Raw genomic sequence first — 576,716 nt, 5'->3', positions numbered from 1 at the left:
ACGCTTCTGGAGCTCTCTAAGGATGTGACTGTGGATACAGCAACTCAGTCTGCAAGGGGACACTGTCTCCCCATCGCACGATGGACTTATGACTGAGACAGATCCAAGATAAACAGACAGGTGATAACTAGGGACAGAGAAAAAACATACACCTTTTATCAACATCAACTTGGGGATACCATGAATACGTCTGCAGAGGCACCTGGGAACTGGAACTTATGTGGATGGGACTGAGGGTGTAGTGGACAGAGTGGGGTCGTCCCACTCACATCTCACATGCTGCCCTCCCTGTGATTGATGAGACTGCTGAGTGGAGACCTACCGTCCCACAGTGGAACCAGTGTATGTGTGAGGAGCACGGGTGCCAGACTTAGCCCTGAGATGTCACCCTTGACCAGGTGTGGATGTGGATGTGTGTCTGCGTGTGAACTGGCTCTGCTCCTCTTCTTGCTCCTGGCAGGACCAGGGGTCAGCCTGCAGGGTAGAGTGCCAGGCAGACACAAGAACAAGGGAGGTAAGTCACACAGACTCTGTGGGATTATAGAGTTCATCATGGACTATTCGATCTGTGGATTTGTTTACCTGTGTGTAAGGCATACTGTTTCTGTTGTAGGCAGTGATGTTTTGAGGATTGCTGAACTTTGCTGTGAGTTTGTGGTTGTGGTGAAAGTCAGTCAACTGGGCAGAGTAGGTATTTTCTCGGTCTCATGGATTAGGATATGATCTCAGGCATTATTGTTCAGTATGAATACGACTCAGTGGGCTGTGTGTAGTGTATCACACCTCTCTCACACTAGTGTGTGTTTGTTTTGTTAGATAGTTGGTAAACAGGAGGTCACTGAGAACATTTGGAGAGGTGTATGTGGGAAAGCTATTCTTTGGTCTATCTGGTCCATGGTTCTGATCATAGTTTTGGACTGCTACTTTGTACAAAGTTCAAGGATGGATATGCATGTGTTTGTGAATGATTTCAGTCTATACTTGAGCTCATTTGATTTCATAGTGAATACTCCAGTGGCTTTGCTTGATCTTCTGTATGGTGCGTACAGTGGACTCCATCTCTTTCAGTTCCTGCTGTGTGTGTGGCCACAGCTTCCATGATGCTGTTAACATATGGAGGACAGGGGTCTGGCCTGGCAGAAAGGACTCAGTGGGTAACAGCCCATGTGCCTGTGCCATACCGTGATAGGGACCATACAGAACAGATGCATGAATGAGAGGCCACACACCTCCCAGCTAACCCCCAGGGCACTGCCTGGTCTGGAGTCATCTTCCCCAGGGCCACCCCTATCGCACCCTGTCTGGCCCTGCTGATATAGCTTTGGACTGCCTACTTACCGCTGTGTCCCCATGGGTAGGCTGAGCAAGGGTGGCAGTGCCCCATCCTACCCAGCACCCCAGCTCACTCACCCTCCCTCGCCCCTCCTCTCCTCCCAGTCCCTAATCCTGTTTGTCGGATTAACTCTCCTCTCTTATCTTACCATTGGAGCTTCGGGGCGCTTGGACAGGGGGCTTGGACGGCCCCCCGGTGCTGGGCAGCCACGCAGCCCAGCGCAGCGCCTGCCTTCAAAGGACCAGCGGTGGAATTCTAATCCGCTTAACCAGATTTCCTTTCCCCTTCCTCTCTTTCCTCCCTCTCTTCTCCATGTCCCCTTCGTCTTCCGCCTTCTCCTTCTACACTCACCCTGTACTCATCCCTCTTCTGATTGGAGATGAGTGTGTGTTCATTATTTAGTTGACATTGTCATCCAGGGTGACTTACAAAGTGTTTGTGTAAACTACAGTGTAGCTAGCATACAGGTAAATATGTTTAGATGTCTCCAGAGAGAACAGCAATTATAATGATTGCCATGAGCACATGGTAATACTCTCTAATGTACTCTCAGATTTTTAAACATGGAGAAAAGATACCCTCCAACTGCCAGGAGAACCAGGCCAAGTTGAGCAGAAGTCGAAACCTCAGAGAGCTGTGCACTTCACTATAACAGTTCTCCCTTTCTTCCACCTGCTCCTGCTATAGAGAGAGAGGAGTCCTCTCTACCTCAGCCCTCATGGCAGTGTGGGTTGAGGTTCGGTAGAGGCAGAGGAGCAGAGTAAATGGGGAAGAACCAGGGGAGAATGGAAGGAATGTAAAGGAGGTTATTAATGTGGCTCCCCTGCCCACCCTGCCTGCCATAGAGAATGCTAATGCCAGTCAGGTGCTGTGTGCTGGAGATTGCACAGCCACGCACCGGAAGAAGCCTGGTTTCAGCTAACAGCATATCTCCTTCTGCTCCTCTTCCCTCCCCAGAGCCAAAATCACTGAGGGTGAACCACAGAGAGGGAGAGGAAGAGAGGAGGAGAGAGAGAAAAAGGGGGGGGCAAGAAAGGAAGAGTTGGGATGTGGGAACAACAACACTAGATGATGACGATGCCTGTAACAACATAAACATGAAATAAGATCGTCTGAATCATAACTTGCCTCTCTTCCCAAGAGGTTTGCATAAATTATCCAAATAAATTTGAGATTTTTGCATGAAACTTGTTGTGTTTGCGAGCGATTTCGGGTCCTAAGTATCCACATAATGCATAGCCAGTGTATAATGCATAGTTAAGTGTTTGTTTTTGTTTTCTCTGTGCAATCTCTATAGCACTGATATTTTGATCTGACATAAAAGCAGTTAAAGGGGCAATCAGCAGTTGTTACTTCCATTGATTCATGAAGAATATAACTTAGAAATGCCCTCATGAGCTTAGTTCAACTGTCTACCCAATTAGAACCCAAAATATACACGTTTTACTCCTGTGTTTGTCAAAAAAGTAAATGTTAACAAACACTATATACTGTAGCCTCAAAACATATTATAGCTCTGTCTATGAATTTGAGAGTGGTTACATTTCTCCTGCCCCATCTCTTAGCTTTTTACTGAAACAGGTGTGGGGAGAATGCTTTGTTATTGTTTCTACTGCTGATTGTCGCTTTAAGACCTGGGAATTCATTTCCAGAGAACAAAACAATCAGGGCTATCTCATTCCACATCTCTAACTTGGTTGTATTATATTATATGTAATGTAAAATATCTGTGGTCTTTGAATAATAATTTTCATTGTGTGGCATGAAATGTGTATTCCATATCCCTGAGCAGGATGTGGTATCAAGGCGGTGGAATCTAACCCTACTGTATCTCTGTCCATATCTTTATCTTCACCACTCTCAGAGATAGAGACCAGGAGTCTAGCCTGCAAGGCAGCATTACATCCATGCTTGCCAATAGTAGGAGAGGGCCAAACAGAAACTCCCCTGATCTCCAGCTCTGATGTTTTGAAATCATATACGGCCGTGTTTTTTCTGAGTAATTCTACTAATACAGTACATTTATAGACCTCCTGCCAACATCGGAGATGAAATAGTAGAAAATCTAATTTAGTGTTCACCTTGTTGACCTTCTAGATGTGTAGATGCTCTGATGCAGTTCCTTGCTCTGGGCTACAGTAGCATAATGTTGTAACACCACGCCAAGCTCCATCTTCGCTGTACTCCTTTAGGGCCCTCGTGATAGGAGTCGTTGCCATGAGTTACGAGCCAATCTGACCCAGGTGTGATGACCTGGCACTCTCCTCAGGAGAGCCTCATGGCCAGCAGAGTCCAGTTAACATGGTGGGATTGACTAGTTAGCCATTCTGACCTCCTCAACCACATCCTCTCCATCGTTCCATCCCTCCTTTTATTTCTTCTCCTCATCGTCTCAAATTTTTGCCTTCCATTGGTCTTTCCATTGCTTGTTACTTGTCCTTTCATCACTTCCTCTTCCTCTCCCTCCTCCCTCTCTCCAACACTTTGTAATGAGGGTGGACAGATCTCAGATCAGTGGAAGTGACAGTTAGAGACTGCTGGGTGTGTACAGTGGACATTACTGCCCACGGTCCATGCCTCCATGTCCATCCTGTCCTCGGTGGCCCCCACTGACCTCACTAAACAAATAGCCCCAGTGGCTGGCTAGCTGCTCAGAGGCATGCTCTCTGTGTAATTTTTGTCAAACTGTAGAGGCAGCATGGCTGATGGCCTTTATTGCTCACACTGATGTGACAGTGGCAGGACATAATTCCGACATGACATCAAAACAAAACTGTTTGTGTGTGCATGTATATCCTGTTTGGCGTCCTGTTTTTCTGCCCAAGCTGCTGAAAAAGGGAATCATTTTGAAAAGATATGACACATGCTCCTCAAATTTCATAAATCACTGTAAAGGAATACAACATGACATGCTGACAGGGTGCCAGCACCAACAGGGGCTGCTTCTGTTGAAGGCTGTAGTTTTGCCCATCTGGCATTGTCCATGTTCTGGAGTAGAGTGAATCTCTAGCTGGTATCTATTTTCCCGTGTGTCACCCATTTCCGCTCACTCCTGTTGCGCACATCTGCCATTTTTCATATCACTCTATTCATTATCAATCATTGATTCTATGATTAATCAACAAACTGATATCCTACCCAACCAGATATGACTTGAATGACACATATTAAACCATCATGGTCAACCCAATAGAAGAAGTTGACATAACTTTAACACCAGACATATTGTACTTCAGCATCTGAGGCTAAATAACGAAGATGAAGGTGTCTATTTGTTCCATGTGGGGTTGCATTGTGGCCGTCGTCAGGGTGACCTTGACCATCCTAATGGAGGACCTCTCAATGAGGGACTAACGCTCACAGGTCCGCTACATGTTGTCAGGTCACATTTGTCTGCGACTCTCCTCCTCAACTACAACCTTATCATGTTGCATCGCCCTGTTTATTGTCTGCTTCATCATACTCAGATCTGCCGTGCACATAGGCTGCTATCTCTGAATGTGTAATGGCTGGGGCTGGCTCTCTCTTCAGAACTTATGCACGGAATGTCAATGAGCCCCGGACCGCTCCTAGGATGGCCCCAGTAGTATCTATCCCATGCTCTTCTATCCAACTGTGAAAGGAAAGGTCTCTACACACTCTCCCCTAGTGCCACACTGAGGGTTTAGGAGTTAACCACTGGAATTTATTAAGACTTGTATGTTGATACACAGCATAGGGGGGAATTACTCACTCGGGTTTGGCTTGACACAGTCTAAAGCTCTGACTTGAGGAGATGATTCACCTACGAGCCACTGATGTGATGATACGATAGATAACTTCAACTTCACTGATATGATTAGGATGTTTTTATTTGGCCACATTGAAGCACCCCATAATCACTCAGCAGATTATGCTAAATCATTGACAAAACATTTGGGTAGAGCACTCCCAGCCTTAGAGCATGTGACAGTGTATTACCAAATCCAAAACAAAGAGCATTTTTCATGTTGTGAGGATGGAACAAACACTGTATCTTAATCAGCTCATTCAAAATGAAGCATTGCTGCACTGAACCGTTCGCCAAGCGAAATGAGCTTCATAGGGTGCCTTAGAAAACATTCAGCGGAGATACAAAATAATTAAGCTAATTCTGAATTTGCAAGCATAAGCTTTTCTGTTTCTCTTTTCTTTTGAAGTGTACATTGTCTGCCATTCTGACTTCGGCATGCCAACGCAGGGAGAATGTGAAGGGCAGCCAGAGAGACAGTGTGACTTGATGTGTGCACCATTTGTTTTTCTTTGTCAGGGATTTCTTCGTCGGAGGACGATATAGCGAAATCATCGTCGGAAAAAGATGACCAAAATGCAGCAGGGTTGTGATAGTTCATTTTTGAACATTTAATAAACTCAAAAATGAACATACAAAAATAACAAAACGAACTCACGATGTACAGACAGTCCTGTTAGGCTTACACACGCTAAACACAAAACAATCTCCCACAAATACACAGACAAACACACCCAACTAATATAGGACTTCCAATCAAAGGCAACACCACACAGCTGCCTTCAATTGGAAGTCCACCCCAATTAACTCAACATAGAAACAGATCAACCAGACTACACATAGAAATACATCAACATAGACCATAACTCAAAACCCGGAAATAATAAATCAAACGCCCTCCTAACTAACACACCACCCTGAACCACATAAAACAAATATCCTCTGCCACGTCCTGACCAAACTAAAATGACAATTAACCCTTATACTGGCCAGGACGTGACAGTACCCCCCCCCCTTAAAGGTGCTAACCCCGGAAGCACCTTAAGAAAAACAACCCCAGACAACAACAAAACAAAAATTCCCCCCTACTAAAGGGAGGGAAGGGAGGGTGGCTGCCGTCAACGACGGCACTGTCCTACACCCCCCCTCCCCAACCCACCTATATCTGGAGGTGGCTCCGGTTCTGGCCGTTCCAGGCAGTCGGGCCACTCTGGCATCGCCGGGGGGCAGTCGGGCCACTCTGGCATCGCCGGGGGGCAGTCGGGCCAGTCTGGCAGCTCGGGGCAGCTCGGGGCAGTCTGGCAGCTCGGGGCAGTCTGGCAGCTCGGGGCAGTCGGGGCAGTCTGGCAGCTCGGGGCAGTCTGGCCGCTCGGGGCAGTCTGGCCGCTCGGGGCAGTCTGGCCGCTCGGGGCAGTCTGGCCGCTCGGCGCTCGGGGCAGTCTGGCCGCTCGGGGCAGTCTGGCCGCTCTGGCAGCTCGGGGCAGTCTTGCAGCTCGGGGCAGTCTGGCCACTCTGGAAGCTCCGGGCAGTCTGGCCACTCTGGAAGCTCCGGGCAGTCTGGCCACTCTGACATCTCCGGGCAGTCTGGCCACTCTGACATCTCCGGGCAGTCTGGCCACTCTGACATCTCCGGGCAGTCTGGCCACTCTGACATCTCCGGGCAGTCTGGCCACTCTGACATCTCCGGGCAGTTTGGCCACTCTGGCAGCTCCTGACTAGTGGGTGGCTCTGGCGACTCTTCACTGACGGGCGGCTCTGGCGATTCCTCACTGACGGGTGGCTCTGGCGACTCTTGACTGACGGGCAGTTCTGGCGACTCTTGACTGACGGGCAGTTCTGGCGACTCTTGACTGACGGGCAGTTCTGGCGACTCTTGACTGATGGGCAGTTCTGGCGACTCTTGACTGACGGGCAGTTCTGGCGACTCTTGACTGACGGGCAGTTCTGGCGATTGTTGACTGGCAGGCAGCTCTGGTGACTGTTGACTGGCGGGCAGCTCTGGCGACTTTAGACTGGCGAGGCTGGGTTTACGCACTAGATGCCTTGTGCGTGGTGCTGGTACTGGGCGTATCAGACTGGGAACACGCACCTCCAGGCTAGTGCGGGGAGCGGGAACAGGACGAGTCAGACTGGGCTGACGTACTTCCGGGTCCGCACGAGAGACAGGAGCTGGAAACCTAGGGCTATGGAGGCGCACAGTCGGTCTTGATCTTACCTCCTGCACAACCCGTCCTGGCTGGATGGAACTAGTAGCCCTGCACGAGCGGGGTGCTTGTACAGGGCGGACTGGGCTGTGCAGGGGCCTGATGGTAGCCGTGCGTAGAGCGGGAGTTGGGTAGCCTGGTCCTCGGAGGTGTACCGGCGACCAGATGCTCTGCGCAGGCATCCTCCTACCAGGCTGGATGCCCGCTCTAGCATGGCACCTGCGAGGGGCTGGAATAACGCGCACCGGACTGTGCGTGCGTATGGGTGAGAGAGTGCGCTCCTCAGTGAAACATGGCGCTCTCCACCTCATACGCTCCTCCATAAAACCACGGGTAGCTGGCTTCCGGCTCTTCCTAGGCCTAGCCAAACTACCCATGTGCCCCCCCAAAAAGATTTCTTGGGGGTGCCTCTCGTGCTTCAACGCCAGTCGTGATCCTCGGAAACGTTCCCGGTCCATACCAGCCTTACTCCATGGGCCTTCTCCGGCCATAACCTGCTCCCATGTCCATCTCTCCCGTTTGTCCAAATCAAAATTCCTCTGCTCCTTCCTCTGCTGCTTGGTCCTGGTTTGGTGGGAGATTCTGTCAGGGATTTCTTCGTCGGAGGACGATATAGCGAAATCATCGTCGGAAAAAGATGACCAAAATGCAGCAGGGTTGTGATAGTTCATTTTTGAACATTTAATAAACTCAAAAACGAACATACAAAAATAACAAAACGAACTCACGATGTACAGACAGTCCTGTTATGCTTACACACGCTAAACACAAAACAATCTCCCACAAATACACAGACAAACACACCCAACTAATATAGGACTTCCAATCAAAGGCAACACCACACAGCTGCCTTCAATTGGAAGTCCACCCCAATTAACTCAACATAGAAACAGATCAACCAGACTACACATAGAAATACATCAACATAGACCATAACTCAAAACCCGGAAATAATAAATCAAACGCCCTCCTAACTAACACACCACCCTGAACCACATAAAACAAATATCCTCTGCCACGTCCTGACCAAACTAAAATGACAATTAACCCTTATACTGGCCAGGACGTGACATTCTTTAACTTATATATTTATATGTTCTGTTAAAACAGTGAGCAGCAGACTCCATAGCTAACATACAGTCATATTTTTAGGCCAAAGAATCTTGAGGGTATGACTGACTACCGTAGAATAAAACATGTCGGAAGTGTCAGCCTTTTTTGTGCCTTATTTGGCTAAAAACATCAAAACTATTCACTGTGGAAACAAAATCCATTTGTTCCTGCCAAACACATTTGAATGGTTAATGAATATGTATTTTTATTCCAAAATGGGCCATGAACCAAAATTAATTTGCTTGTATCTTTGAAAATTATTTGGGATTAAAGTTATATCATCATAATTAGTCACATCATTGTCATATTTTGCTACAACATCAATGGTGCCATGCCGTTGTCAATCTGAGACAAAGTCACTCAAAGTGTAGAAGTTCATGACCCTTGTATACCCACTCAGTTCAACTGAGTACTGAGTGTTGCTCTTGAGAAGCAAGTCGTCATATGTTTGAGAATCACTTTCAGCTTCTCATACACTAGCTTTTTATTTTCTCCTTGTGTGTCATCTGACTACCTGTCACCATACAGTATTAATACAGTATTGCTCCCGAGTGGCGGATCGGTTCAAGGCACTGCATCTCAGTGCAATAGGCTTCACTACAGTCACTGGTTCGAATCCAGGCTGTATCACATCCGGCTGTGATTGGGAGTCCCATAGGATGGCACACAATTGGCCCAGCGTCGTCCAGGGTATGCCTTCATAGTAAATAAGAATTTGATCTTAACTGACTTGCCTAGGTAAATACGGGTTAAATTAAAAATAATAATAATATCCATATTCATGATCAATAAATCAAATCAGCCAGTGTCACAAAGTGCTATACAGAAACCCAGCCTTAAACCCCAAACAGCAAACAATGCAGATGTAAAAGCACGGTGTCTAGGAAAAACTCCCTAGAAAGGCAGGAACCTAGGAAGAAACCTAGAGGGGAACCAGGCTCTGAGGGGTGGCCAGTCCTCTTCTGGCTGTGCTGGGTGGAGATTATAACCGTACGTGGCCAAGATGTTCAAACGTTCATAGATGACCAGCATGGTCAAATAATAATAGTCGCAGAGGGTGCAACAGGTCAGCACCTCAGGAATAAAAGTCAGTTGGCTTTTCATAGCCGAGCATTCAGAGTTCGAGACAACAGGCACGGTAGAGAGAGAGAGTTGAAAAAAGCAGGTCCGGGACAAGGTAGCACATCTGGCAGAACAGTTGAAACTGGAGCAGCAGCATGACTAGGTGGACTGGGGACAGCAAGGAGTCATCAGACAAGGTAGTCCTGAGGCAAGGTCCCAGGGCTCAGGTCCTCCGGGAGGGGAGTGATAGGGAGAGAGAGATAATTAGAGGGAGCATACTTCAAACAGGACACAGAGACATGAGAATTACACCTGATATAACAGACTGACCCTAGCCCCCGACTCAAACTATTGCAGCATAGATACTGGAGGCTGAGACAGGAAGAGTCGGGAGACATTGTGGCCCCGTCCGATGATACCCCCGGACAGGGCCAACAAGGCAGGATATGATAATGTGAATAGAATGGTATCTGCTCATCCTCTCCCTGCTATGTACAATGTTGTGGTCTAGCGGTCTAGTAGTCTCCTGTTTGAAATGCTAAGCAGTGTGTTGTGATCCCATATCAGCCTGTCACCATCATGGAGACTAGAGGCAGCCCACTGGCAAAGGTTGTCACTTCCTTTTCCAACTAAATTAGTTAATTGGGTATACACTGTCCAGCTAGTAGAGAGAGTTCACCAGTAATCTGAACCCTGTCTTGAATATAGGAAACGTCCTCCTAATTATCACTACCATTGTACAGTACTCAAGACAAAACAGCAGACTCCATAAAGCAGAGCAGAGGGATCTGGTTGCCTGGCAGGCTCTCTGCTCAGCACAGGGGTAATCTCAATGCATGCTGTTGCATTCACCATAAAATATTCATCTTCAAATACAATTACCTATTTAACGTTACACAGTCTTCGCTGGGGCAAGCAACTGTGTTAGACTGCTCATTTTCTCTCTTCACCCTTTCTACTCAAGGTGAGTCATGGATTGGATAAAAGGGTCACATGTTGTTCCCCCTTACCCAACCATTCCCCACTCACATACAGTGCATTACAAAAGAATTCAGACCCCTTGACTTTTTCCACAGTTTGTTACGTTACAGCCTAATTCGAAAATTGATTTTTGTTTTTGCTGCCCTAATCAATCTACACACAATACCCAAAAATGACAAAGTAAAAATAGATTTTTAGGTATTTTTGCAAATGTATAAAAGAAAGGAATGATCACATTCTTGGGTATTACGCTACAAGCTTGGAACACCTATATTTGAGGAGTTCCTCCCATTCTTCTCTAAAGATCCTCTCATGCTCTGTCAGGTTGGATGGGGAGCATCGCTGCACAGTTATTTTCAGGTCTCTCCAGATATGTTAGATCGGGTTTTCAAGTGTGGGCTCTGGCTGGGCTACTCAAGGACATTGAGCAACTCCTGCATTGTCTTGGCTGTGCGATTAGGGTCTTTGTCCTGTTGGAAGGTGAACCGTCGCCCCAGTCTGAGGTCCTGAGAGCTCTGGAACAGGTTTTCATCATGGTTCTCTCTGTACTTTGCTCCGTTCATCTTTCCCTTGGTCCTGACTAGTCTCCCAGTCCCTGCTGCTAAAAAACATCCCCACAGCATGATGCTGTCACCACCATGCTTCACTGTAGGGATGGTGCCAGGTTCCTCCAGATGTTACGCTTGGCATTCAGGCCAAAGAGTTCAATATTGGTTTCCTCTTGTTTCTCATGGACTGAGAATCATTAGGTGCCTTTTGGCAAACTCCAAGGGGGCTGTCATGTGCCTTTTAGTGAGGAGTGGCTTCCGTCTGGCCACTCTACCATAAAGGCCTGATTGGTGGAGTGCTGCAGAGATGATTGTCCTTCTGGAAGGTTCTCCTATCTCCACAGATGAACTCTGGAGCTCTGTCAGAGTGATTATTGGGTTCTTGGTCACCTCTCTGACTAAGGCCCTTCTCCCCCAATTGCTCAGTTTGGCCGGGCGGCCAGCTCTAGGAAGAGTCTTGGTGGTTTCAAACTTCTTCCATTTAAGAATGATGGAGGCAACTGTGTTCTTGGGGACCTTCAATGCTGCAGAATTTTTTTGTACCCTTCCCCAGATCTGTGCCTCAACACAAGCCTGTCTCGGAGCACTACGGACAATTCCTTTGACCTCATGGCTTGGTTTTTGCTCTGACATGCACTGTCAACTGTGTGACCTAATATAGACAGGCATGTGCCTTTCCAAATCATGTCGAATCAATTTCATATACCACAGGTGGACTCCGATCATGTTGTAGAAACATCTCAATGATGATCAATGGAAACAGGATGCACCTGAGCTCAATTTCAAGTCACATAGCAAAGGATCTGCTAAATGACTAAAATGTAAAATGTCCACAACCTAGAGTTGCGTAGACTATAATGTACTGCACTGTACTGAACTCTACTCTACTTTACTGCACTCTACTGAGCTCTACTGTGCTGTACTTTGATGTCCAAAATTGTGAAATATAGAAGTCTATGATTGGTCCAGATTTTGTCCGATCCGGACCAACCAAATTTGGTCTTATTTGAGGGCAGAGCGCATACATCATATTTTTTGCTTTGTCATTATGGGGTATTGTGTGTAGATTGATGAGGAAAATGTTATCAATTTTAGAATAAGGCTGTAACGTAACAAAATGTGGAAAAAGTCAAAGGGTCTGAGTACTTTCCGACTGCACTGTATACACTGGATCATAAAAATTCTGCATGCACATTTTATTTATTTTATTTCATTTAACCTTTATTTAACTAGGCAAGTCAGTTAAGAACAAATTCTTATTTACAATGATGGCCTACCCCGGCCAAACCCTCCCCTAACCTGGACAACACTGGGCCAATTGTGCGTCTCCTTATGGGACTCCCGATCAAGGCCGGTTGTGATACAGCACGGGAGCGAACCCAGGTCTGTAGTGACATCTCTAGCACTGCGATGCAGTGCCTTAGACAGCTGCGCCATTCAGGATCCAAACATTCGCATCACCTTGAATGTGTCACAATACACTGTGAAGGATGATGAATAATGGAGAACTTTGTGTGCGTGCAAGCATGCGCATGTCAAATCAAATCAAATCAAATGTATTTGTCACATACACATGGTTAGCAGGTGTTAATGCAAGTGTAGCGAAATGCTTGTGCTTCTAGTTCCGACCATGCAGTAATATCTAACAAGTAATCTACCAATTCAACAACAACTACCTTGTACACACAAGTGTAAAGGAATGAATACGAATATGTACATACAAATATATAAATGAGTGATGGCCGAACGGCATAGGCAAGATGTAATAGATCAAATCAAAATCAAATCAAATTTATTTATATAGCCCTTCGTACATCAGCTGATATCTCAAAGTGCTGTACAGAAACCCAGCCTAAAACCCCAAACAGCAAGCAATGCATGTGAAAGAAGCACGGTGGCTAGGAAAAACTCCCTAGGAAAAATTCCCTAGAAAGGCCAAAAACCTAGGAAGAAACCTAGAGAGGAACCAGGCTATGAGGGGTGGCCAGTCCTCTTCTGGCTGTGCCGGGTGGATATTATAACAGAACATGGTCAAGATGTTAAAATGTTCATAAATGACCAGCATGGTCAAATAATAATAATCATAGTAGTTGTCGAGGGTGCAACAAGCACGTCCGGTGAACAGGTCAGGGTTCCATAGCCGCAGGCAGAACAGTTGAAACTGGAGCAGCAGCACGGCCAGGTGGACTGGGGACAGCAAGGAGTCATCATGCCAGGTAGTCCTGAGGCATGGTCCTAGGGCTCAGGTCCTCCGAGAGAAAGAAAGAGAGAAAGAGAGAATTAGAGAGAGCATATTTAAATTCACACAGGACACCGGATAAGACAAGAGAAATACTCCAGATGTAACAGACTGACCCTAGCCCCCGACACATAAACTACTGCAGCATAAATACTGGAGGCTGAGACAGGAGGGATCAGAAGACACTGTGGTCCCATCCAATGATACCCCCGGACAGGGCCAAACAGGCAGGATATAACCCCACCCACTTTGCCAAAGCACAGCCCCCACACCACTAGATAGATGGTATATAGATGGTATGGAGTACAGTATATACATATGAGATGAGTATTGTAGCGTATGAAAACATATAAAGCAGCATTGTTTAAGGTGGCTAGTAATACATTACATCAGGATGGCAAGATGCAGTAGATGGTATAGAGTACAGTATATACATATGAGATGAGTAATGTAGGTTATGAAAACATTATATAAAGTGGCATTGTTTAAAATGGCTAGTGATACATCTAATTACATCAAGATGCAGTAGATGGTATGGCGTACAGTATATACATATGAGATGAATAATGTAGTTTATGTAAACATTATCTAATATAAAGTGGCAAGTGATAAATTGATTACATTTATGTAATCAAGTGGCTTGAGTTGAGTCAGTATGTTGGCAGCAGCCACTCAATGTTAGTGATGGCTGTTTAACAGTCTGATGGCCTTGAGATAGAAGCTGTTTTTCAGTCTCTCGGTTCCAGCTTTGATGCACCTGTACTGACCTCGCCTTCTGGATGTTAGCGGGGTGAACAGGCAGTGGCTCGGGTGGTTGCTGTCCTTGATTATCTTTTTGGTCTTCCTGTGACATCGGATGGTGTAGGTGTCCTGGAGGGCAGGTAGTTTGCACCCGGTGATGCATTGTGCAGACCTCACTACCCTCTGGAGAGCCTTCCGGTTATGGGCGGAGCAGCTGCCGTACCAGGCGGTGATACAGCCCGACAGGATGCTCTCAAGTGTGCATCTGTAAAAGTTTGTGAGTGTTTTTGGTGACAAGCTGAATTTCTTCAGCCTCCTGAGGTTGAAGAGGCACTGCTGCGTCTTCTTCACCACGCTGTCTGTGTGGGTGGACCATTTCAGTTTGTCCGTGATGTGTACGCCGAGGAACTTAAAACTCTCCACCCTCTCCACTACTGTCCCGTCAATGTAGATAGGGGGCTGCTCCCTCTGCTGTTTCCTGAAGTCCACGATCATCTCTTTTGTTTTGTTGACATTGAGTGCAAGGTTATTTTCCTGACACCACACTCCGAGGGCCCTCACCTCCTCCCTGTAGGCCGTCTCGTCGTTGTTGGTAATCAAGCCTACCACTGTAGTGTCGTCTGCAAACTTGATGATTGAGTTGGATGCGTGCATGGCCACGCAGTCGTGGGTGAACAGGGAGTTCAGAAGAGGGCTGAGAACGCACCCTTGTGGGGACCCAGTGTTGAGGATCAGCGGGGTTGAGATGTTGTTACCTACCCTCACCACTTGGGGGCGGCCCGTCAGGAAGTCCAGGACCCAGTTGCACAGGGCGGGGTCGAGACCCATGGTTTCGAGCTTAATGACGAGTTTGTTAAATGCTGAGCTGTAATCGATGAACAACATTCTTACATAGGTATTCCTCTTGTCCAGATGAGTTAGGGCAGTGTGCAGTGTGATGGCGATTGCGTCGTCTGTGGACCTATTGGGTCGGTAAGCAAATTGGAGTGGGTCTAGGGTGTCAGGTAGGGTGGTGGTGATATGGTCCTTGACTAGTCTCTCAAATCACTTCATGATGAAGGAAGTGAGTGCTACAGGACGGTAGTCATTTAGCTCAGTTACCTTAGCTTTCTTGGGAACAGGAACAATGGTGGCCCTCTTGAAGCATGTGGGGACAGCAGACCGGGATAAGAATTGATTGAAAATGTCTGTAAACACACCAGCCAGCTGGTCTGCGCATGCTCTGAGGAGGCGGCCGGGGATGCCGTCTGGGCCTGCAGCCTTGCGAGGGTTAACACGTTTAAATGTTTAACTCACGTTGGCTGCGGTGAAGGAGAGCCCTCATGTTTTGGTAGCGGGCCGTGTTAGCGGCACTGTGTTGTCCTCAAAGCGAGCAAAAAAACGTGTTTAGTCTGTCTGGGAGCAAGGCATCGTGATCCGCGACGGGGCTGATTTTTCTTTTGTAGTCCGTGATTGACTGTAGACCCTGCAACATACCTCTTGTGTCTGAGCCGTTGAATTGCGACTCCACTTTGTCTCTGTACTGACGCTTAGCTTGTTTGATTGCCTTGCGGAGGGAATAGCTACACTGTTTATATTCGGTCATGTTTCCGGTCACTTTGCCCTGATTAAAAGCAGTGGTGCTTGCCTACGGAGCTGTGAGGGGAACAGCACCTTCAGGCTCTGATCAGTCCCTACACCCAAACAAGGGCAGGAGTGTCATCTGATGAAGATCATCAAAGGTTAGTGCTGCATTTAGCTGTGTTTTGGTTTTTGTGACATTATATGCTAGCTTGAAAAATGGGTGTCTGATTATTTCTGGCTGGGTACTCTGCTGACATAATCTAATGTTTTGCTTTCGCTGTAAAGCCTTTTTTAAATCAGACAGTGTGGTTAGATAAAGGAGATTCTTGTCTTTAAAATGGTGTAAAATAGTCATATGTTTGAAAAATGGAAGTTTGGGGATTTTTGAGGAATTTGTCATTCGCGCCACGCCTATCATTGGATATTGGAGCAGGTGTTCCGCTAGCGGAACGTCTAGATGTAAGATGTTAATCTAACCACACTGTCCGATTTCAAAAAGGCTTTACAGCGAAAGCAAAACATTAGATTATGTCAGCAGAGTACCCTGCCAAAAATAAGCACACAGCCATTTTCAAAGCAAGCCTATATGTCACAAAAACCAAAACCACAGCTAAATGCAGCTCTAACCTTTGATGATCTTCATCAGATGACACTCCTAGGACATTATGTTATACAATACATGCATGTTTTGTTCATTCAAGTTCATATTTATATCAAAAAACAGCTTTTTACATTAGCATGTGATGTTCAGAACTAGCATACCCACCGCAAACTTCCGGTGAATTTACTTAATTACTCACGATTAACGTTCACAAAATACATAACAATTATTTTAAGAATTATAGATACAGAACTCCTTTATGCAATCGTGGTGTCAGATTTTAAAATAGCTTTTCGGCGAAAGCACATTTTGCAATATTCTGAGTAGATAGCCCGGCCATCACGGCTAGCTAATTTGACACCCACGAAGTTTGGCCCTCACCAAACTCAGAATTACTATAAGAAAAATGTTATTACCTTTGCTGTTCTTCGTCAGAATGCACTCCCAGGACTTCTACTTCAACAAATGTTGTTTTGGTTCAAAATAATCCAGGTATATAGAAATAGCTCCGTTTTGTTCATGCATTCAGGTAACTATCCGAAGGGTGACGCGCGAGCACATTTCGTGACAAACAATTTCAAAATATTCCATTACGGTACTTAGAAGAATGTCAAACGCTGTTTAAAATCAATTTTTATGCGATTTTTCTCGTAAAATAGCGATAATATTCCAACCGGGCGACGTTGTATTCGTTCAAAGAAAGAAAGAAAAACATGGAGAATTCACATGAACGCACATCTCCAGTGTCACTGTTCTCAGCCGGACCACTCACAAAAACTCCTGCTGTTTTTCACCCAGAGACTGGAGAGACGTCATTACACTTTCTGGCACCTTCTGAGAGCCAATGGAAGCCTTAGAAAATGTCACGTTACAGCAGAGATGCTTTATTTTTGATAGAGATGCCAATGAAGGAGAACAAATTGTCAGAGAGGGAACTTCCTGTATGGAATCTTCTCAGGTTCTGGCCTGCCATATGAGTTCTATTATACTCACAGACACCATTCAAACAGTTTTGGAAACTTTAGAGTGTTTTCTATCCAAATCTACTAATTATATGCATATTATCGTTTCTGGGCAAGAGTAGTAACCAGTTTAAATCGGGTACGTTTTTTATCCGGCCGTGCAAATACTGCCCCCTAGCCCCAACAGGTTAATGAACTCGCACACCGAGTCAGCGTATTCTTCAATGTTGTTGTTCGCAGCAATGCGGAACATATCCCAATCCACGTGATCTAAGCAATCTTGATTGAAATCATTTTGGTAAAATCTGTTTTTTATTTATCCACTTTTTACAAACAGATTGTAAATATCTGCACCAAATTAAGATTCAACGATGTCTGCAGAAAGAATGGGGTGTCAACTATGACATGACACATTGAGTTTGAAAACATCTCTTTTGGTTATTGAACTACACTAAGTGAAGTGGATTTACACCCTATAATGGAATTGTGCTAACATAATTTCATCATGGGTCCCTGATCTGTAAGACACAGAAATGCATATTTATGGGAATGAATGTCATTCTCCTTATGGTGATATACCCTAAATAGATATGCAAACTGGCTATTATTTGTATGCACTCTGCCCCCAAATAAGACCAAATTTGTTTGGTCCGGATCGGACCAAATATGGACCAATCATAGATGTCTATGTTTCACAAATATCGACATCAAAGTAGAGCACAGTATAGATTAGTAGAGTGCATTACAGTAGACTAGAGTTCAGTACAGTGCAGTACATTATAGTCTTCGCAACTCTAGGTTTGCTCTACTTTGTACATTTTAGTCATTGAGCAGACATTCTTATCCAGGGCTACTTCCAGTTAGTGCATTCATCTTAAGATAGCTAGGTGGGACAACCACATATCACAGGCAGAGTAAGTACACTTTTCCTCAAAAAAGTAAGAGGGCCAAGAGAACAGAAGGGTAAGAACGGAGTGCTTGGGTTGAGGTGTAGGGTTTGAACACAGCTTGAAGGTATGGAGGAGCAGTTCCTCTTGCTGCTCCTTAGGCAAATACCATGGTCTTGTAGTGAATGTGAGCTTCTGCTGGAAGCCAGTGGAGTATGCGGAGGAGCGAGGTGAGATGGGAGAACTTGGGAAGGTTGAAAACCATGCCGGTTGTAGCGAATCACTGCTTTGACATTTGCATAGAAACATATGGTGTTGTCCATGGTCATGCCAAGATTCTTTGCATTCTGGGGGGGCGACACTGTGGAGTTGTCAACCATGATGGAGAGGTCTTTGAGCGGGCAGGCCTTACCCGGGAGGAAGAGCACTTCCGTCTTGTTGAGTTTGAGGTGGTGGGCCGACGTCCAAGCTGAGATATCTGCCAGGCACGCAGAGATGCATGTTGCCACCTGGGTGTCAGAAGGGGGTAAGAAGAAAAGTAATTGAGTGTCATCCGCATAGTAATGATACTGTGAGGATATGATGGAGCCGAGTGACTTGGTCTATAGGGACAAGAGGAGAGGGCCTAGAACCGAGGCCTGTAGTGAGAGTACATGATGCAGACACAGATCCTCTCCACATCACCTGGTAGGAGCAGCCTGTTAGATAGGATGCAATCCAAGAGTGTGCAGAGCCCGAGATGCCCAGCCCTGAGAGGGTGGAGAGCAGGATCTGATGGTTCACGTTGTCAAAGGCAGCGGATAGATCTACGAGTCCGAGAACAGAGGAGAGAGTCACTTTTGGCAGTGCGGAAAGCCTCTGTGACACAGAGAAGAGCAGTCTCGGTTGAGTGACCCATCTTGAAGCCTGATTGGTTAGGGTCAAGAAGATCGTTCTGAGAGAGAAAGTCAGAGATGGCACACTCATGTGTTTTGGAATGAAAAGAAAGGGATACAGGTCTAAAGTTTTTGACGTCAGATGAGTTGAGTGTTGGTTTCTTGAGGAGGGGAGCGACTCGGGTAATTTGAAGTCAGAGGGGACGCAGCCAGTGGTCAGAGATGATTGATGAGGGAACTGAGGAATAGGAGAAGGTCTCCATACATGGTCTGGGCATGGGGTCGAGGAGGGCATGGGGTCAAGTGGGCAGGTTGTCGGGCGGCCAGACCTCACTAGTTTGACATTATGGTGAAAGAAAGTGGCTTTAGCATCCTATACAGAGGAATATAAAATAGAGAGGAGGGAGTGAACGGATCATAGGTCTTCCGGAAGTAATCGAGGTGGTGGCACAGGGCTATTCATTTCTTCTAAATGGAGATTTCTCTCTTCTCCCTCTCGTTAATCTAACCACACTGTCCGATTTCAAAAAGGCTTTACAACGAAAGCAAAACATTAGATTATGTCAGCAGAGTACCAAGCCAGAAATAATCAGACACCCATTTTTCAAGCCAGCATATAATGTCACCAAAACCCAGAAGACAGCTAAATGCAGCACTCACCTTTGATGATCTTCATCAGATGACAACCCTAGGACATTATGTTATACAATACATGCATGTTTTGTTCAATCAAGTTCATATTTATATCAAAAACCAGCTTTTTACATTAGCATGTGACGTTCAGAACTAGCATACTAGTTCCGGGGAACTTCCGGGGAATTCGCTAACATTTTACTAAATTACTCACGATAAACGTTCACAAAAAGCATAACAATTATTTTAAGAATTATAGATACAGACCTCCTCTATGCACTCGATATGTCCGATTTTAAAATAGCATTTTGGTGAAAGCACATTTTGCAATATTCTAAGTACATAGCCCAGGCATCACGGGCTCGCTATTTAGACACCCGGCAAGTTTAGCACTCACCATAATCATATTTTCTATTATAAAAATTTCATTACCTTTTGTTGTCTTCGTCAGAATACACACCCAGGACAGCTACTTCAATAACAAATGTTGGTTTGGTCCAAAATAATCCATCGTTATATCCGAATAGCGGCGTTTTGTTCGTGCGTTCCAGACACTATCCGAAATAGTAAAGAAGTGTCACGCGCTTGGCGCAATTCGTGACAATAAAATTCTAAGTATTCCATTACCGCACTTCGAAGCATGTCAACCACTGTTTAAAATCAATTTTTACGACATTTTTCTCGTAGAAAAGCGATAATATTCCGACAGGGAATCTCCTTTTCGGCAAACAGAGGAAAAAATCCCAAAGGCGGGGGCGGTCGGGGTCACGCGCATAAGCTAGTGTCTCTTGATGGGCCACTTGAGAAAGGCGATAATGTGTTTCAGCCTGGGGCTGGAATGACGACATTCTGTTTTTTCCCGGGCTCTGAGCGCCTATGGACGACGTGGGAAGTGTCACGTTAGAGCAGAGATCCTTAGTAAATGATAGAGATGGAAAAGAAGTTCAACAAATGGTCAGACAGGCCACTTCCTGTAAAGGAATCTCTCAGGTTTTGACCTGCCATTTGAGTTCTGTTATACTCACAGACACCATTCAAACAGTTTTAGAAAATGTAGGGTGTTTTCTATCCATATGTAATAAGTATATGCATATTCTAGTTACTGAGTAGGAGTGGTAACCAGATTAAATCGGGTATGTTTTTTATCCAGCCGTGTCAATGCTGCCCCCTAGCCCTAACAGGTTAACACACTGCTCGTTTAACCCAGAATCCAACCGTACCAATGTGTAGGAGGAAACACCGTTCAACTGACAATCGAGTCAGCTTGCAGGCGCCCGGGCCACCACAAGGAGTCGCTAGAGCATGATGAGCCAAGGAAATCACCCCCGGCCTAACCCGCCCCTAAGCTGCAGGGCCAATTATGCGCCGCCCTATGGGGCTCCCGGTCACGGCTAAACCCGAGGCTGTAGTGGCGCCTCAGCACTGCGATGCATTGCCTTAGGCCGCTGCACCACTTAGGAAGCCAGAACTCTGCATGCTTGAGACCCGGAATTCCACATGGGTTGTGCGCACAGGTACATGACATTAGAATGGTTGCAGCCAAGGGATGGGGAGCGTCTGTAAAGCCTACAGGGAGAGGAGTGAACAGGTAAAGAAAACATACACATGGTTGCCAAAGCAAAAAAATAACAAAATAATAACAAATTACAAAACCAGAAAATAACTAGGTAAGATATTAAAGTAAGGGAGTGGTGTGGAGACTTCCTGTCTTTCGTTCCTCAAACGACTCCACAGAACAGTCTAAGTTTTGGGGACTGTCTTAGTTTTGCCAACGAGACCGCTGCTTACAGCTGCCGCTGGGAAAACCAATGGAGACTGAAGTACTAACACTAATTGCTAATTGCCTAGCAGAGGTGAAGAGCACACCTCCCTGTACAAATTGCTGATTGCCTAGGAGAGGAGAAACCACTCCCCCTCCAATACAGCCACTGATTACCAAAACAAGTTACAAATTGCCTTGCCCCTTAATCCTGGTTGACGTGTCAACAATTGTCTGCAATTTATGAGCAGTCAGCAGTTCACACACCAAGTAGGCTAAAGGGAAGACAGGCAGCATTTAAAGTAGATGGCCCTAGCTAGCAAAAAGACAGTACTAAACAACAGATGAAGACAAAAATTATACTAATCACTCCTGGAGATATCAGGATTCCTCTACAGCAGTGGTTCCCAAACTTTTTATAGTCCCGTACCCCTTCAAACATTCAACCTCCAGCTGCGTACCCCCTCTAGCACCAGGGTCAATGCACTCTCAAATGTTGTTTCCTGCCATCATTGTAAGCCTGCCACACACACACTATACAATACATTTATTAAACATAAGAATGAGTGTGAGTTTTTGTCACAACCCGGCTCGTGGAAAGTGACAAAAAGCTCTTATAGGACCAGGGCACAAATAATAATATAATAATAATCAATAATTTTGCTCTTTATCTAGCCATCGTACATATAAAACTTTATTTATTCATCGGAAATTGTGAAAAACTCACCACAGGTGAATGAGAAGGGTGTGCTTGAAAGGATGTACATAACTCTGCAATGTTGGGTTGTATTGGAGAGTGTCAGCCTTAAATCATTTCCCACACACAGTCTGTGCCTGTATTTAGTTTTCATGCTAGTGAGAGCCGAGAATCCACTCTCACATAGGTACGTGGTTGCAAAGGACATCAGTGTCGTAACAGCGCCAAGGCAGGATACTCTGAGCGCAGCCCAATCCAGAAATCTGGCAGTGGCTTCTGATTAAATAAAATTTCACAGAACCGCTTGTTGCAATTTCGATGAGGCTCTCTTGTTCAGATATCGGTAAGTGGACTGGAGGCAGGGCATGAAAGAGATAATGAATCCCGTTGTTTGTGTCATCTGTTTTGGGAAAGTACCTGCGTAATTGCGCACCCAACTCACTAAGGTGTATCGCTATATCACATTTGACATTGTCCGTAAGCTTGAGTTCATTTGCACACAATAAATCATACAATGATGGACAGACCTGTGTGTTTTCCTTGTTATTCCAGACAGAGAAGGGCTCCAACTTTTTAATCATAGCCTCAATTTTGTCCCGCACATTGAATTCAGTTGCGGAGTCCCTGTAGTCCTAGATTCAGATCATTCAGGCGAAAAACCATCACCCAGATATGCCAGTCGTGTGAGAAATTCGTCATCATACAAGCGGGCAGAGAAGTGAAAATGATGGTCAGTAAAGAAAACTTTAAGCTCGTCTCTCAATTAACTTCTCTAGGGCCAGTGCGACGAAATCGTCCCAACTACGTAACAGCCAGTGGAATCCCGTGGCGCGTTATTCAAATACCTTAGAAATGCTATTACTTCAATTTCTCAAACATATTACTATTTTACACCATTTTAAAGACAAGACTCTCGTTAATCTAACCACACTGTCCGATTTCAAAAAGGCTTTACAACGAAAGCAAAACATTAGGTTATGTCAGCAGAGTACCCAGCCAGAAATAATCAGACACCCATTTTTCATGCTAGCATATAATGTCACATAAACCCAAATCACAGCTAAATGCAGCACTAACCTTTGATGATCTTCATCAGATGACAATCGTAGGACATTATGTTATACAATACATGCATGTTTTGTTCAATCAAGTTCATATTTATATCAAAAACCAGCTTTTTACATTAGCATGTGACGTTCAGAACTAGCATACCCCCCGCAAACTTCCGGTGAATTTACTAAATTACTCACGATAAACGTTCACAAAAAGCATAACAATTATTTTAAGAATTATAGATACAGAACTCCTCTATGCACTCGCTATGTCCGATTTTAAAATAGCTTTTCGGTGAAAGCACATTTTGCATTATTCTAAGTAGATAGCCCGGCATCACAGGGCTAGCTATTTAGACACCCACCAAGTTTAGCCCTCACCAAAGTCAGATTTACTATAAGAAAAATGTTATTACCTTTGCTGTTCTTCGTCAGAATGCACTCCCAGGACTTCTACTTCAATAGCAAATGTTGGTTTGGTTCAAAATAATCCATAGTTATATCCACTAAGACAGTCGCCAGCTGCGTTTTGTTTGTGCGTTCAAGACACTATCCGAAAGGGTAAAGAAGGGTGAAGCGCACAACGCGTTTCGTGACAAAACATTTCTAAATATTCCATTACCGTACTTCGAAGCATGTCAACCGCTGTTTAAAATCAATTTTTATGTCATTTTTCTCGTAAAAAAGCGATAATATTCCGACCGGGAAATCGTGTTTTAGTACAAAGAGAGAGAAAATAAAAACATGGTGTCGCCCCGTGCACGCGCCTCAGTCTGATGGTCCTCTGATAGAGCACTTACCAAAGGCGCTAATGTTTTTCAGCCTGGGGCTGAAATTACATCATTCAGCTTTTTCCCGGGCCGTAGGAAGTGTCACGTTACAGCAAAGATCCTAAGTTTTCAATAAACAGAGCCAAGAAGCCCAAGGAATGGTCAGAGAGGGTACTTCCTGAATCTTCTCAGGTTTTTGCCTGCCATATTAGTTCTGTTATACTCACAGACACCATTCAAACAGTTTTAGAAACTTTAGGGTGTTTTCTATCCAAAGCCAATAATTATATGCATATTCTAGTTTCTGGGCAGTAGTAATAACCAGATTAAATCGGGTACGTTTTTTATCCGGCCGTGTAAATACTGCCCCCTAGCCCTAACAGGTTAAAAAAAAATGACAATACTTTTTGTCTTGATAACCAGCGCACTTCTTTATGTTGTAAAAACGTTATGTGGTCGCTGCCCATATCATTGTACAGTGCAGAAAATACATGAGAGTTCAGGGGCCTTGCTTTAACAAAGTTAACCATTTTCACTGTAGTGTCCAAAGCGTCTTTCAATCTGTCAGGTATTCCTTTGACAGCAACAGCCTCTCAGTGGATGCTGCAGTCTACCCAAGTGGCGTCGGGAGCAACTGCTTGCACACGCGTTGCCACTCCACTATGTCTCACTGTCATGGCCTTTGCGCCATCAGTACAGATACACACACATCTTGACCACCAAAGACCATTTGATGTCACAAAGCTGTCCAGTACTTTAAAAATATCCTCTCCTGTTGTCCTGGTTTCCAGTGGTTTGCAGAAGAGGATGTCTTTCTTAATTGACCCCCCATAAACGTTACAGACATGTACCAGGAGCTGTGCCAGTCCCGCCACGTCTGTTGACTCATCCAGCTGTAACAAATTGAATTCACTGGCTTGTATGCGAAGCTGTAATTGTTTAAATAAAACATGCCAATTTGAAAAATAAGCCACAGGAGTTTTTGGAGTGAGAATTAAGACGACTTTCGAGTAGTAGGACATGTATAAAAGCAACAGATAGCATTAATAAGATGGGGCTAGAAGCGTCGTATATGGTGAGCTACCGAGTGGCTAGGACAGGCAAGACTATTGTGGAAGACTTAGGTCCAACGTCCCTGTCTGTTGTTTAATGTTTTCCCTGGTAAGGGGGCAGTAGCTCTTCGGCTGCATCAGATTCACAACTGTTAGTGTCCATGCTAGCTGGGCTAACAACAAATGTAGAATTACTGATGATAGCATTGGATGTGCGAGTAACGGAGAGTAACGGTTAATGTGATTGGATGTTAATGATTTGACTCCACTACCTGTATTTCGCTGAACATTAGATGGTTTAATTTTATTTTTGGCAGTGAAGCGAGGTTACTCAGGCGAGAAAAATGTATAGCCCCGTTGGAAAATATAAATGGGCTGTTTGAAAATTTAGAATTTATTCTAATGTTTTTTAAAATGTGAATCACATTTTTATTTAGCATACCCCCGACGGCATACCCCAGTTTGGGAATACCTGCTCTACAGTACTGTACTAAACTACACTCTATTTGTCTTTACTCTACTGAACTGTACAGTACTGTACTACATTAAACTCTTCTTTGCTGCACTGTACTGCACTCTACTGTGCTATACTGTACTGTGCTGTCCAAACTTGTGAACCCAAGTGTGGTTTGTGACTACTTGAATTTCCCATTGCAGCCAATTAAATTGCAGAAATTACCGATTTTTCAGATTTCGAGTTTTGATCACTTAATAATTAATAAACAAAATGGATAACTATTGATGACCTGAACCCAAACAAAATCAAAAGTAGACTTGGAATGATCTCATTGGAACCAATTAGTATCTCGTTTGAACGACTTAGTATCTTGTTTAAACAAATTAGTCAAGAACTGTTTTTCTTTACACCCAATCTGACATGCTATGACCATTGGTGTTCATGGGTCCTTATACATGGAAATGACCAGGTCTTAAAATGACAGAGAAAAATGTGTCACTTTAATTTAAAACTGCCCATTATGAAATAGAACCACACCTCTCTCTCTCTCCCCCTCTCTCTGAATCCCTTCCCCCACTCTCCATCACAGTCTTGTCTTTTCATGGACACATACAGTAGCATAGGTTTGATATCAGCACATCTGCTCTGTCTTTCATCTCTCTACCTGTTAAGTAGAAGGCTGGTATTGAGAAGAACGTCATCTATAGGAAAATGAAGGGCAGCTTAGAATGCTTATCTCAATTTTCTCATTAAAATGAGACAAATAAACTCATAAAAAAAAGAAACGTCCTTTCACTGTCAACTGCGTTTATTTTCAGCAAACTTAACATGCAAATATTTGTATGAACATAACAAGATTTAACAACTGAGACATAAACTGAACAAGTTTCACAGACATGTGACTAACATAAATGGAATAGTGTGTCCCTGAACAAAGGGGGGGGGGGTTAAAAGTAACAGTCAGTATCTGCATTAAGTACTGCAGTGCATCTCCTCTTCATGGACTGCACCAGATTTGCCAGTTCTTGCTGTGAGATTTTACCCCACTCCCACTCTTCCACCAAGGCACCTGCAAGTTCCTTGACATTTCTGGGGGAAATGGCCTTAGCCCTCACCCTCCGATCCAATAGGTCCCAGACGTGCTCAATGGGATTGAGATCCGAGCTCTTCGCTGGCCATGGCAGAATACTGACATTCCTGTCTTGCAGGAAATCACGCACAGAACGAGCAGTATGGTTGGAGGCATTGTCATGCTGGAGGGTCATGTCAGGATGAGCCTGCAGGAAGGGTACCACATTAGGGAGAAGGATGACTTCCCTGTAATCCACAGCATTGAGATTGCCTGCAATGACAACAAGCTCAGTCCGATGATGCTGTGACACACCGCCCCAGACCATGACGGACCCTCCACCTCCAAATTGATCCCGCTACAGTGTACAGGCCTCGGTGTAATGCTCATTCCTTCAACGATAAACACAAATCTGACCATCACACCTGGTGAGACAAAACTGCGACTCGTCAGTGAAGAGCACTTTTTGCCAGTCCTGTCTGGTCCAGCGACGGTGGGTTTGTGCCCATAGGCGACGTTGTTGCCGGTGATGTCTGGTGCGGACCTGCCTTACAATAGGCCGATAAGCCCTCAGTCCAGCCTATCTCAGCCTATTGCGGACAGTCTGAGCACTGATGGAGAGATTGTGCGTTCGTGGTGTAACTTGGTCAGTTGTTGTTGCGATCCGGTACCTGTCCCGCAGGTGTGATGTTCGGATGTACCGATCCTGTGCAGGTGTTGTTACACATGGTCTGCCACTGGGAGGATGATCAGCTGTCCGTCTTGTCTCCATGTAGCACTGTCTTGGGCGTCTCACAGTACGGGCACTGCAGTTTATTGCCCTGACCACATTTGCAGTCCTCAAGCCTCAGCATGCTTAAGGCACTTTCACGAGGATGAGCAGGGACCCTGGGCATTTGTTGTGTTTTTCAGAGTCAGTAGAAAGGCCTCTTTAGTGTCCTAAGTTTTCATAACTGTGACCTTAATTGCCTACCATCTGTAAGCTGTTAGTGTCTTAACGACTGTTCCACAGGTGCATGTTCATTAATTGTTTATGGTTCATTGAACAAGCATGAGAAACAGTGTTTAAACCCTTTACAATGAAGATCTGTGAAGTTATTTGGATTTTTACAAATTATCTTTGAAAGACAGGGTCTTTTCCTGAGTTTGTAAGTAACTGGTGTATGTTTTGGAAGTAAGCTTCTAAAGAGATAAATATGGAGATATCCCAATGAACCCCCCCCTCACATCCGAACCCATTCTACTTTCTTCATCAACCCTGTCACTTAGTATCAGTTCTACATATTCTAATCTGTACCATACTCATGGTGATGCCTTAAGGGCCCACGTCGACTGAGCGGGAGAGGTTGTCCACATGTTCCCTCCTCTCTGGGATGTCTGAGCTTAGACTTTCAACCACCAATACTTTAAAAGGTGGTGTTTATGTTCTGCTCTCTTCAGGAGAAAGAGAGGCACAGTAGCGATTTTCTGTAGTGCTGTAGTAGAGAGGCATAGCTTAGAAGAAATCCCGCTACACCCTCTGACAAACCATCAAACCAGCAAAGCGTCTATACAGGACTAAGACTAACACTGAATCCTCCTACACCGGCTCTGACGGTTAGGGCTGGCAAACTATCATGGATTACAAAGGGAAACCCAGCCGAGAGCTGCCCAGTGACACAAGCCTACCAGATGAACTAAATGCCTTCTATGCCCGCTTCGAGGCAAGCAACACTGAACCATGCACGAGAGCACCAGCTGTTCCAGATGTCTGTATGTCCACGCTCTCCATAGCCGATGTGAATAAGACCGTTAAACATTCACAAGGTCGCAGGGCCAGATGGATTACCAGGGCGCATACTCAAAGTGTCTTCACTGATATTGGAAATCTATCTTTGACCCAGTCTGTAATACCTACATGTTTCAAGCAAACAACCATAGTCCCTGTGCATCAGAACGCCAAGGTAACCTGTCTAAATGACTACCGCCCCGTAGCACTCACATCTGTAGCCATGAAATGCTTTGAAAGGCTGATCATGGCTCACATTAACACCATCATCTCAGAAACCCTGGACCCACTCCAATTCGCATACCGCCCCAACAGATCCACAGATGAAGCAATCTCTATTGCACTCCACACTACCCTATCCTACATTAACAAAAGGAACACCTACATGAGAATGCTATTCATTGACTACAGCTCAGCGTCCAACACCATAGTACCCTCCAAGCTCATCACTAAGCTAAGGACCCTGGGACTGAACATCTCCTACTGCAACTTTATCCTGGACTTCCTGATGGGTTGCCCCCAGATGGTAAGGGTAGGCAACAACACATCCACCACGCTGACCCTCAACATGGGGGACCTCAGGTCTCCGTGCTGAATCCCATCCTGTGCTCCCTGTTCACCCAAGACTGTGTGGCTGTGCACGACACCAACACCATCATTAAGTTTGCCGACGACATGGCGGTGTTAGGCCTGATCACCGACCATGATGAGACCGTCTATAGGGAGGAGGTCAGAGACCTGGAGGTATGATGCCAGGACAACAACCTTTCCCTCAACATGGGAAAGACAAAGGAGCTTATTGTGGACTACAGGAAATGGAGGGCCGAACACGCCCTCTTCCAGGACCCCTATACCAGGCGGTGACAGAGGAAGGCCCTAAAAAACTCCACCCACCCAAATCATAGACTGTTTTCTCTGCTACTGGAACGCCAAGTCTGTGACCAGCTTCTACCCCCAAGCCATAAAACTGCTCAACTGTTCATTTACATTGACCCCCTTTTATTATTTATTTCTTTATCTTAATTGTTTTGCACGGACTCCCTTTCACTGGCTCAAAGTATTGTTGTCTATCAACAATGACAACAAGCCACCGGGTTCTGAAAATCTGGATGGAAAATTACTGAGGATAATAGCAGACGATATTGCCACTCCTATTTGCCACATCTTCAATTTAAGCCTACTAGAGAGCGTGTGCCCTCAGGCTTGGAGGGAAGCTAAAGTCGTTCCGTTACCAAAGAATAGTACAGTGGGGGGGAAAAGTATTTGATCCCCTGCTGATTTTGTACGTTTGCCCACTGATAAAGAAAGGATCAGTCTATAATTTTAATGGTAGGTTTATTTGAACAGTGAGAGACAGAATAACAACAACAAAAAATCCAGAAAAACACATGTCTAAAATGTTATAAATTGATTTGCATTTTAATGAGGGAAATAAGCATTTGACCCCCTCTCAATCAGAAAGATTTCTGGCTCCCAGGTGTCTTTTATACAGGTAACGAGCTGAGATTAGGAGCACAATGTTAAAGGGAGTGCTCCTAACCGCAGCTTGTTAACTGTAAAAAAGACATCTGTCCACAGAAGCAATCAATCAATCAGATTCCAAACTCTCCACCATGGCCAAGACCAAAGAGCTATCCAAGGATGTCAGGGACAAGATTGTAGGCCTACACAAGGCTGGAATGGGCTACAAGACCATCGCCAAGCAGCTTGGTGAGAATGTGACAACATTTGGTGCGATTATTCGCAAATGGAAGAAACACAAAAGAACTGTCAATATCCCTCGGCCTGGGGCTCCATGCAAGATCTCACCTCGTGGGGTTGCAATGATCATGAGAATGGTGAGGAATCAGCCCAGAACTACACGGGAGGATCTTGTCAATGATCTCAAGGCAGCTGGGACCATAGTCACCAAGAAAACAATTGGTAACACACTACACCGTGAAGGACTGAAATCCTGCAGTGCCCGCAAGGTCCCTCTGCTCAAGAATACATATACATGCCCGTCTGAAGTTTGCCAATGAACATCTGAATGATTCAGAGGACAAATGGTGAAAGTGTTGTGGTCAGATGAGATCAAAATGGAGCTCTTTGGCATCAACTCAACTTGCCGTGTTTGGAGGAGGAGGAATGCTGCCTATGACCCCAAGAACACCATCTCCACCATCAAACATGGAGGTGGAAACATTATGCTTTGGGGGTGTTTTTCTGCTAAGGGGACAGGACAACTTCACTGCATCAAAGGGACGATGGACGGGGCAATGTACCGTCAAATCTTGGGTGAGAACATCCTTCCCTCAGCCAGGCTCATTGAAAATGGGTCATGGATGGGTATTCCAGCATGACAATGACCCAAAACACACGGCCAAGGCAACAAAGGAGTGGCTCAAGAAGAACTAGCCGGTCTCCAGACCTTAATCCCATAGAAAATCTGTAGAGGGAGCTGAAGGTTTGAGTTGCCAAACGTCAACCTTGAAACCATAATGACTTGGAGAATATCTGCAAAGAGGAGTGGGACAAAATCCCTCCTGAGATGTGTGCAAACCTGGTGGCTAACTACAAGAAACATCTGACCTCTGTGATTGCCAACAAGGGTTTTGCCACCAAGTACTAAGTCATGTTTTGCAGAGGGGTCAAATACTTATTTCCCTCATTAAAATGCAAATCAATTTATAACATTTTTGACATGCGTTTTTCTGGATTTTTTGTTGTTGTTATTCTGTCTCTCACTGTTCTTATAAACCTACCATTACAATTATAGACTGATCATTTCTTTGTAAGTGGGCAAATGTACAAATCAGCAGGGGATCAAATACTTTTTTCCCCCACTGTAAGCCCTCTTTACTGGCTCAAATAGCAGCAGTAACCCTTAGTAAACTTCTGGAAACAATTGTGTTCGACCAGATACAATGCTATTTCACAGTAAACAAATTGAAAACAGATTTTCAGCATGCTTATAGGGAAGGACACTCAACAAGCACAGCACTTACACAAATGACTGATGATTGGCTGAGAGAAATTGATGATAAAATTATTGTGGGGGCTGTCTTGTTAGACTTCAGTGCAGCTTTTGACATTATCAATCATAGTCTGCTGCTGGAAAAACCTATGTGTTATGTCTTTACACCCCCTGCTATAATGTGGATAAAGAGTTACTTGTCTAACAGAATACAGAGGGTGTTCTTTAATGGAAGCCTCTAAAATATGATCCAGTTAGAATCAGGAATTCCCCAGGGTAGCTGCAGTTAGTAACACTGAGTGGGTTTCAAGGAATAAGTTAGTCCTAAATATTTATAAAACTAAAAACATTGAATGTGGATCAAAACACTCACTAAACCCTAAATCTCAAATAAATATCATCCACACCTGAGACATGTCTGTTCACTGCCATCATCCTCCATCACGAATGATTGAGAAGTAAAATATACCCTCGGAGAGAAAAAACGAATCATTAACCGTTAATTATGAATACATTTTACATTAATATTTTATGATTTGGGAATCAACAGTTTACATTTTTTATTACTGCAAAATAAAGAGAGCCAGATAAATATTGTACAAAGATAAATAAAGAAAAAAACACTCACTGGGGAGATAGTGTTGGATGGGGATGGATAGGTGAGGAGGGGTATGTGACATATTCATTTAAAAAGGGGGGCATAACATGTGGGAGGTGGGAGTCAAGGAAAGTTAAGTTTTAATAATAAAGAAAAGGAATTTGAGAGAAGAATGAATTGAGAAACTAAATGAAACAAAAAGAGGGGGAGTCTGAGTAATGTGCAGGAATTTGGTGACTTGAGGGGGGATTCTCAGAGGCCACTCTAAGAAGCTTCATGCAGAATGTGCAGAATTCAGCTTTATATCAGGGAATGATTAAGAAGCCAATAAGTCACTGAATATGTTGGTGTTTAATAAAGTAAAAAGCTGACTCACACTGAGTACTACCAAACACACACATGCATGCACACGTACGAGCGCACAGACGCACAGCATAGATTTAAGAAGAAAAAAAGCGACCACAACAAACAAATTTATGTGTGACACAAATGTACCACCACCAGCAGCCACTCAGTTCTTCCCAGTCACAGCCAGAGAATGTCTCTCTTTCTCCACCCCAGGCCAGGCTCAGCACACCAGCCAGTTAACAGCCTTTTCACAAGGCCAATAATGTATTGTTAAGAAATTTTGCACAATTTTGCAGATGGTAGCTGGGTTGGGATTTTAATCCTCTACCCTGTACTAGAGTACATCCTGAGAGGGGACCCATGAATATCCTAACACTGGAGGAAATATGATTATTCCTTCACAGTAAAACAGTTTGCAAAACGTGGCATTTTGTCCTGCTTGTTATGGAGTATGTGGGTCAGCCTATGAACATTTGTTTAATGAGATCGTTATTGAAGAAAGCCAATAGCTTATTAGTGTGAAGATGATAGTTCGGTCAAAAGAATACATATTTTGACAAATTTAATTCCTTTGAATCAGTAATGGCCAGAGCACGCAGGATCCCTTACCGGCGAACAATGAATTGAAAACTCGAATGAGTCATAATTCTACAAGCCTCTCGTTCACATGTCTTTCACCATAAGGGGCTTATTGGTGCTGTCATTTGTGACTGAGACTTGTAAACACATGCTTTAAACAATGTACATTTGTTGATTGCTAGGCATACAAATAAGCAGTGGTGTACTTTGAAGTACTACTTAAATAGTTTTTTGGGGTATCTGTACTTTACATGACTATTTATATTTTTGACAACTTTTACTTCTACTTCACTACATTCCTAAAGAAAATAATGTACTTTTTACTCCATACATTTTCCCTGACACCCGAAAGTACTAGCAGGACAGGAAAATGGTCCAATTCATGCACTTATCAAGAGAACATCCCTGGCATCTCTACTGCCTCTGATTTGACGGACTCACTAAACACAAATGCTTTGTTTGTAATTGATGTCTGAGTGTTGGAGTATGCCCCTGGCTATCTGTAAAAACAAAAATATTTAAATGGTGCCATCTGGTTTGCTTAATATAAGGAATTTGAAATGATTTATACATTTTCTTTTGCTTTTGATACTTAAGTATATTTTCGAATTACATTTACTTTTGATACTTAAGTATATTTAAAATCAAATACTTTTAGACTTTTACTCAAGTAGTATTTTACTGGGGGACTTTCACTTTTACTTGAGTCATTTTCTATTAAGGTAGCGTTACTTTTACTCAATGATATTTGGGTACTTTTTCCACCACTACAAATAAGATTATTTGTTGATACATTTTAACAAAGTCTAGCTGTGTATGTGGTGGCCCAACCGGACTAAATTGTGAATGACTCTTGGCGGAATGCATTGCTTAACTGCCTTGAGGGTGATAAGCACAGTGTCGTTCGCGAACTGCAGCCCCTAAAAATGTGTTCTCGAATTCGAGTTTGTTGAACAGAGGCTGTGTGTATATGTTTTGGTTCTACAAAGCTGTATCCATCACAACATTCAATAATTAGCTCATTCATTCACATTCATTCTTGCACCATACAATCAAACATGTCCGTATCTATTTCCCTGTGTGCATATGAAAGATACAGTGGGGGAAAAAAGTATTCGATCCCCTGCTGATTTTGTATGTTTGCCCACTGATAAAGAAAGGATCAGTCTATAATTTTAATGGTAGGTTTATTTGAACAGTGAGAGACAGAATAACAACAAAAATATCCAGAAAAATGTATGTCAAAAATGTTATAAATTGATTTGCATTTTAATGAGGGGAATAAGTATTTGACCGCCTCTCAATCAGAAAGATTTCTGGCTCCCAGGTGTCTTTTATACAGGTAACGAGCTGAGATTAGGAGCACACTCTTAAAGGGAGTGCTCCTAACCGAAGCTTGTTACCTGTAAAAAAGACACCTGTCCACAGAAGCAATCAATCAATCAGATTCCAAACTCTCCACCATGGCCAAGACCAAAGAGCTCTCCAAGGATGTCAGGGACAAGATTGTAGACCTACACAAGGCTGGAATGGGCTACAAGACCATCGCCAAGCAGCTTGGTGAGAAGGTGACAATAGTTGGTGCGATTATTCGCAAATGGAAGAAACACAAAAGAACTGTCAATATACCTCGGCCTGGGGCTCCATGCAAGATCTCACCTCATGGGGTTGCAATGATCATGAGAACAGTTAGGAATCAGCCCAGAACTACACGAGAGGATCTTGTCAATGATCTCAAGGCAGCTGGGACCATAGTCACCAACAAAACAATTGGTAACACACCAAGACGTGAAGGACTGAAATCTTGCAGCGCCCGCAAGGTCCCCCTGCTCAAGAATACATATACATGCCCGTCTGAAGTTTACCAATGAACATCTGAATGATTCAGAGGACCACTGGTGAAAGTGTTGTGGTCAGATGAGACCAAAATGGATCTCTTTGGCATCAACTCTACTCGCCGTGTTTGGAGGAGGAGGAATGCTGCCTATGACCCCAAGAACACCATCTCCACCGTCAAACATGGAGGTGGAAACATTATGCTTTGGGGGTGTTTTTCTGCTAAGGAGACAGGACAATTTCACTGCATCAAAGGGACGATGGACGGGGCCATGTACCGTCAAATCTTGGGTAAGAACATCCTTCCCTCAGCCAGGGCACTGAAAATGGGTCATGGATGGGTATTCCAGCATGACAATGACCCAAAACACACAGCCAAGGCAACAAAGGAGTGGCTCAAGAAGAAGCACATTAAGGTCCTGGAGTGGCCTAGCCAGTCTCCAGACCTTAATCCTATAGAAAATCTGTGGAGGGAGCTGAAGGTTCGAGTTGCCAAATGTCAGCCTCGAAACCTAAATGACTTGGAGAAGATCTGCACAGAGGAGTGGGACAAAATCCCTCCTGAGATGTGTGCAAACCTGGTGGCAAACTACAAGAAACGTCTGACCTCTGTGATTGCCAACAAGGGTTTTGCCACCAAGTACTAAGTCATGTTTTGCAGAGGGGTCAAATACTTATTTCCCTCATTAAAATGCAAATCATTTTATAACATTTTTGACATGCGTTTTTCTGGATTTCTTTGTTGTTATTCTGTCTCTCACTGTTCAAATAAGCCTACCATTAAAATTATAGACTGATCATTTTTTTGTCAGTGGTGTCGTGTCTTTGGGGTACCATTAAACTGAAGACATGTTTATCAATTAACTCCCTGTAATTATTATCACGCGATTTTTTGTAATTAACTAGGAGATCGGGGCACCAAGGAAAATATTCAGATTACAAAGTTATAATTTTCCTAATATAACTTTCCTATATTATAATATAGGCCGATTATCTTCTGGTTTAAATGGTGTATTTTACCTCGTGTTCAGTCTCATTCCAAACGTCGTAAATTGTTGTATCTGCACGAACCCAGTCTTTACTAAAATCATCCATACATCAATTGTCTTAAAATCATTTATTTACTACACTAAGTAATTAACAGAAAACATACAAACAGTAATTATCGTCACAAAGGATTGGTATAGTAATGTGCCCTAATGGCTAACAGGCATGGCTGGTCTGTTAGACAATGGGTCATAAACGGTCAGCTGAGAAGTTACACAGAGTTCATTAATATTAACAATTGACGGCTCACTCATTCGGGAACAATTGCAATCAATATATATTTATGCTCAGTGTGTCGTCGGGATCCTTGTTGGAGCGTCGTTCTGATGGAGAGTTCTCTCTCTCTCTCTCTCTCTCTCTCTCTCAGAATGGATCTTTCAAAGCGACATTCATTAATGTCGTCATAGAACGAATGTTTCGTTGGTCTTCGCGTTCGATGATATAATTTACTTAGCTGCAGACTAATAATTAATATCAAAGACTTGTTCTTATTCTGTCGGTCTCGATAGTCTAAAAGTTAACCACGTGGTGTAGTTCACTTTCAGTAGAGGAATTGGATGGTAAAACCTACTGGCCAACTCACTAATGGAGTGGAGGCCTGGTCTGGAGAAATGTAGCTCAGGGTATAGTTTTATAGTGACTGTCACGCTTGTCGTTGGAAATGGAGGACCAAAATGCAGCAGGTATGTGTATACTCATCTTGCTTTTTAATAAATACAAAATGAACACCAAAATAACAAAGAACTAGAATGAACGAACAACAAACAGTCTGGCAAAGCATAAAGCTCAACACAGAACAATCACCCACCAATAACAAACACAAACACAACCTCATATATGGGACTCTCAATCAAAGGCAGATAGACAACACCTGCCTTCAACTGAGAGTCCCAACCCCAATTAACCAAACATAGAAAGAGACATACTAGACAAATCATAGAATACCTGAAAACCAAACAGTGCCCAAAAACCCCGGAATACTTAAACCAAATGCCCCTTCAACAAAACACACCACCCCGAACCACATGAAACGAATACCCTCTGCCACGTCCTGACCAAACTACAATACCAATTAACCTTATACTGGTCAGGACGTGACAGTACCCCCCCCTTAAAGGTGCTAACCCCGGAAGCACCTTAACAAAAATAACCCCAAGCAACACCAAAAATAAAAATTCCCCCTTACTAAAGGGAGGGAAGGGAGGGTGGCTGCCGTCAACGGCGGCACTGTGCTACACCCCCCCTCCCCAACCCACCTATCTCTGGAGGTGGCTCCGGCTCAGGCCGTTCCAGGCTGTCGGGGCAGTCTGGCAACTCGGGACAGTCGGGGCAGTCTGGCAACTCGGGACAGTCTGGCCACTCCGGCAGTTCAGGGCAGTCTGGCCACTCCGGCAGTTCAGGGCAGTCTGGCCACTCCGGCAGATCAGGGCAGTCTGGCCACTCCGGCAGTTCAGGGCAGTCTGGCCACTCCGGCAGATCAGGGCAGTCTGGCCACTCCGGCAGTTCAGGGCAGTCTGGCCACTCCGGCAGTTCAGGGCAGTCTGGCCACTCCGGCAGTTCAGCGCAGTCTGGCCACTCCGGCAGTTCAGCGCAGCCTGGCCACTCCGGCAGTTCAGCGCAGCCTGGCCACTCCGGCAGTTCAGCGCAGCCTGGCCACTCCGGCAGTTCAGCGCAGCCTGGCCACTCCGGCAGTTCAGCGCAGCCTGGCCACTCCGGCAGTTCAGCGCAGCCTGGCCACTCCGGCAGTTCAGCGCAGCCTGGCCAATCCGGCAGTTCAGCGCAGTCTGGCCACTCCGGCGACTGTTGACTGGCGGGCAGCATCCGACGACTGTTGACTGGCGGGCAGCTCTGATGACGACTGTTGACTGGCGGGCAGCTCTGATGACGACCGTTGACTGGCGGGCAGCTCTGATGACGACTGTTGACTGGCGGGCAGCTCTGATGACGACTGTTGACTGGCGGGCAGCTCTGATGACGACTGTTGACTGGCGGGCAGCTCTGATGACGACTGTTGACTGGCGTGGCTGGGTTTGCGCACTTGAAGCCTGGTGCGTGGTGCTGGTACTGGACGTACCAGACTGGGAACACGTACATCCAGGCTAGTGCGGGGAGCTGGCCTGGGGCTCCATTCTTGCCCCGCAAAACTGCCCTTGTGCCCCCCCAAAAATATTCTTGGGGCTGCCTCTCGAATTTTCTAAACTCTTCCATCGCCCTGAAAACAGTCCTCCTTAACTCGGCCCATGTCCATCCTTCCTCTTCGTTCCTCTGCTGCTTGGTCCTTAGTTGGTGGGTGATTCTGTCACGCTTGTCATTGGAAATGGAGGACCAAAACGCAGCAGATATGTGTATGCTCATCTTGCTTTTTAATAAATACAAAATGAACACCAAAATAACAACGAACTAGAATGAACGAACAACAAACAGTCTGGCAAAGCATAAAGCTCAACACAGAACAATCACCCACCAATAACAAACACAAACACACCCTCATATATGGGACTCTCAATCAAAGGCAGATAGACAACACCTGCCTTCAACTGAGAGTCCCAACCCCAATTAACCAAACATAGAAAGAGACATACTAGACAAATCTTAGAATACCTGAAAACCAAACAGTGCCCAAAAACCCCGGAATACTTAAACCAAATGCCCCTTCAACAAAACACACCACCCCGAACCACATAAAACGAATACCCTCTGCCACGTCCTGACCAAACTACAATACCAATTAACCTTATACTGGTCAGGACGTGACAGTACCCCCCCCTTAAAGGTGCTAACCCCGGAAGCACCTTAACAAAAATAACCCCAAGCAACACCAAAAAGAAAAAGGACGTGACAGTGACCCTTGAACAGGCTTGTCAAATGACGCCTGGTCCTGTCTGTGTCCCTTGGGGGCGTGCCGATGTCTGAGTGAAGCTTGGTACAGAAATCCAATTCTATCACATTAACATCAGTACATAGCATCTCAATGTATTACAAATAGCTTTATCCTTATTAATACATTTTATACAACCATGTGGATGCAAGTCTCAAGCTGAGGCTATTATATAAACAGTTTTATGGTAATATGGCTATATTGTCTCTTCTGAGTATCACAAAATTGTACCAAGCGGACCAGTTTGTAGCTGGATTCTTCACCAATCTTCCATACCTTCTCCAGAACACAAATGTCGCTTGGCTCCCCAATTCTGTGAGTTGGAAGAATTTCCTGTGTCTCTCTATGGGCCATGTGGCCAGAGACTCCTCTTAGAGTTTTTACAACCCTTTCACACAGGGCCTGGGTGGTTGGGAAGGTAGGTTGGGGGATGGTACAAAGGGGAGGGGGTCAACTGTCCTTCCTGTACCCAAAGAGGCCAACGTCATGACAGTGGGCAAACGTACAAAATCAGCAGGGGATCAAATACTTTTTTCGCCCAACTATAGTTGGTGGTCGGGGCATGTCTCTGGTGCCGCTAAACCAGAGGAGCGTGTATTAATCCTGCTGTAGGTAGGACTCATTGTGGCCAGCCTCTAGCAGGTCAAATGAATGACTAAAATGAAACAAGTCGCTCGGAAAAACTAATCATGACTCTCGACTCAGTCAAAAAATTTGCACATCACTAGTAGATAGTGTCCTTGACTGTGGGCAACACATATTTCCATGTCATTTACATTTTTAGTCATTTAGCAGACGCTCATATCCAGAGCGACTTACAGTAGTGAATGCATACATTTCATAAAAAAAATTCTGTGCTGGCCCCCCGTGGGAATTGAACTCACAACCCTGGCGTTGCAAACACCATGCTCTACCAACTGAGCTACAGGGAAGGAATGTCCTTAAACTTGTTTAAAAAAACCGAAACCATTTTTATTATTTTATTGAATCTTACTTTTGATTCCAAAAATGTTAAATAGCCTATTTTGCAGGAATTAGAAGATGAACCGACAAACCTAAATATAGAGGTTAGCATGTGGTCTCTCCCTTTTTTGAGGAATCATGCCATGCTGCAGGATATGACATACAAACAAATATTCTCTCCCTCTCATCAGAGCCCGATTACATGCCCCAGGATATAACATATGAAGTAGAGCGCTTCGCTCGCAATTAAATGTCATGAGCAATAACTCTGTGGAGAGTGAGTGACCGGAGAATGCCTTCACAGCACAATCACTGTCTGACGCTCGTACCCTCCAATGTCTCTCCTCCTCTCCATCTCTCCAGACAGTCCGGTCTCCCTATGTCTCTCTCTTCATCTTCATCGCTCCAGACAGTCCAGTCTTACCATGTTTCTCTCTTCCTCTCCAGACAGTCGTCTTACCATGTTTCTCTCTTCCTCTCCAGACAGTCCAGTCTTACCATGTCTCTCTCTTCCTCTCCATCTCTCCAGACAGTTCGGCCTTCCTTTGTCTCTCTCTCTTCCCCTCTATCTTTCCAGGCCGCCCAGTTATAGTATTTCTCTCTCTTCCTTTCCATCTCTCCAGACAGTCCAGTCTTACTATCTTTCTCTCTATCTCTCCAGATGGTCCAGTCTTACTATCTTTCTCTCTATCTCTCCAGACAGTCCAGTCTTACTATCTTTCTCTCTATCTCTCCAGACAGACCAGTCTTACTATCTTTCTCTCTTCCTCTCTATCTCTCCAGACGGTCCAGTCTTACTATCTTTCTCTCTTCCTCTCTATCTCTCCAGACAGTCCAGTCTTAATATCTTTCTCTCTATCTCTCCAGACGGTCCAGTCTTACTATCTTTCTCTCTTCCTCTCTATCTCTCCAGACAGTCCAGTCTTACTATCTTTCTCTCTATCTCTCCAGACAGACTAGTCTTACTATCTTTCTCTCTTCCTCTCTATCTCTCCAGACAGACCAGTCTTACTATCTTTCTCTCTTCCTCTCTATCTCTCCAGACAGTCCAGTCTTACCATCTTTCTCTCTATCTCTCCAGACAGTCCAGTTTTAGGATCTCTCTCTCTTTCTCTCTATCTCTCCAGACGGTCTAAATACTTTTATCTTTTCTGCACACAGAAGGCAACTCCCAGAAGACAATCTTTGCCCTCCCCAGACATCCTCAAGTCTCTCTTTCACTTTCTCGTTAACTTCTATTCATATCATGGCTACAAATATTTTCCCCACTCCTCACCAAATGTTGTTTCAGTTGCTCCATCCTCCCAAGTTCAGCAGTAATGATCCATAAAGAAAACCTTGGTTGAGAAGTGGAGAGACAGTGCTGCTTCACTGTATGTGTTTGGATGCACTGGTTTGATAGGGACATTCCAATAATACTAGTGCATCATTGTCTTTATGAGGTCCAGACCAAGAGCCTTGATTGGAAAGTTAAGGATCAGTTTCAGTGATCTAATGCTCTCTATGAAACTCCATGTCTTGTGAACCAGTACATGGTTGTACTGTACTGAGCCAGTGAGCCCTGTCCTGCTCACTGGGGTATAGAGGGATACAGCTGTCACAGCCTGTATTACTTAATGCTGTAACAAAAACATGGTATTTTCCCTAAGCATTGACATTTCATCACAGTGTACACCTCCCTAAGCTAACTTCGGTATTAAAACATATTTTAATTAATAATAACATGCTGTTATGAAAATTATAAGCTCCTAGTAGTTATTATATATTAATAAACAAGTGCTGATTTATTTAGCTGTATCTTAAGGGGAAATGTTGTGATGAAAGGCCACAGTGCATAACCAACTGTACTGCATTCATTTGATGTATTATACTCTGCATCTTTCGCCACAAGCCATGCTCTCATTGCTCTTTTTATACCCCATTATTCTATATTTCACATTTTCCAATTCGTTTTTGGAGATCAGATTGAGTTTAATCAGCAACGGCTTGTTTATTATTGTAATCCACTGTACCAGGGTATTTGAAATGCCCCCCAAACTGTATTTGACGTGTGTGTGTACAAACCTAAACACAGTATTATAGTATGTGAACAGTATTTATATTACGTTGGCATATCAATAGCATCTATCTTGTAACTGTGTATTGTCTCAGTGCTTGCACATCTCTACCCATTGCAAAGTGAAACATTCTAGTCTTGTTTTATCTTTGCGCCTGAGTAGTTTAGGACTATAGACTGATAAATGGCAGTACAGATGTACTGCTCAGCATTGATAAAGCCTGATGTGCAAAACTGACTTTGATATGACTTATTCTTTTTTTATTTTGCTGAATGGAATATTTTTGAGTTTACATTTCTTTGGATTCCTTTTTTAGAGCACATACCAGAGCTTTGATCCATAAACTGATGATTTGAAGGATCAAACAGAATATGCCACTGCAATGTGTCACATTAAAGATTCATCAGCCTCATGAACTGAGATTCTCTAGACCTCATGTTGAAAGACTATGCCATTTAATATATATATTCCCTCTTCTCATTGAGTTCAATTTATACTGAGTCTGTTTTCCCTTGCTGATTGAAATAGCATCTTTTTGGAAGAGACAAGGGACACATGAGGCTGCTTACGAATGCATGCATGCATGCACCACACACACAAACACAGACACAGAAGTGCCATAACACGAGTCTGTTCAATGAGTGAAAGGGAGACAATGATCTTATGAGAAACAGCTGTTCACCATTTTACACCCCACTCTCTCCTTTGCATCATGTACCGCTACATTGAACAAACACTTGCATCGTGGTCAGACTCTGCTCAGTTTGGTACAGCAGGCCATCTGGCTCTTGTGGCTGTAAAATTGAAAGAATGTTCTATGTGCCTCACTGCTCTGTGCCTGTTTCCTCAGTAAAATGTGCTGTCTGTTCAGGGCCTTTTAAAGTGGCAGTGGGGCGGCTGCCATCATTGATGCAGCGGTGACAGTTTGACAGAGTCATCGGGGGAGTGGAACACCCCCATATGTAATTAGTGCGGCCTTCCAGATACGTGACTGTTAAACGAGGAGAGCAGCCACCTCACCCACACACCTTAACTACAGCACAGTGCACCCAGGGCTCTCAGAGAGAGCACTCCCAGAAAAGTGTTGATCGAGTGAAGGAGGAAGAGGAAGAAGCAGAGAAGGAGAAAGAGAGGGCAAGAACATCACAGTTGTAAAATGTGAGTTGTGTGTGGGTCCTGTGTTCATGCATACACTATTTATGACCTGAATATCAGGGAAGACAACCTCCCTTATCTAATGCTATTTACTAAATTGATACAGATACGTATATCTCCCAACCACAAGCCATGGATTACAGGCAACATCCGCATCGAGCTAAAGGCTAGAGCTGCCGCTTGCAAGGAGCAGGAGACTAATCCGGACACTTTTAAGAAATTCCGCTATGCCCTCAGACGAACCAACAAACAAGCGACGCGTCAATACATGATTAAGATTGAATCCTACTACACCGGCTCTGACGCTCGTCGGATGTGGCAGGGCTTGAAAACTATTACGGACTGCAAAGGGAAACCCAGACGCGAGCTGCCCAGTGACACTAGCCTACCAGACGAGCTAAATTACTTTTATGCTCGCTTCAAGGCAAGCAATACTGAAGCATGCATGAGAGCAACAGCTGCTCTGGATGACTGTGTGATAATGCTCTCGGTAGCCGATGTGAACAAAACCTTTAAACAGGTCAACATTCACAAAGCCGCTGGGCCAGACGGATTACCAGGACGTATACTCAAAGCATGCTCAGACCAACTGTCTAGTGTCTTCACTGACATTTTCAACCTCTCCCTGACCAAGTCTGTAATACCTACATGTTTCATTCCAGACCACCATAGTCCCTGTGTCCAAGGAAGCAAAGGTAACCTGTCTAAATGATTACTGCCCTGTAGCACTCACGTCGGTAGCCATGAAGTGCTTTGAAAGGCTGGTCATGGCTCACATCAACAGCATCCTCCCGGACACCCTAGACCCACTCCAATTCGCAAACTGCCCCAACAGATCCACAAATGACGCAATCTGAATCGCACTCCACACTGACCTTTCCCACCTTGACAAAAGGAACACCTTTGTGAGAATGCTGTTCATTGACTACAGTTCAGCATTCAACACCATAGTGTCCACAAAGCGCATCACTACACTAAGGACTCTGGGACCACCTCCCTCTGCAACTTGATCCTGGATTTCCTGACGGGCCACCCCCAGGTGGTAAGAGTAGGCAACAACACGTCTGCCACGCTGATCCATAACACTGGGGCCCCTCAGGGGTGTATACTTAGTCCCCTCCTATACTCCCTGTTCACCCATGACTGCGTGGCCAAACACGACTCCAACACCATCATTAAGTTTGCTGACAACACAACAGTGGTAGGAGGTCAGAGAACTGGCAGTGTGGTGCCAGGACAACAACCTCTCCCTCAATGTGAGCAAGACAAAGGAGCTGATCGTGGACTACAGGAAAAGGTGGGCCGAACAGGCCCCCATTAACATCGACGGGGTTGTAGTGGAGCGGGTCGAGAGTTTCAAGTTCCTTGGTGTCCACATCACCAACGAACTATCAGGGTCCAAACATACCAAGACAGTCATGAAGACGGCACGACAAAACCTTTTCCCCCTCAGGAGACTGAAAAGATTTTTGCATGGGTCCCCAGATCCTCAAAAGGTTCTACAGCTGTACCATCGAGAGCATCCTGACTGGTTGCATCATTGCCTGGTATGGCAACTGCTCGTCATCTGACCGTAAGGCGCTACAGAGGTTAGTGCGTATGGCCCAGTACATCACTGGAGCCAAGCTTCCTGCCATCCAGGACCTGCCATCTAGGATCCCCCCCTCCTTTTTGTGCACTGCTGCTACTCGCTGTTTAATATCTATGCATAGTCACTTCACCCCTACCTACATGTAAAAATTACCTCAACTAACCTGTACCCCCACACACTGACTCGGTACTGGTACCCCCTGTATATAACCTCGTTATTGTTATTCTTATTGTGTTCCTTTTTATTATTATCTTTTGCTTTCACGGTTAGGTCTACGATTGTTGTATTCGGCGCATGTGACAAATAAAGTTTGATTGGATTTGATTTTGACGGCCTACTGTATATTATCTGTAAAATCCACAGACAGAAGCAATTAATCTCCAACAAACATTAAGACAACAAGTCTTCAAACAAGTCTCCCTTTTCATCACTCCATATCAGTGTCCTCCTTCCATCCCGCTCTCCAAACATCTCAGTCAAACTTACTCTTGGATGTAAGTAGACATGTGTCATGGGAATAAGAGATGAAGAAATGCAGGCTTTGATGTGTGTTTTCACTACTTCCCTGCCAGTGTCTTCCTCTCCCTGATTCCCCAGCGGTCCTCCTCTGGCGTCTGGCCCCACTGAGGATCAGCTTACAACTTCAAACTGGAATTAGTACAAACAACACGAAGCCTTACACTCAACAATGTGTAAACGGCATTATCATGCAAATATATTCAAATGCAGCCAGGGAACCTAAAACTATAAGTAGACGAGCTGTGGTTGATCATCATTATGCAAGATAATATTTATTTGAATTCCTGTGTGTTCACTGTGGCGAGAGATGCAGAAAAGTAAGTCTGTCCCTAAACAACAAACATTGGACGGCAGGAAAGCTATCCTCTTGTCTATAAAATACTCACTGTGCATGGGCCAAATCTGATATCACTCATCAGAATTACTCTATGGAGAGAGAGTGTGGGGGAAAGCGGATGTGGGAAACAGACAGACAGAGAGAGAGAGAGAGAGAGAGAGAGAGAGAGATGAACAGAGAGGAAGAGATAGAGGAGTGATGGTGAGAATGATAGAGGGAGAGCGAGAAAGGTAGTGGTGAGAATGCTACCTATCTGGCTGGATTGATAGAGATAGGGAAGAGGTGGCGGCGGAGGCAATAGATTGGAGGGCCTAGCTCATCAGTGGGACTGTGATGGTGATTTAGGATGGCAGATGGGGAGATAAAGCTAGGTGAATAATTAATGGGAGATGTAACATTGATCTAACTGGATGTGAGGGAAGAGGTTCAATCAGGGGCTTCATCATGTCTAGAGGGGATAAATGGCATTCCTCACTGCACTCCCGTTGTGTGTGTGTGTGTGTGTGTGTGTGTGTGTGTGTGTGTGTGTGTGTGTGTGTGTGTGTGTGTGTGTGTGTGTGTGTGTGTGTGGTACATGAACCATGGCCCTGAGCACCTGATCGATGGCTTCTTGTCGGGTCATTAGAAACTTTTCAACCGGTGCCGGTGAGAGCCTGCTGACTAACGACTCCTCACAAAGACTAACTCCACCACAGAGGATGACCTCTCCCTGTGTAGTACAGACACTGTCTTATATTTTCTCTGTAATCATTTCCAACAAGCTCAATAATGCATGGTCTCACTTCTATGATTTTCCAAATAGAGAGAATTGATGTGATCAGACAAAAGAGAGGGGGGGAGAGAGAGAGAATGAGAATGAGAGGAAAGCTTTTACTTCTCTAGCACCCTTTCGAATGAAAGACAGATTCACATAATGAATCAATCCGCAGTTTTAGTGTGGCCAATCACAATCACTCCTATGCAAGCAAATAACAGATTCAGAATGCTCTGTGTACTGTACATTTTTAGAAAATGGTTTTATTGGTGTACCTGCTGATCTTCCTTAACAAATGGAAAACAATAATCTGATCAATGCCTGTATTCAGCTCTTCGTTTGTGAATGTGAATATCTGTCCTTTTGACATACAGTATGTGTGAAAGACTGAAAAATCCTCTTTCACGTGTGACTGGCCATATTGGCTCTTTATGATTAACATACTACTAACATGTATAGATTGATAAGTATATCATGCATTTCAAGATCAAGAGGGTTTTTGAGACACGAGTGATGGGTGATCAACAGAGGACACACTACATAAGAGGTCATGTGTATTAGATATCCAATAGAACCATATTTCAGATCAAGACAATACATACTCACTACTGTAAGTCGCTCTGGATAAGAGTCTGCTAAATGAAAATAACAATAAGTGACATTGGTGTGGATGTTTTAATTAAAAGTTGTATTACTTAATCACAGTTTTGAGATATGGGCAATAAGTACAGGCTGGCATTAATTTAGGTGAGGAAGTGGGTTATGTGTGGTCTCTGGGTGCTGGTGCAGGAATTGACTGATTATCTATTCATTATGGATGTCCCTCAGGTAAAGCCTGTGTGTGAGAGTCACGGCTGAATTTACTTTGTTGACAGCAAAACACAATACAGTAGTCCTCAAAAGAATCATATCAAACCATATTGGACATTGCAGGCCATGTGTTGCTGTTTGCCCATCTCCTCCACCTCCTTCCCTCAAGACTCTCTCGTCACTCTTATCCTCACCTCTGCTGTCACACACATTCTGACACAGGCACACTCACATTAGCTCACAGTACGTTTTTCAGTGTGCCTCTCTCTCTCCCCCAAGGGGTCTATGCTTCGCTCTTCAATTTGTTACACGTTTAGGAGGAATTATAGGATTTTCTGCAAGCGGACGTGGAAGAGGATGGCAGAAAATATAAGCATTAGCTTGGAAGATAAACTGTATATTTTCCTCACACGGCAGTGTTGCAGTCTCAGCACTACAGTGCTTGTGTTTTTCCATTACATTCTCCAGTCTGTCTCCACAATTTTAGGTTACTTAGCATGTAAGCAGTGTTTCCATGAAGACACACTTTCATGAGTTAAAGACGGTGAAAGTGGTTCCTACAATTAATATATTAGCATTGTTTGGCCTTATTGGCCTTTTTATACCAAACTACACCTCAGGTTCACCAGTGTTCACATCCCTGTGTGTCTTAAACGGTTTTGAGACATTCATTCCTCACAGAGCTCACTGTAGGAGACGAGGTCTGTCACCCTCAACATAATCCGCTACAATCCAACAGCTCACCCTACACAAATATTTTGCTCAGCAGCCAGTCATAATCCCTTTTGAGATGCATGTGAAAATGTTTATTTGACATAATTACAGGACCTATTTACTAAGCAGATAATACAAGGAGAGAGCGAGGTGGGTGGGGTGTGTGGAGGGAAGAGGCTAATAAGGCGTGTTCAGAGAGAGGCCAGGGTTCTTTGACACCTTTCACAGATCACATCTTTAGCTTTCCGGCTAAGTGCTGGAGACACGGCCTGCTTTGCATATTGATCATTAGCCAGCCTGAGCAAGGAATACGGCAGGCAGAGAGGAGGCTGACATGTGAGCTGGATGGGTAGTTATTTCAGTAAACAAACACAGGCTGTATACTAAGTCTATGTTTTCAATAGTCAAGTCATACCCAATGATGGTCACATACACTGAGTTCAATTTTAGGGTTGGGGTGTCACTGAAAGTAGTGTTATTCATCTTTCCTCTGCTCAGGGAAGTGAAGACGTTGGGCAGACACAGAACATAGAGCACAGTTTGCTGTTATCATTGTTTGTTTCTGTCTGGAAGATCAGGTTCTGTACAGATAGTGCTGGTCCTAAGGCAGACATACTGTACACGTAGTCCCCACAGTTCAGAGCAGAGCATCCTCACCAACAACAATGAATAGTAGTGACACACACTCAAGTCAGCATCTCCTTATTTCTTAGAGATATATATTTTGGTTGACATAAAAACATGTATGAAACGATGAAACAAGGTTATGCAGCAGGAGTGGGAGATCAGCACCTTACACAGCTCCAGGCAGGACTGCTGAATTCACTGCCTATTTGGCAATGTAACACAAATATCAACGCAACCATCAAAAGCATCACAAATGTGGATAATTACTTTAGGCAGTGTCAAAGCACATCAAATAAACTGTATTTCAATCCCTCTATCTCCCCCTTCAGTCAACTCCTTCTATGTAGCTGTCATTCTAGGTAATCGTAGAGAAGTTTTCACAGGGTATGTCAGAAGTTCAGAGCATGGAGTCCACACCCCGGGGCCCTTTGCATATTAAGGTTCATTTGAACTGATTAGGATAAGAAGTGGGGGGTGTTGGGATGTCCTGCAGTGAAGGGTGTGCTTAGTTTTAATGTCAGGAGGCACGGGTCACGTGACCCCAATCTTTTGATAGCATTTACAGTACATATCCTGTAGCTCATCATGACTGACTGGAGAGTCAAATTGACAGTGGCTCCTAGTGGCTCCTACCAGGGCCTCCCTGGTGGAAGCAGGTCCATGCAGGTGGCCCCTGAGCCTTATACTATGTACCTGGCTTGAGGAGTTAGTGAGGTAACTTTGGTCAACTCTGAGTTCAACTCGCAATAACCAGTACCACAAAAGTGACTCACCTTTTAGCCATGTAAATTTCTATGGCAACAAATTCTTCAGAACTAACATGCTCCTGGGCAGGTTAACTCGGGGTTAACTCTATTTATACTGAATGAAGTGTCTGAGCCGCGAGTTGAGGACCAATGAAATAAGATTCCCAACCTCTTGCAAAGATTGCGTCATCATCCCCTTCATCCCCTTATTAATCAAATGTTTTTGTGCGTGTTATAAAACAATACTTTTTAAATACCTATCACATTACACATTTAGTAATGAAAGAATGCATTTGAAACTTCATGCACAGTAAAACTTTTGTACTACTTAATAACATTTTATTGATTGAACTGGGGAAAAGGTGCTTGTGCATTTATTAAGCAGACCAAAGATGGCATTAACGATAAGTAATCAAATAAAGAAGGCGCTATAAAAGCCTATTTCATACCATAGCCATCTGAATTTGCAAGATAACTTTTCTTTAATTTTGATTTCGGCACAAATTCAAATGTGGCACTGACTCGCCCATGAATTGATGTTTCAGCATTGTCTCAATTAAGAGTTTGGCGTTCGACCTGCCATCTGCGACATGCATGTGCAGTTACAAGCCTGCTTGCGCTCAAACAGTGGTGTAAAGTACTTAAGTAAAAATACTTTAAATTACTACTTACATTTACATTTTAGTCATTTAGCAGACACTCTTATCCAGAGTGACTTACAGTAGTGAATGCACACATTTCATAGATTTCATTTCATACATTTTTTTTTTTCTGTGCTGGCCCCCTGTGTGAATCAAACCCACAACCCTGGCGTTGCAAACACCCTGGCGTTGCAAACACCATGCGTTGCAAACATCATGCTCTGCCAACTGAGCTACAGGGAAGGCTACTTAATTTGTTTTGGGGGGTTTCTGTACATTACTTTACTATTTTTGACAACTTTTACTTTTACTCCACTACATTCCTAAAGAAAATGATGTACTTTTTACTCCATACATTTTCCCTGACACCCAAAAGTACCCATTGCATTTTGACAGGAAAATGGTCCAATTCACACACTTATCACGAGAACATCCCTGGTGATCCCTCTTGCTGCTGATCTGGCACTCACTAAAAACAAACACTTTGTGTGTAAATTATGTCTGAGTGTTTGAGTGTGCCCCTGGCTATCCGTCAATAAGGAATTAATATAAGGAATGTGAAATGGTTTATACTTTTACTTTTGCTACTTAAGTACATTTCAGCAATTCCATTTCTTTTTGATACTTAAGTATATTAAAAACCAAATACTTTTAGACTTTTACTCAAGTAGTATTTTACTGGGTGACTTTCACTTTTACTTGAGTCATTTTCTATGAAGGTATCTGTACTTTTTACTCAAGTACGACAAGTACGACAATTGACAACTGCGTTCAGAGGCACCTGTAGGCGAATGAGCAAAATCCGCCGTCGTAGTATGGATGAAGCCTGAGCTGGAATGTGAAGCTAACTAAAGCTAGCTAGCCTGAGAAAACGCTAAGTAGATCTAGCTTGCATCATAGTATACCCCTCAGGTGGCCCCGTAAAGGCTGATCAGGTGGATAGTGTGAGAGTGTGTGCAGTCGCTTTGGAAACACTAATCTATTTCTGTAGTCAAGTGGAGGAGGAAATATGACAGATGCTCTTTTGCTTGGTAGAGAATGGAAGTAGGTGACCTCGTACATATCACGTACTGTACATACGTAAACTCAGCAAAAAAATAAACGTCCCTTTATCAGGACCCTGTCTTTCAAAGATAATTCGTAAAAATCCAAATAACTTCACAGATCTTCATTGTAAAGGGTTTAAATACTGTTTCTCATGCTTGTTCAATGAACCATAAACAATTAATGAACATGCACCTGTGGAACGATCGTTAAGACACTAACAGCTTACAGACGGTTGGCAATTAAGGTCACAGTTATGAAAACATAGGACACTAAAGAGGCCTTTCTACTGACTCTGAAAAACACCAAAAGAAAGATGCCCAGGGTCTCTGCTCATCCTCGTGAACGTGCCTTAGGCATGCTGCAAGGAGGCATGAGGACTGCAGATGTGGCCAGGGTAATAAATTGCAATGCACGTCCTGTGAGACGCCTAAGACAGCACTACAGGGAGACAGGACGGACAGCTGATCGTCCTCCCAGTTGCAGACCACGTGTAACAATACCTGCACAGGATCGGTACATCCGAACATCACACATCACAGGTACAGGATGGCAACAACAACTGCCCGAGTTACACCAGGAATGCACAATCCCTCCATCAGTGCTCAGACTGTCCACAATAGGCTTAGAGAGGCTGGACTGAGGGCTTGTAGGCCTGTTGTAAGGCAGGTAATCACCAGACATCACCGGCAACAACGTCCGCTATGGGCACAAATCCACCGTTGCTGGACCCGACAGGACTGGCAAAAAGTGCTCTTCACTGAGGAGTCACAGTTTTCTCTCACCAGGTGTGATGGTCAGATTTGCGTTTATCATCGAAGGAGTGAGCATTACACGAGGCCTGTACTCTAGAGCAGGATCGATTTGGAGGTGGAGGGTCCGTTATGGTCTGGGGCGGTGTGTCACAGCATCATCGGACTGAGCTTGTTGTCATTGCAGGCAAACTCAATGCTGTGCGTTACAGGGAAGACATCCTCCTACCTCATGTGGTACCCTTCCTGCAGGCTCATCTTGACATGACCCTCTAGCATGACAATGCCACCAGCCATACTGCTCGTTCTGTGCGTGATTTCCTGCAAGACAGGAATGTCAGTGTTCTGCCATGGCCAGCGAAGAGCCCGGATCTCAATCCCATTGAGCACGTCTAGGACCTGTTGGATCGGAGGGTGAGGGCTAGGGCTAGGGCCATTTCCCCCAGAAATGTCAAGGAACTTGCAGGTGGCTTGATGGAAGAGTGGGGTAACATCTCACAGCAAGAACTGGCAAATCTGGTGCAGTCCATGAGGAGGAGATGCACTGCAGTACTTAATGCAGCTGGTGGCCACACCAGATACTGAATGTTATTTTTGATTTTGACCCCCCCTTTATTCAGGGACACATTATTCCATTTATGTTAGTCACATGTCTGTGGAACTTGTTCAGTTTATGTCTCAGTTGTTGAATCTTATGTTCATACAAATATTTATACATGTTAAGTTTGCTGAAAATAAACACAGTTGACAGTGAGAGGACATTTCTTTTTTTGCTGAGTTTATGTGCACACCAGTGGCAGTCAGTGCCATTTATGATGAGGTGGTACGATTTGTTTTTTCATATTGGATGTTGGATGACTGTCATTCATATTCCATTGACCTAGTTCAATCTAACATCGATAGGTGTAGGCTACTACATCATACTCAAATAATCCCTATTTCCATCATGAATTTGCTACAACCTAGCCTATGAATGAAAGTTTACAATGTAGGTGCACACAGGTCAAGAGAAAAAATTGAGATGACAGACACATTGCACATTCTTGCCTGCATCTAGCTTATCTAGGGTGTAATCATTAGTCCAACAGTTGCAAACAATAGTTTCTATCGGACAAATTCAGGTATTTTTATCCACATTTCATTTGCTTCCGTTTAAGAAACGTTTTTCAACAGAATCGCCGGAATGAATACACCCCTGATCCCGCATAAACAGTTCACTTTCAAAGCAGCCACATTGTATTCCTTCTCGCCTCTATATACTCTCCTCCTCTCACCTTTTCCCTTTTTTGTGGACTTCAATGAACAACACATCAGCTCAATGAACAACACATGTGACCAGTGTCACGAACCAGCTCTTGGTGCGTAACAGAAAATGAGACAACGTGGAGATAATGAATAACAAAATATATTTATTTACCTAAAGTAAACTATATATAATTAACAACGGTGTGTGTAGTCAGTAATCAGTAGTGTAAGTGAGTGGTTGCGTGCATAAATGTGACAATGAGGGGTGTTGAAAGGTGCCAACGCAAACAACCAAAAACAGCCACAAAAATGTCACAACCAAAATCTGTGTCTGCATGGAGATAGTATCCTCAATGAATGGGGAAGAGGTGCATTTATCCTGGGACACACCCGAGCCCAGGTGTATCCCATTTCGCTGACGATCCTCCCGGCTCCGCCCACCAACATCCTATTAAGGAAAACAAGAGCAAAGAGAAAGAATTCGGCAGACAGTGTGGGAGGGTCACACCCCCCCCATAAAACCGGGGACCAAGAAAGACCCCGGAACACCATACCAGTCACACAAGAAATTGACCCAGCCTTTGCGTCCACTTGCCCCAGCCAACCTCGTCCTCCCCAGACCTCAGCAACCTTTGCAGACAGGAAGCAACCTTTAAGAGGAAAGAAAACGAGACCAGAAGGGAACAGACAGGAGCGACAGAACAGGACAATACCAAACACAAAATAACAGTGGTCAGTCACGTGGACATTCAGTAACAATGCGCACGAGACAGCGCATCAGCAATGACATTATCAGTCCCCTAGATGTGCCGCACATTGAGATGGAATGCTTGTAAAAATTAACACCATCTCATTATCCTCTGATTAGGACACATCATGGACCTCAAAAAGGTGAGAGGGTTATGGTCGGTGTAGACCACAATAAGTACTACTCCCGACCCGACATACACTTCGAAGTGTTATAGCGCCCATATGAGTACTAGCGTTTCTTTTTCAATGACCAAGTAGTTCAACTGATAATGGTTACATTTTTTGGAAAAGATACTAACAGGCCTCTCAACCCCAGACACATCTGCTTGCAGCAAAACTGCACCTGCCCCCACATGACTAGCATCCACCTGGAAGGTATATTACAAATCCACGCGAGGAGCAGCCAGCACCGGAGTTGAGGTAAGCACCCTTTTTGCATCTTCAAAAGCCTGTTGACAACGAAAAGACCATACATAAACAGCCTAAACTTTCAGCAAATTTGTTGTCGTGTCTTTGGGGTACCATTAAACTGAAGACATGTTTATCCATTAACTCCCTGTAATTATTTTCACGTGATTAAACTGACTAATCGTTTAATTGTAATTAACTAGGAGATCGGGGCACCAAGAAGAATATTCAGATTACAAAGCTATAATTTTCCTAATATAACTTTCCTCTACTATAATATTATATTCTATTATAGTATAGGCCGATTATCTTCTGGTTTAAATGGTGTATTTTACCTCGAGTCCAGTCTCATTCCAAACGTCGTAAATTGTTGTATCTGCACGAACCCAGTCTTTACTAAAATCATCCATACATCAATTGTCTTAAAATCATTTATTTACTACACTAAGTAATTAACAGAAAACATACAAACAGTAATTATCGTCACAAAGGATTGGTATAGTAATGTGCGCTAATGACTAACAGGCATGGCTGGTCTGTTAGACAATGGGTCATAAACGGTCAGCTGAGAAGGTACACAGAGTTAATTAATATTAACAATTGACAATTGAAGGCTCGCTCATTCGGGAACAATTGCAATCAATATATATTTACGCTCATGTGTCGTCGTTCTTTGTTGGAGCGTCGTTCTGATGGAGAGTTTTGTCTCTCTCTCTCTCTCTCTCGCTCTCTCTCTCTCTCTCGGTTAGAATGGATCTTTCAAAGCGACATTCATTAATGTCGTCATAGAATGGGTGTTTCGTTGGTCTTCGCGTTCGATGATATAATTTACTTAGCTGCAGACTAATAATTAATATCAAAGACTTGTTCTTATTCTGTTGGTCTCGATAGCCTAAAAGTTAACCACGTGGTGTAGTTCACTTTCAGTAGAGGAATTGGATGGTAAAACCTATTGGCCATGGAGTGGAGGCCTGGTCTAAAGAAATGTAAATCAGGGTGGGTTTTATAGTGACCCTTGAACAGGCTTGTCAAATGATGCCTGGTCCTGTATGTTCCCTGGGGGCGTGCCTATGACTGAGTTAGACTTGGTTACAGAAATACAATTCTATCACATTACATCAGTACATAGCATCTCAATGTATTACAAAAGCTTTATCCTTATTAATACATTCTATACAACCATTATGATGCAAGTCTCAAGCTGAGGCTATTATATAAACAGTTTTATGGTAATATGGCTATATTGTCTCTTCTGAGTATCACAAAATTGTACCAAGCGGATCAGTTCGTAGCTGGATTCTTCACCAATCTTCCATACCTTCTCCAGAACACACATGTCGCTCGGTTCTCCAATTCTATGAGTTGGAAGAATTTCCTTTGTCTCTCTATGAAACATGTGGTAGGAGATTCTCCTCTTAGGGTTTTTACAACCCTTTCACACAGGGCCTGGGTTGGGGGGAAGGTAGGTTGGGGAATGGTACAAAGGGGAGGTGGTCAACTGTCCTTCCTGTACCCAAAGAGGCCAACGTCATGACACTGTCAAGTTAGCGACCACAGTAGATAAGTTCCTACAAAAACTACGGTAATAACCTATCATTCCCAAGAAACACATCAGTTCCTTTTTAGTAGTTGGTAGAAAAGCATCAATAGCTACCACTTTAGCCCAAACAGGACGCACTTCACCCTGCCCAACCACCTTTCCAACGGTCGCCTGAGCAAACTCACATTTAGCCAGATTGATCGTGAGGCGACCCGCAGCTAGGCGGTCGAACAAGGCTTGAATACGGGACAGATGTTCCTCCCAAGTATCTGCATATATCACTACATTGTCCAGATAAATAGCTCACCAAGCCAAACCGGAGACAACCCTGGTCATAAGTCGCTGAAAAGTGGCAGGTGCATTACACAGGCCGAAACTCATAACCGAATACGAGTACAGACCAGAGGGTGTAATAAAGGCAGAGATTTAACATGCCCTACTCATCAGTGGCACCTGCCATTAGCCCTTTAATAGGTCAAATTTGCTCACAAACTTAGCTGCGCCGACTTGATCAACGCAGTCCTCCATCCGAGGAAGAGATAATAAAGCTGGCTTAGTGACACTGTTTACTTTACGTTAGTCCATACAAAATCTATTTGTCCCACCTGGTTTACTGACCAAGATACAGGGAGAAGCCCAACTGGAGAAAGAAGGCTCTCCAGCATGTACCTGACCTCAGCATCCAGACAATGCTATTTCTCTGAAGAAACTCTATAGAACCGCTGACGAATGGGGTCAGCATCTCCAATGTCAATATCATGTTCTATTAAGTTTGTACGTGTAGGTGTATCAGAAAACAAACCTGGAAATATCCGAATCAGACCAACCATCTCTTTCCGCCCATCAACAGGTAGATGAGCGAGAAGGCTGTCTAAAATACCCTGCAGTATGCAATCGTCGGGACCAGGAACATCTTCCTCCTCATGCACGGACCTAGCATGACAAGAACCCAGGGAAATAATGGTATCGGCCAAAAGAACAGCTTTACCATCCTCTGTAGACTCCCACTCTTCAGTCTCAGAGGAATGTGCATAATAGGGTTTTAACAAATTTACATGGCACAGTTGGTGTACTTTTCTCCGTTCTGGAGTGGCAACTAGATCATTTTTCTCACTGTACTGGCGCACCACCGTATATGGACCTTGAAACTTGGCTTGAAAAGGAGAACCAACAATTGGCAGCAGAGCAAGAATCTGGTCACCTGGACTAAAGTGACGAGGCTCAGTTCGCCGATCAAATATGCCCTTCATCCTCTCCTGTGAAGATGAGAGCTTCTCTTTAGCCATTTCACCAGCGGCGTACAGGCGTCGCCGGAAATCACACACATAAGATAACAGGGACTGAGGGGGCTCGGGAGACTTCCAGTCATCCTGGAGAACAGATAGAAGTCCACGCACCCTATGTCCAAACAAAAGGTCATTTGGACTGAAACCCGTGCTCTCCTGTGAAACCTCCCTAGCGGCTAACAGTAACCAAGGCAACCACTCCTCCCAATCCTTATCCATTTCTGTACAATAACCTCTCAACGATGACATGTGCTTGATGGAAACGTTCCAGTGCTCCTTGACTTTGCACGTGATAGGTGCTAGACAAATTGTGTTTAATATGGAGCTGTTGGAGAACCTGACCAAACAGATTAGAGATGAAATTATATCCTTGATCACTCTGAATGACCTTAGGGATTTCAAACAGTGAGAAAAACTGAGTCAAAGCTTTTAGCACAGACTTAGTCGTGATAGACCGGAGAGGATAGGCAGCAGGAAACCTAGTGGTCTGACACATCACAGTGAACAGGTAACTACTACCCTTTTTAGAACGAGGCAGAGGACCAACACAGTCAATAATCAGATACTCAAAAGGTTGGCTGAGTACAGGAATAGGAAACAGTGGTACCGGCTTAATAGCTTGATTAGGTTTACCAGTTAATTGACAGGTGTGACAAGTTTTGATTAACTCAGAAACATCACTCTTTAACCTAGGCCAAAAGAAATGTCTTAATATGCGATTGTAGGTTTTCCTCACACCCATATGTCCAGCAACGTTGGTGTGGGAAGTTGTCAACACCAACTCATGAAGCTTAACTGGTACAACAACCTGACTAATATCCTCCCCCAGAAAACAACTACCATGAGACACCCACTTTCTCATCAGGACATCCTCTTGGAGAAAATAGCCATGGGCGACATCTACCAACTGTTCCACAGGCACAATTTGGTCACGCAACTCTTCTAATGTGGGGTCAGTCCGTTGCGCATGGATTAGATCGGAGCGGGATACAGATAACAGGATAAGCAGTGACAGACTTCTTTGTCATATTCTCGTTAGCCGGCGCAGTGACCAGGTCGCCACGGCTCATAGAACGCGTCACTGCACACACAGAGAACACCTCTGGGAAACTCTGCGCACTCATCAGGAATCCCTACAAACGACGGCTTAGTGGAAACCACTAGAGATGGAAACACGACAGGCCATACACGCTCACTAGCCAAGTTATTCCCTAGGATAACGTCGATACCCTCAATAGGCAACGACAACTACCTCACCTGTCACGAGTCCACAATCCAACATCAGTTTATGCAATGGAACTGACAGTGTTCAAACATATTCCCCTAATTAGAACACTATTCCCCGAATCAGTCTCAGCAGAGAAGGGTAACACAGACTCCAACACAAATGATTCAGAGGCACCTGTGTCGCTCAGGATCTTCACTGGCACTAGGTCCTTACTTCCTAACATAGACACAAAACCCTCCGTAATGAAAGTTAAATAGTCTGGGTCAATATGGACTTTCAAATGCTCCTGGGCATGAGACAATGTGTCAGGATTGAACTGATGTGGAACAGGCGCAGTTAACGCCGTAGGCTTAGATTTAACGTTATCACACGTACTGAATTTACCCCTAGCCCTGAGAACTGGACATTCATTTTTCCAATGACCTGAACCTTGACAGTAGTGACACTCTTGACCAAAGTCAGCTTTAACACGGGAGTCAGGCTCAACCCTAGTTGAATGAAACTCTGCCCGTGAACCAAAGAATACGGGGCTCTGTAAAGACACTTTTGTGAGTCAAAACATACTCGTCCGCCAAAACTGCAGCTTCAGCGACAGCCTTTACTTTTCATTCGTTAATGTACGTGGCTATACGATCAGGGATTTTGACCTTAAATTGCTCTAGCATAATCAGATCACACAGCCCTTGGAAAGTCATAACTGCAGAGGCAGAACACCAGCGATTAAACTGTGATGATAATTCTCACGCAAACTCAACATGAGTCCATTTATCATCCCTTTTAAAGTTCTAAATCGTTGGCGGTAAGCCTCAGGAACCAATTCGTAAATCCAATTCGTAGCCGTTTTAACCTTATCATAACTGACACTGTCGGCTACACTAAGAGCCGAATATGCTTCCTGAGCTTTACCAGTCAGCACACACTGCAACATAAAAGTACGGTCAGAATCAGGCCAACTCCTTGAGTCAGCAACACGATCAAACAACGAAAAGAATGTCTCAGGGTCCTTTTCATTAAATTTAGGCAACAACCATAAGTTCCCAACAATATCAAATGTGTCCGGGCATGACCAAAAGAGGAGTGACCCATAGGTACATCTGGATCACCTTCCCAGAGCAAACTCTCCTGAGAGCTTTCCTTCCCTAACCAGCTCTAGCCGCTCTTGTTACAGCTTGATTTTAGCATGTTCCCAATCCTGTTTAAATTCCAATAAATGTTCATACTTTAGCCGATCAGCACGCTCCAAATTCTGTTTAAATTCCAATTCCTTTTCATACTTTAGCCAATCATGCTCTAGCTGTAACAGAAGCAGTTCTTTCTGCTGTTCAAAAAGAAGACTACTAGGATTAACCGATGGAGCGGCCATTGTAACGTTACGGGGAGACGGCGAGTCCTCAGCAGAGGCTGCCCCAGTGGTAACTTCAAGAATACCACTCTCCATCAAATTGGCCTTCAATATCAACCTAATATAATTTTTTTTGACGTTTATCACTAATTTCAACCTTGTAGTGTTCAGCAACCTTCAATAGCTGTTCTTTAGTACATAATTAAAACAGTTCCTCTGATGGAAAGCAAATGTACTCGTCTACGTAAAACGCCATAGTCACAAGAAAATACTAAAAAATATATATCTCGCTCTTCCCCTCTGCTGAGCACACCAGACCACAACCAGAGAAATGACAATCACACTGGGCAACATAGAAGGGAGATGAGATATATATGGAGCTTCCCCAAAACCTACAGTAACTCAACCCTAGTCTTTGTGCGGATTTGCGGTGGGTAATTACGCACTGTAGCCCGCTGGCAAGGAAATAAACCACCCAGCACGCTGGCAGATTTCCCCAAGCCACGGATGTGCCCCCGAGACAACTGCTCAGTCCACAGACACCACACAAAACTAAATAACCATGCCCAACGTATTCCAAAGTGAAACATGTCGCTAAGCCTAACAGAGGAAAAAAGGCTATAGCTCCGGGTAGCTAGTGTCACTACCCTACCCAAATCTCCCACTGAGGTACACAGCTGATTGTACTCACCTCCTCGGACCAATGTCCCAACAGCTAGTAGGGCAAGAGTCTCCAGCCTGGGCAGGGGCCTGGAAACTAACCAATGTACTTTCTCCAACGCAGCACACAACAAACTATCCACCGCAGTGGCAAGTTCACCAAACAAACAAAGGCAACCAGTACTGGGCACCAAACATTACAACTCAAACAAGCTGTAACAAAAGATGCAAACAAAGCACCTACAGAGTTTAACATTAACTCCTTGTTTTCTCCCAAACACAACACACATACTACTAGTAAGCCAACTGACACTAGTATTAGTCCTTCATAATACAACAAAGTGCTATACGCCAAAATGTCTAGGAACCAACATTATCTCAGACTAGCTCCCACTTGTCACAAACCGGCTCAAAGTGCATAACCAAAAAGGAGACAACGTAGAGATAAGGAATAACAAAATATATGTATTTTACTAAAGTAAACTAAATATAATTAACAATGGTGTGTGTAGTCAGTAATCAGTAGTGTAAGTGAGTGGTTGCGTGCATAAATATGACAATGAGGGGTGTTGAAAGGTGCCAACGCAAACAACCAAAAACAGCCACAAAAATGCCACAACCAAAATCAGTGTCTGCATGGAGAGAGTATCCACAATGAATGGGGAAGAGGTGCACCTGAGCCCAGGTGTGTCCCATTTCGCTGACGACCCTCCTGGCTCCACCCACCGACATCCTATTAAGGAAAACAAGAGCAAAGAGAAAGAATTTGGCAGACAGAGTGGGAGGGTCGTCACACCAGTCGAAAAAAAGACTTTCCAAGCCAAACCATGTCATAACCGCTACACACAGCCTACATCGTTGTCCCCATAGTAGCTAAAGTAATGTCCTAGTCAACAAGGCTAATAGTACTAATGAGTTAGTAAACCCGCTAGAATCATGCAGTGACTTTAACTTTACTTTAACTAAACTAGCCAGCTGCATTTTCACTGAAAGTGAAAAAAATTACTATCTCGCTCTCTCTCTTTTGCTTCTCTTTCATTTAAAAAAAATGAATTTGTTGAAAATTGTTCAGCTATTGTCTTTCTCTCTCTTTGAGTCATCTACTCACCACATTTTATACACTGCAGTGCTAGCTAGCTGTAGCTTATGCTTTCAGTACTAGCTTATGCTTTCTGATCCTTTGATTGGGTGGACAACATGTCAGTTCATGCTGCAAGAGCTCTGATCGGTTGGAGGACGTCCTCCGGAAGTTGTCATACATTTCTGTGTAAGTCTATGGAAGGGGGTGAGAACCAAGAGCCTCCTATGTTTTGTATTGAAGTCAATGTACCAAGAAGAGGATGGAAGCTAGCTGTCCTCCGGCTACACAATGGTGAAACCCTACACAGAGTGCTGTTGAGGCTACTGTAGACCTTCATTGCAAAACAGTGTGTTTTAATCAATTATTTGGTGATGTGAATATATTTAGTATAGTTTTATATAAAAATGATAACTTTTTCAATGTTTTACCATTTTATTTGATGAAATCCTCTGAGGAGCCTCCACTGGTGCACACACTACACCCACACATACAATCCTGTGCTGTACTTTACTTTCAAACCAACTTAAGTTACCACTCTGAATAACCATTAAATCATCCCATTAGAACCTGGTTCTGGAGCCAACAACCATACAAAATTATTATAAAATTAAATGAGAATAAATGACAACTTGCCATTCATGATACAGGTACTAATCAGTCATTGTCAAGTGATTAACATTAGAAGAAAAACAGTGTTTAATATAAAGTAAGGCAGTGAAGGAAAGTTATTTATTCATTAGGAACAACAAGTGTTTTTCAGTTTGCATGAATTGCCTCCCATCACTTCTAATAGGAGATCTCCCAGACAGAGCATATGATTGACACATGTTGTTAATTACAGTGTTCCGTTGACTGACTGTTATTCTCTTACTATTCAAAACTCATTAGCTTCAGTCTGGCTCTCTGGCAATCATTTCTCTGTGACTGACAGTGATGGGAAAAGTACTCAATTGTCATACTTGAGTAAAAGTAAAGATATCTTCATAGAAAATGATTCAAGTAAAAGTGAAAGTCAGCCAGTAAAATACTACTTGAGTAAAAGTCTAAAAGTATCTGTTATTAAATTAACTTAAGTACAGAGGCGGAAATATTACTTAATTGTCAGTACAAGTACAAAGTAAAAGCTATACATCAAACTCCTTATATTAAGCATACCAGATGGCACAATTTAATGTTTTAATTTTTTTATTTACGGACAGGCAAAGGCCAATCAGACAATTTACAAACTCAGTATTTTTGTTTAGTGAGTATGCCAGATCAGAGACGTTATACTAATAGGTGGGTGAATTGGATCATATTACTGTCCTGTCTGAGCATTCGAAATGTAACAAGAACTTTTGGGTGTCAGGGAAAAAGTTGTCAAAAAAATAAATAGTAAACTAATGTCCAGATACCCCCCCCAAAAACAGTCATACTTTATTTGAATAGTCCAGATGTTCCATCTGTAGATGCTCTACAGATCAAATCAAATGTTATTTGTCACATGCGCCGAATACAACAGGTGTAGACCTTACAGTGAAATGTTTTTACTAACAAGCCCTAAACCAACAATGCCGTTTTAAGAAGAAAATACATGTGTTAAGTAAAAAATAGATAAGTAAAAAATAAGAAATAAGTTACAAATAATTAAAGAGCAGCAGTAAAATAACAATAGCGAGGCTATATAAGGGGGGTATCGGTACAGAGTCAATGTGCGGGGGCACTGGTTAGTCGAGGTAATTGAGGTAATATATACATGTGGGTAGAGTTATTAAAGTCACTTATGCATAGACAATAACAAAGAGTAGCAGCAGAATATGGGGGGGGGGCAAATGCAGGTAGTCTGGGTAGCCATTTGATTAGATGTTCAGTAGTCTTATGGCTTGGGGTAGATGCTGTTTAGAAACCTCTTGGACCTAGACTTGGTGCTCCGGTACCGTTTTTGGTATTTGGTATTTTATTAGGATCCCCATTAGCTGTTGCAAAAGCAGCAGCTACTCTTCCTGGGGTCCACACAAAACATGAAACATAATACAGAATGACATAATACAGAACATCATTAGACAAGAACAGCTCAAGAACAGAACTACATACATTTTTAAAAAGGCACACGTAGCCTACATATCAATGCATACACACAAACTATCTGGGTCAAATAAGGGAGAGGCGTTGTGCCTCGAGGTGTTGCTTTATCTGTTTTTTGAAACCAGGTTTGCTGTTTATTTGAGCAATATGAGATGGAAGGAAGTTCCTATACATTTTCTTGAATTTGTTCTGGATTTGGGGACTATGAAAAGACCCCTTGTGGCATGTCTGGTGGGATAAGTGTGTGTGTCAGAGCTGTTTGTAAGTTGACTATGTAAACAATTTGGGATTGTCAACAAATGAATGATTCTTATAAAAATAAGAATTGATGCAGTCAGTCTCTCCTCAACTCTTATCCAAGAGAGACTAACATGCATAGTATTAATATTAGCCCGCTATTTACAATTAAGAGCAAAATGTGCCGCTCTGTTCTGGGCCAGCTGCAGCTTAACTAGGTCTTTCCTTGCAGCACTGGACCACACGGCTGGACAATAATCAAGATTAAACAAAACTAGAGCCTTGCCATGTGGTAGCAGAGCACAGTCTATGACTAGGATGGCTAGAGTACTTGACCATTTTTGGGCCTTCCTCTGACACCGCCTGGTATAGAGGTCCTGGATGGCAGGAAGCATAGCCCCTGTGCTGGGCCGTACGCACTACCCTCTGTAGTGCTTTGCGGTCGGAGGCTGAACAGTTGCCATACCAGGCAGTGATGTAACCAGTCAGGATGCTCTCAATGGTGCAGCAGTAGAACCTTTTGAGGATCTGAGGACCCATGCCAAATCTTTTTAGTCTCCTGAGGGGGGGAATAGGTTTTGCCGTGCTCTCTTCACGACTGTCTTAGTGTGCTTAGACCATGTTAGTTTGTTGGTGATATGGACACCAAGGAACTTGAAGCTCTCAACCTGCTCCACTACATTCCCGCCGATGACAATGGGGGGCATGCTCGGTCCTCCTTTTCCTGTAGACCACAATTATCTCCTTAGTCTTGATCACGTTGAGAGAGAGGTTGTTGTCCTGGCACCACACGGCCAGGTCTCTGACCTCCTCCCGATATAATGTCTCGATGCTGTTGATGATCAGGCCGACCACTGTTGTGTCATTGGCAAACTTAATGATGGTGTTGGAGTCGTGCCTGGCCGTGCAGTCATGAGTGAACAGGGAGTATAGGAGGGGACTGAGCACGCACCGCTGAGGGGCCCCCGTGTTGAGGATCAGCGTGGCAGATGTGTTGTTACCTACTCCTACCACCTGGGGCCGGCCCGTCAGGAAGTCCAGGATCCAGTTGCAGAGGGAGGTGTTTAGTCCAAGGGTCCTTAGCTTGGTGTTGAACGCTGAGCTGTAGTCAATGAACAGCATTCTCACATAGGTGTTCCTTTTGTCCAGGTGGGAAAGGGCAGTGTGGAGTGCTATAGTGAATGCATCATCTGTGGATCTGTTGGGGAGGTATGCAAATTGGAGTGGGTTTGGGGTTTCTGGGATAATGGTGTTTATGTGAGCCATGACCAGTCTTTCAAAGCACTTCATGACTACTGGCCTGAGTGCTACGGGTTGGAATTCATTTAGGCAGGTTACCTTAGTGTTCTTGGGAACAGGGACTACGGTGGTCTGCTTGAAAGATGTTGGTTTTACAGACTCAGACAGGGAGAGGTTGAAAATGTCAGTGAAGACACTTGCCAGTTGGTCAGTGCACGCTCGGAGTACACGTCCTGGTAATTCGTCTGGGCCTGCGGCCTTGTGAATGTTGTTTAAAGGTCTTACTCACATCGGCTGTGGAGAGTGTGATCACACAGTCGTCCGGAACAGCTGGTGCTCTCATACATGTTTCAGTGTTACTTGCCTTGAAGTGAGCATAGAAGTCATTTAGCTCGTATGGTAGGCTCGTGTCACTGGGCAGCTCTCAGCTCTGCTTCCCTTTGTAGTCTGTAGTAATTTGCAAGCCCTGCCACATCTGACGAGTGTCAGAGCCGGTGTAGCACGATTCGATCTTAGTCCTGTATTGACTTTGCCTGTTTGATGGTTCGTCGGAGGGCATATCGGGATTACTTATAAGCTTCCGGGTTAGAGTCCCGCTCTTTGAAAGCAGCAGCTCTACACTTTAGCTCAGTGTGGATGTTGCCTGTAATTCATGGCTTCTGGTTAGGGTATGTACGTACAGTCACGGAACATATTCCAGTCTGTGCTAGCAAAACAGTACTCTACCTCAGGCAAGCAAAGCCTTGAGACCTCCTTAGATCGTGCACCAGCTGTTGTTTACAAATATACATAGACCGCTACCCCCATACTATCAACAAACTATCTGTTGATAAGCAACTACTTGCTAAGGTTACGGTTAGGTTTAGAAGAAGTGTAAGGGTTAAGGTTAGGGCTAGGGCGAGGTTTAAGTTTAGGGTTGGGATAAGGGTTAAGGTTAGGGTTAGGCTTAGGGTTAGTAGATAGTTAGCTGAAATGTTACTGATTTAGATAGTCTGTAGAGAATCTATTATCCAAATAAAGTGTTACCAAAAAAAGTAGTACTTCAAAGTATTTTTACTTTAATCCTGATTGGACCCCAGGAAGAGTAGCTGCTGCCAGATTCTCTTGAAGAATACTGGAAAGTTCTGACCATCTTAGTACATTGAATCAACATCCATTGGAAATACAGCTATTACAGTAGGTCTGACTGGCTGTCATGGAGCCTCTGGTGAAACCGGTGTAGACAATGTTTCTCCTATGGAGGTGACAGTATAGAGATCTATTAAGATGCCTGTCACATTGAATATATTATGGGAAATGACACACACCGAGGTATGATGTGAAGGGAGAATGGGGCTACTGATGCACGATGCTCATCACTTCCCAAGTCCACTGTAGTAAAGTCTGTTTGCATGGTCCACCCAGTCTTGAGCTGAACAGTGGTAGGGCATAGTCACAGCAGGTTCTACCTATGTTCGCTTCATTATCTTTCACATTATATCACACACACATGAAACTAACATGAGGTCTTGTCCTCTCATCTTTCATATTGACACAAATTCTCTATTTTGACTCACATGGTTTCACTTGAACATACAAACACACAGAATCGCTCACACACAGCACACACACATAATATGAACACACACACTTGCTCGCGCACACAAACACACACAAGTTCTTCGTGCTTGACTGCTCTGTCAGCTTTTGACAGGCTATATGGGATTTACTGGGCTTCTCTTCCTCCCATTCACCCTCTCTCCCCCTCTCCCAGTAACAGCGCCGTCAGCCCTCTCCTCTTCCGCCTGCCATCCCCTTTCCTAATCCCGCTCTCTGTCAAGGCTGTGATGGAGCAGCATAGCATGTTGGGATTATTGCCATCATTTGTGAGTATTATCATCACAGGAAAGGCCAGATGACAGTGGAGGGGGAAAGTGAGACCCCGAACGGGGCCTGTGATTGGGTGAGCTACAGGAAGGCATCTATGGTTGAGACAAAATAGACATATACTGATGACTGATGGTTGTGATGGACGCTCTCTGGAAATATTATATACAATTATATTTGGCTATTGTGCCATATGTTCTGTAACATGCATTTGTATGCGTCACTGTTAGCATCAACCAAGGTCCACTCCACAGTACAGGCATTTTGTTTCTGGTATTGATTGAATCTTCAGTTGAAAGAGGGGGAAGCACCGGGGGTGTAAAGAGAAAAGGAAAGAAAGACGTCAAACTCTAAGTGTTAACATTAGAGGTCAACCTCCTATGAATCAGCCAGGGTCACTTCCCACCTTCCACCTCACTGAGCAGCTTCACGTCGATGCCTGCCTATTAGGACAGACTTCTGTGAAACTAGATTACCAACCTGTTTGGAGATTGACCAATCTGGATGAGATTAGATGTCAGCTACGATTAGGATTCAAGTCAATATAATTTGACCCTATAAAGAAAATACAATGACTCAAAGACACTGAACTGCAAATTGGTGGTGCATTAGTGGTAATGTTAGAATTGTATTAAACTGTAGCAGTAGGCAGTATTTCTGCAAAACAGAGCGTATTCATTCTGGTTCCAAATAGCCCCTTGTCATAAGCGAAAGAGTTATTAAACCCCTCCAGATTTCAGTCTGATGGAAAAAAAAGCCTCTACAGAATCAAGTCTCTCTTCCTCTGTAAGCTCCTTAAAACCCCTCCAACAGCTAAGCTTTGCCTTATTAGCATTAGTAGCTTTGTAGATTCAACAGACCCGCTCCGTTCTCCCTCCTCTTTTCCACCATCCTCATCCCGCTCTGCTCTCCTCTGCTCTTTCCCTGTGGTGGTGTGCAAACGTTGATCTCTTTGCCAACCAGACCCCCACCACCCCTACGCTCCTCCCTCCCTCTAGTCCCGCGGGTGACATGTTCAAACCAGTACACTCTGGTTATGAAACAGTTGATGTTATCGTTTATTTGCCCAGCAGGTGCCCTCCTCATACACAGCTTGCAGCACACACCCTTCACATACACTCACCTAATCGGCTACTGAAGCTGAAAGTGTTTAAAGGCGTGTTAAGTTAAGCACCTAACACATATTAAATGCATTGCTTGTGGGTACAATATATTGTACAGTACCACTCAAGCAGGAATTCCTATCTGCATCTCTCATAAACTAGGTTTCCGTCCAATTGGCAACAGATTTTAATGCGAATATTCTAAAATCTGCATAAAAACAATATGTGCATTTTCCCACCAGAGATGTGTTTCCACCAAATTGACTTGTTGTGGATTAAAGGCTGTGTTCATCTGGCCTGTTGTGACATTTTTTATCTGACATGTACTTTACTCGCATAAAAAGTTGGATGGAAACCTGGTTACGGTCAGTCTTTTTACTAGTTTTCCATAGGTTTCTTCCATGGGTGCTGTGCTAATCTCGCGTGGGCAGACTATGTAATCATAAATGATACTGCAGTTCTGTCTTTACACTATGGGCACCGATACCTAATGAGCTCCAATAGTTCCAGTGCTTGGGTTTTTCGTCACTGGTTATTTGGCCCGTAGATTTACCCGTAACTTGCAAAGAAAAAGGGTGGAGCTCCTCGTTCCGGTTCCGCTCCTCATTCTAGTGTCTCTTCATGTCTTCTCTTAACATGTTTGGAACCTAATCGAGCAGTTGACCAATTGTGCGAGACTTTAGTTCTGGGTTAATCACGATTAATGCTATGACGACATATGGTGGATGGGTATTACTTAATATAAAAGGAGTCATGATACTTTTTTGGGGAGATGAGAGCGGAAACCTGGGTGTCATTCTTGTTCTACGGAGCAATCGCCTTTGAAATCATACGTGCTGATTTATCCAACAGTGGAGAGCCAATTATACATAATGTTATTCCTGAGACTGCATGTTGTAATATGCAGGTATGCAGCAGGCAGGCACCACTCTCCCTGGGGATGAATGCAAATGTATTTCATTGATTCCTCTGTCTTTGTTTGCAGTCTGGAGTATGCTGTCTGCCACGAGTCTATGTTCCACATCAACAGCCCTGCCTTTTACTTTTTCTCTCTGTTACCTCCAACAACAACAACAACCACATAAGATGGACAAGTGTTTAGAACCTGCTAGACATAATAAAGGCACTTGTCAGTTTCCCTCTCATCCCCCACGTGGCAGGTACGTGCAAAGATAGGAGTCAACCTGTGCCCAGCACATCCCCTTTGCCCTCCCACTCACCAAGTGCCCTTTTGGGTGGTGGTATAATTATTATTTTCTGTATAAAGTTTTGTTGCTGTTGTTCTGAACCCATTGCCTGCAGAATTATCACACACCAGGTTGCGCCTTTTTCCCAGTCTGCCCTGTACTGAGATTGCGCACTCCCGGTATCCAAACATGCATGGCTTGAGATGCGGTCACCATTAGATCATTACCACTTGATGAGACTTGATTTACATCATCATCAATAATTGGTCTGGTTGGCTGATATGCGTAGCAGAAAGACTGAGCGTAGTGGCTGTGCTACAGTGGTGCTTTCTGTCCCATTCCTTGCCCCAACCTGGGCTCAAACCAGGGAACCTCTGAACACATCAACAACAGTCTCCCACGAAGCATCGTGACCTATCGCTCCACAAAGCTGTGGCCTTGCAAAGCAAGGGGAACAACTATTTCAAGGTCTCCGAATGAGTGACGTCCCCGATTGAAACGCTACTAGCATACACCACTACCTAGCTAGCCATTTCACACCTGTTACATATCAACAACCCTCGCTCCCACCCAACTCCAGCCCTTCCTCAGTCTGCAGCAGCAACACATGTAAGTCTGGAATAGATTCTAGCTAACCACCATATATTAAAATATCCACACAAGCCACTAGCCAGCCAGCCATATATTTATGAGTTAGAATATTATGAATATTATACTATATAAAGTTATTATTTAAGAGCATTTAAGATAAATCACAATCAGTAAAACATTTGAGCTAGCTAACTAGCATATTTTCAATCACCATCCTCTTTTCCCGATGTCAATCATGTCTTTAGGAGGCACTGTAACTAGCTTGCTTACAATTTTGTGATGAGTGAGTGTTACAGAAATAAATTGGCCTATGCAACAAAAACAACAAAAAGTATTGGTGCAGAGGCAGTTGCATGTTATGAATTTCGAGATATGAATTATGAAAGTTGGTTTCTTTTCAAGCGGGGGGCTTTTTTCAGTTGGCGAACCTGCCCCTTGAAAGGTCTGGTCACGGCCCTGCCCACGAGTAATAGAGTGCCAGGGTTTTAGACACGATGTACACAACGTTTTATGGAAATGCTCTGTTTGTTTTGAGACACAAGTATTGGTTTTATTTAAAGGATTTAAGGCTTAACAAAAATTCAGCAGCAAGGACCAGACTTGAATTTAACACTTAACTAGTTGCCTTGAACGCAGCTCCCTAACTCAACAAGCACCAGATGATAACCATTGCCAATCAGCCTCAAATATTTTTCGCAACACTTAACTAGTTGCCTTGAACGTAACTCCTCAAACAAGCTCCAGCTGCTACTAACCGCTAATCAGCCTCCATACTTGTTTTCACCCTCCTTAACCACTGCTACCACCCTACTTATACCTGACCAAACAGTGATTCCTCTTCTCTGTTTTGTGTCACATCCCTCCTCCCCTTCACCGCCTTCTTTCTCCTTTTACTTAAGTTTCTTAAAGGTTATTCTGTGGGGGATTGCCATCACCACAGCAGCCCAACTACCATGGGCTGACGGTGATGTCTACCTGAGACGCCAAGCCAAATTCTACAGTCAACATCTTTAGATCCTTCATATGCAACCCTTGGCTTCATCCGATCCATTCTCATTTCCCACTGAATCCTCATTCTCACATCAATTCCATTTCCTCAATAAATATTCTAATCCCATTTCATGTATGTTCCTTAAACTTGTGAGTTAATTTATTAGATAGTGTGGACATTCTAATGGTTGAGATTGGAGAAGCATACATTATCATAAATGTCATGCAGACTTAACTCATCCGTATCCACAGTTCCAGTGGCCATTACATGGTTAATGACAATTATGTCCTTTAGGAGAGCTAAACATTCTCTATTACATGCATATGGCATGTTGTATATATTTATTTCTTTGTGGTGTGCATATCAAAGTTAATCTGTAGGGGGCAGCAGTGTAGTACACTAAAGCAAAGACAGACTGCTGTTGCTGAGGCTCAGTCTGTAGAGTTGAGACAAGCATAGCAGAGAGATTTAGTGTGTGTGAGAGTGACATCTTAAACTCATCCTCAGGATTAACCAACCATCCAAACTGATGACTATACATTGAGTTAGGATGCCCTTAAACAGTACTACTGCTACCAGGTTTTGGTACTCTTACACCAGGGACATCATACCTGTCCTCTAAGGCTGACGATGAATGTCCATTGACCAAAGATGCAAGCACATTCACCAAAGGTTTCAGGACAGAAACACAAAACAGTAGGCTTTAGTTGGATGCTCTTCATTCATGTGATTGCCCTTATAATGACCTCAAGCTACTTTCTAATAGCTTTTCTCAACAGATGTAATGAGCATTTGTTTTGCATCCTGGTGAGAAGCTTTACTCTGAGTAAGGAAGGAAATTGCAATCGAAAAAAGGAGATGAAGACAAAATTGATTAAAGTTCTCAAAACATAAAAGTGCATAACGCAAAGCTTATAGTAGTGGCCGGGGGTGATGGTGAAGATAACCGATAATGCTAATGAGCAGTGAGAGGTGTTTGTTTAGTGTTTGGACCAGGGGAAGGGAGGCAGAGGGCTGGAGATTGTTGTTTTTCTGCCCGCCAGCATGTTCTCTGAGTCTCTGCGGCCAGTTTGCTGTGTATGTGTTTGTTCTAATTCGCTTCTTCCAGCCGGAGCATTGGAACCGGAGCATTGGCACAATTCTAGGAATGGCTAACAGGATTAAGAGGCAAGTGGCGCATCCCTCCCTCACACCCCGACTACCCACCGGAGACATGGGAAGGAGGCCATTTCTATGGAAATGTGATGTTTACACGCATGGGAGAAGTCTATTATATGCCATTTTGAGCACGTAAAGAGGACAGCAGACTTTTGGTTTTCTCTCTCTGATTCCTCTCAGCCTCTCGCACTTTTTTTCCCTCCCAATCTTTTTTTCCTTTCCTCATTTAGAGGAAAAACAAATTGTGTAAATGTCCTTGCGCTTGATTACCCAGCAACCCCTCCTCTACTCGGCTCCAGCTCACAGTGTATCCAGAGAGCCATCTCACCTGCTCTTCCAGAGGGCGACCCGGGCCTTTTTCACCTTTAATGCATTTAAATGGCCATGCTGTTGGGATTAAGTTCCTCTCTCTGCACTTCAGTGGGGCGTATCTGGGGCTCAGTGGTGGAAGTGGCGGATGGAACCTCATTACAGGGTTTGGAAGGGTCTGTGCTGTCTGTGGCTGCTGGTACCAGGGAAAAAAAAGGACTATTATGGACACTACTCAGAGCCCTACACTTGAAAGAAGACATCTTGTGAGCTCTCAACGATGATCTTGAGAGCCCTCAATATGTTACATAAAACATGTCCTAAGAGGAATGGTACATTTGGGGTGAAAGCCAATGTCATTTCCCAGAGGTAGAATGTATTTTTAAAAGCGAACATAGTAGTAATAGTGATAATAGTACCAGTCACATTAAGACCACTGGAAATAGTGACTATAAGCATGCAGTCTAGGCTATAGTTCATACAAAAATCTGCTAGAGTCAACCTGTGCTGACAGAGGCCAGGCTTTAATATGTTGTGTGACTGTTGAGAGACATTGTCAGTCAGACCCTGCAGGGCTGGAGAGTGGCAATGCACTCTATTTACCCATTGATCCTGAAATTAGTTCATGATGCTGTAGTCCAGGGAAATTGATCAATCTGAGACAGTGAGAGAGTCACATGACCTCCCCACAGGCACAGGAAGGGAGTCGAAGGTCATAGCTCATCTCCTTGACAACAGAAATGCAGTTTTTCTCTTCCCGGCATCGACTGTGCAGTTTAGACACTGCATTTTATGAAACCTCAAGTCAATAACGGTAACAACAGTCAGAGTTATCTGACTAATGGAAACGTTAGCTCTATGAGGTGTATGTACTGACAGGAATAACAGGGTTGGGTTTATAGGGCTGCATGACAGATAGTAATCGGAGGATGTCAAATGAAACTAATTGTGGTCCACATTTCCAGGATATGATTCCCAATGCCCCACAAAATAAACAAATCCAATAGAGACATTCCATTGGATCCTACAGTAATTATTATGGAGCTGAAATGTGTTTTTCTTGTCTATTGCACACAGATCGTGAAGCTATTTTTAACGCTGTGCGGCTTGCAGAAGAGAACATCTTTACTTCAGACCTGTGCACTGTTACTTGGATGTTTGAAGCGGACAGATTGTGTTCCATGCAGACAGTGAGTCAGGGCCCTCAGGCAACTGGAGGCCCATGTTGCCACACTTTTCTAATAAGATCTTAAAGACACTGTTCATCTACTTCAAAAAAGTTGCAGGTGAGGTAAGAGACAAAACATAAAACCTTGAAAAAAGGCACATTTCTAATATAAAGCCTAAAATGTAGCCTACCATTATTGTAGATCGTGATATCTGAGTTCAAATACATTTTTACCTGAAGAAATTATTAGATTACACAGCAAAAATGTATGTGGACAAGAATGGGGATCTCTCCTCACTACCTATTCTTCCTACAGTGAAGAATTACCATCTTCAGAGAATGTTTTTTATAACTTATCAGCAAATAATCGTTGTCTGGAGCTCAAAAAGCAATAATAGCAGTATGCAAATCAGGGTGCCAAATGAACAGCTCTTCCACAGCGATTCGGTTCACCAAAAATGTCTGTTTAAAAAGAGCTGTTCGTTCCTGAAATGACCCATCACTAGTTAGAACATGAAAAAGAAAATGAGATAACTCTACAGACTGAAGCTCTACATGAGGTCTGTTAGCTCTGGGTCCATGCCCAGTGTTTATAACAGGCTTCTAAACTGTGAGACAGAGGTTTGTCACTGGGCACAGAAACCATTGCCTCTCATCCCCATCGCTGGCATGCATGGTCAGGACAGGTGTCCACTCTCACTAGGCTAGCCTTGTGTGTGTGTGTGTTTGTGGCCTGTGCCTGGCCCTGACCACTCTGTCACTAACACCATCTGTTCCCCCTGATGCAGTGGGGCTGGACAAACACAGGGATGAGAGCGTAATGGTGCAGACAAAGAGGCCCACGACCTTGACACTGTTCAATGTGTGAGAGAGAGAGAGAGAGAGAGAGAGAGAGAGAGAGAGAGAGAGAGAGAGAGAGAGAGAGAGAGAGAGAGAGAGAGAGAGAGAGAGAGAGAGAGAGAGAGAGAGAGAGAGAGAGAGAGAGAGAGAGAGAGAGAGAGAGAGAGAGAGAGAGAGAGAGAGAGAGAGAGAGAGAAATCAGTGCTGCTGGGTGTGATTTGGGTTAGTGAGAGTAGAGCACTCTCTCACGTTGCCTGGCAACGTCTGTCTCTGTGATGGAAGTAGGATAAGAGATGGAGTCTGCTGAGCCTGTGACTGAAGTAGAAATATATTTGGGTTTGGTGGAACTTTGAAAGAAACAGTTCACCCTTTTTTGCCCCTCAAGAGCACTTGTCTGTCCTTCTGTCCTGCTCCCCCCCTGATATTCTCTCCAAGCCTCAGTCTGAGCAAAAAGCATCTGTTTTTATTGGTTTACTCAGAGCTCCTCCCACCTCTAGGAGCAGTGTGGCCCTGTGTGCGCTGGCCCTGAGCAAGGTGTCACCACCACTGGCCCTGTCACCAAGTTAATTATGGCCTCATTACTTCAGCTCCATGCTCTGTGGAAGAAATCAAGTAAGAGGAATGGTTTAATTTTCCCCCTTTTCCTTTTAGGTGTACTAAATTAGCTGTTCCTTATAATAATATATGGTTCAGAAAATGGCCACTACATCAAACACATTAGCATGTTTGACAAATGATATTATGATTTATTGATATAGCCTGTATAAAAGCCTGATAGGAAAACATAATGCTTAAGATGATCTACAATGCATTAAATTGATTGATGTGGTTTTGTGTTTGGTGTCTGAGGCTGCTGTGTACCGGGCAGGGTGTTGATAATGTGCAGTGTGGCCATCAGAGAAACACTGTTGAGGGCTGGTCATCAGCATGTCCATACGATACACTGTGTGTGGGTGGGTTAGGTACTCATGCATGTCTTTATGGCTGATTAGTTCATAATCTGGGTCTCTCAATTAGATGTGAAAAGGCTGTTGGTAATAATGACACTTTACACAGGGTTCATGTGTAGGCTGAAGACCAAATGGGCCGCTGAGGGCCAGATAAGTGCTTCAACGTAAAGCCCGGGTCACATCAAAATGACCCTTTGAAGTGGATCAGCACAATTTGGTATAAAGCGATAAGTGTATAGATTTGTGTGTGTGTGTGTGTGTGTGTGTGTGTGTGTGTGTGTGTGTGTGTGTGTGTGTGTGTGTGTGTGTGTGTGTGTGTGTGTGTGAGGAATGAAGTAGAGCTTGTCTACAGGGGCAGCATATGCCTTGAGCTCTGCTCTGTTTGTGTAACAGGTTTCTGTAGACTGTGATCCCTGCAGTGTCAGCCTCCTGCTTGTTAGTCTATTCACACTGTGAATTTATCTATACATATAATGCTGCCTATCATGGACTAAGGTCTGATCTAGAAACAAATAGATTAGCGTGCCCCAAGTTTTCTGAGCAAAAAAATACTTTTCATTGTTGGATATAAAATACTATAAAATATGCCAATGTAATCCGGTGGTGAAATTATTCTGTTTTTGTCAAATCTGCTTGGGATTCTTGTGGTGAATTTGCGGTGTACAAATTATTTATAACTACTATATGTTCCGGCACCTCGACCATCTGCTCAAGTAAAAATCATCCCACGGTTGAATGTAATTGGGAACACCTGAAATAGACTAATATACTCAAATAAAATAAAGACTGTACATGATCCTATTACGAGTACTCACGATAGCAGTATGGACATCTTTGGAAAAGGGCTTGGCCTAGAATGATGGCTGAAGTTTCTGCTGCTGGCCTGGCACCATATGACTGGCACACCACTGGTGTGTTAGCTGTTTCTGGATTCAAAAGGGGAAACAAATATAATTGCTGTTGTTGCAGATGTCAAATAAGGGAATTAAAATGTTCTATTGAATGGGTGTGTTACGCAAGGTGACTGTCACACCCTGATCTGTTTACCTGTCTTTGTGATTGTCTCCACCCCCCTCAGGTGTCGCCCATCTTCCCCATTATCCCCTGTGTATTTATACCTGTGTTCTCTGTTTGTCTGTTGCCAGTTCGTCTTGTTTGTCAAGTCAACCAGCGATTTTGTTCTCAGCTCCTGCTTTTCCCTGTCTCGCTTTTTCTCGCCCTCCTGGTTTTGACCCTTGTCTGTCCTGACTCTGAACCCACCTGCCTGACCACTCTGTCTGCCCCTGGCCCTGATCCTGCCTGCCGACATGAACCTTTGCCCCACCTCTGGATTTTTGACCTCCGGCCTACCCCGAGCCTGCCTGCCGTCCGGTATCATTGCCCCACCTCTAGTTTACTGACCCCACCTCTGGTTTACTGTCTATTGCCTGCCCCTGCTGGATTATTAAACCATTGTTAATTTGACATGTCTACATCTGGGTCTTACCTTCATACCTGATAGTGCCAATGAATAGCCAGTTGCCTTGTTCTGTAGTGTGAATTCAGATGTGGTTTCCATGGCCACAATACGGAAGGACAGCAATACAACCCAAAACCTCTCTCAATAAACGTAACATTTTCATCTCTCGTGACATTTAATATCGGTTAGCACAGCTTGCTCCATCATCATCTGTGATTTCATTGTGTCATTATCAACAATTCTAACTTGATCCACAATTCTGAATGCCCTGAGTAAAAAGCTATTTATTTTCACTCTCTGGATCAATAGCTCCTAATACAGCATGTCTCACTTTCATTTCATGGCAATGAATTGCATTCATAATCGTATTGACAGTATTGACCAGTATTGACTAGGCTGGGAGGGCTGGCAACACATGCAGTGAACTAGAACTAAGTGCCATTTCATTAGAGCTGTAGTACAGACCTTTTAAATAGCCTGTTTTGCCATGTTATGAAAATGGAAGGGATGATTGAAAAGGAGATGCTTTCTCTTTACAATCAATTGAAATGCATCTTTGCCTCATGTTTGAACTTGGCATAGATTATTTAGAGATCACGGTATTTGTATAGTCTGAGGCCAGAGTGACTATAGCGTGACTGTAGTGCGCCATTTCCCCTACAAGCAAATACTCTCACATTGCTAAAGACAGTCGGACATTCACTATTAAAATGTATACTTTACACCCCACACTGTAAACATGTTGTTGAGTGTTTTGCAGCGTTTGTTGCCGCTAATGTCTAGTTTTCTAGTTGATTATTATTTTGTAAACACCAATTGCAAATGCTTGAGGACTAATGTCCGAGCAGGCCACTATTTGGCAGGAAACGTCAGCCATATCCCTTATAGGATTACAATCATGTTGTAGCCATATCTCTTATAGGATTACAATCATGTTGTAGCCATATCCCTTATAGGATTACAATCATGTTGTAGCCATATCTCTTATAGGATTACAATCATGTTGTAGCCATATCCCTTATAGGATTACAATCATGTTGTAGCCATATCCCTTGTAGGGATTACAATCATGTTGTTTTCGATATGTTCCCTGCCTTTTGAGTGAGTAGATTTTATTTTTTATTATTATTATTATCCCAGTATTTAAGAAAAGTGTTTATTTAATACCTGTAGCATTGCCTTGTTCTCCGGGGGTTTGTGCGTATGCGCCCAGGAGAGCGCTAGACAGAAGCTTATACTATACTAAATAAAACAAATGATTTGAACAACAATGTGCAGAAAGTGGGATTTCACATAAAATAATTTTCAGTGTGCCTTCACCATGCTTCTACCCCATACCTTAGGGTCCCTGAATGTTCTATAGTTTCCAACTCTAGCTGCTAAGCTACCAGTCAAGTTAAACAACTTGTAAAAAAATGTAATTACATTTGTAAGTATGGCGTCCAGTAGAGGTCGGTGTTTAAAAGCAGCTTGGAATCAAAGAAAGCACTGGAATCATGGTGAAATCAGTGGGATCTGCATTTTGCACCACACGCTTTGAAAAGGCATGTGATCAAACAAAGCTTTGGATGTCATTGATGATGTGCTTCTGATAAAGTGATACAAGCTTTGGCACAGTGCTTTGAAGTAAACTGCTTCATTACTGTACATTACTGTAACAGTACATTACTGTAACCACACAGCATTGTGTGATTGGCAACTGGCAACTTTTACAAACAACTCTGAGTGATCTGATTGAGAGACATCAAGGTCTGAAGTGAACCAACCAAACAACGTTTACAACATTTATATGTTTTACAAAATTAATAAAATAATGTGAAGAATTATAGTGTAAAGTAGACTGTATATTATGGTGCATTGTTGAAAAATGTTGTGGGCAGAAAAATAGGTGTATTTTTTTTACCCGCTTTTTCTCCCCAATTTCATAATATCCAGTTGGTAGTTACAATTATTGTCTGATTGCTGCAACTCCCCAATGGGCTCGGGAGAGAGTCATGCGTCCTCCGAAACATGACCTGCCAAGCCGCGCTGCTTCTTAACACACTGCGCGCTTTAACCGGGAGCCAGCTGCACCTATGTGTCGGAGGAAACACCATCCAACTGACTACCAGAGTCAGCTTACAGGCATCAGTTGACTGTAAGTTACCGGAAAAATAATTGTAAAAAAGCTTACAGTAACGGTATTGGATACCATAAAATACGATAACTAAACAGGAAACTGGCTGCCAGTAAGTAACAGGAAATATTTTACATTCTGAAAACGTCTGAAATGCTACTTAAATAAATACTACAACTGTGATATGTGGTTGTCTCACCTAAATATCTTAGGATGGATGGACTAATTGTAAGTCATTTTGGATAAGAGCTTCTGCTAAATTACTAAAATGTAAATGTAAAAATGTACAGTGTAGCCTACTGTTCACCTCCATTGGCTGTGAGACACGATAGCCTATAAGCTATACCGTTTGACAAAATCATGAACCATAATTTTTTTTTGTGTTTGTGTGAGGGCTATACATATGTGAATGCCTGTGCCGATTTCATTAAGATGTCAGGTTCATGAACTATTCTGTTATGTATTATTGAGAGAGAGACCATTACATTTCCAATGAGAGCTTATTTGGTGAACAACTATCTTCAGTGTTCCTCAATGGAACTAGTGTTGTGTGTGTGGGTGTGAGTAGGCCTATGCACCTCAAAACATTCAATTCATGAAACTTTTATAAACTATATGTTTTCTTTCTGCCGAAGTGTCTTTCAGATACAGAGTGCCAATAATGGCAGGGGAGATGTAAAGGCATCATCTAAAAGACAAGGCCACAGAGGTGCGCATCAGAGGTAGAGAAAGGAAAGTGTAGGATGGGAACAGGGTCACTCTCTCCCATCAGAAGCAATCACAGACGGTATGGTTTATTTTCACTTCATGATAGCACTTATCCCATCATCTGCAGAGACCACCTATTCCTGTGAGTGCTTTGCACTCAGCCCTCTCATATTATAAAAATAAAATAAAATGTTAGTTGTCACATGCGCCAAATACAACAATGCAGAGTTAAAAAATTTTGCAACCTTTTTTTAAAAATAGTAACAAAATAAAATATCTATAACGAAACTATAACTGAACAAAAATATAAACACAACATATAAAGTGTTGGTGCCATGCCATGTTTCCTGAGCTGAAATGAAAGATCCCAGAAATGTTCCATATGCACAAAAATATTATTTCTCTCAATTTTTGTTGACACGTGTTTACATCCCTGTTAGTGAGCATTTTATCCTTTGTCAAGATAATCCATCCACATGATAGGTGTGGCATATCAAGAAGCTGATTAAACAGCATAATCATTACACAGGTGCACCTTGTGCTGTGGACAATAAAAGGCTACTCTAAAATGTGCAGTTTTGTCACACAACACAATGCCACAAATGTCTCAAGTTTTGAGGGAGCGTGCAATTGGATTGCTGACTTCAGGAATGTCCACCAGAGCTGTTGCCAGGGAACTGAATGTTCATTTCTCTACCATAAGCCGCCTCCAACGTCATTTTTGAGAATTTGGCAATACTTCCAACCGGCCTCACAACCGCAGACCACGGGTCACCATGCCAGTGCAGGACCTCCACGTCCGGCTTCTTCACCGGCTGGATTGTCAAAGGCGGGGAGTGGGGGGGCTGCGGAGTATTTCTGTCTGTAATAAAGCCCTTTTGTAGGTAAAACTCATTCTGATTGGCTGGGCCTGGCTTACTAGTGGGTAGGCCTGGCACCCAAGTGAGTTGGCCTATGCCCTCCCAGGCCCACCCATGGCATCGCCCCTGCTAAGTCATGTGAAATCCATAGATTAAGACCTAATTGATTTATTTCAATTAACTGATTTCCTTATATGAACTGTAACTCAGCAAAATCTTTGAAATTGTTGCATGTTGCGTTTATATATATTTTTCATTATACAAAAAGTACTGGTACCAAGTCAATGTGCAGGGGTACAAGATAGTTGATGTAATTGAGGTAATATGTACAGTACTGGTCAAAAGTTTGGACACACCTACTTATGCAAGGTTTTTATTTTTTACTATTTTCTACATTGTATAATAATAGTGAAGACATCAAAACAATGAAATAAAACACATGGAATCATGTAGTAACCAAAAAAGTGTTTGTGCATACCGCTCAAACAGATCCACAGATGATGATATCTCTATTGCACTCCACACTGCCCTTTCCACACCTGGACAAAAGGAACACTTATGTGAGAATGCGAATTCATTGACTACAGCTCAGCGTTCAACACCATAGTACCCTCAAAGCTCATCACTAAGCTAAGGATCCTGGGACTAAACACCTCCCTCTGCAACTGGATCCTGGACTTCCTGACGGGCCGTCCCCAGGTGGTGAGGGTAGGTAGCAACACATCTGCCATGTTGATCCTGAACACTGGAGCTCCCCAGGGGTGCGTGCTCAGTCCCCTCCTGTACTCCCTGTTCACCCACGACTGCATGGCCTGGCACGACTCCAACATCATCATTAAGTTTGCAGATGACACAACAGTGGTAGGCCTGATCACCGACAACGACGAGACAGCCTATAGGCAGGAGGTCAGAGACCTGGTCGGGTGGTGCCAGAATAACAACCTATCCCTCAACGTAACCAAGACTAAGGAGATGATTGTGGACTACAGGAAAAGGAGGACGAGCACGCCCCCATTCTCATCGACGGGGCTGTAGCGGAGCAGGTCGAGAGCTTCAAGTTCCTTGGTGTCCACATCAACAACAAACTAGAATGGTCCAAACACACCAAGACAGTTGTGAAGAGGGCACGACAAAGCCTATTCCCCCTCAGGAAACTAAAAAGATTTGGCATGGGTCCTGAGATCCTCAAAAGGTTCTACAGCTGCAACATCGAGAGCATCCTGACTGGTTGCATCACTGCCTGGTACGGCAATTGCTCGGCCTCTGACAGCAAGGCACTAGAGAGGGTAGTGCGTACTGCCCAGTACATCACTGGGGCTAAGCTGCCTGCCATCCAGGACCTCTACACTAGGCGTGTCAGAGGAAGGCCCTAAAAATTGTCAAAGACCCCAGCCACCCCAGTCATAGACTGTTCTCTCTACTACCGCATTGCAAGCAGTACCGAAGTGCCAAGTCTAGGACAAAAAGGCTTCTCAACAGTTTTTATCCCCAAGCCATAAGACTCCTGAACAGGTAATCAAATGGCCCCCGGATTATTTGCATTGTGTGCCCCTCCCAACCCCCCCCCTCTTTTTATGCTGCTGCTACTCTCTGTTTATCATATATGCAGTCACTTTAACTATACATTCATGTACATACTACCTCAATTGGGCTGACCAACCAGTGCTCCCACACATTGGCTAACTGGGCTATCTGAATTGTGTCCCGCCACCCACCACCCGCCAACCCCTCTTTTACGCTACTGCTAATCTCTGTTCATCATATTTGCATAGTCACTTTAACCATATCTACATGTTCATACTACCTCAATCAGCCTGACTAACCGTTGTCTGTATGTAGCCTCGCTACATTTATAGCCTCACTACTGTATATAGCTTGTGTTTTTACTGTTGTTTTATTTCTTTACTTACCTATTGTTCACCTAATACCTTTTTTGCACTATTGGTTAGAGCCTGTAAGTAAGCATTTCACTGTAAGTTCTACACCTGTTGTATTTGGCGCACGTGACAAATAAACTTTGATTTGATTTACCTATAGTGGTCTGCTTGAAACATGTAGGTATTACAGACTGGGTCAGGTAGAGGTTGAAAATGTCAGTCAAGATACTTGCCAGCAGGTAAGCGTATGCTCTGAGTACGCATCCTGGTTGTCTGTCTGGCCCTGCAGCCTTGTGAATGTTAACCTGTTTAAAAGTCTTATTCACATCAGCTACGGAGAGCGTGATCACACAGTCGTCTGAAAACGCTGGTGCTCTCATACATGGTTCAGTGTTGCTTGCCTCGAGGCGGGCATAGAAGGCATTTAGCTCGTCTGGGGGGGCTTGCGTGACTGATGTGGTAAACTCCTCAATGCTATCAGATGAATCCTGGAACATATTCCAGTCTGTGCTAGCAAAACAGTCCTGTAGCTTAGCATCCGCTTCATCGGACCACTTCCATATTGAGTACGCCACTGGTACTTCCTGTTTAAGTTTTTGCTTGTAAGTAGGAATTATGGTCAGATTTGAGTTACGGTCAGATTTGCCAAATGGAGGGCAATGGAGAGCTTTGTATGCATCTCTGTGTGTGGAGTAAAGCTGATTTACAGTTTTTTAGTTGCACAGGTGATCATTTAGTTTGCCCGGTGGACTGAACTAACATTTACTGTGACTTTTTGGTTAATCACAACCAAAAATCTACCTGTAGAATGGCAATATACGATGAACCACCTCACTTTACACCTACCATCACACATTTAACTTTTTCTCAACAGGGACAAACACACACACATTTTTCCACCATCTGGATTTCTCCTGACACCGTAGATCAGGGGTAGGCAACTAGATTTAGCCGCGGGACGATTTTTGTGGGAGCGGACGGTCAAAGGGCTGGAACATAATTAGAATAATTTGCAGGCTGCAAATTGACCACAACTAAACCCAAAAAGAGATCGTATTTTAAAATAACAATAATTTCATACACTGAGACACAATCATATATCTCTCTTTTTTTTATTTGTGGGAACACTTGGGAAAAGATTTCCTGAATTAAACAAATGTTTTGCTGATTTTACAGTCTTTTTAAATGTTTCATTTATTTTTTACTAAAAACTTTGGGGGGCCAAAAATTCACTCATGGCCCGGTTTTGGCCAGCGGTCCACCTGCTGCTGACCCCTGCTTTAGATGATACCTCCCTTTATAGTAAAGTGATTAACCAAAAAGTGACAGTACATTTTAATTCAGTTCACTGGGCTAACTAAATGATCATCAGTAGATAAGCATTATTGAATGTGCTTGTTGGGAGGAGTATTTTTGTCACTAGCTCATTGAGTGTCCAGTTCATCAAGAATAAAGCCCAGGGTTTTCATTCCTCTTATTCATGTGGATGGAATCGACTGCTGGCAGTAGACAGTATGTGCCATGGGCTATTAGCAGTCCAGTTGTCATTGATATTCACTGAGAGAATTGCCATATAGGAACAAACCACTTTGCAGTCACATTCTGTCTATGCCAGATGATATCTATGAGATAACCATGTCGTCAATAGAGGACGCAACTTGATTGTACTTTGATGTGTACTGTATTCTATTCTACTGTATTTTTGTCAATGCCACTCCGACATTGCTCGATCTAATATTTATATATTTCTTAATTCCATTCTTTTACTTTTAGATTTGTGTGTATTGTTGTGAATTGTTAGATACTACTGCACTGTTGGAGCTAGGAGCACAAGCATTTCGCTACACCCGCAATAACATCTCCTAAATATGTGTATGTGACCAATACAATTTGATTTTATGTTTAGCCTACTCCATATGTTATAACGCGCACAGAGCAGTGCCATTTGCAAATCAAATGCATAGCAATTTAAACACCAAACCCAAACAACATTTCTATGCGCAAATCTTCCCAAGAAATATTGGCATATCCTAATGTGGTTATGTGATTTGTATGTGGTTTCCACAGCGCTCTGTAGCTATGTCGACAGTTCAGATCTAGGACTAGTTTGCCCCTCTAATCTAAACCCAAACTGACTTCAGATCAACGCATTAAATTAAATCATTAAAAAAGTACAAATATAAAATGGAATCAATTATTTCCAAATCGTTCTGCACGTTTCCTCTTCTTTGCCTCGCTATCTTCGGCCCCAACTACAAGCACATTCTGAGATGGTTTGATGGAAGTCTGCTATTCGCGTTTTGTAGACCACTACTACTGTAGCCTACCAATGTACAGTTCCACGAGGAAGGGGGCTGTAACTGTGCAGCTATTCACCTCTGTCTGAAACCACCGCCACAGTCCACCACCGTTGTCTCACAACAGTCCCGCCTGTAGGTTACTGAACTGCGCGTATTCCGTCGGAGTGATATTTTCGAAATGATGGTCATTCAGACCATTTATATTCTATATTGTCGCCTAATGGCTTCGTTTTCGACGATTTTAGCTAGAAGGAGCATTGCATGAAATAAGCTCTGGGAGCCGGTCGGGGTGATGCTATGAGGCGAGCACATCGTCGTTCTTTGGTTAGTGTCTGGTGATGAGACACATCCAAATGTTGTGTGGAGAAGTAGGCTACCCATCGGGTGCGCTCTTGGTGAGAAAACATGAAGTCGTATCGTGAATGATTTCGTTGTCCATTAAAATATAACTTAAATTATATATATTAAAATTCATCAGTTTATGTGCTCAGAACCGACTACAGAGTCGCACAATAAGCAAGGTAAAGTCTATCTGACGAGTTTTGCGCTAATATACCGTGGACGGTTACTATGCCAGAATGGGTCTACTACGGTTTTTATTTTTCTATGGACTATTGCACACCCAAGTTAACGGTAAGTCCTGGAACCTTTCATTTGATTTGGTCACCACAATTAAGTTTGTAATAAAACTATAGCTTTTCCCTGTTTTTCGTTTTACATATACACATAGTCTAAGTGTGTGTACCCCACCTAAAACATCGAACAACCCCGCGTTTGATTAGAGCACCTGCAGTAGCAACTGTATTTTGCCTGACTTGTTCTGTTTATTCCTCATTTCAAAACGTTGCAAAAAGCAGGTGAAAAAGGGGTGCACACATGTGGTTTCTCTTTGCGCGCTTAATGTGTCTCAACACGCAGGGTTTGATCCTTTCAACTTGGCTTTGTTGCACCAGACTATTTTATGAGCACTGGATTGTCAATGTGTTTTTTTATCGATTGAATTCGTTGAAAGTCTATTAACTATCATACAAATGAATAATGTATTGCAATTCGAAACATATGCTTGTTTAGGTGTTCCTGATTCATTTCATTGTTAATTAATACATTTTCCTGATTGATGTAAGTCAATTAGGAAAAATTTGAAAGGTTTCATTTTGCCCTTGGCTGATAAATGAATGCACCATTTATTCGGTTTCAATTTAATGACATTCAGCACTGTATTGTGTCAATTACCCATAGGTGACTCACATATTCAATAGTCAGCAGCTTTCACTTTCATTGTCATCTTTCTTTTGTTAATAATAAGTTGTAACCCCCTTCTTTATATTTCATAGACACCATTGATGTCCTACTAAAGTTTCACAGTCTTAAAGGAAAAATCCACTTAAAAACTATATTTTGGTATTTTTTTCATTCGTGTACTGTTAATCCCAAAATGTTTTGCATGTCAGCAGTCAAATTTTTAAGATATTGGATTTTCAAGAAGCATATTGTCGCTTGCCACATCATCATGATGAGTCCTAAGTCTTGAAAACTTGACTGCTGACATAGAAAACATCTTGGGACTGTGTCAACAGCGGAATGAAAAAAATAGCAAAATATAGTTTTGAGTGGATTTTCCATTTAAGAATTTAGAGGGACATCAATATTGTCTAAGAAATGTAAAGAAGGAAAACAATTGGGTGGAGTTGGTGGATCTATACAGTTGGACCCCGAACATCAGAAGGCTTGTGTTAGACCCAGATGATTTGGGTTCTGATATGCAGCTGGTGGAACTTAGATTCTTTGTCTGAAAATTACCAAAAACATGTCATGGAGACTATTATGCTGAATTATCTTATAGTCCTGTGACTTGTTTCAGTCTGTTATATATTTACATTGTGTCCACTGGTCACAGGACATACTGTACGTACTGTCTGTCCCTTGAGCACCATCACTGGTGAGGACACAGCACTCATAACGGTTGAGCTCCCTGTCTTGGTCGATATGGGCTTTCCAGGCCAATGCCACTGTGTTGTCCCCCACTGGACATGCAGCTGTTTTTGATGTCCATGTCCACATTGAAAGTATTGATTTGGTGAGAGAGGGGGTTGGTTCCATCCCTATGGCTGTTGACTACCGTATACACAGTGGTGCCCAACTCCATTGCTTATATTCTACCACATTTACATTTGAGTCATTTAGCAGACTCTCTTATCCAGAGCGACTTACAGGAGCAAATATGGTTATTAAGTGCCTTGCTCAAGGGCACATCAACATATTTTTCACCAAGTCGGCTCGGGGATTTGAACCAGCGACCTTTCAGTTACCGGCCCAACGCTCTTAACCACTCTTACAGGGCTTTCATTCAACTCCTGTACCTGTACAATTGAGTAGCAGGTGTTATACTGTGTGCTAGTATGAGTATTTTATTGGGTTTTAGTAGCAGTATCTCTCTCTCTCTGTCTTTCACTCTCTTTCACATACACTCACTCGTCTCTCCCTTCATCGATTCTTTGCTTTATAACTTTGTCAAGTTGGTTTTGAGGTTGTTTTCTGCCTGTGCATGTGTGTTAGTGTTGTGTATAAAAGAGGGTGACATGGAGAGTTTCTGGCAAAAGGCCATTTGACTGTCTGCGGGTGATTAAATGGCAAGGTCTTGGCAGCGCTGTGTTATTGAAAGTAAGCTTGAGATTAAACAGAAACATTATGAGACAATGCCATGTCACAGAGAAAGACACATTATCATCATCTGCTGTGATGGGAGAGTCCAAGATGGTCAATATCATATCATTATTCTATATTCAGTCAATTCCTGATAACTGCACATTGGGTGAAGTGCAAACTCTGTATGTGCACAGTGCAGTTCACCAATCAGCAATTCAAATACATTCATTGTACATGCACTTTAAAAGGATAATAGTTATTCCACTGTAATTTCAAGGGACATTATCATTTGTCAATATTACTACAACGTGTTGATAATATCAGTGGTAGGTGATGGTATTACCATAACTATTCTGACTGACTGGGTTCCCTCAGTACACTTCCCTTTATGAATATTCCAGCCAACAGCTATGTTCAGTAGGAGAGGGATGTCAGCTGTAATGGATGTGACAGTTGATATGGTCAAAGTTAAAGTGCAGAGGGAGATGCTGTTTTCATATGTTTTTGTTTAGCCAGAGTGCAGCTAAATCCCAGTCAAGCGAAGCCATGACATTTCTGCTGTCGCCTGGGCGTACAGTTTTACCTCAGAGAGAGCAAGATAAGGTAGAGAGTAATGAGTTTGGAAAGACCATAGCTGCTCTATGGGGAAACCTTATCTCAGAAAGTTCAGGTTGTCGGAAGACCTTTAAGACTAGTTTATTCAGGGATAAAAACCACTGCTCATATGCAGGGCTGTAGTAGAGTAAGCCCTGGGTGGCTGTAATGAGTATTAGTCTGTTTCGGTTTCTGTACTGCTCTCAGGACTTGGATGAAACTGAGTGCATGAATTGCGTGGGCAGTTCCATGAACAGGCTCACTGAAGGGACTAATGAAATGAGAAGCTTTTTGGAGGGCAGAGATCTTTGGTTATGTATGAATTTATAACTATGGTTGTAGTTGAATGGATCCAGCCAGCCCCCATTATGGCCATTAAACATTAGGTGGTGGTGGGTGTGGGGAAGGGAGGGGGAGTGAGAGTGAGAGTAAGTCAGACGGGCAGGGAGTCGGCACACTTGAGTGGGCTGGGTATTGGTAATCATCTGAGAGTGGCGTTTTGGAGTGTGGCAAGCCAGTGGCTGGCAGTTTCGCTCAGGTTAGCAATCCACCTGTTGGATTAGGTAGAGTCTGATGGATTTGAGAAGGTGGAAATAGACTTATTTTGTGTATTTTTAGCAGATTTTCCATCAAAGAGAGGTGTGCAGACTTGAAAGAGCAACAGTTGCAGAAAACTAAACCCATTACTAAAACATATTTCTGTCATGGCTCAGCTAGTCTTGTCATCCAACTGAACACTATAGCTCTCTCCCAGTTTACCCTGTTAAGTGCTTATTCCCATCCTTACACAGAAAAACAGAGTAGTGTTTGTCATATCCGATTTGTCTTGGTATGAGTAATGATAGAATCATCTTGTGTTGTGATGCCTCGCTGCGTCACCGACACAGACAAGGGGAGAAGAGGAGGGTTGTGGGTTGTGGGTACTAGGTAGAGCTGGAGGCAGTGTGGGAGCAAGCGTTTGGTAATGACATCAAACACTTGCTGCTTCCTCTCCTTCCCCCAGCATGGTTGGGTTGCTTTTCCTCCACTTCCAGCTGACACACGACATGAGGAATGTGTTCCTGTTGACTTGTTCACGGTGACATCAAACCCTGGGTGAGGGACAGAGAAACAGACTCCTCATTCACACTGAATGCAAAAGTCTGCATCTGTCAAAGAGGAACAGAAGACACACATACATGTTGATTATATTTTCTATATCCCTAATGGGCACACACGTGCCTATCTGAAGACACGCTTAGAAATAGAAACCGACATACAACATTTTTTTTCTACACACACTAACAACCAACTCTCTCACCCACTCACCACCCAGCAGCATCTAAGAGGAACAGAGCACTTGACGGAATGTGTAAATGAAAAAGCTAATTAGCCATAATAACTCTCTGGCTTCTGTCTGTCAGTGTGGATATTGCGGCTCATTTTTGTGTGGTGCCATGGTGTGTGTGGTGCCTGTCAGGGCCTGGCAGTCATATATAGGCTTTCTCTCAGACTTTCTCCCTGTATATTTTACACATCAATCCAGACTTACCGATATTGTCAGTTGGTATTACTGAACATATCTTATGTTGGCGTATGTGTAGCTAAACATTTCTCCAATCTTCTCCTCCCAGGATCTCGTCTGCGTCAGGATGACTCCCCTCCTCGGATCATGGAGCACCCCTCTGACCTCATCGTGTCCAAGGGGGAGCCGGCCACCCTCAACTGCAAGGCGGAGGGGCGTCCCGCCCCCACAGTGGAGTGGTACAAGGATGGGGAGCGGGTGGAGACAGACCGGGACAACCCCCGTTCCCACCGCATGCTGCTGCCCAGCGGCTCCCTCTTCTTCCTACGCATCGTCCACGGCCGACGCAGCAAGCCAGACGACGGCAGCTACGTGTGTGTGGCCCGTAACTACCTGGGGGAGGCAGTGAGCAGAAACGCATCATTAGAAGTAGCATGTAAGTCCCACCCACAATTCTTTATGTTATGGATGAGTGCCATGAAATTGGAAAGATAGAGTGCCCCATTGGACGAGCTGTGTTGCCTATGTGTATGTGTTTTAATGATGCTGTTATTGTAAACTCGATGATATGACCATTAAAAGGACAGTAGTAGCACATATTTTGTGGATGGTAATATTGCAGTCATAAATTCTAGTTATGAAGAAGTATAATTATAGAGAATAATTGCAGAGAATACTATTGTGTTGAATAAAGGCATTTTGTGTGTGTGTGTGTGTGTGTGTGTGTGTGTGTGTGTGTGTGTGTGTGTGTGTGTGTGTGTGTGTGTGTGTGTGTGTGTGTGTGTGTGTGTGTGTAGACCTATATAGTGGTCCCTATAGGTCTTAACGGTGTGACAGCAGCTTGATCTATTGATTGCCATTACTGGGGTCCTAAGAGGCTAAATGAAAAAAATCATGAAAAATGGATGAAGTCTCTAGATTGTTCTTTGATTTGTGTTTGACGTCGTGCACTCTCTGCCCCTCACTGGGAAGTTAATGTGGCCTCTGGGATGGGAGGGCTTGACGTTAAATTAGGTGTTACATTTCTTTTTTACTTAAATGCGACTGTGTGTGGGTAGGGCAGGACTATAGTTACAAATTAGGACACAGAGGTCTGGACCTCATTTTTAAAATTAATACAAACATTTATATATATATATAGTACCAGTCAAAAGTTTGGACACACCTACTCTTTATTTTGACTATTTTCTACGTTGTAGAATAATAGTGAAGACATCAAAACTAGGGAATAACTCATATGGAATTATGTAGTAACCCAAAGTACCCACCCTTTGCCTTGATGACAGCCTGGCATTCTCTCAACCAGCTTCATGAGGTAGTCACCTGGAATGCTTTTCCAACAGTCTTGAAGGAGTTCCCACATATTCTGAGCACTTGTTGGCTGTTTTTCCTTCCCTCTGCGGTCCAACTCATCCCAAACCATCTCAATTGGGTTGAGGTCAGGTGATTGTGGAGGCCAGGTCATCTGATGCAGCACTCCATCACTCTCTTTCTTGGTAAATTAGCCCTTACACAGCCTGTAGGTGTCTTGGGTCATTGTCCTGTTGAAAAACAAATGATAATCCCACTAAGCGCAAACCAGACAGGATGGCATATTGCTGCAGAATGCTGTAGTAGCAATGCTGGTAAGTGTGCCTTGAATTCTTAATAAATCACAGACTGTGTCACCAGCAAATCACCCCCACACCACCACACCTCCTCCTCCATGCTTCACCACACATGCGGAGATCATCCGTTCACCTACTCGGCGTCTGACAAAGACACGGCGGTTGGAACCAAAAATCTCAATTTTGACTCATCAGACAAAGGACATATTTCCACTGGTCTAATGTCCATTGCTCATGTTTCTTGGCCCAAACAAGTCTCTTCTTCTTTTGGTGTCCTTTAGTAGTTCTTTGCAGCAATTCAACCATGAAGGCTTGATTCATACAGTCTCCTCTGAACAGTTGATGTTGAGATGTGTCTGTTACTTGAACTCTCTGAGGTGCAATCTGAGGTGCAGTTAATTGCTGATTTCTGAGGCTGGTAACTCTAATGAACTTATCTTCTGCATTAGAGGTAACTCTGGGTCTTCCTTTCCTGTGGCAATCGTCATGAGAGCCAGTTTCATCATGGCGTTTGATGGTTTTTGCGACTGCACTTGAAGAAACTTTCAAAGTTCTTTACATTTTTTTAATTGACTGACCTTCATGTCTTCAAGTAATGATGGACTATCATTTCTCTTTGCTTATTTGAGCTGTTCTTGCCATAATATGGACTTAGGGCTAGGGCGGCTGTCTGCTGTATACCACCCCTACCTTGTCACAACACAACTGATCGGCTCAAACTCATTAAGAAGGAAAGAAATTCCACAAATGAACATTTTAACAAGGCACACCTGTTAATCGAAATACATTCCAGGTGACTACCTCATGAAGCTGGTTGAGAGAATGCCAAGAGTGTGCAAAGCTATCATCAAGGCAAAGGGTGATTTGTTTAACACTTGTTTGTTTACTACATGATTCCATTTGTGTTAATTCATAGTTTTGATGTCTTCACTATTATTCTACAATGTAGAAAATAGTAAAAATTAAGAAAGACCCTGGAATGAGTAAGTGTGTCCAAGCTTTTGACTGGTAATGTATATATATATATTTTTAGGAACTCATTTGGGGTCTCCACATACTGTTGAGAGTTAGAATAGTGGAATACACAAGTTGCAATTTCGAAACGTGGTTGTGCATCAGCAGTTTTTCTCTTGTTATATATCACTCATTGACAGTCACTCAATAAGCCCATGTCAAAAAAATACATTGGTCAATTTTAGTCTAGTTAGTCACTGGCAGCCTTACCATTATGCAGAAGATGCAATTGTCTCAGGCCTCACATCACCAAGGGGCCTCATGAGCTGGGCTGCGTTTAAATCCACTGCATCCGCATATGTCGGCCTTTCACATCTACGATGGAAGGTGGCAGAGCTACAGCGGTGTTTGTCAGACCATGAGACATCTCGAAAATCGGTCTTCTCACGAAAATGTCTTTAGCATCTGAACGGTTTGGCCTTCACATTAATATGACCCCTCTATGGATAAGATGAGACTCTCATGATGGTGTTCTCTAATTTGCTCTACGACGAATGGCACTATGGTTATTGTGAGTAGCCTAATGTATCTTCCTCTAACTCTGCCTTCTACTGAGTTTAAACAAACTGTCATATCCTACCATTCTGATAGATTGGAGACTGTTAGAAAACGTTGTTGTAACGTTCATCATTAGGTTGTTATTCCATTGGTTACCATGATGCAGATGCCCAGGTGTGGCCCACACTCATTAAATGTGTTGCTTTTAAATGTTAGAGCAATCACTAGTAAAACCTTTCTTGTGAATGACCTCATTAGTGAGGGCAACGTTGATGCACGTTTCTCACTAAAGCATTGGCTGTCTTCAGACTGTAGTGCCGCTCTTATTGAAGCCTCTCCCCCCAAAATTAAAAAGGGTGGGGGGGACAACCTCTATTTTTACTAATGCTCTCAGCTGTAAGGACATTTCATTTGGCAACTTTGGGTCTTTTGCTATACTGTTTAAGTCAGCCACCAGTGCTGGCTATAACCCTGTATAGGTCACCAAAGCACAGCCCCGCTTTCTTTACTTATTTCTCTCAACTATTGTCTATTGTCCTTGAGAACTATGATAAAATCATTGTGTTGGTCGATTTTAATATTCATTTTGACAAAGAGACTGCCTCCAAGGCCATTGAATTTATGAATCTTTTTAGCTCGATGGACTTTATCCAACATGTTACTGGGTTCACCCATAACCGCAGCCATACTCTCAACCTGGTTATTACCAGGGCTTTCTATTGATGTATCCTCTATTGTTGACACTGCTTTATCTGATCACCACTGTGTATTTTTACTACCTTGTTGCTCATAGCAAAGGGTAATACTGAACGCATTATTAAAAAACATTATCTTACTTCTGAAGTTGCTACAGATTTTATTGAGTGTATGAACAGGAATGTGACCAAAATAGCTTTTTACCAACTGAGGAACATTGCCAAGGTGCGGCCGTTTCTATGTCAGGCTGATACAGAGAGACTTATCCATGCTTTTATTACAAGCAGGCTTGACTACTGTAATGCTCTCCTGTCTGGTCTGCAAAACATACAGAATGCTGCAGCACGGATACTGACCAAGATCAGACGGAGAGCACACAAGCAGCCAGTGCTGCCTGTGTGCACACTGGTTTTGAAGTCTCTGCACTGGCTGCCTGTGAGTTTTAGAATACATTTTAAGATTATTCTATTGTTTTTTATATCTATCTACGATTTTGCACCCCAATACATATCAGACATGCTTTTGAGTTATGTACCCAGTAGGTCCCTCATGTCCTCTAGCACACTGGCCTTTTAACTATCCCAAAGCCTAGGACCAAGAGGCATGGAGAGGCAGCTTTTAGTTATTATGCCGCCTGTCTCTGGATTAGCCTACCAGAGAAGCTGAGGGGGGTCGAAACTGTGTACATATTTACACTGTGGACATATATCGTAAAACACACCTTTTTAGCTTTGCTTTTGCTTAGGGTGCTTTTTTGGTCTTTCTGTTTTTATTGTTATTGTTTTGTTTGTTATGTTTGTTTTGTAGTAAATATTTCTGTTTTTATTTGCATTGTTTTTATTATATTTTTCCTGTGAAGCGCATTGCGTTCATGTTTGAAATGTGCTATATAGATCATCTGAAAGTAACTTGGTAAGGGGTTACCTTCAGAGCTTTCTAATGTATCTCAAAACATGCTTCCTTTTGATAAAATGTTTGACTATCTGTTTTTCCATGTATTCATGTGTTATTCAATGCATGTATATGGGCTAATAGCAGTACAGCCAAATTCAATGTTTATTCAAAATGTTTTTTTATATATATTTTTTATACCTACAGGGGTCCTAAAATTCAAAGTCAAATCACTTAATTATCCTTGGTATGACCATCTTAAAACAATTCCATATGTTAGCTTAGTAGTAGTCTCACGTTACCATACCTTCAAAATCACGTCACTGTCACGCCTCCCTTGGAGGTCTGGAGAATTTTGTATTGCAAAAACGGTATGAATGGTCCGCTGGCTCCCAGTGGCAAGAATTTGATTGGATGTTACATTTCAAGAACCCTTCCTCCCACATGCCCATTGGTGCTATGTGTTCTGTTCGTCACTGTTTTCAAACCAGGAAGGACACATTTTACAAAGAATTGTTCTGTATGCTAGTTTGCAAAATAGCAGAAAATGGAGCAAAACCTGGAGGAATTTAAAATAATGTTTTGTCAGAAGTGTGCTCTACACACAAAATCAACATAGATCAACATACTGTATTTTGATGGGGTTTTAATCAGCAATTTTCCAGCCATCCTCACCATAGACTGTAAAAATAATCATCATGCACTGTTGCACCTACGACACTAATCTATTGAGCACTATTGGAGCTCCGCACAAGCAAGGCATTTTATTGGTTTGACGTATAGTGAGGTGTCACTGATTTACACCGGGTCTCCACCCCTATTTAGCTATTTTTCTGCCATGAACTTCCCCAGGCTTACCCGTATTAAGGAAGCCTGGTTTTGGACGAGGCCAGCCTCGGGCCCTTAGACTCATGGGCAGGGCTCTCCAACCCTGTTCCTGGAGAGCTCGCCCCCTGTAGGTTTTCACTGCAAACTCAGTTGTAACTAACCTGATTCAGCTTATCATCAAGCTAATTATTAGAATCAAGTGCGCTAGATTAGGGTTGGAGTGAGAAGCTACAGGATGGCAGCTGTCCAGGAACAGGGTTGGAGAGCCCTGCTCTAGGGGGATACAATACGCATTTCTTTGCTGCTGATAATCGTTGCAGAGGCAGAGGACATGTATGTGTAGCCCATGTACTATATCTGATGCTGCCAGACAGAATCAGATACATGGGCTACATATAGTAAAACAGAAGGGCACTGTTTCACTCGCTCTGACACTTTCTCCGGTGAGATAGTTTCAGCCACTTGCGATTGAAGGAACATTGGCGGGTGCACAGTACGCTGTTCGGATGCTGGAATTATTTTGGATGAACGATCGAAGGTAACCTAATTTTTGCTGTGATTTGTTTGACAATCAGATGGAAACATCATGACTGGTTGTGTTCATGGCACATTAAAAGTTCATACATTTTTACAGTTAAGTTACGCCTTTACTATAAAATCCCCCCAAAAAAGTCCGGCCTCATCCTGTGGCCTCCAAATCACTCATCTACAGTAAATTTGTAGCAATCATGGCCAAATTATCGACTGGGAATGCAGGGCACATGCATAACTTCCAGGGGGCCCCCAATGATGTTGTTAGTCACTCACTATGATATCATATTAAAATGGCATAAGTCATGGCAAAATTAGTCGGTTTGCAGGAAATTAGCTGTAAAACTGCACACAAAAGAAATCTGTAAAGCATACTTATTTGTTTACCTTTTGTTAATAAAATATTTTTTCTTCTAACAGATCCCTCTGTATGTATTCAATTATATTTTTTAATCCTGGTGCTGAGTTAATGTAAGTTAATGTGTAGCGGCTAATTATAGCTAATAGGCTATGTGTTTGTATATCGACTGAGGTGAATGAACCTACAGCAGCCAATGTCAAAATGGTCATTTTAGCTTTTAGTAAATGAGCTTCAACTTTCTTAAAAGGTATTGGATGGGGGGGTGGGTTGAATATTCACATCTCTAATATGTGCTAAATTGAACTGGTTCCTTGCCACTGCACATACATTCTGCACACTCATAACAGACAACTGAGAAACAATGCACAAAATGTGAATGGTCTGTGAATGTAAATGGGCTAAACACATACTGTAGCTACATAAATATCCACATTCGTTCCCCATACTACACTGGTGGTTTGCAGTGTGTTTTTAAGTGGGGGTCTTAAGGGAAAGTATGACCTGATGACGTGGTGTACACTTTCCTCCCTGTCATCAGACATCTGCCTTGCTGTCTGTCAGTGCCCTGGGGTCAGTGATGAAGCATTGTTGGTATGGTTGGTATGGTTATGACACCTGATCTTTACACTGCTGGATTTGTGTTTGGCGCGAGCCAGCCCATGTGAGACTGAAGGAGCACCCGGGAGGACACCCCTCTCACTCAAACCCAACAGCTGCTGGATGAAGACAAAACCTAAAAACTCTGTGTGTCTTTGTGCATCCCATCTCTCCCCGCTTTCTCCTTCCTAAATCTTTTCCCCTATCACATGGGGATCCTAATAAATATAAATTTGCTCAGTTTTCCGCTTCTATCCTTTATCCCTCCGTACTCTTCTCCTCCTCCTCCTGCGATTTCCTCTGCCTGGTTTGTAATCAATACTGCCCTGCTGTCCTGGGAAAGGATTATGGGTGAAGAGCCGCAGGATATCTGAGACACACACATCAGTTCTCCAGCTAGACAGCTGTGAGTGTGAGAGTGTGTGGTGGGAGGGAGAGTGTGTGAGTAGGAGGGAGATGTGCTGGCTTGTATTGTTTTTTTTTTTTAATGGGATGCCATGGGAGGATGAGATATGAAAACAATTACATGTTGCAGTTTAAATACATCTCTAAATGGTACATACGCTATATATACAAAAGTATGTGTATAAAATTGAGCAGACAGCCATGCAATCTCCATAGACAAACATTGGCAGTAGAATGGGCTTATTGAAGAACTCAGTGACTTTCAGTGTGGCACTGTCATAGGATGCCACCTTTCCAACAAGTCAGTTTGTCAAATTTATGCCCTGCTAGAGCTGCCCCGGTCAACTGTATGTGCTGTTATTGTGAAGTGGAAATATCTAGGAGCAACAACAGCTCAGCTGTGAAGTAGTAGGCCACACAAGCGCATAGAGGGTAAAAATCGTCTGTCCTCGGTTGCAACACTCACTTGCATCTGGAAGCAACGTCAGCAAAATAAATGTTTTTCAGGAGCAACATGAAATGGATTTCCATGGCCGAGCAGCTGTACACAAGCCTAAGATCACCATGCGCAATGCTAAGCGTCGGCTGGAGTGGTGTAAAGCTCGCCGCCATTGGACTCTGGAGCAGTGGAAACACGTTCTCTGGAGTGATGAATCACGCTTCACCATCTGGCAGTATAATCTGGCAGTACAAATCTGGGTTTGTCTGGTGCCAGGAAAATGCTACCTGCCCGAATGCATAGTGCCAATCTATAAAGTTTGGTGGAGGAGAAACAATGGTCTGGGGCTGTTTTTCATGATTTGGGCTAGGCCCCTTAGTTCCATTGAAGGGAAATCTTAAACGCTACAGCATATAATGACATTCTAGACGATTCTGTGCTTCCAACTTTGTGGCAACAGTTTGGGAAAGGCCCTTTCCTGTTTGAGCATGACAATGCCCCCTGCGCACAAAGCGAGGTCCATACAGAAATGTTTTTTTGAGATCAGTGTGGAAGAACTGCACAGAGCCCTGACCTCAACCCGATCGAACTTCTTTGGGATGAATTGGAACGCCGACTGCAAGCCAGGGCTAATTGCCCAACATCATTGCCCAACCTCACTAATACTCTTGTGGCTGAATGTAAGCAAATCCCTGCAGCAATGTTCCAACATCTAGTAGAAAGCCTTCCCAGAAGAGTGGAGGCTGTTATAGCACCAACTCCATATTAATGCCCATGATTTTTAAAAGATGTTCGACGAGCAGGTGTCCACATACTTCTGATTATGTAGTGTATTTTAAATCATGCTGGGTTAGTGTGTGGTAAGATAACAGGATAGCTATGGGATTTCATCTAACTGTGTTAGAGACAGCAAAAGCAGAAGACTTCAGCTTGGCCTGGACTTTTCAAAATTCTGGCTCTAGTTCTGATATTGTTTTTGACACCCCGTTTCAAGCCCCTGAACCTTAGCCCTGACCTTAACCCCACCCTCTTTTAAAAATGCAGATACATTAGTCCCATTAGACCTCAATGTTAGCCTACGTTCTGGTAAAAAAAAATCCACACAGATACCTTCCTGACTTGCCCATAGTGAGAAAGCTCAAATTGAGATGCTAATCAGATAGTTATCTCGATGACGACTGCCTCCATGTCTTAACACAGGAAATGATAGCAGGTGCTGAGTGGGAATGTTGTCTTTGGGTGTGAAACAGACTAATGAGGAGATGTCTCCCACTCAATGGCTGTCTCTAAGCAATCTTTTTGGGGGCTCTCACACATAAAATTGTTAGTTAATGTGAATATAGATGACATTTTATTTAGACTTTCTGAGTAGTTGACTAAAGAGCAGTATTACGATGAAGTGTTAATTCCTGGGATGCCTGAGAAACAGCTTTAATAACATTGTGCCTTCGAGGGCAGGTGGATCAGGTCTGAAGAGCACACAGTGTGTTTCTGACACTGTGACAAAGTGTGTTTCTGACACTGTTACACAGTGCCGGCACAGTGTCGACAGGCTTCTGCTGTTTTGTCAGCATAGCCAGGGATTATTTTAATAACAATCATCACTTGCTGTCAATGTCAGCAACACCCAGCCAGCCGTCCTCCCACCTCCCAGCCGCCCCACTGACCGCTCCAACACTGCAGCTGAACGCTATTTCAGTTAAAGCATTATAGCACCCACAAACGCCCCTCTGACCCCCCCGACCTCCTGCAGACGGCTTTAATGGGAATGACTGGCTGCTGATGGGGTTAGGAGTAGCTATAATGACTGACAGAATCACATTAATGATGATGTGTTGCGAGAGGAGGGGTGAGGTGCGGTGGGGGAGCCGGGGGGGAATGTGAGGGTGTTGATTGGTATAAATAATTCACAAACAGACCCCCCCCACCCACTCACCCCCTCCCCTCTCTGTCTGTACACTCCTCTGGCTTTTAGAAGAGTAGCCAGCCAGACAGACAATTGTCAGTCAATAAGTCCTCATCGTCCCAGACAGATAGACAGACAAACAGACGGTTAGGATAAACGCCTGGAGTAGTCAGATATTTTGGCTTGCACACAATGTACAGTATTGCATATTGTGATGGTGTGTGTGGACTTAGTGGTCAGTGAGAATGTGGTTGATATGGCAGACATTGCGGTGTTTGAAGTCACTGATCATGTAGTGCTGTATTAGATTGTGGTGAGATGGTGCTGAGTTAGTGGTTTGTTCAATAATTATTCAACACATTTGTGGTAAGAGCCATTGTGAGATTATGATTGTGGTTAGACCGTGGTAAAGCTGCTGAGTGGAATGTATGAATTGGTATTTGGCACCCAGCCAGCTCTCATTAATCATCGGTCCCGCTTTCTCACACTGACAGCTCCCAACCTGCTGCCTTCCAGCCTTCCCAGCCCCATGCCATGCCTCCCTGAGTGTCCTGAGAAGGTGTGGGGACAGGGTGGCTTGAGCGTGGAGAAAGGCTGCAGACAGTCAACAGACACCCCTCTCATGTACTAATCCTCCTCCACCTCCCAATTGTCAAGCCTGTGTTGAGAAACGAGATCATAGGTGAGTGAACTTGGCTGGGCCACCATGCACTTTCTGACAGTTTCAAATGTCAGGGGACCTAGTCGTCCATGGCAATGTTGTCATTGTGTGAGCTTCCCACTAAAGAGCTAGGGTATAAAACCAGTGATGGGCGGGTCTTAGCACAGTATACTAGACTAGAAAGAAGTGAGTTTAGGTATCTTAAGATATGAAGTGTATAGTGTATCTTCTTTTCATTATGGTGTACTATATCTTTGACATGAGAAGCAACATCTCCAGCACAGTACAAAAGAAAAGATAGTGATGCGTAAGAGTAAGTTTACTTAGCATAAAGCTCCTGAGAGAGGAAGAGGTGTGTGAGTAGGAGATGGTGGAACTCTAGTTTAAGGGGACCATCCTCCCCAGGAAATGTCATTAAAAAAATTAAGTAGTGAAAGATTTAAAAATGTATCCTTTTTTAGATACACTGAAAATATAAATGCAACATGTAAAGTGTTGGTCCCATGTTTCATGATCTGAAATAAAAGATCCCAGTGTTCCATAAGCACAAAAAGCTTATTCCTCTCAAATGATGTGCACACATTTATTTACATCTCTGTTAGTGAGCATTAATATTTTGCCAAGATTATCCATCCACCTGACGGGTGTGGCCTATCAAAAAGCTGATTAACCCTCCCGATGTCCGCGCCCCCGCTGAAAATGAATTAACATAATACAAAAATACCCATAAAAATCTGTCAGTTTAAGGTAGAGATATCTGGAGAAAGGTGACAGAACTAGAGAAAGGTGTCAGACAATGAGACATCCTGAAAATTGGGCTTCTCACATAACCGTTTGTAGCATCCGAACAGTTTGGCCTACAAAGTAGTATGACCCCTCTATGGAAATATGGGACTCTTGCGAACAGGATGGTGTTCTACGTTTTTCTGTGACCCACACAATCTTCTTGGGACTCGTCTGAAGTCGGTACAGCTGATCTGCCAACATCTGTTTGTAGCGTCTGAACAGTTTTTGCTACACACTAATATGACCCCTCTGTGTAAAGGTGAAACTCTCACGAACATGTACATGTACATGTTTTGCTCTAGGGCGCCCACAGGCCTCACAAGACTCGTCTGAAGGTCCCTCGTTAACAGTCAGAAAAATACAGTACCAGTTAAAAGTTTGGATACACCTACTCATTCAAGGGTTTTTCTTTATTTTGATTATTTTCTACATTGTAGAATAATAGTGAAGACATAAAAACTAATAGTAACCAAAAAAAGTGTTAAATTTTTTTTCAATATATTTTATATTTGAGATTATTCAAAGTAGCCACCCTTTGCCTTGATGACAGCTTTGCACACTCTTGGCATTCTCTCAACCAGATTCACCTGGAATGCTTTTCCAACAGTCTTGAAGGAGTTCCCACATATGCTGAGCACTTGTTGGCTGCTTTTCCTTCACTTTGCAGTCCAACTCATCCCAAACCATCTCAATTGGGTTGGTCGGGTGATTGTTGAGGCCAGGTAATCTGATGCAACACTCCATCACTCTCCTTCTTGGTCAAATAGCCCTTACACAGCCTGGAGGTGTGTTGGGTAATTGTCCTGTAGAAAAACAAATGATAGTCCCACTAAGCGCAAACCAGATGGGATGGCTTATCGCTGCAGAATGCTGTGGTAGCCATGCTGTTAAGTGAGCATTGAACTGTAAATAAAATACAGACAGTGTCACCACTAAAGCACCCTCACACCATGGCACCTCCTCCATGCTTCACGGTGGGAACCACACATGCGGCGAAAATCTGTTCACCTAGTCTCACAAAGACACGGTGGTTGGAACCAAAAATCTCACATTTGGACTCATCCAACCAAAGGATAGATTTACACCGGTCTAATGTCCATTGCTCGTGTTTCTTGGCCCAAGCAAGTCTCTTCTTCTCATTGGTGTCCTTTAGTAGTGGTTTCTTTGCAGCAATTCAACCATGAAGGCCTGATTCACCCAGTCTCCTCTGAACAGTTGATGTTGTGTCTGTTACTTTATTTGGGCTGCAATTTCTGAGGCTGGTAACTCCAATGATCTTATCCTCAGCAGCAGAGGTATCTCTGGGTATTCCTTTCCTTTGGTGGTCGTCATGAGAGCCAGTTTCATCATAGCGCTTGATGGTTTATGAAACTGCCCGAAGAAACTCTCAAAGTTCTTGAAATTTTAAGGATTGACTGACCTTCGTGTCTTCAAGTAATGATGGACTGTCATTTCTCTTTGCTTATTTGAGCTGTTCTTGCCATAATATGGACTAGGTCTTTTACCAAATAGGACTCTCTTTTTGTTACTAAAATAGATATTTGGATTTTTTGGGGTTACTACATGATTCCATATGTGTTATTTCATAGTTTTGATGTCATCACTATTATTCCAAAATGTTTAAAATAGTAAAGATAAAGAAAAACCCTAGAATGAGTAGACGTGTCCAAACTTTTGACTGGTACTTTGTATATGGAAACTATTTAGTGACAAAAATAAAATGTATTTAACATACATGTAAAAAGCAATCATTGGACTCACGTGGACTCAATTACTTGTGTCATTACCTTCCCTATATCTGTCTGTTCCCAAGCTCTGTTCCCTGCTTCGGGATTAATTGTCTCATGTCCGTGTTACCAGGGTTTCCGACGCTGTTCCTGTCTTGTTTCCTTGTCTGTTCCCGAATAAATGTCTGACTCCCCGTACCTGCTTCTCCTGGCCGGCGTCAGTCCTTACAACTAACCAGATGGCCACAGCTAAACTCAGCAAAAAAAGAAACGCCCTCTCACTGTCAAATGCGTTTATTTTCAGCAATCTTAACATGTGTAAATATTTGTATGAACATAAGATTCAACAACTGAGACATAAACTGAACAAGTTCCACAGACATGTGACTAACAGAAATGGAATAATGTGTTCCTGAACAAAGGCCCTCACCCTCCGATCCAACAGGTCCCAGGCGTTCTCAATGGGATTGCGATCCGGGCTCTTCACTGGTCATGGCAGAACACTGACATTTCTGTCTTGCAGGAAATCACACACAGAACGAGCAGTATGGCTGGTGGCATTGTCATGCTGGAGGGTCATGTCAGGATGAGGCTGCAGTAAGGGTACCACATGAGGGAGGAGGATGTCTTCCCTGTAACGAGATAGAGATTGCCTGCAATGACAACAAGCTCAGTCCGATGATGCTGTGACACACCGCCCCAGACCATGATGGACCCTCCACCTCCAAATCAATCCCGCTCCAGAGTACAGGCCTCGGTGTAACGCTCATTCCTTCGACGATAAACGCGAATCCGACCATCACCCCTGGTGAGACAAAACCGCGACTCATCAGTGAAGAGCACTTTTTGCCAGTCCTGTCGGGTCCAGCGACGGTGGGTTTGTGCCCATAGGCAACGTTGTTGCCGGTGATGTCTGGTTAACAACAGACCTACAAGCCCTAGGTCCAGCCTCTCTCACCCTGTTGCGGACAGTCTGAGCACCGATGGAGGGATTGTGCATTCCTGGTGTAACTCGGGCAGTTGTTGTTGCCATCCTGTACCTGTCCCGCAGGTGTGATTTTCGGATGTACCGATCCTGTGCAGGTGTTGTTACACGTGGTCTGCCACTGTGAGGACGATCAGCTGTCCGTCACAGGACTGGCATTGCACTTTATTGCCCTGGCCACATCTGCAGTCCTCATGCCTCCTTGCAGCATGCCTAAGGCACGTTCACGCAGATGAGCAGGGACCCTGGGCACCTTTCTTTTGGTGTTTTTCAGAGTCAGTAGAAAGGCCTCTTTCGTGTCCTGTGTTTTCATATTTGAATTTTTACGAATTATCTTTGAAAGACAGGGTCCTGAAAAAGGGACATTTCTTTTTTTGCTGAGTTTAGACTACATAGCAAGATTACAAAGAAACAATTTAATTCACTCTCCATGATCCTGTACTGCCAGTGCCAGCCCATTGCCAAATGTTTAGCCAGCTAGCAAATGTTAGCATATTCGCTAGCTAGCACAACATAGTACAGTGTCCTTAGCTAGCTAACTCAGCAGCTGTTTCCTTTAAACTAGCTAATCCACTTTGATTTAATTATTATGTCAATACTAACTAGAGTGGTTCGCTTGGAGGAAGTGTTTAGTGTTGTGTGCATTGCCTCTGTACACCTAGCTAGCTACCATCCCATATGAAGTGTGACTGGCTCATTCATGGATGGATGTATTTTTTTTAACTAGGGAGTCAGTTAAGATCAAATTCTTATTTACAATGTGTGGTCCAATTGTGCACCACCCTATTGGACTCCCAATCACAGCCAGATGTGATGCAGCCTGGATTTGAACCAGGTACTGTAGTGATAGTTCTTGCAATGAGATGCAGTGCCTTAGACTGCTGCGCCACTTGGAGTCCCACTGCTCTCTGATTGGCTCAAAGGCAAGTTGTTGATAAGTATCTGTCGGCAGTGAGATTCTCGATGTGTTTCATGCTTAAGAGTGTCTGCTTTATGACAAAAATGTAAATGACGAATTAGTGTCAATGGGATGGGTAGGCTCTATTCTGTACAGTCAACACATTGAGATTAGAATATCTGTAAAGCAACAATCAAGCTTTAATCTGTGTAAGTGATTGTAAGAGTGTGTGTTCTGTGTGGGTGTACTTGTTCGATGGAACAGAGGCAGAGGTGGCTAGGGCATGTCGCTGGAACTAATTTCTCAAAATGTATCTTGGCCAGAGAGAATGAGCTAAGGGGCTAGCATCTGGTGCTAACTGGACCATGCTAACTCCTTAGATGTGCATTACTTGTTCAAGTAAGTTGGCTAAAGCCTAGCATCTGGTGTTAGTTGGACCGTGCAAACCCCTTTATCAGCTCTGCTGCACTTTCTTACAGTTGGTTAGCATAAGGCTGGCTGCGTCTGGTGTGAACTAGCATGCTAACTTGTCGTGTTGTGTTGTGTATTGTCTTTGTCCACTCCTTTAACATCACTAGCTGGGCTGTAGTTTACACTATAAATCACCCGCTCTATGATTTGGAATAAGGGTCAGTGGTAGTTCATCATCTACATAAAAGTAAAAAAAGACTATGATGAAAAGGAAGCTATATATTTAGTCCCTGTTTCCCTTTCCTCTCCTGTCTTAAAGTATTTCTACCCTGTGAGAATGTGAACCTTTCTCCATCACCCCACCCTCTCACTTCACAGAAAATGTAGGATACAGTATATCAGTTAGTGACATGAGCATGGTGTTAATCAATTAATCACATTTATTTTTTAAGCCCTTTTTACATCAGCAGATGTCACAAAGTGCTATACAGAAACCCGAACAGCAAGCAATGCAGATGTAGAAGCACGGTGGCTAGGAAAAACTCCCTAGAAAGGCAAGAACCTAGGAAGAAACCTAGAGAGGAACCTGTTTCTGAGGTGGGGCCAGTCCTCTTCTGGCTGTACCGGGTGGAGATTGTAAGAGTACATGGCCATTAAGCCCAGATTGTTCTTCAAGATGTATACATGTTCATAGATGACCAGCAGGGTCAAATAATAATCAAATAATATCCACAGTGGTTGTAGAGGGTGCAACAGGACAGTACCTCGGGAGTAAATATCAATTGGCTTTTCATAGCCGAGCATTCTGTAGCTGCTGTTCGGAGCAAATTGTGACTGCGTTCTCTGAGAAGGCCTGTTTAATGACGTGAGGCTGACCGCACCGCTGCCTTAGTGCCTCAGCCATATATCACTTCAATAACGTTCTTAGAGGAGCATCCCTATGCCACTCTCCCTCTGTGAGTCCTGCAGTAAAGCAGTGCTGCCATCACTGTAACCCTTGGTCTGTAATATAAAAGAGCACTCCAGTTGGGTGACTAACCCAGGGCAGACTATGACTGTAGTCCCTCTTCTATCTCTATTACTTAGTAGTATGTATTATTAATTTAGCTAGTGACATTACATGTATCTAGGTGAAAACAGAATCATATTACAGAGAGAACAGGATATTTTTAATCAAGCAACTATAGGCATCCGAAGAGGAGACAAGAGGCCACCTCTTGCTGACTTGGTGTTTGTAGAGACTGAGAGTCAGACATGTGTTGGCCTGCAAAGTCAATCAGAGCTTCATTAAAGGCTTAAATGAGTTTGTATGGATTTAATAGGTGACTTGCCCACCTGGGCTGTATTGAGCCGATTCAACAGGGCCCTTGGCCCCCGGCTCTGGTCCACAGGGAAATTAAAGGCTTTGCAAAGAGGCCAAGTTAATAGCTGGGGTTAATAGTTTCTATTTGGTCTTAGTCCAGACTGGTGATTAGTTAATCAAAGACATGGTCGTCTATTGTGACACTATGCACAACCACAAACACATGTAGAACCATTTATGTACTCTGTTATGTACTGTACAGCTGTTTTGTCCATGTGTGTATTTGTGTCTTCACATTAATATGTTTTGTCCTTGTGATTATATACACGGTGCGTTCGGAAGTATTCATTCCCCTTGACTTTTTCCACATTTTGTTACGTTACAGCCTTATTCCAAAAATGATTAAATAGATTTTTCCCCTTATCAATCTACAAACAATACCCCATAATGACAAAGCAATTTTTTTTGAATGAAATATGACATTTACATAAGTATTCAGACACTTTACTCAGTACTTTGTTGAAGCACCTTTGGCAGCAATTACAGCCTAGAGTCTTCGTGGGTATGATGCTACAAGCTTGGCACACCTGTATTTGGGGAGTTTCTCCCATTCTTCTCTGCAGACCCTCTCAAGCTCCCTTCAGGTTGGATGGGGAGTATCTCTGCACAGCTATTTTCAGGTCTCTCCAGAGATGTTCAATCGTGTTCAAGTCCGGGCTATGGCTGGGCCACTCAAGGACATTCAGAGACTTGTCACGAAGCCACTCCTGCATTGTCTTGGCTGTGTGCTTGGGTCTTGGTTCACTCCAGACCTGACGACCAGCACAAAAACATCCTGTGGCGTACTGCACTAGCATCGAATAGTCCCCACGATATGCAACTTTTCAGGGAAGTCAGGAACCAATACACACAGTCAGTTAGGAAAGCTAACGCTAGCTTTTTCAAACAGAAATGTGCATCCTGCTACTCTAACTCCAATAGGTTCTGGGACACTGTAAAGTCCATGGAGAATAAGAGCACTTCCTCCCAGCTGCCCACTGCACGGAGGCTAGGAAACACTGTCATCAGCGATAAATCCACGGTAATCGAGAATTTCAATAAGCTTTTCTCTACGGCTGGCCATGCTTTCCTCCTGGCTACCCCAACCCGGCCAACAGCTCCGCAACCCCTGCAGCTACTTGCCCAAGCCTCCCCAGCTTCTCCTTCACCCAAATCCAGATAGCAGATGTTCTGAAAGCGCTGCAAAACCTGGACCCGTACAAATCAGCTGGGCTAGACAATCTCAAAAATGTTCCGCCGCCATTGTTGCAACCACTATTACTAGTCTGTTCAACCTCTCTTTCGTATTGTCCGAGATTCCTAAAGATTGGAAAGCTGCCATGATCATCTCCCTCTTCAAATGGGGAGATACTCTAGACCCAAACTGTTACAGACCTATATCCATCCTTCCCTGCCTTTCCAAAATCTTCGAAAGCCAAGTTAACAAACAGATCACTGACCATTTCGAATCCCACCGTACCTTCTCCGCTGTGCAATCCGGTTTCCAAGCTGGTCACGGGTGCACCTCAGTCACACTCAAGGTACTAAACGATATCATAACCGGCATCGATAAAAGACAGTACTGTGCAGCCATCTTAATCAACCTGGCCAAGGCTTTTGACTCTGTCAATCATCGTATTCTTATCGGCAGACTCAACAGCCTTGGTTTCTGAAATGACTGCCTTGCCTGGTTCACCAACTACTTCTCAGATATAGTTCAGTGTGTCAAATCGGAGTGCCTGTTGTCCGGACCTCTGGCAATCTCTCTGTATATATCAATGATGTCGTTCTTGCTGCGGGTGATTCCTTGATCCACCTCTACGCAGACGACACCATTCTGTATACATCTGGCCCTTCTTTGGACACTGTGTTAGCAAACCTCCAAACAACCTTCAATGCCATACAACACTCCTTCCGTGGCCTCCAACTGCTCTTAAACGCAAGTAAAACTAAATGCATGCTCTTCAACCGATCGCGGCCCGCACCCGCCCGCCCGACTAGCATCACTACTCTGGACGATTCTGACAACTACAAATGCCTAGGTGTCTGGCTAGACTGTAATCTCTCTTTCCAGACTCATATTAAGCATCTCCAATCCAAAATTAAATCTAGAATCGGCTTCCTATTTCGCAACAAAGCCTCCTTCACTCACGCTGCCAAACATAAAACTGACTATCCTACGGCTCCTCGACTTCGGCGAAGTCATTTACAAAATAGCCTCCAACACTCTACTCAGCAAACAGGATGCAGTCTATCACAGTGCCATCCGTTTTGTCACCAACACCCCATATATCACCCACCACTGCCACCTGTATGCTCTCGTCAGCTGGCCCTCGCTACATATTCGTCGCCAGACCCACTGGCTCCAGGTCATCTATAAGTCTTTGCTAGGTAAAGCTCTGCCTTATCTCAGCTCACTGGTCACCATCACAACACCCACCCGTAGCATGTGCTCCAGCAGGTATATCTCACTGTTCATCCCCAAAGCCAACACCTCCTTTGGCCGCCTTTCCTTTCAGTTCTCAGCTGCCAACGACTGGAACGAATGTCAACAATTGCTGAAGTTGGAGACTTATATCACCCTCACTAACTTTAAGCATCAGCTATCTGAGCAGCTCACAGATCGCTGCAGCTGTACACAGCCCATCTGTAAATAACCCATCCAACTACGTACCTCATCCCCATATTGTTTTTATTAACTTTTTTTTGCTCTTTTGCACACCAGTATTTCTACTTGCACATCATCATCTGCACATCTATCACTCCAGTGTTAATTTTCTAAATTGTAATTATTTCGCTACTATGGCCTATTTATTCCTCCTTACTCCATTTGCACACACTGTATATAGATTTTTGCTATTGTTATTGACTGTACTTTTGTTTATCCCATGTGTAACTCTGTTTTGTTGTTTTTGTCGCACTGCTTTGCTTTATCTTGTCCAGGTCGCTGTTGTAAATGAGAACTTGTTCTCAACTGGCCTACCTGGTTAAATAAAGGTGAAATAAAAACAAAAACAAAAAATAATGAGTCGTTGTCCTGTTGGAACCCGTCCCAGTCTGAGGTCCTGAGTGCTCTGGAGCAGGTTTTCATCAAGGATCTCTCTGTACTTTGCTTCGTTCATCTTTCCCTTGATCTTGACTAGTCTCCCAGTCCCTGCTGCTGAAAACCATCCCCACAGCATGATGCTGCCACCACCGTGGTTAAGCGTAGGGATGGTGCCTGGTTTCCTCCAGACGCAACGCTAGCCATTCAGTTCAAGGAGTTCAATCTTGGTTTCATCAGACCAGAGAATGTTGTTTCTCATGGTTCGAGAGTCCTTTAGGTGCCTTTTGGCAAGCTCCAAGCGGGCTGTCATGTCCCTTTTACTGAGGAGTGGCTTCCATCTGGCCACTCTACAATAAAGGCCTGATTGGTGGAGTGCTGCAGAGATAGATGTCTTTCTGGAAGTTTCTCCCATCTCCATAGAGGAACTCTAGAGCTCTGTCAGAGTGACCATCGGGTTCTTGGTCACCTCCCTGACCAAGGCCCTTCTCCCCCGATTGCTCAGTTTGGCCGGGCAGCCAGCTCTAGGAAGAGTCTTGGTGGATCCAAACTTCTTCCATTTAAGAATGATGGAGGCGACTGTGTTCTTGGGGATGTTCAATGCTGCAGAAATGTTTTGGTACCCTTCCCCAGATCTGTGCCTCGACACAATCCTGTCTCGGAGCTCTATGGACAATTCCTTTGACCTCAGGGCTTGGTTTTTGCTCTGACATGCACTGTCAACTGTTGGACCTTACAGTATATAGACAGGTTTGTGCCTTTCCAAATCATGTCCAATCAATTGACATTATGGACTCCAATCAAGTTGTAGAAACATCTCAAGGATGATCAACCAGGCGAAGCATACTATTACTGTACTTTAGTAGTATGCTTCACCTGGTGAAACTGGTTGATAGAATGCCAAGAGTGTGCAAAGCTGTCATCAAGGCAAAGGGTGGCTATTTTGAAGAATCTCAATTATAAAATATATATTTGGATTTGTTTAACATTTTTTTGTTTACTACATGATTCCATATGTGTTATTTCATAGTGTTGATGTCTTCACTATTATTCTACAATGTAGAAAATAATACAAATAAAGATAAACCCTTGAATGAGTAGGTGTGTTCAAACTTTTGACTGGTGCTGTATGTATACTTTTACATTTGTGTGTGTGTGTGTGTGTGTGTGTTTCTATGTCTGTGTGTCTGTGTGTGCACTTGAGTGTATGCATTTGTGTTTGTCTGTGTGAGTGTGCATGTGTGTGTCTTTGTGTTTCAATCTGTGTTTATATGGCCCCTGAGAGCAGTGTGTGAGTGGTCTGTGGTCTGTAATGGTTGCAGCATTACAGTTGTAATTAAGGTGAAGACTAAAGGGCCCATCAAGATACAGTGTAATTTATTGAATGGCTTTATGATGGATGAGATACTTTGGAGGTTCAGTTAAACAATAAGACGTCAATGCAGGAAGAGACATGGCATGAGGGAGGGAGTGGGAAGAAAAGTGTACAGACAATTGTCTTCCCAATAAGTGACAATGAAGGGTGGAAAAAAGCATCCAGCAAAGGACTGAATTGATGCACTGTCTTGTATAATAAGAGCAGCACTCATGGGTACTACCATAGTGGGGGAAAATGGGAATTATTATTGAAACCATTACAATATTTAAAAACTATATATATATATATATATATGTACAGTACCAGTCAAAGGTTTCGACACACCTACTCATTCAAGGGTTTATCTTTATTTTTTACTATTTTCCACATTGTAGAATAAAAACTGTTTAACTATTTAATAACACATATGGCATAATGTAGTAACCAAAAAAGTGTTAAACAAAATATATTTTATATTGTAGATTCTTCAAGTAGCCACCCTTTGCCTTGATGACAGCTTTGCACTCTCTTGGCATTCTATCATCCAGCTTCACCTGGAATGCTTTTCCAACAGTCTTGAAGTTCCCACATATGCCGAGCACTTTTTGGCTGCTTTTCCTTCACGCTGTGGTCCAACTCATCCCCAACTATCTCAATTGGCTTGAGGTCGGGTGATTGTGGAGGCCAGGTCATCTGATGCAGCACTCCATCACTCTCCTTCTTGGTCTAAAATCCCATACACAGCCTGGAGCTGTGTTGGGTCATTGTCCTGTAGAAAAACAAATGATAGTCCCACTAAGCGCAAACTAGATGGGATGGCATGTCACTACAGAATGATGTGGTAGCCATGCTGTTAAGTGTGCCTTGAATGCTAAATACATCACTGACAGTATCACCAGCAAAACACCCCCACACCATCACACCTTCTCCTCCATGCTTCACGGTGGGAACCATGCATGCGGAGATCATCCGTTCACCTACTCTACATCTCACAAAGACATGGCGGTTGGAACCAAAAATCTCACATTTGGACTCATCAGACCAAAGGACAGATTTCCACCAGTCTAATGTCCATTGCTTGTTGCCCAAGCAAGTCTCTTCTTCTTATTGGTGTCCTTTAGTAGTGGTTTCTTTGCAGTAATTTCGACCATGAAGACCTGATTCATGCAATCTCCTCTGAACAGTTGATTTTGAAATGTCTCTGTTACTTGAACTTATACTCTGCAGCAGAGGTAACTCTGCCTCTTCCTTTCCTTTGGCGATCCTCATGAGAGCCAGTTTCATCATAGCGCTTGATGGTTTTTGCGACTGCATTTGAAGAAACTTTTAATGTTCTTGAAATTTTATGGATTGACTCACCTTCATGCCTTAAAGTCATGATGGACTATCGTTTCTCTTTGCTTATTTGAGCTGTTATTGCCATAATATGGACTTGGTCTTTTCCCAAATAGGGCTATATTATGTATACCACCCCTACCTTGTCACAACTAAACTGATTGGCATAAAATCCAAACGCACACCTGTTAATTGGAATGCATTCCAGGTGACTACCTTATGAAGCTGGTTGATAGAATGCCAAGAGTTTGCAAAGCTGTCATCGAGGCAAAGGGTGGCTACTTTGAAGGATCTTAAATATAAAACATATTTTGATTTGTTGAACACTTTTTTGGTTTCTACATGATTCCATATGTGTTATTTCAAAAGGTTGATGTCTTCACTATTATTCTACAATGTAGAAAATAGTAAAAATAAAGAAAAACCTTTGAATGAGTAGGTGTGTCCAAACTTTTGACTGGTACCGTATATACAGTATATATATATACATTATATATATATCATATCATATATATCATTTTTATTGTATTTATTTATTTACAATGTCATGAAAACACAATGTCAAACTGGACAGAGACTTTCAGGATCCATGTAAGACCATCACAAACAAACATGTCCTTTAATGACATAATGCCCTTAATGCCAGTGCTTTGCAAAAGTATTCATCCCCTTGGCGTTTTCCTATTTTGTTGCATTACAACCTGTAATTTAAGTGGATTATATTTGGATTTCATGTAATGGACATACACAAAATAGTCAAAATTGTTGAAGTGAAATGAAAAAAATAACTTGTTTAAAAAATTCAAAAAAATAAAAAACGGAAAAGTGGTGCGTGCGTATGTATTAATCCTTTTCAATGAAGCTCCTAAATACGATCTGGTGCAACCAATTACCTTCAGAAGTCAAATAATATGTTATACAAAGTCCACCTGTGGGCAATTGAAGTGTCACATGATCTGTCACATGATCTCAGTATATATTAGAGGTTGACCGATCATGATTTTTCAACGCCGACACCGATACCGATTATTGGAGGACCAAAGAAAAGCTGATAACGATTAATCGGCCGATTTATATATATATATTTGTATTAATGACAATTACAACAATACTGAATGAACACTTATTTTAACTAAATATAATACATCAATAAAAAGAATTGAGTCTCAAATTAATAATGAAACATTTTCAATTTGGTTTAAATAATGCAAAAACAAAGTTTTGGAGAATAAATTAAAAGTGCAATCGACTGCTCTATCAAATCATAGACTTAATTATAATATAATAACACACAGAAATACAAGCCTTAGGTCATTAATATGGTCAAATCCGGGAACTATAATTTCGAAAACAAAACGTTTATTCTTTCAGTGAAATACAGAACCGTTCCGCATTTTATCTAACGGATTGGCATCCCTAAGTCTAAATATTGCTGTTACATTGCACAACATTCAATGTTATGTCATAATTATGTACAATTCTGGCAAATTAATTACGGTCTTTGTTAGGAAGAAATGGTCTTCACACAGTTTGCAACGAGCCAGGCGGCCCAAACTGCTGCATATACAGTACCCTGACTCTGCTTTCACAGAACGCAAGAGATATGACACAATTTCCCTAGTTAAAATAAATTCATGTTAGCAGGCAATATTGACTAAATATGCAGGTTTAAAAATATATACTTGTGTATTGATTTTAAGAAAGGCATTGATGTTTATGGTTAGGTACACGTTGGTGCAACGACAGTGCTTTTTTTGCGAATGCGCTTGTTAAATCACCTGTTTGGCAAAGTAGGCTGTGATTCAATGATAAATTAACAGGCACCGCATCGATTATATGCAACGCAGGACAAGCTAGATAAACTAGTAATATCATCAACCATGTGTAATTAACTAGTGATTATGTTAAGATTGATTGTTTTTTATAAGATTGGTTTAATGCTAGCTAGCACCTTACCTTGGGTCCTTGCTGCACTCGCATAACAGGTAGTCAGCCTGCCACGCAGTCTCCTCGGGGAGTGCAATGTAATCGGCCACAATCGGTGTCCAAAAATGGCGATTAACGATTGTTATGAAAACTTGAAATCGGCCCTAATTAATTGGCCAGTCCGATTAATCGGTCGACCTCTAGTATATATACTCCTGTTCTGTAAGGCCCGAGAGTCTGCAACACCACTAAGCAAGGGGCTCCACCAAGCAAGCGACACCATGAAGACCAAGGAGCTCTCCCAACAGGTCAGAGACAAAGTTGTGGAGAAGTACAAATCAGGGTTGGGTTATAAACAAATATCCAAAACTTTGAACATCCCACGGAGCACCATTAAATCCATTATAAAAATGGAAAGAATATGGCACCACAACAAACCTGCCAAGAGAAGGCCGCCCACCAAAACTCAGACCAGGCAAGGAGGGCATTAATCAGAGAGGCAACAAAGAGACCAAAGATAACCCTGAAGAAGCTGCATAGCTCCACAGCAGAGATTGGAGTACCTGTCCATATGATCATTTTAAGCCGTACACTCCACAGAAGCTGGGCCTTACGGAAGAGTGGCCAGAAAAAAAGCCATTGCTTATTAAAGAAAAAAATAAGCAAACACTTTTGGTTTTTGCCAAAAGGCATGTGGGAGACTCTCCAAACATATGCAAGAAGGTACTCGGGGGGATGAGAGCTTTTTGGCCATCAAGGAAAACGCTATGTCGGGCGCAAACCCATCACCTCTCATCACCCCGAGGACATCATCCCCAGTGAAGCATGGTGGTGGCAGCATCATGCTGTGGGGATGTTTTTCATCAGCAGGGACTGGGAAACTGGTCAGAATTGAATAAATGAAGGATGGCGCTAAATACAGGAAAATCTTGAGGGAATCCTGTTTCAGTCTTCCAGAGATTTAAGACTGGGACAGAGGTTCACCTTCCAGCAGGACAATGACCCTAAGCATACTGCTAAAGCAACACTCGAGTGGTTTAAGGGGAAACATTTAAATGTCTTGAAATGGCCTAGTCAAAGCCCAGACCTCAATCCAATTGAGCATCTGTCGTTTGACTGTACACCAGCGGAACCCATCCAACTTGAAGGAGCTGGACCAGTTTTGCCTTGAGGAATGGACAAAAATCCCAGTGGCTAGATGTGCCAAGCTTATAGAGACATACCCCAAGAGACCTGCAGCTGTAATTGCTGCAAAAGGTGGCTCTACAAAGTATTGACTTTGGAGGGGTGAAAAGTTATGCACATTCACGTTTTCAGTTTTGTTGTCTTATTTCTTGTTTGTTTCACAATAAAAAATATTTTGTATCTTCAAAGTGGTAGGCATGTTGTGTAAATCAAATGATACAAACCCCCCCAAAATATTTTTTAATTCCAGGTTGTAAGGCAACAAAATAATAAAAATGCCATGGGTGAATACTTTTGCAAGCCACTGTAGTTCCCCCCTCTCCCATCTTCCCCTCAACTCCACCCCCAGTACCCTCCCTCCTGACTGGTTGAGGGTAAGAGATGAGATATGAGAGAGAGGAGCATCTGCACTGTCAGCCAGAGTGGCGCCTTAGTGACTGTATTATTCATGTGCCCTACCCTACAAACCCCTGTTATCTAGTGCAACCTACCTTCCATTCTGACTGCTGAGTGTCACACCCAGTACTGTACTGTTCAGTGCTTCCTGTTGTCTAACCTAGTCATTCAGCTCCTTCACAGCAGACCATCTGGCATCAGCCACTCTTAACCTCCCATTCACAGAGAGGAGAGAAAGACGCAGGGCTTCGCTAGGACAGCATTAGAGTGACATCAGACTTCTACAGTGCATCCCCTTCATGGAGTAAAAAGTGAGGAACATCCACGAGTTTTATTAATTCATGAAATCCACTGCTTATACAGTACAGTAGTAGTATGTCAGTGGAGGCTCCTCAGAGGAGGATGGGGAGGACCATCCTTGTCATGTTTGTCGTAATGAGCGGACCAAGGCGCAGCGGGAGTTGAGTTCCACATACTTTATTTCACAGTGAAACTACAAAAAAACAATAGACATAACCCGAACGTGAAAGCCGTAGTGCAACAAAACACTAACACAAACAATATCCCACAAACGCAGGTGGGAAAAAGGGCTACCTAAATATGATCCCCAATTAGAGGTAACAATTAGCAGCTTCCTCTAATTGGGAAACCATACAAACCACCAACATAGAAATACAAACGCTAGAAACCCCCCTAGTCATGCTCTGACCTATACACCATAGAGAACCCAGAGGGCTCTCTATGGTTAGGGCGTGACAGTATCCCCCCCAAAGGTGCAGACTCCGACTGCAAAAACCTGAACCTAGATGGGGAGGGTTAGGGTGGGCAACTAGCGTCGGTGGTGGCTCCGGTGCGGGACGTAGCCCCCGCTCAGACCGCGGATCTGGCCCTGAAGCCGGGCTGAACGCCATACCCGGACTGAGCACCGGAGCAGATGAAGGATCCGGCCATGGAGCGGGACTGGACGCCGTGCCTGGACTGGACACCGGCACAGAGGAAGGCCATGGCACCGGCGCAGGAAGCTCCGGGCCGTGGACTGTCACTGGAAGCTCCGGAATGTGAACCGTCGCTGGAAGCTCCGGACTTTGAACCGTCGCTGGAGGTTCCGGGCTGTAGACCATCACTGGAGCCTCCGGACCGTACACACGCACTGGTGGACGAGTGCGGGGAGCCCGGCACAGGATGTACCGGACTGAGGAGGTGCACTGGAGGCCTGGTGCGTGGAGCCGGCACAGGTGGCACCAGACTGATGACACGCTCTTCAGGGCGAGTGCGGGGAGCCGGCACAGGACGTACCGGGCTGGGGAGGCGCACTGAAGGCCTGGTGTGTAGAGCCGGCACAGGTGGCACCGGACTGATGACACGCTCTTCAGGGCGAGTGCGAGGAACCGGCACAGGTGGCACTGGACTGGGGAGGCGCACTGGACACCTGGTGCGTGGAGCCGGCACAGGTGGCACCAGACTGATGACACGCCCCTAGTCACACTCTGACCTATACACCATAGAGAACCCAGAGGGCTCTCTATGGTTAGTGCGTGACAATCCTCCTCAGTGAATTTCATAAAAATAACGTTTTTAAAACATTGAAAAATCATTTTTAGATAAAACTATATTAAATATATTCACGTCACCAAATAATTGATTAAAACTCACTGTTTTGCAATGAAGGTCTACAGTAGCCTCAACAGCACTCTGTAGGGTAGCACAATGGTGTAGCCGAAGGACAGCTAGCGTCCATCCACTTCTTGGTACATTGATTTCAATACAAAATGTAGGAAGCTCATGGTTCTCACCCTCTTCCATAGACTTACAGAGTAATTCTGACAACTTCCGGAGGACGTCCTCCAACCTGTCAAAGCTCTTATAGAATGAACTGACGTGTTGTCCACCCAATCAAAGGATCAGAGAATGAATCTAGTACTGAAAGCATAAGCTACATATAGCTAGTACTGCAGTGAATAACATGTGGTGAGTAGTTGACTCAAAGAGAGAGAAAGACAAGAGTTGAACAGTTTTTAACAAATGAATGTCTTTAAAACTGAAAAAGAAGCAAGAGAGCGAGAGATTATTTAATTTTTTTTCACTTTCAGTTTTGCTTACTTAGTTAGCAAATGCAGCTGGCTAGTTCAGTTACTCAAACACCCGGCTCAAACAGAGGGATGCTATGTTAGCTAGCTGGCTTTGACTATCCAACACAACACTGGAACTCTTCCAAGTCAAGGTAAGCTTTTGGTTTTATTAATTTATTACCACAGGGGCCCGCCGGTGTAACTGCTAACTGATTATACACTGTAATGTTACTGCATGATTGTAGCGGATTTACTAACGCATTAGTTCTATTAGCTAAGTTGACTATGACATTACTTTAGCTAATATGGGGACAACGATGTAGGCTGTGTGTAGCGGTTATGACATGGTTTGGCTTGTGAAGGTTTTTTTGCCTGGTCACATACAGCTGATGTGTTGTTCATTGAAGTCCACAAATGAAGGGAAAAGGTGAGAGGAGGGGAGTACATAGAGGCGAGAAGGAATACAACGTGGCTGCTATGAAAGTGAACTGTGTTTATCCAGGATCAGGGCTGTATTCATTCCGTCGATTCTGTTGAAAAATGTTTCTTAAACGGAAGCAAACGAAATGGGGATTAAAATACCTGAATTTGTCCAATTGAAACTCTCGTTTGCAACTGTTGAACTACTGATTACACCCTAGATAAGCTAGATGCAGACAAAGGTGTGCAAGGTGGTATTGAATGTGTCACTGTCTGTCTGTCAGCTCAGTTTTGTCTCTCGACCTGTGTGCACCTACGTTGTAAACTTTCATTCATAGGCTAGGTTGTAGCAAACTTATGATGGGTATAGGGAGTATTCGAGTATCATGTAGTAGCCTAAACCTATCAATGTTACATTGAACTGGGTGAATCGAAAATGAATGACAGTCATTCAGCATGCTGTAATAGAAAAAATGGCCATGCTCATGAAAAGAAAAATTGTCCTCCCTCATCATAAACGGCACTGACCGCCACTGTCATATGTCATATCTCCTATATGTCCTCTGCACTTTTACTCTCATCCATCCATCTGTTTTCACTCTCTCTTTTCCAAGTTAGGTAATTTTATAGTGCAGGTCCATGTGTAAAAGCAGAGAGAACAGCTTGATGTGGGCTGCCACAGCCTCTTGTACCAGTCAGTCTCAATCCCAGCCCTCTGTGCTGCTCCCTAATGTGTGTCAATTCACTCTCCACCGCTATACAGGATGTAATTGGGACTGTGACAGCAAACAACATTCCATTCACATCTCTTGATTAGCATGTTAGCATCCTTCTATTACGGTTTACAGGACATGCTTCCTGCCTGCGTCTCCCCAGGGGCTAGCCATGGCGGCATGCTGCAGATGGGTGGAGCGGGTGGCAGGATTAGAGCCAGTTGGGCAAGTGTTAGCCTGGGGGGCACTCTGGCACCCAGACAGATCCCACATCCTCCAATGAATCTTTCTTCACTCAAGGCCCTCACCTTCTTGTTCCATAGCTACCTCTTCATTTAATCTCACCTCACTATCCCACAATCCTGCATTCATTCAATACCTTTGTGCTCACACACATCTCTACATACTCTGCCGTGCACTATCACCCCTCCCTGCTCCTACATACCCTTGCATAATGCAGGTTAGCGTTTCGGAGGCAGCTCTACAGAGTGGTCACTAGCTGGCACAGCCACAAAGTCATAAAATCGGATTTTAAACCAAACTCTAACCTTAACCGTAACCACATTGCTAACTTTAATGCCTAACTCGAACCTTATTTAAGACAAAAAACATGCATTTGTTTCAATATAGCCAATTTAGACTTTGCAGCGGGCCTATCTAAGTGGAAATCACTCAGTTCTGCCTCCAGGACAAGCCTCATGACAATAAACGTCAGCCTGCTTGCATAACCTCTCTCCTCACTCCCCACCACTATATAACCTTCATGGCCCCCATGACCTCCCAGTTTCTTCCTCTTTCCCACCCTTCTACTGCCCCCCTTAGCACCGTGCCAGCCTGCCAGGGTACAGCCCAGAAAGGGAGGGCACTGTGACAAAGTGCACTGAGAGCCAATCTGCAATCCTGGGCCTACAGCCCTGCAGCCCCCTGCCTTGATCTGCCTAACAGGGGACAGGGGAACCCATGGAACCCAGATCTAAACAGCACAGTGAGGGCCAATGAGTCACTAGGCTGCACCTCATGGTTGGCCAACATTATACAGTACCCTCATTAAGTTGGTCATGGCTAGATGAGATACAGTTTATGTCAATGTGACTTCAAAAGTTGCATGTTTGGGGAGAATGTTTTATTTTTAGCTAACCCTAACCTTTTCCTAACCTTAACTCAATTCTCCTAACCTGATATGTTACGTCTCCTAACCTGCTGCATACATTTTCCTAACCTGCTATGAAAAGTCACTTCTGACCGTAGCTGTACACGATCTTGTTAAGACCAACTAAGCCCTTTGTATCATCTCTACTGGCCTTAACTAAAGACCACAGCTTTATCTCATAAAACAAAATAAGGTCAAATGGCTTTAATTTCATGGCAGGCCAGGTGTTGTCCATTTTGTTATTTAGGGTGCAGCACTGCGTCACCTTTCAAACCAGAAGGTGGACAGATTAGTGTATGATAATGCTCTGATGGTTAGCGGGTTAGCTGTTAGTTGGGGGTCATGCTCTGCTTGGTATTGTGCACTTGGCCGTCCCTGCAGATGTTGTGTGTGTGGGGACTAGGACGGGGGACTGGGGGTATACAGGACCTGATATACAGGACATGAACATGGGGAAGAATGGACTGTGTCCCTGAGCAGATGTTGTAATGCAGTGCAGTGGTCTCTGTGCATTTGTCATCTGGGCTTTAATCTGGTCAGTCAAGGGCATTCTGGTATCAGAGGAGGAGGGGGGATGGATCCCAGCTGTCTGTTCCCTCTGGAGGAACCCCTCCTGAACTCACACACACACACACACATTCAACCCCAGTACCACTCCAAACACACACACGCAAACTCTCACAGCCTGACGCACACAACATAGTTGTCAGATATCTGGCCTACTCTCTACGGTTGATTCAACAAGTGGAGATTATACAAGGATGTTAATTTCCCTTTCTGTGATTGACTTTCAACATTGTACTCTCTCTCTCTCTCTCTCTCTCTCTCTCTCTCTCTCTCTCTCTCTCTCTCTCTACCACCCTCCTCCCCTCCCCAGGGCCTCTGGCTGTCTTCCCACAAGTCATGTCCTCCTGACTACATGACACGTGCATGTCTCTTGTGTTTTCTTAATGCTAACTCACACCGACATTTGCACGGCATTGTGGGATGCTGCTCTCGGTCATATTACACCATGGGATGTAATAATGATGAGGATGATGATGATGATGGGGAACGCTTCTATTTTCGCCTCTGCTTTTTTTCTTAATATTATTGAGTACATGGAGATGGATGGAAGAAGAGCGGTGTTACAGAACCCGAATGATACAGAGCTGCATATTTTATAACTTTATACTTTATACTGCTCATCATCATCACCATTTCTCCCGTTTCTCACTTTACTAAGCACCACAGAGAGTGTTTGGTTCATCTAAGATTCATTTTCAATGGAGTCTCTCCATCCCCACTGGTGTTGATGTTTTCTGAAGCAGTGCTACAGCACTGTTTTCTGAAGCAGTGCTATATGTGATTTCGAAAACTGCACTCATTTGTCAGGAAGCAGCTCTGCAATGATTCAAGTCGCTCCTCTGTAACTCTTTCATGTTTGCAGATGAAAAATGTAACTCTTCATATTTGGGCTCTGATGAAAAAGAAAGATTGCAATACTGTAGTGCTGATATAGAGATGGCTTCTAATATAGTGGCCTGCTTGCAATTGCATCGACTAGTGTGTGTATTGTAGTAAGAGAGCGCGAGTGAGTGTGTGTACATCGGTGCTTCTGTGTATGTATGTGTGAGAGATAAATGGGGGGAGCAATGCAGACAGACAGGGAGAGAGTTAGGGCATGGTCAGTGCGCTACCCCCCTGGAGAGGAGGCTTGAGTGGTAGGGGTCATGGCAGCGTTTTGGCCCTGCAGCGGTGCTTCTCCGTGGGGAAAATGTTTGTCTGAGGGGCCTGTCTGTCTGTCTGTGGGGCTCTGGGGCTGTGGGGCCGTAGCCCGTTGGACAGAGTCTGTTAAGGAAGATTTCCCTACGGCCTTGGATACAGTATAATTACACTCCCAAAGCCTACAGGGTCTGTCTCCTACACTCTCTCACATTAGACAAGCATGGAGGCTCAGACCCTCACCACTTCTCCCCAGATCTCCGTGGAAAACCTCTCCAGCCCTCCGCCATGTTCCTCAGCTCTTTGTGTCAGAGCCTGGTGGTGGAGTGTAGATACAGTAGGGCTCATAGTCTCCTAGTCACAGCACGGTAGTGTAGAGAAGTCACAGTCATGGAGGTTATGGGCCCCTTCAAATAATCAGGTTGCTAGTGTTAGGCTAAACTTGGCCTGTCTGTGTCCGCACCGGTTGGATCATTCACATTTCCCACATGCATCAGGTCATTCACTGACATGTCTAGAGTAGTGCACTCTTAGCATTGCCCTCAACTACTGTACAATGAGCTTAAAGGTTTGCTGATCTGTTTTTCATGATTCATTAAAATGACCCTCATGATAATTTGTCATTTCACTGTGGCTTGGTAGAGGTAGAGAAACAAATTAATGCAGTCATGAGTGTGGTTTGTTTGGAAGGTTTGTGTTCTATGTATCATATGAGAGGAAAGAGTCACTTAATAAATGGTTGGTCCCTAGGGTTGAGGAGAGAGAGGTGTAAGAAGTCTTTGGGGAGAATCTCTGTCTGAGTGGGAACAGGGCAAATTCACTTGAGACCAATTATTCCCAGGCAAGCTGTTACAACCCACAGTGTAAGTGTGTCTCCTCTATTCCGCGTGACGGAATAGTGTGACATAAATGACTGGAAAATAAAAGGAAGAGGGAAAGATGGATGGAAGAAATATGAAAGAGTCAATGTAGTGCTAACATTTGCTCTATGACCATAATAATATACACATACACACACACAATCCATAGTCAGGCACATCTGAATGTTTTAATTAGACTGAGGGAAAGGAAAGCGCTAAGGCAGAACAGTTTGAGCGCTATCCTTCTGTGTTTGCTCAATTAAACTCTGATTGCAGCTAATTGCTTATACTGAGAGAGTGTAAAATGAGAGTATATGAGGTGGGTTGGTCTGGGTTTGCCTTCCTGCCTACATGGCCGTCTCCATTTCACATGATCCGCCTGCGAAGGAAACCAAATATTTAATGATGGAGGTTGTAATTACTTCCTCTCTGTCTTGCTCACTGTCTCTCTTCGTCCTCCTTAGTCTGGCTTTCATAAGCATAGGCAGGTGCACACTTATACACATACAGAACAAATCAGAAAGTATGCATACCCCTTGACTTATTTCACAATTTGATGTGTTACAGTCTGAATTCAAAACAAATTACGTTGTTTTGTTTTTCTCAGCCATCTGCACACAATACCCCATAATGATGAAGTGAAAACATGTTTTTAGACATTTTTGCAAATTCATTGAAAATGAGATACAGAAATATCTCATTTAAATAAGTATTCACACCCTTAGTCAATACATGTTAGAATCACCTTTTGTAGCGATTACAGCTCTGAGTCTTTCTGTATAAGTCTGTAAGAGCTCTGCACCCCTTGATTGTACAATATTTGCACATTCTTTTAAAAATGATTCAAGCTCTGTCAAGTTGGTTGTTGATCATTGCTAGACAGTTGTTTACAAGTGAAGCTTTGGATTTTCAAGCCGATTTTAAGTCAAATCTGTAACTAGGCCACTCAGGAACATTCAATGTAGTCTTGGTAAGCAACTCCAGTGTATATTTGGGTTTTAGTTGATTGTCCTGCTGAAAGGTGGATTTGTAAAAAATGACCTAGTCCTTGCCATTGACATGCATATCCATAACATGATGCAGGCACCACCTGCATGTGTGTTGGCGGCAGGTAGCCTTGCAATTAAGAGCGTTGGGCCAGTAACCGAAAGTTTGCTGGTTTGAATTCCAGAGCCGAATAGGTGAAAAATCTGGCGATGTGCCCTTGAGCAAGGCAAGTAACCCTAATTGCTCCTGTAAGTCGCTCTGGATAAGAGTGTCTGCTAAATGACACAAATGTAAAAAATGTAAATGTTGTGTTCGATTTGCCTCAAACATAACGCTTGTTATTCAGGTAAGTTTAGGAATATTTTGATTCAGTACAGGCTTCCTTCTTTTCACTTTGTCATTTAGGTTAGTATTGTCGAGTAATTACAATGTTGTTAATCCATCCTCTTATCACCGCCATTATTAAAGTCACTATTGGCCTCATGGTGAAATCCTTGAGCGGTTTCTTTCCTCTCCGGCAACTGAGTTAGGAAGGACGCCTGTATCTTTGTAGTGACTGGGTTTATTGATACACCATCCAAAGTGTAAATAAGAACTTCACCATGCTCAAAGGGATATTTAATGTCTGCTTTTTTTTTTTTTTACCAATTGGTGCCCTTTGTGAGGCATTGGAAAACCTTCCTGGTCTTTGTGGTTGAATTTGTGATTGAAATTCACTGCTCGACTGAGGCACCTTACAGATAATTGTGTGTGTGGGGTACAAAGATGAGGTAGTCATTCAAAAATCATGTTAAACATTATTATAGAATTGTCCATGTGTCACGTCCTGACCAGCAGATGGAGCTATTGTATTAGTTTTGGGGTCAGGACGTGGCAGTTTTGTGTGTGTGAATGTTTGTTGGTGATTGGGACTTCCAATTGAAGGCAGGTGTGTTGAGTTGCCTTTGATTGGAAGTCCTATATAGGTGTGTGTGTTTTTCTTTGGGGTTGTGGGTAGCTGTTTTTGCACTGCGTTTGTAGAGCCTGTAAAACTGTTGCTGTCGTCATCTTTATTGTTTTGTCAGTGAATACTTTACTCCTTTTTTTAAATTAAAACCATGAGTATTCACATTCTCGCTGCGCCTTGGTCCTGGCAACTTATTGTGTGACTTGTTAAGCACAGTTTTACTCCTGAACTTATTTAGGCTTGCCAGAACAAAGGGGTTGAATACTCAAGACATTTCAGCTTTCCATTTTTTATTAATTTGAAAACATTTCTAAAAACATAATTCCACTTTGACATTATGGGGTATTGTGGGAAGGCCAGTGATACAAAATCTCAATGTAATCCATTTTAAATTCAGGCTGTAACACAGCAAAATGTGGAAGAAGTCAAGGGGTATGAATACTTTCTGAAGGCACTGTAGCCTACTCCTCTGATTAACACACACACACACTCCTGTGAGATATGTTTTATATTTCCATCTCGCAGTCTGTAAATGTGCTCAGTCTGTCATTATACCTACCCGTAAATGCAGTTGACTGACTGCTGTAGAGCTAATAATGGTAATGTATCTGTGAAATGCTAACTCTAAAGAACCACATTTTGCATACTTAATTCATCTTAATGGCTTTTGGAATAAGTCAGCCAAACAAATTGTGTCTTATTCATAAATTACTTATGTCCGCACCACAGCACACACATCCAAAAGCTTGAACTTCCTTACAGAGAGAGAGCCACACACACAGCCACACACACAGACACATTTCCCCTCCTCCCCTGTAATAAATAAATGCATTTCCTCTGTCTGCTCCTCAGAGCTCCCTCTCACTCTCTCCATTTCCCCTCGTCCATCTCTTTCATTCCCTTTCTCTCTTCCTCTATCCCCCTCTCTCTTTTTTTCTCTTTCTACTGCACAAGGAGAAGAGAGTGTTACGGACAATGCCAAAAGTAACTCATTCATTTGATGGGAGGCCATTTGAATTTGCATCAGGAATTTTTTGGAGATGCTGCAGTGTGTGTGTGTGTGTGTGTGTGTGTGTGTGTGTGTGTGTGTGTGTGTGTGTGTGTGTGTGTGTGTGTGTGTGTGTGTGTGTGTGTGTGTGTGTGTAATGGCTACCACAGCATCCTTATCACTTCTCCACACACCTGCTTCCCTCTGAGAGAGCGTCTCCCCTCTCGTCATGCCTCCCCATCAAAGACTGATCCAGTCTGGGCTCTAGCTCCATAACATCCCTGGATGAGCTCCTTGGTCCCTGCAGAACAGTATGCCTGCCTGGCTGGCTCTCCCTTACTGGTCCTGGGTGTGTGTGTTCTCCAGGCAGAAGGACACTCTGGCGTCGGCCTGTACCTTTGAGGCAGTGCCCACCCTGGACTGGTGCTTCTGGGAAACAAGCAGGCAGGGGTGGCTGGCTCAGCTGCCATATGCTGTGTGATTCTGGGAAGCAGTATTATGGCTTATGGAATAAGACTGCAGAGCTTCTGAAAGTACACAGCCTGAAGCCAGTGGTTTTGGAGAAGCTAAAGCCAGTAGGATATGGAAAGACTTCTTGTGTGTCTGTGTGGTGGTGTGTGGTGGGGAGAAAGGTTAGCTCAGTCATATACATCATCAAATGGGGGGTATCTCAAACTATGGGTACAGAGGAAAGCACTTTGTGCTCAAAGCACGATCACACCGCTGCTTCAGAGGTCAATTGGAGGTAGTGAGAGGTAGTGAGGGAGGGAGGGAGGGAGGTAGTGAGAAGGAGGGGAAAAGGAGGGAGCAGGGAAGGGAGAGGGAGGGTACAAGAGAGGTCTGGACCTTTGTTACCCCTGAAACACACACAAACACACACGCACTTTACATATTTATGCGCTGTGCTAATAAACATGCATATACAGTATATGCTCTCTTTGTTTCTCTCTTTCACGTTCGCTCACTCTCTCTCTTGACTGCATACATATTAGTTATTCAGTGGATGCATCATCAGTCTGTACCGTATAGTACTTTTTTGTGGGAAATTATACAGCGGGTGGGTCTAATCCTGGATGCTGATTGTTTAAAACCGCATTCCAGCCTATGTCTATTTCACAAGTTACCTCCAGCTAAATCTATGATGTTGAATGTTGTCACGACTTCCGCCGAAGTCGGTCCCTCTCCTTGTTCGGGCACTCAATTACCTGTTTATTATTTAACCCTCTGTTCCCCATGTTTGGTTGTGAGTGATTGTTTGTTGTATTGTGGTCCGTATTGTGGGCTTGGAAATTCTCTTGTATTTTGATGACTTTGAGTAAAGTTATTTTTATTTACTGATCTCTGCTGTCCTGCGCCTGACTCCTCTGCACCAGCTACACATAGATCCTTACAAATGTACTCTGTTCCATCAGACTGCACAATCCACTGTCTCATCAGCTCAGTCAGGCAATGTATATACTAGATCTACAGTACACTGTAAAAAGCATCTACATTATCTCCCATTTCTTTCAGACTAGCATTTGTCTGTCTCTGCGACATTTGCAACATTGTTTCAATATTTGATCTCCAGCTGCCCTATGGTAATGAACGTGTTGAGAGTCAGACGAGACAGACAGGCTGGCAGATTTTCTCAGCCAGTCGAAATCAGGAATCAGCATAATTGTTATGGATATATGCAAAGACATGTCAATAGAAAAACACGAAATGCAGCTAGTTTGCTGTCATTCCACCTTCCGTTTGAAGTGATTGTGTTTGTGCTCTTCTGAACAGTGGCCTGGTGAGAGACCAAATGTTTTATGCCAGGCGAAATCGCACATCATTAGCTTGTTATGGATGTATGAAAAGGAACACTAGAACACAGCTTAAACAAGCGCAAATGCAGCTACTTTGCTGTTATTCTGGCTGCACTGTTTGACATGAATGTGTTAGCCAAAGTTGACTATCTAGCAAGCAAGGGATAAGAACATTCCCAGCCATCATGGCAATGGAACATTTAGAATGAACGACTGGGTCGCGTCCATCGATTTAGAAAACAAATACTTAATGACTGGGTCGCGTCTCTAACATTCAAACCGATAGTTGCTTGGGTAGCAACCCTAGATTTGTGTTGGGAGTATATGTCATGGAAGGATGAAATAGATGAATAAATTCATCAAAATAACACGTTTAATGAAAATATGTCAATCAATATTTTAATATGTTGGTAACCCGTTGTATAAAAGTGATAATGCCCTTGAATCCGGTGTTTGGAGGATATATTGGCACGGTTTGCCGGCCCTTCGACTTCTTCTCTGGCTTAACAACACCCGTACCAATATATTCTCCAAACGCCGGCTTCTCTGGCATTATCACTTAACTATTCCATGTCTGTTAATAAACCTATAGAGCTGCAGTTGTGAACTGACACAGTGACTGACACAGTCTCTCTCTCTCTCTCTCTCTCTCTCTTTTTCTTTTACAGCCAACCAATTAACACCATCATCCATCTACCTGTGCCTTTGCCATCAGATAAAGTAGCACACCCCCTTTCCTCCTCCTCCTCATTTCCCTCTCTCTCCCTCTCTTCACGTGGACGTGCAGACAGCTGTGCACAGTTTTAATTGACAGGATCACTCGTGCTCTACGAAGTGAACATCTCTGAATTTATAATTAAGCAAGGCTGGGGTTGACGTGCAGGATAGGAGAAGTCTGGATGAATCCATACCCCTCTTTTCTCTCTCCCTCTCTCCTCACTGTTTCTGCTAGGTAGGGAGACAGCATAAGGTGAAGGTGGGCATTTACTGTATCTATTTATATTGTAAGTAAGGTCATCCTGATGTATTGTGGGTCTCTGTGTTGTTTGCAACATTCAGTTTGGAGTCTTGGGCAGAAATGCTATAATTTCACCATTTCTATTTGTCTCTCCAGTTTGGTACACTCTTAGAAAACAGGGTTCAAAAAGGGTTATTTGGCTGTCCCCATAGGAGAACCCTTGTTGGATCAATCAATCAATCAATCAATCAATCAATCAATCAATCAATCAATCAATCAATCAATCAAATGTATTTATAAAGCCCTTCTCACATCAGCTGATGTCACAAAGTGCTGTACAGAAACCCAGCCTAAAACCCCAAACAGCATGCAATGCAGGTGTAGAAGCACGGTGGCTTGGAAAAACTCCCTGGAAAAAAAACACCACTAGAGGGATATCTTCAACCACCAACTTACCATCCTGAGACAAGGCCGAGTATAGCCCACAAAGATCTCCGCCACGGCACAACCCAAGGGGGGGCGCCAACCCGGACAGGAAGATCACGTCAGTGACTCAACCCACTCAAGTGATGCACCCCTCCTAGGGATGGCATGGAAGAGCACAAGTAAGCCAGTGACTCAGCCCCTGTAATAGGGTTAGAGGCAGAGAATCTCAGTGGATAGAGGGGAACCGGCCAGGCAGAGATGGTTGGTTCCAGGTAGAACCTTTTTGGAGAAACCCGACGTGAATATAATGATTATCATCACTGTGACTGTCTTGACGATGTCGGTGTTGCTGGTTCTGATGTCCTCTGCATCACCTGGCCTGGCCATAGATTGACCGCACAGAGACAGTGGGAGGGCGGAGATGGGCTGCATTCAGTATAGTCATTTACATTCAGAATTGACACATTGATATTCAGAGTAGACACACTGACACTCTTAGAAAGAAAAATGCTATCTAGAACCCATAGGAGAACCCTTTGAAGAACCATTTTTGGTTCCATGTAGAACCCATTCCACAGAGGGTTCTACATGGAACCAAAAATGGTTCTTCAAAGAGTTCTCCTATGGGTTCTAGATAGCATTTTTCTTTCTAAGAGTGTCAGTGTGTCTACTCTGAATATCAATGTGTCTATTCTGAATGTAAATGTCTACTCTGAATTTCAATGTGTCTACTCTGAATGTCAATGTGTCTACTTTTTTGTCTGATACCCTAGCTTACATGGCAATGGACAACTTTGCATTGCCCGTACACCCACAGTCCCACCCACAACCATAGAGCACCATGCAGTCTGCGTGAGTTTGCAGTGGTGGATTATGAGTGCCGCCCCCTCTCTCCCTCCCTCTCCATGGTCTCTCCAGAGACCTGCAGCATTAATAACAGTAAGTGGATAATGTCCTAGCTCATGTGAGCATTCGGATGGAGGCGTATCCACGGCTTAGCTCCAGCCATCCAGTTACAGTGGAGGCAGGGGAGATTGGGAATTCTACTGTGTGTGGTGTGTGAGTGTGTGCAGTCCTGCACTGCTTCATCGTCTTCCGTGCCTTTCCTCTTCTAACTCACAGTGTCCTAGAGCTGCCGTCCAGAGCAGCCCATCTCCGTCCTCCCACTGTCTCTGTGCGGTCAATCTATGGCCAGGCCAGGTGATGCAGAGGACATCAGAACCAGCAACACCGACATCGTCAAGACAGTCACAGTGATGATAATCATTATAATCACGTTGGGTTTCTCTCCAGGCATGACATGCCCCACCACTGTCTTCCTAAAAGGAACAGATTAGTGGAGGGGTGAAGAGGTGATGTACACATCCATACAATGTCACTGTCTGTGTTCTAATGGAGACACTGACAAGATAACTCAGTCTGTACTATGCACAGTGCTATTTTAAAGCAATTTTAGATGAATAAGAAATATAGCTAGTGTACTGTATGTAATATTAAGTGTTAAGTAGTGTACTTCCCTTGGACAGCATGCTAATGAAGAACCATGCAAGGCATTATTCATGTCCTGCATAGACATGTTTTTACTAGGACTAGGACCATTAAATCCTAGAGTCTAAGCCTAAGATGGTTTTACCAAGGATCATTTAGCTATTTGATTTGGAATTTTAGGACCCCTTTTAAATATAAAAATATATATATACCATTGAAGTCGGAAGTTTACATACACTTAGGTTGGAGTCATTAAAACTCGTTTTTCAACCACTCCACACATTTCTTGTTAACAAACTATAGTTTTGGCAAGTCGGTTAGGACATCTACTTTGTGCATGACACAAGTAATTTTTCCATTGTATCACAATTCCAGTGGGTCAGAAGTTTACATACACTAAGTTGACTGTGCCTTTAAACAGCTTGGAAAATTCCAGAAAATGATGTAATGGCTTTAGAAGCTTCTGATAGGCTAATTGACATAATTTGAGTCAATTGGAGGTGTACCTGTGGATGTGTTTCAAGGCCTACCTTCAAACTCAGTGCCTCTTTGCTTGACATCATGGACAAATCAAAAGAAATCAGCCAAACCCTCAGACCAAAAATTGTAGAGCTCCACAAGTCTGGTTCATCCTTGGGAGCAATTTCCAAACGCCTGAAGGTACCACGTTCATCTGTACAAACAATAGTACGAAGGTATAAACACCATGGGACCACACATACCGCTCAGGAAGGAGATGCATTCTGTCTCCTAGAGATGAACGTACTTTGTAAAAAAGTGTAAATCAATCCCAGAACAACAGCAAAGGACCTTGTGAATATTCTGGAGGAAACAGGTACAAATGTATCTATATGCACAGCCAATCGAGTCCTATATCGACATAACCTGAAAGGCTGCTCAGCGAGTAAGAAGCCACTGCTCCAAAACTGCCATAAAAAAGCCAGACTATGGTTTGCAACTGCACATTGGGACAAAGAGTGTACTTTTTGGAGAAATGTCCTCTGGTCTGATGGGAAAAAAACGGAACTATTTGGCCATAATGACCATCGTTATGTTTGGAGGAAAAAGGGGGAGACTTGCAAGCCGAAGAACACCATCCCAACCGTGAAGCACGGGGGTGGCAGCAGTGAAGCACGGGGGTGGCAACATCATGTTGTGGGGGTGCTTTGCTGCAGGAGGGACTGGTGCACTTCACAAAATAGAAGGCATCATGAGGCAGGACAATTATGTGGATATATTGAAGCAACATCTCAAGACATCATTCAGGAAGTTAAAGCTTGGTCGCAAATGGTCTTCCAAATGAACAGTGACCCCAAGCATACTTCCAAAGTTGTGGCAAAATGGCTTAAGGAAAACAAAGTCAAGGTATGGGAGTGGCCATCACAAAGCCCTGACCTCAATCCTATAGAAATTTTGTGAGTGGAACTGAAAAAGTGTGTGCGAACAAGGAGGCCTACAAACCTGACTCAGTTACACCAGCTCTGTCACGAGCGATGGGCCAAATTTCACCCAACTTATTGTGGAAAGCTTGTGGAAGGCTTCCCGAAACGTTTGACCCATGTTAAACAATTTAACTTGTTTAAATACTAATGGAGTGTATGTAAACTTCTAACCCACTGGGAATGTGGTGAAAGAAATAAAAGCTGAAATAAATAATTCTCTACTATTATTCTGACATTTCACATTCTAAAAAAAAAGTGGTGATCCTAACTGACTTAAGACAGGGAATTTTTACTAGGATTAAATGTCAGGAATTGTGAAAAACTGAGTTTAAATGTATTTGGCCAAGGTGTATATAAACTTCCGACTTCAACTGTATATGTAAAAACAATATTTGATGAAACATTGAATTTGGCCTTACTGCTATTAACCCATGGAAATGCATTGAAAATCAAATTCATACATGGAAAAACAGATAATCAAAAGAAAGTTTGTTTTGAAGTGTCTGTCCTATATCTGTTGTATACTGTACACTCAGGTGAATGACATGGGTGGGACTGGTACCTTTTCTCCTTGCTGTCTCCGTTTCCATGTTACACTTTATACCTCTACCTCTCCCTCTTATCCTCTATGCCTCCATCACTCTATTTCTCACTCTCTCTCTCTCTCTCTCTCTCTCTCTCTCCCTATTTCTCTCTTCCTCCCACCCATCTCTCAAGATGGCCCCCTCTCGTAGAGATTGTTGACACCAGATGTACAGTTCCAGTGTCGGCTCAGAGACCAGCTGGGCTGAGAGTGCCAGTGGTTCCGTTAATGAAAATGGCTCTACCGTACGTGCCTGTGTTTGTGTGTGTGTTGTTTTCTCCGGGAAAGAGGTATGTGATGGTACTGGTGGTCTCAGTGGGTGAGGGCTTACAGAGCGGCCCACAGTGAGTCACATCGCTGATCGCGCCAAACCCAACCAGCAGCGCTCAACTGCACAACCACAGAGCCCTAATGACACAGTAGCCAGACTGAACAGCCTGACCAGCCTGAACGCTCTTCTCTCCACATCACACACCCCTCAACGCCTCCCTGTCTCTCATGCTATCTCGCTCCCTCTATCACTCTGTCTTTCTCAGTCTCTCACATTCTCCCTATTTCTTTCTCATACATAATTATTATTTCAATTGACTTACTTAGCAGAGATGGGCAAACATGGCTAATCACTGAAACAAATATGTAATTTTTTACATAGTCGATGGTGGAATGTGTTGTTTTCTAACCACTGGAGGAGAAATGTTTTGTTGCAATAATGTAGCATTGGTTTAATGACTGACTATTGGTGTAAATGAGGGAGTGTCCAAGCTAATGTAATAATGAATGTTCTGAAGGAGCTATGGCCACATGCTGAGCTCTGTAATTTAAACATTTGTTATGAAACAATTCATTACTACAGCCCTTTCTCTTGATCAATTCAATTATAATAGAACAGTAGGAGGAAAACTTCCGTTGGGCTGGTGTCAATTGTAACAACCTAACTACAACATGTTGCCATGGAAAATAAGTCTCCAGTGGCCGAAGGAGAGAAACAAAGCTGAGATGTTTTTGTTGACACCCCTGAGGAAGTGTGTCTGACTAGATTTAGTGATTCCTATTTTTTCCTTTACAAACTGACTGCTGATTGCCATTCTGACACAAAATGTCTGCCATTCATCAGCCGGGTTGTTGGAATTCATAGACCTCTTAGGTATGTCAGATAGAGGGTTTCTTCCTCATTAAAATCCTACCCTATCCTCATGAATCCACCTCTCCCAGGGTCGTTACATTCACTTTCCCTCCCAGCCGTTCACTAAGTGAGCAGAGACACAGAATGTATAGATGGCCTAGAGGAGCAGAGGACGTTATCTCTCCTCCGGCCCAGATTGGGGTGAAAGAGAGGACATCTTCCGCCCTCTTCCACTTTTTTCCTCATCCTCTTTTGATCTCAGGCAGATCAATGAATTCCCCCTGTCTGTTTACACTCTCATGTAGTGAAGAGCCATGTGAAGGGTTGAACTGAGGTCAGGGAGAGGAGGAGAGAAAGATGGAGAAAGGTAAATGTCAGTGTGTAGATCAGTACATTGGGATTAATGTGATGAAGCAGAATAAATTAATGTTAAAGTACATTACAACTGTATTGAGCTTTAAACTGTAAATGAGTAAAATCCCATTGGATAGAGAATGTCTGACATAATGTTCATTTGGAAGTTATTTTCCGGCTTATAATTTCATTCTGTCCTTTATTCATCTGAGCCAAACAGTATGGCCTATACAGGGACATTCCCAGAAACTGTGTATTATTATGTGTGTTGTTAAAGAAGAGACAAGAGAAATCCCTTTTCAAACAAGGGCTTTCTGTGGATTATATTTTAGATTTATAGATTATATTATCATAGCTTCATCCAGATTATCGATACATGATGTTCAAGTACATTTTTGAAGGATGATATTTGCAGGGAGAACCATGTGCTTTGTTGTGTTTACACACGGTAAGCCACAGTATATGAGCATGTCAGCCAGAAAAGTGTGTGTCAAAGAGACAACGACACGTACGTGTCCGTGACAGTCTCTGCTTTCGATGGTGTGGTCATTAGTTTGTAACCCAAACCGTTGGGACGCTACAGACGTTTTTGTGAGAAGGTTTTTCTGGTTGAGTCCTGCTCTGACAACACCGCTCTGTCACCTTCCACCACAAATGCGGGAGGCTGACCGACAGATGCAGTGGATTGAGACACAGCCCATGCAAGAAAACATTTATTTTTATATTTAACTCTGCATTGTTGGAAAAGGACCGTAAGTAAGCATTTCACTGTTAGTCTACATCTGTTGTTTACGAAGCATGTGACAAATAACATTTGATTTGAAAACAGATATCTCTAGCTTAAACAGATGGATTTTGATGAGGATTTTTTTATTATGCTAACTAGATTGACACTTGGGCGCGTCAATCAACTCAGTCGGTCATGATGACATTGCGATGGGCCATATACAGTGCCTTTCGGAAAGTATTCAGAACCCTTGACTCTTTCCAAATTTTGTTACGTTTTAGCCTTTTTCTAAAATGTATTAAATAAATAAAATCTCAGCAATCTACACACAATACCCCATAATGACAAAGCAAAAATACATTTTTTGAAATTTTAGCATTTACATAAGTATTCAGACCCTTTGCTATGAGACTCGAAATTGAGCTCAGGTGCATCCTGTTTCCATTGATCATCCTTGAGATGTTTCTACAACTCGATTGGAGTCCACCTGTGGTAAATTCTATTGATTGGACATGATTTGGAAAGGCCCTACACCTGTCTATATAAAGTCCCACAGTTCATGTCAGAGCAAAAACCAAGCCATGAGGAACTGTCCATAGAGCTCCGAGACAGGATTGTGTCAAGGCACAGATCTAGGGAAGTGTACCAAAAGATTTCTGGAGAATTGAAGATCTCCAAGAACACAGTGGCTTCCATCATTCCTAGCCAGAGCCCGGACTTGAACCCGATCGATCACCTCTGGAGAGACCTGAAAAAAAGATGTGTAGCAACCCTCCCCATCCAACCTGACAGAGTTTAAGAGCATCTGCAGAGAAGAATGGGAGAAACTCCCCAAATCGAGGTGTGCCAAGCTTGTAGTGTCATACCTAAGAAGACTCAAGGCTGTAGTCACTGCTAAAGGTGCTTCAACAAAGTACTGAATACTTATGTAAATGCTTTATTTACGTTTTTTATTTTTTATTATAAATTGACAAACAATTTCTATAAACCTGTTTTTGCTTTGTCACTATGGTGTATTGTGTATAGATTGATGAGGGGAAAAAAATATTTAATCAATTTTAGAATAAGGCTGTAACGTAACAACCTTTCCAAAGGCACTGTAGAAACCCATAAAGAAAGTTGGATTGATCTCACCAAATGGCATAGCCCAGCAAAGCATTGGAAATGACCCTGGTGTCTGATACGTTTTGCTGCGTTGCTGATGGGAGCTGAGGCTTGCAGTGCTATTCTAGTGAAGTTTTTGTGAGGTTTATAATTCCCCTGCTGTGTGGGATTAGGTTGTCTGCTGAGGACATCCAGAATGCAGCTGCCTGCCTGCTTGCCTGCTTGCTTGCTTGCTTGCCTGCCACAGCACTGCACATCTCTAAATGTGTTTACTAAGAGCCCCAGTCAGAGGAAATGTGTTTATATGACATACTATACTCAATCATGTGTTTATCTACACTGACAGCAACACTATTTATATACACTGACAGGCTGAAACTAAATTAGTGCTGTTGGTTAGCTAGTTCTAACTTGTTTACCTAGACCTACAGACATGTTTACCAAGACCTGAAATCCTCTGCTTCTTTTCGGACCTGGCATGCAGTCCAAGCAGGCAAGCTCTATCTGTGAGAGTAACACAGATGTTACAAAATGTCAAAATGTTTTCCAGAAAAACTGCTAGCAAGTACTTAAGGCACCCCTGACACTACCAGTATCAAAAAACCAAGATGCATAATGTATGAAATTGTCAGACCGTTGAAATCCAAAAAGACACTCTCACTCGCACGCTCACACACACAGAGACCAAAGCAATCATCTGCAATGGGACAGTGATGTCTGTGAGTGAGGTTTTTTTTACAGTCTGTATTACCAAAAGTAGTCCCTGTAAGAGTATTTTGTGTTCCTGTCAATTAAACATTTTCCTTGGTGGTCAGTCCGTGGGGGGAGGCTGTGCATCCCAATGGGGAGCTGGAGGTCAGAAGCCGAACCCTATTCCTCAACCTTCTTTTCCCCTCTCTTCTTCATTCCTAACTTATTAACTGTCCCTCGCTTTCTCCTTCTCTTACATTTTTTCAGTTTTCCATTGTCAACTCCTGACTTACTATTTTAATGGTGTTGGTATTTTTCTTTCACAATGTAATGTCGATTTCCTTAATGTTCCTTAATGTTGATTTCCAGTTCTCTGCTGCTAATGACTGGAACTAACTGCAAAAATCACTGAAGCTGGAGACTCATATCTCCCTCACTTGCTTTAAGCACCAGCTGTCAGAGCAGCTCACAGATCACTGCACCTGTACATAGCCCATCTGTAAATAGCCCATCCAACTACCTCATCCCCATACTGTATTTATTTATTTATCTTGCCCCTTTGCACCCCAGTATCTCTACTTGCACATTCATCTTCTGCACATTTACCATTCCAGTGTTTAATTGGTATATTGTAATTACTTCGCCACCATGGCCTATTTATTGACTTACCTCCCTTATCCTACCTCATTTGCACACACTGTATATAGACTTTTTCTACTGTATTATTGACTGTATGTTTGTTTATTCCATGTGTAACTCTGTGTTGTTGTATGTGTCGAACTGCTTTGCTTTATCTTGGCCAGGTCGCAGTTGTAAATGAGAACGTGTTCTCAACTAGCCTACCTGGTTAAATAAAGGTGAAATAAAATAAATAAAAGAAAATGGTTTTACTTCCAAGTGCTTGTTTTAATGTTATTTCATCACTCAAGAGTCATTATTGATAGTGATAATGGCGATCAACTAGCTGCACAGCTGGGTTTGTGGACGCTCTACTTTCAAAGCTGTTGTGAGAGAGAAACAAATGTGTGTGTATCGTGTATGTGTGTGCTTTATTTAGATTTTAATTCTCCCAAAATTGGTGAAAATGTTTTCTCTCCACCAGTTTGTGTGTCTAATTAACAAGCTGTCTCTGTGTTTGTGTGCCAACATGTTGCATCTTCAGAAAAGTGAATTTGGCATTGAGCATATTAGTAAGTGCCCTTGGGAAGTGAGTTGAAGTTGCCACTCTTGCTGAGGGTCAGCAGCAATTCCATGGTAACAGAGTGATTCTCTTTTTAACGTTAAAATGTATGCCAAGGAAAAACCATTGATTGCAAAGTTCAACAATCCATACAAATATGCAAAAGTCTACTTTTAACTATTGCCACTTAAAATTTTACTAAAATAAATTTACTTGAGGAACAGTGCAGATTAGAAGTTTGATAAAAGAATGACAGTAAAATCTCCATCAGTTTATTATGTGACCACGTTTTCCAAAAACTCAGTTAAATATCTGCTCCGCATTAAGATTCAAACATGTCTGCAGAAAGAATGGAGTGTCAGCTATGATATGACAGCTTGAGTTTGATCAACACCCGATAACAGAATGGTGGTAACAAAACTACATCATGTGTTCTTGATCTGTACTATACAGAAATGCATAAATATGGATGTCATTCTCTTTATGGTGATTTATCCTGCATAGGTACACAAAGGTAGAAACATTTAATATCCTTGTTAGGGCATTGTTCTACACACAGGCTATTATTCTAATGAGCTCCGCCCCCCAAAACTACCACGTTTGGTTGGTCCAGACCAGTGGTTCCCAAACTTTATATAGTCCCGTACCCCTTCAAACATACAACCTCCAGCTGCGTACCACCTCTAGCACCAGGGTCAGCGCACTCTCAAATGTTATTTTTTGCCATCATTGTAAGCCTGCCACACACACACTAATGTATTAAACATAAGAATAAGCGTTCGTTTTTGTCAAAACACGGCTCGTGGGATGTGACAAAGAGATTTCATAGGACCAGGGCACAAATAATAATATAATAATAAGAAATAATTTTGCTCTTTATTTAGCCATCATTGAAAATTGTGAATAACTCACCACAGGTTAAGGAGAAGGGTGTGCTTAGCTCTGTAATGTTGGATTGTATTGGAGAGTGTCAGTCTTAAATCATTTCCCACACACAGTTTGTGCCTGTATTTAGTTTTCATGCTAGTGAGGGCCGAGAATCCACTCTCACTTAGGTACGTGGTTGCAAAGGGCATCAGTGTCTTAACAGCATGATTTGCCCAGGCAGGATAATCTGAGCGTAGCCCAATCCAGAAATCTGTCAGTGGCTTCTGATTAAATTACATTTTCACAGAACCACTTGTTGCAATTTTGATGAGGCTCTCTTGTTCAGATATTGTTAAGTGGACTGGAGGCAGGGCATGAAAGGGATAACGAAACCAGTTGTTTGTGTCATCCGTTTCGGTAAAGTACCTGCATAATTGCGCAACTAACTCACTCAGGTGCTTCGCTATATCACATTTGACATTGTTCGTAAGCTTGAGTTCATTTGCACACACAAAAATCATACAATGATGGAAGACCTGTGTGTTGTCCATGTTAATGCAGACAGAGAAGAGCTCCAACTTCTTAATCATACCCTCAATGTTGTCCCGCACATTGAATATAGTTGCGGAGAGTCCCTGTAATCCTAGATTCAGATCATTCAGGTGAGAAAAAACATCACCCAGATAGGCCAGTCATGTGAGAAACTGGTCATTATGCAAGCGGTAAGACAAGTGAAAATTATGGTAAGTAAAGAAAACTTTATGCTCGTCTCTAAATTAAAAACAACGTGTCAATACTTTTCCCCTTGATAACCAGCGCACGGCTGTATCTGCCCATATCATTGCATAGTGCTGAAAATTCATGAGAGTTCAGGGGCCTTGCTTTAACAAAGTTAACCATTTTCACTCCAGTGCCCAAAACGTATTTCAATCTGTCAGGAATTCCTTTGGCAGCAACAGCCTCTCAGTGGATGCTGCAGTGTACTCAAGTGGCGTTGGGAGCAACTGCTTGCACGCGCGTTACCACTCCACTATGTCTCCCTGTCATGGCTTTTGCGCCATCAGTACAGATACCAACACATCTTGACCACCAAAGTCCATTTGATGTCACAAAGCTGTCCAGTACTTAAAAAATATACTCTCCTGTTGTCCTGGTTTCCAGTGGTTTGCCGAAGAGAATGTCTTCCTTAATTGACCCCCCATAATTGTAACGGACATATACAGTTGAAGTCGGAAGTTTGCATTCACCTTAGCCAAATATATTTAAACTCAGTTTTTCACAATTCCTGAAATTTAATCAAAGTAAAAATTCCATGTCTTTGGTCAGTTAGGATCACCACTTTATTTTAAGAATGTGTAATGTCAGAAAAGTAATAGAGAGAATGATTTATTTCAGCTTTTATTTCTTTCATCACATTCCCAGTGGGTCAGAAGTTTAAATACACTCAATTAGTATTTGGTAGCATTGCGTTTAAATAGTTTAACTTGGCTCAAACGTTTTGGGTAGCCTACCACAAGCTTCCCACAATAAGTTGGGTGAATTTTGGCCCATTCCTCCAGACAGAGCTGGTGTAACTGAGTCAGGTTTGTAGGCCTCCTTGCTCTCAGACACTTTTTCAGTCCTGTCCACAAATGTTCTATAGGATTGAGGTCAGGGCTTTGTGATAGCCACTCCAGTACCTTGACTTTGTTTTCCTTAAGCCATTTTGCCACAACTTTGGAAGTATTCTTGGGGTCATTGTCCATTTGGAAGACCCATTTGTGACCAAGCTTTAACTTCCTGACTGATGTCTTGAGATGTTGCTTCAATATATCCACAGAATTTTCCTGCCTCATTATGCCATCTATTTTGTGAAGTGCACCAGTCCCTCCTGCAGCAAAGCAACCCCACAACGTCATGCTGCCACCCCTGTGCTTCATGGTTGGGATGGTGTTATTCGGCTTGCAAGCCTCCCTCTTTTTCCTCCAAACATAACGATGGGCATTATGGCCAAACAGTTCTATTTTTGTTTCATCAGACCAGAGGACATTTCCCCAAAAAGTACGATGTTTGTCCCCATGTGCAGTTGCAAACCGTAGTCTGGCTTTTTTATGGCAGTTTTGGAGCAGTGGCTTCTTCCTTACTGAGCGGCATTTCAGGTTATGTCGATATAGGACTCGTTTTACTGTGGATATAGATACTTTTGTACATGTTTCCTCTAGCATCTTCACAAGGTCCTTTGCTGTTGTTCTGGGATTGATTTGCACTTTTGGCACCAAAGTACGTTCATCTCTAGGAGACAGAACGCGTCTCCTTCCTGAGCGCTATGACGGCTGCATGGTCCCATGGTGTTTATACTTGCGTACTATTGTTTGGACAGATGAACGTGGTACCTTCAGGAGTTTGGAAATTGCTCCCAAGGATGAACCAGACTTGTGGAGGTCTACAATTTTTTGTCTGAGGTCTTGGCTGATTTCTTTGGATTTTCTCATGATGTCAAGCAGAGGCACTGAGTTTGAAGGTAGGCCTTGAAATACATCCACAGATACACCTCCAATTGACTCAAATGATGTAAATTACCCTATCAGAAGCTTCAACAGCCATGATAGCATTTTCTGGAATTTTCCACGCTGTTTAACTTCCGGTGAAATTGCAGAGCGCGAAATTCAAACTATAGAATTATAGATATTTAATTTTCATAAAATCACAAGTGTAATACATCAAAATAAAGCTTAACTTCTCAGATTTCAAAAAGGCTTTACGGCGAAAGCACACCATGTGATTATCTGAGGACAGCGCCCTGCATACAAAAGCATGAAAAACATATTTCAACCAGGCAGGTGCACCACGAAAGTCAGAAATAGCGATATAATAAATGCCTTACCTTTGATGATCTTCTTCTGTTGGCACTCCAAAAGGTCCCAAATACATCACAAATGGTCCTTTTGTTCGATTATATCCATAAAAACTCTGTTTAGCTGGTGCGCTTCAGTCAATAATCCACCCAGTTTCCCTCCATCAAAATGCATTCAAAATGAATCCCAAACATTACTAATAAATGTTCCCAAACAAGTCAAACAATGATTATAATCAAACCTTAGGTAGCCTAATAAGTAAATAAACGATAAAATTTAAGACGGAGAATAGTTATTGTCTTTACCGGAGAAAAATACCAAAGAACGCGCTCTCTTCCAGGCGCTTGTAAACACTACAGCCAATATGGGAACCACCTAGAAAAACTACAATTTCTGGCTAATTCTTCCAAAAACCTGCATGAAACTCTTTCTAAAGACTGTTGACATCTAGTGGAAGCTCTAGGAACTGCAATCTGGGAGGATTTTGCCTTATAATAAAAGTGACAGCCATTGAAAACAGTGTTAGGCTGAACATTATTTGGGGGCAGATGGTTTGTCCTCAGGGTTTCGCCTGCCATATCAGTTCTGTTATACTTACATAGTTTTAACAGTTTTAGAAACTTTAGAGTGTTTTCTATCCAAATCTACCAATTATATGCATATCCTAGCTTCTGGGCCTGAGTAACAGGCAGTTTACTTTGGGCACGCTTTTCATCTGGACGTGAAAATACTGCCCCCTACCCAAGAGAGGTTAAAGGCACAGTCAACTTAGTGTATGTAAACTTCTGACCCACTGGAATTGTGATACAGTGAATTATAAGTGAAATAATCTGTCTGTAAACAATTGTTGGAAAAATTACTTGTGTCATGCACAAAGTAGATGTCCTAACCAACTTGCCAAAACTATAGTTTGTTAACAAGAAATTTGTGTAGTGGTTGAAAAACGAGTTTTAATGACTCCAACCTAAGTGTATGTAAACTTCCGACTTCAACTGTACCAGGAGCTGTGCCAGGCCCGCCACGTCTGTTGACTCATCCAGCTGTAATGAATAGAATTCACTGGCTTCTATACGAAGCAGTAATTGTTGAAACAAGGCATGCCAATTTGAAAAATAAGCCACGGGAGTTTTTTGAGCGAGAATTAAGACGACTTTCGAGTAGTAAGACATGTATAAAAGCAACAGATATCATTAATAAGAAGGGGCTAGTAGCTTCTTATATGGTGAGCTACCGAGTGGCTAGGACAGGCAAGCCCCATACAGACAAGCCCCGTATCACATCCTGACATGATTGGAAGTCCCATAGGGCGGTGCACAATTGGCCCTGCGTCTTCCGGGTTTGGCCAGGATAGGCTGTCATTGTAAATAAGAATTTGTTCTTAACTGACTTGCCTAGTTAAATAAAGGTTAAATAAAAAATAAATCAATTGTGGAGGACTTAGGTCCTACGTCCCTGTCTATTGTTCGGTCCTTTCCTGGGAAAGGGGGCAGTAGCTCTTCGGCTGCATCAGATTCACAACTGTCAGTGTCCATGCTAGCTGGGCTAACAGCAAATGTAGAATTACTGATGCTATCATTGGATGTGCTCGTGGAAGCAGAACAACTTGTGTCGTCGACAGGTGCAGGTGTAGTACTGCTACTACCAGTAGAGCTGGTATGTGTTTTTATGGAGCAGGCCTTAATTTGTTTTAACTATTTATCAATTTTGGAGCAAACAGAATGAGCAGCAGCTACGTTTGGCTACATACGGACCTTTAGTGGAATTCCCGCGAGAGAGTAACGGTTAATGTGATTGGATGTTAATTATTTGACTTGGCTACCTGTATTTTGACATTGTGTTGTTATTTCTCTGAATACTAGATGGTTTAATTTTATTTTTGGCAGTGAAACGAGGCTACTATATATATATTTCTTTTTTTTGAATGGGAATAATTTTTAATTAGTGTACCCCCTAGGAGGGTACATGCAATGGAGTACAGCATATCACAGCACAGCACATCACAGCACAAAAACGATCAACTTCGTGAATACCTTTAGTGTTTAATGAGGGTTTCAGCATGGAATATCCTTTGATACATTTTTTTTACAACTTTTAGTTATTTTACTATGTCAATAATTATTTGTTGTCAATGTTTTGGCATCAAACTGGTAGCAGTTGTGAAAATAGTCAATAGTTGAAAGAGTTGCAGACCTACAGTGTCTTCAGAGAGTTTTCATATTTTTTTCACATTTCTGAAAATGATATACAGAAATATCTCATTTACATATGTATTTACACCACTGAGTCAATACTTTGTAGAAGCACCTCTGGCAGTGATTACAGCTGAGTCTTTCTGGGTAAGTCTCTAAGAGCTTTCAACAAAAGGATTGTGCAACATTTGTCGATTAATTATTTTCAGAATTCTCCAATCTCTGTCAAATTGGTTGTTGATCTTTGCTAGACAACCATTTTCAGGTCTTGCCATAGATTTTCAAGTAGATTTAAGTCAAACCTGTAACTCGGCCACTCAGGAACATTCACTGTCTTCTTGGTATGCAACTCCAGAGTAGATTTGGCATTGTGTTTTAGGTTATTGTCCTGCTGGAAGCTGAAATCATCTCTCAGTGTCTGGTGGAAAGCAAACTGAACCAGATTTTTCCCTAGGATTTCACATTTGTGCTCATGGGTCCTTTTACATTAAATTACCTGGTGCAGACAGTGGGGCAGGGGTTATGGGATGTTAATATTTGCTGGTCTTTATATGATCCGGATAGACTGTTAGGAGCTTACCCTAAAGTTTAAACCAGTGAGATATTGGCTAAAGTATTCAATTCATATGCAATGCTTCAAAGTTAACTCTGTCCTCTCTCACCTGCCAGTAAACATCCCCTGTTTGTCTGTGTGTCCCATTTGGCAGAGGCCATGTTCAGGTAATTAGGCCCTCGTTAACCAGGAATGGTTGTTGTTGTAATTAGAAGCACAACTGGGATGCTTCTCTCACCTCTGATGACATCACGGTCACTGGAGGTGCAGGGGTTACCACGGTGATAACTACCTCAGCCAAGGTGAGGTAACTTGTCCCAAACACATGCTCATCCACTGGAGGATATGGTGTGTTGTTTCTCCCCCCTTAAACCAGGAAAAGGAGTAGAGATCAAAAGTCTGTCATACTGTATTGTGCAGTGTTTTTATGTGTGCTAGCATCCATGTCCTTGTACTGTATGTGCCTGCCATTCATTCATTGCGTGCATCGTCATTTGACCTCCTCCTCCACGAATATGTCACATCAGTGTTGTCTTGATGCTCCTTCTTGTTCATCTCTCCAGGCAGAGGCAGGCATGTAGAGGCAGATGTAGGCAGAGGCAGACTGATGCAGAGAGAGGCAGAGGCAGGCAGAGGCAAAGGCAGCTTGGCTGTCACAGCATTAATTTTAAGATGATTTAAAGGATTATTACATTGCCCACAGGGAAAGAGCCATCCCTCACTTTTTTATTTATCCTCTCTCTCCTTCTCTCTCCGTCTCTGCTGATGGTAAGATTTCTGTGATCAATCAGTTTATGTCAATTATATCAGTTTTAGGACCAAAGCCTGGACACGGGCGAGGGTGAATGAAGATTTGGAAGGGTTTCACCTTGATGAAAATAAGATAAAACAACAGACAATGGAATAAAATTTGTCCGATCTCTTTGTGTGGAGAGCATATGAATGAGCTATATCGATAAAGAACATGTGTGTGTGCCTGTGTGTGGGTCTCTGGATGTGGTCAGGTGTGTTTATAAGAGACAAGTGGTTCAGTCTCTGCTATGGTTTACGACTAGTATATCATCCACAGGCATGCATTTGCATTAACCCTTCTCTCTCCATCTCCTCCTGTCACTAGCCCTGGCCAGTCAGATTACTGCAGAAATCAAATTAGTAATAAGTGAATGAATGGGCAGAAGCTAATCCATGGATCTGTCCAGGTTAGTCTGCATATAGACCAGCGCTCAGCTGGCCAGGCAGTGGGACGGTCAGGCATCCTACTGTTGGCTTCCTGTCAGCCATATGCTAGTGCTCTGACCAGCCATTGGTGTGTTGGCTGCCTGTCTTTCTGTCTCTGTTTGCCATCCCAATCTTTGGTTTGATGTGATAACCGGTCCTTTTGACTTCCAACACCAGTAGGTGGGGTAAATTGATTTGGTATGTTGAGCCATTTTTTGCAAGTAACAAACTAATTAAAGCACAGTCAATTTCCAAAGGATGAACCTGTAACCCCAAGTCCTAATATGAAATAATAACATCGTCATTCAGCAGATCTGTTTATCAAAAGTGTCTTTAAGTTGGCACAGTCCTGCCGTGTTGCACTAGCTACCATAATTCTGTTGACAGTTGTAATGTCATGGCCTGTATGGTCCGTATCATGTTGATGACCTTCAAGGCCATGGACAGAACATTGTAGGGGAGAGTGGGGTAAGTTGAGCCAAAGGGGTAAGTTGAGCCTCCCTTGTTTCTAGGAAACCATACACATAACTCATTATTTGACAAAATATTTAGGAAGAGTCTGTGAAGTAAGAAACCAAAAGTCAAATTAATTTGTGTTAGCGGTTTCACGATGGTTGTGTCTAAACTAAAGTAGATCATTGTTCTATACATCAGTTGGTGTCTCTATAAGCTTCAATATGAGGTCCTAAGCATAGCATGAAAGTGCATCCATGTAGCTGTGTGGGCTAATATAGTCAACATTTTGCCTTTGGGTAAGTTGAGCCAATGGCCATGGGGTAAGTTGAGCTAATGGTTGAGCCAATGGCAAGTTGATGCAAGGCATTATTGCTGGGATATGAGGCAAAAGCAGGACCTGGACTATGTTAAAAGTGTAAAAATAAGTACAAAATGTTTGTTAGGTGTTAAGCCTGTCAAGTGGCGCAGCAGTCCAAGGCACTGCATCTCAGTGCTAGAGGCATAACTACAGACACCCTGGTTCGATTCCAGGCTGTATCACAACCAGCCGTGATTGGGAGTCCAAGGGCAGCGAACAATTGGCCCAGCGTCGTCCGGGTTTGGCCGGTGTAGGCCATCATTCGAAATAAGAATTTGTTCTTCACTGACTTTCCTAGTTAAATAAAGGTTAAAAAAAGATGTTGAAAATTATTAAAAAGCAATTGTAATTGTGTTTGGGAAATAAAGAAAGATATGGTTTTAAAAAGGAAGTGGTAATATTTCATTCAGTACAGACATTTATAGGTGGCCTAATTACCCTGTCCTGTGATTCAGCTTACTCCATACCTGGGGTAAGTTGTGCCAAGAGACCACTTTTTTGGGACAAGCTATGTTTTACAAAACTGTAATGTTTCCATGAATTCTGATTATTTCCAGGGATACACAACATCCTGAAATATATGTAGCAGTGCTTGTCGGTGCTGTTCAATAGCGCCTTGCACACTCTTGCCTGCATCTAGCTGATCTAGGGTGTAATCATTAATCCAACAGTTGCAAATGAGAGTTTCTATGGACAAATTCAGGTATGTTTATCCTGTTTCATTCTGTTTTCTTCCATTTAAGAAAAGTTTTTCAACAGAATCGGCAGAATGAATACACCCCTCATCACACACAAACACAGTTCACTTTCATAGCAGCCACATACAAACAGCATGATCACTTTGCTCATTAATTCCTTCTCACATCTACGCGTGCTCCTCTCACCTTTTCCCTTCGCTTGTGGACTTCAGTGTACAACACGTCAGCTGTCTGGGACCAGGCGAAAACACCTTTCCAGGCCAAACCTTCATATCGTAACCGCTAACCTCTACACACAGCCTACATCATTGTCACCAAATTAGCTAACGTCATAGTCAACATAGCTACTAGAACTAACGCGTTAGTAAACCTGCTACAATCATGCAGTACAGTGTCCAGTCAGCAAGCAGTTTAGCAGTTATAACGGTGGGCCCCGGTGGCAATACATTTCTAAAACCAAAAGCTTAAACTGACTTGGAAGAGTGTTGGGAAGCCATAGCCAGCTAGCTAACATGGCATCCCTCTCTGTTTGAGCCGGGTGTTTGAATAGGCTAAACTAGCAACCTGCATTTGCTATCTAAGTAAGTGAAAGTTAAAGTGAAATAAATACAACGAAATAGAGCTAGCTTGCTTCTCCTTCATTTTTTAATAAATTAATTTGTTCAAAACTTTTCCAACTATACTCTTTCTCTCTCTTTGAGTCAACTACTCACCACATTTTATGCACTGAGGTGCTAGCTAGCTGTAGTTTATGCTTTCAGCACTAGATTAATTCTCTGATGCTTTGATTGGGCGGACAACATGTCAGTTCATGCTGCAAGATCTCTGATAGGTTGGAGGACGTCCTCCAGAAGTTGTCATAATTACTGTGTAGGTCTGTGGAAGGGTGTGAGAACCATGAGCCTCTTAGGTTTTGTATAGAAGTCAATGTACCCAGAGGAGGACGGAAACTAGCTGTTCTCCAGCTACACCATGGTGCTACCCTATAGAGTGCTGTTGAGGCTACTATAGGCCTTCAGTGTGTTTTAATAAATTATTTAGTGACATGAATATATTTAGTATGGTTTTATCTAAAAACAACTTTTTTAATGTTTCACTATTTGTATTAAATTCGCTGAGGAAGATGGTCCTTCCCTTCTTTCTCTGATATGCAGATATTTTTGTTATAAAGTGATGCTGGGCGTTCAAAAACGGACAGCTTGGTGAGACGCTTGCCTGTCTTGTCTAACTTCCGATCACCAACACATATTTTGACTCTCCTTACTAGTCCATCTTTATCAACAGTAGTCTCTGAAACTCTACCCAACCATCACTCATTTCTAGGCAGATCATCGTCTCTCATCATCACTATGTCACCGATTTGCAGGTTTCTTTTCGGGGTGAGCCTGATGGTGAGTGTTTGGATCATTGAGGTTGTTAACGGTGAGTGGGCGATTGTTTACAATTGCCATTGCTTCAAAGAAGGAGGCTCATAGAGAAGAATCATTGTATACCAGAAGAGAGTGAGTGTGTGTGGAGCTAAGGATACCTCTCACTGTCCTGATCCGTCGCACACAGACGCCACCCACGTGACTTGAATGGGGAGCATTCATGCTGAAGTCACACTGTTTCTCAACGAGATAGGCAGTCAGCCTGTCCATGTCAACTTCCTTGAGTGGTGACAGTTCATTTTTGGCTCCCACAAAGTTGCTTCCTTGGTCACTTTTAATCTGACGAACTGCACCACGTATGGCTATAAAGCAGCGCAGACCATTAATGGTTTACCCCAGACTTGAGTTCCCTTGACCAGAACAAAAACATCCTGTGACGTTCTGTATTAGCATCAAATAGCCCCCGCGATATGCAACTTTTCAGGGAAGTCAGGAACCAATATACACAGTCAGTTAGGATAGTTAAGGCTAGCTTTTTCAAACAGAAACTTGCATCCTGTAGCACTAATTACAAAAGGTTTTGGGACACTGTAAAGTCCATGGAGAATAAGAGCACCTCCTCCCAGCTGCCCACTGCACTGAGGCTAGGAAACACTCTCACCACCGATAAATCCACAAATATCAATAATTTCAATAAGCATTTTTTCTACAGCTGGCCATGCTTTCTACCTGTCTTCCCCTACCCCAGCCAACAGCTCAGCACCTCCTGCAGCAACTTGCTGATGTTCTGAAAGAGCTGCAAAATCTGGATCCCTACAAATCAGCTGGGCTAGACAATCTGGACCCTCTCTTCCTAAAATGATCCGTCATAATTGTTGCAACCCCTATTACTAGCCTGTTCAACCTTTCTTTCGTATCGTCTGAGATCCCCAAAGATTGGAAAGCTGCCGCGGTCACCCCACACTTCAAAGGGGGAGACACTCTCGACCCAAACTGTGGAAGACCTATATCCATCCTGCCATGCCTTTCTAAAATCTTCGAAAGCCAAGTTAACGAACATATCACTGACCATTTGAATCCCACCGTACCTTCTCCACTATGCAATCTGGTTTCAGAGCTGGTCATGGGTGCACCTCAGCCACGCTCATGGTCCTAAACGATATCATAACCGCCATCGATAAAAGACTGTACTGTGCAGCCATCTTCATCGACCTGGCAAAGACTTTCGACTCCATCAATCACCACATTCTTATTGGCAGACTCAATAGCCTTGGTTTCTCAAATGACTGCCTCGCCTGGTTCCCCAACTACCTTTCAGATAGAGTTCAGTGTGTCAGGGCCTGTTGTCCAGACCTCTGGCAGTCTCTATAGGGGTGCCACAGGGTTCAATTCTCGGGCTGACCCTTTTCTCTGTATATATCAATGATGTCGCTCTTGCTGCTGGTGATTCTCTGATCCACCTCTACGCAGACGACACCATTCTGTATACAGTACATCTGGCCCTTCTTTGGACACTGTGTTAAAACATACCTCCATACGAGCTTCAATGCCATACAACACTCCTTCCGTGTCCTCTTCAACCGATTGCCCGACTAGCATCACTACTCTGGACGGTTCTGGCTTAGAATATGTGGACAACTACAAATACCTAGGTGTCTGGTTAGACTGTAAACTCTCCTTCCAGACTCACATTAAGCATCTCCAATCCAAAATTAAATCTAGAATTGGCTTCCTATTTTGCAACAAAGCCTCCCATGCTGCCAAACATACCCTTGTAAAACTGACTATCCTACCGATCCTTGACTTAGGCAATGTCATTTACAAAATAGCCTCCAACACTCTACTCAGCAAACTGGATGTGGTCTATCGCAGTGCCATCCATTTTGTCACCAAAGCACCATATACTACCCACCACTGCGACCTGTATGCTCTCGTTGGCTGGCCCTCGCTACATATTCGTCGCCAAGCCCACTGGCTCCAGGTCATCTATAAGTCTTTGCTAGGTAAAGCCCCGCCTTACCTCAGCTCACTGGTCACCATAGCAACATCCATCCGTAGCATGCACTCCAGCAGGTATATTTCACTGGTCATAAGCAAAACCAACACTTCCTTTGGCCACCTTTCCTTCAAGTTCTCTGCTGCCAATGACTGGAATGAATTGCAAAAATCACTAAAGCTGGAGACTTATATCTCCCTCTCTAACTTTAAGCATCAACTGTCAGGACAGCTTACCAATCACCGTACCTGTACACAGCCAATCTGTAAATAGCACACCCAACTACCTCATCCCCATATTGATATTTATCTTCTTGCTCTTTTGCACCCCAGTATCTTTACTTGCACATAATCATCTGCAAAACAATCACTCCAGTGTTAATGCTCAATTGTAATTATTTTTGCCACTATGGCCTATTTATTGCCTTACATCCCTACTCTTCTATATTTGCACACACGGTACATAGATATTTTTCAATTGTGTTATTGACTGTATGTTTGTTTATGTGTAACTCTGTGTTGTTGTTTTTGTCACACTGCTTTGCTTTATCTTGGCCAGGTCGCAGTTGTAAATGTGAACTTGTTCTCAACTGGCCTACCTTGTTAAATAAAGGTGAAATAAAATAAAAACATAAAAAATGAATGTTGACAGAAAAAAACAGGTGAAGAGAAGACCATACCTTGTGTGCACTCTTCGCCCTTGCTTAATGAGAAATGGGCCAAAACAATCCATTCCGCAGTATGTAAAGGGCGGTGATGAGTCCACACGCTCTGGAGGGAGATCAGCCATCTTTTGCTTTTCTGTGGTTCTCCTGAGCTTTCTACAAGTTCACACACTGGCGAAGATAAGATGCTACGGCCCGATTGATACCTGGGAACCAGTAGCCATTTGACCTGATCTCATTAATGGAGAGGCCTTCACCCTGGTGTTTGACCTTTTCATGGTAGTGAGAAATTGTCATTTTCGTGATGTGGTGTTTCTTGGGAATGACTGCAGGGTGTTTGACTGAGTTAGGAAGAGACGAGTCACAAAGTCTTCCTCCCACCCTGAGCACACAATTTCTGTCTAGGAAGGCATTGAGGATGTACAACTCATTTTGGAGTGGCAGCTGGGTCACTTTACTTAGCAACTTAATCTCATCTGGCCCTGCACATCTTTGATTATGAGACGCTCTGCGTTCTCCCGTTCCATTACCGTTAAGAGTCCATTTGATCTGTCCTTGCTGATTCGTCAAAGAATACGTGAAACAGCTTGAGAAGCCCGAGAGGTTAGACAGGCAATCTGCAAGACTTGCTTGTTCTGTGGTTCTCGTGTTTAGTGTTTGTGCCTTTCTGACTTCCAGATCTCCTAATGGCAGACCACATCTTCTGGGAGAAATATGTATTTATTCCATAAAAACTTGGGTCCTGTGAACTAAACAGATGATAGCAATTCATTGACAGTGAGGCCTCTGGACGGGTGATCTGTGGGATTTTTGTCAGTCGGGACGTATCTCCATTGCTGGGAAGTCGTGCTGAGATGTATCTTTTGCACTCGGTTGGCTACAAATCTGTGGAATCGTCATGCCTCCTTGTTAATGTACCCTAGAACTACTTTGGAGTCGGTCCAGAAGAACTCTTCAAAATGAGCATTCTAAGTTCCTCCTTGAGCACATTGATTGCTTTTACTGAGACAACTGCAGCTGTGAGTTCTAGTCTGGGAATAGTTGTGACCTTTGTGGGAGTGACACAAGATTTTCCCATGACTAAAGCACAATTAATGTCTCCCTCTTTATTCTTGAGTCTCAAATATGAATGCTGACTATATCCGCTCGTGCTTGCATCAGAGATATTATGTAGCTCTGTTTTGGTAACCCTTCCAATGTCAGCAGGTGCATAAATACAGGGTATGTTCACCGTCTCCAAATGAACAAGATTGTTTTTCCAACATTCCCACTTTGGTTGAAGTTCATCAGTCAGAGGGTCATCCCAACCTGTGCCATGCCTACACATTTCCTGCAGTACTCTTTTTCCGTTGAGCAGGAATGGAGCTACAAACCCAAAAGGATCATACAAGTAGGCAACCATAGACAGTATACCTTAACGCGTTGCAGGTTGGTCCTTGAGAGTGACATTGAACTTGAAGCAGTCAGACTCAATGTGCCACTGAATCCCTAGTGCTCTTTCTGATGGCAAGTCATCAGATGCAAGGTTAATGTCCTTAATGTCAGACACACGTTCAGATGGTGGTATGCTTTCTAGGACAGCTCTGTCATTGGATACAAACTTGTGCAGTCGAAGACCACCCATTGCAAAAAGTTCTCAAGCCTCACGTGCAAACTGAATAGCATGTACCGTACTGTCTATGCTTGTGACCCCATCATCTACGTAAAAGTTTGCTCATGATGAATTGTGAGCCTAGAGGGTTTAGATCTCTGTTCTCCTTAGCTAGATGCTTCAGCCCATAGTTTGCACATCCAGGTGATGACGCAGCGCCAAACAGATGCACCTTCATGCGGAACTCTTGTGGCTGTACAGTAATGTCTCCCTGTTTCCACAAAAGGAAGCGCAGATAGTTTTGGTCAGTCTCAGGCACATGGAATTGGTGAAATATATTCTTAATGTCACACATCAATGCAATAGGGCGCTGCCGAAAACACATGAGAACACCTTTCAGCTTGTTCATAAAATCAGGCCCTGGAAGCAGATGGACATTTAAACTGGTTCCCTTGTACTTGGCAGAGCAATCAAATACTACGCGTAACTTATCTGACCTCTTAGGATGATAAACGCCATGATGAGCAATATACAATTTCTCGCCTTCATTTCAATCATCTTCAACTTCTTCCACGTCACCATTTTCAATAACCTCATCCATGAACTTGACATAATGTTCCTTATACGTTTCATCCTTTAACAGTTTCTTTTTGAGATGGTTGAGCCATACAATGGCGAGTTGTTTGTTGTTGGGTAGATTGGGCAAGGGCATTTTAAAGGCAAGGGCATTCCATAATGGTCATGACTATTTGTCCTTATACCATCATTCAGCTTGTACAGGAAGAGGATGTAGCACCCCCAGCTGAATGAGACACTGTCTTGCCATCTTCACTGGCGGCCTTGAAATCGGACTCCAGAATGCGAATAGCATCTGCAGGGGTTACTGAGGGGATCTCTTTGACAATGACCTGGTGACACAGACTAGCGACACTTGGTGTATCGAGGAACAGCAATGAGCGCCCCACAATGCTCCATCATAAGTCAGTTTGAACAACGTAGGGATCATCATTTCCACCTAAAATCACTTGTTTTGGTGCCATTGCCCTTGAGCAGTTGTAGCCTATCAGAAGGCCAACCTCACAATCCTTCAGTAGTGGGATTTGATCTACTTCTGTGGAGAGATGGAATCCAGTGCTTGGCTGTTTCACAGGTCGGAATGTGGATGTGGTTTACAGGTATGCAATCCTTGGTGTAGGTAGGAGGAAAATCGATATCGATGGTGGAGCTGTAACCTCTCATGCGAAGCCCTGAGACTCTTTCGCTTTACACAACTGTGTCATGTCCTATCATAGTAGTTCATTTCAGTTTCACTGGATACATGTCTGATTGCAAAGCGTTGCTCACTTCCTGGTCAATGAATGTAGTATCACTCTGGGTGTCAAGCAGGGCGTAGACAAGTTTTTCAGCACCTGAGTTGTTCTTTGATGACACCCACACTGGTATGATCATGGAAGTGTTAGTAGATTGTCCTTCTCCAGCTATGTTGAGTGACAATGCAGTTGCTGCCTCATCCATATTATTTTGGGAAGAAATTGGCAGAGGTGTAGGCCTTTCCCATTTTACATAACTGTCACCGTGGAGACACGTGGGATGCTTTCCTTTGCAGGTGTCACAGGTGTGGCAATGACAACAGTGCTTTGCACTTTGACCAGGTTCCATGCACCCATAGCAAAGCTTATTTTCATGACTTGGTCATGAATTTAGAACAGCCATGTAGCTGATGCTTGTTGTCTTGGCAAAACATACACGAAGGCCTTGCATTTCCTTTGGCTGACTTTTGATTCTCACTATCTGTGATTGTTTGAGTGCTGAGAACACTTGCCTTGTTCCTCTTGGTCTCCCTGACATTTCTTTTCTCAGTGTTACATTCGGATGAACGGAGAGCATAGAAAGAAGTTATCGGATTGTGGGCAATCTCTGCTTCCATCGTCATAAAAGTAGCAAAGTCCCGGAAACTGGGGAATTCTAGACTATTGTTCAAGGTTTGTGTAACTTGTCTGTTCCAGTGAGAAGCTGCCCACTCAGGCAGTTTTTTAAGTAGCTTCTGATTCTCTTCACAGTCATTTAATATCTGAAGTCCTTTAACATGAGGTATAGCATCCAGTTTGCAAGCCTTTCTCTAAATTCCCTCTGTATTACAAATGGCTGACCATATCTATGATTGAGTTTGTTCCACACGTCTTTGTAGGCCTCGTCATAATTTCTGTAAAAAGTACCATCCAGGGTCTTACGAGCTGGGCCACCCACGTACTTCTTAAGATAATAAAGCTTGTCAGCTGATGAGATGCTTCTTCGATCGCTAAGTGACACAAATGAGGCTTTCCACTCAAGGAATTGAATTGGATCCCCATTGAATACGAATGGCTCTGGCATTGGAAGTTGATTAAGGGCTATGCCATCTTTGAAGGCTTGAGCCAGATAAGTCACATCCACATGAGATGATGATGCTGGGGCATTGGAGGGTTGTTGGATGGTAGTTGGAGTAATGTTGTCAGCAGTTTGGAAGCTAGTTTCCTGTACTACCTCCTGGTTGTAGACCTACAACCTGGCCCGAGCTGCCCTTACGTCTCTCTCTGCCTGTAGTCGTTACAACTCACATTTCTGAGCTTCAAGATCCTTCCTTTGCTGCTCTTCTAAGTTTTGTATCCTTTCCTTTTGTTTCTTTTCCTCTAGCAACACTTCATACTCAACTTCCTTTGCTGCCAGCTCTGCTGCTCCGTCTGCACATTTGGCTGCCATATATGAGGCCATGGAGCGATGGCTGGGTTGAACTCTGGACATGAGACTCGTTTGTGAGACAGTACCTCTGTAAATGGAGCGAATGTAGTTGCTATCAAGTAACTCACGGAGACAACGTTTTTCCAGTTCGGCATCAAACTCTTCATCGATGCCTGATATTCTTTCATAGGCAATTTTTATAATATCTGCTGTAACTGCCTCACATGCGTCGACACGACGCCTTAACTCAGTTGATGGTGTGATGTGATCTCGAATTTCAAGATAGTGTCTCATGACATCATCCTTTCCTTTCTCCAATGTGTCGATCAGAAGTGCCAGCTGGCTCTCTGTAACGTCTGACTTTAGCTGCTCTCTTGCTTTGCGGGCTTGGATCTTCCATTGGTCAAACATGGTGATACGTTTTTTTCCCTTTTTCTGAGCCTTTTCTCTTTGCAATGCAAGCATTTTGTATGTAGGGTTCTTTGGTCTGACAGAGCGTCGAAGGGCTTGAGATTCCTCGAAGACATCTTGAAGTTGACCTTGGAGGTCATACAGAGCTTGTTCTTTGGCTTGAATTTCTTCCTCTAGGCGATGTCTCTCTGTGGTCTCCATTTAATTTTGGAGCACATCCTTAAGCTCTTGAATTTGGTGTTCAAAACATTTAATCTGCTTCTTTAACTCTCCAATAATTGAAGGAGAGCTGACTGTCATTTTACATTTGATTTACAGTGAATTTGGGAAAGGCACTGTAGCACATATGACAATTGAAACAGATAAATATCAATATAACGGTGTATGGACATAGATGAATTCACTCTACTATATATGGGTATCCAATCCTTGCAAACATGTTTGAATAAACTGTAAATCAATCAGACAACAATATACAGCATGATGTGTCCATAGATAGTTGTTGATGTGGATAGCCTTTACCTTCTTCTTAAACCATAGAAGTGAGCATTAATGATCACTGACAAATGATAATTCCTCCCATGACAGTCGTAAATGATCAGTTTATGAATAATACTCACTACTCCATTGCATACAATTGTCTATAGTTATGACCATCACACAAAATAAATTTTTCCCGCTGCCCGTGGAGATGCCAGATTGACTGTTGAAGTCCTAGTGTTGGTGACCCAAGGGGACACCATTCAGAGGCAGGGCTCTTACTGTAGCACCCCCAGCTGAATGAGCTATTGTATTAGTTTTGGGGTCAGGACGTGGCAGTTTTTGTGTATGTGAAAAATTGTGTTGTTGATTGGGACTTCCAATTGAAGGCAGGTGTGTTGAGTCGCCTTTGACTGGAAGTCCTATATAGGTGTGTGTGTTTTTCTTTGGGGTTGTGGGTGGTTGTTTTTGCACTGCGTTTAACCTGTTGGGGCTAGGGGGCAGTATTTTCACGGCTGGATAAAAAAACGTACCCGATTTAATCTGGTTACTAATCCTACCCAGTAACTAGAATATGCATATACTTATTATATATGGATAGAAAACACCCTAAAGTTTCTAAAACTGTTTGAATGGTGTCTGTGAGTATAACAGAACTCATTTGGCAGGCAAAACCCTGAGACATTTTCTGACAGGAAGTGGATACCTGATGTGTTGAATTACCTTTAAGCCTATGCCATTGAAACACACAGGGGTTGATTAATGTTTTGGCACTTCCTATTGCTTCCACTAGATGTCACCAGCCTTTACAAAGTGTTTTGAGTCTTTTACTGTGAGATCTGACCGAACAAGAGCCATGGAACGGTGATGGCCGATTAGACTCTGGCGCGAGTTCATGTTGGGTACCCTCGTTCCAATACGTTATAAAAGAGAATGCATTCGTCCACCTTGAATATTATTCATGTTCTGGTTAAAAAAGGCCCTAATGATTTATGCTATACAACGTTTGACATGTTTGAACGAACGTAAATATATTTTTTCCCCTCGTTCATGAAGTGATGTCCGGCGGGCTTAGATCATGTGCTAACAAGACGGAGATTTTTGGACATAAATGATGAGCTTTTTTGAACAAAACTACATTCGTTATGGACCTGTGATACCTGGAAGTGACATCTGATGAAGAGAATCAAAGGTAATGGATTATTTACATAGTATTTTCGATTTTAGATCTCCCCAACATGGCGGCTAGTCTGTATCGCAACGCGTATTTTTCTGGGCGCAGTGCTCAGATTATTGCAAAGTGTGATTTCCCAGTAAGGTTATTTTTAAATCTGGCAAGTTGATTGCGTTCAAGAGATGTAAATCTATAATTCTTTAAATGACAATATAATATTTTACCAATGTTTTCTAATTTTAATTATTTAATTTGTGGTGCTGACTTGACTGCCGGTTATTGGAGGGAAACGATTTCCTCAACATCAATGCCATAGTAAAACGCTGTTTTTGGATATAAATATGAACTTGATAGAACTAAAAATGCATGCATTGTCTAACATAATGTCCTAGGAGTGTCATCTGATGGAGATTGTAAAAGGTTAGTGCATCATTTTAGCTGGTTTTATGGTTTTGGTGACCCTGTCTTTGAATTGACAAAACATTACACACAGCTGTTGTCAATGTACTCTCCTAACATAATCTAACTTTATGCTTTCACCGTAAAACCTTTTTGAAATCGGACAACGTGGTTAGATTAAGGAGATGTTTATCTTTCAAAGGGTGTAAGATAGTTGTATGTTTGAAAAATTTGAATTTTGACATTTATTTGGTTTCAAATTTGCCGCTCTTGAAATGCACCTGCTGTTGATGGAGTGCACCACGGGGGGGACGCTAGCGTCCCACCTAGCCCATAGAGGTTAATAGCCTGCAGAACTGTTGCTGTTGTCACCTTTATTGTTTTGTTAAGTGGATGCTTTACTCCTTTTTTGAATTAAAACATGAGCATCCATATTCTCGCTGCAGTTTGGTCTATTCAACACAGCACCACCAAAGGACCAAGCAGCGGAGAAGAGGACAGAGGCAAGTGAGGGAGGAATGTTGGAAGCAGCGCGCTCGGGAGGTGATGGATTCCTGGTCGCTGGAAGTATTGACGGAAAGGATTGACTGGACATGGGAGCAGTTGCGGGTCCACTGTGACAACCTGCCTGTGAGGCAGGTAGAACCCGAGAGGCAGCCCCAATAATTTTTTAGGGGGGGGCACAAGGGCTATTTGGCGGGGCGAGATTGGAGCCCCAGGCCAGCTCCCCGTACCCTTGTAGGGCAGACTGGACAGGTCCCGTGCTTTGGGGTTGGGGCAGTGGTGAGGCCTGGGATTTTCAGGCCGGTAGGCACAGTACCAGCGCCCCGCATGTGCCAGGGCGAAGTAGGCATCGAGCCGGAAGGGGTGATGCCAACCCTGCGCTCAAGACCGCCAGTGCGCCTCTACGGTCCGGTGTTTCCCGCTAAACACACTAGCATGGAGGTGCGTGTCTCCAGGCTGGCACGTCCAGTACCAGCCCCACGCATCATGAGAATAGTGCGTCAGCCCAGCCTCGCCAGTCAACAGTCACCAGAGCTGCCCGCCAGTCAACAGTCACCAGAGCTGCCCGCCAGTCGAAAGTCACCAGAGCTGCCCGCCAGTCGAAAGTCACCAGAGCTGCCCGCCAGTCGAAAGTCACCAGAGCTGCCCGCCAGTCAGGAGCCGCCAGAGTGGCCCGTCTGCCCGGAGCCGCCAGAGTGGCCCGTCTGCCCGGAGCCGCCAGAGTGGCCCGTCTGCCCGGAGCCGCCAGAGTGGCCCGTCTGCCCGGAGCCGCCAGAGTGGCCCGTCTGCCCGGAGTCGCCAAAGTGGCCCGACTGCCCGGAGTGGCCCGACTGCCCGGAGCTGCCGGAGTGGCCCGTCTGCCCAGAGCCGCCAGAGTGGCCCGTCTGCCCGGAGCCGCCAGAGTGGCCCGTCTGCCCGGAGCCGCCAGAGTGGCCCGTCTGCCCGGAGCCGCCAGAGTGGCCCGTCTGCCCGGAGTCGCCAAAGTGGCCCGACTGCCCGGAGTGGCCCGACTGCCCGGAGCTGCCGGAGTGGCCCGTCTGCCCAGAGCCGCCAGAGTGGCCCGTCTGCCCGGAGCCGCCAGAGTGGCCCGTCTGCCCGGAGTCGCCAAAGTGGCCCGACTGCCCGGAGTGGCCCGACTGCCCGGAGCTGCCGGAGTGGCCCGACTGCCCGGAGTGGCCCTACTGCCTGGAGCTGCCAGAGTGGCCCGACTGCCCGGAGCTGCCGGAGTGGCCCGACTGCCCGGAGCTGCCGGAGTGGCCCGACTGCCCGGAGCTGCTGGAGTGGCCCGACTGCCCAGAGCTGCCAAAGTGGCCCGACTGCCCGGAGCTGCCGGAGTGGCCCGATTTCCCGGAGCTGCCGGAGTGGCCCGACTGCCCGGAGCTGCCGGAGTGGCCCGACTGCCCGGAGCTGCCGGAGTGGCCCGACTGCCCGGAGTGGCCCGACTGCCCGGAGCTGCCGGAGTGGCCCGACTGCCCGGAGCTGCCGGACTGCCCGGAGCTGCCGGAGTGGCCCGACTGCCCGGAGCTGCCGGAGTGGCCCGACTGCCCGGAGCTGCCGGAGTGGCCAGACTGCCCGGAGCTACCAGAGTGGCCCTCCTATCCTCCGGCCCAGCCCGAGTGGCCCTCCTGTCCTCCGGCCCAGCCCGAGTGGCCCGACTGCCCGGAGCTGCCGGAGTGGCCCGACTGCCCGGAGTGGCCCGACTGCCCGGAGCTGCCGGAGTGGCCCGACTGCCCGGAGCTGCCGGAGTGGCCCGACTGCCCGGAGCTGCCAAAGTGGCCCGACTGCCCGGAGCTGCCGGAGTGGCCGACTGCCCGGAGCTGCCGGAGTGGCCTGACTGCCCGGAGCTGCCGGAGTGGCCCGACTGCCCGGAGTGGCCCGACTGCCCGGTGCTGCCGGAGTGGCCCGACTGCCCGGAGCTGCCGGAGTGGCTCGACTGCCCGGAGCTGCCGGAGTGGCCCGACTGCCCAGAGTGGCCCGACTGCCCGGAGCTGCCTGAGTGGCCCGACTGCCCGGAGCTGCCAGAGTGGCCAGACTGCCCGGAGCTGCCAGAGTGGCCAGACTGCCCGGAGCTGCCAGAGTGGCCCTCCTGTCCTCCGGCCCAGCCCGAGTGGCCCTCCTGTCCTCCGGCCCAGCCCGAGTGGCCCTCCTGTCCTCCGGCCCAGCCCGAGGGGCCCTCCTGTCCTCCGGCCCAGCCCGAGGGGCCCTCCTGTCCTCCGGCCCAGCCCGAGTGGCCCGACTGTCCTCCGGCCCAGCCCGAGGGGCCCTCCTGTCCTCCGGCCCAGCCCGAGGGGCCCTCCTGTCCTCCGGCCCAGCCCGAGTGGCCCTCCTGTCCTCCGGCCCAGCCCGAGTGGCCCTCCTGTCCTCCGGTCCAGCCCGAGTGGCCCTCCGGTCCTCCGGCCCAGCCCGAGTCGCCCTCCTGCCCTCTGGTCCAGCCCGAGTGGCCCTCCTGCCCTCCGGTCCAGCCCGAGTGGCCCTCCTGCCCTCCGGTCCAGCCCGAGTGGCCCTCCTGCCCTCGGTCCAGCCCGAGTCCCCTCCGGTCCTCCGGCCCAGCCCGAGTGGCCCGCCTGTCCTCCGGCCCAGCCCGAGTGGCCCGCCTGTCCTCCGGCCCAGCCCGAGTGGCCCGCCTGCCAGGGTCAGCCCGAGTGGCCCGTCTGCCGGCGCAGCTATCGGCGCCACCAAATTGGGCGACGCCGAAGGTGGAGCGAGGTCCACGTCCTGCACCTGAGCCACCTCCAGGATAGGTGGGTTGGGGAGGGAGGGTGTAGCACAGTGCCATCAGTGACGGCAGCCACCCTCGCTTCCCTCCCTTGTTGTTTAGGGGTTATTGTTTATGGGGTTTTTGTTGGTGTTTTCTGTTGGTAGGTGCATTCCGGGGTCTGCACCTTGAGGGGGGTACTGTCACGTCCTGACCAGCAGATGGAGCTATTGTATTAGTTTTGGGGTCAGGACGTGGCAGTTTTTGTGTATGTGAATGATTGTGTTGTTGATTGGGACTTCCAATTGAAGGCAGGTGTGTTGAGTTGCCTTTGATTGGAAGTCCTATATAGGTGTGTGTGTTTTTCTTTGGGGTTGTGGGTGGTTGTTTTTGCACTGTGTTTAATAGCCTGCAGAACTGTTGCTGTTGTCACCTTTATTGTTTTGTTAAGTGGATGCTTTACTCCTTTTTGGAAATGAAATATGAGTATTCACATACCTGCTGCGCCTTGGTCTTCTCTCCATGACAACTGTCGTTACAGAATGGTTAACTCTCAAACTGATGGTTAATGAAACTTTAATGCGGTACCATTTCCATAAACATACCATAAGAGCTGATGGAGAAACATACCAAAAATGATCTTACAATATGAGCAATACATTCCACAAACAATACACTTTTACACAATTTTACATTAGCGTGCTTGATACATCAAAAGCATGAGCATTTCTACCAGAATAGTTGATTAGGTGCTAATAGCTTGCTAATGTGGAACAAGATTAACTAATATTAGCCAGCACACAGTGGAGCTAGGCTATAGCTAATAACGTTATATTCCTAGCAGACTTCAGAACATCAATTACAACACAAATATCCGTTAAGTACACGTTCAAAAGAATTAGAAAGATTTCTGAAACAAGACCAATATTGAAAGACAATAAATACCTTGTTCTCTTTCCATCTAGGTGCTAAGTTTGACGTTGTTTCTTGGGTGCTTGAACAACTTTAACAAAAAGTTATTTTCCTTTTCCTCTCTCGCGCCCGTTTCCCATTTACCGTTGGTGCGTAAACCAGAGAAGGCAAAAACACCTGATTTCAAAATAAAAGTCACACTAAACTGTCGAATATACAGTGACGATAGAAAGCTCATACAAGAAAATAAAAGTCCAAATATAGAGCACACATTGTGATTGGACACTCGTTTTAGGGGTTAATTGACTTTTTCCACATTCTGTTACATTACAGACTTATTCTAAAATATATATATTTTTTATGTCCCTCAATAATCTACACACAATACCCCCATAATGACAAAGCATAGTCAGGTTTTAAGACATTTTTGCAAGTTTGTAAAAAAACAACAACTGAAATATGACATTTACATAATCATTCAGACCCTTTACTCAGTGCTTTGTTGAAGCACCTTTAGCAGAGATTACAGCCTCGAGCCTTCTTGGGTATTTGGGGAGTTTCTCCCATTCTTCTCTGCAGATCCTCTCAATCTCTGTCAGGTTGGATGGGGAGTGTCGCTGCACAGCTATTTTCAGGTCTCTCCAGGGATGTTCGATGAGGTTCAAGTCAGGACTCTGGCTGGGCCACTCAAGGATATTCAAAGACTTGTTCCGAAGCCATTCCTGCATTGTGTTGGCTGTGTGCTTAGGGTCATTGTCCTGTTGGAAGGTGAACCTTCGCCCCAGCCTAAACTCTGGAGCAGGTTTTCATCAAGGATCTCTATGTACTTAGCTCCGTTCATCTTTCCCACGATCCTGACTAGTCTTCCAGTCCCTACCGTTGCCAGGTTTCCTCCAGAAGTGACACTTTGCATACAGGCCAAAGAGTTCAATCTTGGTTTCATCAGACCAGAGAATCTTGTTTCTCATGATCTTAGTCTTTAGTTGCCTTTTGGAAAACTCAAAGCGGCTGTCATGTGCCTTTTACTGAGGAGTGGTTCCATCTGGCCACTCTACCATAAAGGCCTGATTGTTGGAGTGCTGCAGAGATGGTTGTTCTTCTGGAAGTTTCGCCCATCTCCACAGAGGACCTCTGGAGCTCTGTCAAGGCACTTCACCCGATTGCTCAGTTAGGCCGGGCGGCCAGCTCTAGGATGAGTCTTCGTGCTTCCAAACTTCTTCCATTTAAGAATGATGGAGGTCACAGTGCTCTTGGGGACCTTCAATGCTGCAGAAATATTTTGGTACCCTTCCCCAGACCTGTGCCTCGACACAGTCCTGTCTCTGAGTACTACAGACAATTTCTTCAACCTCATGGCTTAGTTTTTGCTTTGATGGAAACAGGATGCGCCTGAGCTCAATTTCAAGTCTCATAGCAAAGGGTCTGAATAATTATGTAAATAAGGTATTTATGTTTTTATTTTTAATACATTTGCAACATTTTCTAAAAACCTGTGTTTGCTTTGTCATAATGGAGAATTGTGTTTAGATTGATGAGAAAGTGTTTTATTTAATCAATTTTAGAATAAGGCTGTAACGTAACAAAATGTGGAAAAAGTCAAGAGGTCTGAATACTTTCCGAATGCTCTGTGTACACTGTCCTCTGTCCTCTGAGGTTCACTTCACACAGCTCTGGTAATGACCTGCTATATCTGTATTTACTGTAACGGTTTTCTTTTACGTTTGCGGGCTCAGGATGAACCCCAAAAAATACATTAACAGGCTGCTTTTACATGGTATTTTCTTTTTCACCCTTCAGGGGGAGATGGATAAAGAGATGGGGAGTGAGGGATTTAAAGAGATAGTGTGGAAGAGATGGAGGGATAGATTGTGAAAACGGTGGCTGAACATTTTTGAAGGAGGAGAGAGTGATGGTTGTGGGAGAGATTAGTGCTAAGGTTTGTGAATAAATAAACAAGATGGTTTTTCAGTGGAGTTATAGAGAGTCATGGAGGACAAGAGAATGCAGGCAGAACTACTGCTGCTGCCAGAAGAAACAGGGTTCAGTGTGTGCGTGAGTGCATGTGTGTGTGTGCATGTGTGCCTGCCCGTGTGTGTGTGTGTGTGTGTGTGTGTGTGTGTGTGTGTGTGTGTGTGTGTGTGTGTGTGTGTGTGTGTGTGTGTGTGTGTGTGTGTGTGTGTGTGTGTGTGAGACAGAGACAGAGACAGAAGGCTGACAGAAGATGAGGGGTAAAAAATTAAACCTGATTCCTGGAAGTCTGCCACTGAAAGGCCTCTTGTGGGATGAGCGGTTATGTTTTAATCTTTCTCTGCTCTCCTTCCTCTCTCTTTCACCCCTGCTTACTCTCAGCTCACTCTCAGTGCCAGCACAGACAGCTGAATGGGAAGTAATGTTTGACACAGAGGCACTTTGCAACATGTTAAAATAGAGCTCCCTGAGAGGAGTGTGCGGTGTATGTGGTGTGTGTGTGTGTGTGTGTGTGTGTGGTGTGTGCATGAGGTCTGTGTATGCAGTGTGTAGGGGAGATGGAATGCCCTCCATCAGAGGAGACTCATTGTGATCACCCTCTGATGAGCTATCATCAGAAAGCTTTGACTGATTCCCCATGCCTATCTGTCTATAAAACTGTCATCTGTAAAGAATTGATGCCATTTGCTGAGGTGGCATTACAGTCAGGCCTCTGATTGATAGTCCATCTTTATCTGCCCAGGTGCTCTGTGCAGGGAGGAGGGACAGGAGATGGTTTAATATGAGTGCCTATGCTCTCTGGGTGTTGGTAGACTGTGTCAGTGTGTGGGATACCAGTGACGCTGTCCTCCACTGCTACCTTTGACCTCTAACTGTCCCCCAGACTGCTTCTCCGTCTATAGTCCTGATAAATCTATGGTAGGTTAGCACAGACCAGGGGGCATGTGCCCAAATGTGAGTAACAGAGATTTGGTGTGAGTAATCCTAGTGGGTAGTGTAAACTGCTTCCAGGGGCTCAGTAGCGCCTGTGGAAGGCAGAACACACCTGTTTCAACTTCCTGGCCCTCATCCCTTCACCCTCCTCACCCATTTGTCTGGACTTGTTTTGATCCCCGCTTTCCCCTGGCATAGAGGGTTGCTGGTGGTGACCTTATGAACAGCTGTTACTTCACTAACACTGGCTTTGGCCCGCGGGTCGCCTGTTGCTGACCCCTGCTCTACAATGAAATAACCAACAGGACGTGTATGTATGGACAAGTATGATTATGGATTGATACCATTGATTATCATATGAATGAGCTTTCTCTTTGTCCTGAATGTCAGTTGTTGGAAATGATGTTGTTTTCCTGTAGCCACATCCTCCCCCTGTTTACATTCTATAGCTCTAACCATATACAGAAGCTTGCAAAAGTATTCACCCCCCTTTGCATTTTTCCTATTTTGTTGCCTTACAACCTGGAATGAAAATATATTTTGGGGGGATTTTTATCATTTGATTTACACAACATGCCTACCATTTTGAAGATGCTAAATATTTTTTCTTGTGAAACAAACAAGAAATTAGAAAAAAAAACGGAAAATTTGAGCGTGCATAACTATTCACCCCCCCAAAGTCAATACTTTGTAGAGACACCTTTTGCAGCAATTACAGCTGCAAGTTTCTTGGGATATGTCTCTATAAGCTTGGCACATCTAGCCCCTGGAATTTCTGCCCATTCCTCAAGGCAAAACTGGTCCAGCTCCTTCAAGTTGGATGGGTTCCTGTTGGTGTACAGCAATCTCCAAGTCATACCACAGATTCTCAATTGGATTGAGGTCTTGGATTTGACTAGGCCATTCCAAGACATTTAAATGTTTACTTGAGTGTTGCTTTAGCAGTATGCTTTGGGTCACTGTCCTGCTGGAAGGTGAACCTACGTCCCAGTCTCAAATCTCTGGAAGACTGAAACAGGTTTCCTTCAAGAATTTCCCTGTATTTAGCGCCATCCATCATTCCCTCAATTCTGACCAGTTTCCCAGTACCTGCGGATGAAAAACATCCCCACAGCATGATGCTGCCACCACCATGCTTTACTGTGGGGATGGTGTTCTCGGGCTGATGAGAAGTGTTGGGTTTGTGCCAGACATAGCGTTTTCCTTGATGGCCAAAATGGTCAATTTTAGTTTCATCTAACTAGAGTACCTTCTTCCATATGTTTGGGGAGTCTCCCACATGCCTTTTAGCTAACACCAAATGTGTTTGCTTATTTTTTTCTTTAAGCAGTTTTTTCTGGCCACTCTTCGGTAAAGCCCAGCTCTGTGGAGTGTACGGCTTTAGGTGGTCCTATGGACAGATACTCCAATGTCCACTGTGGAGCTTTGCAGCTCCTCCAGGGTTATCTTTGGTCTCTTTGTTGCCTCTCTGATTAATGCCCTCCTTGCCTGGACCATGAGGTTTGGTAGGTGGCCCTCTTGGCAGGTTTGTTGTGGTGCCATAATCTTTCTATTTTTTAATAATTGATTTAATGGTGCTCCGTGGGATGTTCAAAGTTTCGGATATTTTTTTATAACCCAACCCTGATCTGTACTTCTCCACAACTTTGTCCCTGACCTGTTTGGAGAGCTCCTTGGTCTTCATGGTGCCGCTTGCTTAGTGGTGTTGCAGACTCTCGGGCCTTTCAGAACAGGTGTATATATATTGAGATCATGTGACCGGTCATGTGGCACTTAGATTGCACACAGGTGGACTTTATTTAACTAATTGTGTGACTTCTGAAGGTAATTGGTTGCACCAGATCTTATCTATAGCAAAGGGTGAATACATGTACATGCACCACTTTTCTGTTTTTTATTTTTTAGAATTTGTTGAAACAAGTAATTTAAACGTCAAGGCGCTGTACATGCTGTGTGCCATCTGCATGTGTCCAGCAGAAATAATGTAATCGTAGCCTTGCAGTAAACAAAGTTTAGAATATCCCTCCCCACTCCAGTCTCTCAGTTAGCTAGGCAGCTCTCCTCTCCACTGATGTGTTTGAACATGCTGGATGCTTTCGAGGCACAGATGGTCCCAGGCATTTCACTGCTTCTCTCTGACACCACTTCTCTCAATTAAATCCCAGCAGAATTTGACCGATGAAGAGAAATGCTGAATTTAATGCATTCATCTGCCTGTTTGCTGTTTTATCATTTGTCTGTGAGAAGAGAGGAGAGAACAGCAGGCATATTGGAGAAGATAAATGGAAGCCTTTTTTTCTCTGAGATTCACATGCCTATTCCCCTCCCTCTCTCTGCTTCTCTCTGTCTCTCATTGTTTCTCTTACACACCTACTCTGAAAAGCTGTACAGTTAAATTGGTAATTAAACCTGGGCTTAGTGAGAAAACATGAACACATTTATGGTCATTATTTTGCATTATCTAGTTCTTTCCATTGTGGTTGAGCAACCTTTTGCAACACTGCACTGTGTGATCTCAGCAAAGTAAGACAAGTGCATGTAAGAAAGCCCACACTCCCCGGGCAATAGCTGCTTTAGTGAAACAAGGCAGATAAAAGGGCAGATTCAAATCCCTGACTCACACTCCCGCTGATGCATAACATTTTCACAATATTGCTGGAAGGTTTTATGATGCGAGCGATCGCTTTCCGAAATAAAATACCTCTCTAAAGTATCTCTCTCTCTCTCTCTCTCTCTATGTGTATCTCTCTCGCTCTTTTTCTATCTCTCTCTCTTGCTCTCTCTATCTCTGTCTCTCTCTTTCTCTGTCTCTTTCTCTCCTTCCCTCTCTCTTTCCCTCTCCCTCCCTCTTTCCCACCCAAACCTACAATGTAATGTAGCAGAAGGCATTCTCTCAGTGTCCAGTCCTAGAAACACACCTGGCCTGTGGGCCAGTATGCCAGTTCCAGTATGACTGGGCAAGAGATGACATCAGAACCCAGTGATTCACTCATTCACTAGAGAGCACCAAACACCAGACTAAAATCAAATTTTGCTACACCTGCAATAACATCTGCTAAACACTTGTATGTGACCAATAACATTTGATTTGATTAGAATTGTACCAAATCAGGCCTGTTGAAACCTATTTACCATACCATCAAGGCATATCTTCAATGCTACAGTGCACTCAGACACAGTAGGCCACAAACCAAAATCTTCACAGTTACAGCCCCAGATGCTGTTGTACAGTAGAAGGCAGTTCCTCTAGGTTGAAGTGGGTGAGAGAGAGGCACAAGGGAGCAGTAGAGAAAGTAGGTTAGGTTAGGTTAGGTTGAGAGCAAGAGAAGCGTGAGAGTCAGTGAATGCATAAAGAGACAGAAGAGTGGAACGTTAATCAATTATAGATGTGGAAGTGTGATTTGTGGGAGCACTGATACTGTAATTGGGAGGACGGGAGAGAGAGCGAGGGATGGATGGAATAGGGGAAGGAAGGAGAGCATCCTCACCCATCTACGTCTTCAATTTACATTACATGACAAGAGGAGGAGATGCTAATGCTACATGACTGTAGTTAAGGGTTAACTAACGTTAAACCATGGTGGCTGGCTGGCTGGCTTTAGCCAACATGCAACTAGAAGACGGATACGTTGGTACATGTAAGAGGAGTGTGTATATTCATGTGCCAATGGTAAAAGTTATGAAGGGAGAAGCACTCACTGTTATAGCCAAGACATGCCACCAGGCAGACATACACCTAAGGAGTAGGATGCAATTGGGTGCGTCATGGGATTAAAGATCAGGGATTGGATGTGACCTGCTGATTGATGTTACTTCAAGTCATAACCTATAATAATCACTGTGCATCCTTACCCCCTTGCTCCTCAAGCTTCACTTGCTTATACAATTGTATAAACAATTCAAATAGATCATTTGTTTGCCGCCAGCCACATCCTTTCTGTGAGTGGCTCATGGACCGTTGTCTGGCTGCTAAAAAGATAATGTTCTAATAGGTAATGTGCATCTGTTCTGGGCGCATGGCCCTGGGGGACGCTGGGTAAATGCTCAACGTCTTCACTCTGAAGTTTCTCCCGACTGATTGCTGATTACTTTTTCAGGGCACAGACATGATACATTGTTTATTTATTCAAAAATCCCCCACTGCAAATAACCCCCTCCCTGTTCCAGCCCCCATTGTGTGTCTGTTGTCTCTCTCTATATATATCTGTCTCTCGCTCTTTTGAAAAAGGATAATATGCTCATCAGAAAATGTTTGTACGGGACCTAGGCAACTGTATTTGTGTATATTTGTGTGTGTGTGTTGGAGAGAGATTGTGCAGTCGTGCATGTGTCTGGATCTGTGTGTGCATGTGTGTGCGTGTTTGAGAGAGTGTGTGATCGTGCGCACATGCGTGTGTGTGTATACAGTATGTTTACGTTGGAGAGCGATAGTGTGTGAGCGTACGTGTGTGTGTCTGAATTTGTGTGTGTGTGTGTGTGTGTGTCATGTGTGACAGAAATGGGACAGCCCTCTGACTGCTGTTGAGAAAGTGACTCGCCCCTGCAGGCTGTTCTCATCACATAGAATATTCAACAAACTCCAACTACTTTTTAGCAGACCTCTGTCAAGAGAGATCATATTAATAAACACACCATTCCACAGCCAGCAACGCCAGCAGTAGTCCTAGTTGTTGGACAGCATTTAGATGGTAACTTGATAAGAAGTAAGTAAAAGCACTTGATTGCCAGAGTTGGCCTACATGCAGTATGGCTGTTTAAGATTCATCATGTCATATTTGCATACCTCATTTAGGATATGTTGTGAGACCAAAGCCAGAAAAAGCATTAACCATCTTCTATTTAACATCTGCTCTCTTTTTAAATCAATATCTCTCGTTTAATTGCTCTGTTCCTGGTGTTTAGCAAAGCAGCCTTTCTGAAATAATGTAGAATGTCCTCCTCTAGGTACATTGACTTCAATACAAAACCTAGGAGGCTCATGGTTCTCACCCCCTTCCATAGACTTACATAGTAATTATGACAACTTCTTGCAGCATGAACTGACATGTTGTCCACCTAATCGAAGGATCAGAGAATGAATCAAGTACTGAAAGCATAAACTACAGCTAGCTAGCACTGCAGTGCATAAAATGCGGTGAGTAGTTGAATCAAAGAGAGAGAAAAACAATAGTTGAACAGTTTGAAAAAGTTCATTTCTTCCAAAATTAAGGAGAAGCAAGAGAGAGAGAGAGAGAGAATTAGCGATACAAAATGGTGACATATGGACAACCGATTTTAAAACACTCTACAATACCGTTCAAATTGACACAAACACAGAGCAATGCCAAAACTCATGAGAAGTTGAATGGATTAGACAAAGCTATAAAGGACAATCAAAATCCATTGGACTCCCCTATTACTGACCAGGAGCTCTATAAGAAACTTTTTTAAAAAGCATGCGGACCTGATGGCATCCTAAATGAAATGCTCAAACTCACAAGTGCATAATTTCAATTGGCTATAATAAAACTGTTTAATTTGATCCTGAGTGTAGGTTATTTCCCTGACATCTGGAATCAAAGACTCATAACCCCAATCTTTAAGAACATAGACAAATTTGACCCTAACAATTACAGAGGCATTTGTGTGAACAGTAACCTGGGGAAGGTTTTCTGTAGTATTATAAATGTAAGAGTTCTAAACTTCCTTAATAAGCACAATGTCTTGAGTAAAAGACAAATTGGATTCATACCAAAACATCGCACGACTGATCATATTTACACCCTACACACCCTGATAGATAAACATGTCCACCAAAATAATACCAAAATATACGCTTGCTTTATCGACTTCCAAAAAGCATTTGATTCTATTTTGCATACAGGACTGTTCTACAAAGTTATTGAAAGTGGTGTAGGGAGTAAAACATATGACATAATTAAATCAATGTATACTAGCAATACATGCAGCATTAAAATTGGCAGGAAAATAACAAAATTCTTTAACTAGGGGCAGGGCCTTTGCCAGGGTTGCAATCTGAGCCCTGCACTCTTCAATATTTACATCAACGAATTGGTCACTATTCTAGAAAAATCCACAGCCCCTGGTGTTAGTCTCCACAATTCAGAGGTTAAATGCCTTCTCTTCGCAGATGACCTATGCCTGCTGTCACCCACAGCACATGGCCTACAGCAGAGCCTGGACCTGCTAGAGCAGTACTGCCAGACCTGGGCCCTGGCAGTTAACCTCAAAAAGAGTAAAATAATGATCTCAGGGAATTAGACCAAAGTTCTCAATTGCTACAAAATATATAGAGTACTGCACACACTACTATTACTTAGGTTTAAAAATAAGCTCAACTGGAGACCTTAATGATGCAGTGAATGAACTGAGAGAGAAAGCACGCAGGGCATTCTACGCCATTAAAAAACGAATTCAAGTTGAAATACCTTTTAAAATTAGGCTAAAACTAATTGAATGTGTCATTGAACCAATTGCATTTAATGCCAGCGAGGTGTGAGGTCCACTTGCAAAACAAGATTTCACCAAATGGGACAAACACCCCATTGAAACCCTGCATGCAGAGTTCTGTAAGATTCTCCTACATGTCCAGAGGAAAACTACAAACAATGCACGCAGGGCAGAATTAGGCCAATATCCACTAATAATAAAAACTAAAAAAAGAGCAATTCAGTTTTGGAAACATCTAAAGTACAGTGACCCCCCTCTCATATCATTACCAAGCCCTGCAATGCCAAGAGCTGAGCAAAGAAAAGAGTCCCCTCATCTAGCTGGTCCTGGGGCAGAGTTCACAAGCCTCAGGACCAGAACATCCAATCAATCAGAATAAAACAAATTACAACACAATCAAAACAAACCTACATTGCTTATTGGGAAACACAAGCACAAGCACAAAGAAAAATGCAGTGCTATCTGGCCCTAAATCGACAATACACCGTGGCTAACTATGTGACCATGGTTACTGATCAAAACCTTAGAAAAACCTTGACAAAGTACAGGCTCAGTGACCAACCACAGCCTTGCCATTGAGAAGGGTAGACACAGGAAAACCTGGCTCCCTGAAGAGGAAAGGTTGTGCAACCACTGCACCACAGCAGAACCGGAGACAGAGCTGCATTTCCTGACAAAGTGTCAAAAATCTAAAACAATTAGAGAGTGTCATTTCCCCAAATTTTTCCACGTTTCAAAGACCTCTCTGATGAGAATAGGCTACCGTCCTTTTGGGGGAAGACGCAGAGAGCTGTGAGTGAGATGAGGGACAGCCCAATCAACCTGCACATTTCCTCTACTGTATGCTTATTGTTATTGTTCAATGTATGGTTATTTTGACCCTTGGTTATTGTAGTTACTGTTGTCCCGCTGACAATTTTGATTCTTATTATCATAATATTGTAAATATCTAAAGTAAGCTATGGCAATATGTACATTGTTACGTCATGCCAATAAAGCAAATTGAATTGAATTGAATTGTATTGAGAGAGAGAGAGAGAGAGAGAGAGAGAGAGCATTACCTATATTTGGTAGAATATGTTTTACTTTCACTTCCACTTAGCCTATGAATGCAGCTAGCTAGCTAGTTAAGCTTACTCAAACATCCGGCTCAAACAGAGAGGGAAGCTATGAAGCAAGAGAGCGAGCGATCTAGCTATATTTCGTTGTATTTCTTTCACTTTCACTTTCACTTACTTAGCTAGCGAACACCTGGCTCAAACAGAGAGGGATGCCATGTTAGCTAGCTGGCAATGGTTATCCAACACTGGAACTCTTTCAAGTCAAGGTTTGCTTTTGGTTTTATAAATGTATTGCCACTGGGGCCTGCCATTACAACTGCTAAACTGCTTTCTGACTGTACACTGTACTGCATGATTATAGCGGGTTTACTAACGCGTTAGTTTTAGTATGTTGACTATGAGGTGAAAACGATGTAGGCTGTGTGTAGTGGTTAGCAGTTATAATATGAAGGTTTGGCTTGGCAAGTTTTTTTTGCCTGGTCACAGACAGCTGATGTGTTGTGCACTGAAGTCCACAAGTGAAGGGAAAAGGTGAGAGGAGGAGAGTTCATAGTTGCGAGAAGGAATTATATTTACAAGCAAAGTGATCATGCAGTTTTTATGTGGCTGCTACGAAAGTGAACTGTGTTTGCGTGTGATCAGGGGTGTATTCATTCTGCCGATTCTGTTGAAAAACATTTCTTAAACGAAAGCAAATGGAATGAAATGGGGAGAAACATACCTGAATTTGTCCAATAGAAACTCTAATTTGCAATTGTAGGACTACTGATTTCACCCTAGATCAGCTAGATGCAGACAAGAGTGTGGAAGGCAGTATTGAATGTGTCTGTCACCTTGTTTACTAAAAATTCTCTCACTTCACTTAGCAACCTCTCTGTGTTCGGTAAAGGGAAATTAGAGTATGATGTAGTAACCTAAACCTATCGATGTTACATTGAGATGGGTGAATGGAATATGAATAGCAGTCATCCAATATGCTGTACTATAAATAAGGCCATGCTCATTAAAAAAATTATCATCCTCCCTCATCTTAAACAGCACCGACTGCCACTGATTGAAGCCCATTTCAGAATCATTCTATATCCTGACAGGATAAATGTAGACAGCCAACTCTGAACGGCTGTTTGGAATAATTGAGTGATACCCAATCAGACAGCGGTAGACAGCGGTGGGCCCCTATTTCTGAAATAATTACGCCCTGACAACACACTATGCACGGCTTCTACTGCAGGGAGGGGGCTTGACTTTCAATGTCTTCAAATCAGAACACACACCAGCATGATTGGCCATGAACAGAGGGCATCTGTGAGGGCATCTCATTGTGTTGGGTTGCTACCCTCTCAGACGTGTGCATTATTGCATCTAAATTCACTTATTGCTGATCAAAATGTGTGCTCTCCCACCATTGTGAGTTTTCTTTTTGTCCTCACTGTTGGGAAACAAATACAGCTGGAATGTGGGCATATGTGGCTTATACGGCTTGTGAGTTGTGTTGTATCCACTTTCCATATGGAATATCCCGCTCAACGCTTTTTGGAGGTGCCATGTTTGATGTGGCACAGCAGGAGTGACTGGGGTGTGAGGAAGAGGAGGAAGAAGGGCTTGTCTGAGTGAGGAGAGGAGTGATGTGTGACAGTGACAGAACCATAGAGATCCTATTAAATTACTAAGTAAGTAAGTAAAAAATACAAAAAATAAATATAATTCCTAATTCTATGGACAGAACCCACCCAGCCATATAGCTCTATAGACCTGGCTAGGCCTGTGTGACTGAGACACCCATGAGCTCGTCTTCCACAGCTGACTGTGATTGACAGTGCAGCCTCTGGGCTCTGGCACCAACCCACACAGTTCCTGTTTGACTAGAGATCTGCTCTGGGCTCTGGCTCTCCTCCAGTTATTCCCACCACAATATACTCTATCTGCCATACCTGGACTCTATTACTGACTGACAGAATTGATCTAATTTCTACACTGTACTGTATTTACTTGTCATTTTACAGTGTGCAGTCCATGCATTTGTTTTGGTTTATCCTCAAAGTAGAAGTACTGTGGATTATGTCAACAAATGTTGTGGGATGAACCAACTAAAAACCTAGAAAGACCCTTACCCCCCCTCCCTCTCTCTCTCTCTCTCTCTCTCTCTCTCTATTTCTCCTAGTGTTGCGTGATGACTTCAGACAGAACCCTCAGGACTTGGTGGTGGCGGTGGAGGATCCTGCCACCCTGGAGTGCCAGCCTCCTCGTGGGCACCCTGAGCCCACCACCTTCTGGAGGAAAGACAAGGCCCGTCTGGACCTCAAAGATGACAGGATCACTGTGAGTACTACGTCCCGAGGACCCGGTCCTCTGTGTCTGCTCTCATTATGGATAGCTAAAATATACAGATTAAATGACCCCCCCCATCCCAGATTGTCTGATGTAGACTTTGTTGAGCCATCTCTGTTGTCTGACTGTCAGATTCGTGGAGGGAAGTTGACCATCTCCAACACCAGGAAGAGTGATGCAGGGATGTACGTGTGTGTGGCCACCAACATGGTGGGAGAGAGAGACAGTGAGACGGCTCAGCTCTCTGTGTTCGGTAAGGACAGATACTGGACAGACACTTCTCTCTGTGCTTACCTGTAATGGCTGCAGTGGCTACATGCTATCTGTTTATGTTTTAAAACCTTGCTTAGAAAGCTTATAGACTACTGTCTTGTCTGTCTATGTGTTTTGTGGTTTTCCAGAGAGACCTACTTTTGTGCGTCGGCCGGTGAACCAGGTGGTCCTGGTGGAGGAGAGTGTGGAGCTCAGGTGTCAGGTGCAGGGAGACCCACCTCCTTCTCTACGCTGGAGAAAGGATAATGTGGATATACCCCGCGGCAGGTGAGGAGAGAAAGTGTGTGGGTGCATATGTTTGTGCATGTGCGTATGCAGAACATCCCTGGTCATCCCTACTGCTTCTGATCTGGCGGACTCACTAAACATAAATGCATAGTTTGTAAATGATGTCTGAGTGTTGGATTGAACCCCTGGCTATCCATAAATAAATAAATAAAAACTGGAAAATGTGCCCGTCTGCCTTGCTCAATATAAGGAATTTGAAATGATTTATGCTTGTACTTTTACTTTTGATACCTAAGTACAATTACATGTACTTTTGATACTTAAGGATATTTAAAACCAAATACTTTTAGACTTTTACTGAAATAGTATTTTACTGGGTGACTTTCACTTTTACTTGAGTCGTTTTCTATGAAGGTATCTTTACTTTGACTCAAGTATGAATATTGGGTTCTTTTTCTACCCCTGTGCATATGTGTGTGTGCATGCTTGTGAGTGTGTGTGTGCCTATGTGCCCTACGTGCCTGCGTGTGCGTTCTTGTCTTTTATGATTCCTGTTGTGGCTATAGTTGAAACGTGTTGATATATGGATTGTGAGGCAGGACTAATGAGTCCCAGGCTGAAGCTGGAGCAGGTAAACACCTGACATGTTACTACAGCGTTGCTTTGATCACGGTGCCTAACATTGTTTCTCAAAACCCACTGAGTCCTGTTCTTAAACCCAGATTAAATGTAATATGCTACTTAACATACGCATGCTACCCTGAGGTACAGATTGGATTTGGTATGTCTTCATGCTCTTGTGTATGCTGTCTGTGAGTGTGAGTGCATTCGTTTAGCATATATTGACATTTACCTGTGCATGACTGCATGTACAATATATACACCACGACCAAAAAGATGTGGACACCTGCTTGTCGAACTTCTCTTTCCAAAATTATGGGCATTAATATGGACTTGGTCCCCCCTTTCCTGCTATAACATACTCCACTCTTCTGGGAAGGTTTTCCATTAGATATTGGAACATTGTTGAGGGGACATGGTTTCATTCAGCCACAAGAGTGAGGTTGGGCACTGATGTTGGACGATTATTATTGTCTGGCCCGCAGTTGGCATTCAAATTCATCCCAAAGGTTTTTGATGGGGGTGAACTCAGGGATCTGTGCAGGCCAGTCAAGTTCTTACACACTACTCTTGACAAACCATTTCTGTATGGATGTAACAACCTTCGTCATCTGAAGAAGATGAATCATCGGACCAAAACGCAGCGTGATAAGTGTTCATGATTATTTTAATAATTGAACACTAAAACAAAAATAACAACGAGTATAGTGAAACAGAAATTAACTAGCCACACCAACCCTGTGGTAAAAGGCTACCTAAGTATGGTTCCCAATCAGAGACAACGATAGACAGCTGTCCCTGATTGAGAACCATACCCGGCCAAAACAAAGAAACACCAAAACATAGAAAAAAGGACATAGAAGGCCCACCCTAGTCACACCCTGGCCTAACCAAAATAGAGAATAAAACCCTCTCTTTGGCCAGGGCGTGACAATGGACCTCGCTTTGTGCAAGGGGGCATTGTCATGCTGAAACAGGAAAGGGCCTTCCCCAAACTGTTGCTACAAAGTTGGAAGCAGAGAATTGTCTAGAATGTCATTGTATGCAGTAGTGTTAACTTTTCCCCTCACTGGAACTAAGGGGCCTAACCCGAACCATGAAAAACAGCCCCAGACCATTATTACTTTGACAGTTGGCACTATGCATATTCGGACAGGTAGCGTTCTCCTGGCATCTGACAAACCCAGATTCGCGCATCGGACTGCCAGATGGTGAAGCGTGATTCATCACTCCAGAAAACACGTTTCCACTGCTCCAGAGTCCAATGGCGGCGAGCTTTACACCACTCCAGACGACGATTGGCATTGCGCATGGTGATCTTAGGCTTGTGTGCAGCTGCTCGGCCATGGAAATCTATTTCATGAAGCTCCCAACGATCAGTTCTTGTGCTGAAGTTGCTTCCAGAGGCACTGGGTAGTGAGTGTGGCAACCGAGGACAGACAATTTTTACACTGTAAGTGCTTCAGCACTCGGCGGTCCCATTCTGTGAGCTTGTGTGGCCTACCACTTTGCGTCTGAGCTGTTGTTGCTCCTAGACAATTCCACTTCACACTAACAGCGCTTACAGTTGACCAGAGCAAGCCTAGCAGGGCAGAAATTTGACGAAGTGACTTGTTGGAAAGGTAGCATCCTATGACGGTACTACAGTCGTGGCCAAAAGTTTTGAGAATGACACAAATATTCATTTTAACAAAGTCTGCTGCCTCAGTTTGTTTGATGGCAATTTGCATATACTCCATGTTATGAAGAGTGATCAGATGAATTGCAATTCATTGCAAAGTCCATATTTGCCATGCAAATGAACTGAATCCCCCAAAAAACATTTCCACTGCATTTCAGCCCAGACCAGCTGACATCATGTCAGTGATTCTTTTGATAACACAGGTGTGAGTGTTGATGAGAACAAGGCTGGAGATCACTCTGTCATGCTGATTGAGTTTGAACAACAGACTGGAAGCTTCAAACGGAGGGTGGTGCTTGGAATCATTGTTCTCCATCTGTCAACCATGGTTACCTGCAAGGAAAGAAGTGCTGTCATCATTGCTTTGCACAAAAAAGGGCTTCACAGGTAAGGATATTGCTGCGAGTAAGATTGCACGTAAATCAAACATTTATCGGATCATCAAGAACTTCAAGGAGAACGGTTCAATTGTTGTGAAGAAGGCTTCAGGGCACCCAAGAAAGTCCAGCAAGCACCAGGACCGTCTCCTAAAGTTGATTCAGCTGCGGGATCGGGGCACCACCAGTACAGAGCTTGCTCAGGAATGGCAGCAGGCAGGTGTGAGTGCATCTGCACACACAGTGAGGCGAAGACTTTTGAAGGATGGCCTGGTGTCAAGAAGGGCAGCAAAGAAGCCACTTCTCTCCAGGAAAAACATCAGGGACAGACTGATATTCTGCAAAAGGTACAGGGATTGGACTGCTGAGGACTGGGGTAAAGTCATTTTCTCTGATTAAATCCCTTTCCGATTGTTTGGGGCATCCGGAAAAAAACATGTCCGGAGAAGACAATGTGAGCGTTACCATCAGTCCTGTGTCATGCCAACAGTAAAGCATCCTGAGATCATTCATGTGTGGGGTTGCTTCTCAGCCAAGGGAGTGGGCTCACTCACAATTTTGCCTTAGAACACAGCCATGAATAAAGAATGGTACCAACACATCCTCCGAGACCAATTTCACCCAACCATCCAGGAACAGTTTGGTAACGAACAATGCCTTTTCCAGCATGATGGAGCACTTTTGCCATAAGGCAAAAGTGATAACTAAGTGGCACGGGGAACAAAACATAGATATTTTGGGTCAATGGCCAGGAAACTCCCCAGACCGTAATCCCATTGTGAACTTGTGGTCAATCCTCAAGAGGCGGGTGGACAAACAAAAACCCACAAATTCTGACAAACTCCAAGCATTGATTATGCAAGATTTGGCTGCCATCAGTCAGGATGTGGCCCAGAAGTTAATTGACAGCAATCTAGGGTGGATTGCAGAGGTCTTGAAAAAGAAGGGTCAACACTGCAAATATTGACTCTTTGCATCAACTTCATGTAATTGTCAATAAAAGCCTTTGACACTTATGAAATGCTTGTAATTATAATTCAGTATTCCATAGTAACATCTGACAAACATATCTAAAGACACTGAAGCAGCAAACTTTGAAAATTAATATTTGTGTCATTCTCAAAACCTTTGGCCACGACTGTAGATTGAAAGTGACTGAGCTCTTCAGTAAGCCCATTCTACTGCCAATGATTGTGTATGGAGAGTGTATGGTTGTGTGCTCAATTTTATACTCCTGTCAGCAACAGTGTGGCTGAAATAGCTGAATGAAATAGCCAAATCCACTAATTTGTCCACATACTTTTGTATACATAGTGTATGATGAACATAATTCAATTTCTTTACTCTATTTCCTCCTTTCTGTCTGTGTTTCTGTATGTATATTTTAGTATTCAAGCTCTTGATTTTCAATGATATACAGTGCATAAAAAAATGCACAATACCCCATAATGACAAAGTTTTTACAGTTATTAAAAATGAAAAACAGAAATACCTGATTCACAAAAGTATTCAGCCCCCTTGCTATTAGACACGAAATTGAGTGCAGGTGCGTCCTGTTTCCACTGATCATCCTTGAGAGGTTTCTACAACTTGCTACATGTGGTACATTCAATTGACTGGACATGATTTGGAAAGGCACACACCTCTCTATACAAGGTCCCACAGTTGACAGTGCATGTCAGAGCAAAAACCAAGCCATAAGGTCGAAGGAATTGTCCGTAGAGCTCTGAGACAGGGTTGTGTCGAGGCACAGATCTGGGGAAGGGTACCAAAACATTTCTGTAGCGTTGAAGGTCCCCCCTCCATTATTCTTAAATGGAAGAAGTTTGGAACCACAAATACTTTTCCTAGAGCTGGCCACCCGGCTAACTTTGCAATTGGAGGAGACGGGCCTTGGTCAGGGAGTCAACCAAGAACCCGATGGTCACTCTGACAGAGCTCCAGAGTTCCTTTGTGGAGATGGGAGAACTTTCCAGAAGGACAACTATCCCTACAGCACTCCACCAATCAGGCCTTTATGTTGGAGTGGCCAGACAGAAGCCACTCCTCAGTAAAAAGGCACATGACAGTCCGCTTGGAGTATGCCAAAAGGCACCTAAAGGACTCTCAGACCATGAGAAACAAGCTTCTCTGCTCTGATGAAACCAAGATTGAACTCTTTGGCCTGAATGCCAAGCGTCACGTCTGGAGGAAACCTGGAACCATCCCTACGGTGAAGCATGGTGGTGGCAGCATCAGGCTGTGGGGATGCTTTTCAGCGGCAGTGACTGGGAGACTAGTTAGGATAGAGGAAAAGATGAACGGAGCAAAGTAAAGAGAGATCCTTGATGAAGATCTGCTCCAGAGTGCTCAGGACCTCAGACTGGGGCGAATGTTCACCTTCCAACAGGACAACGACCCTAAGCACACAGCCAAGACAATGCAGGAGTGACACGTTTCTGAATGTCCTTGAGTGGCCCAGCCAGAGCCCGGACTTGAACCCGATCTAACATCTCTGGAGAGACCTGAAAATAGCTGTGCAGCAACACTCAGCATCCAACCTGACAGAGCTTGAGAGGATCCGCAAAGAAGAATGGGAGAAACTCCCCAAATACAGGTGTGTGAGCTTGTAGAATCATACCGAAGAAGACTCAAGGCTGTAATCGCTGCCAAAGGTGCTTCAACAAAGTACTGAGTAATGTGTCTGAATACTTATGTAAATGTGACATTGAATTTTTTACGAATGTTTTTTTTAAACCTGTTTTTACTTTGTCATTATGGGGTGTTGTGTGTAGATTGATTAGGGAAAAAACGATTTAATCAATTTTTGAATAAGGCTGTAACGTAACAAAATGTGGTAAAAGTCAAGGGGTCTCAATTCTTTCCGAATGCACTTCAGAAAGTATTCACACCACTTGACTTAAAAAATAAATAATGTTACAGCCTGAATTTGAAATGGCCAACACACAATACCCCATAATGTCGAAGTGGAATAATGTTTTTAGACATTTTTACAAATTAATTAAAAATGAAAATCTGAAAGGTCTTGAGTCAATAAGTATTCAACCCCTTTGTTATGGCAAGCCTAAATAAGTTCAGGAGTAGAAAATGTGCTTAACCAGTCAAATAATACATTTCATGGACTCACAGTCGAGCAATGATTTTCAAACAGAGATTCAACCACAAAGACAAGAGAGGTTTTCCAATTCCTCGCAAAAAAGGGGACCTATTGGAAGAAAGGTTAAAAAAACAGACATTGAATATCCCTGTGAGCATGGTCAACGTATTAATTACTCTTTGGATGGTGTATCAATACACCCAGTCACTAGAATTATACAGGCATCCTTCCTAACTCAGTTGCTGGATTGGAAGGATACCTCTCAGGGATTTCAAAATGAGGCCAATGGTGGTTGTAAAACAGTTACAGGGTTTAATGGCTGTGATGGTAGAAAACTAAGGATGGATTAACAGCATTGTAGTTACTCCACAATACTAACCTAAATGACAGAGTGAAAATAAGGAATCCTTTACAGAATAAAGGCACTAAAGTAAATCTGCAAAAAATGTGGCAAATAAATGAACTTTATGTCCTGAATACAAAGCATTATGTTTGGGTCAAATCCAACACAACACATCAATGAGTACCATTCTTCATATTTTCAAGCATACTGTAGTGGTGGCTGCATCATGTTATGGGTATACTTGTAATCGTTAAGGACTGGTGAGTTTTTCAGGATAGAAATAAATGGAATGGAGCTAAGCACAGGTTAAATCCTAGATGAAAACCTGGTTCAGTGTGCTTTCCACCCTTCAGCAGAACAATAACCTAAAACACAAGGCCTATTGCACACTGGAGCTGCTTACCAAGACGACATTGAATGTTCCTGAGGGGTCTAGTTACAGTTTTGACTTAAATCAACTTGAAAACCTATGGCAAGACTTGAAAATGGCTGTCTAGTAATGATCAACAACCCAAATTGACAGAGCTTGAATAATTTTTAAAAGAATAATGGGCAAATATTGTACTATCTAGGAGTGTAAAGCTCTTAGAGACTCACAGCTGTAATCACTGCCAAAGGTGATGTATTGACTCAGGATTGTGAATACTTATGTAAATTAGATATTCCTGTATTTCATTTTCAATACATTTGCTAAAATTTCTAAAAACATGTTTTCACTTTGTCATTATGAGGTATTGAATGTAGATGGGTGAGAGAGAAAAAAAAAGTAATCCATTTTGAATTCAGATTGTAACACAACAAAATATACATAGAATAAGTCAAGGGGTATGAATTATTTCTGAAGGCATTCTACCCGTTCTAGCTAGACTCAAAGAAATAGTCATTTTATTTATATAGCTACACTACACAAGACCCAAGCTCTAGCAATACCATATATTTAGGCCACTATTATGTATCATTATCTAATTGAAGTGGCCATCAGGACAACTGTCCAGAGCAATAATCCATTTACACAACTGGCTTTAGACATGCAGGGTAGTCTGAGGTTAGAGTCCTTAGCCTGGTGTCACAGCAGGAGGACTATGCTGCCAATGGAGTCAATATGTGATTAGGTCCACAGCATAAAACAACATTTACCATAACTCTTTGTCCCTCCCAGCAGCCGGCTTTACTCTGTTGGCCTGGCTAGTTTCACAGTAACTGAAAACTCTTTCACAGTTTGCCAATGTCAAATCCCATATAACGTCTTTGACCCTATTGGGATCTGTATGAAAGGAAATATATGTTTCAGTCCATGATATACTTTAACCTGTCTGGGCCAGTGGGACGCTTGCGTCCCACCCTAATCAACAGCCAATGGAATCGCGTCGCGCTAAATGCAAAACCTCATAAATGCTATAACTTCAATTTCTCAAACATGACTATTTTACACCGTTTTATAGATACACCTCTCCTGAATCGAACCACGTTGTCCGATTTCAAAAAGGCTTTACAGCAAAAGCAAAACATTAGATTATGTCAGCAGAGTACCCAGCCAGAAATAATCACACAGCCATTTTCAAAGCAACTAGCATGCATCACAAATACCCAAAACACAGCTAAATGCAGCACTAACCTTTGACAACCTTCATCAGATGACACTCCTAGGACATCATGTTACACAACACATGCATTTTTTGTTCGATAAAGTTCATATTTATATATAAAAACAGCATTTTACATCGGCGCATGACGTTCAGAAAATCTTTTCCCTCAAATGCTTCCGATGAATCAGCGCTACAATTTACAAAATTACTATTCGAAAACATTGTTAAAATGTAATATTGTCATTCAAAGACTTATAGATTAACATGTCTTGACTGCCATCTCTTTGCCAGATTTAAAAATAACTTTACTGGGAAATCACACTTTGCAATAGACGACGTGGTATGCCCAGAAAAAAAGTCTAGGCTATAAATGTTGGAGCCATCTTGGAACGATCAACCATCAAAAATACTATTGTAAATAATCCCTTACCTTTGATTATCTTTATCAGAAGGCACTTCTAGGAATCCCAGGTCCATAACAAATGTAGTTTTGTTCAAAAAAGTTAATAATTTATGTCCCAATAGTGTTAGAGCGCTCCGAAGGCTAGTGAAAATGTTCCGTGTGCATCTGACTTGTCGTCAGGAATGAGCAAAAAAAATATATTTAAGTTCGTTCAAACATGTCAAACGTTGTATAACATAAATCTTTAGGAGCTTTTTCAACCAGGGCTTCAATAATATTCCATTGGGACGGTTGCATTGTCTTTCAAAACGTTTCGAAAAGGGAGAGTACCCATAGGCGCCGACGTCACAATGGTAATGGCCCATCCCCTGTGACCAAGATAAACATCCTCTCTTTCAGTCAATTTTGATAGTAGGAGACTCAAACCACTTTGTAAAGACTGGGGACATCTAGTGGAAGCCATAGGAAGTGCTAAATGAATCACAAGCCCCTGTGTGTTTCAATGGCAAATGTTTGAAGTGATATCCACACATCAGATTTCAGTTTCCTGTCAGGATTTGTCTCAGGGTTTTGACTGCCATATGAGTTCTGTTATACTCACAGACACCATTCAAACAGTTCTAGAAACATTAGGGTGTTTTCTATCCAAATCAAACAATTATATGCATATTCTAGTTACTGGGCAGGAGTAGTAATCAGATTAAATCGGGTACGTTTTTTTATCCGGCCGTGCAAATACTGCCCCCTAGCCCTAACAGGGTTAAGTGTGTATTTCTAAAGGAAGTACCCTGAAGTAGTAGTGGTGTGGGAGAGAATTAAGATAGTGTTGGCTTCAGTCTGTGTGTTCAGCAGGACCATGTGTCCGAGACGGGAAGTGGCCGTGAGGAACGTTCTCTCAGACTGGGGTAGAATAGAGTAGTGTCTGTCTGGCTGTACTTCCATCTGGCTGTCTGTCTGTCTACTCCCTACTCACTCCTTTCTCCATCCTTCCCCCTGATTCCAGAAACATGCCCTACTTCCAGACCTGCCATTCTCTCTTTCTCTTTCTCTCTCTCCTTCCTTCCTTCCCGGCCTCTCCTTCCCCATCCCTCCCAGACCAGCCCTCCAGGGAGGTGTGTATGTGGGTCAGAGATGTGACGTGACTGGAGTCTTCACAAGTTTCAGACTGACACACCAACTGTCCGAATGGACAGAAAGCTCTATCGATATTCTCCCCCTCACTTTTCTCACCTCTTGCATCTGTGGCCCCACCCCCCTCATTCTGTTTCAGTGCTCTGCTCGTCTCATATGTCCAGACGTTATGGAAGACTGGACAGATTTACCGTTTACTGGTCTGTCTGCTTCAGAGACCAGAGGAGGCCCCTTAGAGGGGAGAGTCCAGTTCCATAATGTTCCATGCTCTGTAGCCATGTCAAACCCTGTGCCCTTGATTGATGGACTGGTAGACCTGATCTGTTAGGACTGGTGTTTCTCTGAGTGATGAACTGTTAGCCCTGCTCTGTTAGAACCAGTGTTTCTCTGAGTGATGAACTGTTAGCCCTGCTCTGTTAGGACCAGTGTTTCTCTGAGTGATGGACTGTTAGACCTACTCTGTTGGACTAGTGTTTCTCTGAGTGATGAACTGTTAGCCCTACTCTGTTAGGACTGGTGTTTCTCTGAGTGATGAACTGTTAGCCCTGCTCTGTTAGGACTGGTGTTTCTCTGAGTGATCGAATGTTAGCCCTGCTCTGTTAGGACTGGTGTTTCTCTGAGTGATGAACTGTTAGCCCTGCTCTGTTAGGACTGGTGTTTCTCTGAGTGATGAACTGTTAGCCCTGCTCTGTTAGGACTGGTGTTTCTCTGAGTGATCGAATGTTAGCCCTGCTCTGTTAGGACTGGTGTTTCTCTGAGTGATGAACTGTTAGCCCTACTCTGTTAGGACTGGTGTTTCTCTGAGTGATGAACTGTTAGCCCTGCTCTGTTAGGACTGGTGTTTCTCTGAGTGATGAACTGTTAGCCCTGCTCTGGCTGCCTTAATCGACTTCCGCCTCATCTGCTCCCGGGGAGCAGTTGTTGTGGGGGTTAACTGCATTGCTCAAGGGCAGAATGTAAGATTCTTCCACCTTGCTGGCTCTGGGATTAGACAGCCTTTCTCTTTCTCTTTCTCTCTCTCTCTCTCTCTCTCTCTCTCTCTCTCTCTCACTCTCACTCTCACTCTCACTCACTCACTCACTCACTCACTCACTCACTCACTCACTCACCCACTCACTCACTCACTCACTCACTCACTCACTCACTCACTCACTCACTCACTCACTCACTCACTCACTCACTCACTCACTCACTCACTCACTCACTCACTCATACACACATAGCACACACACACTCACACACACCCCACAGTGGGTGCCTCTTCTTCATAAATATTGAAATAGAGGAACAGTCAGGGTTCCAGCTGAAAGCACCTTTCATTTTACCTTGCCTTTCAGCCCTGCACAATTGGCCACCCTTCTCCTCCTCCTCCTCTGTAGCAGAATGTAGTCTTTCTGCAGCGGGTAGTTTTAAGTGTCTCAGAAAACCTTGCTTTATTTTTCAAAACAACCTTATCTCCACAGCCTATTATTTTATGTAAGCTTTACTCTAAAATGTCCCAGAAGTGGATTGCGTTTCTTACTGTATTGTACGTAAGCATACGGTTACATTTTTAAGTGTAATTGTTATTTATATAGAACATTGCCCCTTTTTCCAACCGTATCATAGCAGCCATTTAGTAAAACAGCCATGGCATGCAAGCCAGCAGAGGTGCGAGACTGATTACTGCAAGCTTGACTTGTGTAATGTCAACCTCTCCTCTCCTCCTTCCTCAGGTATGACATCCGGTATGAGAAGGAGGATTTCCTCCTGAGGATCAAGAAGGCATCGGCTGGCGACCAGGGCACCTTCACCTGTGTGGCTGAGAACCGTGTGGGCAAAGTGGAGGTCTCGGCTACCCTCACCATCAGGGGTGAGTATATATTACTGTAGGAGACAGACAGACACCAGTCCTGTTCCTGGAGCTGTGGTAATAGTCTCAGCAGGGTGAGTCCGTGCGAGTGTTATTGCCCCCCTGATGTGAGCCTGGAGCTGGGCTCAGTCCCTCTCTCTCCCAGGGCCCAGACTGAATGATTACACCAGGACCTCCAGCCTCCACACAAAGATGAGCAACTTAACCAGAACCAATTGTGCTACACACCCTGCATCCCTCTCTCCACTGGGATGCTAATAGAACTGGTGCAGTGAGACTCTGGTAGGGTATTTTAAGGGTATTTGAGTTGAAGAGTGTAAGGCAGGCAAAACTCAGCGTTCTGATTTTGCCTTTGTTTGTTTGTACATAAGCACAGTGTGTCAGTGGTGATGCTATGATGTTTCCACATCTGTGACTGTGCATAAGACAATGTGAACATTGTATTACTATAAAAACCTTCCAACCCAAGATGATGCCAGGTTTATTTCATTTACCTAAGCCCCTTGCCATCACCTGCCATGGTGACTGAGCCCCACTCTCCTCATCCGTTCCTGCTGGACTTTTGTACCCAACACCATATGTCATTCATTTCTGATTTTCATTTATTTTTCTTTCCCTCTCCTCTCCTCCTCTCCTCCGCTCCTCTCGGTCTTGTGTTTTGTCCTCACCCATCCACACCATTGTTCTTTCACCAGATCGCCCTGTTGGTAAGTAAGACCTGATCCCATTCTGCATGTATTACTCTCTCTCTCTCTCTCTCTCTCTCTCTCTCTCTCTCTCTCTCTCTCTCTCTCTCTCTCTCTCTCTCTCTCTCTCTCTCTCTCTCTCTCTCTCTCTCTCTCTCTCTCTCTCTCTGTAACACAACGATACACACATGCACACACACACGCAAAGGCACATGCTTAAAAGGGCTCAGTAAATGTTCCTACACTTGTATACAGTGAGGGAAAAAAGTATTTGATCCCCTGCTGATTTTGTACGTTTTCCCACTGACAAAGAAATGATCAGTCTATAATTTTAATGGTAGGTTTATTTGAACAGTGAGAGACAGAATAACCAAAAAAATCCAGAAAAACACATGTCAAAAATGTTATAAATTGATTTCCATTTTAAGGGAAATAAGTATTTGACCCCTCTGCAAAACATGACTTAGTACTTGGTGGCAAAACCCTTGTTGGCAATCACAGAGGTCAGACGTTTCTTGTAGATGGCCACCAGGTTTGCACACATCTCAGGAGGGATTTTGTGCCACTCCTCTTTACAGATTTTCTCCAAGTCATTAAGGTTTCGAGGCTGACGTTTGGCAACTTGAACCTTCAGCTCCCTCCACAGATTTTCTATGGGATTAAGGTCTGGAGACTGGCTGGGCCACTCCAGGACCTGTGCTTCTTCTTGAGCCACTCCTTTGTTGCCTTGGCCGTGTGTTTTGGGTCATTGTCATGCTGGAATACCCATCCACGACCCATTTTCAATGCCCTGGCTGAGGGAAGGAGGTTCTCACCCAAGATTTGACGGTACATGGCCCCGTCCATCGTCCCTTTGATGCGGTGAAGTTGTCCTGTCCCCTTTGCAGAAAAACACCCCCAAAGCATAATGTTTCCACCTCCATGTTTGACGGTGGGGATGGTGTTCTTTGGGTCATAGGCAGCATTCCTCCTCCTCCAAACACGGCGAATTGAGTTGATACCAAAGAGCTCCATTTTGGTCTCATCTGACCACAACACTTTCACCCAGTTGTCCTCTGAATCATTCAGATGTTCATTGGCAAACTTCAGACGGGCATGTATATGTGCTTTCCTGAGCAGGGGGACCTTGCGGGCGCTGCAGGATTTCAGTCCTTCACGGCGTAGTGTGTTACTAATTGTTTTGTTGGTGACTATGGTTCCAGCTGCCTTGAGATCATTGACAAGATCCTCCCGTGTAGTTCTGGGCTGATTCCTCACTGTTCCCATGATCATTACAACTCCACGAGGTGAGATCTTGCATGGAGCCTCAGGCCGAGGGACGTTGACAGTTCTTTTGTGTTTCTTCCATTTCGAATAATCGCACCAACTGTTGTCTCCTTCTCACCAAGCTGCTTGGCGATGGTCTTGTAGCCCATTTCAGCCTTGTGTAGGTCTACAATCTTGTTCCTGACATCCTTGGAGAGCTCTTTGGTCTTGGCCATGGTGGAGAGTTTGGAATCTGATTGATTGATTGCTTCTGTGGACAGGTCTCTCTTATACAGGTAACAAGCTGAGATTAGGAGCACTCCCTTTAAGAGTGTGCTCCTAATCTCAGCACGTTACCTGTATAAAAGACACCTGGGTTCCAGAAATCTTTCTGACTGAGAGGGGGTCAAATACTTATTTCCCTCATTAAAATGCAAATCAATTTATAACATTTTTGACATGTGTTTTTCTGGATTTTTTGTTGGTGTTATTCTGTCTCTCACTGTTCAAATAAACCTACCATAAAAATTATAGACTGATCATTTCTTTGTCAGTGGGCAAACGTACAAAATCAGCAGGGGATCAAAAACTTCTTTCCCTCACTGTACATACACACCCATAAACACAAAACACACATTCACACCTGATTATTTAACATACAGTACTAATACATGCACATTTTGTTCCTTAGTTTGAATCACCCAACCCTGCCCTCCTTTTAGTTGTGTGTTGTAAAGTTAGTTGAAAACCCTTTGTTTCTCCAACCGTATCAAGACATAGTAGTTGATATGCAGTAGTTCTGATGTAGAAACTAGAAGGGGAGAATGTGTGTTAAAGCAGCCGTGCTCATGAGTTGGTCTCATTCATGCAGGTTTGCAGTCAGCTGGATCTATGGCTTGTGTGGTCTGTTAGCTGTAGTAATGGCTCTTAAGAGAGACTACTAGACAATCACCTGTTGCATGTTCCCTGCAGCCTGTAGCTTGTAGCTGAAACCTGTAGCGCTCCTTGCTTAGTTTGTATACATGAACATCATTTTCTCTAAATGTGTTCCTGCTGTGCTGTGGTGACAGTTTCACATCTCTGACCTTTGACCTTCAGAGGCTCCCCTGTTTGTGGTGCGACCCCGGGACCAGATCGTGGCTGAAGGGCGCACAGCCACCTTCCCCTGTGAGACCAAGGGCAACCCCCAACCCACTGTGTTTTGGCAACGAGAGGGCAGCCAGGTAAGAAACACTTGTTTGAATAACGTGTGTTGAATGTCTGTGTGCTTTTATACATGAGAGTTCCCCTTAGTGTGTTGGCCTCCTCCAATGCACATAAACAAAAATAACCTTTTACTTGTTTACCTAATTGAGACATGAAGGTTGGGTCCTGATTGGACAGTGGATAGAGCCGTGGAGCGAGAGAGAGCATTCCGGATTCCTGAGCCCGGTGACAGTTACATAATGAAGTGGTCATCAATCATCAGTCCACTCTGCAGGGCTCTGACCAGAAATTTATTTCTCAAGAAATTACAATCATTTGCTGCATTAGTTGTTAGGCATAATGGGATCAGGCTAATGTCCTTCCCTTCCCATCCGTTTGTCTGCTCTCAGGTAGCAGAATGGGAAAAAAATCGAATTGAAGCGAAAGAGGTAGAGACTTCAAGGCTATGTGTGGGCGGCCGTGAGGACTCACTTAACTTCAAGACCCGTAGTGCAGGGCATCATCACTGGCAGGGCTGACTGCGTCTCACACACAGTGTAAATTACTGACCACTCCGAGCAGATAGAGGACCCCAAACCCTTACTACTGAATTACACACACATTTGTAGGATAAGTGAGTGAATAGGAGGACTAAGGACATAACATCCTAGTCAGTAATGAACACACACTGAGAATGGAAATGGAGTAAAATAGAGCAAGGCTTCAGATGATTGGTTTAACCTGTTGGTGCTTTTTAGTTAATGCAGTCTGCTCTTGCCTTGTGCATGGGACTATACTGTTATATAACATTGTATTGCCAAGGTTGTCACTGACAGCAATTATGACTCATAACTGCACAGTACAGTTATGATTTATTATTCACTCATACTATTAACGGCAACATTTAGGCCTACATTGAATCTCGCCATGTTTTCTATGGAGCACAGGACTAAACAACATGCTGTTTTTCATAATGAATCTATGTTATCTCACCAGGATCTGCTGTTCCCCAGCCAGCCAGCGCAGGGAGACAGCCGTGTGTCAGTGGCAGTGAGTGGAGAGCTGACCATCTCCTCCGTACAGCGCTCTGATGCAGGCTACTACACCTGCCAGGCCCTTACTGTGGCCGGCAGCATCCTGGCCAAGGCTCAGCTAGAGGTGGCAGACGGTGAGAGTATATAGAGCATGCCATGCACAAACACACGCACACACACACACACACACAGACACACACACACACACACACACACACACACACACACACACACACACACACACACACACACACACACACCACATACACTGGTAGATGTGGTCATATCAATGCGCACCTGCAGAGCTATCCTTGCCAACCGAATTGTGTACCTTGCCTGAGAACAATGCACAACTAAGTGCAAGCACACACACTTGCTTGACCACATGCACTGAAGGTGCATAAAATTAATCAGAGGCTGACTGTTTAATGCTTGGCACTAGTCTTGGCTGAGATGTGCTGAAAGCTGTAAGAGCTAATCGGTCAAATGCCTTCATCCACTTCATTAGCATGTCACTGTGGGAAGTTACACCAGAGACAGGCCATGAAAGGCCTACAAAGAGAGAAACTGTTCAAATGAAAACTCTCTCCCTGATGGAGAGTCACATGTACACCTCTCTCCTCCTCTCAAAGAGCATCATTATCTTAAGTGCTGAGCTAGTGCCAGTTAGGAGCTGTTTACGCCTCTCTCGCTCTCTCTTTCTCTCTCTCGCTCTCTATCTCTGTCTCCATCTCTCTCTCTCTTTCTCATTCATTTCCTGGATTCCTCTCTCACACATTATTGAATTTACATCTGCTAAAGTTTTTTTTGGAAAGAGAACATACCTTGCCATGCGAGTTGGAAAATATGTAAATAGTGTTGCTGTATACAGTACAGGGAATTGAAGGAATTGATCAAGTGATTGAGTGTGAAAAATGCAACAAGAGCTCACGGTTTTACCAATTTGACTTCAGATTCAGACACAAATTTTTAAGTTGCTCCAATGGTCAAATTTTGAAGTGTTTTTGACACCCTGGGTTGCTCCTAATGCTCAAATCAAGTAAATCAAATCAAATTGTATTTGTCACATCTGCCGAATACAACGGGTAGACATAACCGTGAAATGCTTGCTTACGAGCCTAGTGATACAGAATTAAAAAATAATAGTAAAAATAAAAATAGTAAGACAAGAGGAATAAAATATACAAAAATGAAGCTATATACAGGGAGTACCAGTACCAGATCAATGTGCAGGGAGGGGAATGAGGTATTTGAGGTAGATATGTACATGAAGACAGGGTAATGTGATTAGGCATTAAGATAGATAATAATAAGACTAAAATAAAGGACAGAGTAGCAACAGCATATGATGAGTATGTCAAATCAAATGAAATTGTATTTGTCACATGCGCTGAATACGACAAGTTTAGACCTTACTTTGAAATGCTTACTTACACGCCCTTAACCAACAATGCAGTTTTAAGAAAAACAAGAATTAAGAACAAATATTTACTAAATAAACTAAAGTAAAAAATAAAAGAGCAACAATAAAATAGCAATAACGAGGGGGTACAGGTTAGTCAAGGTAATTGAGGTAATTTGTACATGTAAGTAGGGGTAAAGTGACTATGCATAGATAATAGATAATAAACAGCAAGTAGCAGCAGCGTAAAAAAAAGGCGGGGTTGGGGGTCAATGCAAATAGTCCAGGTAGCCATTTAATTAGCTATTTAGCAGTCTTATGGCTTGGGGGTAGAAGCTGTTCAGAAGCCTTTTGGACCTAGACTTGGCGCTCCGGTACCGATTGCCATGCCGTAGCAGAGAGAACAGTCTATGACTAGGGTGGCTGGAGTCTTTGGCAATTTTTAGGGCCTTCCTCTGACACCGCCTGGTATAGAAGTCCTGGATGGCAGGAAGCTTGGCCCCAGTGATGTACTGGGCCATACTGGAGGCCGAGCAGTTGTCATACCAGGTGGTGATGCAACCAGTCAGGAGGTTCTCGATGGTGCAGCTGTATAACTTTTTGAGGATCTGAGGACCTATGCCAAATCTTTTCAGTCTCCTGAGGGGGAATAGGTGTTGTTGTGCCCTCTTCACGACTGTCTTGGTGTGTTTGGACCACGATAGTTTGTTGGTGATGTGGACACAAAGGAACTTGAAGCTCTCAACCTGCTCCAGTACAGCCCCATCGATGAGAATGAGGGCGTGCTCTTCCCTCCTTTTCCTGTAGTCCACGATCATCTCCTTTGTCTTGATCACATTGTGGGAGAGGTTGTTGTGTGTGTGTGTTGTGTGTTTGTGTTGTGTCGGTATACATTTGTGTGTTATATGAGTGTGTGCGTATGTACAGTAGTGTATGTGAATGTGTGTGGGTTTTGTGTGAGTGGGTCAGTATGGTATATATGTGAGTGTGTATATAGTGTGTATATTTTGTCTTGTGAGTGTGCATAGAGTCAGTGCAAGACAGGGTCAGTAACCATTAAAACTTCTTCGGGCTAGGGGGAAGTATTTTCACGTCCGGATGAAAAGCATGCCCAAAGTAAACTGCCTGCTACTCAGGCCCAGAAGCTAGGATATGCTTATAATTAGATTTGGATATAAAATACACTGAAGTTTCTAAAACTGTTAGAATAATGTCTGTGAGTATAACAGAACTGATTTGGCAGGCGAAACCCAATCCACAATCCATCCAGGGAAAAAATATTTTGAGGTCATTGTGTTTTCCAATGGATTTCTATGGGAGACCTTATTAGGGCCTAGATTGCAGTTCCGATGGCTTCCACTAGATGTCAACAGTCTTTAGAAATTGTTTGATGTTTTTCTTTTGAGAAATGAAGAAGTAGTGCTATTCTTTGTACATGTCACTCTGAAGGGCTTTAGTCTTTTGTTGTGCGTGAACAGGAGCGCACTCCGTGTTATTTTTCTTCGGTATTGGAAACAGATTATCATGTCTTAAATTTGATCGTTTATTGAAATTTTAGGATACCTCAGGTTGGATTAGGAACGTTGTTTGAAATGTTTGGACCAAGTTTACAGGTAACTTATTAGATACTTTGTTGTCATGTTGGAACCGGTGTATATCTGAATCAAACGCGCCAAATAAATGGACATTTTGGGGATATAAAGAAGGAATTTATCGAACAAAACGACCATTCATTGTATCACTGAGACATTTGAGATTGCAAAAAAAAGAAGATCTTCAAAGGTAAGTGTCATGACTTCCGCTGAAATCGGTCCCTCTCCTTGTTCGGGCGGCGTTCGGAGGTCGATGTCGCCGGCCTTCTAGCCACCGCTGATCCACTTTTCATTTTCCATTTGTTTTGTCTTAGTCTTACACACTTGGTTTCACCCACCCAATTACCTGTTTATTATTTAACCCTCTGTTCCCCATGTTTGTTTGTGAGTGATTGTTTGTTGTATTGTGGTCCGTATTGTGGGCTTGGTAATTCTCTTGTATTTTGATGACTTTGAGTAAAGTTACTTTTATTTACTCATCTCTGCTGTCCTGCGCCTGACTCCTCTGCACCAGTGTCACGTCCTGACCCTGGTATGAGGTCATTTTTCCCTAGTAGTTTGATCAGGGCGTGACAGGGGGGTGTTTTGTCTATGTGTTTTGGGTTTTCTGTTTTCTATGTGGGTTGTCTAGAGTTTCATTCTATGTTGTCATTTTCTATGTTGTGGCCAGGTATGGTTTCCAATCAGAGGCAGCTGTCTATCGTTGTCTCTGATTGGAAGCCATACTTAGGCAGCCTGTTTTTCATGGGATTTTGTGGGTGGTTGTTTCCGTTTAGTCTAGAGTACCTGACGGGACTGTTGTTGGTCGTTTTATTGTTTTGTTGTTGAAGTGTTTTCATTAAAAATCAAAGAATGAGCACTATACACGCTGCACCTTGGTCTCCATTCAATGACCCCTATGACAACCAGCTACACATAGATCCTTACAGTAAGGCATTTATTATATGGCTATTTCTGACTTTTGTGTTGCACCTGCCTGGTTGAAAAATGATTTTCATGTGTTTGTATTCGGGACGCTGTCCTTATATAATCGCATGGTGTGCTTTCACCATAAAGCGTGGTCGTTTTATTGTTTTGTTGTTGAAGTGTTTTCATAAAAATCAAAGAATGAGCACTATAGACGCTGCACCTTGGTCTCCATTCAACGACCCCTATGACAGAACCACCCACAGTAAAAGGACTGAGCAGCGTGAGAGGAGGTACCTGGAGTTGTGGATGTGGGAAGAAATCCTGGATGGGAAGGGACCCTGGAGCCAGGCTGGGGAGTATCGTCACCCGAAGGAGGAATTGGAAGAAGCGAGGGAGCGACGGTATTATGAGGCGCTGTATCCTCCAATAGGGGAGGCGAAGAGGCAGCCCCAAAAAACTTTTTGGGGGGGAGGCATACGGGGAGTTTGGCGAGGTCAGGGGGAGCCCTGATCTAACTTCCCGGGCATTTCGGAGTGAGCCATGGAGTAAACCGGAGCCAGTCGGGGAGTCAAGCGCGGAGCACGACGCTAGATTCCGGAGAGAGGTACTGGCGGAAAGGGCACGGCGGAGCAGGCGCGCAGAGGGGCGAGCAATGCAGTATGGAGTGATGCGCACTATGTCGCCCATACGCACTCACAGTCCGGTGCGGTCGATACAAGCTCCTCAACGTTGCCGTGCGAGAGTTGGCCGGCAGCCAGGAAAAAGTGTGCCGGCTCAACGTATCTGGCCTCCAGTGCGGCTCTTCGGCCCAGGATACCCTACGCCTGCTCCACACACGGTACCCCTCATTCCCCAGCACAGCCCAGTTCGTCCTGTGCCAGCGCTCCGCCCTTGCCGGGCTAGAGTCAGCATCAAGCCAGGATGGGTTGTGCTAGCCGTAAGTGCCAGACCTCCAGTAAACCTCCATGGCCCAGTACGTCTGGTGCCTGCTCTGCGCACTCTCCCTCCAGTGCGCACCCATAACCCGGTACGGCCGGTGCCTGCTGTGAGCACTCGGCTCTTAGTGCGTCTCCCCAGTCCGGTGAGACCGATTCCTGCTCCACGTAAAAATCCTCAAGTGATAATCGATGGTCCGATGCCTGTAAAGATGATCCATTGCACTAAGCCTTTAGTGATGATCCATGGCCCGGACCCTGTAGGGACATTCCATGGCACGAAGCCTGAAGAGGTAATCCATGGCCCGGAACTTGAGGAAAAAATCCTTGGCAAGAAGCCTGGAGGGATTCTAAATATTCCGGAGCTTGTAAGGATAAACCATGGCACGATGCCTGTCAGAATAATCCATGAGCCGGCACCTGTATTGAGAATCCAAGGTAAGATGCCTCCAGTGATGATCCTTGGTGCGGAACCTATAGAAATGATCCAAGGCATGGAGTCAGCAGCAATAGTCATTAGTCCGGAACCGATTATGACGCCTCCTAGTCCGGAGCCTCCGGCGACGCTGTTCCGTCCGGAGCCTCCAGCTACACTCCCCAGTCTGGAGCTTCCAGCAACGCTCTTCAGTCCGGAGCCTTCAGCAACGCTCCCCAGCCCGGGGCCTCCAGCGACGCTCCCCAGTCTGGAGCCTCCAGCGACAGTCTGCAGCCCGGAGACTTCAGCGGCGGTCTGCAGCCCAGAGCCTTCAGCGGTGGTCTGCAGCCCAGAGCCTTCAGCGGCGGTCTGCAGCCCAGAGCCTTCAGCGGCGGCCTGCAACCGAGATCCTCCAGCAGCGGCTTGGAGGTCGGAACCTCCAGCAGTGGTCTACAGCACAGTGATTCTGGTAAGGATCTACAGTCCAATTCCTCCAATAATGATCCACAGGCCTATGTTACAAAAGCGGAGGGATATTCGGGCGGAATGGAGGTTACGCCCTGAGCCAGAGCCACCTCCGTTGCTGGAGGATCGGGAGAAGAGGAAGGTTCTGGGTGGAGCACATGAGCCGCCATAGACTGTTGTCACCCTCACTGCCCTCCCTTTGTGTTTGGGGTTGTTGTTGGGTTTTTTGGTTTGGGTGCAGTCGGAGTGTGCACCTTTGGGGGAGATACTGTCACGTCCTGACCCTGGTATGTGGTCATTGTTTCCTAGTAGTTTGGTCAGGGCGTGACGGGGGTGTTTTGTCTATGTGTTTTGGGTTTTCTGTGTGGGTTGTCTAGAGTTTCATCCTATGCTGTCATTTTCTATGTTGTGGCCAGGTATGGTTTCCAATCAGAGGCAGCTGTCTATCGTTGTCTCTGATTGGAAGCCATACTTAGGCAGCCTGTTTTTCATTGGGGTTTTGTGGGTGGTTGTTTCCGTTTAGTCTAGAGTACCTGACGGGACTGTTGTTGGTTGTTTTATTGTTTTGTTGTTGAAGTGTTTTCATTAAAAATCAAAGAATGAGCACTATACACGCTGCACCTTGGTCTCCATTCAATGACCCCTATGACAACCAGCTACACATAGATCCTTACAGTAAGGCATTTATTATATGGCTATTTCTGACTTTTGTGTCGCACCTGCCTGGTTGAAAAATGATTTTCATGTGTTTGTATGCGGGACGCTGTCCTCATATAATCGCATGGTGTGCTTTCACCATAAAGCCTTTTTGAAATCTGACATAGCTGCTGGATTAACAAGAAGTTAAGCTTTATTTTGATGTTTTACACTTATATTTTTGTCAATGTTGAATATTTATATTTCTGTAGTTTGAATTTGACGCTCTGCAATTTCACTGGATGTTGTCAAATCAATCCCGCTAACGGGATTGGAGCGGGATTCGCGCTTAAGGGATCCCTAAGAGGTTTTAACTAACTATTTAGCAGTCTTACGCCTGATATAGAGGTGCTGGATGGCAGGGACCTCGGTACTGGGCTGTCCGTACCATCCTCTGTAGTGCTTTGCGGTCGAGGGTGGTGCATTTGCCATATCAAGCGGTGATGCAGCCAGTCAAGATGCTCTCGATAGTGCAGCTGTAGAACTTTTTGCTCAGCATAGTCCCGTTGCTCCAAACTAGGGCTGTGCGGTCACAAAATTTCGTCAGCCGGTGGTTGTCAAGCAAATAACTGTCGATCTCACGGTAATAAACACATTTAGCATCTCCTAGTTTCCACACATAGCCTACAAGCTACAGATGCAGACCTTTGGAACATCTACATTTTAAAAAGGCTAATAAATCCATGTAATATAGCTAACACATTCACAATAAATTCATTATTTATTTTAGACAGGTCTAAAGAAATAGGATATAAAGAAAATATTATCTATTTTACAAGAACAGAATAGCATACTCTGAGTTGTCTTTATGTTATGTCACACCCTGACCGTAGAGATCCTTAGTATTCTCTATGTTTGGTTAGGTCAGGGTGTGACTCGGGTGGGAAAGTCTATGTTTTCTGTTTCTTTGTTTGTGGGCCGAGTGTGGTTCCCAATCAGAGGCAGCTGTCTATCGTTGTCTCTGATTGGGAATCATACTTAGGCAGCCTATTTTCCACCTGTGTTTGTGGGAGGTTATCCTGTTGGGGATAGGGGGCAGTATTTGCACGGCTGGATAAAAAACGTACCCGATTTAATCTGGTTACTACTCCTGCCCAGTAACTAGAATATGCATATAATTATTGGCTTTGGATAGAAAACACCCTAAAGTTTCTAAAACTGTTTGAATGGTGTCTTTGAGTATAACAGAACTCCTATGGCAGGCCAAAACCTGAGAAGATTTCAAGCAGGAAGTGGCCTGTCTGAGAAGTAGTGTTTCATCTTGGCTCTTTTTATTGAAAACTCAGGATCTGTGCAATAACGTGACACTTCCTACGTCGTCCATAGGGTCTCAGAGCCCGGGAAAACGGTGAACGATATCGAGGCAGGCTCTGGCTGAAACACTTTATCGCTTTTGGCAAGTGGCCACTCAGAGTACTATGGGCTTAGGCGCGTGCCCGCTTCGACCGAATGGTTTCTTTTCCTTTGTCTGTTTATCTAAACGCAGATTCCCGGTTCGGAATATTATCGCTTTTTTATGAGAAAAATTGCATAAAAATTGATTTTAAACAGCGGTTGACATGCTTCGAAGTAAGGTAATGGAATATTTAGAATTCTTTTGTCACGAATTGCGCCATGCTCGTCACCCTTATTTAGCCTTTAGGATAGTGTCTAGAACGCACGAACAAAACGCCGCTGTTTGGATATAACGATGGATTATTTTGGACCAAACCAACATTTGTTATTGAAGTAGAAGTCCTGGGAGTGCATTCTGACAAAGACAACAAAGGTAAGAACATTTTTCTTATAGTAAATCTGACTTTGATGAGTGCTAAACCTGCTGGGTGTCTAAATAGCTAGCCCTGTGATGCCGGGCTATCTACTGAGAATATTGCAAAATGTGCTTTCACCGAAAAGCTATTTTAAAATCGGACATATCGAGTGCATAGAGGAGTTCTGTATCTATAATTCTTAAAATAATTGTTATGCTTTTTGTGAACGTTTATCGTGAGTAATTTAGTAAATTCACCGGCAGTGTTCGGTGGGAATGCTAGTCACATGCTAGTCACATGCTAATGTAAAAATCTGGTTTTTGATATAAATATGAACTTGATTGAACAAAACATGCATGTATTGTATAACATAATGTCCTAGGGTTGTCATCTGATGAAGATCATCAAAGGTTAGTGCTACATTTAGCTGTGGTTTGGGTTTATGTGACATTATATGCTAGCTTGAAAAATGGGTGTCTGATTATTTCTGGCTCGGTACTCTGCTGACATAATCTAATGTTTTGCTTTCGTTGTAAAGCCTTTTTGAAATCGGACAGTGTGGTTAGATTAACGAGAGTCTGATTTGAATAACGCGCCACAGGATTCAACTGGCTGTTGAGTAGGTGGGACGCAAGCGTCCCACCTAGCCCAGAGAGGTTATTTTCTGTTTAGTGTCTGTGCCTGACAGAACGGTTCGCTTTCGTTTTGTTGCTTTTGCTTATTCTTGTTTGAGTGTTTCTTGAAATAAAGTATCATGAACACTTACCACGCTGCGCCTTGGTCCACTTCTCCTTCTAACGACGAGTGTTACATGTTAGGTCCTAATCTGGCTATGCCATAGGGCTGTAGGCTACACTAGTTCATTTAGCAGACAAGATTTGGTTAGAATTCCATGGCATTATTTTATATTGTTTTATAGTATGAAGAATACAATTGAATAAAGCTGAATAAAATATAAATTATATTTTCTCCAAACTATTTGAGGGAGTGCGTGCATGCGTCTATTCTGTGTTGAGCCGTAGCAAAGAAATAGGTACTCCTATATGTTTAATTTAGAGTTATTAATGTAACTTTAGGCTGCATGATACGACTCTAATGATGATTTGAAAGAAGTCGCTTGAAAAGCATGAGCTCTGCTTAGTTTTTTTTGCGCAGGCTGTACACACTTCATCAGTCTCTCATTCACAATTTGACAAGCACTTGATAATGCCTCAAATTTCACGACGGCATCCCCTTTGTGTGGCCATAATGCACCCTAAAAAAAGTAAATGACTTTTACGGCCAGTGGCCGTTGTTCCCTTCTCCCAGAGTGCTAAGTGCCCCGAATCACTTCTCACTCACATGGCTCTCCATCACGTGATTGGGTCTTTCTCACAGGCTACAAGTGAAGACAGACACATCGGGGACGCGACTGCGTGCGTGCTTATCCAATTCTGAGGCGCATATTGAAGATATTGGAAGAACTGTCCACATTTACTTTTCGTCAGCCAACAAGATGAGTTGACCTAACAAACAGCAAAAGCTCTAGCCTATGTCAATCTACTATCCCCCATTGTACTAGAGTTTACCTATTCAATTCTGTGCCAGAAATAAATATTCTAAACATAGTCGTACAGTTGTGGGATGCAATAGATCCTAAATTAATGCAACCACTAGCATAAAAAAAAAGTTTTTATTCAATGTGGCTGACGCAGATCAGAACATTTAGCTTGACATCTCGTTAACTATTAAGCTATTTCTTCACATTATAAGCGCAGCAAAGCACACATGGCAGTAGGTTATAAGCGTGAAGGTTCCATTAGCGAGAAAACACCATTATCAAAAGTGAGATTATGCATGTAATGCTTTGATTATAAAGGTGCATTTTTATGGTGAAAAGTATCTTCCCCAAACTTGAAACTCACGCGTTACTTATGTATGCCAGTTATGCTCTAAACTCATTGTAAAGTGGATTCATGTGCTTAATTTTAAGAAGTTATTTGGCCACTTCAGTTGTGATGCAAATCTTATCAAAACATTTTGGTTATGGAAAATATATTAACAGCGGTTTAGATAGTACAATGATCACCTACACTATACTTGCTTGTTTGTCACATAAACTGAAATTAGGCGAACTGTTAGAATTTTAGCAACCAGGAAATTGGTGGAGCAATTTCTGCATAGTGCATCTTTAAGTTTAGGCATTCATTCCGAATGGTTACGTTAAGGGTTAAGGTAAAAATAAAGTCAAAATTTGTCTCTACAACTGGAATTGAACACGGGACCTTCGGAAACCGGGAGAGGCTATACGGACATGCCTAGTGCCCAAATGTATTACATATTTGGTGCAGCAAAAGTAGAGTGGAGACGAACAGATTCGGTTCAGTAAGTCATCCTGTTGAGCCCTTCCCAGCTTGCTAGTTGATAGATGTTGCTAGAAAGATGTTGCTTGCCTGCCAAAGTTGGAACTTGGGAGCGTGCTTAGTATAGTTTTTTATGTAGACGTTAATGCCGTAGTTGTAAGTTTTCGTTGAAAATCACTACAATAAATGTGCTTTAGCTTTCACCCTGGCCTGATATTGGCTACACTATCTAGCTACTTCCTTTTCCTTACTGCGGCAAGCAGGATCGTAGGGACACTGTGCCCTGTGTTGTTGTGTTACCAGCTTGCAGTGCAAACTCTCCCCATTGAGCAGTAGACTGTATCACTTTGACATCCACATGGTGACTACAGTAGTATCAAATACCAATATTACAAGTTATTTCTCGTGTAGGATGTTGTCCTACTTTAAATGAAATCAAGTGGATGGAACAAATTGCCCAATTGAGCTACCGCCAGCGACATGTTATGCTGCTACCCGGTGGGAGGCAACTGCTGGCCAGTGGGAAGCAGCTCACGTCAGCAAGCACAAGCCTCTAAGCCCAACCATATTGCATTGCTCCGGGAGACCTGTTGCCCGGAGAAAAGATGCTAGCAAGCACCTCAATAGAACACTGTTGCACTGGTCATTTGCAACTTCTTGTCATTATGTTAGCTAATTGGCATGCCACGGTGACATCCAGATGTCGACCACAATACGACAAATTATTTCTCCCTCGACCATCGAAATAAGCATCACTTTCTTTTACAAGTTTTAACTAGCGCCATACTGCTGTTGTTGCCAGCATAAACTAGTATGATGGGAAGTTCTCATCAATACCACTGACTGAACCGAATCCATTCATCTACACTCCACTCTCAGCTGCGTGACATACGTCATCAATTTGGGCACCAGGCGTATCCATATATACTCTCCCATTCCACCGCCACTATCCACAACGTCTTAGCAAACCCAAGCCTACTTGATCATAATAGCGCTCACTGTTGCCTCTACTGGCCGGTTTCGAAGGCATTTACAGATGTCCTCAGGACATGGACAGGCGTACAATTTCTAAGTCAATCTTGAGCGATCTGGCTGGAAAAATAATGCAAGAAGAGGTAATCTTTTGTTATAGCATCTGATTACAGTTAAATAATATTTTTGGAGTCTAGCAATTGTTCAATATTAATCATACAATGTGGTGCTGACAATTATTACGTATACAGTGGGTATAGTATAAAAGTCTCAGCAGGAAAGTTAGCAGAGTAAAATTATGTCTCACTCTATAAAGGCTGGTGTCTGATTGGTTTCTCTGCTGGTTTCTCTTTCTGGTTTAGTGACTGTGTCCTCTGAGTCTGAAGGAGCTGTGATAGAATTTTAGAGCTCTAGAACCTGGTGCAAATACTCTGTCTGAGTTGAGACTAACAGCACTGATAAGCAGGGGAAGAAGAGACAATATTAAAAGATTGAACACACCAGAAATGCAGTGGCTTGTTTCTTGTCTGGGGGGGGGGGGGGGGGGGGCTGTGAGGTGCAGCGGTGAGTCAGAGGAGGAAGAGAAGGAAGGAGGGAGGGTGTGAAGGCAGGGTAATTAGCGCTGTAGGCGAGCCATCGTTATTCTACACCTTGTAAATAGAGCGCTATGGTGTGATATGGTGTCATTAGCACACACTATCAGAAACCTGCAAACGACCCCCAAAACAGGTACCCCCTATCACAACAGATACATCAAGAAGACCTTGCGTCTCCAATGATAAATGCATTAACGTTTATAGGGTCAAATTTGTAATTTAGTATAGCACTAAACTGTAATTCATAGTTTGTGTTTCATTGTTTTCATTGTGATTCCTTGTTTTTCTCCAGCCTCAAAGGACCGCCCCCCGCCCATCATCCGGCAGGGCCCATCCAACCAGACACAGGCTGTTGGGGGTGTGGCCCTGCTGAGGTGCCAGGCATCAGGGGACCCGGAGCCCACCGTTACCTGGCTGAAGGACGGCCTCAGTCTGCTGGGGAAGGACCTTCGCATGGCCCTGCTGGAGCCTGGCAGCCTGCAGATCCAAAGCTCCAGGGTGGGTTTATAGGACTGATGCTGTACAAACACAATACACACAGTCACAGCAGCAAGCCTCCACACTGTGTTCACTCATGATTGATTTGGCCATGAGTCTGCCTGCCATAGTGACTCCATCTTTTCTCTCTCTGCTTCTCTACTTTCATTGACTTCTTTTCAATAAACTGCCCTTTCTTTACGGTTTCTCTCTATTCTCAAAGGCAGGTTGTTAAGGTTTGTGTGTGTGTTTGTCGCTCTGTGTGTGAGTGTGCACGTGTGTTTATGCGCTTGCCTCTCATATTGTTTGTGAGAGAGAGGAGAGAAATTCCCATCTGATGTCAGTTGGATGTAATTCAAATGGACAAGTGCAGGCAGGTTGCCTCTAAAGATGAATAGAGGGTATTGATCTTTATAAGTCATTTAAAGCTGTCATTTAGAGCCATACGCCTAGCAGCATTTAGAGATGCTCTAACCCAAGGACAGTGATTGTGGGGAATGCAACCATGTAAGGGACAGATCGAAATTGACAAATAACAATACATGTAAAAACACATCCCTCCCTACCTTGTAGGCTTACCCAGTATCGAATTTCTGAATTTCATTAAACATTTTGGTGTTTTGTACCAGATGTCTCTTTCCATTCATCAAATTGCCTCTGCACAGTTTGGATTGATTGATTGATTGATTGATTGATTGATTGATTGATTGATTGATTGATTGATTGATTGAAAGTTAAAAATATACATACAGTGCATTCGGAAAGTATTCAGACACCTTCACTTTTTCTACATTTTGTTACGTTACAGCCTTATTCTAAAATTGATTAAATGTTTATTTTCCTCATCATTCTAAACACAATACCGCACGTAGAGCCCCGAGACAAGATTGAGTCGAGGCACAGATCTGGGGAAGGGTACCAAAACATTTCTGCAGCATTGAACCATTGGCCTTCATCATTGTTAAATGGAAGAAGTTTGGAACCACCAAGACTCTTCTTAGAGCTGGCCGCCCGGCTAAACTGAGTAATCAGGGGAGAAGGGCCTTGGTCAGGGAGGTGACCAAGAACCCGATGGTCACTCTGACAGAGCTCTAGAGTTCCTCTGTGGAAATGGGAGAACCTTCCAGAAGGACAACCATCCCTGCAGCACTCTACCAATCAGGTCTTTATTGTAGAGTGGCCAGATGGAAGCCACTGCTCATTAAAAGGCACATGACAGCCCACTTGGAGTTTGCCAAAAGGACTCTCAGACTATGAGAATCAAGATTCTCTGGTCTGATGAAACCAAGATTGAACTCTTTGGCCTGAATGCCAAGTGTCACGTCTGGAGTAAACCTGGCACCATCCCTTTGTTGAAGCATGGTCGTGGCAGAATCATGCTGTGGGGATGTTTTTCAGTGGCAGGGACTGGGAGACTAGTCGGGATCAAGGGAAAGATGAACAGAACAAAGTACTGAGAGATCCATAATAATAACCTGCCACAGAGCGCTCAGGACCTCAGACTGGGGAGAAAGTTCACATTTTAACAGGACAAAAACTCTAAGCACACAGCCAAGACAACACAGGAGTGGCTTCGGGACAAGTCTCTGAAGGTCTTTGAGTGGCCCAGCCAGAGCCCGGACTTGATCCAGATCTAATATCTCTGGAGAGACCTGAAAATAGCTGTGCAGCGACGCTCAGCATCCTACCTGACAGAGCTTGAGAGGATCTGCAGAAGAATGGGAGAAACTCCTCAAATACAGGTGTGCCAAGCTTATAGCGTCATACCACAGAAGACTCGAGGCTGTAATCGCTGCCAAAGGTGCTTCAACAAAGTACTGAGTAAGGAGTCTGAATACTTATGTAAGTGTGATATTTCTGTTTTTTATTTTTAATACATTTGCAAAACTTTATAAAAACTTGTTTTTGCTTTGTCATTATGGGGTATTGTATGTAGATTGATGAGGGAAAAAAAATATTTCATCAATTTTAGAATAAGGCTGTAACGTAACATATTGTGTAAAAAGTGAAGGGGTCTGAATACTTTCTGAATACAGAAATCATTTTTAAAGTGACTGTGATTGCACAATGAAGTCAGGGACTTATTTCCAGTGTGGTCACTACATTTGCTGCAGCACATGCTGCAGAAATATAAGGACTGAATGCACACCTAATTTACACATCTCCATCTGGCTTTTGGGGGTCACCTTATTTTTTAACATGTATTGGATAACGGCACAATCATTTGGGCTTTTTTGGGCTTGGGCTCATAACATTTATTTAATGTATGACTCATCAGCCTCAGGTAGCATCATACTTGAATTTTCATGCCGATCAAAGCTCTTATCAAATCCAGACATACATGTATTAATATGCTTTAGAATGCCACTTCCGGTTTGGGCGGGAAATACCGGATTACCCGGGAGGAAAGTGGTTATTCTCGAGGTGGAACATTTTGTAAAATACCGGGAAAATATTCAAACCTACTCTGTAGCTTATTTTTTAGATGTTTGGGGCTGCTGGTGAACCATGATGTGCAGGCATAATCAAAGTGACACTGGACTAGCACACTTAACAGAGTCTTTAGTGTGTCTATAGGTTTCCATCTAATTGGCGACAGATTTTCATGTAAATCTTCTAAAATATGCATCAAAACAATATGCGTATTTCAGGGTTTCCTTTAGGAAAATGTGTCGCCTGACAACGTGACTGGGAAGATTTTAATTTACTAGACATTTGAGAAATTTACCGGACATCCATATTGTCACGTCCTGACCAGTAAAGGGGTTATTTGTTATTGTAATTTGGTCAGGATGTGGCAGGGGGTGTTTGTTTTATGTGTTTCGGGGTTTGTGGTTAATATCCTATGTTAGTATATTTCTATGTTCGTTCTAGTCTTTCTATTTCTATGTGTAGTTTATTGGGTTGACCTTCAATTGGAGGCATCTGTTCCTCGTTGCCTCTAATTGAAGGTCCTATTTATTAGGGGTGTTTTTTCATGGGTTTTTGTGGGTAGTTGTTCCTTGTGTAGTTGTGTGCCAGTCTATGCGGAAGTGCGCACGATCTCGCTCATGCGCATGCACAGTCAGGTGCGAGCGATTCCAGCCCCTCGCAAGTGCCGTGCTAGAGTGGGCATACAGCCAGGTAGGAGTATGCCTGCGCAGTACATCTGGCCACCAGTACGTCTCCCAGAGTCGCCCTCCAGTCCGGAGCTCCCAGAGTCGCCCTCCAGTCCGGAGCTCCCAGAGTCGCCCTCCAGTCCGGAGCTCCCAGAGTCGCCCTCCAGTCCGGAGCTCCCAGAGTCGCCCTCCAGTCCGGAGCTCCCAGAGTCGCCCTCCAGTCCGAGGTCTCCAGCGACGTGCATCAGCCCGAGGTCTCCAGCGACGCGCATCAGCCCGAGGTCTCCAGCGACGTGCCTCAGCCCTGAGCCTTCAGCGGGAGTGGACAGGTTAGGTTGGGGACTAAGGCCGGAGCCTGAGCCACCTCCATAGTAGGTGGGTTGGGGAGGGGGGGGTGTAGCTCAAGAACCGTCAGTGACGGTGGCCACCCTCCCTTCCCTCCCTTTAGTTTGGGATTATTTTTGTTTTGGGGTTTATTTTTGTGCTTTTTTGTTTGAGGTGCATATCCAGGGTCTGCACCTTTGGGGGGGGGGTAGTGTCACGTCCTGACCAGTAAAGGGGTTATTTGTTATTGTAGTTTGGTCAGGACATGGCAGGGGGTGTTTTTTATATGTGTTTGGGGGTTTGTGGTTAATGTTCTATGTTATTATATTTCTATGTTCGTTCTAGTCTTTCTATTTCTATGTGTAGTTTATTGGGTTGACCTTCAATTGGAGTCAGCTGTTCCTCGTTGCCTCTAATTGAAGGTCCTATTTAGTAGGGGTATTTTTTCATGGGTTTTTGTGGGTAGTTGTTCCTTGTGTAGTTGTGTGCCTTACAGGACTGTTTCTCGTCGTTGTTTTCGTTCAAGTGTTTGTTTTGGGTTTCTTCATTAATAAAAGAAGATGAGTTTACACATTCCCGCTGCGCCTTGGTCTCATCAGTACGACGAACGTGACACATATGCATTCAGATCCGACTTGGCGGAACCAGAGCCATCAATAAATTAGGGTTATTGGCCAAATGAGCCACATTTACGTGTCCCTAAAAACAGCCTATATCAAATTACCAAAACATTATTCCTTATGTTTCGATGTGTAGCATATGCAAAAAAAATGTATTGGTTTTTAGGCTTCTTTCCTAAAAAAATAATTGTCCACCTCACAATTCAGCTGTCAGAGATTTGAGCACTAAATTCATCAGGGCATTGCATGCATAGGCCTATAGGCTTTAGGTGTCCACTGTATGATATTAACATTACAAAATATATAGAGCCTATATAAGGAAGAGAAGCGTAGGCCTAGCCCCAGAGAGATAGAGCGGCAGATATGCTGGTGGGATGCTACGACACTGACATGCATTTCTTTATGTCAGATGGCTAGATAGTACAGATGTACAGAAGGAGGCTAATTTGTTATTTTTCAATCAGAATATCTGGTATAAAGATAAGCATTGTATTATTAGATTATAGTAGTAACTGTGGTAGGCATGAAACATTCTTCCTCATCTCAAGTTCTACTGTTGGAGTCAGTTGGAGCGCCATTGCACACTGCCTTCATATCATATGTTTGCAGTGGCTAAAGCTTAATATCAGCCACACCAAACCTTCACAAAAGTTTATTATTAAGGTAATGTCAAAAGTAATTTAAGCCATTGTTTATAGGGAAAATACGAGCAGGCAAACACAGCATTAAAGTTGGAACTTAATTTGGTTTAAACCTTTACAGAAGTTTTGAACAGGCTATACTGCAGCAATTACCAACAAAGGCAAGTGCCTACCATACCCAACAAATGACAGAAAAAGTATAATGTTATTTATTTTAAAACAGGCCTACTTATAACCTATCTTAAGCACACAATTAAAAAGACAGATGTCATTTTAGCCAATGAAAATGCCTCAAAATATTTAAACAAAACAGGTTTTTCATATTTAAATAAATAAGCTTACAAAAATAACAATGATATACAGTAATAATAAAAAAGATAAAACAAATTACTATAAAGTTCCAAAATGCTGCATTCTTCATATCTTAGTCCACTACAATATTAAAACATACATTCCATTCATAAGCTTTTTCACTCTACTGTAGGCATACTACACTGCTCAAAAAAATAAAGGGAACACTTAAACAACACAATGTAACTCCAAGTCAATCACACTTCTGTGAAATCAAACTGTCCACTTAGGAAGCAACACTGATTGACAATACATTTCACATGCTGTTGTGCAAATGGAATAGACAACAGGTGGAAATTATAGGCAATTAGCAAGACACCCCCAATAAAGGAGTGGTTCTGCAGGTGGGGACCACAGACCACTTCTCAGTTCCTATTTTTCCTGGCTGATGTTTTAGTCACTTTTGAATGCTGGCGGTGCTTTCACTCTAGTGGTAGCATGAGACGGAGTCTACAACCCACACAAGTGGCTCAGGTAGTGCAGCTCATCCAGGATGGCACATCAATGCGAGCTATGGCAAGAAGGTTTGCTGTGCCTGTCAGCGTAGTGTCCAGAGCATGGAGGCGCTACCAGGAGACAGGCCAGTACATCAGGAGACGTGGAGGAGGCCGTAGGAGGGCAACAACCCAGCAGCAGGACCGCTACCTCCGCCTTTGTGCAAGGAGGAGCAGGAGAAGCACTGCCAGAGCCCTGCAAAATGACCTCCAGCAGGCCACAAATGTGCATGTGTCTGCTCAAACGGTCAGAAACAGACTCCATGAGGGTGGTATGAGGGCCCGACGTCCACAGGTGGGGGTTGTGCTTACAGCCCAAAACCGTGCAGGACGTTTGGCATTTGCCAGAGAACACCAAGATTGGCAAATTCGCCACTGGCGCCCTGTGCTCTTCACAGATGAAAGCAGGTTCACACTGAGCACGTGACAGACGTGACAGAGTCTGGAGACGCCGTGGAGAACATTCTGCTGCCAGCAGCATCCTCCAGCATGACCCGTTTGGCAGTGGGTCAGTCATGGTGTGGGGTGGCATTTCTTTGGGGGGCCGCACAGCCCTCCATGTGCTCGCCAGAGGTAGCCTGACTGCCATTAGGTACCGAGATGAGATCCTCAGACCCCTTGTGAGACCATATGCTGGTGCGGTTGGCCCTGGGTTCCTCCTAATGCAAGACAATGCTAGACCTCATGTGGCTGGAGTGTGTCAGCAGTTCCTGCAAGAGGAAGGCATTGATGCTATGGACTGGCCCGCCCGTTCCCCAGACCTGAGTCCAATTGAGCACATCTGGGACATCATGTCTCGCTCCATCCACCAACGCCACGTTGCACCACAGACTGTCCAGGAGTTGGCGGATGCTTTAGTCCAGGTCTGGGAGGAGATCCCTCAGGAGACCATCCGCCACCTCATCAGGAGCATGCCCAGGCGTTGTAGGGAGGTCATACAGGCACGTGGAGGCCACACACACTACGGAGCCTCATTTTGACTTGTTTTAAGGACATTACATCAAAGTTGGATCAGCCTGTAGTGTGGTTTTCCACTTTAATTTTGAGTGTGACTCCAAATCCAGACCTCCATGGGTTGATAAATTGGATTTCCACTGATTATTTTTGTGTGATTTTGTTGTCAGCACATTCAACTATGTAAAGAAAAAAGTATTTAATAAGATTATATCTTTCATTCAGATCTAGGATGTGTTGTTTAAGTGTTCCCTTTATTTTTTTGAGCAGTATATTTTTCCTCTTTTGTTTTACTTCAATGAAAAAGGCCTCCATCTTCACAATCAACAGTAGCCTAGGCCAAGGCTCCTCTGTTGCTCTCTCTCTCCTCAACAGCAGGCATACGTGAGCGCAAGGCGTGAGAGAATGGTGCTGATGATCGAATTCGCGGTATAGGCTATGATAGACAGCCTCTCCTGGACAATTTGGCCTTCTACAATTTAATTCATTGGCTTAGAATTTTTTTAGCGGCCGAATGCAGGCAATTACCATCTACATAAGGGAAAACCTGGAGCATTTTCCAATCATAGTTGTGTTTCCATTAAATTGACTTGTTGCAGATAAAATCTGTGCGTAAATACGTAGTGTTGAGGATGGGGATGGCTGACTAGTACTAAGTGGAATTATTATTATTTTTAAATAATTTTAGCACTTTCAGCACATCTTCCCTCGCTCTGTCTTCTTGTTGTCACCCACTCCCTCTCTCCCTGGGTGGGAATCAAGTCAGTGGAGGTTAATGCATTTTTTGTGTACTGCTGCCTGCCCTTTCAATAGCAGAGGTTGACAAAAGGGCTGTGAAGGCCAACTGGGATCAAGGTTGGACTGGAAAGATCAATGTAGCCAACAAGCATCACCACCAAACAATATTACTACTATCAAAAAGGCACACTGGTTTTAATGAGCATACAGTGCCTTCACTGGCATAACACAGTTTCTCTGGACTCCCCTGCAAGGTCTGGACCCCCCTTTAAATAAAATAAAACATTTACAGTGAGGGAAAAAAGTATTTGATCCCCTGCTGATTTTGTACGTTTGCCCACTGACAAAGAAATGATCAGTCTATAATTTTAATGGTAGGTTAATTTGAACAGTGAGAGACAGAATAACAACAAAAAAAATCCAGAAAAACGCATGTCAAAAATGTTATAAAATGATTTGCATTTTAATGAGGGAAATAAGTATTTGACCCCTCTGCAAAACATGACTTAGTACTTGGTGGGAAAACCCTTGCTGGCAATCACAGAGGTCAGACGTTTCTTGTAGTTGGCCACCAGGTTTGCACACATCTCAGGAGGGATTTTGTGCCACTCCTCTTTGCAGATCTTCTCCAAGTCATTAAGGTTTCGAGACTGACGTTTGGCAACTTGAACCTTCAGCTCCCGCCACAGATTTTCTATGTGATTAAGGTCTGGAGACTGGCTAGGCCACTCCAGGAGCTTAATGTGCTTCTTCTTGAGCGACTCCTTTGTTGCCTTGGCTGTGTATTTGGGTCATTGTCATGCTGGAATACCCACCCACGACCCATTCTCAATACCCTGGCTGAGCGAAGGAGGTTCTCACCCTTGATTTGACAGTACATGGTCCCGTCCATCGTCCCTTTGATGCGGTGAAGTTGTCCTGTCCCCTTAGTAGAAAAACACCCCCAAAGCATAATGTTTCCACCTCTATGTTTGACGGTGGGGATGGTGTTCTTGGGGTCATAGGCAGCATTCCTCCTCCTCCAAACACGGCGAGTTGAGTTGATGCCAAAGAGCTCCATTTTGGTCTCATCTGACCACAACACTTTCATCAAGTTGTCCTTTGAGTCATTCAGATGTTCACTGGCAAACTTCAGACGGGCATGTATATGTACTTTCTTGAGCAGGGGGACCTTGCGGGCACTGCAGGATTTCAGTCCTTCACGGCGTAGTGTGTTACCAATTGTTTTCTTGGTGACTATGGTCCCAGCTGCCTTGAGATCATTGACAAGATCCTCCTGTGTAGTTCTGGGCTGATTCCTCACCGTTCTCATGATCATTGCAACTCCACGAGGTGAGATCTTGCATGGAGCCCCAGGCCGAGGGAGATTGACAATTATTTTGTGTTTCTTCCATTTGCAAATAATCGCACCAACTGTTGTCACCTTCTCTCCAAGCTGCTTGGCGATGGTCTTGTAGCCCATTCCAGCCGTGTCTAGGTCTACAATCTTGTCCCTGACATCCTTGGAGAGCTCTTTGGTCTTGGCCATGGTGGAGAGTTTGGAATCTGATTGATTGCTTCTGTGGACAGGTGTCTTTTATACAGGTAACAAACTGAGAGTAGGAGCACTCCCTTTAAGAGTGTGCTCCTAATCTCAGCTCGTTACCTGTATAAAAGACACCTGGGAGCCAGAAATCTTTCTGATTGAGAGGGGGTCAAATACTTATTTCCCTCATTAAAATGCAAATCAATTTATAACATTTTTGACATGCGTTTTTCTGGATTTTTTTGTTTTTATTCTGTCTCTCACTGTTCAAATAACCCTACCATTAAAATTATAGACTGATCATTTCTTTGTCAGTGGGCAAACGTACAAAATCAGCAGTGGATCAAATACTTTTTTCCCTCACTGTATGTATAGACTACTGATCACTGTCCATAGGTCTGAAATTTTGACGTCTATGCGGCTGCATGCCTATCGAACCGATGATAGGCTTTCTGTGATGCCAGGGCTTAGTTTAGCTTTAGCTAATATATACATGTTTATTGGTAGGCCTATTTGGTCGTCATTTTCTCATGTTAAGCCTAACATTTCACGAAGGTCTACATGGTGTCACAATGCTGCAATTTTTATATTGCCGGCTGGTGGCAAATTCAAACATTGCAGATTGTAAAATAAATGTTTGATGCAACAGCATACTAATCAGCTAGATTTTTTTAACTGTCCCGTATAGGCTACCTGAACCTGAATGACATGAGCCGTCCTCACGCTCTCTCCCAGCTTGGATAGAAAGTTGTGCGTAAAACAAGTCCATTGATACCAAATAATACAATCAGTCCACACTCAAAACACTAGCTTACTAGGGATTGTTTCATTATGCAGTGTACTATCTATAGCTATATACCGTATTTAGCTGCGATTTATAAACTTGTTATAAAAATGACACATCAAATAGCCAAACAATGAGGAAAAAAGTAGTCGGCTTGAGGATAAATTCAGCCACTATTTATTGTTGAACTCAGCGGATTTTGTCTGGCTATTGGGCTACAATATTCAAGGTAAATTAAATCAAATTAAATTAAATCCAACTTGAGAGACTCCCCTGGTCTTCTGAGTTCTCCTTTTTTGTGAGCAAATGTTTCCACCACTGCCTGTAGGCCCAGGTTGCGGAACCGACTGTTTTATACACTGCTCAAAAAATAAAGGGAACACTTAAACAACACAATGTAACTCCAAGTCAATCACACTTCTGTGAAATCAAACTGTCCACTTAGGAAGCAACACTGACTGACAATAAATTTCACATGCTGTTGTGCAAATGGAATAGACAACAGGTGGAAATTATAGGCAATTAGCAAGACACCCCCAATAAAGGAGTGGTTCTGCAGGTGGGGACCACAGACCACTTCTCAGTTCCTATGCTTCCTGGCTGATGTTTTGGTCACTTTTGAATGCTGGCGGTGCTTTCACTCTAGTGGTAGCATGAGACGGAGTCTACAACCCACACAAGTTGCTCAGGTAGTGCAGCTCATCCAGGATGGCACATCAACGCGAGCTGTGGCAAGAAGGTTTGCTGTGTCTGTCAGCATAGTGTCCAGAGCATGGAGGCGCTACCAGGAGACAGGCCAGTACATCAGGAGACGTGGAGGAGGCCGTAGGAGGGCAACAACCCAGCAGCAGGACCGCTACCTCCGCCTTTGTGCAAGGAGGAGCAGGAGAAGCACTGCCAGAGCCCTGCAAAATGACCTCCAGCAGGCCACAAATGTGCATGTGTCTGCTCAAACGGTCAGAAACAGACTCCATGAGGGTGGTGTGAGGGCCCGACGTCCACAGGTGGGGGTTGTGCTTACAGCCCAACACCGTGCAGGACGTTTGGCATTTGCCAGAGAACACCAAGATTGGCAAATTCGCCACTGGCGCCCTGTGCTCTTCACAGATGAAAGCAGGTTCACACTGAGCACGTGACAGACGTGACAGAGTCTGGAGACGCCGTGGAGAACGTTCTGCTGCCTGCAACATCCTCCAGCATGACTGGTTTGGCGGTGGGTCAGTCATGGTGTGGGGTGGCGTTTCTTTGGGGGGCCGCACAGCCCTCCATGTGCTCGCCAGAGGTAGCCTGACTGCCATTAGGTACCGAGATGAAATCCTCAGACCCCTTGTGAGACCATATGCTGGTGTGGTTGGCCCTGGGTTCCTCCTAATGCAAGACAATGCTAGACCTCATGTGGCTGGAGTGTGTCAGCAGTTCCTGCAAGAGGAAGGCATTGATGCTATGGACTGGCCCGCCCGTTCCCCAGACCTGAATCCAATTGAGCACATCTGGGACATCATGTCTCGCTCCATCCACCAACGCCACGTTGCACCACAGACTGTCCAGGAGTTGGCGGATGCTTTAGTCCAGGTCTGGGAGGAGATCCCTCAGGAGACCATCCGCCACCTCATCAGGAGCATGCCCAGGCATTGTAGGGAGGTCATACAGGCACGTGGAGGCCACACACACTACGGAGCCTCATTTTGACTTGTTTTAAGGACATTACATCAAAGTTGGATCAGCCTGTAGTGTGGTTTTCCACTTTAATTTTGAGTGTGACTCCAAATCCAGACCTCCATGGGCTGATAAATTGGATTTCCATTGATTATTTTTGTGTGATTTTGTTGTCAGCACATTCAACTATGTAAAGAAAAAAGTATTTAATAAGATTATTTCTTTCATTCAGATCTAGGATGTGTTGTTTAAGTGTTCCCTTTATTTTTTTGAGCAGTTTATATTGAGTATTACCAACCTAGACAGTATTTTCTGAGACATTGCGCTGCACACAATTTAAACTAAGCCTTGAATGATGCATGCCAATATATAACATAGATAAGGGACTGTTGATGTTGCAACCACACAATTTAAGCACTGGTTCACTAGTATGAACGAAATCGCAAACAGCTTTTTTTGTTCAAGCCCCACGAACTGTTGTCTGCTAAAGATGATAATTTGTTTGCATCTGTCAATTTATTGGTTGCCCAGTATTCAGACGAGCTGTCCCCAGAGCTTCCTATACAGTGAATCTCTTTCCGTAATGTGTTGAGGCTGGCAATTAAGGAGAATGAGAGGATTAATTAAAGATGTTCCAGAACTGCTGTATTTCAAGCACAACTCCCTTCTGCCCAGTTTCCCTGATGTTGCTAACGCAATCAAACAGTTTTTACCATCCCTATAACTGTCGCTTCTGTGGAGAGATCATTTTCTAATCTGAAACGTATAAATAACTACCTAAGACCCATTAGGCTCTCGGTCTGATATGTGCCTTTGATCATCTGAGTAAGCTCCACTCATTGCACTGGCACCATCGTAGACTTGACCACAGCATTTGTTCACCGATATCCCCTCATACTTATAATCAGTTTATTTTAAATGTTTCAGTCACATTCCTGAAGCACAAGAAACAAACACTTAGCCTCCTAGCACATATGGAAATTAAAACGTTTTATGAATTACTTTTTGGAGGGTTAATGTCAAAATAATAAACAATTATTATAATAATTTACATCGATGATAGGCGCATGCCCTCCCAGAGCTCATCGGCCCCTGTCTTGCGGGGGTGTCCGGTACGCCAGTGAGTGCCTTCAGAAAGTATTCTCAACATATTTTGTTGTATTACAAGGTGGGATTCAAATGTATTTAATTGTAAAAAAAAATACACAAAATACTCTGTAATGTCAAAGTGGAACAACAATTCTAACATTTGTAAAATATTTATGAAAATTGAAACCACAATATATCTTGATTACATAAGTATTCAACCTCCTGAGTCAATACATGTTAGAATCTCATTTGGCATTGATTACAGCTGTGAGTCTTTCTGGGTAAGTCTCTAAGAGCTTTGCACACCTTGATTGTACAATATTTTTCACATTATTATTTTTTGAATTCTTCAAGCTCTGTCAAGTTGGTTGTTGATCATTGCTAGACAGCCTTTTTCAAGTCTTGCTATAGATTTCAAGCCAATTTAAGTTAAAACTGTAACTAGGCCACCCAGGAACATTAATTGTCATCTTGGTAAGCAACTCCAGTGTATATTTGGCCTTATGTTTTAGGTTATTGTCCTGCTGAAAGGTGAATTTGTCTCCTGGTGTCTGTTGGAAAGCAGACTGAACCAGGTTTTCCTCTAGGATTTAGCCTGTGCTGAGCTCTATTCAGTTTATTTCTATTAAAAAAAAAAAATCCTTAGTCCTCGCTGATGACAAGCATACCCACAACATGGTGCAGCCACCACCATGCTTGAAAATATGAAGAGTGGTACTCGGTGATGATTTACCCCAAATATAATGCTTTGTATTCAGGAAATAAAGTTATTTTCTCTGCCACATTTTTGCAGTTTTACTTTAGTGCCTTATTGCAAACCGGATGCATGTTTGGGAATATTTTTATTCTGTACAGGCTTCTTTCTTTTCCCTCTTTTAGGTCATTTAGGTTAGTATTGTGGAGTAACTACAATGTTGGCCCATCCTCAGTTTTCTCCTATAACAGCCATTAAACTCTGTAACTGTTTTAAAGTCACCATTGGCCATATGGTGAAATCTCTGAGTGGTTTCCTTCCTCTCCGGCAGCTGAGTTAGGATAGCCCTCTGTGTCTTTGTAGTGACTGGGTGTATTTTTACACCATCCAAAGTGTAATTAAAAAATAACTTCAGCATGCTCAAAGGGATATTCAATGTCTGTTTTTTTTACCCATCTAGCAATATTTGCCCTTTTTGCGAGGCATTTGAAAACCTCTCTGATCTTTTTTGTTGAATCTGTGTTTGAAGTTCACTGCTCGACTGAGGGACCTTACAGATAATTGTATGTGTGGGGTAAAGAGACGAGGTAGTCATAAAAAAATCATGTTAAACACTATTATTGGACACAAGGTCCATGCAACTTATTATGTGACTTGTTAAGCACATTTTTACTCCTGAACTTATTTAGGCTTGTCATAACAAAGGGGTGAATGCTTATTGACTCAAGACATTTCAGCATTTCATTTTTTATTCATTTGTAATTCAACTTTGGCATTTTGGGGTATGGTGTGTAGGCCAATGACACAAAATCTAAATTTGAAATATTTTTAAATCAGGCTGTAACATTACAAGGGGTGTGAATAATTTCTGAAGGCAGTGTACTGTATATAAAAACCTTTGTCTTTCCAAACTGTTATTAATTGAGGAGTTGATTGATTTGTTCATCAGCTGAATGTTTGGTTGGTCAGTTGTATGATCAATTTTAGGGATGCATGTTTGGTTGTTTCTCTTTTGAGAAATAAATGGGAAGACAGTTGTTTTATTGTCAACTGTCTGGTCAGTGTATGTTCTGATGTGTTCTGATGTGTTCCTCTGTCCTCCTCAGCTATCTGACTCTGGGCTGTACACCTGTGTGGCCACCAGCTCCAGTGGGGAGACCTCATGGAGCGCCTTCCTGGATGTCAGAGGTATAGTAACAATATGTCCATTTGATTCTACACTCTTAGAAAAACAGGTGCTATCTAGAACCGAAAAGGGTTATTCGACTGTCCCCGTAGGAGAACGCTTATAACCATTTTGGGTTCCATGTAGAACCTTTTCCACAGATGGTTCTACGTGGAACCCCGAATAGTCCCTGATTGGCAGATGAGTGGCAACCCCGATTAGAAGCACCTACTGCTAATCTGTCGTTCTTTACAAATGCTGTTTGGAATTAAAGAAAAGTGTACCTACACACTGAAGAAGGCTCTAAAGCCAAAACGTCTGTGTACACCATCCCTGAGGCAGTAAAAAAATGAAAAACATCGAACAATAAAGTAAGCTTTACAGTATGTAACATATTTTTGTGTGTGAACCCATTACACCTCTTTGTTTGTCTGAATTCATAGGTTTTACGCACCAGCCAAGCTTTTGGGAGAGCGCGATGGTTCTCTTTTGATTAACCACAATAGTTCTACCTGGAACCAAAAAGGGTTCTCCGACCTATGGGGACAGCCAAAGAACCCTTTTGGAACCATTTTTTCTAAGAGTGTACAGTACACACCATTGATTGAAGCCAATCAACCTGATGCGTTCGCTTCTCCTTCAATCTGCCTTGTCCATTTTGATTCATTTTGAAAGAACCTGTTCTCTTTTTCTCCATCTCAGAGTCCAGTGACCTCACAGACTCCATGTCCCACAATGCCAGTACCCTACCAGGGCCTCCCTCCAAGCCAGAGGTCACTGATGTCACCAAGAGCACAGTCTCGTTGTCTTGGGAACCTGGGACCGAGGAGGGCTCCCCAATCTCTTCCTATGTCATTGAGGCCTTTGGGTATGTCTGGGAACCTTGGCCCTAAGAGAAGCTGCAGTAAATTACCCCAAACTTTCAGAGCAATGACAGATGTATGCATGTATGTGTGCATTAGGTTCACTGGCATGTTCAGGGCAAGCACATACATCCTAGGGCTTTGGCTGAATAGTCTGCATACAAGAATCATGTACAGTCCAACAAGGTTTATCAGAGTTTATTTGAACCACTAAAAAGTGTTTAAGTTTCAGACTAGAGTTGCCGATGTCTTGATGTTGCTAGTCAAATTAGCTAAGTGAAAAACAATAGGACTGCCATAGCTACAGTATGGAATGTTATTCCCGTAAAAACTTTTCTTGGCTTCACTAAATATCTTTCTCCTGTTTTCTCTGTGAGCAGTCAGCTGGTCAGCAACAGCTGGCAGACTGTGGCTGACCACGGGAAGACCACACAGTTCACGGTCAAGGACCTGCGACCCAACACGGTCTACCTGTTCATCATCAGAGCGGTCAATGCCCAGGGCCTCGGAGACCCCAGCCCCATGTCTGAGCCTGTCCGCACCCAAGGTACTGTACCCAACTAACCACTGTGTCTCAGTGTGCCTCATGCCATTAGAACATTTTCATAATCGCAATTGGCATCATCCTCTTTCTTTCTCTCTCTCTCTCCCACACATTCTCTCTTTCTCTTTCTCTGTCTCTCTCACTTTCTCTCTCTCTTTCTCTCTCTCTCTCTCTCTCTCTCTCTCTCTCTCTCTCTCTCTCTCTCTCACTTTCTCTCTCTTTCTCGTTCTCTCTCAGACATCAGCCCTCCGGTGCAGGGTGTCGACCATCGACGTGTCCAGAAGGAGCTGGGTGATGTGGTGGTCAGCATGCATAACCCTGTGGTCATCAGCTCCACCTCTGTCCAGGTCACATGGACTGTGAGTACTACTGATAGGAATCTATACTATCAATTGTTTTTATTATTGCATATCGACAGAATTACAGTTGACAGTTTGAGCATCTGTTGACCATCTGTAGTGGGACTCAACAAACACACTGTAACTTAGGATTTAGACTTGCAGAGCCCAATTATTAATTTATGTATAGATGTCACAATGAGGAACTAGTATGAGTAGGTTTGGTATGAACAAGGATGCTTTGTCTCTGTGGTGAGTTATTATTCTCACTGAATCAAACAGGCAGTATAGAACCTGAAGAGCTGAGTAGCGAGAGAGATGAGCCTTGTACAGCGTTAGGATTGTTCAGGAACAGAGCCAGTTCCAAGCATTTGCTTATCTCCAAGCTTCATACACATTTTGAGTTTAGTTTTTCACACATAAATGCTGTGTGTCACCCACTGTCTGTTCTCAGTTGGCACACACACATGCATAAACACACGCACGCACACACACACAGTGCAAGTGTCTGAGACGGGTGGACGTGGAGTCCAGGGACAGCTGGTGTTCCATCAATCTGTGATTGTTTGGGGTGACGCAGGAATTAAGACAAATGTTTCTCACTGAGTCAAATAGATCACCATTAGCGGCAACATGTTGTGTTCTCTCTTTTGGATGCGGTTTGCAGTCAGCTCTTTATCTGGAGGTTATTAATATTTTCCCTTCTGCATTCTGGAGAGCACTGCTTAATGACAGAGGCTCTTCCATTCCTCACACAAGTACACATACATCAGTGGCGGTCGGTGACATTTAGGATGAGGGAGGACAATTTTTAATTTTATGAGCATCTTTTTCTATTACAGCATATCGGATGACTGTCATTCATGTTCTAATCAAATGGCCACCTGGACTATTTACATTGAACCACCTCCCCCCCTTTTGTTTTTACACTGCTGTTACTCGCTGTTTATTATCTACGCATAGTCACTTTACAAATTACCTCGATTAACCTGTACACGGTTACCCCGTGTATATAGCCTCGTTATTGTCATGTACATTTATTGTGTTACTTTTTGATTTATAATATTTTTTTTTACTTTAGTTTATTTAGTAAATATTTTATTAGCTCTTTCTTGAACTGCATTGTTGGTTATTAAGGTCGTGTAAGTAAGCATTTCACGGGAAGGTCTACGCCTGTTGTATTCGGCGCATGTGACAAATAACATTGGTATGATTTGACCCAGCTCAATGTAAAATCGATAGGTTTAGGCTACTACAAGATATTCAAATTTTCCCTATACCTATCATTAGGTTGCTACAACCTAGCATATGAATTAAAGTTTACAATTTAGGTGCACAGGTAGAGAGAACATTTTTAGTAATCTAGGTGACAGACAGTGACACATGCAATACCGCCTTGCACACTCTAGCTGATGTAGGGTGTAATCATTATCGGTGGAGTGAATACACCCCTGATCACATGCAAACACAGTTCACTTTCATAGCAGCCACATACAAACAGCATGATCGTTTATCTTGTTGTAGAATTCCTTCTAGCATCTACGCGCTCTCCTCCTCTAACCTTTTCCCTTTGCATGTGGACTGCAGTGTACAACACATCAGTTGTCTGTGACCAGGCAAAAAAAAATTCCCAGGCCAAACCTTCATAACATAACCACTACACACAGCCTACATAGTTGTCACCATATTAGCTAATGTCATAGCTAGTCAACATACTCTAGCCATTAGAACTAACGCGTTAGTAAACCCGCTACAATCAAGCAGTAAATTAATAAAACCAAAATCTTACCTTAACTTGGAAGCGTTCCAGTGTTGGATAGCCATAGCCAGCTAGCTAACATAGCATCCCTCTCTGTTTGAGTAGGCTAAACTAGCTACCTGCATTCGCTAGGTAAGTGAAGGTGAAAAAAAGTACAATGAAATATAGCTTTCGCACTCTCTCTCTCCCGCTCTCTTGCTTCTCCTTCCTTTTAGAATAAATTAATTTGTTCAAAACTGTTCCAACTATTCTCTTTCTCTGTCTTTGAGTCAGCTACTCACCACATTTTATGCACTGCAGTCTTAGCTGTAGCTTATGCTTCCAGTACTAGATTAATTATCTGATCATTTGATTGGGTGGACAACATAGGTTGGAGGACATCCTCTTGAAGTTGTCACAATTACTGTGTAAGTCAATGGAAGAGGATAAGAACCATGAGCCTCCTAGGTTTTGTATTGATGTCAATGTACCCAGAGGAGGATGGAAAATAGCTGTCCTCCGGTTACACCATGGTGCTACCCTGCAAAGTGCTGTTGAGGCTACTGTAGACCGTCATTGCAAAACAGTGTGTTATAATCTATTATTTGGTGACGTGAATATATTTAGTATAGTTTTATCTAAAAAGGGTAACTTTTGTAATGTTTTAATATTTTTCTTTTTATACCATTCACTGAAGATGATGGTCCTCCCCTTCCTCCACTGAGGAGCCTCCACTGACATACATACACATGCACACGCACATACACCCATGCACTCCATATGCTTCAGCACTGTATGCACCAGTGCCTTGATGTCATTTTAACATTATTAGGTATCTGGTTCTCTTCGAGAAAGGGATTTGCATAGTGCTGCATAGCACCATGGTTTTGTTTAGCAGATGGTACACTAGTTCATAACATGGCTTATTCAAGGGAACAATCCAAAATACCATTCAATTGAAATTACACTTTGAGATACCATCTACCATCTTCAGTTAGTTCCATGATAATATTTCTAGTATGTAATTACATTGTGACACAGGCCAGATTAAGTCTCAGAATAAGCGTAGGTTTTTATTCTTCACAAATACTATTATTGTCAAGCAAAACCCTCCTCCTAACGTACCGTAGCATACCTGTACTATAAGACAAGGGAAAATTAAACAGAATGGGCTTGTTTATGATATTTACTCCCACTATGGCTGCATCTAGATGGATCAAGCAGTTCTATTACAGGTAAGGGAGGGAGGGGAGGGGAAAGAGAGAGTGTGGGGGCGGGCGTTCATAAGCTTTTAGATTCACAAATCATATCGTTAAATGAAATGCAAGCAGGCAACCGTAGAGGCAGAGCATCAGCAGCACGTTTCCATGATTTATTTGGACTGGGCTGACGGTAAACAGCTGCTTTATTTGCCCTGTAAAAGCTTTTGCTTGCTTCTGCCCCTGTTAACAAGCCATTACTCTGAGTTATGTTGCACACTCCATCCCAAGACCCCACCACTGCAACTTTCCCCCTCCATAGTAACGCGATTTGTTTACAGAAAAGGATAACGTGTGGTTTTAATCCACTCTGTCAGGGTGTAAGAGCTTCGTAGCTCTCTGTTTTGCAGGGTTTGGTTCGCATGTGGTGTATTTAAATGGGCAGGAAGTAGTTACTATGAATCAAAGTTGATATGATTTAGCTTATGTTGAAGAATACATTTTCTTATATCATCATTGAAAAATTCCTTAAAAAATCTGCAATATATACGTCTGCCTCCTTTTCTCTCCTTCAGGTGGAGAAACCTTCGCAGTTTATCCAGGGCTATCGTGTTCTGTACAGGCAGACGTCAGGCCTGCCCTCCCCGGGGGCCTGGCAGGTGCAGGACGTGAAGATCCCCTCAGAGAGAGACGTGGCTCTGTCTGGCCTGAAGAAGGGTGTTGTCTATGAGATAAAAGTCCGTCCGTACTTCAACGAGTTCCAGGGAGCAGACAGTGAATCAATGACCGCACGCACCTTGGAGGAAGGTAAAGGAACTTTACCGACTCAATATGTGTAGTGATGCAACAGATATTGCCAACTGTGTAGGAGGTATTATTTTCACTGTCAGAAACTCCTGAAATTGTTTTACATCAATGCTACTTGTTTGCTACATCAGGTAATGGCCACATACTGTACCTAGAAGCTGATACAGAATGTCATTACACACACTAGCTTTAAGCACCAGCTGTCAGAGCAGCTCACAGATCCCTGCACCTGTACATAGCCCATCTGTAAACAGCCCATCTATCTACCTCATCCCCATACTGTATTTATTTATTTATCTTGCTCCTTTGCACCCCAGTATCTCTACTTGCACATTCATCTTCTGCACATCTACCATTCCAGTGTTTAATTGCTATATTGTAATTACTTCGCCACCATGGCCTATTTATTGCCTTAACTCCCTTATCTTACCTCATTTGCACTCACTGTATATAGACTTTTTTGTTTTCTTTTTTTCTACTGTATTATTGACTGTATGTTTTGTTTATTCCATGTGCAACTCTGTGTTGTTGTATGTGTCGAATTGCTATGCTTTATCCTGGCCAGGTCGCAGTTGCAAATGAGAACTTGTTCTCAACTACCCTACCTGGTTAAATGAAGGTGAAATAAAAAAATAAATCAAACACACACAAACTCTCTCTGCAGACATACACACTCAAGAGAAGGGGGGGTGGTGGGGGGGCTGTTTCCTGTGACACCAGCTCAACCCTCTTCCTGCTTCTCTCCCTGTACCTCTCCCTGTCCCTCTCTCTACTCTCCCTGGACACCTGCTGTCACCTGCCATGCCCCTGTTGCATACAACATTCATGCTATGACTTTATGATTTTACCTCCCTCCCTCCACCCCTTCTCTTTCTTTCTTTCTTTCTTTCTTTCTTTCTTTCTTTCTTTCTTTCTTTCTTTCTTTCTTTCTTTCTTTCTTTCTTTCTTTCTTTCTTTCTTTCTTTCTTTCTTTCTGTCTTTCTCTCTCGCCACCTCTCCCCCTTTCCATCATATACATGCATAAATGAAAAGTTACTTAAGTTAAATCAAACATTGATGTCAGTCAGAGATTTGAACAGAAGCTCAAGTTACACAGGTGTCTCAGGTTAAGATTCAGCCCTCTGTGAACGGTTGATTAATTGGGTTGCTTTTTATTCCTTGTGTACGTTAACACAATTAGGCCCACACAGTAGCTGTTCTCCACGTCCCCTGCTCTAGGAATGTTCAGTTTGTCCCTCTCTAGCCTTCATGTATATATCTACCTCAAATACCTCGTACCTCTGCACATTGATCTGGTACTGGTACTCCCTGTATATAGCTCCAACCTTGTGTATTTTATTTTATTCCTCTTGTGTTACTATTTTAAACTCTGCATCATTGGGAAGGGCTTGTAAGCAAGCATTTCACAGTTAAGTCTACACCAGCTGTATTTAGCGCATGTGAAAAATAAAACCTTAACTTTAATGTTAACCCTTTAACCTAACTCCTAACCCTAGCCTTCACCCTAGCCCTCACCCTAGCCTAGTTAACATTAGCCACCTAGCTAACGTTTGTGTTAGCCACCTAGCCACCTAACTAACGTTAGCTACAACAAACTGCAATTAGTAACATATCATACAAATTGTAATTCTTAACATATCATTCAAAATGAACGATGGACATCCACAAATTAATACATACCATACCAAACGTAATATATCATATGAGTCCCGGATTTTCATTTACTATGTTATGTCTACCCCTGAGTCCAGGTTGATCCAGTAGCTGATTCACATGGATCTTCCACCGACTGTAGTTTAGTCCTGAGTTTTCCCATCCAACCAATCTGATTTGAATGAGTTGTACCTCGGAAATACAGAGATGGTAGTTCAAAGTATGAAGTTGCTGTAGTGTTCTGAATGAATGAATAATAATGGACCTCCAACACTATAGAAACAATAGGCCCATGTGTTAAGCGATCCCATAGTCATGCTGTTAGCCTGCAGGTGTCTGCTAGCTGTTTGAATCCCCATACAGCTTTTGAAAGTGAAGGGTCTGAGTGGTCTGTCTGCCCACACAGGGGATAAAGAGTGTTTTGTAGATCTCAAACGATTGGCCTTGGGGTTGCCATAGTGTCACTTAGCACATTACGCGAAACACCGCGGGTCATATTTCTGCCGGCGATACATCACAGAGCTAATAGACTTACTAGCATCTCCTTCATTACTGTACACCAGAATGGAGTGCTTTCATTTAGCTCAGATATGCACATGTTTAGCGTCCGTGATCCATTAATATGAAGGCCAATAGTATTGTGTAACATTAGAGGTTCTAATTGGCTGTTCTATTAGATGGACTGTTATAGTTTATTCCCCTAAACCTATGAAAGCACCAAGAGACCTCTGCTACTTTGTTACTCTGTTGCAACTTTAAAAGAGAGGAAAAGGAATGAGAAATTAGAAAAAGCTAGATTGAAGAATACTGTAAGGGATGAAGGTTGGAGAGAGGAAGAAAAAGAGAGAGAGAGTCTGGAAGCATGAAGTGTAGAGAGTGGTGGCTCTCCAAAGCAGCAAAGCTCAATGCCACTGCTTTAATAACATTTGTTAAAGCCCAATGCCACTGCTTTAATAACATTTGTTAAAGCCAACATGTTAAATCAGTGGCATTGATCTTTGCTGCTGCTACAGAGAAAGCCTGCCTCACTGAACTATTTTCATATAAATCAAGGCAGTGCTCTCTGTTGTGCTCAGGTAAACAGCAACGGCAGGCAGCAGCAGCAGTTTTCTGTTGGAATGAGAATATCGGTATGTGGTAATATTTATGTTGATGTGTTTTGTTGTGCCTCCTCCCCATGCAGCACCCAGCGCTCCTCCTCAGCAGGTGACAGTGCTGACAGTGGGGAACCATAACAGCACCTCCATCAGTGTGTCCTGGGACCCCCCTCCCACAGAACACCAGAATGGCATCATCCAGGAGTACAAGGTAGGGAGCAGCAATCTGTATAGTATACAGTAGTCTTATTGAGAATGAAGGCTCTGCTATACAGCTTCACTGTATTTTTATTGTGTAGAAATATTACAAGAAATGTTTACATTGCACTGTTGAGGAAGCTTGCTAGTATGCATTTTATTACACCGTTTACCTGTGCAATACACTTTGATTTGAAATTGGGTATCAACTGTATCTCACCACAAATTCCTCTCTGTGTGTGTGTGTGTGTGTGTGTGTGTGTGTGTGTGTGTGTGTGTGTGTGTGTGTGTGTGTGTGTGTGTGTGTGTGTGTGTGTGTGTGTGTGTTAGATCTGGTGCCTGGCAAACGAGACCCATTTCCATGTGAATAAGACGGTGGATGCGGCCATCCGTTCGGTGGTGGTGGGGGGTCTGCAGGCGGGGGTGCAGTACCGTGTGGAGGTGGCGGCAGGCACCAGCTCGGGGGTGGGAGTGAAGAGCGAGCCCCAGCCTATTATCATAGGTAACACATAAACACACAGGGCACACAGTCTGAGGCAACCCACATAATAGCAGGGAACCCTAATCTGATTCACAGGCAGGCGGTCTGGAAGAATGATTGATCAATTTATCACGCTTGGAAAAAATAAAATTGTGCATTGTCGGAGATCACGTGTATGGTTTGAAACGAGGGGTTCAGTGAGTTCTGTAAGGCAGGCTACATCCATAGTGATCTATCAGGAAATCAATAGCGTTTCATTTAGTGTAGTGTCCAGTAACAGTGTGTTGAGTGCTGTTAGCCATAATAATAGTCCTCGATATCTGTGTGTCCGTCGCTAAAAATGGTAGACAGTGTTATTGGGGTGGGTTTATCATCCTATAACATCTTATCAAACAGCTGAGGGATGCGCTGAGTATATAGGCCTAAAATCAATAGCAGAACCAGGCCAGATGCTCTTCATCCATGACTTTTGACTGATGTGTGAGGAAAATATCCTTAACGGCCAGAGACAGGCAAACAGAGGCCTGTGGACTAAGGCTTAATGACTGGGGCTGGGGCTCCTGCTCACACTGGAGACTGTGAATCTAATTTCACAGCACAGTAGCTGCAGCAGAAAATCAAACTCTGTCTGAGCTGCTCTGTCAATCTCCCGTCTCGGAGTTCAAATTGATGAGAGCACTGCTGAATTGATGAACACTCTGCCTACATATTGCAGTTTTTTTATGGTTTCGATGGTGTGTTTTTTATTTGATATTCTTTATCTATAGTGTTTCATGGTGTTGTATTGTTTTCAACCTAGAAAATAACTGTAACGTGATTGTACCTTTCGTACAGAGTTTATTGTTTTTAAATCATATAGTAGATTTTGATATTACCTATTGATAAACATTGATTTTAATCAATTTTGAAAGATGCTAGCTGTTGACTGGTTTAGGTCTACTGGACCACAGAGCACTACCCATCCACCAGATGCCATGCTGTCAATCCGATGGGTGTCCCCTGTCCCCTCCTGTCTGTCCCCAGGTGCAGAGCTGCGTGATGTAATGACGGGGGCGGAGGGCAACAACAGCATCTCAGACGTGGTGAAGCAGCCAGCCTTCATCGCTGGGCTGGGAGGGGCCTGCTGGATCGTCCTCATGGGCTTCAGCGCCTGGCTGTACTGTAGGAGGAAGAAGAGGAAGGGCCTCAGCAACTATGCAGGTCAGAACCACTATATACTGTTACAGACACAGGCCTGAGTAATATCAACAGAGATCAGACACACTATGCAGACACATTACAGTGTAGACTAGCTTTCCCAACTGCCTTTAGAGGATGTGTCTAGCGTGAGTAAGTGGAATCCCAGAGGTGAGAGAGAGGTGTTTTGGCTCGATGGTATATCATTTAATGCAGAACAAAGGTCGAGATGTTCAGCTCTGACGGAAATAAGTCCTATTTGCTTTAATCCACTGTGCACCTATATGCATCGGCTATAAACACAATCCCATCAAAACTGCACCTTAAAACTCAAATACACTAATTTCAAATAGGTAATTCACATTCCCTTTCATTATGGAACCGTAACCCATGTTCACACATTAGCCGTAAATGCATTTTCCAGATTTAGGTATGCTATTTTTTCGATTGGCCTTTTGGGGGAGGGGTGGGTAGCATGTAGCTGTGGACTATTCTCATTATAATATGTATTGCTATCACCATGCTTCAGTGGCTGGTGTGGAAACCATGTTGATTACCTAATTCAATAGTGATTTACTTTATTCACCATCGCTGCTCCTCTGATCCCACCTCTTCTCAGAGCAAATGTATCTTCAATATCCAGTTAAATGTTTCTGTCTCCTTTTTCCTGCCTGCTATTTCTCATCCAGCAACCTCCATACTCTAGTTATTCTTTGTCACATTTTTCCTGATCAAAATGTGACTACCATCGTCAAAAGGATGGTGTTTGCATATTTTTTATGTCTGTGGTTGTGTTCATGTTTGTTTATGCTGATGTTACATCGACTGTGTCGAGTGTCGACAGGCTTTTAACACACACACACTCTCTGTCTTTTTGTTTTACAGTTCAGTCCTTCACCTTTACCCGTGCAGGTATTGACCATTTGTCCTGTCTTGTCACCTAACTGTGGATATTGGGCTAGAATATATTTTGAGAATATATATGGAGAAAAATATATAACAGCTTGAAACACATTCAATCTTAACACAGAACTCTTCTGATAAAAATTCTTCTCTCTCTCTCTCTCTACTCCCTGCCCTCTCTCTCTGGTTGGACCACAGTGACATTCCAACGAGACAGAGGCCTGATTGGAAATGGAAGGTGAGGACCACACCTCTAAAACCTTTCCATAATACAATCAACATCCTTATTAAGTCACTCAACCCTCCCATGGTACATCCCTTGTGGAACAACATAGATGTTGGTGTGATGATGGAACTTGATCAACCTTCATGGAGGGCACAAAGTCATTGGAATATGAATTAACTTCTTATATGTTCCAACACTCCTCCACTTATTCATCCTGGTGCAACACGTGCGTTGATGTATCGATTGTGTGCGTCATCAATCACTCCCGTGAAATGATCAGAAACGATTAATGCATGCAGAGCAGTTTTTTTATTGGCTCGTTCATCCTGTGCGGAGGTGCCGGTGGCGGCGTTTCCAGGGGGTGATGAATTTGCCTGTCGACAGACCGCGAGGCTCACGGCACGCCTCCAGAATGCAAGCATATGTAACGATGTACAGTGATAATGACCCAGGAGAGAGGGGACGGAGAGGAGACTCCCAAGTCCCACTGAACCCCAGGCAGGCTTGCAGGCAGACAGATCAAATCAAAGTTTATTGGTCGCATCCACAGTTTGTCAGATGTTATCGCAGGTGCAGTGAAATTAATATTAATGCTTACAGACACTGGCAGTATAAGAATGTAGATCACCCCTGTCTTCTACAGCTAGGCTAGTGTGGTCTGTCTTACAGAGCAGAGAGATACCTAGCTCTGAATATCATTGGCTGAATATCATTGGGCACTGATTCAGTGAGAATATGAAGAGACCTCCCCCAGCAGCTAGGGATCAGGTTTGTCCTCTCCCTCTCTGCTGTCTTGTGTTTCCTCTCTATTTCTCTACTTTGTCACAGCTGAGCAGGCAGATCCAGTCCTGAGCTGAAACAAATATAGCAAAAACAAAACACAAAAAATAAACTGTGTGTGTGTTTGCGAGAGTAATCATACCCCTTGACTTTTTCTAAATTTTGTTAGGTTACATACAGACTTATTTTAAAATGTATAAACAAATATGTTCCTCATCAATCTACACACAATACCCCATAATGACAAAGAAAAAAACAGATACATTTAAAAAGATATAATTTATGAAAATAAAAAAATGAAATATCACATTTACATTAGTATTCAGACCCTTTACTTGGTTGAAGCACCTTTGGTAGTGATTACAGCCTTGAGTCTTCTTGGGTATGACGCTACAAGCTTAGCACACCTGTATTTGGGGAGTTTCTCCCATTCTTCTCTACAGATCCTTTCAAGCTCTGTCAGGTTGAATGGGGAGCGTTGCTGCACAGATATTTTCAGGTCTCTCTAGAGATGTTCGATCGGGTTCAAGTCCGAGCTCTGGCTGGGCCACTGAAGGACATTCAGAGACTTGTCCCGATCGATCTGGTGAAGGGTACCAAAACATTTCTGTAGCATTGAAGCTCCCCAAAAACACAGTGGCCTCCATAAATCTTAAATGGAAGAAGTTTGGAACCACCGAGACTCTTCCTAGAGCTGGCAGCCCGGAAAAACTGAGCAATCGGCCAAGACCACGCAGGAGTGGCTTTGGGACAAGTCTCTGCATTCAGAGACTTGTCCCGAAGCCACTCCTGCGTTGTCTTGGCTGTGTGCTTAGGGTTGTTGTCCTGTTGGAAGGTGAACCTTCGCCCCAGTCGGAGGTCTTGAGCACTCTGGAGCAGGCTTTCATCAAGGATCTCTCTGGTGTGTACCTTTCCAAATCATGTCCAATCAATTGAATTTACCACAGGTGGACTCCAATAAAGTTGTAGCAACATCTCAAGGATGATCAATGGAAACAGGTTGCACCTGAGCTCAATTTCGAGTCTCATAGCAAAGGGTCTGAATACTTATGTAAATAAGGTATTTCTGTTTAAAAAGAAATTATAAATGTGCAAAAAATTCTAAAAACCTGTTTTCAGTTTGTCATTATGGGGTATTGTGTTTAGATTGCTGAGGATTTTTATTTAGTTAAACAATTTTAGAAAAAGGCTGTAACGTAACAAAATATGGAAAAAGTCAAGGGGTCAGAATACTTTCCGAATTCACTGTATTTATCTATGTGTGTGTGTGTGTGTGTGTGTGTGTGTGTGTGTGTGTGTGTGTGTGTGTGTGTGTGTGTGTGTGTGTGTGTGTGCACGCATGCATGTGTGTGTGTATTATTCAATGTGCGTGTCTGTGTAAATTTGTGTGAACACGCCTGTGTGATGTTTATGGAAATTATTCCCATACTTGTTTAAACACCTTTAAAGCCATCACAAGTCAGATGTGTACAATTCCCTGAGCGCTTGGCAGGCTTGGCTCACAGGGAAATGCATTTGTGGACTACTGCATTAATTAACCAAATGCAAACAAAGGCATGTGAGGCATGTGACTGAAGCCTCTTTTTAAACCAACAGCTAGATAAGGTAATAGGGTAAAAGCACGGATATAAAATTGTGAAAAATACAGATACAGTATATGATCTTAATTTGATCACTCTGTTGTTGCTGAGAATTTTCTTGAGCTGCAGGAAATGCAGATGAGCTTTGTGAGTTACATAAATTCACTGAAAACCCACACAAACACATTATATCAACAGTATTCCACTTTTCATGTAGCCTCATTTTGACCAGCTAACCACCAACCATGGCATCCTAACCACTGATCAAGCGACACTAAAGGTTCAAATCCTGTTGCTGCAGGATTATTTTGCTGTGACAATACAGGTCAAATTAAGATCCTATATCTGTTCCTTATTCAACTCTTAGTAATAAAATACAAATATTTCTGTATTTATTTCAGACAATGGAGTGAAATTGCCAATTTCCTGTGCAATATGGGAGGGGTGGTTTCACCAAACCATCCTATGAGTGTTGCCGTGTGTGTTGCTATGGAGACACTACCCAACTTCCCTGGGCTGGCAGACTAACTGCCAGAAGGCCCTCCATGATTCTACATTTAAAATGGAAATTTCTGTAGTGCTGGGCTCTAAAACTGATTTAATGTCTGTGCATTTAGTCCTGGTCCGTTTCTCCAGGGGGTGTTAGGGGCGCTAAAGCCCAGCACTGATTTGTGGACTTGTCAGTTTTTTATGTCTCTCTGTTTGCTTGTTTATTGTTGCCTCTGCTTCAGGCTGCTCCAGAAGAGCAGATATGCTGAATGAGGTTTCACAGCAATTTGTTGTTGAAGCAGTCGGTATAACAACATGTGAGAAAATGAATAATATTGCTGGGATTCAGACAGCACCAGAGGTTTGTCTAATAACAATCTCACATTCCCTCCCTTCTTTCCCATTCTCTCTATGTATCCCTTCTTTCTCCCTCCCTCCCTCCCTCTCCTCTCTATATCTTTCTAAAAACAGTCATCCTGGTCTGCTGAAAGCCGGTGACCCAGGATTCCCCTGGTTGGCTGACTCCTGGCCCTCCACCAGCCTGCCAGCAAATGGGGGCTTGGGAGGTACCAAGGAACGAGGAAACTTTGGCAGAGGAGGTAAGAACACAGAGGTATCACCCCTGGTCAAACAGAACCAAACCCAGGGAACTAGAGAGTTGAGAGAGGGCTGACCCAGACCCTCCCAGCTGACCACGGTGTCACTCTATGCCACGGCCACACCATGGCTCCACAGTGAGGTCAGAGGTCATGTGCCCAGAGTGAGAGGATGTTAATACATGTATGAGCTGCATGTATTATTCAATGTGGAGGGTATACTTCAGCAGGCACACTGACAGGCTGTCACACACACTTTGGACATTCAGTCTCTCTGGATCACGTTAACTATTTCATCACTATTGGCTTAAAAAAAAACTGACAAGAGCTTAGATGAGAGTGTGCATGTGTTTCTTTTGTCTATCCATGATTGGTTCAATACACTTTCATACTAGCTGTAGTAATAATAATAATAATAGTATTAATTAAACCTGCAAGCATCATTGCCAGGGTTCAAGCTAGGTCAATCAATCAAATGTATTTATAAAGCCCTTTTTACATCAGCAGATGTCACAAAGTGCTTAAACAGAAACCCAGGTTAAAACCAAAAGAGCAAGCAATGCAGATCTAGAAGCAAGGTGGCTAGGTAAAACTCCCTAGAAAAGCAGGAACCTAGAAATAAACCTAGAGAGGAGCCAGGCTCTGAGGGGTGGCCAGTCCTCTTCTGGCTGTGACCGGTGGAGATTATAAGAGTACATTTCCATTAAGGCCATATCGTTCTTCAAGTTGTTCAAATGTTCATAGATGACCAACAGGGTCAAATAATAACCACAGTGGTTATAGAGGGTGCAACAGGTCAGCACCTCAGGAGTAAATGTCAGTTGGCTTTTCATAGTGGCGAATTCAGAGGTCAAAACAGCAGGTGCAGTAGAGCGAGAGACAGAGAGCGAGAGGGATTGTTGATAAATGTTGAAGTGAGTTGAGAAGTTGTTATAAGAGGGCAAAAGTGTTAGTAGTACCTGAAGAGGTGCATCGGGAGTATTGATAGTGTTTCACAATGAAACGTTTCACACACATACATAAATCCACAGTCAAACACACACACACACGCACACACTCACACACTGGCCCCATAGCGCCACCATAGTGGCAAATTGGACACATCACCCTAGGATGATGAGCTACTTATGAACTCCTTACCACGCTTGCCAAATATCAGAACTCAAAATCAAACTGTTCATGCAGTATGCTTCGATATACAGTGCCTTCAGAAAGTATTCATACCCCCTGACTTATTCCACATTTTGTTGTGTTACAGCCTGAACTCAAAATGGCTTAAATAGGTTTTTTTCTCACCCATCTACACACAAACCCCATAATGACAAAGAGAAAACATGTTTTTAAATTGTTTAGCAAATTTCTTGAAAATGAAATATTGAATTTACATAAGTATTCACACCCCTTTGCTATGACACTCCAAATTTAGTTCAGGTGCATCCAATTCCTTTGATCATTCTTGAGATGTCACTACAACTTGATTGGAGTCCACCAGTGGCCAATTCAATTGTTTGGTCATGATTTAGAAAGAAACAGACCTGTCTACAGTATATAAGTTCCCACAGTTTACAGTGCATGTCAGAGCAGAAACTATACCATGAAGTCTTAGGAAATGTCCGTAGACCTATAGAATTGTGATGAGGCATATATCTGGGGAAGGGTATAAAACAATTTCTAGAGCTTAAGGCTAGGCGGGACGAATTCGTCCCACCTACGTAACAGCCACTTGAAGCCTGTGGCGCGATTTTCAAAACCTTAAAAATCCTATTACTTCAATTTCTCAAACATATGACTATTTTACAGCTATTTAAAGACAAGACTCTCGTTAATCTAACCACACTGTCCGATTTCAAAAAGGCTTTACAACGAAAGCAAAACATTAGATTATGTCAGCAGAGTACCGAGCCAGAAATAATCAGACACCCATTTTTCAAGCTAGCATATAATGTCACAAAAACCCAGAAGACAGCTAAATGCAACACTAACCTTTGATGATCTTCATCAGATGACAACCCTAGGACATTATGTTATACAATACATGCATGTTTTGTTCAATCAAGTTCATATTTATATCAAAAACCAGCTTTTTACATTCGCATGTGACGTTCAGAACTAGCATACCCCCGCAAACTTCCGGGGAATTCGCTAACATTTTACTAAATTACTCACGATAAACGTTCACAAAAAGCATAACAATTATTTTAAGAATTATAGATACAGACCTCCTCTATGCACTCGATATGTCCGATTTTAAAATAGCTTTTTGGTGAAAGCACATTTTGCAATATTCTAAGTACATAGCCCAGGCATCACGGGCTAGCTATTTAGACACCCGGCAAGTTTAGCACTCACCATAATCATATTTACTATTATAAAAGTTTGATTACCTTTTGTTGTCTTCGTCAGAATGCACTCCCAGGACTGCTACTTCAATAACAAATGTTGGTTTGGTCCAAAATAATCCATCGTTATATCTGAATAGCGGCGTTTTGTTCGTGCGTTCCAGACACTATCCGAAATGGTAAAGAAGGGTCGTGCGCATGGCGCAATTCGTGACAAAAAAATTTGAAATATTCCATTACCGTACTTCGAAGGATGTCAACCGCTGTTTAAAATCAATTTTTATGCCATTTTTCTCGTAGAAAAGCGATAATATTCCGACCGGGAATCTCCTTTTCGGCAAACAGAGGAAAAAATCACAAATACGGGGGCGGTCGGGTCACGCGCCTAAGCCCAGAGTCCCTTGATCGGCCACTTGAGAAAGGCGATAATGTGTTTCAGCCTGGGGCTGGGATGACGACATTCAGGTTTTTCCCGGGCTCTGAGCGCCTATGGACGACGTAGGAAGTGTCACGTTAGAGCAGAGATCCTTAGTAAACGATAGAGATGGCAAAGAAGTTCCAGAAATGGTCAGACAGGCCACTTCCTGTAAAGGAATCTCTCAGGTTTTGACCTGCCATTTGAGTTCTGTTATACTCACAGACACCATTCAAACAGTTTTAGAAACTTTAGGGTGTTTTCTATCCATATGTAATAAGTATATGCATATTCTAGTTACTGGGTAGGAGTGGTAACCAGATTAAATCGGGTATGTTTTTTATCCAGCCGTGTCAATACTGCCCCCTAGCCCTAACAGGTTAATTTCGAGTCTCATAGCATATGGTGTGAATACTTATGTAAATAAGGTACCTCTTTTTTTTATTTTTATAAATTTACAAAAATGTTTAAAAACCTTTTTTCACCTTGTCATTATGGGGTATTGTGTGTAGATTGATGAGGGAAATGTTTTATGTAATCCACTTTAGAATAAGGCTGTAACGTAACAAAATGTGGAAAAAGTCAAGGGGTCTAAATACTTTCCAAATTCACTGTATGTCAAGGGGTATGAATACTTTCTGAAGGCACTGTATTTTGGACTATTTTTAAGGATGTTGACTACTTTAAAGTAGTTTGGTATATAGCATCTATGGATGCATATCTTCAAACGCAATATTTTCCAGGACTCGAGATGAAACAATATGGCCGCTATGAGCCGATGAGCTTGCCCGAGTGTTTTTTCCTATCCAACAGCATCACCATGCGAACAAACTGAACCATACTTTACATGTTAGCTATGTGCATATCCCTGAGCATGTGTGCCAAATTTCATCACTCTGAGTTAAACAGATTAAGAGATATAAACATGTTCCTGGCAGTTAACCCACTGTTCCTAGGCCGTCATTGTAAATAAGAATTTGTTCTTAACTGACTTTCCTAGTTAAATAAAAATGCTCCACTGTGTCGTGCTGACACATGTTAAGTCTTCAGAGTGTTTGGAACATGTGTACCAAGTTTTATTACAATAGGAATATCTGTGACGGATTTATATGCATTTATGTGCCAGACCACGCACAATTAAATGCTTATTGGTCAGTAACGGCCATGTTGTTTTAATTGCTTGTCTGGAAAATATTGCGTTGTTTAACTTTATCGATAAGCAGAATAATAATAACCAACGGCAGCAAATTCAATAGGTTTTCACCAGCTTCGTTAGCTTGAACTCCTAATAATAGATGTGGGCTTGTGGCGGTGAGTGTTTATGTCTGTGTACTTGTGTGTGTGGCTGTTTGAGAAGGAAAGATGCTATGTGTGTATTGGTGCCATTTTCCTGTAGCTCATTTAACTCCCACCAGGCTGATGAGAGGCCTGGGGCTCCTGTGGGTAAAGCTGAAGGTCAGCCTTGTGTGACAGGCCCTTTCCCTGTGTCACAGCGTAGGGTCCCTACAAGGCATTGCATGACAACATGATAATTATTCTGCTAGCTAATCACTTTGATTCATCTCAGTTCATTTGATATCAGTTTAACTAATCCAGGGAGCCTAACACTGGAGCAGCAGGGAGTGATAATGTGTTACACACTGACCTTAAAGATTGGTAACTTTATCTCTCCATGAATCTCTGTCTGTTCCCTGCTGTCTCGCTCATCTCAGACGTGCTGCCCTCTGGAGCGGGTGAAAAGACAGGTACCATGCTGTCTGATGGTGCCATATACAGCAGTATAGACTTCACAGGCAAGGCGGGCTACAGCAGCCCAGCACGGGGCAGCCAGGCCATCCCCTATGCCACCACTCAGATCCTGCATTCCAACAGCTTCCATGAGCTGGCTGTGGACAGACCAGACCCTCGCTGGAAGGCTTCCCTTCGAGCCCAGCAGGAAATGGCCAGCCTGGGCTACTCAATGACCGACGGACGCCCCTGCAACGGTTCGCCACAGCAACACTGGGGAAACACAGGGAGGGGATGGGCAGGGTAGGGCTGTGTGGTTTTGAATGTGTGCATGCATGTGTGCCCCGAAGGAGAGTGATCTAAAGCATAGCATCAGATCTCCCTAGATTGTAGCATTGGCTGGATGGTCAGTCACAGAGTGAAGCTTAGCATTCATTCGATGGTCAGTCACAGAGTGAAGCTTAGCCTTCATTAGATGGTCAGTCACAGAGTGAAGCTTAGCATTCATTAGATGGTCAATCACAGAGTGAAGCTTAGCATTCATTAGATTGTCAGTCACAGAGTGAAGCTTAGCATTCATTAGATTGTCAATCACAGAGTGAAGCTTAGCATTCATTAGATGGTCAGTCACAGAGTGAAGCTTAGCATTCATTAGATGGTCAGTCACAGAGTGAAGCTTAGCATTCATTAGATTGTCAGTCACAGAGTGAAGCTTAGCATTCATTAGATGGTCAGTCACAGAGTGAAGCTTAGCATTCATTAGATGGTCAATTACAGAGTGAAGTTTGGCATTCATTAGATTGTCAGTCACAGAGTGAAGCTTAGCATTCATTAGATGGTCAGTCACAGAGTGAAGCTTAGCATTCATTAGATTGTTAGTCACAGAGTGAAGCTTAGCATTCAACAATAGAAGAAGAGATTATTTTCAGTAGATTGATTGGAAAAGAGCAGAATGTTTAGTTGACATTTTAGCAGACGGACTTATCCAGAGCGACTTACAGTACAGTAGCAATTAGGGTTAAGTGCCTTGCTCAAGGGCACATTGACAGATTTTAGCCACTAGGCTACCTGCCACCTTGGAGAGAGAGAGAGAGAGAGAGACACTGCATAAAAACAAATTAAAGAGAGCGAGAGAAAGAGGGAGCGAGAGGGGGGCAGCAGAGAGAGGGGAATGTTATATTTACATTTTCATTGAAAATGGACCCTGAGGATATTGTTGTTAATCGCTCCTCTCTCCTCATGTCGATTTTTACTCCTCAGCCTCAGGAGTTTTTCTACCCTAGAAATGTCAGAGAATTAAGGCACATTTCTTTGGATTAATTTGATTAGCAGAGGCAGGGATTCCTTTGTGTTTTGACCCGTGGATATACAATTAGCTTGGCTGTGCGGAGCGGAGGCGTATTGTTGAGAGGGTCTCAGGTTGTCTGTCTGTTGGTCGGACGTCCATTCTCTTATGTGCTCTGAGCTGTATGCTCAGCTGAATGCTGGTTACCTGAGAGAGATAAGGAACATAGAGGAAGAGGGAGAACAGACGGAGGGAGGAAGCCAGCCTGCAGCCCCGGGCCCCAGGTCTCTACGCCTCTTTAAGAAATGTCAACATAGAGGAAAAGTCTTAGTGCTCCGTCAGCACACTGAGAGGAGAGAAATAATGAGAGCCAGGTGGGGGAGAAAGAGAGGGAGAAAGCCCAGGTGATGATAAAATAGCTTTCCAAGCAGCAGTGTGTGTGTATGTGTGTGTGTTTGAACCCAATGGGGAATAGTATCAGCTCATTAAAACCCACAGCTTGAGGGCTATAGGGATATCTCCGTATTGTGAGGCAGAGTCCAGGCTGATAAGAAACTATCAATCTCTGACTTCCCTTCCCTTCCCTCTCTCTATCTATCTTTTTCTCTCTCTCTCTTTCCTCCTCAGGTGGAAAGGGCGGCAAGAAAAAGAAGTCAAAGGGTGGGACAAAGACCTCCAAATCCAATGGGTCCTGTTGGGTCAACATGCCCCTGCCTCCCCCACCCATGCACCCTCTGCCAGGCACCGAGGTGGACCACTACCCCCCAGAGAACCATGGAGCAGGGTAAGATAATATTCTCTCTGTCTGGACACACGTCTATACATACACCTATACACATCATATCATGATGCTACACAGGAAGTGAAATAATGACAAGGAACACATGCAGCCTCTCTTGTCTATAAGGGATCTGAGGTATGTCTGTGAACCACTGAGAGGAAAGCAAACCCTCTCCTAATTGGCTGTAACCAGCGTGGCTCTCTCTCTCCTTGAACTCTCCTATATCTCAAGGTGTGTGTGTGTGTGTGTGTGTGTGTGTGTGTGTGTGTGTGTGTGTGTGTGTGTGTGTGTGTGTGCTCAAGGAGAGCGCTAAGCACAGATGAGCAGGAGGTTGCTACATGGAGTAGTAAGCTCCCTCTGCCGGTGCCTATACTAGTCAAACTGAGGAAACCTTCATTACTCTGCTTGGTATTGCATGAAAAATACATTGTTTTTGTCACAGGCATTTTTTGGGAGGATGGCAATGGGAAAACCTTGGGGTGTGCACACATATCTTGCAGCTCGTTTCAGGCAGCTTTGGCTGGTTCACCACCACTTATGACAAAACAGCATGTGGTTAGATCTTGTAATTTGATCTCACCATCCCATCCCAGCCAGTGGATTTGTAATTGCAAACAGCAGCAAATGTGTAATTCCCTCTCTCCCTCTGCGAGATAGAACATCAGATAACAATGTTTTTAATGGTCTGGCAAAATACAAACCAGTAGAAAAACAATTGTATTTGTCTGTGAGCTAAGCGTACAACACTGAGAGCAGGTCACTGTGCACTAGCAGTAACACTTAGGATTCTAAACACCTTAAACACACACATCTACAGAGAAGTGCAGGATATGGTTTTAGTTCAAATTACTCACATCGTAGTTCATGTTGCAGGTATGACAGAGACAGCTGGGCCCCGCCCCTTCCTGTTCAGACGTACCTCCACCAGGGATTGGACGACGATCTGGAGGAGGAGCGAGTGCCCACCCCGCCCCTCAGGGGAGTGGCTTCCTCCCCGGCAGCAGCTCCCTACAGCCAACCGTCATCCTCCTCCCTTAGCTCCACCCACCACGAGGAGATGCAGTCCATGCTGCAAGCCCACCTGGATGAGCTGACCAGAGCCTACCAGTACCAAGTGGCCAAACAGACGTGGTGAGCAGGAAAGAATTTACTGTGGATCTGTCAATGTCTTTATTTGATTTTTTTATTTTACCTCTTTACTTTCTACGTAGTCTATTCTCAAGTCTGAGTCTGGTGAGAGAGACTACTTTCTTTCTAGTCTCTTCTCAAGTCTGAGTCTGGCGAGAGAGACTACTTTCTATGTAGTCTCTTCTCAAGTCTGAGTCTGGCGAGAGAGACTGCTTTCCATATAGTCTCTTCTCAAGTCTGAGTCTGGCGAGAGAGACTACTTTCTATGTATCCGTAGATCATGATATGATACAACAATTGTGCTTGCTACATGTTTTCAGTGTATTATGTATCCACTTTCCACTATGAAATGAAACTAAGTACTGTACTTTGTGTTCTTTTGAATTGCCACAGGTATTTGTTAGACTAAATTGCCTATGATATTTCAATCATGAGACATTTACCCTGCAATTTCTGCTTTGTGCTGTGGATGAATGAGGTGTCATTCTCTCCAATTGATCTGGATGCTTTTGTATATCAATAGCCAGTTTTTTTTTGTGTTTCATATCAGTGGTATTTAGGTATGTCATCCTATCCTCTGGTTTCATGTTTCCTCCAAAATATAAAAACAGCCCTTCATTGATTACACCTCATTGGGAAACTTGTCATGTCAGTAGGAAAATGCGTTGAGGTGGTAATGATGGGGTTTGGCCTAGCGCGCTGCTCTGACAACAGGAACAAGAGCTGCTAATTACATGGGTGGCTCATCCATAGTGGGGCTAGGCGTGGGGCGAGGCGTGGGGCGAGGCTTCAGAGGGGACAGCTGTGGGGGAGATAACAGACATGTTACTGACAGCCCTGCCTAGCCTGCCATTCTTCTCCCTTCACCCAGACAATTACCAGTTCATTGTGTTAGTGCGAGCACGAGCGCCGCAGAATTGGAACATGGAAAATAATTAATTAAATCTCCCACACAGGCACTCACTCACACATGCTGAACGGGGCTCTAGTACTGCACTCTGGCATTTGGTTGTTCGTGGATTTGTGTTTTGGCCTTTACTTCCTGTCTGTTAGTGTCTTTCTCTACCACTCTGTGTCCAGCCTCAGCGCCATAACATGTTCCCTCATGTTCTATACAGGCATATGAAGGGCAGCCAACACCCGCCTATGGCCCCTGTCCCTCCGATGGGGTACGTGTCTAGCACGCTTGGGTCTGACCTGGGAAACAACATCCCGTGTGAGGAAGAGGAGGAGCATGAAGCCTACGGAGTCTCACATCAGCTCTGTGGCTTTGACTACACGGCCAGATGCAGCATGGACAACCATGAGGGCTCAGGTGAGACACACACACCACACACACACTCACACACACACACACACACAAATACATACACTCAGATCATGCCCCTCATCTCTTCACAGTGCAGACAGCTGTACACGTCTTTACATCGAGCAGGATGACAAAGATTTGGGAGCAGTGAGAAATTGGCAATAGCAATATGGTTTTATTCAGTCACCACTTACAGAGACTAAATGCCTTGCTCATTATGCAGTTTTTTTATTTCCAATTTTCTCAACCGTATCGTGTCATACTCAGAACCATTTGATTGTTTCATATTGTGATATTCAGACTCATTAATTTGAACAAGGAATTGAATGAAAGGGAAAGATTTATTGTAATCTGGTGTGGACACATGAGTGAAATCCATCTCCATTAAATAAAGAAACGTCAAACTGGCTACTTATTTGATTTCAGATGGAAGCAATCATTTCTCCACAATATCTAATTTAGGTTTTTTTGTTCAATCACTCGATGCCATTTCAAGTTTATGACCATATTGTCTAAACACTTAGTATTTTAGCCTCTCTAATGTTCTGAATGAAAGCTAATGACTCGGAGGAGTGTCTAACGTCAAAAGCTATGAGGAGAGTGAGAGCACAAGGTGTGGGGACTTCAGATCCAGAGGTCAAAAGTGTGATGTGTTTTTGTAGACCACTAGTCTGAGTTGTGGGGGAGAGTGAGACCATGGTTCAGTCCTAGTCAGGGAGATCATGGAACGTATGGCATGCTGCCTGAGACACGGGAAACTGTGCTAATATACTGTGGTGTGTCTGTGATAAAGTAGGTTATGTGCAGTAATCTGCTGTGTTGCCTCTATGGGGAGAAGGCTACGCTAGATCAGCTTATCTCTACAATGGTCTCTCCGTTGTCTCCTCTCCCGCAAAGACCAGGCCAACACACACACAAAGTCCAATGCACTTAAGCTGGGAGCCAGGAATTATAACCACATTGTATCCTTTACCTTGAATTGTCAAGATGTGAATGTTGATGTGAATACTACCCACACAAACAGTCTTACCTAGGAAGGTTTCTTGCACTGATTTGTACCCCCTCTCGCTTCCTCTCCTCAGTCAATTTGATTTACAACATTTATTTTTTCATAGTTGAGTTCATTTTAGTACTACACTGAATCTTTTCTAACATAGCAGTGCAAAAGCTATGATAATATTGCTAATCTAAACTGATTAACTATGTTGTGCGTCTCCCTAATTCTCTGTCCCTGTGTCCCTGTCCTTTCTCCATCGCCCCCTTTAGGTAAAGGTTACTCCCAGCGGGGTCGACCAGTCAGCTCAGGCTCCACAGAGAGCAGTGCTCTGGGTACACAGAGCCTGGGTCACCAGAGGGCCACACACACTGGACGCAAACCCCAGGAAGAAACTGTTGGGACACTGCCCCGCCGGAGAGACTCCCCCACAGAAGGTAAGACATGGGGTGAGGGGGCAGAGAGGACAGACAGAGAGAGAGATGGGGAAGGTGGATGGAATCTCTTTGTTGAAAGTGGTTCATAACAAACTACATTTAATGTACAAAACACTAAGAAAACCTTCCTAATATTGAGTTGCACAACCTCATTTTGCTTTCAGAACAGACTCAATTTGTCAGGGCATGGACTCTACAAGGTGTCGAAAGCGTTCAACAGGGATGCTGGCCCATGTTGACTCCAATGCTTCCCACAGTTGTGTCAAGTTGACTGGATGTCCTTTGGGTGCTGGAACATTCTTGATACACACGGGAAACTGTTGAGCATGAAAAACCCAGCAGCGTAGCAGTTCTTGACACACTCAAACCGGTGCACCTGGCACCTACTACCATATCCCGTTCAAAGGCACTTCAATCTTTTGCCTTGACCATTCACCCTCTAAATGGCACACACAGAATACATGTCTCAATTGTCTCAAGGCTTAAAACTCCTTCTTTAACCGGTCTCCTCCCCTTCATCTACACTGATTGAAGTGGATTTAATAAGTGACATCAATAAGGGTTCATAGATTTCACCTGGTCAGTCTATGTTATAGAATGTTTTGTCCACTCAGTGTATATAGCCATGCTGATCCCTGTGACATGTTCAACCAATTACAAAGGCCGCTGTGTATAACCCATCTTGGGAGCAGTATTAACCAGTGCCTTATGTCCTCCACTCCCTCCTCAGTGGCCTCTCCTACCCCTGTGCCTGTCCACAGTGTGGGGGCAAGGCTGCACGGGTCATGGGCGTCTGGGGGCTCAGACCCCCCAGAGGAGTGTATGGTCTCAACGCTGGAGCGGCAGCATATGGCCTCCTGGAGCGGCAGATCCTCCAACATGGCCACTCTGGGCAGGACACGCCACAGAGCTGCGGCTGGGGCTGGCACAGACCACCCACACAACATCCACCCGCCTCCCAACAGCACCGAGCACAGCTATGGAGAACGATGTACGTATTCAGGCTCTCCGTAGTCACACAATGGTATTGTTTCTGGTTGGTGTAAAGCAATTTACTGTTGGTTATATGTGATATACTGTATTCACACTTTTGTCTGTCTGTGTGTGTTCATCTCTCAGAGTCTTTGTGATGAGTCGGACCCTCCAGTGCTGCCTGTCCCAGGACACCTTGTCTATAAGTGCAATGAGATTTCCCCTCTGCGAATGCTACAGGATGGAATATAAGGAGAAGGCTGGAAGATGAAAGAGGGAGCGAGAGAGAAACGCAGAGCTGTAAATGTGATGTACAGACACACAGACACACGTCTCAGTGTTCTTTTTACAGTGTTACTTTCATCCCTCCTCCCAAAAGAATATACTGTATATCACATGCCCCTCCTATTTCATGTCACATGATGTACAGTAACTCACTCTACATTCATGAAAAATAAAAATCCCTACAGTTAAGCTATTGACTTATGAAAGTGAAAGGACTTGCATTTCCTGTAAATAGGTTTTGTATTTTCAGTTTTACATTTTTTTTCTTTGCTATGCAAGCCAAATTCTGACATTGAAGTTGTCTCGTTTACTTGTCATTTTACATTGTGAGTTGGACTGTGGTGCCACATTTGTTTTTCATAAATGCTAGAAATATTGCTTAATTTTGATGAAACTACTGTATTGTTGTTTACTTTGCACAGAGCGTTTTGTGATGATAAGCACAAAGTCATCAGCTGAGGCTCAGAGAAGAATGATGAAGAGGAGTGTCTATAATATACCTTACATTTAAGAAATATAATATATGACACAGTAAATGCTTTTCAGAGACAGATGTATTGAGAGATATAAGAACCACAAAGAAATTCAGAAATTAAAAAGACGCCCACATAGAAAATGTTATGATGTTTTGTTTTTCAATCTGCAGTGGTCCGTGGGGATGATGCGGCAGATGTGCAATGTTGCCCATACACTATATGCCCATTACAGTGAGACAGCAGTACTTGGAACCCTCCAAATAATGACAGTTCAGAATAATCAATAAAGTTAAACCATCTATGTGTAACATTTCAAAAGGAGCTGTTAATGCAGAGGCAGAGGACAATAGCTAGTTGTTGATAGGGAGGTGTTGGGCACATAGAGCACCACTCAGGTGTGGTCAGGTGTGGACAGCTGTGTGCACAGATGGACTCTGTCAGTGTTACCCATGGGGACAGAGTGATAACACAGTGAGACAGGTCTTAAGATGAAGAGATGTTGGCCTTTAGAAATCTAGCTAATCCAGGACTGGGTTTCCAGAGCTCTGAGTGACTAGCAAGCATGATTAACAACAATATGCAATTAGATTATAATAATAGACCCATCATAGATGCGATGGCCGTCTGTTTTAATCCTACTGGTGCAGTATAATGTGGTCCCTTTATCACCCTGGTAACAGACTGGTAACAGATGAATGCTCATCAGGACACGTATGGTTACCTAGGCATAGTGAGCCCCTTGCCAAGTGAGGATATCCTTAACACTGTAACCAGTCACGGAGCAGCTGGTTGCTAGTTTTTGCCTACGAGATTCATAATGCCGTGTTTTGATTCCCTTCTTTGTATGGTTCTTTTCCGGTTGTTCTTTGTATTGGTTCCACCTGTAAAAACTCTGTACTTGCCAGAGTCCGGTCTGCCCTCAGGAATACACGGACAGTGTGGCCAATCCTACGATACAAATAAAACGTGGATGTGGAATCAACCATGAGTCTCTGTGCTATGCATGTGAGTTGATGGTCCAAGATGTTCTCCTCATATGATAAATGTTCATGCAGATTTTCTTAATACTGATTTTCCCATTAGGACATTATGTGCATACACTTATAAGCTCCACATTAGCATAATGCACACACTTTTAACAGGATCAGAGATTAGTTACATATGAATAAGAACAATACTCGGTCTCCCTCTCTCAAGCGTCTCCGTGTTAAATCGGTCTTAGTCAGAGCTAATGGGAAAATAAAATAATTATTACTCCATTTTTTTACTCCGTTTTTATGCATCCATCCCTTCACTCTCTTTTTTCCTACACCAGAACACATTTACTCACTGGAGGAAAAGAAAATATTGAACAGAACTCTAACATCTGCGATTTGGGGATTTCATGATACAACGAAAGATGACGATGATGATTCTCTCCTTTATTCCAGTTATTTTCCATCATCTTTATGGGATTTTGAAGATGCATGTGAATTCAGTGGTGATTACATTTCAGACACGTTTGTCGTTAGCAGTCTACATACTGTAGCTTATTTACTGCATTTAAGAAATGCAATTGCATTGATTTATAGAGTTATGGTGGCTTTTCCTGGGGCATCCATGCCTTTCAACTCCATTTGTCATATCACGTACTGTACACTCTACACCTAATGAATCACAACTGCTACATGAGATCACATTACTACTACAACTATCCAAATCACTGTTGCATACTGCATTGGCTCCAGCCTCTGTCACATACGGTACATCTCTCATCTCTCTGGGCTAAGCCTGGCTGTTCTTACTGGCCAAACACAGAGGAACAGGACACAACATAAAGACAGAAATGGAAGCTGTAACGTATTCTACCCCGCATCCTTTCCATTACATTTCTGTAATATTACCCTTCTTTACACCCATTGCAATAACGATTAACCTTGTCAGCTTAGTCATCCATCATGTGTAACACCTTTCCTCTATTCAGTGTTGCCATTCCGTGTGTGGACAAAACCTTTGAAATGGTTCTGTAGAGCTGTGGCCTCGGAGCTAGAACAGCTCATCTATGAGTCATGAAATTTGGCTACCGTAATTTCCGGACTATTAAGCGCACCAGAATATAAGCCGCACCCACTGAATTTTTTTTTTTTTTTACATAAATAAGCCGCACATGTCTATAAGCCGCAGGTGCCTACCGGTACATTGAAACAAATTAACTTTACACAGGCTTTAACGAAACACGGCTTGTGTTACAGTGTAGGTTCCGTCCCTCTCCTAACAAACTAGCCATTTCACATCGGTTACACTTGTAACAAAAATAAATAGGCTTTAACGAAACACGGCTTGTAACAAAAATAAATAGGCTTCAACCCTTTCACGCGTGAGATCCAAATATCTCTAACGGTCGCCTCAGCGTGAGTTTTTTTATGCATCTGATGTTCGAACGTTCTCTCCATTCCAGGATGTGATTGTTACATAAACAACAACACTGAATGGCTCAGAGTGGGAGTGAGAGGTTACCGTGATTGACTGCCTGCACGGGCCATTTGTATCAATAAATCACTATCAGAAAATGGTTTGTGTGGTATTATTGATATATTTAGTATTTTATTCACGTTTTTCAATTACTCGTGATAAATCGTGATTTTTGCATAAATTGTAATGGGCGCATAGTATGTGTGTAAAATAATGTTTTGAAGGTTGTACTGATTATGATGAGCTAAGCTAATTCCAGCTATGTGTATGTTTGTTGACATACAATGCATTCTGGGTTTCACGTAATCATCCGTTTGACCAAAGATGTTATAACAAAATGAGGTGAGTAAGAGTTCACTCATTTTTTGAGGACTTCTGCAAATGAATGGTGGGATGTGAACGACAGTAGATGACACACCCCTTCAACATGCATACTGTAAACAGACCAAACTCATCTTGTCTTCTCTTATTATCTTCGGTTTCTGTGAGGAAAAAATGCATGGCTGCGCGCTGAAACTAATCGACTGATTACTTTCAATTTCTAGAAAATGTTGTACCTAATTATTTAGATCAATGGTGAGCTCACTCGTGATGTGATTAATTATACATAGTAATTGCTATTAGCTAATTCATGGTATAGTTTACGTCAGCCGAGAGTTAGAAAATATGACTGCTTGTGTTGGGTCAATCTTTCCTCAGTTAGCTCTAGGACAAATGTAGCCTACATTTTTCCGGTTAGGATGATTGTGTTATGCTATAGATACTTCTGTGAATATCTGAACATTGCATCCAAAAATAAACTGCTCACATTCTGGACATAACTTTGTAAGGACTGTGTGTAAATAGTTTCTGAAAAAAGTGTGGCCAGCTCAAATGCTGATTGTTGCGTCATTCGAAACTGGCCGTTCTAAATTTGTGTTCTAATCACACTGGGTGTGATGTACGCTTCAGGGACCACTGTAGAACGATCACACCCCGTGTGATGGTATGTGTGAAAGGGTTTACGAAACACGGCTTGTAACAAAAATTTAAAATTAGCAGTAAGCTTTAGTTGTCTTTTTGCACTGAGTCAATTCCTCACGCTGCTGTTTCCAACGTCTTATCATCGACTCATTAAGACCAAGCTCCCGTGCAGCAGCTCTATTTCCTTTTCCAACAGCCAGATCAATCGCCTTCAACTTGAAAGCTGCATCATATGCATTTCTTCGTGTCTTTGCCATGATGAGGGTGACAAAATGACTACCGTTATCAGAATGATGGGAAGTTTGAGAGCGCTCGATTGAATCTAAACAGTAAACGTAAAAGTTGTTTGACCTTAACCCGTTCGGCAATTTCATTGGTCTAATGAAAGCTTCATGCCGGCAAAAAACTGAGCACGTCACAGAATGCGTTTTAAAAAAAATAATAAAAATTGAAAGTGGGAAAAATCCATATATTAGCCGTGTCATTGTTTAAGCCGCGGGGTTCAAAGCGTGGGAAAAAAGTTGCGGCTTATAGTCCGGAATTTACGGTAATTGCAAAGTTTGAACAGTATGCTTGTGTGATGTGATTACATGGGCCACAGGACAGCAGACGACGGAGGGAAGGAGAGGATGGAGGTCCCAGTCTAGAGCACTTTTCCCCCAGGTGGAGGGGGTGGAGGCCCCAGTCTATGGCACCATTACCCCAGGTGGAGGCCCCAGTCTGCAGTACCATTACACCCAGGTGGAGAGGGTGGAGGCCCCAGTCTGCAGTACCATTACCCCCAGGTGGAGGGGGTGGAGGCCCCAGTCTGCAGTACCATTACCCCCAGGTGGAGGGGGTGGAGGACCTAGTATGCAGTACCATTACACCCAGGTGGAGAGGGTGGAGGCCCCAGTCTGCAGTACCATTACCCCTAGGTGGAGGGGGTGGAGGCCCCAGTCTATAGCACCATTACCCCAGGTGGAGGGGGTGGAGGCCCCAGTCTGCAGTACCAGAACCCCCAGGTGGAGGGGTGGAGGCCCCAGTCTGCAGAACCATTACCTCCAGGTGGAGGGGTTGGAGTCCCCAGTCTGCAGCACCATTACCCCAGGTGGGCCCTAGTCTCGCATTGCCATACCTCTAAAATCACATTGTTGTCAAGCTATCATTTTGTGTTGCAAAAATGTTTTGAATGGTCTACTGGCTCCCAGTGGCCAGATTTTGATTAGATGTTACATTTCAAGCAGTGGAGGCTCCTCAGAGGAGGAAGCGGAGAACCATCGTCCTCAGTAAATGTAATTTAAAAAAATACTGAAACATAAAAAAATGTTTCTTTCTTTCGGTTGAGTGATGTAGAAAGAAGTCGCACGAGATCTCCTCCGACAACTTTTTGTAAATAATCCTACATTTTGCCTTGAGCAAACCAGTCACACGCTCTGGATAATCGACAGAAAAAAATTCACACTCCGCCAAATCAACTTCAGCTAAAATGGCTACCATCCCACCTTCATTGAAGTCTTCAATAGTCACCCCGGGCGATACGGCTAACTCGATAAGGATTCATGTCTAGTTCAACAACAAGTCAGGATGGTATTTTGGGGCTTTCAGTCAGACTGGTGACATTACTTTTCTAACTGTGGAATTTAAGGTAACAATTTCCATTCTATGGTCTCAGTACTATAGCTGAAATAAACTATCAACGTTTGTGCCTCTGAGCAGACAGTTTGTTCTTCTCACGGTGTAAGTTCAGTTTGTGGTTTCTGATTCACAATGCTAGTTCCTCATAGTCCAATTTGCGCAACAGGTTTATTTGGATGTTCTGGAAGTTTGGGTAGAACCTGCCAAGTGTCAAAGAAAACACCTTCTGATCAAGAAGCACACTTACTATATGGTTGATCAAATACTTTGGTATTGTTCTGGGCTGATTACCTTGAAGACGTATAACAATTCTTTCCAAAGGCCCTGTACGTATCAGTGACTTTGAAACAGAAGTAGTTGTAACAGTGATCTTAAATCAAATGAAAATAAGGTTTTAATATCTGACTATCGTCATACATTATGCAACAAATTTGCACTGATAAAGCCCATTTTATGTGGCACATACACAAAGTTTATCAGTTATCAGTTAAAAACAAACTACGTATAAATTATTTAGGCTACGATAGTCACTATGATCAACTGAAAATATTATTAATTGTAGTCTACAGGAGCCTGCAGGACTTGTGAAACACTGTTTATGGCCTATATGATAAGTCAATGAACAGTGCAATAATTAATACTGGGATAATAAACAAAGAAACAATCAAACAAAAGTTCACCTGTAGCTGCATGGCCTATTGCATTGACGAAGGTTTGCTGTAGATTAGCTATGTTGTTCAAAACGTAGAGCACTTACTTTAAGTATGCGGTGATCACTTTCATTGTTGTCACTTAAAGTCGATGATGCACCAAAAAACAGTGCTTGTAGTGGTTGAATTCCTTTATCTGGTGGCTGGTCACCTGTCGCTGGGGCTGGGACCCTGAATAGGCCAGCCAGGTCACATGATACAAGTTAGTATTCGAAGTCCCTTCATGTCTAAGGACGTCAGGAGAGGATGGGAAAACCAGCCGCTAGGGGCAACATTGAGTGATGTTACCTTCAAATAGGTTTCGAATAAGCATCTGATTCCAAAGGTTGCAATTTCGAATCAAGCAATAGAAAGTGTTTTTGATATTTTTGTTTTAAGCCTATCCTTAACCTTGACCCTTACCTTAACCATTCAGAGTTCATGCCTAAACTTAACCTTAAACACTTTGAAATTTGACGTTTGGAACAACTTTGAAATTTGACGTTTGAGAAGCACGGATGAATGTCTAATTCTGACGTGAGACTGTGAGCGCTGGTAGCAGCAGGCCTCCTCTCACCGGACTCTGTGCTTTCCTGAACATAAACTATTTTGGTACTTCTGGGGGTCGAGACAGCCACGGCAAATCTTTTCGTTCTAACTCTTGCTCTTTCCCCCAAACAGACGATTCTTTCCACGTCATTGGTACTTCTTTTATATTTGAGTAGAAGATTGCGACAGGAGCCACATACTGCTTTTAAAAACCCATCACTCAGCGTGACAGGTCCCGTTATCTCTTCTAAAGCCATCGTGTAGTCCGGTCGCAATAAAAAACGATTTACCTTGCAAAAGGTTATGATTGTTCCTGTTATAGTCGTACGGTTCACCACAAACACGGCATACATCAATATATTTTGATGGGGTTTTAATCTGCGATTTCTCAGCCATCCTCATGCTCTGATGCACCTACGACACTAATCTAGTGAGCACCTCTGCCCAAACAAGGCATTTGATTGGTTTGACGTGTTGCAAGGCGTCACTGATTTACATAGATTTTTTAGCTGATTTTGTGCCATGGACTTCACCAGGCTTGCCTGGTTCTGAACGAGGCTATGTAGACCCTAACCCCAGATGGAGGGGTAGGTAAAGACTGGGGGTCCTCTGATCTTCAGCTCCCTCAGTGGCCAGTTTGTCTCTGTCTCCCACTGTCATTATTAATCTCTCCCCCTGGAGTGGGCACTTCCATGCTGGCTCTGTGAGGACCATCATGACCTTTTCTATGTCTCTTGGACACAGGCCGTTTCACTCAATATGAAATATAGGCAATATATTAACATGAAGTCAGTGTTGTGTGAAACAAAGACTATTACCTGTGCATTGTCACCATGCTTGAATTCATTGTGTACCATTATGCAACACAAATGAAAACGCCATAACACAGTATGTTGTAGTTTAAATACTTTCGTATAAAATGATTTATGTGACAGGATTTCTGTATGTCGGATACATACTGTAGATGTGTGCTCTGATCAAGTGCTGTTGGCCTACTGGGGTGACAGCCTTCAATTTCACTCTTTCAGCCTCACTGGTATTCTCCAGCATTTTAAAAGCCTTGGTTCTTATTAAGGACAGCCCTTTGTGAACAGAGGGAGGCAAGAGTGCAATGAAAACATTCTGAAATTTGAAATGAAAACGAGGAAACATACACGCACAACACATACAATACACATGCAGGTAGCCTAGTGGTTAGAGGGGCGGCAGGTAGCTTAGTGGTTAGAGCGTTGGGCTCTAACCATTGAATCCCCGAGCTGACAAGGTAAAAATCGTTTTGCCCCTGAACAAGGCAGTTAATCCACTAGGCCTAGGCCGTCATTGTAAATAATAATTTGTTCTTAACTGACTTGCCTAGTTAAATAAAGTTCAAATGTAAAACAAACACACACACGCACGCACGCACGCACGCACGCACGCACACACACACACACACACACACACACACACACACACACACACACACACACACACACACACACACACACACACACACACACACACACACACACACACACACACACACACACCTGTAGTATCTAAGAAACCATTTTGAATAGACATAAGGCAGTTGTCCAAGACAAAGGCCTTCTTTGCCACTGGATTTCAGAGTACCCAATAGCCTGTTATCTCTAAATGAAAGAATAACATTGAGAAAATTCAGATTTATGCTTCTATGTCTTTCAAAATAATAGATTTGGCATTTTAGCTCATGAATTAACTAATTTCCTAGCCATTTCACGTACTGTAGAGTCAACTGTCACTACTCCAGCTGCCTGTCTGACTTCTGCTAAAGTTTAGTTTTGGTAAATAACACACCAGATGGCCTAGTTACCTGATTTTATTTCAAAGCAGCTGCTATGTCTCTCTTTTAATAAAATTAAAAGTAACATGGAGACCACCATTAATCACTTATGAGCCCAAGGATAAACAGGCTGAGATAAATAAATCCGCACACATGCACGCATACACACACTCACACGTGCACAGTTGGCTGGTGAGGGGAGGACGGATCACAAAAATGGCTGGAATGGAGTGAAATCAAATGCATGCATGTGTTTGATTCCATAACTCCGTTCCAGCCATAACTGAGTTCATCCTCCCCAATTAAGGTGCCACACACACATACATGCATGCAAGCACACACACCACCACGCAGACACACAAACACATGCTCAGACACACACATGCATGGTGCACACAGAAATGCATGGTGCACACACACACACACACACACACACACACACACACACACACACACACACACACACACACACACACATCAAAAACACACATCAAAAACACATTGCTTCTAAAACATGGTTTTGGCACCAGCGCTTTAGGACAGTGTATGTCTCTAACCATATGACCTGCTCCTAGGGCATTGTGAAGGTCAAATATGAGGTGTGATTCCCTGGGGCAGCATGGGCTATATGTGGATTTACATTGACACTGCTTTCAATGTGGGACTGGTGGGTGATACAATGATATGTCAATGTCCTCATAGATTTGTCTGCCTACCTGTCTGCATCTCTGTCTGTCTGCCTGTCTGTCATAATGGCAGAGCTTGTAGAGTCATGTGCATTTAGATTTGTTAAATAGACTGCATAATGCTTGTATACCATGATGGATTGCATTTGGTTCATTGTCCTGGAGCACATGCATAAGGTTTACATTTGCATAGAATCTATGAACAACAACAACAAACAGCACGCAGAAATAGCATTATAATTGGATGGTAACATTTCTGGGAATGCTGACGTGCTCATTTCATGATATTTTTGTAGATTTAAATAACAGGGAGAAGAAATGACTGTCCCCCACTCCTCTCCTATTCCTAAATGGTGAAATTAAGGTACAGCGGACTGTGAGTGGCTCCACACCACTGGCACCATTACTGGTAATAATTTAAACAGTAAGCGACAACTCAAGGGTTCTCTCCAGCTTGGTATTCGGAGGATTGTCACAAACCACTCCTGGAGTGACTCGTTCCACTGAAGCAGGAAATTAACACAAGCAGAGTAGACACAGGCATGAAGAGAGTAGGGGTGAGACAGAGAGAGAGAGAGGCAGACGGACAGACAGACCGACAGACAGAGAGCGTGGGCTACACTTATCTACAGGAACGTCAAAACTAAATGGAAGGATATGGAACAAAGAGTCATGAATATACCAATGTATTATATTGCTATTGACAGGATAGATAATTTTTCATTGTATCAACTGATTTGGGAAGTGAATGGCTGTGTGTGAATGATCAAACAGAATATACACTACATGAACAAAAGTGGGCACCAGCTTGTCGAACATCTCATTCGAAAATCATGGGCATTAATAAGGAGTTGGTCGCCCTTTGCTGCTATAACAGCCTCCACTCTTCTGGCTTTCAACTAGATGTTGGAACATTGCTGCGGGGATTTGCTTCCATTCAGCCACAAGAGCATTAGTGAGGTCGGGCACTGATGTTGGGCGATTAGGCCTGGCTCGCGGTCAGCGTTCCAATTCATCCCAAAGGTGTTTTATGGGGTTGAGGTCAGGGCTCTGTGCAAGCCAGTCAAGTTCTTCTTCACCGGTCTCGACAAACTATTTTTGTATGGACTTCACTTTATGCGTATAGGCATTGTCATGCTGAAACAGGAAAGGGCCTTGCCCAAACTGTTGCCACAAAGTTGGAAGCACAGAATCATCTCTAGAATGTCATTGTGTGCTGTAGCGTTAATATTCCCTTTCACTGGAACTAAGGGGCCTAGCCCGAACAATGAAAAACGACCATTACTTCACCAAACTTTACAGTTGGCACTATGCAATGGAGCAGGTAGCGTTCTCCTCAAATCCGCCAAACCCAGACTCATCCGTCGGACTGCCAGATGGTGAAAGTGATTCATCACTCCAGAGAACGTGTTTCCACTGCTCCAGAGTTCAAAGTTTAGCTAGGTTTACACCAATCCAGCCGACACTTGGCATTACGCATGGTGATTTTAGGCTTGTGTGCGGTTGCTCGGCTCCCTTTCGTGGAGCACCCGACGAACAGTTCTTGTGCTGATGTTGCTTCTAGTGGCAGTTTGGAACTTCCTAGTTAGTGTTGCAACTGAGGACAGACGATTTTTACGCGCTTCAGCACTCGGCGGTCCCGTTCTGTGAGCTTGTGTGGCATACCACTTCGCGGCTGAGCCGTTCTTGCTCCTAGTCATTTCCACTTCACTATAACAGCACTTATAGTTGACCGGGGCAGCTCTAGCAGGGTACAAATTTGATAAACTGATTTGTTGGAAAGGTAGCATCCTATGACACTGCAACCTGGCCAAGATAAAGAAAGGTAGCGTCCTTTATCTTGGCCAGGTCACAGTTGTAAATGAGAACTTGTTCTCAACTGGCCGACCTGGTTAAATAAAGGTTAAAAAAAAAAAAAAAAAAATGACGGTGACACGTTGAAAGTCACTGAGCTCTTCAGTAAGGCCATTCTACAGCCAGTGTTTGTCTATGGAGATTGCATGGCTGTGTGCTCGATTTTATACACCTGTCAGCAATGGGTGTGGCTGAAATAGCCGAATCCACAAATTTGAAGGGATGTCCACAAACCTTTATATATATATAGTGTATATTACTCAAAAGGGGTAAACCAAAATGAAATAAGAAGTTCCAGAAACTCATACATGTAAAGTGACGGTTGCCTGCAAAGGCCTCAGTCTTGATGAGCGGGCATGGCCTGGTTCTATGGAAATGGTTTGGCATAGAAATTAAGGCAACAATTAAGAGCCATTTCATCTTCCTCTGGAGATTGAGGTAGGATTTGAAGAGAGAGGGAGCCTGCAGAGAGGGGCATTAAATCCCTCTTGTCAATGGTTAATTGACTCAGCATGGAGGAAGGGATGAGGGGAAAGGATGGAAGGGGAAAAGAAGGCAGTGTGTGTGGGTTAAATTGCATGGGCAGAACAGAGGAGGAAGTGACAGGGGATTACCCTCTATCTTTTTTCTCTTTGTCTCTCTCTTCCCCCCACTGAGAAGTGCTGCTCTGCTGTGAGCTGGATTACAGGCAACATTCGTACTGAGCTAAAGGCCAGCTCTGCCGCTTTCAAGGAGCGGGAATCTAACCCGGAAGCTTATAAGAAATCCCGCTATGCCCTCCGACAAACCATCAAACAGGCAAAGTGTCAATACAGGACTAAGATCAAATTGTACTACACTGGCTCTGGCGCTCGTCGGATGTGGCAGGCCTTGGAAAACCATTACAGACTACAAAGGGAAGCACAGCCGAGAGCTGCCCAGTGACACGAGCCTACGAGTCGAGCTAAACTACTTCTATGCTAGCTTCGAGGCAAATAACACTGAAACACGCATGAGAGCACCAGCTGTTCTCGATGACTGTGTGATCACGCACTCCGCAGCCGATGTAAGACCTTTAAACAGGTCAACATTCACAAGGCCGCAGGGCCAGACGGATTACCAGGACGTGTACTGCGAACATGCTCCGACCAACTGGCAAGTGTCTTCACTGACATTTTCAACCTCTCCCTGTCCGAGTCTGTAATACCAATGTTTTAAGCAGACCACCATAGTCCCTGTGCCCAAGAACACTAAGGTAACCTGCCTAAATGACTACCGACTGGTAGCACTCACGTCTGTAGCCATGAAGTGCTTTGAAAGAAGGTTGGTCATGACTCACATCAACACCATTGTCCCAGAAACCCTAGACCCACTCCAATTTGCATACCGCCCAAACAGATCCACAGATGATGCAATCTCTATTGCGCTCCACGCTGCCCTTTCCCACCTGGACAAAAGGAACACCTATGTGACAATGCTATTCATTGACTACAGCTCAGAGTTCAACACCATAGTGCCCTCAAAGCTCATCAATAAGCTAAGGACCCTTGGACTAAACACCTCCCCTGAGGGGTGCGTGCTCAGTCCCGTCTTGTACTCCCTGTTCACTCATGACATCATATTTGATTTGATTTGAGTGCTTCAGCACTGGGGTAGACCTGCCTGCTGGAGCACCAAGGAGATAGATGGTGAGGAACACATACTGATGGAGGACTGAACACTTCAATCATGGCTCATTGACTTTATTTTGTTAACTGTGGCAAATGAGAGGCTCTTGATTTTAATATCTGACCAATTATTATCTGACCAATTATAGTGCGTATTCCAAACCCTGGCACTAGACTAGCTGTGATCACCGAGAGCTGAAACCCAGAGAGACAGAAAATCAAGCAGTATTCATCACATTAAAGAGCACTACTGTCCACGTTTAAGCAGCGCTCTTCGTTTGTGGGTTCGCCCGTTGAATTTGACTGTAAGTTGTTGAAGAGGTCTCTCCTCTCTATAAATGCAACCATGTGGTTTCAGTGTAGTTTGAGGCCCATGGAAGCCAGGCAACAGTCCCAGTCTCTCAGGACTGCTCTAAAGACTCCCTTACAAGTAATGCCCCTCTCCCTGGGTAGCGGCATCTGAGGCTGTCCACACTAGGGCATAATGAAGATGGATAGACTCTGTTTATTTGCTGATGTTGACAGGAAAAGCGTGTCTCGACTCGGCTGTGATCCATCATCAAAGCCTGCACACTACTCTGATGGCCACGGGTGTGTGTGTTCTGTATGTGTGTGTGCATTGCTGCTTATGCATTTTGTACCCTTAAAGGCCCAGTGCAGTCAAAAACCTGCTTTCCCTGTGTTTTATACACAGTGGCCAGTTTATTAGGTACACCCATCTAGTACCAGGTCAGTCCCCCTTTGCCTCCATAACAGCCTGAATTCTTTGGGGCATGGAAACGTTGCTCAATTGTTATCAAGGGACCTAATGTGTGCCAGGACAACATTCCCCATACCAGTACACCACTGCCACCTGCCTGTACCATTGACACCAGTCAGGATGGGGCCATGGAATGCTTACCCAAATCCTAACTCTACCATCAACATGATACAACAGGAACCAAGATTTGTACGAATTTTTATTTTATTTTTTCCACTCCTCAATTGTCCAGTGTTGGTGATCGCGTGCCCACTGGAGTGGAACCCGGTGTGGTCGTCTGCTGCAGTAGCTAATCCGTGACAAAGACCAATGAGTTTCGCCTTCCGATGATGCCATTCTGCACAACACTGTTGTACAGCGCCTTTATTTGCCTGTTTGTGGCCTGTTGGCTTGCACAATTCTTGCCATTCTCGTTCAACTTCTCATCAACGAGCTGTTTTCACCCACAGGACTGCCGCTGACTGGATATTTTTTGTTTGTCACGCCATTCTCGGTAAACCCCAAACACTGTTGTGCGTGAAAAGTCCAGAATGCCGGCCATTTCTGAGATACTGGACCGATGCGCCTGGCACCGACGATCATACCACTCTCAAGTCGCTTAGGTCACTCGTTTTTGCCCATTCTAAAGTTCAATCAGTAACTAAATGCCTCAATGCCTGTTTGCCTGCTTTATATAGCAAGCCACGCCCACTGTCTGTAGGACTGAACCATTTTCGTGAACGGGGTGGTGTATCTAATAATCTGGCCACTGAGTGTATATATTTCCGAACTATGAGATTGGAATAATACTGTTAAATTGTGAAAATTATGATAATGCCCTTTTAGAGTAAGAGCTGTTTGAAAAGGCTGCCTTAAATGTCAGCTTCTTTTGGTGGAATGGAATCAACTGGCAGTAGATTAGTTAATAGACCAATAAGAGAGTTCCAAACCTCTCTGCAAATAACAGCTCGTTTTCAGTTTTACCCTCCCCACTCAGACCACTCCCAGATAGTCCTAGCAAAATTCCTGCTTGAGAAATTGCTCTTTGCTAAGGAGCTATTTTTGTTTCTTTTTGACCATTTTCCTTTAAAACAATCACAGTAAGTTACTTAATTATAACCCCAAAATTATTTGATTATTTGAGATTTAAAAAATCCCGGCTGCATTGGACCTTTAAACTGAGTTACTTCAATATCTTGATAATTATGCAATATAGAATTTAAGTGGGGCCCACCAGATGAGTCGGTAAAAAACTGGCATAAGGCCTCTCCACTTTACTGTTACTGTAACTTAAAGCAGTAAATCTGAGTCATCCATTCCCACAGTCAAGAGAATTGCGCAATGGAAATATAGATGATTGCCTAATTAATGGAAAGAGCAATCAGGATAGAAATGCTTGAGTATGACTCAATCAGCAGGTCCTACTGTGGGACCACAGGGAATTACATAGAGGAGGCAGATAGAGTGGGCTAGAAGCAGAGGAGGCTACAGTGTGGCCTTTCTGGGTTAATTGTGTCGACCCTTTATGGTACTGAATAAGCACTGTGGTGACTGGGGCTGTTGAGGTTAATGTAGGTAGCTAGCCTTTACAGACAGCCCTGTACAGCTGCCGGGACACTGGTTTCATTCCACTCTGATGGTGAGAGGAGAGAGAAGCTCCAGCTAATAACAGCAACCTGTCCCATCTCTCATGGAATGCAATTGTGTAGTTCAATCAGTGATAGGACTTCCAGCAGCTCAGCATCTGTCTCTTGCTCTGCTCTCGTTGATTATGCAGAGATGTACTTACAGTTAAACAATATGAACACATTAGAATCTTTCTGGAGGAATCTGTGTGTGGGTGGCTGATTGACAGGTTCTTTCTCTCCATCACAATCTTGCGCTCTGAGGAGGACAAAGAGAAGAATTTTGGCTGCCGCTCGTAGCTGTAGTTTTGACTGCTATCCACCCCCCCACTACACACACACACACACACATGGCACATACACAGAGCCACACCTGTGCTAGGCTCCAGAGCGTCTCTTTCCCTTTGACAGCACACAGCTGCTCTGTTAATTAACCACAAGGGTTCATGAGTGAGGTTAATTAAGCAGCGTGTCATCACATTCCCATAAAGAACAGGCTTTTGGGTGGCTCTCCCTCTTCCTCTTCTTCTTCCATTTTCCTTCTTCACTTCAACCTTGTGTTAGGATGTATTGACTGGTGAAATGCTAGAGAAGTAAGGTATTAACCTAACAAGTTTTTTTTAACTACAAAAAAAATCCAGGTGGACACTGTCATTTGAAGACATTTTAATAATAAATAATGTGGTAAAAATGACAATATTTTTTTTCATCCCCGTTTATAACATACTCAGTAATGACATACCATGGCTGACATCATGAACATAGTTGCAATTCTTTAAAACATGGCAAACTCCAAACAAATGTCAGGTGTCCTCAGCGAACAATGTTTTACACATTTTGTAGATGTACCAAAAAATGTACCCAAAGCTTGACCTAGATGTAGCCATAAAGAACCTAAACCCAACATGCTGTTCCATCGCCAAGCAGCAGATTTTCAAGTCCCAGTCTTTTGTCACCAGTTGTCCTCTTTCTGTAATAGAGTCCTTCTTTAGGGTAAGTATTAATGTCACTTTCCTCTCCCTCGGTCTTGCTGGGAAACAATGGTGGATGTGTCACTGTGTGCTGGTTGCTCATGGAGAAAACGCTATCCATCATCAGGCATGGAGAAATCCATTTTCCAGGACGGATCCATCAACGTTCCCTACTGATGGGGAGACTCCTACTAATGGGGCTTCCTCACCCTTCTCCATTGGTACAATGTATCCGTCAGCTTGTCTACTGTCTCTCTCACTTCCTCATAAGTGCAATTTTAGACATGAGAGTATAGTCCGATTAACACAGTAGTTTGTGTCATAATAAATCTCAAGGGGACACTGCTTTGGGCAGTGTCCCCTTGAGTCCAAATGAATACTGTGGTTTGAATTAAACCTAAACTAGACAGGGGAGTTAAGTTTCCATCCCAACCCCTAACAGAAACAGAATATTAAGACACATAACACTGGTCCAATCGTGTATATAGACAACGATTAACAAGATAATTTGTATCATTGTTCCTCTTGTATGACGGAAGGTCATAGATAACAATAGTTTAAAATAAAGTTAAGTGATTGTGCTTTTGAAACCAAAGTAGAACAAATAATGCACATTGACAAGACCAACATCAATAACAAAACAATAACAGTGCATTACAAAAATACATTAAAAACAAATGTAAAATTCCCATTGTAGCAATTTTGTGGCAGTAAAATTAACAAACAATTTACAAGATGGATAGTGATGTCCAAATATTAATTACAGGGGCAACAGACATGTACCACATCAGGTGGTCCAAGACAAGGTATCTGTATACACTGACAACAGCCATCTAATGTGCATGTACTTTCATTGAGGCTGTGACTAGTTTCATCGAGGTCAATGGAAGCCAGTTCTCTACCAACAAGTCAAGTAAACAACGATCTAATGGTGCTTCATACCAGTGAGTTAACACACTCAGACGCAATTTTTTCTCACTTTCTTTTTTCCTGGAAGATGGACATCGAATGAGAAATTGTAATAAGAAAAACAAATATTCAATATTGTTCAGTTTTTTTGTTCTGTATGATATGAAAAGTAATTTACATAATAGTCACTGAATTGTGATGTCAGATCTGGTTTCCTTTTCTTCTCCCATGATCTTCAGCTCTCCAGAAGCTGTAGACTCAAGACACAAGTTTATAATATAACACCTTGATTAATGGCAATAAAAAGAAGATCATAGACATACTAGATTTTCAACACATGGAAACTAGTAAATGGACACTTTTATGAGTATCTTGTTCTCACCTCTAGCTCCTCTTCCTGGGTCTGGAAGCCTGTGATGCTGGGCAGTGTGTCTGTGGGGTTCCTGCGGGTCCCATCTCTCCTCTGTCCTCCTGAGCCCCGGGAGGACATGGAGCTGGAGGAGCTCTGAGCCTGGCTCTGTCCCTGCACCGAGGGGAAGGAGGGCCTGCTGTACGGAGGGATGTCCTCAGAACCTGAGACAGAGAGAGATGGTGGTTGGTTAAACACATTCTACTTAGTTTGTGCTGGATAAACTCCATTGTGAGGAATCATCATAGTTTTCAAGGGGATTTATTTTGACATGTAGGAACCACATACAAGCATAATGTTATAAAGCTCATATTTGTACTTTGTTCCAACACACAAACCACATTGGAAGTACACTACATTGCAGTAAGTACCTGGTGGCTGACGGGCTTTGCTGCTCCCCTTGCCTCCCTGTGGAGTCCTGTTCTTGTCCTGGCCCTCCCGTCTCTCTACAGAGCCCTCTCTGGTCCTCTGGCCTCCTGCACTCCCTCTCCGGCCCCGACCCTCCCCAGAGCCAATCCTAGGGAGCGTGGCACCCCGCACCTCATAGCCACACCGCGACATGTGACTAGGGGACTTCAAGGGCATGCATGAGTCTGAGGAGAGAAGAACACAGACATGGAAATTGGAACTTTATTCACCAAGGCATATGTACTGTATAGCCAGAGAAGTCAATGTGAGAGCTGTTCCATGCAGTGACCTATGTCTCAGACCCAGTCCCTTACCGTCTAAGAAGTCGTTCCTCTTCTGGTGACCTTGGTGGCCAACCTGGGCCTGGTGCTGCTTGTGCCTCTTGGGCGGTCTCTTCTGCATCACTGCAGAGCTCATGTTACTGTCTGTGGACAGTGGGCTGCTGGGACGCTGGTGCCTTCGCCCTGAGTTAACAGACAAAAAGTCAGTCCATGAAGGTTTATCTAAGAAGGAATATCTATGCATTTTATTTCTGATATTTTCCCCTGACCCAGTTTCCTGCCCCTCTCTCCTCCTCACCTGCTGGTCCTGTGTCCTCTGGGAACCTGGCCATGCGTAGGCCTGCTGTGTAGTCTCCAGTGTTGGCCACAGCCTGGGCGAAGTCTGCGTCTGTGAAGAAGGATCCGTCTGAGGAGCTGACGGCGCTGGAGCGTCCTGACGAGCCGTTGTCCTCCTCGGAGGCCGAGCCCCAGCCGTTAATCATGGAGCCCGTCACGGAGCTCTCCAGGTCCCCCGTGCTGGAGGCCGGCGTCTGCTCCAGCCCCCGGAGGTGCAGCCTGCGTGGGGAACGGGGGTGCTGGTGGTGGCGCAGTTGCTGGTGGGGCTGGTGGTTATTTTGGTGCTGGTGGTAGTGACTCTGGACCATGTCTGCATCCATCTCATCCCCTGCCTCTTCTTCATCCTCCTCCTCCTCTTCCTCCTGGCCGTCAGTATCCAGTGCCAGGGGGCTGGAGATGTAGCCGTAGGTGTGTGGGGGGGAGAGGGGGAGTGGGGAAGGAGGGGGGCTGGGCACGTGTTGTCTAAGAAGGGAAAAAGGGAAAGGATCAAAGCATTGATTAATACAAATGGCTGACGGTTGTAGCTGGGATGAGTGAGAGGCAGTGTGAGTTGGGCTCATAGTTACCTGTGGTGTTGTGTTCCATTGTGTAGGCCGTTGTGCTGGTCTCCCTGGGGGGAGGGGGTGAGAGTTGCCGTAGAGTGGTGACTGTAGGACAGACCCTCAGGGGATGAGGCTGCCCCTCTGACAGGCGGGGTGGGACACCTATCCATCCCCTCCTCTGCCTCCTCTTCCTCCATCTCATCCGGATGCAGGTACATCCGCGAGGGGAGCATTGGGCATAGGGCATCTGGGTTAAAGCTTTTTTCCATGGGCAGGGTATATTCGTCACAGCTGCGGCTTGGTGGGGGGTTGGCAGGGGAAGGGGGCAGAGGTTCACCCCGGTTCACTGTGTTCGTTTTGGGCAGTTTGGGGGTGCGAGCTCCCTTCTTATGACTTTGGCTCCCTGCAGAGGCAATCAAACAAACTCTTAGAACATGCTGCAGAACAAGTAGTTATTTGTCCTATTGCTATGATCCGGGTAATCAGTGTCTCACCAGAGGTGCTGTTGCTGCCCCTGTCAGAGCTGTGGTGGGAGCCTCCTGTGTTGTGTTCGTGGGCCTGGTTGTACGGGACGGTGCCTTGCAGAGGCCCATCTCCTCTATAGTGGTCTGAAGACACAGCAGATACAGAGAGAAAGAGACAGAGTTAAACAGATATGTAGACTACACATAATAAAACAAATAAACACAAACAGAAGTAACTTCCCAAATACCCTCCCTCCCACCACTGCTACGCTATGTCCAATCCTCTCACCTTTATTGAGCCTGTTGCTCTGCTCCATGATGTTGTACTGCATATGTGCTTTCTGCAGCTGGGAGGGGGGCTGGTTCCAACAGCGTATATCAGGGGTCCCGGCCGCGGCCCCTGCAGCTCCAGCCTTGTTTAGGATGCTAGACTGGATGAGCTGGGTGGTGGCGTAGGGGGTGGGCTCATAGGGGGTGGGCGGCCCTGCCCCTGGGCCCATGTAGCACAGGCTGGGGTTGTTGAAGGTCTTGAGCTCATTGAGTTTGTTGGAGAGGTCCACGTCGCTGTACACGGCCTGTTCAGGCCCCAGTAGACCCCCCTGCTGGTTCTCCAACTGGCTGCCATAGTTGGCAATGCAGTCAGCTGAGGAGAGGAGACCCATGGGGTTAAGGTTAGAGACACTTTACCTATTCATTAACCCTTCACACAGGAAGTCACATAACACCATTAATTATCATGTTTAAGCCATGTTTCATTTCCATGATAACCCTCATTGCTTATTTGATTTGCATTATATCTCTATACTATAAGTTCCATTGGTGGGACCTGACCACTATCACCACCAGAGGAGGTCTGTAGCTTTAACGGTACTGACCTGGGCGGCTGTAGGTGGTCATGTTGCTGTCGCTGGTGCCGTTTCCAGTGTTGCAGCAGTTGATGCTGCAGTCTTTGTGGTTGGCACAGGCGTTGGGCCAGGAGTCTGGCAGCCACGGCTGGTTCACACTCTCGCCCATGTTCAGCAGCCCGGGTCTGAACCAGAAGCATGCAACCAGAACCATTATCACACAGAACAAACAGGGTTTCAGTCAGGGATGGGCATGGGAGTTTCTGTCCTCTGTCATTTTTCAGACAGGGGGAGACCTCCCTCTGGTGGTTCAAGTAGGGAATGCACTGCTGTTTCTTTTACCACTTTCCCTCCTGCATTTCTGAACACTATCATAAGTGCCCTATATAGACAGTGGGGAAATCATATCCAGTCAAGTGTTCACATAAAACCACACCCCTTACCTCCCAGCACTGCAGACAGACTCTCCTCCTCTCTGATAGTTCACTGATTTAAAGAAAGAGAACAAACGTGAGAAACACAAGAAAGCAACCTGCACGACAAACGAAAGAGGGAATCCAGGTTGGTGTGACCTGTCTGTCACTCTGTACTCATACAGCTGTCCTTAGATCAGTCTGACTCATCGCATCTGATTGACACATCCTGTCATGAGTCATACGCTGCGCGCACACACACACACACACACAAACACACACACACACACACCTGGGGCACTTGGCATTAAGAGGTGTACATGTAGAAAAACAAAATCAGTGTCAGAGTGTAAAACATGATATCTTGACCCTGAGGCACACTTCACAATGTCTGATAACCCTTCAGTTCAGACACATCCTCTTCACTGGAGGGTGAGTCATTTCAACCACATGATTAGATACACTTTACTACGTCTACAGTCACTGTGTGAAGGACAAGTGGGAACATGGGACTGTGGTTATGCTTTGTACGGCACTAACTGCTTCTCTACTTGTCACAAAGCACAGTGACTCAGCAGCACTCTAAACTGTCTTCACCACAACCACAGGACAGGCCAACTGGTGACCATGTTGTGTGTCGTTGTCTATGCCTGGTCTAAGAGGGTGGGATAGGGAGGGGCTAATGACCTCTTTAGGAGCTGTCTGCCCCCTGATTAACGTTATGTCAGAACATCCCTTTGTGTAGCCCTGAACGCACCTCCCTCCGTGAGATTTTAAATTTTATATCATTGGTTTGTGGATGTGAAGCCACCAAGGATAAACACTAGCTCCATTAGCTGTTTGTGTATTGGAACAGATTGTTTGTGAGTGCTGGGAGGAAATGAGGACATACAGAGAGAACTGTGTTTGTGTACAGGCATCTCTGAATCATAGGGGCTTCAAGGTCAGTACACATACCGGTAAATAACAAATACATGTTTACAGCTGAACACATTCCTTCATACATACCTGTAGGAGTGAAGGTGAATGATGGTACTGCAGGAACAAACCCAACCCAAACAGAGGAGGAGTGAATTAAAAGAAAAGGTGGTGGGAGAGAAAGAGAGAAGAAGGTTCATTTATTGATTGCAAAATAGACATTTCGTAAGCCTGTGAAAAAAGCCCCACAAAAACCGGCAGACATATTGACGCATGCACGCACACTCAAACACACACACACACAGTCAGATGAGGCTCCCTGTCCTGCATCAAGCAGGAACATGTGGCCTTATGGGTAATGGAGGTCACCTGTGGTCAGACGGAAGAAGATAACAGAGATAGCAGAACACATGTCTTATTACCTGGGTGACAGGCTTGTCCCTACTCTAACTGTGCCTCACCGGGAGAGGCGGCGGGCAGCGCCCTGGAAATGAGCCCTAAATGTCAGCGTTTGAATGTCAGCGTATTCTGGGATGTGCCGGCTCATCGTCACTACCCTTTGAGGTCTTCGAGTCAGGGGAAAAGATTAGACCAAACCAGTTTTATTTCATTTCTCCATATGAGATGTGGTTATCAGGTTCCTTACTTTGAGGATAAAAGCAGCTGACACTAGGCAAGTCGCATTATGGGCTACTGCTACCTTAATGTAAAAGCATTGGTTTCATGCATGTTAACATTAGAAGCCTCCTCCCTAAGTTTGTTTTATTCACTGCTTTAGCACACTCCGCAAACCCGGATGTCCTAGCCATGTCTGAATCCTGGCTTAGAAAGGCCACCAAAAATCCTAACTATAACTATCCTAACTATAACATTTTCCGACAAGATAGAACTGCCAAAGGGGGCGAAGTTGCAATCTACTGCAGAGATGGCCTGCAGAGTTCTGAAATACTATCCAGGTCTGTGCCCAAACAATTTGAGCATCTACTTTTAAAAATCCACCTTTCAGAAACAAGTCTCTCACCGTTGCAGCTTGCTATAGACCCCACTCAGCCCCCAGCTGTGCCCTGGACACCATATGTGAATTGATCGCCCCCCATCTATCTTCAGGGTTTGTACTGTTAGGTGACCTAAATTGGGACATGCTTAACACCCCGGCCGTCTACAATCTAATCTAGATGCCCTCAATCTCACACAAATTATCAAGAAACCTACCAGGTACAACCCTAAATCCGTAACCATGGGCACCCTCTTAGATATCATCCTGACCAACTTGCCCTCTAAATACACCTCTGCTGTCTTCAACCAGGATCTCAGCATTCACTGCCTCATTGCCTGCATGCGTAATGGGTCTGCAGTCAAACGACCACCCCTCATCACTGTCAAACGCTCCCTAAAACACTTCAGCGAGCAGGCTTTTCTAATCGACCTGGCCCGGGTATCCTGGAAGGATATTGACCTCATCCCGTCAGTAGAGGATGCCTGGTTGCACTTCAAAAGTGCTTTCCTCTCCATCTTAAATAAGCATGCCCCATTCAAAAAATGTAGAACTAAGAACAGATATAGCCCTTGGTTCACCCCAGACTTGACTGCCCTTGATCAGCACAAAAACATCCTGCGGAATTCTTCATTAGCATCGAATAGCCCCCGCGATATGCAACTTTTCAGGGAAGTCAGGAACCAATATACTCAGTCAGTTAGGAAAGCTAAGGCTAGCTTTTTCAAACAGAAATTTGCATCCTGTAGCACTAATTCCCCAAAACTTTGCCACTGCACCGAGGATAGGAAACACTGTCACCACCAATAAATCTACGATAATCGCTAATTTCAATAAGCATTTTTCCACGGCTAGCCATGCTTTCCACCTAGCTACCCTAACCCAGCCAACAGCTCAGCATCCCCCCACCCCCCCTTCACCCAAATCCAGACAGCTGATGTTCTGAAAGAAATGCAAAATCTGGATCTCTACAATTCAGCCGGGCTAGACAATCTGGACCCTCTCTTTCTAAAATGAAATTGTTGCAACCCCCATTACTAGCCTGTTTAACCTCTCTTTCGTATCATCTGAGATCCCCAAAGATTGGAAAACTGCCACGGTCTTCCCCCTCTTCAAAGGGGGAGACACTCTAGACCCAAACTGTTACAGACCTATATCCATCCTGCCCTGCCTTTCTAAAATCTTCGAAAGCCAAGTTAACAAACAGATCACCGACATTTCAATTCCCACTGTACCTTCTCCACTATGCAATCTGGTTTCCAAGCTGGTCATGGGTGCACCTCAGCCACGCTCAAGGTCCTAAACGATATCATAACTGCCATCGATAAAAGACAGTACTGTGCAGCCGTCTTCATCGACCTGGCCAAGGCTTCGACTCTGTCCATCACCGCATTCTTATTGGCAGACTCAACAGCCTTGGTTTCTCAAATGACTGCCTCGCCTGGTTCACCAACTACTTCTCAGATAGAGTTCAGTGTGTCAAATCGGAGGGCCTGTTGTCCGGACCTCTGGCAGTCTCTATGGGGGTGCCACAGGGTTTAATTCTCAGGTCGACTCTATTCTCTGTATATGTCTATGATGTCGCTCTTGCTGCTGGTGATTCTCTGATCCACCTCTAATAAGACAACCCCATTCTGTATACATCTGGCCCTTCTTTTGAAAACTGTGCTAGCAAACCTCCAAACGAGATCAACGCCATACAACACTCCTTCCGTGGCCTCCAACTGCTTTTAAATGCTAGTGAAACTAATTCCATGCTCTTCAACCGATTGCTGCCTGCACCCTCCCGCCCGAATGGCATCACTACTCTGGACGGTTCTGACCTAGAATATGTGGACAACTACAAATACCTAGGTGTCTGGTTAGACTGTAAACTCTCCTTCCAGACTCGCATTAAGTTTCTCCAATCCAAAATGAAATCTAGAATCGGCTTCCTATTTTGCAACAAAGCCTCCTCACTCATGCCACCAAACATACCCTCGTAAAACTGACTATTCTACCGATCCTTGACTTCGGCAATGTCATTTACAAAATGGCCCCCAACACTCTACTCAGCAAATTGGATGTAGTCTATCACAGTGCCATCTGTTTTATCACCAAAGCCCCATATATCACCCACCACTGTGACCTGTATGCTCTTGTTGTCTGGCCCTCACTACATATCCGTCGCCAAACCCACTGGCGCCAGGTCATCTATAAGTCTTTGCTAGGTAAAGCTCCACCTTATCTCAGCTCACTGGTCACCATTGCAACATCCACCCGTACCTGTACACAGCCAATCTGTATATAGCACACCAGACTACCTCATCCCCATATTATTACTTACCCTCTTGCTCTTTTGCACCTCATTATCTCTACTTTCACAACATCATCTGCACATCTATCACTCCAGTATTAATGCTAAATTCTAATTATTTTTGCCTCTAGGGCCTATTTATTGCCTACCTCCCTACTCTTCTACATTTGCACACACTGTACATAGATTTTTCTATTTTTCTTTTCTTTTGTGTTATTGACTGTACGTTTGTTTATGTGTAACTCTGTGTTGTTGTTTTTGTCGCACTGCTTTGCTTTATCTTGGCCAGGTCGCAGTTGTAAATTAGAACTTGTTCTCAACTAGCCTACCTGGTTAAATAAAGGTGAAATAAAAATACATCAAAAACATGTGATTGAAGTGAATAAATGCAATTACCCTGGTGACACAGAGGACAGTGTCCTGTCTCATGTGTGTCAGAGGGCTTAGGTTGCCAGTGTTCAGCTGAATGATCATAACACTAACCTAATGTCCCCCCTCTATCCACCTCCCCACATGTAATTACTATCACCATCCCAGTCTCTTCTCATATCCCTCCAATCTCTACACAACACAATATTAGCTGGGTGTGATCAACATTTGATAGTCTACTTACTTATTAAATAATCATATTTTCCCTAACCCCTAAGCCTAACCCTAAACTTACAAAATGTCCCCAGTTGATCAAATTCTTGATCCCCACAAGTATAGTTAAACATGTCCACTGATATATACACCCAAACCCACATCCACTACGGACCTTTGCGTATGCCAGCGTAGCTGCTGCTGAGGCCACTCCTCTTCTTGTGGTGGCGGTAGAGCCACACACTGAACACCATGAGGACCACCCAGCAGGTAGCACCGATGCCCGCGATGAACGCCGGCTGTTTTACCACGTCTGAGATCTGAGACAATGTGTCCTGGTCCTCACGACTGTCCATCATCTGACCTGTAGAGTCTGGGGGAGGAAGAGGAGGAGAGGAGATTGACATGAAGGACATGTATATAGTATAGTCCATCATAGAAAATTGACGGGAAAGAATTGAGGCAGATCCTGAAGGACAAACATCAATCCTTCAAAACATTAAAGTTCAACTGACGGGAAGGAGTCTGAGATGGAAAACAACATTACAGAGAGGAGACAGGAGAGTCAGCTGAAAGGAGATATCTCTAAATACATCTGGTCACACAATATGTCATGGAGAATGTTCTCAGTGCTAGGCCAAGAGGTGAGCTGGAGTGAATGGACTTCATCATGTAACTCTAAAAGCTTTATATTGGTAATGTGAAAAGGCTGGAATGTACTAAGACTGCGGAGAGGTGGAAAATCGAGTTGGAAATGTCTGTAGTGTGTGTGCTTTTTGTCACATATAGTGAACCTGAGACTAGGGCAGGGGAGGCTGAATGCAAATCATTTAACTGAAGGCATTGTGAGATGACTCAGAGACATATTCATGTTGGGACTTTAGATAGACACCTGTACTTTACATGTGTCATGGTGAGAACTGACACAGTGTGCAAATCACACAGACCATCTATCACATGGCTATAACTGAAAAGACCTTAGACAGGTAGCGATTGAACTGGTGTTGACCTGAAGCTTGTGAGTCGACAGACATAGATAATGGATTAACGCTGTTAATTGACCTCTTCTTTTCTTGGTTCTGAGATCAGATAACATTCATAATGTATTTTTACATACTCTAAACTTAGGGGAGACTATCAAGTGTTACAGTTGAGCAGCTCACCAAGTTGAAAGAAGGTGACATCGCTCTTGACCCCTGGGCCAGCACCGTTGCTAGCGGCGACCTCCACGCTGTAGCGTATCCCTGGCGCCAGGCTGGGGATTAGCACGGAGAAGGTGGAGCCATCTACTGTCCGGTTGACGTGGTAACGGCTCTCATTGCCTAGGCACCAGATCTGTAGAGGATAGGGTAAAAGAAGGAGTGTGATGGTGAGAGTCAGTGGAATTTTTTTCAGTAAATGCAAAAACTGTATTTGATGTGACATATCAACATTAGCCCACGACAGTGCCTCACATCAATGTGCTTAGTCCACCTCTGCTGAAGCAACTAAAAACACACAAACCCAAGGAAGTGAGAGGGAGAAAGTGGGAGGCTTGATATTCTGCTCCATACCTCTCTCTGTTTGTTACCCTCTTTCCTTCCGCAGAAAATCAAACCCTCTCTCCATCTTACCTTGTACTCCTGTACCATTCCGTTCTGTTCCTCCTCAGGAGGCGGTTGCCAAGCGACCAGGATGGCGGTCCCATTGGCATCACTCTTCGTCACGGTAACACCTCGGGGGGCTCCACTGGGGGCTGAGACGGGAACACACCGTCAGACAGATGCACAGACATCATGATGACATCAAAGACACCCACTCTCATTTGATCCTGTACATGTCACAGCTCCGCTCAGCGTCTGCCATGTCTCTTACTGAACATTATAGAACATTCAGTGACAATTCAGATCAGATTCAACTGCTTCACCTGCAGTAGTCAGATTATTCTCAATACAATAGGCGATGCAAGCTCTAAACAAGACTAATGTTACTGAACAGAATGATCATAAAGAGCAAATGAACAGCATGTGGAATAAATACAGATTGATATTGTAGAAGTTTTAAATTGTACGGGTATGGAACTAGAGTGAATAGCCACTGGGCACGGACGTCAGTTCAACGCATAGTTTTGATTTACATTTGGTTGAGTTGTCAACTAACGTGCATTCAATGTGAAATCAACAAAACATTTTACCATGTCATTGGATTTAGGTTAAAAGTTGGGTAAAAAAAAGATGAAATACCCTTACGTTGATGACTTTTTACAAATATAATCTGTTTTCCAGGTTGATTCAACATCCTCACATTTATTTTATTGGTTGAAATGATGTGGAAACAACGTTGATTCAACCAGTTTTTGCCCAGTGGGTACTTTGTATGGATGTTGTGATAATTGTTAGTATTTGTAAGATGAGAAGATAAAAAATCAAAAAAAATGTGTATACACAATGTTTTCTCTGACAAGCTGGGGCACTGAACGTTACACATATCTATCTATCTAGCCCAGCCCAGTACATCTTCTTGCAATTATCTGCCTAAGGGTATAAAACCCACATGAAGCCACAGGTCGATGTCGCAAGCTTGTCACCAGTATAATACAGGAATTGACTAAGCTGATGTTGTGATGAATGGTACGTTGCTCGAGCTCTAGTAATGCCTGGAGGCTTTGTGTGCTGTGCCACGGTGGTGGTGCTAGTCACCTGATGAGAGCAATTCAAGTGAATCAGTAGCGCGTTGGCCTCAGGAGCTTAGTCATCGCCTAGTTAAAGATAATGAAAGCAGGCATGTCTGTTGTCTCGGGCTGGCTGGGGCTCTACGCATGAACTCAGAAAACAATTAGCAGCGCAATTTGTCTGCACAGCTGCTGCTACACACTCATCTATACAGAATGCAGACACACATCAGGTTTAAACAATGTGAAACTCCCAAACCTCACCAATGTTGATTACTATGCAACAACCATACAGTAACACCCACACATCTCCGAAACAATTAGCACACTTTATTTGGATAGTACAGATTTTCCATCGGTAAAAGCTCTATAGATAGTATGACCAACTATCTGTTGATAAGCAACTGCTTGCTAAGGTTACGGTTAGGTTTAGAATAAGGGTTAGGGTAATGGTTAAGGTTAGGGCTAGGGTAAGGGTTAAGTTTAGGGTTAGGATAAGGGCAGTAGAGGCTTCTGAGGGGAGGACAGCTCATAATAATGGGCGGAACAGAGTAGATGGAATCGCATCAAACACATGGAAACCATGTGTTTGGTGTATTTGATACCATTCCACCTATTCCACTCTAGCCATTACCACGAGCCCATCCTCCCCAATTAAGGTGCCACCAACCTCTTGTGGATAAGGCTTAAGGTTAGGGTTAGAACTAGGGTTAGTAGAGAGTTTAAATAATGCTGATTGTCTGTAGATAGTCCATCTGTAGATGCTCTACAGACTATCCAAATAATGTTACTGAGATGTGTTATGGTTTCTCAGAAATCTCATTCATTTATTTCTACACGTGAAAGATTGATTTTGTCAACCACTTCCCTGGACTACTAAAACTCTCACAAAACAACCTACTCCATTCTAATACTGTAACTCCTGTATGAAACCTTTAATCTCCACTTAGACTTCCCATCACTACCCTCTCTAACAGAAGCCCTTGACCCCTGATCCCTGACTCCTGGCCTCAGCCTCTCACCTTCTTCAGGCGTCCTGGCCACCTTCACCTCGCTGTCTGCTCCCTGGAACTCATCAAAGAAGGGACGCACTTTGAACTCGTAGGTGACCCCCTTCTTCAGCTGAGGCACCACAGCACCGTCCTCTCCAGGGTTCCGCACCTCGAACACGCCCCACTGTCCCCCCGGCTGGCCCAGCTCCGCAGACGCTCTGTACATCACCTTGTAACCCTGGATGTATGGAGACTGCTGCTCCACCTAGTGGCAGAAAGGGGGAACAGATTTCTTAGAAGGCATCTAAAACACAACATAATTTTATAAGCAGTGTTATGACCATGTGTTCTCACTTTGAATTTTGGAACACATTCTAACGCTAGAAAAAGGAACCCTACTGTAAATTAGTCTATTAAATTGCTATTACATTTTGGTTGCCATGGCCACTGATATTTAATATTATAGTTCCAACCAAAACTATTTCATAGTAAGCCCTGGGATCTATGACACAAGTGTCAAAGAGCCATTACAACAGCAGGAAATGGTACAGCGATCTCAGATGATGGGCCAGTGTGTCACATGATGAAAAAAAACCAATACACGTTATAAAACCATAACTCTCCTGCTGCGTGTGTTGGGCTGTTAACCATATAATGAACATCCTCCAGGAGAAGTCTTTAGTTCTGTGCTATATTGCCCCCTAAGCCCACGGGGAGAGCTTAGGTTACACCCCCTCTCGTCTTCCAGAGCTCAGAGAAACCACAGCATGAGGTCATCATCAGCCACCAGTTTCCTGAGAGCCTGGGACTGGTTAGGACACTGCCAGAAGGGCACTGCTAACCAGCACGCAAAGAAACATGGGCCTCAGCGTTGGGTATCGTAGAAGGAAGCTAGGCTTTCATAAGCACTTTTTGAAAGACTAGGCCCAATACTTTTTACTTGGCAATGGCCCATAACAAAGTGTTCTCACCCATTTTAAAGGGGATCATGTTAATTTGTACTGTCCAGTGGCGTTATTAATAATTTTCGGTCCAAGTATGCGGAAAGCTCAAAAACTCTCCAGGCAGCCAAGTTCCACAGACGCTGGCCATGGGGAAGCCTTCTCCCTGTCAGTCTGGCTTTGGGCCTGCTCAGCTAAACTATTTACATTCTGTCTCTGTTTAGTACTGCACCCATGACATGTGCTCATTCATCACTGAGCCCCTTGGCCCTTCCTGGGGGAGAGAGGGAGAAACGCCTCACAACATATACAAGTCCTCTTTCATAGACCAGGATCAAAACTCACTCTGTCAGCACAGGTGGTCTTGATTAGGCCATTGGTACACATCCTACCCACAGCTCCACACAACTGGCTAAACAGCACAGTCTCTGCTCACTGCCTACAGACTCAACTATATGTTCTGAAGTACATTATTTCTCAATCAATCAAATTATATTTGTATAGCCTATTGTGAATATCACGCGGTCTTGATTAGGCCATCGGTCCAAATCCTACCAAAGGTTGAAACAGGTTCAGGGAACAGAACCGAAAACTGTAAAATAACAATCAGAACCGGGAACGAAAGTGATCTATACTGTTCCGGAACAGAACCGTTATTTTAAAATCATGGGAACTGGTTAATAATGTTATTTTACGTTTAGGGAATCTTTTTCTAGTCCCACAAAAACACAACAAAGTGCCTACAAAACCCTCACTCAGAAACCTTTTCCAGTTTCTGCCTGCTAGCTGAAAACCTTTATGTGTGTGTACGTGTGTGGCTACCTGCCCCTCCCCCTCCAAAGCATAGGCTACTGTAGCCTGTTGATGTTAAAAGCGTGATTCAGAAATTAGGGAGAGAGATTTTTTATTAGAGAAGAATGTATTCACTTTTTCAATGATACTTAAGGATACTATAGTTATCATCTTTCACATTGTAAGTCCAAAAAGGTAAGACATGTAAAAAAGATATATTTATATTTCAGAGGTTTAAAAAGAAACTGAAAGGAACAACATAAACCATCACTTTTTGGGGGTTGGAACCGGTTCAGAACTTGACTTTGCTGGTCGGAAAATTGGAACGTAATGAAAAAAAATTATGGTTCTGTTCAGAATGAAACGATTGGAAAATAATTTAGGTTCCAACCCCTGCATCCTACCCACAGCTCTACACAGCTCTTATACAGCACATTCTATGCTCTCTGCTCTATGCCTCAACTATGTATTCTGAAGTACATTATTTCTCAATCAATCACATTAGCCTATTGTGAATATCAGTTATAGCCACGCAAGCACAGAAAGGTTTAGGGCAGGGTTGGGCAAACGTTTTGGCTCGAGGGCCACATTGGGATTTTGAAATTCAATGGAGGGCTGCAATTTATGGGGGACCAATTGTTAAAATCAATCTGCTGGGGCCTTCTGAGTGGCGCAGCGGTCTAAGGTACTGCATCGCAGTGCTTGAGGCATCACTAGAGACCCGGGTTCAATCCCAGGCTGTGTCACATGGGCTGGGAAACCCATGAGGTGGCGCACAATTGGCCCAGATTCGTCTGGGTTAGGAGATGGCTTGGTAGGCCGAGATTTCCTTGTCCCATCGCGCTCTAGAGACTCCTGTGGCGGGGCGGGCACATGCACGCTGACACGGTCGCCAGGTGTACGGTGGGCATTGTGTCAAGAAGCAGTGCGGCTTGGCTGGGTCGTGTTTCGGAGGATGCACGGCTTTCGAGCTTTGTCTCTCCCGAGTCCGTTCCGGGAGTTGCAGCGATGGGACAATTGAATACCATGAAATTGGGGAGAAAAAGGGGGTTAAAAAATTATTATTATTATGTTGTTGTTTTTTTATGTCTCAGAAGTTCCCGGTGGAACGGATACGGCCCGCGTGCCATACTTTGCCCCCCACTTGGTGAAGGGAGACCAACAGACCATGCAGTCTAAGAATCTGGGAGTAATCATTCACAATCAGCTGACACAGACAGACACTAGGGTAACTTTTCCTTAGGATGGACAGTATCGGCAGACGGCCCAGGCCCAGGTAGGTCGAGGGTCAGGGTTCTACTCACCGTCCACTGTACCCTGATGGAAGAGGAAGAGAGGATGGTGGGGTTGTGGAGATGGATCACCACATCCCCCAGCTCCCTCTGGATCTGACGATGGTCTACTCCCTGGCTGGTGGGAGGGGTGTCTGAGTGGGGGCACAGAGAGAGGAAAGGGTTCAAACAGATTGGCCATGTTACAGTGAGGGAAAAAAGTATTTGATCCCCTGCTGATTTTGTATGTTTGCCCACTGACAAAGAAATGATCAGTCTGTAATTTTAATGGTAGGTTTATTTGAACAGTGAGAGACAGAATAACAACAAAGAAAACAGAAAAACCCATGTCATAAATGTTATAAAATGATTTGCATTTCAATGAGGGAAATAAGTATTTGACCCCTCTGCAAAACATGACACGTGGTACTTGGTGGAAAACCCTTGTTGGCAATCACAGAGGTCAGACGTTTCTTGTAGTTTGCCACCAGGTTTGCACACATCTCAGGAGGGATTTTGTCCCACTCCTCTTTGCAGATCTTCTCCAAGTTATTAAGGTTTCGAGGCTGACATTTGGCAACTCGAACCTTCAGCTCCCTCCACATATTTTCTATGGGATTAAGATCTGGAGACTGGCTAGGCCACTCCAGGACCTTAATGTGCTTCTTCTTGAGCCACTCCTTGGTTGCCTTGGCCATGTGTTTGGGTCATTGTCATGCTGGAATACCCACACACGACCCATTTTCAATGCCCTGGCTGAGGGAAGGAGGTTCTCACCCAAGATTTGACGGTACATGGCCCCGTCCATCGTCCCTTTGATGCGGTGAAGTTGTCCTGTCCCCTTAGCAGAAAAACACCCCCAAAGCATAATGTTTCCACCTCCATGTTTGATGGTGGGGATGGTGTTCTTGGGGTCATAGGCAGCATTCCTCCTCCTCCAAACACGGCGAGTTGAGTTGATGCCAAAGAGCTCTATTTTGGTCTCATCTGACCCAGTTGTCCTCTGAATCATTCAGATGTTCATTGGCAAACTTCAGACGGGCATGTATATGTGTTTCTTGAGCAGGAGGACCTTGCTGCAGGATTACAGTCCTTCACGGCGTATTGTGTTACCAATTGTTTTCTTGGTAACTATGGTCCCAGCTGCCTTGAAATCATTGACAAGATCCTCCCGTGTAGATCTGGGCTGATTCATCACCGTTCTCATGATCATTGAAACTCCACGAGGTGAGATCTTGCATGGAGCCCCAGGCCGAGGGAGATTGACAGTTCTTTTGTGTTTCTTCCATTTGCGAATAATCGCACCAACTGTTGTCACCTTCTCACCATGCTGCTTGGCGATGGTCTTGTAGCCCATTCCAGCCTTGTGTAGGTCTACAATCTTGTCCCTGACATCCTTGGAGAGCTCTTTGGTCTTGGCCATGGTGGAGAGTTTGAAATCTGATTGATTGATTGCTTCTGTGGACAGGTGTCTTTTATACAGGTAACAAACTGAGATTAGGAGCACTCCCTTTAAGAGTGTGCTCCTAATCTCAGCTCGTTACCTGTATAAAAGACACCTGGGAGCCAGAAATCTTTCTGATTGAGAGGGGGTCAAATACTTATTTCCCTCATTAAAATGCAAATCAATTTATAACATTTTTGACATGCGTTTTTCTGGATTTTTTTGTTGTTATTCTGTCTCTCACTGTTCAAATAACCCTACCATTAAAATTATAGGTTACAATATGAGCACCACTAAGTCTCAGTGTCTCTGACATCAGCTAAATGTGACTCTATCATCAGGTAAAGCGTGTAGAGGAGAGGGTTATCTCACCTTGTGTCCTGACTGCATCAGTGATGGGGCTGGGGTCACTGAGGCCGTAGGCGTTGGCTGCTCTCACCAGAAACAGGTAAACTGCACCTGGCTTGAGGTTCTTCAGGACAAAGGTCTCCATCTTCACGTGGTCAGCCAGAGTCACCCAGCTACTCCCCGACGCGTGACTGCACAGATGGAGGAACAATGGTCAATCATTCACAACAGGCAAGGTCTTAAAAATGAGTGCATACACAACACATGCATATAGATACAGCCCTGAACACACATAATAGACACACATCTTGGCTCTCCTAGACTTACCTGAATACCTCAATGACATAGGAGATGGGTGTGGACCCAGCGTTTGGGTTGGATTTCCTAGACTTACCTGAATACCTCGATGACATAGGAGACGGGTGTGGACCCAGCATTTGGGTTGGAATTCCTAGACTGACCTGAATGCCTCGATGACATAAGAGGTGGGCGTGGCCCCAGCGTTTGGGTTGGAATTCCTAGACTGACCTGAATGCCTCAATGACATAAGAGGTGGGCGTGGCCCCAGCGTTTGGGTTGGAATTCCTAGACTTACCTGAATGCCTCAATGACATAAGAGGTGGGCGTGGCCCCAGTGTTTGGGTTGGATTTCCAGGACAGAGTGACTGAGGTGCGGCTCACGTCAGTCACGTCAGGCTTGGATGGGCCGCTGGGGATCAGGTTAGGGTCTGTGGGTCGACCTGGCTGGACTACTACTCCAAACTCTGCCACACACGAAACAGAGAGGTCAGAGTGGCAATCAAACAATCAAATAAATACCCATTTACTCACAGAAAGAATGACTCCAGAGAGTGAAAGATCATTATGATGTCCATAACCTACCTTCCACCTCCAGGTAAGCCCTCCAGGATGCCTCTCCACTGGGGCTGGACGCCACGCATGTGTAGACGCCTGTATCTCCAAGCTGAGGAGCAGAGACACAGAGACAGTGTAAGAGTGGATTCATTTGGTGGTGTATGTTGGTGGTGGTGTTACGCTGCCCCCTACCTTAGCGTAGCGGATCTGCAGGGCTCCTGTGTCTATCTGGGTGATGCGGGCCTCCTCGGGGGACACCATCACCCCGTCTTTCTTCCAGTGAACTGTTGGTGTGGGGGTCCCTGTTGCTTGGCAACCCAGGACCACTGTGCTGTCCACAGGTACCGTATGATTGGACGGGCCCTGTCGGATCACAGGAGGGGGGCGGTCCGACACCACTATTCAAAAGAGAGCGGGAGAATGTACTGTTTAATACCAGTTATACTGTGAGAGTAAATAGTTCTCTATCACCCCTTCAGCTAGAGAGAGAAATAAAACATGTATAGAAGAGAATGGAAGGGGGAACGACAGAGAAAATCAAGGGCAGATGTGATGTGAGAGATATTGAGGGAAATTGATACGAGGAGAAACAATAGGAGTGATCGGTTGGGGCAGTGGAGGGAATAGAAATCAGATTATCCCAAAGCCCAGAGCAACTGGCTAATCACTGGGAAGTAGCAGGAACAGTAGGAGCAGGCAATAGCCAGAGCACCACAGACCAACTAATAACAAATCCCATTTAGACAGCAGTCACGCAGCCATCACTCTCCCACTTCACAACCTTGTGGAAATAGGGGGGAAAAAAGCTCTCCAAAATCAGAGGCAGAGGGAAAAATAATGGAAACACCTTGAAAACCGCCAGAGGTAATGGCAGCAAGTTATTTCCATACAAATACACCTCGCAAACAGGGAGGGAGGAGGGGGAGAGAGGTGGGGGAAGGGAGAGGGGAGAGACGGGTAGGCCTATTCACTTGAAGGAAATATAAGGGATAGCAGAGTGAGAAGTCCTACTTGGATTAAACACGCTACATCCTTGTTTCATTTCCATTAAGTGTAATTGAGTGTACATTACGTCGGTGACTCTTATTTCTCCGGTGCGACACCTTGGCGGCTGCAGAAAGCGTTATCATCAGCATATGATTACCCAGCTACCACTGCTGAAGTCACCTTTATGCACAGACAATGCTTGCCGCCTGTACCAGCCTCAGGCAATTATGTGAATTAACTTAATATATGTACATAGTGAAGACACACACACATGCGCACGCATGCTCAGACTCAAGTCAGTTTATTATAACCAAGTAAACTTTGCTGGTGGTGATGGTTGCTGTAATTACAGTTGTAGGCCTTTGAGCCAAACTCACCATTTTAATTCAGTTTTTAATAACTGATGCAATTATCAGGATTATCATCATTCGGTTCACCAGCATGACATTAGGGAGGAGAACGAAAGGTGTCTGTGTTTAAATATGTGTGTGTGTGTATGTGTGTGTGTGTAAAAATGTGTGTGTGTGAAAATGTGAGGGTTTTGGGGGAGGGTTCAGTTTGGAAGGAGGGGATGGGCAGTCTGCATGCACGGTGTCACCATGGGAACAGGGGGTTTGGAGTCCAAACGCCTGCAGCTGAGGGTTCCTGAATTCACTCCAACAACAATTAGTAACAGTAAGAAACAATGAACCATAGAGGACACAGCATCTCAGCAGTCTACAGGAAAGGCTGATCTGCCATACATCCAGTCAGCAAAGCAGCAAGTAGCTATTCAGCTACACAGTGGTGATTTTTTTTGTCATGACATTGGAGGCCACAGATTCTGTGTTTTCCAATCATGGAGAGACAACTCAGCCAACCAGGCCAGTGGAGTCAACTTGCATAACGGAGGAGCTTTGGTCAGTTGATTATAGGAAACCCTTCTCCCCTCCCTCCCTCCCTCCCTCCCTCCCTCCCTCCCTCCCTCCCTCCCTCCCTCCCTCCCTCCCTCCCTCCCTCCCTCCCTCCCTCCCTCCCTCCCTCACTCACTCACTCCCTCCCTCACTCACTGTCAGTGACCTCCAGCAGGGCCTTGGTGATGACGGAGCCAGCGATGTTGAGGGCCTGACAGCTGTAGTAGCCGGCGTCAGAGCGCTGGGCATCTGCGATGGTCAGACTGCCAGTCTGGGACACAGAGAGACGGCTGAAGGGCTGAGGAGGCTGGTAGGAGAATAGCAGGCTCTGGAGGACAGAGAGAAAGAGACAGAGGGGTCTTGAGACTGGAATTACATGCCTATGCTTGAGACATCCACTGGACATGGTGTTATCAATATCCTATATCCTACACTAGGATATGGATCAATAACTTAAACTCTATGCATCTACATTTATAAATTAGATGGACTAGATGGTATCTCACATTGCTTCCCTCCCTCTGCCAGAAGATAGCAGGCTGGGGGTTGCCAGTGGCCTCACACTGGAAGGTGACCGTTCTCCCCACCGCCACCACCTGGTTTCTTGGGCGCATGGCGAACGCTGGGGGCACTGCAGGGGTGGAGAGATGGGGCTTGGTTAACAGGACAAGCCATGAAAAACTTTGCAAGCATTGCAATATAATAATAGAATAAACAACTAAAATCTCCTAGAAATAGGATGACATAATGATGATAACTTACCAGTGAAGACTACAAGAGAAGAGAAGAGAAGAGACACAAACACGGGAGATGAATAATGATGGCACATGCAATGGGAAAAGATTATCAGTCAATCATTAAACATTTTCAACAAACACTTTGATGAATGAATACATGACTGAGTAAATTAATGGAACAAACAACAATCTGATACACAGTGGGGGCATGAGGCGCAGAAGCTCTGTTTGTGTGCTAGACTACTTTCCAGTCATTAATGGGGGATATGCGTGGTAGGGTGTGTTGACTGAGGCTGGTCTTCGGAGGAGTCGGCTTGTGTGTTTAATGAAGGGGACCCCAATGGGAGAATGCTTTAGTGTGTGTTTGACTGTAAATACATCTCCCTCCCTCTATCTAAATTCCTCAACACTAGCAAAACACACACATGTAGTTACTGTGGACATACACACTCTCACACACACACACACATTACAGCAATTTACCTTTTACTATTTTATCACTATTACACTATTAATAGTGATAAGTGGAAATCTCCTTTCTTAAAGACACGAAGAGAAAGTCCAGAACACAGAGAGACATATGAGACCATAAAGAAAGGATCAAACAAAGGGAGGAGAGAAAGGGGGGACACAGAGAGGAGAAAGCAGTGTGTTGTTGTTGTTGGATTTGGCTGTGCCCTCTGAACCCTCTAACCCTCTAACCCCCACCCCTGACAGCCATATTTTCAGAGCGGGACTTGATGAATATGTGACCATGGACGTCATAAGAGCCGAGGTCCAGCTCCCAGCATGCCATGCTGTATGGTAAAGGAAGTGGAGTGTCCTGCCTGAGTGTGTTGAGCTCAGACCAGACCCCCCTCTACGGGCTACATACGCAGCCAGCTACAGGCTCCCACCATATTTCATAAAGTCGTATGTAATTATTTCCATTGACCAATTACTATGCCTCTGGAGAACGCCATGTTTCCTTCACTATGTTTGTCTGTGTAATATTTAGGACCCAGGATCTTGGAGGAAAACATTTCCTTGGCATATGCATGCACACACGCACACAGACACACACAAACACATAACATTGTTGGAAGTGTTTGAAAGGTTTGGTGTCGTGCTTATAGGTCCACACTGAAAGCTAATGTGATGACCCCTGACATGTAGCTTGTGTTTTATGGAGCTATCTGGGGCCAGAGGCATGGCGTCCCCTGGCAGGCTTATGGGGTGACTGGAGGTGGTGCTGAGGGGACACGTGAGCTCTTGTGTTTGGTCAGTTGAATGGGCAGTGAAAGGTGAAGATAGAGTGTGAGAGTATATCTTGAAGCGTGTGTGTGAATGTGTGCCTCGCACATGCGTGTGGGTGTGTATTTGCGTTGATGTGTAAGTGCGTGCCTGTGTGTGTGTCGTGCATCTGTGTGCCCCTTTTTGTCATGCATGTATGTGCCCCTGTGTGTGCCCCTGTGCGTGCCCCTATGTGTACCCCTGTGTGAGCCCCCAGTGGGTGCCCACATGTGTGTGCCCCTGTGTGTGTCCCTGTGTGTGCCTCCTGTGTGTGCACCCCTGTGTGTGTTCGTATGTGTGCCCCTGTGTGTGTGTCCTTGTGTGTGCCCTTGTGAGCCCCCATGTGTGTGCCCCTGTGTGTGCCCCTGTGTGTGTGTCCCTGAGTGTGTGTGTGTTCCTGAGTGTGTGTGTGTCCCTGAGTGTGCGCGTGTCCCTGTGTGTGTGTGTGTGTGTGTGTGTGTGTGTGTGTGTGTGTGTGTGTGTGTGTGTGTGTGTGTGTGTGTGTGTGTGTGTGTGTGTGTGTGTGTGTGTGTGTGTGTGTGTGTGTGTGTGTATTACTATGTGTGCTCAGTAGGGCTGCTGGGACACAGCATTCCCAACCCTTGAAGACCCATTGGACCTGTTGACTCAAAGGTGTGAAAACCTTGCATGTGAAAAGCCTTGGAGTGTTGGGTTGAGTTACAAGGCCAGCCAGTCCTGCAGCCTGTTTGGAACAGAGTTACAACCCCCCAGTAAACACACAAACCTGAGGGAAAAGAAAGGGGGATGGATTCTACTACAGCTCCATGTGCTGGATTAACTAAAACAGACACTCGGAGACTGGAACTCTGGGTGTCGAGCTAGGCCTATAGAGCCTTATTGACTGAGGGCTTCATTTCTCTGTGAAGGCTGTGGCACACTGAGTTTTATTGGAGATTAACAGGGATATGCATGGATAGAGAGAGAGAGAGAGAGAGAGAGAGAGAGAGAGAGAGAGAGAAAGACAGAAAGGGAAAGAGAATGAATGAACGAACGAACGAACGAACGAACGAACGAACGAACGAACGAACGAACGAACGAATGAATGAATGAATGAATGAATGAATGAATGAGGCAGAATAGTTGTAAGAACAGAAAAGGGTGAGAAATGAAGACTTGACTTTGAGGAGGAAATACATTAAAACGCTACAAGATGATCTGGAGTGTTGGCACTAGTTAAAGTGTGATCAACAACCTCATTAAAAGTGTTAGGTGATGGAAAATATGCCAAATAAACAAGAATGAATAACAACTTTTTTTTTAAATAACAGCTTAGCCTTGGTGTGTTGGGATTGAAAGCAGCTCGACTGGAGTGGGGATCCAATATGCTTTGATTTTTACTACTGATAACGTGGCCTGGCTGCCCCAATAACACGGCCAGACTGTTTAAAGAGGAAACAAACCCTTAATCTCCTGCCTGCCCTGTGGATATGTTCAAACACAGCAAGCCCACTAGACTGTTTATGTTTGGGGCAGAAAACAGAGAAACCATGGAGCTATGTTTCATTTATGTCAGTAATTATCTTTTTGTTTTGTCATGATTTGGTTGGGTCTAATTGTGTTGCTGTCCTGGGGCTCTGTGGGGTCTGTTTGTGTTTAAGAACAGAGCCCCAGGACAGCAACACAATTACATCCAACCAAATCATGAGAAAACAAAAAGATACAGCGGCTTGCGACAGAATTCACCCCCCTTGGCATTTTTCCTATTTTGTTGCCTTACAACCTGGAATTAAAATTGATTTTTGGGGAGTTTGTATCATTTGATTTACACAACATGACTTCCACTTTGAAGATGCTAAATATATTTTCTTGTGAAACAAACAAGAAATAAGACAAAAAAAAAAGAAAACTTGAGCGTGCATAACTATTCAAAATCAATACTTTGTAGAGCCACCTTTCTCAGCAATTACAGCTGCAAGTCTCTTGGGGTATGTCTCTATAACATTGACACATCTAGCCACTGGGATTTTTGCCCATTCTTCAAGGCAAAACTGCTCCTTCAAGTTGGATGGGTTCCTGCTGATATACAGCAATCTTTAAGTCATACCACAGATTCTCAATTGAGATCTGGGCTTTGACTAAGCCATTCCAAGACATTTAAATGTTTCCCCTTAATAACCTGTTGGGGATAGGGGGCAGTATTGACATGGCCGGATAAAAAACGTACCCGATTTAATCTGGTTACTACTCCTGCCCAGTAACTAGAATATGCATATAATTATTGGCTTTGGATAGAAAACACCCTAAAGTTTCTAAAACTGTTTGAATGGTGTCTGTGAGTATAACAGAACTCATATGGCAGGCAAAAACCTGAGAAGATTCCTTATAGGAAGTGCCCTCTCTGACAAGATCTTGTTCTTCTTGTCTCTGTTTATTGAAGACTGAGGATCTTTGCTGTAACGTGACACTTACTTACTTTATTTTCTTTCGTCTTTTTACCTAAACGCAGATTCCTGGTCGGAATATTATCGCTTTTTTACGAGAAAAATTGCATAAAAATGTATTTTAAACAGCGGTTGACATGCTTCGAAGTACGGTAATGGAATATTTAGACATTTTTTGTCACGAAATGCGCCGTGCTCGTCACCCTTCTTTACCATTCGGATAGTGTCTTGAACGCACGAACAAAACGCCGCTATTTGGATATAACAACGGATTATTTGGGACCAAACCAACATTTGTTATTGAAGTAGAAGTCCTGGGAGTGCATTCTGACGAAGAACACCAAAGGTAATAACATTTTTCTTATAGTAAATCTGACTTTGGTGAGTGCTAAACTTGCTGGGTGTCTAAATAGCCAGCCCTGTGATGCCGGGCTATCTACTGAGAATATTGCAAAATGTGCTTTCACCGAAAAGCTATTTTAAAATCGGACATATCGAGTGCATAGAGGAGTTCTGTATCTATAATTCTTAAAATAATTGTTATGCTTTTTGTGAACGTTTATCGTGAGTAATTTAGTAAATTTTTAGTAAATTCACCGGAAGTTTGCGGGGGATATGCTAGTTCTGAACGTCACATGCTAATGTAAAAAGCTGGTTTTCGATATAAATATGAACTTGATTGAACAAAACATGCATGTATTGTATAACATAATGTCCTAGGTGTGTCATCTGATGAAGCTCATCAAAGGTTAGTGCTGCATTTAGCTGTCTTCTGGGTTTTTGTGACATTATATGCTAGCTTGAAAAATGGGTGTCTGATTATTTCTGGCTGGGTACTCTGCTGACATAATCTAATGTTTTGCTTTCGTTGTAAAGCCTTTTTGAAATCGGACAGTGTGGTTAGATTAACGAGAGTCTTGTCTTTAAAATGGTGTAAAATAGTCATATGTTTGAGAAATTGAAGTAATAGCATTTCTAAGGTATTTGAATAACGCGCCACAGGATTCCACTGGCTGTTACGTAGGTGGGACGATTTCGTCCCGCCGACCCTAGAGAGGTTAAATATTTTTTTTAAATATTCATGTTTTGCTTTTGCTGTAAAGCCTTTTTGAAATCGGACAACGTGGTTCGATTCAGGAGGGGTGTATCTATAAAACGGTGTAAAATAGTCATATGTTTGAGAAATTGAAGTTATAGCATTTATGAGGTTTTGCATTTCGCGCGACGCGATTCCACTGGCTGTTGATTAGGGTGGGACGCCCAGACAGGTTAAACCACTCAAGTGTTGCTTTAGCAGTATGCTTAGGGTCATTGTCCTGCTGGAAGGTGAACCTCCGTCCCAGTCTCAAATCTTTGGAAGACTAGAACATGTTTCCCTCAAGGATTTCCCTGTATTCAGACATAGTGTTTTCCTTGATGGCCATAAATATCAATTTTAGTCTCAGCTGACCAGAGTACCTTCTTCCATATGTTTGGGGAGTCTTTTGGCGTACACCAAATGTGTTTGCTTATTTTTTTCTTTAAGCAATGGATTTTTTCTGGTCACTCTTCCGTAAAGCCCAGCTCTGTGGAGTGTACGGCTTAAAGTGGTCCTATGGACAGATATTCCAATCTCCGCTGTGGAGCTTTGCAGCTCCTTCAGGGTTATCTGTTAAAAGTTTCTGATATTTTTTTATAACCCTCTACTTCTCCACAACTTTGTCCCTGACCTGTTTGGAGAGCTCCTTGGTCTTCATGGTGCCGTTTGCTTGGTGGTGCTTAATGGTGTTGCAGACTCTGGGGCATTTAATAACAGGTATATATACTGAGATCATGTGACACTTAGATTGCACACAGGTGGACATTGTTTAACTAATTATGTGACTTCTGAAGGTAATTGGTTGCACCAGATCTTATTTAGGGGCTTCATAGCAAAGGGGATGAATACATATGCCCGCACCACTTTCCGTATTTTTTTTTATTTGAATTTTTTAAAACAAGTTATTGTTTAAATTTCACTTCACCAATTTGACAGAGAGGCAGGCAGGTTTAGTGTAGAGTAGATTCTGTAATTGGAACCATGTCATTTCCCTGCATGGGACTCAGGCTTGTCTTTAATTAAGCCCTGCTCCTCCTCACTGTCTGTCTATCTCTCTCTTGCTTCGTGTCACTGTGTGTGTGTGTGTGTGTGTGTGTGTGTGTGTGTGTGTGTGTGTGTGTGTGTGTGTGTGTGTGTGTGTGTGCGCGCATGTGTGTGTGCGCACATGTTTGTATATGCGCGTGTGTGTGCGCATTCGTGTACACGCAAGTGTGTGTGAGTAGTGGGGTGTTGCTGCTCATTTCCTGCCATCAGTCCCTGTGCTGTGGGGGTCATTGTGGAAGGGAATCCCTGCTCATAAATGAAACCACTTCCTGGTGCCTCATCAACACTCCCATCGGGGCACCTATTCAGAACTGTTACACTGATCCAGTCATGGTTAGACTATGAGTTGAACGAGTAGGGAACAAGGCAAGTAGAGTGCTGAATGCTGCTATGATATGAACTCAAGCCAAGTAAATACAGTTGACATCGGAAGTTTACATACACCTTAGCCAAATACATTTAAACTCAGCTTTTCACAATTCCTGACATTCAATCATTGTAAAAATTCCCTGTCTTAGGTCAGTTAGGATGACCACTTTATTTTAAGAATGTGAAATGTCAGAATAATCGGAGAGAGAATTATTTATTTCAGCTTGTATTTTTTTCATCACATTCCCAATGGGTCAGACATACACTCAATTAGTATTTGGTAGCATTGCCTTTAAATTGTTTAACTTGGGTCAAACGTTTTGGGTAGCCTTCCACAAGCTTCCCACAATAAGTTGGGTGAATTTTGGCCCATTCCTCCTGACAGAGCTGGTGTAACTGAGTCAGGTTTGTAGGCGTCCTTGCTCGAACACGCCTTTTCAGTTCTGCCCACAAATGTTCTATAGGATTGAGGTCAGGGCTTTGTGATGGCCACTCCAATACCTTGACTTTGTTGTCCTTAAGCCATTTTTCCACAACTTTGGAAGTATGCTTGGGGTCATTGTCCATTTGGAAGACCCATTTGCGACCAAGTTTTAACTTCCTGACTGATGTCTTGAGATATTGCTTCAATAAATCCACATAATTTTCCCGCCTCATGATGCCACCTATTTTGTGAAGTGCACCAGTTCCTCCTGCAGCAAAGCACCCCCACAACATGATGCTGCCACCCCTGTGCTTCATGGTTGGGATGGTGTTCTTTGGCTTGCAAGCCTCCCCCTTTTTCCTCCAAACATAACGATGGTCATTATGACCAAACAGTTCTATTTTTGTTTCATCAGATCAGGGGACATTTCTCCAAAAAGTACGATCTTTGTCTCCATGTGCAGTTGCAAACTACAGTCTGGCTTTTTTATGGCGGTTTTGGAGCAGTGTCTTCTTCCTTGCTGAGTGGCCTTTCAGGTTATGTTGATACTTTACTGTGGATATAGATACTTTTTTACCTGTTTCTTCCAGCATCATCACAAGGTCCTTTGCTGTTGTTCTGGGATTGATTTGCAATTTTCGCACCAAAATACGTTCATCTCTAGGAGACAGAACGCGTCTCCCATGATGTCAAGCAAAGAGGCACTGGGTTTGAAGGTAGGCCTTGAAACATATCCACAGGTACACCTCCAATTGACATAAATTATGTCAATTAGCCTATCAGAAGCTTCTAAAGCCATGACATAATTTTCTGGAATTTTCCAAACTGTTTAAAGGCACAGTCAACTTAGTGTATGTAAACTTCTGACCCACTGGAATTGTGATACAAAGTAGATGTCCTAACCGACTTGCCAAAACTATAGTTTGTTAACAAGAAATTTGTGGAGTGGTTGAAAAACAAGTTTTAATGACTCCAACCTAAGTGTATGTAAACTTCCGACTTCAACTGTACATGACCTCACATTTAACTGATAACCCAACTCAGTCGGTTACTCTGGAAACTGCTTGACAAGACACATGAATGTAAACTGATTCATGCTAAATAAATCAGGGCAGGCCAGAGATCAGTGGTATGACACTCTGTGGTGTGGCTAGACAGGGTTAGGTAAGATATCCAACTGCTCTGAGAACAGCTGTCTTCTCCTTCACACTTTATCTAACATTTCATGAATGTCAGAGCAACAGCTGCACAGCATAAACCCAGTCTGCACTTTACATAGTCTGTGCACTTTCATGTCAAACAGCAGGTGTGACCTGGGTTAGGGTTGGGGTTAGGGTTACGGTCGGTGGAGGTTGTACTGACCGTGTACAGTCAGTGTAGCGGATGCCTCAGCCTTTCCCACCATGTTCTCCACAACACATGTGTAGGAGCCCTCGTCTGATAGTCTAACATCTCGTACGCTCAGGGTGTGGTCCTCTAGGATCTCATACCTGTAGACAGACAGACAAACAGACAGACAGACAGATACACACAGTGTGAGAGAAAGGGACTGGGAGATATAAAGAGAGAGATGGACATGAGACAAAGGCGCTTCACATGATGGCATGACACTGTAATATACCACGCATCTAATTCCATGACCAGATGTGAACCTAAGTGTGCATATGAATTTTGATTAGAGTATGTGTCTATGATGTGTAACAGTGTAATATAAAGGCTGTATAGTACTGCTGGGCCATCCATCCATACCTCCCCTTGGGTAGGTCTGCATCCTCTTTCCTCCAGCGGACAGTGGGGACCGGATCTCCCTGCGCCTCACAGTGGAACTCCACACTCTCATCTGCCAGAACCATAACACTACTTGGCCTCTTCACAAACCCTGGGCGCTCTGAGGAAGGGGGAGATCATTATCATAATGTGTTTAAAGTTGTGTGATAGACTGACATTTTTGCTTGGATCTCCAACCCTTAGCCCTTGTAAAATCAAGCTTATACAAAGCTATTAGATAAGCACCTAAAAACGCTACCTCAATACCATTAGCCCCCTGTAACTCTCTCTCCATGGGACGGATGTACCACACCCACATTCCCCCGTGTTTCACCCTCTTTCACCCACTGGGACAAGTAGTTCCACAATTCATTTTCTTTTCACTAAAACACATTCATTTATGTGAATGAAAACAACTTAAATCCACTTAAAACTAGTAGGGCTTGTTAAAACTAGGGCCATTTTATTCACATTGGTCCCAGAGCACATTTGAAAACCGATATGTTTTATCAATACAAAGTATTATTAGCCCTAGACGTTTTTACTAGGCATTATAAAGATGTGTGGTGTGCCCTGGCCAGTCGCCCAGCCCAGCCTAGCCGTTCCCGTGATAAGATGTCTCAGTCTGCTCCAATGGAAGTGTTTAGAGGGGGGGAGGGGTGCTGGTGGAGAGGGGGACAGCATAGGGTGAAGGTGGGGGTGGAGAGGGGAACCAGGCTAGGAGTCAGTGGTCTGGGACACTTGGCAGCAGGAAGAACGAGTGAGAGTGGGGGATGAGGGTGGGGATACAACCTGGTCCAGGACAGCTGGGGGGTGGCAGGGGTCACGGTGGAAAGACGGGGTCAACCTGAGTTTAGGATTCAGGAGAAATGCCTTCACAGCTGCAGGGCTGGGGGCCATTGTTATGTAACCTGTTTCGTTATTGGATTATGTGCCAGGGAGAAAAACCTTTACCAAGGGGACATGCAGACTCTTTGACCTTCACTGACACAACTAAGACTCACTGAATGGGGCTGAGAGGAGGGAGAGGGAAACAGACTCTACTAGAGGGACAGACAGACAGACAGACAGACAGACAGACAGACAGACAGACAGACAGACAGACAGACAGACAGACAGACAGACAGACAGACAGACAGACAGACAGACAGACAGACAGACAGACAGACAGACAGACAGACAGACAGAGACAAGGTCTTACCTAGAACAGTCAGTTCTGCAATCTCGCTCTCCCTCTCTCCCACCATATTGGTCCCCACACAGATGTATTTCCCTGCGTCACTCTTCCTGGCATTGGTGATCATCAGCTTCCCACTGCGGATCTGAAAGATGGAGGGAAGAAAAGTAGAAGTTGTAAGGTCATATCTGTAACTAGATACCTATATAAACCAAATATAAATAACACCACACTGAATATGGCAAGTTATGCTTTGAAAGGCTCTCAAAAAGGAATTTGGTGAAATTATTTGTGGTTTAGAAGGCACTAAATCTAGGACAGCTTCTACCCCCAAGCCATAAGACTACTAAATGTTAATCAAATGACTACCCAAACTATTTGCATTGACCCCATTTTTTACGCTGTTGCTACTCACTTTACACCCACCGACATGTACCTCAATTACCTTGACTAACCTGTACCCCCACACATTGACTTAGTACTGGTACCCCCTGTATACAGCCTCCGTGTTGTTATTTTATTGTGGTACGTTGTATTTAAATGTTTTTTATATTAAAAAAATTGGCAAATATTTTCTTAATTACTTATAAAAACAAAACTCTGAATTGTTTGTTAAAACCTGTTAGGGAGAGACGTTCCGCTAGCGGAACGCCACACCGATATTCAATGGTAGAGCGTGGCGCGAAATACAAATACCTCAAAAATGCTATAACTTCAAACAGTTTTAGAAACTTTAGGGTGTTTTCTATCCAAAGCCAATAATTATATGCATATTCTAGTTACTGGGCAGGAGTAGTAACCAGATTAAATCGGGTACGTTTTTTATCCAGCCGTGTCAATACTGGCCCCTATCCCCAACAGGTTAAAGACAAGACTCTCCTTTATCTAACCACATTGTCCAATTTCAAAAAGGCTTTACAGCGAAAGCAAAACATTAGATTATGTCAGGAGAGTACCCTGCCAAAAATAATCACACAGCCATTTTCAAAGCAAGCATATATGTCACAAAAACCAAAACCACAGCTAAATGCAGCACTAACCTTTGATGGTCTTCATCAGATGACACTCCTAGGACATTATGTTATACAATACATGCATGTTTTGTTCAATCAAGTTCATATTTATATCAAAAAACAGCTTTTTACATTAGCATGTGATGTTTAGAACTAGCATACCCACCGCAAACTTCCGGTGAATTTACTAAATTACTCACGATAAACGTTGACAAAGAACATAAAAATTATTTTAAGAATTATAGATACAGAACTCCTTTATGCAATCGCAGTGTCAGATTTTAAAATAGCTTTTCGGTGAAAGCACATTTTGCAATATTCTGAGTACATCCAAGTCACTATCCGAAGGGTGACGCGCGAGTGCATTTCGTGAGAATTTCTTTTCTAAATATTCCATTACCATACTTCGAAGCATGTCAAACGCTGTTTAAAATCAATTTTTATGCTATTTTTCTCGTAAAATAGCGATAATATTCCAACCTGGCGACATTGTTTTCATTCAAAGGCTGAAAGAAAAAAATGGAGTCGTCTCGTGGACGCGCATCTCCAGTGTCACTGTTCCCTGCCTGACCACTCACAAAAACTCCTGTTTTTCGCCCAGAGACTGCAGAGACGACATTCCACTTTCTGGCGCCTTCTGAGAGCCAATGGAAGCCTTAGAAAATGTCACGTTACAGCAGAGATGCTGTATTTTCGATAGAGATGCCACAGAAGGAGAACAAATTGTCAGACAGGGCACTTCCTGTATGGAATCTTCTCAGGTTTTGGCCTGCCATATGAGTTCTGTTATACTCACAGACACCATTCAAACAGTTTTAGAAACTTTAGAGTGTTTTCTATCCAAATCTACTAATTATATGCATATTATGGTTAGTGCTGCATTTAGCTGTGGTTTTGGTTTTTGTGACATTATATGCTAGCTTGAAAAATGGGTGTCTGATTATTTCTGGCTGGGTACTCTCCTGACATAATCTAATGTTTTGCTTTCGTTGTAAAGCCTTTTTGAAATCAGACAATGTGGTTAGATAAAGGAGAGTCTTGTCTTTAACCTGTTGGGATAGGGGGCAGTATTGACACGGCTGGATAAAAAACGTACCCGATTTAATCTGGTTACTACTCCTGCCCAGTAACTAGAATATGCATATAATTATTGGCTTTGGATAGAAAACACCCTAAAGTTTCTAAAACTGTTTGAATGGTGTCTGTGAGTATAACAGAACTCCTATGGCAGGCCAAAACCTGAGAAGATTTCAAGCAGGAAGTGGCCTGTCTGAGAAGTAGTGTTTCATCTTGGCTCTTTTTATTGAAGACTCAGGATCTGTGCAATAACGTGACACTTCCTACGTCTTCCATAGGGTCTCAGAGCCCGGGAAAACGTTGAACGATATCGAGGCAGGCTCTGGCTGAAACACTTTATCGCTTTTGGCAAGTGGCCACTCAGAGTACTATGGGCTTAGGCGCGTGCCCGCTTCGACCGAATGCTTTGTTTTCCTTTGTCTGTTTATCTAAACGCAGATTCCCGGTCGGAATATTATCGCTTTTTTATGAGAAAAATGGCATAAAAATTGATTTTAAACAGCGGTTGACATGCTTCGAAGTACGGTAATGGAATATTTAGAATTCTTTTGTCACGAATTGCGCCATGCTCGTCACCCTTATTTAGCCTTTAGGATAGTGTCTAGAATGCACGAACAAAACGCTGCTGTTTGGATATAACGATGGATTATTTTGGACCAAACCAACATTTGTTATTGAAGTAGAAGTCCTGGGAGTGCATTCTGACGAAGACAACAAAGGTAAGAACATTTTTCTTATAGTAAATCTGACTTTGATGAGTGCTAAACCTGCTGGGTGTCTAAATAGCTAGCCCTGTGATGCCGGGCTATCTACTGAGAATATTGCAAAATGTGCTTTCACCGAAAAGCTATTTTAAAATCGGACATATCGAGTGCATAGAGGAGTTCTGTATCTATAATTCTTAAAAGAATTGTTATGCTTTTTGTGAACGTTTATCATGAGTAATTTAGTAAATTCACCGGCAGTGTTCGGTGGGAATGCTAGTCACATGCTAGTCACATGCTAATGTAAAAAGCTGGTTTTTGATATAAATATGAACGTGATTGAACAAAACATGCATGTATTGTATAACATAATGTCCTAGGGTTGTCATCTGATGAAGATCATCAAAGGTTAGTGCTACATTTAGCTGTGGTTTGGGTTTATGTGACATTATATGCTAGCTTGAAAAATGGGTGTCTGATTATTTCTGGCTCGGTACTCTGCTGACATAATCTAATGTTTTGCTTTCGTTGTAAAGCCTTTTTGAAATCGGACAGTGTGGTTAGATTAACGAGAGTCTTATCTTTAAAATGGTGTAAAATAGTCATATTTTTTAAAAATTGAAGTAATAGCATATCTAAGGATTTGAATAACGCGCCACAGGATTCAACTGGCTGTTGAGTAGGTGGGACGCAAGCATCCCACCTAGCCCATAGAGGTTAAAATGGTGTAAAATAGTCATATGTTTGAAAAATTGAAGTTTTGGGATTTTTGAGGAGTTTGTAATTCGCGCCACGCCCTATCATTGGATATTGGAGCGGTGTTCCACTAGCGGAACATCTAGATGTAAGAGGTTTTTAAACAGAGAGTACACAGTGGCAGAAAACCTGACCACTGTGACTGACCCAAACTTAAGGAAAGCTTTGACAATGTACAGACTCAGTGAGCATAGCCTTGCTATTGAGAAATTGCCACCATAGGCAGACCTGGCTCTCAAAAGAATACAGGCTATGTGCACACTGCCCACAAAATGAGGTGGAAACTGAGCTGCACTTCCTAACCTTCTGCCAAATGTATGACAATATTAAAGACACAGATCTTCAAAGAATTCGAAAACAAACCCAATTTTGATAAACTCCCATTTCTACTGGGTGAAATACCACAGTGTGTCATCACAGCAGCAATATTTGTGACCTGTTGTCACAAGAAAAGGGAAACCAGTGAAGAACAAACACCATTGTAAATAGAACCCATATTTATGTTTACTTATTTTCCCTTTTGTACTTTCACTATTTGCACATCGTTACAACACTGTATATCTACATAATATGACATTTGAAATGTCTTTATTCTTTTGGAACTTCTGTGAGTGTATCTACTTCACTTGCATTGGCAATGTTAACATATGTTTTCCATGCCAATAAAGCCCTTGAATTGAATTGGAAGGGGAGAGGAGGGGGAGGAAGGGGAGAGGAGGGGGAGGAAGGGGATAGGAGTAGATAGGAGGGGAGGGGGAGATGAGGGGGAGAGGAGTGGGGAGAGCAGGGGAGAGGAGTGGAGAGCAGGAGAGATCAGGGGGAGAGCAGAGCAGGGGAGAGGAGAGGAAGAGGAAGGGGCAGAGGAAGAGAGATGAGGAGAGATGAGGAGTGGCTAGGTTTCAAATCCCAGAGGTCTCAGAGGTCACTGGGCCAGGACCTGTTTCATGTTCCACCCCCTGTGGTGTTGGCAACTTCTAAGTGTCATCACATTACCCTGCATTTAATGGGGGGCAAAGGTCAGAGGAGTGTGATATATTCAGTGTGAGTGTGAGTTTGTGCCTGCGTGCGTGAGTGTGTGTGCATGCTAGTGGTGCAACGGATCACAAATCTCATGGTTCGGATCACGGTTTTGAGTCATGGATGGGATCATTTTTCAGATCAGCAAAAAAAAAAGGGAGACACATATAACTTTGCTTTCCATTTATTACTTAAAGAACACTTAAAGCAAGGAACTTTTCAATGTTTAAATCTTTAAATAAAAGTCAATAGTCAATTGTTAAATGAAAGTGCAATATGAGGCATGATACCTTCTTCCTTTGAACAATAGTGAATGTAAAAATAGCCTGTGTCAACATCATAAAAAAAAAGTAAAACAAGAAAGAAAGAAAAGCAGACATGAGCTTATAACTTCACATCATTTTTCTAAAAGTCTACATTGTCCGGGGAGAGGGTAGACCTCTTTGCAGTCACTATGTCCCCTGCAGTGGAGAACACCCTCTCGCTGGGAACTGAAGTGCCAGGCACAGCCAGGTAGCGTCTTGCCATCATGGCAATGTGAGGGTATTTACACTCATTGCTTTTCCACCATGCCAGTGGATCACTATCCACTGGAATGCCGCTTGCTGCTTTGTAGGAAGTCACCTCCTCTTTGATGGTGTTGGAAAACGTCTTGCCTGTGTCCTTGCTCGCAAAGGTCTCCCCAAAAAGCTCCTTCATGGCCAAATGATTTTGTGGAGGAGTTGCCTCTGAGTCAGCTCCTGTTGGCTCAGTGGCTTGACCCTGCAGAAAAAATGACTTGATCTATTAAACTGACTAATTATTTATTTTCATATTTCATAGAACTATAATTGTGGCAATACATTTTAATAAAAGCTATTATCCCCCCCCCCCCAAAAAAATGGATGATTCTAATAGCAATAGCATAGACTAAGATTAGACTGCAGTATATTTATTATTTAAGTAATTCACTCTTATTTCTTTTTTTAAACCTCTTTAGTGGCCACAATCTCAGTGGTGAGATCACTGTATGTCCTCCGTTGTAGGGCAGGGTCTAGGTGAGACAGGGACTTGAACTTTGGATCCAGTGCAGTAGATCTATGAAGGTAGTCCTGTACATTAGGGGGGTACCTGGGGTTCAGGTCCTCTCTAATGGCAGCCTTGACATCTCTAGTGATGGTGCTGTCTGTGGCCCCTGTCTGTGTAGAATCCTTGTTTTCAGAGGTAGGATCATGGACACAGACGGTGCAGTTTCAGTGCTCAATAGGGTTGTAACCGTTTTGAGGGGTTTGAGCACCTGGAGGACCTCCTCTGCCACGATGTCTTTATTTTTTTTCAGGGTCCTGTCTGTCAGTGCAGAGTATTCATCTTGTTGTGACATCGTGTATGAGCTTGTGGGTTGGTAGCAGTAGCATTTCTTGCTTGGTCTTAAGCACATGAGTGGCTGTTGTGCTTCGGTGGAAAAAGGAAACCACCTTCCTAATCCTCTGGTTCACTGAGATTCCCCTTTGGGATGTTAAATTGATCACATGTGCAAAGCAAGTTATCTGTGGCCTCAGTCCAGCCTCTATCAATGCATTTACTTGGTTCTTTGCATTATCTGTGGTGATTGGGATATTGCTATTGGGCCTCTCTAGCTTCCACTCTGCTAATGCTCCTAACAGTACCTGCGCCAGATTTGCGCCTGTGTGACTCTCATAGAGGGGGCGTGTCTGTAGCACCGGACTTCGTATCTCCCACTCCTCTGTGGTGTAGTGATCAGTCACAGTCACGTAGCTTTCTGTTACCCTGGAGGTCCACTCCTCTGTGGTGTAGTGATCAGTCACAGTCAAGTAGCTTTCTGTTACCCTGGAGGTCCACTCCTCTGTGGTGTAGTGATCAGTCACAGTCACGTAGCTTTCTGTTACCCTGGAGGTCCACTCCTCTGTGGTGTAGTGAGCAGTAACAGTCATGTAGCTTTCCGTTGCCTTGGAGGTCCACCCATCTGTGGTGAGGGCAACAGAGGATGCCTTGGATAATTTGTCGACAATTTTGATATTTTCCTATTCATAAAGATCTGGCACAATCTTCATACTGAAGTGGGGGAGCGAGGGGATTTCGTAGCGTGGCTCAAGCACTTTCACCATATTTTTAAACCCTTTGTTTTCCACAACAGAGTATGGCCTCATGTCTGCAGTGATAAACATCCCAATAGATTTGGTGATGTCTTTAGTCTGATCTGATTCTGCAGCAAAGAACTGCTTAAATGTTGCGGTGAGAAGTTGTTGTCTCTTGGCTGAGTTGGCTCCCGTCACTGACACACCAGGGTGATGACGCTTTCAATGTGTGGCCATGCTCAATGTATTTCCATGATCATGCGGCTTTCTTGTGGCACAGTACCTACACACCGTAATGGTATTGTCCACCACCCTTCTTCCATCATCATATCTGACAGGGAAGCCAAAATGTTCCCATACATGAGAATTAAATGAAGCTGGAGGCTTTTCCAGTTCTTCAGCTCCTCCGCTAGCCATGGCTGTCACTGCTATTTTTTCTTCTTTGCTTTTTGCAATGCGAGCATCCAGGATTGATTTGTTGGGATTCAACATGCCCGTTCACATGAACAGGTACACACAACTGCTTTTTACAAATAATCAAAATCAACCTTCAGGCTTCAGAGTAAAACACAGCACACATCTGTGTTGTCTTTTATCTTTTCACTGCAATTCTGCATCGAGATTTAGGGAATTATTACTTTAAAAAGTAACAGCGGCAGTAAAACTGTATTTGACACTATGATGGTTAAACTTTGCAATTGATCTGCGGTTCACATGCGTGCCGAACCGTGCGGGGTGATCCGTACGGATCACGGATCAACTACGATCCGTTACACCACTAGTGCATGCCCACACGTGCATGTGTTTCGCATTAACAGCATGCAACTCAAGCACTCATAACAAACACACAGCACCATTAGGGCTCAGACACAACAATAGCGGTTGCTAACTGAGAGTATTTAGCACCTCTGAACGTAATTTGCAAACCGAATGCGCATCGATTTTACATGTACAAATGGTTAAACATTTCGTCAATCAGACCACTACAGAAGGTGGTCCCTAAAACAGCGCACTGAACGATTGGCAGATGAAACATAGATCCACATTCAGTGCGATATGTGCGAGCCTTTATAAGTCCACCTTTAGCGACAATATGTGGGAAATCCTTGTGTCTTTGTGGGTGTGCATTCTGTCTGCATGTAGCAACTAGGAGGTGCAGCTCAGTTACCACCTCATTTTGTGGGCAGTGTGCACATAGCCTATCTTCTCTCTAGAGCAGGTCTGCCTACAGCGGCCTTTCTTAATAGCAAGGGTATGCTCATTGAGTCTGTACATAGTCAAAGCTTTCCTTAAGTTTGGGTCCGTTACAGTCTTACCCCACGGCCCTGTGGAAAGATGTGTGTTTTTTGCCACTTTTAACCGCACAATTGTTTGTGTACATGTATTTTATGTTGTGTTTTTCCCCCAATACCACTTTCCATCAATTTGTATAGCAGACCTTCATGCCAAATTGAGTCAAAAGCTTTCTTGAAATCAACAAAGCATGAGAAGACTTTACCTTTGTTTTGGTTTGTTTGTTCATCAATTAGGGTGTGTAGGGTGAATATGTGGTCTGTCGTATGGTAATTTTGTAAAAAGCCAATTTGACATTTGCTCAATACATTGTTTTCACTGAGGAAATGTATGAGTCTGCTGTTAATGATAATGCAGAGGATTTTCCCAAGGTTGCTGTTGACGCATATCCCATGGTAGTTATTGGGGTCAAATTTGTCTTCACTTTTGTGGATTGGGGTGATCTGTCCTTGGTTCCAAATATTGGGGAAAATGCCAGAACTAAGGATGACGTTAAAGAGTTTAAGTATAGCCAATTGGAATTTTTGGTTTGTATATTTGATCATTTCATTGAGGATACCACAAGCCTTTTTGGGTTGGAGGGATTGCATTTTGTCCTGTAATTCATTCAATGTAATTTGATAATTCAGTGGGTTCTGGTAGTCTTTAATAGTTCATTCTAAGATTTGTATTTGATCATGTATAATGTTTTTGCTGTTTGTTCTTTGGTATAGGGCCAAAAAGATTGGAGAAATGGTTAACCCATACATCTCCATTTTGGATAGATAACTATTCGTGTTTGTTTAGTGTTTTCCAATTTTCCCAGAAGTGGCTAGAGTCTATGAATTACTCAATTACATTGAGATGAATTCTGATGTGCTGTTCCTTCTTTTTCTGTAGTGCATTTCTGTACTGTTTTAGTGATTCACCATAGTGAAAGTGTAGGCTCAGGTTCTGTTTCTCTATGTTTTTGGTTTGATTGTCAGGGCTTTCTGAAGGATCGGACCAATACGCAGCGTGATCGTAGTTCCACATCTTTTATTGAATCATGAAACCGAATGCCATATACAATAAACTTGAAAATACAAAATAATAAAGCCGTGACGCAGAGCATGAAAACACACTACTCACAATTAACAACCCACAGCATACAATAAGAAAACCCCCTACCTAAATACGATCTCCAATCAGAGGCAACAAGAAACAGCTGCCTCCAATTAGAGATCAACCCCAAACAACACCAAACATAGAAACAAAAAACCTAGAACCCACAACATAGAAATAAGAACAGACTGTCAAACAAACACCCCCCTGTCACGCCCTTACCCATCTACTATAGAAAATGACCTCTTACACTGGTCAGGACGTGACAGTTCCCCCCCAAAGGTGCAGACCCCGACTGCACACAAAACAGAAAAAACAAAAAAACAAACCCCCCAACACAACAACCAAAACACAAGGGGAGGGTAGGGAGGGCAAAAAAGTATATGGCGGCTCTGGTGCTGAACCCAGAACCCTCCTATCCCTCCGATCCTCCAGCAGCGGAGGTGGCTCCGGCTCCGGGCTTAACCCCCATTCCGCTCGCAGATCCCATCGCTTCTGTAACACTGACCTGTGGATCATTATTGGAAGAATCAGACTGTAAATCATTACCGGCAACTCTGTGCAGCAGACCGCCGCTGGAGGATCTGGGCCGCTGGCCACCTCAGCTGGAGGCTCTGGGCCGCAGACCTCAGCTGGAGGCTCCGGGCCGCAGGCCTCAGCTGGAGGCTCCGGGCCGCAGGCCTCAGCTGGAGGCTCCGGGCCGCAGGCCTCAGCTGGAGGCTCCGGGCCGCAGGCCGCAGCTGGAGGCTCCGGGCCGCAGGCCGCAGCTGGAGGCTCCGGGCCGCAGGCCGCAGCTGGAGGCTCCGGGCCGCAGGCCGCAGCTGGAGGCTCCGGGCCGCAGGCCGCAGCTGAAGGCTCCGGGCCGCAGGCCTCAGCTGAAGGCTCCGGGCCGCAGGCCTCAGCTGAAGGCTCCGGGCCGCAGACCTCAGCTGAAGGCTCCGGGCCGCAGACCTCAGCTGAAGGCTCCGGGCCGCAGACCTCAGCTGAAGGCTCCGGGCCGCAGACCTCAGCTGAAGGCTCCGGGCCGCAGACCTCAGCTGAAGGCTCCGGGCCGCAGACCTCCGCTGAAGGCTCCGGGCCGCAGACCTCCGCTGAAGGCTCCGGGCCGCAGACCTCCGCTGAAGGCTCCGGGCCGCAGACCTCCGCTGAAGGCTCCGGGCCGCAGACCTCCGCTGAAGGCTCCGGGCCGCAGACCTCCGCTGAAGGCTCTGGGCCCCCCTGATGTTGACAAACTCCCCTTATGCCCCCCCCCCAAAAAAAATTATGGGGCTGCCTCTCCACCTTGATTATTGGTGGATATAGCGCTTCGTAGTAACGTCGCTCCCTCTTGGTTTCCTCTAGTTCCTCCTTCGGGCAACGATACTCCCCAGCCTGGCTCCAGGGTCCTTTACCGTCTAATATTTCCTCCCAAGTCCACGACTCCAAGTACTTTTCCTCACGCCGCTTGGTCCTTTTATGGTGGGTTGTTCTGTCAGGGCTTTTTGAAGGATCGGACCAATACGCAGCGTGATCGTAGCTCCACATCTTTTATTGAATCGTGAAACCGAACGCCATATACAATAAACTTGAAAATACAAAACAATTAAGCCATGACGCAGAGCAGGAAAACACACTACTCACAATTAACAACCCACAGCATACAATAAGAAAACCCCCTACCTAAATACAATCTCCAATCAGAGGCAACAAGAAACAGCTGCCTCCAATTGGAGATCACCCCAAACAACACCTGACATAGAAACAGAAAACCTAGAACCCACAACATAGAAATAACAACACAGACTGTCAAACAAACACCCCCCTGTCACGCCCTGACCCATCTACTATAGAAAATGACCTCTTACACTGGTCAGGACGTGACATGGATAGGTTTCCCAATTTCTTTCTTAGGTTTCTGGTTTATTCATCAAACCATTTGTCCTTGTTGTTCATTTTCTTAGATTTTCTGCTTGAAATTTTTAGATTTGATAGGGAAGCTGAGAGGTCAAATATACTGTTTAGGTTTTCTACAGCCAAGTTTACACCTTCACATTTACAGTGAAATGTTTTGTCCAGGAAGTTATCTAAAAGGGATTGAATTTGGTGTTGCCTAATTGTTTTTTGGTATGTTTCCACACTACTTTCCTTCCAACTATAGCATTTCTAAATATTATTCAGTTCAATTGGCTTTGATGCCTCATGATTGAGTATTGCTCTGTTCAAGGAGAGTGTGATGTGGCTGTGATCTGATAGGTTGTATCAGTGGGCTGACTGTGAACGCTCTGAGAGACTCAAGGGTTGAGGTCAGTGATAAAGTAGTCAACAGTACTACTGCCAAGAGATGAGCTATACTGAAGGTGTACCTACCGAGTCACCTCGAAGCCTACCATTGACTATGTACATACCCAGCATGTGACAGAGCTGCAAGAGTTGTGAGCTGTTTTTATTGGTTATGTTGTCATAGTTGTGCCTTGGTGGGCATATGGGGGAGGGAATGCTGTCACCTCCAGGTAGGTATTTGTCCCCCTGTGTGCTGAGGGTATCAGGTTATTGTCCAGTTCTGGCATTTAGGTCACCACAGACTAGTACATGTCCCTGGGCCTGGACATTATTGACTTCCCCCTCTAGGACAGAGAAGCTGTCTTCATTTAACTATGGGGATTCTAGTAGTGGGATATTGGTAGCACACGGGAGGACATTTTTCTATGTTGAGATCATTTCCTTCTGAATTTCTAGCCAAATGTTCCTGTTTTTATTAATTTAATAGAGTGAGTTAGGTCTGCTCTATACCAAATTAGCATACCCCCTGAGTCCCTTCCCTGTTTTACACCTGGTAGATTGGTGAATGGGACTACCAGCTCTCTCAATATCAGACCCACAACAACACCAGCAAATACATCACTCCTGTCCTCCACCTCTCTCCTATCCCCCTCTCTCGCTCTCATCCTTCCTTTCCTGCGTTCCCCTCTATTTATGCATCTGCCACATCACCACCAAATCTGACCCCACTACAGTCAATATAGGATGTTATATGATGTTATGCCACAGTATAGTACTCTATCTAGAAGTACTAGATAGATCTAGAAGTACTCCTGTTGATGCATTGCTCTGCACCACTGGCCACTCAAAACCTTCGCCCAAACATCCTTCACCCCATTACTTCAAGCTTGGCCACAACAGACCCCCAGAACTCACCGTGGTTTAAGAAACAACAACAACTTTGGGAGTGGATGTTGTGTTAGAAACAGAGTACAAACACAACACTCCATCACCAGCGCTGTGCTGTTTACAGGGCCTGAGGACTCATTAGGAAACAGTCTTATCTGCAGGCCCATTAGTCCAATGAGCCGAACTATAGCTATGAGGCAGAAACCAAGCTGGCCTTCTGTTTACACACTAAGCCAGTACACCAGGGAAAACCACAAACGCTATAGGGACTGGGGCCAACATGGCTGCCCTGACTTGAGACTACAAGACCTTAGTTGATTTTGACTTCGTATTTTATTTACTGTAGGTAGATGGGTGTTGGTCCTCATGATATCCTTGACATAAATCAGGAGAAAAGAGGGAAATACAAAGCCAACGCAGCCTTTGTATTTCCTTCAGAAAGCCCTCCCTCTGCGGAGGAGAGCTGCTCTGTCCATTGCAATCCCTCAGAGACAGACTAACTGTCAATCCGGAGGAGGATAAGCCTTGGATCCCAACTAACAAGTCCCCTATACAGACAAACAAACAAACAAACATGCTTGCATACACACACACACCCTCCCCTGATTCCTTTTCACACTTCCCCAGATAGCCTTTGTTCCAAGTAGACATTGATTGGCCAAACCACAGTGCAATATGATTTCATTATGTTTGTCAAATAGATGATGCACTTGTTTCTCTTCATTATGCCACACGTCTGCCAACAGAGACACTTTGATCTTCCTGGAGTTCCACCAGCAAGCAGTGGGCCGTGTGTGTGTGTGTGTGTGTGTGTGTGTGTGTGTGTGTGTGTGTGTGTGTGTGTGTGTGTGTGTGTGTGTGTGTGTGTGTGTGTAGGTGTGACGGGCAGGCCCAGCGCAGCGCAGTGTATGCTCTACACAGAGAGTGTGGTCCGAGGTTAACAGAGCTTGTGTCTTACCGTGATGCGCTCATCCCTGTCATTGATGTTGGTACCGTCTTTCCTCCATGAGATGGTGGGCTCAGGATGCCCACGGGGGGGTTGGCACTCCAGTACGGCAGGTTCCCCCGCCGCCACCATCACATCCGCTGGGTTCTGTCTAAAGTCATCACGCAGTACTGTGGAACAGAAGAGAGGAGGGGTTAATGGCCTGTTAGCATTGCAGGTATATTGCAAGTCGAAATGAAACAGAAAAAAAAGGCACCAAAAAAATGTCACTAATGCACCAATGGACAGGGTATACGTGTCAAATATTCAAGACTATTATGACCAGACTCTCGATGTGTAACGACAAAAATCTGAAGTCTGAGCAGAGGCAGTCAATCATGTCCATCACAGAATCTTGAGGTATCTGGACATGATATAATGCTATAGTTTAAGTGGTCTCGGGGGGCTGGGCCAAATCCCTGATGTGCTTTAGTGGTATAGGACTACCACTCTCTCTGTCTGATTAGACTAGCTCTCTCCCACCTGCCTCTCCACTGTCACTCTCCACCCCAGCCCTGAGGGAACGTACAAACACACAGGCAAACATTTGCATCACATTCCCATTTACGACTCCCAGGAACTTTGTTTGAAGTGTGAGGTAAGCACAAACAAAATACAACCTCCCCAGTTAATGTTTCCATAGCATGTTTGCCCATCAAACACTTCAAGAGAGATAGGTGGATATTTTGCAAGAGCCATTAACAAGCTAGCTAGGTGAAAAACACACACTCAACATCTTCAAAGGTTTAACCTGTTGGGGCTAGGGGGCAGTATTTGCCCGTCCGGATAAAAAACGTACCCGATTTAATCTGCTTACTACTCCTGCCCAGTAACTAGTATATGCATATAATTAGTAGATTTGGATAGAAAACACAAAGTTTCTAAAACTTTTTGAATGGTGTCTGTGAGTATAACAGAACTCATATGAAAGGAGAAGAGTAGAAAAAATAGAGCAGCTATTTCAGCCCAGTCCAGGCTGTTTCAGTCAATCCCAGAGTCCCAGTCATTGTCTTCCCAGCCCGTTCTGGATGAATGTACAGCGAGTTAGCAACTACACCCTGAGGGACATCATGCTCTCATAAATTGGAGACATTTTTCATCCCTTCTCCGCAGCTCTTTTCATTCTATAGAGAGCAATAGTAATGGTGTCTTTTTGTAGGCACTAACTCCGCTATGGTTCATTGGACAAAGCCTATAGGAAAATGTATGGAGTTTTTGTATGCTTGTTGGATAAACACCGAAAATAAGTTATGTGGTAAACACAGGCCTAAGAGAAATTATACGTTTTGTTCTATGAGATAATCTTCATCAGTTAACGTCACCCTTTGTGAATTTTGAAGCGTTTACTTAATTTTAAAAAAGCACATACAGGCTTCATAATGCATAAAGGTCATGTTAACTGACTGATATTATCTCATAGAACAAAATGTAGAAGATCTCATAAGCCTGTGTTAACCTCAGAACTTATTTTCAGCGTTTATCCCAAAACCCTAATCTTTCCCCATTCATTTTCCCCATAGGAATGGCTGAACAAACCAGATGTAACTCATTTCCGGGTTTTAGGACTACAAGCTGGCAGGATCTATTCCCAATACAGTTAATGATGCCCCCTCCTTTCTCCCCAGTCCCCTCGCTGCCAGCATTTAATCAACACTGTCTCCCCAACCAGATTACATTACATTGCATTTCACTGCATAGATTACATTGCAGCACATTGCATTACCCTACATTTCAGTACCAGGCACTATATTTTATTTCATTACACAATATGACATTATGTTACATTGTACTGTATTGTAAGACAGGTTGAATTTGTCTAGGTTGAATTTGTGTGCACACTCAAAAGTGAATAATGTCTTACAGCTAACAAATGAATTATACATGAACTCATCACGAAAAACTTTCTAGAGTCTTCCAGAATGTCTAACAGAGTCATATTTAACAGTTGGTGGTTATCAAGGGAGCATGCATGTTGTAAAAGCCATGTAAGCCCATCTATGCAAACCACCAGCGATGTACGCAAATGAGAGTAATCACAGAAGTGCCTGACATTTGGGTATGAATAGAATTTGCATACTCACTCATGTTGCTTACGACGCTACAACCTTATCGGTACAGCAAAATTATGTAGGTCTGTCAAAATATACTATATTGTTAGTGGCCACGGGAGTCTGATGACAAATACATGTGTGACACCATAATTATACTAGCTAGAGTCCCACTGAATAACAGAGTGTTTACCTGAGACTACTGAATGGAATGCTGTTTACCATTTTTACTGGAATGTTTTGCTATTGATTCTTCTAGGTCAAATTCTCTGTTGTCCGATTTCAAAAAGGCTTTACAATGAAAGCAAAACATTAGATTATGTCAGGAGAGTACCCAGCCAGAAATAATCACACACCCATTTTTCAAGCTAGCATATAATGTCACAAAAACCAAAACCACAGCTAAATGCAGCACTAACCTTTGATGATCTTAATCAGATGACACTCATAGGACATTATGTTATACAATACATGCATGTTTTGTTCAATCAAGTTCATATTTATATAAAAAACCAGCTTTTTACATTAGCATGTGACGTTCAGAACTAGCAAAAATACCGAAAACCTCCGGTGAATTTACTAAATTACTCACGATAAACCTTCACAAAAAACATAACAATTATTTTAAGAATTATAGATACAGAACTCCTTTATGAAATCGCGGTGTCAGATTTTAAAATAGCTTTTCGGCAAAAGCACATTTTGCAATATTCTGAGTAGATAGCTCGCCATCACGGGCTAGCTAATTTGACACCCACCAAGTTTGGCGTTCACTAAACTCAGAATTACTATAAGAAAAATTGGATTACCTTTGCTGTTCTTCGGCAGAATGCACTCCCAGGACTTCTACTTCAACCACAAATGTGGTTTTGATTCAAAATAATCCATAGTTATGTTCAAATATCCTCTGTTTTGTCCGTGCGTTCAGGTCCCTATCCAAACGGTGAAATTGTGTCTTCACGTGCATGCGCGCACCCGTGTCATTGTTCTCAGATCGACCACTTTCCAAATGTGCTACTGTTTTTCAGCCAGGGACTGCAGAGTCATCATTCCCCATTCTGGCGCCTTCTGAGAGCCTATGGGAGCCTTATAAAATGTCACGTTACAGCAGAGATCCTCTGTTTTTGATAAATAGGCTATAGAAGGCCAAGAAATGGTCAGAGAGGGCACTTCCTGTATAGAATCTTCTCAGGTTTTGGCCTGCCATATGAGTTCTGTTATACTCACAGACACCATTCAAACAGTTTTAGAAACTTTAGGGTGTTTTCTATCCAAATCAAACAATTATTTGCATATTCTAGTTTCTAGGCAGGAGTAATAACCAGATTAAATCGGGTACGTTTTTTATCCGGACGTGAAAATACTGCCCCCTACCCAAGAGAGGTTAACCAGCATGGCTACCACAGCATAGTGGGACTATCATTTGTTTTTCCACAGAGCAATGACACAACACACCTCTGGACTGTGTACGGTCTATTTGACCAAGAAGGATAGAGTGTTGCATCAGATGACCTGGCCTCCACTATCACCCGACCTCAACCCAATTGAGATGGTTTGGAATGAGATGGACCACAGGAAAAGCAGCCAATAAGTGCTCAGCATATGTGGGAACTCCTTCAAGACTGTTGGAAAAGCATTCAATTTGAAGCTGGTTGAGAGAATGCCAAGAGTGTGCAAAGCTGTCATCAAGGCAAAGGGTGGCTACTTTGAAGAATCTCAAATATAAAATATATTTTGATTTGTTTAACACTTTTTTGGTTACTACATTATTCCATATGTGTTTATTTCATAGTTTTGATGTTATTCTACAATGTAGAAAATAGTAAAAATAAAGAAAAACCCTTGAATGAGTAGGTGTGTCCAAACTTTTGACTGGTACTGTATGTTAACTTAGGGAATGAGGGATATTGGGAACAGCTGCTGAGACGTCATATTAGAAGACCATGGCTGTCAGTCCTGTCGGTGTGACCTAATGGCTGTGACAGTAATGAAGACGGGGAGCTGCTACCACACAGCAGCGCAAACCAGCCCAGACAGGAGAGACTCAGCTCAGAGAACACTGAGCTATGCCGGGAGAAAATAGAAAACTACCACCGCAATTCCTCAACTCTCCACATGTGAGGCACAGGCTGAACTGAAGACAAAGAAAACTCCCATCTCCCCCAAAATGGCAGGCAGAATGGTCAGTTTTCCGGTCATGGGCCACAGACAATAGTTTCCTGTCTCCTCTGGCTGCCAGCTCCCAGCAGCATCACAAGGAACACAGATGTGATTAGTGGGACAGGGCTCCAGACCCCACAACATGCTTCAAAATGTACACTGGTGTAATCTTAGGTCTAGACACACTAGCAGGGCCCCTGCTGAAATTGGAAATGGGAGAAGATAAGATGCAGTGAATGTAGCTGGCAAAGACAGAGATGGTTAGAGAGAGGCAAAGAGAGAGATGGAGAGGGGGATGGATGGATAGAAACCATCGAAAATTAAGAGGGAGGGAAATAGAAAGAGAGAAAATTAGAGAGCACGAGAGAGAAAATGAGAGCAAAAGAGAGAGAATGAGACAGAGATCGAGAGAACTATAGAGAGCACGAGAGGGGAATATTTTTGCATCTCTCTTTACGTATCGCTGAGCAGACTCCTGCTCCTGATGAAGCAGCTAAATTGTGCTAATTTGGCCTGCGTACCAGCCAACTCTGTCCAACATTACCAGTCATAAATAACACAGGATTAAATTGTGAACAGGCCAGGCCAGGGGAGCCCAGCCAACAGAACAGGGAGAGAGAGAGCAGAGCCCAGCGCTCACCCTCACAGAGAGCAAACAAGAAACAATGAGAAAGTACAACATGGGTAATCACTCCCAGATGGCCCCAGCTCTCTCCTCTCAGGCAGACCGCCTCGCTGGAGGGTGAGATGCCTGATGAGCAGCGTGGACATGGGAGAACAAATTGGGATGACCCTCTAATTGGTGACATTTTGGGCTGACTCTTTTGGTCTCACGTGTGATCACCCCGGCCCCTCTGATCTGATCCAGCGACCAGGGAGAACACTGGCTGACTACAGGCAGTCTACAGGCCTGCAACTGACTGACTTGCTGGATGGCTGATTGGCTAAGTGACTGGGGCCTGATGAGAAACAGCTGTTCCCATGTTGCATGATAAAAGGCATGCCTTGTGGGACACAAAAACATGGCTGCATTTACTTGAGACAGGAACAAAAACTGAACCATGAGAACTCTAGGTAATCTAGCGGTTAAGAGTGTTTGGGCAAGTAACCAAAAAGTTGCTGGTTTGAATCCCAGAGCCGGCAAGGTGGAAAAAACCCTAACAACAACTGCTTCCCAAGTGCCGATGATGTCGATTAATGCAGCCCCCTGCACCTCTCTGATTGAGAGGGGTTGGGTTACATGTGGAAGTTGTGCAACTGCTAGGTATCCCTTTTCCCCTTCCCTTTTTGTGTAAAGAGTCTCCTAGCTTCGGAGTGTTGTAAAAGCATGATTAGTTAGCGCACAAACAACCTGGTGGAACTGATGATTTAAGCATTGCTGTTAAAGTAACTGTTCAGTGTTTCCAGATATCTATGAAATATTACCTATAATTAATTGCAATATGAATTAAATGGAAGTTAAATAGGTTGAAAACAGCTTTTATGTGTTGGAATGGTGTGGGTGTACCCCAACAACAGAATGGTTTGGGCAAACCGGTCATTCAAAATATTAATGAGAGTAGACTGCTGATTGGCCAGCTCATCCTCCTCAGAAGGATGACATCATCCTTTAAGCATTTTTTAAATGGTCTGTTGGAGATGGGGTTTTTGAAGTGAGTTTTCTCAAATGTATGTTTTAGCCGAAAATACGAGTATAGGATGAGTAAGCAACATAAAACATTTAAAAAATACCCCTTTTTCTCCCCAATTTCGTGGTTTCCAATTGGTACTAGTTACAGTCTTGTCTCATCGCTGCAACTCCCGTACGGACTCGGGAGAGGCGAAGGTCGAGAGCCAATGCGTCCTCCGAAACACAACCCAACCTAGCCGCACTGCTTCTTGACACAACACACATCCAACCCGGAAGCCAGCCGCACCAATGTGTCAGAGGAAACACCGTACACCTGGCGACCTGGTCAGCGTGCCTGGTCAGCGTGCACTGCCCGCCACAGGAGTCACTAGTGCGCGATGAGACAAGGATATCCCTGCCGGCCAAACCCTCCCTAACCCGGACGACGCTGGGCCAATTGTGCGTCGCACCATGGACCTCCCGGTCGCAGCCAGCTGCGACAGAGCCTGGGCTCGAATCCAGAATCTCGTGTGGCACAACTAGCACTGCGATGCAGTGCCTTAGACCACTGTGCCACCCGGAAGGTGAGTAAACAACATTATTAACAAAATATTAACTTTTAAAAGTTAGATTTTCACTGGACAGTTACTTTTAGTTGCTAAGAACATTAGGTGATTTTGCAGGATAATACACACACACACACACACACACACACACACACACACACACACACACACACACACACACACACACACACACACACACACACACACACACACACAACAATCTGCTAAACTAGTTTTCTCCCTCTCTTTCTCACTCTTCTCCACATCCTCCCTCTTCCTTACATTACATTGCCTCTCCCTCTCATCCATCAGCCCCATGTAATTCCTCCTCTGCAGTATTTTCGTAAAGTAATCCTGACAGTCTCCTTCCTTGAACCAGTGTACCTGACACCACTTTCTACTCTTAAATCCTCCAAATCCGCAGGCTCCATACTACAACTTCTACTGGCATGCAGAAATAGAGAGGGAGATATAGGGGGAGAGAATGAGGGAGAGGGTTGACGGGGAGGGAGAAAGAAAGGGAGAGGGAGAGAGAGAGAGACAGAGAAACAGAGAGGAAGACCGATGGAATGGGAGCAGAGGGAGAGCTCAGTGACTGTGCATTAGTGGAGCTCTGTGTTCTGCAAGGAGCGCTAACATATTTAAGCTATCCCAGCTAGCCTGCAGGCCTGTCCGTTGAGCTGAACCCTGCACCTCCTACTTTCTCCCTCGCCCTCTCTCCATCTGATCCCTCGCTCCAGAGCAGAATCCCACAGCCCACTTCAAAGGCGGAGCCCCCTGGACACGGTGTCTTAACCCTGGATTTGATTCCATCTGACTGCTGGGCCCGATGGAGCCTCTCTTTCTCTCCTCTTCACTCCCAGCCTGAGGATAGAGCCGGAGCATAGTCACTGCAGCAGTAATCCTCTCAACAGACAGACAGGGCACACTGTAGCCCTGCAGACAGGGGCACACACCACAAAGCACAGTCCCTCATCATCCCAATACATCAGAGCATGTGTTAGCCAGAGGGGCCCGGGGTAACCTAACCACTAACCACAGCCCACCCTAATCCTGCCTCTTCCCTCCATTTTGTCTTCTCTATCCTTTTCCGGTTAATGCCGACCTTCTGTGAAACTGGTTGCACCATTTTGTTAAAACTGTTTGGTCATGTCTTTGTAGGTATGATTAGAAAAACTTGACACTACCTCCTCTCATCCTTGTTTCAATTAGGCTATCACTCCAAGTTGGAATACTTTATAATTACAGTAAGTTGTAGGTTAAAAGACAGCGGCTGACAATAGTAGTTGTGGTTCTCCATCCACCTAGAGTGTGACTGTGTGATGGTGAGCAGAGCCTGGGTTTAGGGCCAGGAGTCTAGTTGAGCACCTGTCACTACCTCAGACAGCCTTGTCATACAATGGGCAGCCAGCCACACTGAGATTCCGTTAGAAATGAGTGAGCTTCCCCCCAGTGCACACGCTGGGCAAGGAGGCCAATATAAATACATACATATTACAGAACACACACACACACACCTGCTGGTCATGCAACACTTGATAGAGACCTCAAAGAACGTTAGGGCGGAACCATTTGGCCCATCAAGCAGAAGTTTGTGTACACTATCTATCCTCTTCCAGTCTGTGGAGATAACAGATATCGGCCACTATGGACCAATTACATTACAGTCTTTGTCCAACTATATGGAGTTGATTTTGTAATACAGTAAAACATTAACATTAATCTAGTGTACCCTGCTGTCAACCAAGCTGCCATTTAAGGTGACTTCACCAGACCTTAAATAGAGAGGTGATAACTTGCCAGAGGAACATATTCTGTTCTCAACTAGCTATGTTATAATAACCTCATTTTACCACCTTGTTAGTTAAAAGCACTGACACTTCAACAACAGGGAATGGAGAGGCTGTCTTCCCTGTGTCTACAGTGTACTGTTTCCTGTGTCTTCCCTGTGTCTATAGTGTACTGTTCCCTGTGTCTTCACTGTGTCTATAGTGTACTGTTCCCTGTGTCTTCCCTGTGTCTTCCTAGTGTTTTCCTTGTGTCTATAGCATACCATGTTCCAGTACCATCGTGTGTCCCACTAGCAGATGGCCTCCCTGCATGACTGTGTGCTGCACCAGTTGATGCTGACATGGTGCCACCGGTCATACTGCCAAATAACTCAAGGAGGGGGAGGGAAAAGGGTTCCTCACAGCCTGATTGAACTAGAGCCCAAAGCAATCAGTGGCCAATCTACTGCTCTCAAAACTAGCTGTACAACTCCACATTAACATCCCCACCCAGTCAAACACAGAGAGAGACACACAAGCTTGCGCACATGCACGCACACACACACACACGACCCATTGATCTGCCAGTGTTTATTTTCCCCTGCAAAACTGTTTTCATCAGGACTTGAGGACTGGGGAACTGGGTGTCTGCTCTGCTTGACCAGTGGGTAGACTTTTTGACAGACTTGGCACCTCAGTTTAAATAAATAAACCCTGTATTTTGATTGGAGGGTTGTGGAGAGGCAGCCGGGGCCAGCAGGAAAGCACTTTGGCCAAGAGAGAAATGTTTCAACCCTGGGCCCCCCGAAACTTCACCACATACTATACCCCCCACTTCCCCTCCATACACTGTACCCCCTACCTCTTCCTACATAAAAGGGTCCTGAGCCTAAACTACAGGGGTACTGAGACATCAAACCCATGTCCTGTAGGGATGTAGAGACTGCATTAGGTACAGTATGACACGTCTTGGCCAAACAAACTCTCCCTTCACAGTATTTCTCTCAGCAGAGCCGGCCTGCTTCCTCCCTCAGAGAGCACTAAAGTTACCCCTCTACTGCAAATACACATGTACTGTACATTAAGCTACATAAATCACAGCCTATACTATACTTTACAGCTTGGCCACTTCATTTTATGGCATAACACAGATGAGTTGGCAAGGCCGTGCCATGGTGAAAGTCAGAGAACTACAGTATGTTGAAACTAGAGCTACAAAAACCCACATTTTGGATGCTTAGAATTAACACAATATTTATTTCTTTTTTCTCTCCATTTTTTGTTGTTGAGGGTAGATCAGCTTTTTTGTGACCTATCAGTGTAATTGTCTGCATCATTTTCAATACCCATATATATATTTTGTAAATATATACAGTGCATTCGGAAAGTATTCTGACTCCTTGACTTTTTCCACATTTTGTTACGTTGCAGCCTTATTCTAAAATTGATCAAATTATTTTTTTCCCCTCATCAATCTACACACAATACCCCATACTGTAAAAGCAAAAACATGTTTTTTGATTTTTGGGCAAGTGTATAAAAAAATTTAAAAACAGAAATATCACATTTACACAAGTATTCACACCCTTTACTCAGTACCTCGTTGAAGCACCTTTAGCAGTGATTACAGCCTCTTGGGTATGACGCTACAAGCTTGGCACACCTGTATTTGGGGAGTTTATCCCATTCTTCTCTGTAGATCCTCTCAAGCTCTGTCAGGTTAGACGGGGAGCATCGCCGCACAGCTATTTTCAGGTGTCTCCAGAGATGTTAGATTGGGTTCAAGTCCGGGCTCTGGCTGGGCCACTCGTACATTCAAAGACTTGTCCCGAAGCTACACCTGCGTTGTCTTAGCCGTGTGCTTAGGGTCATTGTCCTGTTGGAAGGTGAAACCGTTGCCCCAATCTGAGCGCTGTGGAGCAGGTTTTCATCAAGGATCTCTCTGTACTTTGCTCTGTTCATCTTTCCCTCGATCCTGACAAGTCTCCCAGTCCATGCCGCTGAAAAACATCCCCACAGCATGATGTTGCCACCTCTATGCTTTAGCGTAGGGTTGGTGACAGGTTTCCTCCAGACGTGACGCATGGCATTCAGGCCAAATATTTCAATGTTGGTTTCATCAGACCATCGAATCTTTTTTCTCATGGTCTGAGAGTCCTTTAGGTGCCTTTTGACAAACTCCAATCTGGCTGTCATGTGTCTTTAACTGAGGAGTGGCTTTCGTCTGGCTACCATAATGGCCTGATTGGTGGATTGCCGCAGAGATGATTGTTCTTTTGGAAGGTTCTCCCATCTCCCCAGAGGAACTCTGGAGTTCTGTCAGAGTGACCATCAGGTTCTTGGTCACCTCCCTGACCAATGCCCTTCTCCCCCGATTGCTTAGTTTGGCCAGGTGGCGAGCTCTAGGAAGAGTCTTGGTGGTTCCAAATTTCTTCCATTTAAGAATGATGGAGGCCACTGTGTTCTTGGGGACCTTCAATGCTGCAGAAAAATGTTTGTACCCTTCCCCAGATCTGTGTGTCAACACAATCCTGTCTTGGAGCTCTATGGGCAATTACTTCGACCTCATGGCTTGGGTTTTGCTCTGACATGCACAGTGGGACCTTATATAGACAGGTGTGTGCCTTTCCAAATCATGTCTAATCAATTGAATTTACCACAGGTGGACTCCAATCAAGTTGTAGAAACATCTCGAGATGATCATTGGAAACAACATGCAAATTCAAGTCTCATAAATCAGGTATTCGTTTTTTGTATTTTTATACATTTGCAAACATTTCTAAAAACCTGTTTTCGCTTTGTTGTTGTGTAGATTGATGAGGAAAATGTTTTATTTAATACCTTTTAGAATAAGGCTGTAATGTAACAAAATGTGTAAAAAGGGAAGGGGCCTGAATACTTTCCAAATGCACTGTATATTATTTGAAATATATACAGTACCAGTCAAAAGTTTGGACACACCTACTTATCAAGGGTTTTCCTTTATTTTTACAATTTTCTACATTGTAGAATAATAGTGAAGACATCAAAACTATGAAACAACACATATGGAATCATGTAGCAACCAAAAAAGTGTTAAACAAATCAAAATAGATTTTAGATTCTTCAAAGTACATTTACATTTTTAGTCATTTAGCAGATGCTCTTATCCAGAGCGACTTACAGTAGTGAATACATACATTTCATTTCATGCATTTTTTTTTTTTGGACTGGCCCCCCGTGGGAAACGAACCCACAACCCTGGCGATGCAAACACCATGCTCTACCAACTGAGCCACAAGGAAGGCCCTTAGACAACCTGGTGGTCCCGGGCTCCCTCAGGATCACCATATCGATACCGAACTTAGCACGGACACCCGTTCGACATAGCGTGCTGCAGCACAGAGCTCCTCAGCTCACTTGATTCACCAACCTCAGCCTCCCAGTGACTTGGATTACAGGCACATGCCATCGTGCCCGGTAGCCACCTTTTCCCTTGATGACAGCTTTGCACACTCTTGGCATTCACTCAACCAGCTTCATGAGGTAGTCCACCTGGAATGCATTTCAATTAACAGGCGTGCCTTGTTAAAAGTTAATTTGTGGAATTTCTTTCCTTCTTAATGCGTTTGAGCGAATAAATTGTGTTGTGACAAGGTAGGGGTGGTATACAGAAGATAGCTCTATTTGGTAAAAGACCAAGTCCATATTATGGCAAGAACAGCTCAAATAATCAAAGAGAAACAACAGTCCATCATTACTTTAAGACTTAGCTCCAACCAAATGTTGCAATTATTCAGCCGTACCTGCGACCAAAGACAAGCTACATATGGGCAGTACTAAAACAAACATTCTGATGATTCTCTTTGCAACAAAAACTGCAGAGTTGGATATTTCACCAACTATGTAAACAACACAATATTTCACCAACTATGTAAATGACACCACTCTAGTATTTTTCTGTAGTTACATAATTAGGTATAATCTACAAGATTTATATGCAATATTCATGTAAACTGCACATTTTATAAGTCAATGTCGGTAAACCTTATTATTTTGTTTATTCAGCATAAGCAGAGAAATAAGCCTTGGTCAGCATGTGATTTCATAAACAGAGCATGAGCAGGGAAGCATGGTTCTCTAATGATGCTCCCTGGAGACAACTCTCTGGCTGGGCGCTGTGGTTACCAGGGAGGCTGCTCTCTGTGGTGTGTTATGCCCGATGCCGGTCATCACCACACCACACCACACCACACCACAGAGGAAGTCCAGGGAGGGGAGGAGGGAGGAAGTGAGGAAGAGAGAGAGAGATGATGTGCATGCAGTGCATACCCTGATATTATAGGTTGTACTATGCTTTCAGAGTGTTATATGATGGCAGCAATCTTGCTGGGATGATTAGGACACTGGCAGAGCACATATTCCTAGCAGAGAACAAAAAACACTGACAAATCTCAACTCAACTGTCTGTGGTAGGGGTGCTTTCAGTGCTTCAAATACATTAATTTAAACTCAGACCTAACCCTGACTGCTTAGACTAAAATATCCCAGGGCTTGGAGATGAGAAAAACCTGCATATATGGATACCATACCTCACCTTCCTTCCCCTTTGGATTCAGATGTGTTCTAATCCCAATGGAGCTCCAATCCTCGCTTTCTCACAATCTCTGTACTGACCTCTCCCTCCCCCAGCCTCCCCCAGCCTCCCTGCCTTGATCCTTCTCTTTTCCTCCTCCATGCTATCTCTCTCTGCACTGGGCTCTCGGGAGAGAGAGAGAGAGAGAGAGCGCTTCAGGAGATGCAGCTGCTCCACACACACACCAGGGCAAACCAGCAGGCATTAAGCCCATCCACCAACATGTAAACTGAGGTGAGGTAAATCCAATAAAACAAAGATATGGTAAGAGTACTGTATGTACATATCAGCATACATGGATTAGCTGAGAATCATAAATACCCCCACAGAGCCTCCACAATACATACACCGCAATACATACACCACAAACACACTGCTAACACCACTTGTTTCTAGACGCTACAGGAATTCCTATTCATAAATCATTCCTCTTCTCCTAAAAGACAGTCCCATGGCAAACACATGCTGCACACACATATATTAATCCACCTGATGTTTGGAAAGCCGTTTAGCTGAGCACCAGTGCACCCTCACCCAGCCAAAGCCCCTGGTTATACTGGCATCTCTCTCTCTCTCTCTCTCTCTCTCTCTCTCTCTCTCTCTCTCTCTCTCTCTCTCTCTCTCTCTCTCTCTCTCTCTCTCTCTCTCTCTCTCTCTCTCTCTCTCTCTCTCTCTCTCTCTCTCTCTCTCTCTCTCTCTCTCTCTCTCTCTCTCTGCACAGAGAGAGGGGGTCAGAGAATTGAGAGACAAGCTAAAACTAGGCCTCATTATAGGTTTGCTGGTACTAAACACATCTGTAAATCTATTTGAACGTCAGCACAGTGAAAAGGCTATATTGGGTTCAAGTCATTCACACTGTGACAGCAAAGGACAAGCTCTCCTCCAGAAAGTGATGAGTGGATATATGTGGGGCTTATAACATGACCCATACATCTGAGACTGGATTCTTGTTGATTTCTCCTTTGCCATACCAGGGTGTGTGCGTGCATGTGTGCGTGTGTGCGTGTGTTCATGTGTGTGTTGCGTACGTGTAGATGAGCCATGGCGAATCCCCTATGCGGCTCGTCAGCCCCTGTCTGTCTGGTCTTCCTGACACCCTAATCCTTGTGATGTGATGTGTGCACCGTCGTAAAGGGATGAGACACATTAAAGCTAGCTAAAAGGGTTGTGTAACCCACGCTTTCATCTCCTCCACTCATGCCCTTCTACACCAGCACAACTCACATCCAACCAACGAACCAACGGAGGATGAGAGAACCAGAGTGATGGAAATAAAATAAATTGAGAGAGATAGGTGGGAGAAGAAGAGAGAAAGGGATAGAGAGAGAGAGGGATTGAGAGAGGGATTGAGAGTGAGTGAGGAGAGCAGGAGAGAGAGAGAGAGAGAGAGAGAGAGAGAGAGAGAGAGAGAGAGAGAGAGATAGGAATGAGGATTAGGAGAGGGCGTTGGCAGCGTACAGTGGAAGAAGAAAATCTGGCATTACATAATTTGAATAGAGCAGCAAAGAAAGAGTTCTCAGGCCTGGCCCCTCTCTCTGTTCATTTCCTATAGCGTAATGCCTTCTCACACTGTATATCACATACACTACATGGATGTGGACACCAGCTCGTCAAACATCTCATTCCAAAATCATGGGCATTAATATGGAGTTGGTCCACCCTTTGCCGCTATAACATGCTCCACTCTTCTGGGAAGGCTTTCTACTAGATGTTGGAACATTGCTGCAGGGACTTGCTTCCATTCAGCCACAAGAGCATTAGTGAGGTCGGGCACTGATGTTGGGCGATTAGGCCTGGCTCGCAGTCTGTGTTCCAATTCATCCCAAAGGTGTTCGGTGGAGTTGAAGTCAGGGCTCTGTGCAGGCCAGTCAAGTTCTTCCACACCGATCAACAAACCATTTCTGTATGGCCCTCGCTTTGTGCACGTAGGCATTGTCATTCTGAAACAGGAAAGGGCCTTCCCCAAACTGTTGCCACAAAGTTGGAAGCAGAAGATTGTCTAGAATGTCATTGTATGCAGTAGCGTTAAGATTTCCCTTCACTGGAACTAAGGGGCCTAGCCCAAACCATGAAAAACAGCCCCAGACCATTATGCCATGCGTAATATCTGGAGGAAACCTGGCACAATCCCTACAGTGAAGCATGATGGTGGCAGCATCATGCTGTGGGGATGTTTTTCAGCGGCAGGGACTGGGAAACTGGTCAGGATTGAGGTAAAGACAAATGGAGGGAAAGATGAATGGAGCAAAGTACATAGAGATTCTTGATGAAAACCTGCTACAGAGTGCTTAGGACCTCAGACTGGGGCGAAGGTTCACCTTCCAACAGGACAACGACCCTAAGCACACAGCCAAGACAACACAGGAGTGGCTTTGGGACAAGTCTCTGAAGGTCTCTGAATCGGACTTAAACCCAATCGAAAATCTCTGGAGAGACTTGAAAATAGCTGTGCAGCAACGCTCCCATCCAACCTGACAAAGCTTGAGAGGATCTGCAGAGAAGAATGGGATAAACTCCCCAAATACAGGTGTTCCAAGCTTGTAGCGTCATACCCAGACTCAAGGCTGTAATCGCTGCCCAAGGTGTTTCAACAAAGTACTGAGTAAAGGGGCTGAATACTTATGTAAATGTGATAATTATTATTAAAAATTTTAATAAAATTGTAAACATTTCTAAAAAACTGTTTTGCTTAATCATTATGGGGTATTGTGTGTAGATTGATGAGAAACACAAAAACCATGATCCATTTTAGAATAAGGCTGTAATGTAACAAAATGTGGAAAAGTCAAGGGGTCTGAATACTTTCTGAATGCACTGTAAAAGAGGGATGAAGAAGTATCACTCAGAAGGGGTAAAAACGAAGGGTCTGCTTCAACATACGGAGGCAGCTATAGAACACATTTTTAATGCCTTATGATTTAAGGCCAAATGCTCCTAATAACATTTATGCAAGTAAAGATTATTATCAATTGATAGGGAGGCAGGGGAAGAGCTATACTGGAAAACACACACACACACTTTCCACTTTGTTTTATGGGTTATTCCACTACTGTTTTCAGTGAAAACATTCCCACACATAACTTACAGTCGTTTCCTCTGAGAGGTGAAGGCAGGCAGGCAGTGAAAGCTGACGTTTACTGCTGCTGTACAATGACACAGAGGCTGTCCCATAGGATCCCCAAATCATCCACAGAGATCAGGGAGACCAATATTACATTTTTCATTCAACAGAGATCATACTGTATATCCATGTATAATTTGGCCATTCAGACAAACAAGGAAAATGTAAACTAGTACAGTATAGTTTGACATACATAGGCTACAGATGATTGACTATTCAGAATTCCAGCTCTCTAGAGGTAGACACTATTTGTTTGCCATGACTGTGGCATGGAGTTTGAAGTTGAAAACCATTTGCATGACAACAGAACAGACGATTTGAGAGCTTTGTGAATAAAGATACAGTTGAAGTCGGACGTTTACATACACTTAGGTTGGAGTCATTAAAACTTGTTTTTCAAATATTCCACAAATTTCTTGTTAACAAACTATAGTTTTGGCAAGTCGGTTAGGACATCTACTTTGTGCATGACACAAGTAATTTTTCCAACAATTGTTTACAGACAGACTATTTCACTTATAATTCACTGTATCACAATTACAGTGGGTCAGAAGTTTACATACACTAAGTTGCCTGTGCCTTTAAACAGCTTGGAAAATTCCAGAAAATTATGTCATGGCTTTAGCAGCTTCTGATAGGCTAATTGACATAATTTGAGTCAATTGGAGGTGTACCTGTGGATGTATTTCAAGGCCTACCTTCAAACTCAGTGCCTCTTTGCTTGACATCATGGAAAATCAAATGAAATAAGCCAAGACCTCAGAAAAATAATTGTAGACCTCCACAAGTCTGGTTCATCCTTGGGAGCAATTTCCAAACGCCTGAAGGCACCATGTTCATCTGTACAAACAATAGTAGGCAAGTATAAACACCATGGAACCACGCATCCGTCATACAGCTCAGGAAGGAGACGCGTTCTGTCTCCTAGAGATGAAGGTACTTTGGTGCGAAAAGTCCAAATCAATCCCAGAACAACAGCTAAGGACATTGTGAAGATGCTGGAGGAAAAAGGTACAAATGTATCTTAAACCACAGTAAAACGAGTCCTATATCGACATAACCTGAAAGGCCGCTCAGCAAGGAAGAAGCCACTGCTCCAAAACCGCCATAAAAAAGACAGACTAAGGTTTGCAACTGCACATGGGGACAAATATCGTACTTTTTGGAGAAATGTCCTCTGGTCTGATGAAACAAAAATAGAACTGTTTGGCCATAATGATCATCGTTATGTTTGGAGGAAAAAGGGGGAGGCTTGCATGACGAAGAACACCATCCCAACCATGAAGCACAGGGGTGGCAGCATCATGCGTGGGTGCTTTGCTGCAGGAGGGACTAGTGCACTTCACAAAATAGATGGCATCATGAGGCAGGAAAATTATGTGGATATATTGAAGCAACATCTCAAGACATCAGTCAGGAAGTTAAAGCTTGGTCACAAATGGGTTTTCCAAATGGACAATGACCCCAAGCATACTTCCACAGTTGTGGCAAAATGGCTTAAGGACAACAAAGTCAAGGTATTGGAGTGGCCATCACAAAGCCCTGACCTCAATCCCATAGAAATGTTCTGGGCGGAACTGAAAAAGTGTGTGCGAGCAAGGAGGCCTACAAACCTGACTCAGTTACACCAGCTCTGTCAGGAGGAATGGGCCAAAATTCACCCAATTTATTGTGGGAAGCTTGTAGAAGGCTAGCTGAAACGTTTGACCCAAGTTAAACAATTTAAAGGCAATGCTACCAAATACTAATTGAGTGTATGTAAACTCCTGACCCACTGGGAAAGCTGAAATATATCATTCTCTCTACTATTATTCTGACATTTTACATTCCTAAAATAAAGTGGTGATCCTAACTGACCTAAAACAGGGAATTTTTACTACGATTAAATGTCAGGAATTATGAAAAACTGAGTTTAAATGTATTTGGCTAAGGTGTATGTAAACTTCCGACTTCAACTGTACATTGTATTCAACAGAGAGACAATGTGGCAGAGTCAAACAAGGCAACATGGTGGTGGCAGTCATAGGGGTAACACACAGCTCCGGTCCCCACTGTCTGTTGTTATGATTAGCTGTGTTTATATAGAGGGGCTTACAGAGTGCCTCTGGCTGAGGACTGGACTAGGAAAAGGAAGATGCCTCAGGTTGTCTTTGAATAGATAACAAGATAGCCACACAGACAGAGCATCATGAGGGCCCTCCAAACAATAACAAACACCAGGCAAGGAAAGACACACACTCAGACAAACACACACACACAGACACGCACACGCACACACACCCACACACACAAATACAAGACAAACACAAAGCTATCTACAGTGCATTCGGAAAGTATTCAGACCCCTTGACTTTTTCCACATTTTGTTACGTTACAGCCTTATTCTAAAATGGAATAAATGAAAGAAAATCCTTATCAATCGATACACAATACCCCATAATGACAAAGCGAAAAAAATAAAAATGATTAACATTTTTGCACATTTATTAAACAGAAAGTATTCAGAGCCTTTGCTATGAGAATCTAAATTCAGAGATAAACGGAGCAAAGTACAGAGAGATCCTTGATGAAAACCTGCCCCAGAGCACTCAGGACCTCAGACTGTGGGCGAAGGTTCACTTTCCAACATGCCAACGACCCTAAGCTCACTGAAAAGACAATGCAGGTAGTTTCGGGACAAGTCTCTGAATGTCCTTGAGTGGCCCAGCCAGAGCTCGGACTTGAACCCGATCTAACATCTCTGGAGAGACCTGAAAATAGCTGTGCAGCAACGCTCCCCATCCAACCTGACAGAGCTTGAGAGGATCTGCAGAGAAGAATGGGATAAACTCCCCAAATACAGGTGAACTAAGATTGTAGCGTCATACCCAAGAAGACTCAAGGCTGTAATCGCTGCCAGAGGTGCTTCAACAAAGTACTGAGTAAAGGGTCTGAATACTTATGTAAATGTAATATTTCAGATTTAAAAATTGTATAAAATTGCCAACATTTATACAAACCTGTTTTTGCTTTGTCATTGTGGGGTATTGTGTGTAGATTGATGAGGGGGTGAAAAACTATTTCATCAACTTCAGAATAAGGCTGTAACGTAACAAAATGTGGAAAAAGTGAAGGGGTCTGAATACTTTCTGATTGTAGTGTATGTCAATACAGAAAAGGCATGGGGACGGAGAGCAGGAGAGGACAAACAGAGCGCCGTCACCCATCCATCCACCCTTCACTCCTTCCCTTCCCACCTCAGAGGCTGTGCTCTCAGCTGGGCTCTCTCTGTGGTTAAGCTGCTCAGGTGTGAAGGAGCTGAAACTGGAGCTGAAGCTCGGTGATAACCTGAGCCAGTGCTGAATCACACCGAGATGTGGAAATATAGTCTGGGCAATGAGGAGTGATACATTAGTTGTAGGGTGAGGTTGCTATCATACTCCCTCTATACCCCCTCACATTGACAGATATATGCCACAGTCCTTGAAAAAAAAATCAGTTTTTCTGTTCTAATGGAAACTGAGAAATCCCTCCTAGTAAAGTCTGATCTGGATAAATAGCCCCAGAGCTGCTGTAGAATGACCAAGAGACTTTTACACACAGCGTGCCTCTAGAAACACACAATGGCTCACTAATGAGGTCTGTTTGACTGCATTTAGACGTCTGCATTCCGATTGCAGCTGAGTAGCAGTAGACAGACAGGGGTGTACTTCAGTGTGTCTGACAGAGACAGACTGATTCAGACATACAGAAATGCTGTGTTTGCTCTCTCTAAGAGCCTGTGTTGGATCATTCATTTGGCAGGAGCTCAGTTGTCTAGAAGGAGACAATGTCCACAGTGGAGGCCTGAACTGTTCCTGTAACGTGACCCTGTTGCATGGCCCTGTGCAGCACACACACACACACACACACACACACACACACACACACACACACACACACACACACACACACACACACACACACACACACACACACACACACACACACACACACACACACAGGTCAGCCTTCCTGACATAGAGCACCCATCCCTAGCCTGACCACTATGCTCCACTGAATCCCTCTCTATTTAACCGAGAGCCACGCTCGCATGCAGAAATAACATTTCCCTCAACAACATGAAGGAATCCAACTTGAAATACCTTTTCCAGCCCTAATGGGCTGCCACAGGCAGAGCACAGGGATCTCTCATTACCCAACTAGGCAGGTCCAAATCTCCTGCTACCCCACCAGGTAGCCCAGACCCGAGCAGTAGACCCAGGTCCCAGGCACCAGGCCCAGCAGCATACAGCAGCATGTCATGTTTGTTCCCTTTGTCTCTTCCGTTATCTCTTTCTCTTTCTCCTTCACTCTTTCTTTCCCCAGCCCAGAGGGAGTGGAACAAATATCAGTTTCTCTCAGACTATCTACAACATCCACTTTGCTTCTCATCTCAAGGGCAGCATTTGAGAAAACCAAGCCACTGTTTCTTTTCAATTACTTGGCATAGACTTGGTCTGAAATCCACAGGAACATTCACCCACTCACCAATCTACTGCCCTCAGAGTCTCTTCCTCCGCCTCTGTGTTTCCTCTGCCTCAGAAAGAAAACAAGCGACCTCTGTCACACACACACATACATCCACCCAGAAGCATCATCATGACCCGATATCAAAGCTACTTGATCTTGGTACCCCATGCCTGCTGGGAGAAACAGTAACCTGCTCCAACAAGCTCTGAACCATCCACAGCTTACCCGCATGGCATGCCCCCTCTGCCCACACAGAGTGTGTCACTGTGGATACGATAACAACATGCAGGCCTGAATGCCTCAGAGCTCAGACTGAGACTGGTTCCTTGAATAGTCCTCACAAGCCAGGAATTCAGGGCTGTTCTTTCAACCAATCGATTGGTCTACATTTTTAATCATGTATTTTTCCATATATAGACACACCCTATGTTTGAATAAAATCAACTATATGCAGGCTACTGAGCTTGAGATTTTTTGTTTTGTTTGGGACTGAGCTTGTCTGAGGCTTTAAGCACTGCGTTTAAAAATGAAGACACACAAATTACTAGAGGGAGCCAGAGATCAATATAGCCTAACCAGAAGACAAAAAACTGTTCCCGACACTACGCCAGCGGTCGGCCACCTTTTCCATTTGGAGTGCCAAGTTATCGTGCCATTTCTACTGATCTGCTGATCTTCATATGCATGCTTTCGTGAAACAGTTTCATTTCATTTAGAATAATGTCTTCATATCTCAAAATCAATGTCATGTGGTTAATCAAAATTCAATCTAAATGAAAATTATACAAATCTAAAAGTAACTTATATTGCCATTGCCAATATGTAAAATAGCCTACATAAAACCAACAAATAAAAGCACTCCAGCCCACAGGTAGAAAATATCCTGATAAAAATAAATATCCTATATATCACATTGCCTTATGCATGGCCTGTCTGCAAGGAACTTGAAACATTGTATCAACTATTAATTTGGTCCTGAGCAAAAAGAAGCTCATGCTAGCAAACTTGCAACATTGTCTAAAATATTCTGCCCCCTCAGAGTTTCCAGATTCAGTGGCTGACACAGGGAGGATACATCCCCACAGAGCTGAGAATAAACCAGATTCAGAGGGGGACACAGGGAGGATACATCCCCACAGAGCTGAGAATAAACCAGATTCAGAGGGGGACACAGCGAGGATACATCCCCACAGAGCTGAGAATAAACCAGATTAAGAGGGGGGGGACAGGGAGGATACATCCCCACAGAGCTGAGAATAAACCAGATTCAGAGGGGGGACAGGGAGGATACATACCCACAGTGCTGAGAATAAACCAGATTCAGAGGGGGGGACAGGGAGGATACATCCCCATAGAGCTGAGAATAAACCAGATTCAGAGGGGACACAGGGAGGATACATCCCCACAGAGCTGAGAATAAACCAGATTCAGAGGGGACACAGGGAGGATACATCCCCACAGAGCTGAGAATAAACCAGTTTCAGAGGGGGGGACAGGGAGGATACATCCCCACAGAGCTGAGAATAAACCAGTTTCAGAGGGGGGGACAGGGAGGATACATCCCCATAGAGCTGAGAATAAACCAGATTCAGAGGGGGACACAGGGAGGATACATCCCCACAGAGCTGAGAATAAACCAGATTCAGAGGGGGACACAGGGAGGATACATCCCCACAGAGCTGAGAATAAACCAGATTCAGAGGGGACACAGGGAGGATACATCCCCACAGAGCTGAGAATAAACCAGATTCAGAGGGGACACAGGGAGGATACATCCCCACAGAGCTGAGAATAAACCAGATTCAGAGGGGGACACAGGGAGGATACATCCCCACAGAGCTGAGAATAAACCAGTTTCAGAGGGGGGGACAGGGAGGATACATCCCCACAGAGCTGAGAATAAACCAGTTTCAGAGGGGGGGACAGGGAGGATACATCCCCATAGAGCTGAGAATAAACCAGATTCAGAGGGGGACACAGGGAGGATACATCCCCACAGAGCTGAGAATAAACCAGATTCAGAGGGGGCACAGGGAGGATACATCCCCACAGAGCTGAGAATAAACCAGATTCAGAGGGGACACAGGGAGGATACATCCCCACAGAGCTGAGAATAAACCAGATTCAGAGGGGACACAGGGAGGATACATCCCCACAGAGCTGAGAATAAACCAGTTTCAGAGGGGGGGACAGGGAGGATACATCCCCACAGAGCTGAGAATAAACCAGTTTCAGAGGGGGGGACAGGGAGGATACATCCCCATAGAGCTGAGAATAAACCAGATTCAGAGGGGGACACAGGGAGGATACATCCCCACAGAGCTGAGAATAAACCAGATTCAGAGGGGGACACAGGGAGGATACATCCCCACAGAGCTGAGAATAAACCAGATTCAGAGGGGGGACAGGGAGGATACATCCCCACAGAGCTGAGAATAAACCAGTTTCAGAGGGGGGGGACAGGGAGGATACATCCCCACAGAGCTGAGAATAAACCAGATTCAGAGGGGGGACAGGGAGGATACATCCCCACAGAGCTGAGAATAAACCAGTTTCAGAGGGGGGGACAGGGAGGATACATCCCCACAGAGCTGAGAATAAACCAGATTCAGAGGGGGACAGGGAGGATACATCCCCACAGAGCTGAGAATAAACCAGATTCAGAGGGGGGGACAGGGAGGATACATACCCACAGAGAGGATATGGCTATTAGTGAGAGGCCTGGCTGACAGCAGCAGGCAGCAGGTAACCTAGCTGATAGCAATAAACCCTGAGCTGGGGGCAGAGTGGAGAGACATGACCTACATACTCAGAGCTGATAGCTATCTATCTACCCACAGGGATGGGGCATCCTGCAGAGAGAAGAGGAAACACTTCACACACTGAGATTAGCTAAACCTCCAGCTAATGCAAATCTCGCTATTCACAACACCTGAACCCTAACAATGTATACTGAACAAAAATATAAACGCAACCTGTAAAGTGTCGGTCCCATGTTTCATGAGCTGAACACTTGTATCTCTCAAATTCTGTGCACAAATGTGTTTACATCCTTGTTAGTGAACATTTCTCATTCATTGCCAAGATAATCCATCCACCTGACAGGTGTGTTGTATATCAAGAAGCTGATTAAACAGCATGATCATTACACAGGTGCACCTTGTGCTGGGGACAATAAAAGGCCACTCTAAAATGCGCAGTTTTGTCATACAGCACAATGTCACAGATGTCTCAAGTTTTGAGGGAGAATTCATTTGGCATGCTGACTGTAGGAATGTCCACCAGAGTTGTTGCCAGGGAATTTAATGTTAGTTTCAACACATAAGACACTTTCAACGTCGTTTTAGAGAATCTGGTAGTACGTCCGACTCGCCTCACAACCGCAGATCACATGTAACCACGCCAGCCCAGGCCCTCCACAGCCGGCTTCTTCACCTGCGAGATCGTCTTCGGGGGAAGGGTGGGGGTTCTAAGGAGTATTTCTGTCTGTAATAAAGCCCTTTTGTGTGGAAAAACTCAATCTGATTGGTTGGCCTGGCTCCGCAGTGGGTGGGCCTGGCTCCCAAGTGGGTGGGCCCATGACCTCCTAGGCCCACCCATGGCTGCGCCCCTGCCCAGTCATGTAAAATCCATAGATTAGGGCCTAATTCTTATATTTCAACTGACTGATTTCCTTATATGAACTGTAACTCAGTAAAATCATTGAAATTGTTGCATGTTGCGTTTATATTTTTGTTCAGTATATTAGCCTGCAGCCAACGCTTACCTTGCTATTCACAATAATCATCTGACCCTTTAGGCCTAACATTCCTATGATGATTCAATTCACAAGACCCATTATGCACATGAATACAAAGCACTCAACTTCCTTACATAAATCCTAGAAATAAAAAAATGTTCCCTCCAGTGCAACCTTTAGTTCAGTAATTTAAATTCAACCACTATCAAAAAACTGATAGCTTTAAATAGTGGGCCATTGACTGACCACCCTGTGGCTTCAAACAGGCAATATACATGACTGAATGTCATTCACAGGAGGAAAACATTCACGATAGATGGTATCACTGTCACTCAGCTTCATGGCGTTCCATCACAGAGAAAACAGTAACCTTTTCTCCCTTCCTTTAATAGCTGGAAACCACAGGGGATTGAGTTATTGAGGGTGTCTCATATCAATTACCACAAGTGCCACAGTCAACACTAGTAACCTAGTGTCATTCAAGCTCATTTCCCTTCCCCACATCCAAATGGATACACAACCACATGCAGACATGTTTCACATTGGCACCTGCTCCTCAGTCTGTCAACCATCTCTGTGCTCATGTGACCAGCAGACACCCAGGCAGCAAGACAGGCTGTGTTGTTGGCAGAATGTCCATGCTACATGCTACATCCAGATCTCATCTCCTGCATCAAGGGAAGGGGACACAGAGTGGAAACATGGGGGCCGAGCCTAACAGGACCCAGAATCCCCTGCATCAAAGCAGAGAAAGGTCATGCTCGCCGTGCGTCACCCGTTAACCCCCTCATTAGAATAATCCAGGGTGAGAGCAGTAAATTGTCATGAATAAATTCACTTAGAGCCGCATGAATGAAAGAGCAGCACTTTGAGACGGCTCCATTAACATTTCAATAAGTGTGGCATATGGCACAACGTTGCAAACTACTATTTGAGAAAAGTAATTTGGAGCATTAACCAGGGAATAAAATGTTGGTAAAAAAGATAATGAGCTAGTATGTGTGTGTGCATGCTATTTAAATCACATAATGAAAAAGGAAAAAAGGTTTTCACCACTGTTAGTCAGTACAGTACTGAGAGTGAGAACTGTACTGTCTGGCTTATAGGAAACAAACAGGTTTGTGGGCTTTGTTATGTAAAACAAAGGGATTGGAAACCAGACAGACAGGAACCAGGGACACACAACCACCATAAAATAAATACATGCATTAGCATACACATTCTGACCCCATGAAACCCTCGTTAGAGAATAAAAGGGCCCATCGGCAACAAGCTGGATCTCCCCATGCTCTGGGCAGTGATTTAAATAGGCGTAGTTCATGGACCATACACCCACGAGAGAGAGGGCAACCGCAGGCTATGTAATGCATATTTCTATTGAATAGTCTTTAAGGTTTACATTATGAGAAAGACAAGGGTGTTTTTTATTCCTACCTGCCCTTTGTTTGTGGGAGAAGACAAAGAGAATAGAGAGAGCAAAATAAAATAAAACCCTGGAGAGATGATCCTTGTTTGGGGTCATAGGAGAGAGAGAGCAGCAGAGGGGGCGGGTGCATTGTGAAACAAAGCCAATAGGGAGGTAGTAGAGAGAGGGAGGCACAAAAACAGGTAGGGATGGATAGAGCGAGAAACACAAACAAAGACAAAGAAATACAGTGTATTATAGACTCTAGTGGTGCGCGGGTCAGCTGTTTGTTCACCCGCACCCGCCCGCAAATGCTAATAACCCATCTGCAACTGCCCGACTATATGTGATAAAGTGAAAATCTGTGGCCCACACCAGACTCTAACCAGCTAACATAGAAAATGCAAATGTGTAGGCTATAGTCAGAGAACATGGAACGATAATATCCGGCATTTTGGTAGGCTATTTGTTAGTCAACTTGTCTGTAATTAGATACATGCAGCTTCTCTTCTGTCATTACTTGTTGCCCTAGAAGACTAAATAAACCAGAATAATGTAATAAATCGATAGAATGAATGCTTAAATCTAGTTGACGTTGGTAAAGTTCTCTGTCATCTATGCGTCTCTTGCGGAGCAAAGACGGTTAGGGACCGGGAAGAAAATGCAAAAACAAAAAAATATATAATTGAACGATTTTCTGTGCAAAATGTCCAAATGACATCAGTTTGACCGGTTGTAAAAAAAATTGAAAGCTGTGAAAACAACCCAATATGGTTCTGATAAGATTTCAGTTTGGCTTGGATGCATATTTTATGTGGTTGAAATACTATCAGTTTTATAATTCTGAGAAAGATAAAGCACCTCTACAGACGGTATCTAACTGCACATTCACATTCTCTCAAGATGCTGAAAGTAACAAATCATATTTCTACACTCCTGTTCCCCGAGTCATGCTTAATTCTGCAAGAGTTAATATTAAGGCTATGTGATAGGTTATAGACCTACAGTTAGCTTACAGATTTCAGCTTCCATTTAACCAATCTGAACAAAAGGCTACAGTTCCCTTGATGTGCCATAGGCCTATTTGAAGTCCCCATCCTGTGACTGTGGAATTTGTATAGCGCCGCACAATCATCACACATAACATTACCGCCACTGATATCATCCTCTTTTACCACTTCACCAAATCTTTAAAATGTTTTGCTTTTCACTTATCGAATTGAACTCCGACATTGTCCTTTTTACTTCTGTGGATCGATGTTAACTTTTTCTGCCTGTTCACAACAGCATTTGGCGATTGGCATGTAGGCTATTTGGCGTGCGTACAGTGAGGCCCGAAAGCTTAGCGTTATGCGCTAATGCCAGATAGCCTAAAATAATGAAAGAAAAACCTAAATGTAGTCTACAGATATAAAATTCACAAGAATGATACATTTATGTTTTTTTTAAGGTATTGTTTTCTCTTATTTCTCTAACTCTGGGTAAATTCCATGATCTTAGCAGTAGTAGCTTGATACTGACGGTGTGGCCAGATATGATACACACAGAGATAACTGGATGCTAAGGGAAGCATGTGATACAAAGCGCAGCACCCACACTACGTTTGACTCCATCACACACATGACTTCCCGAGATTGTCCTATTAGTGATGGGGGAAAAATCAATACATCACTATTGGGATATTATTTTTGTGAAGATATATTGTATCATATCGTTTTGACAATATCGCAATATTATTTTTGCACTAGTTGTCTGCACCTGCACCAAAACTCCAGTATTTTTCCTTCATAGCTTGTTCTCCATATAAAACAATAAAAAGATGGGAGACAATTTGTTTTCAGCACTTTTATTACCATCACTGATCAAAACTTGTTTTCTCATGTCTCTCTCTTGTCCCTCTGCAGCAGACATATATGGTGATCAATATTTTTGGAACATCGAATCACAATAAATCACAGTATCGAATCGCAATACATATAGAATCGTGAGAATCGCAATACATATCGTATTGGCACCTAAGTATTGTGATAATATTGTATCGTGAGGTCCCTGGCAATTCCCAGCCGTCCTATGTGACGACAGCCAGAACGACGACAGCCAGAACGACGACAGCCAGAACGGGGCTAAAAGGGGATCCATTACTTAAAACCTGTTAGGGCTAGGGGGCAGTATTTGCACGGCTGGATAAAAAAAATGTACCCGATTTAATCTGGTTACTAATCCTACCCAGTAACTAGAATATGCATATACTTATTATATATGGATAGAAAACACTCTAAAGTTTCTAAAACTGTTTGAATGGTGTCTGTGAGTATAACAGAACTCATTTGGCAGGCAAAACCCTGAGACATTTTCTGACAGGAAGTGGATACCTGATGTGTTGTATTACCTTTAAACCTATGCCATTGAAAAACACAGGGGCTGAGGAATATTTTGGCACTTCCTATTGCTTCCACTAGATGTCACCAGCCTTTACAAAGTGTTTTGAGTCTTCTGGAGGGAGATCTGACCGAACAAGAGCCATGGAACGATGATGGCCCATTAGACACCTGGCGGGCGAGTTCATGTTGGGTACCCTCGTTCCAATACGTTATAAAAGAGAATGCATTCGTCCACCTTGAATATTATTCATGTTCTGGTTAAAAAAGGCCCTAATGATTTATGCTATACAACGTTTGACATGTTTGAACGAACGTAAATATATTTTTTCCCCTCGTTCATGAAGTGAAGTCCGGCTGGCTTAGATCATGTGATAACAAGACGGAGATTTTTGGACATAAATGATGAGCTTTTTTGAACAAAACTACATTCGTTATGGACCTGTGATACCTGGAAGTGACATCTGATGAAGAGAATCAAAGGTAATGGATTATTTACATAGTATTTTCGATTTTAGATCTCCCCAACATGACGACTAGTCTGTATCGCAACGCGTATTTTTCTGGGCGCAGTGCTCAGATTATTGCAAAGTGTGATTTCCCAGTAAGGTTATTTTTAAATCTGGCAAGTTGATTGCGTTCAAGAGATGTAAATCTATAATTCTTTAAATGACAATATAATATTTTACCAATGTTTTCTAATTTTAATTATTTAATTTGTGGTGTTGACTTGACTGCCGGTTATTGGAGGGAAACGATTTCCTCAACATCAATGCCATAGTAAAACGCTGTTTTTGGATATAAATATGAACTTGATAGAACTAAAAATGCATGCATTGTCTAACATAATGTCCTAGGAGTGTCATCTGATGGAGATTGTAAAAGGTTAGTGCATCATTTTAGCTGGTTTTATGGTTTTGGTGACCCTGTCTTTGAATTGACAAAACATTACACACAACTCTTGTAAATGTACTGTCCTAACATACTCTAAATTTATGCTTTCGCCGTAAAACCTTTTTGAAATCGTAAAACGTGGTTAGATTAAGGAGATGTTTATCTTTCAAAGGGTGTAAAATAGTTGTATGTTTGAAAAATTTGAATTTTGACATTTATTTGGATTCAAATTTGCCGCTCTTGAAATGCACCTGCTGTTGATGGAGTGCACCACGGGTGGGACGCCTGCGTCCCACCTAGCCCATAGAGGTTAAACGGATCCCAGGATGAATCACACAGCTCACTCTCAGAGGAGGTGTCACAGCTTAATGTGAGATGTGTTTGATTGTGTGTGTGTGTGTGTGTCTGGGAGGAATTTTTCCTCCTCCAACAGCAGAAACAAATCTCCAATAACTCTGAGTTATCTCCAGTATGGCTAGCTCTATGAATATCTCTGTGTGGTAAATTGATAATTTTCCCTGGCTGGCTGCTTTCAGATGCGCCTCTGAAACAATGCAGTCTCCAGCCACATCAGTGCAAACTGCATGAAATATATGCTATTTTCGAGCAATCTGATTATCAGTGGTTACACACACTCCCGTCTTCATAAATGGAACTATGTTCCAGGAGGAAATTCTGCAAATTTGACCATGATTATTGTGAGGCAGGCGTCAATCATCCGTCTCTACACACATGCGTGACACAATTTCATGTGTGCAACATCTAAAGACCTGCAACATGATACTGAGAGCGTTGCCATTTGTAAAAGGGTGTATTTGGGTGTTTTTGGAGCCTTTATTCATGTATTGGAGCACCGTGCAACTCCAGAATGAGGCTCAGGAAGTTAATTACCGGTAGCATAAGTTTCTCAAAAATAAGTAAAATTGCTAAATAAAACTGCCTAGAAACTTCTATAAAATTCAATTTACATCAAAAATACAGATTAGGGTCCTAAATAGTGATTCTCCTTTAATGCATGAGTGACCCCCATAATGTTATTGAGGACTGTGTGAATGGACCCATACCAGGAGGACTGGATGTTCTGGAGCTTAATTGAATCCATAATAAGGTTGGATGAATGTTCTTGTCTTACATAATGGCCTGGTCCACAGACATATCAATCACATTGGCTGTGGTAATTATATATATCTATGCTTCCTTTCCTTCACTCAGTGGGAGCCCAGAGTCTGGTAATTATATATCTACGCTAGGAGAAGTATTAGAGGATGGACAGAGCAGTGTCTTGGGTTTGGAGTGAGATGCACCAGGGAGGAGGGATGGGTGAGGAAGGGAAGGAGGAATGGCAGAGGAAGGAGTGGGATTGGGATGGAGGGAGAGAGAGAGAGAGGGAAAGAGTGAGGGAAGGAGAGGAAATGTGCATGGTACCACATCAGGCCCCCCAGCCCATTAAAGTGGGAGGAAACAGAGGCCCCCGAGCAGACTGGAGCCACATGAGAGAAATTCCCCATGTCTCTCTCTCGCCTCTCCTTCCCTCGCTCCTCTCCTCCATCTCTACTGCCTCTCTACTGTGGGCTAGTCTTACCATAGCACACTCCCAGCACAGTCATGTCTCCCCCATATACCCCTTTCCTCTCCTTCACTCGTCACCTGCCCCTCTCTCCTCCACTCTGTCTGTCGCTGGGACTGAGAACTAAATAGAGTCTCAAGTTCCCCCGCAAAATGTCTCCTGTCAAGATGTGTGTACGCTCGCCTCTAAAACACATAAACGCTAGAGTTAGTGAATGCTCAATAGCCCCTTTCGGCACACTGCTCTGACAGTAATGGTTCTTATTCATATTACACAGACTGGCTGATAACGGAGGACTGTGGAGACAGGCTGCAGTGGAAAAGGGCCCAGAACACAGAGAAAGCGATGACAAGCAGGATAATAAGATACTCTAGGCCACCAGGCATCACATTTAGACAAAGAGTAAGGGTCATTGTGGACATTTAAAAAATGCAGCAAAACATCCATTAAAGAAAGAGAGACAGAACACATTCCTATCCTTCACTCCTTAGAGAAAGAGAGACAGAACACGTTCCTATCCTTCACTCCTCAGAGAAAGAGAGACAGAACACATTCCTATCCTTCACTCCTCAGAGAAAGAGAGACAGAACACATTCCTATCCTTCACTCCTCAGAGAAAGAGAGACAGAACACATTCCTATCCTTCACTCCTTAGAGAAAGAGAGACAGAACACATTCCTATCCTTCACTCCTCAGAGAAAGAGAGACAGAACACGTTCCTATCCTTCACTCCTCAGAGAAAGAGAGACAGAACACATTCCTATCCTTCACTCCTCAGAGAAAGAGAGACAGAACACATTCCTATCCTTCACTCCTTAGAGAAAGAGAGACAGAACACGTTCCTATCCTTCACTCCTCAGAGAAAGAGAGACAGAACACATTCCTATCCTTCACTCCTTAGAGAAAGAGAGACAGAACACATTCCTATCCTTCACTCCTCAGAGAAAGAGAGACAGAACACATTCCTATCCTTCACTCCTCAGAGAAAGAGAGACAGAACACATTCCTATCCTTCACTCCTTAGAGAAAGAGAGACAGAACACGTTCCTATCCTTCACTCCTCAGAGAAAGAGAGACAGAACACGTTCCTATCCTTCACTCCTCAGAGAAAGAGAGACAGAACACATTCCTATCCTTCACTCCTTAGAGAAAGAGAGACAGAACACGTTCCTATCCTTCACTCCTCAGAGAAAGAGAGACAGAACACATTCCTATCCTTCACTCCTTAGAGAAAGAGAGACAGAACACGTTCCTATCCTTCACTCCTCAGAGAAAGAGAGACAGAACACATTCCTATCCTTCACTCCTCAGAGAAAGAGAGACAGAACATGTTCCTATCCTCCACTCCTCAGAGAAAGAGAGACAGAACACGTTCCTATCCTTCACTCCTCAGAGAAAGAGAGACAGAACACATTCCTATCCTTCACTCCTCAGAGAAAGAGAGACAGAACATGTTCCTATCCTCCACTCCTCAGAGAAAGAAAAACAGAACACATTCCTATCCTCCACTCCTCAGAGAAAGACATTGAGGAGGAGAGGAAGTAAAGAAAAAAACAACACAGAAAGAATAGGGGAGAATTTCCATGATGACTGACCATTTAGTCGTTGCCCTGTGATTTGGAGGTAGAGGGCGCCGGGCTACGTTGCCGTGGTGACCTGTGTAGTGTTCTCTCTCTGGTCTCAGTAGGTAGGAAAGGGGGTTGGGACATGTCTCCGTACAGTAGTGCCCTGCACTCACCTTGGACCTATCACTTTGTGTTGCTGACATCTCTCTCGCTCTCTCTCTCTCTCTCTCTCTCTCTCTCTCTCTCTCTCTCTCTCTGTCAGAGCATGCCAGGGGACCACAGTGTATACAATGTCCTAGACCTAGTCACATGGCTACCATCTTTCAGTGGGGCTCCAGACTGTGTTCATCCATTGAGTGTGTTTCTGTCCTCAAACCTCCAGAGGTTTTCATAAGCCTCACCTCTCAGGGATATCATCTAGCTGAGAATGGGTTTCTAGAATACAGCAGAATGCACCTCCCTCCTTACACACACACACACACACACACACACACACACACACACACACACACACACACACACACACACACACAATGAGGAGCCAGGCAAGGTCAAACATGCCAAGTTCCAACAGAGCAGCACGTGTCATTCCTATACACACACCACACGTACCCACACACACCAAGACACACACACTGTGCGTCCTGATGTCTCTCTGATGGAAACGTGCTGAGGCGTGTAAGTGAGAGGTGGTCCACCACCAGCAGAAGGGCTGACATTGTCACTCAATCTGCCACCATAACCAGCCACAGCCAACCATAGACCTACAGCCATGCACTGAGCTCAACAACCCTGCACCCTCACAATGTGTTCCCAATGTATCAACAAATCATGGTTTGGGTAGCTGTGCCCCCCAGCACTGCCCTTTATTCCCTTCCCTCCCTTTTTCTCTTTCCTGGAGCACCGTCTCTCCTCTAATTATGAGGCCGGTGTGGTGCAGTGTGGTGCTGGTCCCCACCCAACCCCCACACCTCCACCATCCTCATACAAAGGGGCCCTGATGAATAATTTCACACGTTTCTCTCCCTCTCAGTCTCTCTCAAACTGATTATCGTACGGTAAGCACGCCTGAAAGAGCAGCACACAGGGTGATCAGTCTTTCTAAAGCACTGATATGTATGGGAAGGGGGATACAAAAGGTAGTTGGCTGTATGAAGAAGAGGAAAAAAGTGACTATATCAAACATTTATATTACATGTTTAGCCGCTGATACGCCGTTCTGTTTAAAGTTGTGGTCAAAGGGCCACGTTTGGGGAGGACAGTGAGAGATAGGATGGGCTCGTATTCTGAAATTCAGGAGTAGTGTATGTGTGTGTGTGTGTGTGTGTGTGTGTGTGTGTGTGTGTGTGTGTGTGTGTGTGTGTGTGTGTGTGTGTGTGTGTCTACATGCATGCCTGTGTCTGTGTCTGTGTTATATTTTCTCTTTTAATTTGGACATGTATAAATTATATAGTACAATTTTCTCTATTGTCCCCAGTCCAACCCCAGCTAATGTATTTAACTGTAATCATAGTTCCATTTAAAAGCAGAGCTCAAACACAGTCTCCAAAACAAAAACGGGATATTTCACACATTCCAACAGGCGAGAAGAGAGCGTCATTCTCAAAAACCCCTGTAATTAAATCACACGCTTCCAGGAAGATGAAAAACAGTGTCATATTTGTGGTGGGACACACCTGTCTCCTACCCAATCATAGCCCCCACCTCCTCCCACCTCACTCCACCTCCCTCCATCTCCTCAACGCTCCTCTCTCTATCTCCAATATATCCTCACCAGAAACACATTTGTGTCCCTAGAGGATATTTACACTTATGTCCATTTTTGATTTCAACATGGCTGCTCCCTGACTGACTGATGTGCCTAGCCGTTGATGCTAGCTGCCAGCCTCGAGGTGTTGTTCCTTCCCGGTCGCCAGGGAGATGAGTGTGTGTCATCTAGCCAACCACAGGAATGAATGGAGACATAAGTGTTGTGTTGAGACACCCTGCTGTATCATTATTACAATTATTTATCATTATTTCCCCATCAACTATGTCCAATTATCCATCAACACCTGCCCTGGCACTATCATAAGGTACCTCAGTGAGGTCAGTTCCTTTTAGGAACTGACAGAGAGGGGATAGTTGGACCTTCCAGACAGATATTGTGTTGAGCGAGCAGATTATTGATCTTGTCATTTGAGGACTGAACCATAATGACCAATAACAGAGGAAACACAGAGGTGTTGATAGCATATAAAGGTCATGGGGGATTGGGGGTTGGGAGGTTGACCATGGAATAACTGAGTGTGTAGGCCAATGGTTTGTCAGTGTGGGTGTGAGTTGGTATATGCATGGACGGAGGACATACTGTCATGCCCTGATCTGTTTCACCTGTCCTTGTGATTGTCTCCACCCCCTTCAGGTGTCGCTTATTTTCCCCAGTGTATTTATCCCTGTGTTTCCTGTCTCTCTGCGCCAGTTCGTCTTGTATGTTTCTAAGTCAACCAGCGTTTTTCCCGTTCTCCTGCTTTTTGCATTCTCCTTTTTCTAGTCCTCCCGGTTTTGACCCTTGCCTGTTTCTGGACTTTGTACCCACCTGTCTGACCATTCTGCCTGCTAGACCACGAGCCTGTCTGTACCTCCTGGACTCTGATCTGGTTTTGACCTTTTTGCCTGTCCATGACCATTCTCTTGCCTACCCCTTTGGATTAATAAACATTGTAAGACTCCAACCATCTGCCTCCTGTGTCTGCATTTGGGTCTCGCCTTGTGCCTTGATAATCCTGGATGAGGGGTGTTTTTTTTTTTAAAGTTCCATGCTTGATAAAACCACTTAATAGATCATGAGGCAGAAGAGGGAGAGTAAGGAAGGTACTTGAGAGAGTCTGTCTCAACTGGGCTTTTCAGCTGTGTGTGTGTGTGTGTGTGTGTGTGTGTGTGTGTGTGTGTGTGTGTGTGTGTGTGTGTGTGTGTGTGTGTGTGTGTGTGTGTGTGTGTGTGTGTGTGTAAATTGATGGGGGCTGGTCTTCACTGGTGTTGGTGGAGAATTAGAGCAGCACAGATTGGCATCATCTGGCCAAACCACACACACTCTCCCTGGTGTTTCTCCCTATTCTCTCTGCTTCTCCCCTCTGCTCCTATCCCAATCTCTCTCTCTCTCTCTCTCTCTACCCCTCTTTCCTATCATATTATTTTCTGTTCTCTTTAACAACCCTTCTCTCTAACGTCTCTTCCAGTCAACATTTTTGTATGACAACTTTTCCTCTCTTTTCTCTCCCTCTCTTTCCCACTCGTGGTGTGGTCTCCATTCCATCCCCCTCTCTCTCTCTCTCTCTCTCGCTCTCTCTCTCTCTGTCTCCCTCTCTCCTCATTTCTCCAGTGTCTCAGGAATGCCAGTCTAAATCTTGTGGCTTCTCCTCTGTCTCAGCTTTTCCCCTCCTATGTAAAAACATCTTCAGCGGATTCTCAACACAAGACAAACATAATGAAGAAGTTACTGATGAGACAGATGGTTCTAGTCTATATAGAAATCATCCCAGGGGCCGGCCAGCCTCCTCCTACTTATACGACGTCTAGTTAGGACAATCACATCAAGTCCATTAACACAGAAATGAGTGTGGTGATGGTGAGGACATTACTACCGTCTTCGTCATTACGAATGAACTGAGACTGAAGCTGAAGCTTCAAAATCCCAGGCACCAAACACATGACAAAAGCATCTGCTATACAACAGCCAAGAAGCCAAACAGGGCAAAGGCATTTATCATTAAACATCAGCGCTATAAATGTCTCCTTAAATTCCACTTTGCTAAATCACAACCAGAGGGGAGAGAGACAAGCATATAAAATCTGGTTAACGTGAACTACTGTAAATATTCTTCCAACGACCAGGCTTCACAGTCACAACGTCCCAATAGACTGTTAAATAAATATAAATATAAACAGCCTGATGGCATGCCTGCTTTATGTGGTTACTGCTCTTTTGGTTAGATAAGAATTTATAGTCTCCCACCAACTGTATTGCCTGACTACCAAGACTCATGGCTCCGTCCAAACGCCACGCCCACCAACATTTGTTTCTCCTCTGCAATGAGTCCGGATTTGACTCACTTAACGACCCTTCTAGAATATGAACTAGGGATGGGCATTTTATATGTTTTGACTGTTCAAGTACTCATAATGATGTTTTTTCAAGTACTCGAAAAAAATACAAATAAATAGAACACAAGGCCTGCACACATTTATCTATATGCCAACAGTGCGTAACAATGCCTACTTTACAATAACCATTACAGATAACAAATCCTAATTACTAAATTGCCCCATATACTGCATTGTCAATAAAAAAAACAAAGAGTGATAATTTGAAACGGGGCTCAATTTGGCGAGTTTCTTCAGGGTTACAAACCAAAATCTGTTTTCTTTTCGATATATAGATGTTTGATTTAGTTTATTCTGCCAGTTCTTTGGAATTTTCCAAATTGATTAACAATTCCACATTTAACACTGTGTGGTGATGAATTAGAGCCACGACATCTGTTTGGTCAGTAGGCCTAGGCTTAAAACCTCTTAAGGATCGGACTATTTTTTTCATTTTTTGCCTAAAATGACATACCCAAATCTAACTGCCTGTAGCTTAGGACCTGAAGCAAGGATATGCATATTCTTGATACCATTTGAAAGGAAACACTTTGAAGTTTGTCGAAATGTGAAATTAATGTAGGAGAATATAACACATTAGATCTGGTAAAATATAATACAAACAAAGTTTCAGATTGATCCAGTGAAGCATTGCAATACTGCACAGCATTTTGTATCAAGTCTGCCCAAATGTGCTGAATTGGTTAATTGATACATTTTTAAGTACATAACTGCAGAGAACATACAAAAATTATATGGTAAGGCAAAATGTAATTTTACACAGTCCCATTCATGATGGATCATTAGCTTATACACTAACTTTCACACATCTAGATGGCCGGGCGGGAGCCAGAGACAGCAAGGGTTCAAACTGTAGAACCCAGTTCCTACATTTTAATATAAAAACAGATTTTATCAAACAAAACTATGCTACATTTTATCTCTGGGACCCTCAGGATGACAAATCAGAGCAAGATTTCTAAACATATGTACATTATTTACCTTCAGAGGTGAATGTATCAAACCAGTTGCCGTGATAAGTTTTTTGTTGTTGTGCACTCTCCTCAAACAATAGCATGGTATTTTTTCAATGTAATAGCTACTGTAAATTGGACACTGTAGTTAGATTAACAGGAATTTAAGCTTTCTGCCCATATAAGACATGTCTACGTCCTGGAAAGTTTGCTGTTACTTACATTGTCATTCTAGTCACATTAGCGCACGTTAGCGCACGTTAGCATCAACCATCCCGGTATAGGGACACCGATCCCATAGAGTTAATACAGAAGTGGTCAGATGACGCAGATTCTAAGCTACAGGACTGTTTTGCTAGCACAGGCAGGAATATGTTCCGGGACTCATCCAATGGCATTGAGGAGTATACCACATCAGTCACCGGTTTCATCAATAAGTGCATCGATGACGTTGTCCCCACAGTGACTGTACGTACATACCCCAACAAGAAGCCATGGATTACAGGCAACATCTGCACTGAGCTAAAGGGTAGTGCTGCCACTTTCAAGGAGCGGGACTTTAACCCAGACACTTATAAGAAATCCCGCTATGCCCTCAGACAAACAATCAACCAGGAAAAGCGTAAACACATGACTAAGATTGAATCCTACTACACCGGCTACAAAGCTCGTCGGATGTGGCAGGGAAACTATTACAGACTACAAAGGGAAACCTAGCCACAAGCTGCCCAGTGACAAAAGCCTAACGAGCTAAATTACTTCTATGGGCGCTTTGAGGCAAGCAACACTGAAGCACGCATGAGAGCACCAGCTGTTCCGGATGACTGTGTGATCACGCTCACCATAGCCGATGTGAGCAAGACCTTTAACCTGTTGGGGGTAGGGGGCAGTATTGACACGGCCGGATAAAAAACGTACCCGATTTAATCTGGTTACTACTCCTGCCCAGTAACTAGAATATGCATATAATTATTGGCTTTGGATAGAAAACACCCTAAAGTTTCTAAAACTGTTTGAATGCTGTCTGTGAGTATAACAGAACTCATATGGCAGGCAAAAACCTGAGAGGATTCTGAACAGGAAGTGGCCTGTCTGACAAGTTGTTGTTCATCTGGGCTCTTTTTATTGAAGACTGAGGATCTTTGCTGTAACGTGACACTTCCTATGGCTCCCATAGGAATGATATCGAGGCAGCCTCTGGCTGAAACACATTATCGCGTTTGGCAAGTGGCCGATCAGAGGACAATGGGCTTAGGCGCGTGCCCGAGTCGACCCCATGCTTTATTTTCTTTCGTCTGTTTACCTAAATGCAGATTCCCGGTCTGAATATTATCGCTTTTTTTACGAGAAAAATGGCATAAAAATGGATTTTAACCTGTTAGGGCTAGGGGGCAGCATTGACACGGCTGGATAAAAAACATACCCGATTTAATCTGGTTACCACTCCTACTCAGTAACTAGAATATGCATATACTTATTACATATGGATAGAAAACACCCTAAATTTTCTAAAACTGTTTGAATGGTGTCTGTGAGTATAACAGAACTCAAATGGCAGGTCAAAACCTGAGAGATTCCTTTACAGGAAGTGGCCTGTCTGACCATTTCTGGAACTTCTTTGCCATCTCTATCATTTACTAAGGATCTCTGCTCTAACGTGACACTTCCCACGTCTTCCATAGGCTCTCAGAGCCCGGGAAAAAAGAGAATGTCGTCATTCCAGCCCCAGGCTGAAACACATTATCGCCTTTCTCAAGTGGCCCATCAAGAGACACTAGCTTATGCGCGTGACCCCGACCGCCCCCGCCTTTGGGATTTTTTCCTCTGTTTGCCGAAAAGGAGATTCCCTGTCGGAATATTATCGCTTTTCTACGAGAAAAATGACGTAAAAATTGATTTTAAACAGCGGTTGACATGCTTCGACGTACGGCAATGGAATACTTTGAATTTTATTGTCAGGAATTGCGCCAAGCGCGACACTTCTTTACTATTTCGGATAGTGTCTGGAACGCATCGAACAAAACGCCGCTATTCGGATATAACGATGGATTATTTTGGACCAAACCAACATTTGTTATTGAAGTAGACGTCCTGGGTGTGCATTCTGACGAAGACAACAAAAGGTAATGACATTTTTATAATAGTAAATATGATTATGGTGAGTGCTAAACTTGCCGGGTGTCTAAATAGCGAGCCCGTGATGCCTGGGCTATGTACTTAGAATATTGCAAAATGTGCTTTCACCAAAAGCTATTTTAAAATCGGACATATCGAGTGCATAGAGGAGGTCTGTATCTATAATTCTTAAAATAATTGTTATGCTTTTTGTGAACGTTTATCGTGAGTAATTTAGTAAAATGTTAGCGAATTCCCGTAAGTTTGCGGGGGGTATGCTAGTTCTGAACGTCACATGCTAATGTAAAAAGCTGTTTTTTGATATAAATATGAACTTGATTGAACAAAACATGCATGTATTGTATAACATAATGTCCTAGGGTTGTCATCTGATGAAGATCATCAAAGGTGAGTGCTGCATTTAGCTGTCTTCTGGGTTTTGGTGACATTATATGCTGGCTTGAAAAATGGGTGTCTGATTATTTCTGGCTTGGTACTCTGCTGACATAATCTAATGTTTTGCTTTCGTTGTAAAGCCTTTTTGAAATCGGACAGTGTGGTTAGATTAACGAGAGTCTTATCTTTAAATGGCTGTAAAATAGTCATATGTTTGAGAAATTGAAGTAATAGGATTTTGAAGATTTTGAAAATCGCGCCACAGGCTGGCAGTGGCTGTTACGTAGGTGGGACGAATTCGTCCCGCCGGTCCCATAGAGGTTAAACAGCGGTTGACATGCTTCGAAGTACGGTAATGGAATATTTAGAATTTTCTTGTCACGAAATGCGCCATGCTCGTCACCCTTCTTTACCCTTTCGGATAGTGTCTTGAACGCACGAACAAAACGCCGCTATTTGGATATAACAATGGATTATTTGGGACCAAACCAACATTTGTTATTGAAGTAGAAGTCCTGGGAGTGCATTCTGACGAAGAACACCAAAGGTAATAACATTTTTCTTATAGTAAATCTGACTTTGGTGAGTGCTAAACTTGCTGGGTGTCTAAATAGCTAGCCCTGTGATGCCGGGCTATCTCCTGAGAATATTGCAAAATGTGTTTTCACCGAAAAGCTATTTTAAAATCGGACATATCGAGTGCATAGAGGAGTTCTGTATCTATAATTCTTAAAATAATTGTTATGCTTTTTGTGAACGTTTATCGTGAGTAATTTAGTAAATTCACAGGAAGTTTGCGGGAGGTATGCTAGTTCTGAACGTCACATGCTAATGTAAAAAGCTGGTTTTTGATATAAATATGAACTTGATTGAACAAAACATGCATGTATTGTATAACATAATGTCCTAGGTGTGTCATCTGATGAAGATCATCAAAGGTTAGTGCTGCATTTTGCTGTGGTTTCGGTTTATGTGACATTATTTGCTAGCTTGAAAAATGGGTGTCTGATTATTTCTGGCTGGGTACTCTGCTGACATAATCTAATGTTTTGCTTTCGTTGTAAAGCCTTTTTGAAATCGGACAGTGTGGTTAGATTAACGAGAGTCTTGTCTTTAAAATGGTGTAAAATAGTCATATGTTTGAGAAATTGAAGTAATAGCATTTCTAAGGTATTTGAATAATGCGCCACAGGATTCCACTGGCTGTTACGTAGGGGGGACGATTTCGTCCCGCCGGCCTTAGAGAAGTTAAACAGGTCAACAATCACAAGGCTGCAGGGTCAGACAGATTACCAGGACATGTACTCAGAGCATGCGCTGACTAACTGGCAAGTGTCTTCACTGACATTTTCAACCTCTCCCTGACCGAGTCTGTAATACCTACATGTTTCAAGCAGACCACCATTGTTCCTGTTCCCAAGAACACCAAGGTAATGTGCCAATATGACTACCGACTCGTAGCACTCACGTCTGTAGCATGAAGTGCTTTGAATGGCTGGTCATGGCTCACATCAACACCATCATCCCAGAAACCCTAGACCTACTCCAATTTGCATACAGCCCCAACAGATCCACAGATGAAGCAATCTCCATTGCACTCAACACTGCCCTTTCCCACCTGGACAAAAGGAACAGCTACGTGAGAATGCTGTTCATCAACTATAGCTCAGCGTTCAACACCATAGTGACAACAAAGCTCATCACAAAGCTAAGGACACTGGGTCTAAACAGCTCCCTCTGCAACTGGATCCTGGACTTCCTGACTGGACGCCCCCAGGTGGTAAGGGTAAGCAACAACACATCTGCCACTCTGATCCTCAACACAGGGGCCCCTCTGGGGTGCGTGATTAGTTCCCTCCTGTACTCCCTGTTCACCCATGACTGTGTGGCCAAGCACGACTCCAACAACATCATTAAGTTTGCCGACAACACAACAGTGGTGGGCCTGATCACCGACAACGATGAGACAGCCAATATGGAGGACTCAGAGACCTGGTAGTGTGGTGCCAGGAAAACAACCACTCCCTCAACATGATCAAGACAAAGGAAATGATCGTGGACTACAGGAAAAGGAGGGCCGAGCACACCCCCATTCTCATCGACTGGGCTGTAGTGGAGCAGGTTGAGAGCTTCAAGTTCCTTGGTGTCCACATCACCAACAAACTATGGTGCTCCAAACACACCAACACAGTTGTGAGGAGGGCACGACAATGCCTATTCCCCCTCAGGAGACTGATTTGGCATGTGTCCTCAGATCCTCAAAAAGTTCTACAGCTGCACCATCGAGAGCATCCTGACTGGTTGCATCACCTCCTGGTATGGCAACTGCTCGGCCTCCGACCGCAAGGCGCTACAGAGGGGGCCAAGCTTCTGGTGCCGAGCTTCCTGCCATCCAGGATCTCTATACCAGGCGGTGTCAGAGAAAGGCCCTACAAATTACCAAAGACTCCAGCCACCCTAGTCATAGACTGTTCTCTCTACTACTGCTTGGCAAGCGATACCGGAGCACCAAGTCTAGGGCCAAAAGGCTTCTGAACAGCTTCTACCCCCAAGCGATAAGACTGCTGAACAACTAATCAAATGACTACCCGGATTATTTGCATTGACCCCCCTTTTTAAGCTGCTGCTACTCGCTATTTATTGTTTATTATCTATGTATAATCACTTTACCCCTACCTACATGTACATATTACCTCAATTACCTCGACTAATATGTACCCCCACACATTGACTCGGTTCTGGAACCCCCTGTATATAGACTTGTTATTGTTATTTTATTGTTGCTCTCTCTATTTTTGACTTTAGTTTTTTAGTAAATATATATTTTTCTTAACTATTATTTTTCTTAAATCTGAATTGTTGGTGAAGGGCTTGTAAGTAAGCATTTCACGGTAAGCTCTACACCTGTTGTATTCGGCGCATGTGACAAATAAAATTTGATTTGATTTGTAGATCCAATTGCTGATGATTTTGTTTTATACAACCTCCCTCGTCACTACAAACAACTTAAACGATGGCAGATTCAGACTGAAGTATGTAGCAATCAATAGAGCAGTGGAAGAATTCAGTGAGTCATCAGGCAACCAACTCTATGCAAAGCCATTAGCTGTAGAGCCTTTGGCTGGAATCCCAGCCTATCATGTTCAAGAGGGTCTCGCTTGCCAAAAAAATAATACACCAGAGTGAGAGAATGAAGTTGTGGCAGTTCTGCAACACATTAAACCTCTCTAGGCTAGGCGGGACGAATTCGTCCCACCTACGTAACAGCCACTTGCAGCCTGTGGCGCGATTTTCAAAATCTTAAAAATCCTATTACTTCAATTTCTCAAACATATGACTATTTTACAGCCATTTAAAGATAAGACTCTCGTTAATCTAACCACACTGTCCGATTTCAAAAAGGCTTTACAACGAAAGCAAAACATTAGATTATGTCAGCAGAGTACCAAGCCAGAAATAATCAGACACCCATTTTTCAAGCCAGCATATAATGTCACCAAAACCCAGAAGACAGCTAAATGCAGCACTCACCTTTGATGATCTTCATCAGATGACAACCCTAGGACATTATGTTATACAATACATGCATGTTTTGTTCAATCAAGTTCATATTTATATCAAAAACCAGCTTTTTACATTAGCATGTGACGTTCAGAACTAGCATACCCCCGCAAACTTCCGGGGAATTCGCTAACATTTTACTAAATTAGTCACGATAAACGTTCACAAAAAGCATAACAATTATTTTAAGAATTATAGATACAGACCTCCTCTATGCACTCGATATGTCCGATTTTAAAATAGCTTTTTGGTGAAAGCACATTTTGCAATATTCTAAGTACATAGCCCAGGCATCACGGGCTCGCTATTTAGACACCCGGCAAGTTTAGCACTCACCATAATCATATTTACTATTATAAAAATGTCATTACCTTTTGTTGTCTTCGTCAGAATGCACACCCAGGACAGCTACTTCAATAACAAATGTTGGTTTGGTCCAAAATAATCCATCGTTATATCCGAATAGCGGCGTTTTGTTCGTGCGTTCCAGACACTATCCGAAATAGTAAAGAAGTGTCACGCGCTTGGCGCAATTCCTGACAATAAAATTCAAAGTATTCCATTGCCGTACGTCGAAGCATGTCAACCGCTGTTTAAAATCAATTTTTACGTCATTTTTCTCGTAGAAAAGCGATAATATTCCGACAGGGAATCTCCTTTTCGGCAAACAGAGGAAAAAATCCCAAAGGCGGGGGCGGTCGGGGTCATGCGCATAAGCTAGTGTCTCTTGATGGGCCACTTGAGAAAGGCGATAATGTGTTTCAGCCTGGGGCTGGAATGACGACATTCTGTTTTTTCCCGGGCTCTGAGCGCCTATGGACGACGTGGGAAGTGTCACGTTAGAGCAGAGATCCTTAGTAAATGATAGAGATGGCAAAGAAGTTCCAGAAATGGTCAGACAGGCCACTTCCTGTAAAGGAATCTCTCAGGTTTTGACCTGCCATTTGAGTTCTGTTATACTCACAGACACCATTCAAACAGTTTTAGAAAATTTAGGGTGTTTTCTATCCATATGTAATAAGTATATGCATATTCTAGTTACTGAGTAGGAGTGGTAACCAGATTAAATCGGGTATGTTTTTTATCCAGCCGTGTCAATGCTGCCCCCTAGCCCTAACAGGTTTTAAGAAATTAGTCCATTAACACAGGTTTCAGTGTTTAAGCACAGATAAATTATGTTATCTTGATTCCCATCCAACACGCTGATGACAACATCTCTCAATTTATACACATCTCCCCCCCATTGTCCACTTCCTCTACCTTGTCCATTCTGTACTGTCATTGGCCTCTGCCTGATAACCTCAGAGCCGGCCAACACTAACTCATCCCAAACACATACAACTTATTAATAAGAGCATCAAGGTGGGCCTGAGGTCAGCAAAAGAAAACTGCAGCAATCAAACTGAAACACCCGGCCACTTTGAGCAGAGTGTATTTACTGTCCTGTAGGTTTGGAAGAGCTATTTTCCACTTTCCCTGTTCTATCATCATTAAAAGGGCCATCTGAACACGCTCATTAAAAGGGCCATCTGAACATGCTCATTAAAAGGGCCATCTGAACATGCTCATTAAAAGGGCCATCTGAACACGCTCATTAAAAGGGCCATCTGAACACGCTCATTAAAAGGGCCATCTGAACACGCTCATTAAAAGGGCCATCTGAACACGCTCATTAAAAGGGCCATCTGAACACGCTCATTAAAAGGGCCATCTGAACACGCTCATTAAAAGGGCCATCTGAACACGCTCATTAAAAGGGCCATCTGACCACGCTCATTAGTGTGCAGGAGTCACTCATGCATACAACCAGGAAATAGCATGAGTGCACACAAAGAAACACACACCCTGCATATACAAACAGAAGAGCAGCCATCCCTGTGGCGGTGTCCTCTGCTGGGGTACGATGGGGGGAGGGGGAGAGTGGTGGAGAGGGGTGTAGGGGGCCTACTGGGGCAGGATGGAAGGGGCTGATAGGGGCTGAGGCTGGCACATTGACAGAGCCCTGCTGGCCCAGGTAGTCCACAGCTCAGCCAGATCCTGGCAGTGACAAATGGACCCAATTTCCATGTATTTATCTATCTGTGGAGTGGAGAGTTCAACGCAGCCAGGCCTGGCCTACAATAAATCTTCATCCCGTTAAGCCTCTCCCAATAAACACATACATATCAGGCCCTCAACCTGCAGGTACACAGCCTAATCACACACACACACACACACACACACACACACACACATATACAAATTAACACACACGAACAAGCACACACACACAAAAACAGACAGTTATAGTGGCTTGCGAAAGTATTCACCCCCCTTGGCATTTTTCCTATTTTGTTGCCTTACAACCTGGAATTAAAATAGATTTTTTGGGGGTTTGTATCATTTGTTTTACACAACATGCCTACCACTTTGAAGATACAAAATATGATTTATTGTGAAACAAACAAGAAATAAGACAAAAAAAAAAACAGAAAACTTGAGAGTGCATAACTATTCACCCCCCAAAGTCAATACTTTGTAGAGCCACCTTTTGCAGCAATTACAGCTGCAAGTCTCTTGTGGTATGTCTCTATAAGCTTGGCACATCTAGCGACTGGGATTCTTGCCCATTCTTCAAGGCAAAACTGCTCCAGCTCCTTCAAGTTGGATGGGTTCAACTGGTGTACAGCAATCTTTAAGTCATACCACAGATACTCAATTGGATTGAGGTCTGGGCTTTCACTAGGCCATTCCATGACATTTAAATGTTTCCCCTTAAACTACTCGAGCGTTGCATTAGCAGTATGCTTAGGGTCATTGTCCTGCTGGATGGTTAACTTCCGTCCCAGTCTCAAATCTCTGGAAGACTGAAACAGGTTTCCCTCAAGAATTTTCCTGTATTTAGCTCCATCCATCATTCCTTCAATTCTGACCAGTTTCCCAGTCCCTGCGGATGAAAAACATCCCCACAGCATGATGCTGCCACCACCATGCTTCACTGATTGTATTCTCGGGGGTTGATGAGAGGTGTTGGGTTTGCGCCAGCCAAAGCATTTTCCTTGATGGCCAAAAAGCTCAATTTGACCAGAGTACCTTCTTCCATATGTTTGGGGAGTCTCCCACATGCCTTTTGGCAAACACCAAACATGTTTGATAATGTTTTTCTTTAAGCAATTAATTTTTTTCTGGCCACTCTTCCGTAAAGCCCAGCTCTGTGGAGTGTACGGCTTAAAGTGATCCTTTGCAGCTCCTTCAGGGTTATCTTTGGTCTCTTTGTTGCCTCTCTGATTAATGCCCTCCTTGCCTGGTCCGTGAGTTTTGGTGGGCGGCTCTTTCTTGGCAGGATTGTTGTGGTGCCATATTCTTTCCATTTTTTAATAATGGATTTAATGGTGCTCTGTGGGATGTTCAAAGTTTTGATATTTTTGTATAACCCAACCCTGATCTGTAGTTTTCTACAACTTTGTCCTTGACCTGTTTGGAGAGCTCCTTGGTCTTCATGGTGTCGCTTGCTTGGTGTGCCCCTTGCTTAGTGGTGTTGCAGACTCTGGGGCCTTTCAGAACAGGTGTATATATACTGAGATCATGTGACAGATCATGTGACACTTAAATTGCACACAGGTGGACTTTATTTAACTAATTGTGTGACTTCTGAAGGGAATTGGTTGCACCAGATCTTATTTAGGGGCTTCATAGCAAAGGGTTGAAAACACATGCACGCACCACTTTTCTGTTTTTTAATTTCTTTTAAATTTTTTGCAAGAAGTAATTTTTTTTCATTTCACTTCACCAATTTGGACTATTTTGTGTATGTCCATTACATGAAGTCCAAATGAAGATCCATTTAAATTACAGGCTGTGAATACTTTTGCAAGGCACTGTACATGCACACATGGCGCGCAAGCTGTATGGAAAGAAAGGACAGACTCCCTAGCACGCACACACACACACACACAGAGAGAGCAGTATGAGGTTAAGGCCATCCCCCTTAATATGGCCATTTGTTTCTGCTGTCATGCCATGAGTGAGCTAGCCATGAGGAGTGATGGGGTGGGGGTCAGAGGGGAGGCAGAACACATCTATACAGTTTAGATTTGAGACAGCGGAAGGAAACAGCTGAGTGAAGCTGAGTGAACGACCCACTTCTGAGGTGGGGGGGGGGAGAGGGGAGAGAAAGAGAGAGAGAGAGAGAGAGAGAGAGAGAGAGAGAGAGAGAGAGAGAGAGAGAGAGAGAGAGAGAGAGAGAGAGAGAGAGAGAGAGAGAGAGAGAGAGAGAGAGAGAGAGAGAGAGAGAGAGAGAGAGAGAGAGAGAGAGACAGAAGCAGACCGGCATTCTGTTTCAATTAACAGCAACATGCAGGCAGGGCAAGCCAGCCTCACGGCTCAGTAAGAACTAGCCTCCTCTCCTCTCCGTTTCTCGCGTGACAGAGGGGCCTCCCCTGTTGTTCTGTTACACACACACAGGCCCTCTGAGGGGCCACACAGAGCCACAGATATGAATAGCATCTGTATACAATCTGAGTGTCTCCCACTCCTGATATACTGCATAGCTTTTGTCTCATGGGTTGTCATGCCTGTGCATGCAGACTAGAGCTGTCTTGCTGAACAAACCAGCTGTTGGTCAGGCTCTGTATCATTCCACTGTTTCCTCTGACCTGGTACTAGTAAAACCAATACTGCAGAGTATCTCTGCTGATCACATTTCCATTATTAGTGCAAGCACACAGCACACAGACAGCACTGGCAATGTGAACACCTCCTCAATGTGTAACCAACCCACTTGCTTGGTCCATTAACTCACACTCGTACACACACACACTCGTACACACGGGTACACACAAACACACGCGCACACACAAACACACGCGCACACACACACACACACACACACACACACACACACACACACACACACACACACACACACACACACACACACACACACACACACACTCTCTCCCCCTTCCCTGGTCTGTTAGCTTACAGACATACACACACCAATCTGTGTCTGACTCTGTGCCAGGCCATCAGCGGTCTGAATGAGTGAGCTGGTGAATTTAATTAGCCCTGTGTCCATACATATGGAAATGTATCCGACGGCGTCACAGCAACACACGCACACACACGTCGAAGCTTGTCACATCACCATCCACTCAGTGTTTGACACGCCCCACGGTGGCATACGCAGTCTTACACATACACGAACAAGCACAGTGAGGATGCAGTGGGAGACACTATCCAGCTTAATGATTTTGTCTGATTAGGTGATTTGTATGTAGCACATGTAACTGGTTTTGGAGAGGATCGGCATGAAAAGATCTTGCTTGACTGGCTGCTCCAGGGGTGCAGGGCCCAGCTGTGGTGCTGGGGTGGAGAGGAAAGGGGTAGAGAACCAGATTTGGTTGGGGAGTGAGGGGTACCGTTGCGGGGGAAGGGAGAGAAGGCTCCTTGATCAATAGCGCCACAGATTAAATGTGAACGGCGCTCTTGTGCACGCTGGGTCCACAGACGACACCCTCGCTCCAAAAAATCTAAAATAGATTTTCGTGGTCAGGAGGGCCATTCGTCATCATTAGAGCAGCACATTGGAGCGGCTGACCTGGTCAGGAAGTAGAATCACATCACATCACGCCCTCCATCTGAGATCAGCCATCAAACACTAAGCACTGACTCATCCTCTGGTCTGGTTGGAGCTCTCTAACTCTCTCCCCTCTCTCTACTGTATGTCTCCTCTCTAACTCTCTTTCCCCTCTCTATCTACAGTATGTCTCCTCTCTATCGCTCTCTCTCTCCTATCTCTCCCCTCCCTCTCCCCCTCCCTCCCTCTCACTCTATCCCCGCTCTCTCTCCCCCCTTCTCTGGACCCTGTCTCTTCACCTCTCTCTCTCTTTCTCTCTCCCATCTCTTTACAACCACTATTATAGCCAAATGAAGCCTTCAGTGATACAGTATGTAACAGGTGTCCTGGTCAGAGAAACTAGGATGAGATGAGAGAAACCACCACCCTACTACCCCTGAGCAATAGGGCACGGTACTTAACCTGTTGGGTCTAGGGGGCAGCATTTGCACGTCTGGATAAAAAAAATGTACCCGATTTAATCTGGTTACTAATCCTACCCAGTAACTAGAATATGCATATACTTATTATATATGGATAGAAAACACTCTAAAGTTTCCAAAACTGTTTGAATGGTGTCTGTGAGTATAACAGAACTCATTTGGCAGGCAAAACCCTGAGACATTTTCTGACAGGAAGTGGATACCTGATGTGTTGTATTGACTTTAAACCTCTCCCATTGAAAAACACAGGGGTTTAGGAATATTTTGGCACTTCCTATTGCTTCCACTAGATGTCACCAGCCTTTACAAAGTGTTTTGAGTCTTCTGGAGGGAGATCTGACCGAACAAGAGCCATGGAACGGTGATGTCCCATTAGACACCTGGCGCGCTACTTCATGTTGGGTACCCTCGTTCCAATACGTTATAAAAGGCTATGCATTCGTCCACCTTGAATATTATTCATGTTCTGGTTAAAAAAGGCCCTAATGATTTATGCTATACAACGTTTGACATGTTTGAACGAACGGAAATATATTTTTTCCCCTCGTTCATGACGAGAAGTCCGGCTGGCTTACATCATGTGCTAACGAGACGGAGATTTTTGGACATAAATGATGAGCTTTTTTGAACAAAACTACATTCGTTATGGACCTGTGATACCTGGAAGTGACATCTGATGAAGAGAATCAAAGGTAATGGATTATTTACATAGTATTTTCGATTTTAGATCTCCCCAACATGACGTCTAGTCTGTATCGCAACGCGTATTTTTCTGGGCACAGTGCTCAGATTATTGCAAAGTGTGATTTCCCAGTAAGGTTATTTTTAAATCTGGCAAGTTGATTGCGTTCAAAAGATGTAAATCTATAATTCTTTAAATGACAATATAATATTTTACCAATGTTTTCTAATTTTAATTATTTAATTTCTGACGCTGACTTGACTGCCGGTTATTGGAGGGAAACGATTTCCTCAACATCAATGCCATAGTAAAACGCTGTTTTTGTATATAAATATGAACTTGATAGAACTAAAAATGCATGCATTGTCTAACATAATGTCCTAGGAGTGTCATCTGATGGAGATTGTAAAAGGTTAGTGTATCATTTTAGCTGGTTTTATGGTTTTGGTGACCCTGTCTTTGACTTGACAAAACATTACACACAACTCTTGTAAATGTACTGTCCTAACATACTCTAAATTTATGCTTTCGCCGTAAAACCTTTTTGAAATCGTAAAACGTGGTTAGATTAAGGAGATGTTTATCTTTCAAATGGTGTAACATAGTTGTATTTTTGAAAAATTTGAATTTTGACATTTATTTGGATTCAAATTTGCCGCTCTTGAAATGCACCTGCTGTTGATGGAGTGCACCACAGGTGGCACGCTAGCGTCCCACCTAGCCCCAAGAGGTTAACCTGAATTGGCTCATTTCATTTCCTGCTGTATAAATACTGAATAATGTATAGAAATGTAAGCTACTTAAAGTGGGCCCGAATAATGGCCACTCACTCAGCTAAGCTCTATGAATAATGGAATAATCCACTGTAAAATATGGATAGATAACGTATATTAGCTCACTCTCATCCCTCCAGCTGTCCTGCGTCTTGCGGCCCGACCCACAGCATTTCAAGAGCCCGAAACAGAGGGATGAGAAGGAGGAGGAGAGGAGATGGAGGGGTGTTGCATGATGGGGAATACATTTTCCATAGAGCCATATCATGGGGCACTGTTGGGCCAAATGAAAAAGTCTCCTTGGAGCCTGAGGGCAAGTGTTCAGATGTGTCTATCACTGTAGACAGAGAGACAGGCAGCTGCTAGGCCCTATGGACTGTAGACAGAGACAGTGAGCTAACCCTAACCCCTGTGGACTGTAGACAGAGATACAGTGAGCTAACCATAACCCCTGTGGAATGTAGACAGAGAGACAGTGAACTAACCCTAAACCCTGTGGACTGTAGACAGAGAGAGACAGTGAGCTAACCCTAACCCCTGTGGACTGTAGACAGAGAGACAGTGAGCTAACCCTAACCACTGTGGACTGTAGACAGAGAGACAGTGAGCTAAGCCTAACCCCTGTGGACTGTAAACAGAGAGAGACAGTGAGCTAACCCTAACCCCTGTGGACTGTAGACAGAGAGAGACAGTGAGCTAACCCTAACCCCTGTGGACTGTAGACAGAGAGAGACAGTGAGCTAACCCTAACCCCTGTGGACTGTAGACAGAGAGAGATAGTGAGCTAACCCTAACCCCTGTGGACTGTAGACAGAGAGAGACAGTGAGCTAACCCTAACCCCTGTGGACTGTAGACAGAGAGAGACAGTGAGCTAACCCTAACCCCTGTGGACTGTAGACAGAGAGACAGTGAGCTAACCCTAACCCCTGTGGACTGTAGACAGAGAGAGACAGTGAGCTAAGCCTAACCCCTGTGGACTGTAGACAGAGAGAGACAGTGAGCTAACCTTAACCCCTGTGGACTGTAGACAGAGAGAGACAGTGAGCTCACCTTAACCCCTGTGGACTGTAAACAGAGAGAGACAGTGAGCTAACCTTAACCCCTGTGGACTGTAAACAGAGAGAGACAGTAGGCTAACCCTAACCCCTGTGGACTGTAAACAGAGAGAGACAGTGAGCTAACCCTAACCCCTGTGGACTGTAGACAGAGAGAGACAGTGAGCTAACCTTAACCCCTGTGGACTGTAGACAGAGAGAGACAGTGAGCTCACCTTAACCCCTGTGGACTGTAAACAGAGAGAGACAGTGAGCTAACCTTAACCCCTGTGGACTGTAAACAGAGAGAGACAGTAAGCTAACCCTAACCCCTGTGGACTGTAAACAGAGAGAGACAGTGAGCTAACCCTAACCCCTGTGGACTGTAGACAGAGAGAGACAGTGAGCTAACCTTAACCCCTGTGGACTGTAGACAGAGAGAGACAGTGAGCTAACCTTAACCCCTGTGGACTGTAAACAGAGAGAGACAGTGAGCTAACCTTAACCCCTGTGGACTGTAGACAGAGACAGTGAGCTAACCCTAACCCCTGTGGACTGTAGACAGAGACAGTGAGCTAACCCTAACCCCTGTGGACTGTAGACAGAGACCGTGAGCTAACCTTAACCCCTGTGGACTGTAGACAGAGACAGTGAGCTAACCCTAACCCCTGTGGACTGTAGACAGAGACAGTGAGCTAACCCTAACCCCTGAGGGGTGTGCTATGAGAGATATGAGACCATATCTCAGCACGGTCCACTCAGAGTCTGTCCAGCGCTGATGACATGATCTTGTGAGTGTGTGTGTGTGTCTGTGTGTGTGTGTGTGCGCGTAGCACCCAAGCTGGGTGTGCGTTGCCCTTGTGTCAGATAGGAGAGGAGAGGCACTTTGAACTTCACAGCTCTGTGAGCACACAGCAGGGAGTGTATGTGTACTATTTACAGTACACAATCCGTCTGTGATCCCCAGCCCTCCCCTGTCACTCCTCCACGCTCCCTCAACACAGCGACATGCTCGGGAGTGCATAGCTTAACCTGTTGGGTCTAGGGGGCAGCATTTGCACGTCTGGATAAAAAAAATGTACCCGATTTAATCTGGTTACTAATCCTACCCAGTAACTAGAATATGCATATACTTATTATATATGGATAGAAAACACTCTAAAGTTTCCAAAACTGTTTGAATGGTGTCTGTGAGTATAACAGAACTCATTTGGCAGGCAAAACCCTGAGACATTTTCTGACAGGAAGTGGATACCTGATGTGTTGTATTGAGTTTAAACCTATCCCATTGAAAAACACAGGGGTTTAGGAATATTTTGGCACTTCCTATTGCTTCCACTAGATGTCACCAGCCTTTACAAAGTGTTTTGAGTCTTCTGGAGGGAGATCTGACCGAACAAGAGCCATGGAACGGTGATGTCCCATTAGACACCTGGGCGCTACTTCATGTTGGGTACCCTCGTTCCAATACGTTATAAAAGGCTATGCATTCGTCCACCTTGAATATTATTCATGTTCTGGTTAAAAAGGCCCTAATGATTTATGCTATACAACGTTTGACATGTTTGAACGAACGGAAATATATTTTTTCCCCTCGTTCATGACGAGAAGTCCGGCTGGCTTACATCATGTGCTAACGAGACGGAGATTTTTGGACATAAATGATGAGCTTTTTTGAACAAAACTACATTCGTTATGGACCTGTGATACCTGGAAGTGACATCTGATGAAGAGAATCAAAGGTAATGGATTATTTACATAGTATTTTCGATTTTAGATCTCCCCAACATGACGTCTAGTCTGTATCGCAACGCGTATTTTTCTGGGCACAGTGCTCAGATTATTGCAAAGTGTGATTTCCCAGTAAGGTTATTTTTAAATCTGGCAAGTTGATTGCGTTCAAAAGATGTAAATCTATAATTCTTTAAATGACAATATAATATTTTACCAATGTTTTCTAATTTTAATTATTTAATTTGTGACGCTGACTTGACTGCCGGTTATTGGAGGAAACGATTTCCTCAACATCAATGCCATAGTAAAACGCTGTTTTTGTATATAAATATGAACTTGATAGAACTAAAAATGCATGCATTGTCTAACATAATGTCCTAGGAGTGTCATCTGATGGAGATTGTAAAAGGTTAGTGTATCATTTTAGCTGGTTTTATGGTTTTGGTGACCCTGTCTTTGACTTGACAAAACATTACACACAACTCTTGTAAATGTACTGTCCTAACATACTCTAAATTTATGCTTTCGCCGTAAAACCTTTTTGAAATCGTAAAACGTGGTTAGATTAAGGAGATGTTTATCTTTCAAATGGTGTAACATAGTTGTATTTTTGAAAAATTTGAATTTTGACATTTATTTGGATTCAAATTTGCCGCTCTTGAAATGCACCTGCTGTTGATGGAGTGCACCACGGGTGGCACGCTAGCGTCCCACCTAGCCCCAAGAGGTTAACAGCCAATGCATGTTAGCAAGCGACATCAATGAATACCATAACTGCCTTCCGTATTCATATGACTGAACCAGTCAACCATTTGATGAACTTTCCAATTTGTTAACTTCATTTCAATGTCCTGCCAGCAGGTGTCGAAAGGAATTGGTTTCCCTGGTGTCTTATGTGTGATGCACCATTGGCTCCATGCTGTTTGACTGCCCAAACTGTATGGGTGTTGGGTTCTGGATCAAGAGGAGGGAAAATATGACGTTGACGTTCTCTTGCAGTGATTCATTACTTAACGGAAGATGAGGTCTGTGGATGTGTGAACACTAACGAGACCCTGCTATGGTTTTTAGGGGAATGCTTTAACAGAATAGAAAACACAAACACACCCGCCTACATGCACGAGCAAGCACACACACACACACACACACACACACACACACACACACACACACACACACACACACACACACACACACACACACACACACACACACACACACACACACACACACACACACACACACACACACACACACACACAGGGACCAGGAAGAAGTGCCCATGATGACTCTACATGTGTTTCCACTAAGAGATGCTGCCACACTTAGTCCTATAGTATGACGTTTTGAAAGGGGTGTGGAGTCCAACTGTCCGTCCCCACCCGCCAGACAGGACATGGAGGATTGTGTAAAGTGATAGGAAGAAGATGTAGCTTTTGAATAGTCATTGATAAAAAAAAAAACATATTCACAAGACCAACTTTCTTAATCAATTAAAATATTTAACCCTCAAAAGAAAAATTATCATTAAAAAAACAGCATTAACATAAAAATGTAATTGAATTAGGCAATTCCCTATTCGGGGTTGACTAAATTGCACTTTTTAGTATTTGGGGGATGAAATATAGGGTGCCTTTTTTTTAAATGAGTACATACCCATGAGCAACTGTGCTCCTAGACAGTGCATTCCCATGGTATCTATCTCTGCAAGAAAAACAAACAGATATTTAAACTAATCTAATCCAGTAGAGATGTGGAACTGGTAGGCTTTGTGGAGAAACTGCGGCGCTGGAAGGCTAAACAAACAGATAAGGTTTCACTCATATCTGGTAACAGGTGAATACTTTCCTACCCTTCATCCCCCTTTCTTCTCCTCTCCTACCCTCTCCCCTTATGACGATCTGATGGGGGTAACAGTATCCACGCTGTTACCAAACCTCTGGAGATAGCTGCCCCTCTCAACATGCAGCTGAGCTGGACGAGGGAAACCCACAAACACACACACACACACACACAGCCAGGGTTGGTCTTTGGTTAGCAAAGCCCACCTTAGGTTTGGCTGAGATAATCAATACCAATATACAGTAGAAGGGAAGAAGAGAAGAGAATAAGAGTACCTCCTCCCTGCAGCCCACTGCACTGAGATTAAGGAAACACTGTCACAACTGATAAATCCACGATAATCGAGAATTTCAATGAGCATTACTTTACGGCTGGCCATGCTTTCCACCTGGCTACCCCAACCCCGGCCAACAGCTCTACACCCCCCGCAGCAACTGGCCCAAGCCCCCCCACTTCTCCTTCACCCAAATCCAGACAGCTGATGTTCTGAAAGAGCTGCAAAATCTGGATCCCTACAATTCAGCTGGGCTAGGCAATCTGGACCCTCTCTTCCTAAAAGTATCTGCCGACATTGTTGGAACCCCTATTACTGGTCTGTTCAACCTCTCTTTCATCTCGTCTGAGGTTCCTGAAGATTGGAAAGTGGCTGCGGTCATCTCCTTCTTCAAAGGGGGAGACACTCTAGACCCATACTGTTACAGACCTATATCCATCCTACCCTACCTTTCTAAAGTCTTCAAAAGCCAAGTGAACAAACAGATCACCGACCATTTTGAATCCCACCGTACCTTCTCCGCTATGCAATCTGGTTTCCGAGCTGGTCACGGGTGCACCTCAGCCACACTCAAGGTACTAAACAATATCATAACCGCCATCGATAAAAGACAGTACTGTGCAGCCGTCTTCATCGACCTGGCCAAGGCTTTCGACTCTGCATTCTTATCGGCAGACTCAGTAGCCTTGGTTTCTCAAATGACTGCCTCGCCTGGTTCACCAACTACTTCTCAGATAGAGTTCAGTGTGTCAAATCGGAGGGCCTGTTGTCCAGAACTCTGGCAGTCTCTATGGGGGTGCCACAGGGTTCAATTCTCGGGCCAACTCTTTTCTCTGTATATATCAATGATGTCGCTCTTGCTGAGGGTAATTCTTTGATCCACCTCTACGCAGACGACACCATTCTGTAAACATCTGGCCCTTCTTTGGACACTGTGTTAACTTGTTATGGATAGGGGGCAGTATTTTCACGGCCGGATAAAAAACGTACCCGATTTAATCTGGTTATTACTCCTGCCCAGAAACTAGAATATGCATATAATTAGTAGCATTGGATAGAAAACACTCCAAAGTTTCTAAAACTGTTTGAATGGTGTCTGTGAGTATAACAGAACTCAAATGGCAGGCCAAAACCTGAGAAGATTCTGTACAGGAAGTACCCTGTCTGACCATTTCTTGGCCTTCTTTGTCATCTCTATCCAAAACAAAGGATCTCTGCTGTAACGTGACATTTTCTAAGGCTCCCATAGGCTCTTAGAAGGCGCCAGAACGTTGAATGATGACTTTGCAGCCCATGGCTGAAAAACAGTAGCGCATTTCGTAAGTGGTCGATCTGAGAACAATGAGACGGGCGTGCGCGTGCACGTGAAGAGTCCATTTTAGATTATCAGTCTTTGAACGAAAACAACGACTCCCGGTCAGAATATTATCGCTATTTTACAAGAAAAATCGCATAAAATTGATTTTAAACAGCGTTTGACATGCTTCGAAGTACGGTAATGGAATATTTTGAATTTTTTTGTCACGATACGCATCCGCGCATCACCCTTCTTTACCCTTCGGATAGTGTCTTGAATGCACGAACAAAACGCCGCTATTTGGATATAACTATGGATTATTTGGAACCAAACCAACATTTGTTGTTGCAGTAGAAGTCCTGGGAGTGCATTCTGACGAAGAACAGCAAAGGTAATCCAATTTTTCTTATAGTAAATCTGAGTTTGGTGAGTACCAAACTTGGTGGGTGTCAAAATAGCTAGCCTGTGATGGCGAGCTATCTACTCAGAATATTGCAAAATGTGCTTTCACCGAAAAGCTATTTTAAAATCGGACATAGCGATTGCATAAAGGAGTTCTGTATCTATAATTCTTAAAATAATTGTTATGTTTTTTGTGAACGTTTATCGTGAGTAATTTAGTAAATTCACCGGAAGTGTTCGGTGGGAATGCTAGTTCTGAACGTCACATGCTAATGTAAAAAGCTGTTTTTTGATATAAATATGAACTTGATTGAACAAAACATGCATGTATTGTATAACATAATGTCCTAGGAGTGTCATCTGATGAAGATCATCAAAGGTTAGTGCTGGATTTAGCTGTGGTTTTGTTTTTTGTGACATTATATGCTAGCTTGAAAAATGGGTGTCTGATTATTTCTGGCTGGGTACTCTCCTGACATAATCTAATGTTTTGCTTTCATTGTAAAGCCTTTTTGAAATCGGACAGTGTGGTTAGATAAAGGAGAGTCTTGTCTTTAAAATGCTGTAAAATAGTCATATGTTTGAAAAATTGAAGTTTTCTGATTTTCGAGGAGTTTGTATTTCACGCCACGCCCGATCATTGGATATTGGAGCGGTGTTCCGCTAGCGGAATGTCTAGATGTAAGAGGTTAACCTGTTATGGCTAGGGGGCAGTATTTTCACGGACGGATAAAAAACGTAACCGATTTAATCTGATTAGTACTCCTGCCCAGAAACTAGAATATGCATATAATTATTTGATTTGGATAGAAAACACTCCAAAGTTTCTAAAACTGTTTGAATGGTGTCTGTGAGTATAACAGAACTCATTTGGCAGGCCAAAACCTGAGAAGATTCTGTACAGGAAGTACCCTGTCTGACCATTTCTTGGCCTTGTTGATTATCTCTATCTATTACAGGGGATCTTTGCTCTTACGTGACACTTTCTACGGCTCACATGGACTCTCAGAAGGCGGCAAAAGGCTGAATCGTGGCTTTGCAGGCTCTGGCTGAAACAAAGTAGCGCGTTTGGGTAGTGGCTGGTTACAGTACTGTGAGACTCAGGCGCGTGCCCGCGTCGACCGAAAGCTTTGTTTTCTTTCCTCTGTTTAGCTAAACGGAGATTCCCGGTCGGAATATTATCGCTTTTTTACGAGAAAAATGGCATAAAAATGGATTTTAAACAGCGGTTGACATGCTTCGAAGTACGGTAATGGAATATTTAGAAATCTTTTGTCACGAATTGCGCCATGCTCGCGACCCTGATTTACCATTTCGGATAGTGTCTTGGAACGCACGAACAAAACGCCGCAATTTGGATATAACGATGGATTATTTTGGACCAAACCAACATTTGTTATTGAAGTAGCAGTCCTGGGAGTGCATTCTGACGAAGACAACAAAGGTAATGAAACTTTTGTAATAGTAAATCGGAGTTTGATCAGGGCTAAACTTGGTCGGTGTCTAAATGGCTAGCCGTGATGGCTGGGCTATCTACTGAGAATATTGCAAAATGTGCTTTCACCGAAAAGCTATTTTAAAATCGGACATATGGAGTGCATAGAGAAGTTCTGTATCTATAATTCTTAAAATAATTGTTATGTTTTTTGTGAACGTTTATCGTGAGTAATTTAGTAAATTCACCGGATGTTTGCGGGGGGTATGCTAGTTCTGAACGTCACATGCTAATGTAAAAAGCTGGTTTTTGATATAAATATGAACTTGATTGAACAAAACATGCATGTATTGTATAACATAATGTCCTAGGGTTGTCATCTGATGAAGATCATCAAAGGTTAGTGCTGCATTTAGCTGTGGTTTTGTTTTTTGTGACATTATATGCTAGCTGGAAAAATGGGTGTCTGATTATTTCTGGCTGGGTACTCTGCTGACATAATCTAATGTTTTGCTTTCGTTGTAAAGCCTTTTTGAAATCGGACAGTGTGGTTAGATTAACGAGAGTCTTGTCTTTAAAATGCTGTAAAATAGTCATATGTTTGAAAAATGGAAGTTTTCGGATTTTAGAGGAATTTGTATTTCGCGCCACGCCCATCATTGGATATTGGAGCAGGTGTTCCGCTAGCGGAACGTCTAGATGTAAGGGGTTAACAAACCTCCAAATGAGCTTCAACATCATACAACACTCCTTCCGTGGCCTCCAACTGCTCTTAAATGCTAGTAAAATGAAATGCATGTTCTTCAACCGATCGCTGCCCGCACCCACCTGCCCGACTAACATCACTACACTGGATGGTTCTGACTTGTGGACAGCTATACATACTTAGGTGTCTGGCTAGACTGTAAACTCTCCTTCCAGACTCACATTAAGCATCTCCAATCCAAAGTTAAATCTAGAATCGGCTCCTATTTCGCAACAAAACCTCCTTCACTCATGCTGCCAAACTCATGCTGCCATACCCTCGTAAAACTGACTACCCTACCGATCCTTGACTTCGGCAATGTAATTTACAAAATAGTCTCCAACACTGTACTCTGCAAATTGGATGCAATCTATCACAGTGCCATCCGTTTTGTCACCAAAGCCCATATACTACCCACCACTGTGACCTGTATGCTCTCGATGGCTGATCGTCGTTCCATATTCGTCGCCAAACCCACTGGCTCCAGGTCATCTATAAGTCTTTGCTAGGTAAAGCTCCACCTTATCTCAGCTCACTGGTCACCATAGCAACACCCACCCGTAGCACGTGCTCCAGCAGGTATATCTCACTGGTCATCCCCAAAGCCAACATCTCCTATGGCCGCCTTTCCTTCCAGTTCTCTGCTGCCAATGACTGGAACGAATTGCAAAAATCACGGAAGTTAGAGACATATCTCCTTCACTAACTTCAAGCACCGGCTGTCAGAGCAGCTTACCGATTGCTGCTGCTATACACAGCCCATCTGTAAATAGCCCATCCAACCAACTACCTACCTCATCCCCATTTTTTTTCCTTTTTTCTCTGCTCTTTTGCACACCAGTATTTGTACTTGCACATCCTCATCTGCACATCTATCACTCCAGTGTTAATTGCTAAATTGTAATTACTTCGCCACTATTGCCTATTTATTGCCTTACCTCCTTACTTCATTTGCACACACTGTATACAAATAAAAATGTAAAAAAAGAAAAAAGCTGCATACCAAGAGGACAAGAGGAGAGACTGTACAGGACCACACAGCAAGAGGACAAGAGGAGAGACTGTACAGCACCACACAGCAAGAGGACAAGAGAAGAGACTGTACAGGACCACACAGCAAGAGGACAAGAGGAGAGACTGTACAGCACCACACAGCAAGAGGACAAGAGGAGAGACTGTACAGCACCACACAGCAAGAGGACAAGAGAAGAGACTGTACAGGACCACACAGCAAGAGGACAAGAGGAGAGACTGTACAGCACCGCACAGCAAGAGGACAAGAGGAGAGACTGTACAGCACCACACAGCAAGAGGACAAGAGGAGAGACTGTACAGCACCGCACAGCAAGAGGACAAGAGAAGAGACTGTACAGCACCGCACAGCAAGAGGACAAGAGGAGAGACTAACCATAAACATCAATGCCTTTCTTAACATCAATACACAGAAGTATATATTTTTAAACCTGCATATTTTGCTAAAAGAAATCCAGGTTAGCAGGCAATATTAACCAGGTGAAATTGTGTCACTTCTCTTGCGTCAGGGTATATGCAACAGTTTGGGCCGTCTGGCTCGTTGCGAACTAATTTGCCAGAATTTTACGTAATTATGACATAACATTGAAGGTTGTGTAATGTAACATGAATATTTAGACTTAGGGATGCCACCCATTAGATAAAATAAAGAACGGTTCCATAATTCACTGAAAGGAAAAACGTTTTGTTTTCAAGATGATAGTTTCCGGATTCGACCATATTAATGACCTAAGGCTCGTATTTCTGTGTGTTTATTATATTATAATTACGTCTATGAGTTGATAGAGCAGCCTGACTGAGCGGTGGTAGGCAGCAGCAGGCTCGTTAGCATTAATTCAAACAGCACTTTCGTGCGTTTTGCCAGCAGCTCTTCGCTGTGTTTCAAGCATTGAGCTGTTTATGACTTCAAGCCTATCAACTCCCAAGATTAGGCTGGTGTAACCGATGTGAAATGCCTAGCTAGTTAGCGGGGTGTGCGCTAATAGCGTTTCAAACGTCACTCGCTCTGAGACTTGGAGTAGTTGTTCCCCTTGCTCTGCATGGGTAACGCTGCTTCGGGGGTGGCTGTTGTCGATGTGTTCCTGGTTCGAGCCCAGGTAGGAGCGAGGAGAGGGACGGAAGCTATACTGTTACACTGGCAATACTAAAGTGCCTATAAGAACATCCAATAGTCAAAGGTATATGAAATACAAATCGTATAGAGAGAAATAGTCCTATAATTCCTATAATAACTACAACCTAAAACTTCTTACCTTGGAATATTGAAGACTCATGTTAAAAGGAACCACCAGCTTTCATATGTTCTCATGTTCTGAGCAAGGAACTTAAATGTTAGCTTTCTTACATGGCACATATTGCATTTTTACTTTCTTCTCCAACACTTTGTTTTTGCATTATTTAAACCAAATTGAACATGTTTTATAATTTATTTGAGGCTAAATTGATTTTATTGATGTATTATATTAAGTTAAATTAAGTGTTCATTCAGTATTGTTGTCATTGTCATTATTACAAATAAAAGAAGAAAAAAAAAAAAAAAGACCGATTAATCGGTATCGGGGTTTTTGGCCCTCCAATAATCGGTATCGGTATCGGCGTTGAAAAAAATCATAATCGGTCGCCCTCTAGGAGAGACTGTGCAGCACCGAACAGCAAGAGGAAGACAAAGGAATGAGGGGATAACGAAGAAGGAGAAATCGTTACTGCCAAAAACATTTCTAGATCTATTGTCTGTATATTACAAAGCCTTCTGGTATGTTGTAATGTATGTAAGTTGTCAGCATAAAACACAGTGGCTCCGTTCTCATAGCTGGACTACCTTCCCCTGTGAATCTTATAGAGCTGGATATGAGCAGTCTGAACAAAAAGATTAGCTCCACAGCATGGAGTTCAACTTCAGGTAACAAAGCCAGATGAAAGCACAGCAGTAGTACACTAACCTACTGAACTGATGGCATCCACCTAAGCTCAGCTAAGGGCAAGTCTACTGGAATGAGTTCATGTCATAAGACATTAAAACAATTCTGTGTTTCCGCTCCAAGGAAACAATATGCTCTCTTTGATCCTTGAGTCCCCATAAACACTTCTGGAGACCAGCCAGTCGGTGTGAAGGAAGGAAGCTCCATATAGGGCTAACAGAGCAACACATGCTATAGCTAGATGAGAGCGCTGGAGTCAAAAAAGTGTGGTGTAGCAGAGAGAGGGTGAGAGAGAGAGAAAGAGAAAGAGAGAGAGAAAGTAAAAAGAGAGTGAGAGAGAGAGAGCGAGACTCCCATGGGGCAAGCAGGTCACCCTATCCCTGACGCCAGACTCAGATTACCCCCAGCCCTGTCCCTGACTACCCCCCCACCACCACACAAAAGACCCAACTGTCCAGTGTCACATTCATGTTCTGCTTCCCATACCCATAATAGTGAGCATACACAGACCCACACACTTAAATACAATAGGCCTACACACCAGTTATTTCTACAAAAACTGAAAAATGTATTGCAGAAATGTATTCCGATTGCATCTTGCAATATATTATAGTAAACCTATATTTCACTCCATAACGTTCACCTTTCCACTTTTCTTTGTTCAGATACGAGCCACAAACAGAGAGTGGTTTTGAGGCCTATCATACACACCTAGAAAAAGCCACTAAGGCATTGGACCCAGGTGTTTTCTCCACAGGTGAGAGTATCACACCCATCCGATTGTGACATCAGACTCCTTACTGTATCTATCTCCACCCCCTCTGGCAGGCCTGACAATAGACACAGGACGTACAGCTAGGGTCTTTGGGATTTATGTAGAGGGAATGCAACCATTGATCTGTCAGGTTGAGGAGACCGCCACAGAGCTGTGGCTAGGTGGTGTGAGGAGACAGTAATTGGACACAGTGAGGTGTGATGGAAGGGCTTTATTTAAAGAGTTGTCTACTGCTGGACTGCGTTGTACTGTGAGGCTCTCCCCAGCACTGTCGGCCTTCTACAGGTAGTGTGACAGAGACTGGAGCTCTGTCTGTGGGACATGATATCCACTACTGCCCATGCAAATGTTTTCTCTTGAGAAAGACTACACCAAACATCCTAGGTAGATGTAAAATTGAACAACTAAGATCTCGTCGGCAAAAGCGTAAACATTTGTTACAGATTTGAAATGTATCTTAGATTAATTTGGACTATTTTGAAGAAGTTTATTTTGACTATTTGTTGCTACGGTGCCTCAAGAGGGACAAACAGTCAAATTGTAGTTTTTTTCCTCCTTTATTAACCGAAGGTCGTTTAAGGGAGTATGTGAGGCACAGACATTCGCATCGCCTAGCCGAGTTCTGCTTAGAGCGAACTGAACCTACTGTAGTATGTGTTTTACACCTGTAAAATACAGGCAAAAGAGCAAAACCAGATTACAGAGAGAGTGTATTTGTGTGTGCCTGCGGGTACGTTTGAATGTGTGTGCATGTGTGTTTGGGCTCAGCGAGGTCCTGGCCGCTGTGAGTTAATGAGGGGATTAGTGTATTGGCCTACAGCTAGGAGACTCCCTCAACACCACCCGCCCAGCCCCCACACCACTCTGTAGCCAGGGGGAGGGATGCACCCCCTCCCCACACACACAAACACACTTTCTATGTAATGTATTCCAAGAACGCTCAGAGGGGTCCTGACACTTCACCTGCATCCCCTTAACATCTCCCTGTCTCTGGTGTGGGAAAGTATTGACTGCTATCGTCACATATAAACGGAACTTATAGAGAAGACTTACTTTAATGGCTATCTCTCTGAATTTCACATACCGTAAACCTATGCTGGGAATGTGAATGGCTATCTGGAGGTTGTTTTTGTACATGGCAAATAACCCATAGGTCAGACAAGGTATTCCGGCTGCTGATCGTCAGGAATGGGCCACAAGGGCAACAGGTGATGACAGTTGATAGTGTTTATATGAGGGGCTGATATTACACACACACACACACACACACACACACACACACACACACACACACACACACACACACACACACACACACACACACACACACACACACACACACACACACCTACGTAAGAAGGGACGCACGCATACACACACGTCAACACACACACACATTCCCTCTGCCCTGGAGATGACAGTGACTGGGAGGAATACCGTGCCTCCATGTCCTGAGAAGTGTTGAGGAGAGGGAGAGAGCGAGAGAGAGATGGAGGGATAGAGGAGGCAGCCTCCACTCACCCCTGATGAAGCCACTGAACCTGTGATTAGCAGAGGGATCCAGTAGGACAATAGAGGGGAATGGAGTCCCCCTCGCCGCAACAGATTTTATCACATCCTATTATCACCTGCCATTGTGGGGACACACAAAACCCATTCACACAGGCAGGCAGACAGGCAGGCAGACAGGCAGACTGGGCCTCAGCCATGCACAGCTATATGTGTCTACGCTAGGACTGAGCTACAATAGAGCGCAGGATGGAATGGCTCACTGACGCTGGGTCTGAATGTAATGATATGGAATAGGTAGGTATGCAGTTAAACTGCCGATTTTTTATTCTGGGCTTGCAGTGACACATTGCATTCACTGGAACCAGGCAATGTATCATGCAGAAATATACATTTTTTCAATGAATTACAACACAGACTAAAATGGGGCTTAATTGAAACGGTTTGAAGATAGCCAGACCAAACCAATTAAGCCTATGCATTAGGTAGATTAATAACACAGAGATGGCCATGACAGTGTGATGCAGTGTGTTCTGCCGTGTGTGTGTGTGTGTGTGTGTGTGTGTGTGTGTGTGTGTGTGTGTGTGTGTGTGTGTGTGTGTGTGTGTGTGTGTGTGTGTGTGTGTGTGTGTGTGTCTGTGTGAGTGTGTCGTGTGTCTGCCCACCACATCTCAATTCTTCCCTTGTCAGCTACCCAGTGGGAAACCCAGGCCTGATGATGGGGGGGCTGACAGCAGTGCCTCTCACCCATCGCCCCTCAACTCCATGGCCAAACGAGTGCCAAAAATATTTACCCAGAAAATGTCAGGCACACAAAGAGAGGGCGAGGAACAAGGCCGAGATGGCGAGAGAGAGGGGAAAGTAATATAGAAAAGCTAATTGGATTTGAATTGGAGTGTGTTGTAGCAAACCTCTGACCCCCACTCTCAGCACACACACACACCCAAACATACATACACACACACACACACGGCCCTGGGAGCAAGCCTCCTGACAGTCTGTATGATTTATCCTCTACTGGAAGCAAGCCGGCTGGGACAGACCGACAGACAGGCCAACAGACAGACAAGGTCTCCCATTGGCCCTTCTCATTATTTCCAGGGTCAGAGTGAGTTGGTTCACAATAGCGATGGTATTTCCATTCAATCTCACAACAGCAACAGACTGCCATCGTCTCCCTCTCAAAAAATAATTTGGTTGCAGCCCTGCCGTTGACAGGACTGTGGACAGGCTGTCATGTCAGCTGATCCTTTCTCTGTCCTGGAGGGCCTGTGGCCACTGCGTCGCTACGGTAACGGGCCTCATGGCCAGACAGTGTGCCGACAGAACCCCCTCATCTCCGCCAGCAGGGTGGCGGCGCAGAGGGCAAAGGTCATGGGCTGTGTGTCAGCAGGAGTGAGTCGGGCCACTTAATAGGCACTAGTAGATTAAGATTCCCCCTAGACACTTCACTTCAGCAGTAACTAAGATAACCAAGTCCTCTCTGCTCTTCCTGACCCAGCTCTGAGACATTCCACCATAAAGACAAGACTCTGATAACAGGCCTGGGAACTAACACCTCCTCTACATGAGGGAGGGCAAAGAGGTGTCATCATATGGCTATAATATTCTCTTCAGTAGGTTGAGTGTATTTGCACATTTATTTGAGAGATAGAGATAGAGAGAGAGAGCGAGAGAGAGAGATTAAATAGTTGGTAGAAAGAGAATAGAGAGAAGAAAGGGTAGGACGATGGCGAGGGAGAGAGAATTAAAAGGCGTAGAGTGGGAGAGAGTACGCAGGATGCCAAGCCTTCCTGTGAGGTGCTGAGTTTGACACGGTGCAGACTGCAGCAGACCTGTCACTCATCTCTGACTGGCCCTGACACACACACACACACATAGGGCTGGTACAATTACCCTATAACCGTGTAACCGACGGTTATGGGTGAAGACTGTCATGAAAATAAAATAACTGCCATAACCATTTCAAAAATATATATGATTGTTTATGTGTGGAATAAACGGCTGACTGAAGACAGGACGGCCGGGCATTCGTGCGGTTGAGTATGTTTCCATGGTAACATAACCTCTTAACAACTATTTGTTACGGATTCCCCAGTACTGCTACTCATTCGGTGCACCAGTTCCGGAGGTCTACGTCACCGGCCTCACTGAACTGTCTCATTATGCACACCTGGTTCCAATTCCCCTGATAAGTAATTGTAGATATGTGCCCTCTGTTCACCATTGTCTTGTCGGTTATTGTACCCATGTCCGTTGGTCTGTGAGTACCTGTGCTTTGTCATTTCGGCTTTCGTGCTGCGTGTATTGTGCACTTGTTATTATGGATCTCGTCCCGTGTAGTGTATTACGGGTCTAGTCCTGTGTAGTGTATTATGGGTCTCGCCCCGTGTAGTGTATTACGGGTCTAGTCCCGTGTAGTGTATTATGGGTCTCGCCCCGTGTAGTGTATTACGGGTCTAGTCCCGTGTAGTGTATTACGGGTCTAGTCCCGTGTAGTGTATTACGGGTCTCGTCCCGTGTAGTGTATTATGGGTCTCGTCCCGTGTAGTGTATTATGGGTCTCGCCCCGTGTAGTGTATTACGGGTCTAGTCCTGTGTAGTGTATTATGGGTCTCGCCCCGTGTAGTGTATTACGGGTCTCGTCCCGTGTAGTGTATTATGGGTCTCGCCCCGTGTAGTGTATTACGGGTCTAGTCCTGTGTAGTGTATTATGGGTCTCGCCCCGTGTAGTGTATTACGGGTCTCGTCCCGTGTAGTGTATTACGGGTCTCGTCCCGTGTAGTGTATTACGGGTCTAGTCCCGTGTAGTGTATTATGGGTCTCGCCCCGTGTAGTGTATTACGGGTCTAGTCCTGTGTAGTGTATTATGGGTCTCGCCCCGTGTAGTGTATTACGAGTCTCGTCCCGTGTAGTGTATTATGGGTCTCGCCCCGTGTAGTGTATTATGGGTCTCGTCCCGTGTAGTGTATTACGGGTCTAGTCCTGTGTAGTGTATTATGGGTCTCGCCCCGTGTAGTGTATTACGAGTCTCGTCCCGTGTAGTGTATTATGGGTCTCGCCCCGTGTAGTGTATTACGGGTCTAGTCCTGTGTAGTGTATTATGGGTCTCGCCCCGTGTAGTGTATTACGGGTCTCGTCCCGTGTAGTGTATTACGGGTCTCGTCCCGTGTAGTGTATTATGGGTCTAGTCCCGTGTAGTGTATTACAGGTCTTGTCCTGTGTAGTGTATTATGGGTCTCGCCCCGTGTAGTGTATTACGGGTCTAGTCCCGTGTAGTGTATTACGGGTCTAGTCCCGTGTAGTGTATTACGGGTCTAGTCCCGTGTAGTGTATTACGGGTCTAGTCCTGTGTAGTGTATTACGGGTCTTGTCCCGTGTATTTATTAGAGGTTTTACCCCGCTCTTCTGTTTGAGTTACATCCCTGTGTTTTTGTACGTGTTTGTTTTGGGCTTCGTCCCCGTGCCTTTTCATGGCATGTTGCATATTTTGGGTGGACTATTAAAACCTCCTATTACAAATTCCTGCGCCCGTCTCCAATCATTTATATGTGACAGTGATGAAACTTTATTGCTCCTTGCTTAAACAAGCAAGGTGTTGTAGTTAATTCAAATGATGTCAACTGATGTGGCTCTGTGATGTCAGTTGAGTTGAATCATTAAATCACAGCATGTATTGATGGGTACACTTTCTACTTTTACTTTCTGCTTTGCTCCTATGGGTACACTCGCAAAAGCTGCCAGTCCACCCATTATGCCATTATTGACTTGAATAAGAATGCCGTTCTATTCATTTTATTTCTATGTTAGTACATGCAATCAGGAGCGGAGGAGAAGAGAAAATATTACATAAAAAAATTTAAAAATGCTATTCGAACGGTAATTATGGTGACCGTGATTATTTGCCTGGCCAATAACCGGCATCCATAATTCCATGACTATCACAGCCCTGCACGCACGCACGCACGCACACACACACACACACACACACACACACACACACACACACGAGGAGGAGAGGAAGGAAAGGAAGACCTTTCTTTTTTAATTTATTTAAATTAAATTAATCAAATTGACTAATCCATCCACTCGATACAAACCTATCTGAAATCTCACAATATCTCTCAAAGAGACAAAGCAAATATGTCAACAAGGGCTGCAATTCTATGCAGCACAAAATAATCAATTACATGACATTTCATGATATAAAACTCTATCCTTTTGCAACTCCCCACATCCCTCCTCCTCTCCTTCCCTTTCTGTGGTAAACTCTCTTTATCTACTGTTTCTCTCAGACGTCCCAAGGCTATTGCACAGGCAAATTATTTAACAAAAGAGCGCAAATGAAAACAGCATGAGACAAGGTGTTGTGAGCCGAGGGGAGAGAGAGGGGAGAGAGAAGGCAGACAAAGAGAGGTAGGGAGGGACGGGACTGTGGGGGAAAGATAATTACAGAAAGGGATGTTCAGAGCGACACGAGTTGCAGCACTGGGACTTCTGAATCTTGCTATATTTACACACACACACACACACACATGCACACACACACACACACACACACACACACACACACACACACACACACACACACACACACACACACACACACACACACACACACACACACACACACACACACACACACACACACACTCCTTCCCTGCATGCCCACGCCCATGGACTTCTTCCTCTTAATGGCTTCTCCAACCCATGGTGTGTATTGCAGTGGCATGCAGAGAAAATTAGACAGTATTTCCTTATCTCTTCTCTGTTTCCAAAACCAAAATCCACTGTCATCACGTCATATATTTTATTTTCAAAGTCCAATTTAACCTGATGTCAAGGATGCAATCAATTAATATTCTTAAGATAAGCCCCAAGCAATGAGGTGGATACAAATGTAATTGAAAAAACATTTTATATAGTAACCAAATGCAGATCTGAAAGACACATGGAAATGGGTAAATGTTGTTTTCCCAGGTTTTCTCTACGGTGCAAAGTGTGTTGTGGTGTGTGTTTGTGAATCTCTGCATGCTGATTGTTCCCAGCTGTGTTTATGATAAGAGCAAGATCCCTCTCACAAAGAGACCATACTAAATGACCCTATTGGAGCTTTCTGATTCTACCGGAAATCTACTGCTCTCTGTCCTACCTTCCCCCCTCCCTGGACGTATGTTCCTCGTTCTTGGAGAGAGGCAGAGCACCCCTGATTCCCAAAACCCAACCAAACACAAAATATGCATGCACAAAAAAGCATGCACACATACAAACAAATACACTGAAACACAAAGACCCTAGACCTTGAAATAGAGGCGAGGGAGAATTCATATTTGGGGGGAGGGGTGGGGTTAAGGCTCAGTGGAGACAGACTGAGGCTGCTGGTACTGTGAATATGAATGATTCTACCATCAACACTCTCTCTCCCTGTCTCTATCTCTCCCTCTCTCTATCCCCCTCTCTCTCCTTTACACACACACACACACAAACACAAACACACACACACACACACACACACACACACACACACACACACACACACACACACACACACACACACACACACACACACACACACACACACACACACACACACACACACACACACACTACCCTCTCAGTTTCACCACCTCTCTGCTCTCATCTCACTAGGGAGTTCCTACAGTGTCTATATCTGTAGGCATCTACCACACCACAAACCATAAAGAAATGTGAACATGTGTCTGTCTGTCTGTCTGTCTGTCTGTCTGTCTGTCTGTCTGTCTGTCTGTCTGTCTGTCTGTCTGTCTGTCTGTCTGTCTGTCTGTCTCTGTGTGTGTCCTACAATGTAGGCATCTACCACACCACAAACCATAAAGAAATGTGAACATCTGTCTGTCTGTCTGTCTGTCTGTCTGTCTGTCTGTCTGTCTGTCTGTCTGTCTGTCTGTCTGTCTGTCTGTCTGTCTGTCTGTCTGTCTGTCTGTCTGTCTGTCTGTCTGTCTGTCTGTCTGTCTGTCTGTCTGTCTGTCTGTCTGTCTGTCTGTCTGTCTAATTTTAGACCTCTTTATGCTCTTCCTGGAAATTGCGATTACCTGGTTGCCAAGGCTTTCAATTAGCAAGCTTGGTGAATCAACAACAGCAAGAGCTCCATCAGAACAGAAGCAGCCTGCCTAAACACAACAAAGTGTTCCTATGGGAGGAGATGAAGAGACGCTCCCTCCACACAGCCTGGTAGAGGAGGGGGGCACACACACACACACACACACACACACACACACACACACACACACACACACACACACACACACACACACACACACACACACACACACAGAGACGTACAGACACACACACATCCCGTTTGGAATGAATGCAACAGCAGGAACAAAAGAACGAATTCTGCCTCTAATTATCCAGCTTTCCTCTGACATCCCTCCTCGCTCCCTCTTTTCTACCCCTCTAACTCCCTCTCCCTTCCCTCTCGCTCTCCTCCATATCAATCTTCCCTCTCTCTCTCCCCCCGGCCCACTGTATGTTAGAAATCACAAGTCTACACCCTGTTGGATGAGATGCCAGAATGTTTGGTCACATTGGAATAACATTGGAAACAATACATAGGAATTGTCCTTTTTTTCATCCTTACAGTAGCACCAAGAAAACTCTTTGTGTGTCTTTTAGGAGGTAGGGACATTATAGTATATCACCAATGAAATGTCCTCTCACCTGCCCCCTGCACTATTGTCAAAGCTTTCTAGTGCGCACCCTACTGTGTCTATCATGCTCTCTCTTCCTCACTAAGTCTACCTCTCTCCCTCCCTCCCCCCCTTCTCCTGCCTCCTATAGAAATTCTCTACAGTGAATTGAAATGTGTTTTAACCCATTCATGGTTTTCCACTTATGCTCCACAACTAACCGAGAGTGGTCTGAGAGTGACAGGCCTCCAATCTCTCCATCTCCATTTTACATTTGTCATTTAGCAGATGCTCTTATCCAGAGTGACTTACAACTAGTGAATTCATCTTAAGATAGCTAGGTGAGAACCACATATCACAGTCGTAGCGAATATTTTTTCCCTCAATAAAGTAGTTGCCAGCAATGTCAGGTGTATCAATTGTAGTGCAAGGCTAACAAATTAGTATTTGTCTTTTAACCTCAAATGGAGAGTCACTGACATCTATCCCTCCTGCCTCATGGTTTCAAAGGCTTGGGGCGGCAGGAAGCCTAGTGGTTGGTGTTGGACTAGTAACAGAAAAGGTTGCAAGATCAAATCCCCGAGCTAACAAGGTAACAATCTGTCATTCTGCCCCTGAACAAGGCAGCTAACATATCCCCCCTAGGCTGTCATTGAAAATAAGAATTTGTTCTTAACTGACTTGCCCAGTTAAATTAAGGTTAAATAAAAATAAAATTGCATGGCTCCACAGGGTTCACATGGGATTGCAGCAGGATTCACAATAGATCTGGGAATTATGGGAGATGATGGGATCTGGATCTAAGTGACCAATGATCAACACCTGTATATATGTGTTACTGGATTTTAGAACTGTGAAAAACATTTGTTCCTTTGAAGTACTTTGGTTTATTTTGATCGTTCTGACTGTTTCATAGCGGTATGCTGCCGTTAGTTGACGCTAAGGTGAATGGTCTGGTGTGGCAACAACAAAAGCCCACGCTCCGTCGCCGTGGCAACCAATGGAAGCCAAAGTGGCTTTGCGTCCTGCACATTAGCAGTTCTAGTATAATAATGCTGGCGCATTAGTGCCTATTGAGTGACCCCATTCCACTTTCCAAAGCTAACAATATGCACATCAATGACTGTCAAGTAGTGAGGGAATCACACTCGATGGGCTTGGCGGCTTGGCGGAGTGTTTTTTCTAAAAAGCCACAAAGTAAAAAACACTGGGTTGAATTCCTCAGTAATGTAGGTGTCTGCCTGGTGTGTGGTTTGCTATGGCATGGTAAGTATTTAATTGTCCGTCTCGTTCTGATCACACAAGCACTTTGATTACTTTAATGACAGCCTACTAGGTCTGCATTTTAATCACAGACACCGATACACACACACAGCAAACTGACAACACCGCTGCTACAACACAATGGGAAACACTGAAAGTGTGCCCACTCCACTTCAAAATGCACTGCATATCCCATTCTTTTATGGAGTGATGTTGTGACCAGATATTGTGTGTTTGAATCCCCTTTTGGGGTTATACAAAGATCAACTGTGGTAGTGTGTAATAGACGTTAACATGTCATAGGACCAGGACACTGGAACTTCCAACTCTTAAAAAAAAATATTTACTGAGCGAGATAATAGCATACAAGGTACATACAGACAATCAATGTACACAAGAACAAGCAGTGAGTGCCACCCAGCACATAAAAAGGCTCTGGCGGCTGATCGTTGAGTTTAGGTGGGAATGGCCATGACAGAGGGGAGGCCAGATAACCTTTGACCCCAGGGAGATAGCATTGACCCTGTCCAGTGATAAGGGGAGTGGGTCACGGTGGTCTGGTGTGTAGGTGAAGGGTCCTGACTGTAGCGTAGGGCTCTGGCCTGCTGTGTGTGGACTAGGGCCAGTGACAGATAGTGGATGGATAAGGCGAAGACCTCAGCAAACACACGGCCAGACAAGACCATTCCTCTCAGGCTGCCTGACAGACAGCAGGATTACCCAACAGCACCACAGTGCAGCGCTGGGCTGGCAGGCTCTTATCTCATCTCTAACCCTATAAATCAGACAGAAACATAAACACCTGCTAAAACAGGACCCCTGGGCCGCCAGCCTGCCGCTGGGGAGATGACACACGGTAGGGGGATGACCTTGTTGAAAGAAACAGAGATAGGTGGGTGCTCATAGCATTCAGTAGCACGTGGAGAAAATCGAGTCTGCTGTCAACTTATTTGAGTTCAGAAATAGCTCATCACATTCACAGCACCCCAGTCTGTAAACAAATAGGCATTCCCATGTAACAGCCTGTAGGTACACTCCTAGGAAACTGTGATTAATCTAGACCCGGTGAGCACACACACACGCACACACACACACACACACACACACACACACACACACACACACACACACACACACACACACACACACACACACACACACACACACACACACACACGCAGATGTTCGGCTCTGATTGGTGTGCAGTGCCAAAAGCCACAGCCTGAGTGAATATTGGGTCATTTAATAGCTTGCTGTATTTGATCAGATACTGTTTGCCTGTTTGCCTGCTTGTCTGTGCTCTCACCCAGTATACTGATCCACCATCCAAATAATACATTATACAACCATAGTCGGGTAGGAAACAGCGGTTTGTCATGACTGAAGTAACCATAGGGACAGATATAAGAGTGTCAGCTAAGAAGGATACAGAGGGATCAGAGTTTTCCCTCCGATCTGAAAGGGCTAGTAACTTGGGATCAGAGTTTTCCCTCCGATCTGAAAGGGCTAGTAACTTGGGATCAGAGTTTTCCCTCTGATCTGAAAAGGCTCGTAACTTGGGATCAGAGTTTTCCCTCATACCTGATAGGGCTAGTAACTTGAAGCCTGCAGTGAATAGAATCAAAAGAAAATTTGATTTTTATATGACATAATCATTATTTTACAGCTGCATGCAGCACTAGTTTAGTATGAGACTGAATGGGCTAACAGGGTGAGGTTGTAACAGTAACTATGTTCTTTCCTTTCCTCAAGTCTAATCTGTAGATCAGGCTGCAGTGGAAACGGGAAGGAGACACACCAGGGCCCGTATCCCTGAGACTCACAGTGGCTCTTTGTGCTAGGGGCCTTCCCAGGTTAGGATACATTAACTATCAGGACCTCAGGACGATAAACCGAACATTACCGACACAGACATTGCCTTCCTCTTACCAAAGCATTTTGCTTACATCTGTAATTTCCGGTGATTTTTCTACACAATGTTTCTGTAGATTGTTCTAAAACTATTACTGTTCAACAGTAATATATGCATTATGTTAATTCCAGCTATGAAAGTATCTGCCGTTCCCTGTTTGGCTGTCGCCTGCTGACTCCCACTCCCTCTTCCCACTGTGAGCAAGGAGGAGGGAGAGATGCATTCTGTGAAGCACAAGCACATGACCGTTGCTCAGAATGCCATTGCGGAAAAAATACAATTTTCAAAGCAACTACTGTTGTTATAGTTACAGAGAGGAGAGTACCAGCTTTCTGGGGGTATATCATGTATTTCTCACCTCTTAATATTGAGTTCATGGTACCACTTTACAACCGGAGTAGGCTGTAGTTAGTATGGTTTTGACCATTTGCAGTGAATAGGCCTACATTAAGTAGCCTAGGCCTAGCGCTGGAAAGCTTTTGAAGGACATTAACCTACATTAACCAATTAGCCTACATGGCTATCTAGCAACAATATCATATTTAGAGTTAGCAATCTGGCGGAGGGTACACAGTGTGTTGTGAAATCTGTGGATGTACTGTAATGTTTTTAAAATTGTATAAACTGCCGTAATTTTGCTGGACCCCAGGAAGAGTAGCTGCTGCTTTGGCAGGAAGTAATGGGGATCCATAATAAACACAAATACAAATACAAATGTTTGTGGTGAATAACAAAGATGTCGGCAAATTCTCTGAAGAGCCCAAAATAAATATCACCATTCGGGATCCTATTTTGACAGGTTGCAAATCAAAATATCAATCATGTATTTCCTAGATTAGATGAAATGTATACTTTTTTTAATCATAGGCTAACATCATAGGCTACCAGTTGTCTTACTTGGCAGTGGAAAAAAATTGTCTAGAGCCCTGCTGCTAAAGTAAAGTAACTGTCCATAAAATATATATATATATATATATTGTTGTATTTGTTGTTATCGAGCAAAATATCTAAATTCATCACGATATGACTTGTTGTCCATATCTTCCAGGTCTAGCACCTCCACAAAAAAGTATTTATTGTAATTTATCGCAGATTTATTACTATCGCAAACAATGTCCATTTATCACGACATGGGTTTTGTCCATATCTTCCAGCTCTACACTGACCAAATCCTGCCTGACTACAGCAGCCTGCATCTCTCTCTCCCCCTCTCTCTCTCTTTATCCACCCTTCTCTTTTCACCCTGCTTCCCCTCCCTCCCTATCTGTCGGTCTGTCTTTCTCCAGCGAGCTTGTCATGCTATCTGTAGGCGACAGCATTTTGCTAGCCCACTATTCAGAGAAGGTATTAGGGTGAGGAGAAAGGAGACAGGAAAAAGGTGACAACAGTGGTTTGAAAAATTGCAATTTGCCAACAAAAAAGGGGAGAAGACAAATGTGTTGGACATAAATAAGGTTTGGTGACAGGAGCAGCGGGTCCAGGATTAAGAGTGTCTCAGAGATAACAATTACAGCTGAATACATTAGCCTCTGTGATGGATCGAGTGGCCACTAGCTGGGAGCCAGTAAGGGGATTTTTCTTCCTCCATTCCATCATTAGATGTGTAGGTTGGGAAGTCTTCTGGGGTTTGTGGACAAAAGGAGAACATGCCTAAGGGATAGATGTTTAGCCAGCATACATCTGCTAAGGGGCCCCAGATCCACAGAGCACGACAGCCAACCTGTTCAGCCAATCCCATTTTCTCATTCTCATAAGGTGAGAAGAGCAGGGGTGAAATCACGCCACAGCATATTTGTGCTTGTTTTCTCCCTATATGTTTGGAATGGGCTATTGAATGTGACCGTATCTCTCAAACGCACCAGAAAACATACTCTGACACAAATCTACAAGCATGATACACATAATGGTTTGGAAGCTTCATGCACGCACACACACACACACACACACACACACACACACACACACACACACACACACACACACACACACACACACACACACACACACACACACACACACACACACACACACACAATTTCAACTTTAATTGGCAGAGTAGATGTGAATCCCCCGGCCAGTCATCTCCCTCCACCCATTCCTATTCCATTCCCCTGTGGCTTGCAATTCTCTCCTCGTCAGCAATTTATTCTCTAAAGATAGGCACAAAAAAAGAGTAGAGGAGAAAAAAAAGACATTCAGCCATACGCCTTGAAAGAAGTATCCTCTATATTCCTAATAAAGAGGAACCCCCCACAGTGCTGATCATTCACTATTCACAAAGCCTGCCCATTATCATCACAAGAGGAGAGACAGAGCAACAGTAGAGGGGAGGGCGAGGAAAGGAAAGAAAATAGACATTCTAAAAGCATCTCTACTGCTCAATAGATTTTTCTCCATTATTTTGGAGTTGTGTATGTGTGTATCTCCATCCTCCCAAAGAGGCCACAACCCATCTCCTGTGCTTCTAGGCTATATGAGATCAGTAGAGCTGGAGCAGGGAACGGTGGGTTATATACAGATCCTCCTAACACACATTCAGGCTAAAAGCAACATCTAATGTAGAAATGAATGGTGCTTTTTCTTCTTCTGCTTATGAAAACATCCTTTTGGCCTGTATGGCCTTTTTTCTGTCTTGCAAACTAGCAGCTGTCATTTCATTCATGTCAACACACAAGAAGCCATAGAGACTCCCAGAGAAACACAACACGTTAGCCAAACGGAGGAAAAACAAACACAACAAAGAGAGATGAGGACTAACAGCTCTGAGCCTTCAGCGGCTGGGCCACACAGCCCAGAGCCACATGGCCCACGTCTCAGAGAGACTCTACTTCCTTTCCCCCCTGCCTGTGTTGATGGCCAAAGGCACACTTTCCCGGAGTGTTGGCACTTTGATATGAATCAGCCTTCTCCCTGCTCTGTGGAAACGCTGAACCTATGGGAATGAATGGGAAGGAATGTATTTAGACAGTATGTTTCAGCACACTCAGCCATGCGCAGACTCTACACACACACACACAATCTGTCCCCATATATGTTCTATAAGTTAGTGAACGTGTTCTGTGAATGATCCAAACATAGGAAGACTGGATTGACGGGAGAAGAGGGCGCTGGGAAACTTAATAGGAAATGTGGAGGTCGCACACCTCACAGGCAAACTGACCCAAGTTAATGAAAATAAACCATGCTATTTATCCACCTTAATGGCTGTGAGCGGAGACTGGAGAGCACCTACAATCAGCCTGTTGGCAGTGTCTCCACGTCCATACACAGGCATCAGGGAATAACGCCTCCTCAATACAGAGCCAAGGCTAAAAAATCCCCCTCTCCTCTCACTGCAACCCCTCTTCAGAGACTTCAATCAAAGAGGAGTACACAGAAAAACAGAGAGAGAGAGAGAGAGAGAGAGAAAGAGAGAGAGGTGAAAGGGGTTCCCGCCTCCAATCTATCAATCACCCAGCCTGACATACTGACACATATCCTCAGATCCACATCAGGGGGAGCTGGCTTACATCCCCCCCACCCCATAATCTTGTAGGTTCTCTCTCTCTCTCCTGCTCTCCTCTCTCTCTCATTCAGATGATGGCCATTCCCCCTCCTTCCACTAGCAATTCCAGCTTTTTAAGGAAACTCATGTCCCTGTCCATCAAAGCCAAGCCCAGTGTATGTCTTTCTTAGAATGTAATATACTACACACAGCTCTTGTTTCACCATCGAGAGAGAGAGAGAGAGAGAGAGAGAGAGAGAGAGAGAGAGAGAGAGAGAGAGAGAGAGAGAGAGAGAGAGAGAGAGAGAGAGAGAGAGAGAGAGAGAGAGAGAGAGAGAGAGAGAGAGAGAGAGAGAGAGAGAGAGAGAGAGGCTTGACTGGGACAAAGAGGATACAGGTCCAGTACATACATGTCTGCCTGACTCCCCTGCAATTCTTCTGTATACATCTGAAAGGATCCCATTACGCAACCCCATCAGGTTAGATCCCTCCTCTGGTGTCCATGCAGCCATCCACTAAGTATGGAACAACCCACACACACGTAAGCATGTATGCACACACGCACAGTTGTGTATTGTGTGTGTGTATCGTGTAAGAGTGTGTATCATGTAAGAATGTGTATGAGTGATGTTGTGGAAGTGTGGGTATTTATGTGACTCATTACCTCATCCATAGAGGGCAACCTGATGCTTTGTGGTTCAACTTTAGACCCTGCCGCAAGCCTAACTGTCTTTCAAATGGCACACTGTCCAATTAGGTCAACAATTTCATTTATTTGTCTTCATTCACTGGCCCTAAAACGGACTCTACTACCCAATAACCTTAAGTGTACACTGTCCATGACTTTCCCTTCACCTCAATAAAGAGCTCCATGATTGAATCAACTCTCGGAGGTCAATAGAACACATGCTCATTTCCCAGGGTCCTCTAGGCTCCCTGCAGGCAGAGAAATATGTTGAGTGTCCTGCCTGACATTTATTGGATGGGAACTAGGTTATACATCTTTTTTCCCTTCCTTCAGTTACAGCATGGCTCTGCTGGTCTGCGCGTGTGTGTGTTTTTGAGTGTGTTTTGAGTGTGCATGTGTGTTTCTGCTTACCGGGCGATATCCCAGCCCCTCAGTCATGCTTCAGGCTCCAGTACACACTACATCTGTCACTGTCTCTGCTCTGTCACTTCAGCTCTCCGTCCCCAAAAGAACAAGTCTCACTTCTTCACCATGAAGGACAGAGAGTGGAGCCTACACTTCTCCATCTGTTTCTCTATATCTCTGTCACCTATCTCCCTCTCAATTCAGTTCAAGCGCTTTATTGGCATGGGAAACATATGTTAACATTGCCAAAGCAAGTGAAATAGACAATAAACAAAAGTGAAATAAACAATAAAAATTAACAGTAAACATTACAACTCACAGAAGTTCCAAAATAATAAAGACATTTCAAATGTCATATTATGACTATATACAGTGTTAATAGTTAAAGTACAAAAGGGAAAATGAAAAAACATAAATACGGGTTGTATTTCTCTCTCTCTCTCAATCTCTCAATCTCTCTCATAGTATGGCTTTAACCATGCTTACACATTTCCAATGCTGTTAGTGTCACCATACACACAATGCACTCACATACAGAGTAAGTGTTTTTGATGCTCTGTACTGTAACCCTATAGGAGTCTCTCTCCCCAGTATGGGGGAGCAGCAGCAGTAGGCAGTAGGCACTAACACAAAGAGCCACTCCCGCTGGGCTATTCTACAGAGAGCTCTTTCATCTACACCATGAGCTCATACATTAACATGACTCATTTGAAGATGTGATCAAAAGACGGTGACTTAGCCTTCTCTAAAGTCAGCCAGTGGAAAATGGGGGAAAAAGCCAGAGCAATGAAAGGCATTATCTCTGAGCAGGTCAGACTTCTGACCAACACACATCATCACTGGTCACCTCACATCTCCCTCCATCCTCCACTCTCCATCCCTGTTACCATTACCCATAATCCCCTCTGCCTGCTCTGTGTCTGAGCTATCCCTCGGGGATAGGGCTGTGGCGGTCATGAAATCTTATCAGCTGGTGATTATCAAGCAAATAACTGCCGGTCTCACGGTAATTGACCCTTAATTAACATAAACACGTTTTAGCATCCCCTGGCTTCCATGCATAGCCAACAAGCCACTGATGCAGAACTTTGGAACATCTACATTTAAAAAATTTGAATTAATCAATTTAGTATAGCCTACACCATCACAAAATGTTTAGCCTACACCATCACATTATTTATTTTAGACAGATCTAAAGAAACATGATATGAAGAAAATGTAGTCAATTACAGAAGAACAGAATAGCATACTCCGAGTTGTCCTTATGTTAGGCCCTGATCTGGCTATACCATATGGCTGTGGGCTACACTAGTTCATTTAGCAGACAAGAAGAATGTAATGTCACGGGCGTTGATCAGCTTTAATATAGCAAAAAGATTGTGGCTGCTATGATGTAACTTTTTCAATTTAAATGATTATACAAAATTCTTGCAACAAATAGAATATTATATATACACTACCATTCAAAGGTTTGGGGTCCTTTAGACATTTCCTTGTTTTTGAAATAAAAGCACATTTTTTGGTCCATTAAAAGAACACCAAATTTATCAGAAATACAGTGAAGACATTGTTGATGTTGTTCATGACTATTGTAGCTGGAAACGGCTGATTTTTTTATGGAATATCTACATAGGCATAGAAGGCCAGTATCACGGAGTTGCCTCTTCACTGTTGACGTTGAGACTGGTGTTTTGTGGGTACTATTTAATAAAACTGCCAGTTGAGGACTTGTGAGGCGTCTTTTTCTCAAACTAGACACTCTAATATACTTGTCCTCTTGCACAGTTGTTCACCGGGGCCTCCCACTCCTCTTTCTATTCTGGTTAGAGCCAGTTTGCGTTGTTCTGTGAAGGGAGTAGTACACAGTGTTGGACCAGATCTTCAGTTTCTTTGCAATTTCTCGCATGGAATAGCCTTCATTTCTCAGAACAAGAATAGACTGACAAGTTTCAGAAGAAAGTTATTTGTTTCTATCCATGTTGAGCCTGTAATCGAACCCACAAATGCTGATGCTCCAGGTACTCAACTAGTCTAAAGAAGGCCAGTTTTATTGCTTCTTTAATCAGAACAACAGTTTTCAACTGTACTAACATAATTGCAAAAGGGTTTTCTAATGATCAATTATCCTTTTAAAATCATGAACTTGGATTAGCTAACACAACGTGCCACTGGAACACAGGAGTAATGGTTGCTGATAATGGGCCTCTCTATGCCTATGTAGATATTGCATTAAAAATCTGCCGTTTCAGCTACAATAGTCATTTACAACTTTAACAATGTCTACACTGTATTTCTGATCAATTTGATGTTATTTTAATGCGTTTGAGCCAATCAGTTTTGTTGTGACAAGTAGGGGTGGCATACAGAAGATAGCCCAATTTGGTAAAAGACCAAGTCCATATTATGGCAAGAACAGCTCAAATAAGCAAAGAGAAACGACAGTCCATCATTACCTCAAGACATGAAGGTCAATACGGAAAGTTTCAAGAAAGATTCTTTAAGTGCAGTTGCAAAAACCACCATGAGCTATGATGAAACTGGCTCTCATGAGGACACAGGAAAGAAAGACCAAAAGTTACCTCTGCTGCAGAGGATAAGTTCATGAGAGTTACCAGCCTCACAAATCAGCAATTAACTGGTCCTCAGATTGCGCTTCACAGAGTTCAAGTAACAGACACATCTCAACATCAACTGTTCAGAGGAGACTGTGTGAATCAGGCCTTCATGGTCAAATTGCTGAAAAGAAACCACTACTAAAGGACACCAATAAGAAGAAAATATTTGCTTCGGCCAAGAAACACGAGCAATAGACATTAGACTGATGAAAATCTGTCCTTTGGATTGATGAGTCCAAATTTGAGATTTTTGGTTCTAACCGCCGTGTCTTTGTGAGACGCAGAGTAGGTGAACGGATTATCTCCGCATCTGTGGTTCCCACCGTGAAGCATGGAGGAAAAGGTGTGATGGTACGTTGCTGGTGACACTGTCAGTGATGTATTTAGAATTCAAGGCACAGTTAACCAGCATGGCTACCACAGTAGTCTGCAGCGATACGCCATCCCATCTGGTTTGTGCTTAGTGGGACTGTCATTTGTTTTTCAACAGGACAATGACCCTAAACACACCTCCAGGCTGTATAAGGGCTATTTGACCAAGAAGGAGAGTGATTGAGTGCTGCATCAGATGACCTGGCCTCCACAATTACCCAACCTGAACCCAATTGAGATGGTTTGGGATGAGTTGGATCGCAGAGGGAAGAAAAAGCTGCCAACAAGTGCTCAGCATATGTGGGAACTCCTTCAAGACTGTTGGAAAAGCATTACAGGTGCTGTCATCAAGGCAAAGGGTTGCTACTTTGATGAATTTAAATTATAAAATATATTTTGATTTGTTTAACCTGTTATGGCTAGGGGGCAGTATTTTCACGGCTGGATAAAAAACGTACCCGATTTAATCTGGTTACTACTCCTGCCCAGTAACTAGAATATGCATATAATTATTGGCTTTGGATAGAAAACACTCCAACGTTTCTAAAACTGTTTGAATGGTGTCTGTGAGTATAACAGAACTCAAATGGCAGGTCAAAACCTGAGAGATTCCTTTACAGGAAGTGGCCTGTCTGACCATTTCTTGAACTTCTTTGCCATCTCTATCTTTTACAAAGGATCTCTGCTCTAACGTGACACTTCCTACGTCTTCCATGGGCGCTCAGAGCCCGGGAAAAACCTGAATGTCGTCATCCCAGCCCCAGGCTGAAACACATTATCGCCTTTCTCAAGTGGCCGATCAAGGGACTGTGGGCTTAGGCGCGTGCCCTGGCCGCCCCCGTCTTTGTGATTTGTCCTCTGTTTGCCGAAAAGGAGATTCCCGGTCGGAATATTATCGCTTTTTTACGAGATAAATTGCATAAAAATTGATTTTAAACAGCGGTTGACATGCTTCGAAGTACAGTAATGGAATATTTAGACATTTTTTGTCACGAATTGCGCCATTCGCGCGACCCTGATTTACCATTTCGGATAGTTTCCGGAACGCACGAACAAAACGCCGCTATTCGGATATAACGATGGATTATTTTGGACCAAACCAACATTTGTTATTGAAGTAGCAGTCCTGGGAGTGCATTCTGACGAAGACAACAAAAGGTAATAACATTTTTGTTAAGGTAAATCTGATTTTGGTGAAGGCTAAACTTGCCGGGTGTATAAATAGCTAGCCCGTGATGGCTGGGCTATGTACTTAGAATATTGCAAAATGTGCTTTCACCAAAAAGCTATTTTAAAATCGGACATATCGAGTGCATAGAGGAGTTCTGTATCTATAATTCTTAAAATAATTGCTATGCTTTTTGTGAACGTTTATCGTGAGTAATTTAGTAAATTGTTAGTAAATTCCCCGGAAGTTTGCGGGGGGTATGCTAGTTCTGAACGTCACATGCTAATGTAAAAAGCTGTTTTTTGATATAAATATGAACTTGATTGAACAAAACATGCATGTATTGTATAACATAATGTCCTAGGTGTGTCATCTGATGAAGATCATCAAAGGTTAGTGCTGCATTTAGCTGTCTTCTGGGTTTTTGTGACATTATATGCTAGCTTGAAAAATGGGTGTCTGATTATTTCTGGCTGGTACTCTGCTGACATAATCTAATGTTTTGCTTTCGCTGTAAAGCCTTTTTGAAATCGGACAGTGTGGTTAGATAAAGGAGAGTCTTGTCTTTAAAATGCTGTGAAATAGTCATATGTTTGAAAAATTGAATTTTTTGTATTTTTGAGGAATTTGTAATTCGCGCAACGCCTATCATTGGATATTAGAGCAGGTGTTCCGCTAGCGGAACATCTAGATGTAAGAGGTTAACCTCTTGACGGTCGCCTAGGATAGGGGGCGCTACAGCGATTTTTGAAAAGAATTCGTGCCCATATTAAACGGCCTCCTACTCAAACTCAGAAGCTAGGATATGCATATAATTAATACTTGTGGATAGAAAACACCCTAAAGTTTCTAAAACTGTTTGAATGGTGTCTGTGAGTATAACAGAACTCATATGGCAGTCAAAACCCCGAGACAGATCATAACAGGAAGTGGAATTCTGAATTGCTGACTCAACTTCATCACTTTGCCTATAAATCACACCGTGAGCAATGGTTCATTGAGCACTTCCTATTGCTTCCACTAGATGTCCCCAGTCTTTACAAAGTGGTTTGAGCCTTCTACTGTGAAAACTGACACAATGAGAGTCTGTGGAACGTGGTCACATGAGGAGGGCCATCACCATTATGACGCCGGCGCCCCGGCTACCCTCCCCTTTCGAAACGTTTTGAAAGACAATGCAATCGTCCCCCTTGAATGTTATTGGATCTCTGGTTGAAAAAGGCCCTAAAGATTTATGTTATACAACGTTTGACATGTTTGAACGAACCTAAATAAATAAAAAAATGCATTTTGTTGAGAGAGAAGTCCCGCGGCCAACGGTACTTTTGGAGCAGCCTTCAAAACGCGCTAACAAGAACAAGCTATTGGGACGTAAAGGATTAACTTTTTCGAACGAAAATACATTTGTTGTGGACCTGGAATTCCTGGAAGTGCCTTCTCATGAAGATAATCAAAGGTAAGGGATTATTGACAATAGTAAACAAGACTAGATTTGATATGCGATTGTTCCAAGATGGCGCTGACCTCTATTGCTAGCCTATTTTTCTGAGTATCCCATCCCCTTTTATCGCAAAGTGTGATTACCCAGTAAAGTTATTTTTAAATCTGGCATTGCAGGTGCTTTCAAGAGATGCTAATCTATAAGTCTTAGAATGACAATATTACATTTTAAAAATGTTTTAGAATAGTAATTTAGTAAATTGTAGCGCTGTTTCACCGGACGCATTTGAGGGAAAATAGTTAGTCAACGTCACGCGCCGATGTAAAATGCTGTTTTTATATATAAATATGAACTTTATCAAACAAAAGAATGCATGTATTGTGTAACATGATGTCCTAGGAGTGTCATCTGATGAAGATTGTCAAAGGTTAGTGCTGCATTTAGCTGTTTTTTGGTTATTTGTGATGCATGTGGTTGGTCGGAAAATGGCTATGTGGCTACTTTTACGATATACTCCTCTAACATAATCTAATGTTTTGCTTTTGCTGTAAAGCCTTTTTGAAATCGGACAACGTGGTTGGATTCAGGAGAGGTGTATCTATAAAACGATATAACATAGTCCTATATTTGAAAAATAAAAATATAAAATTTTGTTATGCTAATGGCGATAGGATTTTTCGCTGAATGTCCGTCCCGAGCCCGCCCAGAGGTTAACATTCTTTTGCTTATTACATGATTCCATATGTGCTATTTCATTGTTTTGATGTCTTCACTATTATTCTACAATGTAAAGATAAAGAAAAACCCCTTGAATATGTCACACCCTGATCTGTTTCACCTGTCTTTGTGCTTGTCTCCACCCCCCTCCAGGTATCGCCCATCTTCCTCATTATCCCCAGTGTATTTATGCCTATGTTCTCTGTCTGTCTGTTGCCATTTCGTCTTGTCAGCGTATTTTCCCATCTCCCTGCGTTCTCAAGTTCTGTTTCCCCAGTTCTGACCATTCTGCCTGCCCTGACCCCGAGCCTGCCTGCCGTTCTGTACCTGCCTGACTCTGACCCGTTGACGAACCTCCGCCTGTCCTGACCCCGAGCCTGCCTGCTGTTCTGTACCTTATTGACTCTGCCCTGGATTACAGACCTCTGCCTGCCTTTGACCTGTCTTTTGCCTGCCCCCTGTTTGGGTCAATAAACATCTGTGACTCTAGCTGTCTGCATCTGGGTCTAATCCTGAGTTCTGATAGAATGAGTAGGTGTGTCCAAACTTTTGACTGGTACTGCGTGTGTGTGTGTGTATATATATACAGTTGAAGTCAGAAGTTTACATACACTTTGTTTGGAGTCATTAAAACTTGTTTTTCAACCACTCCACAAATTTCTTATTAACAAACTATAGTTCTGGCAAGTCGGTTAGGACATCTACTTTGTGCATGACACAAGTAACTTTTCCAACAATTGTTTACAGACAGATTATTTCACTTATAATTCACTGTATCACAATTCCAGTGGGTCAGAAGTTTGCATACACTAAGTTGACTGTGCCTTTAAACAGCTTGGAAAATGCCAGAAAATGATGTCATGGCTGTAGAAGCTTCTGATAGGCTAATTGACATCATTTGAGTCAATTGGAGGTGTACCTGTGGATGTATTTCAAGGCCTACCTTCAAACTCTGTGCCTCTTTGCTTGACATCATGGGAAAATGAAAAGAAAACAGCCAAGACCTCAGAAAATAAATTGTAGACCTCCACAAGTCTGATTCATCCTTGGGAGCAATTTCCAAACGCCTGAAGGTACCACGTTCATCTGTACAAACAATAGTACGCAAGTATAAACACCATGGGACCACGCAGCCGTCATACCGCTCAGGAAGGAGACGCGTTCTGTCTCCTAGAGATGAACTTACTATGGTGCAAAAAGTGCAAATCAATCCCAGAACAACAGCAAAAGACCTTGTGAAGATGCTGGAGGAAACAGGTACAAAGGTACTGCTCCAAAACCGCCATAAAAAAGCCAGGCTACAGTTTGCAACTGCACATGGGGACAAAGATTGTACTTCTTGGAGAAATGTCCTCTGGTCTGATGAAACAAAAATATAACTGTTTGGCCATAATGACCATCGTTATGTTTGGAGGAAAAAGGGGGACGCTTGCAAGCCGAAGAACACCATCCCAACCATGAAGCACAGGGGTGGCAGCATCATGTTGTGGGGGTGCTTTGCTGCAGGAGGAACTGGTGGGTTTCACAAAATAGATGGCATCAGGCAGGAAAATTATGTGGATATATTGAAGCAACATCTCAAGACATCAGTCAGGAAGTTAAAACTTGGTCGTAAATGGGTCTTCCAAATGGACAATGACCCCAAGCATACTTCCAAAGTTGTGGTAAAATGGCTTAAGGACAACAAAGTCAAGGTATTGGAGTGGCCATCACAAAGCCCTGACCTCAATCCTATAGAAAATGTGTGGGCAGAACTGAAAAAGCGTATGCGAGCAAGGAGGCCTACAAACCTGACTCAGTTACATCAGCTCTGTCAGGAGGAATGGGCCAAAATTCACCCAACTTATTGTGGGAAGCTTGTGGAAGGCTAGCCGAAACGTTTGACCCAAGTTAAACAATGTAAAGGCAATGCTACCAAATACTAATTGAGTGTATGTAAACTTCTGACCCACTGGGAAAGAAAGAAAGAAAGAAAGAAAGAAAGAAAGAAAGAAAGAAAGAAAGAAAGAAAGAAAGAAAGAAAGAAAGAAAGAAAGAAAGAAAGAGAACAACGAACAAAAGAAAGAAATGTTTGCTGTTAGGCAGCACAGTAGATCTCCTTAGAGTGAGTCAGTGGAGTGGACACATGAAGTACTGTAGCTGGATGATAGATGGATACAAGTGTAACTGTGGCAGGGACAGAGTGTGAGGGCATGCCCACTGTCGTTAATCCCTGTCAACAGGAAGTAGAGGGACACTGCTTTGAGTGCTTCCCTCTCTTCCCTCTGTCCCTGTTGTCTTTCCTGCCTACTGCCAGAACCAGTGCTTTTGTCACCTCCACCACCCCTCCCCTCCCTTATAGATTCACCAAACATTGGTTGATGTGTATTTTGGCCGTGCAGGCAGACAGAGTCCTCACGGGGGGACAATGGGGTGAAAGCGTGCCTAATGGGCAGCACCACAGGCTTATCCCTCACACTGGGCAGACTCAGCAGACATACACTGGCATCAGTTAGGTTCATAGTAACCCTTAGTCTAAACTACAGCACTACTAGATACTCAAACACACATAAACACATCTATTATGGATGGTACAGTAGGTGGGTCGTATAGTAAAAGTTCACCAACCTTTTTGGAGTATTATTTTACTACAGGTATCTGAAGCAAACATTGAAATGATGCATTTGTCACATCTCAAAAACTGTACCCCTGAGCTCTCTGACAGTCCCAACCTACCCTTGACCCCTCACTAAGACTCAGGTGGTGGAAGACCGTGTGGTTATGGATATGAGGTGGTTCTGGGACAGCGAGGACATGCTCAACCCTGAGAGGCCCAGGACACATGCTGAGACACGCCATGTGAGCATAACTTAAATTACCTCACCCTGCAACTGAGTATACCCACTACTGAGAAGAGTGGTTTACACAACTGTACAAAACAGATAAAATGGTAAAACAGGGATGGGTGGAAGAATAATTAGAAGGAAGAGAGAGAGGGGGGGTAGCGTGTTCTCCTGAGATTCCTAGCCTTTTCCCTTGACTGTGAGAGGACCACACAGCAAGCAGAGAGCTAAATACATCAGGGGACTGACTGAAGAGAAGCAAGGGAAGCTCCTTGTAATAAAGTTAATGAAAGACAAATAGTCTGGCAAGTAAACAAAGTATCTTCAGTGGAACTTGGCAAAGGGTTAGAAGAGAGAGACAGAGAGTAGGGTGCAGGCTCTATTTAAGGCTTCAGGTTAGAGGTGTAGGCTAAGAGAAGATGAGTGTTGTGGGTGGGCAGGGACATAGGTCCCGGGGGACGAGGGGACGGGGGGTGAGGGGACAGGGGGGTGAAGGGACGGGGGGTGAGGGGATGGGGGGTGAGGGGACGGGGGTGAGGGGACGGGGGGTGAGGGGACAGAGGGAGAGCAGAGGCCTAGAAGACAGGGCCTACAGAGAGCTAGAAGTAGGTCAGTGTATAAGGGAAGTTTGCATGCAACTACAACAGGTCACCTGCGGTCCGGTTGTGCAAAGATCAGTCAATTATATGTGTAAATGTGTAATTTGATTCACTGATGTTTCTATTAAGCTCTGGTTGTGCTAAATCAGCTTTGATGAAAAACACATTCCTTCTACTCAACAGGAGGGCAAGGACATTAGACATAGTGTGAATGTGTGTGATTAGACCGTGTGAATCTGCGTGATTAGACAGTGTGAATTTGCATGCGTAGGAGTGTGGTTGTGTGTCGGTGCCCATGTTTATAAGCACCCGTGTGTGAGAGAGTTCATGTTGCGAGTGATAGAAACATATTCTGGTGAAATAAAACACCCAAGACCAAACAGAGAACCTTATCTCACATCCAGTTTGTTGTTTGTCTTCACATGGCTGTGACACATTCACTGTACAATGTGTTTTTTCAGCTGCACAAAAGAAGTTTGGTTCATTGGTCAAGTTTAGAATAAGAGGCAAATAAACCTGTAAGAGAACTCTCTCAGAGTTTGTACAATTGGTCTGGCAGACTTACCACGAAACAAGCTGGTGCATCAACAAACTAAGAGTAAACGAGTCCTGAACTACACTGTCTGGAAACACTGAACAACAGCTAGACCAGGTCCCTTCCAAACACTGCACTGATTATAAAGCATTGTAAGATGACATATGAATAAACAGTGTTACTGCACTACATCAACCCAGGCAGCTAGAATATAAAACATAGAGAGAGGTATATGTATGGTTACTCCTGCCCTGACATGTGAAACCCTCCTGTTCTACAAAGGCCTTAAAGGTAGAGAGTAGAGTATTACTTTATTAATCCCAACTTGGGAAATAGTTTATCACAGCATGCATTATCAATAACTTACACGGTAGTGAGGGTTGGAGTTGCTCCTTCCGTGTTTCTAGCTCCAGAAAAGCTGTGCTAAACCCTGGGACTGACTCTGCCCTCCCTACCTGTCAGACAACCAGCACTTGTTGAAACAAGGATTACCACTGCAGGCCCATTAGCAAAGACTAATAGAGAAAAATACAAAATGGAGCTGTTATTTCAATGTTGAAAATGGAGTTGGTAATAAGGCTGTTTCCGTGATAGCAAAAGGCGGGTCAAATACACTCAGAAGGATTACTGCTCTCTCTCCCTAGGGTTTAACAGGGTGTTTTGAACAGGACAGAGGATCAAACTGTATTGAAAATCCTTTTATAGCCCAAAAACTGCTAGTTAGACCATATTTCACATTTACTATGGACAGACGATACACTTCCTAACCAAAAGTATGTGGACACCTGCTCGTCAAACATCTCATTCCAAAATCATGGGCATTAATATGGAGTTGATCCCCCCATTTGCTGCTATAACAGCCTCCACTCTTCTGGGAAGGCTTTCCACTAGATGTTGGAACTTTGCTGCAGGGAGTTGCATCCATTCAGTCATAAGAGAATTAGTGAGGTCGGACACTCATGTTGGGCAATTAGGCCTGGCTCGCAGTCGGCGTTCCAATTCATCCCAAATGTGTTAGATGGGATTGAGGTCAGGGCTGTGTGCAGGCCAGTCAAGTTCCTCCACACCGATCTCGACAAACCATTTGTGTATGTATCTCGCTTTGTGCATGGGGCATTGTCATGCTGATACAGGAAATGGCCTTCTGTAAACTGTTGCCACAAAGTTGCAAACACAGAATGGTCTAGAATGTAATTGTATGCTGTAGCATTAATATTTCCTTTCACTGGAACAAAGGGGCCTAGCCCGAACCATGACAAACAACCCCAGACCATTATTCACCCTCCACCAAACTTTACAGTTGGCACTATGCATTGGGGCAGGTAGCGTTCTCCTCAAATCCGCCAAACCCAGATTCGTCCATCAGACTACCAGATGGTGAAGCGTGATTCCTCACTCCAGAGTCCAATGGTGGTGAGCTTTACAACTCCAACCAACGCATGGCATTGAGCATGGTGATCTTAGGAATGTGTGCGGCTGCTCAACCATGAAAACCCATTTCATCAAGCTCCCGACGAACAGTTATTGTGCTGACGTTGCATCCAGAGGCAGTTTGTAACATCGTAGTGAGTGTTGCAACCGAGGACAGACGAGAGCTTAGAGAGAGAGAGAGAGAGAGAGAGAGAGAGAGAGAGAGAGAGAGAGAGAGAGAGAGAGAGAGAGAGAGAGAGAGAGAGAGAGAGAGAGAGAGAGAGAGAGAGAGAGAGAGAGAGAGAGAGAGAGAGAGAGAGAGAGAGAGAGAGAGAGAGAGAGAGACCAGACTTGTCATCACCATGAGACCATGACTTCACAGTCTATTCTGGTCCATGGCTCTTGACTGGGCTGGTTTGGTGCTGTGGTTGGAAACATTGGATATTCTCCTTTTAGTGATCGTCCCAGCCTGGCAGGAACCACAGTACTGCTCAGACATCTAATGAATGACTGCTTTCTGTAATTATTAACAACACTGACCACAGTGTAATGAAGAAGTGATATACATCATTTACATGTACATGTTCCATGCACATCCTTTGAAATAAAGCAAATAGATGTCTTCAGCATCCCCACGTAGTCTCTTGAGACTAAGGTCATACACCAGCCCAGCCCCGAGGTGGTTTTAACCCACCACCACCCAGAGAGAGAGAGCATTACTTACTGGCTACTTCCAGTGAGGCGTTGTGGCTAACGGCCTGGCCCAGGTAGTTACGGGCCACACACACGTAGCTGCCATCGTCTGGCTTGCTGCGTCGGCCGTGGACGATGCGTAGGAAGAAGAGGGAGCCGCTGGGCAGCAGCATGCGGTGGGAACGGGGGTTGTCCCGGTCTGTCTCCACCCGTTCCCCATCCTTGTACCACTCCACCGTGGGGGCGGGACGCCCCTCCGCCTTGCAGTTGAGGGTGGCCGGCTCCCCCTTGGACACGATGAGGTCAGAGGGGTGCTCCACGATCCGAGGAGGGGAGTCATCCTGACGCAGACGAGATCCTGAGACGAGAGGAGACATTACATGAGATTTACATTGCACGTATGTTGAAGCCTTCACTGACCGGATGCCCCTCACGTTTCGCAAAATAAAAATAAAAATCTGAAAAATGTAAAAGTGGTACTGTAATATTGCAAGATAATAATTTCCTCTAGCTTCCAGTAAAGATACAACTTCCTCTCGGATTATGGCTGGACTAAGGCTCTTTTAACCTCCCCAACAGGCTAACATCTCCTGAATAGGTGTTGAACTAAGGTCATTCTAGTATTTGAACACATTTTTTTGGCTCACTTGCCTCACTCTGTTAAATATTTATTTACATTTGTAAGGCCTAAGCACAATATAATCAGCAGCACATGCCATGACCCAAACATCACTCTGTCATATGAATGCATTCCTCACCCTCATCCTTAACTATAGGCCAGAGGGCAGGGTCTATCCCTCCCCTTTTACACACACACAATACTGCAGCCCTCTGAGGAAGCATGCATCAGAAAAAGTCGCTTATTAGAGTCTGGGGGAATAGAAACTATGTGGAGACCATATTAATCACACACACAGACACACACATTAACAAAGCACCCACTAAGATTAAGTGATCTCCCTCATAAACTCACTCAAACACGCACATGCACACGCACACACACACCACACACACACAGAGAACACACGCTATACATCTCTCTAATGCATAAATAGCCCAGGAAGCCATACTGTGTCTGTAATGCACACATCCAGCAGTACAGTACATATCAGTCTCAGCAGTTGTTCACTTCAGCAGCAGCACAGTAATTAGACAGTTCAATATCGTAGCTGTGCTAGTGGATGTACCAACTGTTATCCTGTCTGACATTCTAATGAACACACATTGTCATGTGGCAGACACAATGTTTCTCTATTGTTTAAGGGCCCAGAGCCCCAGGAGGCAATACATAGCAGTAAGCGCAGCTGGCATATCTTAATAAACAATTCTTCCCTTAAATCTCCACTGCAAAAACAAAATGTTGTTTATAGTTGTGAGAATATGATATGAGCATTTTTCTAAATCTATATGTTCTGTGCTATAATCTGATTATAAGGGGGTAAAAGCTAATGCTGTTCATTTTCAAAATGGACGCTTTATAATATTTTCCAAGGCTCTCGTGCGCTCTGTTGATATGCATGACGCTCAGAGACAGGGAGAGATAGAAGAGAGAGGGAGGTTTACTTTGAAACATTTACAACCCCGCTGAAGGAATTCAGGGCTATTCACTCCTGTGAAGCGCTGAGGCGGCCGGGTCTAGCTGTTAATCAACTTCCATTTGTCAGAAGTCTTTGATCCTGCTGTCGGCACGGTAACACTCTCTGAGAGGGAGAAGAAGAGAAAGCTGCTATGTCCACTGTATGTTTTATTAAACAAGGCTTTGAAGTGTTTCCATGTTCTGCCATGGGGTTTAGCCCTCCCTAATAAATTATTTCAAAAAAAAATATTATATCTATCAGCCAGCAGTCAGGGCTATTTCTTTAAGGAATTATTCATTAACATTCTGCTGGGTAAGTGGTGCAAAGCTGCAGAGGATGGCAGATTGGGAGCTGGGCAGGCAGGAGGTAGGCAGCGGGTAGGCAGGCAGCGGGCAGGCATGCAGGCAGCGGGTAGGCAGGCAGGCAGCGGGCAGGCAGGCAGCGGGCAGGCAGGCAGGCAGCGGGCAGACAGGTAGCGGGCAGGCAGCGGGCAGAGAGCGGGTAGGCAGGCAGCGGGCAGGCAGGCAGCGGGCAGGCAGGCAGGCAGCGGGCAGGTAGGCAGCGGGCAGGCAGGCAGCGGGCAGGCAGGCAGCGGGCAGGCAGGCAGCGGACAGGCAGGCAACGGGCAGGCAGGCAGCGGGTAGGCAGGCAGCGGGCAGGCAGGCAGGCAGTGGGCAGGCAGGCAGGCAGTGGGCAGGCAGGCAGGCAGTGGGCAGGCAGCGGGCAGGCAGGCAGGCAGCCGGGCAGCAAGGGGCAGCGGGCAGGCAGGCAGCGGGCAGGCAGGCAGCCTACAGAATGAAGGGGTAAAGAATGAAGGATGAAGGCAGTGGGCAGGCAGGCAGGCAGTGGGCAGGCAGGCAGGCAGTGGGCAGGCAGCGGGCAGGCAGGCAGCGGGCAGGCAGGCAGCGGGCAGGCAGGCAGCGGACAGGCACGCAGCGGACAGGCAGGCAACGGGCAGGCAGGCAGTGGGCAGGCAGGCAGGCAGTGGGCAGGCAGGCAGGCAGTGGGCAGGCAGGCAGGCAGTGGGCAGGCGGGCAGGCAGCGGGCAGGCAGGCAGGCAGCGGGCAGGCAGGCAGGCAGCGGGCAGGCAGGCAGCGGGCAGGCAGGCAGCCTACAGAATGAAGGGGTAAAGCCCCCTCTCTGCTCTCTCAGAATATTCATTATGACAATGGAGTGGGAGAAGGTGTGTGTGTGTGGTGGGGGTGTGTGGTGTGCGTACATGTGTGCGTGCACATTGTAGATAATTCAAATGGGTGTAAGCCAAAACACCTGGTCTTCATGGTGAGTAATTATTTTCTCCAAATCAAGAGTGCTGGCATGTGCAACTGCGTCCTTGTGTGTTTGCGAGTAGAGCCTCTCCTTGAAGTCATTACAGAAACCCTGGAGATATGGGCCAATACCTCCATCTATACAAACACTAACAATCACACAGTCTCCTCCTACTCTGTTTACCTGTCACTCATTCCACAGTGTCCTGGCCTCCTGAGTCCCTCCCTCCCTCAGGGGATATGAGACAAAGGCTCCTTAATGAGCTCCATGTTACTGCCTCCCTCCATCCATCCCTCCGTCCTTCTATCCTTCCGTTCCACCATCTCTCCAGATTTAACTCATCTTCTTCCCTGTTACCACTAACAAAGGACATTTGTACTGGCTCTACTGTAGCTACCCTTACTATTTGAAAGGATCCACTTTGGCATAAAAAGGTTTAAGTGCTTAACTATGCTTGTCTGTGTGTGATACTCTGAGAGAGAGAGAGAGAGAGAGAGAGAGAGAGAGAGAGAGAGAGAGAGAGAGAGAGAGAGAGAGAGGAGGAGGACGGTTAATACTGTCCAGTAATTGCAGCCATTTGTGGGTGGTACAGTATATTACCTGTTTTACTGCCTGTTGGGAACACAGGGATGTGATTTGGCTGCTCTTTCATGTGGCTGGGAGAACAGTGGTTCACAGTGCCAACTTACAGGGCCCGCAGTGGGCCTGACTGGGGAGTTCATGTTTTATAATGCTTTAATGGGGAGATGATGCAGTAGAGCAGATACAGAGCCCTAACTCACAGACCTACACCAGAGAAGCTGCAACACATTACTGTACTGTAGCACGGAGGAGGAGCAGTCACAGTGCTGTCGTCCTACTGATTCCTTTAAACCACAAATAGTCAGCCACATAAATACCTCACACATTGTATGTCTGTTGGATGTGTGCGCTCTTTGTCTTCCTCTGGAATTTACTACGGATTTGCTACATTACAAATAGAAATTATATACTGTACATTGAGTGATGCTATGACTTCAGTGCAGTAGGTATGGAATTCCACTGGCTCAACAGAATTCAAGACACAGACCTTGATGGTAAGGTGCTGCTGGGAATGTCACTGAAAGAGGGCACTCAAATTGATCAACTGCTGCTTCCAGTCAGCCTCACCCTGAATCATATGCACGCACGCACGCACTCGCACGCACACGCACACGCACACACACACACACACACACACAGGACCATTGCACCCCACATCCCCCATTAGGTTGCAGGTAGAGGGAAACTGATCTATGGGAAGATCGATAACTTCTATACTCTCCATTTCATCAGCAGAGCGTTCGGGAAGTGAGAAGGGACAGAGGGCCAAGTGGTCCAGTACTCCTACATTTCCTTTTCCAGTAGGGCTCATTACTCTGTCCCATGGATAACACTGAAAACCCACCAGGACAGAGGACCTACACGCCTTGTCTTCCTGAGAACAATGATCTAATTAAGTCTCGCTATAATGAAACGACACAAAACATAATTATGGGGTGTTTTCTAAGGCAGGTGAGAGGACTCCATCAAGCATTTCAAATGAATGCGCAAAAACACAAACACATCCATACACAAACAACTCCATGGTGGAAAAGACAGCAAACCACCAACCTAGCCGCAGGGCAAGATCATACATATTTAATTTGAATGACAATAAACGCACTGTGCAGACATATTCAGAAGGGTAATAAATGGAGTGGAGAACGGCCGCCAGTTTACCCAGTTCCCTGTTCTCTGCACGCTTGTTGTTTTGCTTGTTTTAATTATGTTGGGTTTGTGCCTGAGGGGTGGAGAAGCTCCCTGAGCTGGCTGGTGTTACTGGGCTGTAGTATCGCCCCGCCACAGGTGGGCTTCAGGAAGACCAAGCCTTATCTGCAAAGAGCCAGCCGCAAGCCAGCACGCAATCCCACACATAAACACACACACATATAAATGCACGCTCACACACCGAAATGCATGCATACACACAGACCAAAACACACACACATACACACACGGCGCACACACAAACACTGCATGCATACACACAGACCATAACAGGTATGCGTCCACACTGCATGCACCTTGTGAACACACACACACCAATGTTCATTTGTAAACACCTCTGCTAGACATACACTTCCTTCTTACGTCTGTCAATCATCCCTGAGGCTCTTCCGCTGTAGTGATGAGAATCAGCTTTGGTGTGGAGGGGAGGACGAGGGGAATACGAGGGAGGATGGGAGGAGAGAGTGAAGGAAGGAAGGAAGATAGGAGAGGTGAATCTCCTCTGTCTTTTCAGAACTGTCCTGGGTTCTCTTTCCAGGAAGAGACAAAGAGAGTGTGAGACCAAGCAAGAGACCATAGTATTGTACTGATATCCAACACACCCTGATAAGCATAGTTCCACCCAGATACTGTATGAACGCATACAAATGAATGAAAGAAAACAGAACAGACATCAACATCTTTATTAAAACATCAAAGACTATGCAGTGACTGTCTGAACATATGTTGAGTATTACATTGCTGAGATCAAGTGGGGTTTCATGACTCTGTTGGTGGTCCTGAACCCAAAGTATCTCCTTTACGTTCCTGTGTTTCAGTTTGCCAAACAGAGTTTGATGCCATGAGTGGGGTGATGCAAACACACCACTTAAAGAGATGCGATATCAACCGCAAATCCAAGCACTGCACTGGGGATTACACTGGCTGCAATCTCTCAATGTAAAATAACCACTCTACAGGTAGGAAACAACATTATCACTCACACACACACAGGAAATGAGTGGTAAAAACTGATCTGGAGATAAAGCAGTACCACAGGCAGCAGTGTGAAGAGGTGTAGCATCGGGTTACAGTTTCTGGCCCAGCTTCACACACACACCAGGCCCACTAAAAGCACTCCTTAAACAATGTGAATAATTGTCTACTCGGTGGTTACAAAAAACTTGCTGTTTCCCATGTACTTGAGTTGCGGTTGGTGACATTGACAGTGTGGAATGCTTTGGCCGCTATGTCACCCCCTGGTATCGGTGATGCCGTAAATGACATCATCACATCAAGTGGAGAGTCCTGGCCAATCAGAACTGATGTAGCGGGTAAAGTAAATCTGCGCCTGGGGTGCGTCTGGGATTACCTATGTATGAGTCTGTCCGGTGGGTTCATACTGTGGTAAATGGAAGAGTAATCTAATATGTGCATCCTCCCCTCTCATCCCTTTGGCCAAATGGCATAGACAGGAATAGGGGGGAAATTGATTCTTGAAAACGGATTACAACAAACCTCAAGGGTCTTCACACTATCTATCATTACAGTGGACATACACAGAGACAACACACATTGCACTCTGCACTCAGCACTCACATGCAACATACATGTAACTGTCAAAATAAAGGAAACACCAACATAAAGTGTCTTAAGAGAACTGGGCCACCACGAGCCACCAGAACAGCTTCAATGCGCCTTGACATATATTCTGGGATGTGACACCATTCTTCCATGAGAAATTCCACCATTGGTGTTTGGTGATGGTGGTGGAAAACGGTGTCTCAGGTGCCGATCTGGTGACGACTGACACACACACACACACACACACACACACACACACACACACTTTATACCCCCTATGCTCTTTTGAGACTCCTCTTTCAAAGTCACTTCTAGCCATGGTAGCCAAAATAATGGGCAACTGGGCATTTTTATACATGACCCTAAGCATGATGGGATGTTAATTGCTTAATTAATTTAGGAACCACACCTGTGTGGAAGCACCAGGGGGGAACAATTGCCCCCTCTCAGTGAAGCCACAGAAGTCCAAGGCCAACCACAGTCCTGCAGGCATTGTTAGCAGAAAACAGGATCCCCATTATAGTGAATGGAAAAATGGCAAACTTTGTGTAAATAAACATTTGTTTAGAAGACAATCTTGGTACCAATAATTTCTTCTAATACACCAGATGTATGCCCTTGTAACACAGAAGAAGTTATAAGGATAACTTAGTTGCTAGTGGCAGCCTGCAGTACCCCAGTCGGACTTGAACTTGATATACTCAATGAGAGGGGGCAGCACTGAGCTAGCCTGCACTATCACTTTCTGGAGTAGCTCAAACTGCGAATGTTATGTGTCCATGAGACGCCATCTTAACTGACTTAATTTGGCTTCAATGCGCTATTGAGTCTTCACATAGGAATGAATGGTGTCATGTAATCGATGGCTTTGTCCATTCATATATACCAGAGATTATCAACTAGATTCAGCCAAGATCTTTTCTTCATATATACCAGAGATGATCATCTAGATTCAGCCTAGATCTTTTCTTCATATATACCAGAGATGATCAACTAGATTCAGCCAAGATCTTTTCTTCATATATACCAGAGATGATCATCTAGATTCAGCCTAGATCTTTTCTTCATATATACCAGAGATTATCAACTAGATTCAGCCTAGATTTTTTCTTGAGTGGATGGTCAGGGGGCGGGAACTTAATTACAAATAATTTGTAGACTGAGAATTGGCCGCAAGAAGCCCAAACAGATACAATATTTGACTAAAACATAATTTCAAACCTTGCAAAACATACTAATTAAACCTTGCTTACATTTGTATATGATCACATATACAGTATCTCTCTATTATGCGTGGGAACACTTTGGAACAGATGTCCAAACTTAAAATCACTTGGAGCTGATCTGCTGGTGTTTTTACAGTCTTTTATGTCCAAAAATTAAAATGAATATATTTGGTGGGGCAAATAAAATAATCGGCAGTTGGGGAACCATGATATATACAGTCATTGGGAATCACCTGCTTTCAATATACTTTGTATCCCTCATTGAATCAAGTGTTTCCTTTATTTAGTCAGTTACATGTATATAGGCACATACATTACACACAAGGTAACTAGGTAAATCTTCATGTGTCACTATGACTGCACCTGGTAGAAAACTAGCCAGGCCTAATGAGAGCAGGCAGATATGAGGGAGGAGTTAGGGGGGCTATAGAACAGAGGGCAGACGGATTGCTTGTTGAAACAATCACATTTGTCCATAAAAGTCTGTTAGCTGCATTGATGTGATCCGCAGGCTAGGCCCAGGATTACTGTCCACACTCTGACAGGGATTTGGAGCTGGCTGGTCCGTAGTTACTGCTCTATGCCTTAGCCTTTAACAACATCTCTCATTTGGAGAGAGAGGTCTGCCGTCTCTACGGCTAACACAACACAGACGGTTATTTAAAAGAACAAACCAGAAACAGATGAGAGAGAGAGAGGGAAAACAAGAGATATATTGGGATGGTTTGGTGTTTTTGCTATGATTCTACTTCAGATTCTTTAATAGAGTTGAGACTAATGGGTTGCGGTTTTGAATTAGGTCAGCTTGTCTGTCTCCTGAGAAGGTTTAAGTATGATGTCAATCTTCAGGCTGGGGGAGACCCCCGTACCCTATACTTAATGACCTCATTCGTCTGGGAGTATTTGCGGAACGTCTCTGGCTGGGATTTGGGATGGAAACTAACAGGGAAAAACAGGACGGTATGCAGGGGAAGAGTTCAGTGCTGGCACGGAATACTGCACTGGAACCCGGGAAGGGATGGGATGGACAGGATCAAGTTGGCTGTGACAAAGTCCATTGGACATCAGAGAGAGAGAGAAAGGACGCTCCGCTCTGCTCCAGACGTTAAGTGGAGGAGATTGGAGGAGAGTTGCCTCATGGCTCTCTCAGAGAAACCAGAATGTAGAACCTTTCTTCATCCCTCTCTCTCTATCTCTCTCTCTCTCTTTTCCCCTCTCTCTCTTCCCTGGCCAAGTTTATAATGAGTTCCGGCAAATTGGGATTCAGCAGGACATCTAAGGGTGTGCAGGAGCAGAGCAGTGTTTATGGGTAATCACATGTGTTGAAAGAAACATTCATCAGATCTGTTGGTTACTATACCTTTCAACTGACCACGTACTCCATGTATGCCTCATCTCACCCAGAGGATGCAAATCAAATCCCCCTGATGGGATATATAGTTATATAAGGATGTAACAAATTGATTCTGTCCTCTCCATACCAGAAACTTCAAAGTCAACCGAGACAATGTCAAGTCACCCACTACTTCCCATGCCTTCCAGACCAGTATTCCAGACATACACACACAGTCACACACTTAGGCTCTTTGTAGTGAAAAATAGGGCAAGACAGAGTGCCTGGCAGTCTTCTCAGGCTGTATAAACTACAATTAAATGAACAGCTGAACACTGTCATTTACTCAGGTATGTGGGAGAGGAATGTGTGTGTGTTTATGTGCTTGTGTGTGGCCTTGTGTGTGAGCGAGATGCCTACAACCACTCGCTCTCAAAATGTCCACTGACAGTAGCAGTAGTGCCACACACAGTCTATTTGAAACTCACTCCTAAACATGGCTGGAAAATGCTATGAATTCTGATACGTGTAAAGAAGCCCTTTTCAATGTTACAGCCCCTAGTTGAGCATGTGGGCTGTCCACACACACAGTAAGACAAAGCAGAGCAGAGGCCTCTCTGGAGAAAGAGCAAACGCCTGGGGCTCGGTCAAACCCTCTGCTGGTGCATTTCTGCTCACTGTGGACGTCACACTGAGAGGAGAACAGAGGCACAGGGTGCAGGATACGAAGTAAGGGAGAGAAATTAAGTTCAATAAGACTGCAAAGTAGTCAGATAATTTGTGAGTCTGTGGGTGTGTGTGTGCAATGACAGAGTCTATAGAAAGAGCAGTCTCATACAGGCCTGCCAAATCCTCAAATGCTTTTCAAATTTCACACACTAGCGCGACAGTCATTTTCATGGCACTGTTTATTTGCTTGACACCATCATACAGAGTAATCCTAAGTGCTGGCAATAGCAGAGTGCTATATTACAGGACTGTGTGTGTGTGTATCAGCATGAACTACATTTATTTTAGATCTTAATTGCGCCCCTGACAGCGGCGGCCTAGATGTGAACTCTCTGTCACACTGTGAGGGGAGACAGCATGAGCAGCACTGAGCACCAAGCCATTTACAGAGCAGCATGGGACCATAGCCCACTCAGGAGTGCATATCCCACTTACAGAACCCCCATCATGCACACACACACACACACACACACACACACACACACACACACACACACACACACACACACACACACACACACACACACACACACACACACACACACACACACACACACACACACACACTACACACGACACACACTTCATCTGTGAGCACAATCAAACAAAACCATACATACACACATACAAACACACACATTCTTAGAACTTGAAAGGACTCTCTCACCCTTTCAATGTTAATGGCCGGTCTACAGAGGCTATTTCCATAAAGGTGCATGTGAAACGACAGAATGAATGGTCGGAGCCCTGGATGTTATTGGCCTGAATGGGAATTAATGGCATCATAAATCCAAGGCAGGATTGAGATTCCGAGAAGGCTGTTTCCAGAGGATGCTGATCCTAGACAAGGGAAACAATCCCAGCAGCAGCCAGGTGGAATGAAAGGATCTTGTTATTGGGATTTAGCACATGATTTACAAGGCAATGTAAATGTTTGGACAGGAAATTAATGAGGGGCCAATTCGGCTTGAGCGGGCATTGTCTATCAATACAGCCACAGTAATGTTCTTGGCTGGGATGTTGTTAAAAAGACATTCCCTTCTGTTGGGGGAGGCTAGGGGCTAGATAAGTGTTCCCATTGCCTGGCCAAGGCAACAGTCAGTCATTAGCTAGACTGGGAGTTGGGAGCTCCTCACTGGGACTAAGAGCTGAGACGAATCTACCCTGGGGGGCTAAGGTTGTGACCACACATCCACACATTATAACCCCCATCTCACTCCCCTGGACCCACACCAGTCTCTAAAAGTGATTAAGGTTGAAAACAACTGAACCTTCGTCGCTCCCCACTCTGACTCTATCCACAGGAGCCACTCTGTCTTCTCCTCCCATTGTATATCCTATGGAACCATCCCTCAAACACTACACAACCGCAAGACAATTTGACCTTTGAGACTCAATAAAAAAGGAATACAGAGGGAAGAGTGGCAATAAAACATGCAGTCTAGCAATACACTGCCCTGCCATGGAGGAGCAAGTCAGTTGATTATAGTGAAGAACAGTCATTCCTAGAGCTCTATAATTACCCAACCTGAATTCTACAGGAATTCTGTTCATGTCAATCACTCCCTCAGGTCTTCTAACCTGGCTAGATGACATTTCTTACTGTATCACGTTTCTCTTTCTCTCTACCCTCGAACGCTGCGAGCTGGAATTGAGGGATTGTTAAAGGCACATGTGTGATATATGTTTGAGTGCAGAGAGACAGCAGTGGGTGTGTTCAGTGAGAGATGAGGATGGAGTGGACACCATGTGGCTAGAGGGGATAGGATTATGGGTTAATGACCTGTTCACTGCAGGACACTCATCATATACAGTAGCAGCCATGCGACCCTGCATAACCTCCCATCAACTCTGCAATTATGCAGAGGCCATGAATCAAAAAATATAATCAAACGTACAAATGATGTTTTCACCTTGATCATAAACAGCAGTAGTGGATGAATGTACAGTATTGTGTGTATCAGACACACTGCAGGTTTAAATGTTCCGAGGTGAAACCAAGGTGTGTTGCTGCTGAGCAGAGTAAAGCAAGGTGCGGTGCGGAGCGGTGTGGTTCTATGGGAGAAAATGTCAGTGAGATGAATGACTATCTGATGTCCCATTTATCACAGAGCTCATCCACACCACCACTGATCCTCCACCTGTATCTCTCATGAGTTCATTATCTTCGCACACAACCACCAGAGACCACTGCCGTCAGAGACAGCACCACTCAACAGCTCTGATCCCCACCCTTACCACACAACACCCCCCTCTCCTCTCTCTATCACCCTGGAGCAATTTCTTCCGATGAGGTAAGGTTTCAATTTCAGATAGTCACAAAGGCATCAAATTTAGCTTGAAGTAGCAGTTTGAGCGCCTCTGCAGTGGAGGGGCTGGCGGATCGCCACACGCTGTGGTTGTTACTCAACTCTGACTTTTATTTTCAGGTAGAGAGAGAAGGGCTCTGGATGTACTGCAACCCAGTCTGAGAGAGACAAACAGAGTATACTGTGGCTTCTACTGCTGAGGAGAAACAATAACCTTCATCATCAGCTTACTGCAGAACATAAAGGACACAGAATGAGAGGATATCTTTATTTTTATATTTTTTTTACCTTTATTTAACTAGGCAAGTCAGTTAAGAGCAAATTCTTATTTTCAATGACGGCCTAGGAATAGTATGTTAACTGCCTTGTTCAGGGGCAGAACAACAGATGTTTACCCTGTCAGCTCGGGGATTCGATCTTGCAACCTTTTGGTTACAAGTCCAACGCTCTAACCACTAGGCTACCTGCCGCCCCCTTATGATCAGTTAGGGTTGAAGTATTTGTGATGCGCACATCACACTGAATGGATGAGAGATAAGTATTGATGTCTTTTGTATCTGTGGCATTCAGATGCATACTGCTGAACAAACCAAACAGACGAACCCTGTTCCTGGCCCCTATCTCACTCTCGACCTGAAATGCTCTGTGCACACCCGCTTTATAACACACACACACACACACACACACACACACACACACACACACACACACACACACACACACACACACACACACACACACACACACACACACACAGACCGGATTGGCCTACACTCACACCAATACATCCACACACTAACTCAATCACTCCCACATTGTATAGTAACTACAGTAATCTTCTTTCCCCACTAATGAAATCGGCCATCATTCCAGCCCTTCATTAGAAGCTTCCAAATGATGCGTCCGTCCGTCCATACTGAGTGTTGCTCTCCTATGAGAGGAGACTGACTCCTGATAGTGCAGCCAGGCAGGCAGGCACAGGCTGAGGCTGCATTACAAGGTCAACCTCTGGTTAATTAAGCTGAAGATCGGCATGTCCTCTCTCTGTGATAACAAGGTTAGTCCTCAGGGCACAATACTCTACTCTACTGTACTCAAACAGCCAGAGCTACTGAGGCTCCTCTTCTCCTTGACTTAGTCATTCACACCCTCTAAGACCGAAGGTTTAACTCAGCCAGGTTAGGTGGAGTGGCTGACAAACAGGAGCTGGTTTTATGGGGCTTGAATTGATGTGATGGAGAGTAGGCATGTGAAGAAAAAAAAAATGTCTTAAGGTTTTCCCCCCAATATTTTTTTGTAAAAAAGTTACAAGAAATGTATAAAATTCCACTTGAATTCACAATGTAGCGCCAGCAACGGTTTGGGCCTTATGATGCATCCCTTTCAGCTGGTTAAGCATTAGAGGTCGACCGATTATGATTTTTCACCGCCGATACCGATTATTGGAGGACCAAAAAATGTCAATACCGATTAATCGGCCAATTTTTATATATATATTTGTAATAATGACAATTACAATAATACTGAATGAACACTTATTTTAACTTAATATAATACATCAATAAAATCAATTTACTCTCAAATAAATAATGAAACATGATCAATTTGGTTTAAATAATGCAAAAACAAAGTGTTGGAGAAGAAAAAGTGCAATATGTGCCATGTAAAAAATCTAACGTTTAAGTTCCTTGCTCAGAACATATGAAAGCTGGTGGTTCCTTTTAACATGAGTCTTCAATATTCCCAGGTAAGAAGTTTTAGGTTGTAGTTATTATAGGACTATTTCTCTCTATACCATTTGTATTTCATATACCTTTGACTATTGGATGTTCTAATAGTTACTTTAGTATTGCCAGCCTAATCTCGGGAGTTGATAGGCTTGAAGTCATAAACAGTGCAATGCTTGAAGCACAGCGAAGAGCTGCTGGCAAATGCAGGAAAGTGCTGTTTGAATGAATGCTTACGAGCCTGCTGCTGCCTACCACCGCTCAGTCAGACTGCTCTATCAAATCATAGACTTAATTATAATATGATAACACACAGAAATACGAGCCTTAGGTCATTAATATGGTCAAATCCGGAAACTATCAGTTCAAAACGAAACTTTTATTTTTTCAGTGAAATACGGAACCGTTCCGAATTTTATCCCTAAGTGTAAATATTGCTGTTACATTGCACAACCTTCAATGTTATGTTATAATTATGTACAATTCTGGCAAATTAATGACGGTCTTTGTTAGGAAGAAATGGTCTTCACACAGTTCGCAACGAGCCAGGCGGCCCAAACTGCTGCATATACCCTGACTCTGCTTGCACAGAACACAAGAGAAGTGACACAATTTCCCTAGTTAAAATAAATTAATGTTAGCAGGCAATATTAACTAAATATGCAGGTTTAAAAATATATACTTCTGTATTGATTTTAAGAAAGGCATTGATGTTTATGGTTAGGTACACATTGATGCAGCGACAGTGCTTTTTTTGCGAATGCGCTTGTTAAATCACCTGTTTGGCGAAGTAGGCTGTGATTCAATGATAAATTAACAGGCACCGCATCGATTATATGCAACGCAGGACAAGCTAGATAAACTAATTATATCATCAACCATGTGTATTTAACAAGTGATTATGTTAAGATTGATTGTTTTTTATAAGATAAGTTTAATGCTAGCTAGCACCTTACCTTGGCTCCTTGCTGCACTCGCATAACAAGTAGTCAGCCTGCCACGCAGTCTCCTCGTGAAGTGCAATGTAATCGGCCACAATCGGTGTCCAAAAATGCCGATTACCGATTGTTATGAAAACTTGAAATCGGCCCTAATTAATCGGCCATTCCGATTAATCGGTCAACCTCTATTAAGCATTGCACCTGTACTATCGTTACTGTACCTCAAATCCACCTCGCACAGTTAGCATTTCCTTCTCATTTAACGTCTCAAAATATTGCCAAACAGGACGTCACTACTGTCGCGTTTAATTCTCTGCCATTTTTCCAACTGTTAGCAATGATGTAGTGTTGGAGAGTTGACTCCAAAATAATTGATTCCTCAAACCCCTTGCACATCGACTCCCGGTGTCATCTACCATTTCTGAGTGTCAAGATTCGATTACGCAAGGAATCGACTCCTTAGATTCAGTATTTTTGGAACGGAGGAGACTGATTAGTTGCCGAACACAAACACACATATTTTATAGCGTGCTAGTGAGGGACGGAGAGAGAGGGGCACAGTTTAGGCAGGTCGGCCACCAGGCAGACAGTTTCAACCATGCACTAGGTCTATCTATCAGCAATCAAAAGTTGTGTCACGCAATGGAATGCTATAGCTCGCAATTTCTTGGCTTGCAATGTCTCGCAACTTCAGTAAAGCAGGGTTAATCATCAATGAATAGTCTAGGATATTCTACAAGTACAAGACCGAAGACTGAACACACACTTGAATCATTAGCGAAGAGAAAGAGCAGGGGTGAAATTATTAGTCAAAACAACAACAAAAAATTCTATTGGACAAATTCAAGTAGGTCCCTCCCTATTTCGTTCCGTTTGCTTCCGTTTAAGAAACGTTTAGCAACATAATCTGCGTAATGACTACGCCCCAGGCGAACCAGCGCAACGGAGAGAGAGGAGGGGGCAGGCAGAAAAAATGTGGTGCACGTATGTCTTGGTAATCTGTTTTGCATGCCTCGCAAATTCACCAAAGTAGCCTAAAGTTTGCCTCTTCCTCTGGTATTACTTACATTTTACATCTTTCCCCCAGGCATTTATAGCCTATTGTCTAGTTAGGCTACAGTGCTTTCAGAAAGTATTCACACACCGTGACTTATTCCACATTTTGTTGTGTTACAGCCTGAATTCAAAATTGAATAAATATATTTTTTATCACCCATTTACACAAAATACCCCATAATGACAAAGTGAAAATATTTGTATTATTATATATATTTTTGCAAATGTATTTAAAAGGAAATACAGAAATATTTAACTGAGTCAATACATGTTAGAATCACCTTTGGCAGTGTTTTACAGCTGTGAGTCTTTCTGGGTAAGTCTCTAAGAGCTTTGTACACCTGGATTGTACAATATTTGCACATTATTCTTTGAAAATTCTTCAAGCTCTGTCAAGTTGGTTGTTGATCATTGATAGACAGCCATTTTCAAGTATTGCCATATATTTTCAAGCCTATATAATTCAAAACTGTAACTAGGCCACTTTGGAACATTCAATGTCGTCTTGGTAAGCAACTCCAGTGTATATTTGGCCCTGTGTTTTAGGTTATTGTCCTGTTGAAAGGTGAATTTGTCTCCTAGTATCTGTTGGAAAACATACTGAAGCAGGTTTTCCGCTAGGACTTTGCCTGTGCTTAGTTTTATTCAATTTCTTTTTATCCTAAAAAAAACTCTCAAGTCCTTGCCGATGATAAGCATACCCCTAACATGATGCAGCCACCACCATGTGTCAGGTGCGTCGTAGAAAGTGGACCAAGGCGCAGCGGGTATCGTGCTCATCTTCTTTTATTTATATAAGTGAACACTTAAACAAAATAAATCGACGTCAACCAACAGTTCCGTAAGGACACAAGGACTATACGAAAAACAACTACCCACAAAATCCATGAAGAAAAAAACCCTACTTAAATATGATCTCTAATCAGAGGCAACGAGATTCAGCTGCCTCCAATTAGAGATCAACCTAAAATACACAACATAGAAATATAAGAACTAGAATAAACACATAGAAACAGATAACATAGAACAGAAACCAAAAACCCCGAAACACACAAAACAAACACCCCCTGCCACGCCCTGACCAAACTACAATAACAAATAACCCCTTTTACTGGTCAGGACGTGACACCATGCTTGAAAATATGAAAAGTGGTACTCAGTGATGTGTTGGATTTGCCCCAAACATAGTGCTTTGTATTCAGTACATAAAGGTAATTTCTTTGCCACATTTTTAGCAATTTTACTTTAGTGCTTTATTGCAAACAGGATGTATGTTTTGGAATATTTATATTCTGTATAGGCTTCCTTTACACTCTGTTATTTAGCTTAGTATTGTGGAGTAACTACAATGCTGTTGATCCATCCTCAGTTTTCTCCTATCACGGCCATTACACTCTGTAACTGTTTTAAAGTCCCCATTGGCCTCATGGTGAGATCCCTGAGTCATTTCCTTCCTCTCTGACAACTGAGTTAGGAAGGATGCCTGTATCTTTGTAGTGACTGGGTGTATTGATACACCATCCAAAGTGTAATTAATAACTTCACCATGCTGAATGGGATTTTCAATGTCTGCTTTTTATGTTTTTACCCATCTACCAATAGGTGCCATTCTTTGTGAGGCATTGGAAAACCTCCCTCCTCTTTGCGGTTGAATCTGTGTTTGAAATTCACTGATCGACTGAGGATCTTTACAGATAATTGTAGTGTGGGGTACAGAGATGAGGTAGTCATTAAAAAATAATATTATTATTATTGCACACAGAGTGAGTCCATGCAACTTATTATATGACTTTTACTCCTGAACTTATTTATGATTGCCATAATAAAGGGGTTGAATACTTATTGAATCAAGACATTCCAGCTTTTCATTTTTAGTTGATTTATAATAATGTCTAAAAACATAATTCCACTTTGACATTTTAAATTCTGTCTCTAACACAACATAATTAGGAAAAAGTCAAGGGGTGTGAATACTTTCTGAAGGAACTGTAAAACATGGAAAATAATATGTTTTGTGATAACTATAATGAGATTTTTATTTTGTGAAATAAATAAGAAAATAAACATTGTTTTTCGGTATGGGATTTTTCTTGACGTTAAGGATCCCAAATGAATTGAAATGTTTTAACGTTTAAACGTTTAAACATTTAAACACACCCCTAATGGAGAGGGACTGGGGAGCATACCAACCATGCCATGCTGAGCCCAGACCAGACCAGACCAGACGAAGAATGAGGCCAGCCTCTGGGACTGGAGCCATGATGGTTTATCCATCTATCCATCCGGTTGAAGTGAACCACCACTGCTTGAGGCCTGGTAAACCAAGCAACCACAACGGAGGAGCCAAGCCGAACACAGAGCTCCGAACACAATAGAAGAATGTTTACAATTACAGTATACCAAGACTGTGAATCAGGCTGACTTCTCCACGGTGTTTATCATTTACTCCATGGGAACTACATAATGACAGAGACAGAGTACTGAATCCTTAAAATGTTAATTCAAGGGTTTTAAAGTGAAAAATGTACCCAGCAGAATCCTGTCTAAATCTAATATAAAAGTGTCCCTGATGCACATTGACAAGCTGATCTCAGCTTATTCTTTATCAGAGATCTCACCACTGCACTGACCAATCCGGACCCCTCTCTCTCTTACTCATTCAGATGAGAGTGGCATGGTCACATGCTGCTGATGTGTAGGCTAAGAGTGGTGGAGTGGGGCAAGGCCAGGTATACTGCAGGGGGGTGTTCAATCCCAAACAATTATGGGAACTATTGGAGCCTTCAGCCTGACTCAATATACATGCTTATCAGTGGATACCAGCCCGCAGCATTACAGATACTGGCTCATCATAGATCCGCAAATTAAGGCCAATTAAGTGAGTTTTGGACTCTTTATGAAGAAAGCTGTGCTGATGGGAAAGCTATTCATTAAGATTCAGTCTTCCCTAGAAAACTTTGAACTGTATATCTGGTGTGTCACTAATGACTGACTGAGCGTGGGGGAGAGAGCAGGAGGAATGGGTGTGTGGTACAGGGATAATGCCCATTTTTTGCCTATCCTCCCTAACAAGATTGAGCTGTTTCACACATCCTGATTAGTCCTAATCCTGGGCTTAATTATTCAAAGAGCCAAGCTAATCACTAGTGTGTGTGTGTGTGTGTGTGTGTGTGTGTGTGTGTGTGTGTGTGTGTGTGTGTGTGTGTGTGTGTGTGTGTGTGTGTGTGTGTGTGTGTGTGTGTGTGTGTGTGTGTGTGTGTGTGTGTGTGTGTGTGTGTGTGTGTGTGTGTGTGTGTGTGTGTGTGTGTGTGTGCGTGCGTGTGTGCGTGCGTGAATGCAAGAGAACAGTAAAAATCCAGAAGAAAAGTATTGATCAGATCTCATATTCAATCAATCAATCGATAGGCACCTTCATGAAACTAAGAGAGTTGACACAGAGCCAAATTAATATCAGCAACCTTTGTCCTGCTATCACCATGGCATTTTACAGCTGTCCTTTGAAAACATCATTCCTCCCACACATACCTGGCTGCCCACACAAACCTTATCCTCCATTAACCATTGACTATCTAATACAGCTCATTTCACATTGAAATTCAATTGGGGCAGGTGGATGGTTTGTGATAATGTAGGTTGGGGGAGCTGTTCCTACTGAGGTTAGCCCTAGAACAGTGGGTGCTAATTGGCCCTAGACAGTAGAGGAGAGCATGTTGTCGGAGTCCCGTAACGGTGCCATCAGGAAGGGTATGGCAGGAGGTAGAGAGGGAGGACAAGAAGAGAGCAACATATGAAGCTAGTTATGAGTCAAGCTGCCAAGGTGGGTTCTGTGCAGCTGACACCTGGCTGGGTTAAACTATGTTGTTTGATGAGGAGAGAGCTACTTGTCTCTAGGTGCCATGAGTATGTGGCATGCAACCCAATCACATTATATGCGATTTCTTCTGTAAACATACAGGGTTATGCGTAAATCCTCCCACGCAGAGTTGGAAGCAGCCCAATAGTCTAATCTTAGTAAGTGTTTGGCTGACGTCAAGGAGACCATCAGGAATCCTGGGGTATTAAAGAGAATGAAGACATGTAGGTCCGTCCAGAGGGCTCTGTTTGGACTCCCACCGAGAAGAGTGGGAGAGGGATTTTTTTTTTAGGGAGGGGGTGGGGGTAGTCAGGAGACCAGCTAGGGGAGATGGACTAGGGCTGAGAGGAACATGCTTTTATATGATTAAACATTTCCACCTAGGTCAGCTCTGCTCAATGGGTTCTCCTCTTCCACTCGTATTCAGCCACATTCTATTCAGAGAAAAGCTTGTATTGACACTCTAAAAATAACACAATATAAGACAGGTCAGTATTAGGTCCTTGTTTATAGGTAAAGAACCCACTGGGGTATTAGCAACCCATGATGCCTTGTCATAACAGCATAATATGCACTCCAAATGTGTTTTCACAAAGACCCTTTTTAAAGCCATTTGAGAGTGAAACCAGCTGTCTGACCCTCTCCACACACTCCCTGTCTCCATAGCTTTACAGCGGGAAGAGGACACTGGCTGGAAAGCCAAAGTAAACAGACACTCCAGGGCCAGACACGTGGGATCTTTCCTCATCTCAACCACATACAAACCCATGGGCAGGAGAAAAAACTAAGCAGAGTTTATTTACAGGACCAATTATCCAAAACTGACCTCGCTCTCCCTCAGCACTGAGCACACAGCTGAGGCCGGACACCTCAGAAGGACAGGAAGCTTTGGTAGAGATAGAACAAATAACCCACAAGACCCTTACCATTCTTTAGTTTGGGCCTATGGTCTATCTAAAACAACAGACCAGCATGGTATGCAGAGGGATGGTTGCCTGTTTGATTCAGGGTCAGTGACAGGGTCTCTCTGCTTCACCTCAGGTCCCAGGATACAACAGTCTGAAGCCTCACAGCACTGTGGGCTGACGGGGAGGAGGGGGTAAGGGAGGCTGAGGGGAGAGGGGGAGGCTAAGAAGGAGGAGGGGGAGGCTAGTGGGCAGAGGTGGAGGGGAACTCCATGCCCCAGGCCAAGAACATAATTCAGACACACACATTCCAGACACTCCTCTGGGGCAGTCGCTGATCCGCCACAAAAACCTAGGAGTGTGTGTGTATGTGTGTGTGTGAATACATGTGTGTGGAGGTGTGATGACCTCTGACCTCTAGCCCCACAGGCACTTGTTAAAGCCCTCCGTGTCTTTCTCAGCCCCAGGCTGGCGGCCACGGCTCACTGAGCACCCCAGGAAACCAGCACGTAAACAAGGAAAACAATCAGGAAACAATGCTTTCAGCACAACTCTGACAACACGCACACACACACACAAACGAGCACACACAAACACCATTACCCATGCACACACATGCACACCCACATCCAAACACACAAAAGATATTTCAAACAACTTGTCAATGAATGAAAGAGGATACATTTATTAGTATGGGAAAGAAAGACATGAAATAACTCAGATAATGACAACAAGAAATACTCCACGGCAAGATTCCCTCTAAATTCACTGTATAACTGTGCTGTGCTTTGTTGAGCCACAAACCAATAAAGTATGAACGAGACCGACCAAGCAAGCAGTGAAAACAAATGGATGGTGACAGTTGCATAACGGTGTGGTTTTATTGTGGTTTATTGCAGGTCTTAGTCTTCTCTGTTGGGGTGATACAATTTATTTCTCAGGTATTCAAGTGTTTCTAGTGAGCAGAGTTCTCAGTGAGGGCTCTTCTAGTGGCTTGGCAACACACCTTGCTTACAGGGTCCTTTTGTCACAGCTTTATTTTCATATGGGCTAACTGTAGATCACTGTGTTGTGTATGTGGGAGTGTGTGCATTATGACAAGGTATGAAAAAGGTAACAATGTAATCTTTCCATACTGTCACCTCCAGCTCAACTCTCAACAAAAACACTGCCAACTCACTTCAAACATAAATCACAAACCAGGTTTAAAATATCCACCCCAAAAAAGAGAAGGAAACAAATTGCTTTAAAACCATTATGGTGTGGTTGAGGGAGTAAGCTGTGCCAAGATTGCTGCCGGCAGGAGAGAGAAAGAACACAGAGGAATGACTGAATGCTACATTTCGCTTGAGCTGTGTGCATGTCCTTTTAACTTGAATGATAGGGCAAAATGTTGATTTCCGCACAAATAGACATACGCAAACTATTATTTTTCATAAGATGGCCATAAACAATAACTGGTAATGTTTTAGAAAGGTCTGGAACCACCTTTCTGGTAAACACAGTTATACATTCCTGAGGTGTACTCACTTTTGAGGACACAAGCTCAAGTACATATTAGAAATAATATGATAATACGAAAAATCAAATTTGTTTTTTTCCCCCTATTCAACAAAAGTGGGACAATAGTACTTGAAATACCTAAAATACTTTGTAAATATAGCAACAATCAAAATTTAAATAAGATTTCACATTTCTTCTAACTGTAAAATAAATATGATCATACTTAGTGACAGTACAATATTGGCACAATTTCATATAACTGACATAGACTTTCTCCTAAGCGTGATGTGATATAACTGACATAGACTTTCTCCTAAACGTGATGTGATATAACTGACATAGACTTTCTCCTAAACGTGATGTGATTTAACTGACATAGACTTTCTCCTAAACGTGATGTGATATAACTGACATAGACTTTCTCCTAAACGTGATGTGATATAACTGACATAGACTTTCTCCTAAACGTGATGTGATATAACTGACATAGACTTTCTCCTAAACGTCCACTGAGTGGCACAGAGACACCATTCAAATATGAGCAGACTCATTAGAACTTCAGCTTTAAGCATGAAGTGATTTTATCAGTCTATGACCAAGGGAAAGTGGTTGTCGTTCAAATCTATGAGATCATTTAGTATTTTTTCATGCTGAGAGCTTTAAATCCGGCTGAGAATATCACAGCGAGATGAAACCACAATTGTTGGATTTGCAAGACCCTTTCATGTAAATATGGGGTAAATATGGGGTCTGAAACCTGACACTTCAAGTCAGCTCTGCTGAGAGACTGGTAGTGGAGAGCAAACCGATGGGGCTTTCTGGCACTAAGGCACGAGACCCTACGACATTCACAGAGCGCTCTGTAAACCAAAATGTTAGTCGGAACTGGTTCAGAACCCCAATATAGGGGACTTGACATCTATTAAACAAACAACCCCTTGAGCAGACTTCTTCAGCCAGCATGAATGAGCCAGCTCCAACTCCAACCCCGAGGAGAGGATATGAGAACTCTACAAAACACACTATAGGGGGTGATTATACACACGTTTTGCTCCTCCACTCCCCCCTCTCTATCTCTCTTCCTCCATGTATTTTTCTCTTTCTCCCTGTCTCTCTCTCTGTGTCTCCCTTTCTCTCTCTCCCTCCCTCCCTCCATTTTTCCATCTCCTTTAAAGCCTCAGTCGTTTATATCACATGGTGGTGGAATCCAGAGAGAGGGAATAGATAAAATAAATGCTGGGAGACACATTCCATTCAAACTGGCCTCGGCTGCTTCTCCCTCATTAGTTCCTTATTCCAGAGGACGAACAGAAGGAAACTGACAAGTCCCTCATGAACAGGGATATCAAAGGGAGACTCTTTAGAGCACAAGATGGCCCAGACGTCAGCCTCATCATCAAATAGGAGTCTCATTAGTGGAGGAACACAGCACATCACTGTCAGCGTCAAATAGACTGGAGGGAGACTCATTAGCATACAGGATGACATAGCAGGTCAGCTTAATCATCAAGCTGTATTAGTCCATTATACTCCACGCTGTGTTATTACTGACGGTGTCACAACACAGGGCTGTGGGATGTCCCTCTGTCAGGAGCATGGGAGTGTCACTGTGTCACTGTCAACTACCCAACGTTTTCAGGTACATGTGAACTCTGACCTGTGCTCATCTATCCAGGCAGTGGTAGGCCAGGTGTCTTCATGCTCTCCTCCCTCTGGAAACGCAAATGACAGAGCATATTCTAACCCACTTCTTTTCTGTTCCCTTCTCCTCTCACACTGCCTTCTGACCTCCTTCAGAAGGAGATATCTGGCACCCCAATGACCCAGCTACTGTATGGCTGAGAGAGTCTAAAGGCCAAACAAGGTCTGGACACGAGTCTATTATCTCAAGCCAATTTTATTCATTCACAAGCCCAACTAAACAAGCAGTCTTAGAAACAACAGTCCAGAAAAAAACGAAATTCAAAGGAGGAAAACATATACAGTACCACTCAAATGTTTGGACACATGTACTCATTCAAGGGTTTATCTTTATTAAATTGTTTTATTTACATTGTAGAATAATAGCGAAGACATCAAAACTATGAAATAACACATATGGAATCATGTAGTAACCAAAAAGTGTTAAACAAATCAATATATATTGTATATTTGAGATTCTTCAAAGTAGCCATCCTTTGTCTTGATGACAGCTTTGCACACTCTTGGCATTCTCTCAACCAGCTTCATGAGGTAGTCACCTGGAATGCAGTTCAAATTAACAGGTATGCCTTCTTAAAAGTTAATTTGTGGAATTTCTTTCCTTCTTAATGCATTTGAGCCAATCAGTTGTGTTGTGACAAGTTCAAGTAACAGACACATCTCAACATCAACTGTTCAGAGGAGACTGCGTAAATCAGGCCTTCATGGTTGAATTGCTGCAAAAAAAACACTACTAAAGGACACCAATAAGAAGAAGAGACTTGCTTGAGCCAAGAAACACGAGCAATGGACATTAGACTGGTGGTAATCTGTCCTTTGGTCTGATGAGTCCAAATGAGATTTTTGGTTCTAACCGCCGTGTCTTTGTGAGATGCAGAGTAGGTGAACAAATGATCTCTGCATGTGTGCTTGCCACTGTGAAGCATGAAGGAGGAGGTGGGATGTTGTGGGGGTGCTTTGCTGGTGACGCTGTAGTTGATTTATTTACAATTTAAGGCACACTTAACCAGCATGGCTACCACAGCATTCTGCAGTGATACGCCATCCCATCTGGTTTGTGCTTAGTGGGACTATCATTTGTTTTTCAACAGGACAATGACCCAACACACCTCAAGGCTGTGTAAGGGCTATTTGACAAAGAAGGAGAGTGATGAAGTGCTGCATCAGATGACCTGGCCTCCACAATCACCAGACCTCAACCCAATGGAGATGGTTTGGGATGAGTTGGACCGCAGAGTGAAGGAAAAGCAGCCAACAAGTGCTCAGCATATGTGGGAACTCCTTCAAGACTGTTGGAAAAGCATTCCAGGTGAAGCTGATTTACAGAATGCCAAGAGTGTGCAAAGCTGTCATCAAGGCAAAGGGTGGCTACGTTGAATAATCTAAAATCTAAAATGATTTTTTATTTGTTTAACACTTTTTTGGTTACTACATGATTCCATATGTTTTATTTCATAGTTTTGATGTCTTCACTATTACTCTACAAAGTACAAAATAGTAAAAATAAAGAAAAACCCTTGAATGAGTAGGTGTGTCCAAACGTTTGACTGGTACTGTATGTGTTTCTCTTGGGAAAGATTCCTATTTTAAGGCTGAGTGTTTACAGAGCATTCATTAAGGAGAATGTTGGCTGTTAAAAACATGGGAGGGAGGAAGGAGGAGGGAGGAGAAAGGAGGAGGGAGGGGTGGGACTGGGGGTAAGGCAGCTTAGCATCATGTTGTCACTCCAGGGATGCATAATCAGGATTTATTGGGGAACAAATCCTTTCCTGTAGGAACCTGCTTTTAATGGGCATCATTTACAGTATTATGGATTACTTAATTACAATACCAGATGTTGCATTAAGAAGAGGAATGGGAGTGTGATAGCAGGGTTGTCCTATAGGCAAGGCAGCTACACAAAGCTACTGTATGGTGTCTGAGAAGCCCTCTGGGCACAACAGCTGCACAGGTCTATTGTGTTGTACTTAATGGTCATCGGTTCTCTTGTCTGTTATTGTGCTGTGGGGTGCGAGAGACAAGACAATGTAGCATACTTCAAATACCTGTCCAAGTAGGGTGGGCAGAGCTATGGAGTGAAACACCTGAGTACAATCTGTTTGGTAAACAAGGGACCACTTTGAAGGGATGGTATGCAGCACAGCAGGCCTCTGGGCTATCATGGGCCTATTACCTCCAGCGTCCCTGTAATCTGGGATGCTAAGGAGGCCATGCACACACACACACACACAAACACACACACACACACTCACACTCACACCAGCCCGGCTTGAAAAGGGGCATTGATTAGTGGATTTCCCTTTGTCATTAGCACTTCCTCAACACAATCCTGCTATGACACATATAGCTGATAATGGGCTGTTATCTAACATACTCATATCAGTGTTTCTCAAACACCATATGTCTTCATAACTCCATTATATTTACATTTTAGTCATTTAGCAGACGCTCTTATCCAGAGCGACTTACAGTAGTGAATGCATACATTTCAATTAATTTCATCAATTTAAAAAAGTTTTTTTTTTTTTTCAGTACTGGCCCCCGAGTACGTATGTTTCCTTGTTCATATAGCTAAGTACAGTTTTTTCATTCACAAACAAACAGAAGAGGCAAGGGGTTTGTGTATTGAGAGTGTGTATATATGTCAGAAATCCCTAACAGTGTTAGCAGATGATAAGTCATATCAATGTGGGAAAACCAGTCTGTACAAAAGCCTCACCTGTTCAAACTAGCTGTGCTGTTAATGGGACATCATTAGGCATCTCTCCACTGACCTGGGCCTCTTTCTACTGATCTCTGTGACCAGAGAGTGTGTGTTGACTGGTTGGTCAGCCCTTTTGACCAGTTGGTCAGCCCTTTTGACCAGCCCTTTTGACCAGTTGGTCAGCCCCTTTGACCGGTTGGTCAGCCCCTTTGACCGGTTGGTCAGCCCCTTTGACCGGTTGGTCAGCCCCTTTGACCGGTTGGTCAGCCCTTTTGACCGGTTGGTCAGCCCCTTTGACCGGTTGGTCAGCCCCTTTGACCGGTTGGTCAGCCCCTTTGACCAGTTGGTCAGCACTTTTTTTCACATTCCCCTCATGATTTACTCCTGAAGATTATGATCATAGCCTTATGACAACTATTTCTCTGTCACACTTTACATTTTAGTCATTTAGCAGACGTTCTTATCCAGAGCCACTTCCAGTTAGTGCATTCATCTTAAGATAGCTAGGTGGGACAACCACATATCACAGGCATAGTAAGTACACTTTTCCTCAATAAAGTAGGTATCTGCAAAGTCAGAGCTAGGAGGGTGTGCGTGTTGGGGGGGGGGGGTTCAAGTGCAAGTGTTCGTTCAGGAAAGTTGCTAGTCTTTTTTGGGGGGGGTCGAGGTGAGGAGAGGGATTATTTAAGATACTCTTTGAAAAGGTAGGGTTTCAGGTGCTTTCAGAAGATGGGAACACACACACACACACACACACACACACACACACACACACACACACACACACACACACACACACACACACACACACACACAGAGAGAGAGAGAGAGACACACACAACACAATATTTATCACATTGACTCTAAGGATAACACAGATAGTGGCAAAACTGGCACCCTGACAGGTGATTACCCAGCAGAAAGCACAGAGTCAGGGCACTAAAACAATATAATGAGGACATGGTCTCATTCTTAATATCTGGATCTCTGCTGATGTGAATGGCAGTGATTCATAAGTACACCTTTTTAAACAGCTAGGGCAATAAGAGCACTTCCTGTCAGCAGTCAGGCAATAAATCAGACAGGCTGCCTGGGTCAAGGACCAGTTTATGCCACATGGCCAGGCTTGCACACAATGTCAAAGGATGAAACAGATACCAAAGCATGATATTAAAGTGTATAGCCAAGTCAGTCTATACTCATCAACTTACCCCACCCATGCCATCTCTCACTCCCACACACAAGCACACACTCATGAACGCAAGCGCACAAAAAAAATACGCTATAATATTACAGGAACATCACTATTAAAATATAAAGTCAAAACCCAGGTCAACTAAGGTGAAATAGTGTTGTCTTTACCTGAACAAATGTGAATAAATCCGAGTAGAAAGTAAATACCCACAAAACGCGCAGGCATCATTCCAAAGCAGCAGAAGACGGAAACGAATTGTATTCAATCTAAATAATGAGTCTTTTCATAGATGTTCTGTTCTGTTTTCATAGATGTTATGTTTCCTTCTTCTGTTGAAATAGCCTACCACGCTGTCTTGCTCTCTCTTCTCTGTGCCTGTCCGCTGCGCTGGGGTAGCCTATGGTGAGAGCCAGTCACCGAATAACTCCGTGCGGGACGATTGGTATTTCTCTACACAAATACAATAATTTATTGATAGCTCATATCAAACCTCCCGGTCACATTATGCTGGTTGCCTACGAGATCGTTCACATAACTGGGATCTTCTCGGATCCGAGTGAGCTTCGTAAATCCAAGACTAAACGCTGAAGTTTTAGCAGAATTCATCTGTGATCAAATATTATTTTCACTTTGGCATAGTTTTCTTTCGTATGAGTGATATGGCAGAGTCCGAAATCCAAGCGTTCAACTTCAGTTTAGTAACTTTTCTGATTTCAGTAGCCTGTTTGAGGTTGTTTCTCTAAACTGCCAGGGCTCACCCGACTTCGTGCTTCTTGCGCTCAGTGAGGGTTGTATGTTGGTACTGTATGCGCCACTCTTCCCACTCCACGACGGGGTTTTCCATAGAGGATATTTTAACACGGGAAACCTACATTGAGTTTATTAGGCTACCTATTATGTTAGGCCTATGTTAGTTTACTCCAAAAGTGAATCTAAATCTAACACGAACGTTATTTTACTCAATTATGATTGCTGCCAGCCAAAGCTACTCGCATCCTGCTTAATTAGGCTACTTTGAGTAAATTTAATTTCAATTAAGTGTGTTTTGAATGATTATCTAACTATGCTAAATGTGTCTAACCAAATTGATAAAAAAAAATCTAATTCGTCTACCTGCTGAACAAAAAGTGATGAAAAAAAATGTTTTCCACATTTGTTCTCTACCCTAACAACAGCAGAAGAAAAGTGAAACAACAGTTAATTACGTCCCCTGTGTGGGTTTAATAAAGTGAACGGGATTGTTTGAAAGACAGGGTGCTGTTCCCTTACATCCTTCTATTCAATGTAAAGTCAAAGGGGCTGCACGACATCGTTTACCCCACTGGGAGACATAGATGTATTCAAAACGACCGTGTGAACCAAGGTCTCACACACGCCTAGGTGCCTGCATTTATGTGCCCTTTAAATCCTCGATTGGCTCGCTTGGGCACAAAATAGTATCTTAATAAGCCAATTAAAATTCACTTCTAAAGAGATTAGCCAGGAGCAGTGTTGCACTTCTCTAAATCATTAATTAAATCTATAAGAAGATTTGCAAATCGACCCAGGGACCTCTTTGTCTCACTATGCGAATGGCACATCAGACAGAATGACCATTCTATTTTCAAGTCCATTGCATGAATTTGAATGTAGGCTACTTCAAATGCATTGGAGTATTTTGGGGATCTAGGAATAGGCTACACTAAAAGCTCATTTTATATGAATACAAGCTTCAGGCTTTCATGTGATAAAAATGTGGCAAGCTGAGAAAATATTTAATAAATAAAACTAATTAAGATATATTTTTTTACTATTGATAAGTGTCAATAACGATACATATCTTTCCTGAGGGCTTCATGGGTTTATTGTCAGAACCGAACGAAGTGGAATCCCAACCTTTCTTTCTGGCTTGCTACATGACCAGCGCAAGCCCACCCTCTGCTGGCTGACTTGCAGGAATTCAGCACAAGAGGACATTCTCTTTCATGCCCTTTCGAGAAAAAACCTAACAATCAATGGTTAGCTAATGCATCAAATGCAAAGTTGAAGTCCTGCCTCCCTACATGGTAACTCATATGACATTTTTTCGTGGCTGAGGGAGATGCCAGACTATCTTCATTTCTAGCCTACAATTCCTCAGAAGTATAAAAGCTTTGGTTCTGCAAAAGTACTTGACTAAGGAGACACGTATAATGTTTATGACTGACTGTTGGCATGTCCTGCAAGGTCCAAGCAATTATTCTCTCTCTCTCTCTCTCTCTCTCTCTCGCTCTCTCTCTCTCGCTCTCGCTCTCTCTCTCTCTCTCAGCATTTCTCGTGCAGTGGGAGAAAGCCTTTGTTCCCTTCCAACAGATTCTGTTCTGCCTTCAACCCCTAATTGCTCTGAGTGTGCCACTGGTGGCCCAGCTGAATGCTTGCACGAGCGGGCCCAGTTCTGGAACCAGTACAACACACAGCAGCACAGACCAGCAGTAAAATATGGGCACTCACAGGCTAACCATCAGCGCATTCCTTTACAAACATTGAGTTTTCCTCTCTTTCACACAGACCACTCTCTCTCTTCACTCTCTCCCTCTCAAATAACATCAGTGACAACTGCTTGGTCCAGTAGAAGATGAATGCCTATCACTCTGGATACCCTTCCCCCTTGTTACCCTCTGTCTCCCTCAGGGATAAAGGAGGGATGGGGTCATTATTTGAAGGGGGTAAGGTAGTATTGTGCAGTCTTGCACAGGTGGGAATCATTCAAAACCTACACTACTTCACAGAGGATTTCTGGGTCAACTTTCTCCTTTTAAAACACAATAGGATCAGTGTCAATAAATGAAATGACATTATGTGAGTTGGTCATCAAATCCCCTTTATGAACAGAGGATAAAGTGTGCTTACTGATCACAGAGGATGTGGTGTGGAGGAGAGGAGGCCTCCCTCCAAACACATCGCAGTGCAGAAGAATCAACAGGTCGCCTACACAAACACCCAGAATCTCCCAGGGAGCACTGGGACTGTAGCGCCAGGCCAGCTGCCTAAACAAACGCTGCACAGCATGGCTAATGTGATTAATACGATGTAGAGGTCCACTAGGAGAGCTGACCGCACATGCGGACAGCAGGTGCTACACACATTTCAGAGTGCAGAGTTTATGATTTCTACGGTACATTTCACAGGTCCGCCAGGCCATCCAATGCATCTCCAAGACTAATGTAAGCACAGCAACAGATGGTACAAGTGAACACATAGAGAAACTCAAATATTATATCGGTTCGACAGTCATAAACAAAGGAGACATCAGCCAGAGGCATCACACAATGCCAAATATTGAAAATGATTGTTTTGCTACCCGAAGCTCCAGCTGTAAATTGGTTCAGAGCCAGACCAAACAAGACTGAAATCAAACACAAACTAAAACTGTCACTGATATTAATGAAGGAACAAATAACATTACGTGCTATCTCCATAGATACAAACAGCAACAAACACTGCATAGTTAGTGTTTGATAATTAGTGTACAATTACATAATTGCCTAGTTAATTCTGTATAATTAATGAATTATAAGTGATTGATGTTTTTTTTCTCTTTCACATAAACATGTCTATGGGGTCACCTTTGCCGTGACAAGTATCTCAGACAAAACAGATTTATCTGTGTGTAATGAACACAATGGGAGACAGAGAGCTGGATAGAGGCGCAGGGCGCAACAGGTGTTTATTGCAAAGGGCAACAGTACAGTCAGGGAAAAGGCTAGTAACATAGTCCGGGAGATCAGGCAATCGCTACATAACAGGAAATCCGATAGGCTTAAGTACAGGGAGGGAACAGGCAAAAAGTACAGGGAGGGAATAGGCAAAAACTATCATACACAGGAGGAGAAAATTGCAGAAAAAGAAAAAAAAACCCCCCAGAGCTCAGAAAGACATGTCACAAAACAAACAATACCTCACAGTGACGGGGTGCAAAGAACTGAACTAAATAGTGTGTGATAACGACATACAGGTGTGTGAACAGGTGATTAGAATTCAGGTGATTGAGATCTGGAGAGTGAGCTGCATTCAGGGGATCTAGGTGTTTGAGAGTGTGAGCTGGAAAGTGGGCTGGAAAGTGAGCTACGTTCAGGGGATCTACGTGTTTGATGGTGTGAGTTGGAAGCAGACGTTACACTGTGTTTTCACACAGAAGAAGAACCATGCTTCTGAAATGTGTGCTGCACCTGCTGTTATGTTGGAAGCCACAAGCATGTGCAGTCAGCTCTCCTAGTGGACCTTTACATTGTATTTATCACATTAGCCAATTCCACAGTAACGTAAGAGACTCAGATTTTTCACTTTAAAATGTATGCCAAACAAAAAAAAACGTTTAAAAAAGTTTAAACAAACCATAAACTCTGGAAAATGACTACTTTGAACAATTTACATAGTAAATAAAAATATATAAAAAATGTACTCTAAAAATTGTGAAGACGCAAAGTTTACAAACTGAATTACGCTAACATCTCCCTCAGTTTTATTCTGTTACCAAACTTTGTATCTGCATAGTTCTTTCTGTAAATGTGTTTTTGTAAAAATTTCAGTGGAAATTGTTCAAAGTAGTCCTTGTGGATAGAATTCTTTACCTGCCTACCCATCTACACCACTCCGGCCAAACAGATTTTTATTCTCCACGATGAGTCTGGATTTGCCTCCTTCCCCTACAATTTCTAGAACGCAAACACATTCTGACTGTTCTGATTGGTCCCAGAACTGATGGGCTGGGGCCAGAGCCAGCCTACTTGATGATGTTATCAACTGGTCAGATTTGTTGGAGACCATCAAATCGCTGATTAATTTATTTTGTAACACGCCAATCATTTTTAAGTCACACAAATGACTTCTAGGGTGGCAGATTCAGACTGAATGTATATGGCGATCGATAGAGCAACGGAATTAAATTCAGGATGAGTCATAAGGCAATAGAGTTCTATGGTTTGTTAACCTTTGAAATCAATGGTTTTTGGTAAACATTTTAAAGTCAGAGTCACAGCGTAATTCTTTTGCCATGGAATTTCCCACATACCACTCCCTCCTTTCGACAGCTTTTTCTTTGTGTAGCTACCACTAACATACTGTCATGCCCTGATCTGTTTCACCTGTCCTTGTAATTGTCTCCACCCCCTTCAGGTGTCGCTTATTTTCCCCAATGTATTTATCCCTGTGTTTACTGTCTCTCTGCGCCAGTTCATATTGTATGTTTCCAAGTCAACCAGCGTTTTTCCCGTTCTCCTGCTTTATGCAGTCTCCTTTTTCTAGTCCTCCCAGTTTTGACCCTTGCCTGTTTCTGGACTTTGTACCCACCTGCATGACCATTCTGCCTGCCTTGACCACAAGCCTGTCTGCCACTCTGTACCTCCTGGACTCTGATCTGGTTTTGACCTTTTTGCCTGTCCACGACCATTCTCTTTCCTACCCCTTTGGATTAATACACATTGTAAGACTCAAACCATCTGCCTCCTGTATCTGCATGTGGGTCTCACCTTGTGCCTTGAGACATACAGAACCACCTGCAGGTGCTGCTAGCTATGTGTTTCTGACAAGAACATCTGGAATCCCCCCTATATCACGCATGTATTGCTGTCAGCTTTCTGTAAATAAGAAGCCCAGAGGTTTGCATTTCTCCTCTAAAATCACAGCCAATTCCTTTTCCTATACTCATCATAATCACAAGGACACCATGGAAACAAGCTCCTCATTCACAAAAGAAATGGAGGGCATTAGGAGTCAGACAATAAGTCAATGAAGCTAATGTACTTATCATGTTGGTTTCATTGGGGTTGGACTGTACTGTACATTACGCCAACATTAAACTGTACAATATTACATTGGTAACGCTCATGTACACAGGGGGCATAATCACTGATAGCTGTAATGGGTGGTGTTTGTTGGTGGTGTTAACTAGTCAATTTACATTCCAGTTTGTTTAAACTCCATTACTGAGTGTCTGTCACCAACACTATCAGCATCTTCTTTTTCCCTCTTTCATATTTCTCATATTCAAATCATTTCTTTATCACCCCCCTCCCTTTTGATTTCTCCGTCTTCCCTTTTTCCCATCCACCAACTCTCCCATTTTTCTCTCCCTCTCTCCCGCTCTCTCCCATTCATCAGCCCCATTCAACGCAGAGCGCAGAACTCCAGTCGCTCAGGGTCATACACGCAATGAGAATGTGAAATATGACAAAGAGCCTTCATATTCTCTATCCTACAGCACATCTGGGACTACTGATGCACAAACCATGCTGCTTTTCTCATCCTTTCCCTCTCTCTACGTTTCTCTTCTCTGCAAATTGACAAACTGAGTGCCGCTGTGATGTTCCTATCAATCGTGATGCGTGTTGGCCAGGCAGGTACAACCATAATTCACTCTCTCTCTCTATCTCTCTTGTGCTGTTGACTTAGTAGGTACAAGGACGACTAGAGCACTCAGCCCTTCTTGAGAGGAGTGCCATATGATGCAATTCAGTTTTTTCAATTAAGCAAATCAAACATTATAATATAGGTATACTATATATACAGGTAACTGTCAAAATAAAGGAAACATCAACATACAGTTTCTTAATAGAGCGTTGGACCACCACAAGCCGCCAGAACAGCTTCAATGCACCTTGGCATAGATTCTACAAGTGTCTGGAACTATTGGAAGGATGGGACACCATTCTACCATGAGAAATTCTATAATTTGGTGTTTGTCGGATGCCACTCCAGAATGTCCCATAAGATTTCAATTGGGTTTAGATCTGGTGACTGAGACGGCCATGGCATATGGCTTACATTGTTTTCGTGCTCATCAAACCATTCAGTGACCACTCGTGCCTTGTGGATGGAGACATTGTCATCCTATGGGGGCATAGCCATAGCAGCCAAAAAGAATGACCTGCCTAGCATTCTTATACATTACACTAATTGCTTCATTATCTCAGGAACCACAGCTGTGTGGAAGCACCTGCTTTCAATACACAGTTGAAGTTGGAAGTTTACATACACCTTAGCCAAATACAATTAAACTCAGTTTTTCACAATTCCTGACATTTAATCCTAGTAACAATTCCCTGTCTTAGGTCAGTTAGGATCACCACTATTTTAAGAATGTGAAATTTCAGAATAATAGTAGAGAATGATTTATTTCAGCTTTTATTTCTTTCATCACATTCCCAGTGGGTCAGAAGTTTACATACACTAAATTAGTATTTGGTAGCATTGCCTTTAAATTGTTTAACTTGGGTCAAACGTTTTGGGTAACCTTCCACAAGCTTTCCACAATAAGTTGAGTGAATTTCAGCCCATTCCTCCTGACAGAGCTGGTGTAGCTTGATTGTTTTATTTTATATTTATAGTTTTTGTGTTTTTTGCTTGCTTATACTGTATATTTTGTAGGTTAACTATGTATTTTTACTATGTTTTGTAACTTTCTCCACATCGTTGTTTTAAATGAGAATGAATTCTCAGTGAACTTACCTGGCAAAATAAGGAGTAAATAAATTATCTATGAACATAAAAGGCTGCAGTGTCACGATAGTTGTGTTAGAATCATGAACAAGGCTGTGAAATATGGTCATGACCCGTATTCAAGCTGTGATCTTTATCAAATTCCAATCTCTTCCGTGCAGCCTGAAAGTGCAGTTTTTAACTGTCTAAGGCCGCAGGAGAGAAGGCTTGGGGAAAGGAGAGAAACTCTTAATCAATTTGCTTATTTGCTCTATGACGGTACCTCCCATGACAGTGAACCTTTACAATAATATATTAAAGGAAAGGGAGAGAAGATTGAATTATGTTGCCTTTGGAAGGAGCACTCGAGGTCCGTGGCCAATAATGAACTGGCATCCAGTGATATTATAGTCCCTGCCTGCTGGAACACAATCTGCTACCTGGGACTGTTTGGGTCCCAGTCATGGCTTTGAATTTAAATAATTCTTGGAGATATTAAAGCACATTAGTTTAATTTCCTATTGGCCAGTGGCCCCTTTGGGCTAGTTTCCACAGATTGATAGAAAAGACAGTTTCCTGTAATCATTTAGATCCTAGTTACACAGGAATGTGGTTTGTGCTGACCCTTGATAACTTTGAACGTTTGGGTCATAAACTAACATTTTTAACAAGCTCCATTGTGATTTGGGTAACGATTTTCTATGCAATTTTATGACAATAATGGTATCTGTCGCATTGGGTGGTATGCTACCCCCTGTTTATTATACTAAACTTTAAACTATACTTATACATACTAATTTGCTTTCTGAATTGTAAACATTGAGCTCATCATACAGTATACCCAATGTCGATTTATCCAGACTAGAGTTTCTAAAATCATATACTGACTCTGTTGGTCTTCAGTACATTTCTGACCTGAATGTAAAGAATGTACTTTTTAAAATTGCTAACAGAAGATACACTATATAGAGAGTACCAGTCAAAAGTTTGGACACAACTACTCATTCAAGGGTTTTTCTTTATTTTTACTACTTTCTACATTGTAGAATAATAGTGAAGATAATAGTGAAGACATCAAAACTATGAAATAACACACATGGAATAATGTAGTAACCAAAAAAGTGTTAAACAAATCTAAATCTATTTTAGATTTTAGATTCTTCAAAGTAGCCACCCTTTGCCTTGATGACAGCTTTGCACACTCTTGGCATTCTCTCAACCAGCTTCATGAGGAATGCTTTTCCAACAATTATGAAGGAGTTCCCACATATGCTGAGCACTTGATCACTCTGCGGTCCAACTCATCCCAAACCATCTCAATTGGGTTCAGGTCAACTGATGCAGCACTCCATCAATCTCCTTGATGACCTACGATTAAGATTATCCTACCAAGGGGACATCAAAAACTGTCACATCTTATGTTTCACCGAGATGTGGCTGAACGACAATATGGACAATATAGAGCTAGCGGGATTTTCCATGCACCGGCAGAACAGAGAAGCTACCTCTGGTAAGATGAGGGGTGGGCGTGTGTGTCTATTTGTCAATAACTGCTGGTGCGCGATGTCTAATATTAAAGAAGTCTCGAGGTATTGCTCGCCTGAGGTAGAGAACCTTATGATAAGACGTAGACCACACTATCTACCAAGAGTGTGCTCATCTATATTATTCAAAGCAGTCTATTTACCACCACAGAACGAAGCTGGCACTAAGACCGCTCTCAACCAACTCTATAAGGCCATAAGCAAAGAACAAAATACTCACCCAGAAGTGGTGCTCCTAGTGGCCGGGGACTTTAATGCAGGCAAACTTAAATCAGTTTGACCCAATTTTTACCAGCATGTCACATGTGCAACCAGAGAAAAAAAATCCTAGACCACCTTTACTCCACACACAGAGATGCATACAAAGCTCTCCCCCACCCTCCATTTGGCAAATGTGACCATAATTCTATCCTCCTGATTCCTGCTTACAAGCAAAAACTAAAGCAGGCAGTACCAGTGACTTGCTCAATACGGAAGTGGTCAGATGATGCGGCTGCTACACTACAGGACTCTTTTGCTTGCATAGACTCGAATATGTTCCGGGATTCATCCAATGGCATTGAGGAGTACACCACCTCAGTCATCGGCTTCATCAATAAGTGCATCAACAACGTCATCCCCACAGTGACTGTACGTACATATCCCAACCAGAAGCCATGGATTACAGGCAACATCGAGCTAAAGGCTAGAGCTGCCACCTTCAAGGAGCGGGAGACTAATCCGGATGCTAATAAGAAATCCCGCTATGCCCTCAGACGAACCATCAAATAAGCAAAGCATCAATACAGGATTAAGATTGAATCCTACTACACCAGCTCTGATGCTCATCGGATGTGGCAGGGCTTGAAAACTATTACGGACTACAAAGGGAAATCCATATGCTAGCTTCCCAGTGACGCGAGCCTACAAAACTAGCTAAATACCTTTTATGCTCGCTTCGAGGCATGCTACACTGAAGCACTCACATCGGTAGCCATGAAGTGCTTTGAAAGGACGGTCATGGCTCACATCAACAGCATCCTCCCGGATACCCTAGACCCACTCCAATTCACATATCGCCCCAACAGATCCACAGATGACGCAATCTCAATCGCACTCCACACTGCCCTTTCTCACCTAGACAAAAGGAACACCTATGTGAGAATTCTGTTCATTGACTACAGCTCAGCGTTCAACATCATAGTGCACACGAAGCTCATCACTAAGCTAAGGACTCTGGGACTTAACACCTCCCTCTGCAACTAGATCCTGGACTTTCTGACGGGTCGCCCCCAGGTGGTAAGAGTAGGCAACAACACATCTGCCACGCTGATCCTTAAAACTTGGGCCTCTCAGGGGTGTGTACTTAGTCCCCTCCTGTATTCCCTGTTCACCCATGACTGCGTGGCCAAACACGACTCCAACACCATCATTAAGTTTGCTGACGACACAAAAGTGATAGGCCTGATCACAGACAACAATGAGACGGCCTATAGGGAGGAGGTCGGAGAACTGGCAGTGTGGTGGCAGGACAACAACCTCTCCCTCAATGTGAGCAAGACAAAGGAGCTGATCGTGGACTACAGGAAAAGGCGGGCCGAACAGGCCCCCATTAACACCGACGGGGCTGTAGTGGAGCGGGTCATGAGTTTCAAGTTCCTTAGTGTCCACATCACCAACGAACTATCATGGTCAAAACATACCAAGACAGTCGAGGAAGAGAGCACAACAAAACCTTTCCCCCCCTCAGGAGACTGAAAAGATTTGGCATGGGTCCCCAGATCCTCAAAAGCTTCCACAGCTGCATCAACGAGAGCATCCTGACCAGTTGCATCACTGCCTGGTATGGCAACTGCTCTTCATCTGACGTTAGGCGCTACAGAGGGTAGTACGAACGGCCCAGTATATCACTGGGGCCAAGCTCCCTGCCATCCAGGACATATACAATAGGCGGTGTCAGAGGAAAGCTCATAAAATTGTCAGACTCCAGTCACCCAAGTTATAGACTGTTTTCTCTGCAACCGCACGGCAAGCGGTACCGGAGCGGTACCTTTTGGTCTAGGACCAAAAGGCTCCTCAACAGCTTCTAGCTCCAAGCCATAAGACTGCTGAACAATTAATACAATCATCACCGGACAATTTACATTGACCCCCCCCCCGCCTCCCTTTTGTACACTGCTGCTACTCGCTGTTTATAGTCACTTCACCCCTACCTACATGTACAAATTACCCCAACCAACCTGTAGCCTCGCACACTGATCGGTACCGGTGCCCTCTGTATATAGCCTCGTCTTTGTTGTTCTTATTGTGTTACTTTAAGGGCTTGTAAGTAAGCATTTCACGGTAAAGTCTACACTTGTATTCGGCACATGTGACAAATAAAGTTTCATTTGATTTGACTAAGCGCAAACCAGATGGGATGGCGTATTGCTGGGGTAGCGATTCTGGTTAAGTGTGCCTTGAATTCTAAATAAATCACAGACAGTGTCACCAGCAAACCACCCCAACACCATCACACCTCCTCCATACTTCATGGTGGAAACCATGCATACGGAGACCATCCGTTCACCTACTCTGCATCACAAAGACACGGTGGTTCTCTGTGGCAGAGGTAATTCTGGGTCTTTGTGAGACGCAGAGTAGGTGGACGGATGGTCTCCATATGTGTTTGGTTTCCACTACCATAGAGCTTGATGGTTTTTGCGATTGCACTTGAAGAAACTTTCAAAGATCTTGAAATGTTCCATATTGACTGACTTTCATGTCTTAAAGTAATGGACTGTTGTTTCTTTTTGCTTATTTGAGCCATAATATGGACTTGGTATTATAACAAATAGGGCTCTCTTCTGTATACCACCCCTACCTTGTCACAACACAACTGATTGGCTCAAACGCATTAAGAAGGAAAGAAATTCCACAAATTAACTTAACAAGGCACACCTGTTAATTGAAATGCATTCCAGGTGACTACCTCATGAAGCTAGTTGAGAGAATGCCAAGAGTGTTCAAAGCTGTCATCAAGGCAAAGGGTGGCTATTTGAAGAATCTCAAATCTAAAATATATTTTGATTTGTTTAACACTTTTTTGGTTACTACATGATTCTATATGTTTTATTTCATAGTTCTGATGTCTTCACTATTGTTCTATATTGAAGAAAATAGTAAAAAAAAGATAATCCCTTGAATGAGTAGGTGTTCTAAAACTTGACTGGTAGTGTATATATATATATATATATATATATATATATAAAATGGGTAAGAGTATTTAGAGGTATTTATTGAAGAGGTGATATGCAGAAATCGCTTCGCCATTTCCTGGTTGCTTAAATTGTAATAGTCCACGTAATTTCAGCTTAAGTGACAAAACAAGCAGTCATTGTCTAGAGAACCGCTGTGAAATATATGTTCCACAACCAAAAATATTGTATTTTCAACTGTTTGAAGATGGTGTACAAAAGTGAAAGTAAAAGAAGCAAAAATGAACCTTAAGAATGGGAAGCATAGAAATTGTCACGTCGTCGTAATAGATGGACCAAGGCGCAGCGGGTACGTGAATGCTCATTTTTATTTATCCAAAACAAACACGAAAATCGATAAACTGATGACAAAACAGTCTTGTAGGCAACACACAGCAATACAAGAAACAATCTCCCACAAACCCCAAAACAAACACTCCTAAATATAGGACCTTCAATCAGAGGCAACGATAGACAGCTGCCTCCAATTGAAGGCCCCAATCCCCATACCTAAAACATAGAAATACAATACCCTAGCACAGACATAGAACTAACATAGAACTAAGAACTAACCAAAAAAATCATGGACTAATAAATCAAATACCCCTCTACCTGAACATACTCAAACACACCCTGAACCACAAAACAAATACCCCCTGTCCCGTCCTGACCAAACTATAAGAACTAATAACCCCTTTACTGGTCAGGACGTGGGGCTGGTACTGGAGGTACCAGACTGGGGATACGCACCTCAGGGCTAGTGCGGGGAGCAGGAACAGGACTGGGCTGATGCACTGGAAGCCTAGTGCGTGGGGCTGGTACTGGAGGTATCAGACTAGGGACACGCACCCCAAGGCTAGTGCGAGGAGCGGGAACAGGACGTACTGGACTGGACTGACGCACTGGAAGCCTAGTGCGTGGTGCTGGCTTAGGAGACGCCAGACTAAGGTCACGCACCTCAGGGCTAGTGCAAGGAGTGGGAACAGGACATACTGGACTGGGCTGATGCACTGGAAGCCTGGTGCGTGGTGCTGGCTTGGGATGTGCCAGACTGGAGACACGCACCTCACGGCTAGTGCGAAGAGCGGGAATAGGATACACTGGACCGTGAAGATGCACTGGCGGTCTTGAGCACAGCACTGGCTCCACCCTTACTGGCTGGATTACCACTTCCCCCTGGCAAATGCGGGGCGCTGGCACTGCGCACACCGGCATGAAAATACTTGGCCTCGCCACAGTACGCATTACCCCGAAGCACGGGACCTGTCCAGTCATAGGTTGCCTCAAAAAAGCATGGGGATTTGGCTTGGGGCTTAATCCTTGCCCAGCGAAACTACCCGTGTGCCCCCCCCAAAAAAATCTTGGGCCTGCCTCTCAGGTTTGGACTCCAACCGTGAACCCCTGTAACATTCCCGGTCCTCTTTCACCTTCCTCCATGGGCCCTCTCCGGCTTTAATCTCCTCCCAGGTCCACGACTCCCAATAGTCCACCTGTTGCTCCTTCCTCCGCTGCTTGGTCCGTGGTTGGTGGGAGATTCTGTCACGGTCGTCGTAATAGATGGACCAAGGCGCAGCGGGTACGTGAATGCTCATTTTTATTTATCCAAAACAAACACGAAAAACGATAAACTAACAACAAAACAGTCTTGTAGGCAATACAAGAAACAATCTCCCACAAACCCCAAAACAAACACACTCCTAAATATAGGACCTTCAATCAGAGGCAACGATAGACAGCTGCCTCCAATTGAAGGCCCCAATCCCCATACCTAAAACATAGAAATACAATACCCTAGCACAGACATAGAACTAACATAGAACTAACCAAAAAATCACGGACTAATAAATCAAATACCCCTCTACCTGAACATACTCAAACACACCCTGAACCACATAAAACAAATACCCCCTGCCAAGTCCTGACCAAACTATAAGAACAAATAACCCCTTTACTGGTCAGGACGTGACAGAAATAGCACACATAGAACAGATCTACCACTTTTTAGACTTGCTTTCAATGAGAATGACAGATCTATAACTAAATGTTTGTGTCAATTTGGTCTGATCACCCAAAAAGTTCCATATTGCAGCTATAATATAGTAATTTATTTAAAGATTAAATGTTTTGTATTTTAGAGTTATTTTAGTAACATTCAACACTAAAATTGCATTATTGGAGAAAGAAAGAGATTGAGACAGAGAGAAAGGAAGAAAGAGAGAGACTGATAGAATGATAGAGAATATCTTAAATAAATAAGCATTCCCCATTCAAAAAATGTTGATCAAAGAACAGATATAGGCCTTGGTTCACTCCAGACCTGACTGCCCTTGACCAGCACAAAAACATCCTGTGGCGTACTGCATTAGCATCGAATAGCCCCCACGAGATGCAACTTTTAAGGGAAGTTAGGAACCAATATAAACAGGCAGTTAAGAAACCAAAGGCTAGTTTTTTCAAACAGAAATTTGCATCCTGTAGCACAAACTCCAAAAAGTTCTGGGACACTGTAAAGTCCATGGAGAAAAAGAGCACCTCCTCCCAGCTGCCCACTGCACTGAGGCTAGAAAACACAGTCACCACCAATAAATCTACGATAATTGAGAATTTCAATAAGCATTTTTCTACGGCTGGCCATACTTTCCACCTGGCTACCCCTACCCGGGTCAACAGCTCTGCACCCCCCACAGCAACTTGCCCAAGCCTCCCTCATTTCTCCTTCACCCAAATCCAGACAGCTGATGCTCTGAAAGAGCTGCAAAATCTGTACCCCTATATATCAGCTGGGCTAGACAATCTGGACCCTCTCTTTCTAAAATTATCCGCCGCAATTGTTGCAACCCCTATTACTAGCCTGTTCAACCTCTCGTATAGACTGAGATCCCCTAAAGATTGGGATGCTACCGCGGTCATCCTCCTCTTCAAAGGGGGTGACACTCTAGACCCAAACTGTTACAGACCTATATCTGTCCGACCCTGTCTTTCTAAAGTCAAAGACAGTACTGTGCAGCCGTCTTCATCGACCTTGCCAAGGCTTTCCACTCTGTCAATCACCGCATTCTTATCGGCAGACTCAATAGCCTTGGCTTCTCAAATGACTGCCTCACCTGGTTCACCAACTACTTCTCAGATAGAGTTCAGTGTGTTAAATCGGAGGGCCTGTTGTCCGGACCTCTGGCAGTGTCTATGGGGGTGCCACAAGGTTCAATTCTCAGGCCGACTCTTTTCTCTGTATATATCAATGATGTCGCTCTTGCTGCTGGTGGTTCTCTGATCCACCTCTGATCCACCTCTGTTTTGTCACCAAAGAAGTATTTACTACCCACCACTGCGACCTGTATGCTCTCGTTGGCTGGCCCTCGCTTCATATTCGTCGCCAAACCCACTGGCTCCAGGTCATCTATAAGTCTTTGCTAGGTAAAGCCCTGCCTTATCTAAGCTCACTGGTCACCATAGCAGCACCCACCCGTGGTACGCGCTCCAGCAGGTATATTTCACTGGTCACCCCCAAAGCCAACTCCTCCTTTGGCCGCCTTTCCTTCCAGTTCTCTGCTGCCAATGACTGGAACGAATTGCAAAAATCACTGAAGCTGGAGACTTATATCTCCCTCACTAACTTTAAGCATCAGCTATCTGAGCAGCTTACCAATCATTGTACCTGTACATAGCCCATCTGTAAATAGCCCACCCAACTACCTCATCCCCATGTTGTTGTTTTTTCCTCCTTTGCATCCCAGTATCTCTACTTGCACATTCATCTTCTGCACATCTATCACTCCAGTGTTTAATTACTAAATTGTAATTATTTCGCCGCTATGGCATATTTATTGCCTTACCTCACTAATCTTACTACATTTGCACACACTGTATATAGATTTTTCTATTTGTTATTGACTGTACGTTTGTTTTTCCCATGTTTAACTCTGTGTTGTTGTTTGTGTCGCACTGCTTTGCTCTATCTTGGCCAGGTCGCAGTTGTAAATGAGAACTTGTTCTCAACTGGCCTACCTGGTTAACTAAAGGTGAATTTAAAAAATAAAAATAATTAAGAGAGTGAGAGTGAGAGTGAGAGAGAGAGAAACAGTAAATCTCAGTAAGACAAAAATAATGGTGTTCCAAAAAAGGTCCAGTTGACAGGACCACAAATACAAATTCCATCTAGAGACCATTGCCCTAGAGCACACAAAAAAATGATACATACCTCGGCCTAAACATCAGCGCTTCAGTTAACTTCCACAAAGCTGTGAACAATCTGAGAGACAAGGCAAGAAGGGCCTTCTATGCCATCAAAAGGAACATAAAATTCGACATACCAATTAGGATTTGGCTAAAAATACTTGAATCAGTTATATAACCCATTGCCCTTTAAGGTTGTGAGGTCTGGGGTCCGCTCAACAACCAAGAATTCACTGAATGGGACGAACACCAAATTGAAACTCTGCAGACAGAATTCTGCAAAAATATCCTCCATGTACAATGTAAAACACCAAATAACACATGCAGAGCAGAATTAGGCCAATACCCGCTAATAATCAAAATCCAGAAAAGAGCCGTTATTCTACATCCACCTAAAAGGAAGCGATTCTCAAACCTTCCATAACAAAACCATCACCTACAGAGACATTTACCTGGAGAAGAGCCCCCTAAGCAAGCTGGTCCTGGGGCTCTGTTCAAAAACACAAACAGACCCCACAGAGCCCCAGGACAGCAACACAATTAAACCCTACCAAATCATGAAAAAACAAAAATATAATTACTTGATACATTGGAAACAATTTACAAAAAAACAGAGCAAACTAGAATGCTATTTGGCACTAAACAGAAAGTACACAGTGGCAGAATACTGGACTACTGTGACTGACCCAAAATTAAGGAAATCTTTGACTATGTACAGACTCAGTGTTCATAGCCTTGCTATTGAGAAAGGCTGCCAAAGGCAAACCTGGCTCTCAAGAGAAGTCAGGCTATGTGCACTCTGCCCACAAAATGAGGTGGAAAATGAGCTGCACTTTTTCACCTCCTGACAAATGTATGACCATATTAGAGACACAAAGACAGAGACACAGATATCCTTGCAGTACCTGTATAGCCCAGAGAGTTGTCATCCTCATGTTCAGACGAGGGGGTGGGGGCAGCATTTTCACTGGCCTTATCCTGGGTGTCTGTATCTGCAGACAAAAACACAAATAGTTGATTACACTATAAGAAACCCCCTCACTCTCTCACAGTCTAACATGTTGTTGGCATAGCAGAGATCATTCCCCAGATTCTACCCTGCTTCCCTCCAACATTTGCTTAAAACAGGTAGAAAATGAACCTGCAAAAGAGTAACAGGCATACAGTAACTAAGCCTGAAGTCCACAGAAAAAGGCGATAGAAAGAGGGAAAGTGAAATATAAAACATAAGCCTTCATATCAGACATCTCAGTGCAATCTCACATCACTGGGAACATACAATGTTGGAGGACGTCTTGCTGTGAGAAAGATATCAACACCTGAAACTTGATATCCTGTCTCTCCTAAAATACACAGCAGTAAAGTCATCCTGCTGAGGTTTCAACAGAACAAGGCATGCCTGACAGCAATCTAATTTTTCCAATTCAAGCCTCAGTGTATAGTATTGAATTATATTTTATTTGAGAGAAGCCAGAGGATTCTTTCCTTCTAAAATACAGTGCTTGATATGGGCAAAAGCTCACCGGAGCTGAGTACCAGCACCTCAAATGTTCTACTGCTTGAGCGCCTGTTTCTCATATAGAATATTAGCTTTCAAGTATTGTGGAGGTCCTGCACCTAACTATTAGCAGTACTGGTACGCCAAATGAGCACTGGCATTTAAGTCCAAGTCCAAAATATAGTCATATCCAGTTAATAAACTGTGATTATTTTCACTGCATTATTTCGTAATAGTTGTGGCAGTTCTAATTGTAATGGTTATAATGCTATAGTATTGTAATGTGCCATTATTGGATTCCTTTATGTTTTGTCTTCTGACAATACTTCTGAGAGGTGGTCTGTATTTCCAGGAAATACTGAGCTAACTCAGTGGATAAACTAAAGTGTACTGTAGGAGTATGTTGATCCAAAAATAGGAGCCAAGTTCCTCTATTTCCCTTAATATTTATCTTGGGTCATTAGATGCATACTGTCACAAAGACAAAGGAAGAATTGACACATTTTTCAGGAATGCATCCAGCGAGTAGCATGGAAATGACCTGACCAAACTGAGCAGAATGGTGAAGATTGAGTGCATGCCATATGACTAGCACAACACAATATCGTATTATGTGGGCAATTTCCCCCACAACATTCAATTATACATTTTTTCATGAGCTGTTGTTCTTGGGCAATATCCTCTGAAAGCTTGCAGAAATTCCATGACTTAGAAATGGCTGAGAGCTCCAATAGCTGACCAGGATACAGACCTCAATGAAAGCCAGCCTAGAGTCAGTCTTCTGCACCGTACCATTAGTCTTTATCTTCTTCTGGCTGTTACTGTGTGCCAGTAGGAAAACACTGAAAGTAAATCCAAAATATGGTCAAGAGAGGACATAAGTTACCCTTCAATACCTCAACACTTTTATTTTACCATTATTTTACCAGATAAGTGTATTGAGGACACCTTCTCATTCAATCGACCTTTTCAAACAATGACTGATCAGTTCTGGATGTGAATGTAGTTGGCACCTTGCCATCTCATGACAACTCCCAGACCACCACCAAGACAGTAATCAGCTCCAAGCATTACTCATCTAAGAAGACAATAGAGGGGATTTCTGTAAATATGCTCCGGTGATTATATGGTGAAGATTGAGCTGACACTAATCCATCTCACCTGGTTCCTGATCCGGAGTTCATCTCTGACTCACACCTGAATCACGTCACAATGTCAGCACGGACCTGCTAGTGTGGTATCAGTCAATAACTGCTATCACTTATTGTAATATTAGGAAAAACAGCACTCAGGACCTCACTGCTGAGAGTTCACTCTCATATACATCTATTTCTTACAGTAGTGTTACAGTAATGTTATCCTTGACTCGTTATCCGAGGGGTCTGACCAGATCTCAAGCTTAATACTTAAAGTGATTACATGGGCTGAGGTTTTTCCAACAGAAGTGTGTGTGTAGTTTTGCAAATATACTATAACTGAGTAATTTAAGTCATTGTTATCTCTCTTTATCAACCCTGATAACCAAGGTGTGATTGATAGCCGTTCTCTGTTCACTCAGTCCCTGCAATGCAGGACAGGTTATCTGTGAGTGTCACGTCCTGACCAATATAAGTTGTTATTTTCTATGGTAGAGTGGTCAGGGCGTGACAGGGGGTGTTTTTGTGTTTGTTCTATGTTTTCTCTTTCTATGTTGTAGTTCTAGTTTGTCTATTTCTAGGTTTTTTTGGGGGTTGACCTTCAATTGGAGGCAGCTGGTCCTCGTTACCTCTAATTGGAGGTTATATTTAGTACGGTGTTTCTGCATGTTGTTTGTGGGTGATTATATTTTGTGAGTGTGTATGTTCCACGGTTTGTTGTTTTTCCCTTCAGTGTTTTGTTAGTGCATTTCAGTTTCACGTTTAAATAAATATGTGGAACAACGACGACGCTGCATTTTGGTCCAATCCTTATAACAGCCGTGACAGAATCACCCACCATAAAAGGACCAAGCAGTGTGCCCAGGAGGAGCAGGGATCCTGGGCCAGGGAAAGCATGGCATGGAGGACGTCCTGGACATGGGAGGATGTAATGGCAGGGGACAAGACCCTGCCATGGAAGCAGGTGGAGACAGCAAGGGAGGAGCGGCGACATTACGAGGAGCTAGCCCAACGAAGGAAGCACGAGAGGCAGCACCCAAAACAATTTTGGGGGGGGGGGGGGGGCACACGGGCAGATTGGCTGGGGCGGTTTAAAGACCTGAGCCAACTCCCTGTGCTTACCGTGGGGAGCGAGTGACCGAGCAAGCACCTTGTTATGCGGTGGTGTGCACTGTGTCGCCAGTGCGCACTCACAGCCCGGTGCGCTCGGTGCAAGCTCCTCACCGTTGCCGTGCGAGAGTTGGCCGTCAGCCAGGTAGAAGTGCGCCGGTTCAGCGTATCTGGTCTCCAGTGCATCTCTTCAGTCCAGGTTATCCTGCGCCTGCTCTACGCACTGTACCCCCCTTTCACCAGCACAGCCCAATTCGTCCTGTGTCGGCGCTCCGCCCTTGCTTGGCGCAAATCACCATTCAGCCAGGACAGGGTGTGCCAGCTCTAAGCTCCAGACCTCCGGTGCGCCTCCGGAGCCCAGTACGTCCTGTGCCCCCCCCCCCCGAGATTCACAGATAGTCTGTCTCTTACAGTAGCTACAGTAGTTTTCAGTCAGCAGTGTCCTTGTGCTCTGAAGCCTTCCCAGCCCATTTGGACTAGTTTTCTCAGCTGTTGGTTGCCATGGGAGACATGGTTCTCTGTGGAATGTTGTTGAGGAGAATTCACCACCTAACACACTGTAAATCTCCAGCTTCACCTTAGTCATACTACCCACTGGTACCCTCTGTCTCAATGGAGCAGTATACTAGGAGCATTGTCTCTCTGTTGCATAGATAGAGTATCTCCTTGAAAATGCATTTCCAGTTCTATAGTGCTTCTCATAGACCAAAAATGCTTGGTTTTACAAATAGAGATACAATGATGAAAGCACATTCCTGTGATGAACATCCACACGAACATTGAGACACTGAGACAGATCACACTGATCCTTTTACAAGATTTATTGCATTTCACAGTTATGACTTTCCTCCTGGAAGCTGCGTCCTATCCAGTGAACATTTATCAAATGACAGGGGATTTAAGGTGAATTATGTGTTGCAACTAAGATGTATGCATCATTGTCATGCACCTTATAATTATAATGTTCTTATTGTGGAGAGAGACGAGTTAAGTCATGTTTGGCTCTCGTGGAGAGAGGAGAGGTGAGAGAGTTTGCACAAGTGAAGTGGACCAATCCATAGCATGGCTTAGGTTTAGGATTAGAGGTTAGACAGTGATGCAGTTCTAACCTCAAACTCTATAGAGTTGTTTTTATTTAAATCTGTGTATGTGTTTTATGATGATCTCTCTCTAACAGAAGGGTGGATGAATGAAGAAACTGTGTTCAAAACGATCACCTACAGTACCAGTCAAAAGTTTGGACACACCTACTCATTCAAGGGTTTTTCTTTATTTTTACTATTTTCTACATTGTAGATTAATAGTGAAGACATGAAAACTATGAAATAACACACATGGAATCCTGTAGTAACCAAAAAAGTGTTAAACAAATATATTTTATATTTTAGGTTCTTCAAAGTAGCCACCCTTTGCCTTGATGACAGCTTTGCACACGCTCAGCATTCTCTCAACCAGCTTCACCTGGAATGCTTTTCCAACAGTCTTGAAGGAGTTCCCACATATGCTGAGCACTTGTTGGCTGCTTTTCCTTCACTCTGCAGTCCAACTCATCCCAAACAATCTCAATTCGGTTGAGGTTGAGTGATTGTGGAGGCCAGGTCATCTGATGCAGCACTCCATCACTCTCCTTCTTGTTTAAATAGCCCTTACACAGCCTGGAGGTGTGTTGGTTCATTGTCCTGTTGAAAAACAAATGATAGTCCCATTAAGCGCAAACCAGATGGGATGGCGTATCGCTGCAGAATGATGTGATAGCCTCGCTGGTTAAGTGTGCCTAGAATTTTAAATAAATCACTGACAGTGTCACCAGCAAAGCACCCCCACACCATCACACCTCCTCCTCCATGCTTCATGGTGGGAACCACACATGTGGAGATCATCCGTTCACCACTCTGCATCTCACAAGTGGTTGGAACCAAAAATATCATTGCTCGTGTTTCTTGGCCCAAGCAAGTCTTTCATCTTATTGGTGTCCTTTAGTATTGGTTTCTTTTCAGCAATGTGACCATGAAGGCCTGATTCACGCAGTCTCCTCTGAAAAGTTGATGTTGAGATGTTCCTGTTACTTGAACTCTGTGAAGCATTTATTTGGGCTGCAATCTGAGGTGCAGTTAACTCTAATGAACGTATCATGTGCAGCAGAGGTAACTCTGGGTCTTCCTTTCCTGTGGCGGTCCTTATGAGAGCCAGTTTCATCATAGTACTTGGTGGTTTTTGCGACTGCACTTGAAGAAATGTTCAAAGTTGCGTATTGACTGACCTTCATGTCTTAAAGTAATGATGGACTGTCATTTCTCTTTGCTTATTTGAGCTGTTCTTGCCTTAATATGGACTTGGTCTTTCACCAAATAGGACTCTTCTTTATACCACCCCTACCTTGTTACAACATAACTGATTGGCTCAAACACATTAGGATGTACGTTTATGCAAGTTCATGTTTGCCTATGTAAGCATTTCTGTCATTTTAATGTGTGTTTGTGTGTGTTTGTGTGCGTGCGTCTGTGTATTTGTGGTAAACCTCTTGTTCTAATAAACCAGGGGAAGTGGAATGGTTGTGGGTGAACCAGCATTTTCCTGAGAATCATGCTGGAGCTACTGTGGGCTAATAAAGTTTTTGCCGTAACATTTTTAGAAGAAGCAATGTGCCGAGGGAGAGCAGAGAAAGAAAGAAAAATCTGGACGTGTGTGTGTGTGTGTGTGTGTGTGTGTGTGTGTGTGTGTGTGTGTGTGTGTGTGTGTGTGTGTGTGTGTGTGTGTGTGTGTGTCTGTGTGTGTGTCTGTGGTAAAACTGTATGGTCGATGGTCAACATCCTCAATCAAATGAACGTCAGAGCCCTTTTGCATGCAGCATCACACAGCTATAACACAACCACTAAAGCAAACTGAAAAACAGTAGTTTTACCAGCTACAGTAGTTTTACCAAATAGGGCTATCTTCTGTATACCACCACTACCTTGTTACAACACAACGGATTGGCTCAAACACATTCGGATGGAAATCAATTCCACAAATGTACTTTTATCAAGGTACACCTGTTAATTGAAATGCATTCCAGGTGACTACTGTTCCTCATGAAGCTGCTTGAAAGAATGCCAAGAGTGTGCAAAGCTGTCATCAAGGCAAAGGGTGGCTACTTTGAAGAATCTCAAATATATTTTGATTTGTTTAACACTTTTTTGGTTACTACATGATTCATAGTTTTGATGTCTTCACTATTATTCTACAATGTAGAAAATAGTAAAAATAAAGAAAAACCCTTGAATGAATAGGTGTGTGCAAACTTTTGACTGGTACCGTATAGTAAAACACCATTGTCTTGCAAATTCCTTATTCGTGATCTAATTGATATTAGCAATTTCCTTTCCCCACCTTCCTCTCTGTTTTATCTGCATTGCTTTTGTTTCAGCTTGTCTGGACCTCACTGTCACGGCTGTTATAAGGATTGTACCAAAATGCAGCGTCGTCATTGTTCCACATATTTATTTAAACGTGAAACTGAAATGCACTAACAAAACACTGAAGGGAAAAACAACAAACCGTGACGCAGGAGGAACATACACACTCACAAAATATAATCACCCACAAACAATATGCAGAAACGCCCCCACTAAATATGACCTCCAATTAGAGGTAACAAGGACCAGCTGTCTCCAATTGAAGGTCAACCCCAAAAAAAACAACCTAGAACTACAACATAGAAAGAGAAAACATAGAACAAACACAAAAACACCCCCTGTCACGCCCTGACCACTCTACCAAAGAAAATAACAACTTATATTGGTCAGGACGTGACAGTACCCCCCCCCCCCCCCAAAGGTGCAGACTCCGAATGCCAACACCACAAAAAAAACAAAAAACAAACAACACCCCCCCCCCAAAAAAAAAACACAAAACACAAAGGGAGGGTAGGGTGGGTGAAAAATGTCTATGGCGGCGGCTCTGGTTCCGGGCGTAGTACCCCCACCGCCCGCTGATCCCCCCCGCTTCTGTTTGTCCGGAGGAACCAGACCCCTGGATCATCGTCAGAGGCTTCGGACCGCCAACCGCCGCTGAAGACTCTGGGCTGCAGACCACCGCTGAAGGCTCTGTGCTGCAGACCACCGCTGAAGGCCCTGGGCTGCAGACCACCGCTGAAGGCTCCGGGTTGCAGACCACCGCTGAAGGCTCCGGGTTGCAGACCACCGCTGAAGGCTCCTGGTTGCCGACCACCGCTGAAGGCTCCGGGTTGCAGACCACCGCTGAAGGCTCCGGGCTGAGGAGCGTCACTGGAGGCTCCGGGCTGAGGAGCGTCGCTGGAGGCTCCGGGCTGAGGAGCGTCGCTGGAGGCTCCGGGCTGAGGAGCGTCGCTGGAGGCTGCAGACTGGAGAGCGTCGCTGGAGGCTCCGGGCTGAGGAGCGTCGCTGGAGACTGCAGACTGGAGAGCGTCGCTGGAGGCTCTGGGCTGAGGAGCGTCGCTGGAGGCTCCTGGCTGAGCAGGCGCGCTGGAGGCCTGATGCGTGGGACTGGCATAGGAGGCACCAGACTAGTAACACGCACCTCAGGGCTAATGCGGGGAGCAGGAACAGGATGCCCCGGACTGGGCAGGCGCACTGGAGGTTTTACCACACACACAGTTTTACCACACACACACACACACACACACACACACACACACACACACACACACACACACACACACACACACACACACAAACAAACAAACAAACAAACAAAACACATACTCATCCCGATTTTTCTTTCTTTCTCTGCTCTCCCTCTGCACATTGCTTCTTCTAAAAATGTTACGGCAAAGACTTTATTAGCCCACAGTAGCTCCAGCATGATTCTCAGGAAAATGCTGGTTCACCCACAACCATTCCACTTCCCCTGGTTTATTAGAACAAGAGGTTTACACACAACACAACACAAAAAAAAACACACACACACACACACACACACACACACACACACACACACACACACACACACATGAACTTGCATACACGCACATAGGCCTCCTCACATAGACCATAAAAAGTATATAAAAACGCTTGCCCATGTCTTTTCCTACTAGCACTGACTTGGCTGATAATTAATTATATTATTGAGAAAAAAAAGCCTTACTATAACTATGATGTGTTCGTCTCACCTAGCTGCATGCTGAAGGCACTAACTGGATAAGAGCGTCTGCTACTAAAATATAAATGTAATGTAAATGTATTGCACAAACTGAAGCTGTAGCCTACTCACTCACAGACCAAAATCATACCAATTTATTCTGTATAACAAAAAATGAAACCACTGCTGCCCCTACAGTCCTGAGTGGGCTCCCGCGTGGTGCAGAGGTCTAAAGCACTGCCTCTCAGTGCTCAAGGTGTCACTACAGACATCCTGGTTCAAATTCAGGCTAATACAACCAGCTGTGATTAGGAGTCCCATAAGGCAGTGCACAACTGGCCCAGCGTCGTCTGGGTTTGGCCGCTGTAGGCCGTCATTGTAAATATGAATTTGTTCTTAACTGACTTGCCTATTTAAATGAAAGTTAAATTGGAAAAAATATATAAATAAATACAGTCTCACATCAAGAACGACAGGTAATAAAGGAAACACCAACATAGTGTCTCAATAGAGCGTTAGGCCACCACTAGCATCCAGAACAGTATCAATGGGCCTTGACATAGATTCTACAAGTGTCTGAAACTCTATTGGAGGGATGCAACACCATTCAACGACGAGAAATTCCATAATTTGGTGTTTTGTTGATGGTGGTGGAAAATGCTGTCTCAGGCGCCGTTACAGAATCTCCCATAAGTGTTCAATTGGGTTGAGATCTGGTGACTGAGACACACACACACACACACACACACACACACACACACACTTTAAACTCACTATGCTCCTTTGAGACCCTTCTTTCAAAGTCATTGAGATCTCATCTTTTAGCCATGGTAGCCAAAATAATCGGCAACCTGTATCCCTCATTTGCTCAAGTGTTTCCTTTATTTTGGCAGTTACCTGTACGAGAATAACTTACTGGAAAGAATAACTTACTGGAAAGACACTGAACCCTATTTAAATCTGTAGAACCACTTTACTTTTACCTGTCACAGGTCACCTACCTTCCATGTATTATACTCTAAAGTGTGACAATACTCTCAATGATACATTCAGTTCATAGCATAGACTCATAGAAGAGGGAGGATTTCATGAAGCATGGTAATGTTCAAAAGTGAGCCACAAGAGGGTGCTGCCACTCCATTCTATTGAGGGCCGTGTGAGAACTAGTGTATTTGGTTCATTTTAGTACTGTTATGTTTTGACCATCTAGTTTTGTTTGACTAAATACATTATATGTCAAATGAAAGTGTTGTCAGAGGTTGTGAGGGCTGGAAGAAGAATAATGTAATAATAATGCAGCTGTGACACCACAAGCATAGATATCTGTCCAAAAGTGAAACAGTATATGCAATCAATACAGCTGATCCATTTACAACACAGAACAGAACACCACCTGCAACAAAGGAACTCCAGACCTGGTTTTCACTGTTGGATACCTGGGCTTGCCAGGTAAACAGACAGACAGACAGACAGACAGACAGACAGACAGACAGACAGACAGACAGACAGACAGACAGACAGACAGACAGACAGACAGACAGACAGACAGACAGACAGACAGACAGACAGACAGACAGACAGACAGACAGACAGACAGACAGTGAGATAGATAGACAGACAGACTGTGACAGAGAGTGAGACAGACACAGACAGACTACCAGGAGACTTTGTAAACGTGGGTGTAAATCAACAGTAAAATGACACAATAAAAAAACTTTAATCAAGACCAGGGGAGTGAAGCCAGCTGGTGGGGACCTATGTAAATGAAGCATCTCATTGGATTTCAGCTCAGCCCTTAGAGAGGGATCGCTGGAGGGGTACACACACAGATAGAACAGAGGAGTAGAGGGGGTGAGGAGGAGTTGGCCTATGGGGGGGTTCTATGTGTACAGCAGACTGATGGGTTTCATTAGAATGAGGGGGGGTGCACATCGCCATGAAGACAGGCGACGACAGAGAATGGCAAGTTGCACAGATGGCTGGCCGCTCACATGGCTCCCAGTGCATGCGAGCAAACAGCCGACTGGCAATCGAACACACTTAGTGTGTCAATCATAGTCTGGAGCCTGCCTGTTCTGTAGATCTGTAGAGCAGAACCTGCTCTCCCTTATTCCTCTTCCCATCCCTCCTCTTTCCTCTTCATCCCCCTCTCCCTAAACCTCATTCCACAACCCCTCTGTCTAAGCAACATGCACTGATTTCCACTGGGAAGCAGGGCGCAACAAGGCGTGCATCTGTCTGTCTGTCTGTCTGTCTGTCTGTCTGTCTGTCTGTCTGTCTGTCTGTCTGTCTGTCTGTCTGTCTGTCTGTCTGTCTGTCTGTCTGTCTGTCTGTGTGTGTGAGATTTTAGCTTAGGGTCCATCTCCGTATAGGAGGACAATGTGATTCATGAGAATATAAGACTACAGTATATTATTGTCTAGATCCCTGCATGAGAGTGCAATGATATGACGTGTGTGAGTCTACAAGGATACATTATTCTGGTATATACAGTATCTCTGTGAGTACCCAATAGCATGGCAGCTTTTTTTGTGCTTATGAGGGCAAAATCAATGAATGGGGATTTCTAGCCATGGATACAGGTGATTATGCCACTACCAGATAATAGGTTGGTTCAAGGCAGCATGGTTAGTCTGTAATAGTGTGTTGAAATGTCGTGTACAGATGTCACGACTTCCGCCGAAGTTGGTGCCTCTCCTTGTTTGGTTGGCGTTCGGCGGTCGACGTCACGGGCTTTCTAGCCTCCACCGATCTACATTTCTTTTTCCATTTGTTTTGTCTGTATTGTTCACACCTGGTTCCCATTACGTTTTAATTATTTCCCTATTTAACCCTCTGGAGCCATCATGGTTTTGTGCGTGTTTATTGTTGTCAGTTGTCTCGTTTATGTGATTCTAGATTTTCGTTCTCATTGTTGGAAGATTGATTATGAGTAAAGTTACTATTAGTACTCATCTCTGTGTCCTGTGCCTGACTCCGCCTTACCCACATCACCTAGACTCTGACAACAGATGTGCGTGTGCAGTCAACAAAGGACCTGCCACTGTGTTTCAGAACCTTGGAGAGGATAAATCCTGTGTGATTACAATTTACAGTTATACAGCCTACATGGAGACAGTGGAATGGAAACAGCATGATATTACCAGGAATGTCTTACTGTAAGTGTTTGTGAACATCTGGACAAACATTTAGCTGCACCTGCTATAGCATCTGCTAAATTGTGTACATGACCAATAAACTTTGATTTGATTTGACATTTGTTTCTAATCATTTTCTAACTGAGAGCTGAAATGACAGGCAGGTGGATATCTATTTCTGGATATGCACACCTAAATGACTTCCCAGCAGTTGGTTCTGACAAACATCACAGCAAGCCTTGTCCATACTTAAAACCACACACACACACACACGTCTCTCCCTTCTCTCCACATAAATGTCTCAGTGCTTTGAGACGATGTGCGCTCATTAACAGCACTAACAGTTAGAATTCTCAGGGAGCAGACGAGAGCATCAATCACACTTAAACATGACGCCATCCGCCCGCAGGCCTGCTTGTCACCGCACTGCACAACACAGTCCTCCTGAATCCCACTACGCCGGTAAACACTGAACAACACAACAGCACAGCACCGCAAGGCAGTTGTCATCTTTCAACACCACATGCCAGGAAAATATACTAACTTTGAAAAGCACTTTTCTCAGTAATGCAAAATTACTTTCTGAAATGTATTTGTTAGTCCATCTGTGTGTTTGTTTTGTAATTTTCTACTCTGGTATGAAAAGTATTTCCTCCAGCAAGGAGAGTCGCACTGACAGATGGAGAGTCTGTCAAATCAATGGACTACCTCATCAGTATAGTACTGCAGCCAACAAACCTTAGGCTGCAATGCAACGTCTCTGTCAACCTCTCCTGCATCCCTGCCACTTCAGCCTGACGTCCCTCTTTCCAATTAGAGAAGCCCAGGGAAACTGTTTCAGTTTTTACACAACCATGCTGTTGCTAACTTAGAACTCACCTCAGCCTGCTAGCACAGACACCTGCAGTTCATTTGATGCCGGAATGCATATTGATTTTGTGTTAATCCAAGGAGATTAGAATCAATTTGGAACTGCAATCTCATAGACATAGTGATAAGGCAGGGAATCGATCGTCTCAGAGAGATGGGAGAGATGGCCTTGAGCCTGACTGGGATTGCTAGACGTGCAATGGGAGAAGGTCATTTTTCACTCTTAGATCTGTACAGACAACCATGTGTTTGCTCTCAAAATGGCCACCTTCCTCTTCCTTTTGTTTTAATGGGGAAGGCATCAGGTGGCACTTAGGATGGTAATAGAATATAGAATAGACGATACCTGAGCCTGTGGTGTAAATGTAGAGACACAATGACGTCCAATGTACACAATGACGTCCAACATCCAATGTCCAATGACGTCAAATGTACTACAGTTATAGCACTAGGCAGATCTCAGATTGCCCTAGCAAGGGATATTTGGGCAATTCCATGGTAACGGAATTGCACTTAGACTAATTTTTGTACCTAAAATGTATGCCAAACATTTACATTTTTTACATCACCGGTCTTCTAGCCATCGCCGCTCCACCTTTCATTTTCCATTTGTTTTATCTTGTTTTCCTGCACACCTGGTTTTCATTTCATCATCATTACTATGTGTATTTAGCCCTCTGTTCCCTCCATGTCTGTGTGGGGTGTTGTTTGTTGTCAGGTTGGTACGTTTCCGGCTGGTTTATGCCGGGTGTTGCTTTTCACCTGTGTTTTGTGGCAGCCGGTACTTTGTACTTTGTTATTGTACTTTGTGCTGCTTCCCTTGTTCGTTGGGCATTTATTTTCGGGACGCGGTTACATTCTGTATATATATATATATAATTGCCTCAGTAAAGTGCTTTGTCCACTCATCTTTGCTCTCCTGCGCCTGACTTCCATGCACCAGTTACACTCACCCTTGACAACAACTCTAAGCACAATGACTAATTTTAACAATTTATACACATAAAAAAATATAGATTTACTGGAAGAAATGTGCAGCTGCAAAGTTTGGTAACAGAATTTCTGTAAAATCTCCCTCAGTTTTTTATTTGACCATGTTTTCCAAAAAATGTAAATATCTGCTCCGAATTAAGATTGAAAGATGTCTGCAGAAATAATGGGATGTCAGCTATGAGATGACACCTTGACTTTGAAAAAATCTATTTTGGTTATTGAACTACAGTAAATTAAGTTGATTTATACTTTACTTACTGTAGTAATGGTAACAGAATTTCATCATGGGTCCTTGATCTGTACTACACATGAATAATTATGGCTATGAATGTCATTCTCTTCATGGTAATGTATCCTAAATAGTTACAGAAAGGTATAAATATGCAATATCCTCCTTTGCACATTTGGGTATTATTCTACACACTGGCTATTATTTTAATGAGCTCCGCCACCAAACAAGATCTAAACCAATCATAGACGTCTACGTTTCATAAGTTTGGACATCAAAGTACAGTACAGTAGAGCTCGGAGGAGTACAGTATAGTACAGTACAGTACTGTAAATTAGAGTATAGTTCAGTACAGTAGAGTTCAGTAAAAGTACAGTTCAGTATCAGTTCAATAACAGTATCCTAGTGGAAGGAAGGACAGTAGAAGGTGACCCAACTGTGGTTTCTGACTACTATGATTTCCTATTGTAGCCAATTCAATTGAATAAATTCCGTTACCTATTTTTTGCAAATTCTGTAACTGATTTGGTAACAGAATTTCAAGAATTGTAACTTCTGCAAACTTTCATTATCCTCCCTACTTATGAGGGAGAGAAATTAGAAAATATCTTAAAGATATGGGGGTTTTTGGTAATGGAATTTCAAGAAACAAGCCAATGTTTCTTAAACTTACAGAAGGCAGAAGGCAGATACATTTATCCTCAACTACATACTGTGCCGTCAGAAAGTACTCATACCCCTTGACTTTTTTGTGTTGATACAGTGGGATTAAAATTGATTTAATTGTATTTTTCTTTCCAACAATCTACAGAAAATACTGTGTAATGTCAAAGTGGAAGATAAATAACATGTGCACAAAAAATAAGAAAAATAAAACACTAATATATCTTTGGCAGTGACAGCTGTCTCTGGGTAAGTCTATAAGAGCTTTCCACACCTGGATTGTGAAATATTTACCCATTGTTCCTAAAATAATTATTCAAGCTCTGTCAAATTGGTTGTTGATAATTGCTAGATAAGCATTTTCAGGTCTTGCCATAGATTTTCAAACAGATTTAAGTCAAAACTGTAACTTGGCCACTCAGGAACATTCTTGGTGATTTAGGTTATTGTCCTGCTGAAAGGTGAATTCATCTTCCAGTGTCTGATGGAAAGCAAACTGAACCAACTTTTTCTCTAGGTTTTTGCCTGTTCTTAGCTCCATTCTGTTTCTTTTATCCTGAAAACTCACCCGTTCTTAACAATTACAAGCACACCCATAACACGATACAGACACCACTATGCTTGAAAATATGGAGATTGGTACTCAGTAATGTGATGTTTTGGATTTGCCCCAAACATAACGCTTTGTATTCAGGACAAAAAGTTAATTCAAGTTAATTAAAGATAATTGCTTTGCCACATTTTTTACTCTATTTCTTTAGTGCCTTGTTGAAAACAGGAGGCATGTTTTGGAATATTTTTATTCTGTACAAACTTTCTTCTTTTCACTCTGTCATTTAGGTTGGTATTGTGGAGTGACTACAATGTTGTTGATGCATCCTCAGTTTTCTCCTATCACAGCCATTAAAATCTGTAACTGTTTTAAAGTCAACATTGGCCTCATAGTGAAATCCCTGAGTGGTTTCCTTCCTCTCCGGGAACTGAGTTAGGAAGGACACCATATTCGTAGTGACTCGGTGTATTGATACACTGTCCAAAGTGTAATTAAGAACTTCACCATGCTCAAAGGGATATTAAATATTTGCTTTTTAACATTTTTACCCATCTACCAATAGGTGCCCTTCTTTGCGAGGCTTTGGAAAACCTCCATAGTCTTTGTGGTTGAATCTGCGTTTGAAATGTACTGCTTGACTGAGGGACCTTACAGATAATTGTGTGGGGTACAGAGATGAGGTAGTCATTCAAAAATCATGTTAAACACTATTATTGCACACAGAGTGAATCCATGCACATTTTTAATCCTGAACTTATTTAGGCTTGCCATAACAAAGGGGTTGAAAACTTATTGAGTCAAGACATTTCAGATTTTATTTTCTAATTAATTTGTAAACATTTTGAAAAACATAATTCCACTTTGACATTATGGGGTATTGTGTGTAGACCACTGACCAAAAATGTAATCCATTTTAAATTCAGGCTGTAACAAAACACATTGTTGAAAAAGTCAAGGGTTGTGAATACTTTCTGAAGGCACTGTATGTGTTGATACTGTATGGGTCTTTACTTCAACATTATTGTGTTTTGATGTATTTCTAATACCGTTTAAGACTTTTTCTGGTAGATGTTTAATAACCCTTTTCCATATGTTTGACAATAAATCAAAGCCTTTGCTTATTCCTAATATTTAGGATGGAAAATGGTTGAAAACTGCCTTAATTCCTAAAAAATATAGCCTCTTAGCTTTCAGTTTTGGAAACCCTAGCTCAGTGCACTGTTGCATTTCTCTCCTCATGCTTCCATAGGGTCTACCACTGCCTTTAACAGAGCTGTATGGACTTAAGGTATAAGCCAGGAAAAACTTTCTGCCCTAGCTTTAACTCTACTGCTAAAGCACCAGGTTGCGTGGTCAGGAAAGACTCCTGGCCCTAGATATGACACCTTTTAGTCTGTTTTCTTCCTCTCCTATCTTCATTCTTCATTTATTCTTCCTCTCCTATGTTCATTCTGGGAACTTTGAATAAATTCCCTGGTTTTCCCGAAATCCTGGTGAGAGGATTCACAGAATCAAGAGGGAAGAAGTAGAAAATTCCAAGTAGAAAATTCCAAACCCTCCAACTACAATCTCTTGAAACAAGGACATTTATTGAAAGTTCCTGGAATTTTGCAACCTATTTTTACGCAATGGTATCCGAAATTTCATAGATACAATTCTACAGTGATAAATCACTGTAGAATTGGTGCTCCTATCCAGTCTAGTGTTGCAGGGTGTAAAACACGACCAACAAGATTCTAGCTGCTAGAACAATCTTAATGAATCCAGCCCAAGTCAAAAGATCCATACTGCCAACAATCAACTGCATTCACAGCCATACAGTACAGGCAGAAGAAGGTACCTGCAAATATGCTGTATAGTAAGCAAATTGAGCACACAGTTATGGACAAATACAGTGCATTCGGAAAGTGTTCAAAGCCCTTGACATTTTCAACATTTTGTTACGTTACAGCCTTATTCTAAAACAGATTAAATAGTTTTTTCCCCTCATCAATCGACACACAATACCCCATAATAACAAAGCAAACGTTTTTGCAAATGTATTAACAATACAAAACTGAAATATCACATTTACATAAGTATTCAGACCCTTTACTCAGTACTTTGTTGAAGCACCTTCGGCAGCGATTACAGCCTTGAATATGACGCTACAAGCTAGGCACACCTGTATTTGGGGAGTTTCTCCCATTCTTCTCTGCAGATCCTCTCAAGCTCTGTCAGGTGGGATGTGTCTTGGCTGTGTGCTTAGGGTCATTGTCCTGTTGGAAGGTGAATCTTTGCCCCAGTTTGAGGTCCTGAGCGCTCTGGAGCAGGTTTTCATCAAGGATCTCTCTGTACTTCGCTCCGTTCATCTTTCCCTCGATCCTGACTAGTCTCACAGTCCCTGCCGCTGAAAACATACACACAGCATGATGCTGCCACTACCATGCTTCACCATAGGGATGGTGCCAGGTTCACTCGAGACGTGACGGTCGGCATTCAGGCCAATGGCTAAAGGGCCAATCTTAGTTTCATCAGACGAGAGAATCTTGTTTCTCATTGTCTGAGAGCCCTTTAGGTGCCTTTTGGCAAACTCCACGTGGGCTGTCATGTGCCTTTTACTGAAGAGTGGCTTTCGTCTGGCCACTCTACCATAAAGGCCTGATTGGTGGAGTGCTGCAGAGATGGTTGTCCTTCTGGAAGGTTCTCCCATCTCACCAGAGGAACTCTGGAGCTCTGTCAGAGTGTCCAATGGGTTCTTGATCACCTCCCTGACCAAGGCCCTTCTCCCCTGATTGCTCAATTTGGCCAGGCTGCCAGCTCTGGGAAGTCTTGGTGGTTCCAAACTTCTTCCATAAAATAATGATGGTGGCCACTGTGTTCTTGGGGACCATCAATGATGCAGACATTTTTTGGTACCATTCCCCAGATCTGTGCATCGACACAATCCTGACTCGGAGCTCTACGGACAATTCCTTCGTCCCCATGGCTTGGTTTTTGCTCTGACATGCACTATTAACTGTGGGACCGTTATATAGACAGGTGTGTGCCTTTCCATATCATGTCCAATTTTACATTTACATTTACGTCATTTAGCAGACGCTCTTATCCAGAGCGACTTACAAATTGGTGCATTCACCTTATGATATCCAGTGGAACCACCACTTTACAATAGTACATCTATATCTTTTTTTTTGGGGGGGGGGGTTTAGAAGGATTACTATATCCTATCCCAGGTATTCCTTAAAGAGGTGGGGTTTCAGGTGTCTACGAAAGGTGGTGATTGACTCCGCTGTCCTGGCGTCGTGAGGGAGCTTGTTCCACCATTGGTGCCAGAGCAGCGAACAGTTTTGACTGGGCTGAGCGGGAACTGTGCTTCCGCAGAGGTAGGGGGGCCAGCAGGCCAGAGGTGGATGAACACAGTGCCCTTGTTTGGGTGTAGGACCTGATCAGAGCCTGAAGGTACGGAGGTGCCGTTCCCCTCACAGCTCCGTAGGCAAGCACCATGGTCTTGTAGCAGATGCGAGCTTCAACTGGAAGCCAGTGGAGAGTGCGGAGGAGCAGGGTGACGTGAGAGAACTTGGGAAGGTTGAACACCAGGTGGACTCCAATCAAGTTGTAGAAACATCTCAAGTATGATCAATGGAAACAGGATGTACCTGAGCTCAATTTCGAGTGTCATAGCAAAGGATCTGAATACTTAGGTAAATAAGTTTGTTCTTTTTGTTTTTATATACACTATCATTCAAAAGTTTGGTTTCAATTAGAAATGTCCTTGTTTTTGAAAGAAAAGCACATTTTTTGTCCATTAAAATAACATCAAATTGATCAGAAACACAGTGTAGATATTGTTCATGTTGTAAATGACTATTGTAGCTGGAAACAACAGATTTTTTTATGGAATATCTACATAGGTCTACAGAGGCCCATTATCAGCAACCATCACTCCTGTGTTCCAATTGCCCGTTGTGTTAGCTAATCCAAGTTCATAATTTTAAAAGGCTAATTGATCATTAGAAAACACTTGTGCAATTATGTTGGCACAGCTGAAAACTGTTGTTCTGATTAAACAAGCAATAAAACTGCCCTTCTTTAGACTAGTTAAGTATCTGGATCATCAGCATTTGTGGGTTTGATTACAGGCTCAAAATGGCCAGAAAAATAGAACTGAAACGCATCAGTCTATTCTTGTTCTGAGAAATGAAGGCTATTCCATGAGAGAAACTGCCAAGAAACTGAAGATATGGTACAACGCTGTGTACGACTCCCTTCACAGAACAGAGCAAACTGGCTCTGACCAGAATAGAAAAAGGAGTGGGAGGCCCCGGTGCACAACTGAGCAAGAGGACAAGTACATTAGAGTGTCTAGTTTGAGAAACAATCCCCTCAAGTCTTCAACTGGCAGATTCATTAAATAAACTCTGAAAATAAGAAATGTCCTCTCACTGTCAACTGCGTTAATTTTCATCAAACTTAACATGTGTAAATATTTGTATGAACATAACAAGATTCAACAACTGAGATATAAACTGAACAAGTTCCACAGACATGTGACTAACAGAAATGGAATTATGTGTCCCTGAACAAAGGGCGGGTCAAAATCAAAAGTAACAGTCTGCACCAGATTTGCCAGTTCTTGCTGTGAGATGTTACCTCAGTCTTCCACCAAGGCACTTGCAAATTCCCGGATATTTCTGGGGGGAATGGCCCTAACCCTCACCCTCCGATCCAACAGGTCGAAGACGTGCTCAATGGGATTGAGATCTGGGCTCTTCACTGTCCATGGCAGAACACTGACATTCCTGTCTTGCAGGAAATCACGCACAGAACGAGCAGTATGCCTGGTGGCATTGTCATGCTGGGTCATGTCAGGATGAGCCTGCAGGAAGGGTACCACATGAGGGAGGAGGATGTCTTCCCTGTAACGCACAGCGTTGAGATTGCCTGCAATGACAACATGCTCAGTCCGATGATGCTGTGAAACACCGCCCCAGACCATGACGGACCCTCCACCTCCAAATCGATCCCGCTCCAGAGTACAGGCCGCTCATTCCTTCGGCAATAAACGCGAATTCAACCATCACCCCTGGTGAGACAAAACCATGACTCGTCAGTGAAGAGCACTTTTTGCCAGTCCTGTCTGGTCCAGCGACGGTGGGTTTGTGCCCATAGGCAACGTTGTTGCCGGTGTTGTCTGGTGAGGACCTGCCTTACAACAGGCCTACAAGCCATAATGTCCAGCCTCTCTCAGCCTACGGTGGACAGTCTGAGCACTGATGGAGGGATTGTGCATTCCTGGTGTAACTCGGGCAGTTGTTGTTGCCACCCTGTACCTGTCCCACAGGTGTGATGTTCGGATGTACCAATCCTATGCAGGTGTTGTTACACGTGGTCTGCCACTGTGAGCACAATCAGCTGTCCGTCCTGTCTCCCTGTAGCGCTGTCTTAGGCGTCTCACAGTACGGACATTGCAATTTATTGCCCTGGCCACATCTGCAGTCCTCATACCTCCTTGCAGCATGCCTAAGGCACGTTCACGCAGATGAGAAGGGACCCTGGGCATCTTTCTTTTGGTGTTTTTGAGAGTCAGTAGAAAGGCCTCTTTGTCACGTCCTGGCCAGTATAAGGGTTAATTGTTATTGTAGTTTGGTCAGGACGTGGCAGAGGGTATTTGTTTTATGTGGTTCGGGGTGGTGTTTTGGAAAAAGGGTGTTTGATTTAGTATTTCCGGGTTTTTGGGTTATGATCTTTGTTTACGTATTTCTATGTTTATCTAGTTAGTTGTATGTCTATGTTTGGTTAATTGGGGTGGACTTCCAATTGAAGGCAGCTGTGTGGTGTTGCCTTTGATTGGAAGTCCTATATTAGTTGGGTGTGTTTGTTTGTTTAATTGTGGGAGATTGTTCTTGGATTGCTGTGTTGCCTTCAAGACTGTTATTTTGTCGTTCATCGTTTTGTTATTTTTGTATACGTGTTTGTTTGGTTTTTTCCTTCTTTTCCCATAAATAAAGAAGATGAGTATACATGTCCCTGCTGCGTTTTGGTCCTCCATTACCGACGAAAACCGTGACACTCTTTAGTGTCCTAAGTTTTCATAACTGTGACCTTAATTGCCAGGTGCATGTTCATTCATTGTTTATGGTTCATTGAACAAGCATGGGAAACAGTGTTAAACTCTTTACAATGAAGATCTGTGAAGTTATTTGGATTTTTACGAATTATCTTTGAAAGACAGGGTCCTGAAAAGGGACATTTTTTTTTCCCCAAACATCTTCAAGACAGCCTGCTAGGCTCTTAGACACTCCCTGGAGGACCCTTTATTGCTTTGTTATCCAACCAATACACTACCGTTCAAAAGTTTGGGGTCACTTAGAAATGTCCTTGTTTTTGAAAGAAAACCTTTTTTTTGTCCACAAACAAGGACATTTCTAAATGGCCCCAAACTTTTGAACGGTAGTGTACATTTGAAAGAAATTCTCAAAACCTGTTTTCACCTTGTTATTATGGGGTTTTGTGTGTAGATTGATGAGGATTTTTTTTAAATCCATTTTAGAATACGACTGTAACGTAAGAAATTGTGGAAAAAGTCAAGGGGTCTGAATACTTTCCGAATGCACTGTAAATAGCCATACACATCACAGCGCTGAATCATCTTCGTTATTGTACTAGAATTCAACTCTCTAAACACATTTGATTGTGTTGTCTGTCTGTATTTACAGGCTGGATTAAACCAATGGACAGACAGAGCCTGGAGACTATCAAAACAGCCCTCCAACAAGTGGAGCGAGGAGCGTTGTTGATACGTTGGGGCAACATTACAGACAGACACCGTTAAGGAGACATGTTGTGTGAGGCCAGAGGCTGGCCATTGATTTTACTCTTATAATTTTAACACCTCAAAGAGAGAGGGTGATGGGACAGAGAGGCCTGGCTATCTGCAGGACCAATACAAAGCTAGAAACCATGACTGATGCTACATCAATGCAAAGCAGCCTAATCTCACTAAGATAGTACGGTAGTATGGGACAACTGTTGTGTGACATAGAGGGTGGTGATGGGAGACATTGTAGGTGAAATTACTGCAGTGACACAGGTAGGGACCGGACACAGTAAAGAATTACATCACATTTACTGTACTGGGTTATGTGTGTTGAAGGTCTTATGCTTTGGTGTTTGTCTCTAGACTACATTTACATATACATATACATGCATTTGCCCGTGGTAGTGGGTGTGTGATTGTCCGTGTGAGTGTGTGGATGTGTGTTTGAGGGCAGGGGCTGCTGGTTTTGGGGAATGACACGTCACTTACAGAAAGACGAATGGCCTGACACGCTATGCTGGTTAAATCAGGGCCTTTGAAAAGGCACAAAGATCCCCCATCAGCCACCCACAAATCCATAGAGATTGAAAAAGCAAGGCGTGCGGGGCTGATTCATGTGGCCCATCAATGTGCAGCCCCCCCTCCACCCTCTCTTCCGCCCCCCTCAGCCCCAAACAGCTCAGACGACTTCACAGAGTAGACCTGTCAGAGGTTTAAACAGTCAGAAAACATTTAACAACACCAAACACACAGAGCCCAAGATGGACAAGCTGTGTGGGGAGGTAACTGGTGCCCAGACTGGAACTGTGAAAATGGTTGGAATAGAATGTGCAGGGCAATTATGTTTGGACTGGGACAGACACAACATCTAAAACCCAGATAAAACTGATTGGAGGGTAGAAAGAGAGATATAGATGAAGTGAGAGAGGTAGAGAGAGAGAGGTAGAGAGAGAGAGAGGGGATCATTGAGATAAGGACCTTTCAGTATCCTTGAGACTTGGGTACACAGACACAAACACCCCTGTCACACTGTCAGAGACTGATCCCTCTCTGTGTACTTTTCCCTGTGTGCTGCCCTGTCTGTCACAGCAACTCCAGCAACAGGCAGTTGCACAGGAGACACTTACAGATCATACACACCTAATACTGGATGATAGCTCTGATTATCTTCAATTCTGTCTGGGCGTCATCTGCAACTAAAGAGAATGACATACTGTATATTCAATGATATAATGCATCAGCTCAGATGTCACAGGAGCAGATATCTGTGAATGACTAATGACTCTGAGTCTGCAGGTGTCAAAATTTAATTTAATGCATCACAGAGTCCTTTTCCAGTAACACAAATATGCCCAAACTTAATCAAAATGGAGACGGTGCTGTGATAATGATAAAGGTTGAGGAAGCTTCTCAAGCATCTTTCATACACACGCACGTACACAAGTATATACACACACACACACTTAGCCTTTCCCACCACTCCAAACCCAATCAATTCCAATATCATCAATCAATCAGCCAGGAGGGGGGCACCACCTCTGTAGGTTTGGTTTGGACAGATTGCCATGGCAACAGAGCAGAAAAGGGTGGGAGAGGGCATGGGAAGGAGAGGAACACGGTATGGGGTAGAGGAAAGCAGGAAGTCAACCTTTCAGCTATGGCCAAATTTGGCAGAATCCAAGCATAAATTAGCTATTCTTTTCTAACTAGGGACATGCTACATTTTTCTAACTGAACTCCCCTGAACTGTCATTGTGGAAGTGAAGTTGTGCGTCATGGGAGAAATTTAATTGAATAAGTACATTGGATCCCCCTCTCCAAAAAACAGGTGACTACTGAGTACACTTACTTAAACTCACGTAGTAAAGTCAGACAGACAGCTCTACTCGTGGCTGAAGAGCCTCTCCACAACAATAGAGAGAGAATAGAGAACAGCTGGGATTTTATCTCAACGACCCTTCTTCTACAGATGTAGGATCTAAAAGCTCAGACATGTCGGTAGGATTGTGAAATGTTTGCCTGTCGACAGTGCATAGCACCTCTGAAGAGAGTGTTGGCAGTCAATCTCGTTTGTGTTCACACAGCAAAGAACTTGGAAGTCGTCAGCCACTCAACCTTGTTAAAATACTCCAAATCAGAAGGTGGCAGTAGCACAGTTTGGCAATGCATATGCATGCATAATGATTCCAAGCTATCTGCGCTAATGTTGCTATTTTATAGAAAGCCCTTGTTGATACTAGCCAGATGGCCACAGCTAGATAACTACCTAGCAAGATGACAAATAAAGAATGTCATTCACTCTCCATAATTCCATTCTGCCTGTGCCAGCCCATACTGAAATGTTTAGCTAGCTAACTTTAGCATATTTGCTGGTTAGCACAACATAGTGCAGTGTCTTTAGCTAACTAGCTGGCTATGTTGTGCTAACCAGCGAATATGCTAAAGTTAGCTAGCTAGCTAAGGACACGGCACTAACTCGGCAGCTAACACAGGCAGCTGTTTCATGGAAACGAACTAATCCATTGGGATTTAATTTTGCCAATACTAGTTAGTATTTAGTGTTGTGTGCGTTGCTTCTGTGCACTTTGCTAGCTACCATCCCATAGCCTACATTGCATATGAAGTGTGACTGGCTCATCCGTCGATGTACGGAGTAAATGCACTCTTTTTTCCTCTTCTTTTGTTGGCTCCCCACGTGGGGGATCGTGCTCTCTGATTGGCTCAAAGTCAAGTTGTTGGCCACTGATGAGCATTGCGATTCTACAAGTAGAATCAGTAGGTTTGTCGCTACTGGGTCGGCGAGCAGAATATATCGGTTTGGTTCTAGCAACAGAAGGTGCGGCCTCCCACTGTGATAAATACCTATCAGCAGTCTATCAGCAGTGAGATTCTCGGTGTGTTTCATGCTTCATGCATTGATCACTCTTTTGTTGTTGAGAATTTTGCTGCACTGCAGGAAATGCAAACTTGTAGTGTTTTCAAGGTTTAAAAGGCTTCTAAATTTGTAATTTCTACATTAAAATGTCAGACTTGATTTGACCTAATGAAAAATGTATCAAACCCTACAAAAAAATGGCCATTAATTATAATTCACATTTCCTGTTGCTGCAGGATTATTTTCCTGCTGTAGCAAACTGGCTCAAAAGATCCTACATCTGTATGATATAATAGCAGCACAGTACTGTAGCTAACATATTAGCAGTGAAACCATATTAGCAGTGAAATAGTTAATGATGTCTCTCTCTCTCTCTCTCTCTCTCTCTCTCTCTCTCTCTCTCTCTCTCTCTCTCTCTCTCTCTCTCTCTCTCTCTCTCTCTCTCTCTCTCTCTCTCTCTCTCTCTCATTGTATATTGCTGTCAGTGCAGTGTTGTGGTGTATCTCAGCTGGCTCAGTAACAGTAGGTGTTGTGGTGAAGGTTGTGCTCCTCTGAGGTTAGTGCTGTTTTCCTCTCGTCATGGCTCTCTAAATAGACTAACGAGTGTTGTTAATTAGCTAACCACACACATTGTCACCCGTTCTCCTCGTCTTCTCCCACGCTCGGCGGAGGGAAATATTCCTCCGTCTGCAAAGGGCTGAGTGTCTTCTTTAATAAGTATTAGAAGCTAACATATAAATTCAGAGTGTGACCAGCGTGTGACCAATGCAGCTCTGAGCTTCTGTTCAGAGTCAGTTCTGTCAGGTCTGTTCAGAGTAAGGGCGGCATGTAGCCTAACGGTTATCAGCTCCTTATCTTTTACTGTCACATTCTATTGGAAGGCTGCATCTAGCACCCAAATCATGTCAAAGCCATGTGACTTCCTAAGGATTGCAGCTAGGAAGGAAACTATTGTATATTACAGGTTGATTAATTGTAGTTTCTATTCTTCTTGTGAGAGCTGATACCTGGAATCTCATCCTGGGATCCTTCAGTGCTACATACAACTACATGTCCATGGGAAACAAGGTTATCTAGAAACAATCTCACCTTGAGGCAGAAACAAAAATGGTGTCTAGATTACCAAGTACCAGTGAGGAGAGGGGAAAAGGCTCACAATGGAAAATAATCACTGTTTAATCCATGTGATTAACAAACTAAGAATTATCACTAATATAATGAATATGTAGATCTCTGGAATAGATTCATGGTTCTGTGTGAGACGTAATGAGACATGCAAGGAGCAAGTTAATTCCTTATTACTAACAAGAGATTAAGAAACTCATGCATCTCCTGTAAAATAACAATCCCAATTTTTAGATCAGTGGGTATAGTGTATATTCAATAAACTTTTAAAGGAATGTGATGTATGTACTTATCAAAGACTGAGAAAGAAAAGAGAGACAGAAACAGACAGAGAGAGCGTGTGTGTGTGTGCATAGAATGAAAACTTTCTTGTCCATTAGTTACAGGGTCACTCCACATTGGGCTCCCGAGTGGCGCAGCAGTCCAAGGCACTGCATTTCAGTGCAGTCCCTGGTTCAAATCCAGGCTGTATCACATCCGGCTGTGATTGGGAGTGCCATAGGGTGGCACACAATTGGCCCAGGTTTGGTAGGGGTAGGCTGTCATTGTAAATAAGAATTTGTTCTTAACTGACTTGCCTAGTTAAATAAAAGGTAAAAAAAAAACTTTGTTGGTGTGTTTGGACCATCATCATTTGTTGGTGATGTGGACACCAAGGAACTTGAAGCTCTCAATCGGCTCCACTACAGCCCCGTCGTTGAGAATGGGGGCGTGCTTGGCCCTCCTTTTCCTGTAGTCTATGATCATCTCCTTTGTCTTGATCACATTGAAGGAGAGGTTGTTGCCCTGGCACCACATTTCCAGGTCTCTGACCTCCTCCCTATAGGCTGTCTCATCGTTGTCGGTGATCAGTCCCACCACCATTGTGTCGTCGGCAAACTTAATGAGGTGTTGGAGTACACGAGGCGAATAAGTACGCACCCCTGAGGGACCTCCATGTTGAGGATCAGCGGGGCTGATGTTTTGTTAACTACCCTTACCACCTGGGTTGGCCCGTCAGAATTTCCAGGACCCAGTTGTAGAGGGAGGTGTTTTGTCCCAGGGTCCTTAGCTTAGTGATGAGCTTTGAGATCACTATGGTGTTGAACGCTGAGCTGTAGTCAGTGAACAGCATTCTCACATACTGTAGGGGATCCTTATGTCCAGGTGTGAAAGGGCAGTGTGGAGTGCAATAGAGATTGCAACATCTGTGGATCTGTTGGTGTGGTATGCAAATTGAACTGGGTATAGGGTTTCTGGGATAATAGTGTTTATGTGAGCCATGACCAGTCTTTCAAAGCATTTCATGGCTACAGACGTGAGTGCTACGGGTCGGTAGTCATTTAGGCAGGTCACCTTAGTGTTCTTGGGCACAGGGACAATGGTCTGCTTGAAACATGCAGGTATTACAGACTCAGACAGGAAGAGGTTGAAAATGTCAGTGAAGACACTTGCCAATTGGTGGCATGCTCAGTGTACTGTTATGGCCAAAAGTTTTGAGAATGACACAAATATTAATTTCCACAAAGTTTCCTGCTTCAGTGTCTTTAGATATTTTTGTCAGATGTTACTATGGAATGCTGAAGTATAATTACAAGCATTTTATAAGTGTCAAAGGCTTTTATTGACAATTACATGAAGTTGATGCAAAAAGTCAATATTTGCAGTGTTGACCGTTCTTTTTCAAGACCTCTGCAATCCGCCCTGGCATGCTGTCAATTAACTTCTGGGCCACATCCTGACTGATGGCAGCCCATTCTTGCATAATCAATGCTTGGAGTTTGTCAGATTTTGTGGGTTTTTGTTACTCCACCGGCCTCTTGAGGATTGACCACAAGTTCTCAATGGGATTAAGGTCTGGGGAGTTTCCTGGCCATGGACCCAAAATATCGATGTTTTGTTCCACGAGCCACTTAGTTATCCCTTTTGCCTTATGGTAAGGTGCTCCACCATGCTGGAAAAGGAATTGTTCGTCACCAAACTGTTCCTGGATGGTTGGGAGAAGTTGCTCTCGGAGGATGTGTTGGTACCATTGTTTATTCATGGGTGTGTTCTTAGGCAAAATTGCGAGTGAGCCCACTCCCTTGGCTGAGAAGCAACCCCACACATGAATGGTCTCAGGATGCTTTACTGTTGGCATGACACAGGACTGATGGTAGCACTCACTTTGTCTTTCCCGGACAAGCTTTTTTCCGGATGCCCCAAACAATCGGAAAGGGGATTCATCAGAGAAAATGACTTTACCCCAGTCCTCAGCAGTCCAATCCCTGTACCTTTTGCAGAATATCAGTCTCTTTGATGTTTTTCCTGGAGAGAAGTGGCTTCTTTGCTGCCCTTCTTGACACCAGGCCATCCTCCAAAAGTCTTTGCCTCACTGTGCGTGCAGATGCACTCACACCTGCCTGCTGCCATTCCTGAGCAAGCTCTGTACTGGTGGTGCCCCGATCCCGCAGGTGAATCAACTTTAGGAGATGGTCCTGGCGCTTGCTGGACTTTCTTGGGGCGCCCTGAAGCCTTCTTCACAACAATTGAACCGCTCTCCTTGAAGTTCTTGATGATCCGATAAATGGTTGATTGAGGTGCAATCTTACTGGCAGCAATATCCTTGCCTGTGAAGCCCTTTTTGTGCAAAGCAATGATGATGGCACATGTTTCCTTGCAGGTAACCATGCTTGACAGAGGAAGAATAATGATTCCAAGCACCACCCTCCTCAGCATGACAGAGTGATCTCCAGCCTTGTCCTCGTCAACACTCACACCTGTGTTAATGAGAGAATCACTGACATGATGTCAGCTGGTCCTTTTGTGGCAGGGCTGAAATGCAGTGGAAATGTTTTTTGGGGATTCAGTTCATTTGCATGGCAAAGAGGGACTTTGCAATTAATTGCAATTCATCTGATCACTCTTCATAACATTCTGGAGTATATGCAAATTGCCATCATACAAACTGAGGCAGCAGACTTTGTGAAAAGTAATATTTGTGTCATTCTCGAAAAACTTTTGGACACGACTGTACAAGTCCTGGTATTCTGTCTGGCCCCGCGGTCTAGTGAATGTTGACCTGTTTAAAGGTCTTACTCACATCGGCTGAAGAGAGGGTGATCACACAGTCGTCCGGAACAGCTGATGCTTTCATGCATGTTTCAGTGTTACTTGCCTCGAATGGAGCATAGAAGTTATTTAGCTCGTCTGATATCCTCGTGTCACTGGGTAGCTCTCGGCTGTGCTTCCCTTTGTAGTCTGTAATAGTTTGCAAGCCCTAACACATCCGACGAGTGTCGAAGCCTGTGTAGTACGATTCAATCTTAGTCCTGTATTGACGCTTGCCTGGTTGATGGTTTGTCAGAGGGCAGAGCGGGTTTTCTTATAAGCTTCCGGATTAGAGTCCCGCTCCTTTAAAGTGGCAGCTTTACCCTTTCGCTCAGTGCGAATGTTGCCTGTAATCAATGGCTTCTGGTTGGGGTATGTACGTACAGTCACTGTGAGGACGACGTCCTCGATGCACTTATTGGTAAAGCCAGTGACTGATGTGGTGTACTCATCAATGCCATCGGAAAAATCCCAGAACATATTCCAGTCTGTGCTAGCAAAACAGTCCTGTAGCTTAGCATTTGCCTCATCTGACCACTTCTGTGTTGCGCGTGTCACTGGTACTTCCTGCTTTAGTTTTTGCTTGTAAGCAGGAATCAGGAGGATAGAATTATGCTCAGATTTTTTTCTCCTCTTGTTGCACATGTAACATGCTGCTAAAAATGAGGTAAAACGGATTCAAGTTTCCCTGCATTAAAGTCCCCGGCCTCTAGGAGCGCTGCCCCTTGATCAGCATTGTCTTGTTTGCTCATGGCTTTACACAGCTCATTGAGTGCGGTCTTTGTGCCAGCATCGGTTTGTCGTGGTATGTAGAAAGCTACGTAAAATATATATGAGAAAATGTAGATGAAAACTCTTGGTAAATAGTGTGGTCTACAGGTTATCATGAGATACTCTACCTCAGGCGAGCAAAACCTCGAGACTTTCTTAATATTTGATTTTGCGCACCAGCTGTTACTGACAAGTAAACACAGACCGCCACCATTTGTCTTACAGGAGGCAGCTGTTCTGTCTTGCCGATGCACAAAAAAACAGCCACTGTATAGTTTCGATGTTGTCGTTCAACCACGACTCGGTGAAACATAAGATATTACTGTTTTAATGTCCCGTTGGTAGTGTCATGACGTTGCCCTCTGGGTTTTCTATGCACCATCCCCCGACCTCTATACTTCTGACACAAGGCTGTGTGAAGGCAGCCATAAATTCCGAAGGAGAATGTCCTGCCTCATGGCCACAGTATGGAGAGAGAGGGGTTTCATAGAGAGACAAAGGAATTATTCTACCTCACCGGATGGGGGAACCGAACGACATTTATGTTCTGGAGAAGGTATAAAAGATCGGTGAAGAATCCAGCTACAAACTGGTCTGCTTGGTACAATTTTGTGAAACTCATTAGAGACAATATGGCCATATTACCATACTAAGGTTTATATACTAGCCTCAGCAATGAGACTTACATCTAATGGTTGTATAAAATGTATGAATAAGGATAAAGCTATTTGGAATATGTTGAGATGTTATGTACTTATGTTAATGTGAGAGAATTGTATGTCTGTTCAAAGCTTAACTAAGTCATCGGCACGCCCCCAGGGACACAGACAGGACAAGGCGTCATGTGACAGCCTTTTCTACGTTCAGTATATAAGCCCCACCCAGAATTTCTTTCTTCAGACCAGGCCTCCACTCCATTACGAGTTGGCCAATAGGTTTGACCATGCATCCCTCGACTGAACTTTAACCATACCACGTGGTTAAACTTTTAGACTATCGATACCGACAGAATAATAACAAGTCTTTGATATTAATTACTAGTCTGCAGCTAGAAATTCGGTGTCATTGAACGCGAAGACCGACGAAACATCCATTCTATAACGACATTAATGAATGCCGCTTTGAAAGATCCATCCTAACCGAGAGAGAGAGAGAGAGTGAGGGAACTCTCCAACAGGACGAACCTTTCCAACAAAGATCACGACGACACACTGAGCGTAAATATATATATTGATTGCAATTGTTTATGAATGAGTGAGCGTTCATGTGCAAAGAATTAGCATATCAATTGTTAATATTTATCAACTCTGTAGGGTCTTCTCAGCTGACCCCCCACTACTATTTTGTTTAACAAGCCACCATGCCGGTTTAGCCCACTAGGGGGCATTCCTTTATCATTGCTTTGTAACGATACCTACTGTTTTGTATGCTTTCTGTGAATTACTTAGTTTAGTAAATAAATGATTTTAAGACAATTGATGTATGGATGACTTAGTGAAGACTGGGTTCGTGCAGATAACAACAATTTACGACATTTGGAATGAGACTGACGCGAGGTAATAATACATCATTAATCAGAAGATAATCGGTCAGATATTATGATATCTGGAAAGTTATATTAGGAAAATGCTAACTTTGTAATCTGAATATTTTCCTTGGTGCCCGACCTCCTAGTTAATTACAGTTACACGATTAATCAGTTAATCGCGTAATAATAATTACAGAGAGTTATTTGATAAACATGTCTTCAAGTTAATGATGCCCAAAGACACGACAGTAGGATAGTCTTGAACGGAGCTCATCCATCCATTAATTCTCCAATGAATGCACGTTGGCCAATAAGATGGATGGTAGAGGCAGATTACCCACTTGCCGACAAATTCTCACAAGGCACCCGGACCTGCTTCCCCTGTATCTGTGTCTTCTCTTCACGCGAATGATAGGGATTTGGGCCTTGTCGGGTATCTGGAGTAAATCCTTCGGGTCCATCTCGTTGAAAAAATCTTTGTCCAGTTCGAGGTGGGTAATCGCTGTTCTGATATCCAGAAGTTATTTTTGGTCATAAGATACAGTGGCAGAAACATTATGTTCAAAAGAAGTTACAAATAACGTGAAAAAACACACAAAATAGCACAATTGGTTAGGAGCCCGTAAAACGGCAGCCATCTCCTCCGGCACCATTAATTAGCTTCATTTCTTAGAGATCAAGTTATACTTCAACAAAGTAATGTTACATGAATGCTAATCTTATCTGTTTCTAACTGCAGAAACAAGTCAACATGTCAACACTTACAAGCTGGCCTTTGATTACACTTCCTAATTGGACTTCTTGCTACCAGCCCCCAGCACTGTACCATCATTACAACACACAGTCAGGAATGTCATACTAGCCATGTATTACAGTCAGGAAAAAATACCCTCTGTTCCAACTTCACATAATCAGAACGAACCTCAGAGGTTTCTCTTACCAAACAGTGCAGTCAATTAGTATTCAGGTACTATTTTTAGATTTCAGTGCAGCATTTGATTTAGTGGATCATGAAATAATTTGGACAAAATGAATGCATTATGGTTTTAAAGAGGTAGCATTGTATTGGGTACAGTCATATCTAACTGACAGGAAACCGTCCACCTATATCAATGGTTCATTTTCTTCCCCTCATGTGTTAAAATGTGGAATACCGCAGGGCAGCTGCCTTGGGCCACTTCTTTATTTAATATATACCAACGACCTTCCCTTTGCCTTAGCTGAAACTCAAGATACTATATTTGCTGATGATACTACAATTTATGCAGCAAGACAATCGGTTCAACAGGTACAGCAAGCTTTACAAGGAGATTTGGAAAATATCAGGGAGTGGGTTTGCCAAAACAAACTTGTTTTAAACACCAAGAAAACCAAAGTTATGTTGGTCTGTTTCACTAGGAAAAGGCCAAAACAGCATGGAATACAATTATGTATGGGAGGAGTACAAATTGAGAAACAGGCGCCTCACAAGTCCTCAACTTGATGACCAGTTGAGGACTTGTGAGGCGCCTGTTTCTCAAACTAGACACTCTAATGTACTTGTCCTCTTGCTCAGTTGTTCACCGGGGCCTCCCACTCCTCTTTCTATTCTGCTAAGAGCCAGTTTGCTCTGTTCTGTGAAGGAAGTAGTACGCAGCGTTGTAGCAGATCTTCAGTTTCTTGGTAATTTCTCGCATGGAATAGCCTTAATTTCTCAGAACAAGAATAGACTGATGAGTTTCAGAAGAAAGTCTTCATTTCTGGCCATTTTGAGCCTGTAATCGAACCCACAAATGCTGATGCTCCAGAATCTCAACTGGTCTAAAGAAGGCCAGTTGTATTGTTTCTTTAATCAGAACAACAGTTTTCAGCTGTGCCAACATAATTGCAAAAGGGTTTTCTAATGATCAACTAACCTTTTAAAATTATAAAGTTGGATTAGCTAACACAACGTGCCATTGGAACACAGGAGTGATGGTTGCTGATAATGGGCCTCTGTACGCCTATGTAGATATTCTATAAAAACAAAATCTGCCGTTTCCAGCTACAATAGTCATTTACAACATGAACAATGTCTACACTGTATTTCTGATCAATTTGATGTTATTTTAATGGACAAAAAATTTGCTTTTCTTTCAGAAACAATACATTTCTAAGTGAAGTGATGCATATAGTCACTTCAACATTGTCTGAGATTGTCAACCATAGAATTTCATTGTCATTGACAGAGCTTGCTAACTAATTATGGGTGTGAAGTAGAGGCAAATTCAGCTGTCTCACACATTTACATTTTAGTCATTTAGCAGACGCTCTTATCCAGAGCGACTTACAGTAGTGAATGCATACATTTCAAACATTTTTTTCCCGTACTGGCCCCCCGTGGGAATCGAACCCACAACCCTGGCGTTGCAAACACCATGCTCTACCAACTGAGCCACAGGGAGGCCGCACACGCGCACACGCACACGCACACACACACACACACACACACACACACACACACACACACACACACACACACACACACACACACACACACACACACACACACACACACACACACACACACACACACACACACACACACACACACACACACACACACACACACACACACACAGCCCTGCAAGATTTGAGTCATAGATCCCTGTTGTTAGCCCATCTACCAGCAAGCAGCATGGATTGATCCCCTGGCAGAGGAAGAGCTAATTAAACACATCACAGTGGAAAATAAATGGAATATATATATATATGATCAGAAATATGATTGTATTACTTATATACATATATATATATATATATAAGTAATACAATCATATATATATACACACACACACACACACATATACTGATTCTTTATTCCAAACCACTGGACCACATGCGGACCAGATAAAACCTTTCTACCTCTCTTCCCTGGTTCTCTGGTTCTCTGATGGATAGAGTAATTACCTGAGGCCTAACAGTATGTGTAATTAGAGCCCTATCAGTGATGATCATCTCCACTCCTCTACCACACTGAGACAAATGAAACCTGCAGTGATGATCATCTCCATTCCTCTACCACACTGAGACAGATGAAACCTATCAGTGATGATCATCTCCACTCCTCTACCACACTGAGACAGATGAAACCTATCAGTGATGATCATCTCTACTCCTCTACCACACTGAGACAGATGAAACCTACAGTGATGAAGCATCTCATTGGTCAAACAATGACCAAGGAGATCTCACACTCTCAACCCAATACCAAATAGACAGACTCAGTACTCTAGGCTTACAGCTATGAAAGACCCATGACTGATAACAAGACTGCCAAGATAAGCAATCATACACAAGCACTTGTACAAAAAAGGTGCTAGTCTCTATCTGCACAAGGTAAGGTGAATTATATTACCAATGGCAAACAGTAGATCGATGAGGAGTGTTGTGTTTTGGAATCTTACCTGGAATGAGGGCTCCTTCCTGCAGTTCTGATTGGATGATACCGAAGAGCATGGCGACAAGGAGAGCCATGACAACTGACCACATGACGCGCATGGTTCTCATTGGTCCAGCATCCCCTTTAATGATCCTACACAGAGACACAGAGGCAGGGATCAAACAGCAAATACTGATATATTGTAGATAGATACAGGTGAGTGAGCGAGAGAAGAGAAAGAGAGAGAAGAGAGAATGAAAGAAAGAAACAAAGAAAGAAAGAGTGAGTGAGTGTGAGAGAGAGACACATGTATCGACCATTACTCTAAGTGAAAGTCAAATCAGTAATTGCCAGTAATACAATCATCCACTGAATAAAATAACTGTTACTATGGATAGACAATGAATAAGATACACAGTATAATCTGCTTTGATGATATCGGAAAACAGATAAAAGGGTATTCTTTCATCAGATATCGCCCAATCAAGTCATTAAAAAGGAAAGTGTTGAACTGAATGACATTTTCACTTTCTAGAGCCTTTGAAGCTACTTTGAAAGTTATAAAACACATCACTGGTGAAAACCTGCTGATATGAGTGTGTTTTCTATGACTTCATTTTCCTAAGGCCCCACCACATAGAAAGAACAAGCGAAGAGCCACTACAGAGGATGGGAAAGGCAGACAGATGGGCTTTGCTCTGAAGCCTAACCAATAAACGCTACAGTTGCATTCTGACTAGGTCTGCACTGCTCTTTGATCCAAACTACACACACTATGACAGGAGACCAGTTTAATATGGGCTCAACATAGCTTCTACTGTATCCCCACACACTGATAAGCCAATGCATTTGATTAGGGTTGGAAAGCTACATGGTAATTTACCAAAGTTAACGGAATCTTCAGTAATTTTGGGAATTAACAGAAAATCTATGGTAGTCTATCGTAACTGATAATTTATACTTGAATAATTTAAAACAAATGTATTCATATATAGTATTAATGTATTATATATGTGTCCATATTGTCCATGAGTTTCTAGTATATAGGCAATTTTCTCTTGAACCACATAGTCTAATTAATAAAAAAAATATATATATATATTTCACCTTTTTTTATCCAGGTAGACTAGTTTACAACTGCGACCTGGCCAAGATAAAGCAAAGCAGTGCGATACAAACAACGACACAGAGTTACACATGGAATAAACAAGCATACAGTCAATAACACAATAGAAAAAAAAGTCTATGTACAGTGTGTGCAAATGAGGTAAGATAAGGGAGGTAAGGCAATAAATAGGCCATAGTGGCGAAATAATTACAATTTAGCAATTTAAACACTGCAGTGATAGATGTGCAGAAGATGAATGTGCAAGTAGAGATACAGGGGTGCAAAGGAGCAAAAAAAAAAAACAGTATGGGGATGAGGTAGTTGGATGGCCTGTTTACAGATGGGCTATGTACAGGTACAATGATCTGTAAGCTGCTCTGACAGCTGGTCCTTAAAGTTAGTGAGGGAGATATGAGTCTCCAGCTTCAGTGATTTTTGCAATTCGTTCCAGTCATTGGCAGCAGAGAACTGGAAGGAAAGGCGACCAAAGGAGGAATTGGCTTTGGGGGTGACCAGTGAAAAATACCTGCTGGAGCGCGTGCTATGGGTGGGTGCTGCTATGGTGACCAGTGAGCTGAGATAAGGCGGGGCTTTACCTAGCAAAGACTTATAGATGACCTGGAGCCAGTGGGTTTGGCGATGAATATGAAGCGAGGGCCAGCCAATGAGAGCATACAGGTCGCAGTGGTGGGTAGTATATGGGGCTTCGGTGACAAAACGGATGGCACTGTGATAGACTGCATCCAATTTGCTGAGTAGAGTGTTGGAGGCTATTTTGTAAATGATATTGCCGAAGTCAAGGATCGGCAGGATTGTCAGTTTTATGAGGGTATGTTTGGCAGCATGAGTGAAGGATGCTTTGTTGCAAAATAGGAAGCCAATTCTAGATTTAATTTTAGATTGAGATGCTTAATGTGAGTCTGGAAGGAGAGTTTACAGTCTAACGAGACACCTAGGTATTTGTAGTTGTCCACATATTCTAAGGGCGGGCAGGTGCGGACAGCGATCGGTTGAAGAGCATGCATTTAGTTTTACTTGCATTTAAGAGGAGTTGGAGGCCACAGAAGGAGAGTTGTATGGCATTGAACCTCGTCTGGAGGTTAGTTAACACAGTGTCCAAAGATGGGCCAGAAGTATACAGAATGGTGTCACCTGTGTAGAGGTGGATCAGAGAATCACCAGCAGCAAGAGCGACATCATTGATGTATACAGAGAAAAGAGTTGGCCTGAGAATTGAACCCTGTGGCACCCCCATAGAGACTGCCAGAGGTCTGTACAACAGGCCCTCCGATTTGACACACTGAACTCTGTCTGAGAAGTAGTTGGTGAACCAGGTGAGGCAGTCATTTGAGAAACCAAGGCTGTTGAGTCTGCCGATAAGAATGTGGTGATTGACAGAGTCGAAAGCCTTGGCCAGGTCGATGAATACAGCTCCACAGTGTTGTCTTTTATCAATGGCGGTTAGGATATCATTTAGGACCTTGAGCGTGGCTGAGGTGCACCCATGACCAGCTTGGAAACCAGTTAGCGGAGAAGGTACGGTGGGATTCGAAATGGTAGGTAATCTGTTTGTTAACTTGGCTTTCGAAGACCTTAGAAAGGCAGGGTAGGATAGATATAGGTCTGTAGCAGTTTGGGTCTAGAGTGTTTCTCCCTTTGAAGAGGGGGATGACCGCGGCAGCTTTCCAATCTTTGGGGATCACAGACGATACGAAAGAGAGGTTGAACAGGCTAGTAATAGCGGTTGCAACAATTTCAGCTGAACATTTTAGAAAGAGAGGGACCAGATTGTCTTGCCCTGCTGATTATGAAAAAAGCATCTAATCAATAATGGCATTATTTTAAATTACTCTGCAACTCTTCCAACTATTGACTTATTTCACACTGCCACCAGTTTGACACCAAAACATTGACAACAAATACATATTGACATAGTAAAATAATATATATACACTATATATACAAAAGTATGTGGACACCACTTCAAATGAGTGGATTTGTTTTTTTCAGCCACACCATTGATGGCAGGTGTATAAAACCGAGCACACATGCATGCAATTTCCATAGACAAACATTGGCAGTATAATGGCCTTACTGAAGAGCTCGAAATTCAACGTGGCATCGTGGAACAAGTCAGTTCGTCAAATTTCTGACCTGCTAGTGCTGCCCCGGTCAACTGTAAGTGCTGTTATTGTGAAGTGTAAACGTTTAGGAGCAGTAACTTTTCAGCCGTGAACTGGTAGGCCACACAAGCTCACAGAACGGGACGACCAAGTGCTGAAGCACGTAGCGCGTAAAAATTGTCTGCCCTCAGTTGCAACATGCTACCATGTTCCAAACTGCCTCTGGTAGCAACGTCAGCACAAGAACTGTTCGTCGGGAGCTACATGGAATGGGTATCCTTGGTTGAGCAGCCGCACACAAGCCTCAGATCACCATGTGCAATGCCAAACCTCGGCTGGAGTGGTGTAAAGTTCGCCGCCATTGGACTCTGGAGCAGTGGAAACGCGTTCTCTGGAGTGATGAATCACGCTTCACCATCTGACTGTCCGACAGACGAATCTGGGTTAGGCGGATGCCAGTATAACCCTACCTGCCCCAATGCATAGTGACAAGTGTAAAGTTTGGTGGAGGATGAATAATGGTCTGGGGCTATTTTTCATGGTTCGGGCTAGGCCCCTTAGTTCCACTGAAGGGAAATCTTTATCCTACAGCATAATGACATTCTAGACGATTATGTTCTTCCAACTTTGTGGCAACAGTTTCAGCCCTTTCCTGTTTCAGAATGACAATGCCCCTCTGCCAAAGTAGAGGTCCATACCGAAACGGTGTGTCAAGATCGGTGTGGAAGAAATTGACTGGCCTGCACAGAGTCCTGACCTCAAGTCCATGAAAACCTTTGGGATGAACTGGAACGCCGACTGCAAGCCCAACATCAGTGCCTGACCTCACTAAGGCTCTTGTGGCTGAATGGAGGCAAGTCCCCTCAGCAATGTTCCAACATCTAGTGGAAAGCCTTCCCAGAAGAGTGGAGGCTTTTATAGCAGCAAAGGGCGGACCAACTCCATATTAAAGCCCATGATTTTGGAATGAGATGTTCGACGAGCAGGTGCCCACATAATTTTGGTCATGTAGTTTATACAAAGGATATTTCATGCTGAAACCCTCATATTAAACACTAATAGTAAAGTTGATGGTTTATATTTAGGATAATTTTTTACAGCTTTGTTATAATTTTTTATTTAAATGATTTAATAGATTTTACATGTGATAAGGCCACATAGAGTGCCAGAGATTATTAGAGACACCTGTGAAAATCTGAAGTACCCAAAAGGGCTCCTAGATGTCTTAATATAGATTACATAAAATCTTTGAAAAATACCAAAATTCTGGTAGTTTACTGGTAAACGTAGAAAGTTTCCAATAATATACCCTCCCTTTGCAACGCTACAGCTGATACATGTTCCCTCAGAGGAAATATGGTGTTTGTTTGCGTGTGTGCACCCAAGTCTGAGTGTGAACATGCTTTTGTGCCTCAATGTATTTGTGTGTCACCTAGCAGCTTACTTTTGTCATTTTGCATACATTTTCAGAAACACACCCCACTGCATGTCATCTTTCTTTCTGGCACCCTCCTGCTGCCATGACACAATCTCCTGTTTGATAAATCAATTTCTCAGGCTGATTTGGAGGAAAACAAGGTATGGTCATTTTCCTGCCAAACATCCCCTTTCCCCTTTGCCCCTCCTCCTACCTCTTCCTTGGGTAGTGTGAGCCACAGTGACATGACCAGGCTGTAGAAGAGGAGCAGCCAGTTGGTTTTACTGATCAACCATCTGTGGAAAAAACTGCTCTCTCCTGGTTCACATTCTCTCATGGAAGGCCAGATTACTGGGATGCCTTGGCACCCACTGGCAGATTCTCGGCACCACAGTCAATCTGCTCGCCTCCACTCACTTAACACAGTAATTGTTGCCAACACCAACAACTTACCAAAACTTTTCAAGTGTTTCTGAGTGAAGGACCAAAGGAAAAGGGATGAGAAAAGTTGATTTCTATCTGACTCACATGATCACCCCACACCTTACATTTCTGAACCTACTCACCTCATTTTTCTGCTTGCTTGTGCCTCCTTGGCTCTGTTGAGTAGCTAGTCAGCTCAGCTAGCTATCCAACTTGGTTTGTACTGTTTTTAGCATTTTTACGCTGGCTAGGGAAACTATAGTAGTTGATACAATGTTGCAAGTTTGCTAGCAAGAGTCCAGGCCAGACCTTTATACAATGTTTCAAGTTCGTTAGCAAGAGTGTGAGCTCAAGACAGTAGAGAGATGATTGAAAGACAACTTGCAGTTTCTCAATGATTATAACGGTAATTTCATTTTATTTTCACAGAGGTTAAATGACTATACAATTACCGTGTCAGCCCTGAATTTAGGACAGAAAAGATCCACCCTAAATTAAAACAATGTTTCTCTGACTTCTCTGAGCGCTCTATTCTTTCAAATATTTACAATGTTTTGTACAGTGGAAAAATAGATACACCAGCAGTAAATAGAAGAGAGACATTGTACAGAAAATAAAATATATGTAATTTGGAAACAATACCAGTGGGAGAAAAACATAGCTAAACAGATAAGCGAATGTGATTAACCTCTTGACGGTCGCCTAGGATAGGGGGCGCTACAGCGCTTTTTGAAAAAAATTAGTGCCCATTTTAAACGGCCTACTACTCCAACTCAGAAGCTAGGATATGCATATAATGAATACTTGTGGATAGAAAACACCCTAAAGTTTCTAGAACTGTTTGAATGGTGTCTGTGAGTATAACAGAACTCATATGGCAGTCAAAACCCCGAGACAGATCGAAACAGGAAGTGGAATTCTGAATTGCGGACTCAATTTCATCTCGTTGCCTATAAATCACACCGTGAGCAATGGTTCATTGAGCACTTCCTATTGCTTCCACTAGATGTCCCCAGTCTTTACAAAGTGATTTGAGTCTCCTACTGTGAAAACTGACTGAATGACACGCTGTGGAACGTGGTCACATGAGGAGGGCCATCACCATTATGACGCCGGCGCCCCTGGCTACCCTCCGCTTTCGAAACATTTATAAAGACAATGCAATCGTCCCCCTGAATCTTATTGGAGCTCTGGTTGAAAAAGGCCCTAAAGATTTATGTTATACAACGTTTGACATGTTTGAATGAACCTAAATAAGAAAAAAATGCATTTTGTTGAAAGAGTAGCCCCGCGCACGTCGGAACTTTTGGTGCAGCCTTCAGAACGCGCTAACAAGAACAAGCTATTGGAACATAAAGGATGAACTTTTTCGAACGAAAATACATTTGTTGTGGACCTGGGATTCCTGGAAGTGCCTAAGGATGAAGATAATCAAAGGTAAGGGATTATTGACAATAGTATACAAGACTAGATTTGATGTGCAATTGTTCCAAGATGGCGCTGACCTGTATTGCTAGCCTATTGTTCTGAGTATCGCATCCCCTTTTATCGCAAAGTGTGATTACCCAGTAAAGTTATTTTTTAACCTGTTAGGGCTAGGGGGCAGCATTTGCACGTCTGGATAAAAAAAATGTACCCGATTTAATCTGGTTACTAATCCTACCCAGTAACTAGAATATGCATATACTTATTATATATGGATAGAAAACACTCTAAAGTTTCTAAAGCTGTTTGAATGGTGTCTGTGAGTATAACAGAACTCATTTGGCAGGCAAAACCCTGAGACATTTTCTGACAGGAAGTGGATACCTGATGTGTTGTATTGACTTTAAACCTATCCCATTGAAAAACACAGGGGCTGAGGAATATTTTGGCACTTCCTATTGCTTCCACTAGATGTCACCAGCCTTTACAAAGTGTTTTGAGTCTTCTGGAGGGAGATCTGACCGAACAAGAGCCATGGAACGATGATGTCCCATTAGACACCTGGCGCGAGTTCATGTTGGGTACCCTCGTTCCAATACGTTATAAAAGAGTATGCATTCGTCCACCTTGAATATTATTCATGTTCTGGTTAAAAAGGCCCTAATGATTTATGCTATACAACGTTTGACATGTTTGAACGAACGTAAATATATTTTTTCCCCTCGTTCATGACGAGAAGTCCGGCTGGCTTAGATCATGTGCTAACAAGACGGAGATTTTTGGACATAAATGATGAGCTTTTTTGAACAAAACTACATACGTTATGGACCTGTGATACCTGGAAGTGACATCTGATGAAGAGAATCAAAGGTAATGGATTATTTACATAGTATTTTCGATTTTAGATCTCCCCAACATGACGTCTAGTCTGTATCGCAACGCGTATTTTTCTGGGCGCAGTGCTCAGATTATTGCAAAGTGTGATTTCCCAGTAAGGTTATTTTTAAATCTGGCAAGTTGATTGCGTTCAAGAGATGTAAATCTATAATTCTTTAAATGACAATATAATATTTTACCAATGTTTTCTAATTTTAATTATTTAATTTGTGACGCTGACTTGACTGCCGGTTATTGGAGGGAAACGATTTCCTCAACATCAATGCCATAGTAAAACGCTGTTTTTGGATATAAATATGAACTTGATAGAACTAAAAATGCATGCATTGTCTAACATAATGTCCTAGGAGTGTCATCTGATGGAGATTGTAAAAGGTTAGTGCATCATTTTAGCTGGTTTTATGGTTTTGGTGACCCTGTCTTTGACTTGACAAAACATTACACACAACTCTTGTAAATGTACTGTCCTAACATACTCTAAATTTATGCTTTCGCCGTAAAACCTTTTTGAAATCGTAAAACGTGGTTAGATTAAGGAGATGTTTATCTTTCAAAGGGTGTAAAATAGTTGTATGTTTGAAAAATTTGAATTTTGACATTTATTTGGATTCAAATTTGCCGCTCTTGAAATGCACCTGCTGTTGATGGAGTGCACCACGGGTGGCACGCTAGCGTCCCACCTAGCCCATAGAGGTTAATCTGGCATTACAGGTGCTTTCAAGAGATATTCATCTATAAATCTTAGAATGACAATATTACATTTTAAAAATGTTTTCGAATAGTAATTTAGTAAATTGTAGCGCTGTTTCACCGGATGCATTTGAGGGAAAATAGTTAGTCAACGTTACGCGCCGATGTAAAATGCTGTTTTTATATATAAATATGAACTTTATCTTACAAAATAATGCATGTATTGTGTAACATGATGTCCTAGGTGTGTCATCTGATGAAGATTGTCAAAGGTTAGTGCTGCATTTAGCTGTTTTTTGGTTATTTGTGATGCATGTGGTTGGTCGGAAAATGGCTATGTGGCTACTTTTACGATATACTCCTCTAACATAATCTAATGTTTTGCTTTTGCTGTAAAGCCTTTTTGAAATCGGACAACGTGGTTCGATTCAGGAGAGGTGTATCTATAAAACGATATAATTTTAAAAAAAATTTGAAAAAAAAAATATTAAATTTTGTTATGCTAATGCCGATAGGATTTTTCGCTGGATGTCCGTCCCGTATAGCCCGACCAGGGGTTAATTAATGTGCCTCTGCAATATGTATGCACTTTAAATGGTAAAAGTGAAGTAGAAAGACAGATAGAGAAATGAAGAGATACAGAGACAGACAGAGAGAGGAGATGATGAGACAAAAGTTTTCTGAGTGCAGTAGTCTGTAGTCAGTACTCTGGGTCCTCAGTAAACTGCAGTAATTAGAGCTGTATACTGGAGCACCTGGATGCTCCAGACAGACAGCAGGACTACAGCCTGGGATGGAGATACTGTAGTTCTGTAATACACAAAAGCCATGAACAATTCCACATAGTCAGGCAATAGATATGCTTGAAGAGGGAGGAATGTGAGGAGTGATACCAAGGTGTGACATAACAGTGCATGTGGTGACATGGTGCTGAGATAGTGGAGTGTGTACAGTATGGTTATGTGGACTATGGTTTGTGGTGGGAGAGAGCCCAGTGATATGTGTGATGACATGATGGGGCAATTTAGAGAAATGCTGTGTGAGATGGCACAGTGAGAAAGGAAGGTGTGTGGTTATATAGTAGTCCAGTGGCGTGTCACTCCTATCTATCAGTGAGTGTCACTCCTATCGATCTGATAGAGAACAGTTTATCTCCCTTGGCAACTGCAGGTCTGCCCCAGCCCCTGTATCACAAGGTGTCCCACAAGGCTCAGTGTTAGGTCCATTACTGTTTAATTTTTACATGCTACCCCTTGGTCAGATCCTCCGTCAATTCGGCCTCAGATTTCACTGCAGATGACACACAAATCTACAACCACACAAACCCCAACTCCACTCTGCCACCCCCCTCTGTTGTTGACTGTCTCTGTGAAAACTTGGATGAGCAAAAACTTTTTAAATGAAACAACAACAAAACAGAGATCATGCTCATGGGCCCCAAATCCCTCATTAACCTCTTGGGGCTAGGTGGGACGCTAGCGTGCCACCCGTGGTGCACTCCATCAACAGCAGGTGCATTTCAAGAGCGGCAAATTTGAATCCAAATAAATGTCAAAATTCAAATTTTTCAAAAATACAACTATGTTACACCATTTGAAAGATAAACATCTCCTTAATCTAACCACGTTTTACGATTTCAAAAAGGTTTTACGGCGAAAGCATAAATTTAGAGTATGTTAGGACAGTACATTTACAAGAGTTGTGTGTAATGTTTTGACAAGTCAAAGACAGGGTCACCAAAACCATAAAACCAGCTAAAATGATGCACTAACCTTTTACAATCTCCATCAGATGACACTCCTAGGACATTATGTTAGACAATGCATGCATTTTTAGTTCTATCAAGTTCATATTTATATACAAAAACAGCGTTTTACTATGGCATTGATGTTGAGGAAATCGTTTCCCTCCAATAACCGGCAGTCAAGTCAGCGTCAGAAATTAAATAATTAAAATTAGAAAACATTGGTAAAATATTATATTGTCATTTAAAGAATTATAGATTTACATCTCTTGAACGCAATCAACTTGCCAGATTTAAAAATAACCTTACTGGGAAATCACACTTTGCAATAATCTGAGCACTGCGCCCAGAAAAATACGCGTTGCGATACAGACTAGACGTCATGTTGGGGAGATCTAAAATCGAAAATACTATGTAAATAATCCATTACCTTTGATTCTCTTCATCAGATGTCACTTCCAGGTATCACAGGTCCATAACGAATGTAGTTTTGTTCAAAAAAGCTCATCATTTATGTCCAAAAATCTCCGTCTCGTTAGCACATGATGTAAGCCAGCCGGACTTCGTCATGAACGAGGGGAAAAAATATATTTCCGTTCGTTCAAACATGTCAAACGTTGTATAGCATAAATCATTAGGGCCTTTTTAACCAGAACATGAATAATATTCAAGGTGGACGAATGCATACTCTTTTATAACGTATTGGAACGAGGGTACCCAACATGAAGTAGCGCCAGGTGTCTAATGGGACATCACCGTTCCATGGCTCTTGTTCGGTCAGATCTCCCTCCAGAAGACTCAAAACACTTTGTAAAGGCTGGTGACATCTAGTGGAAGCAATAGGAAGTGCCAAAATATTCCTAAACCCCTGTGTTTTTCAATGGGATAGGTTTAAAGTCAATACAACACATCAGGTATCCACTTCCTGTCAGAAAATGTCTCAGGGTTTTGCCTGCCAAATGAGTTCTGTTATACTCACAGACACCATTCAAACAGTTTTGGAAACTTTAGAGTGTTTTCTATCCATATATAATAAGTATATGCATATTCTAGTTACTGGGTAGGATTAGTAACCAGATTAAATCGGGTACATTTTTTTTATCCAGACGTGCAAATGCTGCCCCCTAGACCCAACAGGTTAAGAAACTGGGTCAACTGAACGTGACAATCGATGGCTGCACCATCCACTCTAACTCCACAGTCAGGAACCTTGGTGTTATAACTCTTCCAACAATTGACTTTTTTCACAACTGCTACCAGTTTGACACCAAAACATTGACAACAAATATTGACATAGTGAAATAAATAGGTCTGTAAATATATATATATATGTACAATACCAGTCAAAAGTTTAGACACGCCTACTCATTCAAGGGTTTTCAATATTTTTACTATTTTCTACATTGTAGAATAATAGTGAAGACATCAAAACTAAGAAATAACACATTAGTAACAAAAAAGTGTTAACCTGTTGGGTCTAGGGGGCAGCATTTGCACGTCTGGATAAAAAAAATGTACCCGATTTAATCTGGTTACTAATCCTACCCAGTAACTAGAATATGCATATACTTATTATATATGGATAGAAAACACTCTAAAGTTTCCAAAACTGTTTGAATGGTGTCTGTGAGTATAACAGAACTCATTTGGCAGGCAAAACCCTGAGACATTTTCTGACAGGAAGTGGATACCTGATGTGTTGTATTGACTTTAAACCTATCCCATTGAAAAACACAGGGGTTTAGGAATATTTTGGCACTTCCTATTGCTTCCACTAGATGTCACCAGCCTTTACAAAGTGTTTTGAGTCTTCTGGAGGGAGATCTGACCGAACAAGAGCCATGGAACGATGATGGCCCATTAGACACCTTGCGCGCGAGTTCATGTTGGGTACCCTCGTTCCAATACGTTATAAAAGAGTATGCATTCGTCCACCTTGAATATTATTCATGTTCTGGTTAAAAAGGCCCTAATGATTTATGCTATACAACGTTTGACATGTTTGAACGAACGGAAATATATTTTTTCCCCTCGTTCATGACGAGAAGTCCGGCTGGCTTACATCATGTGCTAACGAGACGGAGATTTTTGGACATAAATGATGAGCTTTTTTGAACAAAACTACATTCGTTATGGACCTGTGATACCTGGAAGTGACATCTGATGAAGAGAATCAAAGGTAATGGATTATTTACATAGTATTTTCGATTTTAGATCTCCCCAACATGACGTCTAGTCTGTATCGCAACGCGTATTTTTCTGGGCGCAGTGCTCAGATTATTGCAAAGTGTGATTTCCCAGTAAGGTTATTTTTAAATCTGGCAAGTTGATTGCGTTCAAGAGATGTAAATCTATAATTCTTTAAATGACAATATAATATTTTACCAATGTTTTCTAATTTTAATTATTTAATTTGTGACGCTGACTTGACTGCCGGTTATTGGAGGGAAACGATTTCCTCAACATCAATGCCATAGTAAAACGCTGTTTTTGGATATAAATATGAACTTGATAGAACTAAAAATGCATGCATTGTCTAACAAAATGTCCTAGGAGTGTCATCTGATGGAGATTGTAAAAGGTTAGTGCATCATTTTAGCTGGTTTTATGGTTTTGGTGACCCTGTCTTTGACTTGACAAAACATTACACACAACTCTTGTAAATGTACTGTCCTAACATACTCTAAATTTATGCTTTCGCCGTAAAACCTTTTTGAAATCGTAAAACGTGGTTAGATTAAGGAGATGTTTATCTTTCAAATGGTGTAACATAGTTGTATTTTTGAAAAATTTGAATTTTGACATTTATTTGGATTCAAATTTGCCGCTCTTGAAATGCACCTGCTGTTGATGGAGTGCACCACGGGTGGCACGCTAGCGTCCCACCTAGCCCCAAGAGGTTAAACAAATCATATTTTATATTTGAGATTCTTCAAAGTAGCCACCCTTTGCCTTGATGACAGCTTTACCCACTCTTGGCATTCTCTCAAACAGCTTCATGAGGAACGCTTTTCCAACAGTTTTGAAGGAGTTCCCACATATGCTGCTTTTCCTTCACTCTGCGGTCCAACTCATCATAAACCATGTCAATTGGGTTGAGGTCGGGTGATTGTGGAGGCCAGGTCATCTGATGCAGCAGTCCATCACTCTCCTTCTTGGTCAAATAACACTTACACAGCCTGGAGGTGTGTTGGGTCATTGTCCTGTTGAAAAACAAATGATAGTCCAACTAAGCGCAAACCAGATGGGCTGGAGTATAGCTGCAGAATACTGTGGTATCCATGCTGGTTAATTGTGCCTTGAATTCTAAATAAATCATCGACAGCGTAACCTGCAAATCACCCCCACACCATCACACCTCCTCCATGCTGCATGGTGGGAACCACACATGCAGGTATAATCCGTTCACCTACTCTGCGTCTCACAAAGACACGGTGGTTGGAACCAAAAATCTCAAATTTGGACTCATCAGACCAAAGGACAGATTTCCTCTGGTCTAATATCCATTGCTCGTATTCCTTGGCCCAAGCAAGTCTCTTCTTATTATTGGTGTCCTTTAGAAGCGGTTTCATTGCAGCAACTCGACCATGAAGGCCTGATTCACGCAGTCTCCTCTGAACAGTTGATGTTGAGATCTATCCGTTACTTGAACTCTGTGAAGCATTTATTTGGGCCGCAATTTCTGAGGCTGGTAACTCTAATGAACTTATCGTCTGCAGCAGAGGTAACTCTGGATCTTCCTTTCCTGTGGCGGTCCTCATGAGAGCCAGTTTCATCATAGCACATGATGGTTTTTGTGACAGCACACAAAGAAACTTTCAAAGTTCTTGAAATGTTCCCGCACTGACTGATCTTCATGTCCTACACTATGCTCCTCTCACCAGGCTTCACTCCATGGGAGACCGGGCTTTTAGCAGTGCAGCTCCCCAACTCTGGAACTCCCTCTCCATGTCAGAACATCACTATCAGTGGCGAACAATGTAAAAATATATATATCATTGAGTTATTAAAGCCGCATACAACAATTCTCTTTTTGGTTTTCTTGAGAAAGGCAGCTACAAAATGCAGGTCTTTCAGCCTAGCTCAGTGCTTTCTGTGGTGGTGGAGCAAGCCAGCGGAAAATAGGTGCGTTGCGCCGTGATTGGCTCAGTGTTCTGTCACTCAGGGAGACACTACTTCATGGCCAAGTAAGGGTAGACATCGAAAATTCAAGCCCTTTGGCTCCTGCCATAGAATTACATTAGTAGTGCCCTTCCAAGAAGGCTCAAGGTCATTGGCCACAGATGAAATGACGTCAAATCACATTATATGTACAGTAGCTATGAATGGACTGGTCATGTCAACATCTTACTTTCAAAATCTTAGCTAGCAGTCATCATCTTGAATCAATTCAACAATCTACTGGCAAATCTTTTTAATCCTTGTCAAATGAAGAGAAATAATGAAGATAAATTATAGATAAAACATATCAGTGCTCAATGGCCATTGGACATAAACATTACACAACAAGTTGAAAATTGAAAATGGAACATTGAGTGGTTTGGAAGGAATCGGTGGCTAACTGCAAGTATTGCAACTGGGAAGTCGGGAATAAACGAACTCAGACTGGGAAATACGTTTTGAACGGTCATCCAACTTGGATTTGTAAATCATGACTCTTTCTCTTTCTTCGATGACTTCATTTTCCCACGAAGGACCGCCGCACCACCTTCTTGGGTCCAGGGGCAGGCAGAAGGTCATACACAGCGACTCCAAAAAGGTAACAGTACAGGCAGGGAAAAGGCCAATAACGTATGAGGCTGAATGAACTGTTTCGCTTCCAGACAAGGCTCCACTGATAGCCAGGTGTAGCAGGTGTTGGGACTGCTGTTGGAACTCTGCTGTTGGGACAGCTTTATTTAGGCCCTAACAGTTTGTGGGCATCGTTTGTCACCGTTAAAGTGCAATTCATGTATTGTTTAGTGTTGTTGAGTAGTGACTTTGCTGTCATGCATCCCACTTTTTTTTGGCCCCACCAAGATTTACATGCCAATATCGCCACTGATCACAATCCATACCAGGTCGCAGTTGTAAATGAGAACTTGTTCTCAACTGGCCTACCTGGTTAAATAAAGGTTAAATAAAATAAAAAAAATACACATATTGCACACTAAAGACACACCTCTTCACACAGGCTTACCCAGATTCTCTGTTGTCTTAGCTTTAATCATCTGTCTAGTTCACTGTCATCGTGTTTAGTGTTCTCCAGGGTTAGTCTGTCTGTCCATTTACTGTACTTTTAGTTACTTATTTTAAAGGTGCAATATGCAGAAATTACTCCGCCATTTCTTAAAATTCTAATAGTTTGCCTAATTTTAGTTGATGTAAATTGACTTTGGGTGTCGTGAAAAGCCCTTACAACAAAATGTATTATTATTATTAGGAGACAGGTAAGCGTTAAATGGTTCAGCATTATCCCCAGCGTCTCATTACCATAATGTGTTTACCTGCCACCACTACCACCAGAGAGCCTGAATCATGGAGGCACTGTTCCTCAACTACACAAACACACACGAAAAGCATGTGTAACCGATGTGAAATGGCTAGCTAGTTAGCGGGTGCGCGCTAATAGCGTTTCAATCGGTGACGTCACTCGCTCTGAGACCTTGAAGTAGTTGTTCCCCTTGCTCTGCAAGGGCCGCGGCTTTTGTGGAGTGATGGGTAACGATGCTTCGAGGGTGGCTGTTGTCGATGTGTGTAGAGGGTCCCTGTTTCAAGCCCAGGTAGGGGCGAGGAGAAAGACAGAAGCTATACTGTTACACATGCACACCACATAGGCAAATGCCTACACACATACAGGCACACAAAACAGATGTCTGCACACAGCAAGGCCTTGTCCATGCTGATATCTATCTAACATGTACATTTCTTACAATATCTCACAAGGTTTACATGCAGAATCCCACATCAGGTTTCAAATGCTGTATATAATGGGATTTCTTGCTCTTTTATTAATGTACTGTATACTCATGCATCAATCCTGGTTTAGGTGTTCGACATCCAGTTGCAGATTGAGTAAAACAGGGATGTGGATGATCCATTCCTCCTACCAGTCATGTGACAGGGGGAAGCATCCCTTCTTACTCCCTAACAGATTGCCAATATCAGAGAGCAGGAACCCTCACTACACCACAGCAGACAGATCACATGTAGGCACTGGGGCGTGAAGCATGGAGGAGAATCAGCTTTTTCACTCCAGTGCCCTGACTGTTCCCCCTCTCTCACCCTGGCTTGATCCTAAACCACAGCAGAGACCGATACATCCCAGCCCTTTAATATGGTAGAATGATCAGCAATCATATGGTCAGGGGCCAGGAAATATCAAGGATTTAGTTTCAACAAAACCATATGAACTTTAGGAGATACATGGATGTGACACCCAGCAGAAAACATATCAGAACATTAAAACACCTAAATCAGCAGATATTGAACAGAATGGCGCCGGAGGGGATGGCTGCCGTTTTACGGGCTCCTAACCAATTGTGCTATTTTGATAGTTTTTTTGCATTGTTTGTAACTTATTTTGTACATAATGTTGACGCTACCGTCTCTTATGACCGAAAAGAGCTTCTGGATATCAGAACAGCGAATACTCACCTTGAACTGGATGAAGATTTTTTTTCTTTAACCTGTTATGGCTAGGGGGCAGTATTTTCACGGATGGATAAAAAACGTACCCGATTTAATCTGATTAGTACTCCTGCCCAGAAACTAGAATATGCATATAATTATTAGCTTTGGATAGAAAACACTCCAAAGTTTCTAAAACTGTTTGAATGGTGTCTGTGAGTATAACAGAACTCATTTGGCAGGCCAAAACCTGAGAAGATTCTGTACAGGAAGTACCCTGTCTGACCATTTCTTGGCCTTGTTGACTATCTCTATCAATTACAGGGGATCTCTGCTCTTACGTGACACTTTCTACGGCTCACATGGACTCTCAGAAGGCGGCAAAATGCTGAATCGTGGCTTTGCAGGCTCTGGCTGAAACAAAGTAGTGCGTTTGGGTAGTGGCTGGTTACAGTACTGTGAGACTCAGGCTCATGCCCATGTCGACCGAAAGCTTTGTTTTCTTTCCTCTATTTAGCTAAATGGAGATTCCCGGTCGGAATATTATCGCTTTTTTACGAGAAAAATGGAATAAAAATGGATTTTAAACAGCGGTTGACATGCTTCGAAGTACGGTAATGGAATATTTAGAAATCTTTTGTCACGAATTGCGCCATGCTCGCGACCCTGATTTACCATTCGGATAGTGTCTGGAACGCACGAACAAAACGCCGCTATTCGGATATAACGATGGATTATTTTGGACCAAACCAACATTTGTTATTGAAGTAGCAGTCCTGGGAGTGCATTCTGACGAAGACAACAAAAGGTAATCAAACTTTTGTAATAGTAAATCGGAGTTGGATCAGGGCTAAACTTGGTCGGTGTCTAAATGGCTAGCCGTGATGGCTGGGCTATCTACTGAGAATATTGCAAAATGTGCTTTCACCGAAAAGCTATTTTAAAATCGGACATATCGAGTGCATAGAGGAGTTCTGTATCTATAATTCTTAAAATAATTGTTATGTTTTTTGTGAACGTTTATCGTGAGTAATTTAGTAAATTCACCGGATGTTTGCGGGGGGTATGCTAGTTCTGAACGTCACATGCTAATGTAAAAAAGCTGGTTTTTGATATAAATATGAACTTGATTGAACAAAACATGCATGCATTGTATAACATAATGTCCTAGGGTTGTCATCTGATGAAGATCATCAAAGGTTAGTGCTGCATTTAGCTGTGGTTTTGTTTTTTGTGACATTATATGCTAGCTTGAAAAATGGGTGTCTGATTATTTCTGGCTGGGTACTCTGCTGACATAATCTAATGTTTTGCTTTCGCTGTAAAGCCTTTTTGAAATCGGACAGTGTGGTTAGATTAACGAGAGTCTTGTCTTTAAAATGCTGTAAAATAGTCATATGTTTGAAAAATTGAAGTTTTGGGATTTTAGAGGAATTTGTATTTCGCGCCACGCCCATCATTGGATATTGGAGCAGGTGTTCCGCTAGCGGAACGTCTAGATGTAAGAGGTTAATGAGTCGGACGCAAAGGATATAATATTGCTCCCAGACAAGGCCCAAATCCTTCTCATTAGCATGAAGAAAATAAGGAAAAGCTGGGGGCGGAGATCAGGGTGCCTTGTGAGAATTAGTCGGTGAGTGGGTAACACGCCTCTACCATCAGTTCTATTAGCCAATGTGCAATCACAAGAGAATAAACTGGGTGAGGTCCGTTTGATACTACCCTACCAACGGGATATTAAAAACTGTAATATCTTATGTTTAACTGAGTCATGGCTGAACGATGACACGGAAAATAGGGAAAGGGGGATACCTAGTCAGTTGTACAACTGAATACATTCAACTGAAATATGTCTTCTGCATTTAACCCAATTCCTCTGAATCAAAGAGGTGCGGGTGGCTACCATAATTGACATGCACATCTTCGGCACCCGGGGAACAGTGTTCAGGGGCAGAATGACAGATTTTTACCTTGTCAGCTCGGGGATTCAATCCAGCAACCTTCGGTTACTGGCCCAATGCTCTAACCACTAGGCTACCTGCATATACAGTTGGCTGGGTTTTCCGTGTATCAGCAGGACAGAACAGCAACGTCTGGTAAGACGAGGGGTGGGGGTGTGTGTCTATTTTTCAATAACAGCTGGTGCGCAATGTCTAATATACTGCTCAAAAAAATAAAGGGAACACTTAAACAACACAATGTAACTCCAAGTCAATCACACTTCTGTGAAATCAAACTGTCCACTTAGGAAGCAACACTGATTGACAATAAATTTCACATGCTGTTGTGCAAATGGAATAGACAACAGGTGGAAATTATAGGCAATAAGCAAGACACCCCCAATAAAGGAGTGGTTCTGCAGTGTGGTGACCATAGACCACTTCTCAGTTCCTATGCTTCCTGGCTGATGTTTTGGTCACTTTTGAATGCTGGCGGTGCTTTCACTCTAGTGGTAGCATGAGACGGAGTCTACAACCCATACAAGTGGCTCAGGTAGTGCAGCTCATCCAGGATGGCACATCAATGCGAGCTGTGGCAAGAAGGTTTGCTGTGTCTGTCAGCGTAGTGTCCAGAGCATGGAGGCGCTACCAGGAGACAGGCCAGTACATCACGAGACGTGGAGGAGGCCGTAGAAGGGCAACAACCCAGCAGCAGGACCGCTACCTCCGCCTTTGTGCAAGGAGGAGCAGGAGAAGCACTGCCAGAGCCCTGCAAAATGACCTCCAGCAGGCCACAAATGTGCATGTGTCTGCTCAAACGGTCAGAAACAGACTCCATGAGGGTGGTATGAGGGCCCGACGTCAACAGGTGGGGGTTGTGCTTACAGCCCAACACCGTGCAGAACGTTTGGCATTTACCAGAGAACACCAAGATTGGCAAATTCGCCACTGGCGCCCTGTGCTCTTCACAGATGAAAGCAGGTTCACACTGAGCATGTGACAGACGTGACAGAGTCTGGAGACGCCCTGGAGAACGTTCTGCTGCCTGCAACATCCTCCAGCATGACTGGTTTGGCGGTGGGTCAGTTATGGTGTGGGGTGGCATTTCCTTGGGGGGCCGCACAGCCCTCCATGTGCTCGCCAGAGGTAGCCTGACTGCCATTAGGTACCGAGATGAGATCCTCAGACCCCTTGTGAGACCATATGCTGGTGCGGTTGGCCCTGGGTTCCTCCTAATGCAAGACAATGCTAGACCTCATGTGGCTGGAGTGTGTCAGCAGTTCCTGCAAGAGGAAGGCATTGATGCTATGGACTGGCCCGCCCGTTCCCCAGACCTGAATCCAATTGAGCACATCTGGGACATCATGTCTCGCTCCATCCACCAACGCTACGTTGCACCACAGACTGTCCAGGAGTTGGTGGATGCTTTAGTCCAGGTCTGGGAGGAGATCCCTCAGGAGACCATCCGCCACCTCATCAGGAGCATGCCCAAGCGTTGTAGGGAGGTCATACAGGCACGTGGAGGCCACACACACTACTGAGCCTCATTTTGACTTGTTTTAAGGACATTACATCAAAGTTAGATCAGCCTGTAGTGTGGTTTTCCACTTTAATTTTGAGTGTGACTCCAAATCCAGACCTCCATGGGTTGATAAATTGGATTTCCATTGATTATTTTTGTGTGATTTTGTTGTCAGCACATTCAACTATGTAAAGAAAAAAGTATTTAATAAGATTATTTCTTTCATTCAGATCTAGGATGTGTTGTTTAAGTGTTCCCTTTATTTTTTTGAGCAGTGTATTAAGGTAGTCTCGGGGGAACTGCTCGCCTGAGGTAGAGTACCTCATGATAACCTGTAGACCACACTATCTACCAAGAGAGTTTTCATCTATAGTTTTCGTAGCCATCTATTTACCATCACAAACTGACGCTAGCACTAAGACCGCACTCAACGAGCTGTATAAGGCCATACGCAAACAAGAAAATGCTCATCTAGAAGCGGCGCTCTTAGTGGCCGGAGACTTTAATGCAGGAAAACTTAAATCTGCTTTACCTCATTTCTAGCAGCATGTCACATGCGCAACCAGATGAAAATATACTCTAGACAACCTTTACTCCACACACAGACACGTACAAAGCTCTCCCTTGCCCCCCATTTTGAAAATCTGACCATAATTCTATCCTTCTGGTTCCTGCTTACAAGCAAAAACGAAAGCAGGAAGTGCCCGTGACTCATTCAATATGGAAGTGGTCAGATGACGCGGATACTACTGTTAGGGTTTGTTCTTTAGTCCTTGTAAATCATTGGCTCATTGGTGAAATTAGCATTATGACAATATCTTTAATTAAATCATTCAAAAACATTTATTAATGCAATTGCAGACAGAAGTTGACAATCAGGAACATAGCGCACATGTTTCCGAGTAAGTTCTGCATCAAAGAAAAGGTCCCATGTTATTTTATCAAACCCGAAATCCAGCCCTCGTGATGTCACTACCTACATCATATTTTATTCATGAGGCCAAAACCATACCTACAAAGCTATAAAACAAGGCTTTTAGTGTGTTATCTAAAAGCTTAGCAGTAAATGTCCAAGTTGATTTATAGTGGAATGTCTGAGTAGTCTTATCTCCTACACTCCCCTGCAGAGTTCTGTCTCAGTCACACATTTCTCAGAGGGGTCTCTTTGTAAGAGAGAGAGAGAGAGAGAGAGAGAGAGAGAGAGAACTAGAAAACAACTGTGGAACAATATTAAAACCTCATAATGTATATATATTGTTCATCTGTAGTCTAGGACCCTATAAATGTAAAGAGGGAGGGGTCTTATAACCCCTCCCCTTCTATTAATACAACATCATACATCAGTAATTTGGTACAGCCCCAATCATGACCCCTAGGTGAACTTGTAACACTACGCTAGAGGACTGTTTTCCTTGCACAGACTGGAAAATGTTCCAGGATTCGTCCAATGGCATTGAGGAGTATACCACCGCAGTCACCAGCTTCATCAATAAGTGGATCGATGACGTCGTCCCCACAGTGACCGTACGTACATATACCAACCAGAAGCCATGGATTACAGGCAACCTCTGCCAATACCCTCAGACGAACCAACAGACAGGCAAAGCATCAATACAGGACTAAGATTAAATCCTACTACACTATTACTGACTACAAAGGGAAACCCAGCCACGAACTAACCAGGTGGGCTAAATGCTTTTATGCTCGCTTCGAGGCAAGCAACACTGAAGCATGCATGAGATCAACAGCTGTTCCGGACATCTGTGTGATCATGCACTCCATTATCGATGTGAGCAAGACCTTTAAAAAGGCCAACATTCACAAGGCCGCGGAGCCAGATGGATTCCCAGGACGTGTACTCAGAGCAGCATGAGCGGACCAACTGGCAAGTGTCTTCCCTGACATTTTCAACCTCTACCAGACCGAGTCTGTAAGACCTACATGTTTCAAGCAGATCACCATAGACCCTGTCACCACGAAAGTGATGGAAATCTGCCTGAATGACTACCACGCCGTAGCACTCACATCAGTAGCCACGAAGGGCTTTGAAAGGCTGGTCATGGCTCACATCAACACCATTATCCCAGAAACCCTAGACCCACTCCACTTCGCATACCGCCCCAACAGATCCACAGATGATGCAATCTCAATCGCACTCCACACTGTCCTTTCCCACCTGGACAAAAGGAACACCTACTGTATGTGAGTATGCTGTTCATTGACTACAGCTCAGCGTTCAATACCATATTACCCACAAAGCTCATCACTAAGCTAAAGACCCTGGGACTAAACATCTCCCTCTGTAACTGGATCCTGGACTTCCTGATGGGCCGCCCCCCAGGTGGTAAGGGTAGACAACAACACATCTGCCACGCTGATCCTCAACACGGTGACCCCTCAAGGGTACGTGCTTAGACCTGTCCTGTACTCCGTGTTCACTCACGACTGCGTTGCCAAGCACGAATCCAACACCATCATTAAGTTTGCTGACGAAGTTTCTAAAACTGTTTGAATGGTGTCTGTGATTATAACAGAACTCATATGGCAGGTAAAAACCTGAGAAAATTCCAAGCAGGAAGTGGAAAGTCTGAGAATTTGTAGTTCTTCTTTTGATTCTCTATCGAAACTACAGTGTCTGTGGGGGACGTTGCACTTCCTAAGGCTTCCATTGGCTGTCTAAAGCCTTCAGAAAGTGGTTTGAGCATTTTCCTGTCACTGGGCAGATAATAGGAGCTCAGTTTCTGAGTGGTCTGCCTGGCAACAAAGGGATTGGATATGCTCGGTCCCGTGAGCGCACCCCTCCTTCTTTTTCTTCTTGAATGAATATGCCATTGTCCGGTTGGAATATTATCGCAATTTTACGTTAAAAATACCATAAAGATTGATTTTAAACAGCGTTTGACATGCTTCTAAGTACGGTAATGGAACATTTTGACTTTTCGTCTCTCGTTCCGCACTCACGCATTTTACCTTTGGATAAGTAATCTGTACGCACGAACAAAACGGAGGTATTTGTACATAAATATGGATTATTTCGAACAAAAACAACATTTCTTGTGGAAGTAGCAGTCCTGGGAGTGCATTCTGACGAAGATCAGAAAAGGTAAGAGAATATTTCGAATACTAATTCTGAGTTTAGGTTGCCCCGAACTGTCTGAATAGCTCGCCGTGATTGCTGAGGTATGTACTCAGAATATTGAAAAATGTGGTTTCTCCGTAAAGCTATTTTAAAATCTGACACAGCGGTTGCATCCAGGGGTAGTCCATCTATAATTCTTAAAATAATTGTTCTATATTTTGTCAACGTTTATGATGATTATTTTTGTAAATTCATGTGCACATTCACCGGCCGTTTTGGTGGGAATACATTTTCTGAACATCACGCGCCAATGTAAAATGCTGTTTTTGGATATAAATATGAACTTTATCGAACAAAACATACATGCATTGTGTAACATAATGTCCTAGGAGTGTCATCTGATGAAGATCGTCAAAGGTTAGTGCTTCATTTAGCTGTGTTTTGGGTTTTATTGACACATGTCCTTGCTTGGAAAATGGCTGTGTGATTATTTTTGTCTATGTACTCTCCTAACATAATTTAATGTTTTGCTTTCGCTGTAAAGCCTTTTTGAAATCGGAGAATGTGGTTAGATTAACGAGAATTTTATCTTTAAAATGGTGTAAAATAGTTGTATGTTTGAGAAAGTTGAATTATGACATTTTGTTGTTTTTGAATTTTCTGCCCTGATATTTCACTGCCTGTCCTTACACACCAAAAAAGTTGTGAGGAGGGCACAACAATTCATTTCCCCCTCAGGAGACTGAAAAGATTAGGCATGGGTCCCCAGATCTTCAAAAAGTTCTACAGCTGCACTATCGAGAGCATTCTGACCGGTTGCATTACCGCCTGGTATGGCAACTGCTCGGCCTCCGACAGTAAGGCACTATAGAGTGTAGTGCGTACAGCCCAGTACATCACTGGGGCCAAGCTTCCTGCCATCCAGGACCTATATACTAGGCTGTGTCAGAGGAAGGCCCCAAAAAATGTCAAAGACTCTAGTCACCCAAGTCATAGACCGTTCTCTCTGCTATCGCACGGCAAGCTGTACCGGAGTGCCAAGTCTAGTTCCAAAAGGCTCTTCAACAGCTTCTATCCCCAAGCCATAACACTGCTGAACAATTAATGAAATGGCCACCCAGACTGTTTGCATTTACACTCCCCCCCTTTGTTTTTACACTGCTGCTACTCACTGTTTATTATCTATGCATAGTCACTTTACCCCTACCTACATGTAAAAATTACCTTGACTAACCTGTACCGCCGCACATTGACTCGGTACCGGTACCCCCTGTATTGTGTAACTTTAACATTTTTTACTTTAGTTTATTTAATAAATATTTTATTAACCTGTTTAGGATAGGGGGCAGTATTTTCACGGCCGGATAAAAAACGTACCCGATTTAATCTGGTTATTACTCCTGCCCAGAAACTAGAATATGCATATAATTATTTGATTTGGATAGAAAACACCCTAAAGGTTCTAAAACTGTTTGAATGGTGTCTGTGAGTATAACAGAACTCATATGGCAGGCCAAAACCTGAGAAGATTCTATATGGGAAGTGCCCTGTCTGACCATTTCTTGTCCTTCTATAGCCTCTTTATCGAAAATAGAGGATCTCTGCTGTAACGTGACACTTTCTAAGGCTCCCATAGGCTCTCAGAAGGTGCCAGAACGTGGAATGAGATCTCTGCAGTCCCTGGGCAAAAAACAGTAGGGGTTTTGGAAAGTGGTCGTTCTGAGAACAATGACACGGGTGCGCGTGTGCATGTGAAGACTCCATTTTCTATTTTCAGTGTTTGAACGAAAACAAGGTCTCCCGGTCGGAATATTATCGCTACGAGAAAAATCGCATAAAAATTGATTTTAAACAGCGTTTGACATGCTTCGAAGTACGGTAATGGAATATTTTGAAATGTTTTGTCACGATACGCGCCGGCGCGTCACCCTTCGGATAGTGTCTTGAACGCAAGAACAAAACGCAGCTATTTGCATATAACTATGGATTATTTGGAACCAAAACAACATTGGGTGTTGAAGTAGAAGTCCTGGGAGTGCATTCAGACGAAGAACAGCAAAGGTAATCCAATTTTTCTTATAGTAAATCTGAGTTTGGTGAGTGCCAAACTTGGTGGGTGTCAAAATAGCTAGCCATGATGGCCGGGCTATCTACTCACAATATTGCAAAATGTGCTTTCACCGTAAAGCTATTTTAAAATCGGACACCGCGATTGCATAAAGGAGTTCTGTATCTATAATTCTTAAAATAATTGTTTTGTTTTTTGTGAACGTTTATCGTGAGTAATTTAGTAAATTCACCAGAAGTTTTCGGTGGGTATGCTAGTTCTGAACGTCACATGCTAATGTAAAAAGCTGGTTTTTTATATAAATATGAACTTTATTGAACAAAACATGCATGTATTGTATAACATAATGTCCTAGGAGTGTCATCTGATGAAGATCATCAAAGGTTAGTGCTGCATTTAGCTGTGGTTTTGGTTTTTGTGACATTATATGCTAGCTTGAAAAATGGGTGTGTGATTATTTCTGGCTGGGTACTCTCCTGACATAATCTAATGTTTTGCTTTTGTTGTAAAGCCTTTTTGAAATCGGACAATGTGGTTAGATAAAGGAGAGTCTTGTCTTTAAAATGGTGTAAAATAGTCATATGTTTGAAAAATTGAAGTTTTGGGATTTTTGAGGCAAATTTTGGCTGCAGGCAAAGGTGCTCTACCACCACCAAACCAGTGACCAGCCTAAAATATGGAATTTACAACTGATACCCGCACAAACCTAATGGCACGGAGCTGTACTGTATATCATGAATAGCTATTGCTATTGAAGGGGTTAGGTGTAGACGCCATAAATCTTAATGGGTTAATAACTTATTAATAAACGGTGAAGTCTCCTTATGAGACTGTGTGTGTGTGTGTGTGTGTGTGTGTGTGTGTGTGTGTGTGTGTGTGTGTGTGTGTGTTAAAACCTGTTTTGAGTGTTGTGCCCTGCAGATGCCTTTAGAAGGGCAGAACCGCCTAAGTTCACACTCTTCCTGTTTGGGTCCCAACGTGGCTGGCTGATGTTCTGAGAAGATGACTGGTTTTCTGAGAATACAAAGCCACCGCAGGCCTGATGGAATTCACACCTGTCAGAAGATGCTTAAAGACTTTCCTGTTGTGGTGATAGGTTTAGGGCGAAATTCCAAGTATAAACGCTGATTGTTATGATTATTGTGAGACTTGGTGACAGGTTGAGAGGGTGAAATTCCAAGTATGAACGCCGATTGTTATGATTATTGTGAGACTTGGTGGTAGGTTAAGGGCAAAATTCCAAGTATAAATGCCGATTGTTGTGATAAAGTTAAAACCTCTTCAGCGTCTCATCCCGTCAGCGGGATCAAAATCCAGCGAAAAATCATATCGCCAATTAGCATTAAAAAGAAATCATAATTAAAATTTTTTTTTTTTTATATATATATATTTTTTTTTATAGATACACCTCTCCTGAATCGACCCACGTCGTCCGATTTCAAAAAGGTTTTACAGGAAAAGCAAATCATTAGATTATGTTAGATGAGTCCATCGTAAAAAGCAGCTTCATAGCCATTTTCCGACCAACCACTTGCATCACATATAATCAAAAAACAGCTAAATGCAGCACTAACCTTTTACAAACTTCATCAGATGGCACCCCTAGGACATCATGTTATACAATGCATGCATTCTTTTGTTCAATAAAGGTCATATTTATATATAAAAACAGCATTTTACATCGGGCGCGTAACGTTGACTAAATAATTTCCCCTCAAATGCGTCCCGGTAAACAATGCTACATTTCCCTAAATTACTATCCGATAACGATTTTTTAAATTTATATTGTCAATCTAACATTTATAGATGAATATCTCTTGAGAACACCTGTCATACCAGATTTTAAATTAACTTTACTGGGTAATCACACTTTGCGATAAAAGGAGATGCGATACTCAGAAAATGAGCTAATATACAGAGCTCTGCGCCATCTTGGAAACAATCGCATGTCACATCTCATCTTGTATAATATTGTCAATAATCGCCTACCTTTAGTTGTCTTCATCAGAAAGTATCCCAGGTAAACAACAGATGTATTTTCGGTCAAAAAGTCCATACTTCACGTTCCATTAGCCTGCTGTTGGTAGCGCGTCCTATGGCTCTCTCCAAGCGCAGGGCTGAAGTTCCGGATAAAATGAGATTCTCCCGCCTGTAGGTTCGTTCAAACATGTCAAACGTTGTAAAACATTAATCTTCAGGGCCTGTAACACCAAGAGAGCCAATAAGATTCGAGGGGGATGATTTCATTGCCTTTAAAACCGTTTCCAAAGGTGGGGGTAGACATGGCCGCCGGCGTCATAATGGTGATGGCCCATCCCCTGTGACCAATTTCCAATGCGTGTCATTCACTGAGTTTCGACTGTATAAGGCTCAAACCACTGTGAAAAGACTGGCGACATCTAGTGGAAGCAATAGGAAGTGCTCACTGAACCATTGTTAACGGTGTGATTAATAAGGAAAGATGAGAAGTCGAGTCCACAATTCAGAATTCCACTTCCTGTTTCAATCGGTCTCGGGGTTTTGACTGCCATTTGAGTTCTGTTATACTCACAGACACCATTCAAACAGTTTTAGAAACTTTAGAGTGTTTTCTATCCATATATAATAAGTATATGCATGCCCTAGCTTCTGAGTTTGATTAGTAGGCCGTTGAAAATGGGAACGATTTTTTTTCAAAATGCGCTGTGGCGCCCCCTATCCTAGGGTATCATCAAGAGGGGCTAGGGGGCAGTATTGACACGGTCGGATAAAAAACGTACCCGATTTAATCTGGTTACTACTCCTGCCCAGTAACTAGAATATGCATATAATTATTGGCTTTGGATAGAAAACACCCTAAAGTTTCTAAAAGGGTTTGAATGGTGTCTGTGAGTATAACAGAACTCATATGGCAGGCAAAAACCTGAGAAGATTCCAAACAGGAAGCGCCCTCTCTGACAAGTTGTTGTTCATCTTGGCTCTTTTTATTGAAGACTGAGGATCTTTGCCGTAACATGACACTTCCTACGGCTCCCATAGGCTCTCAGAACCCGGGAAAAAGCTGAATGATATCGAGGCAGCCTCTGGCTGAAACACATTATCGCGTTTGGATAGTGGCTGGTCAGAGTACTCTGAGACTCACGCTCGTGCACGAGGGCACGAGATGTATTTATTTTCTCTTTCTTTGTACGTATACAGGCTTTCCCGGTCGGAATATTATCGCTTTTTTACGAGAAAAATGGCATAAAAATGTATTTTAAACAGCGGTTGACATGCTTCGAAGTACGGTAATGGAATATTTAGAATTTTTTTGTCACGAAATGCGCCATGCTCGTCACCCTTATTTACGCTTTCGGATAGTGTCTTGAACGCACGAACAAAACGCCGCTATTTGGATATAACAATGGATTATTTGGGACCAAACCAACATTTGTTATTGAAGTAGAAGTCCTGGGAGTGCATTCTGACGAAGAACAGCAAAGGTAATACAATTTTTCTTATAGTAAATCTGACTTTGGTGAGTGCTAAACTTGCTGGGTGTCTAAATAGCTAGCCCTGTGATGCCGGGCTATCTACTGAGAATATTGCAAAATGTGCTTTCACCGAAAAGCTATTTTAAAATCGGACATATCGAGTGCATAGAGGAGTTCTGTATCTATAATTCTTAAAATAATTGTTATGTTTTTTGTGAACGTTTATCGTGAGTAATTTAGTAATTCACCGGCAGTGTTCGGTGGGAATGCTAGTCACATGCTAGTCACATGCTAATGTAAAAAGCTGGTTTTTGATATAAATATGAACTTCATTGAACAAAACATGCATGTATTGTACAACATAATGTCCTAGGATTGTCATCTGATGAAGATCATCAAAGGTTAGTGCTGCATTTAGCTGTGGTTTGGGTTTATGTGACATTATATGCTAGCTTGAAAAATGGGTGTCTGATTATTTCTGGCTGGGTACTCTGATGACATAATCTAATGTTTTGCTTTCGTTGTAAAGCCTTTTTGAAATCGGACAGTGTGGTTAGATTACCGAGAGTCTTGTCTTTAAAATGGTGTAAAATAGTCATATGTTTGAGAAATTGAAGTAATAGCATTTCTAAGGTATTTGAATAACGCGCCACCGGATTACACTGGCTGTTGAGTAGGTGGGACGCAAGTGTCCCACCTAGCCCATAGAAGTTAAGGGTTTGATAAGTTATTCTGTCATTTTTCTATGTATTTTGTAATTGTTCTATGTATCATGTCTTCTGTGTGGTATGACTGGATGGTGGGACATTAAATTAGGAGTTAGTTATAAACAATATAATGCCCGTGTATTTGAATTAGCTGAGTGGACATTCGGATCAGATGCACAAAGAGTTGCCTGTGGGGGTATAAACCTTAATGCATACACCCTTGCTGTATTAGGAAATAGACCTACCCGTGTGTTACTGACCCATGTTATTTTAAAATGAAATAGTTTTGAAGTAATAGTTTCCGCCTTGGAAGGAGAAGTTTATCATAGAGATACCAGGATTGTTGTGGAGGTTACATTAAAGTTTATACCAGTTATAAATCATCTTGAACCCTTTACTATTTCGTGGTTGCTCCATAGAGGATGATTATTTTATACCACCCATGGTATTCTGTTATCATTTACTTATCACCCTGCTTTAAATAAATGTATGTGAGTTAAGGGATAGACTAGACACGTGTCATGTCCTGACCAGTATAAGGGTTATTTGTTATTGTAGTTTGGTCAGGATGTGGCAGAGGGTATTTGTTTTATGTGGTTCGGGGTGGTGGTTTATTTAGTAGGGCGTTTGATTTATTATTTCCGGGTTTTTGGGTAATGTTCTATGTTTGTATTTCTATGTGGTCTCTGGTCTTTTGTATTTCTATGTCTGGTTTATTGGGGTTGGACTCTCAATTGGAGGCAGGTGTTTTCTTGTTGCCTCTGATTGGGAGTCCTGTATATGGGTATGTGTTTGGTTTAGTGTTTGTGGGAGATTGTTTCTTGTTTTGCCTGTGTGAGCCTGACAAGACTGTTTTGTTGTTCGTGAGTTCTTTGTTCTTTTGTGATTTTGTATACGTGTTTGTTTGGTTTTCCTTCTTAATCCTATTAAAACCTGTTGGGGCTAGGGGGCAGTATTTGCACGGCTGGATAAAAAAATGTACCCGATTTAATCTGGTTACTAATCCTACCCAGTAACTAGAATATGCATATACTTATTATATATGGATAGAAAACACCCTAAAGTTTCTAAAACTGTTTGAATGGTGTCTGTGAGTATAACAGAACTCATTTGGCAGGCAAAACCCTGAGACATTTTCTGACAGGAAGTGGATACCTGATGTGTTGTATTACCTTTAAACCTATCCCATTGAAAAACACAGGGGCTGAGGAATATTTTGGCACTTCCTATTGCTTCCACTAGATGTCACCAGCCTTTACAAAGTGTTTTGAGTCTTCTGGAGGGAGATCTGACCGAACAAGAGCCATGGAACGATGATGGCCCATTAGACACCTGGCGCGCTAGTTCATGTTGGGTACCCTCGTTCCAATACGTTATAAAAGAGAATGCATTCGTCCACCTTGAATATTATTCATGTTCTGGTTAAAAAAGGCCCTAATGATTTATGCTATACAACGTTTGACATGTTTGAACGAACGTAAATATATTTTTTCCCCTCGTTCATGAAGTGAAGTCCGGCGGGCTTAGATCATCACAAGACGGAGATTTTTGGACATAAATGATGAGCTTTTTTGAACAAAACTACATACGTTATGGACCTGTGATACCTGGAAGTGACATCTGATGAAGAGAATCAAAGGTAATGGATTATTTACATAGTATTTATGTTAGACATGTTAGACAATGCATGCATTTTTAGTTCTATCAAGTTCATATTTATATCCAAAAACAGCGTTTTACTATGGCATTGATGTTGAGGAAATCGTTTCCCTCCAATAACCGGCAGTCAAGTCAGCGTAACAAATTAAATAATTAAAATTAGAAAACATTGGTAAAATATTATATTGTCATTTAAAGAATTATAGATTTACATCTCTTGAACGCAATCAACTTGCCAGATTTAAAAATAACCTTACTGGGAAATCACACTTTGCAATAATCTGAGCACTGCGCCCAGAAAAATACGGCGTTGCGATACAGACTAGACGTCATGTTGGGGAGATCTAAAATCGAAAATACTATGTAAATAATCCATTACCTTTGATTCTCTTCATCAGATGTCACTTCCAGGTATCACAGGTCCATAACGAATGTAGTTTTGTTCAAAAAAGCTCATCATTTATGTCCAAAAATCTCCGTCTCGTTAGCACATGATGTAAGCCAGCCGGACTTCTCGTCATGAACGAGGGGAAAAAAATATATTTCCGTTCGTTCAAACATGTCAAACGTTGTATAGCATAAATCATTAGGGCCTTTTTTAACCAGAACATTAATAATATTCAAGGTGGACGAATGCATACTCTTTTATAACGTATTGGAACGAGGGTACCCAACATGAACTCGCCGCAAGGTGTCTAATGGGCCATCATCGTTCCATGGCTCTTGTTCGGTCAGATCTCCCTCCAGAAGACTCAAAACACTTTGTAAAGGCTGGTGACATCTAGTGGAAGCAATAGGAAGTGCCAAAATATTCCTAAACCCCTGTGTTTTTCAATGGGATAGGTTTAAAGTCAATACAACACATCAGGTATCCACTTCCTGTCAGAAAATGTCTCAGGGTTTTGCCTGCCAAATGAGTTCTGTTATACTCACAGACACCATTCAAACAGTTTTGGAAACTTTAGAGTGTTTTCTATCCATATATAATAAGTATATGCATATTCTAGTTACTGGGTAGGATTAGTAACCAGATTAAATCGGGTACATTTTTTTTATCCAGACGTGCAAATGCTGCCCCCTAGACCCAACAGGTTAAAAGAAGATGAGTATACAACCCGCTGCGTTTTGGTCCTCCATTCCAGACGACAACCGTTACACACGTATATGGTTATTTTGCATTAATTTATCTGTATTCATTAAAAAAAATATATATAATAACAATACATTTTGAGATATGGCAGACGGGAGCTCAGAGTTGTCTGAGGGGCCAGTCGCAATGTAACCCGCCACCCCTCTACAGTTTTTAATTGGGAAATACCCCACTATGGAAAAAATAATTGCATAAGTGGCCAAAGAAGCTTTTGAATATAGATGGCCTATGGATGAGTCATTTAACAAAACCAAATATCAACATGTGCAGGACATCGTGAAAAGAAGACAGGAAAATAAATGCAATTTAAAAAAATATATATAATAATAATCCAGCCTGTTCTGTGACTGCTTTAACAATGTTTAAAACTGAAGGTAACCTATTCTGGACTCAACAGAAGGCTACCTGCTTAAAGAAACAGTTAACAAAGATCAAAGACCCTGCCTCTGTCAAGACAGAGAAGTTTCCTCTAGAATGCAATGCTCCACAACCCCTTTCCTATTGCGGAGATAGGTTTAAAGGAATTTATCCATTACTCCCAAATGAACTAGTAGCTCCAGGCGATAATTCTTCTCCACCACCAGGTAGAATGTATCAAGAACGTGGAGAAATATGGAATGATGGCAAGACACAATCAACACCTCTCTATCCTAGAGTTACCACAGCAAAGGACCTCATGGCAGCTCAAGAAAAGAAGGTGCAGAGAGAAATGGATAAAGCTGTTGACATAATCACACGACATTGCGATGATGAAGACAGAGACAAAAGGATAAGTGGTAGCAATTTAACAAAGGAAGAGAAGAGGAGATAAGACGAGAGAGAGCGGAAAGTGAAGAAAGAGCAAGAAGTGAACAATAGATAAGACAGTGGGAAGAAAAGAAGAGAGAGGAGAGAGAACGTGAACAATTGAAAGAACATGAAAGTGGAGCTGAAATTGAAGAAGAAGGTGAGTTTCCTGATAGTCTGAAGGACTCTCATGCACGTGCTGCTGGTTCACAGAGTATGCAGCAGCAGCTGGATCGCTCGAGGGCAAAACTAAGGCACTTATCAAACATGGTGCAAAGTGAGGTAGCACTATTACAGGGTGAATTTAAAAACGTACAGCCCCGGACATCTCAGAGACTGTCGATGAAAAGGACTGAATGGATGAAGACACAGCCAGGTGAATATGACCGTGCTGTGGGAACGAAACCTCTGGTGATCAAAACCTCTGGTACAGGACAACCGTATTATGATTACAAACCATGGAGTTTTGGGGACTTAGACACAGCAGCGAAACAATTGCCCCACATCACTGCAGAACCTGGAAAAAGATGAAGACTGAAGAAAAAGCAAGGAAGACTGGCCTTGACACACAACTCAAGAAAGGAAAAACCAACAATCTAATGTTGGCTGTAACCCCAGCTGACCTGCAGCAGCAGCCTCCTCCACCACCTGATCCACAGTTTACCCAAGCACCTGCTACTCAGTTTCCTCCTCAACCATATGGGAACCCACAACCACACCTACCCACACAGAGACAACCGCTGGTGTGCTGGAATTGCGGAATGACAGGTCATATGAGAAACATGTGCCCACAACAACCACAGCAGCAACCTTGGCAGCAGAGGGGAAGAGGTCAATGGAGAAGCAATGCTAGCAGAGGGAACTACCAAGTTGGTAGAGGTGGAAGACCAGCCTACACTGGACAGCCTCAACCTGTTTTTTCCCAGGATCAAGCAATGAATGGTCGACAATATGGATGGCCCCAACAGCCTCCTGCAACAAACCAGGTGTGGTTCCCAACGCAGAATAATCAACAATAGGGATGCCCTGACCCCTTCTCCAGTGTCACCAGTACATATTTCCGGATGGTACCAAAGAACCAATCATTACTCTGAAGGTCAACGAGCAAGAGGTACCATTTTTAATAGACACTGAAGCTCACACCTCCTGCATTGGATCTACAGGCCAACACCTCGGCCTGGGACTCACATCTAAGTCACTGCGGTCGATTGGAGTCGCTGGGATATCTCTGCTAGGTAAAGCCCCGCCTTATCTCAACTCACTGGTCACCATAGCAGCACCCACCCGTAGCATGTGCTCCAGCAGGTATATCTCACTGGTCACCCCCAAATTCAATTCTTGCTTTGGCCGCCTATCCTTCAAGTTCTCTGTTGCCAATGACTAGAACGAACTGCAAAAATATCTGAAGCTGGAGACTCTTACCTCCCTCACTAGCTTTACGCACCAGCTGTCAGAGCAGCTCACAGATCACTGCACCTGTACATAGCTCATCTGTAAATAGCCCATCCAATCTACCTCATCGCCATACTGTATTTATTTATTTATGTTGCTCCTTTGCACCCCAGTATCTCTACTTGCACATTCATCTTCTGCACACCCTACCATTCCAGTGTTTCATTTCTATATTGTAATTACTTTGCTACCATGGCCTATTTATTGCCTTACCTCTCTTATCCTACCTCATTTGCACATGCTGTTTATATATTTTTATACTGTATTATTGATTGTATGTTTGTTTATTCCATGTGTAACTCTGTGTTGTTGTATGTGCCGAACTGCTTTGCTTTATCTTGGCCAGGTCGCAGTTGCAAATGAGAACTTGTTCTCAACTAGTCTACCTGGTTAAATAAAGGTGAAATAAAAATAAATAAAAAGCTGTACTGGACTGAAGATACAACAATTGACCTGGGGGAAGGTAATACTATTAAGGCTCCCTTTCTGAACTCTCCGGCCACTCCCGTTAGCCTACTGGGTAGATACATTTTCCTGACCAAGTCCAATTTGATTCAAAAGTATGACCTGACCTTTATCATGAACCTCTTGAGCTCCCTCATGTTACTCTCTTTGTTGATGGCTCTGCATTTATTGATAGGGAGACTGGTAGGAAACATGCAGGGTTTGGTATAGTCTCACGGGATTGGTCCTTGTTGATTGAACAGCCCTTGCCTGAACATTGCTCAGCACAACAAGCTGAGCTCCTGGCCCTTGATGAAGTATGTAAATTAGGTAGTGGTTTGAAGGTTAACATTTATTCTGACTCTGCATACGTCATTGGCGTTTGCCTGTCTTGGATAGGGGTTTGGAAAGGTAGGGACTTGTTAACGTGTCTGGTACCCCTATTAAACATTTTTTACAGATAGAAGCCTTGCTGTGTTGCTTCCTGCCAAGTTGGCTATTCTAAAGGTTTTTGCCCACACAGGTAACACTGACAGCGTTAGTTTGCGTAATGCAGCTAATGATGCTGCTGCTAGGAGTGCTGCTTCTCATGCTGTTATGCTTTCCTCCCCGTGTACATCTGAAATCACTGATCTGGACCCTTTGTGGGAGTCTAGACGTTGCTCTAGGGGCCCTAATGGCCTGTGGAGGCAGTCCCTCTCTGGCAAACCTGTTCTGCCCTTAACTCTCATCTCCTATGTGTGTCGCCTGGCCCACGGGGTGGGTCATGCGCCAAGGGGGAGGTGGTAAGACTAATATCTGACACCTGGTTTTGTCCAAATTTCATTGAAATTTGCAAAACAAACGTGTATAGATGTACCACATACATTCAATACAACATTGGCAAGGGTACCCCCCTGAAACCAGGGAAATTTCCAGCGCCGGCCGACTTGTTTCATAGACATGGCTGAATGAAAGGAAAGAAAGAGATACTACCTGGTAATAATTGACCGCTTTACCAGGTGGGTTGAAGCATTTCCAACCGTGCACTGTGATGCCAAAACAGTAGCGAAACTTCTGGTAAGGGATATCATCCCTAGATTTGGTATTCTGGAAGTTCTTTCCACAGACAATGACACCCATTTCACAGGAGATGTGGTTGCACAGGTGGCTGCCCAAATGGGGATAGATCAGAAGTTTGTTTGTATCAACCACCCACAAAGTAATGGGATTACTGAGAGGGCTAACCAAACCATAAAAGGGGGGCTTGCCAAAGCATGCCACTCCACAGGGAAGTCATGGGTAGAGTGTTTCCCCTTAGTCTTGATGAAAATACGCAATAGTATGAACCGCGGAACAGGGCTTAGCCCACATGAGCTCTTAACTGGCCGTCCAATGAATGTTCCTTTACACAGACCAATGACTCCAAAACTAACTGACCTGAATGCACTGGATGATGATTTGAGTAAATATATGAAGGAAATAAACCACGCTGTAACAGTGAGGGAAAAAAGTATTTGATCCCCTGCTGATTTTGTACGTTTGCCCACTGACAAAGAAATGATCAGTCTATAATTTAAATGGTAGGGTTATTCGAACAGTGAGAGACAGAATAACAACAAAAAAATCCAGAAAAATGCATGTCAAAAATGTTATAAATTGATTTGCATTTTAATGAGGGAAATAAGTATTTGACCCCTCTGCAAAACATGACTTAGTACTTGGTGGCCAAACCCTTGATGGCAATCACAGAGGTCAGACGTTTCTTGTAGTTGGCCACCAGGTTTGCACACATCTCAGGAGGGATTTTGTCACACTCCTCTTTGCAGATCTTCTCCAAGTCATTAAGGTTTTGAGGCTGACGTTTGGCAACTCGAACCTTCAGCTCCCTCCACAGCTTTTCTATGGGATTAAGGTCTGGAGACTGGCTAGGCCACTCCAGGACCTTAATGTGCTTCTTCTTGAGCCACTCCTTTGTTGCCTTGGCCGTGTGTTTTGGGTCATTGTCATGCTGGAATACCCATCCACGACCCATTTTCAATGCCCTGGCTGAGGGAAGGAGGTTCTCACCCAAGATTTGACGGTACATGGCCCTGTCCATCATCCCTTTTATGCGGTGAAGTTGTCCTGTCCCCTTAGCAGAAAAACACCCCCAAAGCATAATGTTTCCACCTCCATATTTGACGGTGGGGATGGTGTTCTTGGGGTCATAGGCAGCATTCCTCCTCCTCCAAACACGGCGAGTTGAGTTGATGCCAAAGAGCTCCATTTTGGTCTCATCTGACCACAACACTTTCACCTAGTTGTCCTCTGAATCATTCAGATGTTCATTGGCAAACTTCAGACGGGCATGTATATGTGCTTTCTTGAGCAGGGGGACCTTGCGGCGCTGCAGGATTTCAGTCCTTCGCGACATAGTGTGTTACCAATTGTTTTCTTGGTGACTATGGTCCCAGCTGCCTTGAGATCATTGACAAGATTCTCCCCGTGTAGTTCTGGGCTGATTCCTCACCGTTCTCATGATCATTGCAACTCCACGAGGTGAGATCTTGCATGGAGCCCCAGGCCGAGGGAGATTGACAGTTCTTTTTTGTTTCTTCCATTTGCAAATAATCGCACCAACTGTTGTTACCTTCTCACCAAGCTGCTTGGTGATAGTCTTGTAGCCCATTCCAGCCTTGTGTAGGTCTACAATCTTGTCCCTGACATCCTTGGAGAGCTCTTTGGTCTTGGCCATGGTGGAGAGTTTGGAATCTGATTGATTCATTGCTTCTGTGGACAGGTGTCTTTTATACAGGTAACAAGTGGAGATTAGGAGCACTCCCTTTAAGAGTGTGCTCCTAATCTCAGCTCATTACCTGTATAAAAGACACCTGGGAGCCAGAAATCTTTCTGATTGAGAGGGGGTCAAATACTTATTTCCCTCATTAAAATGCAAATCAATTTATAACATTTTTGACATGCGTTTATCTGGATTTTTTGTTGTTGTTATTCTGTCTCTCACTGTTCAAATAAACCTACCATTAAAATTATAGACTGGTCATTTCTTTGTCAGTGGGCAAATGTACAAAATCAGCAGGGGATCAAATACTTTTTTCCCTCACTGTAGGTCTTTGTATTCCCAGTACAGGAAAGCCCAGGAAGTTCCCGAGCAGGACGACCCAGACAGCCTACCTGTTGACATTGGAGAATGGATCAAGCTGAAGGTCCACAAGAGAAAATGAAACCACCCCAGACGGATGGGCCCATAGCAGGTCATCGCAGTAACACCCACAGTAGTGAAGGTCCAGGAGCGCCAGGGGTGGCACCACCTATCGCACTGCCAGAAGAGGTCCCAACCATCATAACAGATAAGGGTGCACACCCAGACCCATATTATTATCCTCAATCTTTTGAGGATTGCTTGCAGTTGAATGCACCATTTGATGAAGAATCTTTCTTATAATCGCATAGTTTAAGGTCACATTTTTTGAGGCCTTGTGGGACTTATGAGACGTGTGTTAAACCTGTTTTGAGTGTTGTGCCCTGCAGATGCCTTTAAAAGGGGGGAACCGCTTAAGTTCACACTTTTCCTGTTGGGTCCCACCGTGGCTGGCTGAGGTTCTGAGAAGACGACTGGTTTTCTGAGAATACAAAGCCACTGTAGGCCTGATGGAATTCACACCTGTCAGAAGATGCTTAAAGACTCACATGCCGTGTGGTGGCTAATTTCTTCATTACCAAATGAGGAGAGTTACAAACACACCAGTCTGAGTTAAACTACATCTTTAATACTTAAGATAATTTTGCAAAAGCATCTTTGACTTTCAACGATTCTCCATTTCTAATGACCCGTTAAGAGTGTTAACACAATGGCTACTGAGATATTTTATACCCAAGAATCCACCCCTTCAACATAAATTGACGAACCACAGATACATAGAATGGGTCACAAGATTAAGTTTTGTATGAAAAGATATCTATAAAACACAGTAGACAGCAACTGCTATCTCAACATTGTTCATTATATAGACCGGTGTCTGGTCTCCCTAGAACCGTCCCTCCCTGGTACAGTATAGAACAGAACCATTAGCTCATGTCCTCTGGAATGCTTTTTAGGCGGTCTTATCAAAATACACCATAAATCTCCTCTGTCAGTGCTATATCATTGAGGCCCATCCTCAGTAAGACACCTCTTGTTCCCACTCCTGGACAAGCTCACTGAGGGGAGTGACCTGCGCACAGACATTGTGGAGACAAATAATTGGTTCCCCATTAATCACGCCATCCCTTCACATGGTTTAACCTGTTAGGGCTAGGGGGCAGTATTGACACGGCTGGATAAAAAACGTACCCGATTTAATCTGGTTACTACTCCTGCCCAGTAACTAGAATATGCATATAATTATTGGCTTTGGATAGAAAACACCCTAAAGTTTCTAAAACTGTTTGAATGGTGTCTGTGAATATAACAGAACTCAAATGGCAGGTCAAAACCTGAGAAGATTCTGTACAGGAAGTACCCTGTCTGACCATTTCTTGAACTTCTTTGCCATCTCTATCAATTACATATGATCTCTGCTATAACGTGACACTTCCTACGGCTCACATGGTCTCTCAGAAGGCGGCAAAAAGCTGAATCGTGGCTTTGCAGGCTCTGGCTGAAACAAAGTAGCGCGTTTGGGTAGTGGCTGGTTACAGTACTGTGAGACTCAGGCTCGTGCCCGCGTCGACGGAAAGCTTTCTTTTCCTTTGTCTGTTTACCTAAAAGGATATTCCCGGTCGGAATATTATCGCTTTTTTACGAGAAAAATGGCATAAAAATGGATTTTAAACAGCGGTTGACATGCTTCGAAGTACGGTAATGGAATATTTAGATTTTTTTTGTCACGAATTGCGCCATGCTCGTAACCCTGATTTACCATTTCGGATAGTTTCTGGAACGCACAAACAAAACGCCGCTATTCGGATATAACGATGGATTATTTGGGACCAAACCAACATTTGTTATTGAAGTAGCAGTCCTGGGAGTGCATTCTGACGAAGACAACAAAAGGTAATCAAACTTTTGTAATAGTAAATCTGATTTTGGTGAAGGCTAAACTTGCCGGGTGTCTAAATAACTAGCCCGTGATGGCTGGGCTATGTACTTAGAATATTGCAAAATGTGCTTTCACCAAAAAGCTATTTTAAAATCGGACATATCGAGTGCATAGAGGAGTTCTGTATCTATAATTCTTAAAATAATTGTTATGCTTTTTGTGAACGTTTATCGTGAGTAATTTAGTAAATTGTTAGTAAATTCCCCGAAAGTTTGCGGGGGGTATGCTAGTTCTAAACGTCACATGCCAATGTAAAAAGCTGGTTTTTGATATAAATATGAACTTGATTGAACAAAACATGCATGTATTGTATAACATAATGTCCTAGGGTTGTCATCTGATGAAGATCATCAAAGGTTAGTGCTGCATTTAGCTGTGGTTTGGGTTTTTGTGACATTATATGCTAGCTTGAAAAATGGGTGTCTGATTATTTCTGGCTGGGTACTCTGCTGACATAATCTAATGTTTTGCTTTCGTTGTAAAGCCTTTTTGAAATCGGACAGTGTGGTTAGATTAACGAGAGTCTTGTCTTTAAATAGCTGTAAAATAGTCATATGTTTGAGAAATTGAAGTAATAGCATTTCTAAGGTATTTGAAAATCGCGCCACTGGATTAGACTGGCTGTTGCGTAGGTGGGACGAATTCCTCCCGCCTAGCCCAGAGAGGTTAAGAATAGGTAAAGACACATTCACATATGAAGACAATATTTCATTCTGTCCTCCTCTCTTGCTGATATTCTGCATAGCAACAGAGTAATGTAAAAAACAAGTCTGACCTCTCCCCTCTCTGGGCCCCAAGTGACTGAGCCCCAGCTAAGGGAAACGTGCAACTGAAAGAAACCAGGGTCCAAAGGACACTTTCTAATGACAAGTATCTCACATAAGCATATTATACTAATTAAACATCTTAATTATCTATGTTACCCAACTAATTCTGATTCATCCACCACAGCCGTGAAATGTCACCCTGTATCTTTGGTGTAGTGTCGGGTTTCGGTCGAGCATGCTTTTGAGCTATATAAGTTGCAGGATGTCTTAGACCCCTTGCAGAACCTGGGGAGAGCTATCATATACTGGACTCTGTACCAACTTCTGCCTACAATTGTATTACTAAAGGATAATTATTAATACTGAAACAAAGAGTCTGTGTTTCCTTTCTACTACCAATATATACGTTTGATAATTATATAGACCTGATCAACTGTTGAAGAAATTGACCAACCCTATCATTGACGGAAGATGGTACTGTAACTCTGTTCCTCAACCAGGTCAGCTAAGACAATGACATTTCCTCCACATGCATCTCACGCATCTCAGAGCCATACATTGGTGTGTGATGACTGATCAGCAGGTGCCAGGGAGCTGAAGGAGAGTGTAAGTTCAGGAAGTGTCTGCCACTGGCTATTTCCTCCTGAAGATTTGGAGACCAAATCAGTGGGCCCAGCAGGAAGTCTCCTGGGACACTGAACAGTACTATTGAATCCCACCCTCAGAGCAGAGAAGGAGGACACACACACACATGTTTGTTTTACTATCCTTGTGGGGACTAAACAATTGATTCCCATTCAAAATCCTATTTTCCCTAACCTTAACCCCAAACCACTAACCCTAGCCCTAATTGTAACCCTAACCCTAAAACTAACCCTAAGGTAAAAAATGTCCTTGTGGGGACCAGCGAAATGTCCCAGAATTTTCCTTGTTTTACTATCCTTGTGAGGGCATCTGGTCCACACAAGGAGAGTAAAACCAAAAACACACACACACGGTAGTAGTGAGGGAAAATGCACACACAGCAAGAACAGACATCAAATCAAATCTTCCCATGAATAACTACCCACCTAGATGTAATGATAGTGGCCTGGCCTGGTGTGTTGTGTGGGTGCCTGTTCTTTAACTTTCCACTGAAAGGTCCCTGAGGGAGGATATCCTTCACAGGAGGTCACACAGTTAACAAGGGCCGTAAGGAGCATGGCCTCTATCACTAATCTGACTGTGTAAAGCTAGTGTGAAACCTCCCTAGAGCAGAGAGACTGACCTGGGATGAAAGTCCCCTCTGACCTTGTGTGGCCCTTTGCCATCCGTAAGGGGAAGATAGATGAAGCCTAGTACATATGGCTGAACCTGGAAACTCAAACTAGGATGAATCGATCTCTACCTGTGGCAGACCTCATCATACGTATGAAGAGTAGACTTTAGATATACCTGTGAAACACCGAATATCCAGACTGTGGAAGACCTAATCGCAGACTGTGGCCTTTTCTCATTTGGAAAAAAGTTTGTCCTCCACCCTCTCTCCTCTGTCGTCCATGACCCGGAAACCGATAAGTGGTCGAGGAGATGTTGTAAAGCGTCTGTGTGCAGCTGGTGAGATGAGTCAGGCGCAGGACAGCAGATATGAGTAATGAAAGCAATTTTACTCAATAATATCACAATACACGTTGTATAAATACAAGGCCACAAATACGGACTGCAATATAATAAACAATTACTCACAAACAAACAAGGGGGAACAGAGGGTTAAATAATGAACAAGTCATTGGGGAATTGAAACCAGATGTGTAAGACAAAGACAAAACAAATGGAAAATGAAAAGTGGATCGGCGATAGCTAGAAGGCGTCGACGTCGACCGAACAAGGAGAGGGACCAACTTCGGCGGAAGTCGTGACAGATGTCAATTCGTTAGGTGAACGGAACAGTGTTCACCCCTCTTCGATAGCCACCTTTCATCAAGGAAAGTAATGTGTATCCTACCTGAGTCTTTTTTGGAAGAGTTCTAAAATCTGCCACACCCCTTTTGAAATCAGCTTTTGTATTGTCGGAGGAGAAAAGCATGCACACATTTAAAAACAATATGCTACTTATCGTTTTATCTATAAAATGTCTTGCACAACTAACTTAATTTGTTTTTATCAGTTTAAACATTTATTTTGGGATTCACCACTGTAAACGTAATTTGCTTAATGACGGGCGAGTGGAGAAGGAGAGTCTAATTTCATGGAAGTGCATTTTCGTTCACGTTCTCTCTCCTCGATCAGATTTGACCTTTTTCAAAAGGAGGCAAGAGAGGACGAAGAAGAGAGGACGCAGGAGTTGAGCAAATCCAATGGAGAAAAGGCCATTGTCAGAGAGGAATAGGCCTGTCTGTGGGGAGACAGACCGGGAGATGGATGCAGTCGCGCTCCACAGCCAGTCAGCCATTCTTATGACACTGCATTACAGGGGCTAGTAGAGCGAGACAGAAAGTATTAAAACTATCAGAGAGGTAGAGGGATACTGGGGGCCTGTCAGTGAGTATGATAGACAGTCATAAGGCTGAGTAGGGTAGGCTTAGTGAGAAGGTCTGTTGTCAGGGGTTACAGATGATGATCTGTCTGACTGGACTGCAGGATGCTGACCTCTTGCCTGTGGATAGATGCTGGAACATAACACAACACATCAACACACCAACACAGCATGTTAGTAACACACACAGGTTTTAACACAGTTCTCACTCATCAGCCATACACATCTCCATCTCAATTGACCAAAAATGAATGAATAACCATCTATTAATGATTCCTGGTATGACTAAGGACATATGTGCAGTTGAAGTCGGAGGTTTACATACACCTATGTTGGAGTCATTAAATCTCGTTTTTCAACCGCTCCACAAATTTCTTGTTAACAAACTATAGTTTTGGCAAGTCAGTTACGACATCTACTTTGTGCATGACACAAGACATTTTTCCAACAATTGGTTACAGACAGATTATTTCACTTATAATTCACTGTCTCACAATTCCAGTGGGTCAGAAGTTTACATACACTCAGTTGACTGTGCCTTTAAACAGCTTGGAAAATTCCAGAAAATGAATCATTTGAGTCAATTGGAGGCATACCTGTGGCTGTATTTCAAAGTCTACCTTCAAACTCAGTGCCTCTGCTTGACATCATGGGAAAATCGAAAGAAATCAGCCAAGGCCTCAGAAAAAAAATTGTAGACCTTCACAAGTCTGGTTCATCCTTGGGAGCAATTTCCAAATGCCGGTTAATTTGTACAAACAAGAGTACGCAAGTATAAACACCATGGGATGACGCAGCCATCATACCGCTTAGGAAGGAGGAGTTCTGTCTCCTAGAGATGAACGTACTTTGGTGCAAAAAGTGAAAATCAATCCCAGAACAGCAAAGGACCTTGTGAAGATGCTGGAGGAAACAGGTACAAAAGTATCTATATCCACAAGTAAAACGAGTCCTATATTGGCATAACCTGAAAGGCCGTTCAGCAAGGAAGAAGCTACTGCTCCAAAACCGCCATAAAAAAAGCCAGACTCCGGTTTGCAACTGCACATGGGGACAAAGATTGTACTTTTTGGAGAAATGTCCTCTGGTCTGATGAAACAAAAATAGAACTGTTTGACCATAATGACCATCGTTATGTTTGGAGGGAAAAGGGGGAGGAAGAAGAACCGAAGAGCCGAAGAACAGCATCCCAACCGTGAAGCACAGGGGGTGGCAGCATCATGTTGTGGGGGTGCTTTGCTGCAGGAGGGACTAATGCACTTCAAAATATAGATGGCATCATGAGGCAGGAAAATTATGTAGATATTTTGAAGCAACATCTCAAGACATCAGTCAGGAAGTTAAAGCTTAGTTGCAAATGGATCTTCCAAATGGGCAATGACCCCAAGCATACTTCCAAAGTTGTGGCAAAATGGCTTAAGGACAACAAAGTCAAGGTATTGGAGTGGCCATCACAAAGCCCTTACCTCAATCCTATAGAAAATGTGTGGGTAGAACTGAAAAAGCGTGTGCGAGCAAGGAGGCCTACAAACCTGACCCAGTTACACCTGCTCTGTCAGGAGGAATGGGCCAAAATTCACCAAACTTATTGTGGGAAGCTTATGGAAGGTTACCCGAAACGTTTGACCCAAGTTAAACAATTTAAAGGCAATGCTACCAAATACTAATTGAGTGTATGTAAACTTCTGATGAAAGAAATAAAAGCTTAAATAAATCATTCTCTCTACTATTATTCTGACATTTCACATTCTTAAAATAAAGTGGTGATCCTAACTGACCTAAGACAGGGAATTTTTACTAGGATTACATTTCAGGAATTGTGAAAAACTGAGTTTAATTGTATTTGGCTAAGGTGTATGTAAACTTCCAACTTCAACTGCATGTAAACATTTTTACAAATCATAATAATAATTGCACACATTGCCTGAGATTCTGTTTTCTATTTGTCAGCGCAGCCAACGCCAGCAGTGCAGAGTGTCTCTCTGCTGTAAAATGAAAGGAGGGGAAGGTTTGGAGAAACAACCACTTAAATGGAAATTCAATAAAAAGGCACTCAATCAACAAACGGAAAAATAAAATGTGCAGCTGTCGTTATTCCACATTAAGGGGAGAACAACTTGCAAAGTAGCCACACATTACAACAATGGCCTGGACAATGATGAGGTGGCATCTTGGCAATGGAGGTGCGCTGATATCGATTCCCCCTGGGCAACCCGGGAGCAGAAGCCATGAATTATAACTCACTTCTTATAGCAATTGAGGAGGACAAAGTCCATACATTGGATATGGGTCATTACCCAAAACATCCATCTCCTAGAACATGTGTACCAGCTGAGTGGTGAGAAGCACAGAAGAGCACCCAGTAAATAGAGCCTATTGATTGAAAGGCCAGAAAGGTTGATAATTAAAATTGTCCCAACCATCGTTCATTCCCTTTCTATCTTTTTGTCTTTCTTTACTATCTTTGTGTTGTTTCTCTCTCTGTGTCCATCATCCTTCATTCTTTCTTTCACCCTGTGTGCCTGTCTTATTGTTGGCCCTACTTCAAACATCTTTCCTTTTTTCTTTCTCTCAGCTTTTTTCTTTATCTTTGTCTCACTCTATTTTACTTCCTTTCTTTCCTCTTCTTTGTCTTCCCTTTGAACAAAGTAATGCAGACAATCATCAGCACATACAGAGAGACAATCATAGAAACAGTCTGAGTCTGTGTCAGCTCTTCTTTAATTACAGCAGACAGTCCCCCACCGAGAACCATTTGCACACATTTGTCTTGATACTGAATATTGACATCTGACGAGCTCTCAGCCTCACAAAGGCTTGTTTTCCAAGGCAAACTCACTTTGCCCCCACAGTGAAGCATAAAAATGCCTTCCAAAATAACTACTCATGAATATTAATCTATCTCGTCTTTTCCAAGGCTGAGATACTGCATTACCAGACTGAATAAGCAAGTAGCCTCTCTGCCTCTCCACACCTTTATAATGTGAAAGACATTTTGCTTCTGAAAAGTGAGAAATGCAATAATGGTGGAGTGACGTGGTGTAGCAACAGTCCCTTAGAGAGAAAGAGATGGGAGACACAGAGAAGACACATCTCTCCAGGGAAATATAGACGCTTTGCTTGGAATACGCTGGAGGGATCAGGAGAGAAACACACACACTCAGAAATATACACACTTTATCCTCTCCCAGGCTTGAATTACAAAGACATTACACCAACACAAAATAGTGTAAAAATATGAATCTGGAAAATAAGTGCACATTACTCTAAATATTACTTTTTCTTTCATAGTTTTACCCTTTTTAGTTTCTCTGTCTGTCAGTCTGTCAATTGTCAGACTGTCTGTCTGTCATTTCTCAACCTCCTTATTCTTGATTTGGGGCTTTTGCACACCAGTCCAACTGATAGGCCAGTGGCTGTCCATCTCTGAGACAGACAGGAACAAACAACATGTATCCTTTGCAGTGAAATGAGCATGAGGTGAAAACCCCTCCCAGACATGTCAGTCAGTCAATAGTGGAATGAAATGACCAGTCCCTGCCCTAGTCAACTCCCTTTCTGTAATCATTACACAGCTATAAACACATTGTATTATGTCTCCATCAATAATGCATAAGGATATTTTATTGAAATTCAATGCCGTTACACATTCACATGACTGGACATGCCTTGTGTAAGTCTGTGATTTGGATGTGTGATGTCGGCCATGACAGGCAACAGGAGGAGGTAGAAGGGTAACAGTCAACACAAGTACTTCCCTCTTCCTCCCCTGTAGTTTCCCATGATACAGCACATTTAATAATAAAAAGTCTATAGTCTCTCAAAGAAATAGAAAATTAAAGTATAAACTGTGTGATTGACTTTATTAATGGCTGAAAGCTGGTATCATAGTGGGGAATGTGTAATAGGACGTGGGCATACTATGCTATATTGGTAGAGGAAATCAAATAAAGGCCTATACCCAAAGGAGGAACCAAGAGGTGATATGTTTTGAGTAAGTTAATTCCATTTGCTTCATTTTTATTGAATAAAACTGACAGAGTGAATAACCAGACAAATACCAATTTGTTTGTGTGTGTGTGTGTGTGTGTGTGTGTGTGTGTGTGTGTGTGTGTGTGTGTGTGTGTGTGTGTGTGTGTGTGTGTGTGTGTGTGTGTGTGTGTGTGTGTGTGTGTGTGTGTGTGTGTGTGTTCCATGTGAGGGGTAAGGGCAGGCCCTCAAACGGATAATACAAGAAACTCTGTAATCACAGATAATTAAACTCCCCAAGATAAAGGGACAAGCAAGCAATGTTAATGAAGGAGGAGGAGAAGTTCAAGAGACATTAGCTTTCCTTTTAATCCCTCTATCAAGCACCACTGGTGTGATACATGTAGGCTACACTTCACTGATATTGTAGCCATAGTTTCCATGCTATTATGTGCAAAGGTTGACAATAAATTGACCCACCGGAATAAAAGACAAAGAGATTATGACAATCCTTAGAATACAATTTTAACTACTATTACATGTACTCTCTGCATCACCCTTGATGCCACCACCACCCAGTCTAAAAATTGCCATTCTAACTTTCAGCACCACAATGAATGGACAGCTCTTGTCGTGATGTGCTGCATCTGCGGAACAACTTTCTATCGCTAACGTATGCAGGCCTCCAGTGTGCAATACAGAACACAAGAGAAACTACAGACTGGCATAGTTTCAATTCTATTATATTCAACAATTGGTACAGGCCCTAACGTGGCTTCATTTACCCATGACCATAGGTGAGAAACTATGGGTGGGCACTGGGCTAATTAGTGTTTAATATCATATCTTAAAAATAAAATAAAATGATAATGACTGTTCTCCAGAGGTCTATCAACACTGTCCTCCCATGGGGATTACCTAACAAATGCAGGGTATAGATTGCACATCCATGCAACGTAAATTACTAATTAATAAACTCCCATAAAAAAAGTATTATTATTATTAACCTAAACGAGTAAAAATAGACAACGAAAATATGACCGGCTTTCTTCAAGCATCTTGTTTCATTGACGGGAAGTGTAACCTATAGGTGCAAAATGTGTGCGTCATCAATATATTTAAGTACAAATGTAGCCTAGATTCACACATTTAGGCTACCGTTACCCCCCCCCCCCAACACTCTCTCTCTCACACACACGCACACACACACACACAAACACACACACACTACTCAGATTAAAGTTAATCAACAGGTTGAGTCATTTTCTTTCACAATTCATAGGCTACAAATGTGTCTTCACTACTACACCATTAGACGAAGCAGATTTGAACTTTTCATACCGCGCCATATCACGTTGTCACAATTAACCTCTGCTGCTTGTCCAAGTGGTTGAATAACTCAATAACTCACCTTCTTTTCGGTCGTTCTTCGGCTGTTTAGTTGTTCACTGTTTGTTTGATCTACAACTGGTCCATACTTTTTGTAAAACGTTTGCAAATGTCCCTTTTGCCGGTTAAATGCCCTTGCGTTGCGTTGGCACCGAAACGAGAGGAAATGGTGAAATAAAGAGAAATCGCGTTCAGATGTGAGATAAATCAACGAGAATGCGGCCAAACCCGAGAGGGTCCCCTGGAGTAAATGCCTAATCCCGCTCTACCTGTGAATACAGAGCCGCTATCAAATGGACTATACGCGTGCTGTGAGAGGCAGCGCATACAAATCACCGCGCGCACCTTTCCTGCCGATTTCCTCAGGGTCCTAAGGCTACGATAAGGCAATTTGTTATCACTTACTTGATTGACGCACAGCTATAATACTGCGAATATTGAATGACTTATTATTACACTGCATGGCTGGGCATATTTCTGCTTATATATATCATGATAATAGTTATCTATCCTCCTTTTCTATCACGAGTTATGATTTCATGGGTCAGATTGTTCATTGAAAATAATACCTGATTCCCTGCTCCATTTTGGACAATATGCTTACTCACCCATTTGTAAAATTGTAATATTTTTCTCTTAAATGGTCCAGTAATGAAAATCTATTTCCATGTCAACCTGGGCATTCCTGTATAAACTAGTATCTTTGAAGGCTGAGTTTTTAATCTGATGAGGGTATATACAGGAATGCCATAATTAATTTCTAAATGACACATAATCATAAGATGATTTATGCCTGTCAATATTGAATATGATTTGATGTAACTTATCACATTAAATCATGACCACACCAAATGAATGTCAGATATTATTATTATATTATTGTAGCCTTATGATGATTATTAGGATTATTATTAGGATTATTAGAAGGGTGGATTTGATAGTAAAATAGGTAGACAATGAAGTAGAAAGTGCTGAATGTGTTGGGGGGAGTAAAAACAATTGAAGCAATAATACTAGATAACAACAACAGGAAATACTGGTTATAGTGGTGATCCGTTTACTTTTCAGTTTAGTCCTGAACAGTAAAAATGCAAAAGAGTTTATCATCACTTGTTACCCTGCTCAAAGTGGAAATTCAGAATTAACATCAAATCCAAATATGAAGAAAGGAGAGAAAGAGAAAGAGAGGGCATTGAGAGAGATAGACAGAGAGAAAAACTGAGGAAGAGAAAGAATGAGAGAGAGACTTTTAAAAGGTAAGAGGGACATTGAGTCCTCCCTCATTCTCGATCCATCAAATTCATTTTATCTACACTGGTTCATTTCAAACTCATTTCATTCTCTCAGTGGGAGGGAAAGACTGGAGAGAGACATGGAGGATAAAGTAGAGTTCTTCTGAAGTTGAAGAATATGACAGAATTCTAAGTAGCTAACTTTATTTTCTCACCTGTGGTGATTCAGCATGATCACCACATGCTAATCACAGCGTGGGCAATATATACTGCTGCAAATACAGCCATTATGCTGAAGATCCAGGCCCTATACTTACACAACAACCCCATCCAAGTCCCTGTCGGCTGCCACCACCTAGTGAACAGACCACAGACATCTTGCCTGACAGAGGAGACAATTCAATCTGTAATCACTGAAGCCTGGGGAGATTCAGGTATCTAGTTCTGCATCAGTCACACAACCAATGAGTCCCAGTGGAGGGAGGAAACATCATCCACACTGGGCCCAGGGAGAGAATCGTGTAGAGTGTTGTTCCACCATGGGATACCACCCCTAAGGCTCCATTTACACTCCGCTGGGCCAACAGCTCACCCTGCGAGGCTCCTACACCCCACAGCACAGTACAGCACAATACATACCTGCAGTCAAACAGTGAAACCAGCCTAGTGTAACATGGCGGGGGGAAAAGAGGGGTGCTTGTCTTGTCAATTTCCATCGCCGTCAGCAGCAGCAAAGTTCTCTCCGCCCCACTAGCTCCAGTCATCAACCCCCCTCCCGGCTTTGCCAACACAGAGACTTATAATTAGATGACTATTTGTGACAGCCCTGCTGAACACACGGCCACCTGTAGACATATATTGGACTATGATTGTTTGACAATATGGACAAAAATCCAGCAACTGACACATTGTGGCACTCAATCCCCTGATGTTCTACCACACCTAACCGACTGGAAAGTATTCCATTCAGTCATTTAATGGTTGAAAATGATCTTGATTAGCTATCTGCTAGCTATCTAAAAGCCAAGCTCAAACACAAACTGGTAAGAGTAGTTGATTGAAGATATCCTCATAGATTTGTTCACAGTAACAGTAGCCAATACATTTATCAGCCAATATAATCTCTTCTATCTAAAATAACAGAAGAAAGTGCATTTGGTCCACCACATCATGGACACAGTGGTATTAACCCATTATGCTTGTCACAGCAGAAGAGGCCAGACCCCCAGCATTCTGCAGAGGTCTCAGTATTGGTATGTGTTTAGTTGGTCAGATTGATCAGTCAGCAGACAGAGCTGTGGGTTCATTACTGGCATCAGACCGAGCGTGAAAAACACAACGATCCCTGTCTCCCCTCTTAATAGCTTCTGTTACCGCAGGTTCATTCTGCAGCAGAGCCAAGCCATGTCCTGGAATATTAAAATTAACACTCACTGTAGATGCCTGAGCCTCAGACATACTGAGAGGTATTACAAACAAGTACTGGAACAAGTATGGCTCTACTCCAAATGTACATTTAGAGATAATGTAATGGAGTCAAGCCAGAGTATAAAAGGTTAATTGGTTACTTTCTGAGTGAAATGGCTAATGTACATTTCATAAAATGGTTGTTCTTGAAATGATATAAATGAAAGGCACTTTCTCTCACATACTCCTCATTTCACAGTTTCTCAATGTTCTCATAGAGAAATCAGGTCAAGGAGAGGTAGGAGCTTCATAATGATACAACGTGGGAACTGGGAAGTAGGTAGTGTTTCAAGGACATAGACCTCTGCCTCTGTAGTCTGTACACACGAGGAGAGAAAGTCTCAGATGAAGACAGAGGGAGGAAGAAGGAGAGGGAGAGAGAAAACTAAGAGAGAGGATGGGAGAGCAAAGAGCTAGATAGAGGGAGAGAGCCCCCTGAGGTCGCTGGTTCAAGCCTGGTCCCAGAGGTATACGTAGCCATTGGTCCTTCAGAGAATGGAGCCAGTTAGTGTTAACCTTTTACTGTAGAGAGCTAAATCAGGGTCACACAGAGTGATTCTTGATAGTCTTAAACAAATCTACTTTGAAACAAAAGTATACTCTTCACACACATTGTTATGGGCTTTAAAGAAGACACCTGTACCATGTCAGATATAGAGTAGACATTTATTACATTTGAAGTTTGCATCCCAATATTATACTTTATATACATAACAGAAGACTGAAATATAACAAAACTGTTTGACATAGAAACACCAGATTTTCGTAAGAAATTATGAAAAATATTAATAACATTCCACCCATGAAGCAAGCCAAAGAGGGCGCTTTTGGTCATTGACTGCAGGAAAGGGCAACACTGATACTCAATTAGCCAGAACACCATGGGAGCCCTTTCCTCTCCAAGGAGTCTGTCTGTTTAATTACCCAGGCACACACAGTATTGCAGCCATGCCGCCATGTTGCTATGGGCCACAGATATAGTTCTGGGTTGGATGGAGATACATCCTCAACCTCACATGGTAAGGGCTGGGTGTGAGGTCACTCTAGTGAGGGTCTTACTCTACTTATCACATTCACTAAGTCACTCAGACACTGGAAAACCGCAGAGTCCATGCAAAGAACAGTCTGCAAATGGCGGAGTATGTAATCTCTCTTACTCCTGTGATGTATGCCAGCCTAGCAGCATATAGTCAAAGGGAATAGTGAATTCATTGCTGTTAGGGTCAATATAGAATAAGAGGTAGCCAGAAGCAGTGAATGAAATTACGTCTCATTATGTCTCATGATTAGAGAACCGGAGAAAAACGTGTGATGTAAGTTGAAAAATATACAGTATCAGTCAAAAGTTTGGACACACCAACTCATTCAAGGGTTTTCCTTTATTTTGACTATTTTCTACACTGTAGAATAATAGTGAATACATCACAACTATGAAAAAACACATATGGAATCATGTAGTAAGCAAAAAAGTGTTACAAAAAAAAAATATATATATATATATTTTATATTGTAGATTCTTCAAAGTAGCCACCCTTTGCCTTGATAACAGCTTTGCATACTCTTGACATTCTCTCAACCAGCTTCAAGAGGTAGTCACCTGGAATGCATTTCAATTAACAGGTGTGCCTTCTTAAAAGTTAATTTGTGGAATTTCTTTCCTTCTAAATACATTTGAGACAATCAGTTGTATTGTGACAAGGTATACAGAAAGAACAGCTCAAATATGCAAAGAGAAACGATAGTCCCTCATTACTTTAAGACATGAAGGTCAGTCAATACAGAACATTTCAGTAAGTGCAGTCGCAAAAATCATCAAGCGCTATGATGAAACTGCCTCTCATGAGGACTGCCACAGGAAAGGAAGACCCAGAGTTACCTCCGCTACAGAGGATAAGTTCATTAGAGTTAACTGCACCTCAGACATTGCAGCCCAAATAAATGCTTCACAGAGTTGAAGTAACAGACACATCTCAACATCAACTGTTCAGAGGAGACTGACTGAATCAGACCTTCATGGTCGAATTGTTGCAAAGAAACCACTACTAAAGGACACCAATATTAAGAAGAGACTTGCTTGGGCCAAGAAACACAAGCAATGGACATTAGACCGGTGGAAATCTGTCCTTTGATCTGATGAGTCCAAATTCGAGATTTTTGGTTCTCTGTGAGACACAGAGTAGGTGAACAGATTATCTCTGTATGTGTGGTTCCCACCATGAAACATGGAGGAGGTGTGACGGTGTGGGGGTGCTTTGCTGATTTACATTTTAGTCATTTAGCAGACACTCTTATCCAGAGCGACTTACAGTAGTGAATGCATACATTTCATGGATTTTTTTTGTTGTTGTAATGGCCCCCCGTGGGAATCAAACCCACAACCCTGGCGTTGCACACACCATGCTATCGTTGCAAACACCATGCTCTACCAACTGAGCCACAGGGAAGGCTGATGACACTGTCTGATTTATTTAGAATTCAAGGCACACTTAAGCAGCATGGCTACCACAGCATTCTGCAGCGATACACTATTCCATCTGGTTTGCACTTAGTGGGACTGTCATTTGTTTTGTCAACAGGACAATTACCCAAAACACACCTCCAGGCTGTGTAAGGGCTATTTGATCAAAGAGAGTGATGGTGCTGAATCAGATGACCTGGCCTCCACAATCACCCGACCTCAACCTAATTGAGATTTTTTGGGGAAGAGTTGGACTCCGGAGTGAAGGAAAAGCAGGACGTGCTCAGCATATGTGGGAACTCCTTCAAGAATGTTGGAAAAACTTTCCTCATTAAGCTTTTTGAGAGAATGCCAAGAATGTGTGAAGCTGTCATCTTGGCAAAGGGTGGCTACTTTGAAGAATCTAAAATCTAAAATATATTTTGATTTGTTTAACACTTTTGGTTACTATATGATTCCATATGTGTTATTTCATAGTTTTGATGTCTTCACTATTATTCTACAATGTAGAAAATAGTAAAAATAAAGGAAAACCCTTGAATGAGTAGGTGTGTCCAAACTTTTGACTGGTACTGTATATTTCAAAGAGGGCTGTTGACATGCCTCGAGCTATAGAAACCACCTATCCTAAATGAAAGGGTAAAGAACACAAGGTGAGTATAAGCTGGGAAGCCTGGAGGTTTGCTCAGCCCCATAGTTTTGGCAGCAGCCAGTGAGAGACAGTGTTGGGAGCCCCCTCCTGCATATCAAGAGGAGCCAGGCTCGCAGAGGTAAGGAGGGGGCTCTGCCAGGTCAGGGGAAGCAGTCTAATTACAGCAAAGGAAGCAGAGCTGCTCGTTAAGCAAATAAGGGCTAACGAACCAAGGCACCATGGGAGATTTTGCCTTGACTCTCCTCTGCAGAATAAAAGTAGTCTCTCTCCCATTTCCCTCTCCTCTTCCTAGATGTTAAAACATTTAAACAGACTAATGAGCCAATTTAGCGGCAAACTTTAAAATGCTAAAAGGAAAGCACATTACAACAACTTTTCGACCTTTGCTCTCTCTCTCTCTCTCTCTCTCTCTCTCTCTCTCTCTCTCCGTTTAGGTTTATCCCTCCTCTTTTTCTCTGTTCTCTTTCCATTCTGTCACGTCTCTCCTCATCCTTCTTGTTCTCCCATTCTCTACCCCCCATTATACTCGGCACCATCTCTAGTTTAAATAAGACTGGAGAAATGTGACTTTCTCACTGTAATTGGCAACCTAATCCACTCTGCCAGCGAGTAAGTCTAAAACTCCTGCATTGCCCAAAGAATCTGTCTTGAAAATGGAAGCTATAGCTACCTCTATTTGATTAGCTTCCACTGAGATTGATTGTATGTATGGGATCAATACCATGTCAAATGTATTCACAAATAAAAATCACCAATCCACAAATGTAAAGCTGAAGTGTACTTTTAACTCTGAGCCTCTACTTTTATCCAATGTAAAAAACACAATTTCACATTGTAATGCACTAGTTAGAAGAAGTGTCGGAGTCAGACGCAGGACACATGGATGAGTGTAAACAAAATACGTGTTTACTAAAATTCATGAATAAACTTCTTCCAATTCCAAAATACAGGATTGGGGAACAACGCCTCCAAAACACAAAACAGGAAACAATCACCGACAAGACAAACAGGAAATGCAGAGGGTCAAATAATAAACATAATTAGGGAAATCAAAAACAGGTGTACACAATAAAGACAAAACCAAACGAACAGTGAAACATCGATCGGTGGCAACTAGTAAGCCGGTGACGTCGACCGCCGAACGCCGCCCGAACAAGGAGAGGGGCCGACTTCGGCGGGAGTCGTGACACACATTTTGCTACATAAGACTGAATCCAGGTGGTGAGTCACAAATGCAAATCACTTTCCACAAACGTTAATCACTTTCCACAAATGTAAATCTTTATCCACAAACGCAATTCACTATCCACAAACAAACACCTTTTGATTTGTATTTGTAAATCAATATATTGCATTAGAATGTTTTTAGAACTACAGATATGCAGGTCATTTCCAAGGGCCTTAAGTAAAATGACTGCCATAAAGATGTGCACATAGGAGAGATATATATGGAAAACCTGTATCTCCATATTTGGAAGCGCTTAGGTCACCTGACTTTTGGCAGGGATTTGACGACAAAAAAAGACAAGTTCTCACTGGTAGAAAAAAAGTTCTCACACACAGAAAAAAGCTATGACGGTAGAAAATGATTTGTAGCAGAAAAAGGTGCTCACGTGTACACAAAAAGTTATCACACGTAGAAAAAGAGTTATAATGCGTAGAAAACTGATTTGAATTCATAGAAAAAAGGTTTGTACCCATAGAAAGCAATTTCTATAAATCGCTGGCAGCCTCTTGTTCGGCCATGTTGATTCCTGTCCTTCAAGGCTGCAGAAATTATAGTATTTTATTTCACCTTTATTTAACCAGGTATGCTAGTTGAGAACAAGTTCTCATTTGCAACTGCGACCTGGCCAAGATAAAGCAAAGCAGTTCGACACATACAACAACACAGAGTTACACATGGAATAAACAAACATACAATCAATAATACAGTAGGAAACTCTGCGTAGAGGTGGATCAAAGAATCACCAGCAGCGAGAGCGACATCATTGATGTATACAGAGAAGAGAGTCGGCCCGAGAATTGAACCCTGTGGCACCCCCATAGAGACTGCCAGAGGTCCGGACAACAAGCCCTCCGATTTGACATACTGAACTCTATCGGAGAATTAGTTGGTGAACCAAGCAAGGCAATCGTTTCAGAAACCAAGGCTGTTGAGTCTGCCAATAAGAATGTGGTTATTGACAGAGTCGAAAGCCTTAGCCAGGTCGATGAATACGGCTGCACAGTAATGTCTCTTATCGATGGTGGTTATGATATTGTTTAGGACCTTGAGCGTGGCTGAGGTGCACCTATGACCACCTCGGAAACCAGATTGCATAGCGGAGAAGGTACGGTGAAATTCGAAATGGTCGGTAATCTGTTTGTTAACTTGGCTTTCAAAGACCTTAGAAAGGCAGGGTAGAATAGATATAGGTCTGTAGCAGTTTGGGTCTAGAGTGTCTCCCCCTTTGAAGAGGGGGATGACCGAGGCAGCTTTCCAATCTTTGGGAACCTCAGACGATACGAAAGAGAGGTTGAACAGGCTAGTAATAGGGGTTGCAATAATTTTGGCAGATAATTTTAGAAAGAGAGGGTCCAGATTGTCTAGCCCGGCTGATTTGTAGGGGTCCAGATTTTGCAGCTCTTTCAGAACATCAGCTATCTGGATTTGAGTGAAGGAGAAGTGGGGGAGATTTGGGCGAGTTTCTGTGTGGAGCGCAGGGCTGTTGACCGGGGTAGGGGTAGCCAGGTGGAAAGCATAGGCAGCCATAGAAAAATGCTTATTGAAATTCTCAATTATAGTGGATTTATCGGTAGTGACAGTGTTTCCTAGCCTCAGTGCAGTGGGCAGCTGGGAGGAGGTGCTCTTATTCTCCATGGACTTTACAGTGTCCCAGAACTATTTTGAGTTTGTACTACAGGATGCAAATTTCTGTTTGAAAAAGTTAGCCTTAGCTTTCTTAACTGCCTGTGTTTATTGGTTCCTAACTTCCCTAAAAAGTTGCATATCACCGGAGCTATTCGATGCTAATGCAGAACGCCACAGGATGTTTTTGTGCTGGTCAAGGTCAGACAGGTCTAGAGTGAACCAAGGGCTATATCTATTCCTAGTTCTACATTTTTTTTATGGAGCATGCTTATTTAAGATGGTGAGGAAGGCGCTTTTAAAGAATAACCAGGCATCCTCTACTGATGGGATGAGGTCAATGTCATTCCAGGATACCCCGGCCAGGTCAATTAGAAAGGCCTGTTCGCAGAAGTGTTTGACAGTGATGAGGGGTGGTCGTTTGACCGCAGGCTCATTACGGATGCAGGCAATGAGGAAGTGATCACTGAGATTTTGGTTAAAAACAGCAGAGGTGTATTTGGAGGGCGAGTTAGTTAGGATGATATTTATATTCCTGAGGCCTCCACCGTTTCCCCAGAATAGGCATGCAAAAGGTAGAGGGGAGGTGTAGGATATGATACAGACTTTGTAACAGTATTGCTTCCGTCCCTCTCTTCGCCCCAACCTGGGCTTGAACCAGGGACCCTCTGCACACAACAGTCACCCTCGAAGCATTGTTACCTATCGCTCCACAAAGCTTCGGCCCTTGCAAAGCAAGGGAAACAACTACTTCAAGGTCTCAGAGTGGGTGACGTCACCGATTGAAATGCTATTAGAGCTTCTTTGCTAACTAGCTAGCCATTTCACACCGCCTCCTTTTCCGCAGCAACCAGTGATCCGGTTCAACAGCATCAATGGGATCAACTTTTATGGGATCAACCTTTTCTTTATGACTACAAATCGCTTTCTATGCGTGAGAACTTTTTGTCTTTATGGCAGTCATTTTACTTAAGGCCCTTGGAAATGACCTGCATATCTGCAGTTCTAAAAAAAATCCAATGCAATATATCGATTTACAAATACAAATCAAAAGGTGTTTGTTTGTGGATAGTGAATTGCCATGATATTGATCCCATATGTATGCCTCATAGTGTCACGATCACTGTCCTCAAACTCCCTGTCATAAATAAGCCAAGGCGCAGCGTGCCGGTAATTCCACATCCTTTATTTTGAAGTGAAACTGAACAAAACAATAAACAGGAAAAACAGAAACGTGACGTTCTGGGGCTGCTCCAAGGCAGCTACACAAAAACAAGATCCCACAACTCAAGGAGGGAAAAAGGGCTGCCTAAGTATGGTTCCCAATCAGAGACAAGGGTGGACAGCTGCCTCTGATTGGAAACCACACTCAGCCAAAACAAAGAAATAGAAAAACTAGATTGCCCACCCCACATCACACCCTGACCTAACCAAACTAGAGGAAAATAAACGTCTCTAAGGTCAGGGCGTGACAGTACCCCCCCCCCAAAGGTGCAGACTCCCGGCCACAAACCTGAACCTATAGGGGAGGGTCCGGGTGGGCATCTATTCTTGGTGGCGGCTCTGGTTCGGGTCGTAGCCCCCACTCCGCCCGCTGATCCCCCCGCTTCTGATTCGCCGGAGGAACCAGACCGTGGATCATCGCCGGAGGCTCTGAACTGCCGACCGCCACTGAAGACTCTGGACTGCAGGCCGACGCTGAAGACTCTGGACTGCAGGCCGCCGCTGAAGACTCTGGACTGCAGGCCGCTGCTGAAGACTCTGGACTGCAGACCGTCGCTGAAGACTATGGACTGCAGGCCACCGCTGAAGACTCTGGACTGCAGACCGACGTTGAAGACTCTGGACTGCAGACCGTCGCTGAAGACTCTGGACTGCAGACCGTCGCTGAAGACTCTGGACTGCAGACCGTCGCTGAAGACTCTGGACTGGGGAACGTCGCTGAAGGCTCCGGACCGGGGGACTTCGCTGTAGACTCCGTGCCATGGATCATCACTACAGGTTCTGCACGATGGATCATCACTGGAGGCTTCTTGCCATGGATCATCACTGGAGGCTCCGGGCCATGGATCATCACTGGAGGCTTCGTGCCATGGATTATCACTGGAGGCTCCGGGCCATGGATTATCACTGGACGCTTCGTGCCATGGATCATCCCTACAGGCTCCGGGCCATGGACCATCACTGGAGGCTTTGTGCCATGGATCATCCCTACAGGCTCCGGGCCATGGATCATCACTGGAGGCTTCGTGCCATGGATTATCACTGGAGGCTTCGTGCCATGGATCATCACTACAGGCTCCGGGCCATGGATCATCACTACAGGCTCCGGGCCATGGATCATCACTACAGGCTTCATGCCATGGATCATCACTGGAGGCTTCGGACCATAGATCATCACTGGAGGCTTCTTTCGTGGAGCTGGAACAGGTCTCACCGGACTGGGGAGACGCACTGGAGACCGGGTGCGCAGAGCTGGCACAGGGTATACTGGGCTGTGGAGGCGCACTGGAGGTCTGGAGCTTAAGGCTGGCACAAACCATCCTGGCTGGATGTTTACTTTAGCCGGCAAGGGCGGAGCGCTGGCACAGGACGAACTGGGCTGTGCAGGCGCACTGGCGACACAATGCGCAGAACTGGCGCAGGATATACTGGGCTGTGGAGGCGCACTGGAGATCTGGAGCGTATGGCTGGCACAACCCGTCTTATGCTGGATTCTCAACCCAGCTCGACAATTGCAGGGCGCGGGCACAGATCGCACCGGCCTGTGAGTGCGCACTGGCGACACAGTGCACATCATCGCATAACAAGGTGCTTGCCTCGTCACTCGCTCCCCACGGTAAGCACGGGGAGTTAGTTCAGGTCTCCACCCTGACTCTGCCAAACTCCCCGTATGCCCCCCCAAATTTTTGTTCCTCCCTCGCTGCTTCCACCTGTTCCCATGGGAGGCGATCCCTTCTGGCCTGGATCTCCTCCCACGTCCAGGATCCTTTGCCCCGTAGGCGCACGCTGCTTGGTCTTCTTGTGGTGGGATCTTCTGTCACGATCACTGTCCTTAAACTCCCTGTCATAAATAAGCCATGGTGCAGCGTGCCGGTAATTCCACATCCTTTATTTTGAAGTGAAACCAAACAAAACAATAAACAGGAAAAACAGAAACGTGACATTCTGGGGCAGCTCCAAGGCAGCTACACAAAAGCAAGATCCCACAACTCAAGGAGGGAAAAAGGGCTGCCTAAGTATGGTTCCCAATCAGAGACAACGATGGACAGCTGCCTCTGATTGGAAACCACACTCAGCCAAAACAAAGAAATAGAAAAACTAGATTGCCCACCCCACATCACACCCTGACCTAACCAAACTAGAGGAAAATAAACGTCTCTAAGGTTAGGGCGTGACACATAGTTTGCTTTTTTCAAAAACATATAGCGTAAATAGCATGGTTGGGATTTACTATAGATTTAGTACCTGTTATATATTTCTCATTACAAGCCAGCGGTTGCAATCACTGTACATGGAGTTTAGAATTATGGACCCCCAAATGTATTATAATGAGTGTCTGAACATGGCAATAGACCCTACATAATATTGCAGTTAGTCAACAAATTCAGGCAAGAGTGAACCTATTTAGTAATTGCTTATTGCACAAACAGCAGGGACATGTGGCACAATGTGGGTATCAATTAAAATGATGTATGAGTCTGACACAATCTAATTACGACCTGGCCTGGTATTTAATAACATGCATCAAAACACAGAGGAGTCGACTGTAACCTGTACCGCCTCCCAAGTGGAATAATTCAATGACTGCATGATATTCACAGAAAATAACTTGTATTTACCTCTACAGTTTACATCTGTGACAATTGTGTATAGCCCAAAGGCTAAGTCATAGGGATGTTGTCTTTTACTGATACTTGAGAGAAACAACAAAGTCAATTCAACAATGCCCTAATTTGGATAAGCAGGATGTCTAGCTAGTCTCAGTGTTTGTATGCTACAGTATCTGTCGACCATCTCTGTTGTGTTCCTCCTCCTTGTTACAGAGAACCGAACAAACTGTTGAATAAGCAGCAGCAGCCCAACTCTCCTCTCAGAGAGAAACTCCCTGATGACTCTCTGCTCCATGTCCCATCGTCGCCCTGGACGTAGGCGAGCGTTCTCAAATCAATCTCATTACCGGGAGAAAGAGCGCAGTGAAAACTTTCCGCTCCACAGAAAAGGCCTATCAGGGCTAATTGGAGTTTTAGTGAGAGACATAACCAATTGAAGGCAGAGCGACTGTGTGTTTTCTCTGCTTACTAAGATGTAAATCCATTATTGGTGCTTTATTTGACAGCCATAAAATGGAGGAGTCATTCATTAGCAGGGAACAAAAGGACATAATGTGATACTGTGGTATGGAGTCTGAGATCACACAGACTCACACCAATAGATGAAACAAGACACTTTGACATTAAGAAAAATAAATACTCTCTCTACAATAAAAAGGCCACACGACTCATCCATGCACTTTGAATTGTTTTTAACAGAGTGTGGTTGTCCACTGATAAAAAGTCCTTGGAGCTAGGTTTGGTTAGTAGTCACCTGAGGCCCGCTCAGCAGGCTAACTGCCAGGCAGGTTAAGTGTTCTTTATAACGGACTGCCCCCTGTATTCTAATGGATGTTGGAATACACCACTGTTTTATAGCTTACTCACAATCCTACATGTCACTGAGTGGACTCACAGGGTAGACAGAGATTCACACAGAATCATGCAACATCCATCAATCATTCATCACAAATAATTTTAATGAGCAGCTTCAGCCGTAATGGAAACCACTGTTGTGATAAAACTTTAATAGAGACCTGACTGGAGATGGAAGCAAATAGGCATTTTTCTGAGCTCTATCTATAAGATAGCTGAAGAAAGGAGCTTGGGGGATGGGGTCTGTGACTTCTGTTAACCCCTGATACTGCTCTCTCCTTACTCTCCTCCATTCCTCCCCTCCCTCTATTTTTATCCCCATCTCTCCTCCCTGTGCTCCATAGTGGAACTGTCAGGCAGACTAATGGCCAGCCCTAAGCCCAAACTAGGACCCAGTTGGATTTATTTACCCTGTACGGTCCATCCCTTCACCAATTAATCAATAGACTAATATCTGGATGAAGAAACAAATACTTTGGCTAACGCTGGTGAGTTAATTAAGTGCCATAGAAACATCTGTCTGAAACAGCCTTCCAGAGTATTTCAGGGAACAATTTGGGTGTATTTCGTCTCCCAATCCTGTCTCTGGCTACAAGACAGCTTGGTTGGTGTTTCCCACTATAAAATGTATCTTTTCTCATCTCATCTAACAGGTGGGATTGAAGACAGATGGCTAACAAATGCTGTTTTTCTGCCCCCAATGTTTCTGCGCCATTATTATTTCTATCATGATTAACACATAAAGATGCAAAAACCTCTTCTCTCACGTACGCACACACATACACGGACAAAAACACACAAACAAACATACATTTGCTTGTATCAGATATGGTCATTTATATGGTAATGCCTGGCGACCCCTCTCCTCCCTCTCACTTTCAGCTTCCGTGCTCTGCTCAGGTAGACTAACACTCTAGCATCTATACAGGGGATCCAGATAAGGCTATGGATTGACCATTATGCAGGAGCTGCATGGGGTTATCTGTTAAAATGCAATCCAACCCTATCTACGTCAGCGCTCCTCGTAATCTCAGCCTCTCTTTCTGTTCTCCCCTGTCTCCAGGAATTCATTTCCTCTCGCCTCAAAGCAAGAGCCGCTCCGCCAGGAAAATCATACTTCAAAACCATTTACATGGAAATCACTTTTTAACTGAGACACTCAAATGTGTGGGCATGCCTCTCTTCTGGTGAGAATCTATCATAAGAGAAAACTAATAGCCGATGTAAACACCTGAAAGAAAGAGAAAGAAAGAAAGAAAGAAAGAAAGAAAGAAAGAAAGAAAGAAAGAAAGAAAGAAAGAAAGAAAGAAAGAAAGAAAGAAAGAAAGAAAGAAAGAAAGAAAGAAAGAAAGAAAGAAAGAAAGAAAGAAAGCTATAGTATTCCTGCTATGGTACTGATGGGGCCACAGGTAACATCAACTTGGGGAAATAATTACCATGAAAACAACCACTGAGGGAGGTAATTAGGCTAGTAGTGAAGGAAGTCAATTCTGAAAGAAACTGTGAAAGATAGGGTCAAATGTATAGTTGAAGATAGGGGATGGGAGTATGAAAGAACTGGGAAGTGGAGAGTGAGTAAGGAGAGTAATGGTATCAGTAGAAAGGGGAGTGGGAGGATTCTGAGACAAGGCTTATCCAGGGCCAAGGTCAGAGGCTTGAGTAGGGAGAGAAAGAAGGAACGAGGGAGAGACAGAAAGAGAGAAATGATAGAGAGGGAGAGGAAGAGATAGAGAGCATACGCCATTCGTCTTTCCACCATAGCCCTAACCCCAGGCCAATCCCCATCTTCCTTCTGGTCATGTGAAATACACCATGTATCCCTCAGTGTTCGCCTGGCTTATCCCTTTAAGCCTCCTCTCCCTCTCAGCCAGGAGTGAGATGGGAGATCCCACAGCACATCACTGCCTTGTACACCCTGAATGGAACATACATTCTGCTCATGTATTCCATGGAATCTGTCTGCACGTACTGGAATTCTACTCTTCTCTTCCCATTCCCACACTGATCCCTTGGGCTGGAGATTGAATCTGTGTCTACTAACTCATGTGATATGTATTTCACCTGGAGGGGAGATTTTATTTATCAGTCAGCGTCACAAACATTGATCGTTTCCCTATACAGCTCCTCACAAAGCAAACCAAAAGCTTACAAATGGCCTACAGCCTTCTGTGAATTGCTTTCGGGAGCAGGTCAGCTTCATTATTTCAATATAGTAAGAACAATCACTTCTCAAATGAATACACCAGGAGTAAAAGAACATGTGAGCCTGCAAGCACACACTCAAGTGTGTTTGAGTGCACACAAATGCATGCAGGTGTAAAAATACAAACACACACACACTATGCGACTGTGTGGTCACGCTCTCCGTAGCCAATGTGAGCGAGACCTTTAAACAGGTCAACATTCACAAAGCCGGCGGGCCAGACGGATTACCAGGACGTGTACTCAAGGCATGTGCGGACCAACTGGAAAGTGTCTTCACTGACATTTTCAACCTCTCACTGGCTGAGTCTGTAATACCCATATGTTTCAAACAGACCACCATAGTCCCTGTGCCCAAGAAAGCGAAGGTAACCTGCCTAAATGATTACCGCCTCGTAGCAGTCACGTCGGTAGCCATGAAGTGCTTTGAAAGGCTGGTCATGGCTCACATCAACCCCATTATGCCAGAAACCATAGACCCACTCCAATTCGCATTTCCTCCTCAACAGATCCACAGATGACGCAATCTCAATCGCACTCAATTTACATTGACGGGACTAAAGAGGAGCGGGTCGAGAGTTTCAAGTTCCTTGGTGTCTACATCACCAACAAACTATCATGGTCCAAACACACCAAGACAGTTGTGAAGAGGGCATGACAACACCTTTTCCCCCTCGGGAGACTGAAAAGATTTTGCATGCGTCCCCAGATCCTCAAAAGGTTCTATAGCTGCACCATCATGAGCATCCTGACCAGTTGCACCACCGCCTGATATGGCAACTGCTCGGCATCTGTAAGGTGCTACAGAGGGTAGTACGTACGGCCCAGTACATCACTGAGGCCAAGCTACCTGACATTTAGGACCTATATATTAGGTGGTGTCAGAGGAAGGCCCCATAAAATTGTCAAAGACTCCAGTCACCCAAGTCATAGACTGTTCCCTCTGCTACCACATGGCAAGCAGTACCTGGAGCGCCAAGTCTAGGACCAAAAGGCTCCTTAACAGCTTCTACCCCGAAGCCATAAGACTGCTGAATAACTCATCAAATGGCCACCCAGACTATTTACATTGACGCCCACCCTTTGTTTTTACACTGCTGCTACTCGCTGTTTATTATCTATACATAGTCACTTTACAAATTACCTCGACTAACCTGTACCTCCGCACATTGACTTGTTATTGGTACCCCCTGTGTATATAGCCTCATTATTGTTATGTAAATGTAGGGGTTACCTTTTGATTGATTAGATTTTTTTTACTTTAGTTTATTTAGTAAGTATTTTATTAACTCTATTTCTTGATCTGTATTGTTGGTTAAGGTCTTGTAAGTAAGCATTTCACGGTAAGGTCTACATGGTAAGGTCTACACAAATTCATTTGATTTGCTTTGATATGCTATACAGTAGGTACCTGTGCCAGGCAGAATGCCATTGTAATGCAATGGGTCAGTGTGTGAGCAGTAGGATGAGAATGAATACATGAGCCAGTGTGCTGTAGTGTGTCGGAGAGCAGTGTGACATGAGTTCAACTCTCCAAATCTCATATTTTATTCCTTCCATTCATTCTCCATTTCTCTATCTCTTTCTGATCTCACCAAATCACATCTCACCTCTTATTTAACAGTGAACCCCAGCATATGGAATCACACCACAATCCCCATCTCTTCTCTACCCCTCTTTTTTTCTTTCCCTCTATCGTTCTCTGGCCTTACCGAATCTAATCTCACCTCTACTTTCACGATCTACGCCACACTGCCATTCTCTCCTTCCCATCCTCCTCTTTCATCCTCCCATATCCTCACAGTATCCCTATCATTCAACCACTCCACAGCCTTTTTCCAGTCTTCTATCTTACATCAACTGGATTGGAGTAAAGAGAGAACATGGACTCCCTTTCGCCCTATCGTTGTCTTTCTGCCTCAACTTTCCCTACTCAGCAGCAGTGACGTGATCCTCCAAGCCCTCCATATCCCCTTCTCTCTGATTATCTCTCTTTCCATCCATCCTTCACCTCATGGTTTTATTCACCAGAGCCTGGGAGATGTCCAGTCCGGTTTGTTACTGCATCAAGGTCACTTTGTTTGTGTCCATCCATGCTGCCTGCCTGGCTGGTTGTCGGGCTCTGTCTTGCAGGTGGATAGTTTATTGTGTGCTCCAGGCCAGTTGATGCAGAGGAGTACCACCCTCTGCATGAGAAACATAGGACGGGACGCTTCTGAAGCAATCAAAATGATAAGCACCCTTCACCCATCTACAGGCACAGTCACTGTTGCTGCACAGGGAGTATGTGCATTCAATATGCACGCACGCGCACACACACACACACACACACACACACACACACACACACACACACACACACACACACACACACACACACACACACACACACACACACACACACACACACACACACCAAGAGTAGATAAACACATGTAGAGTACAAGTATTATCTTCTACAGAGAAAGATGAATAAAACCCAGAACCCAGAGATAATGTACCCGCAGTGCAACAGCATTTTCCCCTCTCTCCCATAATCAGTGCTGCAGGTTATTCCAGCCTTTAGTATCTGATGGATCTGACTCCCACCTCTTCCTATAACCACAAAGTTCTGGGTAGATCTATTGATATCCATTTCACTGTTTTTCTACATTGAATTTCCACAAAATGTGTTTGTGTTTTCTGTTACTGTATAAAGTAATACTGTATCGTACAATATGTTTAATGTTTATAACAATGTCTTTTTCAATGTTAATTACAACATTTGGTAAGGTTTCTGTGCCTGGATGTGCACATTTGATCATTCAGGTCATACTCTCCTAACACATGTTTTATTCTAACCTTGTCACAGTCCTCCCAAATCTGTGTGGGTCCCTACTAATGTCCTAGTGTTGTAATCCTAGAATTAGCTTTCATAGTGCTCTAGTGTTAGTATAATGGGTCTCAATGGTTTAATGGCTGTGTAGTGTGTGGTGAGGTAGATTTCATTTCTATCCTACCCAACCATTCAGTGGTGTTCCACTTGACAGTAATGACAGACAGGTGTGCTGTTTGGGAGTGTTTTCCAGTGGCAGTCTGTCTGTGACAATAGATGTGAGACAATAGGCCTGTCTGGGGTTTGGGTCTGCTCTTGACCCAGAGCAGCTGCACTACTTACCCCTTCAACACAGAGAAACCGTGTCTGTCTGTCTGTCCTTCTGACTTTCACATAGAACTCAACAGGTTATTAGACGGACCAAATAACAAACATCCAGAATAACAGACAATCCGGTAGAGAGACACATAGAGAGCCACCCTGTAGAGTTAAACTAGTAGAGCACATTCCGTAATGTGAGAATGGCTTGCAGCTTTATGGATAGGTAATTCATGACAATTTACAACGGCTGCCTCGGAAAGGACATCGATGGTCACCTCAAATGTATCTACACACAGACAGGCCTCACCCTCTCCCCTTCAAATCAATACACCTCTTCCCCATTCAGCCTCTCCTGGGAGAGGAGACAGACAAACAGAGGGGAGACAGGCAGGGACAGTTCAATACTGTAGCGATTATATAGCCCACTCCGCTTATCAACCGCTGCATCACAGGGCTTAGGCTGGAAATGAGGCTGATGAAGAACAAACTCACATTCATTCAATCCAAACTCACATTCAATTCAAATGTTGCTGCTTCTTACAAGAATCACTATGTGTGTGAAGTGTATTGGAAAATAAGGGTAATAAGTAAGAGATATACAGGTTTATAATTCGTTTTCTTGTATCGCATACACAAATATAGACACACAAACCCACAAATAGACAAAAAACTAGACTCTCTTCTGTTATGACAAAACCCGTCAGCCCATGTAGTGATGATGCTCAGTGTGTTCACTCTCACTTCACTCTCTCTGCTAGTGCACGCTTTCCCCGTCAGCGAGGTTCTTCATCTGCTGCTCCCATTTTGATCCAATACTACCAGGAAACAGATAGCCCTATTTGATTCCCAAGAAAAGGCTGTTCACCAAACAAACACAGTTAGTAAGTCAGAGAGGAGAGCAATAAACTCATTCTGGGTTTGAGTCTTGGGGGACACACACATCATGGGGGCCCAGAGTTCTCCTCAATTGCTATTTCAGTTTTTCTCCTCTGAGATGAAAGCTCATCTCACTTCCCATGAGCCTCTCCAAGGAGATGTGTGAAGCTAAGGGGTCAGGGGGACCTGCACTGTATTGTGCTTCTCCAAGTTTCCCCCAACTGAAGGAAAGAGGGAATGTGGAGGGAGAGAACAGGCTAAAGTTAGAAACAGAAGAGTGGAGAACAGGAGAGAAGGTAGTAATACAACAACTCTATAGACCGTCTATCTACCGTATATCTCCCCTATGAGCAGGTGCGTATTTGTATAAATACCAGAAGAATAGATCAGTTTACAGATGTCAGGTAGGCTTTTATGTCAGGTTTTAATTACATTAATTAAACCATTTTGTAGTGCGCATTCTATGGAATTGAAAGTGCAAAAGTTTCCGCTGAATCAGTTACAACTATGTTTTATACAGATGTAGGATCTTCATTTGAGCCAGTTTGCTACAGCAGGAAAACAATCCTGCAGCAACAGGAAATGTGAATTACTATGTGGAATATAATTAATGCACATTTTTGATACATTTCTTGTAAGGGAAAATCAAGTCTGACATTTCAAACATCAGAAGCCTTTTTAAACCTCAAATACACTACAAGTTTTTACATTTTCTGCATTGTAGGAAAGTTCACCTGCAACAGGGTGATAAAATTAAGATCTGTAGTTTGAACCTAAAAATGTCAATGGTCTTTGGCTCTTTACAATGGCAATAATCTCCTAGACAAGATAGAATTCCCTGTTCAAATTGCTATCTCTATTGCTATTCAGCTCACATCCACAGAGCCGAATCTTCACCTCCCTGGTTCATTCTCTCCATTTGTAAAGGCCAGGGGAATATACACTTCCATCGTCTTACCACTCTCTCAAACCTGCAATACATTCTATCTCGACTGTGATCTGCCGGCAATTCAACAGAGAAAGAGCTCCTAATACTGTGGGGGAGGTGCTAAATTCTTCTAGTCCTGCTATCGAGACAAATTTATTCTGAGGTCATCTGGGCCAAATGACTCTTTCTGAGATATTGGAATGTCATAATTCCTGCACAGATAAGGCTCTAGGGGTCCCTGAACACCTGCCCTTTTCCCCTTTTAGGAGACAAGTGCCCTTTTAGATTGTTAGCATTTTTTTTATTAATACATTTTTATTTGAGCTTTTGTCTCTTTTCTCTCTTGTTATGTAAGTAATTGTCCATCAAATTAGTACATTTCAATTTCCCCTCCCTGCTCCTCTGCCCCCATGCGAGCGTACACTGCACTTGTCCTCCTGCTGGTGCACAAGCAGAAGCTACTGGAATCTAGCGGTAGTATGAGTGGATGCACATTGGCTACTTTTTTTTAAGAAAGTCAGATGAAACAGAAAAAAGTAAAGAGTCTGTGCTTGATTGTTTTGACATACTGTGGAAACTATTCTAAATCAAATTTTATTTGTCACATGCGCCGAATACAACAAGTGAATACTTCACCGTGAAATGCTTACTTACTAACCTTTTCCAAACAATGCAGTTATAAAGTAAGAAAACTAACAAATAAATGAAAAGAAAATAGTAACACAATAAAATAACAAAAAAAAAAAAAATAACGAAGCTGTATACAGGCTATGTACAAGGATTATCGTTACCAAGTCAGGGTACTGGGGTACGAGGTAGTTGGGGCGATTGATTGAGGTAATATATATATGTAGGTTTGGTTAGGTGATAGATTGATTGAATTACTGTGTACATGTACGTAAGTAGGGGGTGAAAAGCAGAAAGTCTGGGTCGCCATTTAATTGACTGTTCAGCAGTCTAATGGCTTTGCGGTAGAAGCTGTTCAGGAGCCTTTTGGTCCCAGACTTGGCGCTCCAGTACCGCTTGCCATGCAGTAGCAGAAAGAACAGACTGTGACATGGGTGGCTGGAGTCTTTTGACAATTTTTAGGGCCTTACTCTGACACTGCCTGGTATAGAGGTCCTGGATGGCAGGGAGCTTGGCCGCAGTGATGTACTGAGCCATATGCATTACCCTCTGTAGCACTTTGCCGAGCAGTTGCCATACCAAGAAGTGATGCAGGTCATCCCCTCCGGCGCCAATCACTGCAGAGATCTAGCATAAAAACTGTTTGAAAGACAATAATTCACATTCCTTGGGGTGAGTGATAAAAAGGGTTTGTGGTTCCTAAAATGCTGCTTTATTTGTGAGCGAAATGTTGAATTCTACAGAGGCTGATTGCTGTTTATTCTACTCTTTTCTTCCTTCTCTCCTCTGTTTATCAGGATTTCTTTACCAATACCCACAATCCCCAGGGGAAATAGGTGGAAAAGAACGCTTCTGTAATTTAAGAGAGTTATGGACAAGATCTATTCCGATACGGGTGAAGTAATGAAAATGTTGTTCTCCTTCTACTCTTCTCTCATCCTCTCATTCATTACTGCATTCTCTGAAATGAAATCTGTTTTTAATTTGTCTAAAAAAAGACAAATTAACGGTCAATCCAAGTGTGTTTGTGGTGTCTGGTATGTTAGTGAGGTGTGACTTTAGACATTATTTTGTTATTCGATGTGCAACTAATTGGTCTGTGACTGATCTCAATTCCACAAGTTATGTGTACTCTTTACCATGGGTAATATGTCCCTCTCTGAGTAAAATACAGGGGATTCACTATTCAGACACTATTCATGTGCTCATTGGTATGTATAGTGTTATTGAAAAATTATCCATATTAATTTTCCCCGTTTTTAATATTCACAGCAACAAACTCTATTATCATACTCTATCCATCCATTGGTGTCCATGGCAGTCTCCGATTATTTTATTCCTCAAACTAATCAAACTCTGGCTCATTTCTAAATCTAAACACAAACACAGTGGGGACTTGGTAATCTAATCTTTGGGTACATATATATTGCTGGGTGCTACTCTACATTCAGTAAATATGTTACATGACAAAAACCAAGCTGTTCATATATCATTCCCTGGTTGCCACATCAGCAAAGATTTTTCAATAAACCTGTCACAGCCACAAATGGAAAATAATCAAACCTGCAAATCATTATTAAAATGCTAATGGTGAGAGGAGTTTTATTAATGTCTATCCTAAAGGCTGAGGAGTGGATTGGAACAAAACGCTCTCTCTCCAGGCTCATTAATATTGCATCATGGTCTTGCTGCGGAGCAGTAGAGACATTGGTCACAGCCTGTTGAGGAGCGGAGAAACAGGAGAGATCGTCCCTTCTGGGGGGAGGGGCTGCTACTGAGAGACATGAGAGAGAGCGAAAGAGAGAAGGGAAAGGGGGATTCCTACCGTAATTTCCGGACTATTAAGCGCACCTGAATATAAACCGCACCCACTGAATTTAAAAAATAATAATATTTTGAACATAAATAAGCCGCACATGTCTATAAGCCGCAGGCTTTAACGAAACACGGCTTGTAACAAAAATAAATAGGCTTTAACGAAACACGGCTTGTAACAAAAATAAATAGGCTTTAACGAAACACGGCTTGTAACAAAAATAAATAGGCTTTAACGAAACACGGCTTGTAACAAAAAAAAAAAATTAGTAGTAAGCTTTAGTTGTCTTTTTGCACCGAGTCAATTCCTCACGCTGCTGTTTTCCAACGTCTTATCATCGACTCATTAAGACCAAGCTCCCGTGCAGCAGCTCTATTTCCTTTTCCAACAGCCAGATCAATCGCCTTCAACTTGAAAGCTGCATCATATGCATTTCTCCGTGTCTTTGCCATGATGAGGGTGACAAAATGACTACCGTAATCAGAATGATGGGAAGTTTGAGAGCGCTCGATTTAATCTAAACAGTAAACTAAAAAGTTGTTTGACCTTAACCCGTTCGGCAATTTCATTGGTCTAATGAAATCTTCATGCCGCCAAAAAACTGAGCACGTCACAGAATGTGTTTTTTGGGAAAAAAAAATTGAAAGCGGGAAAAATCCATATATTAGCCGCGTCATTGTTTAAGCCGCGAGGTTCAAAGCCTGGGAAAAAAGTTGCGGCTTATAGTCCGGAATTTACGGTAGTCAGTTGTACAACTGACTAGGTATGCATTCAGTTGTACAGAGAGGTGCAGGGGGCTGCCATAATCAACATCCACGGCACCCGGGGAACAGTGGGTTAACTGCCTTGCAAATTTTTACCTTGTCAGCTCGGGGATTTGATCCAGTAACCTCTCAGTTACTAGCAGAGAGAGAGAGAGAGAGAGAGAGAGAGAGAGAGAGAGAGAGAGAGAGAGAGAGAGAGAGAGAGAGAGAGAGAGAGAGAGAGAGAGAGAGAGAGAGAGAGAGAGAGAGAGAGAGAGAGAGAGAGAGAGAGAGAAAATAATGGAATGGAGGACATGGTGAATGGGATGGATGTGTGGGAAACACAAAGTCTGAATAGCATAATTACATTCAGCAATCTTTAGTTACAAACACATCCTAATGTAATTACTCTCCTCATTCACACTAATAGAGCAGCAGCTAATTGTAATGTGGTCCCATCCCACCCAACCCCGCTGATGTGTTTGTAGGAGTTGAGAGTTGATGAGTTTTCAGTCCGACCTCTGTCATGTTCTCATGTTCCCCAAGTCCTGTCTTGTGTCCTCAGTGTGGTATTATATCTGCTGTTTTCCCTGGGGGGACACTGTCATAATCTGACCAGGGAGACCCAGGGAACCCCACACTGGCCTGTACGTCTTCCTCTGGATCTTTTATCATGGAGATCGGCCTGCACACCTGTTTTCAGTCGCTCACCAGAGACTGTAGATTGATTGGAGCATGTGCATACTTTACGTTCTTGTATTTGGATGGTCAAACTCAGCCATTCAGTGCAGCCATTCAGTCCATACTGATTTTAACCAATTAAAATCAGTCTGGGTATACAGTAGTCCAATTGGCTATTAACATTTGACACATTTTCAGTAAAGCTCTTACAAAGGATGTAATATACAGTGAGGGAAAAAAGTATTTGATCCCCTGCTGATTTTGTACGATTGCCCACTGACAAAGAAATTATCAGTCTATAATTTTAATGGTAGGTTTATTTGAACAGTGAGAGACAGAATAACAACAAAAAAATCCAGAAAAACACGTCAAAAATGTTATGAATTGATTTGCATTGACGTACAGAGTACCATTGGTGATTTTATCCTCAAAACCCTCTTATGCCTAGGGCTGTTGCGGTGACTGTATTAACGCCACACCTGCGGTCACGAGTCATGAAGGCAGTCAAATTCCACCTGACGTTTAGTCATGGTAGCTAGGCTTCTCTAAGCTCTGATGCTGCTGATTGTCATTAGTATCCTACCAAACTTGCTAACTGCCTGATACTCAGCACTCTATTGTCCCTCTAATCACTCTGACATCAATGCAAATGTTTTTGAAAATCTAATCAAACACTTCATGAGAGCTCATGAGCTCATGTTGCGCAACATTTCTATAGGCTATGCAATTGCATGAGAAAACAGAGTGATGGCCTCTACTAAAAAGAGGATGATCAGCTTTCTATATGCTATGTTTATTTTTCAACTTTCCTAATATTAAGCATATTGCTTATATTTACAACAGGAGTATAGCCTACCTGGCTGGCAAGAAAATAAACCATGGGGGAAAATAGCGTCCTCCATTCGCTATTTAAGTGCATAGATGGCATGTATTTTTTCCGCTGCCCCTGTTTCTATACAGGTGCATGATAATGGTCCATTCTAAATCAAAGCAAATTTCACACATATGTTATTTAGTATATGTAAAGACAAGATTAAATCAAGAATAGCCTGATGGGTAACAATATTATCCTTGTTTGCAACAAGGCACTAAAGAAATACTGCAAAAAATGTGGCAAAGCAATTACTTGTGAATTATATATCACTTGTGAATGATGCCCAGCATAAGAAACAATGCCTTTTTTTTTTACTTTTTAGAATCATAGTTGCACACCTCATGTAGCCTAGCCCATAGGCCTATATGTTTCAATAAGGTTTGTATCTCAACTAAAGTGGCCAAATATCTTCTTAAAATTAAGCACATTAATCCCCTTTACAAGGGGTGTAGAGCCTAACTGGAATACATAAGCAGCGAATGAGTTTCAAGTTTGGGGAAGATCATTTTCATCATAAAAATGCACTTTTATAATAAAAGCATTACATGGATAATTGCATTTGCGGTAAGAATACCTATTTCTTTGTTAATCACTCAACACAGAATATCCACATGTACGCACTCCCTCAAATCATTTTGAGTAAATATCCTTTATATTTCATTCAGCTTTGTTCAATTGTATTCTTCATACTATAAAATAATGCCACGGAATCCTAAGCAAATCTTGTCTGCTAAATGAACCAATGTAGCCCACAGCCATTAGGACTTAACATAAGGACAACTCAGAGTATGCTATTCTGTTCTTCTGAAAATAAAACTAAATTATCTTAATATAATGCTTCTATAGACCTGTCTAGAAATAAATAATGAATTTATTGTGAACGTGTAGGCTATATTACATGGATTTATTAGACTTTTTAAAATGTAGATGTTACAAAGGTCAACATCAGTGGCTTGTAGTGGAAGGAGATGCTAAATGTGTTTATGTTAATTAACGGTCAATTACTGTGAGACTGACAGTTATTTGCTTGACAATCACTGGATGACGAAATTTCGTGACCACGATAGCCCTACTTATTTATGCCTGATAACATCTAATGAAAGTGAGAGAGCAGGGGTGAAGAAGGAGAGACAGAGGGAGAGAGGAAGGCAGAGATGGCCATTAGTTTGAACCTCTTAAATTGAACCTCATCAGAGACACTCTGTGTAATTGACATTTGAGTTAGAGGACACAGGTATGAGCTGCCTTGTGCATTAGTCCAGTGATGAAGCATCAAGTCAAACAGGATAAAAGCAACAGCGGAGGCTGCAAACACAGTTTCGTATTCAGTCATTCACATTTATGTCATCCATTTTGTTGGACATTGTGATATTTGCCTTTCTAGTTTCTCTTTCCTCACAAAGACACTCTCTTCTTTAGACAAATGAACTTCCTTCTTCCCTCAATCAATATTCTGAGACTGCAGTCACCTTTGATATGTGCAAATCTCCTTGGCGACCCGCTGGCCATACGGCCTTTTGATCTTATCGGCCATTTCTCTACATATTTTATACAGAGAGCTGTTATCCATCAGTGGTGAACGCAGGCACGGGAGAGAGAGGGAGATCAGTCAGTGTCTCTGCTGAAGGAAGTCAATTTACTCGGTGAAAGCGTTAGCCAGGCATGGCCCCCACATTTCCACTTCAAAAGGAGAAGAGGAGAGACGCTGTTTGCTGACAAGGGCCCAGATCAAACCAGCATTGGCACATGAAAGAGGGGCCGAGCTAATCTCCAAAAACGACAGTGTGGAACAGCACCAGAGGAAGCCATGGGCTCTGTGGAGCTCTTTGGAGCACTGAATACTGAGACCGTTAGTGTCACATTGTATGTCAAAGCAACTAACTTACTGTTTGGCTGTAGCTGTCCTGTTATCTCACTGAGCCACCAGGACAGGCAGCACTAGACCAATAAGACAGTAATACAATACAGTAAGAAATACACTACCTGTGGCCCATGTGAGAAGACCGCTGTCTGACAGGATAATTGCCTGTTTTTGTGATGGAGTGCACTCTTAGAAGTAAAGGTGACTGGAAGAACCTTTTGGGTTGCCACACCGGCGGAACCTTTTTAGTTAAAAAAGTTTCCTTGAGGGACCCATCTGAAAATGGTTTTGAGGAACCCATGTTTAAAGGTTGAAACCTGAACCTTTTTGTGATGGTAGGGGTTAAATGTTGAATGTTTTTAAGAAAATATTGTAAAGGTGGCAGCCAATCAGATTGGAGTTGTGGCTTATTGGAGGCGTGGCTTACAGATAGTTATTTTTGGCCACCCGTTAGTGTAACTGCAATTCATGTTCATCATTTTAAATTGGTACAAATTAAAAGTGTCCTTGAATATTTTTGCATATTACATATTATAATATAATATGAATAATATTACCATTGCTGATTACATATAGTAATAAAGTGGTAACAATTCCAACTTTGGGATTTGCATAGGCTCTTGAGGAACTCATACACCTCTGTTAACCTCATTGAAGCCATTGCTAGTCAATGGCTCCTATTTGCACCATTGGTTAGTTCAGGGGTTCATGGAGGAACCTTTAATGGTGCAATGTAGCAACAGGTTCCTGGTGTAAGCCTGGAGTGGAGGCATGGCTTAGTAGGGGTGTGGCTTTTTCGCCACCCATTAGAGTAAATGGCATTCCTGTTTATCTGTTCTGTTGTATTGTCATCACATACAAACACAGTTTTGTAGTTCCTTGAGGATCTCCAGGGGTTCCTTGAGGATCGCCAGGGTTCCTAAAGCAAGGTTTACCTCCAATGTACTCTCTTCCTACCATACCTTTGTCTGTACATTATGCCTTGAATCTATGCTATCGTGCCCAGAAACCTGCTCCTTTTACTCTCTGTTCCGAACGTGCTAGACGGCCTGTTCTTATAGCCTTTAGCCATACCCTTATCCTACTTCTCCTCTGTTCCTCTGGTGATCCAGGACCTGCAGTGCCTAGCTCCACTCCTACTCCCCAGGTGCTCTCATTTGTTGACTTCTGTAACCGTAAAAGCCTTGGTTTCATACATGTTAACATTAGAAGCCTACTCCCTAAGTTAGCTTTATTCACTGTTTTAGCACAGTCTGCCAACCCGGATGTCTTAGCCGTGTCTGAATCCTGGCTTAGGAAAACCACCAAAAACCCTGACATTTCCATCCCTAACTATAACATTTTCCGCCAAGATAGAACTGTCAAAGGGGGTGGTGTTGCAATCTACTGCAGAGATAGCCTGCAGAGTTCTGTCTTACTATCCAGGTCTGTACCAAAACAATTCGAGCTTCTACTTCTTAAAATGCACCTTTCCAAAAATAAGTCTCACACCATTGCCGCTTGCTATAGACCACCCTCTGCCCTCAGCTGTGCCCTGGACACCATATGTGAATTGATTGCTCCCCATCTATCTTCTGAGATCGTACTGCTAGGTGACCTAAACTGGGACATGTTTAACACCCCGACCATCCTACAATCTAAGCTTCATGCCCTCAATCTCACACAAATTATCAATGAACCTACCAGGTACAACCCCAAATCCGTAACCATGGGCACCCTCATAGATATCATCCTAACTAACTCGCCCTCCAAATACACCTCTGCTGTTTTCAACCAAGATCTCAGCGATCACTGCATCATTGCCTGCATCCGTAATGGGTCTGCGGTCAAACGACCACCTCTCATCACTGTCAAATGCTCCCTAAAACACTTCAGCAAACACACCTTTCTAATCGAACTGGCCGGGATATCCTGGAATGACATTGACCTCATCCTATCAGTAGAGGATGCCTGGTTATTCTTTAAAAGTGCCTTCCTCGCCAACTTAAATAAGCATGCTCAATTTAAAAAAATGGAACCAGGAATAGATGGTTGGGTTCACTCTAGACCTGTCTGACCTTGACCAGCACAAAACATCCTGTGGCGTTCTGCATTAGCATCGAATAGCCTCTGTGATATGCAGCTTTTCAGGGAAGTTAGGAACAATATACACAGGCAGTTAATGAAAGCTAAGGCTAGCTATTTCAAACAGAAATTTGCATCCTGTAGTACAAACTCTAAAAAGTTCTGGGACACTGTAAAGTCCATGGAGAATAAGAGCACCTCCTCCCAGATGCCCACTGCACTGAGGCTAGGAAACACTGTCACTACTGATAAATCCACTATAATTGAGAATTTCAATAAGCATTTTTCTATGGCTGGCTATGCTTTCCACCTGGCTACCCCTACCCCGGTCAACTGCCCGGAACCCTCCACAGCAACTCGCCCAAGCCCCCACCATTTCTCCTTCACCCAAATTCAGATAGTCGATGTTCTGAAAGAGCTGCAAATTCTGGACCCCTCAAATCAGCCGGGCTAGACAATCTGGACCCTCTCTTTCTAAAATAATCTGCTGAAACTGTTGCAACCCCTATTACTAGCCTGTTCAACCTGTCTTTCATATCGTCTGAAATCTCCAAAGATTGGAAAGCTGCCGTGGTCATCCCCCTCTTCAAAGGGGGAGACACTCTAGACCCAAACTGCTACAGACCTATATTTATCCTACCCTGCCTTTCTAAGATCTTCGAAAGCCAAGTTAACAAACAGATCACCGACCATTTTGAATCCCACCGTACCTTCTCAACTATGCAATTAGGTTTCCGAGCTGGTCATCAGCCACGCACAAGGTCCTAAACGATATCATAAGTGCCATCGATAAGAGACATTACTGTGCAGCCGTATTCATCAACCTGGCCAAGGCTTTCAACTCTGTCAATCACCACATTCTTATCGGCAGACTCAACAGCCTTGGTTTCTGAAATGACTGCCTCACCTGGTTCACCAACTACTTCTCAGACAGAGTTCAGTGTGTCAAATTGGAGGGCCTGTTGTCCGGACCTCTGGCAGTCTCTATGGGGGTGCCACAGGGTTCAAATCTTGGGCCGACTCTCTTCTCTGTATACATCAATGATGTCGCTCTTGCTGCTGCTGATTCTCTGATCCATCTCTACGCAGACGACACCATTCTGTATACTTCTGGCCCTTCTTTGGACACTGTGTTAACTAACCTCCAGACGAGCTTCAATGCCATACAGCACTCCTACCGCGGCCTCAAACTGCTCTTAAATGCAAGTAAAACTAAATGCATGCTCTTCAACCGATCGCTGCCCACACCTGCCCGCCCGCCCAGAATCACTACTTTGGACGGTTCTGACTTAGAGTATGTGAACAACTACAAATACCTAGGTGTCTGGTTAGACTGTAAACTCTCCTTCCAGACTCACATTTAGCATCTCCAATCCAAAATTAAATCTAGAATCGGCTTCCTATTTCTCAACAAAGCATCCTTCACTCATGCTGCCAAACATACACTCGTAAAACTGACCATCCTACCGATCCTTGACTTCTGCGATGTCATTTACAAAGTACTCCCCAACACTCTACTCAACCAATTGGATGCAGTCTATCACAGTGCCATCCGTTTTGTCACCAAAGCCCCATATACTACCCACCACTGCGACTTGTACGCTCTCGTAGGCTGGCCCTCTCTTCATACTCATCGCCAAACCCACTGGCTTCAGGGCATCTACAAGTCTCTGATAGGTAAGGCCTTATCTCAGCTCACTGGTCACCCTAGCAGCACCCACAGCTCTCTAGTCACCTCTAAAGCCAATTCCTCCTTTGGCCATCTCTCCTTCCAGTTCTCTGCTGCCAATGACTGGAAAGAACTACAAAAATCTCTGAAACTGGAAACACATCTCCCTCACTAGCTTTAAGCACCAGCTGTCAGAGCAGCTCACAGATCACTGCACCTGTACATAGCCCATCTATAATTTAGCCCAAACAACTACTGTATTTATTTATTTTGCTCCTTTGCACCCCATTATTTCTACTTTGCGCTTTCTTCTACTACAAATCTACCATTCCAGTGTTTTACTTGCTATATTGTATTTACTTTGCCACCATGGCCTTTTTGCCTTTACCTCCCTTATCTCACCTCATTTGCTCACATTGTATACAGACTTATGTTTCTACTGTATTATTGACTGTATGTTTGTTTTACTCCATGTGTAACTCTGTGTTGTTGTATGTTGTCGAACTGCTTTGCTTTATCTTGGCCAGGTCGCAATTGTAAATTAGAACTTGTTCTCAACTTGCCTACCTGGTTAAATAAAGTTGAAAATATATATATATATATATATATATATATATATATATATATATATATTGTAATTACTTCACCACCATGTCCTATTTTTTGCCTTACCTCCCTTTTCTAACCTCATTTGCACACACTGTATATAGATTTTTCTCAATTTGTAATATTGACTGTATGTTTTGTTTATTCCATGTGTAACTCTGTGTTGTTGTATATGTCAAACTGCTTTGCTTTATTCTTGGCGAGGTCGCAGTTGTAAATGAGAACTTGTTCTCAACTTGCCTACCTGGCTAAAGGTGAAATAAAATACAAAAATAAATAAATGGTACCAAGAAAATGCATATCCTTGCTTCAGGGCCTGAGCTACAGGCAGTTAGATTTGGGTATGTCATTTTAGGCAAACATTTTTAAAAAAGGGTCCGATCCTAAAACTTCTTTGGGATCGGTGTCCCCTCCATGGGACAGTTGAGCTAACGTAGGCTTATGAGATTAGCATGAGGTTGTAAGTAACAAGAACATATCCCAGGACATAGACATATCTGATATTGGCAGAAAGCTTAAAGTCTTGTTCATCTAACTGCACTGTCAAATTTACAGTAGCTATTACAGTCAAATAATACCATGCTATTGTTTGAGGAGAGTGCACAATTTTGAACATGAAAAGTTATTAATAAACAAATTAGGCACATTTGGGCAGTCTTGATACAACATTTTGTACAGAAATGCAATGGTTCATTGGATCAGTCTAAAACTTTGCACATACACTGATGCCATCTAGTGACCAAAATCTAAGTTGCACATTGCTGGAATAATACATTATGGCTTTTCTCTTGCATTTCAAAGATGATGGTACAAAAAATACAAAAGAACAGTTGTTTTTTTCTTTGTATTATCTTTTACCAGATCTATTGTGTTATATTCTACTACATTCCTTTCACATTTCCATAAACTTCAAAGTGTTTCCTTTCAAATGGTACCAAAAATATGCACATCCTTGCTTCAGGGCCTGAGCTACAAGCAGTTAGACTTGGGTATGTAATTTTAGACAATTTTCCTGTCTTGCTAAGCATTCAAAATGTAACAAGTACTTTCGGTTGTCAGGGAAAATGTAAGGAGTAAAAAAGTACATTATTTTCTTTAGGAATGTAGTGGAGTAAAAGTAAAAGTTGTCAAAAATATAAATAGTAAAGTAAAGTATAGATACTCCAAAAAATTACTTTAGTACTACTTTAAAGTATTTTTACTGAAGTACTTTACACCACTGACAAAAATACTGACTTAGTAAAATAATTAGAGTACATTCAGAAATGAACTATTTCATATTGTTGCAACAACATTACCACCCCATTACAAAATACATAGGCTAATCGAAGTAAAGTAAGAAAACAATTGAAATGCCTTCTTCAATACAAATTGAGACACTTACAGTAAAATCCAGGTGTGTGCTGTATGAATTTATGCGCTTAGTAATGAGGGGATATGTGTGTTATTCATGAGGTTAAGTTGCGTAAAATGAGGGGTTGTTGGGTGTTAAACCGCAGAGTGTCCAGCACAGTCATTAAACCCCTGACGGAGATGGAGTGTATCTGGACCTCCCCCTCTCACCGTCCCCACATCATCACTAAACAGAGCTTTAACATGGAACCATGCTTCGCAAATACCTTTAAACACTCAATTAGCTTTAATGGGCCTGATATTGTTTTATGGTCCTACCACCCCCACCCTCTCAAACGAAATGCACATCTTCCTTATACAAGCTCATTCTTTTTGTCTCTCACTCGCACACACACACACACACACACACACACACACACACACACACACACACACACACACACACACACACACACACACACACACACACACACACACACACACACACACACACACACACACACACACACACCACCACCACCAGCTCCATTCATCACCACCAGCCTCTAACTCATCATCATTCCTTTTATCTGCAGATCCATTGTTGTGTTCCCCCTTGTATCCAGAAATGGTGTGTCAAACTCTTTAAACAAATCACTCAGCTTAGGGGTCAACCTCCCCTCTCATAAAAAAACATATGATGGGTTAACCATAGGAGGTGGCACGTTCCTCCATACACACACACAGTGATTAATGTGTGTCTGATCAATGGGCATCTTGGAGGAAAGCCTTTTAAGGCACATCCTACACAGGGGATCTGACAACCTCTGGAGAGGTCAGGTCAGAGGTCGGGGGAGGGGGGGGTAGATAAGCAGAGCTCTGGGGGTGTAACAAAACTCGCTCTCATTACAAACTACTTTTATCACTATAGGAGCATCATGGCAAAAACTGACAGACTGCCCAATAGCTTCGATCCCCAGACCAACAGGCAGCTGAACAGCCATCACTAGTCAGCTAACTGCTTCCCCCATGGACATTTTACGTTTTACTCACTCGTCACTCTATGGACCAGAATCCTTGTTTACACACTTCACCACTTTACCTGCAGTAACTGTGTAGAATTTAAAACTAATTGTACATGTACCAGTCAAAAGTTTGAACACACCTGCTCATTCAAGGGTTTTTCTTAATTTTTACTATTTTCTACATTGTATAATAATAGTGCAGACATTAAAACTATGAAAAAACACATATGGAATCATGAAGTAACCAAAAAGTTTTAAACAAATCAAATTATATTTATATTTGAGATTCTTCAAAGAACTTTGAAAGTTTCTTCAAGTGCAGTCGCAACAACCATCAAGCGATTTGATGAAACTGGCTCTCATGAGGACCACCACAGGAAAGGAAGACCCAGTGTTACCTCTACTGCAGAGGATAAGTTCATTAAAGTTAACAGCCTCAGAAATCGGCGAATTAACTGCACCTCAGATTGCACCTCAGAGTTCAAGTAACAGAAAGATGTCAACATCAACTGTTCAGAGGAGACTGTGTGAATCAGGCCTGCATGATCGAATTGCTGCAAAGAAACCACTACTAAAGGACACCAATAAGAAGAAGAGACTTGCTGCTTGGGCCACGAAACATGAGCAACGGACATTAGACTGGTGAAAATCTGTCCTTTTCTCTGATGAGTCCAAATTTGAGATTTTTGGTTCCAACCACCGTGTCTTTGTGAGACGCAGAGTAGGTGAACGGATTATCTTTGCATGTGTGGTTCCCACCGTGAAGCATGGAGGAGGAGGTGTGATGGTGTGGGGGTGCTTTGCTGGTGACAATGTCTGATTTATTTAGAATTCATGGCACACTTAACCAGCATTGCTACCACAGCATTCTGCATCGATATGCCATCCCATCTGGTTTGCGCTTTGTGGGACTATCATTTGTTTTTTAACAAGACAATGACCCAACACACCTCCAGGCTGTGTAAGGGCCATTTGGCCAAGAAGGAGAGGGATGGAGTGCTGCATCAGATGACCTGGCCTCCACAATCCCCCAACCTCAACCCAATTGAGATGATTTGGGATGAGTTGGACTGCAGAGTGAAGGAAAAGCAGTAAACAAGTGCTCAGCATATGTGGGAACTCCTTCAAGACTGTTGGAAAAGCATTCCAGGTGAAGCTGGTTGAGAGAATGCCAAGAGTGTGCAAAGCTGTCATCAAGGCAAAGGGTGGCTACTTTGAAGAATTTGTTTTTTTGGTTACTATTGGATTCCATGTGTTTTATTTCAAAGTTTTGATGTGTTCTCTATTATTCTACAATGTAGAAATAAAGAAAAACCCTTGAATGAGTAGGTGTGTCCAAACTTTTGACTGGTACTGTATGTGTACACAAAACGTTAAGAATATCTTTCTAATATTGAGTTGCAACCCCCCGCCCCCTTTTCCCTTAGAACTGCCTCAATTCGTCGGGGCATGGACTCTACAAAGCATCTAAAGCATTCCCACAGTTTGGTGTTTTGGGTGGTGGACAATTCTTGATTCATACAGGAAACTGTTGTGAAAAGTCCAGCAGCGTTGCAGTTCTTGACACAAACCAGTGCACCCTCTGAATGGCACACATACACAATCTATACACAGTCTCAATTGTCTCAAGGCTTAAAAATCCTTCTTTAACCTAAGTTCTTAATGTTTTGTATACTCAGTGTATATATGCCATCTTGTGATCTTTTTATATTCTATTATTTTACTTAGTATTATTATTTGTATTATTGATTCACTCACTTCTCTTTGACCTGCATTGTTGGAGCATAAGAATGTTACTGTACTCTGCAATTAAACCTGTGACCCTTTGCATGTGACTAAACTCCGATTAAATTTGATTGTTTAAAAGCTCTAGAGTAGAGAGAGACGATAACATTTAACAGATCAAAAACGAGTACAGTGTTAGATTGTGTGTATCTTTGTATGGAAGCTTGCATGCAAGTGTAAGTACACCTGTGTGTGTGTGTTTGTACATCCCTACTGTGGCCATTATGCATGCTAAACCATCATATCAGCTTGACAGAGTTAACTCTACAGCACTGAACACAGCGTCTATTGTGTTTGTGTGATTATTGCTCTCAGACATAGCTTTAACTCATCGACTAACTCATCAATTCCTGTCTGTTGTCACCTACTGTAACCAAACAGCCTGGAATCATGTTTAAGGCTAATGGCTAGAGGGAGGTAGCAGGGGAGAGTAAATCGGAGGCTTCTCTGTCTGTATGGCAAAAGGGTCAACCTTGAGTCATCTTTACCACTTGTCACGGCTGTCCGAATGACCGAACCAATGCGCAGCATGGTTGTAGTTCCACATCTTTTTATTTATAGTGAAACATTGAAATACACCAAATACTTGAAATACAAAAACAACAAACCGTGACGCAGAGGAAAACACACTACTCAAAATTAACAACCCACAAACCCGAAAGGAAAAACCCCCTACTTAAATATGATCTCCAATCAGAGGCAACGAGGACAAGCTGCCTCCAATTGGAGATCAACAAAAAAAAACTCTACATAGAAATAGAAAACCTAGAACACAAAACCTAGAAATAGAAAACAAGAAAACCAACCAAACACCCCCTGTCACGCCCTGACCCATCTACTATAGAAAATGACCTCTTACAAGGGTCAGGACGTGACACCACTAATATAACTGAACAACATTGACAGTTAAAAAACTCAACAAAACCAATTGAATGCACCCAGGGCATGTTTGTCTTTTTGAGAGAATTCGTTATTGAATGTGAGATCTCCCATCTCAAGAAGCTTATTATATATTTTCTCAACAGAATTTCAGGAGAAATAATTTCCTGGCCCTGCTGGAAGTGGAGGCTCTGGAGATTGCTGCGATGTCTCAGCCAAAGACCGTGAGGGAGTTGTGATCTACTGGAGATTTATTCAAATGTATTTCCTGAATAAGTACACAACCCGCTGGGTGGCATGAATACCAACTGTGCTGACGACTGAGTCAGACCCAAAGAGAGACAGAGCCGGACCCATCCAACCATCCAACCAATCACAGTGATTTAAACTGCTGGAACCAGCAGACTATTATACTCATCTGTAGCCACTGCTACTCAATGCTATGAATGCTAAACTTAATCTATTGTGCATAAGCTCTGTGCTCTCCTACCAAGACCTATGACATATGGGCTTTTCCCATAGTCCACCGCAACAGTACCTAAAGTCTGAAAAGGGGTTATCACTGCAGAATAAAGACATCACCCAGGGGTGCCGATAAATATGCATTACAGACAAGCGATTCCTTAGCTGTGAATACATTAGCATTCAAAGTGGATGGATGAAGAGACAGAAATCCATACATGCCATCAGGCAGCGACACAGTGGTATTGAGTGAAGGCAAGGCAGGAGCAGAGAATGGCTGGATAAGCTTAGATAACTCTACCAAAAGCAAGGTGTGGACTGGGCAGTCATTCCCCATCCTTCTCTCCCTTCTTCAGCTAACAAGCCTGGAATTGGCTTGGACTGTATTGAATGGATCAGTGAAATACATAGTTATTTTGATGCAATAAGTGGTTTACTGTAGGTAGGTTGCTATTACAACAGTTTACATGTAGTATTCATGTGTCTCAGTCCGCCCTACCTTCACATGTTCTCTCACACACTACTCCCGACGCCCCACCCCCCTGTTTTTTTATGCAGAGGCTCATTGACATTTCTCCACTCGCCACATTCTCCTGATGACTGGTCAGCACCTCTGGCCAGTCACATCATGTAAGGACACACAAAGACCTGCAGAGAGACACCCAGGATCTGTGGCGACTCAGACATGAAGTCAGGGTGCTTTCTCTCTGTGTAGCGTGGCGAAGACCAAGACCTGTAAAGACCACACAGGCTTTACATGAGCTGACCACCAACATCACTGGCACAGCCAGCATTCTACTGATAGAGAACAACTGTATTTTGTGTGTTTGACATCACAAACAGTGCAAACTCAAATACTTGAAATCCAATATGTGTTATTGTGTGATACCAATGTACAGCCATTGTCTGTGTGGCCTACATGGTCATGTTTCATCGTTACCAAACACAGAGAAGTGAAATACAATAGTTTGATTGTGGACCAGCCGCCCCTGCTTCTCCAACTTTGGTAGTGTCACTGTCATACCCATGGATATCCATCATTCTTACAGTATCTTATTTATTAAACCATCTCTCTATTTTTACCATCACCCCATCCATCACTATATAACTCTTTGTTTTCATCTGTCAAACATTTCATTCATCTACTCAAGCCTCTCTGTCCATCCCTCAAGGTATTCCAATTCTTCTATCTATCTCACTCTTGCTTTCTCTCTATTGTGTGCTCTCTTACCCTATCCTTTGTTTTTCCTAAAGAATAATCAACTTGATGACTGTAGTATGCTATTTTTAAGTTCATGCATTCTTGTTGATTAATAAAGGTCAGTATAGATGAGTATCGCCTTTAGATAACAAAACAACATCATTAATTGGAGGCCTCTTGGCTGTTGGAGGCTCCCGGTGCCTCTTTGGCTCCAATACAAAAGCTCATTATCCAACTGAATGAGACAATTAAAAACACATCGAGCTGGCTGTTACCTCCCTGGCCTTCACAGGGTCAGAGTTCATCTGAGCCAAACACCTCTCGGTGCTATTGTGACAATAGCCAAATGAAAAGAGAATGGAGGATGTGCTGCTCCTCGACTTAAGTGTCTGGGTGATTAATTCCCTCTCTGATTATGATTGCACAAGTTCAGTTTGTACTGTAGCGATCTGTGATATTAATAAGATGGAGTAGCAGGCAAGACTTATTCCCTACTCCCCTGGGATTTTATAGAGGCATTGTTTAATGAGTTTGGTCCATCACAACAGGATCTTTGGGTGTCTCATTTTTAACCCACAATACAGTTACACAATCAACAAGCAATGGAATAAACAGTTACTGATTCACACGTGAGAGCATACTGGGTAGAAACAACAGTTATATATTGCTGGATTAATGCAGAATGTCACTCCATAAACTATTGAACGATAATGATATTCTGAATTCTGAATTCTGAGCAGGTCAAAATGAGACACCTTAATATCTCGTAATTCAATAGCTTATGCAGTGACATTGTTTATGCATCAATATAACTGTTGTTTCTACCTCTGCTGCCACCTTCCACATGTGAATCAGTAACTGTTGCTTGACATTACTTGATGACTTTAGCATCTCCAAAGACCACAACTCTTCTTATTTAATCGAATTTAGATTGATCAGATATACAGTAGTTCTGTATGGGAATGGAAATTAAAATAATTAATGGAATTCTTGACCTGTTGTCTTCTTTATCTTCTGTGAAGCAGAGGTTTTTGTACAGGTACATCACAACGGCTGAGTGATGGAAGGCTTGGGGAATAATGGAGCACCCTGTCTCTCGGCCTCCTAACGCCAGTCTCTATCTGCGCAGACACAGGCCTTTGAGCTACAGCCATTTCTATGGGAAGAATGGGGCGCTTCTGCAGGCTTTGAAGTCACTGGATGTTAGAAGCCCTAGCCACTCACAGAGACCTGTATGAGTGTGTGTGTTTGGACTGGATAATGACTTGCCGCGGAATACGAGAGAGAGAGAGAGAGAGAGAGAGAGAGAGCGAGAGAGAGAGAGAGCGAGAGAGAGAGAGAGCGAGAGAGAGCGAGAGAGCGAGAGAGCGAGAGAGAGAGAGAGAGAGAGAGAGAGAGAGAGAGAGAGAGAGAGACATAATAGAGGAACCCTGTACCTAATTTCTGCTCCCTAAGAATGTCTGCTATGGTTGGCCAGTACAAAAGAGGAGGCACACACACAACCACACGTAAATATACATACACTCACAACAAAGACAGGCAGACATGCAGACACGCACGCACACACACACACCCACACAATCTCCCCCCCCCCCCCACACACACACAACCCCCCTGCACACACAACCCCCCCTACACAGACTATTTCCTGACCACTTCTGTTATTAGCTTTCTTATTCACTATGTAGAAATGAGGCAGTAATTTTCAGCCTTATTGTGTCAATATTTAATATGCACTCTTTGTTCTTATTGTTGTTTTGCTAAAGCGTTTCTTATCTAGCCATTTATTTCCTTCTGGATTGTAATTATCTTCAAATTACTGTTGTTATATTTGTCCTTATCTTGCTTCTGATGTGTTTTGTTCATTCAATAGTGTAAGTATGTATACAGCTTTTGCTGTCCAATAAAAAACATATATTTTGACCAATGGGTAAAATAATAATCCATAAAAATGTTTTACCCTTGTAGGATGGCCAGAATTAATCAATGCTGGCCAGAGAAAAAAAGAGGTCAAAAATCAGGAAAGTTGCATAACATCAACTGGATTCTGTGCAAGAATTACCACTACTGGCTACCTGACAGCCTCACTTTCCCGTTGAACTCGTCATCTTTCTTGTCAAATCCGCAGGACATAAAACAATATAAAGGTAAGATGGATATCGATTTTGAGACAGACATGACATAGTATTTTCATATTTTAGTATACGATTTTCAGAATAATTCAAAAGATTTCTCACAAAAACAAGCATATCTCTGTGAAATGTCAACGTAGCACTGAGCATACCGCAAGCTTTTCATTTTCAAAGCCTTCTACATTAAAACTTTGGAAACAACTTTTGAAGACGACGACAACAAAATATAAAATCTTCAAAAGGTGCTACCTACACGAGAAACAGAGTTCGGAGCTTATTATCGGATGTATTAGGTAATGAAATCCGACTTCTTGCATATACACTGGGTATATAAAACATAATCTTTCCATAACGTAGACTGACCAGGTGAATCCAGGTGAAAGCTTTGATCCCTTATTGATGTCACTTGTTAAATCCACTTCAATCAGTGTAGATGTAGGTGGTTAAAACAGGTTAATAAAGAAGGATTTTTAAGCCTTGAGACAATTGAGACATGGATTTTGTATGTGTACCATTCAGATAATGAACGGGCAGGACAAAAGATGTACAGTAAGTGCCTTTGAACGGGGTATGGTAGTAGGTGCCAGGGGCACCAGTTTGTGTCAAGAACCGCAACGCTGTTGGGTTCTTCACGCTCAACAGTTTCCCATGTGTAACCCAACTCAATTCATCGGAATCCAAGATGGCATAGCAGTCAGACGTCTTTGTCTTTGTCTTGTCGTGTTCTGTGTATGTCTTTTTTTCTTTGTATATATTTTTTACATTTTTAACCTCAATTTCAACATACTCTCCTGCAAGCCGCCTCACCCAATGTGGTATGGATCTGCTATTTTCTATACTTTAGAACCGAACCCCCAACAGAAGCTAGCCAGCTAACTAGTTACTAGCTAGTAGTCAGTTAGCCACTGCTAGTGGTCATCAGCTAACCTCACCCCGGTCAACTCCTGCCATTCTGCACAGCGCGATTCAACCCAGAGCATATCGGACTGCTTTTTCTCTACCACATCTCCACATCTCCGGATTCCTACCTTTTCACCTGGATCATCGCAGATAGCTAGCTACTATCCAAGTGGCTACTCCTGGCTAATGTCTCTGTCCCGAAGCAAGCACCAGTTAGCCTGGAGCTAGCCTCGTGCTAGGCCTATCTCCCGGCTAGCTGAAGAGGTTCATCAGCCACTTCTTGGGCTGCAATACCTATTATGTCAAATGCCCTGTACCGACACAGAGCCCTGCTGATCCATCACGACTGGTCTACCGACGTAATCCACCCAAAGGGGTTTCAACAGGCTCCTCCGTCGCGACGTCCCCTGAAGGCCCATCTGCCAGCCTGCTAGCCGTGGCCCGCTAGCTGTCTGAATCGCCGTGTCTCCAGCTCGCCTAGCTACTCACTGGACCCTATGATCACTCGGCTACGCATGCCTCTCCCTAATGTCAATATGCCTTGTCACTGCTGTCCTGGTTAGTGAGTATTGTCTTATTTCACTGTAGAGCCTCCAGCCCTGCTCAATATGCCTTAGCTAGTCCTTTTGTTCCACCTTCCACACATGTGGTGACCTCACCTAATTTAAATGGTGTTTCTAGAGACAAAACCTCTGTCATCGTTACTCAATGCCTAGGTTAACCTCCACTGTAATCACATCCTACCATACCCTTGCCTGTACATTATGCCTTGAATCTATTCTTCCGTGCCCAGAAACCTGCTCCTTTTACTCTCTGTTCCAAATGCACTAGAGGACCTGTTCTTATAGCCTTTAGCCGTACCCTTATCCTACTCCTCCTCTGTTCCTCTAGTGATAAAGAGGTTAATCCAGGCCCTGCAGTGCCTAGCTCCACTCCCACTGCCCAGGTGCTCTCATTTGTTGACTTCTGTAACCGTAAAAGCCTTGGTTTCATGCATGTTAACATTAGAAGCCTCCTCCCTAAGTTTGTTTTATTCACTGCTTTAGCACACTCTGCCAACCCAGATGTCCTAGCCGTGTCTGAATCCTGGCTTAGGAAGGCCACCAAAAATCCTGACATTTACATCCCTAACTAAAACATTTTCCGACAAGATAGAACTGCCAAAGAAGGCGGAGTTGCAATCTACTGCAGAGATAGCCTGCAGAGTTCTGTCTTACTATCCAGGTCTGTGCACAAACAATCCAAGTTTATACTTTTAAAAATCCACCTTTCCAGAAACAAGTCTCTCACCATTGTCGCTTGTTATAGAACACCTTCAGCCCCCAGCTGTGCCCTGGACACCATATGTGAACTGATTGCCCCCCATCTATCTTCAGCGCTCGTACTGTTAGGTGACCTAAACTGGGACATGCTTAACACCCCGGCCGTCCTACATTCTAAGCTAGTTGCCCTCAATCTCACACAAATTTTCAATTAACCTATCAGGTACAACCCCAAATCCATAAACATGGGCACCTTCATCGATATCATCCTGACCAACCTGCCCTCCAAATACACCTCTGTTGTCTTCAAACAGGATCTCAGCGATCACTGCCTCATTGCCTGCATTCGTAATGGGTCTGCGGTCAAACGACCACCCCTCATCACTGTCAAATGCTCCATAAAACGTTTCAGCGAGCAGGCCTTTCTAATCAACCTCGCCCGGGTATCCTGGAAGGATATTGACCTCATTCCGTCAGTAGAAGATGCCTGGTTATTCTTTAAAAGTGCTTTCCTCACCATCTTAAATAAGCATGCCCCATTCAAAAATGTAGAACAAGAAACAGATATAGCCCTTGGTTCACTCCAGACCTGACTGCCCTTGACCAGCACAAAAACATACTGTGGCGTATTGCATTAGCATCGAATAGCCCCCGCGATATGCAACTTTTCAGGGAAGTTAGGAACCAATATACACAGGCAGTTACGAAAGCAAAGGCCAGCTTTTTCAAACAGAAATGTGCATCCTGTAGCACAAACTCCAAAAAGTTCTGGGACACTGTAAAGTCCATGGAGAATAAGAGCACCTCCTCCCAGCTGCCCACTGCACTGAGGCTAGGAAAAAATGGCACCACCAATAAATCCACGATAAGCATTTTTCTATGGCTGGCCATGCTTTCCACCTGGCTACCCCTACCCCGGTCAACAGCTCTGCACCCCCCACAGCAACTCGCCCAAGCCTCCCCATTTCTCCTTCCCTCAAATCCAGATAGCTGATGTTCTGAAAGAGTTGCAAAATCTGGACCCCTAGAAATCAGCTGGGCTAGACAATCTGGACCCTCTCTTTCTAAAATTATCTGCCACAATTGTTGCAACCCCTATTACTAGACTGTTCAACCTCTCTTTCGTATCGTCTGAGATCCCCAAAGATTGGAAAGCTGCCGTGGTCATCCCCCTCTTCAAAATGGGAGACACTTTAGATCCAAACTGTTACAGACCTATATCTATCTTACCCTGCCTTTCTAACGTCTTCGAAAGCCAAGTTAACAAACAGATCACCGACCATTTTGAATCCCACCATACCTTCTCCGGTATGCAATCTGGTTTCCAAGCTGGTCATGGCTGCACCTCAGCAACGCTCAAGGTCCTAAATGATATCATAACCGCCATCGATAAAAGACATTACTGTGCAGCCGTACTCTTTGACCTGGCCAAGGCTTTCGACTCTGTCAATCACCACGTTCTTATCGGCAGACTCAACAGCCTTGGTTTCTGAAATGACTGCCTCGCCTGGTTCACCAACTACTTCTCAGACAGAGTTCAGTGTGTCAAATTGGAGGGCCTGTTGTCCGGACCTCTGGAAGTCTCTATGGGAGTGCCACAGGGTTCAATTCTCAGGCCAACTCTTTTCTCTGTATACATCAATGATGTCGCTCTTGCTGCTGGTGATTCTCTGATCCACCTCTACGCAGACGACACCATTCTGTATACTTCTGGCCCTTCTGTTAACTAACCTCCAGACAAGCTTCAATGCCATTCAACACTCCTTCCGTGGCCTCCAACTGCCCTTAAATGCAAGTAAAACTAAATGCATGCTCTTCACCCGATCGCTGCCCGCACCTGCCCGCCCATCCAGCATCACTACTCTGGACGGTTCTGACTTAGAATATGTGGACAACTATAAATACCTAGGTGTCTGGTTAGACTGTAAACTCTCATTCCAGACTCACATTAAGCATCTCCAATCCAAAATTAAATCTAGAATCGGCTTCCTATTTTGCAACAAAGCATCCTTCACTCATGCTGCCGAACATACCCTCATAAAACTGACTATCCTACCGATCCTCGACTTTGGCGATGTTATTTACAAAATAGCCTCCAACACTCTACTCAGCAAATTGGATGCAGTCTATCACAGTGCCATCCGTTTTGTCACCAAAGCCACATATACTACCCACCACTGCGACCTGTATGCTCTCGTTGGCTGGCCCTCGCTTCATATTCGCCGCCAAACCCACTGGCTCCAGGTCATCTATAAGTCTTTGCTAGGTAAAGCCCCGCCTTATCTCAGCTCACTGGTCACCATAGCAGCCCCCACCAGTAGCACGCGCTTCTGCAGGTATATTTCCCTGCTCACCCTTAAAGCCAATTCCCCCTTTGTCCGCCTTTCCTTCCAGTTCTCTGCTGCCAATGACTGGAACGAATTGCAAAAATAACTGAAGCTGGAGACTCATATGTCCCTCACTAACTTTAAGCATCACCTGTCAGAGCAGCTTACAGATCATTGCACCTGTACATAGCTTATCTGTAAATATCCCATCCAACTACCTCATCCCCATATCTTTTTTTTTTGCTCCTTTGCACCCCAGTATTTCTACTTGCACATTCATCTTCTGCACATCTATCACTCCAGTGTTTAATTGCTAAATTGTAATTACTTCGCCACTAAGGCCTATTTATTGCCTTACCTCCCTAATCTTACCTCATTTGCACACACTGTATATAAGCTTTCTATTGTGTTATTGACTGTATGTTTGTTAATCCCATGTGGAACTCTGTGTTGTTGTTTGTGTCATACTGCTTTGATTTATCTTGGCCAGGTCGCAGTTGTAAATGAGAAGTTGTTCTCAACTGTCCTACCTGGTTAAATAAAGGTGGAATAAAAATAAAAATATTTGGAAGGTGTTCCTAATGTTTGGTATACTCAGTGTGATGTTAATGATATGGTAGAGAAATACCCCATGAACGATACACAAATAATCATACTTGTCTTGGTAAAATGTATTTTATAACATAAGGAAGTGACATTTCATCATCAAAGCGAGTTTTCAACCAATCTGGGCAGAATGGGTGGACACACCCTATACAGTATAATGTATGTATTGTATCATCATCATTAACAATTTCATTTTTTCAGTATGTAGTTATACAAATCTATTTATTCAAAGTACTGTATTATTCATTAGTACTCATTATTTGAACTCATAATGAGAAATCTGAACACTTGAATTAATCAGAAGGAAAACATGAACAAAAACCATCAATTCTGAAGTATATGAAAGATAATTACACTCCTTGGAAAGCTTCAATGTGTTTGCTGAAGTAAATTGATGTGATTCAGGTTATTGGAGTGGAACAGACACATTTTTGCTTTAATCACATTTGTATGAGGAATTACATTTTGAGGGGAAAATTGCTTGGAGGCCTACTCCATGAACTGACACCAATTTGGTTCCTTGAATCAAGAGAAGGCTATGTGATGCGTTTCACTTATAAGGATGTGAATATCAAACATGCTACATCTAAAGGTCAATATTGATTAGATAAAGATGTCCTCCAAAAAGATAAAGATAAAAAGAAGCACATCAAAAGACAATTGTCTGTCTCTAACACAGGGATCATCAACTAGATTCAGCCACAGGCCGATTTTCTTTCTTTGAGTGGAAGGTCAGGGGGCAGGAACATAATTACAAATAAATTGTAGACTGCAAATTGACCTCAAGAAGACAAAACAGATATAATATTTGACTAAAACATAATAATTTCAAACCTTACTTACATTTATATATGATCACATACAGTGCCTTCAGAAGGTATTCACACCCCTTGACTTTAATTGTATTTATTTTGTCAACAATCTACACAAAATCCTCTGTAATGTCAAAGTGAAAAAAAATGTCTAACATATAAAACAATATATGGAAAATAAAACTAATATATCTTGATTAGATAAGTATTCAACTCCCTGAATCAATACATGTTAGAATACCTTTTGGCAACGATTACAGTTGTGAGTCCTTCTGGGTAAGTCTCTAAAAGATTTGCACACCTGGATTGTACAATATTTGCACATCAATATTTTTCAAATTCTTCAAGTTCTGTCAAGTTGGTTGCTGATCATTGCTAGACAAAGATTTTCAAGTCTTGCCATAGATTAACAAGGCGATTTCAGTCAAAACTCTAACTACGCCACTCAGGAACATTCAATGGTGTCTTGGTAAGCAACTCCAGTGTATGCAGTGCCTTCAGAAAGTATTCATACCCCTTGACATATTCCACATTTTGTTGTGTTAAATATATTTTTTTTCTCAACCATCTACAATACCCCATAATGACATAGTGAAAGATGCTTTAAGAGATGTTACCTAACTTATTGAAAATGAAATACGGAAATATCTATTTGACGTAAGTTTTCACACCCCTGAGTCAATACTTTGTAGAAGCACATTTGGCAGCAATTATAGCTGTGAGTCTAAGAGTCTAAGAGATTTCCACATCTGGATTGTGCAACATTTGCCGATTATTCTTTAAAAAATTCTTCAAGCTGTCAAATTGGTTATTGATCATTGCCAGACAACCATTTACAGGTCTTGCCATAGATTTTGAAGTAGGTTTATATCAAAACTGTAACTGGGCCAATCAGGAACATTCACTGTCTTCTTGATAAGCAACTCCAGTGTATATTTGGCCTTGTGTTTTAGGTTATTGTCCTGCTGAAAGGTGAATTTGTCTCACAGTGTTTGGTGGAAAGCAGACTGAACCATGATTTCCTTTACGATTTTGCCTGTGCTTAACATGACGCAGCCACTACTATGCTTGAAAATATGGAGAAATGGACAAAAAGTTAATTTCTTTGCCACATTTTTTGCAACATTACTTTAATGCCTTGTTGCAAAAAGGGTGCATGTTTTGGAATATTGTTTTTCTGTACAGGTTTCCTTCTTTTCTCTCTTTGTGGCGTAATTATAATATTGTTGATCCATCCTCAGTTATCTCCTGTCATAGCCATTAAACTCTGTAACTGTTTTAAAATCACCATTGGCCTCATGGTGAAATCCCTGAGAGGTTATTTTCCTCTCCTGCAGCTGAGTTAGGAAGGGCACCTGTATTTTTGTAGTGATTGGATGTATTGATACACCATTCAAATTCTAATTAATATAATTTTTACCCATCTACCAATAGGTGCCCTCTTTGTGAATCATTGGAAAAGTTCCCTGGTCTTTGCGGTTAAATCTGTGCTTGAAATTCACTGCTCGACTGAGTCACTGCTCGACTGTCATTCAAAAGTCATGTTAAACACTATTATTGCACCCAGAGTCCATGCAACTTATCAAATCAAATCAAATTCGATTTGTCACATACACGTGTTTAGCAGATGTTATTGCGGGGGTGGCAAACTTATTATGTGACTTGTTAAGCACATATTTACTCCGGACCTTATTTAGGCTTGCCATAACAAAAGGGTTGAATACTTATTTACACAAGACATTTCAGCTTTTAATTTTTTATTAATTTGTAAACATTTTGAAAAGGCACTGTATATGTATATATATATACTGTATCTCTCTATTATACGTGGGAATACTTTGGAACAGATTTCTAAAATGAAAATCACTTGGAGATGATTTGCTGGTATCTTTACAGTCTTTTATGTCTAATGCTCAGAAAACTTGGGGGGCCAAATGCCCGCTGGCTGCCAGTTGGGGAACCCTGCTCTATAGCTTGACTTATAGAGCTGAGCCCTGTCTCAGAGAGTTATTCATCATTAAAAAGACATGGCAAGAAAGCACCTGATCAATGTCAGTAGTACAGACTTGGAAATCAGCCAACACAGCCATTTATAATTGCATTATCCCACTCTTAGTCAGGGTGACCTACCTAGCTGTATTTCATACAGTGGACTCCCTCCTTAGAGCAGACGTCTTTCACTCGGTCACATTGATCTGGTTGACTGACAGCATACACAGCATACACAGGACAGGAACATCCCATGCTGAACATATATGTTACCAAAGGGAATAACATTTGTACCAAACATCCCACATTAATTGATTCCCATCCCCACAGAGTTAGTGTTATTTGACAGAGACAACTATCACGCTCTCACCTTGATTGGAGTCTCAAATTCACCCCATTTAACACCCTTGACCAGGGCCAAACAGAAACCCTTACCTCTACCTCTTTGAGTGTCCAGGCCACACACGCTCTCGGAGAGAATCCTATTCATCCTTACAGTCAATGAAGAGAGTCTAGAAGTGAGATAAAGACTGTTGCTTGGCTTTTCTCCCTGGACTGTTCAGAAACTCACTCCAGACCTGACTGCCCTTGACCAGCACAAAAACATCCTGTGGCGGACTGCAATAGCATGGAATAGTCCCCGCGATATGCAACTGTTCAGGGAAGTCAGGAACCAACACACGCAGTCAGTCAGGAAAGCAAAGGCTAGCTTTTTCAAACAGAAATTTGCATCCTGTAGCTCTAACTCCAAAAAGTTTTGGGACACTGTAAAGTCCATGGAGAACAAGAGCACCTCCTCCCAGCTGCCCACTGCACTGAAGCTAGGTAACATGGTCACCACCGATAAATACATGATAATCGAAAATTTCAATAAGCATTTCTCAACGGCTGGCCATGCTTTCCTCCTGGCTTCCCCAACCCCAGCCAACAACTCCGCACCCCCCGCAGCTGCTCGCCCGAGCCTCCCCAGCTTCTCCTTCACCCAAATCCAGATAGCAGATATTCTGAAAGAGCTGCAAAACCTGGACCTGTACAAATCAGCTGGGCTAGACAATCTGGACCCTCTCTTTCTAAAATTATCCGCCGCCATTGTTGCAAGCCCTATAACCAGCCTGTTCAACCTCTCTTTCATATCGCCCGAGATCCCTAAAGATTGGAAAGCTGCCCCGGTCATCCCCCTCTTCAAAGGGGGTGACACCCTAGACCCAAACTGTTACAGACCAATTCCATCCTGCCCTGCCTATCTAAAGTCTTCGAAAGCCAAGTTAATAAACAGATCACTGACCATTTCGAATGCCACCGTACCTTCTACGCTGTGCAATCCGGTTTCCGAGCCGGTCACGGGTGCACCTCAGCCATGCTCAAGGTACTAAACGATATCATAACCGCCATCGATAAAAGACAGTACTGTGCAGCCATCTTATTCGACCTGGCCAAGGATTTCGACTCTGTCAATCACCGTATTCTTATCGGCAGACTCAATAGCCTTGGTTTTTCTAATGACTGCCTCGCCTGGTTCACCAACTACTTTGCAGACAGAGTTCAGTGTGTCAAATTGGAGGGCATGTTGTCCGGACCTCTGGCAGTCTCTATGGGGGTACCACATGGTTAAATTCTCGGGCCGACTCTTTTCTCTGTATATATCAATGATGTCGCTCTTGCTGCGGGTGATTCCCTGATCCACCTCTACGCAGACGACACCATTCTGTATACTTCTGGCCCTTTCTTGGACACTGTGCTAACAAACCTCCAAACGAGCTTCAATGCCATACAACACTCCTTCCGTGGCCTCCAACTGCTCTTAAACGCTAGTAAAACCAAATGCATGCTTTTCAACCGTTCGCTGCCCGCACCTGCCCGCCCGACTAGCATCACCACGTTGGATGGTTCCGACCTAGAATATGTGGACATCTATAAATACCTAGGTGTCTGGTTAGACTGTAAACTCTCCTTCCAGACTCATATTAAACATCTCCAATCCAAAATCAAATCTAGAATCGGCTTTCTATTTCGCAACAAAGCCTCCTTCACTCACGCCGCAAAACTTACCCTAGTAAAACTGACTATCCTACCGATCCTCGACTTTGGCGATGTCATCTACAAAATAGCTTCCATTACTCTACTCAGCAAACTGGATGCAGTCTATCACAGTGCCATCCGTTTTGTTACCAAATCACCTTATACCACCCACCACTGCGACCTGTATGCTCTAGTCGGCTGGCCCTCGGTCATCTATAAGTCTATGCTAGGTAAAGATCCGCCTTATCTCAGTTCACTGGTCATGATAACAACACCCACCCGTAGCACACGTTCCCGCAGGTATATCTCACTGATCATCCCCAAAGCCAACACCTCATTTGGTCGCCTTTCCTTCCAGTTCTCTGCTGCCAATGACTGGAACGAATTGCAAAAATCGCTGAAGTTGGAGACTTTTATTTCCCTCACCAACTTTAAACATCAGCTACCTGAGCTGCTAACCGATCACTGCAGCTGTACATAGTCCATCTGTAAATTGCCCACTCAATCTACCTACCTCATCCCCATACTGTTTTTATTTTATTTACTTTTCTGCTCTTTTGCACACCAGTATTTCTACTTGCACATCATCATCTGCTCATTTATCACTCCAGTGTTAATCTGCTAAATTGTAATTATTCGCTCCTATGGCCTATTTATTGCCTACCTCCTCATGCCTTTTGCACACACTGTATATAGACTTTCTTTTTTTCTACTGTGTCATTGACTTGTTTATTGTGTTATTGGCTTGTTTATTGTTTACTCCATGTGTAACTCTGTGTTGTTGTCTGTGTCACACTGCTTTGCTTTATCTTGACCAGGTCGCAGTTGTAAATTAGAACTTGTTCTCAACTAGCCTACCTGGTTAAATAAAGGTGAAATAAAAAATAAGAGAAACTTTCTCTGCCTGTCCATGCCAGATCAGAGCCAGACTGGCTCTGACCTGACATGGACAGGCAGATACGCTGCAGCAGGGACACTGCAGTGTATCATCTCTGCAGGAGAGAGAGAAATCAAGACCAGTGCATTTTCTCAGTTTCTCAGGCATCTGCATCTGGCAACATAACATGAGTTGAATGAGAGTTACTGTGATGCAAAGGCTGAAAAGGTTAACCGTTCCAATATAGACTAAGTATACCAAACATCTGAACTACATTCTGCCTTCATTGCATTACAGAAAAACTTTATCGACCTGAAATTATTACTGAATGCAGGTAAAACTAAGTATATGTTGTTCTCTTGTGCGCATAAAATAACTGATGATTTAAGCTTATGTACTTTGGATGGTGTCCATATTGATCATGTCCCTGCTTACAAATATCTGGGCATCTGTATAGATGAAAAGCTGTTTTTTTTAAAGCATATTGATGAGTTAGTTAAGAAGCTGAGAATAAAAACGGGCTTCTTCTATAGAAATAGATCCTGCCTCTCGTTAAATAGTAGAAAGCAGATTATTCAGTTGACGTTCCAATCGGTCCTAGACTATGGCAACATCATCTATATGAACGCAGAAGTCCCTTCATTAAAGTTGGTAGATGCAGTTTATCATAGCGCACTGTGCTTTATTACGGGTGACAATTTTAGTACTCATCACGGCATTCTCTACAAGAAAGTTGGTTGGCCCTCTTTGATGACCACGTAGGTTGATACATTGCTATGTTTTCATTTATAAAGCCCTTTTCCAAAAAAGTCCCTCTTTAAAAAATTGGACATATGAGTTACCACACAGTCTCAGGGATGGCTAACTCTGAAAATGACTTGTTCTCTACTGAGTTAGATAAATCAGCTTTTAGTTTTCTTGCAAATTATTTGTGGATTTTTTTAAAAATGTTCTTAAATGTGATGTTCTGGTGCCTCTAGGGCAATTCAGAAAGCCGATTGAGAACCTTATTACTGACGAATGGGATGTTTTATTTTATTACCATGTTTTTCTATATGCTTGCATTTTGTATTTATATTTTGATGTGTGTATTTTCTGTAATTTCTGTAATTTAGGGCTCATCTGTAAAAGAGACTCCCTGATAAAATATAGGTTAAATAAAAATGAGGAACACCTTCCTGGCATCAGTAATGGATCATAGCGTTCACCTAGATTCACCTGGACAGTCTATGTCATGGAAAGAGCAGGTGTTCTTAATGTTTTGTACACTCAGTGTACTGTAGTCAGCCAATTACTACAGTCCTTGATAATCAGCGTTTCCTCTCCTCAGTTGTACATGTGGCCTGTGTTTTTACAGTAGTTGTTAATGCTGAGGAGCAGGAAGTGACTGTCTCTGACTCCACCATGCAGGCGAAGCTGAAGCTGCTCAGTAAATCTCTGTTACAGCCTCCGTGGCTTGTGGCGCTGATAGAGCTCTAGGTACTGTTCCCATGTGGGAGGAGGAGTTATTCATCCCAGTCGCTGACCTTCTCATCCTCCCATTCAGCAAAGTGTCACATCCCATCAGGCCACATTCATTCCAATTTTCACTATCAAGCTGTCTGCAAAGACATCCTCCCACTCTATAATGGTACCACTGCACATACTCAATCTAGCTATTCCTCTATGTGTCTCTCTGTGTGTGTTTATCCCCTCTCTCTCTCTCTCTCTCTCTCTCTCTCTCTCTCTCTCTCTCTCTCTCTCTCTCTCTCTCTCTCCCTCTCCCTCTCCCTCCACCCCACACACACACAGACATGCACCTGTCAAACACGTGAATCCTTCAACAAGGTCAGAGTAGAAGTAAAAAAAAACGGACTTGCGATGTCAGCAGAACTGGTCTTTTAGCTAACACTATTTACCGTTTCTATTAGATTAGTGCAGAGATTCCAGACCTAACTCAGCACAACTCAGAACCACCCTGCGAGGATGCAGACTGTCAATGCCTCACCGCATGGGCTTCACTAATAGTCAACCCCTGTTGTGATGCGCTGCATTCCAAAATAATGACTGTGTGAGATTCATCAGCCAAGCATGACCATGCACTTCCTGATGACTTCACATCTGTACTAAGTCATCTTTATCTATACACTTACCTCTAAGAAAAGATGTTTCAACTTTGTTTCAACACTGAAAGGGATTGCTTAGTTTCTGTTTCAAACAGCTATGCTGGGTAGACTTGCTGACTTGGGTATTGTTGGCATCTAAATCCGGTTGTTGAGAGTTACATTGGCGATTAAGAAAGGATAAATGACAGGATATCCAGTACTTACTGAAAGGTCCAACTAGCAGCTGGAGAATGGAGTATTCAGCCATTTTTCTAAGCTCCAAAGCTTTCTGATTACACTGCTCAACACTGTGGATTTTGCTGAGCGTGATGTAAAAATTAAGTACACACTCAATTACAGAATAGGGGCTTTTCCGCTGACAGATCTGCAGGTGAATCCCTCACACCTAACAGGACTTTCAACTGAGCCATAAAACCCTGTTAGGACATTCACTGTACACACAGCACTATGAGGAAAAAAATCTGAAATACCATACTTAGGTAGTGCTAAGAACCCTACCAAATCATTAAGTTACAATGGGATTGTGCAGTCAAGATACTGTACCTATCAAATCCAACTACAATGGCCACATCACTACCTGTTCCTTGTAAAAATGGTAAGATTAGCTATTTAAGAAATACATTATCTCCAAGAAATTCTGTTGCCAGTAAATTGATAGATAATATAAGATATATTCACTTTCCTCCAAGTTTTCATGAAGGTTTTGCTATTATGGATTAGTGACGTTAGATAAATTATTACTTAGGCAATCTGTTGAATAGTCCTCTGTGAGTGTTCCTCCTCGATATGAGACTGAGAGAAAGACCGACAGCTAACACTCAGTAACTTGAGGCAGACAGTAATAGGCCGAAGGCATCTAACCTGGCTCAGATCTGTGCCATGCGTCGTCTCCTCTTTGACACATTATGCACAGGTTCTGCTATGAATCTCACTTTTCCTTAGGACATTGGGGTTTTCAGAGAAATGTCCTATCTTTTGGAGATACTAAAGTTTCTGTGTCCAACCTGTGTTGGAACTTTTCTCTCTGCATTATTGAACCGTGTTATTGACCTGCATGCCTGTCAGCTTCTGTGCTGGATACTGCAGTGGCATGACAGAGCTGCCTGATGGAAAGATCTTACACACAGGCAGGAACACAGGCAGCATACACAAACACACACAGACACTTGTACACGCATATGCACTCTGGTAACTATGGGTTTAAAACCACAAGCTCCTTTGTGTTAAAGAGAATTCACAAGGCTCTCACATCCCTTTCTAATATTACATCCTCTATTTAAAGCTCTCTTTTAGCACACACGCTCTCATTACTGATGCAGTGCCAGGGTAGATCACCACAAGCTAGTAACTGTCAATCAGTATGGTTGCCCAGGTAACCCTCCCTCTCCTGGGTGGCATGTGAGCTTCAGTAAGCAGACCCTCCCTGTTGTTCCACCTGGCAGCGCCTCCCCCAGGCTATACCAGGCAGGCAGGCACAATCCTCCACAGCGGAGTGGGCTTCTGGGAAGCCAAACTCATACTCACTCATGCATAGAGACTGGCTCTTAATTTACCCCCTTGAGGAGTGAGGAAGTCTCCCTCATGAACGCCCAAAACAAAACAGCCCGTCAAATGGTTGGATACGCTCTCAGTAGCCTCTCTTATGCCCCCCTCTTCTCCATCAGTAATTATGATTCTGCTTCAGAAGGATATTATGATGACAAAAGGAAACTGAGAGAGCGAGAGAGGAGAGATGAGAAAGAGAGAATTATTCTTCAAATCAATGTTGTAATTACACAGATAGAGGCCATGTGTTTGTGAACAGATAGAGGTACTGATGAGGAGAGTTGAAACATGGGGAATGATTGCTCCATGACCTGGGATACATAAACTATGCAGCAAAATGCTAAATCCCGACTGGTTATCAAATTGGCATTACAACATTTGAATTTGAAGATACACACACCTACATACTATATAAAGAACTAAAGAAAGGAAGAACACTGTACAGCAATTACCTAGCTACAGACCAAGCTATGACTTTTCAGCCACTTTTCTCAACACAAAGCCATGGCTGCAGTGTGAATTTCTGATTAAGGAAAATAAAGTATTGCCTTACTTTTGCATCAGAATGCTCTGCAGTTTGGTTGTATGGTATCTGTCTAGAACTATCAGTTACATGTGATGGTGAGTCACATTCTGTTCACCTGCTGGAGAAGCATCTCACCTGATTGTGTCTGGTACCTAATCCGGAGAAACCCTGGAGAATAGGAAAATATGACGGAGTTGATTGTGAATGAGACAATCAAGAGCAACAATACAGAGATGAATAGTGTCAATCACAGGAGCAGGAAGTAGATTAGAATGCTGCAGTGTCTGGTTCAGGGTGTTAGACAGTGTTTGGGAGGCCCGTGATTTGTTGGAGCGGAGGGCTATGTGCGGATGTAGTGAAAGGAAGGGCATGTCTCTGCTCTGGGCCTGACCTTTACCTGTGGGGAGCCAGACAGAGCAGACAGAGGGCCTCGATAGCACCAAGCACTGATAACATCCTGGGATTGAGCGGCTGAAAACATGACAGCCATACAAAAAAGTCTAGCCGTCTGGTGATATAAACAAACATAAATAAACGCTGGCTTCATGCCCCCACACCTGGCCTGTTGAATATCTAGCTCCAGTCACGCTGCAGGGCCCACAGTGCCATCTGAAAGGATAAAGGATTGACACTCAGATGTCTACTCCTTTATGTCTCCTTAAATGTTGTTCCCTTTCTATGGGAATGCCTTTGTTTGGTCGAAGCATTCATCAACGGTTTTTGGGAAACCAAGCAGTAAATATTTAAAGTGGCAGCATTTGCATATGACAAATGAGACAGATGATGGAGATGAGAGGTGATGATAGTAGAATAGAAAAGCAATGATCAGACAGAGGAGATGAATCGCCCAGGTTTCGCTCAGGTGAGCGTGACCTGTCTGCTTGATGACAAAGAGACGTGTGATTTCCGGTGCATAGCCCCTTCTGTCAACTTCACAAATAGCCTCCATTATGAAAACACAAACACAAAATGGTATCATTGTAATCTTTTATCCTTTTATGTTGCAATATCCTTTTGAAAGTTCTCCTCTAGAGTAAAACCCATAACTTCCTCATCTATAAACTTCCTACACTCTCCTGGTAGGTTTTTGTGCATTCCTCTTACAGGTTGGGGGAGAGGAGATCATTTCATTTTTTTATCATCCATCCATAACTGTCATTCCTCTCCTCTTTAGACCAGTGATTAATAAGTGAGCTAGCATTAGCATTCATGAGCTATGGCAGTCCTACACCTCCACAGTTCTCCAAATTGCTGATACCCCTAACCTCTGCTCTCCTGATGTGCATGTCTCTGTGTTTAATTTCAGCCATAAATCTTCTCTTTCCCCCTCTACGCACCCCCAAAGTCCTGTGCTGGGCTTGGAGGAGAGGCTGGGGGAGGGGAAGGGCTGTGAGCCTAGTGGGGCCACAGTGGAGGAGATATGGGAGAGAAGCTTTGGGGGATACAAAGAGACCACAGTGGAGAAGCATTATTCAACACTGGCTCCACCTGCTTATTATGTCAATATCACCACAGGACTTGGTGCACTGGGCCAACTGTGAGAAAT

General features: G+C 43.4%; 2 protein-coding genes and 1 non-coding gene across 13 annotated transcripts in view; 1 reads left to right on the top strand and 2 right to left on the bottom strand.

Moving 5' to 3' along the window:
- Positions 1 to 242,977, top strand: part of LOC106568109 (roundabout homolog 2) — a 243,519-nt gene extending 542 nt beyond the window's left edge. The window contains exons 1-28 of one of the 5 annotated variants that reach the window (XM_045692354.1): positions 1 to 514; positions 88,504 to 88,830; positions 172,585 to 172,742; positions 172,884 to 173,004; positions 173,153 to 173,291; positions 184,207 to 184,343; positions 185,039 to 185,050; positions 187,373 to 187,497; positions 188,456 to 188,627; positions 200,861 to 201,066; positions 215,120 to 215,201; positions 215,881 to 216,046; positions 216,422 to 216,588; positions 216,823 to 216,944; positions 220,436 to 220,667; positions 223,504 to 223,628; positions 223,946 to 224,117; positions 225,120 to 225,296; positions 226,158 to 226,184; positions 226,374 to 226,413; positions 229,722 to 229,849; positions 234,313 to 234,585; positions 236,241 to 236,397; positions 237,268 to 237,525; positions 238,641 to 238,837; positions 240,098 to 240,262; positions 240,993 to 241,253; positions 241,382 to 242,977. The exon at positions 1 to 514 is cut by the window's left edge and continues 541 nt beyond it. In XM_045692354.1, coding sequence (XP_045548310.1) covers positions 298 to 514; positions 88,504 to 88,830; positions 172,585 to 172,742; positions 172,884 to 173,004; positions 173,153 to 173,291; positions 184,207 to 184,343; positions 185,039 to 185,050; positions 187,373 to 187,497; positions 188,456 to 188,627; positions 200,861 to 201,066; positions 215,120 to 215,201; positions 215,881 to 216,046; positions 216,422 to 216,588; positions 216,823 to 216,944; positions 220,436 to 220,667; positions 223,504 to 223,628; positions 223,946 to 224,117; positions 225,120 to 225,296; positions 226,158 to 226,184; positions 226,374 to 226,413; positions 229,722 to 229,849; positions 234,313 to 234,585; positions 236,241 to 236,397; positions 237,268 to 237,525; positions 238,641 to 238,837; positions 240,098 to 240,262; positions 240,993 to 241,253; positions 241,382 to 241,383 — 4,365 coding nt within the window. In that variant the 5' untranslated portion in view covers positions 1 to 297 and the 3' untranslated portion in view covers positions 241,384 to 242,977. Of the gene's footprint in view, positions 515 to 83,725; positions 84,284 to 88,503; positions 88,831 to 172,584; positions 172,743 to 172,883; positions 173,005 to 173,152; positions 173,292 to 184,206; positions 184,344 to 185,038; positions 185,051 to 187,372; positions 187,498 to 188,455; positions 188,628 to 200,860; positions 201,067 to 215,119; positions 215,202 to 215,880; positions 216,047 to 216,421; positions 216,589 to 216,822; positions 216,945 to 220,435; positions 220,668 to 223,503; positions 223,629 to 223,945; positions 224,118 to 225,119; positions 225,297 to 226,157; positions 226,185 to 226,373; positions 226,414 to 229,721; positions 229,850 to 234,312; positions 234,586 to 236,240; positions 236,398 to 237,267; positions 237,526 to 238,640; positions 238,838 to 240,097; positions 240,263 to 240,992; positions 241,254 to 241,381 lie in introns of those variants that run through there. The other 4 variants (XM_045692358.1, XM_045692355.1, XM_045692356.1 and 1 more) reach the window with 4 other exon arrangements.
- Positions 242,978 to 257,269: 14,292 nt separating this feature from the next.
- Positions 257,270 to 520,248, bottom strand: LOC106568094 (roundabout homolog 1). Of its 7 annotated transcripts, none has more exons than XM_014138120.2 (31): positions 519,978 to 520,248; positions 471,586 to 471,713; positions 437,613 to 437,699; positions 392,994 to 393,320; positions 301,553 to 301,710; positions 288,454 to 288,574; positions 287,235 to 287,373; positions 286,848 to 286,975; positions 278,922 to 278,930; positions 278,666 to 278,790; positions 278,316 to 278,487; positions 276,472 to 276,677; positions 276,307 to 276,388; positions 276,020 to 276,188; positions 275,449 to 275,615; positions 273,666 to 273,787; positions 270,659 to 270,893; positions 268,600 to 268,721; positions 268,150 to 268,321; positions 267,162 to 267,359; positions 263,205 to 263,231; positions 262,227 to 262,269; positions 261,814 to 261,968; positions 261,228 to 261,581; positions 260,969 to 261,082; positions 260,499 to 260,877; positions 259,895 to 260,394; positions 259,630 to 259,779; positions 259,279 to 259,500; positions 258,881 to 259,071; positions 257,270 to 258,755 (listed from the first exon to the last, which is right to left on the bottom strand). In XM_014138120.2, the coding sequence occupies exons 2-31, from the start codon at positions 471,686 to 471,688 to the stop codon at positions 258,684 to 258,686; spliced, it is 5,049 nt and encodes a 1,682-aa protein (XP_013993595.1). In that variant the 5' UTR covers positions 471,689 to 471,713; positions 519,978 to 520,248; the 3' UTR covers positions 257,270 to 258,683. The 7 variants fall into 7 exon arrangements, with proteins under 7 accessions (XP_013993595.1, XP_013993598.1, XP_045548308.1 ...); XM_014138123.2 differs by having other exon boundaries at positions 257,270 to 258,748; XM_045692352.1 differs by lacking the exon at positions 263,205 to 263,231.
- On the bottom strand, positions 470,511 to 470,585 carry trnaa-ugc (transfer RNA alanine (anticodon UGC)). Its single transcript has one exon. It is a non-coding gene; the product is annotated as a tRNA-Ala (tRNA).
- Positions 520,249 to 576,716: the final 56,468 nt, after the last annotated feature.

This window comes from Salmo salar, chromosome ssa13 (assembly GCF_905237065.1).
Source record: "Salmo salar chromosome ssa13, Ssal_v3.1, whole genome shotgun sequence".
Lineage (NCBI taxonomy): Eukaryota > Metazoa > Chordata > Actinopteri > Salmoniformes > Salmonidae > Salmo > Salmo salar.
The sequence above is the reverse complement of the archived record's forward strand: the minus strand, read 5'-3'. Positions and strand labels throughout refer to the sequence as shown.

What these genes read in the sequence shown, in the direction of transcription:
- LOC106568094 (XM_014138120.2), bottom strand. Translation starts at nt 471,688, where the DNA reads ATGAGAACCATGCGCGTCATGTGGTCAGTTGTCATGGCTCTCCTTGTC. An exon ending in GGCAGAGGGAGGGAAGCAAT is followed by an intron (nt 278,488 to 278,665) that starts GTGAGATACCAT and finishes TCTGTCCTCCAG; the next exon opens with AGCCTGCTATTCTCCTACCA. An exon ending in AATGGAACACAACACCACAG is followed by an intron (nt 260,395 to 260,498) that starts GTAACTATGAGC and finishes TTCCCTTCTTAG; the next exon opens with ACAACACGTGCCCAGCCCCC.